Raw genomic sequence first — 472,190 nt, 5'->3', positions numbered from 1 at the left:
ATATTCAGTTCTTTAGTAGAACCAACAAATAAAAAGGATCTCTATCTGCTCTTAAAAGAAAGGATGCATCCTTTTATCACTTTTAGAAGGATAATGATTAACACACTGTTCACTCTAATGCATGCCCTCTTTAGAAACATGACAGGAGACAGTTGTCACATAATTTCTTCATAAAAATGTGTAAACTGCACTTAAGGATAGTTGTTAATGCTTTCTAACCAGTTTATAATTTGATCTGTTTAAGCATTCAGTTCTTGTTGCCATACTGTGTGACAAAATATATAATAAAATTAAAATAAAATAAAATAAAATATTGCTTCACTACTTGGGAAGCCAATTTGATGATACAATTAAAAATTATAATATTTGCTTGTAACAGCTCCCCAGTTTACAAGGTTTAGAATTATTCAACAATGTAGAAATTTTAAATCAGTTAAGAATGGAAAAGTCGTATGTCCTGCATATGGAGGAATTGGTCTAGACTGGGCTGGAGATTTTCTTTTAACTGCAGATTATTGCAGACCAGTTGAGATTTTATATTGGAGTTGGGGAAGGAGAACTTGTTCAGCAATAGCCCTTTCCCTTTCCAGTGTCCAGTGCTGCTTCTAATAAAACTTTAAAAAGTTTCTGACTTTTTATTGCCCTTTATTGGTTCAGACATGTTTTTAAGCATCTCAATTAATTCTTCACTCCATATTATTCAAAACTCCATATTATTAATTTAAAAGATTATTAGTATTTCCACTTATATTTAATTAAAATTTTAGTCCACATAGTCTATTTCTAGATAACATCCAGTACAAATGTTTGTCCAAAACACTCCAACTTAAAGGTTTATTATCATCCACCTCCTTTAGAAGTCGAGATCAAGCAGCTTAAAACAAAACAAATGCTCCTTAAAATTTCTCACAACTCTTATAATGATCAAGGTCACTGTTGTAATTTCCTTGAATTTTCAGGTCAGTCATTGTAGTGCTTTCTTTCTACCAGCAGATGTCTCTCTCCAATCCACACTTCTCAGAACAAAGTATCCAGTTTACAAAAGTATTTTGAATCCACATAGAAAATACTTTCTTTCAAATTGCTTTTCTTTTTATTGTTTTTAATTTTTTTCAAATTCAGTTTTAAATCCAGTTGTAAAATTTCCTTTCTTGGGCTTTAATATGTTAACCTCCTCTTTGTTCTTCCTTCATACTTCAGAACTGTCAAAATTCTTTCAAATCTTCATTAAAAATACTTTCCCTCAGGTTTCCTTTTCTTATATTGATTTTAATTTCTCCAAGTCCAATTTTAAATCCAAATACAAAGTTTTCTTTTCTGGGCTTTAATACTTTGACTTCCTCTTTGTTCGTGTCCCGCCATTAAAATTCCCAAGTACCAATTAGCTGCTTGTTTCCTTGCCAGGATCTTTTAATTATTATTTTTTTAAAAAATTCCTTTTTTACCTGTGAGTTGGCCAATCACATACCCGGTACCAGTACTCTATCCAAACACCGTTTCTGCACAAAATCTTATTCCGGTTGCCCCAGCTTCAAAGCGGTCATTTTTAAAGGCCGCTGCCCCCACCGCCGGATTGAAGAGCTGTCTCTGACCTTCCGAGGAACTTGCCTGAACAGGTTATTTAGTTATCTGTTTGTCTTACCATAAACTGCTAAAAACAAATTTAGTGTGCCAGATGTCCCAAATTTGTATAGCCCAGGATGCCCTTCAAAATAGCTTAAAAAAACCCCACAACCCATAAAAGCCAAACATTCCCCAGAACTGATCTCCAAACCTAACCTTCCAATCTTCAGCACTCACTTGGCTTGTCAGAGTACACATACATACACATACACACACAAGCAGGAACACCTGCAAAGTGTGAACTGAAGAAGAGGGGGTGGAAATATAGCAGTGGGTCAGTAGATGAGGATGTGTTGCATAGCCACGCACAAGACAGAAACACCACTAGGACCACCCTGCCTACAACACAGGGACTCTCCTTGCCAGCCTAAATTTGTCCTTCTTTTTTTGAGATGGATCTCTTTGCCAAATGGCCATCCACCATTTTGAATACTGCAGACAGCCTATTCATAACTAGGAGTTGTTTTTAAGATGGAGGTTCATAATCTAGAGACTTCCTATATTTATATGACCAAATTATAAATTGGATTCCCTTACTTTGATGCTAACTGATCAATACCAGTGTGGATCTTAGTTACCAATGAAAGAAAATTTGGGTTTTTCTTTCTTTGTCTTTCTCCTAACATCCCATTTCCTGTCCCAATAATTTAAAAAAATTAGAATAGCATCAACATAGACAATCCTGAATCCAGGCCCAATTTAAACACTGACCTGCCTTTTCCTGGATGTCATTCAGGACATTAGCAAAAAAGAATATTTTTCATTATTTGTGTTTGAATGCTTGTGTTCGTTTCTGCAGGTACTCTTGGATAACAACTATTCATTCAGAAGCCGCTTGTTGTGACTCCAGCCCCTGAACCTGGCCCCATGCCCGGAAGTGACTTGGAGCCGGGCCTGCTGCCAGAAAGTGACTTAGACAGTGAGGGGGAAGGGCTGTCAAGACTTACCTCGGGAGCACCGGCTTCCCTGGCTCAGCTCCAGGAGCCAGAAGCAGGCCAGGTGAAAGAGATAATGAGGCCTCCTTCCCCTGACTCTTTCCCCCCCAGGCCACGCCTGCAGACCCAGCTGACAGCAATCAGGCTTGGTTTCGTAGGCAGGAGAGAACAACAGAAGCAAGGGTGGGGTAGGCCTAGGAAGTGCTGGGCCATGGAGCCACACCCCACAGGATATAAAAGGCAGCCAGAGCTGCTGTGTCTTGTTTTAACAGGCAAATCCACTGATTGACTAGAGCTGAAGTTTGTGACTCACCAGCGTCATGGAAGATAAGGAGGGCTCTTGGCAGACGCTGGCTCTTTTGTCGCCAGAGCTGATAGTGCCGGCTAATTAAACCATCATTCAGATGGAGGCGGAGGAGGACACAACACCGCTTAAAGTTACAGTGGTGTTGAATGTGGAGACTTATCTACAGTCCTTGAAGTTGTGGCCATCGCAACACCATGTAATCTGGATTTGGGGGATTTGGGAGACTTGTAATTACAATAAGTGCAGTGTCCTACAGTCATATGATTGCCATTTGTGGCCTTCACTGCCATCTTCTGACAAGCAAAGTCAATGTAGAAGCTGGCAGGAGGTAGCACATGGTGGTGATATGACATCCCACCCAGTTACCGCAATCAGAACAATTAGAACTGTCATCATAAGTTGGTGTGGACACGTAATATCATGCTTTATGACCATGTCACTTAGTAACGGAATTCCTGGTCTGTTATGGTAACTAACTGAGGATTACCTGAAATCAATTATTAGTACTTTCCGTAAAAACATTTAGGGGCTTTTTAAAACATTCATCACAGATTGTCTTTGTAGGTGTATTATATATGGAAAATAATTACAGACATATACATACAGAACCACATACATATTTAATAAATACATTTTTGTGATGAATTATAAAATGTGTCATGTTTTACATCATCTTCATTTTTATTAAATATTTCAGTTAAAAAAACTATTCTGGACTGGCTAGATTAGAGCCGATCATATCATGCAACATATCCACCTGAAAAAGAAATAAATATATACACAGGTATAAAACAAAAATATTGAAAGGGATTTTTGAATACATTAAGAAGAGTCTATGCACTATGCACTCTGTTCTGAAAAATCTTAAAAGAAAATTAAATTAAAAAAGAAAACACTACAACCCAACTTGTAAATAGCTTGAAGTGTTTGTAAAAACTTGCAGTAGAGCCTCTCCGCTGGGAGAGCAATAAAGGCGATTTAATGGGAAAAAAAGAAAAAAAGGGAAGAAAATTAGCGTGTAATACTATAAATCAGAATGTCCATTATTTATGATATATATATATATATATATACAGTATGTCTTTCTCTACTTCTGTTCTATCCAAAACCACCTTTTGATGCCACCAATAAGCCCAAACCTAAACATTACTGTCTTAGCACAAAACAATTTAGTTGAAATTTATCATAAACCATATACTTATAGGCCATTTCAAATGTTACACAGGTATTCCAATTACACCAACATTCACTAGTACGTTTAGCCTATAATTTTATACATAGTTCTTAAACTCCCCCCTGCCCCCCATATTCTCCATTTTGTAAACAAGTTGAAAATGATGAACTTGGATCTTCTATTTACAGTGCATCACAACTGTCTATCCCAGACTAAAACAGCTGAATCTCATTATCTTGTACATCACTTTCTGCTAATTGATTGACTGAGACAATTTTCAAGATTTTTCTTCTGAGATAATATTATCGAGCTCAAGTAACAGCATTCAAAATTAGGTGATCCTAGTGCTGGGGCTCTAATAACTTGTTTTCAATTTATAGGCAGAAACAATGCCTTAAGAAAACACCTGTTCTGCCATTTCATTCCATTGCCTTAGCATCCACAGCAAATACTGTCTGAACCCTGGTCTGAATGATGATGCAGTTATAGGCCAATATTACAACCGCAAGCTCAGCAGATTCAAAATGATAAATTACTACATTTATAGGAATAGGAGGTTTAGTAGCTTGCATCAGGGACAGAGCAATGCTGACTTTTCATGCAGTGAAACTTACCTTCTTTTTGTCTGAGACGGTCATATTTCTCAGTGCATAAACAGTGACTAGTCCATCACTGTCCCCAATCAGAAGGCAATCTGCACTTTTAGCAAAAAGTACAGTTGTGAATTTCAAATTGCCAGTAGCAGGATTCACAATCAGGGGATCCAACCTATACACAACAAAAGATGTGCAGTTTGAACTGGAGAGCTCTTTGGCATATTCCACTGCAAGGCAGTATTTACCCAATTATTGTTTTAATATTATTTATTTATTGTTTCCTAAAAATATTTTCTATGCATTATTTTAATTACGTTACGGTTTTTCTACTTTTCAGACAATTGTCCTGCAAAATAGGTTACTACTAAGCTTATTACTTAAGAGAGACATACAAGGGAAGGGGGGGATATAGAAAAAAGAAGTTCTTCAAGGTTAGAAATATGAATAATGTGCTGGATAAATTTATTAATATGCTGGCAACACAGTTGGTGTAGTCCAATTGTAGTGACGTGACAATAGAAATGTAGTGTATGATCTTTATTCTGTTTAGTGTTGGTTGAAAATCATTTTTAGGAAATGCTGTTACTTACGTGCTCACACTTAGATCCCAGATTTCTACCCTGGTTTCATTCACTGCTGCAAACACATAGGCGGAACGTGGAGACCACATGATATCATAAATAACATTGGTAGTGGAAGTAAAGATTAAAACTGGGCGAACTGAATCCTGGCGCCACAGCATGATAGTCCAGTCTGCAGAACAACTTAGAAACACTTCCGTGCTGAAAGGATTCCATGTGATCTTATACACAGGGCCCTTAAGGAAAAGCAAGAGAAATGTAGTGATTTAAATGCAAAGTTAATACATTTTTTGAAATAATCATATTTGGATATATTCACGAATAGGGCAACAAAGATCAAGAATGATATAGCAATATTTATGCAAAAGTATATTGCTCCTCTATAAACTCAAATTTTTTTTAGAAGATAATTGAATTCTGAACGCTAATATGCTGAATGACACTTTTAACCAGGGTAACTATATTGATTACAATCCAGAGGAAAAGCTGAATAAAGACATAACTGGATTCTTTTATATTCTGAGTCCTCTGCACTACTATTAATCTTCTCATCATTCCCATCACCAATCTCTTTCCACTTATGACTGTATGACTGTAACTTTGTTGCTGGCAATCCTTATGATTTATATTGATATATTGACCATCATTTGTTTGTAAATGTTGTACCTTGATGAACGTATCTTTTCTTTTATGTACACTGAGAGCATATGCACCAAGACAAATTCCTTGTGTTTCCAATCACACTTGGCCAATAAAAAATTATATTCTATTCTATTCAATTCATGATACTGTGCAACTTCCAGATGGATTGGCAAAGGAAGCAGATTAACTTTTGGTTCAGTTCCTGCAGAGCGAGTTTTGAATGCTCCTTGGAAGTTGTGGACTGATCAATTTTTCCTTAATGGAAACACCTATTCTGTCTCTCCTTGTAGTTCTAAGATTTGCATAATCTTCCTTGAACCCAATGCAGCAAAGTACCTTATCACCATCCACCTGACTTTCTAAGAGCAACTGTGAAGCACTGTGAAGTAGTATATAAGTCTAAGTGCTATTGCTATTAAAAACCTCTCGTGGGGTATGAAACAATAGCAGCAGCATTTCCAAATCGAAGCACCTTTCTCCCCCCCCCACTTCAAATCTACAGTAACTATATTCTCAAATAGACAAAACCAGGACTTCATATTTCTGAAGTAGTTAGAATGAGGGAGAATATCTATTCTAAACAAGCCTATAGACAGGTACCAAGAAAGATTATCTTGAGTCACAAAGCAGGGGAGGCAATAGTTCCTTCCCAGCAGTGGAGGAGGGAAGTGGGGCAGCAATCCCTAAGCTCTTCAGAACTGAAGCACTGCAAAGAGAAAACAATAGCTTTGCTCTGGTTTCAGGAAAAGCGGTGCACAATCAGAAAAAAAGTAGAGCCATTTCCCAAATTAGCCCACAGCATGAGTCTGGAAATCTCGATCTGCTTGTGAACTGCTGGAAAGCCCTCAAACTGAGATGTTTTAACAGAAAAAGAGAGGGAGTAAAAAAAAAAAAAAGAGCAGTGCAGTTTATTTGATCAGGTTTGTTTAACTGTTCTTACCTTGTGTCCTCTGTAGGTCTCCAGATACTGCTCATTATAAGAACAAGAACATTTATGAATATAACCTTCTTCAGTTCCTGCCATATAGATATTAGTGTCCTGAAACAAAACGAAATTACTGTGGCCCCTTTTATTTTATTCGACTTGGATGTCTTTATGACTATCTTTAATGCTGGAAGGTTGCTTTTCTCCTTTCCAGATAACATTTGAAATTCTTAAATTCTAATATAGGGGAATTTTCAAATGTTTAAACCACTGAGTTTGACCAACGGCATAATCAGATATTTTACTAAAACAATATAGAATAACCAACCATATTTACAAAGGCAAAAAGGGTGGATGTCAGAGGATAGGAGAGGATGGGACAGGACCTACCATCATTTCCCAACATTCTTCTGGACATCAGGGCAGCATAACAAAATTGCACAAGTGACAATGAGCAGCTTTCCACTTTGAATGCCATCAGTTTAATCTCCTCTGGCTTTGGGAACCATGTTTGAAAACCGCTAATGAAACATTCCATTTTAGCGTCAGACTTACTATAGTCATGCCATACTTTATTTCTTTCCCCAGAAAGAGATCCTTGTTTCAAGAAGTTTAATCGAAAAACCCTGATAAGCCATTATTACATGTATGTATCTACATACGACAGGAACCAGAAATACCTCACAGGAGCAGCTGAAGGCAACTCCTGGAGAGGCAGGAAATGCATCTCAGACTAATCCTGCCAACACAGCAGACATAACCATTGTAACATCTTCCCTTTTCATATTAACACAACTAACACATATTAAAACATTATAAAACCTTATTAAACATTATAAACATTATAAAACAAAAAACAATGTAAAAGTTCAGACTGTAAAAGAGAACAATATCAAGACTTTTTACAGATTAAGTCTGTCAGGTGGTCGTGAACATCTGTGACGACTGGCCCTTTTGGGCTACTGGCTCTCTTTGCACTATGGGCTTCTCTGACCTCACTGAGACTGCTGGGCTCTTCTCGCTATTTACTGGGTGTCTGGCGCTCGACTGCTATCGGGTATACCCACTTGCTCCACGTTGTTGTTGTTGTTGTTGTTGTTGTTGTAACTTACATGAATACTGATAAAATATTTCAGACCAGGAAGTATGAATTAAGACGTTATAGTCAATTAAATACCTTTGGATGAAAATCAAAGCATAGTCCTGGAGCCTGTCGAGATATAAGCGCTTCACTTTTCCTTTCTGTTCCTGTTTTTTTCTTTTCAGCTGTAGTTCGCTTTAGCTTCATTAGGTCTGCAATTTAAACAATTGCAAATATCATTGTTGTGATCCAGGCTCAAGTAGGTAGTAGGAAACTCAGTCAGTGTAAAAACAAACAAACTTTATTAGAACAGCTGAGAATTAATTCATTCTCAGGTAGTCCAACTAAATTAAAGCAAATTCCTCCCAACACAATTCCTCAGTCCTATCACCAATCTTGGTCCAATTAGGCAAACTGCCAAAGGCCTTTCTTGGCAAACGTTCAGAAGACACAGATACAAAACAAATGCAAAAAAACAAAGCTATCAATGTTGTTTTCCGGCAAAGAGCCCAAACGCCGTTGCTGCTCTTTTAAGCCTTATGGGAGGGGCCAATCATCTCTTGGTCCTATTCCCAAATCATCCTCTTTGCTTGAGCTGCTCTTGCCTTCTAGCAGCTCTTCTTATGCGTGCATTAGGAACAAGCTCCTTCTGTTTGTCTGCCTAACTACTGTCAGCCTCTGGAGGCTCTGGAGTCCGCACTTCACTCCCCAATGGCCCCGGCCCCACCTCTGCCTCCAACGCAGAGCCTTCATCTGGGCCTTCCCCAGCCTCCAGGACTGGCCCATGTTCTTCCTCAGCCTCATCGCTGTCTGACTCTGTTGCCAGCTCCGCAGGCTGCTGGCAGACCACAACAATCAGGCCTGATTATGATGCCTGTTCAGACTTTTTCTCACGTGAAAAAGATGCAGGATTATTTGTCCGGAATAAAGGGGAAATGTCTTTATCTTTTTTTAAAACCACGTGCAAAAAATGATTGTGCATCCAATGAACATGAAAGAGGGTTTAACCTCCTCACCTACAATGCCAGCCCACTACAAAATCTGTCATGAGCAAAATCTCATGCTTATACAATCATTGGGGGGAGAAAAACTCTAATGCAATGGAACTGCTCTCTATGTATTTTAAGCTATACACAGTTCTAAAATACTACTGCATCCCTCCTGTCTCAACCCAACAAAATTATCCAACAATTTCCCCAACTTGATATCATCTGAGTGGGTTGGATTATGACTTCCCAAATTCTGAAGGGTCTCAGTCTAATATCTCTGGAAGGCACAGCTGGGAAGACTGATCAGTACATATGTGGAAGCAGATTTCTGAATACATGCATTTAGTAGTTTTGTGAATAAAAAACATGCAAGAAGCAAGAAAAATAATATTAGCACATTAATTCTTTTTTAGAAAACTGGATCTTGTGTCTCAGTTATCAAGAAGAGAAATGATAATATAGATTCTATGACATTAATGTCAGCTATTCTGCAGGTGTGCTCAGCTTGATTAAATATTTTATCTGAATAAAAACACATTTATTTTTAATTTCAGTTTTTATTTCACCAACCTGCTTATAGCAAAAAGCTGAAGAACGAAAATGAAAGAATAATGCAGTACTTTATTTCATGTTTGCTAATGATAGTAGATATTCCTGAGGATATTTCTGCATAAATGTGAAAAAAGTTCATATAGACATGCAAATCTGTCATTATAAAACTATTTTTTATAAAATCCATTAAGATAATAAATTGCAAATAAAAATCAACACAAACCACAGTCTTAAAATGCAAACCTCGAATTATTTCAGATAATTGTATAAAGTGAATATATTTACCTGAGCAGCTCAGTCCTTTCCGAACAAACCATTTAGTTATTCTGCCATCTGCTGAAATAGAGACGAGGATCTCCCCTTTGTCTTCTCCACTTGTTCCCCTGTCTTGTTCCACCCATCTCAGCTGCCACACAGGTCCTAAATGTTTATCGTGGGATTCGCTGAAACATATTTTCATAAAAATACAACTCCTGAGTTTATACAGCCTCTAAAGCATAATGGTACAAAAGAAAAAAACTGCAGGGAAACAGTTATATTATATCCCTTGTTTTTATATTATATATTATATAAGCAGGCATACAAGCAGCTTATGAAAATGCGTTATCAACTTGAGACAGTTACCTGACATGTAAGCATAAAGTTGAAATTCTGTACACACCTGCACTATCTCTCTTACTACAAAGAAATTAAAAGAAGATAACCTCTAGTGGTGAAATTTTTCAGGGTTTAGACTAGATCCCAACAAATAACTTCTGTAACTTCAAACAATTCTTAACATTGAAGAACTCTTATTTAAATAGAAAGATGAGAGGCTTAAAGAGTTTCGAAATGTTCTTAACGATTTAGCCTTAAGACCAGGGGTAAAATACTCCCTGATCTGACCGGATTGCATGATCTGGTAGCGATTGTGGCTGGTAGTTCGGTGATCCGGTAGCGATGGTGGAGAGAAGCTCTGCCCACCTGCCAGGGTGTGATTACTTCCTGGTTTCAACCTGGAAATAATGTGTTTTTACCTTTTGCGCATGCGCAGATTTTGCGCATGCACAGTGTGCACGCGCATGTAATGCATGCATGCACTTCTGAAACGGTAAGAAAGGTAAGTACATTTTATCCCTGCTTAAGACACTTGAAGAGGAGCATGTTTCCTATCCACCAGCAACACATTTTAATTAAATAAAATATACATATGGACATTTGAAAGAAAATAAGACTCCTGCTTTTTTGAGAGATACACTTTAACTCTATTTGTTTGGAAGTGGAAGGAAATATCTGTTAGTGAACATCATCAGATGAAACCGGGATATCTCTCTGGAAAGTTGTTTCTTTCAAAGAAAACTGGCACAGTAACATTGGATTCTTAAAACTGCTTACCATTCAGAGAAACAGCAAGGAAAAAATAATACCTGTCATCCCTCCAAATTTTCAAAGAAGCCACAACCATACAGACAAGGAATTAAGTATTAAATTAAATATTACAAAATGAGGCCTTAGCACTGCTTATAAATCTGTATTTTCCTCCAAAACAATTCATTATAAAAATAAGAAGTTTGAGGAAGAGTTTAAAAGACTTATGATATCATACCTGTTATCTAGAACTGAAGTTTGATTTCGGGACTGGACATTGTAAACTTCTATTGTCCCATTAAACAGTCCAACTGCTAGGAGGTTTGGATTGGCTGTAGAGAAATCCAGTGCAGTTACCCCATGAATACAGTTGTAGATACGTTCTGGCCACTGAACAGATTTTAAAAATAAAAAGTTAAGTAAAAGAACATCACAAAATTCACAATTTTTTAAAGTTACTTTCACATTTCTAATTAAGTATATCCCTATTTGAAATTTCTGTGTGTGTGTTTGTGTGTGTGAAATTATTGGTAGTCACAGACCCCAAGAATTCCTTTAAAGCAGGCTGTAATGACAACTGTTTATTTTTTAGGCTGATTATTACATAGCTATTAGATGCAATTTACAAAGCCATAACATCAATGCACAATGGTACCCACATTAATAAAAATAAGCCCTAGTAATTAATTTAAATAACATTTGTTTTGCACCTTAAAAGTTTATGACCTAATAATGTGTATTTTAATAATGTTAATAAACCACAATACTTTTAAATAATTTATAAATCATTTAGAAAATGATTTCTAATGCTAAAAGGTAAGGTAGGATTCTGAGATAATATGAATTGGATACTTTATTAAGCGGCTTATCTTTCAAAAGAAAGGCAGGCTGTCAATGAATCATCTGGATTTTACCAAATGTTTTGTTATGGCTTCAGATATGCATTAGTCTGAGATTGTAAATAAATTTAATATTAAGCAAGCATGAAAAATATATTGCATCATTATCAATTGCAATAAAAATGCAACCAATTCAATTAAAATTATGTTTAATATTTTAAGTGTGTGCATTACCATAGGGTTTTTCAGTGACCAGCAGCATGCCAAGCCTTTCTTCTGCTCTTGAAAACGAAACTGTCCATAACCAACAGCTAAAAGATCCTAAGAGCCAAGAATAGAATAGAATAGAATAGAATTTTTATTGGCCAAGTGTGATTGGACACACAAGGAATTTGTCTTGGTGCATATGCTCTCAGTGTACACAAAAGAAGAAGAGAAAAGATATCTTCATCAAGGTACAACATTTACAACACAAATGATGGTCATAGGGTACAGATACAACACTTAATGATAATCATAGGGTACAAATAAGCAATTAGGAACAAACAATTACTACCAGCCAACATAGCATTAAAATTGCCATGACTTTCATTTTGAGCATTTCAGTAAAGCAAGCCAATAAATAATAGAGCTTTTCCCACAATGAGTCCTCCACATCCATAGAAACTACTACTTCCAAATTTCCAGTCAGTTTAGCACCAAATTGAGCATTGCATTCTTAGCCTAAAAGGTATCAAGTTGAACAAGTTGTCTTATTGGCACAAAGCAGCCTTGATAGTGTCAAATTAATATTAATACAATCATAATTCTTCAGACCCTTCATTCCTTATTGAAAAAGTTGTATGGATTTGACAGAAGATTTCCAGACCCAACTCTGCATGCTTAGCATCTTTATTACAGATAAGAATGAATACAATAGTTCTTTGCAGGAAAAGTCATAATTCAAGGTTTAAACTTTAGGCATCTCTTCCTGGCCCTTTCCACTTGGGGGTCACCTGATAGCCTAGTTGGTTGAGATACGGTTACATACTGGCCTTCCCTAGTGTAAGAACTCCTGCTTCCTGCTTTACCAGCCCTTATGAGTAAGGCCAGCCAAACAACTCAATAACAACTTTGCTGCCTAGGGTAGGACAGAAATAATGTTACCAACACTGGCAAAATCATAAAATATATTTATATTTATATATAAATATATAGACTTATCCAAGTTACTCTGTATGTATGTATATGTATGCAAACAGAAATTTGGTTATATATCTATATCTATATCTATCTATCTAAACATATAACTAGTTAAGATAAAAATAATAACTCAACAGCTGCCTGACTTCCTGATGCCCTAAGGGGCAAGATTCAGGTCCCTATTTCCAACATTGCTGGGGTGGAAAATTGCTGTTATATGTCATGTCCCCCTCCCCCTCCGATGGCCGGGTCTGGGAAGTCTGTATCAAGTGTGGCCACAAAGCCTCTGCAGCTTTGCCAAATCCCTTTCAGATTTCTCAGGGCAGGCAGGAATCCAAGGTGTGACTTCAGCAAACCAGATGAGACTTTGCTTGACTCAAGGAAGGCCATGGGGTGTGGCTCCATGACTCAGCACTTATCCAGGCGTGCCCCTCCCTTCCTTTTGCTGACGTCGCCTCTCAATTCTCCGGAAGTGGGGATCCGTCCACTGTGAATTCCCCTCCTCCTGATCTGCTGCTGGCAATTCTAGCACGTGGCTGGCTTCGTGCTCACACACTGTAGGAGTGAGGTTTGTTTGTTCATTCCTGACATTCTGTCCGGGTATGGTGCCAGGGCTAGGGGCTGGAGGCATGCCAGGCCATTCCTCTTCATTATCAGACTCTGAATCGGATAGCAGGAGATGGGAGGGGCCCGGCTGAGGAGAGGAGGGAGGACAAGGCATAACACTATAGTCTGTATTTTGTTTTAGTGCCATATGCTGTAGTTAGTGTTGATGATGGTGGAGAAACCTCTCCTAGTGAATAGTAGATGTATTCTAACTACTGTCATGATTAAGGTCTGAAAGCAGAAAGCTGGTTTGTAATTCAGCCAACTCTTAACAGGAAGAGGTTCATTGCCTCCGCCATCACCCCGACAAGCCTTAACCAAGGGGAAATTTGATAAGTCAAAAATTATGCAGAGGGGGATTAAATTTAGGAAATATGAGGGGAAAAAAGAGGAAAGTAGGCTAATCAGCAAGGCTGAGAAACATATATCTAAGAAGACCATAGAAGAAATGAAAGTATGAGAAAAAGAAGAAAAGGGTGTTAGTTATTAGATAGTTGGAAAATATTGATAAATAAGGCTAGGGAGAAACTCTGGAATTTAAGAGGACAAACAAGGCAAAGCTTTATGTGGTAGAGAGACAGAAATAAAGAATCTGGACAGTGGATGGCAGACAGCAATATAAAGTAGGCAATAAATTTTAAATCTCATTCAGAGCCAATAATCCAGCCTGACTACCAGTTATTCCATAACCTGAGTCAAGTAGGTTTAAGCAGCCAAGAGTCAAAGGCAAACAGTGCTTCAGAGCATGTGGGCACCTCTCTTATAACAACTAAAGCTGTTTTTTTCTTTTTGTGGGATTTTGCAGCTGTGGCCAGAAAATTCCAGGAAAAGATATCTTTAATTTAAAGAGTTGGAAACAAATTCTGTCTATGTGTACTTGTGTACCATGAAGCATTTCTCACCCAAAATACTACAAAGCTCTTGTTAATCCATGAAGTCACGTTTTCAACTTCAGCAACTTTGGGATATGCGCACATCAATTGGCTATGGAGTTCTGGAAGTTCAGGTCTATACAATTTAAAGTTTTTGAGGTTGAGAAAGACTCTTGGCGAGTGTTCACTCCCTTTCTTTGGCACAAGAGTTTCTAGGCTGGTTCCAAACTAGTTTAGAGAAACAATTAATTGCTACCTATTATCAAAATACTTTCAAACAACATGCCATGCCGCAATTCTCCAGTTCTGAACTAGTAGAATGGGTAATGTGCAGAATCCTTTCCTCTCTACAGTAAATTGTTTCCCTTAAATTAAAAAAAATTGAACAAACAAACATTGCCCAACATGGAAATCAAGTTCCTAAGCCTCTTATTCTAATATACTTAATGTTCCAGATTTAGATATATGCAACTAGAAAAATAAAATCAGGTTCCATATTTAGACGTATGTACCTAGAAAAGGAGAATATTTCTCTGTGCTGTATTCTTCTCGCCATGGACTTTTCATGTTCTTAAAAATGTCATAGAATGTCAAGAATGTCTGCTGAGGTAGGTATAAGAGGAAAGGCTATTCCTGAAAACTGGGTAGAAACCTTACACAAATGGAGCTCCTTTGCCCTGATCCTCTGTACCATTTACTGAGGATTTAAAGGTGGAAAGAAATGGGGAAGTTCACTTCTACCAGCCCAGATGCATATCCTTAAACGCAATATATACATCATCAGAAATTTAGTGGTCTCTTACAGGGTTGAACTTGTTCCAAGCCATACAGCTCACATTGTTGCCTTTTGTCAAACTGCATCCATAGGACCACAAGGCCTCCATAAATGGTGGTGGTAGTTCTTCTTGTCGTTCACCAAACTCTAACAGCAAGGATGATTTCATTGATGTCTGTTCTTCTTCAGCCCTTTCTTCCTCCTCCTTTTCCTCCTCCTTTATTGATATATTATCAAATTCCGATTCACTATAGTCAGATTTGGCATCTGGTTCTAAGAATATAAGCGGAAAAACAAGAAAATGCCGGTATCATTATATTCCCTGACAGGCATTGCTTATATTTGCTCATAGCCTGACCATTATCTAGATATTGCCATGATTCCCAACGAAATGTGTTTCTCCCCCTCCCCCACAGCCAACCACAACCAAGAAGACACGCAAGCTGACTATAACTGCCAGCAATTTATTCCTACGACAGATATCAGTTCTGGCAACGAACCTGCAATTGCCTGTCAAGTTCTCTTATCTCCTCAGAAGCCAGCGTAACTGCAGTTCGTTGCTGGAGCAACCAAGAGTTCAGAAATAAACAGAAATCCAGAAGCCAAAATCGTAGTCTCGAAATATTGCAGCCAAAGTTTCCAAGAGTCAGTTTTTGTCTGTCACAAGAAGCTATAGAGCAGCTCCTCCTGCTTTTATACCCTGTGGGGTGTGGCTCAGTGACTCAGCACTCTCTAGGCCTGCCCCACCCCTTCTTTTGTTGTTCCCGCCTCTTCTTTCTGCGATGCCTAGGATTTAACCATGACTGATTGTCAGCAGCTGGGTCTTGAGGCATTGCCTGGGAGGGGGAAGGTGCGGGAGAAAGAGGCCTCGTCATCTCCTCCACCTGGCCTGTCTCTGGAACCTGGAGTGGAGCCAGAGAGGAAGGTCCTGCAGAGGGAAGCCCTGTCGGCTCTTCCCCCTCACTCTCTGAGTCACTCTCTGCCAAGAGGCCAGGCTCGGGAGCCGAAGACACAACAGAAATATCTGAGGGCACCAAGAGATTTACTTTTCACTCTTCCTTTGAAATAAAAACAGAGAAGTCATCTATTGTGGAGATTAGCTCTGTAGGACGTGTTCTTGTTTGATAAGCACAACATAATTGAACCTAGTTTCAGCCAGGATTATTTTCTATCCAAATGGCAATGGGATCTGAAGCTATCTCCATTGAAATTACAAATTAAAATGTAGAAACATTCTCACATATCAAGATCTATTTAGGAAGATACAGTATGTATCACTAATACTTGAAAAGTGTTCAGCCCTGCTTAATGTTCCCAGTGTGGGAAAAGCTTCAACAGCAAAGCCAACTGGATCCAACGAGTCTTCAGCTTTTTTGGACTTGGGAACTCCTCCCTCCAATCTATCACTGGAGTCTTATTTTTAATGCTGCACTATATTATTGCCTTTTCCTGGTTTCTAAGGCTCCAGTTTCAAAAATCAAAGGAACACTGGTATGTGTAGCTAATCATAAATCTAAAATGAAAACAGCTCCTGGTAAAAATTAGAAATCAACATCAATGAAGAAAAAGAACATTTTCTCCTTTACAACTCATCATTCCTCCTCCTCCTCCCTCCCTTTCCTCCTTCAAAATGACACTGAACTTTCCATATGTTGGCTAAACAGGCACCTGCCTGCTTTTTCAGATGCCTTATTTCCAACATTCACAAGCCAAGATATATTGGAACTACAGACCCACAAAGCTAAAGAGAAATTATTAGGGCTTATTCGTTTATATACGGTGTTTTCTCAACCTTTTTGAGTATAAGCTCCAAGAACAAAGGCATGATATAAATGCAATAAAGTGTGCCCAGACACTTCAAGGACAGGTCTTGCTGCCAAGATCCTACTCTTCTATGCAATGTCTGAAATGTTCTCATTTTCTCCTTTTTGTAAAAAAAAAAATATTTCCCAGTGTTCACAGATTACTTGTCATGGTATCTACCATGTTCATATCTCTTCTGAATTAACAAGTTAAACATTTTCATGTTTTGAAAAACAAGGATCTAGTGTTAAGGAAAGTTTTTAATGATTTGTTTATTTCCAGTAGTGCCTCCAAAAAACAAGCCTGGTGATTATCTACAGATCAATAATTTGCTATAAAGAATGCTCAAAAGGGAGAAAAAAATACATGGAATGGAATAAATAAATGGAATGGTAGAAGATCGATCATTCATTCATTCATATTTTCCTTTCTCTCTAAATCTAATAAACCTCATGGCAGTTTACAATTAGCAACCAAATAATTTTAATAAAAGGAACAGAACTATAAAGCTGGGAGGAGGGAGAAAGAATTCTTTCTTTACATGTCCATGGGGATATGTTTCTCTTGATTTGTGTAGGCAATTTTGTCTGGATTTTAGCTGTTCTTTTTTTTTTAAGCTATCAGTATAGTACTATATTCATTAAGATAAGTTTTAGAAAATGTTGCCTCTGTATGCTTCTGGGAGGACTACCATCTTTCCTTCTGTAAAATGTTTTTCTGGCATCAGGGGATCATCCTACCCTCTTTGTTTGTGCTTACCATTCTATGGTGGAAGTTACTTTAGTCCCTGTCCTTTGAAATGGATTTCGTCCCAAAATATGAAAGTTCATAAAACCTATGTGCAATGCCTAGGGGCTCAGACCCTTCTTCTGCCTTTTACTTACATTTCTTAAAAAAAATACCTTTAAGTCTCTTGAGTTTGCCTTATAGGGAAAATGTCTTTGTAACTGACCACATTTATGTTGACATTTGGAGAAGTCAAGCCTTGAGGAGCTCTGATTTAATTCTTCAACAACAACAAAAAGGAAATAATGAGGGTGACAATGATGTCATTTTGAGGTGTAACCCATTAACTGAAGACTTTTGTTCTAGACCAGGGGTAGTCAACCTTTTTATACCTACCGCCCACTTTTGTATCTCTGTTATTAGTAAAATTTTCTAACCGCCCACCGGTTCCACAGTAATGCGCCGTATATCGTCATCTGCACAGGCCTCTTGTGCATCATGGATTGGGTTGAGGGGTGTGTGTGCTGGCTATCAGTTCTGCTTGTCTGTTACATCTGGGTGGTGTGGGGAGAGATGTGCGAGCTATTCTGGGATGAGGCTCTTTTGTTTGCAGTTGCACTATAGCGCCATTTAGTTTCACTTACATAACGTGAACTAAACTTATGTGTGAGCAATACAAATAGTATATTTTCAAAAACTTAAATTGTCACGGGGAATTTTATGAAAACCTAATGAAAATGTTTTTAAAGAATGCTATGAAAATTTTTTAAAAAGTCAATTAAATTAAAAAAAAAGGAAAGTGCTTCAGTATTGGACAAAACCCCTACTGCCCACCATGAAAGCTGGAACGCCCACTAGTGGGCGGTAGGGACCAGGTTGACTACTACTGTTCTAGACTGTAGGTATCAAAACATTCTAACCTCTTTTGTAAACCACGCTAACATTTTCTTTTCAGGAAGCAAATTAGGACTTGTATAAATAAAGTTGATTCATGAGCAGTGGGTTTGAGAACTCCTTCCCTACTCTTCTAAGAATAATGTTACTGCATTGTATACTAACATAAATATTTTTTTACAATAAGAGAAACTGTTCCTGAACTCAGGCTGATGAGTAAATACCTGATTACTTATGTACCTATGAGGATAGGAAGTTGTCGATAAGCTGCAAGTTTAGGCTGGAAAATATTCTCCATTAGGACTCTTTCCATATAAAATAGATCTTGATTAAATTTGTCAGATTTAAATATAATTTCTGAATGGTCTTCTGTTTCCTCCTGAATTCGGGAGAGAATTACACTTTCAAGATCAATAATGGAACTTGAAGTAAAGCTTTCTGAAAGGAGAAAGAAAAAAACCAGCAAACGTTACAAAGAGGACATCTGAAGTATTAGAAAAAAGAGAAAATAATGTTCAGTTTTTCATTTTCTGTCGGAATTTTAAGGGCAGAATAAACATCTATTAATAAATAACGTATTTATTAAAAATATGTTGTTTTGTTTTATATTCTTCTATTTTTCCAGAGGAGATTACTTTGTGACATTTCAGTCTCCAATTCAATCTACAATTTGGATGCATGTATATGTGTGTGTTTCTGTGTGCCTATGAGTGTTTTGCACGCACACCTTGAAACCATTTCAATAGAGATGGAATTCTAGGCTGTAAACTATTCCTTTAGTATTTATATATTGTTAATGTAAAAATCAGTATTAGTGCATTTTTTAATAAATGCTGATACACTATGCACTGGAGAGTAAACTCCATTTTAAAAAATGGATTTTTGTCTAGATTAACATTTATAGAACTACTCATTAGGATTTATTTGATCCCATATCAGAAAATTGCAAGAAAAATAAAAAGAGAATTCATTCCACTGTGATAACCCAAGTCAACAGCAATAATACCTCATCATTTTTAATGATATAATCTAGTTAAAAGGATAAAATCACCTCGGTATACTTTTCTACATATAATCATGATATACAGGTAATATGTAAATCTTGATTTGGCTAGGAGAAGATATGGAAATTTAAATATAGAATGTAAAAGTACCTGTTTCCATAGAACCAAGGGGCATAGCTTTGTCACGCTCTTTGACTGCAGCTGGTTTACCAGCCACTGTAGTTAGTGCTCCACTACTTGTTTCTGCTGTCGCTTCTTCCAAAGCATTAAAAGAATCAAATAAATCCCAGGTAGTGGCCATTATCTCTTTGGAAAAAAAGAAGGCTGATTAGTTCTGTTTTTGTTCTATATGTAAGTACCACATATTTATAACCTTTCTGTATGATAGTTACATATATTGTTGTGACAAAATAAATAAATAAATAAAATAAATAAATAAATAAATGATATATTTCAGAAAAACAAACTGGTTTAAGAAGCTAACTCGAACTAGATGTCATGGAATTCTCATGTTTTCTTTGTATAACTGCACATTCTTCCAGAGGACCATAAAGGATGTGTTTATATAAAATATGTCATGTCGGTTTTCTAAACAAACTTCTCCATTTTAATTTTTAAAATTATTTTTACGGAGGTATATAATTGCTTCCACTCACCTCACAGGGGCAGCATTCTTACACAAATCTACCCTATATGTTTAAAGTATTTTTTTTAAATAAAAGCATCCTTGACTACTGGTAGTTTGGTCCATGAAATTTTACTGGCAATGTTAAAAAACTGGTTTGCTATTGCCTTCTACTGAGATTTCACACACACACCTCTAATTTCCATGGCTATCCAACAACCTTGCCAGTTTCTTTACCCAGATACTAAGTAGTGCTGACTCTGCTTACTTCTGAGCCAAGGTCAATTTGGTTCTGCTGCCACCTACTGAGGTTTTAAAATAAATACAGGTGTACAAAAGAGAGGAAGTCACTTATCTCCTTAGCTGTACTGATTAGAAATTAGGCTCACTTGGATTTGAAATTGAGCAATGGAGAAAGCAAAGGAGAATGGTGCTTAGAAACTGGAAAATTGTGAGCTACAGTCCCCACACAGACATGATAGCCCGCTGTATGTCTTTGGATCAGATACTCTCTCTCAGAACAAACTATCTCACAGAATTGTTTATGTGGGAAAATTTAGAAGACTATTTTGAGTTAATCAAAATAAAAAATAGGATATAAGCCTTAATAAAAACAACAAGATCAACAATAATGTCCCACACTAAGCAGAAACTAAAGCTAAAAGAATTATTTCAACAAGACAATAATCAGAAACATACTCCAAATCCAGTATGAAGCACTTCCAGGAAAGAACAATAAAAAATTGGGACTGAACTGCACAGTCCCTAGACTTGAATATTATTGAAAAATATTTCCTGGCTAGAAAAGAAGAGGACAACAGCAAGAAAAGCTCTGGGAGAAAAAAATCTCAAAACAATTCTGAGTTGGTTACAGGAAATGTTTGGAAGTTGTATATTTTCAGCGAAAGGTTTCTTTTGACTTGATATATAAGGTGTCCAAATTTTTACATCTACGATATTCACTGTTTGTTTATTATATACTATTTAACATCCACTTCAAATCATTCTTGACCATCTACATAGCGTTGGATGTATATAAAAATACACATACAAGTAGTCCTCAGGTTACAACTAGTCATTCAGTGACCATTCAAAGTTACAATAGCACTGAATGAGGGGAATCTTATGACCTGTCCTCACAGTTCCAGCTGCCACATATCCCCACAATCATGTGATCACCATTTGTGACCTTTCTTGCCAGTTTCCCACTAGCTTAGTCAATAGGGAAGTTGGTAGAGGAGGTCGCAAGTCACTCCTGTAAGTCACTCCTATCACTTTTTCTCCCAAAGATCCCCACATGGAGTACGAGATCCCAGGATCTGGTACCCCATAAACCCCCTGCCTGCACTTTGTAGCACCTACCCCCAGACCCCATTAGTTCACCCATAGTCACTGATGGTCTGCTTGGGGTCATAGGTGCCTGCCTTTGGCACTCATCTAGTCGCCCCTACTTCTTACTCACTGACCTGCTTGTTTAGGATTCCAGTCATGTAAGGGCCTCTCTTAACGAGGAGGTTTTGGGTTATGACAGCAACTGGGACTACTGGGATTGTTATTGCTAAGTAATGCAGTCACGTAATGATGTTGTATTTTATGACCCACATTGCTTAACAACAGAAATTCTGGTGCCAATTGCCTGTATTTTCACCCCTAAACTACTTAACTCTAATGCCACCATATGATTTTTGCAGTAGATAGATACATTAAATAACTAAACAGGCATCAAATCTTACTGTCCGCTCAGCGTGAAATCATTGTGAAAACATTTGATTTATTCTTTCTTTTTACCTCCATATCCTTAAATCTTATTTAGCAACCAACCTTTAATTCAATATTCAAGTGTTTTATAATTAAAGTCTATCTTCTTTATTATAATCTTTTTAAAAAAGCAATATACAGAGGGCAATTTTCTCATATATATCTGTAGAATGCTGAATTGTACAAACACAACTTTTAAAAAATGTACAGATGTAGATGTAGTATTGTATACTAGTCGATACAATTTCATAAGAAATCTTTGCAGGCAATATTCATTATTTCTGCCAAAAGAAAAGAAAAAAATTGCATAAGGACTAAACAATTTTCTTGTTTATTAGGAAACTCAAAAAAAATATTCTGGTGTTGCTTCCGAAGTTGAAACTATTGATCTTTCTATAGAGTGTCAATGATCTATTTAAAAAAATTTCCCACTAATTTACCTTTGTCAGCCATTACAATTTTGTCACATTGTACTTCCTTTGTCTTTGGTGCTCCGTTCAATGTTTGCATCATTCTATTGGCATATTGATCATTGCCAAGTCTGTTTTTACAGAGTTCCATATAAGCAATATTCCTTTTCCTTTGGAAAACAAAAGATATGCATTCAAAGTGCTATATGCAAATATTTCAACGTCAACCAGATATCTTTTTCCTTTGCAGATATCTTCTTAGAAATAATATGTCCATATATATTGTACATGGAAACTAATTCTTAAATGGTACTACAATAGATGTGGAATTCTGAAGTTGCAAACCCTTAGCTGGGAGTAAGTACTCTGTTGGATTTGCTTTTAAGCAGATATGGATAGAATTGTACTGTGAAATGTTTTGGAATTCTTTTGAGGGAGTTCTGAAGTTTGCATTTTTTCTAACCAGATTAACAGCTGTGAATCAATAGATACAACAATATTTTTGACACTGCACATTTTTGTATTTCTTTCTGCACAGCTTTGTTATACTGCAATTGCCCTTTAGATTCTTAGGATCTAGAGAAGGGGTAAACAACCATGGTCCCTTTACAATTTATGGATTTCAACATATGGCTGGCTCAGGAATTCTGGGAGTTGAAGTCCACAGGTCATAAACGGACCATAGTTGCCCACCTCAATCTACAAGAAATAGCTGTTACAGCTCACTTGTAGATAGATATAATGATGCAAATAATATTTGTGTTGTTTTCCCATAGTTGACTGGACTGTAAAACATTAGATATGCTCAATGGTGGCAAGTTTATAGTATGAAACCAATCATTTGGGAATGTATCAAGCAAGAAACAGATGATTGGCCTGCTAGCTTACCATTTTCTACAGTGACTGGCAGTGATTGAGAGAATCTTGTGGAGTGAGACACTTGTGATGCAATACAAATGTGATTTTGAGAATTAGGAGCTGGCCAGAGACTTAGTAGAATAGAATAGAATAGAATTTTTATTGGCCAAGTGTGATTGGACACACAAGGAATTTGTTTTGGTGCATATGGTCTCAGTGTACATAAAAGAAAAAGGAAAGAAAAAAAATACATCAAAGGTACAACATTTTAAACCTTAATGATAGCAACAAAAAGTTATACAGTCATACAGTCATAAGTGGAAAGAGATTGGTGATGAAAACAATGAGAAGATTAATAGTAGTGTAGATTTAGTAAATAGTTTGTAAACAGTGATAATGTATATATACATTATTATTATTATTATTATTATAATACACGATATTGACTTTAAAAAGACCAGAACTATCACCAAAACTGAACACTTTAACAACAGAATAATCAGAGAAGCCATTGAGATAGAAAAACGCCCACACAGCATGAACAAACGAGATGATACCTCCCGCCTACCAGCCATTTGGAAACCCGCCCTTATTGACAAACGAGTCCCTAATACGAGGAATGACACCAGACCCACACTCACGAGGTCCACACAGGATGTCACCACCACACATCCACCCAGAAAGCAGACCCAAACCCACACTGATCAGGAAGCACGACCAAGGACCAGAAGCCAGACCGCAGCTGCAACATTAGCCATTTCAAACCCCTCCAATCCATACATACAGCAGACAGACACCCACTATGAAGATGTAGCACGACCACAAACACGAAGCCAAACAACAGCAATGCAACTCACCAGCTCAAATCCCCCTGCAACTCAGATTAATCTGAGCACAACCAAGCCCCCACCCAAACAGGACACACCCCCAGCCAATCAGAGCACAAAAAACCCCCCATCCAATCAGAGCACAGCCAAGCTCCCACCCAATCAGTTCAAACCCCACTAGCAGTTAAAAGGAAGAAACAGCTGCAATCACACATTGCTCCCAGAAGCACGAAGCCTGAAGATGACGAATGAGACTTCGTCGAAACGTCGCCAAGACACTTCCAATTTTACGCGGGAGAAAACCCGAATAACCAAAGACCTACATACAAACACCCGCGAAAACCTCAGAAAACATATATATATATATATATATATATATATATATATATATATATATATAAAATAGTAAATAGTGAGGATGGCTATTGAAATACTTCAAGTTCTCTTTAATCATACATGCCCTCCTTGAAAATGTGACCCTTCATTCTGCTGTGCAACATGATCATTTTTTAAAATCTCAGACATACTTCATGCATTATCAGTGATCGCTAATTTAATGAAACATATAAAAGACTTATAATTGGATATCTTAACATTTAATGACTTTTTTCTTTTTAAAGTAGCTTTTTGAGATTGTAGGAAGGAGTTTAGAATCGTAATTCAAAACATCTGAAGGGCATTAGTTGGAAAATACTGTCCTAAAACATAATATGAAATAACTTTTAAATTAATCTAGAATAGATATAATAGTAAACTACAGTATGTACATTCTTTTCTTCCTGTGCAGCCATGACATGATAGAAACTTTCACTTATGGTTAAATTACTCAGATTGGATTTTTAAATTAACTGTGGCTTATTAAAATAATCCAGTTTCATATAAGACACTCTTCATAACTTGAACTTTACATGAACCCATCTAGTTTTATGAATCTATATCCATATAGTCAACAGGAGTTGAGCTAAACTCAAAGGGATATTAGATTTGATATTTTACCAGGTTCGGATATAAAGCTAAAGTGTAACCAGTTAAACAGGAGATTATCTTTTCCAAGTACCTGTACAAGAGGAAACAGGGAATGCACAAGACAAAAGCTGCTTTAGATAATGCTAAACTATAACTCAGTGTAACAGTAAAATACTTTGTTGCTAGGAAACACAGTAGAAGGCAATATGTGGCTCTCAAATCTTGTTCCACAATTCCCACAATTCTTCAGTACTGGTTGTCATGTCTATAGCTATTGGGAATTGCAGTTCAACCTAGAATGAACATAGATTGCTCTTTCTTGATACCGCAGAAAAAATATATTTTCTTATATTTGTAATGCAAACCATCATAGGAACAAATTTCAAATTTATAAGTCACATTTCATTGCAAAGTTGCTAACGAGAGGCAAGGTTATGTACACAACAGCCATTGCACTGTGCTTACCTGGCATCTTCGGCTTCTTCAGCTTCTGAGGATATCATATCAGTTGGCATGTTAAATAACCAAATTGTTTCTGTCTCAGTCAGTAATATATCCACGACCTTTTCTAAATCGTGCTTTGTCAGTTGTTCTAACATCTCCTCTCTTCTAACCTGGACATCTACCATGAAAGAAAATTAATTTATACTTTGCATTTAGAACAGCATGTATAGGTCATATGCAGGTTATTGAACATAATGAACATAAACATTTTTTCTTTTATATGAATAGGCTTTTCTTCTAAGGTGTAGAGCAGGACTGTCATACTCATATTGTCACAGCGGCATCACGTGACGTATTGGGAATGTTTTCCCCTTTGCTAAACTGTGTGTGGGCCTGGACAGCACGTGATGCATCCAGCCTGCGGGCAGGGAGTTTGACAGCTCTGGTGTAGCGACTTCACTGGCATATAGATATGCTAGAGAGGGTGAATATCTAAAATCAACATACACTATGCTCCTCTGCTCTTGATGTTGCTTCAGGAACATTTGGTAAAATAAGGCTTTGATGTAGTAAGTATAATTCTATTCAATAAACTGGGGTAAGGGCAAGTAATACTTAAAACTAGTCAAGACATTATATCTTTTTAAAGAACATGTTACGAGGGAGACATCCAGAGAAGATGGAGTTTGGTAGCACCCATAGCATAAAGCTAGGAACTGATGGTATACAGTATTGACCGTTTTAGGTCAATACTGCATACTATCAGTTCCTAGCTTTATGCTATGGGTGCTACCAAACTAGATTAGGCTAATCACCAAGACAATAACTGGACTAGTTATTTACTGGTATTATTGCCTATGATTTTATTAAACATCAAAATATTTTTGTACTACTGTGTTTCTCCAAAAATAAGACCCTGTCTTATATTTTTTGAACCCCAAAATAAGCGCTTGACCTTATTTTCGGGGAGGTCTTATTATTTTGGGGTGCATGGAACAAGACAGGAATCCTCTTGCCAACTTACTGATTTCCAGCTCTGTCTCCCTAACCCTAACGAGAGGAAATGGCGGGGACCGGCTGTGCATGTGCTTAAATATTTTTGGGGGAGGACTTATTTTCAGGGAAACATGGTATAATTATTTTATTATACTGTATATTATTATTATTATTATCATTATCATCATCGTTATTAGATATTTCTCCCATCTTTTTATATATATTGTATAACTCATGTTGTAGTGCAAGCTGCCATGAGTCTGGTACAGGCCAGCAATGTATATTAATGATGTAGAAAGAGAAGGAAAAATGATTATTCAAATATTTGTTTTTATGTAGATTTTTACCTGTAAAACTAGAAATTGTGTCTCGTCTAAATCCGGGCTCTACAATCTCTTCTGCCATTGATTCAGTAGAAGCAGTTGATTTTGTAACACTGCCACTCCCATAGGTTCTGTAGTTTCAATAGAACATTTTATAATGGAAAAGAAATAGCAAATGACAAAGAAGGAATATTACATATCAACAAAAAAATATTCACAGAACTACTGATAGCTTAGTTTTCAGTTGCTTATAATATTATCTACTAGAGGACAAAACATTTACATGTAATATAAATGACTTTGTTACAAAAAACTTTGTTATAGAACTGACTTTGTTATAGAAAAGGCAAATACATAAGAACTGAGGAGACATTGATTTGAAATTAGTATGCTCCATTCTTCATGAAATAGTTCACGAAATAGTTCTAGTCTAGTTCACATAATATGATTTCTGATTAAGTTATGTTTCCAAATTAGCTAAATCCCTGCCACAAGGACAAGAAGAATGATACATGAAAAAAGAATTAATCAATAAATTAAACTGCCTTGTAATAGAATGCAGTTCATTTCTCTCTTGTGTATTTTTGTAGGACGCAGCAATTAATTCTTCACTTGATGAAGTCTATGGGCTAGAGTTCAATAAGAATGAACTAAGGTAAGCTCCAATTCATATGTCTTCTTCCCACCACAATATACATAAGAAAAATCCCACCTGTTTATGTTTTCAACCAACTATGTCTGAACAGTTACAAACCAGATCTTATAAACTATTTCTCATTTTAATAATTTTTTTTTAAATGCTTCAATTACTTTATTTATAGCAGGTAAAGCTGGCTTACTTTAGGAAATGTAGTTTAAGAGTTAGCCAGTTTGAACTTCAGGAGCTATTAACTCTGGAGTTAATCTACAGCAGATGGAGAAACTTTTCAGTATCTTGTCAAGGAGGAAACATCATCTTTACTGGCAGGTCCAAGCTTTCCAATATTTTAATAAAATTATATTTCTCTGGTTTTTTTTGTTGTTAATTCAATTAACATTTGTTATTTGTGAAACTTAGAACAAATAGCAAATCCTTTGTTACAGTATGGTATTCAGCAAAGCTGCCCACTTTTACCCTTGCTTTTTGACTTAATTCTTGAACCTTTAGCTACTATTGTTAGGCAATCTTCAGATATTATTGTTGTTACTTTGGCACACTATGAAAATTTAAATTGTAAATCGATATTTTAGTTCTCTGCCTAATTTTATACAGATAATACAGTATATTGGAAAGTATTCTGGTTATAAGATCAATTGGGATAAATCATGTGATAAACAACAGTATTTAAGACCTTTATGTAGATGTCACATTAGAGCAGGGCTATCAAACCTGCGGCCTGCGGGATAGATGTGTCATGTGTTGGCCACGCCCACACCTGGTTTAGTGAAGGGGGTGGAAATCACAATATGTCACGTGACACTGCCATGAAAATGCGAGTTTAACACCCCTGCATTAGAGGAAATCAGTATGGGTGATTTTATGTGTTGTCATATCATACCTGGAAAATGGACCAGCTAAACTAATACTAGCTACAGATGTTTGTTGCATTGATAAAGAAGACAAGAAATCAGGTTGAGTCACCCCAGCAAAATCATGTACTGATAAAATTTTGCTTTGTCTGTGTGCGACATTCAATTCTGGATGATAAAGTGGACGAGGTGTCACATCTTTTCCCTGATCATCAAAAACCTGTAGATGTAATAAATAACAAAAGTACAGTAAAAGAGCTCTATTCTTCCCTCAGCCCCAGTCTAGAAACCAATAGACTTACAATTGTTGCCACTAAGAAGATAATATGACTTACTTCAAGACTGCAGCTTTGAGCTGATATTCTATGCATAAATTTAGAGAAAAGGAAAACAAGGCACATATTGATTATAATAGCACATGCTTCCAGATTTCAAATTATAGCATTTGTTTCACAGGACCACTTTATTATGTATGAACATAAAATTTCTTTTTTCTGATTTTTAAGAAATCATCAGGTTTAAGCAGATATTAGGAAAAAAGGAGAGCTTTTTAAAAATTGGCTTTGATTGATTGGATAAGCTATTAATGTGAAGGCCTTTTTATTCTAGAGTTGTCTACTTGTAATCCAAATTGTTCTGATGGCATTTTGTAAAACAATTTTCTAAGCCATCATAAATAAGCAAAGAAATAGTCAAATACATAGTTGTATAAAAGCATAACTGTGAATGAAAGAAAATGCTTGAATATTTTATTTTAACAATATTTAAAATAATGGCTTTTTCCATTAATTTGATTATAAAATATTGAGATCTTTTCTTCAAAGAGTGGGTGTCTCCTATTAGCTCAGATATGCTGCTTTTCTTCATTAAATCTTTCTGGGTACTTTTAAAGGTATATTAGAATATTAGGGTTAGATTGCATTAAAATAGCATGGAAACTATATAACATTATGGCTGAAAAATTCACAAAACAATTAAGATTCTTATTATGTTTTAATTACTTTTTAATTAATTTTAGGTAATTGTTTGATTTATAAAATGAATAAATTGTTCAGCCAATGTGTGAAAAAGGGACCAACTAAAATGCCCGATTCTGCATTCCACTTATTCATTGTGGACATTTGTAAACAGATGAAGTACATCAAGGTGAATGATTCTTCTAACTAACTTACCGATAGCTACAAGCACATATTTAGTATTTAACCCAGCTATTTCCTATCATTTCTATTACATCTTTTTAAATGGCCCTGAACCTAGAAACATTTGTATGCAAAAAATCTTCATTCCAGATTATATATTTGTTTACATAGCATTATCAATGTGCAAGAAACTTTATAAAATACAAGAGCAGGAGGACTTACAGTTAACAATATGGAATAGCTAGAGCATGGGTGTCAAACTCGATTTCATTGAGGGCCGCATCAGGGTTGTGTTGGACCTCGGGTGGGGGAGGGGTGGCCAGGGTGGGCCTGGCCAGCTCAACATCACTCATGTCGGGATGCCTGTCGTGGCTTGAGTGCTCTGCCAATGAAAACAGGCTTCTGAGCTCTGTTTTCGGCTGAGACGGCCTCCGGCAACCCTCTCCCAGTGAAAATGGAGCTCAAGAGGGCCGACCAGGGGGATAATAGAAAAATAGAAAGAAAATGGACTTCAGAAGAACAGAGAAAAAAAGTTTAAGTATTTTACTTCCAAATAACTAGACTGTTTATAAGACTTAATGAAAATATGGATTTTGAAAGGTAAGCATGATATATACGTTTTTGAGCAACAGAACAAGCCCGAGGAATGGAAATTCTCAGTCATCCAGGTCTTGATTGTCCACAAAGATGATTTTTTCAAGAGGCAACTGGACTTTCTGGTTTTTCTTTGAAGACGTTTCGCTTCTCATCCAAGAAGCTTCTTCAGCTGAATGAAGAAGCGAAACTTCAGCTTGGATGAGAAGCAAAACGTCTTCAAAGAAAAACCAGAAAGTTCAGTTGCCTCTTGAAAAAAGCACCTTTGGGACAAGCCCCAGGAAAAATAAACAAACCAAAAAAACAGCAGAATCACTAAAATGGGAAGATTAATAATTTGTAATTTCTTCTGGAGTCATGAAACCATCATTGTTTCACTGTTAATGTAATGGGAACTGGTTTAATATCACCTCAATAAAGACTGGATGACATTGGAAGATGCTTTAAATCACTAATTGAAAAACAGCCTGTGTCACAAAAAATGGAGATTCTTATGTTTTTGATGGGTGACCATATAAATTGAATACATAAATAAAAGTTAGTACAGGATACTAAGAACAACATAAACTTTCATATGTACTCAAAATATACTATTTACCAGTTGCTCAGTAAAGAGGGCAAGGCTAAGAGACTTACAAAGAAAAGGGAGAACTACCAAGCTTTTCATTTTGACTGAGCCTTTTCCTGTGTTCTACAAGCCAGTTATGAAGAATAGTTTGAAGAAATAAGCCCTGCTTGATGTGTGGTCAGGGGACACCTATTCGTTCTGAATATATTCAAAATTTCAGAGCCAAATCCATTAAAAATATTTTTTAAATTGCTGATAGCCTGGCTGGACATTTAGCTATTCTCTACATTATGTAATTAGTTTAATGTAATACAGCGCTAATTATTACATAAATGGAAGAGGACAAATGTCTCTTTTGTTTAAATAGGATGGAAGGAGGATACAGAGAATTGCAGAGCAGTCAGTTGCTAACTGGAAAGATTCTAAAACAGATTGTAAAGTAATTGTAAACAGATAATTAATAGACGGATGACATTTTTTTAGATGATAAACAAAATATACTTGGTGAAAAAAGATACAAAATTTTACAGTAGTTCTCAATGGGTCTACAGTGGATGTTGTACCATATATAAACTCTCATAATTAAATGGCAGACTTATGTCAATACAAGAATTAACTTTTAATTAAAACTAAAAATATGTACTATATCTGCAGCTTAGAAGATAACTAAGCAATTCAGATATTGGGTTTGATCGAATATTTTATGCAAGATGTTCTGTTGTTTCCAGCCTCAATATTAAAACCACATATCCAGTTGTATAAAATGAGCAGGAAATAATCTTTTAATTTTTTTTAGAAATAGATGTAATTCATACATTAAATTCATTTTTACAATAGATTTAAATATTCTTTTTTCAATCATAATTCCATTTTAAAATTTTTGCCCATTACTTGAATTCTTACTGTTTGTTCAAATGATCTTTCGTTAATGGTTAGAAAATATAGCTCATTTCAAGAGACACAAATATGCAGACACATTTACTTGTTACATCATGCAGCAAAATGTTACTATCTTGAATTAGCATTATTATTTAAAATAAATTATCATTTAATTTGATGAAATGATACCAAGAGAAAATAACACTCATGTTTCTCACATAGAACTATTTAAGAAGAATAATTTTAATATATATGTTATCTGAAATAATAATAATATTAAAAATATTAATACTACCCCTTGTCATCAGGGCACTTGGTACCATGTCCAAAAATTTTATAAAATACATCAAGAAATTGCAGCTTCCAGGAGACCTGCAAAAAACTGTGCTACTCGGAACATCTTAAGTACATCTTAAGTACATCTTAAGAAGGTACTTGGTTGATACCTAGGATGCTGGCAGCAACCCATATAAACCATTAGCACCAGTCAATTGTATTTGTGATGCATTTTTGAATGTTCAGTTGATTGAGTTTCATGTTTCATGAATAAAGTAAATAATAATAATAATAATAATAATAATAATAATAATAATAATAATAATAATAATAATAATAATAATAATAAAAGATTTTGTGGCAAAAGCAAGCAAAGGTAGTACGAATAATACTGTCACCTTGGATGCAATCATAAAACAACTGCAGTATCACCTGAACACCATAGGCACTGACAAATTCACCATTAGCCAATTGCAAAAGGCTCAGAACAGCTTACATCCTGCAACATTACCTCTAACACCATCAAACATCAGCATCTCCCTGGCCCAAGTTCTCGGAAAGATTCGACAGCTGGATAAAAATGCCATATTCAGTCTGAACATCTGGCTGATTTGTGTGATGAACCAATATATTTCTAACATTTTTGCATCTTTAATAGGCCCTTATCTTAGATTTAACTGTTAATTAGATCTACATTTATGATTCATATAGTGCCTGATTACCTGAACAAGAGGTTTGCTGCTTGGTAAAGCACCTTTTTCCATTTTTGGTTCTGAAGTGATCACGATACTCCTGCGACCCATTGAACCGATTTTACTGCCTTGCATGGTACTAGCGAAGCTCAATCGTCTCCCAGATGCTGAAGTTGATGGTAACTTCTTATATACATTTTGTTCTTTTGTGAGGCTCCTGGTGATAAATAGATGAGTATGCAGTATATAGATGAATATACAGATTAGAAGGTTGATTCAAATTAATTTGCCGCTTAAAATTTGACACATATACTGTTTACTTTCTTAAAACAATATTATAATTTAGCATTTCTTAACCAAGCCAGGTGTTATTGGACTATAACTGTGAATACGAGGTGACAAATATGAAACTATGGTTCAGTACATTTTAAGGACACCTGATTAGTAAAGTGTGCTATAGGTCTTTATAGTAAACAGTATCCTATGGTAAAAGTTAAGATATGAGGTGCTTAGTTTTGGTTGACAAGCTGAATTAATCCAGATAGTATAAGATTATATATGAATGCAACAACTGTGATTTGTTGAACAATCTACAGTTGAACAAAATGTGGCTTAGAACTATGTGTGAACCCAAATGGTGGAAAGGTTCACACATTCAGGTTTTTTCTTTAGTTTGTCATCCTTACTGGATATCCTTGTAGAGGAATTGTCGTGTCCCACTCCTCCTCTGACGGACAGGTCTGGGAAATCTGTATCAAGCGTGGCCACGAAACCTCTGCAGCTTTGCCAAATTCCTGTCAGAGTTCTCAGGGCAGGCAGGAATCCAAGGTGTGACTTCAGCAACCAGATGAGACTTTGCCTGACTCAAGGAATGCCAAAAAGCAGATCCTTTATATAGGCCGTGGGATGTGGCTCCATGACTCAGCACTTATCCAGGCCTGTCCCTCCCTTCCTTTTGCTGATGTCGCCTCTCCATTCTCCGGAAGCGGGGATCTGTCCATGTTTTGTCCTCCTGCTCAGCTGCCGGTAATTCTAGCTCGTGGCTGGCTTCTTGCTCACACGGTGTAGGGGGGAGGTTTATTTGCTTAGTCTGTCCGGGCATGGTGCCAGGGCTGGGGGCTGGAGGCATGCCAGGCCATTTTTCTTCACTATCGGTCTCTGGCTCAGATAATAGGAGATGGGAGGGGCCCGGCTGAGGAGAGGGGGACGGGCGAGGCACAACAGGAATTGTCTCACCTGTGAAAACTGGATTCTGTATAGTGACAGCTATTTTAAACTATTACGTTTTTAAATCTTAACCTCCATTATCTAAAGTAACATGTTATCTGAATTCCATGTTTTGAATGGTTCAAGACTGAGGTGGTTAAGGGCGTTTCTATGGGTGCCCTAATCATTTTATAATATAGCCAAACATGGGCAAATGGAAATTTAGATTGTTATACCTAACATCTCGTATTACTATAGTATGGTTTTATACAATTGTATATCGTAAGGAAAAAGGAAAAAGTAGAATTATGGTAGATAGCTTGTGTTCCACAGCTTTTTGGCATTGTGCATCTGTGCTTTTGTGAATACACATGTTCATGAATTCAATTGATGGCTAATTGCTATAATTTGGTAATAACATCATGAAATGCGAAAATATCAATCTATTATACCCAGCTGTTATGTAAGTAAATTAAATTTTAAAAAATATCCTTTCTTACTTGAGCATATCACAGGGTGAACTCTGGATAAATTAGTGTTCATATAGAAGACCAAGGTAGGAAAGGGTATCCTGACTGATTTAGATACTTCTACCTCTATCTCTAAATTAGTGTGTTTATGTGCATCGACAAACACATCCATACATATATTTTACATGAATTCAGTGCCACGATATTTTCCATTTAGAATTTGTATTTTCCCATTATATTTTCCACCTTTTTTTAGCCACTAGAATCTATTAAGGTAGGACAGAATAGATGCTCAATAGATGATGGTAGGACCAAGAACCATTTTTCTGCAGAAACTTTTATTGTTTTTGAAAGAATAAATAATTGATGAAAAGCCCAATATGGAGACAGAGGTCTTATTCATTATGGTTTAATATTAGGTGAATTTGAGACTAGCCAATTCCATTTCTTTCCTTCCCTTTTCTAGCATGGCTATTAGCAGTGGTGGGATTCAGCCAGTTAGCACCACTTCAGGAGAACCGGTTGTTAACTTTCTGAGCAGTTTGGCAAACTGGTTGTTGGAAGAAATCATTAGCCAGATTGTTAAATTACCTCAATCCCACCACTGATTCCCACCTCACTCCAGGGAAAGGATACTGCAAAATCCCATTCCCTCCCCACTCCTGGGGGAAGGATATTGCAAAATCTCCATTCCCGCCCCACTCTGGGGTCAGCCAGAGGTGGTATTTGCCGGTTCTCCGAACTGCTCAAAATTTCCGCTACCGGTTCTCCGAACTGCTCAAAATTTCCTCTGCCATTTCTCCAGAACCTGTCAGAACCTGCTGGTAGAATATCTCTTCTAAGATGATTAGCCCCACTGCGACTAAACAAAGTTCAATGACATGACAAGTTCAATTATTCAGCAGTGCCTGGCCATTTTAAGTGAACATGTGAACTGGGCATTCTAATACTTGTTGGCCATCCCACCTGGAACAACACATTTAGCATTGCTACAAAAGAGCGCTTTGTGCAGTCAGTCCTTGACTTACAACAGTTCATTTAGTGACCGTTCAACATTTACAACGGCACTGACAAAAGTGACATGGGGCTGGGTTTTTTTGACATTTATGACCATTGCAGTATCCCCATGACATGATCAAAAATTCAGACACTTGTCAACTGACTCATATTTATGACAGTTATCTCCGGGAGGGGTGGAGAGGGAGGGTCACTCGATCCACTTTTGCAACCTCTTGGCAAGCAAAGTCCATGGGGAAGCCGGATTCACTTAAGAACCATGTTACTCACTTAATAACTGCAGTGATTCACTTAACAACTTCGACAAGAAAGGTCATCAAATGGGACAATAGTCACTTTGGGGGGGCTCAATTGTAGTCGTAAGCCGAGGACTTTAAAGGCGAGCTCTGGTTACTCATGCTTCGCTTTTGCCTGGATTGCTTCTGCACCAGGGGTGGGCTGCCGGGGGTTTGGGAGAACCTCTAGCTAAGATTCTGTGCAGTTCAGAGAACCCCCAAATCCCACTGCTGGCTGGCCCTGCCCACCCTGCCCCACCCCTTCCAGGAGTCCCCACATGGCCCATTTTGGATGCAGGTAAGTTCAGGGCACGCACAGAGGCAGTGGAGGGCAAAAAATGGGCTCCCAAAAGTTTGGGGAGGCCAGAAACGGAGGGCCATTTTCATGTAAAAAGGAAGTTGAGACTCTAGAAAGAGTGCAGAGAAGAGCAACAAAGATGATTAGGCGACTGGAGGCTAAAACATATGAAGAACTGTTGCAGGAACTCGGTATGCCTAGTTTAATGAAAAGAAGGACTAGGGGACACATGATAGCAGTGTTCCAATATCTCAGGGGTTGTCACAAAGAAGAGGGAGTCAAATTATTCTCCAAAGCACCTGAGGGTAGAACAAGAAGCAATGGGTGGAAACTAATCAAGGACAGAAGCAACCTAGAACTAAGGAGAAATTTCCTGACAGTGAGAACAATTAATCAGTGGAACAACTTGCCTCCAGAAGTTTCCAACACTGGAAATTTTTAAGAAAATGTTGGATAGCCATTTGTCTGAAATGGTGTAGGGTTTCCTGGCTGGGTAGAGGGTTGGACTAGAAGACCTCCAAGGTCCCTTCCAACTCTGATATTATTATTATTATTATTATTATTATTATTATTATTATTATTATTATTATTATTATTATTATTATTATTATTATCATCATCCTCCCGGAGGCTCCAGAGGAAAGCCTCCGGAGCCCAGGGAGGGCAAAAAGCCCCCCCCCACTTGCCGCGGAACAGTAGGCTGACTAGGCCACGCCCACCCAGCACCCAGGCAGAGAACCCCTTGCTAAAAATTTTGAAGCCCATCCCTGGCTATTAGGAAGGGTTCAGAATAAATTGTGTACACACATACTCTATTAACCTTTCTCAACCACTTGCAATCTCTTCAATTAAAGTAAAAAAAAACATTAATCATAAATTCATAAGCACAATTAATGTGTTAAGTATAAAACTTATTCTTAATTTAGCAATGATACTAAAATTATTTACCATATTTTTCAGAGTATAAGACGCTCCAGACTATAATATGCACCTACCTCTTTTGGGGAGGAAAACAAGAAAAAAAATTCTGCCTCAGCCTCCCAGCATCCATCTGGTATTCATCTGGCCTGGTCGCTGTAGCCCATTTGCTGCGATCCGTTCGGCACCACCCATTTGCTGCCGCGACTGCAGCCCGTTTGCCAGCAACACAGCCCATTCGGCACAGCCCGTTCGCCACTAGTATAACCCGTTTGGTGCAGCCCATTCACCACGGTGACAGCCTGTTCAACACGACCTGTTCACTGCCACTGCCACTGCCACCTGTTCCCTTCGGCATGGCCCGTTCGCTGCTGCCGTGGCCCATTTACCATAACCCATTTGGCATGACTTGTTTGCTGCGGCCTGTTTGGCATGGCCCATTCACCACCACTCATTCTATGTTGACCATTCGCCACCGCTGTGGCCCGTTTGGCGCAGCCTGTTTGCCACCACTGCGTCGCTGTATAAGATGCACCGAAAATTTCATCCACTTTTGGGGGGGGGGAGTATGTCTTATACTCTGACAAATATGGTAATTTGAGACTATTTCAATTTATACATAGTTGTATCTTAGTACTCAACTGCTTTGAAACTCATTGAATTTGGTAGTCAATGCATTTTGACAGGAAAATTTTGTCCTGTTACTCAACATACAAGGTAGAACTTGTCAATGTCAGTTGCCTTGTGACTCACTATATTATTCCCCATAGGAAAAAATTGTTTGGTACTCATCATTCTTGGTACTCATCACACCTCCCAGAACCAATTTACAATGAGCACCAAGTACCACATATTTTTACAATGTATTTGTACATTTTTCTTTACTTTAGAATGAAAACTTTTAGAACCACAAGAGAAATGGAATCAATTCACACAAACAAATTAGAATCAGAATGACCTCCTACATTCCAGTTTCTAATTGAGGGGATTCTTACCAAATGCTTGAGGAAGACAATTAAACCGCAGGAGAAGTCTGTTTCTATAGAGACCATGCCTTCTCCCCACCCTCATGTCCCACTGCTGAAGTCTCTTGCCTTAATACAGGCAACTTGAGTTTTAGGAATACTGCCCTTCAGTTTTCAGGAATATGTTTATCCTATATGCCCACAATCTGGTCCTCACTGACTGCTACAGATTGCAATGCTTATAAGCATTGATTCTTTGTCCAAACTGATTTGATGAACATTATATCTAAAACAGTAGAAAAGCATGTTAGAAAAACCTGTATTAGCTTGTCACAAAATGAGTGGAGATAGCCTCCTCTCCACTGAGTTTGCTTCAAAACCATCCCTTTGCTTCAACCATACCATGCTACTTACGTATTGATAATGATGCTGTGCTTCTTGCTCTTGCCATCCTGGTTATTAGTCATTTCTGACATGATCAAGTTGTTTCCACGTCCTGAATATACTATCTGTCTCCCAACACAATGGCAGAGAGAACACTGAAGCTGTCAAATAAGCAGCAGCTCTTATTGCCAGTATGCCAGCACTCTGAGAAATAAGATTCAGCAAATGTCTAGGCCACTAGATTTCTGTTTTAAAATCCAAATTAGGTACAAAGCCTGACTCCCTCAGCAGCTACTGTTGAAACAGGAAACTGTTTACGTGGTAACCATAGTAGCCACCTTTTCCCCACGTAGCTATATGATTGGCTGAAAATATGAGAAAGCCTGGATGAAAACCGAGATTGGATAGCCTTTATTTGCATTTTTTCCCTCTTTGTTATTGCAGGGACTTAGAATCTACTCCAAAAATGTTATTACTATTGTTTCAGTAGTTTCAGATTTGAAAGTTCTGTCTGCCTTTTATTCCATCTAAATAAAAGGGGAAACTATGCAACTAAACCTTTTCATAAATTTGATTTGCTCTCATCCACCGATCCTGTATTTTGAAGTTTACTGTATTGTATTATACTGTACTGTACTGTATAAGCTATAGTATATACTGTATTGTATATTTCACTTGTATCAATTGTTGAACAAAGGCCAAAAATTGGGGCTACCCTTAAAGAATATGCAGAAGCTTCAGCTGGTGCAAAATGCAATGGCTCAAGCAGTTCTGGGTGCTAGTTTCTCAGAACATATGATGCCTCTGCTTCATGGCTGCATTAGTTGCCGTGCAATTCAAGGGGCTGGTGATTACCTTTAAAGTCCTTCACAAATTGAGACTAGTGTTCTTATAGGACTATCTCTCCCCAGCGGTAACTCTCCCATTAGATGTGCCAAAAGCAGCATGCTCGGGTCACAAGGCATTAAAACATTGGCTTTGTTGTCAAAATAATACTGATAATGTAGGCCTGCCCACTTTTTATATTGACTGTTTATATTGACTGATCATGTTTACTTATAAACATGACATATTTCTTCAATGCATATGAGGCAAATTGTTTATAAATTCATAAATAAAAAATCCAAAGAAACAAGTTTTATATAACAAACATGCCAGTTCAGGAATCATATCCGAAGATAAGGATCTTCTCCGATTATTTCTTCTGTCATATATGTGTTATATACTTTCTTCCTACAGATCTTGCACTACTGGTTTTATGTATTTGATTTTTAAAAAGCCCATTTTCATTACTTTATACGTAACTCAAGGCTGCAAACATAACTAACACTATCTCCTCTTCCTATTTTCCCCACAATAACCCTGTGAGGCTTAGAGTAATTGGCTCAAAGCTGGTTTTTCATGTCTAAGGCAGTACTAGAACTCAGAGACTCCTGGTTTCTAGGTCAACTTCTTAACCACTACACCAGATTGGTTACCAGATGAGCCTATTTTCTGAAAATTATATTGTTTCTTTTTGTTTACTTTTTCTGAAGATGCAACCATTGCTGCCTTCCCAAACTAATATTGCATGTTATAGTCATTAAGATTCCCGTGTCTTTTATTTTATCACGTTTTAACAGAGACTATAATACCTAAAGCAATTTCAGTGGCAGTTAAGCTGTAGATTTTCATTATAGGACTGCATCAAAAATTCAGAATAACTAAGCAAATGCAGTTCTTCACTTTCAGCAAATAATTTGCAGTCTGGTTCAATGTATCTTCCAATGGGGCTGGCATCCATATTAGGCTATTATCATAAAATAAGCAATTTATGAGTGTATCTATGATATTTAAATTATTTATACAAGTTTTGCCTTCAGCTGAGAATTCCCTTTTGATTAATATTGCTGTTAAAGACTGTTTCATTTCCTTTTACATTTTCATTGAATGTTTGCTAATTAGCACTGACATTCAAAAAGTCTTTTTTATGCACTAAATACAAGCTTGATGGACATTACCTTGTAGATGACCCTCACCCCGTCAAAGACCTTTGGAGTTTTCATATTAAACAATCTAAGTGCCAAAGCCCACTGCAACTACATCGCCAAAAAGGCTTTAAGAGTTGTAAACTTAATCTTGCGTAGCTTCTTCTCCAGAAAGATTACACTACTAACCAGAGCATACAAAACATTTGCTAGACCAATTCTCAAATACAGCTCGCCTGTCTGGAACCCACACCTCATTTCGGACATTAATACAATTGAGCGTGTCCAGAAATATTTTACAAGAAGAGTTCTCCACCCCTCTGATCACAACAAAATACCTTATGCCACCAGATTTGAAATCCTGGGTTTAGAAAATTTAGAACTCCGCCGCCTTCGGCATGACCTAAGTATAACTCATAAAATCATCTGCTACAATGTCCTTCCTGTCGAAGTTTACTTCAGCTTCAATCGCAACAATACACGAGCACACAATAGATTTAAATTTAATGTGAACCGCTCCAATCTTGATTGTAGAAAATATGACTTCAGTAACAGAGTTGTTAATGCCTGGAATGCACTACCTGACTCTGTGGTCTCATCTCAAAATCCCCAAAGCTTTAACCAAAGACTATCTACTATTGACCTCACCCCATTCCTAAACGGTCTATAAGGGGCGTGCATAAGAGCACCAGAGTGCCTACCGTTCCTGTCATAATGTTCCCTTTGATTGTATCCAATTTGTATGGTTATTTCAGCTTATACTTATATATACTGTTGTGTTTGACAAAATAAATAAATAAATAAAAAATAAATGCAACTCAAGTCTGTGTGTTTCTTCAAGAGTCATGTCTTTCAAGTGAAATAGGGCTGGATCTATTCAACCCGTTTCTGATGGTATTTTGTAGTGAATGTTCAATTCAGTGAAACTTACTATAAATCATGCATTTAATAGTTAAGTAGTTAAAACAATGAGATTTTACTTCCAAGAACATATTAATTGGATTGGGTTGAGATACTCTTCTCTTGCTCCATATTTGTTTATGGAGACATATGTCATTTATTGAAGCAATGGAATCTATAATGACAGTGAACCAGTTTTGAAATGAAACCTCATTAATCAAGGCTACCAGATCTGACCTTTATTAAATCTAGAAAAGCACTAAATATTGGGGGAAAATATAAAACACTCCTTTTATGCTATTAATATCACAAGATATTTTCATGCAAAATTTGATACACTTTTCCGTAATCATTTAAAAAGATCGAGGTGCAACTTAAAACTATTGATGCGCATTGCAAAGGTGAATTTGTGTGCTAGTTTGCTCATAGTGGGCTCAGATTTGAAATCAGAACAGGGGACCGACAACGAAGAGCCAGAGCCAGAGCCAGCTTCAGCAGTGCCAACAATGGGCAGTCAGCTCCAGACAGATTACTGTCTGAGTAAACAAGAGGTATGGCAAAACAGCAAACAGCAGATACAACTGCCATCTGAAGACAACAGTGCAGAATGACCACACCTTCCCAATGCAGAAGCTCAGTAGGGTGGAAAGAGAGTGGAGCAAAGGCAATGTTCCCTCAGATTCTGAGTTCCAGCACTTTCTTCCTCTTTTCTGTTTTGTGAAAAACTTATCAAATCAGATCAGGCTATTGTAATTCAAAGACACTGAACAAATACAGAGCTGAAATAGACACACCTTTACTCCTATTCCTTACCCAATATATTATCAACTAGTTTTATGCCTCAGTTAATTGTTTTGCATTTTTACTGCACAGAACAACACTAGCAGAAAACCAGAAGGATGAGAAGAACGGAATCCAGATGATGATGAATTTCTACAAAAATGGGCAATATTTCTTTTCTTAGATATTCAACTGAACAATTTGTGAAAGTTTTTCCGATCTGCTTGCTTTCTGAATTTGTAAAATTCAATTTACAATTTACAAAGTTTTTTGATATGATATCTTCATTAGGCAGAAAACTGGTGCTGGAATTAAGATTATCCTCATTATAATTTAATAGAAGACTTCGGGACATTATGCTGCTGGCCTTTTAATGTTTACACATATCGTTTTTAGGGTTTTTAATGGTCCTGTAATCCCTTGGGATAGAGTTGGGGAGGCTAAATGGAACTGAGCATTTACTGGTCAGATGTCCTTCCTGATGCCTATGTGGAGTTCACAGCAGATATTTTCTTTGTGCACGCCACAAACAACTGCCACTACTTAGGATCGAACTCTCAACTTTCTGAGTGGGAGGCAAATGTCTTCACCACTAGGTCACCACTCATATATAGTTTTTAGTATTTATATAACTATACTTTAGGCTGCCTAAAACGAATTAGGAGTGGGCAGGAAATAAATTTGCTAAATAAATACAGACAGACTTTATGAATAAATTTAAGCTTAGTACTGTATTAAGCCATAGGAAGAGAAGCAATTTGGTTCAGAGGTTAAGATGATGGCCTAGAAACCAGGAGACTGTGAGTTCTAGTCCCTTCTTGGGCATGAAAGCCAACTAGATGACCTTGGACCAGTTTCTCTTTCTCAGCCCACGATGTCAGTGACAAACCAGTCAGTCAATTCTTGTTGCAACCAATGGGATCAACTCAGTTAGAATATAGAATCATAGGACTGGAAGGGACCTTGAAGGTTTTCTAGTCAAACTCCCTGCTCAAGGCAAGCTTACATCATCCCAATTAAATGGTTGTCCCATCTATTTTTGAAAATCTCCAGTGATAAAGCACACACAACTCTGGGAGGCAAGCTATTTCATTGATTGTTCTGCCACAAAATTTCTCCTTGTATCTAGGTTGGGTCTCTTTTTAATAAGCTTCTACCCATTACATCTTTGTCCTCACCTCATGAAGTGGTAATCAAAAGTCATACATTTTTATTGTGCATCCCAATTCCATTATGTTTACTTACTTGTGAATTCCTTTAGGTTTACAATTCTACTACCTACAAAAAAGCTACAATAAATTTCAAAGTAGATGTGTACTGGATTGTGGTTATTCAGTGGACACACGCTGTTGACTATTTGCAACAAAATGTTTGATGTTTCTATGATCACGCCACAATATCTTAGCAATTTCAAGAGTGCTGCATTCCTCTGAAAGAACTTTTACAATTTTTGTCTTTTCAGAGTCAGTTAAAACTCTTTTTTAGCCCATTTTGCCTGAGGAAAAGAAGCTGCCTAATAATTATGCATACCTTGATATAGGGTGTTGATCTCTTAGGCCAGTAGTCACCAACTGGTGATCCGTGGACTACTGGTGGTCCACGAGAAAATGTTGATGGTCCTCAGTAAAATTATTTGGATTTTTTATATTGCACTAAATCAGGGGTCCTCAAACTACAGACCCTGGGTCGGATACATGCAATGAAGGTTTGTGCTGATACAGAGTCTCCCCCTTCAGGGTCTTTTTGTATGGCTCGGAGGCAGAAATTCCAACAGGGTCTGCTTCAGCCTCCTGGTGCAGGGCTGTGGGTGAAGACTGGAGTGAAGCACTGCTGGTGGCGAAGAGCCGGAAGGTCTTGTTCCAGTGGGACTGCATCATGGCCTGGAACTGGCTGACCATCTCAGCCCACTGAGCCTCCAGGCACCTATACCTGGCCTTGCACTCCCACAGGTCTTCCCTCTGCTTGGAAAGCCTATGCTCCTAGTACTCAGCAGAAGTGAGATGCTTCTGCTGAGCCTCCTTCTCGGTCAGATCCAATTTGAACTCAGCTGTTTTGCCAACTCTTTCTTGTAGTGGCTGCTTAGCTCCAACAACTGCTTCCTGTTCGGGCCCTAAGGAGCCCAGGCCGACAGGTGAGGAGTGGCTGTCAGGGGAGGGGCGAGTAGATGCTGGCGAAGCGCCCCTTGATGTGAGTGACATCGAGTTGGCCATGCCCACCCAGTCACATTATCACCTAGCGCCTACCCAGCCGGTCATTAGGCAGATCATATTAGTGGTCCGCGGGATTTAAAATTATGAATTTAGTGGTCCCTGAGGTCTGAAGGTTTGGTGACCCTTGTCTTAGGTCACACCCACCCTCATTACACAAATACACATCACCTGATCTGCTTATATCCAATAAGCATTCAAGTTTATACAGCATACAACACTGACTCAAAAGAACATCACCATCCCAATTACAAATTAGGGATAATTGTTTATGGCATATCTATGAAACACAAAGTATCAGGACTTGCATACAACAAGATCTAATGATATATTTTTTTTAACTTCCTACCCAATATCGGCACTGTCTATAACATTCTTCAAATGTCCCTTCTATATAGTTGGTAATTCGTAGAATAATTCTGCAAGAAGACACATTAAGACACAATGAAACCACATCCTGGATTTCAACATTAAAAGAAAGATTGTACAGCAATGCACTTTTATGATTATATTGAAAATTCCACTGCTTTCATCTTTGCATTTACAGTGCAACATTTTATCTCCTGTTGGAAATCCTGCTGAGTTCAGCAGAATTCAATCTTACGCATATTTATTGGAGAGTGCAATAGTTGCATGTAACTAGATCCCTCGCATCCTGGACATAAACTGTTTCAACTCCTACCCTCAAAACGACGCTATAGAGCACTGCACATCAGAACAACTAGACACAAGAACAGTTTTTTCCCGAAGGCCATCACTCTGCTAAACAAATAATTCCCTCAACACTGTCAGACTATTTACTGAATCTGCACTACTATTAATCGTTTCATAGTTCCCATCACCAATCTCTTTCCACTTATGACTGTATGACTATAACTTGTTGCTGGCAATCTTATGATTTATATTGATATATTGATCATCAATTGTGTTGTAAATGTTGTACCTTGATGAACGTATCTTTTCTTTTATGTACACTGAGAGCATATGCACCAAGACAAATTCCTTGTGTGTCCAATCACACTTGGCCAATAAAAAAAAAAAATTCTATTCTATTCTACTAGAGACTGTCCCACTGAAATCAATAGATACAAAACAGGCATTGCTGGGATTTTTTAAAATAATGGTTTAAAGCAGGGGTCTCCAACCTTAGCAACTTTAAGGTTTGTGGACTTCAATTCTCAGAGTTCCTCAGCCAGAAAAGCTGGCTGAGAAACTCTGGGAGTTTAAGTCCACAAGCCTTAAAGTTGCTAAGGTTGGAGACCCCTGGTTTAAAGCATGTGTCAAACTTGCAGCGTCACATCACCATCAAATGACATTTCATGACGTTTTTCCCATTCACTGAGCTGGGGTGGGTGTGGCCTATGTGAGGCACATCCGGCCCATGGGCCACCAGTTTGACACCCCTGAGTTTTTTATTTATTTATTTATTTGAATTTATATCCCGCCCTTCTCCGAAGACTCAGGGCGGCTTACATTGTGTTAAGCAATAGTCTTCATCCATTTGTATATTATATACAAAGTCAACTTTTATTGCCCTTAACAATCTGGGTCCTCATTTTACCTACCTTATAAAGGATGGAAGGCTGAGTCAACCTTGGCCCTGGTGGGACTTGAACTTGCAGTAATTGCAAGCAGCTGTGTTAATAACAGACTCCTTAGTCTGTTGAGCCACCAGAGTTAAAGGGTCTTCTTTACATCCTTAACTATGCTAAACAGCTCTGGAAATTTTCAGCCACAAAATATCAGAAAACCCAGGGTGCTTTGTTGGCACTGTCTCACCAAACTTTGATGGCTCTAAGAACTCCAAAAAGGAATTCATTTTGCACTGAGGGGGGATGGTTTGCAAATTGCTGAGTCCTAACCTGAGGCCCCTCCCCACAAGAGCAGAATGGCAAACTATAAATTAGTCACTTTTGTCTTTGTTTCCTATGACTCTTGCGTTCTTGGCTCTTTTCACTATGTAGCCTTTTAAATATACAGGTAGTCCTCAATTTATGACAATTGAGTCCCAAATTTTTGTTACTAAGCAAGACAGTTGTTAAGTGAGTTTTGCCCCATTTTACAACTTTTCTTGCCTCAGTTAAGTGAATCATAGCAGCTATTAAATTAGTAACACAGTGGTTAAGTGAATCTAGCTTCCAAAATGACTTTGCCTGTCAGAAGGTAGCAAAGGTCGATCATATGATTCTGGGACACTGCAACCTCATAAATATGTGCCAGTTGCCAAGCATCCAAGTTTTGATCATATGACCGTGGAGATGCTGCAATGTTCTAAGCGTGAAAACAAAGGTCATGTCGCTACTTTCAGTACTGTTGTAACTTCTGTCATTAAACAATTGGTTGTAAGTCAAGGACTATCCATATGAGATAGATCTCAACTTACAACCACAACCGAGTCCAAAATTTATGTCAAGTGAGAAATTTGTTAAGTGAGTTTTGCCCCCTTTTACCACTTTTCTTGCCCCATTTGTTATGTGAATTCACTGCACTTGTTAAATTAGTAACACAATTGCTAAGTGAATCTGGTTTCCCCATTGACTTTGCTCGTTAGGTCACAAAAGGTGATCACATGACCCTGGGACACCGCAACCGTCATAAATGTTGGTCAGCTGTCAAGCATCCAAATGTAAATCACATGACCCTGGGTATGCTTCAGTGGTCATAAATGTGAAAAACGGTCATCAGTCACTTTTCTTCAGTGCCGTTGTGACTTCGAACAGTCACTAAATGAACTGTTATAAATCGAGGACTAGCTATGAGGTAATAAATAAATGCTACAAAACTAAACTAGTTCAAGCAGAAGATCCTACACCAGCCTACACTGGGGGCGGGGGAGGGGAGACCGGGTGAGCCCTGATCTTCTCTTCCCGCCTTTTCGAAAGATAAAAGGCAGCGGTAACCTGCTCTGGAGCGGGTTTAGCGTTTTCCCCATCATGAGTCCCTCCCCCTCCCTCTTCTTGCTTCTTCCGTACCGCGTATTCGCGATACGGAAAGCGGCTGCGGCTACTTATTTGACCCAAGTCTGGAAAGAATTTGGGCTCCATTCTTTTACCGCGGGGAAAATGCGCGAAAGGAAACGTGCGAAGAGAGCGCCGAGGGAGGGACGGGAGGGGGGGGGGATAACTTTGGCGAAGCGGAAGCTTTTGACTCACCCCAGCCCATCTGGGCGGGTGGGTTGAGCCGCGGTTTTGTACAAGGTGCTCATTTAAAAAAAAAAAAAAGAAGAAGAAATGAAATTGGGCGGCTCCGCGTTACGTTGTGGAGACTCGTCGTCCGCCCAGAGAAGTCGGGACCTCGGCCCTGGGTGTGGACTGCGCGTGCGTAGTCCGTTTAAAACACCTTTCCCACCCCACCCCCCCTCACTCCAAACGGCCTCAGTCCCCGAAAAGACCGTTTCTGTTCCCGTGCTCGGGGTGGGGGTGAAGGGGGCGGGGGGGGGCTGAAGCGCCTTCCGCGAGCGCGACGCCGGGAAACGGACGCCGCCGTCTCGTGACTGAAGCGCTCGCGCTGGCAGATAAAGAGAAGGGCGAGCAGGCAGAGCGGGCGGGCGGGCTGAAAGCGGGCGGGGGAGCGGAGAGGCGGTGTCGCGGGCGCGCCCACCTCCTTTGCGCGGTGACGTTGGGCCTCTTCCTCCCCCTGGTGGCTTCCCGCTCCCTCCTCCCTGCATCCACTGCTGCCGCTTCCCAGAGCCTGTGACCCATCGCCGCCGCTGCCTCCGCCGCCGCTCCCGCAACCTTTCCGTGCCATTTCCTCCTCTCCGCCGCGGCGGCGATGTGATTCCCCTTCTCCAGGCTCGGCCCGCCTCAGCTGAGCGGCGAACATGGCGGAGGTAAGTGAGGGAGAGTCGCGAGTGGCGGCGAGGGGATGGAAGGGAAAGGAGGGGAAGGAAGGAGGGAGACGAGGAAGAGGAGAGGAGGAAGAGGAAGAGGAAGAAGAAGCGGCGGCCGGTGAGGGAAAAGACAGAGGAGTCGAGTCTCGGGCCAACGGGGAACTTGTTGCGCTGCCGCTGCCCTCCTTTTCCTTTCGCTTCCCCCACAAGTTAGTTACAGAGATGAGAGGAAGGTCCCGAGATGGGCCTGGGTGGCGTCTTGCGCCTAGAACTCGCGGGGCCCCCGAGTCGGGGAGGACGCCCCGGCCCTGCGGGACCCCGGCGTGGCGGGAATGGGTTGGGCGAAGGGGACGAGAAACGTTGACATGACCCCTCTCGTTTCCTTCTGGGATATATGTGAGGTGCCTTCCTGGTGAACAAGAGAAGAGAAAAAGGCTGCTGCTTTTCTTCCTGTTCGGAACAGTCTGGATTCACCCAAGTTGCCCCTTTATTTGTCTCCCTCCCCCTCTCCCTTCAGCAGGAGAATGGGAGATCTGGGGAGACCCCAAAGCTTCGTGGGGTGAGTTGGGGAGTCAAGAGAGGCTTATTTTGCTGAAGCGCCTTCTCTCTCTCTCCCCCCTCCCTTCCGATGGTTGGGTGTTTTAACACAGTCTTTGAAAGTCTTTGAAGTGGGGAGAGCTCTGTGCTGCTCCAGCATTTGGCAGGATACTTTTCTAACAGGTTGTAAGTTCTTGGCTTGTGGACCCTGCAAAAGGCCATTCTCGGGCTGGGCTGGGCTGGGCTTTGAAATTTGCCAAAACTGTTAACATTTGTCGCCCCCCCCCCCCTTTGAAATTCAGAAGCTCAAAATGGTGTTTTAGACTCTCAGGGTAAGGTTGAGCAACTTATAAGACTTGCTCATGGTGGCTGGCTGCTGGAGGGGGCAGCACCTGTCCAGCTTTTTGTGGGCGTGTAAGCTAGGAAGGGACTGGCCTGGTGAAGAGTTGGATGGAAGACCACTAAGGGATACCAAATCTACAGGGTGCAGAGGAAAGTTAAACAAAACAAAAAAAATCCAGGAAAAAAAAATAGCAAACCATTTCTGTTTTGCTGCCAAGAGAAAAACATATGGATGTAATTGAGCTTGTCTAGGAAAGCTTATTTTAATCCTTTACACTACCATATTGGCCTTTGATTGATTCCCACAAGTAATGGGTATTGTTCGAAAATTGATAGTAGTATAGTTTACTGGCATCTGAATATTCTTTAAAACATTGATGTGTTTGGGGATTTTTTTTGGTACAAGGAAAACCTCTTAAAATCTCTTATCCCAGCTTGGATGAATTGTTTATCTCAAAAATTGATAACCTGTTTTAGCACATCTTTGAAAAGAAGCATCTTTCACCACTCTTCTGCTTAAAAAGTTACAATTATTCCATGTGGAGCCAAATAAATACAGTGCTTTGATGCCTGTGCTGCCTCACCTTTGCTCACTTAAATAAGATTGTGTCTGTATGACATTTTTGTTTAAAATGATACCGAAAATGAAAACATGTAAAATAAATTGGTCTATATTTTCAATTTTATTAATATGTGAAAAAATAGGGAAGCTCATCTCAGGACAGGCGAGATAGCAGTTTTCAGATATCCATCGAAATGATAGAAAACAAGGAAAAGATCAGAGAATATTAATCATTTTAGTTGAGATTCAGAAAATGAAACTGATTAGTTTCATGAACATGTGGCTCATGTTCAAACTTGCCTCTTCACAGTTTCCTTTTTGAAAACTTAATGGTTTTTACATCTGTTTGATACAATGAGTTAAAATGGTTATACTTAACTTTTCTTTGTTTTAATTACAATGTTGAAAGTTTCTTCTGTTTTAGTAGTAGCTTTTGCTTGCTTAGCTTTTCTAAATAAAGTAGTATACTTTAAAGCTTATCATTTATATAATTCAATTTTTAATAGTAGGCTGACAACTTACAGTGAATATGTCCTATTGTTTTCTGGAGTTTTGTATCTACTTGTACTTTTGTGTTAATTTTATACTTATTTAGTCAGTTTTATGCTGACTAAATAAAGTTTCTATTTTATTCTAACAGAATGGTGAAAGTAAATTCAATCGAAAATTGGAGCTCTTAATTATATGCTAGAGGAAGAAATATATGCATACACATGAACCATATTCTACATTACTTCTGAAAAAAGACTGCATTTTGTAGCAATGATCACTGCTAGATGATCAGGCTATCTAATGATTTTTCTTTTCCTCTGTTTTTTGTTATCAGAGGGATTCCTAAAGTAATTTACAAAGGAGTATATTTTTAAACAAAATCTTTATAATCAAAACCCAAAAAATAGTATATTAAAAATAGAAACAAATTGTAACAATTTCATTAAAACAAGATAAAATATTGAAGTTTTTTTCCTTTGGGAACATACGTTTACTGAACTCATCAAAAATTCTCCAAATCATTACCTGATCCAAATAAAGAGGCACTAAATAAGGCAAGCATTTCTGGAGAAAATATTTTTGAGCAGTATTACCATAACAAAAAAATCCTCAAATATGCATGAATGAGAGTATTAATAATATTGCTAGCTATTAATTTAATTATTAGTTTTTAATTATTAAAATATTTTAAAGAACAAATAATCTGATGATGTAGTGGTTTTTTATATATAGAATTAAACTATTGATTTTTAACTGGGAAAAGGTGTTGCATTGTAGAATGTGGAAAGTCATGCGTTGTTTTGACCTTTCTTGTCATACCCTGTTTCCCGCAAAATAAGAAATCCCCTGATAATAAGCCCAATCGGACTTTTGAGCGCATGGCAATAAGGCCAAGCGCTTATTTCAGGGTTCAAAAAAAATATAAGACAAGGTCTTATTTTCGGGGAAACACGGTACAAATTTTATACATTGTATTGGCTTTGCAAAGCTAGTTGCTTATGTTGTAAGAAAGAAAAGCAGGCTTTTCTGGTTTCTATAGTTTTCATTTTCCCAGACTAATCAATAAACAATAAACTAAACTATTTTTTCCCACTTGAGTAAACTAACAGGAAAACTACATTTGTAAAAGTTTTCAAATTTCTAAAAGCCAATAAAAGTTTTTACATTTTGTAATAAGTTTAGATCAGGGGTGAAATGCTAATGGTTCGCACTGGTTCGGGCGAACTGGTAGCAGCAGTGGCACATTCGGTGAACTGGTAGTAGTAGCAGCAATGTGAAGCTCCGCTCACCCACCCGGACGTCATTAGTTCCTGGTTTTAGCCAGGAAGTAACCTGTTTTTGACCCTCTGCACATGCGCAGAAGACTTTGCGTAATGCGCAGAGGGTCCAAAATCTCACGTGACACACATGCGTGAGCACTTCCGAACCAATAGGGAAGGTAAGTAGATTTCACCCCGGTTTAGATTAACTGCAGAGTTTTAATATGCATTCCTTATATGATTGAATCAATAGTATATGGGAAGTTAAAGCTGTAGAAAAAATGTTTATGGTAAATTAGTATCAGACTGATTGACAACTGCTTAAATAGAAAGTTCCACTTAGTGGTACGAGTTGGTTCAAAGTTATGGCAGCCTCTGAAAAAGGGACTTATGACCATAATGGTTCTTGAAATTACAACTATTGCACCACTCTAAAGTCACATGATCATAATTTGGGTGCTTGGCAACTGGCTCACATTTATGATGGTTGTAGCATCTTGCACTCATAGTCATGATTTGATAAATTCCAATCCGGCTTCCAACCAGCAAAGTCAATGGAGGAAGCTGGATTCATTTAACGAATGCTGTTATTCACTTAACAACCACAGTAAAAATGGTAGTACACTCCAGTTCAGTCACTGATGACTCGCTTAATGACCACATCACTTAATGACCAAATTTGCCACCAATTTGTGATCATAAGTTGAGGATCACTTGTTGCAATAACATATCAATATTTACCATGCAATTAAGCAATACAATACCAACTCTGAGAGAGGTGTTTAATTTAAATAACAACATAGCATCACAGAGTTAAAAGCAGGGGCATGCAAGGTAAGGCTTTTTCTCAGTTAAAAATTAATAGCTTAATTCTACAGAGCTCAGAAATACAGGATACTCCAGATTCTCCCTTGCTCCATACCTTCAATCTTTCAAAGAAATAAGCCTGGTCTCACAGTGCTCCAACAAGAGAAGAATGGCCTGTGAGGGTAGAGTTACTGTTACTTCATCATTCTCCACTGTTGTTCCCAAGTAAGCTGTTGCCTCAACAACAGTAGTAGTGCCATTACTGACAGTCACCTTCTAGTTGTCAGCCAGGAATGGGATGCTTTGTAATGACTAAGAGACTAAGAGGAGATTGTTGTGAGGCTTAAGCATGTTGTGACAGCAGCAGAGAAGATAAAGCAGCTCATGATGCCTCTCTTCTCTTTCTCAGAACCAATCTCAATTGGGAGAGAGTCAACAACTTAACTCTCAAATTGCACAGCTCCTTGTGAGAGTTTTGCTTTGAGGCCCAGAGAGCTCTAAATACACTGTATGTTCTGAAAATGTAGAGTATTTATTCATTGAAAGCAGAATGAGAAGGGAGAAATTTTGTTTCTTCTTTGGTAGTAAATTCTTTAATTATGCTACAGAATGTGGTTTCCAGTTATGATAATAAATTACCAATATTTATTTATTACATTCGTATCCTACCACAATTCAGATAGATTTTTGGCATTAACATTAATATGGAAATAAATGATACCTTAAATTTCCTGGTCTCACATAGTTTAGAACTTTGTAGATCAACACAAGTACATTGAATTGCACTTGGGAGCATAATAAAAAGCAGTGAAATGTTTGAAGAGCAAAGTAATGTGATGTGTGGAGCATATGCTTTCAAAAGTCTCCCTGCTGTCTTTTACACTAGCTCCATTTCCTGATATATAGTTTGTTATATAAATCAGGTTTCCCTAGGATGATAAAGTTAGAGAGATCTTGAAAATCACCTGGCCCAGTTCACTGTTCATTTTACTATTTTTTTTTAATGAAAGGATGCTGTTTTAGTATGCTTGACAGAAGGCTGCCTAGCTTCTGCTTCAATACATCCAAAGAAGAAGAAACATCTAACTACTTGAGGCAATCTGTTTGATTGCCAAACAGCCCTCAAATTTTGGAATATTTTCTCATTCTATTTATACATTTATAAACTATTTCAGTCAAAGTGACTCTAAATGATGATAAAGCAATTGCCAATGCATTGGCAATAAAATACAACAACAATAAAAGAAAATCAGTATCTTATTATGTTTTAAAATTATAACAAAGCATTCCTACACTAGGTATTCTATAATAGTCAGAAACCAAAGGTGTTCCAGAAAGCCAAGTTTTTAAAATCTTTTTGGAGCATCATGACAGTGGGAGCTACTCTTGCCTTGGAGGGGGGATGACAAACCTTTCCACAGGAGAGAAGCCCACTTCAGGGCACTCTTCCTTTGTACCTCTTGATTGGCTGAGCCTACAACTTTTTCCCCATATTTTTTTATCTCTTGGTATAGGAAACTGGTTACCTTTGGAGGTAACATGCTTCAAACTGCTATTTTCAGGGTGACTGATATGAAGAGATGAAACTCCATGTTCTATTTGCTAATGCCAAACTAACATAGATTTTGTCCTAATCCAGCTGGGTGTTCTTTTTTGAAATTACCGTATATACTCGAATATAAGCCGATCCGAGTATAAGCCGAGGTCCCCAATTTTACCCCAAAAACTGGGGTAAACTGGGGACTCGAGTATAAGCCGAGGGTGGGAAATGAGGCACCTACCGGTCGGCGAAACCCTCCCTCCCTCGGCCGAGAAGGCTGGCGGCTCCCCCGCCCCGCCCTCTCACTGCACCGGCAGGGCTTCCCCGCGCTAAAGCAAAAGCCCGCCAAGTTCGCGCCGGCCGGTATAATGTGAAAAAAAGGAAAAAAACAAAAACTCGAGTATAAGCCGTATATACTCGAGTATAAGCCGAGGGGACGTTTTTCAGCACAAAAAACGTGCTGAAAAACTCGGCTTATACTCGAGTATATACGGTATGTTGTTTATATTTCTGTAAAATTTAGAGTCAGCCCTGGCGTGCCTGGCAGCTCAAGGCTGCCATTCCGGTGGGGACAGGCGACACCAGGGACATTGAACCAGGGTGTTCCAACACGACCCACTGGGTGGCCAAGCTACGCCCACCACGCCCTATACCTGTGGGCCTCGGCTCCGTTGCTACTTCCATTTGGATTCCGGCCAGGCCTGGCGCTGCTTCCACAGATGTTGGGCAGCATGCTCAGCTGTGAGCTGGGAACAGCTGAGGGTTGGAATGGGCTCCTGTGCACTGGGCAAGCTTCAGCATCTAGCCGGCATCTAACAAGGAATCCGTTAAGGGGGGTAGAATACGTGCATGGTTGGTAGTGGGGCCGTGGGAACGTTTAAATGGTGATGGGGAGCACTGGACGGCTAGCCCTGACTTCATCTCACTGTATAGCACTTGGTGATGGTCAGATCGTGCTGAAGCGAGGAAGATAAAAGTACTACAGATCAGGAACTGAGTTTGAGATTACTCTAAAAATGGTGAAATCTCTCTCATATCTTATTATAGGTCTCCTGCATGAGCAGGAGGTTGGACTAGATGACCTCCACGGTTCCTTCCAATTCTGCTACTGTTACTGGTTAGGCTTCAAGCCTTTCTAAGTTTACAATTTAAGTTTGTTCTCTGACATGATGCTGGTTGGAAATTCTTAGACTTTCATCTTAAAATATGCAGCGGGCACTAGGATCATGAAGAATATTAAAGAGATGGGGTCACTCAGCTCAACCCACTTCATAGGGGGATTGTTGTGGAGAAAATAGATCTTTATATAGACTTATCTTGATTGTGTAAAATAAAGGTAGAATATGCATCTGGTAGTAAATAAGTAAATACCGTTGTCTTTGGAAAAGCTTTTCTGTTATAAACAAAGCAGTAGAAATTCCTAATTATAGTGCATCAACTTTGTAGTTTGAATAATTACAGGTGAGGATCAACTTGTTACCTAGATTTTGCCATACAGTTGATGCTATTTATCCTTGGCCAGTGGTAGTCTAGTAGTTAAAGTGTCTGGCTGGGGATGATCTTGAGCCCTAGAAAAAAGTGGACTATCACTATAATAATCCTAAAGGTATGCCCCTATAAATCATTGGAGATTGATAGGTAATAACTTCCTTTCATGACTTACTGTGAACTCAATATTTTTTTCAATCAGTTAAAATAATAGTTTGATTTCCAATTTTATATCATTATTTTTAAAATGTAATCTCCAAAAGCTATATTCAATACTTTTTGTTGTGTTTGTTGGACATATATTTGAGAGATAGTAGGAAATCATGGCATTTCAAAAACTTATGGTTGTTTTTGCATATTAGGCTTTTAAAATCCATAGTTGTTTTCTTCTGGATAACAGGAACAGCATAATATTGACTTTGAATAGTTTATTGATAGCTGTACAAGTGCTATTCTTTTTATTTGTAATTTCTAGGGCTTCGACTTTGTGTACACTGGAATTATGGAACTGACAACTGGACCATACTCAGCTATTTCTTATTCTGTTGTGATAAAAGATACTTGGGACTCTGTCCATCAGTGTATAATACTGAACAGGATGAGACAAAACTAGCTATTAGGATAGAAGCTGTCAAAAGAAAGATCAAGTTTGAAGATAGGCTGAATAGGCCAGGGGTTGCAGAGGAAAAAAAAATCCAAGAAAATTTTACCACTATTCCCCTCTGGAGTGCCATGTAATGTGAGCTTTTCCTTTTTTTTAAACTTTGAACTCCATTCTTCCTTCTGCCAGTCACATGACTTAAAGTGGAGCTATTATTAGAGGGTTGGAATGAATTCTGAATGCCATGCTCTGCATCCCTAGTTTTTAAAAATATGTTTTTGGTAAATTTGTATCCAACTCTCATTGTCTCTCATACAATAATCAGAACTGATCTTATCTGATCTTATCTGATTTGGAACTTTTGGGATATGAGCAAGATGAAATGGAAAATATCTGTTTATGCAATAATGACAAATGTCTATGTAGTTTTTGAAATACTTTGTATATTTCACAAGTTCTTCATCTATTTTGCTTCATTTTCCCCCCTTCATTAAGGACCAATTATTTTATTGTTTAAATAAAAACTAAACCTGGAGTAAAAAATTGAGTAAAAACTAAGCCTCTAAAGGTTATGATTTCTAATTTTGCAAAGCTATTGAGAACATGCTTTTCATTTGTTATGAAATTCTGTGCTTCCTGAAAGGTAAAGAAGGTGGAAACAGATATGTTTTGAAGTGACTGACTAACTGTTTAAGCAGCTCTCTATTATTGTACATGGCAGCTTCGGTGGGTAGAACATCAACATTTATGTGTAGTTGATGAGCAGTGTCTAAGTACCGATATTAAGATAATATCTTAATGTCTTTAGTATAGCTTCCTAGACACTTCAGTCTTTGAGGCAGATCCTACTGCCAATAACAATTAAATTCTTTTTTGATATTACATGTTGTACCATATAGTATTGTAAATTACTATATCTACTGTTGCTGAATGCCAGATCCATCTGTAATAATGCTACTTTTATTCATAAGTTGGTGGTAAATGAACGAATATATATATTGAGCAGATTAGGCCTTTGGTCCTCCCGAGTTTTGTGTCTGATAGCAACTGCAGAGCCAGGGTTCAAGAGGGAGGGTGGTTGTGCCCTTAAGAAATAATTTATCTGTGACCAGGCATCCTTCTTTTGAGATGGTGTGTTGTAAGTGTCTGTGTAAGGATTCTATGTGGCTGCCCCAACAAGATACTTGGATAATTTCTGCAAGGTGGCGTGACTGACTATCTGCCTCAGATATGTATCTGGAGGAATTCCACTAAACACTTAGGGATTTTCCTAGTAACTTGAGAAACAATTCCATTGTTGTTGGTTGGAATTTGGAGGTGACCAGGGGGTTGAATTGTCCTTGTGTAGCCTTCTCCTGTCTGCTAATCCCATGTTCTGCTAAGCTTTCTGAGGTGGTATAGGAGTTAAAATAGCAGAAGCTAATAGAGTGCCATAGAAGAAGACAAAAGTGGCCTTGGCCAAATAAGAGCTCATATTCAAGCCTACATGGCAATAAAGGAGGCAAAGCTTTAAGATTTCCCTCTTATTGCTTTGGTGGGATATTGTCCCATGGCATTGTTTAAGGTCAGTTGCTCTCTATTGGAAAAGAAGAGGCCTGAAGATTTGCCTGAATTTTCCTCTTCAAAGGCATGATCTAAAGCAGTATCTGGGGAAATACCTATGATGTGAACTAGGATCTGTCAATAATTTTGAAGGAAGGTTTTTGAGAATATTGTGGGGACTACACAAAACTGGTGGAAAAGTTTATTGATAAGTTTATGATAAGCTATAGTTAGTATCCTAATGATACTCATTTGTGTATCTCCCAGTTACTATTGGATTCTGGAAGAGAATTCACTGAAACTGAGTGAGAAACATGAGTATTGTATTTCAAAACATTTATGAGGAGCATGTCTCAATATCCAGCTTATCTGAAAGGGTGGTCCTTCAGTTTTGCAATCTGAGAAAAGTTGGCTGCACCTCAATGGAGGATGCTAGGATACAGAAACCCAGAAGCAAAATAAGCAAAATCTCATCCTCATAATGAGGGTGAGATTTTGCTTATTTTGCTTCCAGATTTCTGCATCCTAGCCCCTTATTTTTTATATAATAATATCATTAAAAATTACAAATAAAATGAATACAATTTATATAGTTTGTGTATGCATCTAATGCAGATAAGAAAAAAGGAAAAGAGAAAAAGGAACATCCCCTGCAAATATGATCAACATCTTCACTGTCTCTTAAAATAGCACCAAGCAACTCTTCATCCCGTATAAACAATCTCCAAAAACTTATCTCTCCATATTAATCAGCAATTAATCAGGGTTATCAAAAATAACAGCCCTATCACAGACTATATCTGCTTAAATTCAATTTGAATTCTTACTTTTATATTTAAATTTCCATCTCTATTTAAACATATTCCCCCATTTCCTCTCTTCAAACAGACAAAACTTTTAAAACATCATCATCCAATCTGTCAACAAACCATTTAAACATTACCAAAAATAGCAACCCATTTATTTTAATGTCAATCAAATAAATCTATTTTATATTCTTCTTTCTCCCAACAATCTTTAGATCTCTCAAAGTTCTAACATCCCCTTTTGATACTTTGTCACTTCTCTCAGAATCCCTCATATCCTTTCAAGACCCTCTGTAATTCTAATAGAAAGAAGTTATTCACCACTGTTCATATTCTTACTGTCTCTTTAGAAAATCCTTGGCAACTTCAACAAGTCCCTTTTGTAAATCCAATGTAGAGGAATAATCCACAGCACTCTTCTGCTTTAATATGTGTATGTCTTTTTCACTTATTAAATCATAATTTAGTTTCATTTGTAAATTTGCTAATTCCATCTCTTTCTTATAGGCTATCATTTTTTAATCCACCTTCAAATCAATTTCAATTTTATTCAGTAGCCTTGTTCCTCTTCAGTACCATCTTCTAATTCTTCAGTAATAGTAAATAACTTTCTGAAAGCCATTCATCGCAGATCTCTCTTAAAGTGTCCACTAGTGATAACCTCCAAAGTTATCAGTTTTATCCAAATATATAGATATTTTCCCATGGGAAAGATCCTTTCAATTAACTTCAAAGTCTTAAACTAAGACTTAAGACTTTTATTTTGTTTGTATGTTTGTTAAAAACTTTCTAAAGTCAATACTAAACATCCTTTTGCTATAGTTTCCCTCCAATTTTTTTTACACATCTTTGAACTTGTAGTTAAAATTTATTTTTTGAAGGATTGAACAAAACTCACTCAGTGATTTCACTAAGACCTGCTTATCTAAAGGTTCTCAATCTTTAAGCAAAAAATAAAATAAATAAATTTAAAATTATTAAGAGTGAACCTCAATTTAGGTTCAGTTGAGGTAGTTATATATAGACTGCATTAGCAGCTATAAGTTCTATGAATTCCTTAGTCAGTCATAAATTGATCACAAAAATGAAGTTCCTGCCATCTGCTCACCAAAAACAAGCGGGGAGTAAATGTGGGTAATCTTGAGATCTCTACTTTTTCCAGAGAGATTTTGGCAACTTACATCCAGTATCATTTCACCATGGTACTCACTAGAAGAGTCTCCTTGTTTTCTAACAGTAGGGCTAATTAAAGAAATTTAGTGTGATTCATGCTTTCCTGATTGTGCTCTGCTGTGATTTGATATTAATTACTGATCTTGGAAACTATAAACTCCTTAGTGTATACTTAACTCAAGGAGAAGTTGTTTAGGGTTGTCCACATATAAGAGATAAAGGGAATTTGGGATGGGGAGGCAGAAAAAACTTTTCTTTGGCAGTCTCCCATTATGGAATATTCTCGTACCTATGTTCTAGTCAGCATACAATCCAATCTTTCATAGACCTATGAAGACAGCTTTTCTTTTTTTGCACTTATTAAGTGGCGTTGGCATCAAGTGTATGTTTTATTTTATTGCTATATTACACTGATATATTTGTTACAATTTTATTTTTAGGTTTTATTATATGTTTATAGTTAATTGTTTGTACACTCGGAATCACTTAAATTATATGGTTTAAAATACAGTAAATAAATATCATTGATAATTATCAGAAAACAAATTAAATCATCCATGGATATGTCATATATTCTAAATTAAACCATAGGAAATTACCAGGCTGAGCCCAAAGCAGGAATCAAATGCGTCATCAGGCTCTAGTCTCTTTGTACCCACAAGAGTCCAGCCCACTTTGAATTCCATTGACTGTTATCTACTGCCAATTTGCTTTGTTAGTAATTCAGATTCTTGAAGAGATTCTTTCAATAAATCTTTATGTTGAACTGCCTGGACCCCTGATCCTCATGCTTGACATAAACAATATTATTCAGAAACTTTGAAATATTATCCATCTATCCATCCATCCATCCATCCATCTAATATATATATATTAAGACATTGTTTTTTCTTAACTTTTTTCATAAATTCTTTAGTTTTTATTGATAGGTGAATTTTTGTGCTTGTGACAGACATAGGTTTGTTAGATTTTTCATCATGAAAAATGGATAAGGTAAAGGATATCTTCACAAGTAATACCGAAATAAAATACAACAGACCAGACATAAACAGAATATTAAATACCATGAACATGCCAAGTGGTAATGCTTCAGTTAGACAAGTTTGAGTTACTGATAAATACTCGAGTATTAGAAATCTGAAATATCTGTTAATTTTCTTAACAGTTGTGTGTTTGACTATTTAGGCTAGTAATATTTTAAGAGCTTTGCTGCTAATTTCCCTGTAAGGGTTTTTTTTCTCCCTTTAATTATATGTAGTCCTTGACTTATGACCATAATGGAGCCTGCCATTAAATTATAAGTTGTAAAGCAGGTCATCACGCCCAACTCAAATTTATAACCTTTTGCAGCAGTTATTAAGTGAATCACCATGGTCATTAAGTGAATTTTTGGTTGTTAAGCAAATGTATTGACTATGAGGCATTTTGCCAAAACCGAAAATAATACCGGTTTTCAGCAAAACCATCATAAATTGCGGTCACATAAGACTGTAAATATGGATCAGTTACTGGGTGCCCAGAATGCTGCCATTTGACCATTGGGGGTGGGGGAACTTGGCCATTGGAATTTTGTAACTGGGTAATAAATATCTTTGAGGGGGGGTGTTCCTAAAACAACTACCTGTATTTTACCGATGGCTAAAAATAATAATTGCAAATATTTCCATGATGTATTTATTTTTCTTCTTGTAACAAATCAGACATTTTCTAGACAATTATATGCTTGCTTTAAATAAAGTTTAACATTATAATTGGTGTTATTACTAATAATATTTTCTTTTTCTCTTTTGAACAGCCATCAGTTGAATCAGCAAGCCCAGGTAATGTTTTATTTTAATATTTACTAAACTGGAGAAGATATAAGTTTTTTATTCAAGTTCATTGTGATTATATATATTAGAGAATGCACAATTGTTGCTATAATTAACTACACTGAACTTTATTTAAAAGAGTGTTCCATGCTAAAAGGGAGTTTGATCTCAAGGGACCACTTCTAATGATCATTACATGCTTGGCAAATATTAGGGCTGTACAAAGCTTTTGAATGAAGTGCTTCACAATGTGCTTTCTCCTCAGCAAAGCAGCTAGCTGTGCCCGCAGATAGCTAGGAACAGCTTCAGAATCAGCTATACTACACTTGTAGAAGATTGTTGCTTTAATAATTTTAGGAGAGATGTTTCATTTGAATGTTTTGCATAGCCCTAACAAATATGCCTATGTCAGGTTGGTCATATATTTCTAAATATGTGCCTTTGAACTATCACTAGAATTTGGAAAATATGATACATGTAACTATGGCATTATCTAACAAATTTCAGATTAATGCAAGAAAGCAACTTTTTAAAAAATGAATATTTATTATGCTATAACTAAGGTCAAGAACCAGCATGAATAATGTTATCCACTTGTAATAGATTTGTATTGCAGATTTGTTTATTCTTCTTGATTAATATATACATTTTTGGTAGAAGGTTAACCCTTTCAAGACCTGCTTAATTAGCAAAAGAGATCTTACTTGTATTTTGTATCTTTGTATATAATTTAGGAGTCTTAAACAGAGGCAGCAACTAGCCCATTCTTGACTGATCTCAAAAAGCTAAACAGGTTCAGATCTGGTTAATATTTGGATGGGAGACTACTAGGAAATCCTTATGTCAGGAAGTTAAAATAAGTCAGGAAATATTTTCTCATAACTTTCTGTATTCAATAAACACAAATCACAAGATTCTGTGTTAAAATCAGAAATGTAACTTTCATAAATGAGTGTCCAGTAGAAAAGAATATATGTAACTCAAGGTTGAACTGTGGAGTCCTTAATGATGTCCACAATGAAATGAAATGTCTTCAAGCAAACAACTGACCTCAGAGAGCACCAAGGACACTATAAAGAAGGATATATTTAAATTCTGTCCATAGCAATAATGTATTTGAAAACTGATGTGTTAAGGAATCATAAATTGACAATTTGGTGAAATCATAATAAAATAGTTTTGTTGTAATGTAACTTAATTATAAGACCTTGATTAGGTTATTTTTTCTTATATTTGGGGATTAGTTGAGTTGATACTGAAAGCAAAGTCATTAACTTGAAATGATTTTAAGTCCTATAAAGAATGATTTTAATTCACTTGGATTGTTTAGCCTTAATAAAACTGGGGTTGATAGGAATGGATGGGGTAATGTTCTTCAAATATGTAAAAAGTAACACAGACACTCAAAATGCATTCTGTATTATTCTCAGGTTCAGAACAAAAAATAATGGATTCAGAATAAAATAAGACAAATTCTGATTCACTATTAGAGAAATTCTAATTAGCCAAACTTGTTGGGATCACTTTTGCTGGTTGTGTTTAAAGAGGATTTAACAGTCAAGACTGGGCCACTATAATCTGACATTTGGTACAGAACCTTTCAACTCATATTTAATACTTACATTCTTCTACATAATCTGAGAACCCTGAAATAAGGCTGTTACCATCAAGTTCTTAAGTTAATGTCATAGATTATGATATGAGGTTAAATAGAATAAGTAGTTGCAGTAAATTTTTCATGTAATTGTCATTATTGTCTACTTTATGTAATGTCACGTAAGAGTTTAAGAAGCTGCTATGCTAGCTAAAATAATACTACATTTACTCTCCATTTTTTTTTTTTTTGCATTTACCGTATATACTCGAGTATAAGCCGACCCGAATATAAGCCGAGGTACCTAATTTTACCACAAAAACTGGGAAAAACTATTGACTCGAGTATAAGCCGAGGGTGGGAAATGAGGCAGCTACTGGTCAATGTAAAAAATAAAGATAGAGCCAAGTAAAATAACATGAATATTTATTTGAACGAAAAACAATAAAAGTGCAAAAGGGGGTCCCCAAAAAGAATATGGTATCAAAAATACAGTATCTTTAAAAGTAACAGCAACCAAGCTAACGAGAGCTAAAATCCCTCAAAACTCTCCTCCTCATCATCTGTTTGTCCAAACAGAGCTTCAGCTACTTCAGCGTCTGTGATGTTATCCGCATATACGTTGTCATCATCACTGAGTTCACAGTCGTCACCATCACTGCTGCCACCCCCATACAATGTGCTGTCTACACTGCCATCCATAGCATTACTAATGCCACATTTCTTGAAGGCACGTTGCACCATGTCCTCTGGAATATCTTCCCATGCATCACGAACCCACTGTGCTATTAGTTGTATGTCTGGCTTTCTCAGATTTCCAACTTTTGTCAGTTGAGCTTGACCAGATGTCATCCATTCATGCCACATCCTTCGACTCGGTCCTTGAAAGGTTTATTTAAACTGACATCTAGGGGCTGCAATACAGATGTAAGCCCTCCTGGAATAACGGCCAAAGTGACTTGAGATGACTTTGCCAATTTTTTTATGTCATCAGATATGTGGGCTCTGAACATATCCCAAACTAACAGTGATGGTTTTTCTTTAAGGCTGCTCCTGGTCGTCTGCTCCAAATTTCTTCCAGCCATTTTTTTGTTCCATCTTCATCCATCCAGCCTTTAACATGTGCACGCACTGTAATTCGTGGCGGGAATTTTACCTTTTTAGGCAAGGTCTTTCTTTTAAAAATAATAACAGGCCTCAGCTTGGTTCCATTAGCCAAACATGACAGAACGACTGTGAAATGGTTTTTCATTTCCTGTGGTTCTTAGTAAAATTGTTTTGTCTCCCAAACTTGCCACAGTTCTGTTGCTTGGAAGATCAAAGGTCATAGGCGTTTCATCCATATTTCCAATATCTTGAAGGTCATAGTTATGGATCCTTCTTTGTTTTATGATGAATGAATGGAATGACATCACTTTTTCATCAAGGTCTTTTGGCAGCTTCTGTGCAATCTTTGTTCTTTGCCGCAAACATAGGCCAAACCTATTCATGAAGCGGGTACACCATCCTGCTGATGCAACAAATTTTCAGTGCCTGGTACTTTAAATTTTTCTTCTTTAGCCATTTGAAGGGCACGTAAGCGAATTCCCATACGTGTTACACAGTAACCATTTTGACGACACTCCATAACCCATTCATGCAATTCAGTCTCTAGAGCCCCAAATGAACTCGTTAAACCACGTCGAGCTTTTTTTGCCTTTGGAAGCTTTTCCAAGTCAGCTTTCATTTTCCGCCACTCCTTACTTGTTTTCATCAACACAAAATTCCCTACTTGCAATACTGTTATTGCTTTCTTCTGCTCTTGACACAACCTTAAGTTTGAAAGCAGCTTATGACCTGCGTTTTGTTTTGATGGTCCAGGATTAGAAGTACTGGGATCCATTCCTAACAGGAAAAAAATTATTACGACGTCAACTGCCATCAGGAAACCATCACCCCAGAAAGCTGTCCAAAGAGACCCATGGACGGCAAGCTATCTTTTCCAAAGGCGAAAAGAGGCGAGTGAGAGGAGGCGAGTGTGTCAAACGCCAAGAGGCGAGAGGAGGCGAGTGACAAATGCCCCTTTTAATAAGGAGACGATCAAGAAAGGTCTTATTTTAAAAGTTGCTTCCCAATACACTTCACAAAGGTTGATGATATGGATGACACAGTCATCCATTTTCATTCCCTACCGTTCCTTTTCTTTTCTTTTCCAGTCTGTGTTTTCTGGAAATGCTGTAACTATCACACAGCAATTTAAGGCAACCCTGCAACACATCATCACAAGAGACAAATACCGTACATTTGTTTCTATACAAATACGTTTTCAGGTCTCTTTATATAAATGTGTTTTCGGCTTAGAACGGGTTGTATTGATTTTCCTTGCTGTAACCCTTCCTGCTAATATTACAAATATATGGGAGAAGGGCGGTATACAATTATTATTATTATTATTATTATTATTATTATTATTATTATTATTATTATTATTATTATTATTATTATTATATGATGATGATGATTTTTTTGCATTGGACAGAGCGAGCTTCAGTTTACCAAACTTTGTATCTTTTAATGAAACGTGTTAGTCTGGAAGGGACTGTTTGAACTCACAAAACACTTGCAACTTTTAGTTCCGTGCTGAGGATTTTTGGAAAGCAGCCCAGCAATATTTATTTATTGCTCGGACTGCTCTTATTTTCACTCCCCTTTTCTTTTCTTTTCCTTCCTCCTCCTCCTTCTCTGCCTCTCTGTCGTCCCCCACCTCCCGGGATCCTTGCGGGTCGAAGGTTCTGCCCTGCCTTACACCAGCCGCCCACCTATGCCAAGGTCTCCCTGGCTCTTTCGCTCTCTGTAAGCAGCGGCTTCTCGGCAGCGTCGCCCCCCTCCCCTCCATGGATCGGCTCCTTCCCCAGCACTGAAGGCATCCTTAGGAATACACCTCCACCTCCACGAAAATAAAAAGGCAGAGAAGGTAAATCGCCCGCCCGTTCGGAAAGAAAGGGGAGAGGACTCCAATGGAAGAAGGGAGAGGAGAATTACCAATAACAAACACAAAGCGCTGGGTTAGAGGTGCCTTGTCATGTACAAGGAGATCAGAGAGGGCAACCACCGTGAAACAATAATCAGACTCAAAACGGGCTGCTTATTTGCCATTTGCTCTGGGTAGAACGGGTTTTTAAAAAATTGGTTTGGAGAAGGAAAGCTAATTTGCTGATCTGCGCGAGGGTCGGTTTCTTTTGCCTCCTTCTTCTTCCTCCTCCTTCTTCCCACCCTAGCTTGCAATGCCCCATCTCTCCTCCTCCTCCTCCTCCTCCTGCCCCCTCTCGGATTCGGCGTTCATTTCTTGCCTTTGTGAGCGGAGGTGTTGGGGGAGGGTTTGGGAATAGATTTGGCAGAGGAGATTACCGTAATTTTGCTCACTGTTGCTCACTGTTTACTTTACAATGTTCACTCGGGAAGTGAAACGCAAAGTATAGTTAGCCTGGAAAAAACTGAACCATGTGACTGGCGGAGAGAAGGACGGCGCCGGGAGGCGGGGAGAAATTGTTTGTTCTTGCCAGATTTCTCCGCTTTCCAAGAGGCTTTTCTTTTTCACCTCTTTCTCCCCACCTCCCCAATTTCCATAGGGGGAAAAAAAAACCCTGGGGAAAACTTGGCAAAAAATAAAATAAAATAAAAAGTACTGAGTGCAAATGTTTTTTTATTATACTGTAGTTGGGGTTTTCCTCGCTTTCTTTTCACATTCAAGGCAGCATTCTCCCCATCCTCGCTGCTTTTCCAAAACATGCTTTGAAACCTTTGCATTTTATTGGGATGTATTCGTGACAAACGCCCCCTCCGCCCCCTCCGAGGGCGAGAGGAGGACGAGTAAGAGGAGGGCGAGAGTGACAAACAAATAAAGAGAGTTCTTCTGCCTTGGCGTTGACACACTCGCCGTCCTCTCCAGCGAAATTGAGTGCGAAGCGGCAGTGGGGGTGGGTGGAGGCCGCCGTGAAGTGACGGCTGGGGGAGCCCGGGATTGAAGTGCCGGCAGGACGAGCCCAAATGCTGCCGGCATGCTTTGCCAGCTCGGCCGGCTCGTTTTGGGGCGGTGGCTGGCCTCCGGCGTTTTCTTCCGCCGCTTTTTGGTGGCGGGGGCGGCGGTGGCCGGCGGAGGCGTTGACATTTCGCTCTCACTCGTCCTCCTCTTGCCAGCGGTGGGGGCGGAGGCGTTGTCACCCTCGCCTCCTCTCGGCCGAAATTGAGTGCGAGCGGCGGAGGCCGCCGTGAAGTGCCGGCTGGGGGTCAGGAGCCAATCCGGGCTCCCCAGCCGGCACTCACGCGGCCTCCCCACCCCGCCGCCGCACTCAATCGCTTTCGAGAGGAGGCGGTGACAACGCCGCTGGCGAGTGACAAACAAATAGAGTTCTTCTGCTTGGCGTTGTCACCCTCGCCTCCTCTCGGCGAAATTGAGTGCGGCGGCAGGGTGGGGAGGCCGCCGTGAAGTGCCGGCTGGGGGCCGGGATTGGCTCCTGGACTCCCCAGCCGGCACTCACGGCGGCCTCCCCACTGCCGCCGCACTCAATCGCTTTCGAGAGGAGGCGAGTGACAACGCCGCTGGCGAGAGTGACAAACAAATAGAGTTCTTCTAAGCCTTGGCGTTGTCACCCTCGCCCTCCTCTCAGCGAAATTGAGTGCGGCGGCGGGAGGCCGCCGTGAAGTGCCGGCTGGGGAGTCAGGAGCCAATCCGGGCTCCCCAGCCGGCACTTCACGGCGGCCTCCCCACCCCGCCGCCGCACTCAATCGCTTTCGAGAGGAGGCGGTGACAAACGCCAAGGCGAAGAACTCTGTTGTTTGTCACTCGCCAGCGGCGTTGTCACCCTCGCCCTCCTCTCCGGCGAAATTGAGTGCGGCGGCGGAGGCCGCCGTGAAGTGCCGGCTGGGGGTCAGGAGCCAATCCGGGCTCCCCAGCCGGCACTCACGGCGGCCTCCCCACTGCCGCCGCACTCAATTTCGGCTTTCGAAGGCGGTGACAACGCCGCTGGCGAGTGACAAACAAATAGAGTTCTTCTGCTTGGCGTTTGTCACCCTCGCCCTCCTCTCAGCCGAAATTGAGTGCGAGCGGCGGGGTGGGGAGGCCGCGTGAAGTGCCGGCTGGGGGTCAGGGCCAATCCGGGCTCCCCAGCCGGCACTTCACGGCGGCCTCCCGCCGCACTCAATTTCGGCTTTCGAGAGGAGGCGGTGACAAACGCCAAGGCGAAGAACTCATTTGTTTGTCACTCGCCAGCGTTGTCACCCTCGCCCTCCTCTCGGCGAAATTGAGTGCGAGCGGCGGGGTGGGGAGGCCGCGTGAAGTGCCGGCTGGGGAGTCAGGAGCCAATCCGGGCTCCCCAGCCGGCACTTCACGGCGGCCTCCCCACCCTGCCGCTCGCACTCAATCGCTTTCGAGAGGAGGGCGGTGACAAACGCCAAGGCGAAGAACTCTGTTGTTGTCACTCGCCAGCGGCGTTGTCACCCTCGCCCTCCTCTCGGCGAAATTGAGTGCGGCGGCGGAGGCCGCCGTGAGTGCCGGCTGGGGAGTCAGGAGCCAATCCGGGCTCCCCAGCCGGCACTCACGGCGGCCTCCCCACCCCACTGCCGCCGCACTCAATTTCGGCTTTCGAGAGGAGGCGAGTGACAACGCCTCCGCCCACCGCGGGCAAGAGGAGGACGAGTGAGAGGCGAAATGTCGAACGCCTCCGCCCCTCCGCCCCTCCGCCGACCACCGCCGCCGCCGCCATCAAAAGCGGCGGAAGCGCCGGAGGCCAGCCGCCGCCCCAAAACGAGCCGGCCGAGCTGGCAAAGCATGCCGGCAGCATTTGGGCTCGTCCTGCCGGCCCAGCTGTTCCCGAGGGCAAAAAACCCTCTCCCTGGGTCGGCTCTGCAAGGGTAGACTCGAGTATAAGCCGAGGGGGCGTTTTTCAGCACAAAAAACGTGCCGAAAAACTCGGCTTATACTCGAGTATATACGGTATATCCCGCCCTTCTCCGAAGACTAAGGGCGGCTTACACTATGTCAAGCAATAGTCTTCATCCATTTGTATATTTATATACAAAGTCAACTTATTGCCCCCAACAATCTGGGTCCTCATTTTACCTACCTTATAAAGGATGGAAGGCTGAGTCAACCTTGAGCCTGGTGGGACTTGAACTTGCAGTAATTGCAAGCAGCTGCTGTTAATAACAGACTGTCTTACCAGCCTGAGCCACCAGAGGCCCATATGCATATTGGAGGCTTTTGACTTTTTACTGAGCTTTTTAGATGATCAAAATGAGAATATTAGTACATAGTTTTGATAAAAGAAAAGAGAGCATAATACAAATTATAGTATTTGTATATATAGTTGCAGAAATGTTAAAACTTTGATAGGGTATTTTTATGGAGTAACTATATACTTATTGTATGTAAAGATTTTTATTAATTCTTAATAATATAAATATTTTTACTCTTCCCCTATTCAACAGAAACATTAGTTTGTTATATGTGTCTGGAAAAGGGCTTGCAGAACTCTGGCAAAAGGGTATGAGAGGTGACAGCAAAATTTTGGAAATGAAATTTCAGCTTAATGCCAGGTATGGGTTGTGCAGCCCAGATTTTTGCACTTCAGATAATACAAAAATCTGTAAATGAGCAGGTTTTTTATATGACTTGATGCAGAAAAAATATAGAATAAATTGGATAGGTTTTAAATTTCAAAATGATTTGAGGAAATGAGGAATTAAAGGTTGTTTTCTGAATGTGTAGTGTAGAATGGAAGCAAAGCAGGCATGAGAATAATGAGAATGCTTCAGGAATAGTTCAGCATTGAGCAAAGAACAAAGTAACAGAGTTGGAAGGAAACTTATAGGTCTTCTAATCCAACCTCCTGCTCAAGACTATATGATTTCACACTATATGATTTGAGACAAGGGGCTGTTTATTCTCTTCTTAAAGCCTATAGTGATTGAATACCTACAACTTCTGAAGGCAAACCGTTCTACTGGATTAGAAGTTCTCACTGTCAGGAATTTTTAAAGATAAAATGAGAATCGGGGTGAAATCCTCCCGGTTCAGACCGGCTCGCCCGATCCAGTAGCGATGGCAGCTGGTGGTTTGGAGAACCGGTAGCAAAAATCCCTGGCTCCGCCCCCTGCCCCTGCTGAGTGCACCATCATCAGAGGTTTGTTTTTTTTTTACTTTTTTTTACTTTAAAAGCAGTTTTTCTTCAGCCAAAAACATGCCTTTAAAAGTAAAAAAAAAAGCCTTTAATGATCCCATGGCTCGGCTGGGATCGTCAGAATCTCTTAAACTCTTTTTTTTAACAACCTCTTCAGACGATTTTTGCGATTAAAAAAAAGGTTTTAAAAGGCTCCTCTGGCGATCCCAGATGAGTTCCCCTCACCAGAACCTTAAAAAACATGTTTTCTACAAGCTCTTCATCCCAAGAGCTTGTTAAAACAATTATTTTAAGAGGTTCTGGGCTGCGATGAGGCAACTTCCGCTGGGATCGTCAGAGGAGCCTTTTAAAATCTTTTTCCTCTGGATATCCCAGATGAGTTTCCTCATCATCACAGGCTTTTAAAATCATTTTTTAACAACCTCTTACAACAGCCTCCACCCATGCCCACCCAATCCCTCTCCCCACTTGCCTTATTGCTGCTCCTTTCGGGCTCGCAAAGCCATGCTTTACATCAGTTGCATCAGCTAGCAACTGAATCTGCCTGCCTGCAATCCATATCCTCAGTGAGCAACTCAATCTGCCTGCTTTGCTGGCTGAGGAACTCTGGGAATTGAAGTCCACAAACCTTAAAGTTACTAAGGATGGAGACCCCTGATCTAAAAAATATAAATTAAATAAAATATTTGCGCAGCTTTCTGAGATTTGGTGTGTTTCTATAGTGTTTCACTCTAACTACACAAACACACAAAATCTCACAAAGCTGTATGTGGCATTTTGTGTGTGTGTGAGTGTGTCAGTTGTGTTGTGTGTGTGTGTAAAGTGTGAAAGTTGGTTTTTGAGCTTTTTGTGGCTGTGTGAGGTTCTTGCTTGTTGCAGGGGCCATTTTGGGTGAAGTGCAGCTGCTTTTACATTGTGTGTGAATCAGTTGTGTTGAGTTGTATATGTGTAAAGTGTGAAAGTTGGTTTTTGGTACCTCTTCTTGTTTTGTATACTTTGTTTATTATTTTTATTATTTATTGTTATTGGCCATGCCCACCCAGTCATCTGACCACCAAGCCACACCAACCGATTAAGCCACACCCACGAACCGATAGGGAAAATTTTTAGATTTCATCCCTGATTAGAATGTAAATGTAAAATTAAAATTTTAAAGTAAGATTAGAATGTGTGAAATCCTATTGGTTATTTAATGTATTGGTGGAGATATAAGAAACGCTTATGATAATAGAGGTGTTTTGGCTACAGCAATAAATGTTAAGTGCTTCTTATATGTGGATGGTGCCATGTTTTTGGCTGAGAATAGGAATGACTTTCAATGAATGTTAAATAGACTGTTAAATGCAGATTTGAAAATTGTATGAGACTGAAATAATGGTATCTAAGAAATAAAATTGTGTGCATGCTTGAAAATTATAAACAAATGACAAAAATTAGAGCAAATACAGTTTGTGAACTATTTAGTACTCTTTGTAATCCTGCAGTACTGTAAGGAGTACATTGTGCTCAGAGCATCATCTAAATTCTGTTAATACACTCTGGTTAAACAAACAAAGCATAAAACAGTACATTGTGTCATGTCTTTATCAAACACATTGAGTCAATAATCACTACCTTTTTAAAAAAACAAACTGTGATTTCCTGGGTCTGTGACCATACACTGTTAAGTTTAACCCTAGGATAATCAGATGTCAGATGTTTCAAGTCTTGAAAAGTCAATTATGTGTGAGTTTAAGGGGAACTTTTATGTGAAAAAAAAACACATTGGTTACCACCACTGAAGTTCACTTACCATGTAACAGATCTGAGGAAATGAATCACACCTTGATCAAAAAAGCTCTCTGTGGCCTCAAGAAAGAGTTAATGCAATAAGGAACAATTGGAACAATATTCGGTGGATAGCTGTAACAAAAAAAGAACTATTAGTGAGAAAAGAAACGTTTCATTTCTACAGAAGAACTGAATCATGATTTTGAAACATGGCACATACTTCAGAGTTGGTTTGCAGTCTCACAACTCACATTGAGTCGCACAACTCACACAGTTTCAATTACTGAAAGAACAATGAATTCTGGGTTGTACTAGAGAATTCTACTGCAGATTGTCAGGGTATCCATCCATGAACTGAAGCTTAAACAAATATGGGTCATACAGCACAACAATAACCCTAAACACACAAGTAAAGCTACAACAGAATGGTTGTAGCAGAAGAAATTTTGCAATTTGGAATTGCTAAGTCAAAACTCTGATCTTAACTCAATTGAAATATTGCAGCAGGACATGAAATGAGCAGTTCATGCAAGACAACCCATAAATATCACCGTTAAAGCAGGAATGATTTATAATAATTTAAGCTGATAAAACAGGAAGGATCAACATGTGCAGGAAATGTTTAGTTGATGTCATTGTTAACGAGGTACTACAAGCTATTACATTTAAAGGCCAAAAAAAGAGTTTACTTTCTAAAAAGAAATCAGTTATATTTCTACCCCAAGTTACTAAGAGTTAAAATTCACATACTTTTTCCAATAAAGACCATGAAGATTGGTGTACTGTATTCAGCAAAAACATGATAGAGTACTTTATTTTGGGGCATTGTTCTATCAAAATCGCTTTATTATTAGGACTTAGATGAAGTTCTGATCACAATTTAGGTCACAGAATCATAGGATTACAAATACTTTTAAAGGACTCACAATATTTTTCTCACTATTGTAGTTGAATTTATATTAATAGAATGCTTACTTACAATGAGAAAATAGGTAGAAAAATGTAAGTATGTGCAAATACTGATGAAAACATAAAGTATAGTACAGTGTTTGTTGAGAGGAATGAGTGTTCAAAGAAGTTGTTTAACTGCTTGCCTGTAACAACATTTTGGACAATATGGAAATTAAAACGGGGAAAAATCTAAAAGCAAGTTAGTACAGTATTCTGCATATTTAAAGATGCAGAATAAACAAGGGATGGGGTCAGTAATGAAATGATGTGGAGATGACTAATCAGTAAAACAGTAATATTTTAAGCTGGTTTAATATGTATAGAGTGAATGCAGAATGAAGTATGTTCTACTTAGTCAATTCTTTAAGACCACACTTGGAATGTTGCATCCAGTTTTGGTCAACTACAATATAAAAAGGATGAGACTCTGGGAAGAATGCAGAGAAAAACAACAAAGATTAGAATAGAATAGAATAGAATAGAATAGAATTTTATTGGCCAAGTGTGATTGGACACACAAGGAATTTGTCTTGGTGCATATGCTCTCAGTGTACATAAAAGAAAAGATACATTCATCAAGGTACAACATTTACAACACAATTGATGATCAATATATCAATATAAATCATAAGGATTGCCAGCAACAAGTTATAGTCATACAGTCATAAGTGGAAAGAGATTGGTGATGGGAACTATGAAACGATTAATAGTAGTGCAGATTCAGTAAATAGTCTGACAGTGTTGAGGGAATTATTTGTTTAGCAGAGTGATGGCCTTCGGGAAAAAACTGTTCTTGTGTCTAGTTGTTCTGGTGTGCAGTGCTCTATAGCGTCGTTTTGAGGGTAGGAGTTGAAACAGTTTATGTCCAGGATGCGAGGGATCTGCAAATATTTTCATGGCCCTCTTCTTGATTCGTGCAGTATACAGGTCCTCAATGGAAGGCAGGTTGGTAGCAATTATTTTTTCTGCAGTTCTAATTATCCTCTGAAGTCTGTGTTTTCTTGTTGGGTTGCAGAACCGAACCAGACAGTTATAGAGGTGCAAATGACAGACTCAATAATTCCTCTGTAGAATTGGATCAGCAGCTCCTTGGGCAGTTTGAGCTTACTGAGTTGGCAGAAAGAACATTCTTTGTTGTCCTTTTTAATGATGTTTTGATGTTAGCTGTCCATTTGAGATCTTGCGATATGATAGAACCCAGAAATTTGAAGGTTTCTACTGTTGATACTGTGTTGTCAAGTATTGTGAGAGGTGGAAGTATGGAAGGGTTTTCCTAAAGTCTACCACCATTTCTACGGTTTTGAGTGTGTTCAGTTCCAGATTGTTTTGGTTGCACCACAAGGCTAGTCGTTCGACCTCTCGTCTATATGCGGATTCGTCATTGTCTCGAATGAGACCAATCACTGTTGTGTCATCTGCGAACTTCAGTAGCTTAACAAATGGATCATTGGAGATGCAGTCATTGGTATACAGAGAGAAGAGAAGTGGGGAGAGCACACAGCCTTGGGGGCCCCTGTGCTAATTGTACAGGTATTTGATGTGATCTTGCTTAGCTTCACCTGCTGCTTCCTGTTTGTTAGGAAGCTTGTGATCCACTTACAAGTCTGTTCCGGTACCTGTAGCTGGTTTAGCTTAGTTAGAAGAATGTCTGGAATGATGGTATTGAATGCTGAACTAAAGTCTACAAAGAGGACCCTTGCATAGGTCTTTGGAGACTCAAGATGTTGTAGGATGTAGTGCAGAGCCATATTAACAGCATCATCTGTTGATCTATTTGCTCGGTATGCAAATTGCAAGGGGTCTAAGAGCGGATTCGTGATGGTTTTCAGGTAGGAAAGCACTAGCCTTTCAAAGGTTTTCATGACTACAGATGTTAGAGCAACTGGTCTGTAGTCATTCAGTTCCTTGATGGTGGGCTTCTTGGCACTGGGATGATGGTAGAGCGTTTGAAGCAAGAAGGAACATAGCACATCTCTAGTGATTTATTGAAAATATGGGTGAAGATGCGGGCCAATTGGTCAGCACAGACTTTTAAGCAAGAAGGAGTTATCTTGTCTGGGCCTGGAGCTTTTCCTGGCTTTTGTCTGTGAAATAGGTCCTGCACTTCCTTTTCTGTGATCACTAGGGGTTGTGAACCCAATGAAATGGGGTCAGTTGTATGAGGCTTGGCTGTTGTTGGTGTGTCTGAGATGGGGTTGTGGAGATAGGTGGCTGTAGTTTCCTTTCAAACCTGCAGTAAAACTCATTCAGGTCATCTGCCAGTTGTTGATTACCTTCAGCCTGGGAAGGAGGTTTGCCATAGCCGGTGATATTTTTAAGAGTTTTCCACATGTTTGCTGGTTCATTTGCTGAAAATTGATTCTTTAGCTTTTCAGAGTAGCTTCTTTTGCTGCTCTTATCTCCCTTGTTAGTGCATTTCTGGCCTGATTGTACAGCATTTTATCACCTTTTCTGTAGGCTTCCTCTTTGGAATGTCGTAGCTGCTTAAGTTTAGGTGTAAACCAAGGTTTGTTATTACTGTGTATTCGCAAGTTCCTTGTAGGTACATAGGTCTTCACAGAAGCTGACATATGATGTTACAGTATCTGTGAGTTCATCCAGGTCTGCAGAGGTATCTTTAAAAATATTCCAATCAGTGCAGTCAAAACATGCCTGTAGCTTTAATTCTGATTCCTCCGTCCAGGTTTTCACTGATTTAATTATTGGTTTTATGGCTTTAAGTCTTTGCCTGTAAGCAGGTACAAGGTGAATCATGCAATGATCAGAGTGTCCTACAGCTGCACGTGGTAAAGACCGATAGGCATCTTTTAGTGTTGTGTAGCAGTGGTCTAGAGTATTCTTGCCTCTGGTGGGACAATTGACATGCTGAAAGTATTTTGGTAGTTCTTTCCTTAAGTTTGCCTTGTTTAGATCTCCCAAAACAATGGCCAGTGAATCAGGGTGTTTGGCTTCAGCCTCCATGATTTGGTCAGCTAGAGTTCGTAATGCCTCGTTTACACAGGCTTGTGGTGGGACATAAACAGCAATTAGAAGAAATGAGGAAAATTCACGAGGCGAATAGTAAGGTTTGCAGTTGATAATTAGAGTCTCTAAATTGTTGTCACAGAATTTGTAAATTATGTTAAAATCTTGACACCAGGTTGAATTAATATATAGGCATAAGCCTCCTCCTTTCTTTTTACCAGATGTTTCTGGATTATTAGGAATCTGGAGGCTAAAACATGAAGAATGGTTGCAGGATTTGGGTGTGTCTTGTCTAGTGAAAAGAAGGACTAGGAGTGACATGATAGCAGTGATCCAATATTTGAGGGGCTACTACAAGGAAGAGAGCGTCAACCTATTTTTCAAAGCACCAGAAGGCAGGATAAGTAGCAGTGGATGGAAACTAATGAAGAGGAGAACCACCCTAGAACTAAGGAGAAATTTCTTGACAGTGAGAATAATTAACCAGTGGAACAGCTTGCCTTCAGAAGTTATGGGTACTCCATCACTGGAGGTTTTAAAGAAGAGATTGGACCACCATTAATTCCAGAATGGTATAGGGTCTCCTGTTTCTGCAAGGGATTTGACTAGAAGACCTCCAAGGTACCTTCCAACTCTATTATTCTGTTAATTCTATTACTCCACTGCAGGTTGGTTAATGTTTAAATGAAGTTTTTTTTTAAATATATAATTCTTTCCCAGTTTAGTCCCAAAGGTGCTTTTTTTTCCAAAAGGCAACTGGACTTTTTTGGGATTTTTTGTTTATTTTGTTTTCTAGTTCCTGAAGAACTGAAGGAGCTTCTTGGATGAGAAGCGAAAGGTTTTCAAAGGAAAACAAATCTAAGAAAGTTCAGTTGCCTTTTGAAAAAAGCACCCTTGGGACAATCATGACCTGTATGATTGAGACTCCATAGATTTTCCCAGTTTAGAAAAATTCTATTAATACAGAATTCAGAGTAAATTTAAATTTTCAAACTGAACAGCAGGATTTTGAGATTTAACCATATGTGGACCACTGAATGTCAGGAAATAAACGCATGAAATCTGACTCTGATGCCATTTTGTAGTTGCTGGAAGAAATGAGTCGGGTTGTTAATCATTCACCCAAGCAGTCAGAAGGAGATGGAGCTGATGTCCCAGCAATATGGTGTACTTTCCATGGGGCTCTATGGAAGTTTGCCAAATTCCTCCTGCTAGCAGCTAGTGGGTCTCTTGGGACTTAAGCCACCCTGAAGGGGTGGTGAAGAAGATAGGGCACTCTGTAGATCACAAGGAGACTGCAAATTTCTTGTTCGATCCGGACGAAAGCTCTCAAACTGGCAGGAAGAAAAAGGCGGCCATTGCGTGCCTTACTGAGGCTGTGATAGCCCGACCGGAGAAGAATGAATGAAGATTGAGGAGGAACAGTGGCTGAACTGGGTGAGAATTTTCCAACTTCTGTTGAGGAATTTGCCCCTTTAAAAATTGGCTTGAGTGATAGGGGGACTGTAAAAAGTGGGGGTGGATTTGTTTACTTTCCACCCCTGAGAATAGTGGTGAATATGCACAAAAACTGCAATAGAACCAGACAAGAAAGTGGACTATTTGAGAGAAATAAGTTTTAAAAGAGGAAAATTGGACTGAGTATCTTAGTGATAATATTAATTGGATTTTATTGAACTACCATGTTTCTCCAAAAAGAAGGTCGGGTCTTATTTTCTTTTGACACCCCCCCCCCCCCCCCGAAAAAATAGCTAGGCCTTCTTTTTGGAGGGTTCTAATTATTGACTCACCTTATGGCGGTAACACTGACAGCCCGACCCAGCAGGAATCTGCTGCTGGCCCACTTCTTCTGTGGCCACTTGCCGCCACTTGCATGCATCGCCCCGGCCTCCGTTTTGCCTTCAGATGCTGGAAGGCATCTGCAGCCGATAACAGAGCTCCAGATCAATCCAGAGCTCTGTTATCAGCTGGAGATGCCTTCTGGAAAGCCCTCTGCAGCCGATAATAGAGCTCCAGATCAATCTAGAGCTGTGTTATCAATTGCATATGCCTTCCGGCAGGCATCTCAAAGCAAAATGGAGGCCAAGGTCATATGTACAAGTGGCCGCAGAAGAAGTGGCTGCCGAAGAAGGCGAGGCAGATGTTGGGGTGTGTGAAGCCTGGTAAGTAGGGCAGCTCCACACACCCCATCGTCACCCTAGCTTATTTTTTACCTGTGTGCCTCACCCCACCCCCTGCACCCCAGGGTGGGCAGGGTTTTAATTAGAGCTAATTTTGTGGGTGGTAATTTAATCACATGCGCTCAAAAACATGATGGGGCTTTTTTTCAAGATGGGTTGTCTTTTTGGAGAAACACTGTAACAACTTTTTTGGAATACTAAACTTGTACCCTGGAACTCCTAAAAGAAAAAGATTTGGGTTATGTTAAATGAAGTTAAAGGAGAGGAATAGAAGAGAAATAGAGCAACAGTGACACCTACTGGCTGAAAAAACTCTTAGAGTGAAAGTAAAAGAAAAGAAAGTAAGCTAAACAATTGACCTTGGGCAGTTTATTGAAAGAACATTGTTACAAGATTCAGATAAACTGTCTGTACCTAGGAACTGTTTATAGAGGGAACTGCAGAGAAAGAGAGTGGAAACAGTCTGAGTTTTAAACATTATAGCTCTCCAAATGGATATGGATTTTATAAATTGAGCAACTGAAACTGGAAAATAGCAATTTTGGGGTTTGGCGGGCCTTTGTGAATTACAATTTATCAAGAAGAAAACAACTTTTTTGAAGAGAACTTTGGACTTGGATATTTTGGCTTTATGAAATATAACAGCTAAAAGGGTGAAGTGATCTGAGGTCTGAAAATAAGAACTGGGAATAAGAAAGGAAATTGTTGGACTGTTTCAGGTGTATTTTTTAAATTGGGTATTATGGAGTATTGTTTGATTTATTATTGATTGTTTGATTATTGATTGATTGTCTCTGTTAAATAATCATTACTTAAAATATTTTATTATTTAAAATAACTAAAATGACAAGCAATACAAATTTAAATAAAATTAGGGGGGGAAATGCATCTGCGCCGCCACCACCACCAGCAGCAGCAGCAGCATCAAGTCCAGTGAGCCAATGCTCTATAGATAGTATGTTACAAAATGAACAATTGAACACCTTTCAGACGGAAATGAAAATGATGTTTCAACTATTACAAGAAGCCATGGCTAAGAACCATGATGATCAGGCAGATAGGATGCAAAAGATGGAACAAAAGATGGAGGATAAAACAGATAACATCCAGCAAATAATCACTAAAAATGAACAATGGATTCAGAAAATAGAAGAGAAGACAGTACAAACAGGTAAGAAAGTAGAAGAGATGGATTACAGATTGACTAAGGTGGATAATGAACCGGAGTGATCCATAATTATGCTGGAAATGAACAGAGCAGAATATTTCCTGAGATTTCAGAATATTGAGGAGGAAAAGGGGGAAGATCTCCCTGAAAAAATGGCAGAATTGTTGGCCGATGTGTTGGAGGAGAGCAAGCAGGAAGTCCTCTCTGAGATATATGAAATATTTAGAATACACACATATTTAGAATACACACGAGAAGGAACAAACTCCCCAGAGAGGTACATGTGAGATTTTCAAAGACGACAGTAAGAGCAGAAATAGAGAGGAAGAGGTGCCCCATTGAAATATAAAGGTAGTGTAATAGCAGTCTTGAAGCAAATACCCAGAAGAGTAAGAGATACAAGGAAACGGTATCAATTCTTGACAAGACAACTAATAAAGCATGATGTAAACTTTAGATAGCTGATACCTGAGGGAATATTGGTGACTTGGATGGAAAAAAAGACATAGATTAGATAAAGCAGAACAATTCTACTACCAGCATTTTGCAGCACAAGAGTAAAAAGAGATAAACGAGGAAATAGATGGCAAAAAACGAGGAATAGAGGGGAAGAAACTGAAATAGAACAAAAAGAGAGAAGAGAACAAGAAGGAACAAGACCGAAAGAACAGAGGGAAATAAGATCAATTAGAACAACAAAACCTATCTATAAATAAACAATGGAAGTGTTGTGTCTTGCCCGCCCTCAGAGCAGCCGGGGCCTTCTTACCTGCTCCCGAACACTGAGGAATGTATGCCTCCCGGCCCCAGTCCTGGCCCCATGCCCAGACAAACTGCAGAAGAAGGAGCATCTCCCTGCCCCAGCCCTGACTCCATGCCCAGGCAAACGGAGCAGTAGACCCCTCCCCCTCCTCCACAGCAGGTGAGCCTGAGGAGGGTTTACTCCCAACAACAGCTGATTGGAGTGACCCTCGCATCAGAAGATTGGAGAGGCGGAGGCAACAGAAGGAAGGGAGGGGCAGGCCTTAATGAGTGCTGAGTCATGGAGCCACACCCCATGGCCTATATAAAGGATCTACTTTCTGGCAGTCTCTGAGTCAGGCAAAAGTCGAACTTATCTTGCTGAAGTCACTTACTGGTCTCCTGCCTCCTCTGAGGACTTTGCTAGGACTTTGGGCAGAGCTGCAGAGGCAAGCCTGATTCGGATTTCCCTGACCCAGCCGTCAGCGGAGGAGTGGGACACGACAGGAAGAAGAAACAAAACTACTACCCTGTTTCCCCCAAAATAAGACAACCCCTAATAATAAGCCCAATCGAGCTTTTGAGTGCATAGCAATAAGTCCAAGCACTTATTTCAGGGTTCAAAAAAATATAAGACAGGCATTTATTTTCAGAGAAACATGGTATAAATGGATTGAACTCACAAAAAAAGGATTTTTGATTAATTAGAAATATTAAAATTAGATTTGTTTTGTCTTCAAAAAAGAAAATTGAGATGGAATTGAATCAAGTAATACTGCATGATAAGAAATTTATACAAACTATGGGAAAAGACTTTTTTTTTTTAAGAGAGCAGAAAAGAAGAGACTTCCTTGCAAACTATGGGATATTGCTAAAGCGTATACTCGGGGATTAGTCATAATCTACATGGGGAAAAAAAACAAGAAGAAACAACAAAATAAGAAGATGTTAGAAGAAGAACATAAAAGATTAGAATCAGAACTACAGAAAGAAGCCAAAAAAAGAAATTGAAAAATTGAATAGACCTAATAAAATACAAAATGAATCTATTGGAAAAAGATGAACTGGAACAAAAAATCAAAAGTGTAAAACAAAACTTTTTTTAAAAATGCGAATAAACTAGGTAATGGTTGGCATATAAACTGAAAAAAGAGGGGGAGGGAATTGATACATCGACTAATAGATCAGAATGAGGGTAAAAAAATAATAATACAAGAGTATTATGGGAAACTGTATGATCAGGAGAAAATTCCTGAAAATAGAATACAACAATATTTGGAACAATCTGAACTTAAAGTACCTGAAACAGTTAAAACCATGTTGAATGAACAAATAACTATGATGGAATTGACAGAAGCAATTAAGAGACAAAAGAATAATAAAACGCCAGGGCCTGATGGGCTACCGGCAGAATTTTATAATAGGATAGGATTGGATAGGGTAGGATAGGATAGGGTAGAATTGGCCGAGGTGGGGAGTGTTGCTGTGAACGGGTTGGTTGGCTGTGTGGTTGCATCTTGATTGGTAAATGGAGTGGGTGTTTGCAGATTGGTCAAGATGGAGAGTGTTACTGTGAGCGGGTTGGTTGGCTGTGTGGTTGCATCTTGATTGGTAGATGGAGTGGGTGTTTGCAGATTGGTTGGCTGTTTCGTAGCATCCTGTGTGGGTGCACCAGCCTGAAGATGATGAGTGAGACCTCATCGAAACGTCGGCAAGATACTCTCAACCTTACACGGGAAAAGACCCGAATATGCCAAGACCTACATATATACAGTGGAGCAAAAAAGTATTTAGTCAGCCACCAGTTGTGCAAGTTCTCCCACTGAAAAAGATGAGAGAGGCCTGTAATTGTTATCATAGGTATACCTCAACTAGGAGAGACTTTGGTGGAAAATTATGGAGACTTTGGTGGAAAATTATGGTGGAAAATAAGTATTTGGTCAATATCAAAAGTTCATCTCAATACTTTGTTATATATCCTTTGTTGGCAATGACAGAGGTCAAACATTTTCTGTATGTCTTCACAAGGTTTTCACACACTGTTGCTGGTATGTTGGCCCATTCCTCCATGCAGATCTCCTCTAGAGCAGTGATGTTTTGGGGCTGTCGCTGGGCAACACGGACTTTCAACTCCCTCCAAAGGTTTTCTATGAGGTTGAGATCTGGTGACTGGCTAGGCCACTCCAGGACCTTGAAATGCTTCTTACGAAGCCACTCCTTCATTGCCCGGGTGGTGTGTTTAGGATCATTGTCATGCTGAAAGACCCAGTCACGTTTCATCTTCAGTGCCCTTGCTGATGGAAGGAGGTTTGCACTCAAAATCTCACGATACATGGCCCCATTCATTCTTTCCTTTACACGGATCAGTCGTCCTGGTCCCTTTGCAGAGAAACAGCCCCACAGCATGACGTTGCCACTCCCATGCTTCACAGTAGGTATGGTGTTCTTTGGATGCAACTCAGCATTCTCTCCTCCAAACACGATGAATTGAGTTTCTACCAAACAGTTCTACTTTGGTTTCATCTGACCATAGGACATTCTCCCAATCCTCTTCTGCATCATCCAAATGCTCTCTAGCAAACTTCAGACAGGCCCGGACATGTACTGGCTTAAGCAGGGGGACACGTCTGGCACTGCAGGATCTGAGTCCCTGGCGGTGTAGTGTGTTACTGATGGTAGCCTTTGTTACGTTGGTCCCAGCTCTCTGCAGGTCATTCACTAGGTCCTCCCGTGTGGTTCTGGGATATTTGCTCACCGTTCTTGTGATCATTTTGACTCCACGGGGTGAGATCTTGCATGGAGCCCCAGATCGAGGGAGATTATCAGTGGTCTTGTATGTCTTCCATTTTCTAATTATTCCTCCCACAGTAGATTTCTTCACACCAAGCTGCTTGCCTATTGCAGATTCAGTCTTCCCAGCCTGGTGCAGGTCTACAATTTTGTTTCTGGTGTCCTTTGACAGCTCTTTGGTCTTCACCATAGTGGAGTTTGGAGTGTGACTGTTTGAGGTTGTGGACAGGTGTCTTTTATACTGATAACAAGTTCAAACAGATACCATTAATACAGGTAATGAGTGGAGAACAGAGGAGCCTCTTAAAGTAGAGGTTACAGGTCTGTGAGAGCCAGAAATCTTGCTTGTTTGTAGGTGACCAAATACTTCTTTTCCACCATAATTTGCAAATAAATTCGTTACAAATCAGACAATGTGATTTTCTGGATGTGTTTTCTCATGTTGTCTCTCCTAGTTGAGGTATACCTATGATGACAATTACAGGCCTCTCTCATCTTTTTCAGTGGGAGAACTTGCACAACTGGTGGCTGACTAAATACTTTTTTGCCCCACTGTATGTGTGTGTATATATGTGTGTGTGTGTGTGTGTGTGTGTATAACAATGAAAATTGGAATTGTTCTAATGCTGCAAATAAAAAAAAAGTATTTCTACTTACATAAAGGGCTTTTCAACTGCAGCTAGAACTTTGGCTACTACAAAGCATAACTGTATAAATACTATAAATAACCTCCCAAGATTATAAAGATTTGGAATCTTGTTTGTGCATAATGTCTTCATTATCCTCCCAATCTGGAAATTTGAATGTTCTAAGAAAAAGTAACATTTTGTGAGCATAGGCACTAGAATGCTTATAATTAGTTATGTCTCTCCTATATATTATTTTTCTATAGAAAATAAAAGTCCTTAGGATTTACACCAGAATTTTGTATCCATATATATGTGGGTAAAATTAAAATATTATCCTCATCTAAAACAGGCTTCTGAGATTGTCCACCACAAAACTACACTTGCAACATTTCTTCTGCGATACCCCATGATATTTCCTTCATTTAGCCCATGTGAGACATACTTAAGTGATCTTGAGCTATGTTGTTCTGGCACTGTCCAGGAAAAATGTGTAAAATCCATTAGTTTCACAACCTGTTATCTTAAACGGAAGTTAAATGCCTTGCAGTGAATCAACTTGCAGTGAATAGAGGCAATAAAGATAGGATAGTGATTGACAAGGGAGAAAGCAAATGTCATGTCCAATTGTCCATATAATTTTCTGCTAGATCATGGTGGAGTGCATAGCACTGTAGTGGAAAAAAGCCTGTGTAGAATTACTATATGAATGAAGGCAAATATATGTGTCCCAGGATAATGTTGCAGGATCCAATCTGGATCAGTCACCGGGCCAGAGGTTTGTCTTCTGAACCTTCAGACTTGTGATGGTACCCATCTTCAGGGAACTTTTTTCTAGAATGAAATTCCCTGAAGATAGGCTCCAGCACGAGTCTGAAAAGCTTGGAAGACAAAAGCTCTGGTCCCAGTGACCGACCCAGATTACATCTTGCAGAATTACTATCGTCATTCTATGATTTCTTCAAATACTGTATTATCTTGCCTTAATTGTTAAACTATTCTTGATTTTTGCAGTCATGTAGTAATACTATACTTAAATCTATGGGATGATCAATTTTGTGATTATTAATTAAATTCTAGGAGGGTCTGCAACATCAGATGACCATGAATTTGACCCAACAGCAGACATGCTGGTACATGATTTTGATGATGAACGAACACTAGAAGAGGAAGAAATGATGGAAGGTGAAACAAACTTCAGTTCTGAAATAGAAGATCTTACAAGGGTAAATATTTTTTTTAAAAAAACTGCAAATATTATATGTATTCTTCTTGCAATTGCCTGAAAGCACATAGACATTTTTCAAAATTTCAGTGAAATAGTGACTTCAGAATTCTAACTCTATATTACATTTTTTCCACATTGCCCCACTTATGGTATAATCTGTTTATATTTAGTAATAGGTTGTATCATGACTGTGCTTATGCATTATTATGTTAATGTTCCTGAAATGAATATTATTCAAGTAAAAATAGAATTATGTAAGTATTATATATCTGAAATATCCCTGCAGTTATTTTAAATGGCACACTTTGAAAAATAATGGAAACAAAAATTTTATATTTCAGTAGGACATATAAAATATTATACAGCCATTGTAGCATGTTTTCCATACTCCTAACGCTTAGTTTTTCATAGATATTAAACATTATGGAAACTTTAGTCATCTCTTTCTAATATTGCATAAAGTTTATACAAGCTTTATTTAGTATAAAGTATTTTCATCTAAGCTATTGATAAAGGTATTTTAGGTGTATTTATTTTCTAGAACCACAGTTGGACACAAAAATTCCAATTTTAGGAATATAAACTTTTAGACCAAAATGCAAGATTACTTCTTAAAGTAAATATGAAAGTAAAAAGAAAAAAATGATAATCATAAAACAGTAAATGCTAGCATGCTTATGATTAAATTGTATCCTAAGCAGTTCCTGGGACTGTTAGGATGAAAAGCAAGTAAACAATTATTTACCCATTGTGGATTATAAAAATCAAGCTGCAATTAAAATTTTCTCTGTTTAAGCAAGCAAAAATGTTCTTTAGTAAGTGGAATATGACGTCAAAAAGAAATTGACAGTGCTTACATTAACGTTGAAGATACTGTCTGCTGCCTAAGTTTTTTTAAAAGTCAGCTTACATGGAAAAAAGTTTCCTCTGAAAACAGTATAGCTTATTTTAGACTTGTTTTTTATGTAAAGATGAAAGTAGTTTTATTGTTGACTAATGGTATTAGCAGATATGGGATTAGAATTACATTGATGGTTATGAATTCTTGGTATATGCACCTTTTGGAAAATATACAATATTTTAGTTATATTACACTGAAGTGAAAAATATTTAGGTTGTTTTCAGGGCAATGATTTCTGAGATAATTACTTTGTCTTCTTGAAATCAAAGAAATAGTGATGTGAACATGCCTGGAGAATAGAAGTGAGTGTGAGATTATGAGAACATTGCAAGTTCCATGTCAGTGTTCCTAATCATTTATGTAGCAAGTGTCACATGAAAATGTGTGTCCCATCAAACTGGTGCAGCTTCTTAATGGAACAATGAGCCTCCACTCTAGTCAGATGTTAGTTGCTTATAAAATAGCAGTGAAGGTCAGAAGTATTGACTTTCAGTGAAAGCCTAGTATAGATAAAGTGCTAATACATATTAAAAATATTGCACATATTCAGTTCTATGGCTTGTTTGATCAATATTGAAAATTGCTCAGGGGGATGTATTACAGCCAGTTACATCAAATTTTTGTATGATTGGATGACATATATTTAGCTTGCATATTATTTTATTGAATACAGATAACAGATTACTAGTTGGTGAAATCATCATCTAAAAGGTGTTTTTAAAAATCATTGAGCCATATCTGTTAGAATTTTAGACACTTGGAATTCACGAGACTTGGAAAATGCAGTTATATTTTGAATTATCTTTATTTCATTTATTCAATTTTTATTACTTTATAGCTAACTCAAGATTGTGAATATACATGTTATCCCGTCTTCTGTTTTCTCCAAAACAGCAGTCCTGTGAAGTGGGTTGGGTTGGGTTGAGAGACAATGACTGACCCAAAGTCACCCAGCTGGTTTTCATGCCTAAGGCGGGACTAGAACTCAGTCTCCTGGTTTCTTGCCAGATGCCTTAATTGTTACACCAAACTGACTTTTCTTTTTGTTTTATTCATTTGCTTTATTCCAGTTGCTCTTCTTTAATATTTTATTTTTTTATCTCTTCAGTCGTGTGTGTGCATATGTGTGTTGTGTATAATACCCATGCAAATATTTATATATAATCTATATACATAGTATATGTATGTACATGTGTATTATGTGTACAACACATTAACAATTGCTGGCCTACATAAATATTTTTCAAGATGAAAAATTACCTATTAGAATGAGTACGTTCTTATAGTACATTTCTGACACTATAGAACAATTTTGGCACTAATTATTTGGCACTAATCAGCCATGTAATTAATGTATAAAAAAGAGATAAACCTAGCTTTCTGCAAAACACTTATAACTGTAGATGTAAATTTATATGTACACATTTGTTATTCCATTCAAAAGACATTTTCATTTGTGATAATTTGACATCTGTTGCCATGCCTAGCATTAACTTGTTCTAAATCAATATAACTTAATCAAATCGCTTGTAGCTTTTTCTTCCTTGTTACTATTATCAAATTGAATAGTGTGTGTATGTGTGTGCACGCACATGTGCCTGTGTGTGTTTTACTGTTTCCTGTTCACACAGAGTAGAAATTGCTCCATCCTGCTTTTTCTATCCCTGATTGTTGTGTGGCTATCCTATCAGACTGCATCAGTATCCCACCCTGCCTTCTGCTATTAACAAGCACATATACACTTGAAGTGTGTCACTATAGACATATAAAGTTCAACATATGCTCAGCAAGGAGCAATTGTTGCCATGTTGATTAGTCATCCCATAATGGTTTATAATTGGTTAAATTCTCATGTCCTTTTTTAATTCTTTTTAGGAAGGTGATATGCCAATTCATGAGCTTCTTAGCCTTTATGGTTATGATGGTTCTGTACCACTACCAGAAGAGGAAGAAGAGGAGGAGGAGGAGGAGGAGGGTGAGGGTGAAGATAATGATAACAACAGTGGGTGCAGTGGAGAAAATAAAGTGAGTTAGATTTATTAATTTAAAAACTTGGTTTGTGTTTTATGTACATGTGCCTTTGGTAAGCAAGAATTTAACTATTTGAAATCTGCAATATGTAGAGAAGCTTTTGTAGATAAAAGAATGTAAACCTGGTACGTAGTTTTGATTTTCAGATTTAATCTGGTGTGCAGATTGGAAGGCAAGCTGGGATTGACTGCTTCTGTAGGATTATTTTGAAGAAGCACAGTGTTATTATAGCTATGAACATGTTAGTGTCTTCTCTGTTTTTTGTTTAAGCAATTCTGGAGAGTTGAGATAAGGTGAATTTTGAGGGCTTTATGAGATTGAATCTGGACTATGAAGAAAATCGGAGCTTGTTGTTCCATTCACTTAGTTAACAGTTGAATAGGAAAGAACTTATATTTGTTTATTTAAAGGGGATTGTTCATGGTTATAATTATTAATGACTATTAGTGACTTTCCAGTTCAGCCTCTGTCATTATCATTACTTGTAAATAAAATAAATGAGCAAGCTTGCAAACTCAAGGCCTCTGCCCACTTTAATTTCAAATACAGTCTGAAATCCAAGAAATAAGTAACTAACTTCATAGAAAATTGGAGTAGTGCTATTGAGATTGCTCATCATACTTTTAATCTTAGAGTAGAGGTTTTGGGTTATCATGTTAGAAAGGCTCATCTTTTCACCCTCTTATCTAGGAGTATTTATTGTTCACTTCTGACCTGCAAATATATGGCATATTTTATAACTATTGTAGTGTATTACAATAAAGGAAATGTTAATTAATTTTAGAGTAGTACCAGAAATGTTGCCATGTTGCATGATTAATCAAAAGAATAATACGAAACAGTCCAGAGCACAAAAGACACTGCAAGAAATCTAAGAGGCACCAATAAATAATAGAAAACTTACATCGAATGAAGTACTATTGTAATGTATTACTGTAAGTTTTGGCGGGAGTTTTAGGCGGGAAATATCTCGTTCCTGATTGGTTGCAGCCTCAGGCTGAAGTGTATATAAGGAGAGGTTTTTCTCCAGAGCTTTGCTGGGTCACACTATATTAAAGAGCTGTTGTCACTAACCTGGTCTCCTGCCTCGTCAATACCCGAACTTAACATTGGCGACGAAGGTGGGATCTTGAGGCAGAGCACCAGAACAGAGCTGAACTCACTACGAGAATCAAACCCAGCAAGGTGATAGCGATTGCAGCGATGACCGGCTACACGCCACCCACTCCGTTTGACCCTGCCCAGGAAACATGGGGAATATACATGACCCGTTTCGAAAGTTTCCTGGAGGCAAACGAGTTACAGGGAGTCTCCGACAACCGCAAACGGGCTTACTTCATAAGCCACTGTGGGTCCGCAGTCATCGCCGTCGCAGAAGCCCTGGCGGAGCCAACACCGCTACACTCCGTGTCGTGGCAGACCCTTCAGACCCTCCTGAAGAATCACTTCGCACCGGCCCCGTCCAAATACGTTCGACGGTACGAGGTTGGGGAGCGCAGGCAACAAGAAGGCGAGTCTATCAGCGACTACATGGCAGCCCTGAGACAAGCCTCCAAGCATTGCGAGTACCGCGATCTGGACGAAGAGCTGCTGGAACAACTTATACGGGGGGTCAGGGACATCCGTTTGAGGAGACGGTTGCTAGCCAAGAGCAACCTGACATTGGCAAACGCCTGGACGAACCCAGAGCCCATGAGATGCCCAACCATGCAGCAGACACCTTGCAAAAGCGACTCACGCCGATGGCGGGCGCAAAGCCGAGCACAGTCCACCACGAAGAAACCTATCGTGAGTCAACCAGCGAAGAGGAGGAAGAAGTCCACTACACGGAAAATCGACAAGGAAGACCCGGAGGAATGCGGAAGTTGCGGGCGACATCAGCGCCAAAGATGTAAGTTCAGGGCGCCATTTGCGGCGGTGTGAAAGGAAGGGCACCTGGCTCAAGTCTGCCGAGCACCCCAACCTTCCGCGAAAATTCAAATCGGCCAATCAGAGCGGCTCTGAGTCAGAGATGCAAACCCCACATTCCCGCCGAATTTCAAACCAGCCAATCAGAGCGCGAAATCGGCAAGGCGACCGCGATTGGCCAGGAAAGAAAGAGCGCAAGTCAAACCGAATGACTGTTACCATAGACCACGCAGCTACCGCATCGAAGAAAAGATCTTCACTAACCCAACAATTGAAGGCGTACCGTGCCGACTGGAAGTAGACACAGGATCAGCTATCACAATCATGTCCTGGGACACTTTTGTGAAAGCCTTGCCGCACATCGCAAAGCGCAAGCTACAGAAACAACGGCTCCGGGTGCAGGATTACCAGGGCAACCGCATCCCTGTTCGAGGGACAACGACCGTCGAGGTCAAGTACGGAACATACGAAAAGACCCTGCCCATCACGTTAGTCGAGGGAACCTTGCCAAGCTTGCTGGGGCTAGACTGGTTCCGGGCGTTGGGAATGGGGGTGACTGGCGTCCACCGGAGCGGATGCAACCTGCAAAACGCCCTAATGGAGGAATTCGCAGACGTATTCGAGGACCGTTTAGGCAAGTATAAGGGGACCCCTATATCCTTCAGTTTAGACCCCCAAATAGCTCCCATTAGGCTAAAGGCAAGGAGGGTTCCTTTTGCACTCAAACCTAAAATCGACAAAGAGCTAGATAAATTAGTCAGCCAGGGGATACTAGTGCCAGTTGACCATGCCAAATGGGAGACGCCAATCGTCACCCCTATGAAACCAGACGGGTCCATAAGAATTTGTGCCGATTACAAGGCTACCTTGAACAAAGCATTGCAAAAGCGCCTACCCAGTTCCAGTAGTGCAACACTTATTGCACTCACTAGGCACGGACAAGTTTTCGCCAAATTAGACTTGGCACAAGCTTACCAACAGCTACCCGTAGATGCTAGCACAGCTGAAGCCCAGACCATTATAACGCACCGGGTGCCTTTAAGTGCACCCGTTACAGTTTGGGGTGAGTGTGGCCCCGGGCTATTCAAAATTTGATGGGCGACTCCTACAAGGGTTACCGGAGTCGTGCCCTATTCGATGATGTGTTGGTATCAGGGAAGATTTAAGAGAACTGGGAAGCGATTAAGGAAAGTTTTGGCCATTTTAGGACGGCAGGATTAAAAGTTAAAGCAAGCAAGTGTCAGATAGGGGTCGAATCTGTTGAATTTCTGGGTTATAGAATAGACAAAAAGGATTCACCCACTGAGAGCAAAGTCAAGGCGATAAAGAGAGCCCCAGCACCCAAAAACAAGACAGAACTCCAGGCTTTCCTGGGTCTGGTAAACTTTACGCCGTGTTTTTAAAAGACAAGGCAACCGTTGCTGAACCGTTGCATAAATTGCTTGGAAAAACACAGTTTGGTCGTGGGGAAGTCAGAGAATAGGGCATTTGAGGCAGTAAAAGTTTGCTATCAAGCGATAGCCTGTTAATACAATACAATAACAGGCTGCCGTTAGTATTGGTTTGTGATCGTCCCCTATGGAGTAGGAGCTGTACTTAGCCACAGACTCCCAAACGGCACAGAAGTCCCTATAGCGTTCTACTCACGAGCGATGTCCCGGCTGAGAGAAATTACAGCCAGCTAGATAGGGAGGCTCTAATAGTGTCAGGGTGAAAAATTCCACGAATCGTTTTGGGAGAGACTTTGACATTATCACTGACCACAGACCACTATTGGGCTTACTGGCTGGCGACCGCCCAACGCCAGTGGCACTATCACCCGGCTGACCAGATGGACTATCTTTTGGCCGCCTACTCTTACAAACTACAGCATCGACCGGAAAAGAGCTGGGGCATGCGGACGCACTGAGCAGATGCCCATTGCCGGAAATCGAGGACCCTACTCCGGGCACCCCGTTCTACTAATTGACTCTTGGGACTCTGGGCCAGTCACATCGCAGGAAGTGGCTCGGCCTCCTACCGGGACGTTGTCTTAAGAACTGTAATCGGTTGGGTTCAAGGGATGGCCGCTGCGCCGGGCGACCGTTTAGAGAATTTGTAAAGAAAAGAGGGAATTGTCTGTGCAAGGGGTGCCTGCTCTGGGGGATAGGGTGGTAGTTCCAGAGAAGCTGAGGAAAAAGTCCTGGAACTACTGCATGAGGTCACCCAGGAATTGTAAGGATGAAGGGCTAGCCAGGAGCTATGTCTGGTGGCCCCTAATGGACAGGAAATCGGTGACAGGGTTGGCGATGCCAGGTATGTCAGGAATCAGACCACTACCACCCACGGCCCCAGTGTTGGAGTGGGAGAAACCCCAAGGCCCTTGGTCCCGCATTCACATTGATTTTGCCGCCCTTCCACGGCCAAACATTTCTAATTGTGGTGGATGCATTCTCCAAATGGCTGGAGATCATCCTAATGAAATCCACAACCGCGGAGCCGTCATTTCAGCACTAAAACACCTATTCGCCACGCACGGGCTACGGACACCCTCGTGTCCGATAACGGCCCACAGTTCACTGCAGCATTATTTGAAGGGTACCTGGCTGAAGAGGGCATCCGACATGCCCTCTCAGCGCCGTTCCACCCTGCGTCGAACGGCCTTGCTGAACGTTTTGTTCGGAGTGCGAAAGAAGCGCTATCACGAAGCAGCCCCGGAGACTGGCAGGCACAAATCGACGCATTCCTAACCGTCCAACACAGGACCCCCTGTGTGGCCACCGGCCGCAGCCCAGCCGAGCTATTAATGGGGCGGAAGCTAAGGTGCCCGCTAGACCGGCTACACCCGAACTACGTGCAGGACGGGTTCAAAACAAAACCAGATAGACTCCGGGAATTAAACATAGGAGACTCAGTGTGGGCCCATAATTATAGCGACGGCCCAAACTGGAAGAGGGGGATAGTCATAGACAAAACGGGCCCCAAATCGTATCTAGTGGAAATAGACGATGGCAGAGTTTGGAGGCGCCACATAGATCAGCTAAGAAACAGATTGAGCGATAAGGCAGAATTAGGCGAGACGAGCCCTGACTATGATTTAATTAACCCCACAGCTGACTGGAACCGAGAACAAACAGAAAGCATAGAACCAAACAGAGACTTATCTGAGCCAGGCGAGGTCCAGCGACACCCTCAGGCCCCTCGAGAGGACAGCAGGTCCGAGCCGGCGAATAATCCAGGGCCGGATGGCCGGGAGGAGGAGCTCAGAGGAACGAAAAGTCCCTCCGGCAAGCTCGACTCAACTCCAGAAAGTGAACTGCGCAGGTCCGGGAGAGTCAGGAGACGCCCCACGTACCTGCAGGACTACGTAGAGAAGTAATATGCAAATATTGGCAAAGTGCCTTCTGGGAGGGAAGGAGTGTAATGTATTACTGTAAGTTTTGGCGGGAGTTTTAGGCGGGAAATATCTCGTTCCTGATTGGTTGCAGCCTCAGGCTGAAGTGTATATAAGGAGAGGTTTTTCTCCAGAGCTTTGCTGGGTCACACTATATTAAAGAGCTGTTGTCACTAACCTGGTCTCCTGCCTCGTCAATACCCGAACTTAACAACTATGGTATTTGTTCCTAAGAATCTTATTAATCTTTGGTCAATGCATTTAATCTACTAAAAATAATTTCTTGTTTACATTGCTCCATTTCCCATAATAAAAATGCTTTTTGCTGTATGTTATTAGAATAAAAATTGGATAAAAATCCTGTTTGGTTTCTGAAAGTGCTATAATAGAGCATCTGGTAAATATATAGTGTTGTGCTAAGATTATACAACATCTGCTATTGTTTCTTTTTCTTTTGTTCTTGCTTTTGTTTTTCAAATGAAACAAAATTTTCCCAATACAAACAATATAAAGAATTACCATAAAACATTTAAAAATTAGTTTTAGAATTGGAACTGGTTTCAAAGCACTGCAGAAATTTGGGATCCTTCATATCCTTAATTTTTCTCCCAAAAGTTTTCCTTTTTTCCTTCTTGGGGCTTTGTCCTTTTTGGAAACAACAAGCTATGGAAGCTGATGTGGAAATACAAAAAGAGAAATGGAGTTGAATTTTTCTCTTTAAAGCCAAGTCCTTTCTCCAGATTCCAAGCTAAAATATGAAAATGTTAAACCAATTTGTTAAAAATTGCCTCTGTAATATTTATTTAGTATATTTAATTTCAAGTTTTTTCTTAAATTGTATTGAAATGGCTTTGTTTGACCTCATTAATTTAACAGAGTCACAGGAGATGTGCAACTCTGAGACTTCTTACTGGTTTCTTGGCACCTTAAAACTACTTGACAAAATTAGGGCCTGAAAGCATGTGAATGCCTGCACGCATGTGTGTCCATGCACACACATATACACACAGACATAGAGAAACTTTTTTTGCTTTCCATTTGCAATGGTATATAGTGAAACAGAACAATATAGGTTCATGACTAGAACTTAAAGGTAATAATAGTGTGGAATGTTTACTCTGATAGACTTATCATGTGCTCCAGCTTGGTTCCCCTTTGAAAATATTTCAGTTGCTTGTACAAAATGCAGTCAGGATTTGGTGACATAGATCAATATTTCTCAATCTTAGCAACTGTTAAGATGTGTGGACTTTAACTTCCAGAATTCCTCAGACAGCATGCTTAAAGTTATGAAGGTTCAGAAATACTGACATAGATAAAATTTTTAGGCGAACTCATCTTTTGGTAATTTTCTGGGCATATGGTTATCTTTCATAACTATGAAAGTGCCTTTTCTACTTCCTTTTTCTGAGATGTTTTTGTTCCTACTTCCCTATCTAGAATTCCCTGTCCTTTTTTTGGTGGTTTCTACCTAACTAGATCTGGATTATTTTGAAATCAATCAAGGTTGGTTAGCTGCTGCCAATATTTGGGTTTATATTACATAATGGCAATAGCACTTAGACTTGTATACCGCTTCACAGTGCTTACACCCTCTTAAAGCAGTTTACAGAGTCAGCATATTGCCCCCAATAATCTGAGTCCTTATTTTATTGACTTCGGAAGGATGGAAGATGAGTCAATCTTGAGCCGGTGAGAATCGAACTGCTGGCTGTTGGTAGAATTAGCCTGCAATACTGCATTCTAACCATTGAATGCAATTCTGTTTGATCACTTGATCACTCATAAATATCTAAATTCCCTAGATTGGAATTACCTGAAGAAATACATTTCCTTACATTATTCTGCCATAGTTAGACATTTGCCAGGAAAACCTTTTGGACCACACCCTGAATAAAAGATGGAGTTTCGATACTGAATTCAGTGGAATTGTCAGATGTTGAATATGTTCTCCTGAGAGAAAATGGATGTTTGTTAATTTCCTGTGCCAATGGTAGTAAATTTTATTCAGCAGGTTTTGATTGGTAGTTGGACTGATGTTTTAGAAATGGATAATTGAAAGGAAACTTTCTAATATATGAACACTTTGTATATTAGTTTGCATATGCAGTGACTACTTTGGCATCATTATATTTTGAAGAATATATGTGTGTGTTTGTGTGTAGGTACATATGCACATATATACCACACACACAAAATGATAAATAATTATTTCTTTATATCCAGTATGAACTGAAATTTCTACAAAAATTATTTTTATGACTGTTGCATATGCCATTTTCTTTTGTCCAATAAGGTCTTCAGATTAAAATGCTCTTCCTGTGAATTTTCTTTTTCCACTTATTAAGAGTTGCAGAATTTTTTTGACAAATTGATATATCAGTACTTCCAATTGGAAAGATGAAATAAATAAATCTTTGTTTCTGGCTGTGCTGCTAAGAACTTTATTTTTTCCTATTTTGAGAGACTTTATTTTAGGTAAAACCTCCTCATTATTTTTTATAGGTAGATAGGAAATAGTCCACTTATTGGCTCCACTGAAAGATATCACACAGCAATTTTATGATTAACTTTATTTATTCAATCAATCAATCAATCAATCATAAACGCACCTTAACAAGTTGCATGCAAACTAAAGTTTCTTAAGTGTGACGAAGTCTTACTGTAATTAATGTGAAACAATGTCTGTGAGGCAATGAGATCTGTATTTCTCTGTATTTTTTTAAAAACCATTTAACTCATAACACAAGATTATGGGAGTAGAGGACTTTATAATCTAAAATCATATTTTGAATGTGGTAGGTGCATTTGCAAAGTAGCTGTCATAATTGGTATTCCCAGTCACATAATACAAGTTTTCAGAAGGCAAATTAGACTTACAGTGCTCTTTACAACCTTTTTGTGGAGACCAAAGACATTCAATGAAATACATTTATTTTAATTTATTACCTGCATTTTATTTTTATTTTTTTTATTATTTATTGAATTTCTAGACCGCCCTTCTCCCGAAGGACTCAGGGCGGTGTACAGCCAGGCTAAAAGCATACACAATATACAATATTAAAAAACTAGTTTAAGAAACTTATTACACAATTGGCCGAGAAATTAAAATAATTAAAATCTAAAACCCCAATTTAAAATATAAATAGAATTTAAAATTTAAACAGTTTAAAAAATTTAAGCTAGCCCCGCGCGAATAAACAAATATGTTTTCAATTCGCGGCGAAAGGTCCGAAGGTCAGGTATTTGGCGTAAACCAGGGGGAAGTTCATTCCAAAGAGTAGGAGCCCCCACAGAGAAGGATCTTCCCCTGGGGGCCGCCAGCCGACATTGTTTGGCGGACGGCACCCTGAGAAGTCCCTCTCTGTGAGAGCGTACGGGACAGAGGGAGGCATGAGGTCCCGTAAGTACCCAGGTCCCAAGCCATGGAGCGCTTTAAAGGTGGTAACCAGAACCTTGAAATGCACCCGAAAGGCAACAGGTAGCCAGTGCAGTCTGCGCAGGATATTTTCTTCTTATTTGATGATAAAGGCTGGCCTTTTGTTTTATGGCACACTAACAACATATTATATTATTAGATCTGTTTCAGAATCTCCGGTTGGGAGGATCTTTGAACACTTGAAATGCCTGTTTATAGGAGAGTTTATAAGCAATAAGTTGTTTATCTCTAGTTCATAAGTTGTTAGGAAATAAAAACATTAAAATAGATGGGCTACTGGCCTTTCTTTTCCTCCACAGATTGTGGAAGATTTGAGATATATCCATTAAGCTAGAATTAAAGTTAGAAAGGAAATGGTCGTGGTGTATCTGCATAGGGAGTTGATGGAAGCAGCCCATCTGAGCACTGAGGAATTGAATAGGAATATCTGGCCTGTGATTCAGAAATTAGAACATATATAGTATCTACATTTGAGGTTGTTCTTGCTTGATGCCACAGACAGGATACAAACCAGTTTGCGGGCTACCAGTTGCATGTTTCATGTTCTATCATACTTCAGTCAGTTATTTTTAAGACTGCGGAGTTAAGAATACATTTTGTGATAATGAGAATGTCTTGAAAAACTGAAACCTGCACTTGGAAACATTAAAAAAAACCCTTATCAAATCTGGGCAAAGCCTTCCTTCCTTCCTTCCTTCCTTCCTTCCTTCCTTCCTTCCTTCCTTCCTTCCTTCCTTCCTTCCTTCCTTCCTTTCTTTCTTTCTTTCTTTCTTTCTTTCTTTCTTTCTTTCTTCATTGAAACTGGGATACATTACTAGTCCAAAATAGATAAAGGTTTGAAAACTTTTGTTTCTAAAATCAGCTCCCAAGGAGGCAGATGAAATCATATTTATATCTACATATTTTAAAATATAGTATTAGAAGGAAGGCATGAATGAATGAAACTTTATACCATATATAAACTAGGAGCATTAAAAAAAACCTGATACAGATAAAAAATTCCTGTAAGGAGTGTTTATTGCTTTTCTTTGTTTCATGCCATCTTTAGATGTTTGATGGTGGCTGTGGCTAAAAGTGCTTCTGACAAGCGTCAGCTCTTTAATCATCTGCAGTCTTTTAATGAAAAAGGCATATCAGCCTCAGTTATCCATATAGTCATTCTAGTTTGTAATATGTTGTTAACATTTGTGTATTTTCAGTTTCCTCTACATATCCTATAAAGAACTACCGGTACTCACAGTTAATCTATAAAATGATGAAATCCCCATCCCCATCCCCACATTAAATAATTATTTCTGGATGGGGATTTTACATTCCCTGTAATTTTTACAAGATTAGAAAATGAGGCTGAAGGTAAAAGTGGACAGGAAATACAAGCAATTGCAAAGTTCACTGCTGAAAAGCATTAGTACCTTTGAAGATAAGCCATTAGGGGGAGATTGTTTTCATGTTGAAATTGTAATATATCTGACGAAAGCTATCTTTTATTTCCTTTCCTTTTCTTTGATCTCTTTCCCTGCCTACATTTACATCTAGTTTTGTTTCCCTCTTTCTTTTTACTTCCCAGAGCTACTACCACTGACCTCATCTTCATCCTGTGATTATTTTATCTTCTTTTCTTCTGGCATTACTTATAAAAGCTAATGCAGAATAGTGGGCTCCTATGTTGGCCTTCTGTTCACATACATTGATTGCTCTGTCCAGTTACTCGGAGAGTATTATTATTTTATTACAGTCCCAATCTTTAAAAAATTTTTTAAAAAATCCTATCAATTTCTCTCTAAAAAGTCTCTTAAGTGTTCTTAATAAATAATATAGCAAACATATGTGGGGACCACATTGCTTGGCTAGAAGAAAAGCAGGTCTTGGCTGGTAAAGATTCAGGATACAATAGTTCTAAACAATCAATTATCCTAAACCATGTAACGAAAAATTTAGATCTCTAAAAAATTATAATAGAAATCATCAAACGTGTATGGATTCCAATTTTACTAGATTAATTATTACGTTCTGTAAAAGTATATATAAACAAATCAAATGTACATAGAATAGAAGCATTTCAGCCCAAATTCCCAATTATAAAAAGGTTTAAACAGGCCTCTTTTAATTTACTATCCCTATCAAGTCCCTAACAAGTACGGTATCTAACTTCCGACAAAACGTTCATTTCATCCCCCAGAGCTAGCAAACCATTATCTGTTTTTCTTTATGCAGATAATATGATCATCGTCTTCCTGATACGTGTTGGATTCAAAATTCATTTTTACAACTACTTCTCGACTTACAACCATTTGTTAGTGACCGCTCAAAGTTACAATGGCAATGGAAAAAGTGACTTACGAATGTTTTTCACATTTATGACTGTTGCAGCATTCCCATGGCCATGTGATCAAAGTCAGATGCCTGCAACTGATTCATATTTATGAAGTGGTCATGTGATCACCTTTTGCGACTATTGACAAGCGAAGTCAAGGGGGAAGCAGATTCATTTAACACCATTTTACTAATTGATTCACTTATAGTTGTGACAATAAAGGTCATAAAAATAGGACAAAACTCACAACAACTGTCTCAATAAGACAAATTTTGGGCTCAATTGTTGTTGCACTTTGAGTACTATACTCTAAGGAAGAAAAAAATAGAAAATAATTGTAGTAAAACAAAAGTAGTCACATTCACAAAATACATACATACAATTCTCCTGTGCGCTACTTAGAGAATCCAAGCAATGGGTATTAACTTCATCTGATTGGCCAGAGACTGAGTTGGAATTTGTTTAGCCATGTCTCCTCCTTCCAGTTGAGCTCCAGTTTGTTAATTCAGTCGGCCTAGAAAGACTACAACATTGTTAGCTCCATTGCTTGGACTTAATTAACACCGTATTTGAGTAGAACTACAAATTAATTTAAACAATTTTCCTTGTTGTTCCGAAAGCGGCTCCTTGCCTCACACCTGGCTGGGTGCTGATCGGCTGAGCTGCGGAGCAGAGCGGCAGCGATTCTTTAGTTCTGGCAGGCCTGCATGGAGTTGCTGGCTGATTTCAACAGGCCAGCGGTCATCTAACCATGAGTTTGCAGCTGGAACAGCACCGGGGAAGCATGGTGTCAGTTTTGAGCACTCTGGGCAGTGGGGATCAATTCCATGGTGTCAGAATCTCATTTTAATCCCATGCATGCTGCAGAATCATAGGCACCTTTGGAACTGTGGTGCTGGCTTCGTACCAATTTACTTCGGCCCCCCCCCCCCCCCCGAGTGATTTTTTACACTTATAAGCCATGGTGTCAGCTTGGTGCAAGTGGAAGCCCTAAGCTCTTAAACATTTCAGAAGATAGCCACCTCTGTCAGGCATATTGGGGAGAACAGAGCAGCTCTTTTGAAGGCTGGTGTTGTGGCTCCAGCCCCACCCCCGGGCTTGGCCCCCTGCCAGAGAGTGATCTCAGAGAGTGAGGGGAAGGGCCGTCAGGGCTCCCCTCTGCAGGGCCGGCCTCTCTGGCTCAGCTCCAGGAGCCAGAGGCAGGCCAGGTGGAGGAGGTGACCAGGCCTCTGTCTCCTATATCTCCCCCCCACCCAGGCAATGCTTCCAGACCCAGTTGTGGACAATCAGTCCTGATTAGATCCCAGGCTTCGTAGACAAGAGAGGCGGGAACAACAAAAAAGAGGGTGGGGCAGGCCTAGAGGGTGCTGAGTCACGGAGCCACACCCCACAGGGTATAAAAACAGGAGGGGCTGTTCTACTACTTCATGATGGACAAAACGAACTGACTGGAGAAAACTTGAGCTGAACTTTTTGACTGAGCATTTGGCCTGAATTGCTGTTTGTTCCTGACTTCCTGGTTGCTCCAGTAACGAACTTCTGTGACGCCAGCATCTGGGAAGATAAAGAAAACTTTGGCAGACTATCGCTGGTTTGCTACCAGAGCTGATAGCTGCTGTGGACTACATTGCTGGCTAATTGAGTCAGTTTCCGTGTTTTCTGGACTGAGGTGGGGGGGACAGAACAGCTGGCCTACAATACTGGCCTCAAATCCTTTTTGGATTTCAAAATGGCGGATCATAACCAGTCTCCCTCTCGCACCTCTAGTTCCTCCTCCCTCAGACATCAGACATCGGAGGTTCCAGCCCCTAAAAGAGGGAAGTCAAGATCCAAAGGACCTTCCACTAGGTCCCAGTTCTCTGCATCAGATTAGTGTGCATTCGAAAAGCAATTTGACAAGGCCCCAAAAAGGGCAGAGGCTGGCAGGATTTCTGCCATTCCTGAATGCAGCAGGGAGACGAGCACTGCCTAGGAGGAGGAAAGCTTAACTCAGGATCCCCAGCCAGAACAGCTAGGCTGGTCTCCTGAAGATTCACATGGTAGACAGGAATTTCAGGCACCAGACATGGATCCTCCTTTGGAGGCAACCAACCCAGAACCAGGACCCTTCCATCACCATGGGTATTCCCATGCCTCTGCTACTTTTACTCTTACCGTGGCGGGGCTCCACCCAGAGGAGGAGCACCAATCTGCATTGTTACAGGAACTATGTGACATAATTGCAATTACTGTTTCAAGGCCATTGATGCTGGCCTAAGTCAGAGGCATTTTGGTCCCTGTACCAGTCACTGAGCCGGGTCTACGGGCCCTTCACCCAATAGGGCATATTGACAGAGAGTATATACAGGAGCCTCATTCTCCTTCATCTTTACGGCATAGTGGCATGTCGCTTATGGGCAAGGAAGAGATGCCAGATTATAGTCTTTCCGAGGATGAGAGTCCTCCCGGACAGACCTGTTGCCACAGGGCTGTTTCATCATGACCTATTTAAAAACTTATTGTACAAGGCAAAAACAACAGCCAATACGGGGGCACGTATTGGGCACTCTGAGGGATTTGTGGACCCTCCAGATCCCACTGCTCTTCTCTTCACCGAACCTGTCACAGAGCAGGAGGCTATTCCATCACCTGAGCTTTTTGTCGACGTTACACAACAACAATGGAATCAGCCCGGGTCCATTTTTACCCCCAGTGGTATGGATAAGAAAGTGTACATGGTGGAGCAAGAGCTGGAGGAGCTCCTAAAACTTCCAAATATTGATGTTCCAATGGCCAACTTGGCCTCATCTAACATCCTCCTTTCTGATTTGGCTGAAGATTTGAGAACTAAGGACAGGAGGGCGGAGCTCTCTGCTCATAAGACCCATCAAGCAGCTGCCTGGGCTATTCAATCTGCCACGGCAGTGTCTTTCTTCACTAGAACCTCCCTAATTTGGCTTCGCCAAATACAGCCCTGTGCATCACCGGATGATTCCCATATGAATCAGGACATAAACAAGCTCATTGCTGCAGCTGAATATTCCACAGATGCAACCCTCAATGCGGCAAAGTTTGCCTCTCGGGCCCTAGCATCCAGTGTCACCTCCAGACGCCTCTTATGGCTGAGGCACTGGCAAGCTGACATGAAAACAAAATAGCGACTGACAGCAGCCCCATTTAAGGGAGATTCCCTCTTTGGGGAGGCCCTGGACCCTATTTTAGCGGAGGGTAAGGACAAGAGGAAATCCTTGCCCACGTTTATAGAAACACAAACAGAAGGTCCTCCTTTCTGTACCGCAGACAGACTTTTTGGCACATAATACTGAGTTTCAGGCCCCAGAGTACCAAAGCTGCTTCCCACAAGCCTAATGTCAGACAGGTCTAATGTCAGACAACCCTTTCGGGACCCTACCAGACAACCACAGGCCAGTAATCCCTTTCGAGGAGCCGGCTACTGACCCTACCGTTGGACCAAGTGACTGCTCTGACAGGAATTCCATCGGTGGTAGTCTGGGCAGGTTTGCCAGCCAATGGAAAAGCACGACCTCCAATGCCTGAGTCTTACAAACAGTTTCACTAAGACTCACCCTAGAGTTCTATTTTGAGCCTCCACGGAGGTTCGTCCAATGCTCAGTATCAAAGAATTTCACCAAGAGGTCTCTGATGGAAGCCGAAATCCATCATCTGCTGGCCACTCAGGCCATAGAACCAGTACCTCTGCAACATCAGGGTTTTGGCTTCTATTCAATCCTTTTTTTGATGCAAAAGAAATTGGGTGGAAGCAGAATCATCCTAGACCTGAAGAACCTGAATTTGCATATACAGTACAGGTGCTTCAAAATGCAATCCCTGCATATTATTCTGGGTTGCATCAGACAGGGAGATCTCTTAACATCAATAGATCTACGGGAAGCTTATCTTCATGTACCATAGACCATCTCACAGGAGATTTCTCAGATTTTGCTACGCGGAGGCCCACTTCCAATACAGGGCTCTGCCCTTTGGGCTCTCCTCCGCCCCCAGAATATTCATGAAACTGCTGGATGTGGTGGCTGCCCATCTGCAGGTGAGACTCATCCTTATACAATGCTACCTCGGCGATATATTAGTTCTGTCGTCCTCCCATCAGCTGGCAAAGATGGATCTACAGATTATGGTCCAAACCCTCCAAGACCACGGGTTTTCCTTGAATTTAGAGAAGATTCAGATGATTCCCTCCACCAACCTGATCTATCCAGGAGCAAGAATCAACACTCAGACCTGTCAGGTCTTCCTCTCCTGAGAACGCCTCTCCAGCATTCGTACCACTGTGGCTCAGGTCAAGGTACACTGAAAGGTACCATTGATGCTTCTTTCCCAATTGCTAGGCAAAATGATATCCTGCCTGGCGACTGTGCCTTGGGCTAGATTGCATTCCCGGCCTCTTACCAAGCCAAAAAGCTGGTCTCAGCAATGCCAATGCATGGATTTGGGTTCCCCTAAAGGTACTCAGATCCTTAGGGTGGTGGACGTTGGCAGCCATGGAGAAGTGATGTTCCTTCAAAGAACACCCCTGACTAGTTCTGACCATGGATGCCAGCTTCTTTGGCTGAGGTACTCATCTACAATCTTGAGTGACCCAGGGTCGATGGTCGTCAACCGACTTCCTCAATGACGTCAATTGGCTGAAACTGAGAGCTGCACACCTGGCGCTCCGCCATTTCCAAACACAACTGTCGGGTCACCACATACTGTTGTTGATGGACAACATCACCTCCAAGGTGCACGTGAACCATTGGGGACACACACTGCAGGGCACTGATGCTCAAAGCAAGGGTGATAGGTCTGTGGGCGGAGAAGCATCTACTCACCTTGCACACAGAACACATAACTAGGGTTTCCAACACTCAGGCGGACTGGTTGAGCAGAACAACCATTGATAAGGCAGAATGGCAACTTCACCCAGATCTGTTCCTTCAACTGACAGCCAAGTTTGGTTAACCCCAGGTAGACGTTTTTGCCAGCCCAGAGAATGCACAATTACCTCGGTTTTGCACCAGATTCCAGATGGCAGGGGCCGAAGGGACCAACACCCTCTGCTACCTGTGGCCTCAGGGTCTATTATATGCCTTCCCTCTAATACTGAGGGTCATCAGGAAGATCCTGGAGGAGAATGTGGAGGTCCTCCTCGTAGCTCCTCACTGGCCCAGATGGACCTGATTTGCAGACCTCATAATTCTCTCAATTTTGCGTCCCTGGAGGATCCCTCCAGACAGGATCTCACTCAGACAGGGAGTCATTATCCATCCAGAGCCTCAAAGGCTCCAACTGGCCACCTGGCACTTGAGAGGAAGATCCTGAAGCAGGACCATTTTCTAGAAAAGTAATTTCTACCATCTTAGCTTCTAGACGTCTGTCTACAACCCGAATTTACAATGCCATGTGGACTTCATTTTGTCGCTGGTGCATCAGGAACAGGATAGCTCCAACATCGGCATCCATCCCTCAGGTTCTGGACTTCCTTCAGAAGGGTCTAGATATCGGATTAGCCACAAACACCCTCCGCAGAGAGATAGCTGCCTTAGCAACTATCTTGACCTGTGAGGGAGCTGCAATCCTCTCTCAACATCCAAGGGTTCGTAGCTTCCTGAAAGGGGCATCCAATTTACGACCCCTCCTGGGATCTGTCACTAGTGTTACAGGCACTCACTTCCTTTCCATTTGAACCTTTAAGTTGTGCCAGTCTCAAGCTTATGACCTTCAAGGTCACCTTTCTTATAGTCATAGCATCCGCTCGGAGAATATCCGAGCTGGCGTCTCTCTCCGTCAGAAAGGACTTATGTATCTTTTATCCAGACAGAGTTATTCTCCGCCTGGATCCAACGTTCATGCCAAAAATTAATACCTGGTTTCACATTAATACCTGGTTTCACAGGGTCCTGACTTTTTGTCCAAACGCTAGGCATCCCAGGGAACATCGCTGGCACTCCTTGGATGTCCATAGAGACCTGCAAAAATTCATTGCTAGGACAGCACCGTTCAGAAAGACAGAATTGTTTTTAGTCTCATTTCAACCCAGGTCAATGGGTACGAAGGTGACTCCATCCACTATTGGTCACTGGCTCAAGGCTTGTATCTCCCTGGCCTACGATATTCGGGCCCAGCCACACCCTGGTTGCATTATGGCCCACTCCACAAGAAGTGTGGCCATGACAGTGGCTTGGGCTATTCAAGCTTCCATACTAAAAATTTGCAGGGCAGCCATCTGGACTTCACCCTCACCCTTCATTAGGAGCTACTAGCTGGACAAGTTTGCTTCAGCCAAGGTGGTTTTTGGGAGACAGGTCCTGCAGCAGATTCTTCCAGTTGAAGGGACCCTGGATGCCTCTGCTTCCCGCCCTAGGGATACTTAGCTTGGGAATATCCCATTGCTTGGACTCTCTAAGCAGCACACAGGAGAAGGAATGTTGGATTTACCTGAACATTCATTCTATGTGCGCTGCATGAAAGTACAATCCCTCCCTAATTCCGTTTGGGTCCAGGGTCCTGGAGTGATTGATTCATTACAGATTATATCTTCTCCAGATCCAGACCCTCGTTAAAAAACTGGAGCTCAACAGGAAGGAGGAGGCATGGCTAAACAAATTCCAATTCAGTCTCTGGCCAATCAGACGAAGTTAATACCCATTGCTTGGACTCTCATGCAGCGCACATCGAACAAACGTTCAGGTAAGTCCAACATTCCATCTGTCATAAATAGAAAATCAAATGCAATCAGTTTGAACAGCTATTTAGAGGTATTAAGAGACCTGAATGATAATTCCCAAATATTGAAAAGTGTAAAGTAATTTCTGTTTCATTCCTCTGCTAGAAAGAGCAAGAATAAACTATTTCATCTTGTGCACAAAAACCTAACCATTAAATTTGTCAAGCACTATGAAAATAATCACATTACTTTTGGAATCACAGTTTTCAGGGCCAAAGAGCTGAGTTCAGTGCACTTTGGCACACAAATTTGTGTCTATAAAGATGAAAACAAATTGAAGGTAATTCAGTACAAGTTCTTAAGAGGAATTCTTCACTCACTGCATTTCAGCTGAGGCCAGAGCTAGGTTGTATTACAGTGAAAGCCCACATGAGGATTTACTGATTGAAATACTAGTTAAAATTAATTTTGAGGAAGAACGGTATCTATCCCAATTACTATATGTTAAATCTAAGCTTGACTAATTAAAAAAAGCAAATAACTTCAGCCTGCTTGGAATCGCACTTCACTGGAGTCTGGGAGGCCCTTATAAGAAATCATGCTATGTGTTCTGGATCTAGGATTTACACTAGAAGCAGAATTTCCTATAACACCGACAGGATTTATCTACTCTTTTAAATATTTATATATTTTCTCTGTCCCTCACAGAAGAACATATACTCTTGTCAGTTTTTGGTCTTTCCATCAAGGTTGTAGATGGGAGGTAGAAATGGCACTTTGTATTAATGTCATTCCTCTTTATTAATTGCTTCAACTGTGCCGTGGAAGAAACATTTTTTTCTGTTAGCTGACAAATCCTTAGAAATCTTTTAAAAGGTAAAAAAGCACTCTTCCATCATGATCACTGTAATGAAACTCTGTAGAATTACTTTCCCTATAGATTGTTCTGGGTCAAAAGATAATTAGCTGTGTTTTTCTCGTATTATTTTAATTTATGACATGTAGGGTGTACTATATACATAGAATGTATGGTCACAAATAAACTTTGATACTTGATACTATTCCTATTTCCTCTGGAAGTTGCAGAGAAGTCTTTCATCCCCATACTTTTCTCACAAGAGACAGGATTGTGTATGAGATTATGAAGATAGGAATCAATTACTTTCACTGAAAATTTTACCCAATAGTAATTCATGCTTTTATTTTGCTTTGTTTTTGTCTTCATCCCCTTTTTTGGAGTGTAACTTTTAGCGGATATATAATGCCTGTGCAAATCTGTCATATTTTAGCAAATACGTTACATATATACAGGGATATTTTTTAGCTAGATTTAGCAACTCTAAATTAACAAGGGAGGAAACTTTCAACAGTGTATTTGTCTACACACAAACACACATGTGTGGCCATGAACGTGCATATAAATCTGTGCATGTACATCCAATCCGTTGTCTCTTCATTTTGGGGAATCATAATTTTTAGGGAAATTATTTCTGTCCTTTAATTATTGGTTAAAGTTTTTTAATATCTTGGGAGCAGGTAACCTCAAGAATTGTTCAAGTTTATAAATAATAATAAAGCTATCCAATTAAATATGAATATAAAATCAGTTATCCTTCTCTTAGTCTCACCCTTTATGATATAAAGCAGGGGTAGTCAACCTTTTTATACCTACCGCCCACTTTTGTATCTCTGTTAGTAGTACAATTTTGTAACCACCCACTGGTTCTGCAGTAATGCGCCGTGTATCGGCACCTGCGCATGCCTCTTGCACATCGTGGATTGGGGTTGGGGGGGGCGCCGGCTACCAACTCTGTTTGCCTTTTACAGCTGAGTGGTGTGGGGGGAGATGCGCGAGCTATTCTGGGACGAGGCTCTTTGTTTGCGCCAGTTAGTTTCACTTACATAACGTGAACTAAACTTACAAATAGTATATTTTCAGAAAATTAAATTGTCACTGGGAATTTTATGAAAACCTAATGAAAATGTTTTTAAATAACGCTATGAAATTTTTTTAAAAAGTCAATCAAATTAAAAAAAAGGAAAGTGCTTCAGTATCGGATAAAACCCCTACCGCCCACCATGAAAGCTGGAACGTCCACTAGTGGGCGGTAGGGACCAGGTTGACTACCACTGATATAAAGTATTGAAGTTGAAATTTCCTGTGAATATTTACTAGGCTGCTTCTATTTTTAGTTTTAAGATGCTTCTTAAGATATACTGATTTTTGTATTTTAATGTGTAGCTTTGGTCTGCTTTATTTGCTGTACTCATTTAATTGGACCTTTCCTTCAAGATCACTGTTGTATTTATTTTGCTGCATTATGTTGTTAGAAGTTGAGTTAATAAAAATATGCTTTTATCTTTGTTACGTTGCTTCTAAGGAGGAGACTATCAAGGATTCATCAGGTCAAGAGGATGAGACACAGTCATCAAATGGTGATCCAGTTTCATCTGTAGTACCAGAAATAATTCGCCCACGTCGTTGTAAATACTTTGATACAAGTATGTATTTTTAAAATCAGTTTTCAAGCATTTTAAAAATGCATGGAAGTTGTATAAATATTGGGGCGTTCTCATGTGCAGGAAATGGACATCAGGAGAGCTAGAACCATTGCAACAATGAAATCTTGAATTTTGAATCAGGTTGATGATTGCAGCACTTAGTTTTATATATAGAAATTTGCACAAATTTAATAAGACAAAGGCAGTGAGTTTTTTTCTCTATAGTTGAAATCTTCTGGAGGTATGGAAAGAGTCTCTTCTCAGTTCTCTAATACTTTAAAAGCATCTGCAAGGAGAAAATGTTTTCTTGTAGAAAGAGAATGTTTATGAACTTCAGAGCTCTTATCAACTCCTGGTTGGAGACAGTAAGAACTTTCTGTACAAATAAAAGATTGCTTTTCCTTTCTCATGGAGAAAGACAGATAGTAGTTGCTGCTTGTCTTTACAGTGAAGGTTTATCTTTACCGTGACATTTATCAAGGATAAATTGTGTGGGGAGTAGGAGAATGATCTTCTCTAAAGTATTGTCACTAGATATCATTGGATCTGCTGAGGAGCATGTTAGAAGGTATTTTCTCTGTAAAAATAATGCTGGTTGGTGTTGAAACTTCTGAATTCTGTATTTGAATCTCAAGATCTACTGCCCTACTTTCTAATACATTTCTGAGAAGAATATAACCTGCACAGTTATATGTAAAAACATAATCCAGGTAAATATAGCACTTATGCTGCTATTACTGCATTCAAGTTAGAAAATCCTCTTGTGTTCTGGAAGAGAGCATTTCTAACTGCTGGATATATTTTTCTTGTTTGCTAGTGAGATAATAAGCTCTGAGCATTGTCACGCTGAATATTGAAGGGTGGGAAAAGAGGAAGGGGGTCTTAAAGAGAGGTAAAAGTGGCTGGCTGATTTGTTAAATCAGAGATTTTCTATTTCTGATGTTCACAGCTAATATTTGGAAAACTAACTTTTGTTCCATTACAGTCTGGTTTTTACTTAGCTTATTTCCAATTACATATACGTGTGTATGAGCAAAAATGCTCTTAACATAAAGTTAGTCCAAAAAATGCAGCAAAATAATTTTGTATGCTTTCAAAACTAATATATGGCATGATAATTTTTAATCCATGAATCTCTGCTTTAAAATGGCATTTGTATTTGCCTTTTGTGTATGGAATTTGTGGGATGATTAAATTATTTTACAATTAATTGTTTAGCTAATATATTCTGAAACATTTGTATATATCCTTCTAATGTATATCCCTGAAAGAATATAATTAACTTTTAGCTGTGTGAACTTTTCTCCCAATTCTTTATATGAAGAACATTTCTATTTTTTTTAAGTATTGCATGCCAAGACTTGCCTCTGATAAAAACTTATTTTATATTTTAATACTATGTTTTTGGGACATTCAAGATATAGATGTTCCTAAGCAACATCTTGTTTAATGTATCAGCTCTTTAGCAGTGCTATTTACCTAAAATAAATATATTAGAATGTACATTTTTCAATATTTTTCAAAATTGGAAACCTTCTAGCTTACTGTAGTTCAGAATATTATGAGTCAGGGCATATCAACCACAATTAGTCACACAGAGTTGGTTGTGACATCACAGTTCAATATTTAATTAACCAACCAGATATGGGACTTGAAAAATCTGTCTGTAAAAAATAGTTTGTTTGAAAAAATGTAAATTCAGGATCGCTATCCCTATGTAAGTGAAAGTTGTTAATTTTTTTAAATATAGATAGTGAAATAGAAGAAGAATCTGAAGAAGACGAAGACTATATTCCTTCAGAAGACTGGAAAAAAGTAAATATGAGCTTTATGATAAACTGTAGCAACATAATATGACTATTATACAAATTAATTTGTGGGAAAAGTCATTCCTAACATTATGAGTATTCAAAGCTTCTTCTTACGAAGCTAGTCCCAGCTAGTTACTTGAAGATTAAATTTGAATGATCTCACAGACCAAGTACTTTGCCAGACGATCCAAAGCATGCAGCTATAGTTTATTTTAAAAGTTCTAAATCTGACTTAAATAAAATCATTGTTGAAAACTTGTTAATTAAAATGTATTGAGAATTTCAAAGAGTTATTACAGCAAGGTTTTGAGAGGGAGGGTTGGAAAAATGTTTTTGTTAGTTGCATCTGAAATTTTATTAAGTTTCATTGGAATTTCTTCCCCTCCCCTCTTCTTTATCCAAATGTTGTCACTGGGGAAAAAAAGCATTTCACTGTTGTGTCTGCCTGATAACTAAAGGTCAGGCTGAAAATCTTGTTCTGACTGCAGATTTTTGTTTTTAATCTGACATTCAAGGCTAACAGTTTGATTTTGCAGATAAATTAGATCATGTTTTACGTAAGTGTACTTGCTTCATTCTCATACAAAAAGTCAGAATTCCAGAATCTTTTCTTATTCATGAACAATGACAGCAAAGAAAACCTTAAATTTATATGCAAGTAATCTGCTTTGCCGATATCCTAATTAGACACAATCTGGAGTTGTGGTTTATAGTTGCTGCAAACTCTTTGCATTTGGCAGCAGCAAGTCCAGAATTTGGGTTGAAAGTTAACTTGTTCTTTCTTCCTGAGTTTTTAGCCACTGAAGTTAGTAGCTACTTGGCAGTTTTTGAAAAAATGCAGTGGGATTTGGCATTTTTATTGGCAAATTTAGCTACTATTAAGCCCATGTAATTGTTTACATTACGTAAGTCAATATATGAACAAATATACTTATTTTATACTCTTAAAATGTTTTTATTGCAACTGGTATTTGATTGTCTTACTAGTTATTGAACAGTATAGAATAGAATAACAGAGTTGGAAGGGACCTTGGAGGTCTTCTAGTCCAACCCCCTGCTTAGACAGGAAACCCTACACCACTTCAGACAAATGGTTATCCAACATCTTCTTAAAAACTTCCAGTGTTGGAGCATTTACAGCTTCTGGAGGCAAGTTGTTCCACTGATTAATTGTTCTAACTGTCAGAAAATTTCTCCTTAGTTCTATGTTGCTTCTCTGGATAGTTTCTATCCATTGCTTCTTGTTCTACCCTCAGGTGCTTTGGAGAATAGTTTGACTCCCTCTTCTTTGTGGTGTTTGATCTGCGATTACAGATGATTTATACTTTTTTCCAAACAGGAAATTATGGTGGGCTCCATGTATCAAGCTGAAATTCCAGTTGGTATATCTAAATATAAAGAGAATGAGAAAGGTAAAGTAATTGGCAATTCATTTTAATTAAGGTTTTAATTAAGAATAAGGTATAAGATACAAAGAATATGTAGGGAAACTTTACATTTATTCATACTGAGGAAATAATACAAAGGAAATAAAAACTGGCTGTGAGCATCATTTTAAACAAATTGGTTTGTTTGCCTTGATCTGTTTTTAATGCTTTTAAATTAGTGTTATACGTGAACTGAAATCACTTTGATTAATTTAAAAATATAGTTAAATAAACTGCTTAGATATATAGATACACACATACACACACAAGAGCAAGGGATGATACAAACCCCTGTGCATGGTTTCCTTATCATTTACAATACTGGATTTCCCATTACCTTGGTGCAGGACTTTCTATTGCATCTCCCATGTCAGGATAAAATGATGTGTTCAGAAACTAGTTTTAAATATTTCCTATAGTTGAGAGCCAATTTGGTCTAATGGTTAAGGCACCAGTTAGAAAACAGGAAACTATGAATTCAAGTCCCAATTTAGCTAGAAAGCCATCTGGGTGATTTTAGGCTAATCACTCTCTCTTAGCCCAGTCTACCTTACAGGGTTGTTGGTGTGTGGAAAATAAGAAAAGGAAGGAGTACTGTGTGTATTTGCCATTTTAGTTGTAAAAATAATAAAGGCAGAATATAAATAAATACAGAAAATATGTAATTAATTTGTTTCTCTTTTGTATGCTTTTTTTTCTTTTCCTTTTGTATGTTAAAGGGAAAAGTTATAAAATTAAAAGACACTTCAGTTTTCATCATTGTGGTTTTATATGAGGCTAGCTGCATTCATAGATGTCAGATTTGGCAGTGGAGGGAGGAGAGGCTGTAGATAAGAGAAGGAGAGGAAGGTCTGGAAAGTAGAAGAAGGTAGAAGAGGGAAGAGTGTTAAAAAGGGGGGTGGTGACTGGGCAAGCCCGACTAATTGTATATAACTGTACATTGGATGAGCTGTTTGATATGATTGTAAAAATAAAACTTTTTTCATGAAAAAGAAAAAATAGATGTCAGATTTGGTAACATCTTCTATAGCTGGCAGGTTATAATATAATTTTAGAACAGTTTCTGCGAGGGATGTTAGGAAGCAAGGATCAGGATATTTTTGCTATTATATTCCCCAAAAGGTTTTTAACATTCAAGTACTAGTTTTTCCTTATATATAAATATTTAACAATAATTACTATGTACAGTAGTGGCCAAAATTGTGGAAACCTTTTGGGAAAAGTGTATTTTTGAGGTTTGATGGCTAATAACATCCCACTTTTTGGGGGGAGTTTCAAGATAATCATATTCCACTGCTGGAATGTCCTGAGAATATCCCAGACCTTAACCCAATTGAAAATCTATGGAGCCGACTAAAGAAACTTTTTAGTAAGAAGTGACCCAGCAATAAAACCCAGTTAATAGAATCAATCATTCAATCTTGGTTTCACATTATAACAGCTGCAGAACTAAAATAGAACAGAATAGAATTTTTTATTGGTCAAGTGTGATTGGACACACAAGGCATTTGTCTTGGTGCATATGCTCTCAGTGTACATAAAAGAAAAGATACATTCGTCAAGAATCATAAGGTACAACACTTAATGATAGTCATAGGGTACAAATAAGCAATCAGGAAACAATATCAATATAAATCGTAACAAAGTTACAGTCATACAGTCATAAGTGGAAGGAGATGGGTGATGGGAACGATGAGAAGATTAATAGTAGTGCAGACTTAGTAACTATTTTGACAGTGTTGAGGGGATTATTCCTTTAGCAGAGTGATGGCATTCGGGAAAAAACTGTTCTTGTGTCTAGTTGTTCTGATGTGCAGTGCTCTATAGCGTTGTTTTGAGGGTAGGTGTTGAAACAGTTTATGTCCAGGATGGGAGGGGTCTGTAAATATTTTCATAGCCCTCTTTTTGATTCGTGCAGTATACAGGTCCTCAATGGAAGGCAGGTTGGTAGCAATTATTTTTTCTGCAGTTCTAATTATCCTCTGAAGTCTGTGTCTGTCTTGGGTTGCAGAACCAAACCAGACAATTATAGAGGTGCAGATGACTTGGTTTACTCTATGGGAAAACGTTGTAAGGCCGTAATTCATGCTAAAGGTTACTCAACTAAGTATTAACTGACGTGATAATTTTTTTATATCTCATTTTTTTCTATGGTGATATTTTTTATATATCATGTTTTTTCTACATGTTTCATTTTCGACTTTATACTGTAACTGCTATTCTTACAGTGAATCCTTCATAAAAGTTATTCCATTACTTTATTAAATTAAATTATATTTCCATTGATATATAATTTTATGGTACTACTCAAAAAAAAGTGGTCTTATTAGCTAGTTTTAGAAAATTCACTTTCCCCAAAACCTTTCCACAATTTTGGCCATTATTGTAATGTAATGTTCTTAGAAATCTAGTTTGTGGTTACTTGGAACTGGGTGAAATAAGTAAAAAGTAAAGTAAACAAATGAGGCACTTTTCAGAAGCTCTTTGCTTTTCCCTTCTTTCATTCAGGTCTCCTGTTTTTCATTAATATTTTTAATAATGAGAAATTTATGAGTCATCTGCAAAGAATGCAAAGAATTATCTGATCTTTAAATATTGTTAGGAAACATGTAATTATCTCTCTCTAATTTTAGTGTATGAAAATGATGATCAATTGCTATGGAATCCAGATTACTTGACTGAAGATAAAGTGATTGAATTCCTTAATGAAGCGTCCAGACGTACAGGTGATGAAAGAGGAATTGATGCAATTCCTGAAGGATCCCATATTAAAGATAATGAACAGGTAAAATACATGGGAATCTTCATTTGCCAACAGAGCTTTTCCACTGGCTAAAAAGGAAGTTGGTTTTTAGCAGCAATCCTCCTCCCCATTTTATTACCTACATTTTTGTTAACATTTTCCCTGGAGGAGTGTGAGCTGTCCAAAACAGTAGAAGAAGATTGTGTGGATGATGAAGAGACAGAAAATCAGGATTCATTTTTTCCATCAGCAGAGGCATTTTAAGCAAGCCACTCCGTCAGGATATTACTGTCAAAGGAATAATATATCCAATCCATAACATTTTTGAATATCTTGAAGAGATGATTCGGAATTTTTATATTAGCTGTAGAAAAACCTGGAGTCCATAGTTCATATTGCTTGAGCTATGTCATTTTTAACATTAGAATTTTAAAATTGAAACCTGAGGTGACAATTTGGGCTTCTTCTTTTGCAGGCTTTGTATGAATTAGTGAAATGTAATTTTGATACAGATGAAGCATTAAGAAGATTGAGATTTAATGTAAAAGCAGCTCGGGGTATGTATGATTTTTTAAAACGTGTTTCACTATTGTGAACTTCTGCATCATTTTTCAAATTTGTTTCTTACATTGACATGCAGACACCCAGCCACAGTGATTTTCCTACTTATTTCAGTTGAATATTTTATTCTCTTAAACTTCAGCTCTGGTATACACATATATTACAGTAACCATATTTTCCTTCTGGTAGATATGGAGAAAGAGAGTTCATCTGAAGATGGGGTGGTGGAGGAGGTGGGACGGGAAGAGGACAGGGAGGACCTAATTCATAGCACATCTTTTGCTGTGGAGGTATTTCCATACTACCTTGGTTATCTTGAAAACTAGTACAGCATAAAAAAATATAAGGATGGCAACTCATGGCATTGTATTTTCACAGTGCAACGATTTCTATAAAAGTGTATGAATGTGAAGAACTTCTATGCAGAAAAGATTTTGTCTGCTCTGAAAATGAAAAAGGACAGAAAGAAAGAAACGGTCCCTTGCTAAACTCTGCTTTCTAAACCAATTAACCCCCAACCCTATCCTAGGAAATAAATTAGGCAGGAAGAAGAAGCTTACAATATGAAGCATTTGCTCACCTTCCCCATGTACTCTTTTAAATACATTATAAGGAGCTTCCTGGTTTCCAGATACCTTTATCTAAATAAAATGGTCATGTATCAAATATGAGCTATGCTATCATTTTTAATACTTAAGAATTCATATATAATTTCCTTCTTTGACTTGTAGTTTCTTATTAATTTGTGGATTGTGTATTATTTTAATTTAGAAGAGCTGTCTGTTTGGACAGAAGAAGAATGTAGAAATTTTGAACAAGGTTTGAAGGCTTATGGAAAGGATTTTCACTTAATCCAAGCAAACAAGGTTAGTAACTTATATAATGATGAAAGCATTAAGTGCAAAAATGCAGTGTGGGAGATTTCAATTTGCTTTCTCTCAGCATAGAGTTAGAAGAGGCTCAGTAGTTCATGGCCACCATGGTAACGACAGAGATGATCCAGGTTACTGAAGGCTGGGGAGCTTGAATATAAAATACTTATTTTATCTCTGACCTGAAAGCCTAAAATTGCCCTTCCAGCTGTCTCAGTTTGGAAAGTTAATTTGAATGAAGTCACATTTTTACTGTAATGAAGGCAATACAGGTAGACCTCAACCTACAACCATTCATTTAGTAAGTTCAAAGTTACAACAGCACTGAAAAAAGTGACTTCTGACCGTTTTTCACAATAACGTTGCAGTATTCTTATGGTTATATGATCAGATGGCAAATGGTTTCATATTTATGACAGTTGCAGTGTCCAAGGTCATGTGATCACCTTTTGCAACCTTCTGACAAGCAAGTCAGTGGGGAAGCTAGATTCACTTAACAACCATGGTACTAACTTAACAACTGCAATGATTCACTTAACAACTGTAGCAAAAAAGGTTGGGGCAAAATTCACTTAACAACTGTAGCAAAAAAGGTTGGGGCAAAATTCACTTAACAACTGTCTCGCTTAGCAATGGAAATAACTGCATTTGTCATACTGAGGTCTTATGAGGTCTAAGCTAAAAGGACTCTTTAAGTGCCACATTAGAGTAAAACTAAGCAACAAGATTTGTTTAGAATAAAACAAGTCCTCGACGTACGACCACAATTGAGCCCAAAATTCTCGGTTGTAGGATCCTTTCACAGACTGAATTTTCCTTGCGCATATTAACAGTGATTATCACTGAACACCAGTGGCTATCACTTAACCATCATTAACATTGAGGCTGACCAAGTTGCCACATAATCACTTTCTATCCATCTTAAACAGAGAATCTTGTTAACTTTAACCATGCTTAAGATTAGGGCTAAGTTAGACTCTGGCATTACCATGTGACAACCTTGGAGAAGCTGTTAAATCCCATAGGATCCTACACTGCTGATGCATGTCCTGCTCCCCTTATGTTACCCAATTGGATCTTCAAGCAGTTATCATGTAATGTTTAGCAGTACCTTGAAATAATATTACTTAAAGCAGGCAGAGGCATTATGGAGAAATTACAATGGCTCCTTATCTTTGAAGTACTGCTGTCAAATCACTGGCTCTAATATGGTCAATGTATCAGGACATTTAATATTGATTCCATCTCTCAAAACCCTTTTGTTTATATTCTGCAAAAGATGTTATACTATTTGATTGCAGTTCTAGTGGCTTATGCAATTATGGCACTAATTCTATTGGGTTACACAGTAGTTTATTGAGATAATGTTCCTTTGTACAGAATTCTGTTAGTCTCTTTATATGCCTCACAGAAAGACCTTCGGTGTTTTCTAAGGCTGTTACCACTTTTGATTAGCCTCCTGCTTGCAGTCCATTGTTGTTGTCAATTAGCCAAAATGTTGAGTTCTTTTTCCCATACCTTTCTTAGCAAGAGTTCAGTTATTAAAAAAGTTCATGGTTTTCTGTAATGTGTTGTTTCAAATAATCAAACATCTATTCCATGATAGTGGAATTCTTCTCCAGCAAACTCAACAGGATTTTATTCATTAACAGAAGTGGTAATTTTTTGTTCACTTTTTTAAAAACTGATTTGCCTGAGACTTGACTTACAGAGGTCTATTTTTGATTATTGTTTATATTATAGACCTACTACCTTATTCTAGCGTTATTTAAGCAAATGAATATGTAGGCAAGATTAGAGTACCAGCACAATCATGATGACGGTGGTAGCCAAGCATTATAAAGTCAAAAAGGGATGTTGCATGATGGTTTGAGTTGAAAAAAAATAAGAGCAATTTTCTGTCTGCTGGCTTTCTATATATAGGCAACATGTTGATGAAAATGTTCCATATTGAATATTCCCTTTCCTATAGACATGTCCTTTAATATGAATTTTATATTAAAGTGGATTATATTCTTGGTGTGTAATAAACACAGGTACGAACAAGATCTGTTGGAGAGTGTGTAGCATTTTACTACATGTGGAAAAAATCGGAACGATATGACTTTTTTGCTCAGCAGACAAGATTTGGTAAAAAGAAGTACAATCTCCATCCTGGTGTAACGTAAGTCTTTTTGATTACATATTTGTTTCCTCATCTTACACTGGACTGAAATATTTTTTTTAAAAACGACAGCTTTTTTAATTGATTAGAAATGTTAGCGTTTCTTTATAGTCATAAACCTGAATACCACATTTGGATTACATTAGAATATTACATTTTCTCAAAAGTACAGATGCTATTATTGAAACTACAAATTTATCTTTTATTTCCAAGGTCCAAATTATATGTCTCATTTTCCTACAGATATGACCAATAGTATAACTGATGGGACTATCAGTTTAGAAAAGTATAGGAAAAGCAGTTGAATTGGAATTTTAACTGATATTCCTCTGATCTGAATCTAGGATTACACTCACCCTCTCTCTTTTGTAAAAGCATTATGCAAAGGGAGGAGCTTGCTAAGTATGCCAGTCACCTCAAGAATTCCTATACACATTTCAACGATAAATAGCCCCAATTCACCTAGGAATAAAACAGAAAAAATGTATATAATAGACAACTAATAAAAATATCATAAAAATATGATATTTAAAAACTTCAGCATAGAAAAGTTACTTTAGGCAAGCCTTTGTTGTACTGTTTACTGATGATAAATCTCCATTCAAAATTTAAAATGGATTATTCTCTGAATTACTTAAATAGACATTTTCTACTAAGGTATATCATATTCAGTGGTGGGCTGCTGCCAGTTCAGATGGGTTCTGGTGAATCAGTAGTTCCGACGATCAGCAGGCCCCGCCCACCCGCCCTATCCTGTCCTATATTTCCTTCTTTCTGGCTCAGCTGATTCACTCAGCACAGCTGATTTCTGCCCCTTCACTGTTCTACTTACCAGGGCTGCTTTATGAGGTAAGCAGCTGAACTTCAAATTGCTGTATTTTGAACGCTGCGCACAAGCATGTTAGGCACAAAGCGCACACTCAAAGAACCAATTGTTAAATTGGTTGCAGTCCACCACTGATCATATTAGAATGATGCCTTAGATTACTGGTCATTTAACAATCATAGTGGGAGTTGGGACTGGCAACCCCATCACTAAATGATGTGATTGATAGCAAGATATCATATGATCATAATAGGCTTACGATGTCACTTCCTCTATAGTTATTAAGTGAATCACTCATGTTATTAGGCAAGACATCACATGACCACAACTTGTAATTTTACTGCTGGCTTCTCTGTTGACTTTATTGGTCAGAAGTAACGTTGAGGCATGCAGATATGGAGATCATGTGACTGCAAGACACTGCAACAGTCGTAAATATGAAGACCAATTATAAAGTTATTTTTTTTAGCACACCCATAACTTTGAACAATGACTAAATAGGGTAATCATTAAGTGAGGGCTACCTCTAGTCTCTAAGGGATGTGGTGGCTCAGTGGCGGAAACGAATAGCACGCATGTGGAACCTTTACTTTTACCTCTATTCTCTAGTACTTTCAGCAAGAAATAGCAATCATAACATCAAATCAGATGTCAAACTGTAAACAAATTAATTGTTGAATTTCTAAACAAATTAATTATTGAATTTCTAGGGTTTTACTCTATTATTTTTTATCTTACTACACATTCATTGAATTGGAGCTTTTTATCTTAAGTACAATAATAGAACTTGCCTCTAGATCATCTATATCACCATGCCATTTTTTCTGGTTTTGCTGTAGCATAATATGAATTAATATATGCAAAGCAGGCAAATTTGTTTTCTTCAATAATAACTATGTTTTTAAAATCTTGGCTTAGCATTAGGTGAACGCAGGTTGTTCAGTGTAGGACTGTATCACAAGGAAACATTAAAGTAAAGCTTATTTGAAGAGCAAATTTCTTGATCAATTTTTAAAGGGACTACATGGATCGTCTTTTAGATGAAAGTGAAAGTGCAGCATCCAGCAGAGCTCCTAGCCCTCCTCCTACAACCTCTAATAGTAGCACTAGCCATTCGGAAAGAGAGGACAGCACAACCAGCAATAGTAATCAAAATGGTAGGTAAAATATCTTCTTCCATCTAAATTGCCTAATAGTGCATTCTTTAAGCCAACAAAGTACACTTTTGCAAGTAATTTTCATCTAATTTAAAATTATTCTTCTGTACATTTCCCCATTTTTGTCATTTTTTTTTAGAATGGAAGCTATAATATTCAATTCTGCAAAAATGTATTTGCCTCGTGTACAGTCTGCAGCTTCTTAGTCACAGGGCTATCTTAAATATTTTATTTATTTGTCTGTTAGATTAATTCTCTCTTTCTCAGAGAACTCAGTATGGTACTCCTTCTCTCTCTTCTTTTCACCTGAACTCCCCTGCTTGAACAGGGAAAAAGATTGGCCATACCTACCCTTGAAACTTCCATCGCTAAGGATACCTTTAAAACTGTGCTTTCCCAGCCCTAGTGTAATATCTCAGTGCAGTTCTCGAGACATCTGAAATAATAATGAGTAAATAGAAATGGGGAAATACCAGATGGTAAGCATTATTTAAATGCAAAGAAAATGAAATCAAATTTAGTTTGGGACATGATGTCATCAACTACTTTTGTAGTGTGTCACTCAGACTGTTTAAAAGCTAAATACTTACAAATTGGCCAAGTTTGTATTCTGTATATTTGATAACATCATATCCATGCTATTTGTTTTGTTTTTGTGACTTTTTAAAGATGGTAGTTCTTTTCTTTTTTATATTCTCTTTTCTTTCTAGGTGTATCTACTAATGGGCCAAGTGAGTTATCAAATAAAGATGATGTGAAAATTGAAGGACTGCACATAAATGGACCAACAACTGGCAAAAAAACGCATCTTGTAGATTTCGATACAAATGGTTATGAGCCTGAAAACCTTTCCAATCATTCTAAACTTCCTCATTCAAATGCAAGGCATGATCTTGAAGATGCGAATGAAAGGCCTATGAAAAGGAGAAGAATCAACAGCAGTGACAAAGAGTGCACCGCTTCCTCTGAAATTTTCCAAGAAACAGTAGCCCATGGAAATTTTGAAGATCAGGACATTGTGGGTGACTGAATACGTTTCATTCAAATAATATTATGGGATGTCTGCATTTTCAGGGTTAATAGGTTCTCATTACAGATTCAAATCCCATAAAATAATTTATGGAGATTTTGAAATATATTTTAATTGCTTCCTAATCCTAGCTAAGGTTACCTGTTAAAATCCTGAAATGCAGATACAGCATCTGAGAGAATTTTCCATCGGAGAGCCGGTTGCTATAGAACCGGTTGCTCAACCTCAGTTGAAGAGGTTGTTGGGGGTTTTTTTTAGGCAAATTTCTTTAGATGACTTCAGGGCACTAACCTGTTATGTAAATTATACTTTGAAAAAATAACTTAAAATTCCCAAGAAGAATTGATAAAATGGACGTGAAGAAAGAAGCAATATTGAACAGTTTAAGAAATGCCTGTAAATCCTGAAAGTTGCATGAGAATTCATTGGTGTGTGTATATGTATATGTGTGTCTATGTGTGGACATATGTATATATATATGTGTGTGTTTATCTGTGTGTATATTATGTATATATACATATACATATATATATACACATATATATGAATGAATTATATTTTAAAAATAAACCAAGAGGTTTGTATGTAAAATTATTGACATCAGTGATGTCTTTCCATATTCTTATCTGGAAATAAGAAATACTTTCTGTATTTTTCCAGATTTTGTAGCCTTTGAAAGATTTTTACAATACTAAAAAAAGTATGTAATTTTCATAACTTATACAGTATGGTAAACTTTGATCTTCTGAGAGTTGATCTTCTGAGGATTTGTCAGCTTCACTTTATTTTGCTAAAGCTTTTTTATTAATAAAGTCATGTTTCAGAAAGCAGTAGAAATTTTAAATATTTAAATTGCTTACCCAAATTAACGAATATCAGAATTTTCAAACTTTTATCTTGGGACAAATGGTGACTTAAAAGTTTTTAGATTAGCATGATGCTACGATTGCACAAGTGTTCTTGCTTTTATAATTGTTTTTCAGATTTCTTTTTATGAGATAGTCTAAAAAATCAGCTAAAGGCTTTAATGTTTAACTCTTATTAGTCAAGGTCATCCATCCTTATTTTATCATCTTATATGTACATTTTAGGTGAGCACAGTAGAATTAGGAATTGAATCAATTAAATCTGGCTACCTTGATGAGGAACAAAAGTTTAGCCTGCGTGCCGTGGGGCCTTATGCTGCATCCAACAAATCCATGGATTAACTGCTTCTGAGGAAGTAGAAAAGTGTGGGTAGTAGTTATTATGGCGTGTATATGTACTAATATACACGGATTTGAGGTACTGTAAGGGTTGTTAACCTTTTTTATGTTTGAAACAAATCCTTGTCAGTCTGGGGAGGTTCAGTAGTGACAGTTCCCATATATAAAAGAATTTGGATTATGGCCATAATGAAGGTTTACAGAATCAATCACTCAATGACATATAAAGTCTGTCATTTTTTTGTTGCCACATTGGCTATAAAAAATAAAGTTTTATTTTGTGCTTGTTTTGGGGCTTACTTGAAATGTTACAACTATAGCTTCAAGTTGATCTGCTCATTTAATGATTTGGCAAAATATAGTGTTTCATTTTCATTATAAAGTCCACTAGACTTTTAGATTGTCCCAACACAATTTTGTTGTAGTTTCTGGAGATACTTTTTTTTTTTTTTGCCTTCTGCTTTCTCATGAAACATTTTTGATGAATTCCATGCTTTAACATTATAGGACTAGTATTTATTGTCTGTTGCTTACAAGCAGTATACATGTATAAATAAAATATTTAATCTTTTAAATTTTACTGCTTTAGGGAAAGTGCCATGGCTGACCAAACCCAGTTTTGTTAATATGAAAATCCAAAGTTTTTGTAGCCTCGTATCAAAGATTATGTTTTAAAAAGTATATCAAAGCAAGGCAGTGCAATGCTTTTAGAAATCCTATTGCAACTTTGAAGGCCTATTTTCTGTTCCTTGTCTGTATTTTTGCAGGTTGGAAATGCTTGCAAGACTGTTCATAGGAAAGTTTATAAATATATTGTTCTCAGGCTTGTAAGTAAAATATAGCACTGTGTACATTTTTCAGAAACTTTACTTTGGTCTTTAATCTTACCTTTGATGGTATGCCTAAGAAAATCCTGACATTCCATACTCAATATGTAATGCTCAGCTGTTTTTAAGTATTTAATTGTAATGTGCATCTCATTTATGCAGGTGTTTATACAATATTTTATTCATGTTCTTTAAAATGCAGCCACTATAACTTGATAAAAACATTGCACTATTAGTACTATTTAAAAATCTTGTAATTTAGCAACCAATTCAAACAGCTTTTAGTGCAGTTTGGAAAAAGGTGAAACCCATTGCTTCCAAATTGGTTTGAAAAGTCAGTACAGCTTTGTATAGTGATTGTAATGTATATTTTAAGCACTATTGTGTCCTGATCCATAAAGTGCATTGTGTGCAGTCTGAATCAAACCTTCAACCCAACAGGCCTGACTGTTGGCTTTATAAAGGGTTTAAAGTGATATTTTGAAAGAAATCAAAAAAAAAATTGCAAAGTAGTTTTTATAAATTTTTCACATAGTAATTTTGCACTGTTGGTAATACCTGTGTCTCTTACCTAGCTCCCTGTCTGCAATTCTGGAAAAGCTTATTAAAGTATTTTTTAAAAACACATTGCTTATATAAATACAAATATTGAGTACTTAAGAGTGGAATTTGTTTCTTTTAAGAGAATGTGAAAATGCTGCTTAATAATATGGGAGAGAATACTTGAATTGTTCAATGATAGTTTTAGCAAACCTTTGCACTTGAAAAAATTCTGTGCTTCACACTAGTTTCAAACTAAACTTCAGATATTTAATGACAATAGGGTTTAAAAAAAACAATTAGGAATAAACTGAGATGTATACATTCTTGCTGTGAAATTAGCCCTGTAATATCTAAGTCTGAATATTTTTGTTGAGGGTGTTTACCAATAAAATATAATCATTTCCTGACGTACAACAGAATATAGAACTCAATTAATTGTTGTAATAAAAATGGAGATTGCTATTAGAAGTATTGAGAAATTACTAGCCCAGATAGAATTTGTTTTATAGATTTTTTTAGATTCATTCAACTGTTCAGCAAAGAAAAATGAAAACTTGTAACTATGGTTTAAAAAACAAGGAAGAATTTGGTAAAGCCAGGATCTTATAAGGCTATAAATACAAATTTAAAAATTATAGTGCCTAGAGTTAATAAGATGTTAGGAAATTATAAAAGAAAATTAAATAATTTCTATTTTATGACAATTTGCATGGAAAATCAGTAAAATGCTAAACTATGTCATGTTCCTATTTTATATAATGAGTGTGTCTGTTTATATAAAATAGAAACAGGAAATAAAACAATTCTAAAGAATGACCTGTAATCTTCCTAGTTTGATGTCCTCCAATTATTTGAATATGATTATTGTGACTAACACAATAGATAGATAGTCATATAATATAAATGTATCAAAATTACGTACTCTATGATGGCTAGTAGTTAAAAATATTAGTACCAAACATCAGAATAGGAGAACCAGTACAGTAATTTTAACAAGAGATACTTCGTCTTGGTTAAGAGAGGAAATACTTATACTCAGATATAAGGGGAGGTGGGAATTATCTTTTTTTCCTTTTTTTCATTTGATTATAATCAGATGATGCAACTAAGACTCCTCCATTGTTCAAGCTTGTCTTGAGATAAAATATGAATTAGCTGAATGTTTTTGCTGGTGTATAGAAACCTAGTAATATAGACCTGGAAAAGTTTAAATTATTATCTAAAGTATTAAAACTGTCCACATTATACATACTGAAATAGGGACATTATTTTTAAAATAGTATTATATAAGAACTTTAAATCAAACTTGAGTTCATGGACACTTCTAGTTTTCTTGGCAAGAGTACAGAAATAATTTTGCCTTTTAAAATAGATTTTACTGATTTGTTAAATATATAGCCTATTTTTCTCCAAACGTTTAAGGTAGGAAACTTACACTGCGTGATGTTTTATTGAAACAGCAATCTTGTGAGGTAGGTTGAACTGAATGATGGTTTAATAACCCTCTGAAGGTCAGCCTGAACACAGGTTTCTCTGGGCCAGCCCAACCACTTCATGTGATGAAGAGATGCTTTTATTCACATATCCTAGAAATATTTTCTCAATATTAAAAACCATATCTATTTTTTGGGAAGTGTAGAAAGATAAAGTCCTTGAAGTTGCACATACCAACTTGTTGTAGGGGATGTATATGCATCTGGAAGACAACTCCAAGCTTTCTCACATATTGTTCATACTTCAGAGGATCCAACTTACGTCTCTCAGCCCAACTCACCTCACAGGGTTATTGTTGTATGGAAAATAGGAGGAAGAAGGTGTGTTGAATATATTTGCCACCTTGAGTTATTTTTTTTTAAAAAAACAAACCTAAATACAGATGACTGGTTTTACAACAATAGGCAACTACCATTGAATTTGTTACACCGTTAGAGTTCACTAAAAAGTGGTGCCAAAGCCTAAGATAATTAACAGTATAATACCTAAAGTATAGTATTCCTAAATCTATTGTCACTAAAACATTGGAAGTCTTATAAAAGCCAGAACAAAAAAATGTAAATGGAGACAATCTTGATTTATTTAGGCCAAGTACAAAAATACATAGCACATAAAAGTTATACATTAAAAATGTTTATTCCTAATGCTGGATTCTATATACGAAAAATAGTAACAGGAAGTTTAACAGTGTAGAAAATAAAACTATGACTTGCTTACCTAGGCAGTATATATATTTTCTAAAACTTGGCACTAAAAATGTGTATATTACAAAAAAGCAAATGAACTGAGAACTATTTAATATGGCAGTAAATCTATCCAGTAGATTAACATTTTGTCTAACAAGTACCTGAGAGCAACTGCCTCAGTAGAGCAGGTTAACAAAAATACAATAATTTGACTGAATTATGAGAATTCTAGTCTACCAGCAACCCTTACTCTACATGTTTATTTGCATAAATTGTCCACAAGCATTTTGAGAATTTTAGTGCACAGTATAATTAAGGTAACAGTAGACCAAGGCAGCTGTGTGCTAAGTAATCCATTTTTTAGCCTGCATCACCTAAATGCTACCATTATCTACTTAACAAGCCAGCATAAGTAGACAAAATAAAATTCTAGTATAATAGATCCCTTCAAAGTCAAGATAGTTCATTCTTCTAAATAGCTGGCAGGTGCAAAATCTAGAGTTAAATCATTTTGATTAAAATATTGGTTCCGATAATTGGTTTATAGCAGTTGGAGAAACTACACATCTCTTTTTGTCGAACTGACGCTTGTGATCTGCAGAACCACCTACAATCATAGCGTTTAAATTCAGCGGCAAAACAGTAATAAATGAAAGAATAAACTTCTATGATTTAGAATTGAAAACAGAAACACACCAAAAAAAATGTAAACAAGGCAAAGGATGACTTAACACGTCTTAGGCAAAGAAAAAAAAATCGGCGCACCCAAATTTCACTATTCCCCCCCTCCTCCAAAATTGCTGCTGGCTAAAACAGCATTTATCCAAAAGAAAAACATGGAGACCATAACATTTAAAAACTTGCTTCTTGCTTGAATGGACAACGTTCTATTAACCAAAGGTTACAATGCGCCTATTGCTAATGGTGGGGAGGGAGTGTCTTATTATGGGGAGAGCAGGGCTTGTTTTTCAAATTGCAGTAAACCTATTGAAAGACTTGCACACGTACTTCATATCTCAAAACAGCAATAAATTTGCAACGTTATGAATAAGAGTATTTCCGAGGCTGCAAAAAGGCTCAAGACCGTCATGTGGTTGTGAAGCTCCAGGATTCTCTTTTCTGCTTTACATTAGGATAGACTATTCCAGAACAACTGTTACAGTTACCCACTCTGCATATTGCAAGTATGCACTCTGAAGTGCTGTGTTTACTTTCAACAGTTTAAGGCTAAGAGGATGTATTTTAACGTGCGCCAAACAATCTGTGCAATCTCAGACAGCAACTTACTGCTGGAATAGGATTTCTTGTTAGTATTGTTGCAATGTCCAGCATAGTTCTCCACCCCCCCTCCTCTAACAAAGTCATAAATATGCAAAACAATAATAATTACATGCTAAATAATGTCTCCAGTACACACAATTCAGCTTTTGGTGCCAGATCGGGAATGACTGCATATTTACATTTAACACAGAATATGTAAGATTTAGCTGTTTCACAGACTTCAATTTAGAGTTAAATTTAACCCACAAAGCCATTAAGGATATAACTGTACCTTACATGCAAAATCATGGGGAAAGGAAAAAATAAACAAAACAATCTTGAGGCCCACTGAGGAGGACAGGTAAAAATTACTTCATTTTTGTTAGTGTGGCAATTTTGTTAGTGTGATAATTTTGGCACCACTTCCGCAGGCTTGACAATCCTGAACAAGGATTTGTCCCGACAATAGAACATCAGGGTAGAAACGTCTCCTTAGGAAGAAATTCACTTACAATCTCAGCTTCTTGGATGAGAAATCTTTTAAGTTCTGATCATTTTAGTATTTAATCTTATTTTCTTTTTGAAATTTAGAAAAACTGTAATGTCTTAGAATGTTTTTAATAATTAAAAGGTGTTTAACAAGTTTTATTAAAAGGCATAAGCTTTTATGAGTTTCATGAGATGCATGAAGTGAATAAACAGGAGGAGGATTTGAAGAAAAAAAAAAGAAAACGCAGCAAGTGGAGGAGAATGCAGGTTACACGTGGGACAAATTGTAAATACACCATGAATTAGTAAGAGCAATGTATTAAAATCATTTGTGTTTGTTAAACCTTAGACAGCCTGAAGATATTTTATGTGAGTTGATTCTGATGTAATTATGTTTTAGAATTGCAAATATGAGCTACAATTAATGAAAGCTTGTGCCTTTTAATAAAATCTTGCTAGTTAAAAAAAGTTCTCTACCATAGATTTCTGGCTGCCAATCTCACAGAGTTCTCCTTTACAATGTCTTTAATGTTTAAAAGGGATTATTTATTATATTTTGCAATCTCTCTATGTACAAGGCCAGGAATTTGTGGTTCACTGAGTCAAATAAACTGAAGCTAGGTTTTCTTTAGTGAAAAGCAAACTGGATTTCATTCAACAGAATATTTTTGCTTTGAGCCATTTTTCAAACATGGTCTGAATTTGATAGATAGCTCCTTAAACTTCAGAATTTTTTGGATAAAACACTATCCAGATACTTCAGTTTTCCTAATGTTTCAGTGTAAGTGGGTGAGAGGCGTGTGATAGGGCAACTGATAGTAGAATATACTATAATTTCTTTTAAAGACTTGTGTTGGAGACATTGTAAATCTGATTTGCTTTGCAACAATATGAAAACCTCAAACAGATACAAAAGCTTCATTTGCAAGGCTGGTGAGGCTCCTTTGAAAACAGCTTCTACCACATCAATGTGAACACCCAGGAATTCACTTTCTTCAAAATGGGACCTGTTTAACGATTTAGCATGCTATGTGAACCTATTTAAAAAAGGAAGCTAGAGTTGATATAACTTCCAACAGCATGCTTTTCTATGTCCAAAAACCTTGAATAAACTATTTTTTTCCAGAAAAAAAAATTGTGCATTTCAAAACACTTAAATCAACGAACGGCAAACTTGTTTATAACAGTCTTTTAAAAAGCTATAACCTTTTTAAAAAAAAAAACAGTGATGAGATTTTTCTTTTAAAAAAGGATACTCATTGCATAGAAAAAAGCTAAGTAAATAAAAGAAAACCTTTTACTAGGGAAAAACATTTTAGCACTGCAGTTTGCTTTTCTCATTTCTTCAGGAGAAAACTGCATTTAAAACCTTACTCTTTAGAACATTTATCTGTTCTTTATCTGTAACAGGTACTGATAAGTCTATAAACGTTTAAAAATAATTCTGACCAAGATAACCCAAACAATGTGTAACACACACTTAAAAGTGCTTCACTAGGTTCAGGGGAAAAAATTAGATGGGACATTGGGTAACATTTCTGTTGATTGTGAATGTAGGTCTACCTTCCCCACAAACTGCAGTTCAGAGTATCTTCTTATTTATACACAGCTTCATGCAACGAGATGTAGAAACTACTGGTACATTTCATTCATACAGATTGCATGACTTCAAGGAAAATGCAGTTAAAGTTGGAAGGCTCAACAAGCCAAAGCCATGAGAGTCTGAACAATAGGCTTGCTTGATTTCAGTGATGCATTTTCTTGCTGCACCCAATTCTGACCAACAACACTTTTGCTGCATTTGGGATTATTAATCCTGTTTCACTACATATATAATTCCTTGCAGCCTAAATGCAATCTATTCATCGTATGTGCAGTCTAGTATAAATAATTGATTCCAAATGTGGCAATCTTCAGATTGTGCAAATACGACATAGCCATCCAATTCCATTCAGAGACTGCATACTACAGTGATTTGAAAACATCTTTCTAAAAAGTGAGTTACTCTGGTAAGCATGCCTTTTGTCATACAGCGCTTTTCCCTTTAATGTCCATCTTGATGCTAGCTTCAGACTGTTTACTTATTTGTTCTTCTGTAAAAGTGATGTAGGAATAAACGAGGCTTCCAGCAATACTGCAAAACATTAGCATTTAGAATTAATAAACAAAAAATGTCTTCATGAAATATTAAATTGGTGGTCAGTACTGTAGCAGCCCTGGACACCCATAAGACACCCTCACTAAATTCTTTTGAGTCCTCCAGTCAGATACCATGTCTCCTCACCCACACATAGTCCAATTTGTATTTCTTCCTACACAGAAACTGCATATATTTACCATGTTTTATTTCAGCCATAGAAACAAAAGTGGAATTATTTTAATTCCTTCTGTATTGTGGATATGGTGAAGGATAGAAGGTTTTGAATATGAGGGCATGTTGTGAGTATATGTGAGAGGCATGTTGGGAAGTTACCTGTTTACTCAAGGAGCTGCTGCCAGATACTTGATAGGTGAAAATAGCTGATACTTTAAACCCAAAGGTCTCTTCCTATATTTAAATACTCTTACCTCAAAACACTGGCATCTGCTGGGGCTCACATGACAACATGTGCATCACGACATTACAGGTAGTCCTCGACTTACAACCACAACTGAGCCCTAAATTTTTGTTGCTAAGTGAGACAGTTAAGTGAATTTTGCCCCATTTTATGAGCTTTCTTGCCATAATTGTCAAGTGAATCCCTGCAGTTGTTAAGCATTGAGCATTGATTACTGCAATGCTCTCTACATGGGGCTGCCTTTGAGGTGCACCCGGAGGCTGCAGTTAGTCCAGAATGCGGCTGCGCGAGTAGTAATGGGAGCCGCTCGTGGCTCCCAAGTAACACCACTGCTCCGTAGTCTGCACTGGCTTCCTGTGGTCTTTCGGGTGCGCTTCAAGATTTTGGTTACTACCTTTAAAGCGCTCCATGGCTTAGGACCCGGGTACTTACGAGACCGCCTGCTGCTACCCTATGCCTCCCACCGACCCGTACGCTCTCATAGAGAGGGTCTCCTCAGGGTGCCGTCCGCCAAACAGTGTCGGCTGGCGGCCCCCAGGAGTAGGGCCTTCTCTGTGGGAGCATCGACACTCTGGAATGAACTCCCCCCTGGCCTACGTCAAGTGCCTAATCTTCGGACCTTCCGTCGTGAGCTAAAAACATACTTATTTATTCAAGCGGGACTGGCATAATAGTTTGATTTTAAATTGGGGTTTTATTAATATTCTTAAATATTTTAAATTTAATTTTAATTATTAGCCGTTTTTGTAATTTTGATATGTTTTAATTTGTTTTAATTGTACATATTTTGTATTTTATCTCGGCTGTACACGCCCTGAGTCCTTCGGGAGAAGGGCGGTATAAAAATACAATAAATAATAATAATAATAATAATAATAATAATAATAATAATAATAATAATAATAATAATAATAATAATAATAATAATAATAATAATAATAATAAAGTTAGTAACATGGCTGTTTAGTGAATCAGGCTTCCCCATTGATTTTGCTTGTCAGAAAGTCACAAAAGGGGGTTTACATGACCCCAAGACACTTCAACCGTCAGAAATATGAGTTAGCTGTGAAGCATCCGAATTTTGATCACATGACCATAGGGATGTTGCAACAGCCCTAAGTGTGACAAAATGGTCATAAGTCACTTTTTTCAGGGCTGTTGTAACTTCAGACAGTCACTAACTGAATTGTTAAATTAAAGACAACCTGTATATATTCTGGCCAGATGCTATGATGCAAGTACATATTACTTCATTTGCCTAATGATGTCATAACACATGTAATATTTTTTTACCTCTTCATAGCTTGTTATGTATACTTATGGCTTAAATTTTCTTTATTCCCACCAGTACTCTTATAGAAGTTGTTCCCATTTAAGACTATACTGAATACTAGAAGAAAATGTTAACAGCCATCTATAAATAGCCAGTAAAAAACTCCATATTTTAATACTTGCATTTGATTACATAGAAAAGGAATTTTTATCGGAATTGTTGATTTAAAGCTAACCTCATATGAAGATCTTTCTAACTCCAGACTTCCAATTTCTATTGCAATACATTTTAATTTCTTAATCATGCTTTGATTCAGAAATAATTTAGTAAATTGGTTGATCTTAAAAGGCTTTCATTCTAACCAACATAAGGCCAGACTGAGTAATTTAAAAATTAATTATAGTACCCAACTGAGATATGTCATTTTTCCCCACTATTTTTTTTGTTTATTAAATTTATTTGCCCCCTATTGTACCACGAGAGGACTATATCCTTGAATTGCATCATTTATACACTTCTTGAGATAAGAAAAACCCATAGCAGAAAAAACAGACTCCTATAAAACTCATACCAATAAAAAACAATTAGTTAACTAGCAGTCATATGATTAAATAATCCCAGAAGTCAAGAAAAGCCTACGTGTTGTATTCAGACAATACAGATCTCCAATATATTCAGTAGTATCATGCAGCACAGTAGTATATTAGAATACATTTCATATTTTTGTTATATAAATGTTTTTTTAATTTTCTCTACCTTTCCATCTGCAGCTCCCAAAATGTGTACCAATATATGAAAAGCATATCATAATATTAATCTTAACAGTTCCTTAAATTTAATATATCCATAATGAACTTGCATAATTCATCCAATTATTTCTTTAAAAGGTAAGATACTTTACCTACCTAATATTTAATCCTACAAAATTTGTCCATGTGAAAATATAATCTCCTCCAAAGAACATTCCTATGTAAGTTATTAGTATATTCTGGAAGTAAAGAAATAAACAGAATTGAAGCTTTTAAATAGAGTGTTTAAGTAGACTTGTCAGATAGAATATATTATATTCATAAATTGCCATAATACTTTAAAATATTTATAAAACAATGAAGAAAATCACAGATCACAGATGCTGTTCCAGCATTAAAAGAAACAAATGCAATCTGATACCTTAAAAATTAGATTTAAGTAGTTAGAATTTCTATAAGAAATTGCATGAAATCCCAGTTCTACCACATCACCTCAATCTGTCAGCTTTTCCCACACATATTGCATTTGTTAAACAAAAATTACCATTTCTCTCTCACATACATAAAGGCTAATTCAGGTCACAAGCTTTTTTATATCAAGCTAATACAATATTCTCTATGATTTTCTTTCCAATATGTACCCCCCCCCCCAAAAAAATAGGGCGAATTGTGTCTATTTTTCGAAGAAAACTCGCAAAATGAGACAACTATTTATTGGTTCTAAAAATGTAATAAGTTTACCTTAATACAGCCAACTATTGTAGTTGTAAGGGCAGAGTTATACTGAGTGCAAAGTACCGTTGAATACATCAGAATAAACCTATTTAAGATAGACAAGATTTTGACACTTGGTTTAATATAATTCAGACATGGACCAAAGACAGATGAGTAGTCAGTTTCTGGTTTCCCAGATTCCCAGTTTTAATTCCTGAATTTTTGGCAAGAACGTTTAACAATACTGGGTTAGAGTCTCTTTTGAGGTGCTCTAGAGACCCCACAATCATTAGATGTAATTTGCTGCTGCAGCAAAATTCCCAATTGTGATTATCCATACTTTTATTATGAAATAAGATCCAAACAGAGTCTTTTGAGTCCTAACACATCCATTTTGCTTTTGAGTCTGTTCCTAAACTTTTAATCACCGCCACCACCCTGCAACATATATAATCTCTGTCTCTCAGTGATGTCCCCGAAGGAACAGTTGTATTCTTAAAGGCATTATTTGAAAAAAGAGGGGAAAAAGTTACCCATTTTTGAATTTGAGGAAGCAAGGTATTTAAGATTTGTAAAATAGCAATCATACTTAATTCATGTAACAAAAATTCAAAAAACAACAACCCAAGTTTATTACAATCAGAGACCAGAACAAATAAAAACACTCAAGGAATATCCAGTTAAAAATTCTAGAATAAAATAATAAATAACATATAAAATCTATATTAAAATCACAATTTGGTATCCAATCTGTCAGTTACACACGGTCTAACTACACTATAATATCAATCCTTAAACTGTGAGGCCCATAATCACTAAATACTAAAATGCAAAAGAGCAGTAATGCAAAAGCGTTTGCTGCATTAGTTGTGTAAAATAGCTATGGTGGGTTAATCACATGTTTCCGACAAATCCCCAGTGTTCCTGCACAGAATCTAGCCACCTGGATGTAACCACAGTCTGCTCATCCTTAAGCAGCCACTGGAGATAATAGTGTCAAAACGTCCGGGATACATATCGATTATTGGTAGGACGTGACACAAATTCATTGAGGAGGAGAAGGAAGGAATTTTCAACTTTAAAATCTCACTCTAGATTAAATCCAGAAGAACTATAATAAAAACAATCCAGAATATATTCCAAGGGATATACTGGAATTGGGTATTGCCCCTTTTTGCTACTACGTAAGTATGTTGGGAGTTTAAAGCTACTGAAATGTGCATGAGGCAGTGGTGCGTTTCAAAAAATTTTACTACCGGTTCCGTGGGTGTGGTTTGGTGGGCGTGGCATGGCTTGGTGGGCGTGGCAGGGGAAAGATACTGAAAAATCTCCATTCCTTCCCCACTCCAAGGAAAGGATACTGTAAAATCTCCATTCCCTCCCCAATCCAGGGGAAGATTACTGCAAAATCCCCAGTTCCATCAGCTGGGACTTGGGAGGCAGAGAATAGATGGGGGTGGGGTCAGTCAGAATTTTTACTACTGGTTCTCCGAACTACTCAAAATTTCCGCTACCGGTTCTCCAGAACTTGTCAAAACCTGCTGGAACACACCTCTGGCATTAGGTACTGTATATCAACAATAATTCTTTTCTGATGCTGTACCTGCCTGCTGTATTTGATTATATCAGAGAATCCTATACATTAAAATAAAGTTGCCAGAAAGACTTTAATGCACTGGGGAAAAATTGAGGAAGCCAAAATAAAGTATTCTTACCCCATCACACAGGAGAGTGTAAATTGTGCAAGGAAAAGGGTATCTGCCCATCCTTTATATTCCATTGCCTGAAAACAAATTGTATGTATATTAATAGAAAGACAAATCAGAAATATTTTTCATACTATTTCATCTGAGTAAGCTGAAAAAATATCATAATTCATAGATCAAAACCTACACATAAATGCCTTTTGAATGGAATCTTACACAGTGAAAAATTATTCATCTCAAGAGAAATTAATATTTGAAAATAAAATCCCATCCTGTATTACTCTGTATGTGATAAAAGAGACAATAGCAATTCTAAATTATAGCAGATTTGTTTAACAATGTGTATCATAATGTGCATAACACCTGGCAAACATTTTGCCTAATATAATAGTCTATCAATCCAATATATTTTTAATATTGTACCATTATTAAGCTCAAGGAAAAATATAAATTTGGCCAATTTTATAATAAGTTTTTTAAATTGTTTATTTTAATTGTATTCCGTTATTGTTTTTATTCCGGCTGTACACCGCCCTGAGTCCTTCGGGAGAAGGGCGGTATAAAAATCTAATAAATAATAATAATAATAATCCAGATTACCTGCATTCCCCCTCGCACCTCTGCCTCCGCCTGCTGCTTGGACAGGTAATCAATCCATCTGCACTGTGCAGGGTGTGGCTGCTGCCAAACACCATTGGCCCCTGTGCCCTCACCACCTTTAGTGCTGGCCACACCCACCCACACCCCACCTTGGCTGATGATGATCTTAACAGGCTAATTTTTGGGATAGGGCTTATATTAGAAGCCACTAAAAATCAGACTAGGGCTTATTTTCTGTTTAGGTCTTATTTTCGGGGTAACATGGTAGAGTTGTAAAGGCATACATGCATATATATAATTTGGGGGGGGGGAAGCCACCTTCAAAATAAAAGCAATGCAGTTGTAATGTGTGCATGACTGACAATTATTTACATTTGATTTCTAAATTCCAATTGACCAAACAGGGACAGCCAAAGGGCTGGATGTGGCCCAAGGGCCGTAAAATGCCCAGATCTGTTATAACCCATGCTGATCATATTTGTGAATGAACAAAATCTTCTTGCAGCCATTTGGGGAAAATTATGATCACAAAATTCCATCAGCCTAAAAAGAATGGTATTCCCACAAGAGTATATTGTGTACCCTCTCTCTTCTTCATCATACTTACTTAGTATCAAAAGAAAAAACAATAGAAAAACTTTTCTTGACCCCCTAACCACAGATGAACTGGGAAATAGGGTTTTAAAAAACATAGCAGGAACCTACCTATCATCAGTTTTATAATCATAGCAATAATTAGGTTTTATGGCACAAAATATATTCAGTCCACTGGAACCACAGAGATAACTAATGTATGCCACAATTGTTCATGGCTGACACATAGCCTGTTAATTTCACTGACAAATATTTTCTACTTGTTAAAACTTCACCAACAAAAAATACAACAATTCACTCTTTTCACAGGTCATAATTTGCACTTACATATCAGTGCATAATAAGCTAACAAATACAGGGAGAGAGGCTCAGCCCTAAATATAAATTTATTATGAACAACCCTGTGATTTCCCAGGCCTCTGAACATGTACTTAATGAAAACAAATTCTAGAATACAACACAATAGTCACATTCTTCTCTTTTAATATACAAATCTCCAAACACAAACAGCAAGAATGTCAAAAAGTGGATCCTATGTGCAATATTTAAATCACTGAAAACAAATTCACTATCTTGTACTGTATGAATGTTCACATTTTAAAAACTACTCTTTTTACTGAAAATACACATTCCAATGTTTCATAATATCCCTTTTATCAGATAGTATCATCAAATCTTAATTTCTATTCTCATAACAAGTTATTAACAATCAATGCTCCTCTAAATCCTAAAAGGTCTAGTCATGGAGTTGTTATTAGCACTAGTATGTCTGTTCTGCATCCCCTTCCTCACTCTATGGCTTTTCCACTATCTTATCACTAGCCAAAGCCAATGACAGTAGCAGTGGTATGTTTGTGTGGAACACAGGATTGAATTTTCCCTCCATTTAGGGTGAGATGAACCTTGAATTTAATACTTGGCCTTTGAAATCCCACTTCTATGTAGAAAAGGCTATGACCCTGGGATTCTTTCTTGACAGTTGCCTGACTACTGCTTTGTCCATCAGATTTTTTTCCAGCAGCCTCAGGAAAATTCTAGGATTGGAAACTGAGCTGTTGAAAAAAAAATCCCACAAATGCCATAGGACAGGGGTCTCCAACCTTGGTCCCTTTAAGACTTGTGGACTTCAACTCCCAGACTCCCTCAGCCAGCTTTGCTGGCTGAGGGACTCTGGGAGTTGAAGTCCACAAGTCTTAAAGGGACCAAGGTTGGAGACCCCTGCCATAGGAAACCATTTCCACAATGCTGACAAGAAAACTGCAGGAAGGCAGTCCCAGAGGTCAAGTTCAACTTTAGTTGTTGAATATTTATTTAGTTATCATAATCCTCTTTTGAAGGGCGACTTCTGTCAGCCCCATAGGTAGATCAGACCATGAAATCAGCCCTACAGAAAGGCTACTACTACTTTTAATGAGACTAGTTCCATCAGCAGAATCTTGCAAGTCTCACTGTATTGTATCTCCACCTCTTTCAATGAATTTGTCTGAGTCATTTCCAAATGTTATCTGGCCATTCTAAAAGCGCTTCAACACTCCCCACCCCCCAAAATGACTTCTGCATCTCCCAATCAAAGCCATCTTCCTTACTCTCTACAACTTCTGGCTGAATTTTTACATACACAAATGCTAGAATATATACACACGAGATACACATCCCTTTAGGTGGGGAGGAGGAATCTCAAGGACTGGATTCTCTGCTAGAATTGAAAAGGATTACCAAGATTGGAAAGCTGATTCTCTGTGAGAATCAAATGTGTATTTTTTTCTATCTACTACTCCTTTGTGAGTCTAAATTCAGGATTATCTTCATTTTGGGTAAATACACTACCTGCCAAACTTCCCTTAGATTTCTTCAGTGAAAAACAACTATAAACAATTAGGAATTGTCCGTAGTCTGGCTGGCTGCCATTCAGAACGTGTTAGACCTTGCTAGCTCTAAGTGTCTTGTTGCTTCCCTTGGAGGCAGGAAAGTTTATTTAACTAAGATGAGGAAAACCAAATTATACATATTCATGTACAAAAGGCTTCTTTGGTTAAACTATGTAATACTACACTCTTTATTTTGTTGTTTGACAAGGTTAGGGAAAATCCAGTTGGAAAAACATGCCAGATTTTATATTTTATGTAATGTTTTATTTTTTAAAAATAAACATAACTCAAAGCTACTAAAATGAAGACTAATGTATTTGAATTATATTCTATGAGCACACCTTGTTAACAGCAGTATAGAGAGACAAAGTAAGCCCTGCAATTGGAGTAGTCACATACATGCAGTCATACTCTTGCATTTTCTCCTAAAATGATGAAGACAAAGAAGCATTTGGGGAACTGGAGAGACAAATGGAAATACTAACAACAAAGGAAATATATTCCTGCAATCCTAACAAATGGTAGAGGTAATCCTACAAAATCCTAAGAAATGCAGGCAGGTAATAAAGTATTTGCTGTATGATGTATGTCGACAAAACATACTTCAAAATAACCTAAAAATAATTTACTTGTTATACAGAGATTTATGTTTTGTATCTTTGTAGAAAGTGTGATATACCAAAAATAAATAGTGCTTTACCATAAGAACAAGCTTATTTATCATACTGATATACTGTAGGCAAAGCCACCATTCAAGTATCATTGCATCAATATGCTCTATGTTAATTTCCCTAACCTGGTGTCCACCAGAGTTGTGCAACTATCAATCCCATAATTCTCAACCAGCATGGTCTCATAAGTCTCCAACCACTAAGCTGGAGAAGCTGAACTGCATGACCCAGTAGATAGCTACAAGCACTATTCTTTTTGGGTACAAGTACAATATCACAAAAACAACACTTATTTTACTTCTGTCACTTGTATCTTAGCTGCAATTGATACTTAATGGATCAATTGCAGTTACTCCATTCATTTTTTTATGTTATTCTTGTTTATTATTATATTAATTCTTAATGTTACTAATGTTCAGCTACTTCCCAAGTTCAGATTTTTATATAATTTCTTTCATATGTGCCATATATATTGTGCTTCTTCAACTGCAACCATGTTAAATAGTTGGTAAGTGCTTTCTTTCCTTCTATTTTGACATATTCGTTTTTTAAATGTAAGCTGCTTTGGCAAGAGGCACATAAGTAAAAAAAAACAAAAAACTAGGACCCCAAAGGAAGAGAATCAAAGTATGCCACATTTAGACATACTGGCAAACAATATTGAAAAGCAACAGTCTATGTCCTAAATTTCCAAGTGATATGTAGAAGTGCATTTCATAAAATGAAATTATTTATATAGTTTTGGTGTAAAATTTGCATTCTGGATTTTTTAAAAATATAGTTACCTTCTGTGCATCTCCTGTAAAGTAGGCAATGCCCAAAGTAGGAAGAATCATGAATAGTGCATTGTAATAAAGGAGACCATATTTTCCCAGCTCCTGGGAATGGAGGAAAAAAAACAGAAAGGTATCTTAAATGAAAAATACAATGTTACATAGAAAGCTACACAAAGAAGACTAGGTATTCCATCCAAATAATATAATTTTTTTCCATATCCTTAGACACAAATCAGGTTCATACTCTAGCACAAATCAAGAATATAACAGAAAATCTTGTGCAGCTGCATGTCTTCTGTGGACTAGTGCCTACTTTAAAAATACATTAAATGAATATTTAAGTGAAATAAGGATCACAAATTTTATTCTTCATTCTATCAATCTCTAACCGGGATAAATATTCAGAGGAAACTGTGCTTTTTACCCACAGAAATTCAGCCTGTAAACTGGGTAAGTTTTTGCCTAGTAGTTGTCTGCTAAATATGGAGAATAAACCTAAATCTCCCCTTAAGACTACATGTTTGCCTGAAATAACTCTGCAAGAAATCTATCCCAAATAACCACAGCAAGTTAACTCACTTAATCCACAATTTGAAACCGCATGATCTAATTGACTTTCATCCACTTTCACAGCTAGCAAGCTAGCTCTTGATTCACTATGCTTAGAAAGGAACCAGTTACACTGGTTACTTAAATGGGTGACAGTCACTAAACCATCTTATAAGTTACGTAATAATTCCTTTAAATATGTGTGTATAACCAAGTAATCAATATAATAGCTATGTAATACTAGTATACCACTGCATTTTGGGAACCTCAGCTTAGCTGCTTATCCTGTAAGTTAATATCACCCAATACCATTTCAGCTAACCTTAAAAACCACGTTTGCAGGTTTTCAAGATTTTCTGGAGCTAAATATGAAGTCTGCTACTTTAATCTTGGCATGAAATAACTTCACAGTAAAAATAGTTCGGTATTATTGTGCTGCGGAATGTGTTAATGCTTCTGGTGTGATGACTATGTTATTTAACCCAAGGACACCAACAGAATTGTGGTTGTCCTTTGGTTAAAAACAGAGTGCTGATTTAGAGCAGCAGTAAGGAAGATATTACTAGATATAGCTAAATTACATCTCCCTCAACAAGGAATCTAAATAATACCTTGCCAAATTATATATGGAAGCTTTTAAAATGTTTCAAGCATCACATTTCACAAAATTCTCCATCTCAAGCCTGAGCAAGTGCAAAAACAAAACAAAACTGAAGATTGATAAAAAAATATTTCAAGGCTGAGATGCTTCCAAAATATTGAACAATCCGTTTCTGTGTTGGGGCAGGATGTTTCATAAACTTTTGTGCTTGCAATATTTCAAAATGAAACATTTTGCGCATCACTATATACATAACAGATCAACTTGGGGAATATCTTATCCCACAGCAACAAAAAAAATCACATTTTTCTTTTTCTTTTACTGATCAGCATAGCAACATGCAGCAGTGAGGTGAACCCTACCTTTGAATCTAGCTTCTGTTTTACATAAGCACCATTTGCAGCTGTCAAGACATCATTGATCAAGATAAAAATATATCCTTCTAGATCAAATGCCAAATCAGAACTATGGAGAAGAAATAACATTCAAGTTACAGAAAATTTGTAACATTTACAAATATAGAACATAATTTATAAGAATCCTGCAAGTGGGACATGTTTCGTAAACAGTATTCCAGAAGACACTAGACATCTGATGATATGCAATGCTCTAACTCAAGGGTGTCAAACTCAAGGCCTGGGGGCCGGATCCTGCCCGCGGGGTGCTTAGATCTGGTCCGTGGGGCCGCCCTAGAAACAGTGAAGGACTGGCCCGTGGTGCCTCTGCAAGCGAAAACTGAGCTCGGGTGGGCTGCAGGCAGCCCTCGCAAGCTCTGTTTTCGCTGGCAGAGGGTTGGAGGAGGTTGTTGCAACCAAAAATGGAGCTCGGGAGCCCATTTTCACTGGCAGAGCGCTCGGGCGTCCACAGGTGCCCCTGACATGAGTGACATTGAGCTGGCCATGGCCACCCTGGCCACGTCCACCTGGCCCTCCGAGGTCAAACACAACCCTGATGAACCCTCAATGAAATTGAGTTTGACATCCCTACTCTAAAGGAATATAAATATGACCAAATGCTGTACTTTAGTATATAACTGATATCCTGTAAGAAATTGGGGGAAGGAAGGGTATAGCCACAGTTTTTTCTGTGTACAGTCTGTTCTTTCTTAATAAGTGAGTCACCCCACCCAGCAAAAAGTAAATATGTCTAACTGAGCACTGCTTTAAGCTTAAAATAAGTCAAAGTGGATTTAAAGATTCCTATTACTTTCACCTGCCAGTTAAAATAAATAGAATGAGACAATCACATATTTGTTATGGATCAGGAAAACTATACAAGAAAATGCCAACTTCCTTAGCCTACATAAGTGGCCATTAACCCTTGAGATGTTAATGAACTACAACTTTCTGCTTGTCTTGCTAACTTATTTTGTGATATTCAACAAAATATAAAAAGCTACAAGAAATCCTAACACTAGACTGCACTGAATTTTTTAAAAAATATTTCAGACAATACATTCGTTCAATACTTTCTAATTCTATTGCTTAATCCTTTCCATAGGAATTTATATATTAGAGAAACAAACTTTCCATTTTGATTGTAATTCAGCAGTACAGCTGCTTTAATGGTGTATCGTGTCAATTCTACAATAACAGGAAATAACCTACATTTACACTCCCTTTTCCCCATTTGACGGGAACTAAATGATAGCAAACTATTTAACTTTGTGGCATGAAAATGTGGCAAAAGCATTAGCAAAAAGTTGAACCATACCTTGCAGCTACAAATGCACCAATTATCATTGCAAATACTGTCATCCGAATTCCCCAAGAAAATTTTTTCCTAAAAAGAAAGCTTAGTCATTACTGCAGCACATTTTCAGCAATTCTCAGTACTTTTCTAATTGAAAATAGTTAACTTTCAACAAATCAAGGTAATCTGATGAGCTTTCCACCAAGTCCTGTGCATGTTACTATAGCAATGAGAGGAAAGATTAGTATCTGTTTCACTGGGTTCTTTGCACTTAGCACAAAGGTGATCCAGACTTTGCAAGCAACCTGATCGTGTTTACAAACTGCACATTCAAGTCTTTGACCCCTGAAACTAGACACAAAATAAGTATGGTTATCTACAAAGAGCAAACAAAAGTACCTTATGCACTAAAATTCAATAGAATTAAAGAATTTGCTGGAGTTTCCAATATGAAAAATACACTACACATCCATGCTGTTCTTTGAAAAGAAAATTCAGAAATAGATGGTTCCACAATGATTTACAGTTCTCATGCTTGCTGATGACCACGAAGCATAATAAATTTGGCAGAACTGTGCCTACCAACACAGACACATGAAATAATATATATCGTATTTTTTTTACTCACTTTAGTAAGATTCCTTCTGCAAACATTGTAAACAAAATGGAAAACCGTCTCAGGACTGTAAACATTGGCAGACTAAGAAAGAAAAGAAAAAAGAATGTTTTGAATAAGCTAATCATTTTGAGATGCCCCAAGTCAATACTTTCATACCAAGCTAATCTAGATAAACCATTATAAACACTATATAGTGAAGATTGACTTCAATACTGCCAGAAAGAGTAAGAAAAAAGACCAAGAATCTGCCAAGGCTGCATTAGTATCAATAACCCCAAAACAGAAAAAAAAAAGGTTTTATAAATAAATATGAAACTCAAAAACATAGTCGAAGTACCATATTTCTACTAAACTGTATATAGACAGATTGTTAAGGAATACATGTATTTGCTTCAAAATTTATTCCCTTGAAAGGAGATAAACTCCCAAAGTTCTGAGTTTTATATTTAACAATATTCCATAACCACTTGATAAAGGGAACATGCTCCAGTATCTTGCTATACATAACAATGTATTGTATTTCTTAATAAGATAATAGAACAGCAGTTTGTCAACTGGGTAAAAAGTAACTTCTCAGAACTAATGCTTTTAAATGCTTGAGGGTGAAGGTTTGTTCTCCAAGCTTGTGGGTTGGTTTCCGAGCATTTCATTACCAGGCTAGGTAACATCTTCAGTGGAGTTTAGGGGAATGTCTTCACTTTGTTCAACCACATCTTGTTTTAGGACGTGAGTTATCATTGTTAGGACATCCTGGTCAAGGTAGAGTCATAACCAGTATAAGATCCAGAGCTGGGCAAAATCGCCTTTGGCCAGAGTTTCCATCAGCTATTTAATTAGAAGCCATAAATCCATGGGGACCCAATTCACAGACCAACTTCTTCTGGTGGACCACAGCTCCATTCAGGATGATCCACTGTTAATGGATCAGCTTGGTTTTTATAAATGCAACTTTGGAACTTATGTAACTGAATATTAGTTTGTTCTGCTTCATTCAGATTATAATGAACTTCAGGTATCAATTCAGGCAGTTTATAGCACCAGTAGTTCAACTCATGTAAAAATCAGCATACTGATGACATTCAATCCTGAAGTGACAGAACCTTGCCAATGGCTTTATAGTAGTGGTTCCCAACCAGTGTGCCGCGGCACTAAGGGGTGCCGTGAGATCTTTTGAGGGTGCCGGGAACTTTTGAGCTACGGAGATTTTAAATATCTATTTCCTTATAAGGGTGCCGGGAACTTTTGAAAGGCTTTCCAAGGGTGCCTCAAACAAGAAAAGGTTGTGCCTCAAACAAGAAAAGGTTGGGAACCACTGCTTTATAGAGATGTTGAACAACACAAAGGAGAGCACTGAGGCTTGTAACATTCCACAATGGAATGGCTGCACGCTTGAGTGCTACTCTGCTATTATTACTGACATGGAAAACCTACTGGATAAAATTAAACTTGCCATAAAACTGTACTCCCAATTTAAAACTCTTACAAGTGATTCAGCAAAATGCCATCGTCAGTGGACTCAATCCCTACCACAGGATTTATCAAAGTCACAGATGATCATCAACCACCATGATCAATGTCTATGACTGAGCATCAAACCTGACCAATATTTATCCAGATAAAGTATTCTTCTAGGATCCTCTATAACTGAACATCCACCACCTTCTTTTTGCCAAAAGTAGTCAGATTTATGGCAGGCCACATCAAGAAAGGGCACGGTATACCTCCCTCAAGTCAGGCATTTACTTCAGAAAGGCATTTACTTTACTTCAGAAAGGCATCAGACTTTACTTCAGAAAGGCATTGGTGCTGTCCCAGCTCCAGTCACACACAACTGACCAGTACAGTTCAAATGAACTGGAAAAGAGACAGAACAAGCATACAGATGGTAGGGATCAAATCACACAGTGTTATCTTTTATTTGTAATGCCTCAGCAGGTAGCAACTCCTAAGCAGGATGACTTAGTTCCCTACCTCAAGACTTAGGTAGGGGATTGTATGGCAAATTAAGGCCAACCAAGGCCCTAAACACAGCTTAACAATTGCATTCTTCATGCCTTCCATTGCCTAACTGATAAGGTATGAAGACTCAGTAAGGGTTGATAACTAAAGTCAAGTGTAGCAGTGAAAAAATTAAAGGCACATTAGGATAAGGGGAAAACTCTGTGTTGCCCCCTTCCCTTGGTGGCCTAAACATGTATTTATTTTCTTAATGGTTAATCTAGGGCTGAATTAAATCAGGATACTTCAGGATGACCAGCTAGGCATAAAGATAAAAAATATGTAACTTTGAAAAAGCACTAGCAAACCACTTTCAGTAAAATTGCTGAGCTAACGGCATGGATACAGTCACAGAAGACTAATCCTAGTAAACATTAACAGGATTTATTCTGAGTTCAATAACTAGACGACTGAGATGCAAGATAATAATGTATATAGAAATCTAGCTGATATCACCCCTTTCATTATTCTTCAGGTTTATCCACTCTTCCATTTGTTAAGAACATGCTCCACCTTAGTATTCCAAAAGCAACTAGTATTCTGAAGTAATCAGAAGGAATATCTTTAGAGCTCCTGTTATACAGATGTATAGTTTTAATAAAAGCATAATAAAATTATAACCTCACAAATGTATACAAGTTATCCATACTTCAATTTCTTTGTGCTGAACAGTCCTGTGATTTGGTTCCCAAAATAGAGAAGAGGTAGTGGAAAAGTCTAGAAAATTATAAAAAGGGATAAAACAGCACTCAATGAACAGATAATGTCAGCTTGAGACCTAGCATTCTAAACAATGACAGTTTTATAATGAACAGCTTTCATCAGGCACACCACAAGCCCAATGCTGTTCAAGTGTGGTTTAACGGCTTCAGCATGTCACATAAACATGATTTTGAAATTCAATTTACAACACAAGCACATAATCCTTCTTTTCTTCAAGACTTTGTTCATTTGTGAAGCCATTAACAGAACATCTATTATTTCAAGTTATGTTGGGCATGTAAAGGCAAAGTATTCATAAACTGAAATCATGTTTAAATCAAGTCACTTGTTCATATGTGTACATTAATAGCATACTAAGAATGTATGGCATGACATTGGTATAAATACAGAAAATAGCCACTCTTAACACTCTACCATGGTCTGCTAAACAAGTTCTTTGAATACGCAAGTTCTGTAAATGGCCTCAAGATTCTTAACTGGGGAGTTCTGACACAAATAAACATTTCAGTTACATGAGACAAAATCTTATCAAAGTTTACTCAGAAATAGGATCATTAATTTATTTGTTCCAGCATACAGAAGATTGTATTTTGAGGGAATATTAATTGGAAGTTAAGTCCTTTTATATTTAAGTGATTGTATTTCTAAAAGGAAAATTTTACATCACTTCAGGAAGAGGCAATAGGAGCATGTGTGCAAACTTCCCTCAAACTTTTTTTAAAAGGGAAAAAAAGAATTTAAAAACACACACAGGGACGTTGTATACTGCAAAGCATTTCTTTTCAAAGAGTATTTCTACTCCTCCACAAGCTCCACAGGCTTTTTAGAAGTATAGAAAATGGGTCATTGTGGTTTAGTCCTCTCTTAGGAAGATTGCCAATGCAAAGCAAATATACTTTTAGTATTTATCCCTCCATTAGGAGAATAATCCTATACAAAATAAAGGCTAGAATTCTGCAGGTTTAACAGCACTTTTTATGCATTTCAAAATGTGTTCTTCTAAATACACTGAACAATATTTATCTTAATGAAAGGATTATTCACTACTTCCATCTCTATAATTATTAGTTTTAGGAGAGGGGAAGGAGAGAGACAAGAAACAAGTCGTACCTTTCGAGGTATATGTCTATCAAAATCTGGAAACTTGACCACCCTGAGTGCCTTTCCCACCCAAAGGACAACTATGGTAGCCAGCATCTGTAAGAGAAGGAAGAGAAATCACTAGAGTGCCTCCAATTCTCCCTGCCTACCCTATTTAGAAAATTTCTGAAATACAAACTTCAACGAACCTGTCCTAGTCCCACACAGAGTGAGGAAGGAAATCTGTAACAGACCACAAACATGTTAAACCGTATTACACAGCCGAGAAACTTTGACAAATCATACACGATGGAGAATGCTAGCTGGTGGCAGGAAAAATGGCCTGCCTCTACCTTTACCCTCGTTTAAAACTATTTTAAAATAAGGATGCAGTTCATATTCTTTGCCCTTGCAAACGTAGTCCTGACATGTTCAGCACAGATGCACTTCTTATAGCACACCTATTCCAGAAGCACGTCAAGGTGCAAGGACACAGAATGTTCAACAACAAAGAAAACTACAGGGCACCTATAGGAGGCAAGTTAAAAACACGTAACATCGAAGGAAGGAAGATTTCCAAGGAATCTTTAAAGTAAGGGGGAGAATGGCAAGGCAAGTGCAACCCCAAACTACCCAAGTCAGTCAGTCAGTCAGTCGGTCAGTCAGTTAGTTCTCTGGAAATTTAGGGTGCTGCACACCACAAGCAGCCCCTCCGAATTCAACCCACTGGAATCAGCAGAGCTCATTCCAGCCCCAGAGGTCGATACAACTACAGATAGTCCTCAACTTGTAACAATTCACTTAGTAACAGTTCGAAGTTACAACAGCATTGAAAAGTTACTTATGATCATTTTTCATACTTATGACCATTACAGCATCTCCATGATCACATGATTTATATTTGGATGCTTGACAACTGATTCACATTTATGATGGTTGCAGTGTCCTGGGGTCATGTGATCCTTCTGCAACCTTCTGGCAAGCAGTCAATGGGGAAATCAGATTCATTTAACATCCTTGTTACTAATTTAACAACTGCAGCAATTCACTTAACAGTGGCAAGAAAAGTCATAAAATGGGGCAAAACTCACTTAACAAATGCCTCCCTTAACAACATAAATTTTGGGCTCAATCATAGTCCTAAGTCGAGGACTACCTGTAGCCCTTGACTTACGACCACGATTGAGCCCAACATTTCTGTTGTTAAGGGAGACAACTGCTAAGTGAGTTTTGACCCATTTGCCACAGGTTGAAAAGTGAATCGCTGCAGTTGTTAACATAGCAACACTTTTGTTAAGTGAATCTGTCTTCCCCATTGACTTTCCACATCAGAAGGCTGCAAAAGGTGATCATGCAACCTTGGGACACAGCAACGGTCATAAATATGAACCAGTTGACAAGCATCTGAATCACAGGGATGCTGCAAAAAGTGGCAACTGTGAAAATGGGTCGTAAGCAATGGTGGGTTGCCCCCGGTTCGGACCGGTTCTATAGAACCGGTAGTAAAACTGGTGGGAGGCTCCGCCCATTGACCCAAATGTCATCAAAACTCTTCTGCAGATGCGCAAAAGACCGCGCGCACGAGCGGAGAAAGCGCGTGCGCGCGCAGGCACAATGCAAACTGGTAGTAAAGATAAGTAGAACCCACCCCGGGTCCTAAGTCACTTTTTTCAGTGCTGCTGTAACTTTGACCGGTCAATAACAAGAACTGTTGCAAGTCGAGGACTACCTGTTCGACAGGGGAGTCCTGTCATTTCCAGAGTCCTGGAGAAGAAAAGGCAGCGGGCAACTTCTCAGCACAGAGACCTCCTTACAAGCGGTTTCATCGGAGGAGATGCTAAAAGGAGGACGGCAAAACCTCCCGACGGGCATCCACACGGGAGAGATGAGCAGGCGTCGCTCCCTTTTCTCCGTTAACATGGAGGCGGCTTTGGGGGTGGGGGGGCAACAAGGCTCCGTGGCGGATGAAAAGCAGCCCCCCCGCCATCTCAGCGGTTCATGCAAGAAGGGGCCGTCAACCGGGCTTCACCTCCCTCCTTCCCTCCCGGCTGCCGGGCGCGTCGTTCTGCAAAAACACCCCCGCCTCCAGCCCCTAAAACTTCCACCGGGGCCAGCGCCAATGAACTTCGCCCCGGGGCGGGCTCGCCTCCTTACCCACCCGTAGCTGGTGAGGACGCTCTTGTTCACCACCACGATGAGGAAAGAGCTGAAGCCGTAGAAGGCAGCCGCCAGCAGCTTGAGGCAGGCGGAGAGGCTGGAGGCCGCCGCCATGCCCGGCTCCTCATCTCCGCGGGCTGGGGCAGCTACTACGGCGACCGAGGGAGCTTCTGCTTTCACGCCAGCTGCTTGACGTCTGCGCACGCCCGCCGACATGGTTGCCAGAGGGACGTCAAGGAGGGGGCGGAGCCACGGAGGAGAAAGCCCGGGAGAGCTCGAGCTCCCGAGCCGCTTTGCAGCTCGAGCGGCCAATTGGAGCGGCCTGGCCTGAGTTTTCAGGAGAAGATGGGAGTGGGGTGGAGAGGAGAGAAACGGCTGACGGAGGGAGATCCTCGTTACTTGTAGGACGGCTTTCTTCGGTGTCGTATCTTCCAGAAAGGCTGGACGATGAGTCACGTCATCTTCATTTGTAGAGCAGAACATACTTAAAGCTAACGGGCGATGCAACAGTTCGTTTAGGGACCGTTCAAAGTTACAAAGGCACTGGGGGGGGAAAAGGTCGTTTTTTTCACACTTACTCTATTTATTTACAGAGGAATTATTGAGTCTGTCATTTGCACCTCTATAACTGTCTGGTTTGGTTCTGCAACCCAACAAGAAAAACACAGACTTCAGAGGATAATTAGAACTGCAGAAAAAATAATTGCTACCAACCTGCCTTCCATTGAGGACCTGTATACTGCACGAATCAAGAAGAGGGCCATGAAAATATTTGCAGATAACTCGCATCCTGGACATAAACTGTTTCAACTCCTACCCTCAAAACGACGCTATAGAGCACTGCACACCAGAACAACTACACACAAGAACAGTTTTTTCCCGAAGGCCATCACTCTGCTAAACAAATAATTCCCTCAACGCTGTCAGACTATTTACTGAATCTGCACTACTATTAATCGTTTCATAGTTCCCATCAGCAATCTCTTTCCACTTATGACTGTATGACTATAACTTGTTGCTGGCAATCCTTATGATTTATATTGATATATTGACCATCAATTGTGTTGTAAATGTTGTACCTTGATGAACGTATCTTTTCTTTTATGTACACTGAGAGCATATGCACCAAGACAAATTCCTTGTGTGTCCAATCACACTTGGCCAATAAATTCTATTCTAAATTTTATTTGTCATTCTTATGTTCATATTAGAGGTGGAGACCCTTTGAGAGCTGTATGCAATGTAATTTCATTTTAATGTATGCCAATTAGTGGACATTCAAAGTGACAAAAGTATTCCGTTCATGTAATATCAAAATTAAGATGCTTGGCAACTGGTTCATACTTCCGGTCATTGCAGTGTCCCTGGGTCATGTGATTGTCTGTTGCAACCTTCTGACAATCAGAAATCAATGGGGAAGCCAGGTTCACTTAACAACCGTGTTACTAACTTAATCAACTGCAATGGTTCACTTAACTGTGGCAAGAAAGGTTGCAAAATGGGGCAAAGCTCACTTAACAAATGTCTCACTTGGCACCATAAATTCTGGGCTCACTTATGGTCTTACGTGGAGGATTGTCTGTACCTTTTCCCCACCATCCTCTTGAGGTTACTAAGAATATTTAAGCATTACATAATAGTAATCCAATCTTGAAACTCGAATACTTTGGCCATCTAATGAGAAGGAAGGACTCACTGGAGAAGAGCCTAATGCTGGACAAGATTGAGGGTAAAAGAAGAAGGGGACAACAGAGGAGGAGGTGTCTGGACAGAGTCACTGAAGCAGTTGGCGTGAGCTTAAATGGTCTCCGGGACAGGACAGGAAGGCCTGGAGGAACATTGTCCATGGCTTGGACACAACTTCACAACTAACAATAACAAATCCAATCTTTAATTAAATTGAGAACTAGTGCCCATATAAGCAAGATTTAGATTCAAAGCAGCATAAAAATTTGGTTTGGAAGATGATGTATAAAAACAACCCTTCAACCCAGATTTTTTGTTTTAATCCAGTCAATTGAAGAACACAAATCACTTTACTACAAGGAAAAGTGAATTCAAGCAGGTGGCTGGATCAAAAGTGCAAAGGAAAAGGAAAATAACTTGCACACCTAAACTTTCTTGTGCTGAAATTTCACTGATCCGGCTCAGAGTAGACCCAACTCCCATTGTACAACAGAGGTGAGAACAATGGTGAATGCAAAGCACTATGCATTAAAGTCCGAGATATATTTTTAATTGAATGAGCCATTTGAAAACCCCAGATGTGAAGAAAAAACATTTAAGTATTCATAAGGCCTGAAGCAAACAATCCACTAAATATCTGTGGAGATGCCCAGTCATCCAGGTCACAGTTGTCTTGAAGGTGCTTTTTTCTTCAAAAGGCAGCTGGACTGTTTTTTTCTTGAGGAAGAAGAAGAAAATGTTTCACTTCTCATCCAAGAAACCACTTAGGTGAGAAGCGAAACGTTTTTTTCTTCCTCAAGGAAAAGATGCCTTTTGAAGAAAAAAAGCACTTTTGAAAGATCCCTCAGTGGGAACTTTATCCCATTATCCCACTGCCAGACAAGTTTAAAAAGGGTGAAGGGAAGAAAAAGCAAATGCAGAAGATTCTAATCCTTTGGAACCACATTCTTTTGCAAATTGGAAAGTAATACCAGAAGAAGAAAAAAATACCCTTTACATTCATATTTTTTCTTGTTTGTTATTCTCAATATATCTTGATTTTCTCTCTGAAAAGTGCTACATTCCAATGCCCCACCTGTATTTCAAGTATTGCAGCAAATGACCTGATATAACATGGCAATAAATCTAATCCACCGTGTGCTGTGTACATATTTATTGTCAGTCCAAAAAACTTTTGACACAACAAGAAGTAACTCAGAGGTTGGAGCTATGTTGTTTTGCCACTGCTGCTTGTTCCAGGCCTTGAAAGGGATGGAGATTCTGAAGTAACAGGTGATGCTGTTGGTATACTTATCACAGTAGAAGGGTCTCCACTGCTCTTATCTTTTGAATATATGGCTGATTTCTCAGACTCCAGGCTTTCGTTATTTAAGTCTAGCAGGAAGGATGAATTTGTCGTCTCGCTAGATGTCTCTCCACTTTTTCTCAATGAAGACTCCAGATCCTGGGCTCTGAGTTCCATGTCAGCTGTAGTTTCATTTAAGAAGGGATCCTGGTCAGAGCTGCTTCTATCAGCTGATAGTTTGTCACTGGGCTTTCTCAAGGTACAATCCATTAAAAGGGGCACTTTACAGCCAACCAACCCCTCTGGAGCCTCACAAACTGGAATTGGTTTTGGGAAGGGTATGTAATCGACAATTGCTTTACTCTTTTTAAACCTTTCTTTACTTTTAGTCAGTGGTTTTTTCAAAAACTCTGCAAGTGAGGATTTTATTCTTGAGACAGTTGAGAGACTGGGTTCCACAAAACCTGTAGGTTTTTTTCCATCTGCCATAAGAATGTCTTTGTTACGCTGGGACATATTTTGAAGAATAGTTTTCTCGGTTACAACATGCCTGGTAATTCTTTTCGTGAAATGCCCGTGGGTTTTCTGAACCAAAGATGTCCCTTTCTGAGAATTTACAGAAAGTTTACTTAACTGCCTTTCCAAAGATAAAATCTGAATGGTAATGGGTTTTGATTTCCTAGTAATAGTGGGTTTTTTCTTTCTTTTTGCTGTCAGACTAGAATGAGGATATGTTTTACTTTTGATTATTGCAATGGATTCATCATAATTATTTTGTAGAACTGGATTCAGGTCCATACATGCTTCATTATCCTGATTCAAATAATCAAGTGTCTTCTTTCCATATAACAAAAGCCATTGATTCCAAGCAAAGTTCCCCCTGCTTCTTTCATGACAAACGATAGGAAAGGATTCACTCATTTTCTACAAAAAGAAAGAGACAGTGAAACTTTGATACCAATTAGTAGAATACAACTGTTACACATAGGGAGAGTTCATACTGACACCTGTATCTCTTGAAATTATTTAAAACTATCTGTTGCCTATTTCTTAAATTCCTGAAACCCCATTCATATAACTTTCAAGAAGTTCAAATTTATATCCAGACTTGCACAAACCCTGCAAAGAAATTTAAGCTTTAAAAGTTTAATCTTAAACCATAAATTGAAGTTTAGAGACAGCAATGGATCACACTTGGATTTTTCACATATAAATCCAGAATAGCCCTAGTACTATAGTAGTTGGATGTTTTGAATATTTTCTTTTTCAAAAGCGAAGTAAGTTAGTAAGTTTGTGGTTTAAAAAAAAAACAGTACCGTAGCCGAAATCTTCTAATTTATAATCTTACTTAATTATGGTACTTGGAGAGTAGGGGGGGAAAGCAAAATTTGATTTAAAGACAAATATCTATTACCCGGATGCACAAATTTTCAATGGAGCTTGGCAAGAAGATCCCCTCCCCCTTGAAGTTGTTTTGCAAAAAGTCTTCAATCTCTTCTTGTGTGTGAGGATAAAGTGATAATGCTTCACTATGCCTCTTATGTAAAACCACTTTGGTACAAAGCCTTTTCCAGCTATGGAAACTGCCATTGATGCTCAGAAACGATGTGAAGTTTCAACAATTCCAGTGTTTCCATAGTAGTAGGCAGTGCCACGTTGATGCAGAGCCAAGCCACCATAAGCCTATTTATCACCTTTTTCAACTATAAATACCTTCTACTACACTCAGGTAAATTTGCTCCCTAGGTTGGGTTTACCAATCATAAATTGGTAGAAATTCTCATGCATATTTATTCTGAATCTGAAGTCCAATTGGTTTCTGGGCAGGATTTAAAGTGATCCCATTAATTCATTTTGTAATCAGTTTCGTGCCCTAATTCTACCAAAGATTTCCAACTGTATAACTTTCATAATGCCAACCCATAATCTCCAACTTCATTTCTTGCACTGATATAAGTAACATATATCTTTCAGTAGCATAACACAAATAAAACTGATTGTGCTAATACATCTTCTGTATTAGATTCATAAAAGTTATTGTTTCCCTCACCTCCCCCCCAAAAAAGATCCATCATAAACTCAAGGAAATTTGGATTTTTGTGATAAAATGTTATTAGCTTACAAAATTTTAACAACAATAATGGTTAAAGAGCAAAGGGTAAGAAAACAGCGCATACCATTTGATTTTGTGATTCTGCTTGTGTACATCTAACACTGATTGTTTTGCCATTTGAATTTTCTAGTTCATCCATAATGCTCAGAGGCAGGAGAGGCATTTCCTTCTTTTTAAAACCACTTTTGTTGTCATAGATAAAGCCAGCCTCAATGTTTTGTCCATCATTAATTAAATAATCTTTGGGAAGATTGACTTTCCTTTAAAACAAGAAGATTAATAGTCAATAGACAATCAACATTTAAATGAATAATACTATATTACTAGTAGTTAATTCTTAGTTCCTGCTTAGATAGCAGGTGAAAATCACAGCTAGGGGAGCCTTTGTTCATCTCCAGCTACAGTTTCAATTGCAATCCTACTTGGGCTAATATCAGTGATTGGTTTCAAATTTTTTTACTACTGGTTCTGTGGGTGTGGCTTGGTGGATGTGGCATAGCTTGGTGGGCGTGGCTAGGTGGGCATGGCAGGGGAAGGTTACTGCAAAATCTCCATTCCCTCCCAATCAGCTGAGACTTGGGAGGCAGAGAATAGATGGGGGCAGGGCCAGTCAGAATTTTTACTACTGGTTCTCTGAACTACTCAAAATTTCCGCTACTGGCTCTCCAGAACTGGTCAGAACCTGCTGAAACCTACCTCTGACTAATATGCTATGAATACCACTCAGTTGGATTACTGGACTATACTATACGTGGGTTGGAGACAAACCAAACTCTACAGCTAGCAGAAAATACAGTAGAAGACTGTTAATCATCAAGTTAGAATAAGAATCTATTTTAAGTTCCTAATTGTTACCTGTTGGCTTTTGAGCCCAATACAAAAAAAAAGCTTTAAATCCCTGGTGTGGCAAAACATCTGGATATGTTAGGCAACATCTTGCAAGATCCTAATCTGCTGGCCTCATCTAGTTACCAAGGGAAGACTTGCTTCAATTTCCTTGACCATAAGGAAGTCAATTTATTAAGTATCTGAACACTACCTTTGTGTATCCTCTGTCAGCAAGGAGTAGGTCAGGATGCTGAATGTTTAGCAAGATACATCCATTTCCTTCTTGGCTGTTCTTTTCTCTTGAAAATAGGTTTGCCATATTGAATTCATTATGGCATACATAGGGAGCATGACATTTATGATTTTTTTTTTAATCAGAAGGAACTTTTGTGTGTATTTTTTAATGAGAGTTTCCACTGTACAAATAATATTGGAAACAGGCAGGGGTGAAATTCACTCACCTTCGCTACCCGTTCGCAAAGGTGAGCACGCGCGCCTTCTCCACACGTGCGCAGAGCCTTCTGCGCATGCACAGAGGGTCAAAAACAGGACTTGATGACGTCCGGGCGGGTGAGCAGAGCCTCCCACCGCCGGCACTACCGATTTTCCCGAGCCGGATAGAACCGGCATGTTTGTCATGTTTGTACAAATCAGAAGAAAAGCCTACAATTAAATAAGATCTTGGGATTTCAAGATGACAGCTTGTTGGAGAGACAATGGAGTTGTTTCAGTGGATATACTGTTTCAGATTTCTTCTTTCCCGACTATAGAAAAAAATGTTTTTAATCACCATTAATTTTCAAAAATCTGGCAAAACAGCAATTTTCCTTCTGTGGAGGTCTAGAAAACTATAGTCTTCAAGTATTCTCTGTAAGCCCTCTACAGTTTTGGGGTGAGTGGTGAGCAATGACAGTTAACTAAGTCATCTTTCAGGTTTTAATGAAAGTGTCCATTTATTTTATTTTTCTTTCATTATATCTCTTTTGAAGTCCTCTCTTTGATTTTGAGATTTATGAGTGTATGTTTCTATGATCTCAAAACTGTAATTATCTTTTCAAGCTGACTCTTTGGGTTTATTTTTTTCCCTTCTGACTGTTCAGTTATTAAACAGATTTTTGTAACAGCGTTAAAAGTTCATTTGCTTATTAAAGGGAAAAGGGCTGTTGTGAGTTATACGGTAATTGATCAACATACATAACAAGGGTTTTTATGAGAAGGTAGTATTCTTTTGTTTTACTAGTTTTCTGTGAGAAAACTAGAGAGAGACAGGGATTGATAAGAACAACTGTACACTATTAAAACTGTCCTGGGGGTTTGTCTGTGTCTGTTTGTACCTTCAAGTTAGCTCAAATGGTACATTACACTGCAATAATGTTTGGATCACGATAGCTAAAATCTATTAACTTAAAGAATGCATAACAATCCAGAACTTTTAATTTCTGTGGAATTGAAATTTCCATGATGTTCAGACCAATTTTATACATGAAGTCACAGCTGTTGTTGTTCCAATACTTCCTGTCAATTTCCCACAAGCAAAGTCAATGGAAATCCAGTAGGAAATATGACGTCATTCCCACATCTATTGATCATTCTGTTTAGGTAAGTAACTATTGACTTATTATTGAAGCCATCACATTATTTTAATTTTGATATATGCTCTTCTTAAATGATCTTAGATCTTCTTAGATGATTATTGGGACCATCCAGCATTGGGGTTAAAAAAACCTTATGATCAACCTAAATGTTAACCTATAATCCGATCACATCCTGTATGATCTTTCTCTCAAAGGATAACACAGCAGATCACATGGTTATCTAAGGTTCAATACTATGCCAATGAGAATTTTACCCATCTGTATTTTGGTTGTGATTCTCTTTGCCTTATTTGGATTTACTTTCCTACAGTCATCATCACTGCTGTCTGCCTATTGACAACTTCTATGTCTTTTAACTGCAAGAGGGAGCTCCAACATAAAGAATATCTACTTATGATTTTCAACATTTGTACTAGAAATGGTATAAAAAATGCCAGTTTTGATGTAAAAAATGCCAGTATTTTAAGTTTCTTTTTAAGAGTTTAATGAGTATAGCTAGGGTGTAGCGTAAAGTGACCAGATTTCAGCGATGGCAAAGCGGGACACCATTGACGGGGGGAGGGGGGGCTGCGCATGCATGCTGAGTCTTGCCATCTTCCTGAAGGAAGAGGAGCGGCTGCTGCTTCTCCGCTCTTCCAGGCAGGCTCGGCTCTCCTCTCGGCTCTTCCAGGCAGGCTTGGCTCTCCTCTCGGCTCTTCTCTTCCTCTCGGGTGAAGTCAAGCGGCGTCTCTCCTCCCTCTCGCGCCCCCTTCTCTGCCTCTCCCCCTTCTCCGCCTCCTTCTCTTGCGTTGCCACCTCCCATTTTCAGAATGGGAGTGAAACAAAAAAAAACTAGGACTTTTTGGAATTGCCGCGGGATGCGGGACAAATTAATAACAAGCGGGACTGTCCCACGAAAAGTGGGACGCCTGGTCACTATAGTGTAGCGTTAAGATCTGAAATTCCTTCAAGGCTTTTCTTTATTCCTTTTTGCTTCCAAGGTCCCTTCCAAACCTATTATTCTCTGTTCTCTATTATAGTATCTAAATGTTATCTAGAACCTGTATCTTACTCCAAACTGGATAATTTGTCTTACATAATATGTCTTACATAATGAAAAGACTTGAGTAGAAAATGACACACTAAGAAGAGAACAACATAATGAGAAGAGTCCAAACAGAATCATTAATTGATTTCTCTGTTGGTTTACCACAAATTAAAAATCCTCTTAAAAGTAGATTATGTATAGTAGAAAGTAGTATAACTAAATTAATTCAACAAAAACAATCAGATTTGAATGAAAAATTGCATTATTTTTAAGATAAATCTGAAAAATTAACAAACAATTTCAAATTAGAACTCAAGATAAAGAAATTAAAGATTTGCAAACAGAACACGAGGAACTGTTTTAGTTCAGAGAAATTAAATGATCAAGTTAAACAAGTCAGAAACTGAACCACGAACAGCTAAACAGGATTACAAAAATAATTTGAAGTTTAATGGGATATCCGAAGATTTAGGAAAGATGTTAATAGAGAAATGAAAAAATTACTTAAAACTAGTCTTGATTTGGATATGGATGAAGTTTTGGAGATTCAAGAAATTTAAGGAACAAATTCATAGCATGTAGAAGCAAATTGCTATATTGTGTTAGGGCAGTGGTTCCCAACCAGTGTGCCGCGGCACTAAGGGGTGCCGTGAGATCTTTTGAGGGTGCCGGGAACTTTTGAGCTACGGAGATTTTAAATATCTATTTCCTTATAAGGGTGCCGGGAACTTTTGAAAGGCTTTCCAAGGGTGCCTCAAACAAGAAAAGGTTGTGCCTCAAACAAGAAAAGGTTGGGAACCACTGTGTTAGGGGATCAGTGGTGGGTTGCCCCCGGTTTGGACCAGTTCTAAAACCAGAAAAACCAGGGGGAGGCTCCGCCCACCAACCCCGACATCATCAGAAATGCATGCACAGAAGCAAGTGTGCGTGTGTGATCCCGCTGCGAAACGGTGGTAAAGGTAAGTAGAGCCCACCCCTGTAGGGGATGTTGTTGGAAGGATTGAACAGAGCAAGTGTATATTCCCAGCAGGATCATCCAAAAATTAAATGTCATTCTAGCTTCCCAGCTAAAGTGAGTGGGCACCCATATTGGACAGTAGTGATCTAGGAAGATACTGGAGGCAGATGCTTGTTTAGTGACACTGGAAAAGGCATCACTCTGTACTCCACAGGAGAAGGCAATGGTAAACCACTCCTGTATTTTTACCAAGAAACCACATGGACACATGACTGACAATTATAATGCCAGATGACGGCCCTCTCAGATTGAATGGTACTCAACATGCAATACACCATCAAACCAGTGCATAGAAAAACCCAAGTAGTGCAAGTTCAGAAAATGTAGAGCGACCTGGCCCATAGAATTGCCAAGAGTCAAACACAACTGAATGGATAACATCAACAACAACATGCCTCTGAGGATCTTTCAGAGTGCAAATAGTGTTGATAAGGTGACTACATTAAAGCCTTCAGGATATTTAGTTGCTGATCTTCCCATATAGAAAAACAAAACTCAAATGTGCAAAGACAGAATTACAATGGGAACATGGAATATTAGTAGCAAAAATGTGGGGAAGCTTAACACAATGAAAGTCAAATGAATCAACTACACATTGACGTTTTAGGAATCCATGAATTGAGATGAACTGAACTTGGACACTTTCAATCAGAAGATCACACCACTTACTACTCAGGACATGAAAAGCCAGTGTTGGGACAGTGAGTTTTCATAAGTGAGAAGAGTATATGGTTATAATGCAATCAATGACCAAATAATATCTACCTGTGTTTCCCCAAAAATAAGTCTTATTTTTGTTCTTTTGGGCCCCAAATAAGTACTAAGGCTTATTTTCAGGGAAACACAATTTCAGGGTGATCAGCTGGCTGGGGTCCCTACTCCCAGCATGCACACAAGAGCCAGCAAGTGCGCATGGACCAACAGTATCTGGCAGCAGCTGCAGCCTGCCGTCACCTTGGTCAGCACACTCTGGGGCTGCATAGAGCAGAAGGCAGATGATCCCAACATGCCGCACAGGCTGCAGGCAAGCTTTGGCTGTCCACCACTCGGCTTTCTCATGGCCTTCATAGTGTGTCCAGATCACATGCCTCTCCCCATGCCTCTGCATCTGTCTGCTGCCAGTGCCACTGCACAAAGACAAGCCTGCGGGCAGCTGCCACTCTGGCCCGCCTTTCCCATGACCTATGCAGTGCGTCCAGATCGCCTGCCTCCCCCCTGCCTCTGCTTCTGCCTGCTGCTTGCACAGGTACTCAACTCACCTGTGCTGAACAGATATCATTGGCCCACATGTGCACTCCGCCTCCTATGCTGGCCAGCCCACCCTCCTTCACTAGAGCTTATTTTTGTGGTAGGGCTTATATTAGGCATAGTCTTGGAAATCGGGCTAGGCTTATTTTTGGGGTAGGTCCTATTTTCCGGGAAACTAATAGATTTTGTGACTAATATGACAATTATCCAGGTTTATGCTGCAATCACTGATGGAGGAAGTTGGTGAGTTTTATGATCAATTAAAAATTAGAAATCAGTAGAACCTGCGAGCAAGATGTGCTGCTTCTAGTTGGAGACTGAAATGCCAAAGTTGGAAATATTAAGGAGGAAAATGTAGTTCAACTCTCTGATCTAGGAAACTAAAAAGAAGCAATGAAAAAGACTTATCAGTTTAACCCAACTTGGAAACAATTTTTGGGTTATAATTCTATTATGGACTTGTATCACATCCAAAATTTGGATTTCTGTTATGGAAGAATAATAAAATCCCCATAGTGGAGGAATCAGATGTCAAAATTCACAGAAATGGCCAAACTGACCTGTTTGATCAGAGAAAAAGCAACAAACATTTCTGGAAGATTTAAAACATTATAAGGACTTTTTTGTTGAAAGAAGAAAGAAATGACATCATGATCTATTTCTCCAAATCACCTAAGAGCAAGACAAAAAGTAATGGGATGGAAGCTTAACAAAAAGAGCCAACCTAAAACTAAGGAGAAATTTGCTACCAGTGAGAATAATTAACCAGTGGAACAGCTTGCCTTCAGAAGTTGTGGCTACTCCATCCCTGGAGGTTTTTAAGAAGAGATTGGAAAGCCATTTGTCCAGAATGTTATAGGACCGTGATGGCAAACCTATGGTACGCGTGCCACAGATGGCACTTGTAGCCATATCAGTGGGCATGCGAGCTCATCTCCGGTGTGCCAGCTGATTTTTGGGCCTTCTGGGCCCACCAGAAATATGGAAAAAGGCTGTTTCCTGCCTCTGGAGGGCCTGAGGGATGGTGGGGAAGGCCCATTTTTCTCTCTCACCTGGCTCCAGAGCCTCTCTATGAGTCTGGGGAGGGTGAAAACTGCTTCCCCACCCCCTGAGGCCCTCTGGAGGTCAGAAACAGCCCATTTCCCAACTTCTGGTTGGACAGGAAATGACATTTTTTGCTGTTCCCAGCCTCCAGAGCCTCTCTAGGAGTATCTGGAGGCTGGAGACAGCAAAAAAGTCACTTCCTGTCCAACTGGAAGTTGGGAAATGGGCCATTTTTTGTTTCCGGAGGGCCTCCGGGGGAGGTGGGGAAGGATGTTTTCGCCCTCCCCAGACTCATACAGAGGCTCTGGAGCCAGGTGAGAGAGAAAAATGGGCTTACCGGACCATCGCATGCCAGGAGCTGGGGGGGGGAACCGGGGGTCACGGTCCCATGCATGGGGGCAGGGCACATAGAATTATGAGTGTGGGGATGCACGCGTCGACACCCCCGTCCCGGCACGCGATGGCAAAAAGATTAGCCATCACTGGTATAGGATCTCCTGCTTGAACAGTGGATTGGACTAGAAGACCTCCAAAGTATCTTTCAACTGTTATCCTGTATTCTGGATCTGAAGACTATGGATTAAATGAGCTAGATGGATTTGCTTAATATCTAATGAAGGAAGGACAATAAAATTGTAATTATCAGTTGAGAAAGTCAGAAATCACTTACAAATTTCTTAAGTTTACCTTTTTAAGACTTGCACTTACTTGTTTTCTTTTTTTGATTTGTCTCTTATTTCTATATAAAGAAAATGTCGGTTTCTTTTAACATTAAGTCTTAATATTCTAGCTTTCAATGCTGTGTTAAATAAGAATAGACTTCAGTGTTGTTGTTGTTAGTTAGGGTTAGGGTTCTCTGTCGTCCCCTTCTTCTTTTGCCCTCAATCTTTCCCAGCATTAGGCTCTTCTCCAGTGAGTCCTTCCTTCTCATTAGGTGGCCAAAGTATTTCAGTTTCATCTTCAATAAGACTTCAATAGGTAGGAAGAAATTATTATAATTTTTCATTTTATTTTATGATTTAGATGTGCTGTTTGAAGGGAAGGGAAAGGAAAGGCTTTCTTCACAGAACTGATGGAGAGATGATGCCACAGACTTTTCTACTTTTTACTCTACTTTTAAATATGCATGTCAATACACAAGACCTCATAAATTCTATATTTTTATTAATAATTGCCTCTAAAATTTATTTGCTATAATAAGCGTTGGTTTTGTCTTGAAAGAAGCACAATATAAATGACCCCTAGATTCAGGGTTCAGCTAATTAGTCTCAGAACTATTGCTTGTTCAGGTAAGATTTTCAGGATTTATTTATTTATTATGAGATGCCATGCCTAAAGGTGATTCTAAGTGGCTTACAATCCTAAATTTACATTTACATGTGTAAGTAAATTTGGGGCTTGTAAGGTTGTTGGTTTTTTCTGGAAAGGGGAAATTAAAGGAATCCCCATTTCCTTTTACAGTGGGACTGTGTCTTAACTGACTTTATATCACATCCTTGCCAGTTCCATCCCTCTGATGTGGGATAAAGAACAACATTCAAACATGTCTACCAGTAAACATAAAAATGAAAAATGATCTACAGCTCTCATTTTAAAGAAAGAAAATATTTTTCTAATTATGCTTAATTACCTTTCATCCTGGCCAATTGATCGCAAATGCTCACTTGTACCAACTATGAATTTATTTTCCATTCTCAGATCTTGAGTAGGTTCCCTTCTGGCCTCAGATTGATTTATAATGTCATCTGAAATAGGAGTAGGTTTTATTTCAAAAATACAGTGCTATCAGCAAATAGAAGCCATTTGTTTCTTCACACACAAAAATGCCTAGTGTAATCATCTCACTTGGAGATTCTCATCCTAATGCCTTTTAGATATTTTGCACTACAACTGATTTGCAGCCAGCATAACTTTTGGTTGAGAAACCAAGTTAGGGAAAATTGGCTTACAGTTGGATGGACTTGGGAAAAAAGTGGAGAAGATATAACTAAAGGGAAGCATAACTATGATTAAGAGATTGATCTGGGGATTGATTCACATGCTAGCGCAATGTCCAAACTACAAGTTGTTTACCCTGTGGAGCCAGTGAGTCACAAAGACAGTTTCAGGCCTTTGGGGAATTTGTTTGCATTTTAAGATTAGGCTAACTCACATCTATGAATGTTTTCATCCAGAATTAAATCTGTCATTTTGGGGAAATGTGTTTGGATTGGCATCTTGTTTACTCTAATGTTTGAGTTAGTCATTGAAAATATTCAACATTATCAGTAACATTTGAGCGGAAGAAAATCTCCAGCATTAGTCTTAATTTGTCTGTATTTGTTCATTAATTAATTAATTAACTAATCCATTCATTCATTCATTCTCTTCTCTGGTCCACTTCTTGTGGCTGGTTCCTTCACTTCCAAACTTTGCAACCTATTGTTGCTTATTCTTGTAACGAAGTTACAAGCAACAAACTTCTTTGAATCAATCATACATATTGAAATAGATGATTGTAATAAAATATTATGTCTTTACATTTATTTTAAATGCATCAGTCATAGAAAATAAAGTACATTTAAATAAATAAATCCTAATCCAAATGCTATTTGCTCAGGAATCCAAGCTAATCTTTTTCAGCCTTTGAAGTTCAGTCTTAAGATATACAACGCTAACACAATTTTTTCAACTGTATTGAATATCTGAACCAGTCCTCTCATTCCTGAAATCTATGTGTTATTTAAATGCATTTGCTGTGGTTCATAATGAGTATTTATTTTCTCCAACCTTTTGTCTCTCTGACAGATGTCTCTCCATCCCATTTAATACAGGTTCTTGCAGGCAACAAATTCAACTGGAAAAGATGTGCAACATGTTCAAAATATCACTAGAGGTAGAGATGGTGCCTGATGTAATGTTATCATGCAAAGGTGCTTTCACATATCATGAATGACCATTGTTATTCATGCACGATCATCTTGCTTAGTGTTACAGGCAAGGAAGCCATATCTGTGTTATGCGATAAACCACTTATATGCTCCAACTCATGTGACCCATTGTTGGGTTATCTGTAATTTCCTTCCTTCAACTTCCTTCCATGATCGACAGTGAATTTCACTGAAGTCTAGAGGCATAGATTTTCATTACAACTGTTATCAACTTGTGCAAAACAAGGCATCACTTTTTGATATTCCACTTTTCTTAATATGGGAAAATTCTCAGAAAATCTCTTTTAAACAGTTCTGATATCATTGTTGTCATCAGCCATTCAGTTGTGACCAACTCCACTCAACGGATCTGATATAGCAGATTCCTATTTGCAGGAGCATTTTAAAATGGCATTTTTCCAGACACATACTTGAATGTACTCTCTTACATAATTGCATAAACCCGCTTTGAAATGGCAATATTGAAACAGAGAACATGTACACTGTTATTTTCTGTTTGCTTACAGGGACTTGTTGAAAGAGCTCATTATCTATTATTATTCACTTTTTCTGGCTAGTCATCAGATTTTTATCTCTCTCTTTCTCCTTGCTGTCTCCAGCTAACGTGACCATAGCAAAGTTAATGAAAGCTCAACTGCTGGAATTTAAATCAGATTGTGATCATGTCTTTTTTTTTTTAGTGTTAATTACACCAGGGTTAAATGGGTAATTTCATTTTAGTTGCTATCTTATACATATAGTCTATGTATTAATTTCAATTAACAGATATATTTGTTTGCATGAGCTATCTATTCAGGAGTGTCCATTGGGCATGCTCAAAAAGGTTAGGATGGTGGCCATGACTGAGAGCTTTGATCATACCATTACAGCCACCATCTTGACTTTTTTTAACCACACTTTCCAGAAACTGTATTATCCAATCTTCTATGCCTAAAACATCAACCATTTCCTTAAATTTAAGAAAGATGATGAAAAGGGAGAAATCGTACAGTTATTGCTAACCTATCATAAGGAAAAATATACCTTCATCCTTTTGAACATTAATACTTTATACCATTATCTTTTATCTTGGGAAAGAAATCCAAAATGTGTTCTTTTTACCTCACAGTGTAATACGGGAGAGCCAATTTTGTGTAGTAGTTAAAGGCTAGAAACCAGGAGATATTAAGTTCTAGTCCCATCTTAGGCACAAAGCCAGCTGAGTGACTTTGGGCTAGCCACTCTCTCTCAACCCTACAAAACAGGCGATGGTATGCCACTTCTGAAAATGTTGCCAAGAAAATGGTATGAGTGGGAATCAAGACCGATATGAAGGCACAAAAAAGAAGAATGGGGTAATCAGAGGCAAAATTATGGCATTTCAGCAAACAACTGAGTGTAAAACAAAATATTCAAAGGAGAGTAAAAGAATAATTCATTTTACTTTTGTGCATGCAGGCTTTATGACTGATACATTGATTAGAAATATTCCACTGTCAATAATAAAAGCTTGAATATTGCAACTATGTGAAGATTTGATAGGGAGTTTCAGTTCAAAGGTAGTTTGATTAAACTCTTTGAATCAAATTAATTTTTTTCAGTTGGGTCATTGATCCGGATCAAATTATTGAATTAAACTTGTTGTCCCTGGATTGATTTGAAGGGTGGTAGCCTTCACACATGTGTTGAAAGGCTCCCCCCCCCACTAAAATTGTTTGAATCAAGAATCTAATTCAGAGATTTGACTCAAATCAACCCAGAGACCCAAATCAAGTCAATAGTTTACATTGAATTGCTTTTGATTATTCAAGTCTAAACAATGTGATTCAGTATATTGCATTCAGCTTTTTGGTTGTTGGTATGTGAACAAGATTATGTTGGCTTACAAATAATTGCTAGATTTGATGTGCCAATTTATGTATACAGTAATAGTGTGATAACCTTGGGGTAAAACTAAAATTTTGGATGAATTTGAGAAAAACTGGCACAAACTGAGTGGCACTGACCTCAGCATTAGTATGGATAATATAAGCTATATCTTCTTTATCTTATTATAATTTTTTAGGTGGAAGTTTTGATAGAATGAAGCTGTGGTGGATGTTATTACTTTATATCTATCTGGGAGAACAGTGGCATATGGATGATTATGATTTGGAATGAAAGAAGCAGAAATGGTAGAATTTAACTGAAATGAAAGAAAAGATGAAACAAAACTGAGATCATCACATGACCAGCTATGAAAAAGAAATGAAAAAAATATGTTTAAAAAGGCATTTTGCTGAATATTCTCCTAAATTGTAGTGGCATCAGATTTCATTTATTCTTTTATCATTTTTGAGATTGTGCTTTGTAGGTTGATTTGAATTTTTTAGGATTTTCTAAAAAAATAAAAGAAAAATTAAATCTTGACATACGAGAGCAAGGGGCATACATACTGGCATCATGTGATAAATTCTCTGGTGTTTTTTTTTAAAGGTATGACATTCTCAATAGTACAACTTACATCTGATAATGTTTCTGGTATTTTCTGAACTTCTGAGGTGGAATAAGCATTTTTTTGCTTTAATTTTTGTTTCAGGATTAAGAAGCTTCCATCTGCAGTCTTCAAGTTAGCTTTTAGAAATACATTATGAAAACAAAAGCCAGAATAAAACAGGAATAAATATCACGCAGCATAATGCAGAGGCCTATTAGGAAAAAACAAGGCTGAGCTTGCCTTAAAGAGGGCTTCTTTACATGACCTTGGCATCAATCTGGAATGCTCAGATGTCCAAACAACATACTTAATTGGTTTTTGAGAAATCAGATATTTACTCCAGGTGGAAATTATGGCAAGTGAAATCTAATATCTGAAGATCAGGTTGGACAAAGTTGCTCTACAATTAGAAAACACATTACTGAATTTAGGGAAATTTATAAATGCTAATGCCAGCTACATGTTCAAGAAAATTTGGTGTTTCATTATATGTACTCAAAGGGATTATGTAATACTTTGCAAAGATTTTATCAGCAATGTTTAAAAAGTACTATCCCACATCAAAAAAATTGCTGATGTCAGATGGATTGTAAAAAGAAGTACATAGAATTTAAAAAGTAAAATTTTTATATTATAACAGGAAATGTAAATGAGTGGCACTTTATTTCAACCACAATCTTCAAATTATATAGAATTTGAATATATATCTCATATGGCAAACTTCTCTTTTCCCAGATTCCCAACACCAACATTGGCGTAGGCTTTAAAAAAGGAAAGACAAAAGCCATAGAAAGCAGCAGGAGGGGAAGAAATGAGTTAAAAATTGGGGAAGATAGGTAAGTAAGTAGGTAGAACACAGCGGGGTGGTGGGAGAGATAGGGGGAGAGGAGAGAGAGTGATTTAAAATTTAGAATCCTTCATTAATTATAAAATAATGATCTTGATACCTTGCAAGTTTGGGATTTCCACTCCATGGTAAACTATTACTTTATGGCTTAGTGCTTAAAATGTGATTTTCTTAGTGAGGTCACATAGTTTTTCCTTTTTTCAACCAAATCAATTTTATACATAAAGGATAGAACTGCAGTCAGAACTTTGCTGGGCTTTGCTTCTTGCTTTGCACAAACCCCTATGATATCTAGGTGCTTTTTAAAAATTAAATTGTTTGGCATATTTATTTCTTTATTTCTTGTCCAAGCCAAATTCCAACAAAATAATTTACTTCCTTTTGGTATATGAGGGCTCATACAAATTCATTTATTATTTAAGGGACTGCAAAGCTTGAGAATATCTGGCTTAATGTATTATGTGAACCCAGCTTTCCTGGTTTTAAAAAAATATTATTTACAATTTAGTGCAGAGGTTCTTAATCTGCGGTTCATGGATCCTCTTGGGGTTTATAAGCAGATTTCAGGGGATCCACAAGCTTAGATGTGGAAAAAATTGCAAGTTGATTTTCACTAATTCATTTTAAGCATTTAAATATATTTTTCTGAAAAGGGGTCCATAGTTTTATCAGATTCTTAAAAGGGTCCATCCCAGAGGTGGGTTTCAGCAGGTTCTGACCAGTTCTGGAGAACTGATAGGGGAAATTTTGAGTAGTTCGGAGAACCGGTAAATACCACCTCTGACTGGCCTTGGCCCCCATCTATTCTCTGCCTCCCGAGTCCCAGCTGATCAGGAGGAAATGGGGATTTTGCAGTAACCTTCCCCTGTGCCCATCAAGCCACACCCACCAAGCCACATCCACAGAACCGGTAGTGAAAAAAATTGAAACCCACCGCTGGTCCATCCCCCAAAAAGGTTAAGAAACCTTGATTGAATGGAACATGTCATCCCAGGCAATTGTGATTTATTGCATAAACATCGGTTAAGTAAACTGTGGCTGACAATGATTGAAAAGCCAGGCATAGATTCCAATTAAAAACTTACTACATAAATATAATGAATATGTCTTTCAGATCATTTGCCTTACATTTCAGATAACTTGGAGCGCTAGATGGCCTCACAGCAGATTTGCCAGAATAAATATTCCTAGAGAAGTGTGTTGATAATGCAGAGCTTGAAGTACTAGGAATATCCCAGCTGTAAAATACAAAATTGGTTTAATGTACATGTCCTGCAACAATTCGAGAAAAGAACTTCAATAATTTGAGAACATTTAGGGTAGATTTACACACACACACTTGCCTGGAATTAGTTTCTAAAGAGCTCACAGGCCTCTGTAAACAAATATTTATTTTTTATTTATTAAATTAGGAACTGAAGGTGTATAGATAGTGCTCTCTCCTCCTCTTTCCCCCCACCCCCCAACTACAGTCCTGTGAGGAAGGTTGAACAGAGAAAGTATGAGTGACCAAAAGTCAGCCAACGAGCTTTCTCGGATAAGGGTGTTCTATGTGGATAAATATCTCAAAGCTATTTCTCCTACTTTTGCAGTGGTTGCATTGTTCATTATTGCATTGCATTGCATTGCATTGCATTGCATTATATTGTACTGGTTCCTTGGTGAAACCTGATTGTCTTTACATCACATCAGCTTTCCTGGCTTGCCAATTCCAGCCAGCCCAAGTTCTGAAAGATCTGCACTGATGTGACCAAAAATATGCACATAGTACAAAGTGAATTTTATTTATTTTATTTATTTAATCAGATTTTTATACCGCCCTATCTCCCGAAGGACTCAGGGCGGTTTACAGCCCAATAAAATACAAATATCATACAAGGTAAAACATTAATTAAAAAACTTATTTAAATAGGCCAGAAATTTAAAATTACAATTAAAATACTAAAACCCCATTACCTAAAAATTAATAACTAACCCCAGTTAAAATTAACTAAAACTTTTAATCCAGTCCCGCTTGGATAAATAAATGCGAATATGTGTATGAGGCGTATGTGCACAAGCAGTTTGGTTTATATCACTATTGCATGGAGTGGCAATAAAATAATCTTATTTCTCCTTCAGCAGTGTTGAGTGTCGTGGTGATTCTTGGTTCCTTTTATTCAGCTTTGTGATGCTGATGGTAGTGAAGCTGAAAATATGGAGTGGATTTATGGAATTACCCTGAGCTGCTCTGGAAGATCTTTCATAAAACCTTCTGCTACTTTTAAAATGTGGCTCTTAACATGCCACTCAGCACTCATTGTGGTCTTGACAGAAGTGATCAATACATGGCAAAACTGCAATACCCGCTCAGATCAGATCAAAGAAGTCTTACCTTTCAGACGGCATAGTTGAATTCTGCTCCTTTTCTATAATGTATGAATTATGTAAAGACGGAATTGCTGGAATACTTGATTTCTTAGTTGTAGGTTCATAAAACAATTTAAAATCAAATGTCAATGGAGTTCTGTGATAGGGTTTTAATTGTACTTTCCCAAGATTCTGACACTGATTTAAACACACACACACACATGGAAATCATTAGTATCTAGCTTGTAAACTCACTTTTCACTACTATGTAAAGCACCAAGGTAATTTTTAAAAATATTAATACTTATACAGATTGTGTGAGTAGCTATCTACAGTATCATGTAAGTCCTTTTTAAACTAGCCCTATCAGGAAAGAGGCAGCCTGGTATTCAAAAGGTTCATTTTTAAAGGCATAAATAAATACATACAAATGAAGGTAACATTTTAGAGAATACACAGAGGTAAACAACAAATGCAAATCATCCAATGCTGAAATTGCATTCCAATCAGAATGGGGCAAAAGATTCATCCTCTGCTCCGCAATCCCAAATATTCCAGAACAGGGTTTTTTGTGGGATGTATGAAGAATGACAAGAGATGAAGACAAGAGTGTCCATAGGATGTAGTGGGAAAAATCAAGATGGCGGCCACAACTCTATCCATTTTTATGTGATGCACATAAATAGAATTTCAGTTGCACAGTCATAGCCACCATCTTGGCATTTTTTTCACTTTGTGGATCCCAGGGAGGGGAAGACTCACTCCTTTCCAGGGTTGAAATCTAAATTTTTTTGCTACCTACTCTGTGGGTGTGGCTTGGTGGGTGGGTGTGTCCTGTGACTGAGTGGGCGTGGCCAACTCAATGTCACTCACAGCCATGCCCACTCAGTCACAACTCCCCCACCAAGCCACGGCCACATAACCCAGTAGGGAAAAAAAATTCTTTTCCCTTTCCCTCGCCACCTGTTCTCCCTTCACCTAGGCCCCGGAGCCCCCACTTGCCTCAACGGGGTCGGGGAATGTACCATTCCCCGACTCTAGCGTTTCTCCAGAGCTGCCGCCCACTCACCGCCCGCTTGCCACCTCCTCACCCTTCGCCTTTGGTCAGGGCCCAGGGCCGCCCCATTCCCTGAGGCCCTGGAGTCGCCCCTTGCTCGTCGCTTCCTCAACCGGGAAGCCGCTGCCCACTCTTCCTTTGCCACGCGGCATATACTTACTTTCTTCCAGCGGCTGGCTGCCGGGAAAGGCAAGCATCCAAAAGTTACCGGAGTTCCTCTCCTTGAATCTGCCACCTTGTTCTATGCGCTGGCTGCGCAAGCGCACACCCAACCTGCCGCTGATAAATAAATGAAATAAACGGGTGTGTGTTTGCGCAGTCGGTGCATAGAAAACGCAGCAAAGGCGGCAGCAGATTCAAGGAGAGGGACTCTAACTTTTGGACTCTTGCCTTTCCTGGCAGCCAGCCACTGGAAGAAAGTAAGTATATGCTGCGTGGCGAAGGAAGAGCGGGCGGCGGCTCTGGGACAAGGCTGGTGTCGGGGAATGGTGCATTCCCCGACCCGGTTGAGGCAGGCGGCAAGCAGGGGGTGGTTCCGGGGTCTCAGGGGAATGAGGTATCCCTGGGCCCTGACCAAAGGCGAAGGGGGAACAGGCGGCGAGCGGGCAGCAAGTGGGCGAAGGAAGAGCGGGCGGCGGCTCTGGGGAAAGGCCAGAGTCGGGGAATGGTGCATTCCCTGACCCGGTTGGGGAAGGTGGCGGTTCCGGGGCCTCGGGAAATGGGCTCCGGCCCCAGACCTGAGGGCGAGCAGGTGGCGAGCTACCTTCCCGGTGTTCCGGTGTTGCAAAGGCTGGACTGCGGGCCGTGGACTGGTTCAGGGGCGTGGCCAGCCGGCGATTGCTACTGGATCGGCGAATCAGAACCAAACTCCGCTACCTACTCGCCCGATCCAGTCCGATCTGGTAGCATTTCACCCCTGCTCCTTTCAGTTCTGCTGATAGAAGCAATGACATTGTTCAAATGGGAACCCAGTTATGAAACATTAATTGTTCTCAGTAAAGCTGAGAGGTACTTTTATGTTTCACTCCATATTTTATTTATGCACAGGAAGTTTGAATCAGTTCTGAGAATCCTACTGAATCCACGTTCCTGTGGTTTTCTTGAAGCTCATAGGAAAAAACATACTGTATGTTCTAAAAACTGAATCACAAATATTTCTGCTGTATATTATCTCAAAAGTTATCTCATACCTCCACCATGTCATATTTGCTCAGTTTTTTCTTCTCATATCGCTTCAACACATCTAGTTTTACTAGTACTCTCTGAGCCATGTTTACTCTTCATTTTCTATAGAGACAGCAGTTCTTTAATTCTGAAAGAAATAAAATAGATAAAACTCTGAAAAAGCGTTGTATAAGAATCTATTGTCCTCAGGAACAAAAATCTTCCCCTTTTAGGGATTATTTTATGAAGCTGGCCTAGTTGATGCCGTATCCATGAAACTTTGCAAGCAAAGTTGCAAATCCATAATGCTAAAATATGCAATCAAAGTTTAACAGAAAGATTTTAGCTAAAGGGATGTCACTTCTTTAAAAACAAAAGTCTGTGGACATGCAGAATGTATCTCTTACATCTTCAGAAAAGAAGGCAGAGGCCAGACTCTGGCTCTTAATTGTCATTTACTGTCCTGTCACCTGAGGACAGATACCGTCAGATAATTAAGTTTTATTGAATGAGTTCCTTTATAAGCTAATTACAGTCATATGTCTTTCTCCACATAAAGTGTTAAATGGATCAGGTAACTCCTGACATTAAACAACATTTATGGATGTGGAGTGCCAAACTGATCTAGGTAGAGCTCCTACGCCGCCAATGGAGCAGCACATAAGGGATCTTCTAAATCAAATGTAAGTGAAGTTCTGTTATATGTGTATGAAGAAGGTTTTAGAACCTTCCTCACAGAAGAACCTTTCCCCTGGCGATGGAAGTGCCCTCCTTTCCATGGGACTAGAGGAGAAATATCAAAACAACACCCTATCCACACCAACAATGGTGTTCCTGTCAGGATGGAGAGGTAGGAGTAACTCACCATGTGCTACTTGATAAGAATTTTAAAACCCTGGCTGAAGTTTATCTTATTAGACCATCGCTAGTGGGCTTCCCAGGTCATTTCTGTGCATCTTTCTTATGTTCTGACAACAGCTCCGTCATAAAGTAATCTAGGTACATTTTGTGTGGGGGCATGTAAGATCAGGAAGATGCTGGTTCCTCCAAAATGTCATCAATAACTAGGTTGATTTTCCTTAGACAGTTTTTTGTCCCTTTCCTCCGAAGCTTCCCTATAATTTTCTTACATGCATGCTTTTATGTTGGGTCAGGATTTTTAGAATCACTTTTTTATGAACTGATAGTCTCCTATCATACGCATTGCTTGGAATATTTTATAAATTAATTTTTAGTGGTTCAAAGTTTACCCAGATAGTATCCATTTTGTCTTCATCTGGAATTAGGCTCCCAATTACATATTCTTATAGCTCTGAATTTATACTGTTCTACTATTTACTATACTATCCAAATAGTATAAAGTTAACTATACTCTGATTGTTTACACTATGTTCCACCCATTTTATCATGTGACCTATTTTTTAAAAAAGTGTGATGGTCTATGTTGGCCATAGTTCATAATCAGGTTTAAATTTCAATAACCCAAGATGCATGTGCTGTCCCCACTGCAACTTTACATGTGTTATTTTAATCAGCATCTCATTAAGACATTTCATCTACCTTATCAAAAATCACTCCATGTAAAGTATGGCTAGATCAGTCCAAACCTTCAATTCGGAATCTTCAATCCTGAAATCTTCTAGCACACAGAAAACCCTAAGAAGCAACTTGATCCAAAGGGCTCCTAGGTTCTTTCTTTGCAACAAACATCCTAGGGATCCTCATCTTCAAGATGTGATCCCAAGTTTAACATTTCTCTCTATCCACTGGGATACAATTATTGTTTAACTTTTCATTCAGTATATTCTCTTGCAATCTCTCCATCATTTCATTATCTCTGCTACAAGTGACAGGACCTTCATCTACATTCTAATGTATCTCCAAATTGAAAGTCTTCAGACTGCATGGTATAAATAATACACTTTTTTGGATTATAAGAAAATATTATGGAATCATGTGTCAGTGCTGTCTGGATTGTGACATCCCAAATTTCAGAACTATATTCTCACAAGATCAGAATAACAACACTGGTACTATCACGTGTGTCTCCCCAAAAACACTTAATTATGTGCTTACATCCTAATGATTGCAGAGATCATTTTGAAAGAACAGTGTAATTTTTTGTAACTGTTACTAGGAACATCACAGACAGCACAACCCAGATAATCATCTGGCACATAATATGTCATATATTTTGCTTGATTTTCCAGCTTATTGTGTAGTTTAGACAGTTGCAAAATCCTGCATAGATATAGTTAATATTGTGCAAAAAGACAACTGTGTACAGTTCAAAACACTAATATCACATTAAGCTAAATAAAGATCTTATTATACAGGTAGTCCTTGACTTACAATAGTTCACTTACTTACAACCGTTCAAAGTTACAATGGCACGAAAAAAGTGACATAACTATTTTTCATACTTATGACTATTGCAGCATCCCTATGGTCACAAGATGTTCATTCAGGTACTGGACAACTGATTCACATTTATGACAGTTGCAGTGTCCCAGGGTCATATGATCACCGATTGCAATCTTATGACAAGCAAAATCAATGGGGCAACCAGATTCATTTAGCAAATGTGTCACTAATTTAACAATTGCTTTAATTCACTTAACAAATGTAGCAAGAAAAGTCATAAAATGGGGCAAAACTCACTTAACAAATTTCTCACTTAGCAACATAAATTTTAGGCTCAATTGTGATCATAAGTTGAGGACTACTGAATGAATGAATATTCTTTATTCAAATATTTGATTGCCTTAATTGTGAGAATATGGCAAAATGGCTTATAATAACAACAAGAATACTGATAACATAAAAGAAGCTAAAAGTCAGGCTTTATTTCAGTCCTGGAGGAAAAAATATTGCACGTCAATTTACCCGTATAATGCAGCACTGTTTTTGACCTGGAGGGGTCTATCTTCATCTTCCAGTATTATACTGCATATATTTACTGTACCTTCATATTCAAGGGAAAAGAGATCGGCAAGTACCAAATTTCAAGCCATAAGAAGCAACATGGAGATTTTCAGTACCTACATCATTAGATAAGTAGAAAGATTTCAAGAAAGATTTTTCTTCAATCATTGTTTAAGGTTATGAGATTTGCAGTGCAGATAATCCACTGGTTCCAGTTTTAGATATGTTTCTGAAAAGCAAAGATGATTAAATGGTATTTGATCATACGTACAATATCATGTGTACCATGTCCGTTGAAACAGCCTAGAAACAGCCTTCAGGAAACTCAAGCTGTTCTGAACTGTAGGTTTGGGGAGGGTCAAGTGTCAAGGACTTGCTCTTAAAAGCAAGTTAAAGAGTTAGAAAAGAAATAACTTGGAGCAAATTAGAGGAGATATGTGTGGCAGAATCACCAGAGGCTCTTTAACCTGTAATTCACCTCTTCTGTGACATAGCTTTAGGTGTTCTCTGCAGGTCACAGTCTGATAGAACCTTATTACTTTTATGGTGTCATCATTATTGTCTAAAACTATGGTGACTAGCTTACTGTTAGCTGCTAGTCTTAAGACTGCCTTGCTAGAATTTTCCAGTGTTGTGTGGAGACCGTGCACTAAGGGATCTTTGTGACATAAGTTGGGTACATGTCTATGCAAGCAAAAAAAAAAAGTTAATGAGATGAAAGTTATAATTTATTGAGGCATACATACAGTGTCAGGGAAGAGCAACAACTTATTTTACATGAAGTGGTCTCCATGTAGGGGCGTTTTATTCAATTCTGGGGGGTCAGGGGAAACAGCCTCAAGTTGTAAACCTGAGCAGGGGGTTGGACTAGACTAGAAGACCTCCAAGGTCTCTTCAAATTCCGTTATTCTGTATCAAGCAAGCTTGAGTATATACATGCACAGAATTATGCTTGTATATTCAGAAGAAAATATTGAAGAACATAGAAATATCTTTACATCTCATCACATGTGATAAAAGTTGAAAAGCATATACATCCAAGAACACCACAATGGTAAAAGGTTCAAACATTTCTTGTTATGTACCATTTATAGCTTATATAAGTATTAAATGTTCTGATAATAAGTTTTTCTTATCAGCTCCCTATTTCACAATCACATGTATGCTTCTGCTATTCTATTGATGTGTCAGCAATTCAAGGAAACTGAATGCACAAGTTTAGAGACTGGAACTATGTTTAATGATACAAGCTATGGTGAAGGAATCTTGAAAGCCTGGCTATGCTTTCCTTCCTGCCCTCCTATATCCCAGGAAAGCCATTTTAGCTTCTTCCCAATATTTTCTTTGCTTCCTGAGCTTAAAGCATGTTTTTGTACATGTTATTGTAACCCTTTCTGTATAATTTTTCTGAGGTAACCTCTGAGGCTATATTTTGCCACACATGGAAAAGCATCAGCTGTATTTTCTAATGGGTCACATGTATTCCATACAGATCTGGCCTTCAAATGTGCACAATTGTTCTCCATGTGGATCAGCTATTTCTGCTTGGTCCATGTTTGGACTGAAACATGCATTTGATTTCAGGCATGGGGAAAAACTTGCACGTTCCACTGAGCTGATTTGGAGAGGAGCAGACCCCGGCCCATCCACCCAAGGACATCGGCAATGGCTGGGAGTAACCAGAGACAGGAAAGGAAAATGCTGGGGAGATTGGAGAACAAACTGGCAGAAAAGCATACAGAGAAAAATGGGAAAGAAATAAGAAGCACATCAGCCTTGCTGAGTCTAGATTTTAGGAAAAATCTGAAATAACCAAAATATACTAGAATTTGGTTTTGCTGAACTGTATTCCACCTGCATGGTAGAATTTCTAGAATACAATGTGTATATTTCAGTTTTGAAAGAAAATACCAGTTTCCCCAAAAATAAGACCCTTTCTTATATTTTTTGAATCCTGAAATAAGCGCTTGGTCTTATTGCCATGCACTCAATAGCCCGATTGGGCTTATTATCAGGGGATGTCTTATTTTGGTGGAAACAGAGTATATTTGTCATGTTATGCACAGGTCTAATTTAGATGTCCTTCCTTCCTACCTACCTCTGATTTTTCTCAAGGAGCTCAGAGCATTGGCCATAATACTCTTACTTCCAACTTTTCTCACAATAGCCCTGTAGGAAAGATTGGGCTGAGAAACCATGATTTTCCCAAACACATCCCTTGAGTTTCGGTGGCTGAAGGTAATTTTAACCTGGGATTCCCTAGAATCTCAAAAATGCGTTCATTTATTCCCTGTTGAACTTAACAAATTTCTTTTAAGTAAAAACAACCATCCAGTTTCAGGGGGAAAAATAAAATCAATAAAGCATGAACTCGCTATCACCGTAATTCCCTAAGATCCTTTGAGAAATGTGTATATAACTCTGAAGTATATAAAACAGTTTCTTATATATGTATAAAATCTCAAGTGGCAATGTTTCCATACTAAACATATACTATGGAATTGCTGTTCAAAGTTGTCATGTCCAGTATTTTTTTTCCACTCTAAGGTATCAACAGAAGTGCTTTGAAGTTAATGTTTCACATTCCATAGAATATAGAACAGCTTTTAATGGCTTTGCTGTTCCTCAAGAAGCAAGAGAAAAATCATGACATATCCTATGACTGTGATGGTGAACCTATATCACGTGTGCCCAAGGTGGCACGTAGAGCTGTCACCCAACTCACCTCACACACATTAGAAGAGCCACGCATTAGCACAGATGGCACACATGTGCGTGAAGTGCATACCTGTTTGGCACTCGGTGAGTAAAAGATTCACCACCACTGGTATGATATATATATATTTAAAATATTTTAATTGTTTTTATACAGTATATGATTACTGCAGTGAGACTATTATATGCTCAAAAATAGAAAGGCTTGACAGAACTTGCAGAGATGGCTAAATTAAACTCTTTGATTGAGAAAAAAAAATCTATATATTCAATTAGAAAATCTTTTATAGACCTTTTGTGTGAAACAAAAAGGTGGTTCTGATGATTAGAAAAAAATTAGATAATAAAGAAAAGTGAGGTGGGTTTTTTCTATAATCATAGAATAAGAACTTTTGTAAATGTACTGACTTTTTCTGCAAAGGAAATAGCTTGTTCTTTCTGCTTTATCTTTGTGATTTTTTTCTATACATTTGCTTATATTTTTTCCTTTATTGTTTCTGCTCTCTTACTTTATGTTTGTTTTTATGTGTTTTGTAAAATGTTATATATATATATATATATATATATATATAGGTCTTTGGTTATTCGGGTTTTCTCCCGCGTAAAATTGGAAGTGTCTTGGCGACGTTTCGACGAAGTCTCATTCGTCATCTTCAGGCTTCAGCTTCGTGCTTCTGGGAGCAATGTGTGATTGCAGCTGTTTCTTCCTTTTTAACTGCTAGTGGGGGTTTGAACTGATTGGGTGGGAGCTTGGCTGTGCTCTGATTGGATGTGGGTTTTTTTGTGCTCTGATTGGCTGGGGGTGTGTCCTGTTGGGGGGGGGGCTTGGTTGTGCTCAAATTAGTCTGAGTTGCAGGGGGATCTGAGCTGGTGAGCTGCACTGCTGCTGTTTGGCTTCGTGTTCGTGGTCGTGCTACATCTTCGTAGTGGGTGTCAGTCTGCTGCATGTATGGATTGGAGGGGTTTGAAATGGCTAATGTTGCAGCTGCGGTCTGGCTTCTGGTCCTTGGTCGTGCTTCCTGATCAGTGTGGGTTTGGGTGTGCTTTCTGGGTGGATGTGTGGTGGTGACATCCTGTGTGGACCTCGTGAGTGTGGGTCTGGTGTCATTCCTCGTGTTAGGGACACGTTTGTCAATAAGGGCAGGTTTCCAAATGGCTGGTAGGCGGGAGGTATCATCTCGTTTGTTCATGCTGTGTGGGCGTTTTTCTATCTCGATGGCTTCTCTGATTATTCTGTTGTTAAAGTGTTCAGTTTTGGCGATAGTTCTGGTCTTTTTAAAGTCAATATCATGTCCTGTGACTTTAAACATCCTAGTGTTTGGCTTCGTGTTCGTGGTCGTGCCAAACAGCAGCAGTGCAGCTCACCAGCTCAAATCCCCCTGCAACTCAGACTAATCTGAGCACAACCAAGCCCCCACCCAAACAGGACACTCCCCCAGCCAATCAGAGCACAAAAAACCCCCCAGCCAATCAGAGCACAGCCAAGCTCCCACCCAATCAGTTCAAACCCCCACTAGCAGTTAAAAAGGAAGAAACAGCTGCAATCACACATTGCTCCCAGAAGCACGAAGCTGAAGCCTGAAGATGACAAATGAGACTTTGTCGAAACGTCGCCAAGACACTTCCAATTTTACGCGGGAGAAAACCCGAATAACCAAAGACCTACATACAAACACCCGCGAAAACCTCAGAAAACATATATATATATATATATATATATATATATATGGCTCAGGGGCTAGGACGTTGAGCTTGTCGATCGAAAGGTTGGCAGCTCAGCGGTTCGAATCCCTAGTGCTGCCATGTAACAGGGTGAGCTCCCGTTACTTGTCCCAGCTTCTGCCAACCTAGCAGTTTCGAAAGAACATAAAAATGCAAGTAGAAAAAATAGGGACCACCTTGGTGGGAAGGTAACAGCGTTCTGTGCGCCTTTGGCGTTGAGTCATGCCGGCCACATGACCACGGAGATGTCTTCGGACAGCGCTGGCTCTTCAGTTTCAAACAGAGATGAGCCCCGCCTCCTAGAGTTGGCAACGATTAGCATGTATGTGCAAGGGAACTTTACCTTACACACACACACACACACACACACACACACACATCTCCTTTGCTATGCAAAAAGCTGAGCTTTCTTGTTGCTGTTTGGAAGTAACCTTGACAATGATTGTTTTTTGTGCCAATGTTAGCTATTTTGCTACTAACTAAAATTGCAAAGAAAAATATATATATATATATATATATATATATATATATATATATATATATATATATATATATATATATATATATATGGCTCAGGACGTTGAGCTTGTCGATCGAAAGGTTGGCAGCTCAGCGGTTCGAATCCCTAGTGCTGCCATGTAACAGGGTGAGCTCCCGTTACTTGTCCCAGCTTCTGCCAACCTAGCAGTTTCGAAAGCACATAAAAATGCAAGTAGAAAAAATAGGGACCACCTTTGGTGGGAAGGTAACAGCGCTCCATGTGCCTTTGGCGTTGAGTCATGCCGGCCACATGACCACGGAGACGTCTTCGGACAGCGCTGGCTCTTCAGTTTCAAACAGAGTTGAGCCCCGCCCCCTAGAGTTGGCAACGATTAGCATGTATGTGCAAGGGGAACTTTTACCTTTACACACACACACACACACACACACACACACACACACATCTCCTTTGCTATGCAAAAAGCTGAGCTTTCTTGTTGCTGTTTGGAAGTAACCTTGACAATGATTGTTTTTTGTGCCAATGTTAGCTATTTTGCTACTAACTAAAATTGCAAAGAAAAATATATACAGTAATTCTGATCAAACAAATTGACCCAATCCTTGTTTTCAAGTTCTCAGAGATCAATTATTAATTCAGTTCTGTACTATAAATACAGAACTAACTTCATTCAGATTAAACTGATAGGACCTGGAGGACATGAGAGAAGTGGGGAGAAAAGCAGAAGAAATTTGAGAATTGTGGGTTTCCCCACAGAGTGACTCAAAAAATAAACATTTCTTAAACAAGAAACACTAAAGTCTTAACAGGTTCTTACTCAAGTAGGTCATGACTAAGAAGCAGCTTTTTTTCTCCTCTCTTTCTATTGGTGCCTCTAGCAGTGAATTCTAAAAGGCATGCACTTCAATAAGATAAGACTTTCATTCAGCACCTGCTAGTAGTGAAATAAAGTTCAAACACAGAAATGAGACACGTGGCCGGATGAAGAAAAAGGTAAAAATATATTCTAATAATTGATGCAATGAAACTATGAATTCTTCTTTTCTAGACAGGGGGGGAAAGGGAAAGGGAGAGGGAGAGAGAAAGAGAGGGAGAGGGAGGGAGGGAGAAAAGGATGGAGGGGAGCTGTCTGCAAATCTTCTAGAGCAATTTATTTCTGTTTGATTATTTTCAAAATTTGAGACAAAATAAGTAGTAAATGAGAAGGGGTGAAAGTTTAATTTACATTCTTAAAAAGTTAATGTAAATCTTCTATTTTCTGTATTTAACTGACGTGTTGCTTTTCCAAAATACAGATTTGGTTTAGTTCCTTTATTCTTTTGTGTTGAAAATATCTTTATGAAGCATTTTGAGCAGATGCTGCATGATTACAGCCTTTTCCTTCCTATGTTGATTCTCTAGCTAAAGTATATGGCATGCAAAAGTACATAGCTGTGAAGTCTGCTTTTTCAGATTGCAGATACTGCTGAATCTATTTGAATTGTGCCAGTTCTTATAATATGTTATATTATTCAGTATAAATAAAGTGTATTTATAATAAAATTGATTGTATACCTATATATACCAAGAACTATAATAAATACAATCAGGTTTAAGTTGTTTCTTCCTTTTTTACAAGAGTAAAAAAGTATTTTTCTATATTGAGCTTCCCCTCCCCTCCCCTTCCCCTTCCTTCCCTTCTCCTTCTCTTCCCTTCCCCCTTCCCCCTTCCCTTAACCACTATACTTTAGGGGCCGGGATAGCTCAGGAAGTAGAGAAGCCTGTTATTAGAACACAGAGCCTGCAATTACTGCAGGTTCGAGCCCGGCCCAAGGTTGACTCAGCCTTCCACCCTTTATAAGGTAGGTAAAATGAGGACCCAGATTGTTGGGGGGGCAATAAGTTGACTTTGTAAAAAAATATATACAAATAGAATGAGACTATTGCCTTATACATTGTAAGCCACCCTGAGTCTTCGGAGAAGGGCGGGGTATAAATGTAAACAAACAAACAAACAAACAAACAACCACTATACCAGACTGACTGTCTCTTTTCTACCTATTGTTAGTGTACAGTTTAATTGTTTTTAAGATGAACGTCCATTATCATTACTATTACTACAATACTGGGAGGAGGAGGACAAGGAGGAGGAGGAGGTGGTTATAGTTTTGCTATTGACACTATTGTAATGATATGAAATGTTATGTCTTTGTCATAAAACACATTTGTATCATAGAAAAATCTTCTAAGAAATCAACTAAAAGGAAGAGATCCTTATCTGAATCCTAGTTGCTCTCATCTTATACCATGAAGTAAATGCTACTGAGTCAGTTGCCCAAAATGATAAATTTAGGGGATTGCCAGTCACGTTTGATTTCCAAAATGGAAATTTGAAAAAAAAACCACCTGAATATTGATTTTAAAAAAAAGGAAGCTAAAAGGGCAAGTCAAAGCATTCAGATCTCTAAAGAAAATACTAAACTAATAGACCTTCAGCTACAGTCTAACATACAGAAAAAGAAAGAATTTTCATTTTCAGGAATTCTTCAGCATGATTTCCAAACCAAGTGAACAAATGAATTAGAGAAAACGGTTCCTTCAGAAAAAGGAAATCTTGCATTAATGGGTGGGGAGGTGGGGGAGAGCTCAAAGCCTTTCCTCCCTGGAATTTACAATATATGTACAGCAGCCTGGAAACTCCAACTTTACTCCTTGTTCTGGTGACACCAGGGGCAGGTTTCAAAACTCATCGCTACCAGTTCGGTTGTGGGTACGTGCTTGCTTGCGCAGAAGCATCTGGGTGGGTGGGCGGAGCCTCTGGCCGCCACCGCTACCGGTTCGCCCCATCCGGTGAGAACCGGTAACAACCCACCACTGGGTGACACTGACCCTTTTATCTCTGTGATTTAAGTAATCTTTATCCCACTGTTTTGTGTATCCCCAAGCACCTAATCCTTTCTCCTTAAATTGTAAAAGGCTCTACGATAATAGAACAAAAATGAAGTATTTTTCACCTGCTTGGGAGAGCAGTATCCATGGGATCAGCTCATCTTTGACTTTCATTGGAAATTTCCCTCCCTAGATAACATCTGGAGAGGTCTTTGGGACACGGGGCGATTTCAAATCTAGGCTCATCTTGTACGAACAAGATGTTTAACATAGTAATAGATTACTATGAGAATAATAGAGTTACATAGCACATAATACAGAGTTACATAAAGAACACAATGCATGGCAGGGCATTACATTGTTATGGCAAGGATTGGGATCCATTAAGATTGGCAAATAAGCAAGTACACAAAATAAAAATGTAAGAAGAAATGCAAAAATGACAATAATGAAAGTTATTTAGCTATCTAGCCATCAAGGGAAGGGGGTCAAGCATATTAAACAAAAACGTATTAAAATAAGAATAAGCAAATTGCAAAGAAGCTGAACTCTGCATTAGTCTTCCCTGCAGAAAATGTTGGGCGGTGCCTAAACTCTTTGTCAAGAAGACGAACTGTGTAGATGATTATCCTGACAATAGATTAGTTCTACTTGATAAAGAGAGAAGTAAAAAAACACCAAACATCAGATCCTGGTAATAGCAAGCTATAAACTTGCTTCCATTATTCCAATGTGAAAAGAAGTTAATTTTCTTATCAAAAGATGAAGCAACTTCCTAAGATTGGCTTTGGACCAGTAAACTGTAAAGCAGCCATTCTAACAAGGTTTTTAAAAACAAGACTGTGGCAAGGAGGGGGGAAGATCTTGCAATTTACATTCAGTTTTGCTTAATACCTTTTTGGGATAAATTAAGAAAAATCATAAAAATACAACTATTGAGGAGTCCTCGACTTAACAACAGTTCATTTAGTGACCATTTGAAGTTACAACAAAACTGGAAAAAAGTGACTTCTGACCATTTTTCACATTTGCAGCATCCTCATGGTCATGTGATCAAAATTCAGACACTTGGCAATTGACTCATATTTATGAAGGTTGTAGTGTCCAGGGTCATGTGATCACCTCTAGCAACCTTCTGACAAATAAAGTCAATAGGATTCCCTTAGCAACTGTATTACTAACTTAACAACTGGGGCAAGGAAGGTAATATAATGTAGCAAAACTCATTTAACAAATGTTTCGCTTAAGAACAGAAATTTTGGGCTCAATTGAAATTGTAAGACGAGGATTACCTATATGCGGTTTTGCTGAAGAGTCTGCTATTACATCAGATTAGGATCGGGGACAACGGGTTCAAATCTTCACTAAACTATGACGCATTCTGAGTTATTTTGGGCCATTCACATTTTTTTATCAAATGTACCTATAGATGTTAGTGATTTATTTATTTATTTTATTTATTTAATCATATTTATATACCGCCCTATCTCCCAAGGGACATTTAAGATCAGAGGGCAAGAAGCAGGGGTGAAATCCAGCAGGTTCTGATAGGTTATGGAGAACCAGTAGCAGAAATTTTGAGTAGTTCATAGAACCGGCAAATACCACCTCTGGCTGGCCCCAGAGTGGGGTGGGAATGGAGATTTTGCAATATCCTTCCCCCAGGAGTGGGGAGGGAATGGGGATTTTGCAGTATCCTTTTCCTGACACACCCACCAAGCCACACTACGCCCACCAAGCCATGCCCACAGAACCGGTAGTAAACAAATTGGGATTTCACCACTGGCAAGAAGGACACTCATATTTTGCTCCTGGAGAGAAAAAGGTAAAGAAAAATGAAATACATAAGAAAAGTATCATCTTACAAATAAAGGAGAATATTTGTACCAGTGGTGGGTTTCAACATTTTTTACTACCGGTTCTGTGGGTGTGGCTTGGTGAGCGTGGCTTGGTGGGTGTGACAGGAGAAGGATACTGTAAAATCTCTGTTCTTACCCCACTCCAGGGGAAGGATACTGCAAAATCCCCATTTCCTCCTGATCTGCTGGGACTCGGGAGGCAGAGAATTGATGGGGGAGGGGCCAGTCAGAATTTTTACTACCGGTTCTCCGAACTACTCAAAATATCCTCTACCAGTTCTCCAGAACTGGTCAGAACCTGCTGAAATCCACCTCTGATTTGTACCTCAGGGTTGAAATGAGGGGTCCTTGGTGCTCTCTGAGCTTAGGGGATTTTGGGGGGGGGATGTTTCATCACCAAACTAGGTAACATCATCAGTGCACTGTTTGGATATTGAAATGTCTACAAGAAAACAGCCAAGCTCAGAAAGCACCAAGGACCCCTCAGAATCATCTTAGGTTTACTTTGTTGCTGGTAATCCTTATGATTTATATTGATATATTGACCATCATTTGTGTTGTAAGTGTTGTACCTTGATGAAGGTATCTTTTCTTTTATGTACACTGAGAGTATATGCACCAAGACAAATTCCTTGTGTGTCCAATCACACTTGGCCAATAAAAATTTCTATTCTATTCTATTCTATTCTAAAATAAATGTCTATCAAAAATCAGTAAACATGTCAGCAAGAGTAAATTTGTAAGTTTGTTTTACTTCAAAAAGATTTTAACAAAAGTTGCTCACTACACAACCTTGTTGCCCAGGGTTGAGGGGTGGTGGAGGCATGTCAGCTAGTAATTTGGTTGCAGTAGCTGTACACCTAGTCCACAAATGGCTTACCTAATTCAGTCTCTGCCCCCCAGCTTCCTTTTCACTACATACCTAAACCGCTGATGAAGCAGAAGGAAACCATGAGCTGCTCACTGAAGGGATTATTAGACAAAGGACCTAATTTTGATGGGGCCCCTCATGATCAAACAATAGAAAAGAACCTGAGTTTTGCAACTGCATGAACTCCTTGCTTCAAATGGATATAGAAATCCCACTTCAACACAGTTGCTCAAAAACACCCATCCCCAAACCAAGTTGTCTATTGCTCTGCTCATAGCTAGTCTATTGCTAATGGCTTTTGGTCAATGTTTGCTTCTCCTGGGCAGCTGCATCCATGGAAAGAGTTGCAAAGAAAAATAGACTAGAGCCACAGGGAAAAAAAATAAATGGAAATGATAAGAAATTGAGGGTCAGGAAAGGAATTTTTATTGTATTGTAAGATACCTGTCGCCCTTGTGCATGGGTGCTGTGAAAAAAAGCAAATTCTCTTTTGGAGGGACCAAAATCATCTGAGGAGTAATTTGAACATGAGAAGTGAAGTCCTTCTCCTGGTAGTAGTGGCTGATATACTGTCTGATATACATAGTTCGGGTGGTTATGTGCTCAGACCAGCCATCTTTGTTCTAATGGTGGTCTTAGAAGTACTTAAATGTGCCCTTTTATGAACCATGCTTTCCAGAACAAGCTTATGGCCATGTTGGTTCAATACTGGTTCAGATATGCCAAATCAAATATTCTGATTATTTCAAGAGATTCTGATTTTGAAGAACCGTAACAATTTACCTCTTAATCTTTTTTTTTTTAAGTTGCAACTTTTTATTTTGTTAAATTTGTGTACACTCAAGAATGTCATTCTTCCTTATTTTGAATTTCTTTAGGATGATATTAGCATCTTTGTAAAATCTGTATATCAGCCTGGGAAATTGCTTAATAACTGCCTTGCCTAGAAACTCCTAATCTCATAGCATCTTTGATATTTATCTTAAAATAAAAAAAATATCAGCTTAACCTAAAATAGTAATATCTTTTTATAGCTGCTGACAAGCAGAATGAAATGTTTGAATCATTGTTTGCTGTGCTCAAAAGTGGTTCAAAAATATCATAGTAATAAACCAACACTGGTCTTGATTTTCGTTAAGGAGAAATACAGGAAGCTAAATAGAGAGTTCAAAACAGAATCAAGGAATTTATTAAGCTAAATTTGTCCTTCCCGTTGTTTCATATTCCCCAATCATCATTCTGGTAGGATTATGTTAAACATTTTTTAAAGAAATATTGGTAGAGAAAATCATATTGTTGTTTTTTCTTTTAGACAATGCCTTTTGACAATTGTCCAACATCTTCCAGATCATGGCAATATCTAAAGTATTGTTGGTTTTAAACTTACTTTTCTCTAAGATCCCTCAAAGCCTTCTTTCTCATCGGTGCTTAGCTAAAAAGCCAGGTAAGTATTATATCCTTATAGGCATTGGGAGAAACTAAACTATACAGATAGTTCTTGACTTACGACCACAACTGAGCCCAACATTTCTATTGCTAAGCAAGACAGTTGTTAAATGAGTTTTGCCCCTTTTTCCGACCTTCCTTTCCCACAATTATTAAGTGAATCACTGCACTTATTAATTCAGTAACACAGTTGTTACATGAATCTGGCTTCCCACTGACTTTGTTTTCAGAAGGCTTTCAGAAGAAAGCCATGCTGTACACAGGGAAGGCATTAGGGAACATGTGTGTTCCTAATCCTAGCCAATCAGTATGCATGTTCCTAATCCCAGCCAATCCTTTCCCTGCTGGGAAGGAATTAGGATCCTGCATTTTCCTAATCCCAGCCAATCAGTATTTTACTACCTAAATTTTACTACACTTGGATACCCAGCTTGGTTCCTAGGATGCAATGTACCCATAAGTTATTTCCTTCATATACACTGGTGTCCTGCTCCATCTTACTCTTACATTTAAATACCCCTTTATTATATTTATTTGTTCATTTGGTTAGTTAGTTAGTTAGTTAGTTAGTTAGTTAGTTAGTTAAAAAAGAACCAGCCTTTTGTCAAGCAAAATGCCAACCTCTTCCAGTATTATTTTAATTCCTAGAATGAATTAAGGTAAACACCTTTGAAATATCATTTATTTATTTATTTTTATGACATTTTAAAATCGCCTCTCTCCCTCATAGAGAGACTCTGGGCAGTGTACAAAATAAAATATTAAAAACCATAAAACAATATATAAATTTTAAAAGAGACAAGCAACATTAACAATTCATTGAAAGGCAGGGAAGGGCTTTCAGGACAATAACTAGCCCCATACTGTGCGCTCTTGGTGTTTCCCCAGCAAGGTTAAGAAACCCAAAACCTGTAATGAATTGCTAAGGTATTCCTAGTAATCCTCCCTCCTCCTCTTCTTCTTCTTCTTCTTTTCAGGTGTCATAATGTGTTCTGGGCATGTATGGATAGAACCAGCCCCAATCATTCAAATGGGCCAAAATGTTTCTATAAATTGTCATTGCATGGAAAACTGTCAGAAAGGGAAACTATCTCTGAGCTTAAATAACGCCGATGTTGAGGATACACTCCTGTCAGTTATAAACCAAACTACAGTTCAGCTCAACCTTCAGAATTATAATGAGCCCTTCTCTACAGTTTCATGCTTTCTCAAAAGTTCTAAAAGCCGACTGATCTGTGGAACACAATTTTGCATGGGATGTAAGTATCATGGCTATGCAGCATGAGCTATGCTGTCCTAGGACATCTTAATTAATTTGGGATAGTCAGTTATTTAAAGGTAAGTTTTTGGGGTGGTACTTATGTTTTTGTTTTTTGCTTTAAATAATCCATTTTCAGGAGGGCTTATAGCTTGGTTTGTAGTCTAAGCATTATCTAAACCAGAGATCTTCAAACTTGGCAGCTTCAAGACTTGTGGACTTTAACTTCCAAAATTCTCTAGCCAGCATAGCTGGCTAGAGATTTCTGGGAGTTGAAGTCCACAAGTCTTGAAACTGCCAAGTTTGAAGACATCTCGATCTAAACTAAGGGAGCAAGCCAAGCTGTGTGGAGCAAAATGAATCGGTCTTAATCCTGAGTAAATATGTACATGTTGCACTCTTAATCACATCTACTTTGAAGTAAATGTCACCAAGATCAGTAAGACAGACACATCAATCCGAAACATGCAAAGTCCAAATAATTTACATGATATGCTCCCAGGTAGACGAGTTAAAGATTCCAGGTTTATTTCTGAAGTAATGGTAAACAAGCATTGCCAACAATAAATTTTAGTCCATGTTGCTAATTATACAATAGGTACAAATGTTATTGACAGCAGTTTCACATTAATTGGGATTGATTGTAAATGTCATCTAGTAGTTTTGTTTTATATATATAATCATTGGGGAAGTAGTGGGAAATCCTGGTCACTGATTAAAGATAGCTAAGACAAATAGTTAAGAGCCAGAAAGAAAATTCTCCACTTTTACTTTAACTCCATTTCCCAACACAATGGTGACACTGATGAAAAATGACTGAGCTAATAGCCATTTCCTTATGGGTGATTTATAGCATTTTATTGCATCATCAAACTACTACTATGCCAACACTATAATCATGGGGACATAGTTTATATTGTCAGAATGATAGTGGGGTGACACTCAATGCTGGAAACCAGTTTTTAGGAAAAACTTTTGACACGTTTCTGAAAAGACCAGTATTGATACAATTTTAGCAACAAAATTAGAAAAAATGTTAGCCACAAAGCAACTAAATGCTGTTTTTAGGACAATTAATTGCTAGACAAGAAAGTATTTTGTGACAAATGCAAAGCATTGTAAAATCATTTATCGTATCAATTATATTTAAAGATGAAAATTGCAAGTCTCTAAATGAATCTTATTCAAACTGAAACAATTATGTTCATTGGCACATCTGAGACGAAAAGGGACTTGAAGTTACTTTGAATAAATTCATTTAAAATGCCAAAGGAGATAATGAGGAAATGAGAGAGGTATGATTACATATTTTCTGGGTATGTTTTAAATTAGCATACTTTTACAAACTCTTTGATTTGTAGATCTGCCTGACAAACCAGCCAATTTAACCTGCATTAAACCTGAGCAATCAGATAATATGGTCTGCACTTGGAAACCAGGAAAGAAAACACATTTAAACACTAACTACATTCTGTATGTGAATAGGTAAGAAAAGTCTTTATCCCATGCCAGACATTTTATATCAGGCATTAGCATCTTTTAGAAATAATTGGCATGATTGCACAATTTTGCACAATGTTATAGGTACACCAAAATAAAAATAAAATACCTGAAGTTTCACTGGAGTTCACATATTCTTGCCTGAGATCTTATAAGATCTCAGGCAAGAAACAAAGAATCTGCAACCTTTGTCAAACTCCAAGATTTTGGCCACCCTTGATAAATCATAAAAAAAACAATGGAATAATATCAGAAATGTGCTCAGATTTCTTTCTGTTTTTAAGGGTTGTTTCAAGATCTTTCACTTTGGTCACGTCCTTTTATTTTGAATTAATTAAGTTCATGTTAATTATTAATTGTTAATTTATTAATTATTAATTAGTAAATGTTAATTGTTAATTGTTAATTAATGGCACGATGACTCAGTGGCTAAGATGCTGAGCTTGTCAATCGAAAGGTCAGCAGTTCAGCAGTTCGAATCCCTAGTGCTGCATAATGGGGCGGTTTCTAATGTAAACATATATACAAACATACATTTGTACCTGGAATTTTTGAGAAGAGTGGTTTGGGATAGAATTTTATGGGGAAAAGTAATTGCCGGGATATAATTAAGCATACTGTCACTCGTCCGCTGACAAATGCAGAGTCCAGTTTTTATTAAAACAAGCAAAGAGTACTCAACCACAGCAGGGTTGGGACTTTGTGAGATATTTACCTGCCATGTAAAGTCTTCTCCTAAAACTAGGTTAGCTGCCAATTCAACCAAACTTTGACAAATATGAAAGAATGGTAACTGCTGTGGTTTCCCTGCTCGGCGCCACAAACCAAGGTCAAACATACTAATGCCAAACTTTCCGATGAGTGAAAAAGAAAAACGTGACCCACTTACATTTTCTGCAAAAACAAAAAAAAGAGGTCACAAAACCTATCTTTAATTCTAGTTTAAGGTAATAACAAAATAATTGCCTATGACTTGGCACCACTCATGAGATGCAGCACCTCCCAAGTTTATGGGTTTTTTTAAAATTTCCTGAGAACAAGGCAATTTATAGCAGCAGCTTTCTTCCAGTTCTCTTCATATGTATTTGGCTACAGTTCTCATAATGGTTGCAATGTAGCCACTGGCTAGGCTAACTGGGGTAGTTGTTGTGTGCCATGCCCATGAGACCTATTCTAGGTGTGGAAGCTCTCGGGCAAGTTATCCTGACTATAGGTCTAATTCCACTATTGAATAAATAACAAAAACAGAGTTGGAAGCGACTTTGGAGATCTTCTAGTCCAGTGATGCGAACCTCTTTGCCGTCGCGTGCCAAAAGCAGGGGGAGTGCGGGAGGGTTGCGCGCATGTGTGCTCACACCCATAATTCAATGCACCCCAGCCCCTGCGCATGAGCGTGCGATCCCCACACACACTCCATGCTTTTGGCACGCGATGGCATGGTGGGCCCGTTAGGCCTGCTTTTCATCCTCTTCAGGCTCCAGAGGCTTTCTTGGAGGCTGAGGAAGGCGAAAATGGTCTTCCACCCCCCACCCCCTGGAGGCCGGAAACAGCTTTTTTCCCAACTTCCAGTGGACCTGAAAGGCCCAAAAAACAGCTGGCCACTGTGCACATGCGCACCAGAGCTGAACTAGGGCAACACTCGCGTGCCCACCGATATGGTTCCACGTGCCACCTGTGGCACGCGTGCCGTAGGTACGGCATCATGGTTCTAGTCCAACCAGGGGTGAAATGCTACCTGATTGGACCAGATCGCGCGATCCAGTAGCAATTGCAGCTGGTAGTTCGGCGATCTGGTAGCAATGGCGGAGCAAAGCTCCACCTGCCCACCCAGGTGTCATTACTTCCAGGTTTTAACCAGGAAATAATGTGTTTTTTACCTTCTGCGCATGTGCAGAAGGTTTTGCGCATGCGCAGAAGGTCTGCGCATGCATGTGACGTGGTGCATGCACTCCAAGCTGATAAGGAAGGTAGGTAGATTTCACCCCTGTGTCCAACCCCCGGCTCAGGCAGGAAGCCCTATAGCATTCTGGACAAATGGTTGTCCAATCTCTTCTTTAAAAACTTCCAATATTGGAGCATCCACAGCTTCTGGAACCAAGTTGTTCCACTGATTAATTGGGCAAAGTAAGATAGCCATGCAGACACCTGGTTTTGGATGCCTAGAAAAAGGCAGCAACATTGTGAGGTTGTCTCTCTGAGGTGCCAAAATTTTATTTTATTTATTTTATTTATTTATTTGTCACAACATCATACAAAAAGATTATATAGTATATACACATATAAACATATATAGGAAGAAGAAAAGAAAAACAACAGGACAGGAACGGTAGGCACGTTTGTGCGCTTATGCACGCCCCTTATGGTCCTCTTAGGAATGGGGTGAGGTCAATAGTAGAAAGTTTTTGGTTAAAGCTTTTAGGATTATGGGAAGAGACCACAGAGTCAGGTAAAGTATTCCAAGCACTGATGATTCTGTTGCAGAAGTCATATTTTCTGCAATCTAGATTAAAGCGGTTTACATTAAATTTAAATCTATTGGTTGCCCTTGTATTATTGCAATTAAAGCTGAAGTAGTCTTTGACAGGAAGGACATTACAATAGATGATTCTGTGAGTTAAACTTAGGTCTTGTCGAAGGCGACGGAGTTCCAAGTTTTCTAAGCCTAGGATTTCAAGTCTGGTGGGATAAGGTATTTTGTTGTTTTCAGAGGAATGGAGAACTCTTCTTGTAAAATATTTCTGGACACGTTCAATTGTATTGATGTCAGAGATGTGGTGAGGGTTCCAAACAGGTGAGCTGTATTCTAGAATTGGTCTAGCAAATGTTTTATATGCTCTGGTTAGTAGTGTGGTGATTTTGGAAAAGAAGCTACATAAAATTAGGTTTACAACTCTTAGAGCTTTTTTGCTATGTAGTTGCAGTGGGCTTTGGCACTTAGATCATTTGACATGAAAACTCCAAGGTCTTTAACGGGATGGGGGTCGTCTGTAAGGTAATGTCCATCTAGTATGTACTTAGTTTTAGGGTTCTTTTTTTCTATATGTAAGACTGAGCATTTGCTGGTTGAAATTTGGAGCTGCCAATTTTTAGACCAAGCGGTTAGATGGTCAAGGTCGTTTTGAATGATAGAAGTGTTGTCTGTGGTGTTAAATAGTTTGACATCGTCAGCAAAGAGAACACAATTACTTGAGATATGGTCACAAAGATCATTAATGTATAGAATAAAGAGTGTTGGTCCAAGGACGCTGCCTTGAGGAACGCCACTCTTGACAGGAACAGGATTTGATAAAGCATTGCCAATTTTGACCACTTGTTGTCTGTTAGACAGAAAAGCAGATATCCATTTGTGGAGGGGTCCTGAGATGCCATAGGATGTTAGTTTAAGGAGAAGTTTATCTTCTAATAATAACTTATAATATAATAATATATTATATATATATATAATATTATTATATATATATAATATTATAATATTATAATATAATAATAATAATAACTTGATTGGTTTGTATATTGTGCAAGCTGACTTTTTTCTGCCTTTATTAACTGTATGCAGAAAAGAGTAACTGAAATTAGGGTGGCGCAGTGGTTAAAGTACAGTATTGTGGGCAAACTCTGCTAACAGCCTGAAGTTCAATCCTAATGGGGCTCTAGGTTGACTCAGCTTTTCATCCTTCCAAGGTCAATGAAATGAAGGACCCAGATTGTTGGGGACAATATGCGAATAATGTGACATTGTAAAATAAAGCACCCAGGGTTTGCTGTAAAGCACTATGGGGAGGTATTTAAGCCTAAATGCTAAAGCTATTGCTATAAAGAAAAAAAGAAAAAACTAAAATAAGAAGAAAAAAACAGAGAAAGAGTATATTCACAGATGTACATACATGCATAAAAGTAAAATAAACATTTAATAATAACAACAGAGTTGGAAGGGACCTTAGAGGCCTTCTAGTCCAACCCCCCGCCCAGGCAGGAAACCCTACACCATCTCAGTCAGATGGTTATCCAACATCGTCTTAAAAATTTCCAGTGTTGGAGCATTCATACTTTCTGTAGGCAAGTCGTTCCACTTATTAATTGTTCTAATTGTCAGGAAATTTCTCCTTAGTTCTAAGTTGCTTCTTTCTTTGATCAGTTTCCACCCATTGCTTCTTGTTCTACCCTCAGGTGCTTTGGAGAACAGCCCGACTCCCTCTTCTTTGTGGCAACCCCTGAGATATTGGAACACTGCTATCATGTCTCCCCTAGTCCTTCTTTTTATTAAAGTAGACATACCCAGTTCCTGCAACCGTTCTTCATATGTTTTAGCTTCCAGTCCCCTAATCATCTTTGTTGCTCTTCTCTGCACTCTTTCTAGAGTCTCAGCATCTTTTTTACATTGTGGCAATCAAAACTGAATGCAATATTCCAATTTCAATCAATGAAACTTATCATTTGTTATAATCAGCTTACCTAATCTATATAAATCAGCTATTGATTCATACATTGCTGGTAGCACTAATTCTATATTTGATAGCTGGGCCCATATGTTTATCTTTCTAATGCTGAATAATGAGCCTTCTATACCAGCAATGTAATCCATTTTATTTGACCAGATGTTGAATTCCATGTGATAAGAATTCATCTCAAAGGAACTTTTAAAAGGTCTTAAAACTGCAATAGGTTCTTAGTTTGCACCTTTTCCAACAACAATAAAAATATTTTATATTTATTGGACCTTGATATGAAATTAATAATAATATTTTCAGATTTTGTATTTTTTGAAGTTTATTCTTGACCCATAAATGTTGACATCTGGAGAAATAAATTGTCTAAAGGGATAATTACATACAGTACCTTACATTAATTCAGTTTTGAGAATCAATGTTTTTGAATTCATATTTTCATATTTCATATTTTTGAAGTTTATTCCTACCACAGTTGAAAAAATTAAGTTCAGCATTCAACACACTCATTCCTCACCATTTGGTGAACAAACTAGGCCTATTAGGTTTTAGTACTTCTTTATGTCACTGGATTTCCTTATTGATATGCCCGTTTGTACAAGTTGGAAGAAAAGTTTCCAATTCCATCTCCCTGAGTACAGATTCCCCCACAGGGCTGTGTCTTAAGTCCATTACTGTTCGATTCATGACTGCTGTGCCAAGTCTGCTATGAATCATATTGTGAAGTATGGGGATAACACAGCAGTGGTAGGTCGTATCTGGGACAACAATGAAGATTCTTATAGGGAGGAGGGGAAGGCTTTGGTGGACCAGTGTAATAAAAATAACTTGGTTTTGAATGTTAATAAAACAAAAGAGGTTAATTTAGAAAGAACCAGCATAAGCATACTCCCCTTTGTATCAAGGCCACAGCTGTGGATATGGTCAACAGTTTTAAACATCTGGGGGTGCAGATAACTGACAATCTGACTTAGTCTCTTCATACGTTATCTTTAATGAAGTGTGCAAACCAGCATTTGCATTTCCTGCAACGGAGGAGAAGAGCCTTTTGTCATGGCCACTTTTTACAGAGGCACAATTGAGAGCATTTTAACAAACTGCTTCCCTGTTTGGTTTGGTAGTAGCAATGCCTCAGATAGACGATCCATATAGAGTGGTAAAGACAGCTGAGATGATTATAGGAAGCTCACTTCCTATTATTCAGGATACTATTTATAAGCACTATGTGCTTAGAGCTGAAAGCATTGTTAGAGACCCCAGATACCCACTTCACAGTCTGTTTCGGTTGCTCCCCTCTAGGAGGAGGTTTCAAAGTATTTACAGTAGGACTACTAGATTCTGTAACAGGTTTATCCTTTACGCCATCCATCTTGTAAATTTGCAGGAGTCTTTTTTTTTTTTTTGCCACGTATATGTATATATTCAGACTAGACTGTGATGTTTCTCTGTCAGATATGTTTGTGTATGTGGGTATATATACATGGGATTCAATTTTTTTTACTACCAGTTCTTTGGGCGTGGCTTGTTGGGCATGGCAGGGGAAGGTTACTGCAAAACCCCATTTCCTCCCGATCAGCTGGGACTCGGGAGGCAGAGAATAGATGGGGATGGGGCCAATCAGAATTTTTACTATCGGTTTTCCGAATGACTCAAAATTTCTGCTACCGCTTCTCCAGAACTGGTCAGAACCTGCTGAATACCACCTCTGATTTCCATACAAATAGAAGCCAAAATAAAGGATATTGCTCAAGTTGGATTTCCACTGCCTTCTTATGGTTTAAGAATTATGGTGAGAATGAGAGAGATAAAAATCAGTACCTGGTTAAAGAACACACAGAGGAAATGAAATAAAAAAGGAGGCGGCTATTCTATTGATTGACATTCAGAAAGATTTCCAGTGCTGCCATCTCCTTAATTTTGACTGTACACAGTCAAGATGGAAAGGGGTCAACATCAGTGGTGAGATTCACCGGTTGTAGCAACTGATTCGCTGCACATGCACTGCGCACATGCACATTACTATCGAAAGTTACCTTGTTCTAGAAATAAGTAAATTGACATTTGAAATTAGAGAACAGGAAGATAAACAATACTATAAGATATGAGATTTATTTTATCAATGGCTAGAAGGAAGAATATGCTAGAAAAAATTTGAGAAAGATTATTATAAAGGAAAATATTGAATTAAGCTGATATATAGTGATGGAATGAATGATGTAATTAGACAAAATACTAACTTGGGGAAACTTATATGAAATGAGAGAATGAAATGTTATAGCCATTGGTTAAGTAAAGGATGAACTGATTAAGCTATTTGGATAGATATCAGAAGGATGTATAGCAAGACTAGATAAATTAAAGAGATGTATACGTTGAAATTGTACAAAAGATTTGTAACCAGTCCACCAACACACTGTAATTGGATTGAAGATGCTTTTATGTTTGTTTGTTTTAAAAAATGAAAAAAAAATCAAAAAAAAAGAAAAAGTTACCTTCTACTGAATCCAGAGTGAGTAAAACAGCTGAGGTGCAGCAATCCTATCTGCGCCTATCAGCTGGGCTTAAAACAAAAGAAATATAGGTAGGTTATACTACAGGGGTGGGCGGGCAGGCCCATCGGATCGTCAAAGTAAACTGGCTCTCTCTCAGCTGATCGGTGGAACTTCCAGTATACCCGAACCAGTCAGGACCATCTGAATCCCACCCCCGGTCACCATGCATAGCAGATATTCCCATTCCAGCAGAAACTATATCTCAGTATGTTCTTCCTACTTCTATGTTTGGAGGCAGTTCTGCCTTTCACATTGGAGAGCTCTCTATATAGTAGAAATATAAGGTTGCTTCAGCAGTATCATCCTTTTACCATTCCACCTAGCCTTTCCCCCCCACCAGTTTTTCAAGCAGCTCTGAGCCTCTATGACCAGTACTATTATACCTTCATTATGACTGGGCAGTGAAGTTGGAGGAAGGGGGCAAGTTTTCTATTGCCAATGCCAAAATTTAGTAGAGCTTTTGACATGTCTTTTTATTATTACCATTAGTGGCATCTGTTTCTTCAGTTAGTTTCCCTGGTTGCCAACCAACATTGCATCCTATTCACAAGGCCTTAAAAGGGAAAGGTGGCATCAGGGGTGGGTTTCAAAACCCATTGCTATCGGTTCGCTCGTGAGCATGCACATGTGCAGAAGCGTCCAGGAGGGTGGGCAGAACTTCCTGCCACCGCCGCTTCCAGGGCGAACTGGTAGCAACCCACCACTGGGTGGCATGATGGCTTGAAGGAACATGTTTGTTTCTGAACTATGACCGGACAAATACACTTTTCTTTTCAGAATCCATCTAAAATGCAGCTCCCAGTTCAGGCTAATTTGATAGTTTATGTCCCTAGCAATTATTATTTGATGCATAGTAACCTAGATATGAGGAGTTGAAATTAGCAAGAATCCTATTCCTTTCTCCTCAGAGTGCATATTATGCAAACCACTAGATAAATATACACTTTATATAATCTAAATTTGGATGAAGGTATTAACAATACCTGTTTTCGTGGCGTAGAGAGTAAGGGAGTTGTTTCACAAAAGTTTAGGAGTCAGAACATTGAGAATATTATATTTTTGCAATCTCCTGTTGGTTGTTTAAATGAAAACATAAGTTGACTCACCATATTCTTTGACTATTTTAATTTCAAGGTTAACTGAAGTGAGAAAAATTGCAGGTCTTCTGTGGGTTTGGGAGGTAAAAAGGGTGATAAATAGCAGTGAAGAATGGTTTTAACTCAAAGGAGAAAAAGTAAACAAACGTAATTTGTTTAGTAAACTCTCAGGAATATCCCTAAAATAGGTTATTGGCCCCTCTCTACATTTATAACTCTAGTTTGAAATTTAGGCAGAAAAAATGAACAGTTGTTTTAAGTTCTATGTACTTTCTCAGGGAAAAAACCCTTAATGGCCAAAGAAAGAAAATTCATGGAAAAACTATCTGGCAGGATAAGAATTAAGTATTTTTCTGCTTTTTAAAAAAATTACAGATTGTTTTCTCTTTTTGATGAACAACACTGCCTTGGAAATGATAAGTTTTGCTGTGCTGAAATTTTATAGGATTGTATTGTATTACAAAGTTAGGTCCCCTTTGAAAGCAGTGGAATTTAAACAAAATTACCAATGGTTGGATTATGCTTAACACCATGTGGGGGAAAACATGGTGACCCCTAATAACAATGACTTTACTAGAACACTATTTACAGATCTTGTTTTAATTACATATTCAAATATTTAACTAGCTACGTTTTTATTTAAACTCTTCTTTGATCTTTGCAGTTTATTCACAGAAGAGAACAAAGAATTTGTCTCAAACAGTAGCTCAGTTATCATTCCATTGAATCAACTACAGAAAAACCAAACTTTTTCCATCTCGGTCCACGCTGAAAATTACTTGGGTGGAATTCATTCTGAAGAACTTCATGTTGATCTCAACGCTATAGGTAATATATGATTTGGGGGGGTTTTTTTTGTTTTTTTTTTTGAAGGAAAAACTATTTCCCCCTCCCCCAGACACACAGGTTGCAGTTTCCATGAAATTTGTCACTAGTATTTTTATAGTAAAAACTTTTAAAGGAATTTTAGAAGTGGCACTTAAGACTTGGAAAGTATATTCTGATTCATCATCTGAAGAAAGCTAAACAATATGTATTGTAAGCAGATGAATCCAATCTTTTTATATATTTACCGTTTTTTATTGATTTTATTATTTCTTTGTTCAGTTGTGAACTGCTGAGAGTTGTTTTTGTATACAAGTTTAATAAATTATGATGATTTTGAGAGCCAGACATTGCTCATACCATAAGACAATCTCATTCTGATTTTTGTTAGTTTATATAATAAGTAGAATTAAAAATCCAGGTGTCACATGAGGATGTTTAAATATTCAAACTTGAGTCAAACTGGGAAAGCCCAAAAGACATTGGAAACTTAAAAAATAAAACATTAAAAGTGTTGTTGTAGAACAACCTTGCTCTATACTAATGTTTCTCTACCTTGACAAATCTAGAATGTGTGGACATCAATTTTCAGAATTTCCCAGCCATTATGAAGTCTCCACCCAGAATTCTGGCAGTTAAAGTCAATCCAATTTGACCTCCACCTTGGAAAAAGATGCCCATGCTCCTACGTACATTTTTTGCATGCCTGGCAAAACCCATGACAAGGTCATAATAAAGGACTTCCTTGGTCTCTAATCCATGTTACAAGTTCCAGAGAGCTCTCTCTCTACCCAAACTCATGTTCCCCAGACTGCAAGATTTTTTAAAATTTATTTTGTCAAGCATATATAAGATTACAGATATAAGTATAAACATGATTATGAATACATGAAATGGATACGAATAAATGGGAATGGGGTCTTAGGAATAAACAGTCTTAGGAATGGGGTGAGGTCAACAGTAGACAGTCTAAGATTAAAGTTTTGGGGGTTTGGGGAAGAAACCACAGAGTCAGGTAGTGCATTCCAGGCATTGACCACTCTGTTGCTGAAGTCGTATTTTCTGCAATTGAGTTTGGAGCAGTTTACCTTAAGCTTGTATCTATTGTGTGCTCATGTATTGTTGTGGTTGAAGCTGAAGAGGTCATTGACAGGTAGGATATTGTAGCAGATAATTTTATGTTCTATGCTTAAGTCAGACCGAAGGCGGGTGAGGTTCTAAATTGTCTAAGCCCAAAATTTCAAGCCTGGTATCATAAAATATTCTATTGCAAGCAAAGGAGTGGAGCACTCTTCTCGTGAAATATCTCTGGATTATTATAGATAGATAGATAGATAGATAGATAGATAGATAGATAGATAGATAGATAGATAGATAGATAGATATTATCTATATATATAAATAATATGATATATATTCTATTATATATATATAAATATATCTGGACTAAGATGTAAATATTCATATTTCTTTTACTTTTGTAGTTGCAGCAAAAACTTTTGATGTGGGATTAATTGCCCGTCCTGCTCTGTGCAATGACACTGCAATCCTGCTATAAGGCATGAGTGCTCACAAGACAACAATGTCAAAGACTGAAGGAAAATGCCTACTTTTATGAATGTGTGCCTCTACTGGGCACTATTTTTTTCTCTCTTGAAAGTTGGAAAATTCCGTCAAGGCAAACTTAGGCATTTCCATATGGCAAAGAAATGAAGCAGGAACAGATCACAGTTAGACATTACTCACCCTTCCATATGTGTATGTATGTTCTGTAGCAGGGTTCTCCAACCTTGGCAACTTTGATCCTGGTGGACTTCAACTCCCAGAATTCCCCAGCCAGCAAAGCAAAGCTGGCTGGGGAATTCTGGGAGTTGAAGTCACCAGGCTCAAAGTTGCCAAGGTTGGAGACCCCTGTTCTATAGGTTGTTGGAGTGGAATAGGGTTTGGAGCACTTATATCTCAAATTCAAGAGTAAGAGTATTCTTTGGGGTCTCACCAATAAGTGAGATAAGTTGTAGTGCCATGTATGATGTGAGCCGGAGTGACTTGAAAAATATTAATAAAAAGCAATGCTATCTTCTGTTTCTAAGTATGCGAGGCTGAAGAAAGTTAGATCATTTCCCTACTAATGATTTTCAATTTTTTCTACAAGATTCAATCATCTTTTTGCTAAAATAACCAGAATGAGGTCAGGCTTTGTATTACTTCAGCAATGTCTGGCCAATGGTGTGAAAATGCTATAAATCTCTAGTAGTTAAACACCTTAGATTGGAGGGTGCCATCTGAACTATAATATTTTTGATATTTTTCTTAACAAGCTATATGAAAGCATTGAGGATTAATTTCTGCCATATCACAGGATCTTTTTAATAGTTGAATTGAAGCTCCATCCACCGATTTTTGTATCAGCAGAAAATTATGTGGGCATCTAATTTCTATTGTCAATCTCTGTCCTATGTCAGCATTGGGTTACTGCCACTCATTCAACTTCCCTCCTCAGTAATTGAGAAATCTACTTTGGTACACTTCAAGAGTATGTTTGAATGGATAGAATCTGAGGAAAGATTCTGATCTAACAATGGTACAGTTAAGTAGAATGTGTGTACCAATAAGGGAGAATATTTGTAGCTCAGGGTTGAAATGAGGGGTCTTAGGTATTCTCAGAGCTTGCTTGTTTTCTTGCAGATGTTCTGTTATCCTAACTAGGTAATATCGTCAGCGCTCTCATTCATGGACTTTGGGATAAGCTGAAGGCAACACTGTAGTGACAAGGCAGAAAAAGATTATTTCACATACAATGGTTAAGTGCAATTATGGAAAAACTCATAGCCTTTGGCTTGGATACTTGGACAGGGCAGCTAATTAAATTTGATTGTCCTTTTTTTTTTATGTCCCACTGTACTTAGCAAAAATTCTTGAATTAGGTTCACTTGGCTCATCAATAGCTGTTAAGTGAATTCTCAAAGTAAGAATAAGAATTCTGGATAGTGACAGCATTTTTATAAAATAATCTCCGCTTGGAAAGCACAGCGGGACTGATACATAAACATTAACAAAACAATATGTTTGTGGAAAATAACTGTGCAGCAAAAGATCTAAGAAATGAATTGATGTAGAAGCTATAGCCACTGTTACTGTACTTCTTTTGAAGTATAAGAACAATCTTCTAAAATATGCATGTTGGGAAAAATGCTAAATTCGATGTGCCATTCTTGTGTTTCCTTTAGTAATACCAGCTGTACCTGTTGTTGTTCAAAATAAAACAATGGAGTCTCCAGGATTCAAGACGATAATACATTGGAAAAGGCAAACAGCAATCAATGAGACGTATTGTGAGGAGCGATATAAGGAGACAATAAGGGAAACTTGGCATGTGAGACATTGCCTTCCTTCTTTCCTTCTAATTAGCAGTGAAGTTTTTTTATTGATCATTCCATTTCATAATTCAATTGGATGACAATAACTTTATAGGCTCAGTGTTTTGGTTTGGTGGTGAAACATTTCCTCTACACACATGGTTCATTTTACACATTTCTGTATTTCCCAAAAATGGATTTTAACTTCATTATATATGCGGTAGGAGCTTTTGCCCAAATATTCTCTTCCCAGGAATTACAGGAGTCTTCAGATTTATGGAAGTTGGCAAAACAAATGGATCCTGGGAGTTAATAGCAGCAATGCTTAGTATGGTTCATTTTGTATAATGGTTAATGTGTGTGTGTGTACGTGCATGTGTATGTATGTGTGTGAAATGCTTATACATATATACAAAACTAAATATGTATGTGTGCATTTGGATGGGTGAGTGATTGTATGAAACACTGTAATATTTAGAAGCACTACAGTATACAAATATATAGAAAAAGATATAGGAATATATATTCCCTATATTCCAGAAAGAGCGATAGACAAAACAACACATAATTAAACTTCATATACATATAATTCAGATTTATAGCTTTTCAGTCTTTGAGGCTATAAAGATAGGTTTACTTTTTTTTTTGACATACAAAATCATCAAACAATTCAGGTTCACATTATTAGACCCATCCATGTTCACTTTGTCTAAAACAGCTTTCCTCATCTTAGTCTCCACCGCTGTTGTAGGACTTCATAATCCATAATCATTTTAACTGCTATTAACATTTTGTTATTGGGGCAGGATATAAATGCAATCCATCAATAATCATATTCTTGGCCATGATGTAATCCATCATGCTTGAAAGATTATCAGGAGGGCAAAGTTGATAAGACTATTTGTCCTATGACCCATTTAGTGAATTACGAGTGATTAGTTTTTGATATAGTTCCTGTTAAATGGTTTGAAAAGATTTTATACTATAAGAAAGATAAATCTAGGCAATGTCCCCCATTTTTTTTATAAATATGTAACAGGAATACATTTGTTAAGACAATTGAAAGAATGCCACACCTATATATTCTTATATTTTCAATACAGTATGAAACTCTTAGATTGGTTGAGTTGCATGCATGGCTATTCTATGAATGAACAGGCTGATATAGAAAACTGATGGTGCTGGAATGCAGTAGATCTTTCTTTACCCAGCCTGTGATGACTCTTCTTTCTCCAGAAAGTGTATCATCTCCAGAGCAACAAACTAGGAGACATAGGAACACATGGAGGGTCCATAGGCAGAAGCAAGGCAGCAAGTGACTAAACAAGTTTCATATCCTGACACTAAACACACAGCTAACATACTCAGATCTTAGGAACAAGTGTAGAAAAAAAAAGAGTTTGCATGACATTGTCGCTTTAGATGCAACCTCAGTTTGTTACAGATAAGCATGTTTTCCTTCTTCCAGCAGGAGCAAAATGTTGCTAACCACATAGTAGGAAGGAGATATTTATTATCTTCATATTTTATTTTTAGAAAATTAAATATATGCATAGCTGTAAATGTAATGGAAAGATTGTTTTAAGGCTTTCCTTTAGCACTACTTTCATTTAAATTGATGTTCTTTCTCGGATAATCCCGAAACAGAATGAGTAAGCATCATTGCTCCCATTAAATTCAGGTACATTATCTTAACAGAAATGTTGAGAGATCCAATGGTGTACATATAGTTTGGGATTGAACTTCAGAAACTTCTGAGTTTCTACTGAGTGTTACTATCCATACATCGCCTTGAGGCAAAAGTAGGTCCCATTAAGTATAATAAACAGGAATATTTCCAAATGCAGCTAAAATAATTTGTATTGTCATCTAAGTCATATACATCTAGAATCTATCATTATCAGCTATATTGCTGCTTTTAATTTCCGTTTTGAGGATGCTAGCCATGAGAATGCTCCATTTCTATTTGATTTATTCAATTATCACTGATTTAAAAAAAGAAGTTGACTGTTAGGAAAAGAAGCTACAACAGTAAATCATATTTAAAAACAGAAATCAGTTTCCACTATAGATGGAGGCCTTTGGGGTTCACACCACGCTATGTAGGAACTACAGATTTAGGCTGAGATCAGAAGAGTGCAAATTGGATTTTACTATTTCTCTTTTTTAGGTGAGAGACTGGAATGCTAATTTAAGTAATGAACTTAACACCGAGTACAACTTAGATGCAAATACAAAGTATGAGTTTCAAATTAGGTGCAAACTAACTCACCCTAGAAGCCTGTGGAGCAGATGGAGTGAATCTGCAGTATATATTACTCCAGAGAAAGGTGAGTTTCACTGCTTTTTCTTGAACATCTTTTTCAAGTCCCAAAAAAAATTCACAGAGAATGGGTAAAGAATTGAAGGCGCCATAAATCAACTAATTACAGGTTTCTGAGTATTTTCAGCAAAAAGACAGACTAGAAAATATATACAGCAAAAGGAAGCTGTCACTCAGGAACTGGAATACTAGATTATATCTTTTTGCTCTTGTTTCCTGTATTATATTCATCAGGTTATATATAACCGTAGCACTGTAGTTTTTATGAATTTGAGATGTTTGTGGAAAATGCACGTATGGAAGATTAACCCTGTCATTTTCCAACCACGTGTGCTAGAAATTCATTAAAATATTTGCAATCAACAGAATTGGCCAGTTCTGCTCCTCAGGTAGCAGGAGATCTCTCAGTAACATTTTTTTTTGTTTTCTTTCAGCTTTTGCAGGTAGTCCTCAACTTATGATCATAATGGAGTTGGAATTTCCATTGTAAGTCATGACGGTCATAAGTTGAGGCACCCACATAACTGACCTAATTTTTCAACCTTTTTTGAGGCAGTTGTTAAGCGAATATTAAGCAAATGTCATTAAGCAAATGTTGGTCATTAAGCAAATGTCACAGTTATTAAGCCAGCACCATGGCCGTTAATGCAGTGGTTCTCAACCTTTATAGTGCTGTGACCCCTTTAATACAATTCCCCACGATGTGGCGACCCCAACCATAAAATTATTTTCGTTTCGAATTTATCGCACCTGAAGCCGTATTGGCTAGCGATCTGAACTGCTTGCGATTGCCTTAAGGACGGAGGCATTAAAGCGGAGATTCCTCCCCTATTAAGTTTATCACGCTTGAAGCCAGAATAGGCTAGCGATTGGGAGTGGTTGCAGCTGGCTTGAGAGGGAGACATCGGAGCAAAGATTTCTCTCTTTTTTAATTCATCGTGCCCGAAGCCGAATTCAGCTAGCGATTTGAAGAGCCTGCAGCTGGCTTGTGGAGTCAACCATTGGAGCGCGATTCTTTGAATCGCAAGTATACTTTCCATATTTCTGATGGTCTTAGGCGATCCCTGGCAAATCGTCATTCGACCCCCCAATGGGGTCCCGATCCACAGGTTGAGAACCGCTGCATTAATGCATTACTGAATGCATTCCTATGGGTGGTGGGGTTTTTTTGCCAGAAATCGTCTGAAAAGGCCAATATCCAGCAACAAATTACCATCACATGACACAGTGGAATGCTGCAACCACATAAAGGTTGCCAAATGCATGTGACTGTGCAGGAGGATGTGCTACTCTGTAACTGGGTCACAAAGTACCTTTTGGGGGACACATTGTTACTTTGAATGGTCGCTAAGCAATCATTCATTAAGTGAGGACTGCCTGTATATGCAGATACTGTGGCAGCCTTCAACTGCTTTTTCCCATACTGAAATAGCTGGAAATGAAGCCCATTGAAGACATTAATGTCAATCCATTTTTCAGCATTGGCATCCATGCTGGCCAGGTCTTCATTCTAGATCAGGGGTCTCCAACCTTGGCAACTTTAAGACTTGTGGACTTCAACTCCCAGAATTCCTCAGCCAGCTTTGCTGGCTGAGGGATTCTGAGAGTTGAAGTCCACAAGTCTTAAAGTTGCCAAGGTTGGAGACCCCTGTTCTAGATGGCAGATACCACATCTTCCTTATTCCTTATAACCTTGCTGGGGAAAGCAACAGCTTATATGCTGCTTCACAATGCTATACAGCCCTCTCTAAGCAGTTTACAGAGTTAGCATATTGCCCCCAACAATCTGGGTCCTCTTTTTACCAACCTCGGAACTATGGAAGGCTGAATCAACCATGAGCCAGTGAGAAACGAACTGCCGAACTGCAAGCAGCCAGCACTGTGCTACCACAGCTCTATCAATCACTTCCTTTTACACAGGCAGCCTTTGGGGACATGAACTTTCCATTGATAGTTCTTTTGCATAAGCCTCTTCCTGTTGATCTCCCCCTCAATGCTTTCCTATTCCCCCTATCTGCCACTAGACAGGTAAGCGTGGTGGAAAGGACACTTCTGCCCTGCTTTTTATTATAGTGCTTAGGCAGAGGAAATTGTCAGAACCCTCATCAATTTCATCTGGTTAAAAAAATGAAAGGAAGGATCATGCTTTCACAGATTAATTTGTTAAAGAAAAAGTCTACTGTTTCACCAGTCCTCCACCGAACCCTTTAAAAACAAGTGGAGGGCAAATGTCCAGAGCTTTACTGGTCCACAGTGGGGGTATCCTTTCAGAAGGAGCAGAAAGCCTTCCATAAGAAGGCCATGGAAGATAGCAACCAATGACCAGACAGATGGGGTCTTCTTACCATGTTGTGCAATGGCCAACTGGAAGAGAGATATTTGTCTAGAAAGAAACATACAATATGTCTAGAGTGGGCAGAAGTTGTAAAACATTATTTTTGAAATGGAACAAGGAAGAAAGGTTGGAGGTTGCCTTTATGTGAGATGGGGGACAGGTGGAGGACAATATTTGCTCCTGTCTTTGAGCAACCATCCTCAAACTGGGAAAAGCCAGACATGGGAACCAATCCTTAGTCATTTGATAGAAATAATATGTCTAGTATAATTCATATCAAATTGCAAAAGTTCAAGATAAGAACCCTACTCTTTATTTGGTCCTTGCCAGTCCTACTACTGTCAAAATTAGGGATAACCCATTCTGCTTTTTGCTCTCATTTCACTTGAGTATTTAAAACAGCAGTGACTGAGGAAACCAATTTTAAAAACTGAATTGACCTAAGCAGCCAAAAGTTCTTCAAATGAAGGGATATTGTTGTCAAGTAGGAACTCACTGAGAAATATAAGAGATTTTTGTAGGCTTAGCAGTAAAATATTGTACCTCCAAGCTTTTTCTGCTGTTTCCCTCCAAAAGTTACCACAAGCCCCATGCTCTAAGGAGAAACTTTCTAACCTCAGTAAGAAATACAACATACAACTCTGGTTAGCTCACAGTTTCACTTTTTTTTGTCAAGCTCATATAAAAATTTATCACATTACAGGAAGCCATATTATCAGAGAATTAGTGACCCCTGCTGACAGAACTGGGTTCTAAGTAAGAAAAAAAATATTTTTGTTTTCCCATTCAAGAGTCTTTTAGCACATTTATTTTAGCAAGCCTCCTTTCCCTTTAGTAGCTACATTCTGATCTGAAATTCATCAAGTGAATTCTTTCCCATTGTTGTAATTTCCTATTAAAGCTGTCATTTCCTGAATGTATTAGCTATTGGGAGCCCTTATTTGGCAAAGTCAGCTTTGTGATACTTTTTTGTTCTTATACTGTTGTTGTTCTGTTCTCATTGTCAGAAAGAGGGGAAAAATGATATGTTCAAATATTTAAAAAGTTTCCCACTACAGTACTAACACACAACATATTTATATGAAGTTAACTTAGTTTACACCATAGACCCAATTTTTGAATAACACATTGAACCAGAAAGTGATAACAGTGAGTTCATATAATGCGCTAAATTTAAATGTGATTGACTAGATTGTGATTCCACATGTCTTATGAATAAGGCCTGCATTTTATGCTTCAACTGAAAGTGTGAACTTGGGTTGATAAAGCAGCAGCTAATATCTACTTACTGAGCTGTTGCATAATTTGTTAGTATTTACTGGGCATTAGTAATAAGTACTGTCTTACTTATGGGTAGGTAAAACTCAGTTACAGGTAGTTTTCCTCTCCAGCAAGCTGGTAAAGAAGCTACCACTCTCCATATGTAATTGAATAAAAACTCTGTGGGAATTCAAACAATACAGGCTCAGTGAGTGATATTGCAAAATGCGATTCAGCAACAGTTCTAGAAAGAAATAAAGGAAGCCTCAATCAATTTACCATTGATTGGAGAATAGAAATGTGGCCATCCCATAGATTACTAGTATATGGTTGGATTTTCTGCAGCTCTTGAAGTTAAAGCTATTTGCTATATAATATACAGTAGCAGCCTCCTATATAGTCTAGTACCGTAGTAGCTTCCTATACTGTCTTTCCAAAATCAGCATACAGTAGTCTCATTTTCCATGCTTGCTTATTATCTTTTAAATTTTATTTTTAAAAATAATTCATTTGCTCCATTATTATAATTATTTCCCAGCATAAGAGCAATTCTATAATAGAAGTCATTTTATATACTTTTGTCATATGTTTCTCTCTTCTTTTTAAATACAGAACCAGCTGCGGTACTTGATGTATGGAGGAAATTCGGGCCAGTTTATCCCAATAGTACCCAAGAAGTGACTGTCTTGATCAAGGTGATAATAAACACCATTTAAAAAAAAACAATAGAAATTATCATTATCAAATAAAAACCAGGTGCTACTGTGGGAGTGTTGGTCAAAAAATTCAAAAGGGCAGATTTGATCACACAGTCAAATCTTTTAAATGTTTATTGGCCATGCAATGCAAATTAAAAAGGGGTGAAGACTGCTTTACAGGTTGCACTTTGAAGCAGACCTGTTTATCTCAATGGTTCCAAAGGATTGAGAGAAAAGGGGCGGATTAATAATTTAAACTGGCTATGGGAAGAAGCACTGGACAAGGCTGTAATTTCTTCTCCTGCTTCTGTGGAAAAACAGTGGAAAACATATCTGGACCAATGGGCCAGATGAGGGTATAGCTGGTTTTCTAGTGGTTCATTACCTGAGAGAAGGGCATGCGGTGGAATTGGATATCTAGTGTCATATGGGCAGATTCCCCACCTAGCAGATGCTGAGTGCTAGGCATAATGTGTGTGCATGTGTTTATCACATCCTATATTGCACTAGTATGTGCGAGGGTGTGATGATGTAACCCTTTCACGTGGAGATGGGAGCACACCAGTTGGAGGAACTGGATGTGGTGCCGAAGAAGAAGGGAAGCAAAGATATCGCTCCATGCCACTTTCAGGAAAGTAGCATGGAGCAACGCAGCAGAAGACAGGCGTGGGCTGTTCTTAAAGAAAACACCTATCTACTCTGTATTATTGAAACCTGGTTGGATACAAAGGTGAGGGGTTCCCTACTTAGAAATTTGCCCTTCTGGGTTTTGAATGTGGCATCAGATATTACTCTGGGGAAGAGGAGGAAGTGTGGCTGTTGTCATTCAGGGATCTTTGGAAGTTTTTAGGGGTGCTGCATTGGATATGATAGACTGTGAGACCCTGTTTGTGAAACTGGACTGGAGGGATCCATTGGGATTGCTGCTTCTGTACCAACTTTCCTGCTGCGTAGCAGCTTCCCAGCCTATACTTCTCAACTCTGTGGGAGAGATCAGGTGGAGCTTTCTAGGCTCATGATTCTGAGGGATTTCACCCTGCCTTCTGTGGACCCAGAGACAGAGGCAGCTTGGCAACCATGGACCTCATCCAGATTATTAAGGGCCCTACCCAGAGGTGGGGGGATGCACACACTAGATCTGGGCTTCATGTCAGAATTATGGTGTGCTTTGAAGTTGAGTATTGACAACAACATCTTACAAGGAGATATCATCCTCTCCTCACCTTGACATTCTCTGCAGTTAACTTCCACTGCACAAAGGAAGGACCAATTCATTTGGTCTTCCCTAGACAATTCATAAAACCAGTTGGATTCCATAGAGACCTTAGGTTTATTCCTAAATTTTGTTGCATGGCTAGTCCAAAACTTGCTTGGAATGAGCAGGCAATGACAGCCTTGGATCAGATCATTCCTGTTCTGACTCTGCATTTGTGGATTCTTGAATTCCTCCAATTTTCAGAAGGATTCCCTGAGATGAAACAATGCAAGACATGCCTGAAGCACCACTGGAGGAAGACAAAGAATTAATCTGACAGAGCCTAGTTAATAACCTTTATTAGGGCTTACTTTGTGGCAATAAGAGCACTGAAACAGGTGCTCTTATTATGTGACCAGATAGCTGGCTGGCATCTTCATTTTGAGTAACCAGATTGCTCCTTGGGAAGGAACATCTGCAAAGCCACTGTGAAGACTATTCTAAGCATTTAATGGATAAACTGTCTCAGATTTATACCTGGAATTTGATTGGGACAGTTCTATGGAATAGAAGAGTGTAAATATAAATGTCTAGAAATAAAGTATGATGTACAGTCTTGCTTGGTTATCTAGGAAGAGTTCCAAACTGTAGGTTCTGAAGAAGTGGACATAGGATGTGGCCACTTGTGTTTTAGATCCAGGTCCCTCCTTGCAGGTAAAGGCCTCCCAGGTAATGGTGAAGTTGGACATAGTGAAGGCTTCTTTGTAGAAGAAAAAGTTCCACCTGCTTTGAAAAAGGTGGACTTATCCATATTAAGAAGTTTTTTCTTCTCACTTGATTTTGAGAACATCCAAACATTTCAAATTTCTAAAAATCCTACTAAAATTCTGCTTGAAGATACAATTTGAAGAGGTGAAATGGCAGGCAGTAGAATACTTAAATGGCTCCCTACTTTTTGTTTGATTCTGATTAATTCTTCATGAATCCCTACAAATGCTACTGTTATCTGGGGTGGATGGAATTTCAGGTATAATTTAGCCCTCCTGAGCAGCTCTTAGTTCAATCACTTTTTCCTTTGGATTTCACATTTCTGCAACTTGTGGAACATTATATGCACAAATAATGAAAGATTAGTTTTTGCTGTTCTCTAAAGGCAATTCTGTATTTCTGTAGCCGCTGTCTCCAAAGGAAAGCAGAGGAAAAATTCTGAATTATAGAATATTTTATGAAAAACAAGGAGAGAAGGTGGATTTATGTAAAACAACAGAAATACATTGCAAAGTGATGGTGCCCCCAGCAGTGGCCATTATTTATGTGACAGCACACAATTCCAAAGGAAGTTCCAAACCTGCAAATATTATAGTGAAACAACCGCCTCACAATTACCAAGGTAAGAGATCAGAAAGCAGGCAAATTTTTCAGAAATTGGTACTGTGTTTTATTTATTTTATTTATTTATTTTATTTTGTCACAACAATATATGTAGGTATCATACAAAAAGAGTACATAGTAAATAAACACATATATGGGTAAATATAAGGAGGTATAAGCATATATATAGGAAGAAGAAAAGAAAAACAATAGGACAGGAACGGTAGGCACGTTTGTGCACCTATGCACGCCCCTTATGGTCCTCTTAGGAATGGGGTGAGGTCAATAGTAGAAAGTTTTTGGATAAAACTTTTAGGATTATGGGAAGAGACCACAGAGTCAGGTAAAGTATTCCAAGCACTGATGATTCTGTTACAGAAGTCATATTTTCTGCAATCTAGATTAAAGCGGTTGACATTAAGTTTAAATCTATTAGTTGCTCTAGTATTATTGCAATTAAAGCTGAAGTAGTCGTTAACAGGAAGGACATTACAATAGATGATTCTGTGAGTTAAGCTTAGGTCTTGTCGAAGGCGAAGGTGTTATATTATGTTAGATTAATAAGACACTCAGAGTCCTCTGGAATGAGTGGCCATAATAAATTTTTTAAAAAGATATTAAATGAAATGGAATAAAATATCCTACTGGGGATTCCCTAACATTATTCCCACACTTATTTATGTCCCTATTGTAATATATTACTATTTAATATATTACATCATAACTGGAACCAGAAATTCCATTGCTAAGTAAGGCAATTGTTAAATGAATTGCGCACAATTTTGCAATCTTTTTTTTTTTGCCACAGTTGTTAAACAGATCGTTGCAGTTACATCAGTGTGGTCATTAAGCGAATCAGGGTTCCCCCATTAACTTTGCTTGTAAGAAGCTGACTGGGAAGGACACAAATGGTGATCACATGACCCTGGGACACTGCCACACTCATAAATATATGCCTGTGGCCAAGTACCCACATTTTGATCACATGACCAGGAGGATGCTGTGATGGTCATAAGTGTAAATCACTGTTTTTCAGTGCCATTGTAAATGACAATGTTTGCTTGTAAATAATTATACATTTTGAATTTTGTTATCTGCACATTGAAGCTATTAAGTTAACTCAGGTAGATTATTTCCTTCCATTATGACTATATCTGCAATATACAAGTATGCATATTTATATATACCCAAATTTCAGAGACACTCAGTTGAAAAATATACAATTCCAATGCAGGCATAAATATTATAGCAGGAAATTGGGATCTAAAAATATATTTAAAAGATTAGTTTCCTGTCATTGTGATTAGTAAAACATTATCTATATAAAAATATGTCTGCTAAATTTCAGGTCACAAATGAATTAATAGTCATAATACTTCCTTAGAAATATGCCTTTACAGTGCAGCCTATAGTAGTCAGACTGGCATTTTTATCATTTCCGCACTCTAAGAATTACAATTGGAAGGCACGTGTCTGTCTTGTTTGTCGACTAGTTTTCCTACAATGCCCTCTACAGGTTCAATCTAAATATACCATTCTCAGAAATATTTCAAAAAGCAGTTCTTTGTTAGAGTGCTCCTCACAGAAACAATGTCGTTTTTTTTTTAATTCACCTCTGGATATTGATATAGAATAGAATAAAATAAGAGTTGGAAGGGATTTGGAGGTCTTTTAGTCCAACCCCTGCTTAGGCAGGAAACTCTACACCACTTCAGACAAATGGTTATCTAACATCTTCTTAAAAACATCCAGTGTTGGAGCATTCACAACTTCTGGAGGCAAGTTGTTCCACTGATTCATTGTTCTAACTGTAGGAAATTTCTCCTTAGTTCTAAGTTGCTTCTTCCCTTGATTAGTTTCCACCATTGCTTCTTGTCCTACCCTCAGGTGCTTTGGTTTGACTCCCTCTTCTTTGTGGCAACCCCTGAGATTTATTTATTTATTTTTATTTATTTATTTTGTCACACAGTATAGATAAGCATAAGCATGAAATAACTATACAATATATAAGCATATATATAAGTATGAGTATGTAATAACTATATTAATTGGATATAACGAAAGGAAACAATAGGACAGGAATGGTAGGCACGCTTGTGCTCTTATGCATGCCCCTTACAGACCTCTTAGGAATGGGGTGAGGTATTGGAACACTGCTATCATGTCTCCCCTAATCCTTCTTTTCATTAAACTAGACATACCCAATTCCTGCAACCGTTCTTCATATGTTTTAGCCTCCTAATCATCTTTGTTGCTCTTCTCTGCACTCTTTCTAGAGTCTCCACATCTTTTTTACATCGTGGCAACCAAAACTGAATGCAAGATTCCAAGTGTGGCCTTACCAAGGCATTATAAAGTGGTATTAAGACTTCACGTGATCTTGATTCTATCCCTCTGTTTATGCAGCCTAGAACTGTGTTGGCTTTTTTGGCAGCTGCTGCACACTACTGGATCTAAATGGTTGTCCACTAGGACTCCAAGATCCCTCTCAGAGTTACTACTATTGAGCAAGGTACCACATATACTGTACCTGTGCATTTTGTTTTTCTTGCCTAAACTGTACAAAATTCTATCTGTTTGCCTCATTAATTCAGTTTATAGATGTTAGGGACATAAACTTGTCTACCAAAATGTACCCTTTTGACCTAATTAGTCAGCTCCCGCAGCTTCTGAAAATACAGAAAACTCATAAAATCCTATCCCAATGGATGATTTGCATTGGAATATATAAAGCCACCCTTTACAGTTTTAGGAAGAATGCACAGAGAAATGTTACCACAGAGGATAACACCATGGGAAAGAGTTTCACCAAACCTATTTCACTTTGTCCATTACAACAGAGAATGAGCAGTGCATCAAGCTGAGTCACGATTTCTTTTGGCCATGGCTTGTTGAATATAGTGTTGCATAAAACATGTGTCTTATTTTCTTTCAGAAAATGCTACAGAATGCAGAGCTTTAGTTTTTGGCCTAAAGCATTGTGTGTGAGTGGCTTTTTGGCCTTTGCCTTTAAACAGGCATTGTGTGATGGGATGTGCCTATGAAGTAGAATTGTTGTGATGGACTGTAGTAATACTGTAAATTCCCAGGAAAGAGGGAGCAGATTCCAAAGACGGGGGCAAGATAAGAGACAGCAAAGCCCAGAATTGCATCATGGTAAGAGGAAGAGATTGAGGATAGCCACTTCCTACAATTTCCCAGGCCGCGGTGGCAAAGTGGTTAGAGTGCAGTACTGCAGGCTGCTTCTGCTGACTGCTGGCTGCCGGCAATTTGGCAGTTCAAATCTCAGGAGGCTCAAAGCTGACTTAGCCTTCGGTCCTTCCTCTCTAAGTGGAGGGCTGTAAAAACACTGTGAGGTGGTATATAAGTCTAAGTACTATCGCTATTGCTACATCTACTAGGTTAGGGTAATATAGGTTTAGTCTGGCAAGATTCTGTCTATATGGTTTATGCAAATAAAGATCTGAACTTTGTTTTAATGTTGTTGTGTCATTTTGGGGCTAGGCCTGACACACACTTTTCATTTACTCTTGGTCACAACTGATATCTCAGCATGTACAAAGAACTATCATAGTAGCTACTAAAATGGGGATGGAAAAATTCCATAATGTCTGAGATGAAAATCAATATATATGGAGGTCACCCCACTACAGAGACGAATCTATAAATTGTTCACTAATTTCAAGAGCATTTTTAACTATGTCAATGCAATCCTTTTGAATGATGTCGATATATAGTTATGGAAATATGCAGTAACAAAAATGATATGCTGACATATAACCCCCTGTTTTTCCCCATAGCTTTCCCACCCCCTATTAATATCAAAATATTCACTGATAAACAGAAAGGAATTTCTGTTAAATGGGAACCTCCTAAATCTATTGGAAAAACACTTTTATGGTACATAGTGGAATGGATTTCTGCAAACGTCAGTCATTTTCATCATAGCATTGTTGCGTGGAAGAAAGTCCCTTTCCAAAATACATCAACTTCTATTGAAGGTAAGCTACAAGTCAATTCTTTTGGTGCCTTCACAATAAATGTGAAAGGTGGATACGTATATTCGTAAGTACAGGTGATCCTCAACTTACAACAATTCATTTAGTGACTGTTTGAAGTTACAGTGGCACTGAAAAAACTGATTTATGACAATTTTTCACACTTAACGACCTTTGAAGCAGCCTAATGGTCACGTGATCAGAACCTTGGCAACTGACACATAATTATGATGATTACGGTCTCCCAGGGTAATTATCTCCTTTTTGCAACCTTCTGACAATCAAAGTCAATGGGGAAGCCAGATTCACATAATAATCGCCTTACTAACTTAACGACTGCAGGGATTAATTTATACTCTGTAGCAAGAAAGGTCATACAATGAGGCAAACTCCACTGAACAAATGTCTGTTCTGTTAATAACAGAAATATTGGGTCAATTGTGGTCGTAAGCTGAGGACGACTTGTACAATATCTAATAACACAAGATTACTTCTAGTAAATATAGATATATAGATATAGATATATCCTCAGTAATCTAGAACAGGCATCTCCAACCTTGGCAACTTTGCTGGCTGAGGAATTCTGGGCGTTGAAGTCCACAAGTCTTCAAGTTGCCAAGGTTGGAGACCCCTGATCTAGAATGCTTTTTCAAAGGTGAGATCTGCTTTAAATCCAAGCAAACCCCTATCTAATAAATTACTGGTTTAAAAAAATGCTACTAAAATCATAAGAACATCACAGGAATTATTCTGGCTGAGACTGAAAGTCATCATTCATTTCTCACTCCAAGTAATCAAATGGATGACGTGTGCAATTGAGTCATTCAAGACTCTCAGCAACTGGCATTCATGGACAACTGGAGTTAACAGATGGTTGTCATAAGTATTATCATCAATTGTCTTATCCTCCATGAATTTGCCTGCTTCTTGTTTTTTTACAGCTACCCAGGTAGTTCACATGGATGAATACAGCTATTGCGAGAACGTAGTGCAAAAGACCCATTTAGACCCCACTTGGGTGGGAAGTAAATGTACTCATTAAAAGCATTTCCAGAATGGATGTTTTATTTATTTATTTATTTTATTTATTTATTTTTCAAATTTATATACCGCCCTATCTCCCTAAGGACTCAGGGCGGTTCACAGGCAGTTAAAATACATATAAATACAAATTAAAAACAACAATTAAAAAACTTATTCTATTGCCGAATTTAAAAAACAATATAAATAATAAAAAAACCCTTAAAACCAATAACTTTAAAATCTAATCCAGTCCCGCAGATGAATAAGTGCGTTTTAAGCTCATGACGAAAGGTTCGGAGGTCCGGAAGTTGACGAAGTCCTGGAGGAGTTCGTTCCAGAGGGTGGGAGCCCCACAGAGAAGGCCCTTCCCTGGGTGTCACCAGACGGCACTGCCTAGCTGACGGCACTGAGGAGTCCCACTCTGTGAGAGCGCACGGGTCGGTGAGAGGTATTTGGTAGCAGTAGGCGGTCCCGTAAATAGCCCGGCCCTATGCCATGGAGCGCTTTAAAGATTGTCACCAACACCTTGAAGCGCACCCGGAAGGCCACAGGTAGCCAGTGCAGTCTGCGCAGGATAGGTGTAACACGGGAGCCCCGAGGGGCTCCCTCTATCACCCACACAGCCGCGTTCTGGACCAACTGAAGCCTCCGGATGCCCCTCAAGGGGAGCCCCATGTAGAGAGCATTGCAGTAATCCAGGCGAGACGTCACGAGGGCGTGAGTGACTGTGCATAAGGCATCCCGGTCTAGAAAGGGGCGCAACTGGCACACCAGGCGAACCTGGTGGAAAGCTCTCCTGGAGACGGCCGTCAAATGGTTTGTTTGTTTGTTTGTTTGTTTGTTTGTTTAGTCAAACATCTATGAGATAACAGGTATACGTATAAACATGGACAGGAGCACATGAAATGAGTACAAATAAATAGGGACAGTAGGACAGGGACGGAAGGCATGCTGGTGCGCTTATGCATGCCCCCTTACAGACCTCTTAGGAATGGAGTGAGGTCCACAATAGACAGTTTAAGATTAGAGCTATAGGGGTTTGAGGAAGAAACTCCGGAGTCAGGTAGAGCATTCCAGGCATTGACCACTCAGTTGCTGAAGTCGTATTTTCTGCAATCGAGTTTGGAGCGGTTTACCTTGAGTTTGTATCAATTCTTTGCCTATGTATTATTGTGGTTGAAGCTGAAGTAGTCGTTGACACCTCAGGATGTTCCACATGTTCCTGTGGTTAATGCTTGTTGCTATTATTGCTCATGTAAAACAGTTAAATCATGGTTTCCTTCTTAGAAAAAGGTTCTGATGACGATTCCTTTTAAGAGTATGTATTAGAACTGAAATTCTATAAAATTTATGTGCTGTTTTAAACTTCACCTTCACAGAAGACATCAGAATGGCAGAGAACTCCGCCATTTCAGTATACGCTGTCTATCAGAAAGGTGTCAGTCAAGCCAGCTCTATCCAGAGTGAGTAGAACTCAAGCAGACAGATTGTAAAAGATTAATGATAATTACTGATCTAGAAACTTTCCAGTTACGTTTCGTCCAAACCATAGGTTTCTTTATCTGGGTGTGTACTTGGCAGATTGTGTGTGCATATGAGTTCATTTGAATCAATCTTGTCTCTAGAAGATTGCCTAGACAAGTCCCTGCAGTTTTCTTAGCAAAATATTTGGAAGTGGTTTGACATTGACTCTGCCCTAAGGATGAGATTGAGTGACTATCCCAAAGTCACCCACTTGGCTTGGTGCCTAAGGGCAGTGGTGGGATTCAGATAATTTAACAACCGGTTCTCTGCCCTAATGACCAGCTGGGTAGGTGTGGCTTGGTGATCATCGCTGTTACAATGTAATAAGGGTTAACCAGAGAGGCAGTTTCTGTAAGCAGGGCAATAAAGATCAGGCTAGAAACAACACCAGAATGTTTCCTTACTGCCTTCCTTAGAGGATTAGCTCTGTAAAGTGGAAAAAAAAGGAAATAAGATTTCTTCCAACAACCGGTTCTCCGAACTGCTTGGAAAGTTAACAACCGGTTCTCCCGAATAGGTACTAACTGGCTGAATCCCACCACTGCCTAAGGGGAACACTAGAACTCACAATCACCCAGTTTCTAGCCTGCTGTAAATAGCTATGCCAAACTGGTTCTCTACAGATGGGACAAAGAACGACACTCAGCCAAAATAGTATTTTGTTTCTGAGACTTATCTAGAACAGGGTATTACCCCAAAAAGTATTTTGCATTCAAAATCTTAAATGTTCAACCATGAAAGCACATGAAATTAAATTCAGGTCCGGGTTTTGTTTTGTTTTAATGTCATCCAGAAAGCAGGGGGGGTTGTGTGTGTGTGTGTGTGTGAAACATTTGTTTTCAACTTCTCAATATTCTATGCTGGATCCCTATTCATGAAGGGATATATAGGTATTGTCAAGGAAGGCAAAAGAGTTAAAAATCCCTGCGCGCCACTGAACATGTCATCCAATCATGCAACCTAGATTAGTGCAGGGATCTCCAATCTGGGCAACTTTAAGCCTGGCGGACTTCAATTCCCAGAATTACCCAGCCAGCTTTGCTTTGCTGGCTGGGGAATTCTGGGAGTTGAAGTCCACCAGGCTTAAAGTTGCCAAGGTTAGAGACCCCGGATTAGTGGATGCAGACCTAATCTTTCAGTTTCTTGTCCCTCGCTGAGAAGGTGGCAAGTACAGGTAATCCTCATCTTACAACAGTTCATTTAGTGACCATTCAAAGTTACAATGGCGCTGAAAAAAGTAACTTATGACCAGTTTTCACACTTTCAACCGTTGCAGCATCCCTATGTTAATGTGATCAAAATTCAGATGCTTGGCAGCCGGTTCATACTTATGACCGTTACTGTGTCCCGGGGTCATGTGATCACCTTTTGTAACTGTCTGACAAGCAAAGTCAATGAGGAAGCCAGATTCACTTAACAGCCAGGTTACTAACTTATCAACTGCAATTGTTAAGCTTAACAACTGTGGTAAGAAGGTCATAAAATGGGACAAAACTCACTTAACAAATGTCTCACTTAACAACAGAAACGTTGGGCTCAATTGTAGTCATAAATCGAGGATTATCTGTAGACAGCCTGTTTTCAGACAATGAAATAGAGAAGAAGAAGAAAGGAATAAAATAGAAATAACGAAGAAGAAAAAATACATAAGGATGTACAAAATCCAATCAATTTAGCTGCTGCATTAATAAAAAGTTAAAAGCAGTCATTCAGAAGCCATTCATATCTCAGCTCTGGTGATTAAAAGAAACTGATTCTTATACATAAAGTTGGCAGTTCTGATAAAATCGTACATTTATAGTATTTTGGTACTTGTCGACGATTCTGAAGATTGAGTGAAAATTCGTTCTCTAACTCTGCCCACAGAAAAATCATACTGATACTGAAAACGATGTTAAAAAAACTGGAAAAGAGTATTATGATTCAGAACTCAGTAAAAAGGACATTGTATGACTTTTGTTTGCAATATCTATGTACTATATTGGGATGACAATAGAATTCTTTTTTTTTTAATAAAAAAAATAATTTCTTTCCAAAGTTAAAATACAAAATCCAAAAAAAGAAAAAAGAAAAACAAAACAATACCAGAAAAAGACTAGAAAAAATGTGCATAAAGACAAAGTAACAAAGATACACATAGACGGGCCCCCCCTGGTTGAATACTGATAAATATATTCCAACAATAATAGTCCACCCCCTCAAAACAGGCCCACAATTTATAAACTTCTATATCTTTATTTGCTAAATTAATATGTGGCATTAAAAATATTACAAACATGAAAATCTATCAATCACCCAAATTGCCTACCATTTAGCCATTGTAAAAGGTGCACGGAACACTGTTACCTTCCCACCAAGGTGGTCCCTATTTTTTCTACTTGCATTTTTACGTGCTTTCGAAACTGCTAGGTTGGCAGAAGCTGGGACAAGTAATGGGAGCTCACCCCATTACATGAGAGCACTAAGGATTCGGACCACCGAACTGCCGACCTTTCGATCGACAAGCTCAACATCCTAGCCCCTGAGCCACCGCGTCCCTTAATCCCTCTATTAATGATCTGTTATTGTATTTAACTTGCAGAAAGTCCACAAACGTCTTTTAGACTACCATAAACCCACTGCAATCATTATCTCTGAGCCATCCAGGATCAAATATCCTCGCTTGATTCTTGACAATAAACTTTTCCTTGAAATTATAACTGGGATCTTTCCAGATAGCTACATCTCACTCCCCAAAGCCATAAGTCTGAGCTGAGAGTATTTCTTCAGCCCTTGTTGTTCAGTAGGTTTCCCCATGAACCGAATTATAGCATCCCCCAAGAGTTTTCTTCTGGCTATATATAATAAGTCTATTCTTCAATCTCCTTCACCTTTCCAAAGAAGATCCAGTCCATCACCAATCCACCCTGTCATCTCCATTGTGATTAAATCTTTTAAATGGATGGCCTATTCAGCCTCCCCTACGAAGTTTCCAATTCTCAAACGATTTAACAATTGCAAGCCTGATTTAATTGCTACCGCCTGTATCTGGGTTTCATCTTTAGATTGATTCAAAACTGTTGCTAATTCATCAAATCTTTTGCCTAGATTTTCATGTAGAGCTTATAAAAACTTTTTTTCCCCAAAGGAAGTCTTTTTAACATTAAAGTCATCTGGCTCCTGCCTCTCTTTTATATCTCTTTTTGGGAGCATTGAAAAAGTATATAATATATAATGTTCGGGATCTTTTATTTATTATTGCTTTAAGTTTAATATAGTTCCAGTCCCTCTTAATGGCCAAACTTCCATAGCAAAAAGTAAGCAATTTCTTCTCAAGAACAAAGAACGAAATGTTCCATCACAAAGTAAGTACAGGAGAAATTGAGATTCCCACAAATAGAAAATAAAGGGGGAAATTCCTATCTCTTTAAAAAAGAAAAAAAAAAGACCAGAGATACAGTATCGATAGAGTGTGTCCAATCACACTTGGCCAATAAAAATTCTATTCTAGTCTATTCTAGTCTATATACAAAAATAGAGTAAAACACCAAGTTCTTTTAAGAACAAATGAGATACCAAATCCTTGCAGTAGAAATCCGATATACTTCAAATTCAATCACTTTCACTAACTAAGGGAAAGTACTCATGCCATCTACTGCCATGTGGCAAAAGAGAACGTGTTTTTTAACTCCAAAATGAAAAATTCACTTTTGTAATCTCACAAGGGATTGTAAAATAAATCAGCATTCAGCCAGATGTTTAACATGTTTAAATGTAGACCCAAACAAAAGAAAACTTCAAAATGATGTTAAAGTAGAGACATACCAAAAAAAAGAAAGAAAGAAAGAAACAATGACTTGAAAAGATGGAAACCAGACCCTCAAGCTATGCTTGCCGAGAATTATGATCCTCTGAATTCTCTTTCCAGGCAAATACATAGTTATCCATGGGTCATTGTGGGTTATTCCAAGTTATTCACGTTCAAAATCCAGAGGTTGTGCTGCCAAAGAGTCGGCTTTGGCAGTAAAGTCAGCTGTTTGTCTGAGGAGTAAAGTCAGCTGTTTGTCTGAGGAGTAGGAGAAAAAAAATCACCCCACCACTCAGCGGGCCATTTTCTGGAGACTTCCGATTGACCATAAAGTTCTGAGGGTTCAAAGGGAAAAAAAGAAACATTGGGAAAAATTAAAGTGAGGTTCTGTATTCATTTAACACAAGTAGTAGCTGTTGTGACCCCGACTCGAGCAGGTAGCAACAAACGCAGTCCTTAGTAAAAATACACTTTATTCAAACAGCTGGGAATTAATTCATTCCCAGTGCCGGGTAACTCGAAACAAAACAAAGGCTTCACCAACAAACAAACATTCTTCAGTTATCACAAACCTGAGTTCAGTTTGGATAACTGCCAAGGTCCTTTCTGATAAATGTCCAGAGCAGAGAACAGAGCAAAGAGGGCAGCTGCAACATTACTTTCCGGCAAACTGAGACACCGGTGCTAGTCTCCTTTTAAACCTTCTCTTGGCCCTACTCCCGAAGTGACCTCTCTGCTTGAGCTGCTTCTGCCTTCTGGCAGCTCGCCTCATGCGAGCATTAGGAACAGGCTCATCGCAGTCCGATTCCGCCGACAGCTCCCCAGGCTGCTGACAGATCACAATAGCAGCAAAAAATGAAGCAAAGACTCCTGCCTTGAATTACCAGTGTTTTTCTGATGGGGTTTCATTACTATTACTGGAGAAAAAGGAGCCCAAGAAAAGGACAGTTCAAGGAAGAGACACTTCATGTTGTAATGAAAGAATGAAAAAGATTTTCAAATATTCTCAATAATCACATGTGTCATATACAGATAGTCCTCACTTAACAACTACAATAGAACCAAACATTTTCATTGAAAGTCATTGCAATTATTATGCGTGTTATGTGAAGATAAGTGCTAGATACTTTTTTAATGAAGGCTGAACTTTCATTGTACAAAAGCAATTGATGTGCCCTTAAAGAAGGAATTCTTCTATCCTCTATCATGCTGGATTCTTACATTATGATCTTATACTTGGACTTCTTAAATTAAGCCCATGTAGCAAGCTGAAAAATGATGCTGTAGCAGACATTTTTCCCAAAGTGAAAATATGGTATCTCAATAGGTCCTGTAAGACCAATCAAGGATGGTGAATATTTTACAAAGATAAAATCTTGCAGAAATGTGTGTTTGATATTGTTTGTTCGTGTGTTCTTGTTAACATTTTCTGTAACATTTAAAACGTGGGGACAGAATTTCCCTTTTAAAACTCTGGCAATTTAATTTTTATCCTAAAATTAAACAGCTTTGAACAAAATTTCATTTCAAATTCAGGATGACATTTTAGTCCATTCATGTGAAAACGGAGAGAATTGATTATGTTTTTTATAAGGAGCATTTAAAACTTCTTTTTGCTGCTTGGTAGAAGAAATGAAACAGTCAAAAAAATACTCTCCTTTCTGGATAGAATAAAAATTATTATTGTTGTTATACAAGTATCCTTAAGTGACCTTACAAGCGGTCACTTAGTTACAACAGAGCCTGAAAATGAACTTACAACCCGGATTTGAAGTTCCAACATCTGCCTCTCCAATCCATGCTTATGTAACCACATTTTGGGTGCTTGGCAACCAGCCTGCATTTATGGCTGTTTGAAATCATGTGATTGCGATTTTGATGTTTTGCCAGAAACTGGCATTCACCCATCACTATGATCAAAATTGTGGGCTGAATTACAATTGTAAATCAAGGGAAAATTATTGAACTGCACGATGACAAGGTTTATGGAATAACCCAGCATTAATGCTACTTCTAAAGTTCTCTAGACTTTTCCCAAAAAACATGATCAGTAGGAAGTGTGACTGCTGGTTGGATCTTATAGTAGTGCTGTAGGTCCTGCAAGGGAGAGATTTAACTTAGTCACTAGTAGATGATTTGCATGCAAAATCAATATAATATTTGCAAGGCACTTTAAATGAATCATTCTTGTTCTCACATTACAGCAGAATTCATTCATTCTCACTTTCTTATGGTTTTTCTTTTCTTTTCTGGGTAACATTGATGAAAGAAAAGAAAGAACTCGACATTTCCCAAGAAAGTAGTCTTGCCATCACCAGAGGTAGGAAAGAATTCTAATATTTGGGGTGGGGGGGTTCATGATATTTTTCTCTCTGATTAGAAATGTACGGCTTATGCAACACTATGACATTTCAAAGTGGCAGGAAACGTTTATAGCATGCATTGACATGATTCCAAGAAAATAAAACTTCAGATTGCTTTCACACATTAAAGACTTAAAGATGTAACCTATGATTACTCACAACTTGGAACCATCTAGATTTCATTCACACACACACACATATATGGGCACCCCCACTGTTACACTGTCAGTCATTTACTAAATTCTTGTATAGAAAATGCTTGCCAAGCAAGCATGACAAAAAGTTCTCATAAATGCTGACTGGGTGATGGGAAGCAGGGATAGGACATAGGTCAATCCATCAATAGGGAAAACAGATGCCAAGATGCAGAAAATGAACTTGCTAGATTCTAGGATTTATCTACCTAAAAAGTAAGGCACGAACGGTGCCAACGAGTTTTAGGAAAGGGGAAGGAATTGGAGCTGTGGAAAAGTTACTTTGCAGGAGCATTTTTGAATTAGTGCAAGGAAAGATGTGTAGAGGCTGCCTTTCTGGTAGTCGAGGATGGATTGAGGCAGTGGTGGGATTCAGCCGGTTCACACCAGTTCAGGCAAATCAGTTGTTAAATTACACCCCCACATACACACACACACATGATCAAAGTGGATCCTGGGTGCTACACTGCAATGGAGAAACGGGGGGCAACGGAGCTGCCAGCATGAGGGAAGGAGAAGGCCTCTTTCCCTCTTTCTTCTCCCTGCTCCTCCGTGCTGGCTGCTCTTTCCCATTTCTTCATTGCAGCACAGCACCCAGAATCCACTTTGATAGTGTGTGTGTGTGGCGGGAGTAATTTAACAACTGGTTCACCCAGGGTCAGTTTGGCTGTCATGGAAGGCTCGTCCCGCATGCACGGCAGAGTTGAAGGATGGGGATGTGCCATGCCTCCCATGACAACCAACCTGACCCTGGGTGAACCAGTTGTTAAATTATTTGAATCCCACCACTGGATTGATGATGACATAATGTGTTCATGTCTTTAAATGGTTTGTGGCACATCCTTCCTCCAGGGAAAGCAAGGCATCCAGAGGAGTCTGGGGGTTTTGATTTCCATTTCTGATAGGTCCAAGGGAAATGTAAACTTTGTTAATGGCAAAAATACAAAATAGTAATGTTCTTGTAGCACCTGAAAAATTCCCAAAGGTATTCAGTCAAATTCCCCATGTTTTTGACTAGGACATGTTGACATCCTTGGATGAAGGAAATTATAAAAAGCAAGAACTTCTAGCACTGAATGTAATTTAATGTAATGGAAACCCATTAGTGACCAAAGTCAAGAAACTCATGAAAGGAAACCAGACAACTTAGTTTTAAAAAAATAAAATAAAATAAAAAAAAGTGGGAGCATAAATATAATTTAAACCAGGGATCTCCAATCTTGGCAACTTTAAGACTTGTGGGCTGGCTGCTTCTTAAAGTTGCCAAGGTTGGAGACTCCTGATTTAAATGATAAACACTTTTTTTTAAAAAATAAAAGCATCAGAAGTATTAAGACTTTTTAAAAAAAGATTTAAATATAGACGGAACAGGAAACCAAATAAAAACGTGGTTAAATAATAAAGGCGAGAAAAGACTCCAATTCGTGAAAGTTTGTACCACAATAGAATCCTTACTCTTTATAGCTCTACAGCAGGGTTGCTTTCATTGCAACCCAAACATGTTTCTCTTCCTCTACGAGGAAGATTCGCAAAGATTCCTCAAGAAATTTGCAGTAAAATAACTCAATTATTACTCAATAACTTTTGGGAATTCTTTTGTATGGTGAACTGAAGTTTCATTGATTTCACTTGGTCTGTTCCAAGAGGTTGTCTTTAGATCCCCTCCATGTAGAGATCACATTCATAACAGACTCTGGATCATAAAATATTATTGCAACATTTCAAAAAAGACAACCAAAACAATCAAGAAAAATAAGCATGTTTTAATTTTAATAAGTCCTCATAACTACAATTCTACACATAGCTGCTTGGGAGTTCACTGTTCTCCATAATGTCTACTTTGAAGAATATTGTTTCAACTTACATAGAACCATAGAAATAAATGGGATGTAATAACTTGAATGAATCTAGCCTTAGGGCATTACCAGAAATGACAAATCCCACATGAAAAGCTATTTAAACCAGCTGCTGATCATTTGATAGCTCTGCTGAGCTCTTGGTCAAAAAATGTTACCATTACAGGAAAAAAAAAAAAAGCCAGAATTCAGTATGCTAGAAAAAAATCCACTAACTTTATCAACTGATCTACAATGGGCTGTAGATTGCCCAAGCAGATTTGAAGCCACATCTCATTATGCTTTCTGTTCTGTGTATAAATCTGAGTACAACTTACTGAGTTTTATTCTTTGTTTAACTAAAAAAATGTTCAGCTGAAATCTTTGGCTTTTAATTAGAAATGTAAGCAGTGTTGCGTTGAATGGCTTACTGTTTAAAAAACTGACAAAGAAAATGAAACATGCACCAACTGCTCTTTAATTGCAATATTGTCCCTAGTCTTGTTTCTTATCTGCCAGAAAAAGTAGTAAAACTGTTTTAAAACAAAAGGCCTTGCTAGGGTCTTATTTATCAGAGCAAGGAGAATTTGGCAATTACCCTTTTCTCCAGCAGATGATAGCACTTATCCAGTTTTTTAAAAATCCAGGAGTTGCACTTTCCTGCTTGTGTTATTCTGAATTAATTCAGAATGCATGAATGTGGTATAAAATTTGTATATTCTTCTTTCCCTTCCCCCTCCCCTTTCTCTCTCTCAGCCAATGATGATTATGATACTGGGATTCTGTTGGGAACTGGTGTCGGAGTGGCTTTCTTGTCAATCTCTGTTTTCACTTTGATTGCAATTAAATCGTGCCGGAAAAGGTACCAATTGCTATTTTTCCCAGGCTTTGGTTAATGAAGGTTTAGTTTTATTTATTAATCAAATATATGCAACCACCCATTTCTTGAGAGCATAATTTGGGAACGTGCAGGCCCAATACAGGTTAGTCTGTTATTTGTTACAGACTATAACAAAGCCCGCCCATTACAGTTACAAATCCTGATGATTAAGGGAAGCACTCACAAGATCAAATCAACATTTCCCATCTGCTCTCCCTGATACAGATGTTTAGCAGAGCATAGGGTGCCTCAGAGGTAGAACATAAGCCTTAGAGAGTGCAGGAGGGCTTGGGAGGCCTGGGGTTCCCTGAAGTACCTCATGCCATGCTTCCCATTTGTTGGGCTCCCCTAAGGCTTTGTGCTTACTGCCCACTCCACCACAGCTGTAACTTCAAAACTGGTCATAAGTAGCTTTGGTAGAGTTCATGATAATTTCATTTGGTTGCTAAGTGACCAGTCTGAAGTCAAGAACTACCTTTATCAGTCTTAATTTCCTTTATTAAAGCAGGACAAGAATTATTTTTAAAACAGATTTTGGCACTTGATTTTAATGGGACCTCCTTTGTCCATAAATTGTTGATGAAAGTGTTAGCACTTGAGCGTTGTTAAGTTGAACGTAATTACAGTTCTTTGTCTCCCAGTGTGAGTAAATGTCTTAAAAGTAGCTTGCAAAACAAGTTGATATAGAAAAGCATCTGAGATGAAGAACGCTGCTTCAAGAAGAAACCTTTTGCCTCCTAGCACTTCATCTCACTCCCTTTGTATTCTTCCCATCATCTTTGAAGATAAAAAAAATTGGTGAATGGAGAGAGAGGAGTGAAAAGAGGACATTCAAGATAAAAGTTAGTAGCAGAAGACATATTGGCTTAATAGCTGCTCAGTAGCTCTTTCCCAGCTCCGGTTTAGATCTGCGTGATGGTGATCCATATTTGAAGACAAGAGTCTACAGCCACAATAAGTGTTGAAAATTACTTTGATATTTCTCTCAGTTAAGAATGTGAATTCTAATCCATCATTTAAAAATGCAAGTTAACATGTTGTGTTTTTGTTTCAAGGGTTAACAAAATGGTTAGTTCAGTAGCACCAAAATGGCTTTTTGAAGAATATCCTAAGATGCAAAACAGCAAAGTAATCAAATATCTCCAGGTAATTCTTCGGATTAAAATGTTTTTATCTTTAAGGAAACCAGGAAGTACTTAGATATCCATTCCGCCCCCGCCCCCCCCCCGCTTTCCTTTTTGAGTAGAGCATTATATAAATCCCTCAACTTACAACCATGCATTTAACAATGATTCAAAGTTACGAAGGCCTCATAAAAAGTGATTTATGGTCTGTACTCACACTTATGACCATTGAATCACCACTTTCTGATTACAATTTGTTGCTTTGCAACCAGGTTATGTTCACGAGTGGTTGTTGCATCCTGTGGTCATGTAATCACAATTTGCAACCGATTTTGCTGATTTATGGCAAACAAAGGTGAAAAATGCCCATTGGTATGCAGAATTCGCTTATCAACCACTGTAAAAATTGCCATAAAATTGTGGTTCAACTCAACTTATGACTGCAACAACCTCCTAATTGTGATCATAAGTCAAAAGCTATCTATACTCAGAATCCTGTGACGCTGCTAGGACCTCAATAGGTGTTTGTTCCCTCCATGTTCCAACCTTTATGATGTGAATGCTAGAATATTCAACACTTTTTATGTTATTTTTCTGCTTAGGAAAATGATGCTGAGACGCATAATTTTTCCGAGCCATTTTTGGATGTTGTGGTAACTGAAGTTGAAGAAATATTGACGCAGAACCATTATAGGGCTGTGGAGAAAAAAAGGGAGGGAAGCAAAACAGTTTCTGACAAAGTCAGTAGCTCAGAAGATGTACCATTGGCCAGTAATTTGGATGTGACTGTGAGAAATGGATACAAACCTCAGACTTCTAATAAGGCTCAATTGGGAACTACTTTCAGCACCGCCAGTGAAACACCTTTTCAAAACTGGGACACCAAATCAAATTCGGTAGTTTCGCCCATAAGTCATTTAAGGAAAGATTATACCAGTCCTGCATGGCCTGTTGTTGACCCCAATGAAAATAAGTCTTTATTTGATAAAATCAGCCTCATTCTCAGGAATAGTGGAAGTGGGCAAAGCAGGGTCGGATCAAAAGATGAAGACCCAAGCACTCAAAAGGCACACCAGTTGAGGTTTCTGCTTTCGGATGAAGATATTCAAGAGCAGACTTTAATACCAGATAATCTACTTTCTTGCTTAAAAACAATAAGTGAAGACCGGACCAACATGTCCTATTTTCCTCAAAACGCTGTTTACTATGAGGATTGAAGAAAAAGAAAAAGGATATACGTTTTGCACAAAGAACACAAACTCTGCGTTTTCAAGCAGTGTAACTGAAGGTTCTCCGTTCATTGTTTGAACAAAATTGTAAAAAGTAAGTCGCAGCCACAATCTCAGTTTTCATCTCTCAGGTTAATTCATGTTAAAACATATAAAAACAGTTGCTGGAATTGGGTATGTCTAGTTTAATGAAAAGGAGGACTAGGGGTAATATGATAGTAGTGTTCCAATATCTCAGGGGCTGCCACAGAGAAGAGGGAGTCAAACTATTCTCCAAAGCACCTGAAAGCAGAATTAGAAGCAATGGATGGAAACTAATCAAGGAGAGAAGCAACCTAGAATTTGATTCTCCTTGTAAGGAGAAATTTCCTGACAGAACAATTAATCAGTGGAATGACTTACCACCAGAAGTTATAGGTGTTTCATCACTAGAGGTTTTTAAAAAGAGATCGGAGAGCCTGTTTGTCTGAAATGGTATAGGGTTTCCTGCCTGAGCAGAGGGTTGGGCCAGAAGACCTCCAAGGTCCCTTCCAACTCGTCATTCTAATTCTAACCTCTAATTCTAATGTTTATATTGTAATTAATGTGTACATTGAATTAGGGGAGATCCGAAAGTCAACTGAATAATCTTCTCAGAAGGTAAAATGATTTATGATAGTTACTTAGACTATGAAATGAAACCGCAGTATATGAAGCCCAACTTCTTACCCAACAAGGAAGTATACAACTGAACCATAGCAACAGGATGCATGTACAAGATATACCTCAGAGTCATAAGCAATATAAAGGAAGGGGGGGAACCCAGTTTTGAGGATCATCCAGAAAAATCTGACTAAATCCAGATATGTTATATCAGCAACCTGACCTACAGAAGGTACAAGAACCTTTACCTTCTTGGCTCTGAAGCCATCAAAGACCATGCCAAATATCTATCATTCTTAATGGGTGGCAGGAAGTCTCCTCAAATTTAAGGCTCTGAGGGCCAAAGAAGTTATTTACCACTATTGACTACTACTGTGATGTTTCATTACCCAGCTAGGTAACATGAGTTCTGAGAGAGCACCTATAATTCCACAGTTCAACCCTGAGCTACAGATATTCTCTGCTATTGGAACTATTCAGTAGCAGCGAGAAATAAACTGTTGTGTATCCTTTTATTCCCATCGTAAGGACTCTAAGCAAGATGTTGCTCAGCAGTCAAGCTTAGCCCTGAAGTTTAGGCGATGACACATATTGCTTCTCTGGGCCAATTTGGCCTTTCTTGAAAAACTACTGAGCTACTGAGGCTATTTCTTCACTGTGGATGAAAGAGCAAACTGCTCTTATTATTATCCTAGGAATTCTCCTGACCTCAAGGACATGGATCCCTCTCTTCCAACCATCATTGCACTCCCTCAAAGGATGAGGAGGTGCAAAGTGTTTCTGGTATCCAACCATTAAGGAAGCATGTTTGCACCATGCCATAGAAATCTACACTATGACCATATGTGGAATAGAGTATGTAATACTGGGTGCCCAATTGCAAACATTGTACTGAACATCTGAAAAGGTTGGAGGAAAGGAGACTGGAAAAACCCACTGTCCAAATTAGAAAAAATAATAGTTTATGAGAGACATTTTAGAATTATAGACAGTTATGATGTAGAGAAAATGGACAGAGATGTTGTTGTTATTTTGTCTTATAATACAAAAATCCAGGGAAACTGAATGTTGAGGGATATGGAACAGTAAAAGAGCAAAACACATGAAGCATAGTTGGACTATAAATTAACTTTTTCAGAATGTCACAATGGCTACCAACTTAGAGGGCTTTAAAAGGAAATTAAGCAAATTGAGGGCATATTGGTAGAGGGCTACTAGACGCAATCGTAGTAGGAACTGGTATTCAGTTGACTGAATACCAGTTCCTGGATACAACAGTGGAGATACTTCTATGTGATGGCTTCCCTTTGGAACTTAATCATTTGGAAAAACAACATGCTGGATTACATGGGCATTTATATGATCCAGGAGAGCTCTTTCCTTTACATGGTGTAGTAGTATCTGATCCAGTCTTTGTGGTCTTTTAAAAGAAAGCTAGGTATTGATGAAGGAGCTCATTTTGAGAACTCTAAAAAGTGTTAAATGCCTTTTTAACATTAGCCTGGAGATATCGTTCCCCTCAGAACAAGTCACCTTCTTAAATTCTCAAAAATATGAATGGCTTCCTAGAAATGGAAATACCAGTACTTCAATACCTCTAGAAACTAAAATTAGTAGCTGTTGATGCAGGGAGGAAATAGACAACCGCAACAGCCAGTTGGAGTGGAAATAAAAGTCATAAAGAATCTTCTTTGTCATTCTTTTCTTTTTGAAACTTTAAATCCATAAAATAAGAATGTATGTCAGTCTCCTTACAATCCGGGAATGATTTTGTTCTGTTAAAAGAAATTGTTAATGCCATATATCTCTAGGGAATTTTTAAAAAAAGACAAGATAAATTCTCCTTATATCACAAGAAAAATAAGGTATTTTTATGATTCAATAAAGACTTAAAACACAAGTTTTGTATGATTACTCAAAAGTAAGTCCCATTGCTTGGATTCACACATCATGCACACGTAAGGCACAGTTTTAACAATATTTCACAGAATAAAACATATTGGTTCACATATAATGCATAAACCATGCTTTAGAACCATGACAGAGTTCACATATCATGCTAAGCTGAAAACAAGCCCCGGGTTTAATATGAGATATTAAAATGGTTTACTGTGGCTTACATATATTTAAATACATAATCTTCCCTTTTTGCTACAAGCTATTTTTTCATTTCTCTTGTATAAAATTAATATAGCTACTCTTCTGGAATTTGTTAGAGTTGCCTGTCATATTCAGGTTGCACAAATACATGTAAAAAAATTAGTGCTCTATCTCATCTTTTGATCATCCAGAATTTTATTGTATATCTTGTTCATCCAGATTTGGCAATTCTAAAATTTACTCTTCTATAAGCTTCTGGATGTCTGGTAGGGAGACTACTGAATAGACTCGTTTATGTTTAAAATGAGAGAAATATTTCTATGAATTAAATCTTATTGGCATCAAATATTGACATGAATTAAATAAGAGCATCAAACTGCAATAGAAAAATTAACTAAGTAATAAGATGGTAGTATTTCAATGAAACACTGCTGATCATAAAACATTTTCTGCCCAGTCTATTACTGTGATCTGGAAAGTTCCCATTTATCACATTTAGGCATTGGATTATATTCATTTATAATTATATTTAATTATTGAAATCAATAAGATTTCAGTTCTCCATCTAGACTGATGTGCCATATCTCAGATGAACAAGACATACAACTAACTCATGGATTAGGTCCCATCTAAATAGTCTAAATATCTTCCTTAAACTTAGATTAATCAAGTTGATCGATTGTTTTAATAGTCAGTTAAATTAGATTCATAACTATTAGCAGCAGATTTCATCAACTTCAATTATTTGAAGATCCAAAAAACAAATACAAAAAATAAGATGCTTTCAGCATGCTTTCAGGAACTAATATTAAATCAAATTAAATTAAATAGAATGTAAATCAACAGAAGTTACACTTAGAGCTGCTGAACAAACCAAATGAAGGGATGGAATCAACATTCATTGGAAGAAAATCATGTTTACCAGCCTAATACAAAAGAAGTTTATCTCAGTGGCCTTTAGAAATCACTTAATCTTCTAACTGGGCAAAACTAGATTTGATCAACATGGACGGCTGTTGCCAAAAATAGCAGAATTAAAGGAGCCCTTTAATTCTCTGGAACATCTAATAGAAGCTTCATTATTAACTCAAGCAAATAGATTTTAAAAATAATGCAAAAGGCACACATACCAAGCAAGATGGTACCCAAATTTCTTAAAGGCTTGCAAGGAGGTCTTAGGATGTCATTGTTAATGATAGCAGAGATATCCCTGGGTGGCCAATTTCCACAGGATCCAATGCTAGATTCTGTGTAGAAGCTCCCAGCTTAAAGACCAGTACTAAAGTTTTTATTAAAACCTGGCACCATGACTTCATAGCCCTGCTTCTAGTGACAGATCTGGTAGCATATAGCTCTGTTATGGGAATTGAATGTCTGAGGTTTTCACAGATAATAAAAATAATTTTAAAAGAAAGTTTTGCAACTGTGTGAAGATTCCCACCCACTCAAGTCTCTTATCCTTTATCCAGCAAACAGGTGTGAAAAACAGACAGATTAACTCAGAATGAGCCCTGAACTTTTAGCCTTTGAAGGAGAAATCGATACATGTCACTAAACTCCTCAAAATAACTATGATCTTCCCCATTGCCACTACAGTGGCAATAGGTGGGAAAACATAGAACATTGTGATGCATTTAATAAGAAAATTTTTGATAGATATTAGGCATTATTATGGTGAGAGGCATGGTGGCCTAGTGGTGAAGATCCTCACCTCCCACTTGGAAGGTTGAGAGTTTAATCCTAGGTAGTGGCAGATGCTTCTAGGGTGCAAAGAGAAAATATCTGCTGCAAACTCTGCATAGGCATCAGGAAGGGCAACCAGCCAGTAAATGCTCAGCTCCATCCATTCACCTCAATTCTACCCCAAATTAAGGGATTACAGAGTAATAAAAAGGAAGAGGGGTTTTTTTTAGGCAATGGGATGATGGAACCAAAATATGTTTATGGAAAATTTAGGGTAATACATTGTTTTGTTCATAAATATATCAGAGTCTATGTTACAGGAAAGCAATACAGAAAGTACAATCTTCTGAGAATAGTGAATAAATATATTGTGATGTAGCAAAAAAAAATCATTGTGTGAGCATATTTTATGGGAATAGATTGTTCAGTTCTCATTAGTGACATTTTTCACGAAAATGAAATTGGCAGCGCAAAACCAATGTTCAAGAAAGTTGGAAAAAGAAAACAAAGGGGAATGGAACTATTTATATAATCACGCGTCGACACAATTTCCATTATGGTTACTAGTACGGGCTGAAATCTTCAGCAGTGACTTCACCTGGGAAGCAGATATACCAGGGCTTAAGCAGACTGCCCCTCTGTCCTGTATATAACTTGCTGTCTACACAGGCTAATGACAGACTATGTTTTCAGTAACTTTTTAAAAACAGGACAATTACATGTAACAAACTTTTTTTCTTATAAATGTAAGAAACAGAATTTTATTCTTTCATTCTCTCCATTTTCTGTTAAAATTAATAGTATGATTGGTTTGTTTATTTGTTTTTCCCCATACATATGACCACAGGCCAGAGGTGGGTTTCAGTAGGTTCTGACAGTTCTGGAGAACCAGTAGCAGAAATTTTAAGTAGTTCAGAGAATCAGTAGTAAAAATTCTGACTGGCCCTGCCCCATCTCCCAAATCCCAGCTAATTGGGAGGAATTTGGAATTTGGCAGTAACCTTCCCCTGGATTGGGGACAGAATGAAGATTTTACAGTATCCTTCCCTTGCCACGCCCACCAAGCCACACCCACAGAACTGGTAGTAAAAATTTTTGAAACCCACCACTGCCACAGGCCAAAATTTATGTTGCTAAGTGAAACATGTATTAAGTGAGTTTTGGCACATTTTATGACCTTTCTTGCTACTTTTGTTGAGTTAATCATTGCAGTTGTTAAGTTAGCAACATTATTGTTAAGTGAATTGGGTCTCCCTAGATTCTTATCTTTGCTTGTCAGAAGGTCACAAAAGCTGATCACATGCAACCAACACAAATATGACTCAGCTGCCAAGGGCCTGAATTTTGATCATGTGACCATGGGGATGCTGCAACGGTTGGTAAATGTGAAAAATTGTCATTTTTTTCAGTGCTGTTATAACTTTGAAAAATCACTGAATGAACTGTTGTAAGTTCAGGCCTACCTTTACACCAATTTTTTTTTAATGTGACATCTTCCAAGGGAAAATATTGTTATATTCAAATAGAAATTTCCTAGATGTTTTTGTCTGGAGGATAAAGGTAGCATTTACTCATTCACCATAGGATTCCCATTCCTCTTTATCTGCCCAAATTGGTGAGAGTGGTGTAGGAAAGGGTGAAAAAATTAAATATATTTTTGTCTTGATAAATAGCACCTTTCAGGAAGAAATATACCATTTAACTAGTCCAGGAAATCTGTAGTCAATAGAAAAGAGATAGCAGGACATTTATTAGGAGCAAATAATATCAGTGAGGATAACTGTTTGGCTTGCATCTGAATGCAATAATTTCCAGTTTCAGATTTTTAACCAATATACAAAGTGAAAACCAGTTATCCCTTAAAATTTGCAACATTGTTTTTAAATGTCCTGGTCATTGATCAGATTAAATCAATACCGAAATTAGTTCTTCAGACGTTCGCACTAAGAACGGCGAAGGCGGAGACCTGCTTCCTTTTCTCTCCCCCCTCCCTTTTTCCTCTCTCTCTCTCTCTCTCTTTCAGCACAGAAGATGCCGGCGGAGCGATGAACTACGCGCTGCCTGCCTTGGGTGTCCTGCTGCGGGTGAGTTGCCCCACGGAGCTGAATAGGGAAGGAAAGGGAGAGATTTTTCTCGACTCCCTGAGGATTTGGGGAGGACGGGATGATGGGTTGCCCGCCGGGCAAAACTGCTTGCTCCTGCCCTGGAATCTTTTGCAAGCAGAGCGATCTCATCTACTCACTTCGGTTCCATTTCTGGGGATCAGATCCACCGAGCGTGAAGCCGGAACAGCAGTAATATTTTAAAATAAACAAAAGTGGAAAAACCTCTGAGTAAATGAGAAAAAAGAAACGGACAATCTTCTAAGGTTTTTTTTTTGTTAAGGAGCAAAATATTATCCAGTCTCTGTCTTTTTATATTAAATCAGGCTTGGTTAGTTGTTTTACAGAAAGTGCTACTAAAAGCTGCCCTTCTATTGAAAGAAGCAAAAGGCCAGAAGCCTACCGTCCCTGTCCTAATGTTCCCCTTAATTGTATTCACTTTATGTATTTATGTATTCAATTCATACTTATATATATTATCTAATGTGTACTCAACTAAATAAATAAATAAATAAGCCCTCTTATTCTTAGGTAAAAAACTTGTGAAAGGGCCCCCAGTTAGTTATAGATAGATAGATAGATAGATAGATAGATAGATAGATAGATAGATAGATAGATAGATAGATAGATAGATAGAATTCTTTATTGGCCAAGTGTGATTGGACACACAAGGAATTTGGTTTTGGTGCATATGGTCTCAGTGTACATAAAATGACAAGATATATATATCAAGAACCATAAGGTACAACACTTAATAGTAGTCATAGGGTTCAAATAAGCAATCAGGAAACAATATCAATATAAATCGTAAGGATACAAGCAATAGTTACAGTCATACAGTCATAAGTGGAAGGAGATCGGTGGTGGGAATGATGGGAAGATTAATAGTAGTGCAGATTTAGTAATAGTTTGACTGTGTTGAAGAAATTATTTGTTTAACAGAGTGATGGCATTTGGGAAAAAGCTGTTCTTGTGTCTAGTTGTTCTGGTGTGCAGTGCTCTGTAGCGTAATTTTGAGGGTAGGAGTTGAAATAGTTTATGTCTGGGATGCATGGGGTCTGTAAATATTTTCACAGCCCTCTTTTTGACTCGTGCAGTATACAGGTCCTCACTGGAAGGCAGGTTGGTAGCAATTGTTTTTTCTGCAGTTCTAATTATCCTCTGAAGTCTGTATCTGTCTTGTTGGATTGCAGAACCAAACCGGACAGTTATAGAGATGCAAATGACAGAGAAAGGCCAGAAGCTCTTCTGTAGGCAATTAGTACCAGTAACTCCTTTCTTGATAGACTTCACGTATGTGGACGCTAGCAAAACTTTTGTCAGAAGATTTCACCTTATTCCTTTAAATGAAATAATAAAATATAAAAATATGGGCTAAGCGATGCTAGATGGACTCGCGGTTGTGCAAAAGGCAAAGAGTTTGTGTTTAGCCTTCAGCTTGGAGAGACATACTGGTTGTACTTTTAAATCAGCAGCTTGACTTAGACATCTGATGTGACGCTTATCAAGTTTCAGATAATTCAAAACTGAAAGGGATTAGTTAGAAGAGATTTTTTTTTAAAAGGTTCGAAAATACCTGGACAGGTTTCAGCAAAAAGGACTGCAATGAATAGGATGGAACTAAACAAGGAGATGTGTACAGTTGCGCATCTGGGTGTGTGGGGAAAAACCTGAAAGTGACAAGAATAAGATGGGGGAGACCTATCTTGGCAATAGTACATGTGAAAGGAATCTGGGTGTCAAATTAAATATAAGCTAGCAGTGGGATACAGCTACTAAAATGGTAAATGCCATCTTGAGGTGCGTTAACAGTCCAGTTATGAGTCCAGATCATGAGGAGGAATTGTTCAATTCCATTCTGCCCTGGAGTTGGGGACTATTTGGAATACTATCTCTAATTTTGGGCATCATCGTTCTAAAAAGTCAGTGTCAAAATGAAGCACGTTGGAGAATAGCTATCAATGTGATGAGAAGTCTGGAAACCAAGCTGTATGAAAATGATTAAATATATACTTATCCTATGGAAGAGATGATTGAATAGTAGCCTCCAAATTTCTGAAAGGCTTGTCACTCAGAAGAGTGAGCAGACTGGTTCTCTGTTGCGCCAGAGGACTAGGACAAGTGGATTAAAACCATCTGCTGAGTGGTTAGCCTTCCCGGGTAGCTCAGACGGGAAACAAATCAAATAAGCTAATGCTATTTTAGTGTAAGGCTACATTAAGAAAATTTGGCAAGTCTGAAAGTACAAATCACCCACCATCTCTTTTTACAGTCTGATAAGATAGATTCTTTCTCTGCCCATTTTAGTTTCTAAAACTTAGTCTAGTTTCTTTCTCTGCCCATTTTGCAGTTGCGAGCTCACCCCTCTCCTCCTTTATCTCATTGTTCCCAAGGCAGCACCTCTTCCTGTCTCTCAAAGCCATTCCTACTATAGGATGCTTATTATTACATCGATAAATACCGGTATCGGGAGGAATTTCCTGACCATATGAGCTGATAGCCGGGCTGTTACATGATATCGTCAGTTCTCCTTCACTGAAGGTCTTCAAGACAAGCTGGATAGTCACCTGTTAGATAGGTATAATGGATAGTGGACTCTGCATTGAGCAGGAAGGTTTGACTTCCAGGTCCTTTTTTATTTCAACACTATAGCACAGACTTCATCCAAAAAGGTATCTTTCCTTTTTGGAAAGGAATTTCTGTCACATTACATCATTTAAGAATAGAATAGAATAGAATAGAATAGAATAGAATAGAATAGAATAGAATAGAATAGAATAGAATTTTTTATTGGCCAAGTGTGATTGGACACACAAGGAATTTGTCTTGGTGCATATGCTCTCAGTGTACATAAAAGAAAAGATACATTCATCAAGGTACAATACTTAAAACACTTAATGAAAGTCATAGGGTACAAATTTAACACTTAATGATACAACACTTAATGACACTCAAAGGGCAGTGGGATCTCTTAGTTGCCAAGAAAGATAGTGATTGACTCATCTTCTTTGGTTCTGTTCAACCAGAACCCTGGAGATCATCTACCTGGCATGCTTTAATTTGAATTTCTGCACCAGGCTGATAATTATAAATGTCTCTTTTCAAACCTATGATTCTATGATAAACAGGAAAACTAATAAAAAAAGAGCATGAGAGCATATATTTAAGATTGCTTCCCTTGGTAAATTTAACAAGTACAACAAACTATGAAAGTATAATTTCAGATGTACAACTGCTAGAAAATCAGATAGTACATTGGAACAACATGAAAGAATCATAGAATCTATGAATACTAAAACCAACAGTGTAAACATAAACAGAATCAGTTACATAACAAAAATGAAGTACTGGTTTGGACAATTGTTCAAGAAGAAACAATGGTGCTCATCTTGCCCAAAGGTGAATCTTAGTGGCTTAACATATTAAGTTTGTTCTGACTTACAAGCATACTGAGCCCAGTGGTGCAGTGATTAAAGTGCAGTACTGCTGGTTGCTGGCTGCCTGCAATTTGACAGTTCAAATCCCACCAGGCTCAAGGTTAACTCAGCCTTCCATCCTTCCGAGGTGGGTAAAATGAGGACCCAAATTGTTGGGGGCAATATGCTGACTCTGTAAACCGCTTAGAGGGGGCTGTAAAGCACTGTAAAGCGATATATCAGTCTAAGTGCTATTGCTATACTAGAAATCTCCCAACTTTGGGGTGTGTGTGTGTACAACTGCACACTGCCATAGGTAGCTGTGTTTAATTCCTCTCTGTTAACTGCTATACCACATGGAAAATAATTTTTGTAAAGAGACAGGTTTTCTTCTTAATGTCCTGAACTGATCATTCATCCAGTCTATTCCTTTGACAGATAAAGAAACTGAAATAGCTTTTTGATGTTCTGTTTTGTCATACTTGGGAAATGATCTGAGGAAGTCAGATATTCATCAGATAGTCACTTACTCCTTCCAAAAGATGGCAAGGGAAATAGTTTCACAGATAACATACTTTGCCACTTAAAAGGAATGATCTACCTAGACAACATAGATATCTATCTTGTACGTATTTTAATGTGACGCTGCATGTTTTCCACATTGACTAACTTATTTACAGTTCATGCACAAACATTTCTGTGCATTTTTTTTTCAGCACAGAAGGGATTTAAAACATTTATATAACATTCCATAGCATTGGAGGCCCAGAAAGTAGCAGTCTGAATAGCTTTATCATTGAACAGGAACAAATAATCCACTGTACATGGTTCATCAGGATTATGACATATCAATAAATGTTCAGGATTCTGCAAATCCCCACATTCACAGCTTCCATCTTCTGTAATATTGTCCATATCTTCAAATTCTTCTTACATTGAGATATCTCTGTTCTCAGTCTTGTCCAAGCTTTCCATATTCCATGTGGGAGATAGTACCCAAGCAAAGGTCCTTCCATAAAGTTGTCCAATTTTCCCTGTAGTTCGAGTTATTGCCTTTTATTGCAGGGGTCTCCAACCTTGGCAACTTTAAGCCTAGAGGACTTCAACTCCCAGAATACCTCCAGGTATGTGTGTGTGCATACACACACACACACACACACACACACACACACACACACGGAAATAAACTAGATATACAGTCAGACAGACAGACAGACAGACAGACAGTTTATTTCCTGCCTTCTACCGGCAGGAAACTAGACAATATTCAATAATATGGCTCTTGCAGGAGCGTTTAAAAAAAGAATTTTAGGGAGTAATGGGCCTCCGGGCCCTTGGTTGCCCATCTTTGCTCTCGAGCAGAGGTGTCCAACCTTGGCAACTTTAAAACTTGTGGATGTCAACTCCCAGAATTCCCCAGCCAGCATGCAACTAGCAACAATTCTTGGTAGTTGAAGTCCATGTGTCTTAAAGTTGCCAAGGTTGGTGACCCCTGCACTAGAGTTTGATCACAGGGTTGAATATTAAAAACAACACTTTTCTATCTGGTTACAACTCCTATTTCCGATTCCTTCCCTCAGATTCTTTCAAAGTAAATCTAATAAACCTGATAAAGGCTTTTCATCGAATTCTCCTCTCTGTTTCGTTTCAGTCTTCATGAACCCAGAAACAAAACTTGGGAAATATTGCTCATCATTGAAAAAAAAGAAAAAGAAACCAAAGAAATATGTTTCATGACGAGTCACATAAATCATGAAGTATTGTTCCTGAACCGAGTGGGTGGGTGGATGGGTAGAGAAGCAGAGAAGAAAATACAGGGAAAGGCAAGACTCTGAAATAAAAGACAAAGTTTTGGATGGAAACCATTTGATTTCTCGGCAGAAGCATCTGCTTCTAGAAGAAAATCCACACTTTATTATTCCTATGCAGTATGATTGTTTCTGGTGAACTCCAACTTTTCAGTCCTGTGCCAAAAATATGAAAATGTCTTCCTCCTTAAAAGATTATTTGCTGATTATATGTACTGATTATTAATTTTAAAAAAACAGGAGTAAAAATTCGGCAGAAGGTATCAAGATGATCAGCATAGGAAGTTTACCTTTAAAAATGTGTTTTTTAATATTCTTTGGAGCAGGTGAGTGAATTCTGGAAATCCAGGACTTTTTTAACCTACTTATCTTCAGTAAGGGCAATATTCTAGAAGAGTCACAGGAGGAAAAATATTCCTATATAGTCTTCTGCCAAGTTGGGAGAGTGAAATATGAACAAATAGCTTCATCCAAGCTATAGAGATACTGATCATGTCCTCATTGCTTTAAATAAAGAACTGCCTGGGATTAGAGCTTGGGGATACAAACAATGGGTAATGTAGATTTGATGTAGACAATGTAGTCAGAGGTAGAACTACTGAATCAAGAAAGAGAACTAGAAAGTCTGAACAGCAAAATTGGAGGAAGAACTATGTTTGTATGAAGAGGATCTGGACTCTCATTTCTTGACTGTGGAAGTCTTAAGTCCATAGACTATCCAACTTCGAAAAGATTTCAGCTTGAGCTTCCATTGCAGCCAAGGCTGCCAAACAAGTCAGCAGATTCCATAATTTCCTCCTGTAATGAAATCTGTATAAGCAACTCTTCTTTACTTTTATAATTACTTAGGTTCTGAAGTTGTTTATTATGAAACATCTTTGTGTGTTTTTTTTTTATTCTAGGAGTAAACGTTTTGCTATCAGAAGAATGCAAGAGTAAATGGTTGAGTAGCTTTTTTTTTTCTTGAAAAGAAAATATTAACTTTTTTCCCATTTTATTGTATTTGTTCCATTTCTACAGCTGTCCATCTCAATCAATGACTCTGGGCAGTTTACAAATAAAAAAATATGCCACAGTTAAAACTATAAAAATGTTTTGAAACAATAGAAACAATTTTTAAAAATCCAAAATAAATATACATCTGCCCATTGGGCTTTTAAGGTGGCTGAAATGATTAACTAAAAATAACCACCCTGCGGAATTCCTTTTATTTTATTTATTTATTTATTTATTTATTTTTCATATTTATATACCGCCCTATCTCCCTAAGGATTCAGTTCAATTAAAAAACTTATTCTATAGCCCAAATTATTAAAAACAGTATAAATAGTAAAAACCCCTTAAAACCAGTTACTTTAAAATCTAATCCAGTCCCGCGCAGATAAATAAGTGTGTTTTAAGCTTGCGACGAAAGGTTCGGAGGTCCGGAAGTTGACGAAGTCCTGGAGGGAGTTCGTTCCAGAGGGTGGGAGCCCCCACAGAGAAGGCCCTTCCCCTGGGTGTCGCCAGACGGCACTGCCTAGCTGACGGCACCCTGAGGAGTCCCTCTCTGTGAGAGCGCACGGGTCGGTGAGAGGTATTTGGTAGCAGTAGGCGGTCCCGTAAATAGCCTGGCCCTATGCCATGGAGCGCTTTAAAGATTGAAGTCCACAAGTCTTCAAGTTGCCAAGGTTGGAGACCCCTGATCTAGAATGCTTTTTCAAAGGTGAGATCTGCTTTAAATCCAAGCAAACCCCTATCTAATAAATTACTGGTTTAAAAAATGCTACTAAAATCATAAGAACATCACAGGAATTATGCTGGCTGAGACTGAAAGTCATCATTCATTTCTCACACCAAGTAATCAAATGGATGACGTGTGCAATTGAGTCATTCAAGACTCAGCAACTGGCATTCATGGACAACTGGAGTTAACAGATGGTTGTCATAAGTATTATCATCAATTGTCTTATCCTCCATGAATTTGCCTGCTTCTTGTTTTTTACAGCTACCCAGGTAGTTCACATGGATGAATACAGCTATTGCGAGAACATAGTGCAAAAGACCCATTTAGACCCCACTTGGGTGGGAAGTAAATGTACTCATTAAAAGCATTTCCAGAATGGATGTTTTATTTTATTTATTTATTTTTATTTATTTATTTTTCAAATTTATATACCGCCCTATCTCCCTAAGGACTCAGGGCGGTTCACAGGCAGTTAAAATACATATAAATACAAATTAAAAAACAACAATTAAAAAACTTATTCTATTGCCGAATTTAAAAAACAATATAAATAATAAAAAAATCCTTAAAACCAATAACTTTAAAATCTAATCCAGTCCCGCAGATGAATAAGTGCGTTTAAGCTCATGACGAAAGGTTCGGAGGTCCGGAAGTTGACGAAGTCCTGGAGGAGTTCGTTCCAGAGGGTGGGAGCCCCCACAGAAGGCCCTTCCCCTGGGTGTCGCCAGACGGCACTGCCTAGCTGACGGCACCCTGAGGAGTCCCTCTGTGAGAGCGCACGGGTCGGTGAGAGGTATTTGGTAGCAGTAGGCGGTCCCGTAAATAGCCCGGCCCTATGCCATGGAGCGCTTTAAAGATTGTCACCAACACCTTGAAGCGCACCCGGAAGGCCACAGGTAGCCAGTGCAGACTGCGCAGGATAGGTGTCACACGGAGCCACGAGGGCTCCTCTATCACCCGCGCAGCCGCATTCTGGACTAACTGAAGCCTCCGGATGCCCCTCAAGGGGAGCCCCATGTAGAGAGCATTGCAGTAATCCAGGCGAGACGTCACGAGGGCGTGAGTGACCGTGCATAAGGCATCCCGGTCTAGAAAGGGGCGCAACTGGCGCACCAGGCAAACGTGGTGGAAAGCTCTCCTGGAGAGTTGATAGTTCTACAGTTGGTTGTGTCATCCACTGAGGCAAATGCAGACTCTTTTGTTGACAAAGGGAGAAATAAGCTTCTTGCATTTTTTTTCAGAGTTGAAGCCTTGTTCCATTCCAAGGATTTTTACTCTAGTTGTGTCTAGTAAAGAATCAGGATAGGCCCTACAAACCTGCATCATCATCATCATCATCATCATTATTATTATTATTACTACTACTACTACTACTACTACTACTACTACTACTACTATTGGCTCATCTTATCTCCTTTCTGGCAATGCTTGGGTGTTCTAGCAAACCCTCTAGAGCAGGGGTCTCCAACCTTGGCAACTTTAAACTTTGCTTTGCTGGCTGAGGAAGTCTGGGAGTTGAAGCCCAGAAGTCTTAAAGTTGCCAAGGTTGGAGACCCCTGCTCTAGAGAGGGATTCGACAGGCCCTGCCTTGTGAGACATGTAAAAGCTGTGATGTGGCACGCAAAGGAAATGGTAGTGGTTTTGCTAATTTTGGTACACAACATACACAACAGTGAGTATATCAAGCAAGAAAGTCCAACTTCAAGCTAAATTGCTTACGTGAAAATCTTTCCCTGAAAGTTCAATCGACTCCAGATCTATTTCTAAGTTAAAAGTGGGAGGAAGCAGAAATAAGGTGGAGACGAGAGCATTAGAGTTTGGTAGAGTCCTTCCTTTCTCTGTCTCTCCATGTTTCTCTCTCAGCGCCCGCAGCCCACTTTTTCACGGTGTAACTTATTCACCTGTACAACCGTTTCAGAGAAGCACATGTGATTTCCCTTCAGTAGCTTTAGAAGAGAACACCCAGGAAGTTGCAGCTCATGGGCAAGCAAACCCACTATTTTGTCTTCTTTCACTACATGCGTGTTTCCTAAACACTGGAAACTTGGCTAGGAGGCATTCTGAAGGTGGCAGGGCAATGGCAGGAGATTCCTTGGTTTGCCCAACAATATTTTAACAGCTAACAAGCCGAGACAAAAGTAGAGAGAAAATTGATAACTTGATTTCGCAGAAGGTTAAAAAAGAGAAGGCTTCAACTTTGGAGCAGCTTCCTTCAATCAGGTGCTCCTTGTGTCATATATTTCACTTCAGTAATCCCCCATCGATACAGGTCACTCAGCACAATGGGCACCAAAACCCAACAAGGGCCTTTAAATGATCGAGAGAAACCGAGAGCATAATATGACCTCCCTTCTGTCTGCTGCCTTTTACCTGCATCTTATAGCAATATTATGTTCTCCAAATTGGTAGCCCTGAAAACAGATGGAGGGACCTAAAGTATCTATGTGGGATTTCAAAATGTAAACTATATTTGATAAGAGGGGCTGTTCAACCCAGAATAATTGGTCCTGCACTTAAAAAGACCCTACTCCAACATGGTGTTTTTTTGGGAGGACAATTGCTGGAAAAGCCTATATAGCAACATAACACTAGTGATAGACTTTGAATGTAGATAGCTAGTTAGATATAATTCTTTATTGGCCAAGTGTGATTGGACACACAAGGAATTTGTCTTTGGTGCATATGCTCGCAGTGTACATAAAAAGAAAAGATACATTCGTTAAGAATCATAAGGTACAACACTTAATGATAGTCATAGTCGTGTACCTCCAGGATCAAGAAGTTTGGAATAAGAGTAAGACCATAAATGGGAGCCATAGGGTGTTAATAAAACCAAGTTGACTATCGAGTTGCAGCTACACCTGTGATTTTTTTTCCTTTTTCTTTTTTACTCCTTCTGTAGATGTCCCTGTTATGAGCTGTTTGTTTTACCATGTTGGGGGAATCTACACAAGCATTTTTACTGGCACAGGGTAAAACATATGGTGTCCAAAACCCAGTTTAGTTCTGTTGCAAGAAGTTAATATTTGTTTATTAAAAGATTTAGCAACTCTGTGTGGCTCTCAAAAAGAAAACCAATAAATACAATAATTATAAAAGAGTAAAATAATAAAATGAAAAATCCTGCACCTTAACTGTTCTCCTTGTTGAGTTCTTTTCTGCCTTCCAGGGGACAAATGCGTGCAAATGGTACAGAGCTGTCATTAAAATCAACGGTGGATCTGTCCTGCTGGCTAAACAAGAACTTCTACCGTAGGCATTGTGACATCGTTTTGTTGCAAAACGACTCCATTATCAGTAGCTCTCCAAATTCTTCAATCAGAACCCAGATTCTACTGAATACTTTTGGGAGGCAGACATTTAAATGCAATTGCAAAGAACCGAGGCCACGGCACATATGCGGAATTTATGTTGTTGTTGGAAGTAAGAAGCTTTTTAAAACTTTTGTTAACTATGTACAGAAGAAAATGGGAAGGGAATTTGTTTACTTTTGAAAACATTGTTCTATTATGAATATATGGTTTTATGTAGTCAATGAGACATAATGAGATAAAGTCTTTAGGTGGGATAAATTAATTGGAGAAAATTAATATTAGAATAATAGAAATAACTGAGGAAAGGCAGATTTTGCCTTTTGTGAGATGGGTGCTTTGTTCAATTGTCTGTCAGACAAAAAAAAAGAATTATTGCCTTTGATCAATTTATAGCCTCATAAAAATGCTTATGTGTTATAACCACTCAAAATTTTGAATAGAGGAATGTGCTGTTATCTCTTCCTCTGATTTTTTCCCAATAACTCTTGTTCATCTTGCTCCCGGTCCTATTTCTATTTGAAATTAGTAACTCCACTAAGGCTTTGCCTAGGAAAATAAGATACAGACTTTCATCTTTCCACTTTTATGCTATAAAGTGTTTAACTTTAGCTGGATTATTTAGCAAAAATAGGACTGCAGCGAGAAGAACAAGTCACATATGAACATATCCATGTTTACCAGCATGTACCAGCACTGCTTTGTTGCAATGTTCAGCAACCCACTTCCCCACATCAGATCCATCTAAGAAAATCACCTCAAAGCCAAGCTACTTTTTTGACAATACTATTTCTTCTGAGTTAATGGGGAAAATAGGATGAACTCGTAATAACTTAGGTCTCACTTCCTTGGTGGAATATATGTATTATTACTGTACACATGGCAGGTCTTTCCTTGAAGAGGTTTTGATGCACAGATTCACTGTACACTGGAATGTTCAAATGCAAACAGACTCTTACACAATGATTTTTATAAACAACAAAGATTCAAACCAAGAGTCATTTCCTCCCATCTCAGCTGTTGACCACTTTTCTTTTTAAGTTGCTCCAGATCAACCAAAAAATGTATCATGTGCCCAGTATGGAAAATATGGACCCACCATTTGTTCTTGGGATAAAGGATATTATACCTATCTGCTTACTACCTATACACTATGGTAAGTTTCTCCCTTATAATTAAGTTTACATCGGGCCAATTCTCCTTCATCACTTCATCTTTGTTTCCATTTTCTTATGTACTCCCTAAGATGAAATGAGTGGAATTTGAGCTGGCTTTGATCAAAATATTGGCTATGGTTGTCAACCATTAGGACTTAAATACCTTGACATCCACCTTTGCTCTGCAAGCCTTTTTTGAGGATTTGCTCCCATTATTAGGGTAATTCAAAATATTGTACAGTTTGAGGGAAAGGAGAAGATGGCATAGTCTATCCATGATGAGTTGAACCTTATTTAACTCTACAAAAGGAATAACATCCTTCACCTTAATAGATTGTTCTGAAGTTGGAAGTTAGGTTGGATGTCCTTCAGTAATCAGATCCAGCTGATATTGTTGCTTCCTCTTGAACCTCTGTGGCTTTAAAATTGGTGGCTGTCCTTCATAATTTATCTTTAAATTGTGAGTAGAAAGTCCAGGAATAAATGTTCTCTATCTCTCCTTCCTTTCTCTAATCATCTGTTCCCATCAGAAGATTTTTTTGATGGTTGGCAGAATGTAATTGTATCCAATTGTAGATGGATATCATGGCTTATGACAGTGATGGCGAACCTATGACACATGTGCCAGAGGTGGCACACAGCGCCCTCTCTGTGGGCATGCAAGCCGTCACCCCAGCTCAGCTCCGCCGCACATGCACCCATTCCTCCCGCCAGCAGCTGCCACACAGGGGGGGTGGGTTGGGCACTCGGTCTGGAAAAGGTTACCCATCACTGGCTTATGATAACACACCTCCCCCTTTTGGTCCATTAGTTAAATATCTTTGGGGGCCGTTACAGACTCAGGTTATATCACATGAATATTGACAATTTTTAGATGCACCAGAGGCTTGGGATGGAGACCTTGATATAATAAAAATGCCAATTCTTTTTTGTAATATTGGTTGAAATACCTGATTCGCAATCCAGGTACAAACCTGAAAGAAAATTTTGCCACCATCTGAATTTGATTTGATTTGGTTTCATGATCTATAATGCAAATTTTAAAAAAGTTATGCAGGATTTTTATTTTTAATTTTGTCATCTTTCTGAGTTTATGATTCTATACTTGGGATTTGGCAGTAGGTCTGAGAGTAGGCATTGGGGTTTTGAGTAATCACTGGGAAGGGTAAGTGAAATTAACCAAATTAAAGTAACTGAAGTATTAAAGCGAATGATTAAACTGGATATTATAATAAAAAGTATCGGATTCAAGTCATCTACAAAGAAACAAGTATTTATGAAATGAACAATTAGGTGGTAATATAATTTCTGTGACTGTCATACAATTTTATATAGGTTTAAAATAAATTTAGGCAAGGAAGAAGGAAGATGAAGGAAGGAAAGAGAGGCTGAAGAAGAAAGAAGGGGAGGAAGAGGAAAGATAATTCACATTGTTTATCTCAGTTTCTTTTTTTGTTGCAGGGTAACAAATGAAACCCCCAATGGAACAGTCTTGGGAGAAAAAAATAGCACTACATTTCACATAGTAGATCTCAGGAAAAAGCTGGACTTTGAAACTACTTATACAGTTGTGGTCGAAGCCACAAATAAACTTGGGAGCAATTCATCTAAACCAATGCAGTTCACATTAATAGACATTGGTAATTATCAGGAACTCTGATAAATTATTGGAAAGAATATTATGAGTAATGATTCAATTTCTAATCAGTCGGTCAGCTCAACTAAATCAATCAACTCTTATATTGAAAGTCTTTTTGCTGCCTTTGCTAAATACTGGTAGTACTTTGCAAGTCTTGATAAATTGTCTTTGGAGCTGGCCCTTTTGATGATGTTTAAACCGGGGTGAAATTCAGCAGGTTCTGACAGGTTCTGGAGAACCGGTAGCAGAAATTTTGAGTAGTTTGGAGAACTGGGAAATACCACCTCTGGCTGGCCCCAGAGTGGGGTGGGAATGGGGATTTTGCAATATCCTTCCCCTGCCATGCCCACTAAGCCATGCCCACAGAGCAGGTAGTAATAAAAATTGGATTTCACCACTGGTTTAAACCAAAGTGATGTAGAAATGCCTGCAAGTGTTGCATACAGAATACAGACCCCAAGAAACCCATTGTGCTGTAGGGGCTAAATAGGACTGCAGTCAGAGAGGATCTAAGTTCAACTCCCCACCTGGTCATGGAACTTTCTGTATGACATTGTTTTATTCATGATCTCTTAGCCCAACCAATATTATATTTGTAATGTTAATCGGGATAAAATGAAGGGAAAATCCCTCATGAGTCTTATTTTGAGTTCCTCAGTTGGGATAAAACTACTAAAAGATCAGGTTTCTGCTACTGATCTTTAAACAATAAGAAAGTATACATCTGTGTGCTTTCCACCCTGACTGCTTCTGGAATTTTTGGAGTCAGCTTTCCAAATGCATGCTCCTTGAAGACAAACAATATCAAGTGTGTACGATTTGCTTGTGAAGTTGTAAAGATACTCCTTGCTTAATGACAATTGGAAACAGAATGTCTGTTCTCACTAAGCGAGATAGTTAAGTGAGTCGCACCTGATTTTACAACTTTTTGCCACTCTCGTTAAGCAGATCAGTCTAGTTGTTGAAGTGAATCGCCTGGTTGTTAAGTAAATCAGGCTTCCCCCCCCCCTGGACTTTGCTTGTCAGAAGCCAGCTGGGAAGGTCACAAATGATCCCAGGTTGCTGCAACCATTGTAAAGTGCACACAGTTGCCAAGCGCCCAGATTTCGATCACACATGACTGTGTGGCTGCTGCGATGGTCATTAAGTGCAAGGACCGGTTCTAAGTCCTAGTTTTTCCAGTGTCATTGCAGCTTTGAACAGTTGCTAAATGAATGTTTCTAAACTGAGGACTATCTGCAAAGTTGTAACAGAGAGATGATTGGAACAAGGAAATAGATAAACTATTATATAAAGCAATGCGAATATGTGCCCCTTCCATGATTATAGACAGTGAATCGCTGAATATAATTTTAAGGTGATAAGTAGGTGGTTGTATATTGTTCTCATCTCCCACTTATGGTCTTCTCAGAAGCATCTAACACAGGGGTGTCAAACTCGTGGCTTCACGACAGTGTCACATGACATATCGGGACTTTTCCCCCCATTCGCTAAACCAAGCATAGGCGTGGCCAGTGCGTGACACATCTGGCCCGCAGCCCGCGAGTTTGACAGCCCTGATCTAACATAACTGCATGTAACAAGATTTATTTATTTATTATTTAAATTTGTATACCGCCCTTCTCCCGGAGGACTCAGGGCGGTTATATCAGATTAGATAGTCTGGTCTTGAGAATTCTTATAGTATTGTTAATATTATGGCTCAGAATTTTATTTCCAAAAATAATGTTGTGTTTTTGTTCATGTTTATGCACCACTGATCATCACAACACAGTGAAGCCTCATCCTCCTGTGAACCTCTCAGTAAGCTGTGATGCCTTTGTTCCCCAAAATTGTACCATTTTATGGCAAGATCAGCAAGAAACAAAGTGCTTTAGACTGAGATACCAACCAATCCACAGTAATTCCTGGATTACGGTAGGAATGTTGAAATGAAATGAAATTGCTTTATTACAGTCTTTGGCCAACAATAAAGGGAGAAAATAAGGATATTTTATTTTTTATGATTATGTAAGTCATTATTTTCGGTATTACTTATGTGATGCCGTAGTGATACTCAGATATAATGTCAGTATTTTCAGTCCCATAGTAAGCATCCAATAGAAAAGAAATCAACGGCATGTTTTATGCAAAATATATCCTGATGTAATAGGAGCAGATTGTTGATTGTCTTCTGGTGCTTTCCATCTAAATCATGTCCCCCGAGGCAAGGTTTATAGCAGCAAATTGAGTCATCCTTTTGTTCTTACTCAGCCAGGGAGTGTATATCTTTAATACTGTACTCATCTCATTTTTAATTCAGGATTCATAATTTGTCATTAATTTAACACATGCTTCCAAATGCGTACTTATTAACCAACATCAGTAGCGTGATCTTTATCTGCTCTTCTGACTCCTCTGCACATTTTTTGTCTTTTGGTGGATGCAAGATGCAAGGTGGAATCCAGAATGCTTCTTAGCACCAAAAGAAAGCAAATGGTTCTCCAACTGACCATGAGTGAGCGGATACATCTTACTAAGCCATAATATAGTTGGGTTTTGGCTTAACATGTTTTGTGTATTGAGCAGTTGTGCTTAATACACTAAATACAGGATACAGAAACAGGGAGCTTAGTACAGAGGTGAGCAACTTTCCCAGGCACGTTATAATCTTGTTCAATCTTGATATTGTGGTCTCCAGAAGCTTTCCAGATCTTGCTTGTACAGTTTGATGGCAAAACATGGTTTGGTTCCCCCCACCCCCAAATAAGGGAGGACAAGAAGTAATGAATGGAAACTAATCAAGGAGAGAAGCAACATAGAACTAAGAAAGTTTCCTGATGGTTAGAACAATTAATCAGTGGAAAAACTCCAGAAGTTGTGAATGTTCCAACACTGGAAATTTTTAAGGAGAGATTGGACAACCATTTGTCTGAAATGGTATAGGGCAGTCATAGCTAACTGTTTTGCCATGCCAAAAGCGGGGGGAGCGGCCCACACCCATAATTCAATGTGCTCCACCCCCCTGTGCATGTGCACACGACCCCCCCATGCTCCCCCCCCGCTTTTGGCACACAATGTCACGGTGGGCCCGGTAGGCCTGTTTTTTTCCCTCCCCAGGCTCCAGAGGCTTTCTTTGATCCTGGGGAGGGTGAAAACGGCCTTCCCCACCCCACCAAGGCTCACCAGAGGCCAGAAATGGCCCGTTTGCTGACTTCCGGTGGGAAAGAACTGAGCTAGGGCAACACTCGCATGCCCACCGATACGGCTCCGCGTGCCACCTGTGGCATGCATGCCATAGGTTCGCCATCATGGGTATAGGGTTTCCTGCCTAAGCAGGGGGTTGGACTAGAAGACCTCCAAGGTCTATTCTATTCTATTCTATTAATTATTATTATTATTATTATTATTATTATTATTATTATTATTATTATTATTATTATTATTATTATTATTTAATTTTTATACCGCCCTTCTCCCGAAGGACTCAGGGGGGTGAACAGGCAAATAAAATAATACAATATATTACAATAAAACACATTTTAAAAAACTTATTCAAAATAGCCTAAATTTAAAATACCATACAAAATATAAAAAATAAACCCCAATAAAATCCATATTTAAAAACCCTATTTAAGCCAGTCCTGCTCGAAAGAATAGATATGTCTTCAGCTCATGCGAAAGGTCCGGAGGTCAGGAAGTTGTCGAAGTCCTGGGGGAAGCTCGTTCCAGAGGGTAGGTGCGCCCACAGAGAAGGCTCTCCCCCTGGGGGTCGCCAGCCTACACTGTTTGGCTGACGGCACCCTGAGAAGACCCTCTCTATGGGAGCGTACCGGCCGGTGGGAGGCATGTGGTAACAGAAGGCGGTCCCGAAGATATCCCGGTTCTATTCTATTCTATTCTATTCTATTCTATTCTATTCTATTCTATTCTATTCTATTCTATTCTATTCTACTCTACTCTACTCTACTCTACTCTACTCTACTCTACTCCATTCCATTCCTGAAAATAGATACATTAAACTGCTGCAAGGGAAAATGCATTCATCTCTAGCCTCAAAGTCAACCAAACCTGGGGGAAAAAATAATTAGGCCGGTCCAACTGCTGATATCACTGCAACACCAGACTCATGCCCGCATGATGCTTGGAAGCCAAAATACCAGCGAAGCTGCAAAAAATTCCATATCTCTTTGCTGGCATGATGTATTGATCCAATTAATGTGGCGTCTTCAGGTAACATCAGTTAAGAAAGGCATGATATAGCGCAATGTCTGAATCCAACCAATGATAAAAATAGTTCCGCAATTCTGTCTTGTCCCATCAGTGAGGTCCTAAGAGACCTAGTAATGCTCATTAGTGACAGACAACTTTAAAGCAGCATCACACGTCTGCGCAGAGGAGAAACAAGACAGAGATTTGTGTTTGCAAAATAATGAAGCTTTGGTTCCAGCACGTAATTAGGAACAAATGTGAATGTTTGTGCCAGGTTTGGCTTTTAATTTAGAAGAGCCTGTGTCTCTCTTGCGCTGCCCAACTGGGGCATCTTATAGCACTTACAGGACTGTTGCAGGGTTCTGTTGAGTGTAAGTAGAGCTTTTCTATCTCTCAGTGGAATTGCAGTTACCAGAGAAAAACAGCTTTTATTAAGTTGTATCTGTGTGCTTTCATCTCCTTTTCATGCTAGCTTGAAAATCTAAACGCTAGAAGGTACAATCTTCATGATCTGCAACCCAAGATAAAATATGAATTCCAAGTTTCCTGCAGGCTTCTTCAGGAAAGGGGTTTATGGAGTGACTGGAGCCCAGCATTTCAAACAGAAGCAGGTAGTAAAATAATAATTCCACATGTTTAACATTTTGTTATTTTGTTCCTGACATAAAAATAAGTCACGGATAACTAATTCAGGCCAGGCTATAATGTCATAGGAACTTAGGGAGAAATGAAAAATTATTTCATTCATTAATTATTTTGAATGTCCTAAAAAACTAAGTGAGGGAGGGAAGGTCTATCAAAAGCACCCTCACAAAATGGCTGCCAGAAGCACTTGCTCATTCACAAAATGGTGGGGACTGATAGAATTCAAGTTCCATTTTCTAGGACAAATAAGGAAGGTTGCTTTGCTCCACCCCTTCTAGTCATTTGTGGGTATTTTCTATCCCTTAAAATTAATCTTAAAGCTTTGTCTATTGGCAGACAAACACATTTCCAAACAAACCCAGGTGGTCACTCGTTTTTTAAATTAATTTTTCAAGAGTGCCTCTATAATCTATTGGGCTTCAATGACATATTTGGGGGTGAAGATAATGCTTAAGTTGGAACTTTGCTTATATATAAAAAATATATGCTGCTTATGGTTTAGCTGGAATGGCACCAACTTTAACGTCTCATCCAGGATGGCTCCTTCTCTAACTCTAAGCTGAGACTGAGACTACCTGAGACCAATTACGGGTAGTCCTCAACTTAACAGCAGTTCATTTAGTGACCGTTCAAAGTTACAGTGGCACTTAAAATAGTGACTTAGGATGGTTTTTCATACTTATGATCTTTTTAGCATCCCCAGGATCATGTGATCAAAATTCAGAAGCTTGGCAACTGGTTCATAGTTACGACTGTTGCTGTGTCCTGGGGTCATGTGATCTCCTTTTGAAACCTTCTGACAAGCAAAATCAATGAGGAAGCCAGATTCACTTAAGAACCGTGTTACTAACTTATCAACTGCAGTGAGTCCCTTAACAACAGTGCCAAGAAAGGTCGTAAAATGGCGCAAAACTCCGTCAACAAATGTCTCACTTAGCAACATACCTGCTGGGCTCAATTGTGGTTATAAGTCAAAGATTATCTATATCCCTTATTGCAGATAGGATACTAATGAGGGTATGGTAGGTAAAATGAGGGCCCAGATTGTTGGGGGCAATAAAAGTTGACTTTGTATACAATATACAAATGGATGAAGACTATTGCTTAACACAGTGTAAGCCGCCCTGAGTCTTCGGAGAAGGGCGGGATATAAATTCAAATAAAAAAATAAAAATAAATAAAAATAAATAAATAAATAAATAAATAATATGTAAGTAGTCTTCGACTTACGATCACAATTGAGCCCAAAATTTCTGTTGCTAAGTGAGACATTTGTTAAGTGAATTTTGCCCCATGTTATGACCTTTCTTATCACAGTTGTTAAGTGAAAAACTGCGGTTAAGTTATTAACACAGTTATTAAGTGAATCTGGCTCCCCCATTGACCTGGCTTTTCAGACGGTTGCAAAAGGTGATCACATGACCCTGGGACACTGCAACTATCATAAATACGAATCAGTTGCCAAGTGTCTGAATTTTGATCACATGACCATGAGGATGCTGCAACGGTTGTAAGTGTGAAAAACAGTCATAAATCACTTCTTTTCAATGCTGTTGTAACTTTATATGGTCACTAAACAAACTGTTGTAAATTGAGGTCTACCTGTAGATATCTGGAAAAAAAGAAAGAAATTAGGTGGCAGGGCATGTTGCTATCTCCCAACCCTTCCCCTTTTAAAGGTACTAAGAATGATGAAGACCCACTGACATCATACTTCAAAGAATTTCTATCTATGGTCTAAGTTTTGGTAACTTTGGGGAAATTTCCTAGTTAGTAAGGGTAAATCATCACTTCTTTTGTTAGAATGAATAAATCCTTGATTGCCAAGTATTCATAGCATTCTTCCATTTGTTTCCTGCCAGCTGCCCAACATTTGGCAAAGTTTGCTCCCAAATTAATATAAACATTACATTCTAAGGACATTTTTCTTGGTTCCCAGTGCCATTTGAACCTGTTGATGTCTGGTATTTAAAGAAGGAGACCTCTTCCAAAATGCAGAACATTACTCTCTTCTGGAAGGTAAACATTTCTGTACACATCTTATTCTGATTTAAAAAAGGAAATGGGGAAAGGAGGTACCTGCAAAAATCAGGGTTGAAATCTACTTACCTTCCTTACCAGTTCGGAAGTGCACATGCCGTGCACGTCACAGGCGTGCGCACAGCCTCTGCGCATGTGCAAAACCTTTCTCCGCATGCGCAGAGGGTACAAAACACATTAGTTCCTGGTTAAAACCAGGAAGTAACAACAGCCGGGTGGGTGGGCGGAGCCTCGCACCGCAATTGCTCCCGGTTCTCTAAACCACCAGCCAAGATCGCTACCGGATCGGGCAATCCAGTCCAAACCGGGAGCATTTCACCCCTGCCTGCAATTCATAATACAGTTGTGAAAGAATGTAGCCATCACTGGTACATTTTCCTGCACAAAGGTGGAGCCTTGAGAGTTGGGGTCAAAAAGTACCTTCCTTGTCTGCCAGAAAGCTACAGAAGACCCGCCCCTCTTAGGCCCTCTTCAGCCAGCCGTTGAGAAAAATCAAACAGAGAAGGATATATCTTCATGACAGTGAATTTTTGAACCCAATGTCTTTCCGGTTCTAGTCTTGCTGTATATTGAGGCATGGCAGAACACACTAAATTAACATGGAAAAATATTTGTTTTTGTTCTTTTACAGTCAGTAAATGTACCACAAACAATAAGCCAAAACTTTCATTATCAAGTGATATTTCAAAACCTCAACCAGATGCCACCTAGAATTGCAGAAACGTGTGTGACTACCGATACTGTTTTTTCACACGTCTCCCTTAAGGCGGATTATAACATAACACTTAATTCAAAGAATTCACGGGGCGTGTCCTCATCTGTCTATATAACCACAAAATTGGGAATTACAGGTAAGATACATTTTTTTCTACAGAAATTAAACACTCATTAAGTTAATTGAATATTACTTATTGGCTTCAGTTATTGGCCACAGAAAGAATTCCAAGGGTGGATTTTGCTTTGATTCATACTAAATAGTATGAATCAAACAGATTCCTTCACCATATAAACTAGTACAGTAATACCAACTCAACAGATAAGGATAATTCAGTTTAATTTTCTTTAAATTTGGACCGGATTGTGATTTTTCGGACTGGATTGCACGATTCAATAGTGATCGTGGCCAGTAGTTCGGCAATCCGGTAGCGATGGCAGAGCGAAGCTCCGCCCACCCGCACTGGGCATGTGACACATGCGCACACTTCCGAACCGGTAAGGAAGGTAACACCCCTGTCACTGATTACTTATAGTTCCATTGTGGAGTTCCAAATCATATTCCATCTTATTAACATCTCTATGAGCGTTATTTCCATTTCTAATTTAATGTCTTCAGGACTGATGAAGCTGCATTCCATTGAGCTGTATACAACTATTGTTGTTGTTTTTCTTCTTCAAAGAACTGCTACCACCTAATCAGGTCTCTGCCACATCCATAGAGAATGAGAGAATCGTTGTTAAATGGGAAGCACCTTCAACACCAATCTCTTTCATCAATGGATACGTAGTTGAATGGGTAGAGAGCCCTCAAGACGATCACAGGAACACCTCCCCAACATGGTTTAAAATTCCTGTTTCTAATTGCACAGTGATAAAAGGTAAACCATATTGCAGGAGAACACGTTGCTAACGAGAAAGTTTAGACAAGCAATTGCAAACAAGTGTTGCTTTTAAACATTCACACATTTAAGTCTCCTTTCAGCATTGCACAGCAAGTCAGTACAACCTTCCCCAACCCAATGTAATAGATCAGGGGTGTCAAATTCGATTTCATTGAGGGCTGCATCAGGGTTGTGTTCCACCTTGGGGGGCCAAGTGGGCATGGCCGGCTCGATGTCACTCATATTGTGGCCCAGGCGAGGCTGGGAGGATCCTCCTTCAGCTCTCTGCCAGCGAAAACAGAGTTTGGGAGGGACGGGTGCAGTCCTCCTGAGCTCCGTTTTTGCTGGCAGAGGGACCTCGGATGGGTCTTTCACTGTTTCCAGGGTGGCCCCATGGGCCAGATCCAGTGGTGGGATTCAGCCAGTTCGCATCACTTCGGGAGAACCGGTTGTTAACTTTCTGAGCAGTTTGGCAAACTGGTTGTTGGAAGAAATCATTAGGGCAGAGAACCGGTTGTTAAATTACCTGAATCCCACCACTGGCCAGATCTGGCCAACAGGCCTTCAATTTGACACTCCTGTAATAGATTATATGATGGAATGGATTACAGGCAATCCTCAATTTACAACCTACAATTTACATTTACTGACTGACTGAAGTTACAACAGCAGAGAAAAAAGTGACTTATGACTGTTTTTCATACTTAATGATGCGTTTACAACCTCTGTCCTAAAGTCTTTTTCCAAGGCTTTTAATCTACAGATAGATAATTTTACAAGAATGCATGTTGCATCTGATTTGATCATATTCTTTTGTTTAGTTTTGTTAATGAACAAAATAATATTTTCTTATTGATAATCAACCCAGCAGAAGCAAGTTTGCAACACTTTTATCCCTCAAGTCCAAATCTTTCCTAAATTTATCTGAGAGACAGAAAACGTACCTGAAAAGTGGCCTTTAGGATAGAGGACCAAGAAGCGATGACCGTGAAATTATGGGAATTGAAGTCCACACAGCTTAAAGCCACCAAGATTGAGGGGGGGGGGGAAATGAACTAAGAAAAAAAATTGCTAGCGTCCAGCAGCACCATTAGATATTGTTGTCTAAATGTAGAATCTAGGATGACTCTATGTCTACACCAACAAATTGATGATTTGCAAACATCACATTGAAAAAAATAAAACCACCCTCCTTCTAAAATTGCAAAGCTCTGCAGTCAGCTATGCCTGAAAGATCATTTTCTAATTTCTAGATAATTTAAAGCCCAACGTATGCTACCACATCAGTGTGTTTGCACTCTATCAGGACAGAGCAGGAAAAGCAGCTACAACCACAGAAAATATGTCTGCAAAAGGTAAAAGTAACTGATGGTTTGGTTTAAGGTCTGAGATCCTCTAAGACAGGGGTCCCCAACCTGTGGGCTGTGAGGGGTTTGCAACCAGGCCATGGAAATGGTTGGCGAGCACGCACACGCACACGAGCACATTCTCACATGCTCCATTTAAGTGAGCAGCAGAGGTGAGTATGCATGCCACTCATGCAAATGGAGCTGTGCATGCATGTGTGCATTTGTCGATCACTCACACGGAACCATCCCCCCTCCTCCCCCCACTGGTCCACAAAGCCGGAAATGTTGGGGAATTCTGATCTAAGATAATCAACTTTTTCACAAAGATTTCCTTTGTAGCTCCATTAACGGGACCTCAGATTGTGAATGCAACTGTGGAAGATGGGAGCATTTTGGTCTCCTGGAGAGAAGTTCCCGAACATCAGAGGATGGGGTGTATCATTAGTTATAAGATTTATTTGCAAAAACAATTCTTTTCTGTACCCCCAGATGTCCATGGTAGGTACCTTATAAAAATTAATAACAAGTACAAAATGCATGGGGTACTAAAAAAAGGAGGGGTGGGCAACTTTCAGTCAAGGAACTAGCAACTCAGACAAATAAACTAACAGTAAACAACAGCCTAGTCAAGGACCAACCAAGATCATGCCTACCAATACTGACAGGGCAAGCCACTGGTATAAAAAGAGAGCAAACTCCAGTTCCTTCCAGCACTGATGATGTTACCTGGTTGGGTAATGCAACGCCTGCAAGAAAGCCTACCAAAGCTCATAAGGCTCATTCAGTCCTGGGCTAAAAATATTCTCTTCTATCAATAGCTTTCAGTCAGAAATTAAAGGTATTCAGATAACAGATTAATAGAGTTGGAAGGGACCTAGTAGGTCTTTTAGTTCAACCCTCCACCCAAGGAGGAAACCCTACACTATTTCTGACAAATGGCAGTCCAGTTGGTTCTTGAAAGCCTCCAGTAATGAAGCTCCCATAAAGGCAAGTTGTTCCTTTGGTTGATTGTTCTCACTGTCAGAAAATTTCTCCTTATTTCTAGGTTGAATCTCTCCTGGATCAGTTTCCATCCATTATTCCTTGTCTGGCCTTTGGGTGCTTTGGAGAATAGCTTGGCCCCTTCCTCTCTGTGGCAGCCCCTCAAATATAGGGACACTGCTATCATGTCTCCCCTGGTCCTTCTCTTCACTAACTAGCCACACCAAGTACTTGAAACTGTTCATTGTATGTTTTAGCCTCCAGTCCCCTAATCATCTAGGTTGCTCTTCTCTGCACTTTTTCTCAACATCTTTTTTATAGTGTGGTGACCAAACTGGATGCATTCCTCTGTGCCCAAAGAAATGGGCACTGCCTTAAATCACAAAGGCAATGATATGCAGCTTGGTTTGACAAGAGCTTATGCTGTGAAACAATTATTCTTTCACCTTTTTATTTTTCCAATCAGAGATCTCTAAATCAGCCCCACAGCCCTTTTATATAAACAACATAGAGGCTGGTGCTTCCTATGTTATTTGGATGACGGCTTCTACAAATGCTGGAGAAAGCCCGAAAGGGAACGAAGAGCTGATCTACATAAAAAGTAATTATAATATGTCACCATTATGAGTAACGGCTGAGGTTTTTTTCTCCAAACAAATCCATGTTAGGCACTTTATCATCTGTCAAAATGTTGGGTGAAATGGTTTAATTTTTAGATAATCTGCAAAAGTTATTATCTTCTCCAGTTGGAAGGTTGGGATTACTACATAGGAAAGTATCCAGGGTAGTTGCTTTAATAAACAGGTAGTCCTCGACATATAACCACAATTGGGACCAGGTGTTATGGCTATAGGTTGAGGCACCCATGTAACCAGATCTGGTTTTACGTCATTTTTTTCAGCAGTCTTTGAATGTCACAGTCACAATTGTGAAACCATTCTTTCAAATGGGTAGGGTTGTTTTTACCAGAAACCAGCAAAAAGCATCACAAATTCTGTGGCTAAGATGCTAAGCTTGTCAATCGAAAGGTCGGCAGTTCAGCGGTTGAGCTCCCATTACTTGCCACAGCTTCTGCCAACCTAGCAGTTTGAAGGCACATAAAAAATGAAAGTAGAAAAATAGGGACTGCCTTTGGTGGGAAAGTAACAGCGTTCCGTGCACCTTTGGCATTGAGTCATGCTGGCCACATGACCACAGAGATGTCTTCGGACAGCGCTGGCTCTTTGGCTTTGAAACGGAGATGAGCACCGTCCCTAGAGTCAGAAATGACTAGCACATATGTGTGAGGGCAGTGGTGAATTCTGAACTGGTTTACTACCGGTTCGCTGGCAAAGTGTGGCAAATGCAAGGTGCATGTGCACGGTGCACAGCTAAAGGAGGCATGCGGTAAGTAGAACAGCATGCGGGAGGGTGATCAGCTGTGGTACACACTTTTTTTTTTTTACTTTTAAAAGCATTTTTTTACAACCTATTCGGCTGAAGAGGTTGTAGAAAAAATGCTTTTAAAAGTAAAAAAAAAGTCTCTGACAATCAGGTAATGCAGCTGGGATCGTCAGAGCCTTTTAAAAGCATTTTTACAACCTCTTCGGCCAAAGAGGTTGTAGAAAAAATGTGTTGTGACCCAGGTTCCTGGACCCGGACTCCTGGACTCGGATGATTCAGAAAGTGAGGGAGAAGACCTGGCCAGCCCTGCTTCTCTTGAGCCCTTTCCCTCCCTGGCACCCACTCAAAGGGAGGGGAGGCCGCACAGCCTGATTCCATGGAGCCTCCTTCTGATTTGGCAACGCCCAAGAACAGTTTTGGAGCGATGCAAGGTCACGAGACGTAATCGCCGCAAGCGCAGCAGCGGAAGAGTTGGGACAAAGCCAAGTCATAATTGTCATGCAGTGACATCTGCAGAGACTATAAATAGGAGGCGGGACTTCCTGGTTTTTTGTCTTGGACAAAGTAATGAGTTGGCGCGAGCTAATGAATTGGCGCGAGCTAACTATTTCAATGGAGGGAAGAATATATTCGTGAGTAATTCTGGCCTTATCTATAATTTCCTCGTTATCTCCAGAAACTTGGCAGGCCCGTGGGTAGACGTGGCCAGGACATGTATCTATGTAAATAAAAGGAAAAAAAAAGGAAGGCCTCTGACGGACTCTTTGCTGGGAGTATTGGGGGAAGGGAAACAGAACATTTTGTCCAAGACCTGACTAAAACATCTTCTACCAAAGATGGATCAGCAGCAGGTACAGCAGCAGTTACAGCAGCTACAAGCAGCTAATCAACAGCTCCAGCAGCAAGTGGCTCACTTGGCAGGCCAACTTGCTGCCAGGAATGTGCCTGCAGCCCCCCCCCATCCTCCCACTCCTCCTCCTCGTCGCAAGTGCCCGATAACCGTACCGGATAAGTTTTCTGGGCAGCCTGAGATGTTCCCGACCTTCTTGGGACAGTGCCAGCTCTACATGGCTATGAGGCCAGAGGATTTCCCAGACGACCGGGCTAAGGTGGCCTTCGTGATTAACCTTCTTTCCGGCTCGGCTGCTCGATGGGCCACGCCCTCTTGCTCCAGGACAGCCCCTGCTGGCGGACCAACAGCGTTTTGGCAGCACCTCGCACCATGTATGAGGACCCGTCAATGCTGACGGCAACCAGGCGCCTTAAGGAACTCCGTCAAGGGAAACGCCCCTGCAGGAGTACATCGCCGAATTTCGTCTTTTGTGCCAGGACTCTGACTGGAATGATGCAGCGCTGGTGGGCCAGCGTTCAGGAGGGACTCTCAGAGGAATTGCAAGACGAGCTGGCCCGCGTGGGCGCCGCGGACCCTCGACAACTTGGTGCCCTTTGTCTCCGCCTCGATGCCCGTCTGCAACGGCGACCGTCCCGTCGCACCCCGGGACCCTCCGTCGACATCTGCACCCCACTTCCTGCACCACCAGCACCCAGGGTCGCCCACGTTTTGTAACCGCTGCGGAAGAGCCCATGGAGTTGGGAGCGGCCAGACCTCGCCTGACAGCCCAGGAGCGGAACCGAGGCGCCAAGGGGATTGTGCCTGTACTGTGGGGAGCCCGCCACTTCGCTTCTTGCCCCAGAAAGCGAAGTGGGGCACGCACGCCGGTCCCGAATCACAGCGTGACCAATCGGAAGCGGGCAGGCCCGACCTCGGGGAAACCCTAGGTCGGGCACGTACTAAGCCCCCACTGGACGTTGCGGAAGTAGACTCTGGGCCCCCTCGGCATCTGATTCTGGACACACGGATATCGTTGGGGAACCAGTCGCACGGGCTGCAGGCGCATGCGCTGGTGGACTCAGGGCCACAACAAACTTTATGGACCAGGCCTTTGTGACCCAGTTTGCGGTCCCGTGGTTCCGTGGACCCTCCGATGCGGGTAGAGACAATTGATGGGCGAGAACTGGTGTCCGCCCCATTAAATTTGCCACCCAGCCTTTGCGCCTGGCTATTGGGGACCATGAGGAGGCGATCCAGTTTTATGTCACGGCGGATCTTCATTTTCCTTTGGTCCTTGGGATGGCCTGGCTTCGGACCCACGATCCTCAGGTGGCCTGGTCGCGGAACGCCATCTCTTTCCCGAGTCTGCAGTGCGTCGATCACATCCGCCACACCTGTGCCGCCAGAACGCCCCACCGCTGCCATCACCTTGCCTCCTGAGCTGACGGACTTCGCCGACGTGTTCAGCGAGAAGGAGGCGGACCGACTACCCCGCATCGGCCCCACGATTGCCCGTGGACCTTCTGCCCAACGCACCACTGCCTGTGGGACGCCTGTATTCCATGTCGGAGCCCGAGTTGGCCGCCTCAGGGACTTCCTGGACAAAAACCTGGCCCGAGGGTTCATCCGCCTTCAAAGTCCCTCTCGGCCCCGGTCCTCTTTGTGAAGAAGAAGACAGGGACTTGCGCCTATGCTGTGATTACCGCCGGCTAAACGCCATTACGGTGCGGAATCGCTACCCCCTGCCGCTCATCCCGGAGCTACTGGAGAGGTTGCGGGAGGCCACGATCTTCACCAAGCTCGATCTCCGGGGGGCCTACAACCTGGTGCGGATGCGAGAAGGAGACGAATGGAAGACGGCATTCGGCACCCGATACGGACACTACGAATACACTGTCATGCCATTTGGATTGACCAACGCTCCCACCGTTTTCCAGCACTTTATGAACGACGTGTTCCGAGACATGTTGGATCGGTTCGTGGTTATCTACCTGACAGACATCCTGATTTACTCCTGGTCCAGGGAAAGCCACCTTCGACACGTCGGTCTGGTTCTGCAACGCTTGCGGGAGCAACAACTCAATGCGAAGCTGGAGAAATGCGTCTTCTTCCGGACTTCCATAGAATTCCTTGGGCATATCATCTCGCCCGAGGGCATAGCTATGGACCCATGCAAAGTAGAAGCTTTGTGTAGCTGGGAAGCCCCTCGTCGGGTGAAGGATGTTCAGCGCCTGCTGGGCTTCGCCAACTACTACCGGACCTTCATCCCGGGCTTTGCCACACTGACAGCTCCACTTACCCAGCTCCTCAGGAAGAAGGTTGCATTCCGGTGGGGTCCCCCGCAGCAAGAAGCATTCATCGCACTCAAGAAAGCCTTCGTCACGGAACCCGTCCTGAGGCATCCCGACCCGCTCCGGCCTTTTGTGGTGGAAACGGATGCGTCCAATGTGGCTCTGGGAGCGGTGCTGCTACAGGCTCCGACGAATGGCGGCACACTTTTTCCCTGTGCTTACTACTCCCGGAAACTCAATCCTTCCGAGCGCAACTACACCATCTGGGAAAAAGTGTTGCTGGCTATCAAGGCTGCATTCGAGGCTTGGCGACACCATCTGGAGGGGGCCCAACATCAGGTGGAGGTCCAAACGGACCATCGGAATCTCGAGCACCTCACCACAGCTCGGAAGTTGAACCAGCAGCAGATCATGTGGTCGTTGTTTTTTGCCCGGTTCAACTTCTGCGTGACCTACATTCCCAGCGGTCACAACCGGAGGGCGGATGCCCTGTCCCGCAAGCCAGAGTACCTCTGCGCCAAGGACCCCCTTCCTCCACGGACAGTGCTGCCGGCAGAAGCCTTGGCCGCAGCACGGGAGCCAGTGGACTTGCGGGCCCAGGTGCGAGAGGCGCAGCGCCAGGACGCCTGGTCGCAGCAAAGGAGAGCGGAGGTGGGCCCCACGCCTCCTTGGACCTTGGAGGAGGACTTACTCAAGTTTCGGGGGCGATTATATGTGCCCACAGGACCACTCCGAGCCCTCGTCATGACCCAGTGCCACGACAACCCTGCAGCAGGACATTTTGGGTTCTTCAAGACCCTCCACCTGGTGACACGGACCTTTGGTGGCCCGAGTGCGGCATGATATACATGCCTACGTGACATCCTGCGTACCGTGCCGGCAAGCCAAGACCGCCACGGGGCCCTCCCGGCTCCTCCAGCCCTTGCCGACACCCGACAGACCCTGGGGGGCGATCTCTATGGATTTCCTGACAGACCTGCCGCCGTCCTCTGGGTTCACCACGGTGCTGGTGGTGGTGGACATGCTCACCAAGATGGCACACTTCATCCCATGCCGCGGACCGCCCACAGCCGCAAAACGCCCGTCTCTTTCTGCAGCACATCTTCCGCCTCCATGGTCTACCGGACAGGGTGGTTTCGGACCGCTGGAGTTCAGTTCACAGCCCGCTTCTGGAAGAGCCTGATGGCGCGTTGGAGGTGCAGGTGTGTCTGTCGTCATCGCACCATCCGGAGACCGACGGGGGTACAGAGAAGGTCACCGGTATACTGGAACAGTATCTCCGTTGCTTCATCAACCAGCAACAGGACAACTGGGCCGACTACCTGTCCCTGGCGGAGTTTGCTTTTAACAACTCTCAGCACACCTCTACTCAGATGACCCGTTCTTTGCCAATGTGGGTACCATCCGCGGCTCTTCCTCTGGCACCACCGGACTCTCCTGTTCCCGAACGCAGACCTTCCTGACGGAATTGCATGCGGTCCAACAGTTGGTACGCCAGCAGCTGAATCGGGCAAAGGAGGATTACAAACGGTCCGCCGACCGCTCCCGACGGGCAACGCCCGCTGGCAGTTGGAGACCGGTGTGGCTCTCCACCAAACACCTCCCGTCCGACCGCCCGGTAAAGAAGTTGGACCACCGATTCATCGGCCCGTTCCCTGTCGAGGCAGTCATCAACCCGGTAGCCTACCGACTGACCCTGCCACGATCCATGCGGATCCACCCCGTTTTTCACCGGTCCCTTCTGGTTCCTGAGGCCACACCGAGTCCCCTTCGGTGCCCAACAGCACCCGTCACTGTCGCCGAGGACGGATCGGAGGAATACGAAGTCCACAGCGTACGAGACTCCCGCTGGCTGAAGGGTCGTTTCCAATATTTGATCGCGTGGAAGGGATACGGGACTGATTTCTCCTGGGTAGATGCCTCCGACGCTCATGCCCCTGACCTGGTGCAGGCCTTCCATGAGCAGAACCCAGCCCGACCGCATCCCGATCGTCAGCCCGGGGAAGGGCCCTGCGGTGAGGATAGTGTTGTGACCCAGGTTCCTGGACCCGGACTCCTGGACTCGGATGATTCAGAAAGTGAGGGAGAAGACCTGGCCAGCCCTGCTTCTCTTGAGCCCTTTCCTCCCTGGCACCCACTCAAAGGGAGGGGAGGCCGGCACAGCCTGATTCCATGGAGCCTCCTTCTGATTTGGCAACGCCCAAGAACAGTTTTGGAGCGATGCAAGGTCACGAGATTTAATCGCGCGCAGCAGCGGAAGAGTTGGGACAAAGCCAAGTCATAATTGTCATGCAGTGACATCTGCAGAGACTATAAATAGGAGGCGGGACTTCCTGGTTTTTTGTCTTGGACAAAGTAATGAGTTGGCGCGAGCTAATGAATTGGCGCGAGCTAACTATTTCAATGGAGGGAAGAATATATTCGTGAGTAATTCTGGCCTTATCTATAATTTCCTCGTTATCTCCAGAAACTTGGCAGGCCCGTGGGTAGACGTGGCCAGGACATATATCTATGTAAATAAAAGGGAAAAAAAAGGAAGGCCTCTGACGGACTCTTTGCTGGGAGTATTGGGGGAAGGGAAACAGAACAAAATGCTTTTAAAAGAAAAAAAAGGGTCTGACAATCATGTGGCTCAGCTGGGCATGGGCGGCTGGGGGGGCAGGGATTTTTGCTACTGGTTCTCCGAACCACCCGCCATTGCTACTGGATCGGCCAATCTGGTCCAGACTAGGAGCATTTCACCTCTGTGTGAGGGGAACCTTTACCTTTTTAACTGGCCATAAAGGCGAGCCAGTTACCAAGCCCCCAAAATGTATTTACATGACCATGGGGGTGATGATATGGTGTGACATTTGAGGATGACCAACAATGCTTTATGGCTGTAAAACATCTGTTCTGAGCGCATTGAGATTTTGAATGGTCATTAAGCAACCAGTCGTAAGTTGAAACTACCTGTAGTAACATATGTGTCTTACAGAGTAATGTGTCATGGATCTCATCTAAAAAAGTTGTAAGAGACTAAATAAATTAATGTCTTCAAAAAGAAATCAGATTTCTAAATTCTGATTAATCTAAGTTGTAATGTTTTAATACCTGTGTTTTGTCTTAATATAGCAGGTGGATTTATAAATGTTTCTGACTGGGTTCCAATTATAGCCATTTGCATTATTATTGGACTTTCAGTCTTCGTTTGCAATATACCAGCTATTCGGCAAAAGTAAGTGATCCTAATTTTTTTAGATGGGTTTTTTTTTAAATGTTTAATCATATCTAGTTCTGTTTTTTGGGCAAGGTTTTTCAAAAGTTCCTTTATCTTCATTGTCTCCTTTCCAAGGCTAAGGGAAACTGACTGGCCCAAGGTCACGAAGCAATTTTGGACCTAAGGCAGGACTAGAACTCACACTCTCCTGGTTTCTGGTCTGATGCCATAACCAATACACCAAAGCCACTTTCTTTAGATCAGCGATGTGATCGGGTTTCAAACCCCTGCTTTAGATGATTAGTGTTTGTCAGATGTAGAGTGACATAAAATTAGAACACAATAGAAATGGAATTAAATAGGATAATTCACAGGGGAAAGCATTCCCTTGATTGTAAAAATATCCAGAATGAGTTGAGACGTGTAGGGCAGAGTTAAGCAGGATGATTTTTATTTAATTTTTAAAGCTTAATACCAACAGGCTATTAATGGCTGCCTGTGGACCCATAAAAACGTAAATTCCTCCACAGCAAACACAGTCCGTATCTTGCCTTTCTCAACAACTTCAGTTCATTCCTTCAACACTACGTTTTTTCTTCATGAGGATTCTGCTCGGTACTCTACCTTTAACTATACTTTACCTTGTGTTCCAATGCATCCATACATTTCAGCTCCTTATCTTTAGATATGCATGTGCATTCAGCGAGATACCTGACAGGGTTCCATGAGTATATTATTTCATTTTTGGAAGCCAAGGGGGCCGTCTACAAAAAGACCCTGTTTTAAACATGGATGCTGCAATATTATCGGTCTTTTTAGTTGCTTCTTCCTTTCCTTTATCTTAGCAGCCCCTCTACTGTACGTCTACTACTCCACCAAGAGCCCAAAAGCCAGACAGAAAGGGCTTAGGCAAAACATACATACATTGAAGATATATGGAGAAGGGTGCCAATCAAATGTTTATAGAGCGGCCACCTTCTAAAACTTCCTTTTGGAAGAGAGAGAAAAGTAAACAGTAATGAATATTATTTATTCATTTATTTATTTTATATCTCTCCTTTACTGTATTTTTATAAATAAGATGGTGAACAAACAGAATAACAGAGTTGGAAGGGAACCTGGAGGTCTTTTAGTCCAATCCTCAGCTCAAGCAGGAGTCCCTATCCCATTTTGGATAAATGGCTGTCAAATTTCTTCTTAGAAATCTCCGGTGATAGAACACCCACAACTCCTGGAGGCAAGCTGTTCCCCTGATTGATTGTTCTCACTGTCAGAAAATTTCTCCGTAGGGCGTTCCTTTCCTTGGTTAGTTTCCATCCATTGCTTCTTGTCTTGCCCTCAAATGCTTTGGAGCAGGGGTCTCCAACCTTGGTCCCTTTAAGACTTGTGGACTTCAATTCCCAGAGTTCTGGGAGTTGAAGTCCACAAGTCTTAAAGGGACCAAGGTTGGAGATCCCTGCTTTGGAGAGTACCTAATACTTTTTTCTCCTACTTTCCCCTCAATAACAATCCTATAAGATGAGTTGGGCTCAGAAAGAGTGACTGCCTCAAAGCATGTGCAGGTTTAGATAGTGCGCACAAAGTCATCGCCTCCACCACCCACCCACCCACTGCCACCAATCCACAGAGCCGGAAAAGTCGGGGACCACTGCCTTAAACTAGACCAAAATGGCTTTGGAACTGGTTCCCACTTTCATAAGACAGAAAAGTCAAATAGCAAATTCCTCGTAGAAATAATAATTGGCAGCTTTCTGCACCTTTACGGTAACCCAAATCTGCTACCTTAAGCAGACCACATCAGACCAACACAATTTACAGGGCAGAAACCTCCAACCATCTTTGCAAGCAAACAAACAAGTAGTCCTCGACTTACATCAGCTTGCTTAGTGACTGTTTGAAGTTACAATGGCACTGAAGAGTGATTTATGACCATTTTTCACACTTATGACCATTGCAGCATCCCTGTGGTCATGTGATTTACATTTGGCTGCACGGTCACGTGATCCATTTTTGCGACCTTGTAACAAGTAAAGTCAATGGGGAAGCCAGATTCACTTAACAACCATGTTACTAACTTATCAACTGCCGTGATTCACTTAACAAATGTGGCAAGAAAAGTTGTAAAATGGGGGCAAGGCTCACTTAACAAATTTCTCTTAGCAACACAAATTTTGGGCTCAATTGTGTTCGTAAGTTGAGGACTATATTTATTGTACTCATGCCAGAAGTGTTTCATACAGCTCTGCCTAGTTTAATAATTTCTAGAGATATTTTCACATCCCACAATTGTGGCATTATTATCACTTAAAACTAACGGCTGCATTGTTTTATTTTATTTTTCCCACTAGGATTTTCTCTCTCTTTTCTGCTGTGGTATTTGGTTGGTATCCAGATCCAGCCAACTCTTCATGGGCAAAGGAATTCACATCTACAAAGGTAGACAAACCCACTTGATAACTCCAATCCACCTGATTGACTTTTCTCTCTGAATAGAAAAAGATCTTCCTTAAATTTGCAGAGAGAGACGAAAAAAGAGTAAATAGAAATAATTTAGCTTCCATTTTCTAAGATTTCCTCTTATCGAAAGTAGATTTTCTCAGATGAAAAACACATGCCAAATTTATTGATGTGACATTCTCATACGAACCTCAGAATCTGTTAAACTTTGTGGTGAAAAAACCCCATTTTATATACAAGAATTTACGAATGTCAAATTGTGATGAGCAGTTATATAAAAGTGACATTTGTGCAAAAAATGCTTGCTTTTAAAGAGGTAAAAAGGTAAAGGTTCCTGTTGTGTCCTCCTCACCTCCGTCCGAACGATGGCTTAATTAGCCAGCTCTTATCAGCTCTGGCAGCAAAAGAATCAGCATCTGCCAAGAGCCCTCGATAGCTGCCAAGACACTGGTGAGTCACAACCTTCAGCTCTAGTCAATCTGTGGATTTGCCTGATACAAAGAGACACACCAGCTCTTGCTGCTTTTTATATCCTGTGGGGTGTGGCTCCATGACTCAGCACTTCCTAGGCCTGCCCCGCCCCTGTTTCTGTGGTTCTCTTCTCTCCTGCCTATGAAACCTGGGATTGAGCCAAGCCTGATTACTGTCAGCTGGGTCTGCAGGCGTGGCCTGGGGGGGGGGTCAGGAGAAGGAGGCCTCGTTATCTCTTTCACTTGGCCTGCTTCTGGCTCCTGGAGCTGATCCAGGGAGGCCGGTGCTTCCGAGGTAAGTCCTGACGGCCCTTCTCCCTCACTGTCCAAATCACTTTCTGGCAGCAGGCCCGGCTCTGAGTCACTTTCTGGCAGCAGGCCCGGCTCCAAGGCACTTTCGGGCATGGGGCCAGGTTCAGGGGCGGGAGCCACAACAGTTCCCCTCGCACATATGTGCTAGTCGTTGCCGAATCTAGGGGGCGGTGCTCATCTCCGTTTCAAAGCTGAAGAGCCAGTGCTGTCCGAAGACATCTCCATGGTCATGTGGCCGGCATGACTCAACACCAAAGGCGCACGGAACGCTGTTACCTTCCCACCAAGGGTGGTCCCTATTTTTTCTACTTGCATTTTTACATGCTTTCGAAACTGCTAGGTTGGCAGAAGCTGGGACAAGTAACGGGAGCTCACCCCGTTACACGGCAGCACTAGGGATTCGAACTGCCTACCTTTCAATTGACAAGCTCAACGTCCTAGCCCCTGAGCCACCCTATCTTAAAGAGAGGTATATTTATATTATTATCAGACTCACATTTTCTCTCAATTTCTTCCTTAAGGATGAATCAAGTTCCAATTCTACAGAGTTTTTAAGCCACCCAGTCAGATCTGAAGACCCTGAAACTCTACAAATAAAGGAAATCTTAACTGAAAGACATGGCTTTGCTTTTATGGACGGCCACATATACAAAAATACCAAGACAAAAGCACTATCTATGAGAACTAGCAACTGCAATTCTTTGACTACCAATGTAACAGATAGAACAGGGAACTATCAGTTGCCATCTTTGTACAAAAAACTTATACCTGAAGATCCAAATGAAAGCCAAATATTTTCTGAGTGCTTGGTTAATCCACTCAAGGATGCCACAGATTACCTGCCAACCATCACACCTGCCATTATGACTTCTGAGGAAGACAGCTCTGGATCTGCACTCAATTCATTGCCTATTTTCCCTATAACTTCTTTCCGAAGAAATTCAGGTTTTTTGGGTGGAAAACTTACTCTGGATGCTATAAAAATGGACTGTAATTCATTCACTGAGAACCCTTTTTTAAAGAGCAGAGATATAGGGAATGTTGCTCTTAAGCATTAAGACTACCTATGCTCTGGGGGTGGAGGGTGCTATTCTTGTGATACTCCCAAAAGCTTCTCATGGGAATTAGATTGTTTTGATTTTTACGAAACAAAAGAAAGACAAACAATTTCATGATTTCAAAAACTGGGCACTAGAGGGGATTAAGTTTTTAAATAGAGGAAAGATTTACAAGCTAGTAGACTATTGCAAAATTCATTGTTATATCAATGAATATACAAAGGCGGCTTTTGAAAAATGAATTCAGAAAATGTTACAATGTTGACAATTTCAGTAATTATTTCTGCTTCTATGAATAATGCCCAAATGTTCTTCAATGTTATTGAAGAAATGACAGATATAGAACAAATTTTATCTGACAAGATAGAGATGGTTTCAAAAGTGGATGTATAACTGACAGACCAAGACTTTAAAAAATGATGTTTCACTGGATTTATTAAAGAAACTGGCTTAAATTTACTTAAACTTAAAATTTAGAAGAGAAGTACAAACCAAGGGTGTGAGCTGGATAATGTTTCTTTACATGATTTATAAAAGAGGCTTATTAAAGCCTTGAAGATCTGTGTGTGATGGGATAAAGAAATGGAGAAAAACAGATCCTATGACAATATTTGAATGAACTAGAGTAACATGGTTAGAAATGAAAAGGATATAAAGTTGTTTTTGATTAACATTAATATAAAATACATTGTTAGTAGCCCCTTGGGAATTTTTTTGGTGACACCAGGACTGAAAAGTTGTTGCATGGATTTGTTTATAGATAAGAGGTAGAATTTTGGATGAAGTATTAAATGTTTGTAACCATAGAGAATCACTAAATTTGTTTGTGATGAAGGCTGGAAATCATTTCTTTAAATATATATATATATACATTTCTTTCTTATGCTCTTTACTTTTATCTTTCTTCTCTTTTCTTTTCTCTTGCATTTTTTAACCTTTATTCTCTAAGTTTAGCTTGTGTTGGTTTATAGTGATTAAAATTCTTAATAAAATGGTATGTGCATAAATTAGGACAGGCAGCAGGCATAGCTATGGCAATTGAAAAACAAGGTCTTTGAAAGGTGTAACGTCATTTGGATGACTCATTACAGGTATTTTCAGTAGAGAGGAAAGAATCCAATCCCCACACCTCAGCATTAGGCGAGATCATAGCTCACTTTGTCTGAAACACCAGTGGGGCTGATGCAAGTTGCATGTTCTGTAATAAAGACTGGGACATAGCCTTCTAAGTCAGCAGTAAAAATCTTGGCTTTGAGAGTACAGGTAGTCCTCGACTTACAATAACTGATTTCGTGACCGTTCAGTTACAATGGCACTGAAAAAAATGACTTACAATCATTTTTCACACTTACCTTTTTATCATCCTCATGATCATGTGATCAAAATTCAGTTGTTTGGCAACTGACCCATGCTTATCACATTGCTGTGTCCCAAGATCATGTGATCACCTTTTGCAACCTCCTAACAAGCAAAAACAACAAGCCAGATTCACCTAACGTGTTACTAATTTATCAATTGCGGTGATTCACTTAACAACTGTGGTAAGAGTGGTCATGAAATGGGCAAAATTCACTTAACAAATGTCTCACTTAACAACAGAAATTTTGGACTCAGTTGTATAAGTCGAGGACTACCCATATTAGCAAAATAATAGGAACTGAGAAAACCACAGTGATCAGCTACAGCAGTTGGTCATAGAGCCGGAGTGTCAAACTGACAGCCCGCTGGCCGGATGCGTCACATGCAAGCCAGGCCCACCCCAGCTCTGCGAAAAAACATCACAATACATCATGTGACGGCAATGTGATGCGGCGAGTTTGACACTCGTAGAATGATTGAAGTTGAAAAAAAACTGATAGGAAATGAGGAGTTTCTGTGAAAAGCCTTCCCTAAGCTGTGGCAAATTTAATACTCTGTAACAGGGGTCCCCAACCTTGGCAACTTTTAAGACTTGTGGACTTTTAACTCCCAGCAAAGTTGGCTGAGGCAATCTGGGAGTTGAAGTCCACAAGTCTTAAAGTTGCCAAGTTTGGAGACCCCTGTTCTGTAGGATTGGGAGACAGACATGGAACAGAATGGCCAGGAACTGAAGCTGCTGCAGTCGTTCACCCAGAAACATGAGGGATGATTTCAATAAGCCTTTAGGTCAATTTCAACCCATTTTTCCCCTAAACCAGGAGTCTGCAAACTTGGCTCTTTTAAGTCAGCTTTGCTGGCTGAGCAACTCTGGGAGTTGAAGTCCACAAGTCTTAAAAGAGCCAAGTTTGAAGACCCCTGCCCTAAACCAATTAAACTAGGTGGCCAGTTAACAAAAGAAACTCGATATTCCATGTAGCATTCACATCTGACAATGCAAGCAAATCACGGATTGAAATGTCTGTGAAGAACTCCTATGATTATCATCAGAACAGCAGCCAACTCAGGTAAACAGTAGGAAGTACCAGCCCTTAAGGGCACACCTGGGCATGAGTGGAATTGCCACAACAAATTTAAGTTTTGAAACACCCCCCAATTGATTTTTATGTGTGAATCCCAAAAACTACAAAGCTTATATTATGTAGTATAAAAACAATTACAGACCAAAATTTAAAATACACAAAAATGCATCAAAGCAGCTGGGGAAAAAAGCATTCATTTTTGTTTCCATACTTACAATACCCTCATTATATTTCCAGCTTAGGAGATATAAAATAGTCTCCCAGCTTATTTTATCTTGGTGACAAAATTTGTTCCAATATTTTCTGGGGAAGTGGAACAGGAGGGTGAAGAAAGGTTATTTGAGCATTAAAATATAACAAAGGTTCTTTTTCACTTTATTTAAAGCACAGGCTTAAAGTGCTTTGGAACGGAATGCCTTTGGTGCTTTCTTTGAAAAAAGAAATTCTCACTCACAGTAGAATCATGGGCACGACCAGTAACAAAAGACCAATTTCCCAAAACCTAAACTAGAAAAATTAAATCAGTTCAAGAGCCCAATACAAAACAGATAAGGAATGAGCTACAAAGTATCTCGACATACCCATTTGTAACCTGATTTTTTCGTTTAACCATTGAACTGATGAAGCTGAAACCAAATTTTAAATCACTCCTCCCACCCTCCATAAAAGACAACATTCCTGATGGAGCTGGCTTTGGTGCCTGGCTTCTAGTTTGTCAATGTCACCCACTTTTTAGAAACTATTTAGAGGGACTGACATTTTCCCCCTCTACAATGGGAAGAGGATTCTTGAATTATCCAAGCACATCTTATTTCTAATTTAAGGTTCAATTGCTAATCAGTGAATTCATTTGAAGAAATAGGAACATCACTTGCTAGAAAGTTTGATCATTTTTAAAAAATAAAATCTGTTTGTGCTAGGAAATGGAACAGAGCTACTGCATTTCTTAGTCAACACTGAAAATATGTGAATTCTCCTGGAGCTCCTTCAGCCACTGACAGAATGGGACTTGAGAAACTATTTTAGAATAGCTTAATGGAATGCAAGCCCACAGACGTTTTTCTTTACACCAAAGCACAAAGCAGTTTCAAATCCTTTTTCAGGATGCAAGTATTCCCTATGCAATATTAAGAGTAAACCTAAATGTAATCTAAACAAGACATTCTCCATCATTTGAAAGGCAACAGTTCACCCTATCTTGCTGCCTTGACTTGTGTTTAGCTTCATACAAATCTGGAGATCAAATGCCCAAGTTTTGGCAGTTGCAGAGAACTACACACCTAACTGCACACACTTAGTATGTTGACTTAATATGACAGACTGCTACTCTCTACCTTCAGAAAACTGGTGGAACTTCAGCTGGTCCAGAATGTAGTTCTAATTATAAACTTTAAATGAAACTCAAGTTCAACTCTTGGTGACTTCAAGGACTTCTTAAATTTTCTTGGCAATATAATAGTAGTAGCAGCAGCACTTACACTGATGGCTTTTGTTGAACTTCCAGATCTAGTCTATAGCATTAGTATTTCCCAGAGTCCACGACCCAGACAGCTCCACTTTATTTACACTTTTTATAGCAAATGTTTTCTTCAAACCTTTTGCCTATAAATTGATCCATGAGCCTGAAGTTCATTCATTTTACATGCCTTGTTATAATATATGCACTTACTGCACTTTCAAGATCTCCTGGATTCCTCAGTTACTCAGTTTCCGAACTTGAAAGGATCTGTTTTCCTCCATTCAACCGTAGTCTCAGGAGACTCAAGCCCTGGCAGTTTTCTTGGCAAGGTTTTTCAGAGGTGGTTTGCCATCACCTCCTTCCTAGGGCTGAGAGAAACTAACTGGCCCAAGGTCACCCAGTTGGGATTTTTTGCCTAAGGCAGGACTGTAAGTCATTCTCCTGATTTCCAGCCTGCTATTTTAACCACGTATACCAAACCAGCTCTTTGATTGCAAAACATTGTTTAAGCTTGCTTTCTCATACTGGTTTTAAAGAAAAAAAACCTTCATTTATGTTTTATCTCAATCTAATTTTCGTTTTATAGTAATCAGGAAGCAGACCTATATAGTAATGTTTTCTACATTTGAAAACTTAGTAATTTTATGAAATTTGTACAAAATTTCATAAAGGTACAAAGCACTCTGACAATTTTTATCAATATATTTCAGAAGTTAGTTGTCCAGTACAACAAAAGAAAGGAGCTGATTTTCCCACGGTCATATGTATATACATTTTAATCACACCTCTTTTAATAGAAGTATGCTTTTTAAGCAGGTTATATTCTGCGCAATACAATACTTCGGATTTTTCAATAAGCTGGAAACTTGCAGTTTTGTTTCTATATAAATGCCAGAACCCATACTAGTTATTCATTTACTAAACGTAAAAGCAATATTCAGGTTTCGAAACAGGCAAGTGTTCCTCCAAGGAATATAGTAAAAAATATTTTATAAAATACTGCTTATGTAGATGTAACTCTTCCCAGCGCAATTTATGGAAGATACATTTTACTGCCTATTGTTGTCAAAGCTGCAAGTCAAGAGATTTTTGAAGGATTTCATGCAATTATACAGTCCACTTTGATATTAAATCCTGCACAACACAAGTGTTTGTCACTCAGTGTTCAATCTATTGTAATTTTACTCAATACTGAATAGTTCCTTGCCCATCTATGTTAACTACAGAATATATTTTTGCAATGTGGATACTACACAGATGTTTTTAGATTTTAAAAAATGCCAGAACCAATTTATCTAAGGTAAACTATATTCTGGACAAGTAGAATGCAGCTTTCGTCCCAATGAACAGGATATAATTTGAATGGCTAACCAAAGGCAGGTGATGGCTAACCAATGGCCTGGTTCTTTTAGTTGTATTTTGTGCAATGTGCGTATGTTTTTAAATAAAATATATGGCTAGCTTCTACTGATACATTTAGTCAATGTAACTGTGAAATTCTGTTAAGTATATCCTCTTCATAAGACACAAAATTTGTAGTCATGATTCCAGAACATCTTGCTGAAATGAAATTCTAAATTGATCCAGGATCTACTGATTTGGGCAACATATACATACATGGAATAAAACAGAATGGAACAGAAGGCAACTGGACCTGGCGATCACTTATACAAATGTTGAAAATATTAGCCATTTTTCTTGGGTGATCAAAGTTGTGGTTTTTATGTGAAAAAAACTTTGTGAACTTGTGAATCCAGGGCAAGCTGGATGAAACCATCTTTTGCATTTTATGAGGCATTCACAGGAATAAATCTGTGCTTAAACTACTACTGATCTATAACATCCAATTCTATGAATATACCAGAAACTTGCAAAATAACTTCATTAAAATTAATTCTATCAGTTGGAGGCAGAGTGGTATTTTAAACCAACTTGTAATTGAGCAGTAATCTGAAATAACCTTCTACATGAACAGAACAGAGCCTGTTATATTTTTGCTACATCTATCAGAAACAGACAAAGCATTCTGCCTTTATTGGGACTTATTCTATGTGGGATTGAAACCTATGTAACAAACCTGCCCATTCAAACAACTGCAATTTTAAGCATCGGTTAAAATCTCATTAAAATGGGAGCATGTATAGGATCAGATTACAAATCTCATAAAATGCAGGCTTTTTCCATTCTCTCAAATATGGAAGATAACATATATGACATTATCCAAGGACAGATCTGTATATAAGACTAAGTGCACTTCATACAATCAATTGTAATATACAACACTGTACAACTGACAAGAAAACATGCACTAGTATTTGCTTTTCAAGATTAAGGCCACAGAATGTCCAGAAATGATTTCTAAAATATAGGGATAAGAATGACCCTTGTAAATATTTGCAAACATTGTTAACCTATTACACAGGGGATATTTGAAGAATTTAATCAGACTACTATCCTGTTTTTTTCCCCCAACCAACCCAATGGGACTTGCGATTCAATTTTTCTCCTCCACTTCCAAAGAAATTGTTTAAAAAATAGTTTACTTGCACTCTGCCCACCTATTTAATTTTTCCATGTTACGTACGGAAAAGAGCCAAAAGTTAATTTTAAAAAGCTCTTCTCATTTTCACTCACATAGCATTTCATTTTCAAATAAAATAGATGTTTATAAAAACAGCTTAAGCTTCAACCTCTTACCTTTAACTGTTTTCATCTTAGAATTCTACCTTTTTATTCCAGGCATCCTTTTGCTCATTAAAAAAAAATGCAAAATTGAGGCAAACACTTTAAAAATTAAGTTAACAAAGTAAACCCAGAGCTGATAACATCAGCACTCTCATATATTCAAAGCACCTGAAGCTCCCCACTGCTATTCATCTCCCCATCTTCCTCTGATGCTCCCCACTGCTATTCATAACTCTTTTATTTTTTTTCTGAGATTACAGAGAAGGATAAAGAAATGGTTTTTTAAGTAACTAATCTACCTTTAAGTCAGGTGTGAAGAGTTTTAGCTTACATTTGTTAAAATATAAAAGATTAGCATATAAGATCTCACCTTTAAAAGAAAAAGCATTACATTTCAAATCAAAGTTTTCAGGGGTGGGAGGTTCACTATCAGTCCTTAATTTTCTCACCAGTAATTTCGCAGTTAGCAATTTAACTAGTATTATTCATCGAAAGTGAACATATATCTAAACTTTGAGCACTCAAGACAGCCAAAAGCCTGTCCTGCTTTTATTAAGTCAACAATTATGTAAATTATGTAAATTTCAGGGCAAAATGTAATCATCCAATCAGGCGCAGTATCTGTCCAACAAAATGTATATTCACGATAGACATATAGTTTTTAATGTTTAGGGTTACCTTAGAAGGGCTTGTGCTCTCTTATTTTACTCATTTTAACTTTTCTGCCGGTAGTCTGGTACAAGATGAACTTTCATGCTCAAACATTTAATAAATCAATCATATTTAACACATTTTAAAGGAGGCTTGCTCTAAAAAAATGGTGCAATAGCAACACAAACAAGCAAAAGAATAAGAGATATGAATCCCAACTCATTTAATAGCTAATTTTAAAATTAACTATGCAAGTAGTTTTTTGTTAAAGCTATGCTCACAACTGCTAATGGATCCACCACAAGGGGACCATTCCCTGGGAAAGACATGTAGATGGTTTCAGCTAGAAATTAGGCAAGATGCCTCACGCTGAAAACATTTACAATGCCAATTTAATAGCATTTTTGTAAAAGAGCATGAAAATAAACCTTTACTTTGCTAATATGTACCAATATTAATGAAAGCATTTTCACAGCTCAACACAAATTAAGTACACAGCTATTAAAAGCCAGAAAATTTGCCATCTTTAAACAGCATTTCTAAATTTGCTCTATATTACAAGTATACTAGAAAATGAATATGTCACGTCAAGTACCAAACTGGCATTGCATGGATATATGGCTGTCCAGAATTAATGTCTAGAAGTCAAAAAGAGTTACATTGGGAGTATTCACGAACAGTAACATACTATTTAATAAGTATGTTATTTGGGCATTAGCATATTTGTGCAGGGAATAGGAATTGGTTTTTTTAAGGATACAGACAACACGCAGGATCTTCTCAAAAAAATCTGTGCTACAAGATGCGTTTGGATGGGAAAGAAACAAGGGACTTGATAACATATGTAACCTGTTGACTACCTACAAAATCATAATCGGAAAACTAAGAATCAATAAATTGGGGCAGGAAGAAGGGTGAAAGGTACATGTGCTTAAAAATCTTCCTTGAAGGCAAATACTGGACTCATTTAAAAATCTGCTTCTCCATTCCTACTTCCTGATCACAATGCTGAAATTTAAACACATCCAAGAATGTAGTATTCAGTGTAGTAACCTTTGCATACGTAAACAAATGTTCACAAAAATCATTCATCTCAATACTGTTTATGCTTTAGTTCAATACTTTTTACCCTCCTTCCATATCATTCATTCATTCATTCATATATATATATGCATGCTTTAAAATGGAGGTAATGTTTCCAATTCCTTAAGAAAACCACCAATTGTACTGGTTACTCAGCAAAACCTTGAAATAAACAGATATTTCAGTTCTAATCTCCTAACAAGTGTTGTAGACAGAAAGGCAAAGTAGTCCTTTTTTATTATTTGCTCAAGTCCTTTCATGTTTTGAAAGTGGTAACATTCTCTTTCACAGGGATTAAGTTAAAATATTAAGAAAATTCTACAGTGGAAAGGAGAGCTTACAATCACCCCCCACACCAAAAATAAAACATTCACTTCTCAGCTAGGCAAGGCCAAAAGCTGAAGCAATAGAGCAAGATCCACATTTCAATTGGGTGGCGAGGTTTGGCTTATGTCCCACGCAGACCACTGCTGTCCCACTTTCATGGTCTTGGTTTTCCAATTTAAACAAGTCAAATAATCCTTTTCCCAAGAAGTATACAGTGCCCTTTGGTTTCTTCTTCAGAATCAGGGTTGCATGCTAGTGGAACAGTGTTTAAATGCACCCAAGGGGCTGCATTTTAATGTAGATTTACAGCACTGCCACAAAGTATCAACTGTAGTTTAAACCAACTATATTAAGAAATAAGATACCACTGTGTTCCCAACCTTCCATGTCTTGAAAAAAAGTTGCTCCACTACCGAATATTTTTGGTAGCAACAATATTAACAAGTTTAAACAAAGTTTACCAAACAGACAACTAGTTTTCTTGAAGAAAAAGGGTGAATGAGAGGTGCAACATGGATTGTTTTTTTTTTTAAAAAAATGGCTTAGGCCAATTATCCAACCAGAGCTGCTGGATTCACAAGCAGGTATTGAGAATATAAACCAATGTGCTTTGACTATTTTTCAAGTATCTGATATCAATTTTGTATAAAGATTTTGAATACACAAACTACCAAAGATAGAAGAAAATGGACTTTCCAAGTTTGACTTAAGTATTAAAAACTCAAATACTCCAGAAGTTAGTATTCCACACAGTACTAACGATTTTCCATATTATTTTTATACATATCCCAGCTGACCGTGGACTGAAAACCATCTGCTAAGCAGTATTAAAAGAAATAGTGTGCAAGAGTTAAAATTGTTTGTAGTTTAGGGAAAGCACATCTAACCCTAATTTAAAAAAAAATAAAATAAATGAAGTGAAAGCTTTAACTGGTACACACTGTTCACACCTATATTTCAAGTTTGGAAACGCATATTTTCAAGCAGCAATACAAAAAAGTATCCATGAAGAATGCATAATTTCTGAAAAAAATTATGAAAACATCCCTGCTACCATTACATTTCTAAATACAAAACTGACTACCATATTGTTGCTTCTGTGTAGCAAGAGAAGTTCATTTCAAAACAGGTAAAATTCAGTCTTCAGGTGTGAATGGCATGAATGAGAGTCCCCGTTTTAATATCTTAAGTTGTTTTTAGGATCCTTAAGCATGCAAGCCTTGTAGAGAAGGGCCCAACAAGAGGCAGGGTTGGCTTAGGGCATCCAGTTTAGGATAAAGCCGGGAAAGCTTCTGGATCATCAACATCAGGAGCAGAAGCACTTGACTGAAACGAAAGAGGAGGTCTGTCATTCTGATAGTCAATATAGCACTTTCATTAGCTATATTATTTAAGACGTATACAACAAATAAACATATATAAAGTGGTAAAGTTGCACAAGTACTAGTCTTGCACATATTTGCTGTATAAGTCAACTACTTATTAATATAATCCCCTTTTAGTAATGGTGTCTGCTCTACAAAATATCCTTTTTATGGGAAAAATCATCCAGTACCCATTTTGCTATCGCAAAAAGTTTCAAGGGTTAACAAATAAGGTATTATAGATGTGTATGAAATTATCAGTGTGAATGACATAAAGGTTTTCTTGACCCTCAAAATAATAGAGTCCATGATTAATAAAGGAAGGGAAGGAGAAAAAAAGAACTTAACTAAAACACTAAAAAAACATTAAAACACTAACAACATTATTTGTCACTTAAACTCTGAGTGGAAATTAGTCACAAGGGGTAGTAAAAGAATCCTAGGCAAAATATTTCCAAAGTCAGAGGAGCAGAGATCTCAAAGTGATTTACTGCTGAATACACTGAGGTTGTCACACAAATGAGGGAAGGAAATCTAGGAAGAGCATTAGCCTTAGCATTACTGTACTCATGTTATAAAATTATCAAGCCACTAACCTGGTTGGGTGTGTGGATCACATCAAACTCTTTAACCAACTAAAAGACAAGCAAAAATATTTATTGAGGATTCTTTCGTTAGTAGATATGTTGCTGAAGTGAGAATACTAAACAATTGTTTGTTGATGAAATCAGGGCAGTTGACACTTTTTCATGCAGTGCCCATCTTCCATCCCTCAAATTCTCAAATTGCTCTGAATAGCTAGTGGAAATGCTGGTGCAGATTTGGAACCCTAACCCAAGAAGAAACAAACAGAAAAATGCATCAAGTGTAACATAAATTCATTCCTTCTTGGGATATACAAATCTGGAATTAAGACACTTTATTGTTAACTAGAATAACAGGGTTTTTTAATTTGTAGTATGCATGGAACTAATAGAACTAGGAAGTAAAAATGGAACTAAGAAATTAATTTTATAAATGGGAAACTGTATATTTGAAAGTAACTCTGTAACTCTGAGATCATGTAATACATATCATGGAAATATCAAAAATTGAGTGAAGTAGCTTTAATGCATGCAAAAGGGCATAACTTCCTCCCCTTTGCTACAATTTGGGAGGAAGGGGAAGGAGAGTCAGCTGCAACTTAAATGGAAAAGAAATAACTCCTCTAGTACTTAAGAAGTTATCTAGTTCTCACAACCTATTGCAATCATTTAAGCGAAACTGAGGAATAGCTAATGTATTTGACATTTCAGCCATAAAACTATCACATAAACATCTTCCCTAAAGGAAACTTCTTACTCTTTCAGATATAACTTTATTTTTACAAGTTAGGCTAGGCTTGCAATGCTGTGCACCATTTCTAGAAGCAGCTCAGTTCCATAAAACATTTGCCTCAGTTGACATTTCATTTGCATGAAATCAATTACCTTGTCAGTTCTGCTTCCACGGTTAGCCCTTCCCCCACGCCCACGACCGCCTCTTCCACCTCTACCACCACGCCCAGGACGACCAAGATCCCCAAAATTGATCTCCAGTTGAGACGTGATATCGTTTGCTGGCTTGCGGAAATGATGATCCATTACAGAGTCCTCAGCATGAGACTGTAATGAAATCAAGTAATTCCGGTTTAACTGGTATGCCTTAAAATTTATTTTCATTCAAAAACAGAAAATTATATAGCGCTTTATCCATATTACTTAAACTAGTAGGCTGCAAACCAGACAAATTGATATTAGAATGGAATGAGGAACGACGTTTGAACATTGTCTAATGTGTCTCAAAACTGTATTTTTAACAGGTTAAGTTATGGAACCCTATAATTATTATTTTATTTATTTTATTTTTTATTTATTTATTTTTGTCACAACATCATATAAAAAGGATTATATAGTATATAAACATATATATGAGTAAATATTAGGAGGTATAAGCATCAATATATATATAGGAAGAAGAAAAGAAAAAAAAGAAACAATAGGACAGGAACGGTAGGCACGTCTGTGCGCTTATGCACGCCCCTTATGGTCCTCTTAGGAATGGGGTGAGGTCAACAGTAGAAAGTTTTTGGTTGAAGCTTTTAGGATTAAGGGAAGAGACCACAGAGTCAGGTAAAGTATTCCAAGCACTGATGATTCTGTTACAGAAGTCATATTTTCTGCAATCTAGATTAAAGCGGTTAACATTAAGTTTAAATCTGTTGGTTGCTCTTGTGTTGTTGCAATTAAAGCTAAAGTAGTCTTTAACAGGAAGGACATTACAATAGATGATTCTATGAGTTAAACTTAGGTCTTGTGGAAGGCGACAGAGTTCCAAGTTTTCTAGGCCTAGGATTTCAAGTCTGGTGGGATAAGGTATTTTGTTGTTTTCAGAGGAATGGAGAACTCTTCTTGTAAAATATTTCTGGACTCGCTCAATTGCATTGATGTCAGAGATGTGGTGAGGGTTCCAAACAGGCGAGCTGTATTCTAGAACTGGTCTAGCAAATGTTTTATATGCTCTGGTTAGTAGTGTAGTGTTTTTGGAAAAGAAGCTACGCAGGATTAGGTTTACAACTCTTAGGGCCTTTTTTGCTATGTAATTACAGTGGGCTTTGACACTTAGATCATTTGACATGAAAACTCCAAGGTCTTTAACGGGGTGGGGGTCATCTGTAAGGTAATGTCCATCAAGTATGTACTTAGTGTTTGGGTTCTTTTTTCCAATATGTAAGACTGAGCATTTGCTGGTTGAGATCTGGATATTATATTATTTTATATATATATACATTATATTTTAAATAGCTGACTTTACAGATGAGACTGCCCCAGAACACATTTATAAATTGGGTTTGTACCATATTCCTGTAAGAATTGTAAGAGACTGTCATTCTCAATTACTATTGCACAGGTTACCCTAAAGCTCTCTGCAGAGCCCCATTCCTTCTTCATTACCTCCAAGTAATTTGTCTTACTGCAACTGAATAATCAGTAAGATCAACTGAAAGATACACAATATACAAGCAAACCATAATCAAGAAAATTATAGTCAGTTAAAATCCAAATAAAATGAACTTGAAGCATACTATTCTGTGAATGGGAGAACTGACCTCCATGAGGTCTGCCAATATGCATTGGGTTGAAATGGTTTCAGCTACATAAGCCACAACAAACTACTTGAACAGAAGCAGGAGACAGTGTGACAATGTTATAGTACTATTCCTTAACAGCTGATAATGAATACGTCTAATAATGAAAAAGGAACACCGATAAACATACTAATAACTGGAATCAAATACTGAAATCCCTTCAACACTTTTTTCTTCAGGAAAAAAAATCAGACAATCAAGATTATTGCCATGGAGCTTTACAGTCATGATAAAAATATGGGCACAAAAAAGAACAAATGCTGATTGGTCAGCAACCAAACTGGTTACAAAAAAAAGTATTAATGAATTAACCAAAAGCTTTATTGACACTTTCAATGGTTTTCTTTAAAAAATATCTTCAAATTTGAACTTGAGTTTCTTATTCATTAGGTAAAGATAAACCAAAAAGTACCTCATTGGGCTCCAGCTGACTCCCCTGCATTTCTGACATCCCCTTTGTCTGAAGTAAGTTGTATGTCAATGGGCAAGGAATAAAAACAAAAGAAAGACAGTGAGACTCCCACATGTGTATACATGAGTAACTAATTCCACGATTAAGCAGGCAAAACTGTAGGATGCAAGATACACGTAGTTCTCAACTTACAACCATAATTGAGCCCAAATTTTCTGTTGCTAAGCAAGACAGTGAAGTGAGTTTTCCCATTTTACCTTTCTTGCTACAGTCGTCAAGTGAATCCTGCACTTATTAAGCTAGTAACATGGTTGTTTAGTCAATCTGGCTTCCCAATAGACTTGGTCGGGAAGGTAGCAAAAGGGGATCACATGACCCCCCAGAACATTGTAACTGTTATAAACACGTCAGTTGCCAAGTGTCTGAATTTTGATTACATGGCCATTGGGATCCTGCAACAGTTGTAACTGTTAAGGGTCATCTGGGTTCACAACCAAGATTGTGGACTGTTGAGCAGAGCACCCTACGCATGAAAACGACTGAGACTGGTTGTATACAATAACAGTCACTTGCAGACAAACTGGGGTTTGATATTCCTTTACTTTTAGGGAAAAGGCAAAGTCATAGTCCAAAAACAATTCCAGGTCATACACATATAAAGTTAGTCAGGGATGTCACAAAGTCTTCTTACCAAGTCTTCTTTAAGTTTGGCAAAACACAGCTCAATACACAACAGTCAGTATCTTGAGGAATCAGTAACTAGCCATGATCAAGCAATGATCATAAAGCTCAAATATACAGTTGCAGCATGTCTTCAGCTTACAATGCTGTAGCATCTCTGTAGATTCCCAACAAGCTATAATTTAATAGTCCTTTTATACATTGGCTACAGAGCTCAACTAATCAGGATGCTTGCAATGATGCAGCACAGCCTTAAAGCAGTATCATGCCTTTCTACAAACATACATAGTTAGTTTCTATATTGCCTGGCCAACTAGTTAGACAAATAATAATTTCCTGACAGTAACTGTGAAAAACGGTCACAAGTCCTTTTGTCAGTGTCATTGTAACTTCAAATGGTCACTAAATGAATTGTTGTAAATCTACGACTACCTATTTTTAAACATACACCAAGAAAAATCCAAAACCAGCACAAGTAAAGAGGATGTTATGGGATTAGGATTCAAGCCAGTGTGTTTAATAAAATTAATACACATAAGCGTAAGCATCAAATCACCTTTAGGAGAAAAAAAGTCACTTCAAGGTAGGTGCGTTAAAAGGAAGTGCTGAACTCTAAAATACAGCTTTAGATTACAATTCACATTGCTCTCATCCATAAATTATCCCTAGTGAAAACTATGGAACTCACGCCTTAAAAAAACCAAAAAACAAAAGGTCAACTTTGCAACTGAGAAACAGAGGAGCCAAGAAAAATAAAAAACAAATAGCTTGATATTTTCAAGGCGGTCTCATTTTTAGCAACGTCTCCAATAAACATACAGGTAGTCCTCAACTAATGACAAAATTGAGCTCAACATTTCTGTAATGCAAGAAATTCTATGAGTTTTGCCCCAAGTTGTTAAATGAATCACTGCAGTTGTTAATTAGTAATGTGATTGTGTAATTAGTAATGTGATGAATCTTGCTTCCCCATTGACTTTGGTTGTCAGAAGGTTGTAAAAAAGGATATGACCCGGGACACTGCAACCATCAAAAATACATGCCAGTTGCCAATAGTACATATTTTGATCATGTGATCATGGGGATGCTGCAATGTCGTAGGTATGAAAAACAACCATAAGTCCCTTTTTTCCATGCAGTTGTAACTTCGAATGGTCATTAAATGTAAATCAAGAACTACTTGTAACTCTCCATAAAAAGGACAAGAAAAGCAGATTCACAATATTACTTTGGACAGAGAGCTATCATAGTTAAGTAAGATGCAGAGTGCAATTAAATGGTCTTAAATTTTACAGAGTTTACTTTTCATGGAAATTTTAATACAATGGAATATTACATGTCTAAATAATTATTCAGTAAAACACACTTTCTACAAATTGTTCTAGGACTCAGATTTACATGCATAACCCACATCCCACTAGCCAACTTAATTTAAAAAAACTGGAATGTATTCTCCAGCTCTACCAGCCAAATATAATTTTTAGGGGCTAAAAGCCCCACTTATGCCTGCAGATACGAAAAACAGATATTGACAAACAAAAATATGAAACCTAGACAAAAGTTAACACTGATTTCATTTACATTTAATATGTTACATTCTCTAGTCGTGTATTAATCATTTTTTTCTTCCTGCCATATTATAAACTAACATTAGGTGATTTTTTTTATAAAGTCTGAGGGCCACACACAATATCACAATCCAAGATTTTGCTCATTGTTTTTAAATTTTTCAATTGCAAAGGATATAAAATTGTGTTTCAAAGTAAAATTGGCAATGCTTAATTAACCAAATACCTGCTTGTTTCTGAAATCTGATTTAGAAAACAGATGGTTACACTGTCGTAAGCCAATTAGTCTTGTATGTATAAATAAACAATAAAAATAAGTTGTACCTACCTCCTCACTCTTTGACTTGTGCAGAACAAAGCCTTTTTTCCATTGTCCATCAGCACCTTCATTTGGTTTACGGATGTTGAATTCAACTTTTGCACGATCCTTATTCTGAATAGCTTTCCATTCATCAAGAGTCATTTCTTTAGGACCTTCTTCCTTAACTTCTTCTACTTCATTTTCCCTATAAGTATGAATGTCAAGCACTTAATAAATAAATAAATAAATAAATAAATAAATAAATAAATCAAATCAATCATCTCTCTCTCTCTCCCTCCAAGGGATGAAATCTAAATACAAGAAAAAAAAACCTAGAAAAAAACTAAAAGCAGCAAATGCAATCTAAATATATATTTACCACAAAATTTTATTCTGATGATAAAATGTTTCTATTATTTTTTTTCAATTTTATTATCAGCTGTACCTTTTAAGTTTAAAAACAATGGTTGATACTATGGAGACTTTGAGTTTGATTGTTTGCTTGCAAACATTTCATTATCCAACTAGTGCATTGAGTTTAGCCAGGTGATGAAATGTCTGCAAGCAAACAACCAAGTTTCGAGAGCATCAAGGACTCTGCAGTTCAATCCTGAGCTACAGATCTTCTCTTCTATTGGAATGCTTGGTATGTATCATCCTGATTTACTCATTAAAGGTAAACATAGTGTTGGCCATTAGCTACAAATTAGGAAAAGTTCCATACAATTAAAATAAAAACTGAAGAATTGTCCAAAGTCATTCTTAATTTCCATTTACATCCTTTATAGTTACAAGCCCTGCTATAAATGATACCCAGGATAGGTATATCAGGTTTTTGACTCCATAAGATCTTTTTAAAAGAATATTCTGAATTGCAATCCTTAGCCCACTGAATTAAACTACTTTTATACAAGATTATTATTCCAAGTTGCCTTTTTAGCTGCAATTTTATTTCCCAGATAAATTACTGAGATAATTAAACCTATGAAACAGGAAAAGGCTCCAGTCCAAGTGTTTATCCTGTCAATAATATAAGCCACATACTGAGTTCCATAATACAAATGGTCCTCAGTTAACAACTATTTAGTTCAGTGACTGTTCAAACTTGTGATGGTGCTAAACTAGTTGTACTTATGACTGGTTCTGAGTTCCATCCATTGAAGTATCCACACTGCGATGTGATCACAATCTGAGTGCCCAGTTCGTAAGTATGATATTGTAGCGTCCGAGGATCAGATGGTTGCCATTTGCGATCTTCTTTCTCATTTCCCCACAATAAAAGTAATGGGCAGACTGGTCGCAAATGATGACATGTTTTGTCCTTGTTTAGCAATGTGTGATTCGCTTTACCAATGGCAATCAGAAATGCCAAATTGCCACTGTTAATAGAAACCTTGAATTGTAGAAATTAAAACCAAATTGAAATTGCTGAGAAAAATATCAACCTTCCTAAGCCAATCAATTAATCAATAATAGATTGCAATATCTGTGAAATAGTTGTCTGCTACTTTGACAAAACCAGATTGCTCATTGGATTCCTCAACCTAATGAAGAGGCTGAAGCTTTAATAGTTTAAACAGTTGATCAGAGGACAAGAGTCACTGGCGAGGACCCCAATATTTGGGAAAAATTGAACCTTAACAAAGGCAACAGGAAAAGGGCTAGTTCAGTGACTGTTCAAACTTGTGATGGTGCTAAACTAGTTGTACTTATGACTGGTTCTGAGTTCCATAATACAAATGGTCCTCAGTTAACAACTATTTAGTTCAGTGACTGTTCAAACTTGTGATGGTGCTAAACTAGTTGTACTTATGACTGGTTCTGAGTTCCATAATACAAATGGTCCTCAGTTAACAACTATTTAGTTCAGTGACTGTTCAAACTTGTGATGGTGCTAAACTAGTTGTACTTATGACTGGTTCTGAGTTCCATCCATTGAAGTATCCACACTGCGATGTGATCACAATCTGAGTGCCCAGTTCGTAAGTATGATATTGTAGCGTCCGAGGATCAGATGGTTGCCATTTGCGATCTTCTTTCTCATTTCCCCACAATAAAAGTAATGGGCAGACTGGTCGCAAATGATGACATGTTTTGTCCTTGTTTAGCAATGTGTGATTCGCTTTACCAATGGCAATCAGAAATGCCAAATTGCCACTGTTAATAGAAACCTTGAATTGTAGAAATTAAAACCAAATTGAAATTGCTGAGAAAAATATCAACCTTCCTAAGCCAATCAATTAATCAATAATAGATTGCAATATCTGTGAAATAGTTGTCTGCTACTTTGACAAAACCAGATTGCTCATTGGATTCCTCAACCTAATGAAGAGGCTGAAGCTTTAATAGTTTAAACAGTTGATCAGAGGACAAGAGTCACTGGCGAGGACCCCAATATTTGGGAAAAATTGAACCTTAACAAAGGCAACAGGAAAAGGGCTAGTTCAGTGACTGTTCAAACTTGTGATGGTGCTAAACTAGTTGTACTTATGACTGGTTCTGAGTTCCATAATACAAATGGTCCTCAGTTAACAACTATTTAGTTCAGTGACTGTTCAAACTTGTGATGGTGCTAAACTAGTTGTACTTATGACTGGTTCTGAGTTCCATAATACAAATGGTCCTCAGTTAACAACTATTTAGTTCAGTGACTGTTCAAACTTGTGATGGTGCTAAACTAGTTGTACTTATGACTGGTTCTGAGTTCCATAATACAAATGGTCCTCAGTTAACAACTATTTAGTTCAGTGACTGTTCAAACTTGTGATGGTGCTAAACTAGTTGTACTTATGACTGGTTCTGAGTTCCATAATACAAATGGTCCTCAGTTAACAACTATTTAGTTCAGTGACTGTTCAAACTTGTGATGGTGCTAAACTAGTTGTACTTATGACTGGTTCTGAGTTCCATAATACAAATGGTCCTCAGTTAACAACTATTTAGTTCAGTGACTGTTCAAACTTGTGATGGTGCTAAACTAGTTGTACTTATGACTGGTTCTGAGTTCCATCCATTGAAGTATCCACACTGCGATGTGATCACAATCTGAGTGCCCAGTTCGTAAGTATGATATTGTAGCGTCCGAGGATCAGATGGTTGCCATTTGCGATCTTCTTTCTCATTTCCCCACAATAAAAGTAATGGGCAGACTGGTCGCAAATGATGACATGTTTTGTCCTTGTTTAGCAATGTGTGATTCGCTTTACCAATGGCAATCAGAAATGCCAAATTGCCACTGTTAATAGAAACCTTGAATTGTAGAAATTAAAACCAAATGGAAATTGCTGAGAAAAATATCAACCTTCCTAAGCCAATCAATTAATCAATAATAGATTGCAATATCTGTGAAATAGTTGTCTGCTACTTTGACAAAACCAGATTGCTCATTGGATTCCTCAACCTAATGAAGAGGCTGAAGCTTTAATAGTTTAAACAGTTGATCAGAGGACAAGAGTCACTGGCGAGGACCCCAATATTTGGGAAAAATTGAACCTTAACAAAGGCAACAGGAAAAGGGCTAGTTCAGTGATTCCCAAAGTGTGAGCCGCGGCTCCCCAGGGAGCCGTGCTATCGTCATGGGGGCGCCGCGGAATATCTGCGCCCGCTGGGTCTGGCGCTGATGCGCCATTTCTGGGGCGTCTGGTGCGCATGCGCAGTTGCAGGTCGGATTTCCGGGGGAGCCGCGGGCGAAAAAGATTGGGAACCTCTGGGCTAGTTAATATCACACATAACACAAATGCACACTTACTAGAATTCACAGAAGCCAAAGCTAAAATACAATTCTGACAAGAGTACCTACCCCACAAGTTATGAGAAACAAAAGCCACTAAATAACAAAATCTTGCCGATTATGAAATCCAATTCCTTGATATATATATATATATATATATACAATATACAAATATATTGTGTGTATACACACACACAAATATCAACAGTGAACTTGACATATGCATTGCAGATAATACTACCTTCAACTGTCTATCCCACACAATCTGATTTTGTAAAAGGTTGCTAAGCATATTACTTACTATTTTAAGTAATTGCAAGGAACGCCTAAAACTGCTAAATGGCAAGAAAGTTAATTAAAACATCTTATTTTACAATTTACAGCATATCAATTCCTGTATTATAATCAAACTGAATTAGATTGGATGACTTGAAATTACACTATTTTTCAAATAAACAATTAAAAAGTATAAGTATGATAACCTTAATTATTAGCAAGGATTATGAAATAAAAGATCAGGGAATACACCTATATTATTTAAGGCAGCATTATGTATGTTTCTTTACTGTTTTAAAAAGCTGGGCATAAACCTGTGATTAAAACAGGTGGCACTCAAAGGAAATCACCTTAACTTTCATTTTAATTCAGGATCTGTAAGTCTTAATCTGTTACAAATTTAAAGAAAAAATGTAATTTTGAATAATCGTATTTTTTGGAGTATAAGATGCACATCAATTTTTGGGGAGGAAAACAAGAAAAAAAAATTCTGCCACTGCCTATCAGCATCCATCGATATTCAACGGGCTAGCGTCCTTGCAGAAAACAGTAAACAGCCTGGTAAACTTCAGCACATTATTGCAGCCTGATTTAGCACGAACAGCTGACTGGCGGTTGGATCAGCCTCCCCGAATATCACCAATCAGCTGTTCCAGGCTGCGAGGATTGCCCGGGGGCATCACCCGCCTCTGTGCACCGTGTTTTTGGCCTTCGCACACTCTGTTTTAGACCCGTTCCAGGCTGTGGGGATTGCCGGGGCATCACCCGCCTCTGTGCACCGTGTTTTGGCCTTCGCACACTCTGTTTTAGACCCGTTCCAGGCTGCGAGGATTGCCGGGGCATCACCCGCCTCTGTGCACCGTGTTTTGACCTTCGCACACTCTGTTTTAGACCCGTTCCAGGCTGCGAGGATTGCCGGGGCATCACCCGCCTCTGTGCACCGTGTTTTGGCCTTCGCACACTCTGTTTTAGACCCGTTCCAGGCTGCGAGGATTGCCGGGGCATCACCCGCCTCTGTGCACCGTGTTTTGGCCTTCGCACACTCTGTTTTAGACCCGTTCCAGGCTGCGAGGATTGCCGGGGCATCACCCGCCTCTGTGCACCGTGTTTTGGCCTTCGCACACTCTGTTTTAGACCCGTTCCAGGCTGCGAGGATTGCCGGGGCATCACCCGCCTCTGTGCACCGTGTTTTGGCCTTCGCACACTCTGTTTTAGACCCGTTCCAGGCTGCGAGGATTGCCGGGGCATCACCCGCCTCTGTGCACCGTGTTTTGACCTTCGCACACTCTGTTTTAGACCCGTTCCAGGCTGCGAGGATTGCCGGGGCATCACCCGCCTCTGTGCACCGTGTTTTGACCTTCGCACACTCTGTTTTAGACCCGTTCCAGGCTGCGAGGATTGCCGGGGCATCACCCGCCTCTGTGCACCGTGTTTTGGCCTTCGCACACTCTGTTTTAGACCCGTTCCAGGCTGCGAGGATTGCCGGGGCATCACCCGCCTCTGTGCACCGTGTTTTGGCCTTCGCACACTCTGTTTTAGACCCGTTCCAGGCTGCGAGGATTGCCGGGGCATCACCCGCCTCTGTGCACCGTGTTTTGGCCTTCGCACACTCTGTTTTAGACCCGTTCCAGGCTGCGAGGATTGCCGGGGCATCACCCGCCTCTGTGCACCGTGTTTTGGCCTTCGCACACTCTGTTTTAGACCCGTTCCAGGCTGCGAGGATTGCCGGGGCATCACCCGCCTCTGTGCACCGTGTTTTGGCCTTCGCACACTCTGTTTTAGACCCGTTCCAGGCTGCGAGGATTGCCGGGGCATCACCCGCCTCTGTGCACCGTGTTTTGGCCTTCGCACACTCTGTTTTAGACCCGTTCCAGGCTGCGAGGATTGCCGGGGCATCACCCGCCTCTGTGCACCGTGTTTTGGCCTTCGCACACTCTGTTTTAGACCCGTTCCAGGCTGCGAGGATTGCCGGGGCATCACCCGCCTCTGTGCACCGTGTTTTGGCCTTCGCACACTCTGTTTTAGACCCGTTCCAGGCTGCGAGGATTGCCGGGGCATCACCCGCCTCTGTGCACCGTGTTTTGGCCTTCGCACACTCTGTTTTAGACCCGTTCCAGGCTGCGAGGATTGCCGGGGCATCACCCGCCTCTGTGCACCGTGTTTTGGCCTTCGCACACTCTGTTTTAGACCCGTTCCAGGCTGCGAGGATTGCCGGGAGCCGCGGGCGAAAAAGATTGGGAACCTCTGGGCTAGTTAATATCACACATAACACAAATGCACACTTACTAGAATTCACAGAAGCCAAAGCTAAAATACAATTCTGACAAGAGTACCTACCCCACAAGTTATGAGAAACAAAAGCCACTAAATAACAAAATCTTGCCGATTATGAAATCCAATTCCTTGATATATATATATATATATATATATATATATATATATATATACACACACACAATATACAAATATATTATGTGTATACACACACACAAATATCAACAGTGAACTTGACATATGCATTGCAGATAATACTACCTTCAACTGTCTATCCCACACAATCTGATTTTGTAAAAGGTTGCTAAGCATATTACTTACTATTTTAAGTAATTGCAAGGAACGCCTAAAACTGCTAAATGGCAAGAAAGTTAATTAAAACATCTTATTTTACAATTTACAGCATATCAATTCCTGTATTATAATCAAACTGAATTAGATTGGATGACTTGAAATTACACTATTTTTCAAATAAACAATTAAAAAGTATAAGTATGATAACCTTAATTATTAGCAAGGATTATGAAATAAAAGATCAGGGAATACACCTATATTATTTAAGGCAGCATTATGTATTTTTCTTTACTGTTTTAAAAAGCTGGGCATAAACCTGTGATTAAAACAGGTGGCACTCAAAGGAAATCACCTTAACTTTCATTTTAATTCAGGATCTGTAAGTCTTATTAATCTGTTACAAATTTAAAGAAAAAATGTAATTTTGAATAATCGTATTTTTTGGAGTATAAGATGCACATCAATTTTTTGGGAGGAAAACAAGAAAAAAAAATTCTGCCACTGCCTATCAGCATCCATCGATATTCAATGGGCTAGCGTCCTTGCAGCAAACAGTAAACAGCCTGGTAAACTTCAGCACATTATTGCAGCCTGATTTAGCACGAAAAGCTGATTGGCGGTTGGATCAGCCTCCCCGAATATCACCAATCAGCTGTTCCAGGCTGCGAGGATTGCCCGGGGGCATCACCCGCCTCTGTGCACCGTGTTTTTGACCTTCGCACACTCTGTTTTAGACCCGTTCCAGGCTGTGGGGATTGCCACAGCACATCGCCGGTGATCACCGCCTCCATGTGTCGCGTTTTTGGCATCTGTGCATCGCATTTTTGGCTCGTTCCAGGCGGCAGGGATCGGACGCCAAAACACACGGAGGCCAAACACAACACGCAGAGGCAACGATCAGCAGCAATGTACTGTGGAGATCCCCGCTACCTGGAATGGGTCTAAAATGGGGAGTGCGGAAGCCAAAAATGACCATCGCGTTGGCAACATTCAGTGTATTAAGACGCATCACAATTTTCCCCACTTTTGGGGGGGTGCATCTTATACTCCAAAAAGTACGGTATATACCAAAAATTGGGAATCAATTACCATGACTTATCAAGGGGGGGAGGGGGAGAAACAAGAGAATTATTTAAATATTAGAAAGGCAGTGGAACTATAGTATTGAACAAAAACACGTTAACTTTTTGCTGATGTACTGGCTCCATACTAATGTGTAGTAAAGGTTCATTATTCTATTTTTATTATATTTTGTGATTAAGATTTTATGATATATGTAAATATCAGATTATTTCCTGTATATGTAAATGTCTTGCATCTTTTTTTCTGGTTTTTTCTATGTATTAAAGCAATAAAAAAGGCACTAAAACTGCTTTTGGTAGAGCATTTTGTGATCTGTACTTACATCTACATTAATAATAGAAATACTCTAAATGGCAAGACTATGCACAATAGTAGCAAGGATAAGTTTTAAATGCATCTTCGTTTTAATTACATACAATCTCACAAGTCTTTTCAAAAATACTAATTTCTAATTTGTCAGAAGACCTCATTCAAAACTACAGGTAGTATTGACTTATTACAGCAATTAGGATCGGAATTTCTGTCACTAAATGATGAGGTAGTAAAGCACAACACATTATTTAGCAACAGCAATCACCCTATGGTCCTCTTGTTGTTAACCAGCAGCCAAGTCACTAGGCAAGGCAGTTTCCTATAACCAAAATAAATGGGGAAGCCTGCAGAAAATTTCAGTCCAGCAAGGGAATAAGTGGCTGTTGCTGGGCAGGGGAGGGGAGGAGAGGGTGCAGGAGAGGCATGATATAGTCTGGGGAGGGCTGCCAGGGAGTACAGCACAAGTGCAGAGAGGATGGGGAGGTGGGAAGTTTTACTCCATCAACTTAGCAGCTTCCCTGCTGGCTTCCCCATTTTCTTTCTGGATAAGCCGGCACGGAAGGTTGTAAATGGTGATCCCACGGTCACAGGGTCTGCAATTGGTTGTAAGCGTGAACCGGTTGCCAAATGTACAGACCATGATCATGTGACCATAAGGGTGTCAGGATGGCTGGAACTCCAAGGATCAGTTATAAGCATTTGTTCAGCATTGCAGCAGCTTTTTGAACAGTCACAGAACAAAAATGGTCATAGGTCAAGATTATCTAATCATCAGTTCAAATGCTAGTCAGATGATACATTGGGAACTGGTTATAGCACATATAATTGTACATATATATAGCAGAGTGAACAGCCTATTTAGGCTGGTGGCAACATTATTTTGTTGTCACCAGCAACAAAAGGACTCAGATTGTTGGGGGCAATATGCTGACTCTGTAAACTGCTTAGAGCTGTAAAGCACTGTGAAGCCGTATATAAGTCTAAGTGCTATTGCTATTTTTTTCCCTCTTCAGCCACTTCGAAATGCATTTTCAACCTCTTTTTCCTTGATTCTTCATGTATTAAAACAGTAATATCCATGCTTTAATACCAGAAGCTTAATGAACCTTTTTACTGCTTACTTAGAAATGGAGAATTGTGTTTTGGTTATTTGCTGCCATACGGGATGGTCATTCCTGAAATAGATTTGTATCCTAACTGAGGATTCTATTTTTTTTTTCAATTTCAACATAAATGTCAAGAACACTATATATGATGAACTTATATAAGACAGGTAGTCCCCGTTTTACAATTACTTATTCAATACCCTTTGAGAGTTACAATGGTGCTGAATGAGGGAGACTTTGAAGTGATCCTCAGTTATGGCTCTTGCAACTGATCTGCACAGCATCCTACGGTCACATGAACACCATTTGCAATCTTCAATGCTGGCTTCCAACAACCAAAGTCAAAAGCTACATCAACACAATCTTGAAAGTCTGAAGATACAAACTTCCCGCTCCGATCTTTAACTTTTAACCACCTTCTGATCTATTAGATCAGACAGTTCCAAAGTTTCTTCCTCTGACTAGTAAGCCATTGGGTGGGTGGGTGTTTGTGTGTGTCCCACTTCTCTTGCCTGATTATTTCCTAGGCAGCATCTCTTCCCCAAGGTCATTCATGCATTCCAATGCATCATGTCAGCACAAAGAAATCAACTTAATTTTGTATAGGTGATTAAAAAAAACACCTAACGATTTAATATTTACTTGTTTTCCGAGTCAGCAGGGGGATGTTCCTCTCCTTCTGGTGTTTCCTCTGTTGCATGTGATTGATCCAAGTCACTATAGAGTTTAAAATAAAAAATATTGTTTCTAATTAGTACTTCTAACATACTTGCCATCACACAGTTTAAATTTATGAAAAATTGTAGGGTTCTTCTCAAAATTTCTATTTTTCCCAAATACATTCCTTTGCTTTCTAAAATATATGCTCTAATAAAATACAGGTGATATGATGAAGTTTAACAGACATACATTTGGCACCAGCCTCAAAAGGCTAAGACTGAAAAACATTTTTATTCTATTGCATAATATTCTGTTTTCAAAAAGATTTATTCCTTTCATCATGATTACTGCTTTCTAACTAAGGATGCTGAACATTAAACATAATTTCTGCATTTTCATCATGTCATCTTAAACTATGCATAATTTTGCTTATAATTTATATTTATTTTAAATATAAGCTTAAAATAAAATACTATACTAACGTCAGTTCATCTTTGACAGTTCCCCAGTTGTGTGATCCACTCCCGCCACGCTTGTCTTCGTGTTTTAGACCACTGAAATGTGAATGTGAAAGAGAACTAACAAAACTGAGTTAACACAATAGTGCTGGGATACAGAAATTCAAAGGCAAATTTGCAAAATATTCTAATAGAATGCAATATATTTTGAAAGAGAAGCTACTGAGTTTTTAAGACTTACGATCTGTCGCTTCCACTATGCCTATCAAATTCACGTTTGCCTCTAGAGTCAAAGCCATCTCCTCTGCCCATTCCACGTCCTCTTCCACCACGACCACCTCTTCCAAGACCACCACGGCCACGTATAGGACGATCAATAATGGGTCTATTGTAAGCAGAAGTAGAATAGGGTCTAAATTAAGCCCCACAAAACTGTATTTTTTAAAAGTATTGCCATAGTCTACTTGAAATTAAGTGATTCACAATATTTTAATTAAAATGTATGAAGAAACCTGTTTTTCTAAAAGGAAATATTCTCCGCTTCCTAATTAACTTACTTGGGATTACATTCAACAGGTCAATTTGTTGATTACCCTAGCACACAATCATCCAAACAATCTTAAAATGTACAATCCTTACTTATCAACAGAAAATTCTCCTCCTTCACCCTTTTCTTCAGCAGGTTTGTCAAATCGTCGTTCACGAGGAGGCCGTCTCTCCTGCCTCCTCTCAATAGGCTTGCCCTCTCCCTGAGGCTGTTGCTGATCAGGCCTTCTGCCAATTCGTCTTATCCCTAAAATAGAAGGGAATCTGCATCAGTAAATTATTTACTGATCTCCAGCAAGCAACTGGTATTCTTTAAACACAGGCATTATCAATATGTAATAAACAATAGTTATCTTCTGATAGAAGACCGTATTATATGGCTGCCTTTGCTAGCAGTTCTTAGTTATTATCTTATAGGAATTGTGGTCAAACTAGCTCTACAGGTATTTATAATCCTCCAAGCTACAAACTGGAAAAGCTAAAATTAAGCTCATATACATCTGAAACATGAAATATTCACTCTCATATTAAATAAAATTCACACCTATAGTATTCTTTGGTGAAATAATCAAGTTACTTGTTTCCCTAACTGCAGTCTTGCATATTGGAAAGAAAAAAGTGAAATTTAATTAATCTGATCAATAATGTCTATTTCTGAAACCTTTATAGAATGTGATGAATCAGTTGCAATTAAGAAATGGGAGAGCCACCGTTTTTCAGTATGCTTGAATACTTATCAAGTTCGTTATAACAGAAAGATGTTCGCCTATAGTGATAAGGAAGCTGGAAATATGACTTTATAGAAATAATTGTAATAATGCACTAATCTGCTACAGTAATCCCCTCCCCACATGCAACATTTGTGCAACTGAAAGTACTAGGTCTCAACATGCAATATACTCTATTCTCTCTGCCTGGAAGCTGTCACAGTGCCAATAATTCCACCACACTGCTTGAAACCAACTGGCTAACTAACAGTGCCAAAGTTTCATTCAAACAAAGAAACAGAAATGATTTTTATATTAAAAGTTGGCTTTTTCTCATCCTGAGAACAATGGTGGCTTCAAATAGTATTATCATTGGCCAAAAAATATGGGCTATAAATCTACTAATATATTATGAATTAGATTCAAAAGTTCTGCTGAATGTTAAACCAGTGAGTTCTAAAACTGTCATATATATCACTATATAAAACAATTCTAAGTTGCTTGAAGGAGAACAAGGAATCTCAGTAAAATATTGCTTATGAAAACTATTAGCCATACCTAATACTCAAGAGGCACAGCCTGAACAGAACCTGTTGAAAGAGAAATGTCAGTCCCAGAATCCCCCAACGGGTTATCATCAATGACTATCTTTTGATTTGGTGAGTGCACATTTCAGACCAGGCCAAGTCCTGAAGCTACATACTATTTACCTCTGATTAAAGGGTGCCAGTAAATACTTGACACTGAACTTCACATCTATCCAGGTACCATTATGTGGGAACATAATCCTTGGCTTTCTCCTCAATTTTAATCAGGTCAAGTTTACTTTTCTCTTGTCACTTTGAATCTACAGAAATTGGAAAGCATATCTTAATTGCCCTTGCCAAGGCATACTAGCTTTCTGAAGGACAACGGTGCCTTTTTGCTGTACTTCCTGACCATGTTTTAACATAACTTATGTCTTATTTCAACTGGATTAAAATGCAATTAACTTAGTCTGGATCCACCAAGCCAATAACTTTCACTGCTGCAACTGTTGTTCAAAATAAAAGCAAAAGTATTTTTTGACTTTGCTATTATTAGTGGTGTTACATATATTGCATAACTGCCAGTAATATAAAGAAATTCTATTGGATGGTATAAATGAAACTATTTTCATGCAGCTCAACTGAACACATATGTAACAACTACTTCAAAATCTGTGATATGCACCAATCTTTTTCAATTATGTTCAGAACAATCTCAGTCACTGGATAAAAATACACAGGTGAAATAAACTTTACATAAATTTCTCTTTCAAGTGCCTAGATTATAGTTGCATTGTGATTCAATTAGAATAGCTTGTCTGATGAACAATCATTACTGAATTTTTAGCAAGCCATGTAAGGTTATTGAACCTGTATTAAATTGGCTGGATTTGATGTTTCTAAGCAGAAGCTACTTACTATTTTACAAGTAGTATTATCGTATGTACTCTTTTCCACAATATCTAGAAATTATGCTGTAATTTTCATACTACAGAAATATACGCAAAGTATCTGTATATAACCTTAAGTACAACAATATTCATGAAGGGGAATTTACAATGTTATAAAAGTAAAAGGTATAAAAGTAAGATGATTTGTTTTCCTCCATGCATCCATTGCCACTATTCTACCATCTTTAAAGTTACCATAGAATTCAACATTTAAGCCTCTCCTTTGCCTTCTCTACCATTTGAAGATATGCCTATAAGATTTTTACAAAGAAAAAAAAACATTTTTGTGAAATTATTTAGGTGCTATTTAGCGTGTTTCCCCAAAAATAAGACCCTGTCTTATATTTTTTTGAACCCTGAAATAAGTGCTTGGCCTTATTGCCATGCACTCAAAAGCCCAATTGGGCTTATTATCAGGGGATGTCTTATTTGGGGGGAAACGGTATATTTTACTCAAATGGACAAGGATTGTTCTTGTTATGTATACTTTTATCTAACGAAGACAGCTTTTGTAGCATAATCCTTTTACTATAGCTATGGTCAAAGTAAAAAATGGATTGCCATAAAATGGGTTTTTATCAGACTCTCATATGTGAAAATAGGCAAAGCTTTGAAAAAACATATCATAATCCAAACTTTTAAAAACAAGTGGGATTCAAGCAGGTCACTTCTGTATCAAAAATAATTCCTCTAGAAGTTTATGTAGACTAACCTGAAATTCTCCAAAAATAGACATCTCCATAAGCGTATAGAGTTTGCATAAAAATCTAGATAAAATCACAAATGTAATTTCATTTCTTCAAATTACAAAGCAAAAACTCAAGCAAGGTTGAATGAAGGCAATTACAGAAGTACTAATGTTGAACTGCCATATTGTTGCAAAAAGTTATCAACCTAATTTTTCTACATTAAAAGTCTTACTCATGAACATTTTCAAGCGGTAGATAGAATGTACAGCTGCAAAACTCCTGACAGTCAGTAGATGGCAATAAACGTATGCTGAAAACTAAGCATTCTGAAATTGTCTGTCTTGTAGCCTTTACTTCATAGCCCCCAATTTCATATTCAAATATTATCAGAGAACTTCAACAAAATTTGCTTCTGGCAATTTCTATAAGCGTTGAAAAACATCAATATCCAGATTAAAGTTTAAAACATCACAAATCTTGGTTTAATATTTTAATAACTGTCTTATTCAAAAACTGCATTTTTACTATTTGAATATTTAAATATTTCTCTGGAGCATACAAAACTATTAAATAAATTTAAGAACAATCTATTTCAATTACTAATCCCATAATCACCTCCTCCTCCTATTGCCTGTACTAATTTAACTTTCTCTTCTGCAAGTGCCAGTGCTAGTTGGCTGGTGATGAGAATTGTGCTCCATTACACAGGACACTTGACTGATAACTATTAAATAATCTTTAAAATAATCTTTAAGATTATTTAACATATATTATAAGCAAAAACATTTTTGTAATCAAGGTAGATTTAAAGCAATAAAGTTACACATATATTTTCTTTATTATTGCATGGTGTAGCATGGCGCCATTAAAAATATTACCATGCTTTCAGACTCCTGCTTGAGTTCATAGAAAATAAGGCTACAATCATATAATTAGCACTATTTAATCAACATCCTCAAAGAGCGCCATTTATTTCCTTTTAAAAAGTATTCTATTCAGTTAAAAAACCATTGTGTTTTAAACACACTTAGTTCATTTTATTTTATTTACATACTGTTGCAAAATGTTTAAACAATGGTCCACGGATCTTGCCTTTCACCTTAAAAATAAGCCCCAATTCTATGGATACACTCAAATCAAGCCAATAAGGCAAAGCAAACACCAGATTCAAACCTATTTGGACCAGCTTTTACGGGAGGAGGGAAAAAAAGAAACCTCTCACTAACATGGGGGGAAAAAAGGTTTTTTTTAACAAGTTACAGTCCAGAATCCAAGGCAATCGGTCATTTCACCTCCACAGTGCCATTTTGTCTATTCAGCCCTTAAGTAGGCGGGCATTAGTAAGCAGGCAAGCGAAGCCAAGCGACAAGCCCCAGCACCACGCGGGATATGCACGTGGCCCAGGTACAAATGGACTCAACTTCGTTCCTCCCAAACCCCCGCGTGGTCCAGGCTGGCTACTGCCGCCGCCGCTTCTTCTGCACGGGCAACCAGCAGGATTGCTACACTTTGAAAAAATCGCCCTCCCTTTTCTCAAGCATTCCAAGATTGGGAAGTTTCCCTCTCCCTTCGAGCTCCCCACCACCCACCATCACGCTCGCCTTTGCAGGCCTTGCCGGGGCCATTCCCCCCGCTCCCTTCCCCGCCCCCCCAAGCGAGGAGAAAAAACCGATCTCGGGTCGGCGCCCGCTGGAAACGTTTCTGCATCCATTCGCCCCCCTATCCCTCCACCCACCCATCCCCGCGAGCAGAGAACATGGGAGGGTTCGCCTCAGGAACTCAGCTCGGGTCGACTGCACCAGGCGCGCTTTCCCACGACGGCCCGGTCAACACATCGGGGGGGGGGGCATTCCGGACAGGGTGGAGCGTGGAGCAGGCAAGGCCAAGTAGCCCCGCCGTGCCCTCCACGTGAGGGAGACGGGCAGAGCTCTCCTCCTCCTGGAAGGCTGCCTTTGAGCCAGACAAGCGGGAAAAAAGAGAGGAGGGGGTCCCGCTCCGGCACCACGTGCTAGGTGGAATTGAGGGGGGGGAGGAGAAAGACCCGCTACTGACTGGGGGGACGAGGTCTGGTTTCTCTCCGCCCGCCCAGATAGAGCAACACTGACCTTGTGGAGAGCCCCGCCGCCGCCGCCTCCTCCTCCACCCGCCGCAGAAGAGAGGAGCGGCCCCGCCACTCACCTTCCTTCCTGAGAGGCACCGAGCCAGGCTGACCGCCTCCATCCTCTCTCCGGTCCCCGGCGCCTCCGGGCCCAGTCGAAGAGGCGAAGGGCGGCAACGGGTTCTTGCGCTCCTTCTGCGATTCCCTGCGCAGCTGCTTCGCCGCGCTGCCGCTCCCTCCGCCGGAACCGACCTGGCCCGAACCGCCGCCTGACGATGAATTAGCTTGGGCCGCTTGGCCGCCTCCGCCGCCGCGGCTGCCTTGGTGGCCTCCGCCGCCGCCGCCCCCACCGGTGCTCTCTTTCTTGCGGCTCTCGGCCGCCTGGATCACCTCGAAGGGGTCGGATTCGTCGTCCAAGAGCTGGTCAAAGCGGTTGGTGACGACGCAACCGAAGCCTTCCTGCAGGTGTCCGGGCATGATGGACCCCTTTGGGTGGGATCCTCCTCCGATGCTGCCCAGGCCCCGGCCCACCCCCTACGTGCTTCTTTGCTGCCCACACAAGATGGCCGGCCCCCACAGAAACTCGCTTCTCTTCCGGCGAAAGCGACATCCGGGAAACAGAACTAGACGCCGCCAGCTCCTCGCAGAGGACCTTGGGAACTGAAGGCTGAACTCCCCGTCTGTAAGAAAAACCGGTCCTTGGCAAAAAGAAAGACCACAATTCCCAGCAGGCATCACGAAGCAGAGAAATAAGGCGGTGAAATCTGTCTCTCAAGGCAATTTCTTCCCTCAGAATGTGCTCAGCGAAACAGGGGTTTTTTCCCCCCCGTTTGAGAAGATATGGCATTCATTTCCCTCCTTTCCTCCTTAAAGCGCATTGTCTTAAATGAAACAAAATAAAAGATGCGGTTTGCTGAAAACCTGAAAGGTCAACAGTGCAAGGCTTGGGCTTATACAACACACTAATGCACGACTGATTGAATTAACCCAATTATATGGGTTTGAGCAACCCTCTGAACCTAAAAGGAACCATAACGGCTATATCTAAATTACAACCCTCAGTCACAAACGAGCCACTTATACATTAGTTTAAGATGTGAATTCTACTCAGTTCGTTTAACAATATACTTAAAGCAGCTTTACATCTTCTGCACTCAGAGCTGTTAATACAGATATTACCAATTTTTCAGAATGTACTTCTTTATATAGAACAAGCAGAAAAGGAAAATGTTACTTTCTCTAGCTCTGTACACTGGCTCTTCTGTTGTTTGACATGTGTAAAACTTAGCATCATGATGGAACTGCAAGTTTGCCATACAATTATAAATGTGCGTAGGATTCCGCAGTAGCTAATAGCTTCATATTATTAAATTATGCTGGGTGCTGACAAACAGGGCAGTTGTAGTGCCTCACATATTCTTTCAGTGCGTTCTTGTCTCCAGGAGATGTTAGAACTGCAACCATTTTGAAGTTCCACAATATACTTAGTGACGTGGATTAGAAAATACACAGGACCTCTCAACATAGAACAAAATTGTTTATTTTATCTCATTTAAACTACAACTTGAGATTAACCAATAACTAATCCTTTATGCGTTTCACAGTTTTCAACTATGTTGCCTTCTATAAGATAAACGGCTCCCACAGAAATTCAGAGCCACTGATTTTGCAAGGCAGTTCAAACTATGCAAGCATACATTTGTTCTGCTTAAACTGCCAGATTGTACTGTATTCTATATCCACCACAGGCTAGTTGGAGAGTCAGTTTGGTGTAATGGTTAAGCCTTCTGATTAGAAACTGGGAGATCATGAGTTCTAATCCTGCCAAAAATACCACATAATTGTAGATATGTTTGTGTTGGGAAAATTTTGAATACTCCACTGAACCCTGAGTTTAGAAAAATCCAAAATCAGCTGGCCTTAGCTATATGTTGGGGATGAGACGAAGGATGCATGGTGTAAGAACAGTTAGCCAACTACAGTATCCTCAAACCAAAAACTAGGAAATGTGTAGATATGCCCATAATGTGCAGAGATGTCTGGGACAATATCAAATAGATCACAGCAGGGCATTTATGCATTTTGTCAAACAGCTAGAACTGCAATTGATTTAATTCTTAAAAGTTGGGTTCTGCACAAGCTTAGTTTAAAATGCATGCCAAAACACTAATCTAAATGCACTCTAGGGAATGAGGGATGAGAAACTCTGTTTATGAGTCTAACAGACAAATGATCTCAGGTAAAACTGGAAACAACAATATGTAAAAATGGACATAATGTGCCCCAAAGATGGATAATCTTGGACTTTCAAATGTTTTTGATTATAACCTCCATCTGTCCAAGCTGCACAGAAATCAGAAGGTATTTTGGAAATAATAATCCAAAATGTATAGAGGATATCAGTTACCTGATCTTGCGTTAGAGACTGTGCTGGCTAACAAAAAGCAGACTTGAACAGCAACACTGAAATGCTCTCACTTAGTCTTGAGCTGGAAGAAGAGTTTGCTAGCATAAATTGTGGTGCCATCACTATTGAGCCCTATTCTGCCATAGTAGCAAGGTTGGTGAGAGAGGTTGGTGTCCTGTTTTCATTTGGGACAAAAGAAAGAATGTGATTAACAGATTCCCAGGTTTCATTCCTTTTCCCATCTGTGAATGGGGGAAAACAACTGCCAACTGATCTTAACATCTATTAATGCATACCAACCTAAAGAAAAGCATTGAAAAAGGGCAAATTCAAGCCCTGGATGTATCCTCAACTACAGCATCTACAAAGAGAACAAGTTTCTGTCCCTGGCAGAAACTGTCTTGGATGAAGAAAGAAAACACAAGTGTAGATTGGAGCAGCTAAAGACAATTTTAAGCTGGTTTGGCTTTGGGCTGGAGATGAAATGACAACAATGTTGTGAGGACATGTCATATTAAAATGGTTACTGGTGCATGGTGCAATTGAAGGGACATGTAAATGAATCCAAGTATTCTTCCAGTTAACATTAATACAGATACTTAATACATCTACTACTGTTCAGGTAGAAATATTTCATCTGACAGAAAAGGATTTGCCACTATAATAGATTATTTTTCCATTAGCTTACCAACAAATTTGTTCTCATCTTGGGGCATTTTCTAGGTATGTGTTTCAAGTAGTTTTAATCATAAGTAAAAGAACCCCCAACAAGCCATCATTACAGATATATATCTACATATGACATGAACTCACAGGAGCAGCTGAAGACAGCTCCTTGAGAGTCAGGGAATACATCTCAAACTAATCCTGCCAAGAATGCAGACATAACCCTTGTAACAGTATGTATGGAGGGAGTTAAAAGAAGAGTGAAAGTAAATTCTACTAAAAGAATAATATTTATAACATAGCCGAGCTATTGGATATCAACTGTAATCATATTTCCTCTGGTTACCTTGCTTAAATAACAGATGGTCTTCATTTAGCAACTGTCTCAGTTACTGTTCAGGGCAATGATGAAAAAATATCTTTAGACAAATCCTTACATTTATGAACATTGCAGATCAGTAAAGCAAAGGAAAGATCATAGACACAGTCACAGTTTCACTAAGCAACCATTTCAGTTAATGACCAAGTTGGTGGTCCCAATTATGGTTGATAAACAGGACTACTGTATTGAGGAGTTACATTTTTATTGTATAATTTTAATTGGGTTTTAATCTACATCTTTGAACAAATATCTTTTGCATATTTTTTATATTTTAAAAACTTAGCAGTAAATGTTTTATGAATTTTGCTTCTTAATTGTAATTTAGTTCATATGTTAGCTTACATTTTTGTTGTTACATGGTTGTCATAAAAACTAAATATAGACAAGTCACTAGTTGAATAGATTTATCTAGTAAATCTTACAAAATAATATTTCATTATAGCTTTTTGTGACACTATTAAAACAGTTTAGATGAGATAATGTATCCTTTTTTTACTATGCAATCTATGTATTAGTATTGTTATATTTACAACTGATTGTTTATTGTTCTATTTATTACTGTATGCTACTCTGTATACTAACATTAATTGGAATTTAGACTCTGCTCTTCAGTAATACTGAAGAAAAGTAGAAGGCAAAATTTGGCACTTCTGGGTTTTATTTCTCTGTTTTATTTTCAAGTACTGATTTTCTCCAATTTTATGCAGATGTTTAACCAATTTTATTTTACAACAGCTAGCAATTTGCATTACAGTTTTTTGTAGCATGGACCATCAGGTTTACAAGCTGTATAAAATTTTTGCTACTCTTCCTGTCATATTAACCTTCTTCTCATTAATTACTTCTTTTTCCAGTAGCTTTGCATGCTCTTTATCTGTTTTGGGATGCTTCCAGACAAGGTTTTTATTGTAGATAGCTGATTCCAAAATGCAAAAAGTATCCATTACAAGATTGGCTTATGTATAAATTTTTAGAAGACTAAGTTTATGCAAGTTGACAGTGCTCAGGATAATATGCCTACAAGTGCTGTGTCTGGGCCCCCCCGAGTCGGGCCCCCTGCCAGAAAGTGACTCGGAAAGTGTGGGGGAAGGGCCATCAGGACTTACCTCTGGAGCACTGGCTTCCCTGGCTCAGCTCCAGGAGCCAGAGGCAGGCCAGGTGGAGGAGATAACGAGGCATCCGTCCCCTGACTCTTACCCCCCCAGGCCACACCTCCAGACCTGGCTGATGGCAATCAGGCCTGGCTGGACCCTAGGTTTCATAGGCAGGAGAGGTGGGAACAACAGAAGCAGGGGTGGGGCAGGCCTAGGAAGTGCTGAGTCATGGAGCCACACCCCACAGGATATAAAAGCAGCAAGGGCTGCTATGCCTCTTCGTAGCAGGCAAATCAACTGCTTGACTAGAGCTGAAGTACTGTTTGACTCATTGGCGTCAAGGGAGATAACAGAGACACTTGGCAGACGCTCGCTAGTTTGCTGCCAGAGCTGATAGTTGCCGGCTAATTAAGTCATCGCTCATGTCTCCCGGACTGCGGAGGAGGACAGAACAACAACAGTCCGTAGCCAGGCTATAGCTTGGTAGCATTATGTCTATTGATGGAGGTACAGATAAGGACCTTAACTATAAATTTGGAATGGTAGCAGCCATGTTTCAACACATGCGCCCAATTTGGTCTATGGCAGCCTTAAGTACTACCACAAAAATATAACTCTTCAAGAATGTTGTTATATCAACTGAAATATATGCTTGTGAAACATGGAGATGTACAACTAAGATGATTCAATGGGTAAATGTTTTCCAAAAACACTGCTTGAAAAGAATCCTTTGTGTCGTGTATCATGACCACATCACTAAAGAAGAAGTACTGCAAAGATCAGATTTAGAACACCTATAGAGAACAGTGAATGAATGTTGAATGCGGATTGTTGGCCATATTTCATGTATGCCTAAGGACTAGAATCCAAAAATTACACTATGTTGAATACCTCCTGGAGAAAAGAGGAAATGAGGCCAGCCCAGTGGTGGAATTCAAAGTTTTTTACTACCGGTTCTGTGGGCATGGCTTGGTGGACTTGGTATGGCATTGTGGGCATGGCAGGGGAAGGATACTGCAAAATCCCCATTCCTTCCCCACTCCTGGGGGAAGGATATTGCAAAATCTCCATTCCCACCCCACTCTTGGGCCAACCAGAGGTGGTATTTGCCAGTTCTCCGAACTACTCAAAATTTCCACTACCGGTTCTCCAGAACCTGTCAGAACCTGCTGAATAGCATCCCTGGGTGCTATTCAGCTCACAAAGCTTGGCACCAAACACATACAGAAAATAACATCTGAAGATGCTGCAAATGATCAAAACCATTGGAAAAAACTTGCTGCCCCCGATATACTCTGCACAGCAGTAGCACTTATATTTATATACCACTTCATAATGCTTTACAGTCCTCTCTAAGCGGTTTGCAGAGTCAGCATATTGCCCCCAACAATCTGGGTCCTCATTTTACCCACCTCGGAAGGGTGGAAGGCTGAGTCAACCTTGACTTGTCCATCAGGATCAACCTGTTGGCAGTGGGCAGAGTTTGCCTGCAATATTACACTCTAACCACTATTGCCATCACAGCACAGGAACTAATGATGAATGATGATCCATTATTTTAAGATCTTCACTAGTTTTCTATGTGACACTTTATGGAAGAAACAGGATAGAACAAATATTGATACTTTTGAACTTTAATGCTGAAGGAGACTCCTGAGAATATTGTAGATGGCCAGAAAACCGAACTAGTGGATCATCAAACCAATCAACTCAAAGTTCTCTTTCAAGGCACAAATGATTAGGCTCAAGTTATCATATTTAAACACAAAGACCCAACTCTCTGGACAAGTCTATAATGCCGGGAAAGGTGGCAAAAAAGAAAAGGATGACCAACAGTAATGGGTAGAAAGTTAGAAAACTAGAAGGATCAGGTTGGGAACACATTTACAATACAAATGTATTGTACTGTAAATGTGAATCAGTTGTCAACCCCTCAGACTGCAGAGTGCTGGGACAGCTGGAACTCCAAGGACATTTGTTCAGTACCACTGTAACTCCAAATTGTCTTTGACTTTTCCAAGCGTCAAGGCCGCCTCCAATTACTCTTGCCTCCACATTATGGATTTGAAATATCTCGGCTTAAATTTCATTATTAGCACTTCCAGGGATCAGTCTGGTTTTACTTCATCTGTTCCCACGATTCGATATTTACTTTTACAATGATCCTCATGCAGCCTTTTTGAGGGAATTGAGTCTAAAAAAGCATTGCTCTCAAGTCTTGACTTGCAGCATGACTCTTGCTCTTGAGGTGGCCACAGACAATATTCATAAGGCTCTTTTTTTTTTTTTGGAGTGCTGCTGAGTCTGAGTTCACACCCATTTCTTCTCTGTCTTGCCACACCCAAGGATATAATTGTCCCCCCCCCCACCAAACTGGCTTTTTCTGCTGATTTTTACAAATAATCCACCCTTCAGCTGGCCAAATAATCCTTTCTACTCTGTTAAATCCCCACCAATAAACATCAACATCCTTTTCATGGGCACTTGAACTGTGGTTCACATTCACGATTGTCATTTTTTTTAATGATGGCATCAGAGGCATGGGGCATTAGGGCTAGAAGAATGGAGAGCTGAAGGAATGGATTTGCCTAGAGGCTTGAATTGAGTTTGGGTGTGTTTTGAGGGAGAGGAGTCACCGCATGATTTGAATGTTTTTGAGTTTCACTGGTGCAGAGCATGATCAGGAATGCTACCAACACAGGGAAAGTCACCAAGTGCTCAGAAAAAGCTGCTCAATAGAAGAGAACATAATGTCATTCAGGGCTGAACTTTAGAGTCCTTGGTGCTCGCTGAGCTTGTTTGCTTGCAGACACGTTGACATCATCAACGTGAGTGAGTGTGGGGCTTGCTCCCTATTTATATAAGGTAGTTTGCCGTGCCAGTGTTGGTGGAGGTGTGGTTTTCTCCTCTTTGATCAGGATATTGTTTTCTGCTAGTTTGTTCATCTGCTGTTAATCCCTACTTATTTGGGTTCTGGTTGCTGGAGAGGGTGTTCAGACTGTTTTCTTCTTAGTTTTTTTATTGTCTCCTTGAATGGTGTGTAAATGTGTTTTTTCTCTCTGTGTGTCTATTGCTATGCATGTATGTGAACACTAACTAGCCCTTAACAAACCCAATGAAAACTCTTTAATGTCACAACACAGAGATAGACTCAACCATCCTTTCAGTTGGGTAACTATGAGCATCCTAGATCAAGTTAAAGTTAAAAATGTTAGGGAATTCTTGGAAGCTTGTCATTCAGCCATCAATAGACACATAGAAATAAACCACATTTACACACCATTCAAAAGGACAATGACTGAATTGGGGAGGGGAATGTATGTTTTTCAAGCTTTGATTGTTTCAATATTGTGACTATGCATGTTTTGGTGGCTGTAAATTCCTATAAAGTAAAATTGTCAAAGGTCCTATGGGATTGCAAAATATAAATATCATTCATTCGTTTTTGTTGTCAAGGGGAGCAATGCTGTTGTCTTCTTTGGCTTCATCAATTAATATATGCAAATATACTACCTTCTATGCTTATTTACATCATACCTAAAACAAAGGGAAGAACCCTGATGATAGTGCAGTTCTCTGTTTGAATTGGAGAGCAGCAATTGTAAAAAGGTAGGTGGTATAGTATGAATCAAAATCTAAAGAAAAATTGGATGACCACACAACCTACTTCATGAAGAATGGTCTCTTAAGCCACATCTGAAATAGTTTATCAGCAGACCTAATGTGCTTTGTAGTTTAGGACATGTGGAAAAAATGGTTAAGGTAATCTACTTTGTGGGGCCCTTGGTCCTTGGTGCTCTCTGAGCTTGGTTATTTTCTTGCAGACATTTTCTTTCCAAACTACAGGATATCATCAGTGGTAGAAGAGGGTGGAGTTTGCTCTCTATTTACATACAAGTAACCCTCTTAGTACTGATGATGTTATCTAGTTGGGTAATAAAACATCTGCAAGAAAACAACCAAGCTCAGAGAGCACCAAGGACCCCACAGTTCAACCCTGAGTACAAATATTATCTTATATCGGTAACCTATTTTAGTTGACGTATTTAAGCACAATTATTCATAATTTTATTTTCCACCACTTGGGTTTCTTATGTTTTCCTATACCAAATGACTTTGAGATATGTATTAAGGGCCAGACTCTCCAAAACATGATACTTGGGACTAGGACAAAAATTGAATTGAATTTAAACTCATGTACCTTTAAGTCAAATCAACTACAGTTAATATAGTTGCTCTTTAATCAACCAGAATAGAGCTGGAAGGGCCTTGAAGGTCTTCTAGTTCAACCCCCTGCTTAAGCAAGAGACCCCATACCATTCCACACAAGTGACTGTCCAGTCTCTTCTTATAGTCATGTCTACAGTTCCATTAATAAGTTTTGAGAACTTTGGAAGCCATACCCAACATTTCCAGGGCCACATGGTATCATGGGGTCTCAAACTGCCCTTTCCTACTGTAGCTTCCCTAAGTAATACGGTTTATTCACAGGACACAAAAAAGTTTATTTTTCGACTTTGCCTCCATTACGTTGCCTAACGTGCATGCATATACAGCTTCCTAAAGAGAAGGATAAATAAAATAAATAAGTTGCCTTTAAGTTCCATCAGAAGGTCAACTCTTAAAGATTTTAAATATTAATGTATTTTCTAAATTAAGCCTTTTCTAAACTTGCTGAAGCAATCAGGTGGATTATAAATTAATCATCCAAACCACACAAATAAATATTGTTATGTTATCTTCCACAATTGAGAAAGAAAGTTCAGTCTTGAAAGAAAAAAAAGGTTGTGGCTGAACTTCCTAATGTCTATGAAATTAAACAACAATTTCCGGTCTGAGAGAAACAAGCTTAGAAAATAGCTTCAAACAGGCCTCTTGAGTCAGTCAGACTGTGAGAGTGGGGCTGATCAGTACATCTCATGCTTTCATTTTAATTTGAAATATATCTGCTGAACTACATCATTATATTAAGACTCATGGCAAGAAATGAAAGTAGTTCTAAATGTAATTTTCCTTGAGCAATGTTTCTAGTACTAAGGTCTATTCTCGTTGTAAAGGTGTTGTGTTCTAAGCAGAAAAGATGGCTGACTGCTGTGTAATATTTCATTTATTTATTTAAATTTACATCTCTCTTCTGTGTTAACTGGGAAAATTTCTCCTTCTGATAGATGGAAAATTCTCTTTGCTACTACTTTATAGTTGCCAGGTGTTTTACAGTAGACCTAATAGGTCTACTCCGGTCTCTGAGTTATCTGTCAGATTTATTTAGGATCTTACTACTATCTGGAGGTGGATCTCCTTCTGTTGAGTTAGAGAATACTGAATCATCTCATTCACAAAAACCATCACTGTGGACCAGAGGTGGTATTCAGCAGGTTCTGACCAGTTCTGGAGAACCGATAGCGGAAATTTTGAGTAGTTCGGAGTACCAGTAAATACCACCTCTGACTGGCCCCACCCCCATCTATTCTCCGCCTCCCGAGTCCCAGCTGATCAGGAGGAAATGGGGATTTTGCAATAACCTTCCCCTGGAGTGGGGAGGGAATGGAGATTTTACCTTCCCCTGCCACGCCCATCAAGCCATATCCACAGAACCGGTAGTAAAAAAATTTGAATCCCACCTCTGCTGTGGACTAGTTTATCCACAATGGAAGAAGAAAATAAAAGTTGCCTTATTAGGAAAAGGGTGAAAGACCAAGTTCTACTACAAGAAGGCCCAGGATATGCAAATAACATTGCTCAACAGATGTGTGAGAATTACAAGCGAGTATTCTAAATGTGATTAATTTATTAAAGGTAGAATTAAAATTGAATGGATGTATTTGGCCATAGGCCTGATCTGGTGTGGCCCAATGGGGAAGTGATGTGCCCAGTTAATGGTAAACTGTCCAAGGGAATGAAGGACTTCCCAATGGTAGCTAGTAAGCCTTTTCTTTCTGTATCTACAATTTTGCAGCTTAGAAAAAGTGTAAAAATCAATTCTAAGCACATTGTCCTGTTACTTGTTTTGAAGACAAGGTTAGCTTGACTTGCAAATTCAGGTAGCAACTGGATTCACACATTGTGCTATTGCAAGTCATTGCTTGGTTAACTATAGTTGCTGATTCAATATTTGCTGATTCAACTACAATTAGATGAATTCACACATTTTAAACCAGGGGTCTCCAACCTTATCAACTTTAAGCCTGGTGGACTTCAACTCCCAGAATTCCCCAGCCAACTTAAAGTTGCCAAGGTTGGAGACCCCTGGTTTAAACCATGAATTGGGCAGGATTCATAGCCTGCATATGCTCCCACTCAACCCTTGGTTACAAATAGGCATGACTACATTGTCCAGATTTTTTTTCACAATTGACTAACAACAAAACACTTATATTCTTCCCATTTCATTTTTGAAAACAATAGTAAATGTTGATAAATTTACATTACACAATGATTAAAGTTAAAGATTAACTCAATAGCAGTTGCCAAATTCAGTGTTACCCATCTGTCATGTAGCTATTTAAGTTTTCTCCCATTTCCAAAAAGAAAGAAAAAACACACACACCATCCTTAATTCAGTATCAGAAACATAACTGAATACATTGAGGATTCAAATCCAGATAATTAAAGTTAAATATTCAGTACCCCGAATCTGCCTAGATAGTTATGTTAATTTTATTTTCTCTCACATTTGATTTTTTTAAAGACTCTTGTGCCTTATTGATCACATTTATGAAGAACTATACATAGTCTTTGTGCTTAATAAAAAAAAGTAAGCCAAACAATGTTTCAAGCTCAAGCAAATTGGTTCGATCTCTGAGAGTATGCAGTCACATGCATCCAACAGAAGCCATTGTATTGTCATAGGTTAGAAAGATGTCATAACTGCATGGCCTCATTTGCGCTGTTGCCCTGTCATCCCTATGCATGTGCTGCCAGGGTAATATTGGTACTCAGCTAGATTTGTGTCATTGTTCCAAACCACAGTACGGTGGTAGATGTTGCATAACTTTATTTTTGTTTATTTATTTATTCAATTTATATGACGCTCATTCCTCCCAGAAATGACTCTAGGCAGCTTACAATCATTAAAACCAATAAAACCAATAAAATACAGGTAGCCCTTGACTTATAACTACAATTGAGCCCAACATTTCTGTTGCTAAGTGGCACATATAATAAGTGAATTTTGCCCCATTTTATGACCTTTCTTGGTCCAGTTGTTAAGTGAATCACTGGAGTTGATAAGTTAGTAACCGGATTGTTAAGTGAATCTGGCTTCCCTATTGACTTGCTTGTCAGAAGGTCATAAAAGGTGATCACATGATCCTGGGACACAGCAAAAGTCATAAATATGAACCAGTTGCTAAGTGCCTGAATTTTGATCATGTGACCATGGGAATACTGCAGTAGTTCTAAGTGTGAAAAATGGTTGTAACTTTGAACATTCACTAAACGAACTATTGTACATTGAGAACTACCTCTGGTGACTTTAAATTAGTTAAAACTGACAACGATGGGGAGGAAGGGAACAAGATGCACATGAGGGAGCATGAATGAATGTATTTTGTAAACTCCACTTATTGCAATTTGTAAACCATGGTTCATGTCTGTGTATATTCATTGTGGCTTCTTCAACAAAACATACTGCGTTCATGAGTGTTTAAATTCAGAATAAGCTGGAGTTGGCAAAGGTTGTTAGGAATAAAAAGGAAAAGATCTACTCAATTTTTATTTTGACTCTATTACTTCCAGCAAGTGGATGTACATTCCAGCAGAAAATAATGAAAGGGCAGGATTGACGCTGAAGACTGAAAGATTCATGAACAAGAAAGGTATATTTACCTTGAATGAGTCTAAATCACTAGGGCCAAATGGCCTGCATGTTTTATGCTTTTAGCTATTATCTTTGAGAAATTACGGAAAAGTGGGGAAGAGCCAAGAAGACAGCAGAAATGAGGAAAAGGAACATCTAGAAACAACAATCCAGATACTGCAAGATTCTAGAACAGATCAGAAAGAGATCCGACTATAGCATCCTGCAAACAAAGCAGTAATTACAGAAGTCAACATGGATTTGTTGAGAACAAGTCTTACCAGATTATCCATTGCATTTATTTGCAGTGGTACTTTCTTAACAATTCCTAAGTATTCCCCAGAGGGTGGATGGATTTAACCCATATTGGCAGATGTTGAAAAAATTAAACGGTGGGCCCAATCTTAGATTAACTTCCTAAAAAGATGGTAAAAATGCTCTAGACATCTTGATTTTAGCCAAGCTTAAGACCCAGAATATTCTGGTTGATTAACCATCTATTGATGGGATGGGGTGATAATTAAGGAGATGCAGGACTGGCTTAAGCATCATATTTAAACATCATACTGGGAACATTCATCACTGAATGATGAAATTGGATTGAGGCCTCGAGCAGAAGCCCCAAAATTCAGGGTCCTGGGCCCTTCCATCCCCTATATTTATTTACCTGTTTCTTTACTATTCAGTTTTCATTTGGCCTTTCTGCTTATTCCAACACTCAAGGTGTAGTTTACCACAATCAAGATTTTATTTAAAAAACAGAACGATAAAATGAAAATTAAACCAAATTTTAAAAATTGCATTACTGGGCAACAAAGATACCCTCCGTCCCGCAGTGTAGCTGGTAGTCAAACTTTTACTACCAGCTCTTTTATTACATTCCAGTCTTTTTTTTTAAAAAAATGTTCCATTTTTATTCAAAAGGGTTCTCTTGCTCAGGTTTGCTTTGTGATTACAGCGGTATCCACCGATGTACAAATCAATGAAGTCATACAATAAGCAATTAAAAACCTAAACACAAAAGTAAACCAAAAACAATATAAGTTTAACATGTAGTAATTAGAGTAATTCATTTTCCATATCAAGCGCAAGTAACTTATTCTTTCATATGTTGATTTTCAGATCATACGTTCATTTTCAGATAGGGCCATTTCTTCTTTGCTGGATTGCATTCAGCGCTCTGTAAAATCACTCTCTATTATCCTGGTTTTTAGAAAAAGGGAACGAGGCGAAGCAATTTGCTCAAGATTAGGCAACACAATACCAGCTTTTAAGTTCCCAGAGTAAAATATACTCCACGAACAAAGCCAGCTGGCCTTGTCATCCATTTCCCTGCTTAGATGACCAGGCCTTCCTTCCTTCAATCAAGACTTGTCTGTTTTATGGAGTGCAATCAGCTGCGTCTACAGGATTATTTTTATTTAAGAGCCCCGGATTGATTGAGACTTCGAGGAAAGTCATAACACAAAGCTTTTCTTGATCCTGAGAAAATGGGATTGGGAGCTGTTCGTGCAGGCCCATCTATTGAACACACAATACCTTTTCTCTCATGTATATACATACATACATGCACACCAGTGGTGAAATCCTCCAAGGTCTGTTTGTCAGGGTTCCTAACCTGTTTGTCCAGGCTTCTTAACTGCCACTGTTACTGGTTTGCTGCGCGTGCGCATGTAAATGCACACTTTGCACACATGCGCACTTTAGGCACTTACAGCGCAGCACTGAAAAAGAAGGCTTAAGAAGCCTTTTCTAAGGTAAGTAGAACAGAGGGGGGGGGAAACAGCTGTACTATGCAGTTTAGATTCACTAGAAAGCAGGATTTCTGAATATAAATCGCACAGCACAAGTGATCTTCGGAAATACTGGTTCGTCCGAACTGGTAGCATTTTTTTACTACTGGTTCACCCAAACCGGTAGCCTTTATTACTACCGGTTCTCCCGAACCGGTCCAAACCAGGAGCATTTCACCCCTGATACACACCCATTTTATCTCTTTCTGACCTTCCCCCCCCCCGAACCAATTCACACTGGCTTCTCGTTGCCATGGTAGAGAATAAAGACTGAACTAGACCCTCTGTTCAGCTGGCATTTAGAAAAGTAGGGAGGCCTTCTTCTAGCTCTCAAGGATGCTTTGTGTGGCTGATGGCCTGAAGTATCTACTGCAAGGTCATCAAAGCCAAGATTATGGTTGGTGTTTCCCTAAGCATCAAACTACAGTATTTCCTTTATCCATTTTTTTCTTTGTTTTGTTTTAAAATTATACCCAGATCAGGATAATAACTGCTTTTTAACAGGACTAATTCCTATACCTTAATAAAACATCCATTCTCCATCAATGTTAACTTTATCATATCAGTCTATCCATTTATTTATTTATCTATGCATCACACTCATTTCTTAATCAGTATGATTCAGTTCCTCAATTGTGTTAAACTGTGCTTGAAAGTTTACTTTTTCAATTAGGAATTTTAATGTAATAAAATATTCAAAACAAACAAGAAGATAGAAAAGAACAAAAAAGGAATTGGGGGGGGGACGACAAACAGTTGTGCTCCTTTCTATTGAGGAGTTGTCATCTCATACTTTTCCCTAAGTTTTTCATCTCATGTTCAAACCCCAAATCTCATAACCATCAATTCATTTTTTTTCTTTTTTCAGCAAAAAAATCATATAAGGATTCCATGTCAGGCACAAAGGATCAGCACCATATGTTAAGTTGCAGTTCAGAAGATTTATTACTCAAGCCTATACACAAGAATCTAATCTAAACTTCATACTAAATTGGTGCCAGAGAAGAGTCAATGGAATTCAAGAAGAGTTTGACTATTTGTGGCAACTTAATGATTCTAGGCTGATGACACGTTTAATTTCACCCCAGTTCTACCTGCCCTCTTCCTACATTCCAGTCTTTTTTTAAAAAGTCTTTATTGTTTTTACCAAACTGGCCAGCTTTGCCATTTCTGCCAGATCAGTTATTTTTATGATCCAGTCTTCCACTGGAAGAATTGCATTGTTTTTCCAACTTTTTGCATACAGTAGTTTTGCCACAGTTAGCCATCTACAGTATTAATTTCCCGTAATTATTTTCTAACTCCTTATTCATAAGGCCCAATAAAATAATTTTAGTTTCATCATATTAGTCCACAATATCTTTTGCATCATTGCATGAATACACTGTATATCCTTTTTTTTTTTGCTTTTTCACAAGTCCATCATGCATAATAAAAAGTCCCTTCTTCCTTTTCATATTTCCAGCACTGATTTGATATTCCTTTATACATTTTAGACAATTTATCTGGCATTATATACCCTCAGTTAGGGATGGGATTCAGCCGGTTCGGACCGGTTCAGGCAAACCAGATTTTAATTTTAAACTGGTTCGCCAAACCGGTTGTTGCAAGGAGTGGCTGACCCCTCCCACCCCACCCCGCTCCTCCCAGGAGTCTCCACACAGCCCGTTTTGGATGCCAGGTAAGTGCAGGGCCCATGCATAGGCTCTGGGAGGCGAAAAACGGGCCTACTAGAAGTTCCAGAAGTCCAGAAATGGGCCCATTTCTGGCCTCCAGGGGGCCTCTGGAGCCTGGGGGAGGCTGTTTTTGCCCTTCCAGAGGCTCAAGGAAAGCCTCCGGAATCTGTGGAGGCAAAAACGTCCCCCCCATGGTGCAGGAGGCCGAGTAGGCCACACCCACAATGGCCACGGCCACCCAGCAACCTGGCAGAGAACCGGTTGCTAAAATTTCTGAATCCCACCCCTGCCCTCAGTACATTGTTTAATAAAAGTTTTCTCTTAAATTATAACACCATGGCAACGTAACACCACTTCCCCACATTTTCTTCCATAGATCCATTTTTATTATAACCAAATTGCAGCCCATTTCATCAATCTTTAACCCGTTCTTCATCTGTTTCAAAACTTAATAACAATTTGTACATTTTAGCTGTTATATGATCATCTTTTGTGGAAAATTCTATTTCAAAGTTTTATTTTTCTCAGTTTTAATTGTCTATTTATTTATTTATAAAATTTATTGGCTGCCCATCTTAACATAAGATAATTCTGGTGGTTTACAGTCAAAAATATAGAGACAGAAACAGAAACACACACATACACTGAGGGAGATGATAGATAGATAGATAGATAGATAGATAGATAGATAGATAGATAGATAGATAGATAATTGATATATATTGATAGATATAGATATAGACAGGTATAGATACAGATACAGATATATAAATTAAAATATAAATGTTTTATTTATTATTTTTATTTATTTATTAAATAAATTTATTTATATAACAATTCATTAATTAAATTGTTTTATTTATTTAATAAATAAATTAAAAACCAAGAATTAAAAACCAAGGACCGTGAGGAGGGCAGCACCAGAATGGGGGAGGTGGGATCTGTTGTTACGCGGTCAACCATCTCCACTGTAATGTTGGGGCCCAGGCCAGCTGGCAGAGCTAGGTCTTTAGGCCCTTACAGAAGGATAGGAGGGTTGGAGTCAACTTCACATGGGGCAGCAAGATATTCTAGAGGGGAGGAGCAACAGCAGAGAAGGCCCTCTTTCTGGACCCCCAAAAGCCAGAATATTTGAGCCGACAGGATCCGCAGCATGCCTCCTCTACCAGCATCTTATCTATATCCATATGAAGCCTCTCTTTCACCTGATTGTAAGATGTTCTTGAAGGTTTAGCTCCATGATTTGTGATGTGTTCTTCAGGCTGTTTCTGATTTCTATATGTACAGATCTTTTTTTTTTTCCTTCAGTTTTCATAGTTCATCCAATATCCTTGTCTGTCGCAGTTCTGCTCAGTTGAGGATGGCGATGAAATGCAATCATATACACCAGCTTATAAAGTGGGGGGAAAGCAGAGAAATGGCTTTGGGAATGCGAGAAAGCTAGAATCCTTTGTGTCAGATTTCAGAGTTGTTCCCTTGACAACTGTCCAGAACATTGCACTCTGCTGATTTCATGTTGGCTCAAGTTCTTGGCAGTGGAAATTATGTATTTAGCAAGGCATGCTGGGTAGCCACTAGCAGGTAAAAATAGGTTGCCTTTACTGAAAGGACAGACGGTTGCCAAAACACTGACCTCTAGAACTCATGTGCAGGCTTTAGGAAATATTGCTAACTGCTTTCCCATTCCAATGCTGTAAACTTGAGAGGCAGGGGCGGGGGTGGGGGAAAAGGAATCCCATTTCTTGGGAAAGGACTCAGGGCTCTTTTGTATGCGCAGAATATTTTCCTTCCAATAGCCAAAGATTCATTTATTTGTTATTTTTTTCAAGAAACAAATCTAGAAACATTTCGAAATTAGCAAAGGTAGACATATAAAGGAACTTCATCAAACTGTTCCTACCGGCATGTTGGGATTGAAGCAGAAAGATGAAAAGAAAAATAGAGGTAGTCCTTGAATTACAACCATAATGGAGCCCAACATTTTCGTGAGACACCTCCATTTTACGACCTTTCTTGCTGCAGTCGTTAAGTGAATCACAGCAGTTGTTTAAGTTAATAACAAGGTTGTTAAGTGAACCTAGCTTCCCCGTTGACTTTGCTGGTCAGAAAGTCACGAAAAGGTGATCACATGATCTCAGGACATTGGCAAAGGTCATAAGTATGAGTCAGTTGCCAAGTGTCTGAATTTCAATCACACGAACATGGGAATGCTGCAGTGTCATAAATGTGAAAAACGGTCCTAAGTCACTTTTTTCAGTGCTGTTGTAACTTCAAACGGTTACTAAATGAACTGTTGTAATTTGAGGACTACCTGTAGAAAGGACCTCATCTTCTATAAAAGGATTATAGCTATTAACTCCAGGAGAAAACTTCATGCTACTGATTCCTGGAAGAAAGATATGGAGCCACCAAAAGGCATGTATGTGCCCGGGGTGAAATCCAGCAGGTTCTGACAGGTTCTAGAGAACCGGTAGCAGAAATTTTGAGCAGTTCGGAGAACCATTAGTGGAAATTTTAAGTAGTTCAGAAAACCGGCAAATGCCACCTCTGGCTGGCCCCAAAATGGGGAGAGTGTTGTGTCTTGTCCGATCTCACCACAGCCGGGGCCTTCTTATCTGCTTCCGAACACGGAGGAATGTCCTAGTATGCCTCCCGGCCCCAGCCCTGGCTCCATGCCCAGACAGGCTGAAGAGGAGGAAGTATCTCCAGCCCCCAGCTCTGGCTCCATGCCCAGGCAAACGGAGCAACTAGACCCCTCCCCCTACTCCACAGCATGTGAGCCTGAGGGAGGTCAATTGCTAACAGCTGCAGACTGGAGTGACCCTCGCGTCAGAAGACTTGATAGACGGAGGCAACAGAAGGAAGGGAGGGGCAGGCCTGGATAAGTGCTGAGTCATGGAGCCACACCCCATGGCCTATATAAAGGACCTGCTTCTGGCATTCTCTGAGTCAGGCAAAGTCTAAACATAACTTGCTGAAGTCACTTTCTGGTCTCCTGCCTGCCCTGAGGACTTTGCTAGGACTTTGGCAGAGCTGCAGAGGCACGCCTGATTCGGATTTCCCTGACCGGGCTGTCAGCGGAGGAGTGGGACACGACAGAGAGAATGGGGATTTTGCAGTATCTTTCCCCTGCCACGCCCACCAAGCTACACCATGCCCACCAAGCCACGCCCACAGAACCGGTAGTAAAAAAATTTGGGTTTCACCATTGGTACGTGCCCCTCCTAAGCATCTGTTAAAATAGTCAAATTGTAATTTTTGTTGCAAGAATCAAGGAAAACTCTGAAATATATGACCGGGGGGGGGGGGGGGGGAGGGGAAAGCATTCACTATAATGAAATCAAATTTAATTTTTCTCACCATCCCATCCCATATTTCTAGAGAGAACCATTCCGACAGATCATTCAAAAGCCACGTCCCGTAACTTGAATATTGGTCAGGCATCCAATAGCTGCCAGCTTGTGGCGTGTGGTTGTGATGTGCCCTATTTAACTGAGGCACCCTCCTACCATCATCCTGTACGAAGGAATCGCTTCTTTGAATATCTAGTTCACGTCTGCCTTAAGGTGATGAATCGTAATAAAAGAGAGCAGTAGAAACTTTAGATGTTCCTCAGGAATTAGGCTGAAGAGGACCAGGCGTCACTTCCTTTACTTCATTGGGAGCCTTCAGCATTTCCTTTTATGTCCAAACTCAGCCCCTGGGAAGTCTTGCCTCCTTTCTATGCAAGAGACTATGAAAATAACTATTAACAGGCTCCCTGTTGGTAACATTTATAAGAGTGACTATTCATTGTACCAGGCCTGAGAATTCCATTCTAAAAAAATATATATTATAATTTGCTCTTTCAGGATTCATTAGTAAAATCCTTGGGCCCCTTTAAATTTTCAAAACAAAGCGTGCCCCAGCAACAGTAATTCTTAATATAAAGGAGAGAAGATTGTTTTTCCTGCCCCCCCCCCCGCAGCATGCAAGTAGTCCTCGACTTACAACAGTTCATTTAGTGACTGCTTGATATTACAACGGCACTGAAAAAAGTGACTTACGACTTGTGGTTGCTGTTTTCATGTTTCCCTTACAGCTTGCAGCAAGCAGAGTTAATGGAGAATGCAGAAATCAAATCACAAGTGACAATCATGTGATGTTTTGTTTAACAACCAAAAGGGACGCACTTAAAAACCAAAGGGGAATTTGAAGTACCTAATTTAATTTTGATCAAATAAACCAATATTATAATCTTTCCTTTTACTTTTAATAATCTTAGTTTTTAATCCCTTCAAATCATGCCCTAGAATTTGATTTCTTTTTTTTTTTGGTCCCCTCTCACAAAATTCTTTGAAAATTTACAGTATTTTTATTTGTAAATCCAATAGGGGAAAGTTATCCAGGTTTATTGGTTCATTACAGGGGTGAAATGCTACCGGATCGGACCAGATCGGGCGAGTAGGTAGCGCAGATTGGGTCTGGTTCGCCGAACCAGTAGCAATCGCTGGCTGGCCATGCCCCCGAACCAGTCGATGGCCCGTAGTCCAGCCTTCACAAGCTGGACACTGGGAAGGCAGCTCGTCACCCACTTGCTGCCTGCTCGCCCTTTGATCAGGGGCCAGGGGCCATTCCCCGAGGCCCCGGAGCCGCCACCTGCTCACCACCTGCCTCAACTGGGTCAGGGAATCCCTTTCACCCCAGTTTATTATTTGTGTAATTGTGAAAACACCAGATGGTTTCATTTGTATATCCTGTGTAGAATATTTTACTATATTGCTTTTGTAGTCTATCATTTTTTAAATCCTCATTCAAATCAGTTTTAGTTTTGTCTGATAAAACTTGATCGTCCTCCATATCATCTTTTAAACACTACATATCTACCTATAATGGCAGACATTCTTAAAATTAACTTCTGGGTCTGTTATTCAAAAATATCCTCCAACATTAAAGTATTTTGCTTTATTTTTTGCTCCATTCTGTATTAGTAAGTCAAATTCACTTTTCCTTTAAACATAATCTGTCCTTCTAGTTACCTCTAGTGTACAATTTTCAAAGTCCCATCCTACCACTTTTTTAAAAAGAATTCAAAACAACAGCTTTTCTCTCATGGGAAGGATTGTTATAATTAATTTCAAAACCTTATTTCAAATCCATATGGATCCTTAATCCATTTTTAACTTTCCAAAATCAACTTTCTAGTTCTCCTTTTTCTGTTTATTTCAAGAATATATATATTTTTAAAATTGAATTTGTATTTCAAACTTATTTGGCTAAGGACTGAAGGAAATTCACCACTGCAGTAAAAAACAGAAACGAGCAAACCTTGTTGATCAAAATCTTCCTGATAATTGAAAAGCCATCTTTGTCCAGAGAGATAGTTCAAAGAACTATTCTACATTCTGGTCTTCATCGTTTCTCCTCCAGAAAGTTTACTTCCTAAGGAGTTGGGAGCAGAGGGGATTTATAAACTGCGACACCCCCCCCAAAAAAGGTAGAAGCTGGTGAACGTTGACGGTGTCTAGCATACCAGGCAGGATAGTTGTTTCTATTAAACTGAGTGGCTACAATTTTTATCCCATTAAATTTGAAGAATTAACAAGAAGTAGCAGGAGATGCTGTACTGTCTAAATGTCACCTATGGTCCACTTAAAGTAAAGCAAACTTGTTTAAGGCCATATTATATAGCCTTGATGTCAAACTTATGGCACGCATGCCACAGGTGGCACGCAACACCCTCTCTGTGGGCATGCGAGCCGTTGCCCCAGTTCAGCTCCACCACGCATGCGCATACGCCTCCTGCCAGCCAGCTGGTCGTCGAGTCTCTGCTGTGCATGCGCAGGAAGGGGCCACGTATACATGTGTGGAAACCGTGGGGCGTGCGGGGGGCATGTGCACATGCACAGGAGGCGTGGCTGCACTGACATTGCATTTTGGGGGTTTGGGAGCGTGCTTTGGGCACTCGGTCCAGAAGAGGTTAGCCATCATTGTTATATAGAATAGACCACTGAGAGGTTTTCTGGTCTTCTGCCTGTGGAATTGCTTTCTCACATCTTTAACAGTTATATAATAATAATATCAGAGTTGGAAGGGACCTTGGAGGTCTTCTAGTCCAACCCCCTGTCCAGGCAGGAAACCCTACACCATTTCAGACAAATGGCTATCCAACATTTTCTTAAAAATTTCCAGTGTTGGAGCATTTACAACTTCTGCAGGCAAGTTGTTTCACTGATTAATTGTTCCGTCAGGAAATTTCTCCTTAGTTCTAGGTTGCTTCTCTCCTTGATTAGTTTCCACCCATTGCTTCATACTGCTGGCTCATATCTAAACAGTTGTCCACTACGACTTCAAGATCCCTCTCACAGTTACTACTATTGAGGAAGAAACAAACTCTGCACCAAGTGGAAGATCCAACAGGTTCCTAACAAACCTAGCAGACAACTTTGTTTCCCAAAAAATAGAGAAGGCGACAAGGGGATCAGCTATACTGGACTTAATTCTCACTAACAGATATGAAATGATAGAAGGTGTTGAAGCTACAGGAACCTTGGGGGCAAGTGACCACGCAATATTGGAATTCAACATTAAGCAAATACAAGTAGTAGAACAAAGTCAAACTAGAGTCTTGGACTTTAAGAGAGCTAATTTCAATAAACTTAGAGAGAGCTTGAGAAGGATGGATGAGAATCCTCAGGGGGAAAACGACTCAAGAAGCTTAGGAAATTTTGAAAAGTGAGATTATAAAAGCGCAGTCTAACACAATACCAATGAAGAAGAAAAATAATAGATCTCAAAAGAAACCAGCATGGATGCATAAAGAACTATCTGACAAATTGAAAGACAAAAAGGACAAATATAAAAAGTGGAAAGAGGGGCAAATAACTAAGGCAGAATATCAGCAAATAGCCCGAGCCTGTAAAGATGAAGTGAGGAAAGCTAAGGCTCACAATGAACAAAGTACAAAAGTAAAAAATAACAAAAAAGCTTCTTCCAACATGTTAAAAACAAGAAAAAAGTCAAGGAAACAATTGGCCCATTGCTGGGAGAAAGTGGCAAGAAGATGACAAGCAACAGAGAGAAAGCAGATCTACTTAACTCATATTTTGTATCTGTCTTTACACAAAAGGAAAAAACAATCCAACCTATCAAAAACAGCACTACAAAAAACAGATTAGAAACACAAGTTAAAATAGGGAAGAAAATGGTAAGTGAACACCTGTCTACCCTAGATGAGTTCAAATCACCAGGACCGGATGGATTACACCCCAAGGTTCTGAAGGAACTGGCAGACGTTATTTCAGAACCACTGAACTATATCTTTCAAAGATCCTGGAGCACAGGGGAGCTGCCAGAGGACTGGAAAAGAGCTGATGTAGTTCCCAACTTCAAAAAAGGAAAAAAAACAGACCCAGGAAACTACAGACCTATCAGCCTGACCTCAATACTGGGGAAGATTCTGGAAAAGATAATCAAGCAACGGATCACCGAACACCTAGAAGCAAACAAAGTAATAACCAAAAGCCAACATGGGTTTGTCAAAAACAGATCATGCCAGACTAATGTTATCGCATTCTTTGACAAAATGACAAAATTAGTAGACCAGAGGAATGCTGTCGATATAATTTACTTGGACTTCAGTAAAGCATTTGATAAAGTAGACCATAACCTACTACTAGATAAAGTAGAAAAATGTGGTTTAGACAGCACCACCACCAGATGGATTCGTAACTGGCTGACCAACCGCACTCAACGTGTAGTCCTCAACGGAACTACATCCACATGGAGGGAAGTATGCAGTGGAGTACCCCAAGGCTCTGTTTTAGGCCCAGTACTCTTCAACATCTTCATCAATAACTTGGACGAGGGGATAGATGCGGAACTCATCAAATTTGCAGATGACACCAAGCTGGCAGGAATAGCCAACACTCCAGAAGAGAGGCTCAAGTTACAGAAAGATCTTGACAGACTTGAACATTGGGCGCTATCTAACAAAATGAAATTCAACAGTGAAAAAAGTAAGGTTCTACATTTAGGTCAAAAAAACAAAATGCACCGGTACCGTATATGTGGTACCTTGCTCAATAGTAGTACCTGTGAGAGGGATCTTGGAGTCCTAGTGGATAACCATTTAGATATGAGCCAGCAGTGTGCAGCAGCTGCGAAAAAAGCCAACACAGTTCTGGGCTGCATAAACAGAGGGATAGAATCAAGATCACGTGAAGTGTTAGTACCACTTTATAATGCCTTGGTAAGGCCACACTTGGAATATTGCATCCAGTTTTGGTCGCCACAATGTAAAAAAGATGTTGAGACTCTAGAAAGAGTGCAGAGAAGAGCAACAAAGATGATTAGGGGACTGGAGGCTAAAACATATGAAGAACGGTTGCAGGAACTGGGTATGTCTAGTTTAATAAAAAGAAGGACTAGAGGAGACATGATAGACATGATGTGTTCCAATATCTCAGGGGTTGTCATAAAGAAGAGGGAGTCAGGCTGTTCTCCAAAGCACCTGAGGGTAGAACAAGAAGCAATGGGTGGAAACTGATCAAACTGATCAAATAAGGAAGCAACTTAGAAATAAGGAGAAATTTCCTGACAGTTAGAACAATAAATAAGTGGAACGACTTGCCTGCAGAAGTTGTGAATGCTCCAACACTGGAAATTTTTAAGAAAATGTTGGATAACCATCTGACTGAGATGGTGTAGGGTTTCCTACCTGGGCAGGGGGTTGGACTAGAAGGCCTCCAAGGTCCCTTCCAACTCTGTTGTTATGTTATGTTAAGGTACCACATATACGGTACCTGTGCATTTTGGTTTTTTGGCCTAAATGTAGAACCTTACTTTTGTCACTGTTGAATTTCATTTTGTTAGATAGTGTCCAATGTTCAAGTCTGTCAAGATCTTTTTGTATCTTGAGCCTATCTTCTGGAGTGTTGGCTATTCCTGCCAGCTTGGTGTCATCTGCAAATTTGATGAGTTCCGCATCTATCCCCTCGTCCAAGTCATTGATGAAGATGTTGAAGAGTACTTGGCCTAAAACAGAGCCTTGGGGTACTCCACTTCATACTTTCCCTCCATGTGGATGTAGTTCCATTGAGGATTACACGTTGAGTGCAGTTGGTCAGCCAGTTATGAATCCATCTAGTGGTGGTGCTGTCTAACCCACATTTTTCTACTTTATCTAGTAGTAGGTTATGGTTTTATTTTATTTAGTTAATATACATGATAACAGTTACATTAATATAACAGTTAATATATGTATATGCCGTATATCGGGGTGAAATCCAGCAGCTTCTGACAGGTTCTGGAGAACTGGCAGTGAAAATTTTGAGTAGTTCGGAGAACCGGCAAATACCACCTCTGGCTGGCCCCAGGGTGGGGTGGGAATGGATATTTTGCAATATCCTTCCCCCAGGAGTGGGGAGGGAATGGGAATTTTGCAGTATCCGTCCCCTGCCATGTCCACAAAGCCACACCCACCAAACCACACCCACCAAGTAGTAAAAAAAATCGGATTTCACCACTGCTGTATATGTAAGGGTGTAGGTATATATATGTATGTATGTAGCATTTGTATATGTGTTATGCATGGGTATGGGCAGTGGTGGGATTCAAGTAATTTAACAACCGGTTCTCTGCCCTAATGATTTCTTCCAACAACCAGTTTGCCAAACTGCTCAGTTTGGCCAGGAGCTTCAAAAGCTGCTTTCAGACACACCTGGATTTTTCCATGCAAAAGCAATCATTCACTCCCCTCGATCCATGTTTCCCAAAAAATCCCCAATCAAAAAGTCTGACTGCATGACATCAGAGAGCAGAAGTCTAACTTTTTTTCCACAAAGACACGAAAGAAAAGAAAGCCTGTATGTGCAATAGTCCACCCAGTCATCTCACTGATACATGGAATGCGTTGATGACTTTAACGGAGACACGTTTGGAAGACAGAAAATTTTAAAATGATGGCTCGTGGTATACGGGAACAGAGGCACCAGAAATTTGAAGGTTTGAAACTTTGTCCACCAGATGGCACTAGAGCAGTAGTGAATCCAAGTCAGATTTTTTTCTCCTCTTCAAGAATGCCAATTTTTCATTTCACCTGTAATTCTTTCCCTCCTCCACTTTTTGGGTAAGGATTCCCCTCCACATCATTCAGGCAGAATGAATGTAATTTGGATTAGCACCATGGCTTCCTTTAAAGGAACCTATGACTCGGTGCTTTTATCAGTTCTATTAGAGACAATTTTGATCACCTTGATTTCTGAAGATGCTGCAGAGATCACCAGGGTGTCTACTATATCTTAAAAAGTATTTTCGTCTCATATGTTGCCGATTTGTAGAAAATGAATAGCTGCACTTATATATTTATTGACCACATTTTATCACTGGGCTGTACATTTGATACTTTCGGTGGCAAAATGAGATATAATTCTTTAAAGAATACCAGTAATCCTACTTACAACTGAATTGGCCCCAGAATTTCCATGGTTGTTGGAATTCTAAGCAAGGTGGTTGTTAAGTGAGAATTCTAAATTCTAAGCAAGGTGGTTGTTAAGTGAATCATGCCCAATTGTATGAATTTTTGTCATGGTTATTAATTGAATCATCAGTCATTAAGCGAATCCAGTTTCTCCCACTGACTTTGCTTTCCAGAAGCCAGGAGGGAAAATTACAAATGGCAATGACCGCAGAGTGTTCCAACCGTGGCAAATACATACCAGCTTCCAAGCATCCACATTTTGTTTATGTGACCTTGGGGATATTGCAATGGTCATAAGTGTGAGAACCGGTTTTAAATATTTTTTTCCAGTGCAGTAATAAGTTTGAATGGTTGCTAAATGAAGGGTTTTAAGTTGGAGACCAACTGTGCTTAATACAGGTAGTCCTCGACTTACGAACACAATCAAGACCAAAATTTCTGTTGTTAAACGAGACATTTGTTAAGTGAGTTTTGCCCCATTTTACGACCTTTCTTGCCACGTGTTAAGTGAGTCACTGCAGCTGATAAAGTTAGTAACCCAGTTGTTAAGTGAATCTGGTTTCTCTGTTGATTTTGCTTGTCCGAAGATTGTAAAAAGGATCATGTGACACTGCAACCGTCATAACTGTGAGCCAGTTGCCAAGCCTCTGAATTTTGATCACATGATCATGGGGATGCTGCAAAGGTCGTAACGGTGAAAAACGGTCGTAAGTCACATTTTTCAGCGTCGTTGTAACTTTGAATGGTCACTAAAGTGTTGTAAGTCGGAACTACCTGTCTTCTCTATAATAGAGGGAGCTTGTTTAAGGAAAACACACCCATCAGATGCTAAGCTTTCATTTTCAGGGGGAGGGCCTTCATTTCCAGGGGCTTTCATAAGCTTTCATTTCCAGGGGGAGGGCCTTCTCTGTGGGGGCTCCTACCCTGTGGAACGAGCTTCCCCCCCGGGGTTCGACAACTACCTGACCTTAGGACCTTTCGCCGCGAACTTAAAACCTATTTATTTCATATGGCTGGACTGGCCTGATTTTAAATTTTAAATTTTAATTGTGGGTTTTAAATTGTTGTAATTTGTATGGGGTGTAATGTTATTTTAAATTTCTGGCATACTTGAATCAGTTTTTTAAGGGTTGTTTTAATTATGGTGTATGTTTCTGTTTGTATTTTATTTGCCTGTTCACTGCCCTGAGTCCTTCGGGAGAAGGCCGGTATACAAATTAAAACATCATCATCATCATCATCATTATTATTATTATTATTATTATTATTATTATTATTATTATTATTATTATTATTATTATTATTATTATTATTATTTTAGCAGGAAAATTACCGAAAAATCCACCTATCAGTGAATTCTTGTCAGCCAGAAACTTTTAAAAAATCGTATCTAAACTGTCATATCTACTGTAAACAAGTCTAAGCAAGTCTAAAAGTCGTATCTAAACAAATGGTGTCTGTCACCTGTATGCTATTTTCTTTTCACAATAAGCATCAGGATACAATGAGGTAAGATGTTTTTCCTTAGATAACCATTATTTAATACACAGATAGTTCTCGACTTACGATCACAATGAAACCCCCAATTTCCATAGCTAAGCAAGGCAGTTAAGTGAGTTTTGCCCCATATGATGACCTTTTTGCCACAGTTGTTAAGTGAATCACTCCGGTTGTTAACCGAATGACGCAGTCGTTAAGGGAATCTGGCCACCTCCATTGATTTTGTTTGTTGGAAGCCAGGCAGGGAAGGTTACAGATGCTGATCGCGTGTTCCTGGGACATCGCAACTGTCATAAGGACATGCCAAGTGCCTGAATTTTGATCACGTGACCTTGGGGATGCTTCAACGGTCATAAATGCACATAAATGTCACTTTTTTCAGTGCCGTTTTAATTTCCAATGGTCATTAAGCAAATGGCTTAAGTCAAGGACTACCTCTATACCAGGGGTCTCCAACCTTGGTCCCTTTAAGACTTGTGGACTTCAACTCCCAGAGTCCCTCAGCCAGCAAAGCTGGCTGAGGAACTCTGGGAGTTGAAGTCCACAAGTCTTAAAGGGACCAAGGTTGGAGACCCCTGCTCTATACTATACTTTTCTGCAAAAAAAAAAGAAAGAATCTAACTAATATAAGTAGTTCTCCACTTACAACAACTCACTTAGTGACCATTGAAAGTTACACCATTGAAAAAGTGACTTATGACCGTTTTTCACATTTGGGACCATTGCAGCCCCCCCCCATGGTCACATGATCAAAATTCTGATGCTTGGCAAGCGATTCACAGTTATGACGGTTGCAGCGTTCCAGGGTCAGGTGAACCCCTTTTGCGACCTTCTGACGATCAAAGTCAAATGGGGAAGCCAGATTTACTTCACAACCGTGTTACTAATTTAACAACTGCAATGATTCATTTAACAACTTTGGCAAGGAAGGTTGTAAAAATGGGGCAAAATTTACGGTTCTTAATAAATGTCTCACGTAGCAAGAAAAATTTGGGGATCAATTGTGGCCGCAAGTTGAGGACTACTTGTAATAATGTAGTATACGGACGTCAGTCTGGTGCAAAGGTTAAGGTAGGCCACAAATCAGAAGACGGTGAGTTGTAGTTCCACCTTAGGCACAAAGCCAGATGGTTGACCTTGGGCCAGTCACTTTCTCTCAGCCCTAGGAAGGAGGTAATGACAAGCCACTTCTGAAAAACCTTATCATGAAAACTGACAGGACTAATCCAGGCAATCTCCAGGGCTCAAAAACTGATTCATAGGCACGCACACCTCCAGACATACACACTTACACACAAAACTCAGTATAACTAAGTGACATCTACATCTGGCTATGCCTGGGGAAGTTGTTCATTCTGTGCTTTTTTCTTTGATTTCTGCCCCATTAATTTTACATAATTCCGCTCTAGTGTTGCATTAAAGGCTCGCTGTGTGGCATTGGCGATTAAGCGGCCAGCCATTAGGGCATGACCTAAGGTGGGCTCTCATTTTATTTCCTCAACACACACATTATGCCCCTGTGCCCTTTTACAAGGAAGATGATGAGAAACTTTCATTTGCATCAATAATGTCAAAAGGTGGATAAATTTGGCATGCATGATCACGTGACATCTGGTAACGGTCAGTCCATTAGTGATAAAATGAAAACCTGCTGGTGGAACAGGAGGGGGTGATTTTCTGGCAATTTTCCCTTTTACCTCAGCTCTCTCTCTCACACACACACACACAAACGCCTCATTCTGCTCCAGAAGGTTCTCCAACCTTCCAGAGGCTCCTTGGGGATGCCTGCAATAGAGCAGGGATGTCCAACCTTGTCAACATTAAGACTTGCGGACTTCAACTTCCAGAATTCTCCAGCCAAGTGTTAAAATTGCCACTGTTGGCTACCCCTGCTGTAGAGGGAATCCTAATTTTTACGTCCTTCCTGAAGTGCTGGTAGACAATCATTAGATATCATTCACGTTGAACCCAGGATTCCTGACTGGCAGAAATCCTGCAATGCAGAAGGAGAAAAGTATTGAATTATGTGCAGTAGTTGCGACTTGATCAGAATTTGTACAGGTATAAAGAGTGGTTATTTACTGTGAGTTTTTTAAAATATTTCTAAAAGCCCATCCAGTATCCCAAACCAAAATAAGCCTTCTGTTTCAGTGCAACATTACTACAATATCTAACAACTTGGGAGGCTATTAATCATTGTCCTTAATTTGATGCCAGTTGCTCAGAATGGCTAATCAAATTTATAGTCTATGTCAGGGGTTTGCTCTGGTTCAGGTGAACCGGTAGTTTAAAAAAGCTACCGGTTCCTCCGAATCGGTATTTCCAACGATCAGCTGTGCCACGCGGTTTAGCTTTGCTAGAAAGCAGGAAATCCTGCTTTCTAGCAAAGCTAAATCACATGCCACAGCTGATCCCGCCCTCGCTGTTCTACTTATCTTCCCAAGCCTCCTTTTGGCATGTACTGTGCATGCACGTGTGCGTAGCATGTGCCAAAATGAGAATTGGGAAGGTAAGTAGAACAGCGAGGGTGGGTTCTGCTGTGCCGCGCGATTTAGATTTGCTAGAAAGCAGGAAATTCTGCTTTCTAGCGAAGCTAAATCACGTGGCACAGTTGAACCCATCCTCGCTGTTCTACCTACCTACCCAAGCCTCCTTTTGGCACATGCTGTGCATGTGCGTGCTCACAGCATGTGCTTGATGCGCATGTGCAGCCAGCAAAATGGTAGCAAACCAGTTCAGATTTCACCACTGGTCTATATTAGGGGTGTCAAACTCCATTTCATCGAGGGCCACATCAGGGTTGTGTTTGACCTTGGGGAGCTGGATGGGCGTGGCCGGGGTGGGTATGGCCAGGTTGACATCACTCATGTCAGGGGCACCTGCAGTGACCCAGGCAGGGCTGGAGGGATCCATTGTCTCCAGCGGTAGAAGATGAGACCAGGGAGAGCGCCAAACCCTTGTCCTCCAGAGGAGCCTTGCCATCTGCTGGTGGCCAAGTGCTAAGGCAGGACTTTCCTTCCTTCCTGCCTGCCTGCCTGCCTGCCTGCCTGCCTGCCTTTTTTTCTTTTTTGTTCTCTCTTCATTCTCCTTTCTCCTTCCTTCCCCTTTTCTTCTTTTTCCTTCCTTGCTCTCTTCCCATCTTTCCTTCTTTTTCTTTCCTCTTTCTCTTTCTCCTTTCCTGTTCCTTCTTGCATGCTCAAATGCAAAAGGGGAAACATTTCTGCTTTTGTTTTGTTTTGCTTTTAGTTTGTTTTGCTAGCCCTCTGCCCCTGGGCCCCGTTTTCAGCCTGAACAGCTTCCTGCAGCCCTCTGCGCTCCCCCCGCCCAAGCTCCATTTCGCTAGCAGAGGCACTGCAGGCCAATCCTTCACTGTTTCCAGGGTGGCCCTGCGGACCAGATCTAAGCACCTCGCGGGCCTCATCCAGCCTGAGGGCCTTGAGTTTGACACCCCTGGTCTATATAGTCTAAGGGAGGTCAACTTTGCAGTCAGCTAGTTTGGTCTAGTTAATTAAGGTGCCGGGTTTGAAACCTGGAGACTGAATTCTAATCTTACCTTAAACACAAAGCCAGCTGGAGGACCTTAGGCCAGTCATTGTCTCTCAGCCCCGGGAAGGAGACAAGGGCAAACCACTTCTGCAAAATCTTGTTAATAAAACTGCAGGGATTAGTCCAGGCAGTCTCTGAGAATCAGCATTAAAGGCACACACACACACACACCCAACTTTGCAACCATGCCACAGATTTCAGCAAGCTTTGCATGTTTTCCTACATATGTCTAGCAAAGTCTGATTATCTGATTATCTTTTTTGAAAACTACTGTATGTAGATAACCTTTTAAAATGTCCCTATCTTCACAAGCAAGCCTAAGTTTCTTCTGTGGTAATACTTTCTGCATGTTGTTGGGAGAAATGCACAAGTTGTAGCCTGACTGCTTGCAAAGTCGTTGTAAAAAATGATCTCTGCATAATGTAAAGTCTTACTTAAATCTTGTTATTCAGATTCATAGTGAAGCATTACATCAGTGCAGTTCTTAATGTAAAACAAGTTTAGAAAGTCAAAAACACACAAACACATCAGCAGGTTACCTAAGGTAATCTCAGCTATGGTGTAGCTAAGCCAGCATTGCTATATATATTCAAATATTTAATTAGAGCAGGCTAATTACTTCATAATACCTTTCAACCCATCTTATTGTTTTAACAAACAGAGTATAATTTAATAAGCAAGATGGTTTCTTCCATCCTTTCAATATATTCTGACAGGCAATCTAAATAAGTACTTGGTGTAGGAGGGTTGACATTTTTCCAAATAAAAATGCAACATAATCAATAGTTGGAAAGATACTATGTTCTGCAGCAAGGGAATCCAACCTTGGCAATTTTAAGACTGGCTGGGGAATTCTGGCAGTTGACATCCACAAGTCTTAAAATTGGCAAGGTTGAACATCCTTCTTCTATTAACATGCAGAGTTCAAGAAAATACCATTCGATGGATGAGGTCTACATACAGAAAACTTCACCTGGGAGACTTTGCTCTTTTATGCAAATTTTCAAGAAAGGAGTTCCATAAACAGGTGGCTTTCAGAGCAGTCAAGCTTTTCTGGGGTCAATATTTGTTTCCTAGGTGGTAAGAAAAAGGGGTCAGACCAGGAACTGAGTGACAAAAATCAGGTGGTAGGAAAAATTTTTTTAGAGCACAAACAACATCTGCTAATGTTTGTGCTTCAAGGACCATCAAGCTAGAGGCTGTGAAGGACCACAAATGAGTGGGTGCCCCAACTCTCAAGGCTTTTGAAATCCTCAAAATTCAATTGCTGCTGCTACCTTTCAGGATATGCTGCAATATTTACTGTGGATTGGGAATTGCCCCCCCCCCTTTTTTTAAACTATCCATTGCCTGAAAATCAGGGGTTGTGTATTCCTTACAGGGAAAAATGCTGCTTAATATTCCTTACAGGTTATCCTTGACTTACAAACATTCATTTAGTGACGGTTCAAAGTTCCAAGGGCGCTGCAAAAAGTGACCTATGACCTATGATTTTTCACACTTTTACGGCTGTTGCAACACCACGTGATCAAAATTCAGATGCCTGGCAACTCACATCTATTTATGTCCGTTGCAGTGTCCCAGGGTCACGTGATCACCTTTTGCGACCTTCTGATAAGCAAAGGAGACAAGATTCACTTAACAACCATGTTATACTAACTGCAGCAATTCCCTTTAAGAACCGGGGCAACAAAGGTCATCAAAGGGGCAAAGCTCAATTAACAACGGTCTTACTTAGCGAGAGAAATTTTGGGCTCTGTTGTGATAGCGAACAGAGGACTGCCTGAATGGCATAGATGCATCCATTTTTCGTTAATGAAAAACGCAGAAGCTGCTTGCTCAATGCATTGAAGGAAACTCTGCTACTCTGCAAGAGGGATAAACCCCACCTCTTCGAGAGTACATATCCTTTGCAAAGAGCCGTGATGGCGCAGAGGTTAGAATGCCATATTGCAGGTTAATTCTGCCAACTGCCAGTAGTTTGATCCCGACTGGCTCAAGATTGACTGAGCCTTCCATCCTTCCAAGATGGGTAAAATGAGGACCCAGATTGTTGGGGGCAATATGCTGACTCTGTAAACCTCTTAGAGAGGACTGTAAGCAGTATACAAATTTAAGTGCTATTGCTATTGCTATCACAATGTTAATTTCAGTTTTACAGCACAACCCTATGCTGGGCTACTAAGCTTAACTGAGTTTCCTCTGAAGTATGCGTGCATCCAGCAGCCCTCATAGCCTGGTGTTTTTAAGATGCATTGAACTTCATTGCTCTAAACTTCAAAGACCTTAAAGTTGGGTACTGTGAGAGTTAAAAGCAATTGCAGCAACCCTATCATTCCTGGAACCACAGGACAGACAAGTGAAACTTGATGAGGTATCAGGAACTCTCTTGTCTATCGCTCAATATTCAAGGTTAACAGCTGTAAATCAATAGCCGATTCTCTATCATTTTAATTAGCCATAATTGTGGGCTGAACGACATCATGATTAGCACACTTGGAAATTATAGTCGGAGTCTTATCATTAGCTCTTCATCAAAATGAAGTCAGGTATTATTGAGTGGGATGTTTCAAGGTCTGAGTCTTGCCTCAATCCATTATACCAATTTTATTAATACAGCAGTTCCCAAGCTTGGAGGTCACCCGGGCCTACATGGAATTTTCAGACCAAGTTATGGGCGCTCAGAAACTGGTTATTATCCGGTGGAGAAACTTCTCAAGAAATTCCTAATAAATGTTCATTTATCCAACGGGAAGACTGCCAAAGAAAACACTGAGCTGCAGTGCCTGCCATCTGCTTTTCCTAAGAATCCCTCAGGTCCATATCGAGTCCACAAATATTCTCCACAATGCATGCCAGTATTAACTTTCTGGATGGGTTGCATTTAAATCCAGCTGCAGGAAAGTTCTTTTCTTTGCTGACTCTACCGCTATACTGTGTCCAGTTCTGGGTACCACCTTAAGAAAAAGGATTCAGTGAGGGTTGCAAGAAGGGGACTCAAAACAAAATTCTGTGGAAAGGGATTTATTTATTTATTTATTTATTTATTTATTTATTTATTTATTTATTTGATTTTTATACCGCCCTTCTCCCGAAGGACTCAGGGCGGTGTACAGGCAGCAGTAAAAAATAACAATACAATGTACAATTTAAAATAGAAATTAAGAAACTTATTATAATTAGCCTAGCATTTTAAAAATTTATAAAACTAAACCCCATTTAAAATAAATAACAAATTTAAAATCAATTGAAGGAATTGAGAGGTTATCCACAAACATGCTTCAAATTGCCTCAGAGCAGGGGTCTCCAACCATGGCAACTTTAAGACTTGTGTGTTTTAACTCCCAGAATTCCTCAGCCAGCAAAGCTGGCAGAGGAATTCTGGGAATTGAAGTCCACAAGTCTTAAAGTTGTCAAGGCTGGAGACCCCTGCCTCAGAGGGATCACACAGAAGTCATCCAAGACCGTTTCTCCTTTATTTCAGTTAAAGGTTAGGAAAAGTTCAAGCCTCCTATCCAATGGATACTTTTCAAGAAGAAGATAGATTATTGCATTATTGCAGGATCCCTGCACGGAGTGGCAGTTTCTCAAAAAAATAATAATAATAACGATTTTATTCTTCCCCTAAATAGGAATGCAGGCAGACCTTGAAAAGTTACAGCTCACTTCAGGCTCTGCCTCTGATTATCAAACTGTACCATCAAGCAGGGTATTCTATTCTATTCAAAAGAAAACCAACACAAATACATTTGCTCCACCGGGTATTGTTCAAATTGCTTGGATTGCACGAATGCCATTCCTGCACCTCGTTCTTTGCACACTCGATTGAACCTTCTGCAGCTGCACTGATTAACAAGTGCCTGAGCTCAACTGCCAGGCCAGCTGTGAGATACACATGTTTGCTTTGAAAACATGTTTGCTTTCAAAACACGGCTGTGCAATGTTTACATCCATGTAGATTCACACTGTGTGTAATGTACACAGTTTGCAGATTTATAATTATTTCTTTTCTTTTGCAGCTTCCTCAGCCTCTAACTCTAGCAACCACAGTTCTGGTGTAGAGGTTCCAGCTTTTCAACCCATTCCTCTAAAGCTCCTTAAACGCAGAAATTTCTATGTGGTGAAGAGATGTTCAGGCTTGATTCTGTGCCATGACAATCACTTACTGATTGCAGCTCAGATTGTATTACAAGTAGGCTGGGATAGTTTTGTTTCAGAGGTGGGTTTCAGTAGGTTCTGACCAGTTCTGAAGAACCGGTACAGAAATTTTGAGTAGTTCAGAGAACTGGTAGTAAAAATTCTGACTGGCACCGCTCCCATCTATTCTCTGCCTCCCAATTCCCAGCTGATCGGGAGGAAATGGGGATTTTGCAGTATCCTTCCCCTGCCACTCCGAGCAAGCCACACCCACAAAACCGGTAGTAAAAACTTTTGAAATCCACCACTGTTTTGTTTCCTTCCTAGTCAACCACTCTTAATGTTATGATCGATCTGCTGAGTTATCCTAACTCTGCTTTTCTGCAATCACCTGAAAGCAGGGTCTTTGCTCTATAGCAGAGGTCTTCAAACTTGGCAGCTTTACGATTTGTGGACTTCAACTCCCAGAATTCTCCAGCCAGCTATGCTATGCTGGCTGGAGAATTCTGGGAGTTGAAGTCCACAAGTCTTAAAGCTGCCACGTTTGAAGACCTTTGCTTTATAGCGTGTGTGATGTTATATGATATTATCTGTCCAGGTCCCTTTTCATGGACCAGATGTAACTATAAATAAATCTTATACAGCAAATCCCAGGAAGCTTTAATTAAAAATGCCTCCTTAATGACTTTTGCTTGCTGTCAATATAATCTCAGGTAGTACTGAAGAAGTGATATTCAGTTACTAAAAAAACAAAAACAACCCTGAATAAAATGTAGTTTGGAAATGATAAGCCACCTAGAGTTGCCTTATCCACGACAGGGGCAGCATATAAATTAAATAAATAAATCTAGATTATCCTAGAAAAGGGTGCCTAGGTTCACAAGTTGGAGACTTTCTTTGTGTGTTGTGAAAAAAAGTCAGGCATCCCAATACTTGGATAAAATGTCAATGTAGCTTGAAGTCTGCATTGCATTCATATGGCTTCCCAAGTTACTTCCTGTCAGAGACGCCAAGTATCTTATTTATTGGTGCAGATGCCAAATCTGCACAATTATTAGATTTCAGGAAAAAGATGTAGAAAACGTTTTGAGAGGCCATCTGGTGGTTTTCAAATTTCAACAGACAAAATGTCCAAATCTGCTTTGCCCGTCACATAGGATAGCCACGTTTTCTTGTATGATCACATCACTATCACCAAAGCGCAGATATGGTCCTTTGTGGCTATGATAACAGTGGATAAGCTCAGCAGAACAATGTTTCTGCTCCTCTGATCCTTTCAGATTACCATACTTTGAAATTTACAGATTGGTAAATGCTTAATACAAATAATATTCTAATTAATTAAAACATCAATTATTAATTCCATTATCACCCATTTTTACTTTTGACATTTCAAGAAATTGCATATCGCGGTTAAGAGATGGTTTCTGAATAAGCCCAACTGGATGTATTTTCACATCAAGTTCAATCTATGGAATATAAGCCATATCATAACTGGGTTTATATTTAGGCTAAGCTATGATTAGCTAGTTGTATGGCTCACTGTACAGTGTAAATGCAACCTGGTATAGATATCTCATGATGGGACTGGGTGTTTGACCCTAGCCAATTAGGTTCATTATAAATTGCCACGTGTGGACATCATCATTAGTGTTACAGAATATTTAAATATTAAGGTCTTAACGTTACCAAGGTTAGACACCCCTGTTCAAATCCACACTATTGGCTTATTTCCGTGATGGCGACTCTATGGCATGCGTGCCACAGGTGGCACGGGGAGCAATTTCTGCAGGCACGCGAGCTATCGCCCTAAGTCAGCTCCACTGTGTATGCGCAAGCGCTTCCCACTGGCCAGCTGATTTTCGGGTCTCTGCCGTGCATGCGGGAGACGCGTGCACCTGGACATGCTGCCTGCCCCTCCCAGGAGTCTCCACGCGACCCATTTTGGATGCCAGGTAAGTAGAGACCTTGCGCGGAGGCTCTGGGACGGTGACAAACGGGCCTACCGGAAATCTGGAAATGGGCCATTTCTCTCCTCCGGAGGCTTCAGAGAGGCCTGCTAGGCCCAAAACAGAGCATGGGGGGGGTCGTGCATGCATACGCAGGGGGTGGGGCAGCGTAGGGGGGTAATTTACACCTGCACAGGGGGGCAGTGCAGGGGGGTCAAGTGCGCCTGCGCAGGGGGGGCAGGGCGTGCGTGGGGGCATTGCATTATGGGTGTGGGCATTCACGCACACGCTATTGCGAAACCACATACACTTTTGGCATCCAAGGAAAAAAAGATCAGCCATCACTGGCATAGTTCAATCAACAGGATCTAGCAAGTTGTGAAACTCAACCCTTGTTCAGAGGGAGGATAAGACAAAGGCAGCAGCTAAGAGTTGAAGGAGAGATCCCATCACAGCAGTGGTAGGATTCAAAAATTTTTACTACCAGTTCTGTGGGTGTGGCTTGATGGGCATGGCAGGAGAAGATACTGTAACATTTCCATTCCCTCCCCACTCCAGGGGAAGCTTACTGCAAAATCCCCATTTTCTCCTGATCAGCTGGGACTCTGGAGGCAGACCATAGATGAGGGCAGGGGGCAGGGCCAGTCAGAGCTGGTTTTTACCGGTTCTCCGAACTACTCAAAATTTCCGCTACCGGTTCTGCAGAACTGGTCGGAATCTGCTGAATACCACCTCTGCATCACAACCATGTTCACCTCTTCAGCTATCATTTCCCCCCCGGCCATTTGGAATTGCACAACACCAAAGGCCAAAAGTTAGCTGTCTACACTATGTACAAGAAAGTAAGCAAATATTTATGTCGTAAGAATAACATGCCCTTCAAGAACCAAGACAAGAGTCTTATGTACAGCAGTTTGATAATAGCTGATCCTTCTTTCCTGAGTTCAAAAAAGAGATCTATGAATTGAGTGGATTGCTTTTTGGCCAGCAGCCTGGCTTCAGTGACACCCTGGATGTTAAGTTCGGGAAGTAACGAGGCTGGAGACCAGGGTAGTGACAACAGCTCTTTAATATATGGTGAACCCAGCAACCAGGCTGGGGAAAAACCTCTCCTTATATACAGTCTAACCGGCGACTTCAACCAATCAGCAACGTGCTTGTTTCCCGCCAAAATATTTAAAGATACATTACACTCCTTCCCTCCCAGAAAACACTTTACCCCTATTTACATGATATTTACATATTATTTTTCAACGTAATCACGCAAATAGACTGGGCGTCTCCTGACTCTTCGGACCTCGCAGTTCATTCCTGGGAGTGGGTCGAGCTGACCGGAGGGGCTGTTTGCTCCTCTCAGCTCCTCCTCTAGCCATCCGCCCTGGATTATTTGCAGAGTCGCCCTGCTGTTTTCTAATGGAACCTGTTGGCGTCGCTGGACCTCCCGGAACTCAGATAAGTCCTGCGATTTTCCCGGGTTTGAGTCAGCTGTGGATTCAAACATTGTATAGTCAGGGCCTGTTTCGTCTAGATCGGATTGTTCGGCTATGCGTTTTCGTATTTGGTCTATGTGGCGCCTCCATACTCGGCCGGCCTTTAACTCCACCAAGGATGATTTTGGACCTGTTATGTTTTAGATTTGTCCTGCTACCCAGATTGGGCCTTCACCATAGTTGTGTGCCCACACTTGGTCGCCTATTTCCATCCCTCTAGTTTTTTCAAGTCCCCCCTTGTAATCCTCCGGTGTATAGTTTGGATTTAACCGGTCTAGTGGGCACCTGAGCTTTCGGCCCATTAATAATTCTGCTGGGCTTCTGCCGGTTGTGACACAGGGGGTTCTGTGTTGGACGGCCAGGAAAACATCGATTTTTGTTTGCCAGTCGCCTGGCTTGATTCTGGACAATGCCTCTTTTGCGCTCCGGACGAAACGCTCTGCAAGGCCATTCGTCGCAGGGTGGAAAGGCGCCGAGAGGGCATGTCGGATGCCCTCTTCTGCCAAGTATTCCTCAAACTGGGTTGCCGTGAATTGCGGGCCATTATCGGAAACTAGTGTGTCGGGCAACCCATGGGTTACAAATAGGTGCCTGAGAACTGAGATCACGGCCTCGGCTGTCATGGATCTCATGAGAATGATTTCCAGCCATTTGGAGTAGGCATCGACTACTACCAGGAAGGTTTGGCCGTGGAAGGGGCCGGCAAAATCAATGTGGATTCTCGACCAGGGCCCTTGGGGTCTCTCCCATTCCCGAACCGGGGCCGTTGGGGGTAGCGGTCTGGACTCTTGGCAGGCCTGGCATTTCCCTACCCTTTCGGCAATTTCCGAGTCCATTAAGGGCCACCACACATAGCTTCTCGCTAGACCCTTCATCCTTACGATCCCTGGGTGACCCTCGTGGAGGAGATCCAACACCCTTTTCCTCAATTTCTCTGGGATCACCACTCGATCCCCCCATAGCAGGCACCCCCCTTGAGCCGAAAGTTCCCCACGTTTCTTTACAAACTCTTCAAACGCTCGCCCGGCGCAGCGGGCCACCCTCTTTGTACCCAACCAAGTACAGTTCTCAAAATAATGTCCCGGTATGTCGCCCTAGCCACCTCCTTAGACGTGACTGGGCCAGAGTCCAGAGAGTCTATTAACAGTACGGGCGTCCCCGGAGTGGGGTCCTCGATCGCCCCTGGTAGTGGGCATCTGCTTAATGCGTCCGCATGTCCCAATTCTTTTCCTGGGCGATGCCGCAGGTTGTAGGAGTAGGCGGCCAAAAAGATAGTCCATCGGGTCAATCGGGGCGAAAGTGCCACAGGCGTTGGGCGGTCGCCAGCCAGTAACCCTAACAATGGTCTATGGTCTGTAACAATTTCAAAGTTTCTACCAAAAACATATTCGTGAAACTTTTTTACCCCTGACACTATAGCTAGAGCTTCCTTATCTAACTGACTATAGTTCCTCTCTGTCGAGGACATCGTTCTGGAGTAGAAGGCTATTGGGGCTTCTGTGCCATTTGGAAGCCTGTGGCTGAGCACAGCCCCCACTCCGTAAGGGGAAGCATCACAAACTAATACCAATGGCATTGTGCTATGATACTGAATTAGTAAGCTATCGCTCGAGAGTAGGTTTTTTACTGCTTCGAAAGCCCTAGCTTCCGTCTTTCCCCAAGACCAAGCAGTATTCTTTCCCAGTAACTTATGTAGCGGCTCGGCGACGGTTGCCTTATTTTTCAAAAAGACCGCGTAAAAGTTCACTAGACCCAGGAATGCCTGTAGCTCTGTTTTGTTTTTGGGCGCTGGAGCCTTTCTTATTGCCTTGACCTTGCTCTCAGTGGGGTGGATTCCTTCCTTGTCTATTCTGTAACCCAAGAACTCTACGGATTCTACCCCTATTTGGCATTTGTTCACTTTAACCTTTAGACCGGCTGACCGGAAAATGCCCAGAACTTTTCTCAATCGTTCCCCCAATTCTTCTAAATTTTCGGCTGATACCAATACATCATCGAAATAGGGGACTACCCCCGGGAGCCCTTGCAGAAGTCGCTCCATTAAATTTTGAAATAGACCAGGAGCCACACTCACCCCAAACTGTAACCGGGTACACTTGAAAGCACCTCTGGGAGACGACTTCCGGTATCCAGTGGCAACGGACGTCTGGAAGGCTTCTCCTGCCTCCAGCGCCCGAATCCGGCCGCCGCCGAGGCCCTCAGGGGCCAGGTGTTCCGAAAAGGACACCTGCCGCACGGACGGCTCGCCAGGGGTCTCCCAGCCGACATACAGGACTGTGGGGACCGATGCTGGCGCGTCCTAGGCTTGGCGGGGTTTGGAGGCCACAGGCCGCGGCCATTATTTTGGTTGTCGCCTGGGCCGCTGTGCCCAGTGACACCGGGGCATTGGATTTATAACTGCAGCAGCCTGGTGGTGAACAGGGCACGGAGAAGAATTGAGGAGGAGAAGGGAAGGGAATATCGGTAAATGTGAGTGGAGTGCCCGGAGTGCGGGGGTTTTTCTCCCCTGCGGTTGGAAGGAGCACGAGTCATTCTGGAGAGGAGAACTTAAAATAAGAAGATTACCGGTTTTGTGGAGCTCTGGAGAGAAGAGGTGATGGAGAAATTTAGGAGGGAAGGTTTGAGGCCCCTCCTTCTGGGGAACAGTGGTGGCGTCCAGCTTCCGCCTTCACTATGAGAATTTTGATGACATCACTTCCCTTCGGCTTCCTGGTTGACTAACTGTACTCTGGACTCGTTGCTCCTGTGAGTGCCCCCTGGTGGATCCGGAGGAAATTACAAGGATACTGTGCCTGCCTGAGGATTTTGTATTTTTTTTTTCCCCTTAATGGCAAAAGGTCAGGGACCAACTGCTGGTGAGATGGAGAGAATTTTGGAAAAGTTATCTAATATGGACAAGAAATTGGATGAAATAAGAGCAGAAATTGTGACTATCCAAAAGGATTTAAAGGATACTCAACAAGTTTCAGCAGAAAACAAGCAGAAAGTGGAAGGTTTGGAGGGCGAGATGCGGGCAGTGCAGAAAAGAGAGGAGACGACAGGCAATGCTGTGCTTGGACTACAGATGGATAAAATGTCTTATTTCCTTAGGTTTCAAAATTTGGAAGAAGTGGACCAAGAAGACTTGAGAGATGTTGTGACTAAATTGTTGGGAGAATTTCTTGGGAGAGGTGTTGATTTTATGAATTGGGATGTGGATCGAGTTTATAGAGTTAATTCGCAATATGCACGCACGCATGCAGTTCCTAGAGAGGTTCATGTCAAATTTGTGAGAAGAGAGACGAGAGATGAAATTCTTAGAAAACATAGGAGTGGGGCACTGATTTACAGGGGCAGGGAGATAGCCATTCTGAGGCAGATTCCCAGACAGGTACGTGAAAAAAGAAAGAAATATTATTTTTTGTCAAGCAAATTGTACCAGAAGGGAGTGGGCTTCAGATGGCTGATGCCAGAGGGATTGATGATTTTCCGGGAGGGCATTACGAAAAAAATCAGTACAATTGCGGAGGCTACGGCCTATGTGGAGGAACACAAAGCCCTCCTGGAATCAGATGACCCAGGAATTGAAGAAGGGGAGGTTATAGATCATGGGGAGGAAGCGGCTGCCGCTGTTGCGGCCCTGGAGTTGGGTCAGGCTGAACCCAGAGTTCTGAGATCCAAAACTAGGAAGTGATAAAGATATTTGGGATTGTGTTGGTTTTCCTTACTCTCTTTTGTACGATATTCTGTTTATTCTTGACTCTTCTTTATTACGTATTTAAAATTTGTAAACTTAGCTACTTCGTGTTACCTGCTTGCCATATGGCTGTTGTATGTGTTAAAAAATTTGAGTAAAATTCTTATTTTAGATAAGAAAAATGAAAATTTACCATACCTGAAATGTATTTGTATAAACCTTTTTTGACTAATAAAAACTTTTTGAATATAAAAAAAAAAAGAAAGCACCTCTGTGAGTCACAATTGTCTGGGCTTCGGCTGTGTTGGCGTCTACGGGCAGTTGTTGATAGGCTTGGGCCAAATCTAATTTGGCAAAAACGTGCCCTTGCCCCAGCGAATGCAGCAAGTGTTGCACCACGGGGACCGGGTAGGCGCTTTTTTGCAAGGCTTTGTTTAACGTTGCCTTGTAATCAGCGCAGATTCTAACTGACCCATCTGGTTTCACTGGGGTGACGATTGGCGTCTCCCACTTTGCATGATCGACTGGCACCAGTATCCCCTGACTGATGAGCTTGTCTATCTCCCTGTCGATCTTGGGTTTAAGGGCAAAAGGGACCCTCCTTGCTTTTAACCGTATGGGGGCTACCTGGGGGTCTAAATTAAAGGAAATAGGGGTCCCCTTGTACTTGCCCAGGCAGTCCTTGAACACATCTTCGAATTCGTCCATGAGTGTGTCTTTTAGGTTAAAGTCACTTCTGTAGATGCCAGTCACTCCCATGCCCAATGCACGGAACCAGTCCAGTCCCAACAAACTTGGCAGGGTCCCCTCGACTATCGTGATGGGCAGGGTCTTCTTGTGTGGTCCGTACTCGACGCGGACGGAGGTGGTCCCTCGAACAGGGATGCGATTCCCTTGGTAGTCGTGAACTCGTAGCCGCTGTGTTTGCAGTTTGCGCTTACGATTCTCGGCAAAGCTTTCGCAAAAGTGTCCCAGGACATGATTGTGATCGCTGACCCGGTGTCCACTTCTAGTCGGCACGGCACTCCTTCGATTTTCGGTTTAGTGAAGATTTTCTTCTCGACGCGGGTTGCTGCACGGCCTATTACCATGGTCGTTCGATTTGAATTCGCGCCCTTTTTGTTTTGACCAATCGCGGGTCGCCTTGCCGATCCTGCGCTCTGATTGGCTGGTTTGAATTTTTGGCGGGAAGGTTGGGGTGCTCGACAGACTTGAGCCAGGTGCCCCTTCTTCTCGCACCGCCGACATGTAGCGTCCTTGAACTTGCATCGTTGACGCTGGTGTTGCCCTCCGCAACTTCTGCATTCATCCCGGTCTTCTTTGCCCCTTCTCTCGGTGAGGCAAACTCCTTCCTCATCCTCGCCATCTGATTCGGTCTGGATTTCTTCATTGTGGACCGGGGTTGATTTTCGGCCGCCATTGGTGTGAGCGGCTTTTGTAGGGTTTCCGCCGCTTGGGTGGACATCTCATGAGCTCTGGCTTCGTCCAGAGCGTTTGCCAGCGATAGATTGCTTTTGATAGCAGCCGCCCGCAAACGAATGTCTCTGACCCCACGGATGAGTTGCTCTAACAGCTCCTCATCCAAGTCTCGGTACCCACAATCTTTGGAGGCTTTTCTCAGGGCGGCCATGTAATCGCTGATGGATTCGCCCTCTTGTTGTCTGCGCTCTCCAAATTCAAAACGCCGCATTTATTTGGACGGTGTTGGCGAAATGGTTCTTCAATAGATTTTGCAGAGTTTGCCACGATACCGATTGTACCGGCGTTGGCTCTGCCAGGGCTTCCGCGATGTCGATGACCTCGGGACCGCAGTGGCTCAGGAAATATGCCCTTTTGCGGTTGTCTGGAACTCCTTGCAGTTCGTTAGCCTCGAGGAAACTCTCGAAACGGGTCATGTACGTTCCCCATTTCTCCCTGGATGGGTCAAACGGCGCGGGCGGAGTGTAGCTGGCCATCTCCGCGTTTCTGCCCTGAGTTTGCTGGGTTCGGTTCTTCCGTGCGTTCAGCTCGTTCCTGGTGCTCTTTAGCCTCGAAATCCCACCTTCGTCGCCAGTGTTAAGTTCGGGAAGTAACGAGGCTGGAGACCAGGGTAGTGACAACAGCTCTTTAATATATGGTGAACCCAGCAACCAGGCTGGGGAAAAACCTCTCCTTATATACAGTCTAACCGGCGGCTTCAACCAATCAGCAACGTGCTTGTTTCCCGCCAAAATATTTAAAGATACATTACACTGGATGCAAACCTTTCTCAAGTCTTTCTGAAGAAGAAAGAAGAAATATGGTTTGTAGCCATCTCTAATAATCCATCAAAAGCTCATGCATCATCTCTCTCAAGAACGGAAGGAGATAAAGAAGGTACAACTATCACTTTGGCTAAGCGATAAACAAAACAAAACAATGCAAAATAAACAATACCCATTCTGCCTCTGGGAAAATGTCACACCAAGTAAAATTTTGTGTCAGAAATCATTTAAGGACCAGCCTAGATTCATATCTTATATCAGCGGTGTCAAACTGGCGGCCCACGGGCCAGATACGTCACGCGGACGCCACACCCACCCCAACTCCACAAAGGGAAACGCCCCAAAACGTCATGTGACAGCAATGTGATGCCTCGAGTTTGATACCCCTGACTTACATCAAAGCCATAATGTGACTTAGTTGGGGCTTCCTGTAAACATAATACAGGTAGTCCGCAATGTATGGCCGCAATTAAGCCCCAAGTTGCCAAACAAGGCTAAGTTGCTAAGTGAGTTTTGCCCCATTTTATCAGCTTCTTTGCAGTGGTTGTTAAGTGAACCACTGCAGTTGTTAAATGAATCATGCAGCCATTAAGCAAATTTGGTTTTCCCTATTGACTGCTTATCAGAAGCCAGCTTGGAGAATTACCAATGGTGATCACATAACCTTGAGACAGTGCAACTCTCATAAATGCATGCCAATTGCCAATGCCTGAATTTTGATCACGTGACCACGAGGATGCTCCAATGGTTGCTCGTGTGAAAACTCAGTTTTTTCCAGTGCCGTTGTAACTTCAAACAGTCGCTAAACAAATGGTTGTAAGTCAAGGACTGCCTGTAACTGATGTTTGAAGTCTTGGAGAGTAGTTTAATATTATATGAAAACAAACCACTTTGTCTTATTCAACAAAGTTCAGTGAAAACAAATTTCATATAGTTGTATCATATAGTTTATAGCAGTGACTGAAGAATCATTCTTTAGAGAACTCATCAGACTGAAGACCTGAGTCACAATTCAGTCTGGTGCCTCCAAATATGTTGTAATGTACAAATCCCATAAGTACATTTAATTATCTGGTGTTTCAGTTCTATTGGCGTGGAGGTAGGGGTTATTTATAAAAGTATATAATTAGGATCATGCTCTCTGCTGCCATCCTTCAAATTAACATATTGGACGTGAAGCCATTTTCTTCCCAAACCTTAAATGTAGATCCAGAAAGTCCATGCATTTTGTTAGAAGACGCTCCTGATTTTGCACAAGCTGCAGTGGAAGTGTCTTCCTTTCTTGCAGACAAAATACTGCCTTACAACATTCTCTTGTCTCACCTCCGTAGGTCTATTAGCAACACATTCCATGTTGTTTTGTTTTGTGCGCACGAATAATCTGGCTGGGTATGGAAGTATACTAAATCCTAAGAAATTGGGCCGTCCCGTAGTGATGATAGGGGGCTGCCCAGAAGAAATATTTTGTTTCTCAAGTTAGAGAAAAAATATGAAACAACCGAGGACAAGGATATCTGACTAGCCTTTAGTGACCTTTCAGATATGGTTTCAGGGCGATGCATATTTTCAGCAGCGGGGTCTTTAATTCTAGACGAATTTCGTGGCTTAAAAGAGCTTTAAAGGGGCATTGTTCTCCTAAAGTAGGGATGTCAAATTTGATTTCATTGAGGGCCGCATCAGGATTGTGTTTGACCTCGGCGGGGGGGGGGGAAGTAGGAGTGGCCAGAGTGGGTGTGGCCAGCTTGACATGACTCATGTCGGGGACCCCTCCCAGGCTCCGTTTTCAACTACAATGGCCTCCTACAGCACCCTGCCAATGAAAATAGAGCTCGGGAGGACCACGCATGGCTCTCCTGAGCTCAGTTTTTGCTGGCGGAGGCACCATGCGCTGGTCCTTTGCTGTTTCCATGGTGGCCCTGTGAGCCAGATCTGAGCAGCCCAGGGACCGGATCCGGCCTGCAGGCCTTGAATTTGACATCCCTGTCCTAAATCATGCAATGCAACTAACCCCATTATTATTGGAAAATGGCAAAGGAGGATCCTTCACATACAGGTAAGTCCTTGACTTATGACAGTTTAGCCCAAAATTTTCAGTGCTGAGCAAGACATGAGCTCTGCCCCGTTTTGCAACCTTTTTTTTTCTTTGCCACTGTTGCTGAACTGTGAATTGGCGCAGTTGTTAAGTGGATCCCATAGTCGTTAAGTGAATTTGGCTTCTCCCAGTGACATTGCTTGTCTGAAACCGGCTGGGAAGATTACAAAGGGTGATCACATGACCCCAGGTCAGTACAACTGTCCTAAATACATGCCAGGTGCCAAGCACCCAGATTTTGATCACATGATTATGGGAGAATGCTGCGACAGTCGTTATGTGTGAAAACCATCCATAAGTCACTTTTTTTCAGTGCTGTTCAGTGGTGGGTTTCGAATTTTTTTACTACCAGTTCTGTGGGTGTGGCTTGGTGGGTGTGGCTTGGTTTGATGGGTGTGGCTTGGTGGGCGTGGCAGGGGAAGGATACTGTAAAATCTCCATTCCCTTTCCAGTCCAGGAGAAGGTTACTGCAAAATCCCCATTTCCTCCCAATCAGCTGGGGCTTGGGAGGCAGAGAATAGATGGGGGCATGGCCAGACAGGATTTTTACTACCGGTTCTCCGAACTACTCAAAATTTCCACTAGTGGTTCTCCAGAATCGGTCAGAACCTGCTGAAACCCACCTCTGGCGCTGTTGTAACTTCAGTCACTAAACCAATTGTTGTAAGTCAAGGACTATCTGTACATGAATAATCATGACTTGCAAAGAACTGCAATGATGCCGTTCAGATCACCACCTCCACCTCTCCATTTATAATCATCGGAAATATTCTCTCCTTCCACGTCCAAGCCATTCGGTCATTCCCTTCTTGCTAAGTTTAAATAATGGGGTGGGGGGAAAAAATAAAGGAATTGGTGGGTGGGGAGAGACTACTTGGAACATTTTTTTCTTTTTTCTTTCTGCGTAGGCACAGTCCAAGTGGCCAACTGCCTTTGTCCTTGAAAACAGTCCAGGAAGTGACAGGTTTGCTGTACAGTCAGTTCAGTCACTCCCTTCCAAGAAAATCAGCGTTGATATTCTGCCAAGTCAGTCTTGCTTCATTTAGTTCCTGAACAAACATTTGCTGGGTTTCCACTGGGGGGGCGGGGGCGGGGCGGAGGTTCTTCTTCTGCAGAGCAGAGGTGAATTGTAAGAAAAAGTTTAAAGGGCCATAATAACCACAACTGGGCCTGGCATTAATTCTATACAGATTGAACAAGCAGGTTTTTTTTAAAAAAAAAATTAGTACGGATGCCTTATAATGGTCGGCATTTTCCAATTGCAGGGGAAATGTTAGCTCAAATCTTTTTCCTGCTGCAAATAAAGAGAGAACTCTGCCAGGATTTGCCTGGGGAAAGCAGTGAGAAACGGGGGCTTTCCCATGCAAATCAAATGCAGTTTCAGAAGGCTCTTTTCCCTGGAAGGCAGCCTCTTCTGTCGTTCTCTTGCACAGAAATGGGGCCAGCATTCCCGATGCATGTGACTCAGATTCAGAGAGTAGCTACCTTTATTTTTTTTTAAAAAGAAAATCCTATGTCAAAACATCTTCCTTTAAGGACTTTTTCTCTCAAAACTTTCACCCGATTTCCGGTGGCTCTAAGACACGGTGGGATTTTAGAGGATTGTTTTGGGGGAAATAAACCCGGGGAATTCCTTTCCACTTTCAGCCAGGGGAACTTCCTATGACTTTAAAGAATGTAGCCACCCACCCACCCACCCACACATACACATCCAGCTTCACCACACAGAAAGAGTGGTGCAGCTTTATCTGTAACCCTGCAGACGTTGTGTGTTGTTGGATTCTCCTTGGGTGTTGCGTCCTTTTTGTTTTAATTTGCCCCACCTCGCCTGCAGCATCTAAGATGTCACCCTGCGTAACCTTTTCAAGATTAGCCAAATCAGCTACATTCTAAATTACCAACGCGTTGAATAGAGTCCATCCCCAAGAAAAAATGCACGTAGGCAATTACAATGTCTTGCCATCCTGTATTTATTAATTAATTTAAAAAGAAAAGGAAAAAAAATGTCTGGGCTGAAAGTTACACACAGCTGTAGAGTTCAGCGGCACTCTATCCGGGAGGCAAGCTGTGCCCAACAGATGGTAGACAGAGCCCGCTGGTTTTACATGCCACTGCGCCCTGCCACAATTTGCAATCTGCTAGCTCGGAGCACAGCGTAGGGCTGTCAGATTTCAAAACAGATTTGGGCGAAATGCTTACGACCTTATGCCAGACCAGCTGCGCTCAGCTATTGGTTAAAAGCGAGCATGGCGCTTCCCCCCCCCACCTCAGACTTCTGCATGAAGAGGGGAAGGAAGGGAGGGAGTTGCAGCGGCTTTCATGAATAAGTCATTGAAGCAGCGTATCCTGAAAACAAGAAACCCCTGAAAAAGCGACGTCTACGTGTTAAGGAATAGCAGGAATCTAAGATTCCAAGCTCTTCTTCTGAACCATTTTCTTAATACGCACAGGTCCCATTTAGCAAGCGTAGTGGGGAGAGGAGGTTTCCCCATCTGAAAACAAAGGATGAGAGACTTACACAAGAGTGTGTTTCTCCTAAAAAACGTATGGTCTCTCTCTCTCTCTCACACACACACACACACACACCTCCCGTAAAATGTGCAAAAGACACCAAGGAAATGGAACATTTCACTTACCAGCATCACTGGCAAAACATGCAATCAAATGGGTTGCAAGCTGCTGAGCTGAAGCGTTACAACATGAGTAGTAGAAATGGGTATCGAATGTGATGTAAATGTCTTTACATTTTAATTCTTGCATGTGAACCGAGCTCCAGGGCATAAGAGGGGTTTTTTTTACGGGATGGGGGGAGACCTTGAAATGCTCTGCATTAAGGGTGAGCAAATGCCCTGCAATGATACAGCACCTGCAAAGTTGCAATAAAGGGAAATAAGATCTAAGCAAATTACACAATGTACACCATGTATTTTGAGGAAAAAAGAACACCATTTCATGCTCCAGGGGGATCAAGTTGTCCTCTATGCTGCCCGAACTTCCCCAACCTTTTTGTTTCTTTGCCCTCGCCACCACAGTTCCAGGAGCCACACGAAAGTCCATCACATGTTGTGCTCTTATCTCCTTGCTCCTTCTGCTGCAAACTTTCCTTTGCATTATTTGAAAAGCATGTGATCTTGCAGAAGCGCTCATCATTTATCATGCTTAGTAATGTCTACAAGCAGTGCAAAAGTGGAACAAAAAACAAAAATGAGTTCATGAAACTGAATGTCCTGGGTCAGTCCCTCTCTAGCCCTCTGGGTTTGGGACGGTTTCCCAGGCTGTAGCCATTCACTGCCGGTTGCTGAAAAAGCCACACGAAGTAAACAAGGCTCCCTGGTGAACTGCCTTGACCCAAGGTTTGAGGAAAGCAGCTGGCTGGCTGCCCATGCCGACGATCTGGCACTTGGCTGCAGAGCCAAATAAATGGAGGGGGGCTGCACTTAATGAGCCTACTCTGGGTAGTAAGAAACCACGTTTGCAAGCTCAGAGGAGAAAGAGAGCAGCTTGAGCAGAAGTGGGCCCTTCACCTGTGCACAAACTCCCAAGAACAGAACTGCCAGACATTTGTTAGTTTGTTTATTTAATGGGCATTTTCCATTTAGGAGCGCAAGCTTTCTCCCCTGCAACAATCATCTCAGAAAGCCACTAGGTTGCAGGAGCTTTCTTACCAGTGTGATAATCTTTGGAAAGTTGCATAAAATGAGGGCTCCGATATCTGAGCTGCAAATGTCTGGACGATAGCTAGATGGCAGGCAAAGAGAGGCAGAAACTTTCTCTTTGCTGCCTTCCCCATTGTTTACTAGTGTGGGGAGAAGATTTTGGTTTGATGTTATTTTTTGGGGGGGACGGTGGCTGTCATAATACCCTGTAATTTGATGAGTGCCACACATGTGACCGAAGAGGACTGGGAGAGGGTGCTTGCTGTGAGAACTGGAAGTGTTGGGAGTGGATAAATAACAACAGCACTTAGACTTATATACCACTTCACAGTGCTTTACAGCCCTCTCTAAGTGATTTACACGATCAGCCTATTGCCCCCAACAATCTGACTCCTCATTTTACCGAACTGGGAAGGATGGAAGGCTGAATCAACCTTGAGCCTGGTGAGAATCAAACTGCTGGCAGTCAGCAGAATTAGCCTGCAATCCTGCATTCTAACCACTGCAACAACATGGCTCCAAAGATGAGTGGTTGGTTGGTGGTCTGGGTGGTACGTGGGAGTGAATGGACACCTTTGCTTAGGACAGGATTTCAAACTCAAGTTGTCGCGGGAGTTTTCCCCCTTCCTTAAACAGGGCGTGGATGTAGCCAGCGCATGACGCATCCGGCCTGTGGGCCAAGAGTTTGACAGCCTTGGCCTAGGAGGAAGATACAAAGACTGGAAAGGAAATAAGAAGGAGGAGAGGAAGTGATAGGAACATAGGAACCATGAGGGACAGAGATATGATAGGATCCTCAGGTGGGCTGTATTTGGGAGCATTGGGCTCCCTTGCTGAGAACAATTCTGATAACCAGCCCCAGGTTCTTCGCTCAAAACCGGGATATTGGATCTTTGGTGATCCTGGACTCCACCTGCTGTTGTTGGATGGCAGGTCAGTCTGTAATCAATTTTCCTTCATCTACAACTGGGCTGTGGATGAGGCAGCCAACTAGGTTCTGGTGGACCTAGAGGGGATATTCCCCTCTTGGAAAAGTGGTCATCTGGGCTTGGATTTTGGCACCAGCCCTTCCCAAGGGAGGAGAGGTGTGGTCATAGTTGTTATCCATTGAGTTGTTGTAGGCTTTCAGAGGCTCTGTCTGCTCCACAGATAACCAGATGTGAGGTCTTTGATTGAAGTGGGCCTCTAGGAAACAGGATTGTTGCTGATGAACTAGCCTCTTGCTACCCAGTATCATCCCTGTCTGAGCTACTGGATTCCATTGCTGAACTGGCCCCAGAGATGCCAAGCCTGATGGTGCTCAGTATGTGCTGGGCCCATAATGACCTAGAACATGTCCATAATTGTCATGGAGATCACAAATGCCTGAGCCAACCCATGCTCAATGCCAGAAGGGATTATTGGCCACCTGGTAACATTGAGTCTGGGTTGGCTCAGGGATTTGTGGTGTCCATGACAATTATGGACATGTTCTAGGTCATTATGGGCCCATCACACACTAGGTGCCGGATGTTAGGCTGTCTTCAGCATGGAACTGTTGCATCATGATGTGGCTTAGGAAGACATTGTCATTAGTCTGTTGTTGTGAACAGATCACTTTTTAGTTCACTGATGTCATCTCACCTCATGAAAAGAGACACTTGGTTAGATCTGATGGTCCTGGTCCGTCCCAGAATGCACCTTGGTCTACTGAGCATCTCCACAAGATAAATTCATGCATGAAGAGACACCTAGAGCACCATTGGAGGAATATGAGAGTGAATCTTAGCATAGGTAAGAATCTATATTTGGGCTTACATCATAGTGATAAAGGGAGCAAAAATAACATACTCCTCTGCCCTTATTGCATCTCCCTGGCAGCCCTGTTCAAGGTGACTCAATCCCTGCCGGGGGAGAGATAAATCTAGGACTAACTACTGTGAGAAATATTTTGCAATTTGGCAGATAAAGACATTTGGAGTCATTCAGAGCTGGATTTTGAGTGAACAAGTCCAGATGAAGTACCCAAGGTTTGGCCTTGTATAGTCAACTGAGTGAACTGGCTTGAGAGACCTCAGACAATGAACGGGATCCTCTCACCTGGGAGCTTCGCTATCTGTTTTGATCCAGGCCTTTCCTGGATGGTTAAGGGTGCCTAGGAGGTGACCTACTGCTGGCTCCAGGTGGAAGTATACGCTTCTCTGCAGGAGCAGTCTCCTCAGTCTTCAAGGAGACTGTGGTCTGCCTCTTCACCCCATCCTGGGCAATTTCATTCCAATCTCCAATCTTCCCTTTCTGTGGAATGTGTTGGAGAGGTTGATTGGGCTTCAGTTCCAGAGGACCCTGGAAAAATCAGATTATTTAGATCTGCTACAGTTGAGACTCAGGATGAGATTCAGTGTAGAGACAGCAGTGGTCACACTGGTTGATAACCTGTGGCAGAACCAGGATGGGGGTGATAAATCCATCCTGGTGCTCCTCAATTCCACAGCAATTTTCAGTACTGTCAACCATGGTGTACTATTGGGCCAGCTTTGGGGGCTGGAAGTGGGAGCCACTATTTTGCAGTGGTTTATTTCCTTTCTCTGTGCCCAGTTCCAATCAAAGCTGGTAGAAGGTCACAGGTGGCACTTGTGGTTCCTCACTCGTACGGTGCTGCAGGGTTCAACCCTTTCTCCCCTTTTGCTTAATATCTACATGATATCATCCATTGGTTTGGGTTATCAATATGCTGACACCCAATTATACACAGCAACCCCAGGCCAACTAAGTGACACTACTTAAGTTCTGTCCCAATGCCTGGAGGCTGTAGAGTTTGGATGGGGTGGAACAGGCTCAGTCCTGAGAAAACCAGGTGGCTTTGTTTATTTCACGCACACACTCACACAGACAAGATACAGACACAGACACACACATGGTTCCAGGAACCTTCTATCCTTAGTCGTTAATCCTTTAACACTTTCCCATACAAGACCAGTATACAATCTAAGGGCCCTCCTGGACTCACAGCTCCTGCTCAAAGATCAGGTAGCCACTGAGGCCAAGAGGATCTTTGCACAGATTCAACATGTGCATCAGTTATACCCATTTCACCAAGTGTCTTTTCAAGCAATCATTCATGCTTTTGTCGCCTCTCAATTGTATTGCTATAAGATGCACTAAATGAGGCTGTCCTTGAAAACCACTTGGAAGCTACAGCTAGCCAAGAATGCAGTGGCACCTGTCTCTGTTGCTTTACTAGCTACATTGGCTGCCAGCTGGCTTTTGGGTGCAATTCAAGGTGCTGGTTGCCATTTATATATCTCTACATGGCATAGGGCCTGGTCATTTGAGGGATCACCTAACTTCATATGTTCCTGCCCATCTAGTGAAGTCCATCAGATGAAGTCCAGGTCCTGTCAATTAGGCAGTGTCATCTTGTGGGACCTAGGAAATATATTCACTTAGAGGTGGCTCCGGCTTGTGGAACAAGATTCCATGCTGATTCATATCGCTCCTACACTTTGATCTTTCTGCAAATGGCTGAAGGCCTGGTAGTTCTTGGACTTAGTAGGTATCTGAGACCTTCAGTTTGAACTTTTTGCTGTTGGTCTGTTTGGTTCTGTCTTCCAGTCAACTGTCTTCTCTCTCTTAATATTTTTTTATTTTGCTTTTTGGTAAACCAGAGTCATTATGGAATCGAAAATTGAATCAATCAATTAATCTGGTGGTTGCATGGAAACTTGCAGCTCAGATCTGCAGGTTCTGGAGAACCGGTAATGGAAATTTTGAATAGTTCAGAGAACCAGCAAATACCACCTCTGGCTGGCCCCAGAGTGGGGAGGGAATGGGGATTTTGCAGTATCCTTCCTCTGCCACGCCACCAAGCCATGCCCACCAAGCTACACCCACAGAACCAGTAGTAAAAAAAATTGGATTTCCCTACTGTTTCATACCAGGTACAAGTCTCTTTACTGCTTTTTTCTCATCCAGCTGAAAACATCCTAAATGTGCCTTATTTCTCTTTCTGCTTTCTAACGTTACGCTTCGGCTGCATTCACATGTCCAAACACAAGGCTAAAACCATGGTTTGTTCAATGAGCTGCTATGCCTTGATTCACACATCCAAGTCACAGAACATTAGAAACGAACAGACCACATCAGGATTTAATGGAGGAATAAAGAACCTTGTCCCAGCATGAAGTTTGGGGCTAAAAATCATTCCCCATGATCTGGTTACAGTGGTGTAAACTGTTGGAGTTGGTATCCAAAACACCAGGGGGAGCATCATTCAGGTGCCTAGTTACGGCTTCATATTGTGTGTGACTCAGGATGCCAATTTTAACATTCTTCTTAACGGCTAGCAGCAAAACTCTTGGCATCCTGTGCCTCACCAAGCATACAAATATTCCTTTGAAGCATCTCACTAAGGCTGTATCAAGCCACTAATCTCAAAGCTTTCTGACCCCAAGCAGACAATATGTGGTTTGAGAGCAGCATGAGATTCCCTCAGATCTTTCTTCTTTCTGTAGTAAACAAGCAGAGTTTCTGCAGAGTCTCATGTTCTGTCTGAAACTCCACAGGCTCATTTCAGGAAGTGGTGCAAAGCTGGGGTTGTCTAAACCAGGGTGGGGTTTTTTCCCCCAAACTTGGCAACTTTAAGACGGGTGGACTTCAACTCCCAGAATTCCCCTGACAGCCATGTTAAGTGGAATTGAAGTCTCCACACGTCTTAAAGTCAGCATGTTTGGGACACCCCCCCCCCAGTTTAGATAATGTGAGGATGGTTAAAGGAGTAAAGGGGTTTGCTGAATAAGCATCACTTCTCTAAGCCTTCCTTTCTACCAGAACTTTACCTATGCTGTGTAATTCCCAGGCGTTTCCTTTCGTTTCTGTCGTGTGACTTGCACAGCCTGGGCAATGACGAACTCCGTTCAGCATTACACACGCTGTCACCTTTGCTCAGAAGTGATTTATGGAGTTACCAGCACAGGCTGGGAACGCCAGTGTTTCCCCACTCACACCAACCCTTTCTCACCTTCAGCCCGATTTAAACCTTGATAGTGCTTTTTCCTCTTCCTTGTTTGGACAGATCTTTAGACCAAGCTGGGTTCTCTTTGCCCGATGCCTATGATCAGGTGATGTCGAGAAGAGGAAAACGCCTTGTATCTTAGGAGAAAGAGAGGACAACTCCTGCCCTCCACTCCAGATCAACGAAGCAACGTTCTCAAACTCTACTTGTATGATGGGGAGTCAGGTCAATGTATCCTTATGCTGGCAGGAGCTTAGATCATAATCGTAGGGATCCATATCAACTAAGATCGATAGTTTTGCATTTGCTGAAGTAGAAAAGGGAATTTACAGCTCTTGGCTCTGAAAGGAGAAAATGAAAAGGCTCCTGTCAGATTCCCTTATTTTCTCTACCATCCCTCCACCCCGCTATTCTCCTTGCAACTATTTTTCAATATCTTCCTTTCTTTTGCATTATTCTAATGTTTATCAGGGCTGAGATGTTTTTTGTCCCAGTGACGCGTTCCAGGGAATTCTCTCACGGGCGACAAGCTGTAGCATCCATGACAGCCCCAAAGTTACGCCAAGTTCTACGCAGTAGGAAGAAACACTAGAAGCAAAACAAACCAGGATGTTGACAATATCTCATTGCAAAAAAAAAAAAAAACTGGCCGCTCAGACCAGAGCAGCAGGCAGCTACCGAAACAGGAAAGGAAGCAGACAGGACGTTTGGCCTTCGGCCAACCCGGTTACTTTGCAACCCAAAACCACGCAACTAGGCCGGCCTTCAAAACACTTTCTCGAACAGCGGTTGGGAAGGCCCGTAAGCTTTGAAGGTTCTCCTTCCGCTGTCCGTATCATGTTGGTATTTTCCTCCTCCCCACCCCTTCCTTTTGTGTTACAGCTTGATCTTTATAACGAGTGGGATTTAGCAAGAATATATCGAGGGGGAAGAGTGGGACACAGCCCAAAGAATGGCATCTCCCAGATACTTGCAGAGAGCCGGTTTCATCTCTTTCTCTTTACGCTCCATTGACTCTGAAGCGTACTTCCCTTGCCTGCAGTTGTCACGAAGGAGGAAATTGGTGTACACGCCACCTAGCAACCCACCTAGTAACTCTGCAGTGTCCTTCCCATTCTTCTGTGTGTGGGATTAGGAATTGCCCCACTTGGCATATCTCAATCTCAGTTCAGTTAAGGTGAGAAAAGAAAAAAGGAAGCACTGTTGATAAATCTAGCCTAGCTCGCCCCGCCAATCCTCATTAACTACACCCATTGTTCCTGTCTCGGTGAAATGGTACACCACATGTACAGACCATATGTAAATGGTAGACCATATGTAAATCCTCCACAGGTAGTCCTCCACTTACGACAGTTCACTTAGTGACCGTTCAAAGTTGCAACATCATTGAAAAAGTGAGTTAGGGCCGTTTTTCACACTTGTGACCAGGGTCACATGATCAAAATTCTGATGCTTGGCAAGTGATTCATATTTATGACGGCTGCGGTGTCCCAGGGTCATGTGATCCCCTTTTGCGACCTTGTAACAAGCAAAGTCAATGGGGAAGCCAGATTCACTTAACAACCGTGTTACTAACTTAACAACTACAGCGATTCGCTTAACAACTGTGGTAAGAAAAGTCGTGAAAGGGGACAAAACTCATTTAACAAATGTTTCACTTCGCAACAGAAATTTTGGGCACAATTGTGGTCGTAAGTTGAGGACTACCTGTATTTACATCCACAATTGGGACCGGAATTTTTGTCATTAGTTGTTGAGATCATAAGTTGAGCTACACAAGACTGCATGGCAATTTAATTGCCGTTGTTAAGCGAATCACATGTCGTTAAGCAAACCCAGCGTCCCAAATGGGCACTTTTAGCTGGAAATTGTCCAAAAAAAGTAGCAAATTGCGATCATCTGACAATATCACCAGTTGTAAACGAAAGCCGGTTGCCAAGTGCCCAAATTGCGATCCTATGATGCTGAGGATGGTACGATATCGTAAGTGGGTGTACAAGCTGTAAGTCGCTTTTCCTGAGGCCATTGTAACTTTGAACTGTTGTTAAATGAACGGTCATAAGTCAAGAACAGCCTGTTTTGTCGACATCATTTCTTGTTCTTCTGGATAAGGCGCTTGCAGATTCTATTCGTGTGTGCATTAGGGTATCAATCACGGCACAAAATCCTTTTTGAAGCCTCCCGTGTCAAAGTTTGAAATACCAATTTTGAACATGCGAATAGTATGGTGTTCTTAGTCCTTGTCACCAGACTTTTATTCCTCAAAGGCTTCTGAGAACTAAGAGGAAATGTGGAATTAGAACTAATTTGGGTCACTGTGGAGCCTAAAAGGAGTTTGCTTTTCTCTCACTGACAGCTCTCTCAATCTATAAAGAATTCCCCCCTCCCCAACCCCCATGAAATTACAGTTAGAGGCACTTTATTTAGCCCAGTGGTGGAATTCACATTTTTTTTACTACCGTAGCTTGGTGGGCGTGGCAAGGGAAGGATACTGCAAAATCTCCATCCCCACCAGTGGTGGGTTTCAGCAGGTTCTGACCAGTTCTGGAAACCCGGTAGCGGAAATTTTGAGTAGTTCGGAGAACTGGTAATAAAAATTCTGACTAGTCCCGCCCCATCTATTCTCTGCCTCTCAATTCCCAGATGACCAGGAGGAAATGGGGATTTTTGCAGTAACCTTTCCCTGGAGTGGGGTGGGAATGGAGATTTTACAGTATCCTTCCCCTGTCACACCCACCAAGCCACACCCACAGAACCAGTAGTAAAAATTTTTGAAATCCACCACTGATTCCCACCCCACTCCAGGGGAAGGATACTGCAAAATCCCCATTCTCACCCCATTCCTGGTGGAAGGATATTGCAAAATCCCCATTCTCACCCCACTCTGGCCAGCCAGCTTCTCCAAACTATTTGCCAGTTCTCCAAACTACTCAAAATTTCCACTACCAGTTCTCCAGAATCTGTTAGAATCTGCTGAATTTCACCCCTAATTCAGCACCTCCTTTGGGCATTATGATCCATACAAGTTTGGCTGCAGTTTCTGCGCTACTTTTAAATGCAATAAAACCAACTGAGTTACAACATCTGGCTCTTGCATAAAAGAAACTTATGAATTGCCCAGCCAGCAAGCAGGTTCCTTCAAAGTTCTGACTGTTTAGATATAATAGAATAAAAGACAGCAATTTCTTTTGGGAAGAAATGCATTTCATTTTTCTGGATGCAGCATTTGAATTGTCTGCACCCAGGCTTTAAAATTATTTCAGGATGGCTGTGCATTTGATATAACTTAGAAACTGTTGAGGCTTTCATATTTTTTGTTTTCTGAGTTAGAAAGAACAGAAACTTCCAATGGTATGGGAATTGTTATCAGGGCATATTTTGTTTTAGGTGCAACCTGTAATTTGCATTTTAAATAGCAGTTTGATCATTTCCTGCCTACTGGAAGCAAACAACTTTCCCAAACAGCTTGGCAAACCAGCTTGGTTTGCTCCTTTGGTTTCTGCCAGCTGCAGAACTCCAGAGAAATGTTTGGAGTCTGAGCATTCAGTGCTTCTTCTAAGTTAACACAGTTCCATGGATTCTCTTTTGCAAAGCTAGATTAGATGGTTTCTTTCTTGACACTTGGGAAACCAGTGGTTTTTGCAGGGCATGATCAAAAGAGTCAAGAGGTGGCCATTTAGGTGAAGGTTTAATAGTACTATGGTAGCCTCCATTTTAACTTCACCATACCTTGTCTACACAAAAGGTGGTATTTAGCAGGTTCTGGAGAACCGGTAGCAGAGATTTTGAGTAGTTCAGAGAACTGGTAAACACCATCTCTGACTGGCCCCGCCCCCATCTATTCTCTGCCTCCCGAGTCCCAGCTGATTGGGATGAAATGGGGATTTTGCAGTAACCTTCCCCTGGAGTGGGGAGGGAATGGAGATTTTACAGTATCCTTCCCCAGCCATGCCCACCAAGCCATGCCCACAGAACTGGTAGTAAAATTTTTTGAATCCCACGGCTGATCTACACTCTGTATACCACCTGTGCACAGCACATTAAAAATAAATCTAAAAAAGTATAATGCTGTGCATTCTAAGGGGAAATCAATGTGGACAAACCTGCTTTAGAAAGGGACACTGTAAAAAACTTTGAATGGGCAGTGAAAACATTCAGAAAATTATCTTCTTGCCGCCAACTCTTTGCTGTCCAGATTATCGCAAACACACATGTGGTAGCTTTTAGATTTCCAGCAGAAAAAACAGCATGCATGTGTGTGAGGGAACGCTTCCTATGATGTTTTTGTTTTCAAATTTACAACTCCCTAGTTGTTTCCCACACACATGTCCCAGTCCCAGGAAGGATTAGAATCATCTTTGCAAGATTAATGACATGTAGGCAACTCCATCCTTCCAGGCGGAAGGAAAAGTAAGCATTTTTAATGGGCAGAGAATTCTAGTGAAAAAGAAAGCTGTGGGAAAAAATTAAATATACTACGTTGTTTCTCCACTTTTAATCCTCCCCAAGAGGCATTTCCTAAAAATGCGTGTGCTTTAGTGTATATATGAATTTGAATTTTGGAGATGGAGCTTTGTCGTATTGTTGTAGGCTTAGGGAAGAATCTATATATATAGATCTTTCTCTGAAGAAAAATTTGCAAAAGCCATAAAGAAAACACCTTAATCTTCAAGGTTCAAGTGCAGCTGATTTGTTTTTATTTTCTATTCCATCTTTATTATTTTTACAAATAACTCAAGGAGGTGGACGCATCCAACACACCTTCCTCCTCCTATTTTCTCCACAACAGAACCTCTGTGCGATAACTTGGCTTGAGAGACAGTAACTGGTCCAAGATCACCCGACTGGTTTTCATAGGTAAGGCAGGCTTGAACTCATGGTCTCTTGCTGCCTTAACCCCTAAACCAAACGGGCTCTCCGTGCTTCTTTTTTACTATATATGCATTTATTTTAAAATGATGATTGCACTTATTCCCCCCATTTCAAGCACGGTACCCCAAATAGCTTCTGTAAAAGTAAATAAAGCTCCAATTGAAAATAAGATTTAAAAGGCAGTCAAGGGGCAGAAAAGACAATAAATAAATAAGGCAGGGAATCATAAATAATAACTTGATAGAGTAATGGTCATTAAAGGGGGGATTATAGCATAGAAAAAGGCAATACAATGATTTTAATGTTGTGGTTCTGTCAAACTCGATGGACAATTCCAACTTCTAATACCTAGAAGATCAATTAAAATAGAGCTGGAAGGGACTTTGTAGTCTTTTGTTCAACCTCCTGCTCAAGCAGGAGACTCTATACCAGTGCCCAAACTGGAACACACGTGCATGTATGTGTACCGGAGCGCCAGAAACCCAAAGATCAGCTCGTATGCATGCACCAGCAAGCTGGTCTTCGGTTTTTCAGTACGAGCATGCATGCCGGCCAGCTGGTCTTCGGGTTTTCAGTACACGCATGCGCGCTGGCCAGCTGGTCTTTGGGTTTTCAGTACACGCATGCGCGCCGGCCAGCTGGTCTTTGGGTTTTCAGTAAGCTCATGCGTGCCGGTCAGCTGGTCTTTGGGTTTTCAGTACACGCATGCGTGCTGGCCAGCTGGTCTTTGGGTTTTCAGTACACGCATGCGTGCTGGCCAGCTGGTCTTTGGGTTTTCAGTACGCGCATGCGTGCTGGCCAGCTGGTCTTTGGGTTTTCAGTACGCGCATGCGTGCTGGCCAGCTGGTCTTTGGGTTTTCAGTACGTGCATGTGCGCCGGCCAGTTGGTCTTCATGTGTGCTGGAGCATCAGAAACCCAAAGACCAGCTGGGCGGCACACATATGCCTATTTTTGGCTGTTTTGCAGGCTGTTTTTCAGACAGTTTTGGGGCCATTTTTGGCCCGAAAATGCCCAAAAAACAGCCTGAAAAATGACCTGAAAACTGCCCGAAAAACAGCCTAAAAATGGCCCAGAAAAGGGCCTGTTTTTTGGCTATTTTTCAGACCATTTTCAGGCTGTCTTCCAGTGCTCCAGTGCCTGCAAAGACCAGCTGGCACATGTGCACCAGAAACCAGAAGAGCAGCTGGTGATGGTGCACGTGCCCAAAGAGTGGGCTCTGCGTGCCACCTCTGGCAAGCATGCCATAGGTCCGCCCTCACAGCCCTATACCATTTCAGACAGATGGCTGTCCATGGCTTTTCTTAAAAACCTCCAGTGATGAAGCACCTACAACTTGTGAAGGCAAGCTTTTCCACTAGTTGGTTGTTCTCACTCTTAGGAAGTTTCTCCTTAATTCCAGGTTGTTTCTATCTTTGATTAGTGTCCATCCATTGTTTCTTGTCTTGCCTATTGGTGCTTTGGAAAATAAATTCTCCCCACTCTTCTTTGTGGCAGCCCCTCAAATATTGAAATTCTGTTATGTCACCCCTCATCCTTCTTTTCTTTAGATTAGCCATACCCAGATTAAACAATTTTGGGCTCAATTGTGGTTGTGTGTTGAGGACTACCTGTACCCTCAAGAAAAAGTAGAAAAAAGGAGGATATAAAAGAGGATGAAATAGATGGTGACAGAGAATCAAAGAATGGCCCATCTGTTTTTGGATCAATCCACTGATACCATGAGACCCTTCAGGGGTCACCCAATGGCTGACCCCTGAAAAAAGAGGATTCTTAATAAAAATAAAAAACTTTTAATAAAAACAAAGACAAGGCTTCTTCCTTCATTTAATTGCCCCTATCCTAACCCCCTCGAATTATAAATATACATTTTACTTTAAAAGCATCATGGGAAAGATTACACATCACCCTGATGGTTATGATTTTTATTTTTCTTGATTTCTATCCAGTGGTGAGATTCAAATAATTTAACAACCAGTTCTCTGCCCTAATGACCAGCTGGGTAGGCGCGGCTTGGTGGTCATGTGACTGTATGAGCGTGGCCGACTCAACATCACTCACATCGATGGGTGCTTCGTCTTAGCTGTTACAATGTAATAAGGGTTAACCAGAGAGGCAGTTTCTATAAGCAGGGCAATAAAGATCAGGCTAGAAACAACACCAGAATGTTTCCTTCCTGCCTTCCTTACAGGATTAGCCCTGTAAAGTGGAAAAAAACGAAATAAGATTTCTTCCAACAACCAGTTCTCCAAACTGCTTAGAAAGTGAACAACCGGTTCTCCCGAATAGGTGCGAACTGCCTGAATCCCACCACTGTTTCTATCCTACCTTTATATTTTTTTACAAACAGCTCATCGAACAGATCTAATGCTACTTCCTCCTCTTCCCCACCTTCGACAACAACCCTGTGAGGCGGGTAGGGCTGAGAGACTTGCCGAAAATCACCCAGCCGGCTTTCCTGGCTAAGGCAGGGGGCATTACTAGACCAAATTATTGCCTTTACGATACCTCTTTTCTGCACTTTTTCTAGTTTGAAACTATTCCAGGGAGATGGTTCAAACCGAACTGCACCCAGATTTGGAAAGGGAGCCAAACTTACTCAGTAAAAAGGAAGTTCTTCAGCCGGAGCTGCAAATGTTAGGTAAATGGAGATTAGCGCAGAAATCCCTATGAGGAAGAAACAACCTTTCAACAAATGAAGAAGTGATCGCTGTCAGAGGGAGACATGTGTAAACTATGAGTTTAAACCGGTTGCCAGCTTGTTTGCAAGCTCCAAATTGTCACCTGGTGAGAATGGGAAGGAAGTTCAAACCTTAGTCATTATTTCAGAATGTAGATAGTCCTCAAGTTACAACCACCGTTGAGCCTAAAGCTTCCCTTGCTAAGCGAGACAGTTGTTGAATGAGTTTTGCCCCATTTTTACAACCTTTCTAGCCAAAGTTGTTAAGCGAATCTGGGTTCCCCACTGACTTGTCAGGTGGTTGCAAAATGTGATCACATGAGCCTAGGACACTGTGACCGTCATAAATACATGCCACGTGTCTGGATTTTATCAGGTAACCACAGGGATTCTGCAATGGTTATAAGTGTGAAGTCCCTTTTTTTTTTCCAGTGCAAGCGAACAGTCACTAAAGAAATGGTCGTAAGTCAAGCACCATACCTATAGTCCAATCAGGATCCACACAGTTTTATTTTCAGTCCAAAATTAAAACAAGGCCACTTCTTCCCTTTCACAACAAGGGGAGGAGGTTGAAAAAACAGCTGTCCATCAAAATGCGGTGAAAAACAAAACAAAAGGCAGCTGCTGGAAATCCTGTTCCATTTATTATTGTCCCACCACATTGTGAGGAAAAGCTCTTTCTCAAGAGAAATGCTTACCCTCTCCTGTGTGAACTCCAAGCAGCTTCTCAGGCAGCTATAAATCTCCCTTGGGAAAGAGGTTTTCTTCAAATTGTGCACAAATACACATTCAAGTGTCTTTGAAAACACTGCTGTTGCTCTGACCCCCTTTTTTCACTTTAAATCAGGGGTGTCCAACCTTGGCATTTTAAAACTGGTGGACTTCAACTCCTAGAATTTCCCAGCTAGCTTTCCCCAGCAGTTCTGGGAGTTGAAGTCCACAAGTCTTAAAGTTTTCAAGGCTGGAAACTCCTGCTTTAAATCATACCTGGCTGCAGCCCAGAGTTACATTTGTGAACAAGCCAGACATTTTTAACATGAAACTCCAAAAGACTTCAATCAGAGAAAGGAATATAAACCTAATGTTTATTTATTTTTAAAATTTCTATGGCCACCCATCTCAAACAAGTTTATATAATGCTAATAACCCTCACCCCTATCTTTCATCTTAGTAATCAAGATATGCTGCTTTACAAGATAAGCAATTGTTTCTTTTAATAAATGCAATTGCTGTTGCGCAAAATAATTTCCCCATTTAGCTATTTAAAGACCAGTGGTGTTGGCTCACACAATTCGCTTCAGACCAGCTCAAATCTTGTACCTATCCAGATACAATCCAGATACCTGATGGGATATTTGGTAGAATGTGATGAGAATTTGATCCAGCCATGTTTCCTGACTGTAGGATTGTTGATCTTGGCACAACAGAAGGAGAGAAAAATAAACAGAGAACTACATCCCTTCAGCTCACAGTTTTGGTACTATCTCAATTCAAGCTCATAAAATAATCAAGGATGTCTTCAAAGTTTGGTTAAAAAACAGGTGAAATTTGAATTGCACCATTGCAGCTGTCAACTTGGTTTTTTGATCCCAGTCTGAGGGTACGCCTGAAAATAATTGACCCATAAATGGGAAATTAGAGATTGTATCCTTGGATATTTATCTCTTAAGAGACAAGAGGAAGTCTAATGGTTCCTTCCCCAAAGTATGGTTAAGCCTTTGGGTGGGAATCCCAAAAGTGCTTTTTCAAGAGGCAACTGGATTTTCTGGTTTTTCTTTGAAGATGTTTTCACTTCTCATCCAAGAAGCTTCTTCAGCTCTGACTGTAGGGTGGGGAGCGGAAGAAGCTTCTTGGATGAGAAGCAAAACATCTTCAAAGAAAACCCAGAAAGTCCAAGTTGCCTCTTGAAAAAGCACTTTAGGGACAACCATGACCTGCATGATTGAAAAATCTCCATAGATTTTGGGTGGGAAATAGCATAGTAGCCAAGGTGAGTTTTCATAGTACTGATGGTACAACTTCATCTGCTAGAACTACAGGCTGAACCCAAGGTCACTTCCACATAAAAAGACAGAAGGAACGCAGAAAACCGGAAAAAAGTGCAACCAAGGCCAACTCTTCCATTCCCACCCGCTTAACTTATCTCCCACAACCCTCCCCTTCTTCCTCAGCCAGGTTAACAAGCTGCACCAAGGCCTCCTTGAGATACACACTGCAGAGAAGGGAGGCCTCTAATTTCCATGTCTCTTTTCCCTTCTGGCTGTTGTAATCAAACTTGGCACCACCTGCTTTTCCCTGTGCCTGAGATACATCTGTGTTTACCCACCCACATTTGCCACCGTCCCATTTCATTCTGCCCAAAGTGTGAAGTTTTAATGTAGATTTGATTGAGTAACCAGCTTGCCTCCTTTTTTCTTTTTTTTTTTTCTCACGATACTTTTCAGTCTGAGGGCAAGGTGCAGAGTGCCTATCCCTAAAGGTAAAACAAATTAGTCTGATTTTTTTTGTTGCTGTTGCAAAGGACCAAAGGTCAAAGTGCTCCTGCAGAGTGTGAAAAAAATGACTGTCGGCTTGAATACATTGAATCCTAGCTACGAAATGCTCCAGCTGTGAAAATCAAGCATCTTCTAGCTTGGTAGGAGAACCATCAGCTGCACTCCTAGATTGGCACAGTAAACTGAAAACCTCTTGCAAAGACTCCCAGATTCTTGGTTAACACCCCAGGAAAAGAGCATTTCTGCTCCCATCCCCCCACCTCACAAAATTGTGGCAATCGTTACCGGATTGCCATTTGATGTCAAATGTGGGCACGTTTTTGGAGTTGATATCTTCGTCAAGGCCTTAACACTTGCAAAGGGACCTTGTTTTGCAAATGCCACAGGGCTTTTTATTTTGTTTGGAAGGGGCCCTGTAAAGAAAGCAAAGCCGGTGATGCACAGAGCTTTCTTTGCACTTTTGCCAAGTGAGAAGAGACTGGGAGTTACCCTGCAGCTGAAAATACTCCCAAGGGGGAGGAAGAACTATATTTTTTTTCCCAAGCAATAGAGAGTACTTTCTCAGGCCCCGGTGGCAGAGACTGCTCTCACCTGGACAGGGGAGGGAGAGAGGGAGGGAGAAGGAGGGAGGACATTTCTTTGACGATTAGCTTGAAGGCCGTTTGAGCGCAGTAAGTGAGCACAGATGGTTGAATCCTGATCATTTGCCTGATGGGTAAATGTGAAACAGCGTAAAAGAACGCCAGTTGCTGAGGTTAAGCAGAGCTCCAGCAAATTAAGCCTAATTCGCCCAGTCTTCAAACAATGCCTCCACCTGTTTTTCCACTGCATTGCCATCTGTTGCTCCCTTCCTACCTGCTTGCACCAGCAGCTTTTCCCTTGAGTAAGCTGTTCATTTCTATCACATCAGATCTTCTCATAAGATGCAACAGGGGCCTAGGCTCAGCTCACTGTAGTCCAGTAGCCTATTCAACTGCCGCATTTAGGAATGACTCTGATGCATCTACTTGAAATTGCTTTTGAAAACTATTCTGAAGTGCAGTTCAGAGGCAGGTGTGTGGGGGGGTGTCCATGAAATTCTTCAGAATAGTGAATATTTGCATTGCTTCTTTTAGGGAAGGTTCAAAGCGCGCAGCGGGAATCGTTTTAGAGATACATTTGCCCGGGTGAAGTTTCTCTTGCACAGTTCTGCTATGACTTGGAAATGTTAAGGTGTCTCTGTTTACAGCCAACTTGGAAACTGCAAGAGGTGCATATTAATAAAAATGCAATAACACTACTTGCATAGTCAAATGGAAATGGAGATGAGAGAAGGGGATATTGATGCGAAATTTACATTTATCATGGCAGAGGGAACTAATGCATTGGATTATATTTAGCCTCTGCACCATTGCAGGGAATAAATAGTGATGGCCTACTGTGTTTTGCCAAGAGTACATCAACGTATGAAATAATGCAACATTCCCAAAATAAACATGTGTTAACTGGAACAAAATTCACACCATAACATTGAAGCTTATACATGAAAAATGCATTATGTGTGTGTATGTATATCCCACCTTTATTATTTTTGTAAATAATTCAAGGTGGCAAATATACCTAAAAATTCCTTCCTCCTATTTTCCACACAACAACCTTGTGAGATGAGTTGGATTGAGAGAAAGAGTGATTGGCCCATAATCACCCAGCCGGCTTTCATACCAAAGGTGGGATTAGAACTTTCAGTCTTCTGATTTCTAGCCTGATACCTTAACCAGAAGACCAAATGGGATTCATTTATGCCTGCAGAAGATTTTAACTGAGGACTATACCAGTAGTTCCTCACCAGTTTAATTCCTTTCCATGTTGGAGATGCATTTCCATTTTAGCCTAATCCTCCCGATCTAGCTCATCTATGGAATTGTTCTACTAATTACCAAAGTATTGCAAAATATAATATAGACTCAAACAGGAGACAAAATGTTGAAATTGTCAAAATAGCAGCACGGCTGTAGGCTAGACCGAGAAGTCAAGCAAACATATCAGATGAATCATTTTGGTATTGTTGCCAAGGTTAGCACATGACAAGTCTATGCAATTACCAACAATCAGAAACCTTTATTTTTCTTTTTCCTCAACCAAAATCTTATAGCACTCATGCTGTTTTTAGTTTGGAATAAAAGAGATGGTTTTTTTTAATGTAGTCCCAAAATCCTGGCTGAAGGGTTTAAGTTATATAAGAATCCATATATCTTTTACAACAAAACTTTCACATCTAAGTTTTGGAACACTAGGAGAATGTCCTGTCACCAATCCTATGCAAGGGTCTAATGTTACAAAGATGGTGAACCTCGTCATCTCAGGAGTTTCAAAGTCTACTGATATTTAAAATATGGAAATCAGATGAAGTCCTTATTTCTAGCATTGGCGGTAATTAGAACCCAAACTGTTTCCAGTACATCGTATTTCCTTCTTTAAGGAGTCTTAGATTAGAAAGAACTTTTGAAAAACATCCAAGACTTTGCTATTATACAACTTAGAGTGCCATTTTACAACTTCTCCAATTCTGGTCTCTATTTTTAAAAATAGCCTTTGAACCTATGATAGTCATATACCATTCCCTCTTTAGAAAGCTGTTAACTTGTGAGCAGTGTGTAAAATGTCATTCAGTGCAAAACATCGTTCTGCTTTTGAAATGGCAAATGGAAGGTTTAGACTGAACAAACTCAATTACTTGGGGTGATCCCTATTCTTTACTTGAGTGGAAGATGGCTCTAAGGCAGAGAGATTCATGTTCATTCCAAGATGCAAGCACTGCAAGACGACAAAATTATTTGGTGCACAACACAGCAGTCCACAAATACTTCTCCACATCCCTGGCAGGTAGAGTGCCATCAATTAAATAACTATTGATCCAATGTCCTTTTATAATAGCTCTGCTGCCAGGGCTGATGGGGTGTGGGGGGGCTCTGCCTGAAATTTAAATACAATTGTCTCATCAAGAGTTTTGAAATGCTGAGATTGAAACAGTTCACATAAACGCAAAGGTATCGGCAGAAAGCCTCAATGCTGCTTGACTGATGAAATGTGTACTGCGGCATTACAACAGGAGCCTCAGATTTCATACCCACCTTGCAACATTCACATCTGTAAGTTTGCACTAAGATGTCAGGATGCATGTTTCACTGGGGCCCCAAAATTTTGCTTTGAAAATATGATTTCTAATAGATTTAATCCATACCCTCAACATGAGTTTTATTTGGTTGTAGTTTAACTTGTGTGAATGCAGCTGCTTGTGTAAATACAGCTGCTCTGTTTTGTGATTATGTTTTATAGGTTAATCTTATGTGACAATCCAGCCATTGTGGCTATTGAAAAAACTGTGGTTAGTCATAGATTCAAGAAATTGAGAACTGCCACAAAATCTTGCAGAATAGCTTCATAACCAGTCAGTTTCTATTCTGGGTTTTATTCATTCTCCCCAAGCTGGATACTTCCTTCCTTCCTCCTCCTCCAACTGGTATTCTGGTGTTTGTTTTTTCCCAAGCTACCAGTCATTTTTCTGTGACTAGAGAGCATGCTCAAATATTCTTGGTTTGTTTCTGAGACAAAACTGCCCCTTCATTAGTATCTGCTTTTGCCAAACCCTTCATTTCTGCCAGGATGCTAAACAAAATCCATCTTTTACTATGACTCCATTTTTGTTGGCACACCTCACCTGGTTGTACAATGAAAGAAAGCGGTAATGAATTCCCACTTGTAAAAGTTAAAAGCTGGTCCTTTGGTCAGTACAAGTTTTACAAGTCTTTTTTGCCAAGGAATTACAGGAAAACTTGCAATCCTGCATATTGTACAGCCTCTCGCATTGCAATGAATCGATTCAAATGTAGGGATGACTGCATCACAAATGCAAAAAATTGTTAATGTACATTGTTTTGGAAATCTTGTATGCTGTCCCGAGTTTCTTGGAAAAACAGCAGAATAAAAATGGTGAGGGAGGGAGGACCCCACTCATGAAATGTGGGTAAGCTTGTTGCAGGTTATAGATAAGCCATGATCCAATATTGTCCCCTAACCAGCTTTTGCAAAGGTGAGAAAGCAAGTTTCTGAGCATGGGTTAAAGGCAACACCATCGCACCTTTCTCCTCCTGAGGAGCAATCCTACTTGGAGCTGAGTGCCAGGGACAAATACACACATGACGGCAGCTTTCAAATCCTTCTGCTAACCAGACATGGATGGCGCCACGGCATTACATTTCAGAAACTGAAGCAATAACAACCAACAGACGGTGAGCATACGGAATCCCTGGAATCTGATGAGACAAGCTCAGATCATAAATATCCAGGAAATATGCAGGAAACAACTTGTGGAGACAAAGGAGTTGAATTTAACGTTGGATTCCTTTTTCTAATCTAAACCCAAATGGCATTTTGTGAAAGTATTGCTATGCCTTTGTTTTTCCGGCTTCCTCTCTTCACTGCTGGTATGTGGACTGCTCTCTTCCCCATCACCTTAGAAAACCTGGAGTCCACTTCAAGTCTTGTGCATCTGTTCCTGTAATCAGCTCTGATCCACATTAGCCATTCCAGCCATCCAGGGGTGCACATTCCCTCTCTATTTTAGCTGAAGCTGTATGTAATGAATTGTGTACAGGGAGTTCTCAACTTACAACAGTTGATTCAGCGTCTGCAGCGTCCCCATAGGTCACGTAATCAACATTCAGATACTTGGCAGCTTGACTCGTATTTGATGACGGTTGCAGTATCCTGGGGTCATGTGTTCACCTTTTGCGACCTTCTGACAAGTAAAGTCAATGGGGAAACCAGATTCACTTAGCAACCATGTTACTCATTTAACGAGGGCATTGATTCACTTAACAACCGTGGAAAGAAAAGTCGTAAAATGGGTTAAAATTTCACTTAATACATGTTTCACTTAGCAATAGATGTTTTGGGCTCAATTACTGAGGTACGTCGAGGGCTACTTGTACTCAGGCCACTGGCATTCCTTTCACCAATTCCTTGAAGCACTGAGTATCAAATTGTGTCTCCAAGATTCTTGCAACTGACCTGGCTTTAAACCAAAGACAGAGAGAGGGAGGGAGGGAGGGAGAGAGGGCGCTTCTTATGCAATTCCACCTTGCCCTGCGGTTTGCCCTAGTCATCAATTTTTTTGGCTTCAGCTTCAGGGCTCCGATCTATCAAAAATCACATTGTTTCACAGGGACCAGAGGCCCCCCTAAAAGAGCTTTCCATGAGAGGGGCTTCTTGGAGCAGGAAGTTGTTATGTAGGGATGTGCATTTTGAACATGTCAGGATCATGTGCAGGAGCCACCCGTTGACTAATCTAAAACTGTCAGCCACTAATTATAGCAAACAGTAAAAACATTTTAAAAGCAAAAGCAGCTGTGTTAACCGCAAGACAATCTGAAATCCTTAGGAAAGCAATACCTATTAAGCTGGCTGAAAGTTTGCACAACAATAAGCCAAGTTGTTCACAAGATGACTACAAATCCAGTGGAGAAAAAAAAAAACCAGCTAGTTTTTAAGGCATGTTTATACTGTTGAATGTGTATGTGTACAGACAGAGATATGCAGACATACAGTTTCCCATGTTGTCATCTTGAAATGGTATATAAAGAATTAATGAAATGATTAATTGGCAACCAATACATTGAAAATGGTTCCTATTTTTTTTTTGCATTTATATCCCGCCCTTCTCCGAAGACTCAGGGCGGCTTACACTATGTCAAGCAATAGTCTTCATCCATTTGTATATTATATACAAAGTCAACTTATTGCCCCCAACAATCTGGGTCCTCATTTTACCTACCTTATAAAGGATGGAAGGCTGAGTCAACCTTGGGCCTGGTGGGACTTGAACCTGCAGTAATTGCAAGCAGCTGCTGTTAATAACAAAAGGGTGAAATTTTAATCCATAATGTAAATGTTCCTTGTTTAGCAACAATTAGGACTGGCAACTCGGTAAATAAGCAAAGCAGCCCACTAAGTGAAGTTGTGACTGTACTTCCAATCTTAATTTAGCTTTCCTTTGCTTTACGACCTGTGAAGGTCGTAAATGTGAGGACTGGTCATCAGATCACTTTTTCATCATACAGTTGTAACTGCAAATGATCGCTAAACGAGGCAGTTGCTAAATGAGGACTACCTGTATTTGCACTGGGACAGTGAGTGAAGAGGTATGTTTTTGGAGAGATGTGCACAAGGACAGGAAAGTAGAGACTTCACAGGTTTCCGAGCAGAGTGTTCCGGAGACTTTCCAGCCCCATAAAGCTCAATTTGAGTGACAGCACATGCAGCAAGACAGCTTCAGATTATTTTAATGACTTTTCAGGTCTACGACGTGCAACTGGTCAGCATTACAGTTCCAACTTGCTTTGGGCATTATACAGACGGTCCTCGACTTCCGACCACAACTGGGCCTAACATTTCTGTTGCTAAGCAAGACGTTTGTTAAGTGAGTTTTGCCCCATTTTACAACCTTTCTTGCCACAGTAGTTAAGTGAACCACTGCAGTTAAGTTAGTAGCAATAGCATTTAGACTTATATACCACTTCACAGTGCTTTACAGCCCTCTCTAAGCGGTTTACAGAGTCAGCCTATTGCCCCCAACAATCTGGGTCCTCATTTTACCCACCTCGAAAGGATGGAAGGCTGAGTCAATCTTGAGCCTGGTGAGAGGTGAACTGCCAAATTGCAGGCAGCCAGCAGTAACCCGGTTGTTAAGTGAATCGGGCTTCCCCTTTGACTTTGTCTGTCAGAAGGTCACAAAAGGGGATCACGTGACCCTGGGACACTGCAACCATCATAAATACCATAGGAACCAGTTGCCAAGCCTCTGCATTTTGATCACATGACCATGAGGATGCTGCAACGGTCATAAGTCCCTTTTTTCGGTGTCGTCGTAACTTTGAACGGTCACTAAATGAACTATTCTAAGTCGAGGACTACCTGTCTACTTGAACAGGGCCTGGTAGCCGATTGTCCGTCGTGCATGGTCGAATGTCCCATTCAGTCTCCTGGCTGCCACCTTTTGCAGAAGTTGCAGCTTTCGTACCAAGAACAAGGATGTCGCCTTTATCGGGGATGGTTCAATCCAGTTTGGGTGAATCGGTGAGTAATTCTTCTGTTTCTTCTGAGGAAGATGCTGAGGTTCAGCAGGGTAAAGCTGAGTAGACAACTCATAGCAGTGGCACCAGATTCAGGCTCCTTATATTTGGATTCTCCTTACTTTGTGCCCTTCTTTGGACATCTCCCTCTACAATTATGATGCCCACTGGAGCGTGCACAGCTATGGCTCAGAAACAAAACTAGTTTAGTTCTTTGCTAGACAAGATCCAGGCTGGAGGTCCAGAGGGCTGAGGCTGACTTTAGCAATCTGGAGTTGAATTAGGAGGCACAGAGAGGTGGAGGAACATCATGATTGGCTAAGGAACATACAGTTTTAATGAGAATGTAAAACTAACATAAAGTAATGCAGAAATGAAGAAAGTAAAAGAGAATAATAAATAAAAAAATGAAGAAAGTAAAAGAGAAAGAGAAGTACAAGAAGAAAAGATAAAAACATTATAGCAGGTAATAACTGAAAAGATAATAACATTATCTTTATGATTATGTGATTTAAAAAACTCACTTTTACTACTATTGAATTTTTTTCCCCTTATCATTAAAACCACAAATCCTAAGTGCATTTTTTTCCTGTTTCACGCAAGGAGTCTATAAGGGGTTTCCAGTCAGTCATAAATGTAGATGTTGTCTTTTTTGTAATCAATGAACTTAATTTAGCCATTTCCACAAGGGCCATCATCTTCAGCAGCCATTCCTCTATGTTGAGTAGTCAGACTTTTCCCCTTTTGACCATATCTGCACTTGCCTGCAGAAGTTGTGAATGCTCCAACACTGGAAATTTTTAAGAAAATGTTGGATAACCATTTGTCTGAAATGGTGTAGGGTTTCCTGCCTGGGCAGGGGGTTGGACTAGAAGGCCTCCAAGGTCCCTTCCAACTCTGTTGTTGTTGTTGTTGTTGTTATTTAGTAATCTCGCTGCACTTGTCATATATAAGAAAAAAGGTTCCATGGTTTTTTTCCTAGCCGTCTATCCATTAGTCCAAAAAGAAAAGTTTCTGGTTTCAATTGTATGTTAGCCTTCAAAATCTTTTGAATCAGTGTATTTATGGTATTTGCATCGAAAATTTTTTGGCGACTTTCCACTTCTACCATGCAGGATAAATCTCCCTTCCATTACAGGATTCCTACAATAACATGATCAAAATTTGGGCAACTGGCATGTATTTACAACAGTTCACCTGATTGCCATCTGCAACTGGAAAAGTTGCAAATGGCGATCAGGCAGAAATTTCAGAAAGTAACAGAGTTGGAAGGGACCTTGGAGGTCATCTAGTCCAACTCCCTGCTCACGCAGGAGACCTATACTAGGGATTCGAACCGCTGAACTTCCGACCTTTCTGATCAACAAGTTCAAGTGGGGAAGCCAGATTCGCTTAATGACTATGCAATTCTTTTAACAGCTGCAGCAATTCGCTTAACAACCATGACGAAAAGACTGTAAAATTGGTCATGATTGACTTAACAACCGCCTTGCTTAACAATAGAAATTTTGGTTCCAATTGTGGTCGTGAGTTGAGGACTACCTGTATATTATTATTTTTCTTTTCTGCACCTCCTATTTTTCTTTTTGTTCTTTTTAGTTTGCATTAGTTTTTATACTGTTTTTATTACTTGCTATTTTTTTAAAAAGCAGGTGAAAACTCAGGAAGGTTTGGCGGTATATCCCAGTTTCTGCTTCTTTCCTGAAGGCCTGAACTCAAAGCAAACAGGAAGGAAATTCACCACACGTGATGCCTCGCCGTTATCTTCTGGGGTCTATCACATAATTACAGGGGTGTCAAACTGGCGGCCCATAGGCTGGATGCGTCACGTGCAGGCCACACCCACCTTTGCTCCACAAAGGGGAAAAACGTCATCAAACATGGGACGGCAAGGTGACGCCCCAAGTTTGACACCCGTGACATAATAGAACTGTCTAAAACTACCCAGTTTTGTGATTTAACAAAGGTCTAATTTTTTTCATGCGCCAATTTTATATTTAAAGGAATGAAACTCTTTTGCAGCATTCCTGTACAAATAAAGCAAGAAACACAGCATATCTGTCATGCTGAGGACTGGCAGTCTGTATTTCTGTCCTTTTATTTTGCTGAGACAGAAATAAGTTACTTCACCTTGCAGGAGAAAAATCTGCTCTTAATGTCCTTTCCTCCTTGGACGTTCACCGATAATAGAAAACGCTGACTCATATTGTGGAATTTATAGGGAACTTTGTATCTTGATGCAATGTGTATCATAAGCCGGATCTACCTGGAATGTCAGTTGAGTAAACAGTCAATATCCAGAGCTAAATCTATATGTAGATAAGGGCTCTTCACAAATGTTTTGGGGTTTGTTTAGTTTAGTTGTCATATGTTCACACTTACTTCAGTTGATGAAGGGATAAGGGATTAAGAAAACCCCCACAGAAGTCACAAATCTCTTCCTCCTAAGAAAACTGCACGTAACATGTAAAGACTGGGTTCAAGCCAGGGGTGAAATGCTCCCGGTTCAGACCAGATTGCTCGATCCGGTAGCGATGGCGGCAGGTGGTTCGGAGAACTGGTAGCAAAAATCCCTGCCCCCCCCCCACACATGCTTAGCTGAACCGCGTGATCATCAGAGGTTTTTTTTTAACTTTTAAAAGCATTTTTCTTCAGCCAAAAAATGCTTTTAAAAGTTACAAAAAAGCCTCTAATGATCACGCAGCTCAGCTAGGATCGTCAGAAGCTTTTAAAAGCATTTTTTCTACAATCTCTTTGGCCAAAGAGGTTGTAGAAAAAATGCTTTTAAAAGACTCCTCTGGTGATCCCAGCTGAGTTGCCTGATCGTCAGAGGCTTTTTTTTTCTTTTAAAGGCAAAAAAAATGCTTTTAAAAGAAAACAAAAGCATCTGACGATCAGGCAACTCAGCTGGGATCCTCAGAGCCTTTTAAAAGCATTTTTTTACAACCTCTTTAGCCGAAGAGGCTATAGAAAAAATGCTTTTAAAAGTAAAAAAAAAAAGTTGGCCACACCCACCCAGTCACATTACCCCCTCACCACCAAGCCATGCCCACAGAACCGGTGGTAACAAATTTTACATTTCACCACTGGTTCAAGCCATGGTTTACACAATTGGCCGAGTTCACACATTGTGCTAAGGTAGAGATTGGCAACCTTTGGGGCTGCCTTGAATTTTTGGAGCAGACAAAGAGACACAACTGAATAGGGCAACATCACATATTTGGGAAATTTATGTGAGGAACTTAAGAAAGTCTTTATATATGTAGTTCAAGCTCTGATACAATTATGCATTTTAAAGCTTCCACCATAATTTTAATCTCTTTCCCACCTAAACTTGGAAAGGAACTGTCCAGATGGTTTTTGCCACTCAAAAATCAGAGTGAACTACGAGGGTCCTGAAAATAGAAGGGCACAGTATGACATTTAGGCTGTTTAATTGCCAATCCCTCTATTAGGGTACAAAGGCTGGTTTCCAACCACGATGTTTGAGTTGCACGACACTTCAAAGCAAACCAAGCCACAGCACAATGGATTCGGAATGTGTGAACTTAAGCAAAATACAGGTAGTCCTCGACTTATGACCACAATTGAGCCCAACATTTATGTTGTTAAATGAGACACTTGTCAAATGAGTTTTGCCCCCATTTTATGACCACTCTTGCTATCGTTGTTAAGTGAATTACTACAGTTGATAATAACACAGTTAAGTTGATCTGGCTTCCCCAGTGATTTTGCTTGTCAAAAAGTTACAAAAGGGGATCACATGACCCTGGGACACAACAATGGTCATACGTATGAACCAGTTGCCAAGCGTCTAAATTTAGATCATATGAACATGGGGCTGCTACAAAGGCCGTAAGTGTGAAAAATGGTCATAAGTTATTTTTTCAGGGCCGTTGTAACTTTGGACAGTCACTAAATGAACTGTGGAAAGTCAAGGACAAGTTGTATGCCTTCGCACACTTTTAAGGTTAAACTCTTGGAAATCAAAAAACTGGATCAAAATGTAATCTATTTTCCCCTTCACTGAAGAACTGCACTAATCAAAATTTGCAAGTGGCTAATATTGCTCTGTCCATAGCTCAGTCTGTGAAAATGGACCTTGCTTTTCAAGATAGTCTTGGTGACATCAACAGCGCTATGGCTTCTCCCTTCCTGTTGCAACACAAGTACGAAGTTTCTCATCATAGCTTTCGCCTGAGCCTTTACATCAATTTACGAGAATACTAGAAATTCAGGATGTGACTGTGTAAAAAAAAAAAACAAAGAAAAAAAAAACCAAAGTGGTGCTAAAAGACATCAAAAGTAGGTGTCTCAGATTTGGGCTGCAAAAATAATCTGGTTAACCAGGATCAGAAGAATCTAATTTTTTCCCCTACCTGGTGATCATCTGAAGTTTTGAGAACCCAGTTCTGCTAGACCTACCAAAGAGTAAATTATAGGAATTTGGGATCAGTTGGTCAGGGCATGTTTAGAGTTGGGAAAACTTAGCAAAGAGATCTGTCTCTCCATCATCTAACCCTAACCCTAACCAAAAACTATCTACTATTGACCTCACCCCATTCCTAAAAGGTCTGTAAGGGGCGTGCATAAGAGCACCAACGTGCCTACCGATCCTGTCCTAATGTTCCCTTTGATTGTATTTCATATAGTTATTACATACTTATGATTATATTTATGCTTATATATCATATAGTTATTTCATGCTTATGATTATATATACTGCTTATGATTATAAATACTGTTGTGACAAATAAAATAAATAAAAATAAATCATCTTACTTCTTTTTGTAACGTTGGCATTTATCCTTGCTTCAATAAGGAAAGCTTTGAAGTGAGCGAGGATGAGCCCCTCACTAATTCTAGTTTACAGAAGAACGTGAGGAGCAGGAGAATGAGAAACAAAGTCTTTCCTTTTTATGTTTTCTCAACATTTCTCTTTTTTTTTTCACCACTAAAAAGAAGAAAGATGGAACTGCTGCATGGTACAGCATCTTTTGATGGGTAATATTGGAATTCTTCTCTCTGGAAGAACCCAAATGCTTAAACCCTTTGTCATCTCCAAAGGCTCATACAAAGATTATTCAGATAATAAGGAAATTTACTGGCAACCTTTTTTGAGTTGGGCTGTCTAGCAACTGAAGATTTTTCTCCCAGAAATGAATCTACTTTTGGTAACTCTCATACCATATTCCTTCTTGTACATCCAGAGATGTGAACCTACGCACAAAGCAGTAGATTGCAGCAACTTGGAGATAAACCTAAGCATCTTCACTGCTGTTGTCCACAAAAAAGAGGAAACTCTACATGCACTATGTGGTGTTCTCATCCAGCTGATGAATGGAAGGCCATAACAAACAGTACGATCCATGTGATCTATTTACTTGTTTGGCAAGTTACACAAAGTCACTGAAGTTGTTATAATAGGAGGAAATTACCATGACACCATCCTTTTGCTCATAACTGAATGGAACAGTGAATGATAAAATACTAAGATGCCATCATAACAAAAACTCTCAAGGGTTCCCACCAGTGGAAAAACACTTTTCCTAAGCCCTATACAGCTCCAGCATTTCACATAGGAATCTAGACTTACAATAATGGTTGAGGACTGGGCCCAAAATGGACATAAACCAGGAACATTAAGGCACAGTGCACTAGAGCACTGTTTTCAGAAGAGCATAAAGACTATCTCTTTAAGTGTCTTAAACTTAGCTGAGAATATAATAATGAAAACAAATTAATTTATTTTATCTATTTTTTTTTCCGTTCTGGAGATGATACTAAGTTTGAAACTGAGGGTTGCAGTTCCTTCAGATAAATACAATACTTGTGAAAGAAAGGATTTCAACTAGTTATCTATAAATGTAGATTTATAGATAACTAGCTGAAATCCTTTCTTTCACAAGTCCTTTATAGTAAGCATTCTTTGAAGTATTGAAAAATATGTTGAAAAATATGTTGACTCTTAGAAATTCTATATTGGAGATGCTGTCATATCCCCAAAAAGGCAATGGACAGAGAGATGGGGGTGAAATCTGAAATCCCAGGGGCAAGTTCAGCCCTTAGTCCCCTTCCATATAGCTGGTGGTCTACACTGCTGAAAATGGATGATGTGATTCCAGCTATGTTGGGAGAAACAATAAAAACATATAATATATGCTTTAGAATAGGCTTTAGCATATTGCAGAAAATAAAATAAACCCCATAATTCTCTCCAAAATCAGCTTCTGCTAGAAAATCTCCTATTTTGCATCACTCACCACTCAAAAAAGGTTAGGTGTACTTCCTGCTATGAATATTTGCCCAGTCTTGGTTTAAATTTTCAAGCAAATTAAACATTTTGGTCATTATAAGCATGCACTGAAATACTAGACAAAAGATACCTTGCGATCACTGTAATCTTAAATCTTATATTAATTTTTTTAAATAATTGATAATGTTCCTTAAGTGAAATCAAGTCTAAAAATATGCTAGGAAATCAACTACCAACCAAAGCATATATGCTTAAATTTGTCACATTCAGTGTTGGGTTATACAGGATTGCTCTCTGCTATCTCTAATTAGAAAATTAAATAGTAGAAGTATTCAAATACCGTACAGTATTTTATAAATTTAGAAATAAAGGGGCATTAAAAGATTGAAGTAGCCTTATTTTGTAACTTGTTTGCTTACATGGTTTCTTGTCTGTCCTAATATTAAACTTTTACAAAATTTAAGAAAAATAATTCCCCCAAATTTAAAAATTCCTGAATGATCTGCATGCACAGATCATTTTTGATGACATCTGGGCTGGTGGGCAGAGCCTCCCAACACTGCCACTACCGGTTCGCCGGAACCTGGGTGAACCAGGAGCAACTCGCCACTGGCCTACTCCTTTTTTAAAGTTAGGGGTGTTTACTATATTCTTTTTAATCCACATCTTTAATGAGGTTTTAATATAGTCACATTGGCCCACATTGCAATAACTCTGAGCTTTAACAATCACCAATATTTTACCATTCTCCAAACTTGTTCTGAATTTTCACATGCCAGCTTTCCTTGCTTCTCTTTAACCAGGATTCTTAGAAGAAGCAGAACATTTGGCTTCTGCCAATGCAATTATGAAACTGGAAAACACAATGGAGACGCCAGATGAGGTCCAAAAGGGAAGGAATGGATTTAATTAGAAGGCGTTTCTTCAAATGTCAAATAGTACGGTTGATGCTCATATTTCACCACACCAGCACAATTTTTTTAAAAAAATATGTGAAATTGATGCATCATATTTCTGTAATAATTCAGACAAAACTGTATACCTTACTTAGAAGTAAGTTTCACTGTACAGGATTTACTTCTGAATAAACTTGTGTAAGGTTGCAGTCTTCATTTGTAGTTCTGGGCATAGCTATCTAGTGGAGAAAGCTCCACTGAATGTATGAGTCATACTTTTGAAGAAATCTATCTGGCTATGGAGTGTAAAGATGTGAACATGTAACAGATACACAGCACAGACAGAATAACAGAGTTGGGAGGGACCTTGGAGGTCTTCTAGTCCAACCCCCTGCCCAGGCAGAAAACCCTATATCATTTCAGATAAATGATTGTCCAAACTCTTGTTAAAAACTTTCAGTGCTGGAGCATTCACAACTTCTGGAGGCAAGTTTAGATTATATTTGGCAGTAGTTTATATAGCTTAGACTATATTTAGGAACACACTTAAATGATTGAATATTTATTTATTTATTTATTTATTTATTTGATTTCTATACCGCTCTTCTCCCGAAGGACTCAGGGCGGTGTACAGGCAAAAATAAAACAAACAGTGCAATATATAATTTAAAATGCAATTTAAAAACTTATTTTAAAATTGGCCTGAAAATTAAAATATAAAGTGAGCTAAAAACGCCAATTAAAATTAGTTAATAAAAATTTTAAAAATTTGATAAAATTCAATTTAAGACAGCCCCGCGCAAATAAAAAGATGTGTCTTCAGTTCGCGACGGAATGTCCGAAGGTCAGGTATTTGGCGTAAACCCGGGGGAAGTTCGTTCCAGAGTGTGGGAGCCCCCACAGAGAAGGACTTTCCCCTGGGGGCCGCCAGCCGACATTGCTTGGCGGACGGCACCCTGAGAAGTCCCTCTCTGTGAGAGCGTACGGGTCGGTGGGAGGCATGTGGTAACAGCAGGCGGTCCCGTAAGTACCCAGGCCCTAAGCCATGGAGCGCTTTAAAGGTCGTAACCAGCACCTTAAAGTGCACTCGAAAGGCCACAGGCAGCCAGTGCAGTCTGCGCAGGAGCGGTGTTATATGGGAGCTACGCGAGCTCCTCTATCACCCGTGCAGCTGCATTCTGACTAACTGAAGCCTCCGAGTGCACTTCAAGGGAGCCCCATGTAGAGAGCATTACAATAATCCAAGCGAGAGGTAACGAGCGCATGAGTGACCGTGCACAAGGCATCCCGATCAAGGAAGGCGCAACTGCGAACCAGGCGAACCTGGTGGAAGGCCCCCTGGAGATGGCGTCAAATGATCTTCAAACGACAGCCGTTCATCCAGGAGGACACCTAAGTTGCGCACCCTATCCTTTGGGGCCAATAACTCGCCTCCAACAGTCAGCCGCGGCTGCAGCTGACTGAATCGGGGTGCCGGCATCCACAGCCACTCCGTCTTGGAGGGATTAAGCTTGAGCCTGTTTCTCCCCATCCAGACCCGTACGGCTTCCATGCACCGGGACAGCACTTCAACAGCTTCATTGGGGTGGCCTGGGGTGGGGAAGTACAGCTGGGTGTCATCAGCGACAGCTGGTATCTCACCCCAAAGCCACTGATGATCTCACCCAACGGCTTCATATAGATGTTGAACAGAAGGGGCGAGAGAATCGACCCCTGCGGCACCCCACAAGTGAGGTCCCTCGCGGTCGACCTCTGCCCCCCTGTCAACACCGTCTGTGACCGGTCAGAGAGATAGGAGGAGAACCACCGATACACGGTGCCTCCCACTCCCAATCCCCCCAACCGGCGCAGCAGGATACCATGGTCGATGGTATCAAAAGCCGCTGAGAGGTCTAATAGGACCAGGGCAGAGGAATAACCCCTGTCCCTGGCCCTCCAGAGATCATCCACCAATGCGACCAAAGCTGTCTCCGTGCTGTACCCGGGTCGGAAGCCGGACTGGAACGGGTCTAGATAGACGGCTTCATCCAGGTATTGGGGTAGCTGTCGCGCCACAGCACTCTCTACAACCTTCGCAACAAAGCGAAGGTTGGAGACTGGACAATAATTACCCAAAATAGCTGGGTCCAGGGAGGGCTTCTTGAGGAGGGGTCTCACCACCGCCTCTTTCAAGGCGGCAGGGAAAACCCCTTCCAACAAAGAAGCGTTGATAATCTCCTGGAGCCAGCCTCGTGTCACCTCCTGAGTGGCCAGTACCAGCCAGGAAGGACACGGGTCCAGTAAACATGTAGTGGCGTGAAGCCTCCTCAACAGCCTGTCCACGTCCTCGGGAGCCACAGGGTCAAACTCATCCCAAATGGACTCAACAAGACGTGTCTCCTCTCCCTCGCTTGGATCATCCCAATTTCGGTCCAGACCATCCCGGAGCTGAGCGATTTTATCGTATAGATAACCACTAAACTCCTCAGCACGTCCCTGCAACGGGTCATCCGCACCTCCTGATGAAGGAGGAGGCGGGTCACCAAACAGGGCGGCGGGCGGTTATCTGCTGACGCAATGACGGTGGAGGCATATGAGCGCCTCGCCTCCCTCATTGCCACTAGGTAGGTCCTAGAATAGGACCTAACTAGTGTCCGATCAGCTTCGGAACGGCTGGACCTCCAGGTGCTCTCTAGACGTCTTCTCCGGCGTTTCATCTCCCTCAGCCCCTCGGAGAACCAAGGGGCCAAACGAGATCTGCGCCGGGTCAGAGGTCGCAAAGGCACGACACGGTCCAAGGCCCCAGCCGCGGCCCGCTCCCAGGCCGCAACTAGTTCCTCAGTCGTGCCGTGGGCCAGATCCTCAGGGAATGGCCCAAGCTCCGTCAGGAACCTCTCAGGGTCCATCAGGCGCCTGGGACGGAACCACCGTATAGGTTCCGTCTCCCTGCGATGGTGGATGGCGGTTCGGAAGTCTAGTCGAAGGAGGAAATGATCGGACCATGACATCGGTTCTGTTACTAAATCATCTAATTCCAGATCATTTAACCACTGTCCAGAGATATAAATCAGGTCCAGTGTGCCTCCCCCCATGTGCGTGGGGCCATCATTTACCCGAATCAGGTCCAAGGCCGTCATGGAAGCCTGGAACTCCCGAGCTGCAGTCGATAACAAGCCAGCCGATGGCAAGTTGAAATCCCCCATGACTATAAGTCTGGGGGTCTCAACCGCCACAGAGGCAAGTACCTCCAACAGCTCGGGCAGGGCTGTGGTCATGCAGCAAGGAGCCAGGTACGCGATCAACAAGCCCAACTGATTCCTATGGCCCCACCTCACATAGAGGGATTCACAACCGGCAATCTGAGGAACAGTGGCCTCCTCGGCTCCAGATCTTCCTTAATGACAACCGCCACCCCCCCACCCCTACCTTGGGCCCTCGGCTGATGAAATGCCCGGAAACCTGGAGGGCACAGCTCAACGAGGGGAACCCCCTCTCCGGACCCAACCAGGTCTCCGTAATGCCCATAAGGTCCGCGGACTCCCCCTGAATAAGATCACAAATCAGGGGGGCTTTATTAGCCACGGACCGGGCATTACATAACATCAACCGAAGATCCAGGCTCTGAGGATCATGGCCACCTGAGGAACGGGTAGGGACTGAGGGGCCGGAGCACGTGATCGCCGTCAAACATCGAGCACGTGCTCCCAACACTCGATACGCCCCCCCCCCTCCGCCATATCTGCCTCTCCCACTTACCGTACATATTGAACAACCCTCTAGTCCTGGAACAGAACCCTCCCCCCCGCCTTCAGACCAGATGTAATAATGTCGCGAACAAGCACAGGGGCTGGATCCCTCCCGACGGGTTCTCTCCCCTACCGTCAAATCCTCCCCCTCCCAACCCTTAAAATCCCATTAAAACTCCCTTAAAAATCTATTAAAACAGCTAATTAAAAGCCCTAAGCCTCCTATTTTTAGCATGCCACCTCTCGGGCTCCAAAGCCCGTCCTCAAGGTGGGCCCTCGATAATATGGAGGCCAAACCCAGAGAGGGCATCTCGCAGGGCAAGAAGGTCAGCCGCAGTAAACGTTCGCATCACAGAGAAAGTCCGGCAGGAGGCCCATCCTGGGCCGGTCAAGATGGTAACAGATGATACAGTGACCACGACCAGTCTGTCCTGATGGGAAACAGTCAATGGTGATCCTTGTGCGGTAGAGGACAAAACCGCTCACTCAGTCAGTTCACCACCCCATATAAATAGTCAGGGGTGGACTAAGGAAGAAGGAGGGGGGGGAACGATGATAAAGATGTTAAACAGGCCGTCCGCCACCTTGAAACACCGAGGCAGGCCGCCGCCGCCGGCCACCTCCGCCCGGCCATCGCCGCCGAAAGCGTCCCATCGCCGCCGCATGAGGCCACCGACATCCCCACCATCTAGGAATACATACAATTTTAGCTAAAAACCAGACAAGCTCAAATGAGATACAGGTTTTTAAGACATTCAATAAAATCTCAAGACATGCAGCTTGTACATCCAAGAAAGAAATCAAAATACTCCAGAAGATGTGAACACAGGCAATGATTTCTACTACTTGAATGTTGACATGGAAGGAAAAATGGAATGGGAGAGGAGTTTGCTTTAAGTCCTAATATCTTTTAGGAAGGATCTTCAACCTTTTTGAATCAGTGAACACACATGGAATATTGAAAGCACATGATGGGCCTGTTACAAGCACAGGGCTGCAGGGCTGCAGCCATATTTCTTTGCGTATTAATGATCCTATTTATGACCCAGCAATATTGTTGGAAATACATTTATGCTTCAGACTGATGCTTTGTTTCGCAGAAGCTTCTCCTATTAACTTTGCTTTGATTGGTAAAATTTGGTAAACAATGTTTGATAGGCAATAGCCAACCTATCACCCAGTGGTAGGTTTCAATAATTTTTACTACCGGTTCTGTGGGTGTGGCTTGGTGAGCATAGCATGGCTTGGTGGGCATGGCAGGGGAAGGATACTGTAAAATCTCCATTTCTACCCCACTCCAGAGGAAGGATACTGCAAAATCCTCATTTCCTCCCAATCAGCTGGGACTTGGGAGGCAGAGCATTGATGGGGGTGGGGCCAGTCAGAATTTTTACTACCAGTTCTCCAAACTACTCAAAATTTCTGCTACCGGTTCTTCAGAACTGGTCAGAACCTGCTGAAACCCATCTCTACTATCACCAGATATGCTTTTGCATACATAGCAACTCAGAACTTTCATTCTTTACCCATCAGAGGTTACCAGAGGTGGGGAGCCAAGGATTCCCATAATTTTGCACTCCCTTTGACTTCATACAGGGACAATGATGGTAGATGGACCATGTGGAAGGAATCACGAGGACTATATATGAGATATAAACCAGGCTGTGACAAGTAACTAGGTGTGGAGGCAGCATCCATTAAAGTCCATATGACAGTCATAGCTCTACAATCCAAGCTCTGCCCCTTTTGTACGCGCAAGCCTGCAAAGCGGAGGGACTTTGATTATCCACCATCTTGACTTTGTTTACTCTCCAGTCAGATATCCCACCAGAGGCCGCTCCAAGCCTCTTATCATGTGAGGGTTCCCATTTGTATGAGGGAAATAACCACAGCAAAAGGGGTGCTATTCTTGTACCTTGCACAATTTTCACATCCTGAATTGATTGCAATTTTTATTTATTTATTAAATTGTTATGCCACCCATTTCACCAGTACAGCAATTCTTACTATACAATAAAAAGTACAGAAGGTAATGCAAGGCAATTCTGTGAGAAAAGTGCTAAAAAATGAAATCATCCCATCTCCCAACCTTTGTTTTAGCTGTCCACATGATGGTTGTATCTAATATTGGGGAATACTACATGGATGTAGTATTGGGGGGAGGGAGGGAAGGAGGGAAGGAGGGAGATCCCAAAATACACACTGCAGAATTCACTTTTTATGCCCATGCAAAATTATTCTATTTTAAAAAAAACAAGGTCAGTTATAAAGAAACAGGAATTGCAGCACCATGTTCCTTATAGATTATTCTCTGATTGGGGGCTTCTTCATTGTTGTTTTGGATTGTGAAATAAACTCAAAGTTCTCTCTGCCATTGATCTAAACCAATAGATTTGCAATGATTGGCAGAATATATGCCTTTTTGTTATGAAACCTAAAATCTATAATTTGGCCTTGTCTCATAAAAGCAGATGAAAAATTTGCAAGCTATTTTGTAGATGTACATTCATACAGCAGATCTCCACCAGCTCCTAGCCTACATTTATTTGACACAGACCATCTCCTTCCTTTCTCCAATCCAGAAGTGATCCGTTATCATAATTGTTTTCCTTTGTTCAGCTCTACATTGTGACTCTAGACAACTGTCATCTATACCAATTAACTTCCATGCAACTGAATAACACATCCAGTACACAATTTATACTAAACTAACAATACAGTATGCTGGCTTTCCATTCTGCTTCAGAAGTAGTTATTCGCCTTCCCATTCTATATGATACTCTGAAATACATCAAAAATATCAACATTTGTTTCTCAGGATAAAGTACTCTGGCCTTAACAGAAATTGCTGCTAACAGCCAAATAATAATTAGATCCACTTGTCCTGTATTTAGACTCTGATAGTGTTCTTATTTGTATGGATGTGAGTGACATTATTTAACTACTGTAAACCAACTTTCCCTTTAGTGATGCACTAAAAGTGTGATGAAACTGCAGTTTCCAGAAATCCTAAGAAGCTTGGCCTTCACAACTGGGAATTTTTGGAGTTGCATAACACATTCTCAGAGTCCCTGCTGAAAACTGATGCATGCAACAACAGAGTGAACCAGCAGCAGATAAACAAGAATGTGAATGTAATTTATTGGCTTTTGATTGGTGTGTTGTGTGAATTTAGCCACTCTGCTTTGGAAATCACAGCTCCCATAAAAAATTGTGGTGACACAAACTATAGCTTGGTTTCACATACACAGAAACAAGCAATATCCAACAACTGAAAGCATGCATTGATTGGGTTCGTACGGCCACACTAGTTATTATATTGGACGTAATTTAAAAATTGAGTCTGCAGTACTTAGCTCTGGATGACAAATTTTTATACCTACAAGTCATTGCTTGATGTTGTTCTCACACATGAGGAATGCACATGCACAAAACAAAAAACCAATTAACATGGCATGATTGGACCCACCCTTTCTCTTCAGAACTCTTGCCCTTGGATTCAACTTGCCAGAATCATAAAAGTGGTTTGCACCAGACTTATTTATGTAAATAAAGATATCTGAAGTCAAAAAAGTAGTTGTTAAGTGGAGTGGGGACTCAGTAGCCTTAGCCTCTTGAAAGAGTAAGAGAAAAATATAATGAGGAAACAATAAAATGTATTATTGAGTTTGAACATGCTCAACTAAAATATGGATGACTTTCTGGTTCAGTATAGATAAGAACTTAGGCAATTAGTTAGGGTCCAGCAAGTTTTAGTTACCTGTGAAACTGACACATCATACAAGCACAGCCACTGTTGCTACAAGAAAATTGGGTAATCCATGGCAAAGCACTACTGATCCTGTTCTGCCACTGATCCAGGCATACCTCCAGAGAATCCCTAATGTTCTTGCCCAATAAAGATTCTTTTGAGGCATATCTTGGTGAAGGATTGAACAGGTTATTAACTCCCCCAAATTAAAATAATGGTTTTCTTCAACGGATTTAAGGTTCACAGCTAGTCTAGAATAGAACAGAATTTTTTATTGGCCGAGTGTGATTGGACACACAAGGAATTTGTCTTGGTGCATATGCTGTCAGTGTACATAAAGGTAAACAATGAAGCAAGCTGCTTGAGATATTAAATACGGTAGTTGTCTTCTAAGCTTCCAGAAGGTCAAGCGAATCATGCCTTCTAGGAGATACAGGAATGCCACCTCAGTTTGAAGACAGGAAAGAAACTTCATTTGGCTGCCATTAAAAGGTTACAGAATCAGCAGCACAAGCCTTACACAAATTTTGCACCTTTTGAAAAAATCCAATCAGGTTTCCTAAGAGGTCCGATTCCTAGTAGTGTTTGTAACATAGCCTTGAAAGCTGCAAGTGGTCTAATTAGAATCGAAGTGCAAATCTGGCAAGCTATTTTATTAGCTTGGCTGAGGATTCATCTGGCTCCAACCGGACTGCTTTCCTTTCTAATATCTGACAATCCTAGGCTGCAATGGTGGAATACCATTATGAACATGTTGACATCATCTGGCCTCTCTCCAGGATATGAGCTATTTTCAGGGTTTGGTATTGCCAAAAAGGTAAACAAGCAGTGACTGGCAAAACAATTTAAGCCATTTTTTCACTAGTTGCCAAAGACTGAGAATCATTTACTTGGTTGCCACAAATTAAGCTTTTTTTGCAGCTCGAACCTGGGATACACCAGCATTTGCCGTAAGAGTAGATATTTAATTATGCAGTCTAGGATACTGCCATTGGTCTTTATTAACTTTATTATATGCAATATTTTTGTTCTGACCTAAGATCATATTAATGTTGTTTTTTGTTTTGGTCGCTGCCTTTAATAATCTTGGCATGTGTGCTGTCTAATCCATGATGTCTTTAGGAGTTCAATAGCAAGGGCAACAATAAACAAAATAAACTGCAACAACAAGAGGTGGCATCTTTAATTCAGTGGGAGTGTTTGAACATGACAACTGAACAAGGGAGCCTGGATTCACCAGCCCGAGTGAATCACAGGTAAACCGCAAGGGCTGGGGTTGGCATAACCCACGAGACCAAAACATGGTTGGCTAGTTTGTGGTTGGGTAGGTCTTAAGCCACTAAGTAAAAACACTCAGGTTGAGTTCTGCTCTGCACCTGGTGTTTCCGCAAACACAATCATATATACCAGAAGACACCTGCCTCTGCCTTCCAGAACTTTTGGAGTTCCCTTTTCCATCCACAGCATTAACCAAGTCCAATTCTGGTTACTTCCCGAGTGCAGGTAAAAGCAGCCAGCTGTTGTCTGCTGCTTCGCCTTAGTGCTTGCAGGGATTCCACCATTAGGCAGGCAGCCCAGGAGCGTCACCCGCCCCCGAGGGAAACAAACTTCTCCGCAGCCGATGGGCTTCCCCTCTGACTTTTGTGGCTTGCTTACTACTAATTATTTATTGTAAACGATGATCTGCAGAACATTTGGCTGCAAAGAGAAGCTTACCGTCAATCCCTCCCCTTCGATCGCTTAACAACCCCCCCACCTTTCAAAACAAAGCGGGGGGGGGAATGCGCACCAACAGGAAAAACAGCTGAAGCAGACAGGCGAGAAGGAGGAGGGGAACCAGCCGCCCCCCGCTCTCCCACAGCAAGCGCCGCCCCTCGCAACCGCAAGGCCCAATCAGCATTAAGCGAAGGCAGAGAAAGTTACTGACAGCTCCCTTGCCTTTCTTCTCGACTGGAAATCGCGGGCGGGGGGGGGGTCAAGCGGAGGAGCACGCGCCACCGCCTTATTTGCATGGCCCAATAGAGCAGCGGTATGCAAATGAGACGCCAGACGGTTGGCTAGGGGTTGGCAGGATAACTCCGGCCCAAGGGATCCTTTGTCCCTCATTCCAGCTGGGCGGTGGAGAGCAGCCGAGAGGCGTCCGGCGTTGCGGGAACTAGATCGAAAGCGGCGCAAGGCTGCAAGCGGCGTGGGGGCGAAGGAGACTCGGGCAAAAGTGCAAAGGGGCGTGCGGCACAGGACGAGGAGACCGGCGGCAGCTGAAACCGAGGATTGGCTTGCTGGAGAAGAGACAAGTCCGTCGGTTTGCGGGAAAGCAGACGGAGAAAGAGGCACCAGGACGTCTAGAAGGCGAGAGGAGGAGGAGGAGGAGGAGGAACCGGGCAGAACGCCCGATCCCCGCGACCTCTTCCCGTCCCTCTCTGCTGGGACCTGCAGCTGCAACATGACCCTGGAAGATCTGGCTGGGGAGCATCAGGCTTTTGGAAGGTACGGGACGGTGAGCAGCGGGTGCCGTTTGGCCGTCCGAAAGGAACGGCTGGTCGCCTGCAGAGGCGTTCAACTTGCACCGTGGAAAATCGAGACGGGGATTGGGGGGGGGGCTGGCTGTGGGGGGAAAAGCAGCGCGGAAGCTGCAGCGGAGATCACCCCACTCCTGTTGCTCCGCCGGCCGGCGATCGTGGCTGCCACCTCACAGCTGGGCAGGGAGAGTGGGTGGGTGGAAGGGGAAGCGGTGCCGACGCTTGAAGGCGATGTGGGAAGAGGCGGTGCGGGGAAGGGAGATTTGCGCCTGTGTGGGAATAGAAACTAGGGGAGGCAGCGTTTTTGTGCTTGTGTGTGTGTGAGGAGAGAAGAGGGCGGCATGGCCTTTTCTGACAGGACACAGGAATAAGGCGAACAAGTTTAGACAGCGGTCGCTCCAATCGGCAGAAATGATCACACACACACCGTGATCTCCTCCGTCTCCCTGCTTTTTTAGGAGCTGATCGGTTCCACTTGAGAGGACTTTTTCTGTTCAGCTGCTGGATCTTGAGTTGTGCAGCATAGGGTGGGGGGATGAGGGGCTGGGGAGGGGGCTGGAAAGAAACGGCCCCCTTACTTGTATTATTATTATTATGGCGATCTTGGATGGCATTTTGGCTGGAATTTGAGTTTTGAAACTTTTTTTTCTTTCTTTCCCTGGACTGCCAGCATGGAGAAGGTGGGGGATGCCCTGGAAGAAGTCCTGAGCAAAGCCCTGACTCAGAGAAGCATCACCGTTGGGGTGTATGAGGCTGCCAAACTACTCAACGTGTAAGTGGAGATTGAGGTGCTGGTACCTGACTGTCTTGACTGGGAGCCACAGCTACTCCCCGGTCCTCCCAGGTTCTTCATGGTGCTACTGCACTTTGGTGTTTATGGGTTGATTGATCTACCTCAGGAAACATCAGGGCGGGGATGATGATCTGTCGGAAGCAAGCTCCTGAACATGCATTATGCAGGCAGAAAAAAAAAATCCTGAGTTTCTTGCCAAATGCAGATACGTTGATCATATTAAGCTCTGCATTTGCAGTTATTTTATTTCTCTCCCCTATTTACCCACAGTGCAAGAGTTCTAAGAGCCAAGTGACAGTTAAGCTAATGGAAACTGCTGATCAGGAGTTTTGCTTACGTGCCCTTTGCTTTGATGCTATAATGTCACCAGACTGCCTTATTTTCACTCTAAGCTGGAACTGTGGATGCTGAGCATTTAAAAATCCAGTTCCTGTCATCTGAAGTTCAAGTCCATATAAGACAATGTCCTAGCTTCTGCTTATACCCAGACAGAATTATTTCCCATGTTTGTAATATGCTCCGTGACTTCAGTTCCTGTTTTGTCTAAGTTCCTCATTATAAAACACACTTATTATTGTTTGTCAGGCTGTGAATAATGCAATCTGTATTGTTTTATCCCTGCAGGGATCCAGATAATGTGGTGCTTTGCCTGTTGGCAGCAGATGAGGAAGATAACCAGGATGTTGCTTTACAAATTCACTTCACTCTGATTCAAGCTTTTTGTTGTGAAAATGACATTAATATACTTCGAGTGAGCAACCCAAGCCGCCTTGCAGAGCTTCTGCTTTTAGGGGCAAGTGGAGGGCTTGAACAGCCTGCAGACTTGCACTGTGTGCTAGTAACAGTAAGTTTTGTTTTTCCTTAAGAGATGGGGGTATAAAACCTACTGGGATAGGATAATTTCTGTTGTTTCTTCATGGCCTGCCACTTAGCTATAATTGTAGCCAAAGGAAAAGCCTGAATTTCCAGCATTCTTACCTTTCTGCATCTGGTTCCAAGTGAGAATTTGCATGTGCCTTTGTTTTAATTAGCCTTTTCCTCTGCACAAATTGTATCACAGCCTCTTTCTTTGCTTATTGAGCACTTGAAAGCAAAGACCTGTACAAACATGTTTCATCCTGTTGACAACAGGATTGTACAACCCCATGAGTCACCTTCCTACAGTAACTCCCTGCCTATATTTGTCTTTCCTCATTACTAATTAGCTCAGAGGTCATTATTAGATAATTCACTTGGCTGTGATTAAAAGACTGGTCACTGTTACTTAGCAGTAATTTGTTTGTGGCCTTGATGTAATTTGGGGATTGCTAAATTATTCATAACTTTAGAAGTCATACTTTAAGAAGTAGGTTTACAATATTTAATTTTTTTTTACATTCAAGTTACAATAAGGGAATTCAGTCAATATTTCTGTCAGTCAATCCATTATTTAACATGAACTGCAAATATACTTTATACAGTTACTTGGCTGTTCATGCAAAGGCAAATAATTTTTTGTAATTGTGAAGTATGTGCATAATGCTTAGCTTGGGACTAAAAGATTGATTGGTTATTTTTTTTTAACCAAAACATACTGCAGACAGTTTATTTAAATCTACTTTTTATATTGCAGAACTCTTTTGCTAGTGGGAGGGAGTAGGGGGGAGAGAACTCTATTAGGGTGAATGTCTGGATATTTTAAACAAAAGTTTATAAATTTTCCCTCAAATCACTAAAGTAGTTCTGTTTTTATACAAATCAGTTGAAAGTATTAAGCTGAACTTTCCCCCAGTAATAAATGTTGCATTGCAGTCTTATTTAGAGCATTTTGTGTCTTTTATATATAGGCCCTTTTATTGTCAGCAGCATTTTGCTTTGTGCTGACAGTGAACATTTTCTGTCTCATTTTCTCTTGCAGAATCCACATGCTTCTCAATGGAAGGATCCAGCCCTAAGTCAGCTGATCTGCTTTTGCCGTGAAAGCCGCTACATGGATCAGTGGGTCCCCGTTATTAATCTGCCTGAACGGTGACAGCAGGCAAATAAGGCTGAACTGAATAGAGAAAAATTGCACTGAAGTTTCAAGATACTTTAGTTATTTGCTCAGGAAGTAATTCCCCAGCCTGACACAAGGATTACAGTAATTGAGGTCAAGTCAGTGGGCTGAGGTTGAACTGCACATTGTGTGAAACTGAAGGATGTTTGACAGCACGGTTGGCCAATGATGGACTCAAAGCAGAAGCCATGTTGAGGGAGCAATAGGAACTCCCAGAGGAAGTTAAGAGTTCTGCAAGACGGTTGTGAAATCAAGTGTGGCAGAGTTCCTTTCAGAAGCCACCAAGTGGGCTTAGTTGGCATTATCAGAAAGGAAACTCCTAGTTTCTGTTTTAAATACCTTTCACGTTTGAGACCAAAAAGGGTTCGTTTACTCTAGCAACTATTCTCTTTGGTTTCAACATGCCCATTTCTTCAGTTTTTCTTCTACGAAATATTAAATTATTTTGCGAGACCAGTGAAAGATTTATTTATGCTAGGGATTTTGTGCACCACTTGTATTAAAATGGTTGAACTGCTGCCTTTTAATGTTTGAAATTGGACTGTGTTCACTGAAATAAAACATTTAAAAACCACCAGGAAATGGTTGTTTTTTGCATTTTAGGCTAGAGGCATCACAAAGCCTTAGTATTGGTGAAACAATTCTTGGATCATGATTGTGACTGTCATACAGCATAGCGTTCAGAGAAAGCCCTAGCTTTTAACGTTTTTTGCACAATACTTCGGAAGTTTTGTTGTAACAGCATAACATCTCTGAATATGAGAATATGCCGTGAATATGCTGTGATTTTAAAATAGAACAGATATTTTTCCCCAAACTTAATAATAAAAATAGCAAATGGTGAATTGGAAGGTCATGTGGTTTGCATTCAAAAAATGGAGCAGATAATATGGAAAAACTTAACAAAAATAATAGTTTTATGGTTCTGCAAAGGTGTTAGCATTACTTACACACCTGAAAATAAGAATAGCTGTGCTACTCTTCTCACCCACATGCTTGCCAGCCAAACACACACTCCCTCAAGGAATGATGGGTTCTCCTAAATGACACTTTTACCCTGAATATCTGGGTAAAAAGGCAAATGATTCATCAATAGAGGAAAGATGTATGGCAGCAAATGCATCTGCCCTAGTAAAGGTCTAGAAAAACAGCTGAAGAATCGTAATTGAAACAAATGCATTCTGCAAATGCCTCCTACTTTGTCTCATTGTGCTCCGAGTGTGGAGGGACTTGAAATGCCTCCAGATTGAATTGCTATTACTCTTTAATGACTCTTGAAGTATATTTTATAACTGGACACGGTTATTAATTTTTACCTCGCCTTTATTTTATAAGTAACCCAAGGTGACATACCAGTACTCGTTTCTCCTATTTTCTCCACAACCACCTTGTGAGGTGGGTTGGACTCGAGAATGGTGAGCCAAAGCCGCCTAGCTAGCTTTCATGCCAAAGTGGGAGTAGAACTCACAATCTCCTCGTTTCTAGCCTGGTGCCTTAACCACAAAATAAAATTGGCTCATTGAAAACAGAACAAATCTCATTAAAGCAATGGAACTGTTCGCAGCAATAAATGTCTTGGGTTAGGCATACCTGTTCTATTATATATCGGGTAAGAGACAGCTTGTGATAGATAGAAAGTATTCCCAACAGCAATTTATAGTGAACAGTATTCCAGAATCTTATTTTTCTAGACCAGAGACTGCCTAATGGCTGGATCAGCTAACTAATTTAATGCTTCTTGTAAGAAAATGCATTAGTGTCTTCTTTGTAGAATTCTTCATAGTAAAATGTGCTTCAGAAACAATGTTTAATACCTCAACAATAGTGAGGTAATGTTGTGTTTTAGGATCCCCAGCACCAGTAGCCACTTCCATTCTAATACTTTGAAAATGTGTTGGATCTCAATTTTGAAGAACAGCTGTGCCACAGGAGGAAATTCAGGAGTTTGAGTCTCAGGTAAAGAAACCTTGAGACATCCAGAACCAGCTGAATTGTTCCATTCTATTCTCAAGCTGTAAGAATAGGGAATCTCACTCATAAATTGCTTAATTATTTGTCTAGCCCAGGTCCCAGTGCTACACCATACAAAAATGTTAAGCTGCATAAACATCTGAGGTAGGTAAAAGGAAGATAATTATAAATTGGTTTGGGATGCAAGGCATCATTTGTAGCATAATTGTTCAGTAAATAGAAAGCATTTCTAAGAAGTCCAAAAAATAATCCATGTTACAGGAAAAATAGAAAATGGGAAATAACAGCATATCACACCTCAATGATGAGTGGAATCCGCTAATCTGCTTTCTTAGAGAGCAAGAAATTAAAAACACCACATATGAAGCAAGTAACAAAGTGTTAATAAGAAATGAAAGCATACTATTATTTGAAATATGACACTGTCCCTTGAAACCTCAAATAGCTGCTTTGCCGGCAATTTTAAGTGTCAGCCATACAAAATAATACCTACAATTATGGCTGACTTGGCTTTAAAAATATTTTCCACTTTCCTTTTAAAATACTTAGAAAGCAGTTATTAAAACATGTAAGTTTTTTAAAAAGTTTTTTTTTTTGAAAAGATGAGAATAAGGAAAAGCATTACTGCCTAAAAAGTGTTGCTATGGAGCTTGAACCTGACTGAATGAAATGAATGGAGACTATTCAGCAGCAAAACCAGATGGCTGAAACCAGATGGGCCAGTATCCTGCACAAAGTTAAAGATCTATGATTAACCACAGTTTCATCAGCAATTAATGTGTGTATACAGCAACAAAACTTGAAAGTAGGTTGCAAAATCATCACTTGAAACTGCTGGAATGAAAATCTGAAAAAATATATCAGCCTGAACCATCTTGTGCTGCCTGCAGTACAACTCTATATAGATATTTGGGAGGAAAGAGAACCTTTGTTTATTGATGTCTAAGTGTGTGATGCGGTATTGATCCAGAAGATTTCATTCACTTGGTCAGTCTTTCTCAATTTGATACCTTTCTGCTGTATTGGACTACAGCTACCATCTTGATATTAAAAGGTAATGGGAGCTGTTATACAACCCATATATGTGACGTGAGGCTTGTGTAGGTTGCATTGCGGACAAACAAAAACCATCAAGGAAAACAAACTTCAATTTTCCCAACTGGATGCCCTGCAAGGACCCATCATCCCCAGCTACTATAATCGCTTTATGGACCCTTCCTCATGTAGGAATATTGAGCAGAAACTCCACTCCAGTGATGCAACAGGTTAGTGGGGCAAAAGCTCACTCTCTTACTCAGCACACCCACACAGAAATTATCACAGGCAGGAAGATGCCATTGCTCAACACAAACAAGCTTCCAAAATGTACCATTTAGGGCAATGGAAAGTTTCTTTAGTGAATATTTGGTATTCCATTCTAAAATGGCCCAACTATAAATCATGTCTTTCTTAAGGGTTCAAATTTACTTTATAGAGAGTTCAGTAACCTCAGATAAGGGCATGAAATTGGATAGAAGATAATATTAAAGGAGCTGCCAAGGACAGCAATCAACAGAATTGGGAATCTGAAATGAGGAGTGAGACTAATCCTTGTTCGCTAATCTTTAAGCAGAATCTAGTCAAAGGAAGAATTTATTGGCTATGCCACCCATCCAAGGACCTCATGCTTCCACAGGGCTGGTGAACATCTAAAATGCAGTTTACTCCAGTCATAGTTCCACAGCAAAACTAACTACCAATAGAAAGGCAGATATTCTGAGTGGTGGTGGGCTATATGGGCCTTATCCTATCCTTCACTTTTTCTTTCCTCGTAAGTATAGCAAACATCAGCATGCCAAATGCAACATCGCCTAGCAAGGAGGGCAGGGAGTGGAGATTTGCTACACCAGTCCTATAATATTACGAGGATTATCACCACATTGTTGAATAGAATCTGACTATGGCAAATGCTATTCTTGTTATTCATAATTATCTCTTCAGGATAGAGTATGCAGAATCAAAGGTGAAATATGTTCACTATTCTTGAAGCTAAAAGGTCGACATGCTTTGCAAACCATTTGCAAAGAAAGAATGTGCAGATGTCTTTACAGTTCAGTGTTCCTCTGAAACGGTTCAGTGAAGTCAGGCTGTAAAAGTAGAGGTCACCCCTTGCCTTTCCAACTGATGCCTAAAACAATAATTGTATCAATAGCAGCATATTGTGATCGCAGTTACATGCCTGACTCAAATCAATTTGTCATGTCTTTATTAACTGATGCAACTAAAGTGATATATTATTTCTAACATGTTTAAATTCAGTGCACTGCAATGATAGGCAGAAAACAATATGAAAAGAAATGATATTTAATTAAAGTATTTTATATCCATGATACTAAATATATTAGCTGTGAAAAGGAATCTTTACAGTTTTTAACCCTTCTAATGTTTGCAAGAAACCACCTTCCAAGAACAATCACATTGTATAGAGAGGTACGATGAAAGCAAACAATTACAGATTGTTTATGAAAGATAAAACAAAACTATTAAAGTAATTTCATGCATTCTTTTTTTACTTCAAAGGCAAATCATGGTATTATTCTTTTCAATGCAACATTACAGTGATAATACAAAAACAATTTTGTGAGAGCAAGAAAAAAACCAGAGAAGATTGTCTGTAAGAAATAAAGTAGTTTACTATTATATTTAAAAGGGATAAATAAAGAACAACATGTTTCTAGAATACAGTATTATTTTTCTTCTGTGATGTTTCAATCAAAGCACCAAGGTGGAAGTTAGTGGTACAATGACTAAAAACTCCTTATTAAGTTTCAAACTCTTAATTTCAAACTTCACAATAGTGTAGGAGTTACTATTTTAAATTAGGTGTTCTTTTTTTTCCTATTCTGTTAATCACATTAACCTAAGCACCACTGCAGCAAGTCCCACTGAAGTGAATCCAAGGCAATAGATATGAAGGCAATGTTCTCATTTTCTTGTTGGGGTATCACCATTACACCCAAGCAATGTGTATATGTTTCAACTCTCAATAAAAAAAAAAAGTTATGAAAAGCTGGTGAAGGGTGAGGAGGCATCTAGCAACAACTTAAACTTGGAGGTAACCCAAAGCAGCTAATTACATTTTGGTTCTGAATTTATTGTTGCTTTGATTGAAAACTGCTACATCTCAATCAATACAAGAAACCAAACAAGGGTCAGGTTGACAACCCATGAGCCTGTCAAAGGGAAGTCAAAATGCATTCGTAAATGGAAGTTGGCACAACAATTTACTTGGCTCAAATGAAAACATCTTCAGTTTAGAACACAGTGTTTTCAATAATTATCTTCGGTTTGTAAAATACATATGAATGATAAAAATTTAAAGCACTGCTGGTGAAAATATTGGTTTGGATCCAAAGCACCACAGCATAAATCGAATTGCTCCTTGCATTACTCTGCAAACACAAGGAAAGCAGTTTCTAGACTACTTTAAGATGTAAGTTCATAGCATTTCCTATGCTTCCTCTGGCACATGTAGAGAACTGCTTGTATCATACAACACTATACATGCTTACTCAGAAATAATCCCCATTATAATGAATAGTGGTTATTCCTTAATAAACCAGGAGAGATTGTAGCCTCTGAATGGTCTCTTATGTATGTCCTGTCAGCAGGGGTTCACTTGTGAAAGGGGGCTTTCTCCTTTGCAAGCATGTATTGGATTCTTGGATTCTTAGCTTTCTTTTTTCCTGGGAACCTATTAGGGTAAGGCTAAAACATTGCTTTTGGGGATATAATACAGCTTATCCCACATATGGAAGGGAATATTTGGATCCAACCTATTTTGGCCTGGTGCTATAACACTACAACACAGCGAATACACAAGTACTGTAAGATTTAAACAACAAAAGATCACATTCTGGAAGAAGGCAATGGCAAACCATTTCTATATTGCTGCCCAAGGCTAGATGGATGTGTCTGTGAAGTTATCAGAAACTGAGCCCAACTTGAAAAAGACTAAAAGTAGCATGATTAGCAACGCAAAAAGAACAAAAAGTCCAGAAAACAGGCGCAAAATTAAGGTGTCACAACTCAAGGCTTAATTTGGAAAAATGTGAAAATGTGAGGGATGGGTAGAAGAAATTAGAAAAAAAAAATAATGCACTCATCAATTGCAAGGCAATGTCTAAAGATTTTCTTCTTTCTTTTGGTAATGCCTTCTCTAGCCAGTTTGTGTTCTCTCCTGTCAGGCAAGAGGACTATTAAAGCAAGATGCTTTTTCAAATGCCTGATCACCAAGTGCTAATCTTAGTTTTGACTAAACAATGTAACAAGTCAAACGTCATTTATTAGATACTCAATCATTGAGGGTATTTAAGTAAGTTACAGAGGTTCATCTATTATAAATAATCAGATTTTAAAATTTAAGGATATGGACCTTTTAATTTTACATGAAGTAGAACCTAAATGAGAGGCAGGGAGCAATCATAATCAGTTTAAACATCTCACTAGCAAGGGTAACTGAATGTGTCCAAATTTATTCTACATTAAAGCATACGGAGCAGCATTTGCTGGTGACAATATAGTGTTTGCAACATGGAAAATGCTTTTGTTTGCATAATGGGGTGTGTGTGTGTGTGTAAATTGTCAGTCATTTAAATAGCATATTAATTTTATATGAAAATATAAAATTGATGAATGCACTGAGAATTTTTAAAATTGCATTCATCTGATGAGTAGAATAGAGCAACATTCTAATTGTTTAAAAAAATATTGGTATTTGGGATAGGATTTGTAGGAAACAGGTTGGGTTGGTGATGGGTAAGAAAACGTCCAGCATCAACTTCTCCTTTTACAAGTAATATAATGTTCAGGTGCCCATTTACTAATGGCAATACCAATTTATTCATTACAAATAATTATACCGACTCTCTTAGAGTTGACAGGCCTGCCAATGCAGTCTCTCCTCATTTATAGGCTTATTGCAATGAGCATCAACTCTGACACTTGAGCGCTTCAATACTTTATGGCCATCATGCATGAACTTAGGTACATGATCTGTACATTCTTATCTCACCAGAGGACCATGTACCAGTGTGAATTAATCACTTCCATGTAGCAAAGTCAAACATAGGTTGACCTTTTCCTCTGGATTTTACTTGCTATGTTAAGATTATAACATAAGCCTAACTACTGTCTGGTTCACTATATTTAACAGAAATGCAAGTTAATCCATGTTGTTGTTGTTTCCATCAACTAACAGTTGCAACGGTCATCCTTTATAAAGCAGATTTATATAGCTGACAAATCAACCGCTGTCCAATATCTTAAAACAAATCAAAATATAGGTCATCTGTGTTAATTTGGGGATGCAGACTTAAGACTTGATATCAGAAAAGACACTGTTTTAAATTATGATAGCAACTAAGATGGCACCAAATTCCAGATAGTCTAATTTAATGAATTGTATGTTGATTATGTGATGGACAGAGTGACATAAAATAAGCAAAATCAATGCAAAATTGTGGTTTTGTTATCAGTTCCGTACTATCTTTAGGAAGCTATTTTAGTTTTTAAAATGTGTTAAATTTATCTTTTGGGAACATGAAGGTGAAAAGAAATACAGTATCAACACAGCAGCATGCAGCACTAATACAGTTCTCCACAAGAGCTTGATTATAATGTAGTGAAGAGCACCAGTAAATTCGGTGGGGACTTTGGCTTACCAGCTCTGCAGCTAGCTTCTCAATACAGTTACGGTGAAACCAAGTATGCGTTAAGCTGTCACCAAGCAGATACAAACACTATGGAAGTCTAGGTCTTCTTAACAGGTAGAAATCTGTGTGTGTGGGGGGGGTGTCCCTTGACTGGTTGAAAATGAATGCTTCTGGGTGAGCACTAATGGTTGGCTTTGCATTCTATGCTAAAGTTTCTATGAAGGAAATCTAAACATGCATCTGAGAGCCTCTATATATGGAACAACAACAAAAAGTTACAATTAACCCACCTTCGAAATACAGAGCTGTGGCAGATCACAATACTACTATAAAAATTAAAAGGCCAAACAAATAGAATACCGATACATACCCCTGGCTTAAAATATATCAGTGTTGTTTCTTTCTATTCAGTATCTCATTACCACATGAACGGTACCCAAATTCTTTAATAATGTTAACATATACAAGGGATTAGCTGCTGCTGAGAATTGCTATAATCCTTCAAGCATTCATTTAGCACAACCATTGATTTTAATAGGTCTTGTGCAGAAGCAGTAGCACCATAGATTTCACTCAGAGTCTCTCTTCCTATTTAGTGATTGCTTGACATTTATGAAATGTAAATTTGTGGATCAAACTGAAAAAAGCCTGAAAGCTTCCAAAAATCAGTTCCATTAGAAATTGTGTAGGAAAGGAAAGGACAGAATTCCTCTTAAAGACAAAAAGAAAGGGAGGAGAAATTTTTAGACACCATTATCACAATCAATCTGAATTTAGTGTAGTCTACATTTCAGTGGAAATAAAAGATAGCTTAAAGGCAATAGACGTCACTTTTCAAAGCTATGCTGAGAACCAGAATTTATAGTATGTACAAATGTGTAGGTTTTTAAGACATTGTCGAAAGCTTAAGATATACTAAATAGTGAAAGCATGAAGTGCAGAAATCCTATCAATAAACGCAGCAATGAAGTCTGAAGAGTGCGCTTAAAAGAATGCACTTTGGAATGTGTCTATACATCTAAACGAACATATGCATACACCCTAGATCTAGACTCCATTTACATATACAAGGTACACACTGGTATCAAATCAAATGCAAAAAAAAAAAAAGCTTGATTAGCACTCTACGCTTGTCTACCTCACTACTCTGTAAATGAAGCTCAGGCAACTTTGGTCTTGATAGTTCAATCCTTGGATCTGTGAACACTCACTACATTTTAAAATCAAGCCCAACCCAGCCCAGCCCAGCAAAGCCAACAGAATCCATGCCTAACAACATTTGTAGAACCCTTCCATTTTTGCAAGAAGTAACTTTTAGAACCGTGTGCCTGGCATTAAGGATGGGAAAAACAAACATTCAAGGAAACTTAAAAGTTCATTCATACACAAGGTGGAAATAAGTTGCTGTTTTATGCAATGGCTACCAGGTGACCCTCAGGTTACTTCTCTAAGAATTGGCTAGGTTGGTTTTGCAGGGGGAGGTTTTGAAGGCATTTTGCTGCTTTGCCTATAGAATAATGCAGGTTTTTTTATCCTTGAAGGGATTTTCTGAAGCAGGTATGCCCATTAGTAAAGGATCCTTCCTGGCATGTTCCTCGCAATAGCACATTAGATCTGCTGATGCCTTCGACACCTGCAGAGGAAAAAAGATGCAGAATTATAAATTTTCCAGAAAGCTTCTTTTAATAATGTTAACATATACAAGGGATTAGCTGCTGCTGAGAATTGCTATAATCCTTCAAGCATTCATTTAGCACAACCATTGATTTTAATAGGTCTTGTGCAGAAGCAGTAGCACCATAGATTTCACTCAGAGTCTCTCTTCCTATTTAGTGATTGCTTGACATTTATGAAATGTAAATTTGTGGATCAAACTGAAAAAAGCCTGAAAGCTTCCAAAAATCAGTTCCATTAGAAATTGTGTAGGAAAGGAAAGGACAGAATTCCTCTTAAAGACAAAAAGAAAGGGAGGAGAAATTTTTAGACACCATTATCACAATCAATCTGAATTTAGTGTAGTCTACATTTCAGTGGAAATAAAAGATAGCTTAAAGGCAATAGACGTCACTTTTCAAAGCTATGCTGAGAACCAGAATTTATAGTATGTACAAATGTGTAGGTTTTTAAGACATTGTCGAAAGCTTAAGATATACTAAATAGTGAAAGCATGAAGTGCAGAAATCCTATCAATAAACGCAGCAATGAAGTCTGAAGAGTGCGCTTAAAAGAATGCACTTTGGAATGTGTCTATACATCTAAACGAACATATGCATACACCCTAGATCTAGACTCCATTTACATATACAAGGTACACACTGGTATCAAATCAAATGCAAAAAAAAAAAAAAGCTTGATTAGCACTCTACGCTTGTCTACCTCACTACTCTGTAAATGAAGCTCAGGCAACTTTGGTCTTGATAGTTCAATCCTTGGATCTGTGAACACTCACTACATTTTAAAATCAAGCCCAACCCAGCCCAGCCCAGCCCAGCCCAGCAAAGCCAACAGAATCCATGCCTAACAACATTTGTAGAACCCTTCCATTTTTGCAAGAAGTAACTTTTAGAACCGTGTGCCTGGCATTAAGGATGGGAAAAACAAACATTCAAGGAAACTTAAAAGTTCATTCATACACAAGGTGGAAATAAGTTGCTGTTTTATGCAATGGCTACCAGGTGACCCTCAGGTTACTTCTCTAAGAATTGGCTAGGTTGGTTTTGCAGGGGGAGGTTTTGAAGGCATTTTGCTGCTTTGCCTATAGAATAATGCAGGTTTTTTTATCCTTGAAGGGATTTTCTGAAGCAGGTATGCCCATTAGTAAAGGATCCTTCCTGGCATGTTCCTCGCAATAGCACATTAGATCTGCTGATGCCTTCGACACCTGCAGAGGAAAAAAGATGCAGAATTATAAATTTTCCAGAAAGCTTCTTTTAATAAAGAGAATTTCAAAATACATTCATTAAATATGTGCCTATGTACACAAAAAATACTTCGCTGTCTTTTAGCTTTTGTTTATGAATGAGGCTTTAGTGGTAAATAAACAAATTGCAAAATGAGAAGCCACATTTATGCATAAACCTAAAGGTTTATGCTTTTTTATTTGTCTCAAGTCCCAAGGGGTGGTACAGGATTGCTAAGAAGCTTAATATGAGATTAAAAATAGGTATGCATTACTTTTCATTTTCTGTTGTTCACATGCGCATCTTAAGAAGTCTGGGAATGCCTATGGCATTCGTATCTTCTACAAAGAAATCGCAGCCCTGATGCTCTATGGGACCTGATCAAAATACAACAGAGATGTAATCTAGTACATCTTGATAGCAGCTTTCTACAAATGGCTAGAGGATCACAGAACAAGAATTGGATGAGTCTATTCAAATCTTCAGATCTATGCAGAAATCACAATTAAAGCATCCTAGTTAGAGGGTTGTCCTTCTCCTTCAACATTCAAAACAGGGGAGCCTATTACCTGTTTGAATAACTGGTTCCACTGTCAACCTGTTTTACAGTTTGAACACCCCTGTTAACATTCAATCAGAATCTATCTTTCTAGGGTTTAACTCTATACTTCCATGGCCTGCACTCTGGGATAGGGATGGACAGGCCTTGACCTTCTATGTCAGGGGTCTCCAACCTTGGTCCCTTTAAGACTTGTGGACTTCAACTCCCAGAGTTCCTCAGCCAGCTTTGCTCTGGCTGAGGAACTCTGGGAGTTGAAGTCCACAAGTCTTAAAGGGACCAAGGTTGGAGACCCTTGTTCTATGTGACATCCTTTCAGGAATTTGAAGAATGCTATTATAGGTCCTGTCAAGCATTGTTTCTGAAGGTTAAACGTCTCCGGGCCCCTCGAAACTCTTTCTTGAGATTTTGCTTCCTGTCCCCTGAAATCATTCTTGGTGTCCTTCTCTAAACCCAGATCTGTAAGACAGGGTGACTGAAAATGGCACAGTACTTGAAATTGGGTCTGAGCAAAACAGAACAATGATTACTACTTTCTGTAATTTGGAAATTACACTTTTATTAACTGTATTTGCCTGTTTTGGAAGCCTGCTGACTTGTATTTAATTTGTAACCAATTACTATTCCATTTTCTTTGCAAATACAGGTAGTCCTTGACTTATGACCGTAATGGAACTTACCCATTATGGTTGTAAGTTGTGAAAGTAGTCAAGCAGGTCACTGCAGTTAAGCAAACATTGCAGTCGTAAAGTGAGCTCATTGTTTGCTATGGGCTGTTTTTGTCAAAAACCAGAATAAAACACATATGACTGCAAGTCACTGCAAACGACTGCAAATGTGGGCCAGTTGGAGAACTCCTATGTGGTCACATGATCATCGGGATGTGTTTGTGTGGCCATTGACACTTTGGAATTGTGTTGTAAGTACCTTTGAGGGAATCTATCAGAATTTTGAATGATTGCTAAGCAATGGGTCATAATTTGAGGACTACTTTTACTAAGCCAAATACCCCACAGCCTATATTTATGCAATTGATACGGGTTTACTAAATTATTGTTTCTTCTATTTTTGGTCATCTGCAGATTTATTAAGTATGCCCTTTACTTTTTCACTTACCGTATATACTCGAATATAAGCCGATCCGAGTATAAGCCGAGGTCCCCAATTTTACCCCAAAAACCTGGGGTAAACTGGGGACTCGAGTATAAGCCGAGGGTGGGAAATGAGGCAGCTACCGGTCGGGAAACCTCCTCCTTAGCCGAGAAGGCTGGCGGCTCCCCCGCCCCGCCCTCTCACTGCACCGGCAGGGCTTCCCCGCGCTAATGCAAAAGCCCGCCAAGTTTGCGCCATCCGGTATAATGTGAAAAAAAGAAGAAAAAAAAAACCTCGAGTATAAGCCGTATATACTCGAGTATAAGCCGAGGGGACGTTTTTCAGCACAAAAAACGTGCTGAAAAACTCGGCTTATACTCGAGTATATACGGTATGTCATTATTGAAAATACCGAAGAATAGAAGATCCAGGACTGATTCCTTCCTCTAATTGGATCAGGAGCAACTGATAAACATGCCTGCAAATTTGTGTTTTGAACCAGTTATGTATCGATTTAATTATCATCCATCCAACCTATACTTAACCAGCTTGCTAATCAGCTTGTCAAATGCTTTTGATGACATCAAAATATATTAAAGCTATAATTATAATCTGGACCAGAATTTCCATCACTAAGTAATGCAGACGTAAAATCAGGATCACATAGTCATGTCATTTAGCAATGGAAAACCCCATTGCCATTATTAAGGGGAATTGTGGGTTGGTAAGTGAGGCCCTCTTTGCAATTTCTTAACAAACCAAGTCATTGGGGCAGCCAGCAGGAAGTTGCTAGTCTCAGGTGGCTTGCAAGCAGGCAGGGAAACAGATAAATGGCTGCTGTTGGGTGTGAGGGACTGCAAGGATGGCCGGGAAGAGGTGGCTGAAGCATGTCAGGGTTTGGAGTTGCTGCTTTGAGGGGGAGAGGCAGCATGAGAGTGTGCAAATAGTCGAGGTACCATGCAAGTGCAGCGAGGCTTGGGAAGGATGTGTGGGAGGGAGAGGCTTACCAGAGGAACTTGTGACTTGTTGGCTTCCCTATTGACTTTGCTTGTGGGAAACTGCCAGGGAAGGTCACAAATGGTGATCACATAAGCATAGGACACTGCAACTCTTGTAAGTACAAGTCAGTTCCCAAGTGTCCAGTTGTGATCATATGACTGTATGAGTGGGGGGGACAGTTGGAACTTAAAAGGACTGGTTGTTACCGCTACTCATTCAGGCAGTGTCACAACTTCAAAATGTCACTAAATTAGCATTTAGTGATTTATTATCACTTATATATCACATTAAAAGTAATCATTAACAAAGGACTATCTGTATGTCTACAGGAAGAATATGCAATATTCTCCATGCATGAACTGTTCTCTGCATGGGACAGCTGGCTCTCAATGGTCTGTACTCAAACCAAACCATGCATGTTGCACATGTTTTGATATATACAAAAGGGTCTCAAAAGATCAAAAGGCCAGCACACAAACCATGCAGAGGAGGTACAAAAACAGGGGATTAAATGTATCAACCTTTCCCAATTTGCCCTATAAAAATCACTCTGTGATCCCTCCTACTTTTGTTTTGGTTGAAACTCAACTACCAAAGTATTCTGGATTTTGTTTTTGCCAAAGCATGGCTCACCAAACCAGTTTGACACAACTTCCACAAGTTGTGGAAGAATGTATATTAGATTTACAAACTATATTTTTCATTTCATGCACATCCTTAGCCTACAGCTTTCCCACAATCTATTATGGAATTTGCGTGATCAAAAAAGAGATTATCCTCTGTCTGCAAAGACTCATTCTTGACAAATCCCTGCTGATGTTTTTATTATTGTTTTCAAGGTGCTGACAAGTGCTTATGATTTGTTCTAGAATTTCTGCAGGTATTGACGGCAGACTGATTGGTCTGTAATTTGCTGGATTTTTTGCTTTCTGTGTTTTCTGATTTTGATACTAGAGATTTAAACTTATTAAAGATGAATTCTCTGATCATGTTTTTATCAAGTTTAAGGTTCATTTATGCCACTGCCTCCTGCTCTTCACAATTCCAAGTGGACCATATATATGTGTGTATACAGTATGTGCGTGTCTATGCACACACATGTATACACACACATACTGGAGAAGACTGCATCAAAATAGAATTTGAGTAACTGTAACTTTTTCTTAGCATTCTGCTAACACTGAATATATACTATTTTTTTAAAAAAATTGAATATACCTAATAGACCTTTTTGTTCTTCTTGGGATTCTTTCCTTTGATTTCTTATTCTAACATTTCACTTTCCTGATACTAGCTCTACAGTTCCAATTCACTGTCTATATTATTCCTTTGTATTTATCCTTTTTATTCTTCCCAATCCCAAAAAAGATTGGAGAGTAATTGTGTAAGAGTCTTGGGACTCTGTTTCTCTGGAAGTCAGCAGGATAACTTTTTAAAAGCTGAACAGAACAAGATCAAAATTACATTATGACTTATGTGAACTGACCAACATAATCTCTAAATGTGTGTCTACCGCATGTATCTAACTGTATTGCACCTTGAAATTTCATTAAGCAAAAGATATTAGACTCCCAGTGCCATATTCCAATCACTTTAGAGCAATTCTTAAACTTACTTGATTTTTTAAAGAGCATTTTAAAACATAAGAGGAGAGACAGAGAATACACTTTAAATAATAACCACACAGTTCATAACAAGAAAATATATTATGCTTAACCTTTATCCTTTCTATAGATGCTTCTATTCTCAACTGCTGAACAGTTCTTCTTGCTTGAGCTATGTTGTTTGTGGTGCCAGACGTTTTGCTAGACATTCTCGGTGAACTCTTCCAAACACTGTTAAGAAAACACAATGGGTTGCTTTGCTGGCGAAAAAAAAATCATAATTAATCAACAACAGGAACAAAGGTTCAGAATATTCCATGTCTTCCAATGTAACAGTAACTAAGCTTTCACAACAGAAGAAAATAACTTTGCAATAGTAAAGTTGATAAAATATTGGGAGCAATGAGTTTATAAATGTAGACATTTTTTTTATTTTAAAGCACAAAGACTGCCAGTTCATAACCATGAATAATCTTTTTTCCCCAAACATAGCTGTGTGTGTGTGTGTGTATCTGTGTACTATACACATGCACGATGGGGCGGGCGGGCGGAAGGGAACGAGAGAGAGAGTCCAACCTACCTTACAGAGTTGTTGTTACGAGGAAAATAGGAGGAGTATAGGTAGTCCTTACAACAATTTTTTTAGTGACTGTTCAAAGTTACAACGGCACTTAAAAAAGTGACTTATGACCATTTTTCAGTTATGACCTTTCCCACATCCCCATGATCATGTGATCAAAATTCAGATGCTTGGCAACTAGTTCATATTTAGGACCATTGCTGCATCGCAAGATCATGTGATTTGCAACCTTCTGACAAGCAAAGTCAATGAGAAAGCCAGATTCACTTAACAACCCAGTTACTAACTTATCAACTGCAGTGAGTCACTTAACAACTGATGCAAGAAAGATCGTAAAATGGGACACTTAACAAATATCTCACTTGACAACAAAAATTGTGGCCTCAATTGTGGTCGTACATTGAGGACTACCTGTATTAGGTAGGTTTTCCACTTTGAGTTATTTATAAAAATATACATATTTATAGACATACCAAGTAGACAACTATGAAGAGGAATGGATCAAAATCACCACAGGCTTTAATCCATAGCGACCTGTGAGAACATGTGGCTCATCAGCAATTCTGTCTGCTAAGGGGTTGCGGTATCTACAGTCTCCCAAATGTATCCTCTAGAGCAGTGGTGTCAAACTGGCGGCCCGCAGGCCAGATGCGTCATGTGCAGGCCTCGCCCACCCCAGCTCCGCGAATTGGAAAAAGTTGCAGAACATCACGTGACGACAACATGACATGGCAAGTTTAATACCCATGCTCTAGAGCTAAAACATTTAGCAGGTTTATCCACTATTCTTCTTTCTCACATGCTTGGGATGAAGGTGGCTTATTGTACCTCTTTCTTTTTTCCCTCAAATCTTTCTAAACTTTTCAACTTTCAGCACTTCAACGTTAGTAATTCTTACTGAAGTTTCTTCAGAGTTAAGGTGATAATTTATTAAAGTTAATTCTCTTGACTCCCAAAAGAAACCTTTATTCAAATTGCATAGGGCAATAATACGCTTCAATATATTACCAGTATCTTATTTCTTCTAAAAATGTGCACCTCCAAAAACCCGAAATAATGCAAGGTTATAAACACAGATCTTCTTGACTAAATCAAATTACCCAATCAAAGCAACATAGAGCATATTTAAGAAGATCACGTTCACTTTCTTTTCCTGATCCAAATGATATTGCTTATCATGCTTGGCACTGATTGCCTTCTACATCCAGGCATGAGTGTTCAGAGCTGAGTCACAGGCCGTAATATCCTATTGCTGGATCCCTTCCAGTGATCTGCAGACTCTGATCATCATGTTCAGCCAACAAATGACCATTGCAGCACAAGATGGTTTTCTGGAATGGCTTTTTAACCTCTGGGAAGCCACGTGAGTTACTGAAATACAACTCCTGACTAGTTTTCAAGATTATGCCTGAATACTGCCAAAACTGGAATGCTTTGCTCATAGTTTTGAGAACAGGCATTCTACTGCAGCCAAAGTCTGTAAAAGAGAACTATGAGCATTATGTATAAATAAGCAGTAAAACAGAATGAAACTATAATATAATCTGATTCTGGTCATAAAAACACCAGCACGATAGCAATACTGTAGACAATGCTGCTAAAACATAAAACAGAACAACTAAACCATCAGTCTGAGCTTCAGATCCAACTTACTGGATATATTAATGATTTTCAAAAGTGCCTGCTCCCAAAAGTCCTTGATGTCCTATTTAAAATAGTGCAATCTACGACATATATACCTTAAAAATTACAAAGCAGCCTTCAGAGATAGAGTCTTCCAATGCTAAATCTATCTGCAGAACTGGTACATACTATCATTAATGAGTTTAATAAATTTGACAAGTAAAGCCCAATAAAATTACTAATACAAACAACATTGACTGACACACACAGCAATCAATTTGCATTCTATGAAATTGCTTTTAATAAAAGAAAAACAAACTCAAAGCTAAATATTAATAGAGAAGCCAGCTGATAACAATGTCTCTGCATATATGCTGTGAGCAAACCAAAATCAATTCCTTCTGTATTTAATTCTAATCTTCCAATAGCCAGTGGGTTAAATCAAGGGTCCCCAACCCTTGGTCCATAGACCGACACCAGTCCATAGCATGTCAGAAACCAGTCCGCGCAAACAAGCAAAGCCCCAATCAGGCAGCATGCAAAACCACGCCCCGTCCAGTCCGTGGAAAAACCTGTCTCCACAGAACCGGTCCCCGGTGCCCCAAAAGTTGGGGGCCACTGGGTTAAATAAGTGCTCCTTCCTTCTTCCCCCTTGATAGCAGGGGTCACATGCTGTCCTGGGTTTCAGTACTATCACAGTTGTTCAGCCATTCAGGGCCTTACATTAATCAATATATTGGGAAACAAGTTTGATATATAGTGGTTAACGTACCAGGTTAGAAACTGGGAGACTGTTAGTTCCACGCCCCATTTACAATAATTTTTAACAGTTTCCAGTTCTCACAGCTCAGAACCTATATAGACAATAATCCAGACAAGTTAAACTCCCACTCTCAATTAGCGAGTTGAATAAGCTTGGGTTCCAATTTACATTTTATTTTTAAATGCCATATAATTTCTGAGCCCATGAGCAAGATTTTAGAGGTTAGAAATCTAAATATCAGCCATATTAACACCAGGCTTCCTCACTGGCTATAAAATAGCTTTATTTATGAATTTATTGTTCCTACCGGTACATCTCTGGTCAGTGATTTAGTAGCATTAAAGGCAGTGTATTCATAATGTTTACTAGAAATGTCTATATATTTTTTAGTTGTGAACAAAAGCAAAACCAAAAATATTTCAGGTAAGTATACTGCCAGTGAAATTTATCAAAAGAAAGAATCTAGTCGGAAGTCATCCTAAGCCTGGAGTAAAACACAAAACAAAACAGCCTTCTGCAATGTAGGTACATATCCAATGATTCAGATCCCAGGAAAGGTTTGTGCGAATTGTAGATTACATCATCCGTCAAGTATCCTGGCAGGCATTTCGGTTCTTTGTCTAGCAAATAAATCCTGGGTGGTATGATATGATACCATACGAGCAGAAATGCAGCAAATGACAGGAATTTATTTCCAGGGCAAGACCGACTTTCAATTCCTTTTTCTTTTTTTGGTTAGGGAGCGAAGTATAAAATTTTAGTCACTTAACATGCTTATTTTAGAGAAACAATAAAAGTACTTCTTGCCTCAAAGGACAAAACCAACATCTTAATGAAACTGCCAAGGCAACAACAATACAAGCAGGAGCATTAGGCTAGTCATAGACCGACACAGACCAGGGATGGTACTTATCATGCTTGTAGGACAAGCAATTACCTGGTCTTCAGAAAGAACCTTTCAGCAGGTTAAGTTTCATATCCTTTTACAAAAACATGCTAAAATGGGTTGACAGCGCAGCTGAGATGCTTATGCTAAATAATACTAGCTATGCACGCTTGGGGATGGTTGGCCATTTTTATTCTTGTACGTGTTAGAAGATACCAGACTGATGTATAAATTTGATGTTGAAATCTTTGTCCAATCACTACTTGGGGTAGCTAACAATTAGCAGAAAATTTGCTTGAGAATCATTTTCCAAGGGTAATTTGCTTGCAATTTTAACTTGCAATTTGGCAAGTTAAAAAATACACTACAGGTAGTCCTTGACTTACAACCAAAATCGAACTTGAAATCTTGGTCATGGAGCAAAATGGTAGTTAAGTGAGATGCCAGGTGACTTTGCTCAACAGCCACAATCCTGGCATTCCTGGTAGTGCTCATTAAGCTACTGTGCAGGTTGTTAAACAGATAAGACTCCCAAAGTAAGGAACACGGGATTCCTCAGGGTAAGTGGGTGGGTCCACTCAGGAGCTGAAAATCCTCCCTGCTGAAATCCAAACAAGATTTTCAGCTTCTGAGTGAGGGACCCTCATGTGCAGCCTGCACCAGGTGTTTCTCACTCTCCTGAAGCACCCCGGGCTCCTTAACTTTTTTCCCCCATTTTCTTTATTTTCTTTATATAACATATAAAAATTCAATTTCCATCAATCTGTGTGTTGTCTAGGTACAACTGTTTCTAGGCAATCATAATCAAAATGTTTACAACAGTATTCATCACAATAGCATTCATACTATAGTAACAATAATATTTAATTTATCTACTTTAACAAATCTCCATTTTAACATTTATCCTTTTTATGTCCCCACATTTCTAATTTCTGTTTCCAGGCTCCTTAATTTATCGTGCTGCGATAGTGGAATTCAGATTTTTTTACTACCGGTTCTGTGGGCATGGCTTGCTGGGCGTGGCGGGTGTGGCAGGGGAAGGATACTGCAAAATCTTCATTCCCACCCAACTCCAGGGGAAGGATACTGCAAAATCTCCATTCCCTCCCTATTCCTGGGGGAAGGATATTGCAAAATCTCCATTCCCACCCCAATCTGGGGCCAGCCAGAGGTGTTATTTGCCGGTTCTCCAAACTACTCAAAATGTCTTCTGCCGGTTCTCCAGTACCTGTCAGAACCTGCTGAATAGCATCCCTGGTGCTGCCTCTCTGCTCTCTGCTCAGATTTCAGGTTCCTTTCATCTGTAAAGGCTGGCTGAAAGAGTTGTCTGCCAAAGGATGTCAGTTCTCTCCGGTCAGTTCCCCTTCAGCAGGGTATAGGAATGGAGCTCAAATCATCAGGATCTGAACTCCATTTCTCCGCCTCACTAAAGGAGTTTAGCTTATCTATACAGGCAGCTCTTTTAGCCATTCCCTAGAGACAAGATGGAGTCCTCTCAGCAGATGGCAGCAGGCTGTCACCTTCCCTGCTGGCCTCCCTGTTGACTTTCTGGGGAAGTGACAGAGAAGATCGCAAATAGCAATCACACGATGGTGGGGTGGTCGGTAACCAGTTATAAGTGAAAACAGGTTGCCAAGCACCCAGATGACAATCAGATGACCATAGGGGGACAGCACGACATCTTATGACAACCAGAAGTGTTATACAGGCCGTAAAGGACCCTTTTCGAGGCCACTGCAATACAGAAATCATCTCTAACTTTATGTTTTATTTATTGCATTTATAGTAAATGTCTTCTGGAGTAAAAGGCAGTGTACAAAACAACTGCCTCTCCATTTTTACACTCCCGGTAACCTTGAGATTTATGACAGACTGAGAAACAGCAATTGCTTAAAAGTCATTTAGGGAGCTTCATGTTGAATAGTTAATGAAACTTCCAATTTTTCCAACCGAGCACAACTACTCTTGTAAAAGTTGCCAGATTGCTTAAAATCTACAGCAAGTGACACAAAATAGGCTAATATATGATGCATTAATACAAATCTGTAGTATGAATAAACGAATGAATGGCTTGTTTGTGGTAGGAAGGCAGATCCCTATTGGCCAAAGGGATCTTGCCTGGCTTGGCCATGGGGGAGGCAGTGGGAAGGAAGTGGCGGTTCACAAAGGGCAGGAGAAGGTCCTTTCCTAACAATGATATGATCCTCACCTAATGCAGAGGTTCCCAACGCCTGAGCCACAGACTGGTATAAGTTTGTGGCCTGTTAGGAACCGAGTCGTGCACGTGGCGGGAGAGCCAAAGCTTCATCTAGGCACGCACAGAATTAAATTGCACGTGAAACCCCTCTGCCCAGTCCCTGCAAGAATTGTCTTACATGAAACTGGTCCCTGGTGCCAGAAAGATTGGGGACCACTGACCTAACAAACACAAAACAGTATCTACTGGAACTGCTGCTACTAAGCAATGTGGCCACATGCTATTTCATTTAACATCCACATTTTGCATCAGTTGACGCTTCTGAATGGTTTTCAAGGGGAGCCCAATGTGCAGCCCAACTGCACTTTGCAGTTATCCAAATGGAAGATTAGGAGGGCATGAGTAGAACTTATAGCATATAGAATTTATGAGTAGAACTTATAAGCAGAACTTTCTAGTCCAGGAATGTGTGCTGCTGATGCACAGCCAAAAGTGTGCAAAGGCCCTCGTAGCCATGATTGCCACTTCGAGCAGGAGCCATTGAGTCCAGCAGGATCCCCAGATTGTGCACTGGGTTCATTTAACAGTAACAGAGTTGGAAGGAACCTTGGAGGTTATCTAGTCCAACTCCCTGCTCACACAGGAGACCTGTACTAGGTATTCGAACCACCGAACTGCTGATCTTTCTGATCGGCAAGTTCAGTGTCTTAGCCACTGAGCCACCTAGTCAGGCTGCATCTACGACCCTAATCTAGGACAGTGTCATTCCATCCAGGAAGCACCTGGTCACCAGAAGACCCAAATACTCAGAGTCACTCAGTCTTGCATAGTTATTGAACAATATAGGATACATTCTCTACAAAACACAGAAAAGAGGGAAGTATTAAAATGCATAAGTTTGAGATGTATTGAAGTAAAGTTTTCATAACTTCTGAGCAGTATGGATAACAATCAGGGATTATGGGAGCTGAAGGCTATCACATTGCTTAGCTTTGTTTTGAATGCTTCTGTGCATGCCATTGATTACCACAGAATCAGAACTGCACGCAGTTTACAGAATTAACGACATCCCCAACAAGCTATAACAGGATCACATTTCCTATTTGTGAATTCAATAAATAAAACTCTGGCTACTGGATGGCTTATTCAAGAATGTGTGCATGATCACTATGCTCTTCAAAAGACTGTTTACCAGAATTTACGCTGCCCACTGCCAGGATCCTCCTTGATTCCTCAAGGGCAGCCTCTAAACTGACATATTTACAGCTCTACCAGTAAACTCTACAAGGCCTGCAATAGTTAGGAGAATGATCAACATAACCAGACAATGACAACAGCTGTTTTTTTAAAAGGTAAGTAGGAAATGGTATTATAGGACATAAAATTAAGATATATTCTCTTTTGGGGCGAGGGAGAGATGGGAGGTGGGCAGAAAGGGTGACCAGTTTTCCCATCCAGAACGATGACTTCTGCACTTGATCCAAACAAGATGGAGCACTTTTAAATTCAATGCATGCCCTTCTCGCTGAACAAAAGCTAATTCAGCAGTGCTTAATTTTAGCTCCATCGTGACCCTTGTGTTTTTGTCTTTGTGTGAGATGATCAGTCAAGTCCTACGGAAACAATGGGACCTATTGCTGGGACTACTTTTTTCGTAACTGTAGCATCAGCCTTTCCATAAAAGGCAACTGACAAGCCGTTTCTCATCTTGCATGACTCAGCATGATTTGGTGATTTCAGGCTTACTCACTGCTGTGATACTGATCTACTGTAATGAAATCACACAGCCAAAGTGATTCTTTCTCTAGAGAAATGCTACCCTGCTTATAGCATATTTTTGAAAATTACATCACTCTTTCTATTAGCTGTAGTTAAACCTGGGCCAACTTTTCACACTGAGGCATCAAAGAAAGCAAGCTACTTGCTCACTTTTAGAAGTCTAATATATTTTCTCTCCTCAGCTTTAAAAAAACCTTGAAGCTTTTACTAAAAAAAATAGGCATCCTGAGCTCTTGTATAGCATTTGTAAAAGTTGTCTCTGAAAAGGTGTATTATGATAGAAGGGGGAACATGCCAGTTTTTATTGGAAGTAATATTAATTATATTTAATTTAAATATATTTTAAAGTAAATAATTTTGGCTTTTGCCCTGGTCCTAACCCATTTTTTTCCTTTTGGCCCCAGAGTGCTACTTGAGCTGTTTTCCAATTAGCTGGATGAGAGACACATATTAACAAGGCAATTTTTCATAACCTTTACCAGATGGGAAAATTGCCAATATGTTTTGGTATAGAATTTTATTCCATATTTCAACAAGAAGGAGAAAAAGTAAAAAAAGAAAAGAAAAGATCATTCGTGTAAAAAAAGGCTTTCCTCAATCTGAAAATTGTACATCCTGATTTTAAAAGCACTAGTTCCGGTTTGAAGTTAAGAAGGGTTGATGAGAATGTTAACAAGAATATATGGATCTAGTGTCTGATTGTTCTTGGTTATTTCAAGTCAAGAACTCCCAGACCCATTCAATTAGGTCAGAAAGGTCATCTTGTTCAAAAAAAATAAATCACGATACTTTCAAAGCTTTCCAGAATTAACTCTTGTAAACTTGTGACAAGCAAACAGGGACCAGACATTCTAAAAAGAAATCCGGGGAATTATTTTATCCCACGGAAACCTCTGAAGACAAGAATAAATTTGGGAACTCCTACTGAACCCTTCTAGTTTATAATTCACAAGATGGCCTTCTTCCCCAACTACAAATTAAATAAAAACAAACGGAAGAAAAGTGGAAATGACCAGTTACCCAAATGTGAAGGAAAACAGAGTTGTTGAATTCATGCCGTTCATAAACCATAGCAATTGCAGACTTTAAAAAAGACTATTACATTCCAAAACAGAAATATGTACATGCCAAAATGTTAAGTTTTATTTGAGATGTATGAATCTTATATTTTCTTACCCCTTATTTATCTTGACAGGAAAAGGAATGCCCGTGTCTAGTTATAATCATATAATCTCTCATTTTTGTGAATTCCACCTTACAATTTAAGTTCATAAAAAAGTTGCTTTTGGAAAGGATTACTAAAACAAGGACATAAAGCAGTGATTTCGAACTTGAGCCTATTTGCACTATATATAATATAGATATGCACTTTGCAAACTGTACTAATTCAACTTATTAATTGCTTGAAAAAGTAATACGGTAGTTTCCGTCTTGCTGAAAGCTTTCAAATGATATCAAGGAAAGTTCAGAGGATCCCTATACTGCGTGGGAAGTTGGGATACATAATTCCTACAGTATCTTCTAACTCACACATTATGTGATGCAATGTTGTTTATTTATTTACTTATTTGCTTACTTTATTTGAGTTTGGTGTTGCCTGATTTGAAACGGTCTCTGGGCAGCTCACAGTATATAAAGATACAAATACAATAACATAAATAAAAGTACAGCAATGGAAATAAGCAAAATGGCAAATCTGGGCAACTAACATCAAGAGATTTGCAGTTGAAGACAAAGGTATCTAACAAGGGGTTTCATCCACTTAGCCCAAGGCCTGGGAGAACAGCCAGGCATTTAAGGCCTTCCAGAACATCATCCAAGAGGGAAGCCATCCAGCCTACCTGGAAGATCAATGTAATTTGCTGGTACTTGCATCCAACTTAACTATTGACGGGTCTGGATGGGGAGAAACAGGCTCAAGCTCAATCCCTCCAAGACGGAGTGCCTGTGGATACCGGCACCCCGGTACAGTTAGCTGCAGTTGCAGCTGACTGTTGGGGGCGAGTCATTGGCCCCAGTGGAAAGGGTGCGCAACTTGGGTGTTCTCCTGGATGGACGGCTGTCGTTTGAAGATCATTTGACGGCCGTCTCCAGGAGAGCTTTTCACCAGGTTCGCCTGGTGCGCCAGTTGCGCCCCTTCCTCGACCGGGATGCCTTATGCACGGTCACTCATGCTCTTGTTACCTCTCACTTGGATTATTGCAATGCTCTCTACACGGGGCTCCCTTTGAAGTGCACTCGGAGGCTTCAGTTAGTCCAGAATGCAGCTGCGCGGGTTATAGAGGGAGCCACACGTGGCGCCCGTGTAACACCACTCCTGCGCAGACTGCACTGGCTGCCTGTGGCCTTTCGGGTGCACTTTAAAGTGCTGGTCACTACCTTTAAAGCGCTCCATGGCTTAGGGCCTGGGTACTTACGGGACCGCCTGCTGTTACCACATGCCTCCCACCGACCCGTACGCTCACACAGAGAGGGACTCCTTAGGGTGCCGTCCACCAAGCAATATCGGCTGGCGGCGCCCAGGGGAAGAGCCTGAGTATAGCATTTTAAAACACAATAAAAACAGGCAGAAATATATCATCTTAAATGTAAGGTTCCTTCAACTAAACATGGTATTTACTGTTAATTTTTTAAAGTTCCTTCTGACTTCATTAAAGCTTCTGCACTACTTGATTGACCGTTAAGTCCTCTCTTTCCACAGTCTTGGTTCCAAATGAACCTTTGAGCCAAAGTTAATAGTCCAACAGCAGTGCCCAGTTCACATTCTTTTGCAAATGGATTTTATTAAATAGTTTTCACCAAGAGTGGAATGTAAGAGATTGAAGAAAACCTTAATTTATGGTTGAGTATCTTTACTAGTAGATTAATATATAACTTCTTTCTCTTAAGCACCAAATACCAGAGATATACTGGCTTAATTCAGGTAGCAATTGGTTCATCTGCCAAATCACCTATGTATTTTAAAACATGTATCTTATAATTTTAATATGTAAAAACACAACAGGAAATCTATTTTTATGAAAGTTACGTTTATTGTAAAATTACCAATAAACATAATAATAAAGGAATTAACTATACTTCAGCAACAAGAATATTTAAGAAAAGCACTGCCCATAATCAAAATTATGAGATTCTTGGTGCTTTCTGAGCTTGGCTGTTTTCTTGCAGATGTTTCATTACCAAACTAGGTAACATCATCAGTGCTAAAAGGGAGTGGGGTTTGCTCTCATTTATATCCTAGCATCTTGCCCTATCAGTGTTGGTGGGAGTAGTTTTCCTTGATTAGGCTATTGTTTATTGTTAGCTTGTTTGTCTGAGTTGGTAGTTCCTTGATTTGGGTATTGTTGACTTCATTGGCCTAGTGTTAAACTTGGTGTTAATCTCTGCTCATCTGGGTGTTGATTGCTGGTGAGGAGGTGTTTTGCTCTTTTTGTTTCTTTTTTTGGCTTTTTGAGTCTCTCTTTTGAATGGTATGTAGATGCTGTTTATCTGTATGTGTCTTTTGATCACTGATTTGTCTGAATGTTAGACATTAGACATTCTCTAATATTTTTGGATTTGGCTTGGTCTAGGATGCTCACAGTTGAAACTATGGTTAAGCCTGTTCATGTGTTGTGAAATTTCATGTGTTGTGAATTTTCATCATGTCTTCTGACTGCTAGTTGGTGTTCATGGATCTGTTCTGCTAGACTTCTGCCTGTTTGTCCTACATAATGGCTGTTACAGTCCTTATTCTGTATATTGTAAATGACTCCTGTTTTTCCTTCTGAGGCTGCTGAGTCTTCTGGTTTACCTGGGAAGTTTTGAAGGCTTTAGTTGGTTTGTGTGCTATGGTGATAGCATGTGATTGTAATAATCGGTTGGTAGTTTCTGAGAATTTTTGAATGATAGTGGTATCATTTTCAATACTTGGGTTGGTTGTGTTACATTGGGTTGAGTGCTCAGGCACTTTTTGATAAAGATGCATGGATATCAATTGTATTGGAAGATGATTTATAGATGATGTGTTTCCTTTTTCTAATGTTCAAGGTTGCTGCACTGAGTTTGTGCTGGTCTAAAAAATGTTCTTACACATTTTTTGTTGTAGGAGGTTATTTGGTAGGGAAGCACTTGGTTGGTGTAGGTGCCTTTATGATAGACTTGTGTTCCTAATTTGCCAACAATAACTGAGGATATTCAGGAAGGGTAACATATTATTGTTTTCTTCTTCTCTTGTGATTTTATTCCTTTGAAGATGTTGATAGTTTTGTGTGTTTTCTCTAGTTATTCCTTTTTTTATTATAACAAAGATGACAAAGGAGTACTATGGATTCTAGGTATTACATTATGGTCTAAGTCCTGAAAGCAAGGATCCCATGAGTATTCCTTTGACTTGTTGATATATTTGTCTGTCAAACTGAAAATATGTGATCAGACAAAGCTTGATGAGATCCATGATTCTTGGCATTTCAGTCTTAGTGTATTTGGTTAGGTCAGTTACGCTATGTAGTAGTGCTGTCATGAATTCCTTTGCTGATTCTTTAAAGACATCAAATAAGACCATGGTTTCATTTCCATCTATTGTCAGGACTTCGATTCTTTGTAGTGGGGAGTTGATAGAATATTTGTTTCCCTCTAAGAGGTGTCCAAACTTTTTTGTCAATTCTTTAGAAATATTGTAAGTTGGGTCCCTGGTAGCGATAGGATTGGACGGAGAGATATATCTGGTTTGTTTGTTTGGGGGCATCCATAGAAACATGGTCCGCAGCTCAAAGAGCACACAGGGCCCCATAGTTCAATCCTAAGGTACAAATGTTCTCTCTTATTGATAATCAATTTTTTTGTCCAGAAAAGCTACTCTTCTTAAATGGTCTACTAATAAGTCAAGGCATGGAGAAAAAAAAAACCCCTCAAAGACAGACCAAAGCAGTTCTTCTGGTGAAAGGCATTTGTGAAAGGCATTCTACTCTTTAACTGGCAACACAATTAAAAAGATGCTGCCTTTGCTATTCCTGCTTAATATCGATCAATGAACATCAGGTAGTAAAAGCAATATATCTGACAGGGGAGAGTACATATCACTGAGAGAGGATGAATGGTGAGCTATCTTCTCTTTTATGACCTGAGGTGGGGAGGGAGGTTAGTTGCATTTTTATTATATTTACTACTTTGGTCCAGAAAGGTGAAACTGTATTTTTACAAACAGGAGAGTTATCTGATTACTAAGTTCCAAGACTTTTTAGTCAAATTAAAGAGGCAACACTTTGTACGGAGATAGAAAGAAATAACTATTTCAATTATTTTAAAAAAACCACCTTGCTCAGCCAAATTAGCCCTAGGCAATTTTGGACCAAAATTTCAAGACACATTCAAGGTCAGCATCATATATAAACTGACTCCTGAAATTCAGCCTAGTAAAGCACAAATGGACAAGACACAGCTGGCAGCCCAACAGGAGCTAATGGAATACAGCATGTCAACATTAAAAAAAAATCAATGATAGATCAAACAGCATGTCCAGATTGCAAAACTGTGTTTTAAGAATAATTGCAAACCATCCAATACAGCTGATCCACTCATAGCTAGGCAATCACAAGTTCTCTGCTGATTTACAGATTCAGTTTGCACAATACATCAATCTATGATGTGGTCTGATTTAGTTGAATTCTGAATCCGGGCCATGGGTCACGTTGCAGTTATAGTGGAAATGTATTAGCTATAATCTGGAGATTGGGTTCAACTGATTGTACCATTTGACCTCTCATTCAAACCAGACTAACAGCTCTGCTTATGGTTAAGATAAAGATAAAGATTCCCCTCACACATATGTGCTAATCGTTCCCGACTCTATGGGGCGGTGCTCATCTCCATTTCAAAGCCAAAGAGCCAGTGCTGTCCAAAGATGTCTCCGTGGTCATGTGGCCGGCATGATTAAACACCAAAGGCACATGGAATGCTGTAACCTTCCCATTAAAGGTGGTCCCTATTTTTCTACTTGCATTTTTTACGTGCTTTTGAACTGCTAGGTTGGCAGAAGCTGGGACAAGTAACAGGAGCGCACCTCGTTACACGGCACTAGGGATTTGAACTGCTGAACTGCCGACCTGTCAATCGAAAAGCCACTGAGCCACCACGTCTCGTTCTTACACTTATGGTTCTTAGCTTATGATTAAACAGCCATTAATTAATGTAGTCCTCCAAGAAAAGAGCAGAATGTAAGAACAGCCGTAGCAAAGCCATCGCTGCAGCCTTGTTGCTCTCACTTTTAACCCTAGCCTTAAACCTAACTCCTAACACTAATCCTAATTCTCATCCTAAACCTAACCCTAACCCAGGGTTGCACAAATGATGATTTGGTAATACAAACTAGATGAGAGTTTCATTCTTCCCCCTTCCAGATGCAACTCTTGGGAGCGAAATTATCTTTCTCCTCTTTCTTGTGACTTCTTTGCTTTACCTTTCTTTTTGTAACCATATGGCTTTCCTGAAACAGTTCAAGAAGCTTGAGAGATTCTCAGGAATCCTGCACAGGTAGTAGCAAAACAGGATAAGCAAGGCATGAAAACATTACTTCTATTCTCCATTTTAGTTTTCAGGCCCTTAGGAGTCTTTCCTTGTGCAAAAAGCAAGCTTAGTACCAACTTGTAAACTGTTTATAAGACTCCAATATTCTCCAAATGTGTTCTAGCAAAGCTGAGTGCTGAGTTTAATCAAAATATGAAGCTGTAACTTCTAATATTTCTGCTTCCTTGCTCATAAGCAGTTGCTGGTTCAAATTGCTCAATTGCTATCAATTGGCTCTCCCTGAAAAAGCCATATTTTCTAACAAGAATTTAATGTATGAATTGTGACTTCTACAATCATGATACTGTACCATCATAATACAATCCCTGTTAATTATTGGTTATTCTAGCATTTTCTTGCAAAAACAGCAAAAGAGACATGCAATAATGGCTGGTCAGTAAGCAGCAGGATTTTGTTGTTTAAGTTCTCAGCTAAATGACTGACCTTTCAAAACTTTGCTTTTAACCTCTACTTGAAAACAACTTCAAAAACTTCACCAATAAGCTTATTGTTTTAGGTATATTCTTCAAGTTTAATTGCTAACCAGTCTCATTCATGATCAAATAGCGTTTATACTTTCCAAGTTGATGTTTATTGTTCTCAGAAGTTGTTGATTTTCTCCCTGAGCTCGTGATCTCTGACTAACTGGAGTTGGAGCCAAAATAACATGTAATTGGGCCCTGCAATGAACTAATTTTCTGAATCCATCTTCATTGGTGGATTCAGTATTTCCTGCAGCATTTTCACAGCCTGGTGAACTCTTTAAGCAATTTCCTCTGAAGCTTTGAGTCTGAAAATCCTACAGACTAGACTAGACTAGACTAGAGAATGTAGACTGCTCTTGTCTTTAACAAATTTAGCAATGTTATTTAGAATGTTAATTGCCACAAATAGAAAACAAATGAGACCCACTACAGTTAGTCCTTGACTTACAACCATGATTGAACTCAAAATTTCCGTAGTTAAGCAAAAGAGTTAAGTGAGTTTTGCCTCATTTTACAACCTTTCTTGCCCTAGTTGTTAAGTGAATTATTGAAGTTGTTTAGTTAGTAACATGATTGTTAAGTAAATCTGGCATTACATTGACTCTGCTTGTCAGAAGGTTGCAAAAGGCAATCATATGATCCTGGGATACTGCAACCTTCATAAATATATGCCAGTTGTCCAGCATCCAAATTTTGATCACCTGACCATCGGGATGCTGAAATGGTCATTAAATGTGAAAAATGGTCATAAGTCACTAACTTCAAACGGTCACTAAATGAACTGTTGTAATTTGAGGACTATCTATATCAGACATACCTAAATAGCTCAATGGCACTGAACAAAACCACTATCACCAAAGAAAAATGGCTTTCAAGTTCCACTGGGACATTTTTCAGATCATTGCCACAGCAAACATATTTTGATGGCATGAAATTCCAGCCCAACTCTTATGTTGACATAACTGATCCACCATTTGTCCACTTTCCATGTTGAACTCTAGTTATATTTAATTTATTTATTGAATGTTTAGACTATCTCAACCATCCAATCAACTCCAGGCAACAGTCTGTTGAAAAAGGCTGTTTTAAATGTTTTCTTAAATGAGAACAAAGTCAGAGCTGTCCAAAGCTCAAGGGGGATATTATCCCACAGGGCAAGAACAGCCAAAACAACATAATTTTAACAGTGGAATATGGAACATGCCTATTCTACTAGATCTAATAAATAAGAAGACGTAAGTGGAGAGAGGTGGTCCTGCAGATAACCAGTCCTTGAGCTATGAAGGCTTTACAGATGACAACCTGCACTTTGAATTCCACCCAGGAGCCAAGTGGGAGCTAGTATCTGAAAGCAGGAATTTCCCAAGTGAATCGAGATGCAATTGCACTACATATAGTCCTTGATCTACAACTATAATGGAACCCAGTTGTTAAGTCAAGGACTACCAGTAATGTATTCTGAATCAGCTGTAGCATCCTGGCCTATTGTGCAAAGGCAAACTGATGTGGACCCGCATTGCATGAGTGCATGTTAAGTAGGGCCTTCAATCCTACACCACTCCCTCAAGGACCTCTGAAACTGCAGCTCCACCACCTTCTCTACAATCTTCCCCAAAAATGGGAGTTTGGAGACATGTTGGAAATTATCCAACACTACTTTCTGCAATGGCTTCTTGAGGTGGAGGCCTCATCACTTAGATGAATTCATCATCCTTTCCCAAACACCTTCAACAAACCAGGAAAGGGATGGATCTAATACACATCCTGTGCGCTTCCGAGACTCAGAGAATGAGATTCCCCCAAGAGCAGAAAAGCCCCTGGCTCAGACAAGTCAAACTTGAGTCAAAGTTAGAATGACTCTGAGTCACTTTATTTATGCCTGGAATTTTCCTTCTTCCCTCCCATCCAAATGTAATGAAGAGGGAAAATCTGTGAAAAGATATGACTTTGTTCTATACTGTTTTTGAACAATGACCAGAAAAAAGTAAGGTAATTATAAATATGTTTTTCATATTATTTTCCAGAGTTTTTCATTTTGTTGCAATGGACTTGCCTGATGAATGAGCGTTACCAAATGATGTAATGTAGGAGAAAGAAAGAGAAGTGCAGTTCTGAGATTTTCTTTCAAAGTGGGCATGGTGAAATAATCTGGTTGGAACAGTAAATTATTTGCTCTGATCAGTGATAGCAATCTGTGTGAAATCCATCTACTTTTTAAATTGATGGCATAAAGGAAGCCACACAATGATTAAACATAGGAAAGACTTGGTGTACCTTCCTTTTAACTTGCGATTCCTTTTCTCCATACTTCAATCCAAATTAAAATATTTTATAATACCCAGTTTTGCAACTAAGGAAAGATATTGACACCATTACAAAATGCTACCCCTCACCTAACACTTAGCCTTTAAAATATCATGTTTATGTGTAAGGGCATGAAATTAATATAGATTGAGAAAATCTCTCTCTCTCTCTCTCTCTCACACACACACACACACACACACATGTCCGTGTAACATTTGGGTGTCTAAAGAAATGACCATTGGGGATCAATTTGGCCCCTCCCATTTTGGACTGTGTAACGTCCTTTGTTAATTTGAAGCCTGTAATGCACTTCCTTGATGCTTATGTAGCCCTTAGATTGAAACAACTTCTTTTCGCCCTCCTCCCCATAATAAATAATAGAAAAGCAGAATTTCTCTTTTCCTCTGCATCTCCTGGAGGTATAATTATGGATTCTTACAGAAGCAGTAGCTATGAGGCTTATTATGACAAGACTGTCAAGAATATGCTACTACACTATCGATGTTATTGGAGCCTTTAATTCAGAGTGAATAATTAATGGCTCAGAGCACAGATATGGTACAATCCTGTAAATAAATGAACATATTGCAATAAGTGCAATGAACCATTGAAAGCAGGCTAACCAAGTGCTGCTACACCTCAAGTAGAAAATGTTCCAGGAAGCAAATCTGTGTCAGTTCTACTAGATGCACCATTGCTTTCTCCTATTACTATATTTTACTCCTACCATCTTTTTAAAAATGCATTATGAAATGTGGCTATGCTGTTCAAGATGTGTCAAAAAACAGTCCCATGGAATTGGGCAGTAAAATAATTTTATTTATATGTTTGTTTGTTTAAATGTATAGGACACTCATCTCACTACTACAGTGACTGGGTGGTTTACAGAATGATAGAAAGGTAAAAAAAAGATAATATAAAATGATTAAAATTAACATGATTAAATAAGAAATTAAAAACCAAGACAAGGTGTCCTGGGCTTGGGGATCTTTTCCACCTTCTCAGCCACCTCCAATACAGCAGGCCCCTATTGGACCCGGCAGTGGTGGGATTCAAGCAATTTAACAACCGGTTCTCTGCCCTAATTATTTCTTCCAACAACCAGTTTGCCAAACTGCTCACAAAGTTAACAACCGGTTCTCCCGAAGTGGTGTGAACTGGCTGAATCCCACCACTGGACCCAGGTCAGTGACAGTGCCAAATTTTCAGGCCCTTCCATAAGGCCAAGAATGTCTCTCACCTTCAATGGGATAATATTCCAAGGGACGGGGGGCCCCAGCAGAAAAGGCTCTTCTTCTGGAATCTGCCAGCTGAAATTCTTTGGCTGACAGGATTTGAAGTACAGATAGTCCTTGACTTATGACCACAATTGAGTCCCTAATTTTTGTTGCTAAGTGAGACATTTGTTAAGTGAATTTTGCTCCATTTTACAACCTTTGTGGCCATAGTTGTTAAGTGGAACACTACAGTTGTTAAGTTAGTAACACAATTGTTAAGCAAATCTGGCTTTCCCATTGGCTTTGCTTGTCAAAAGGTCACAAAAGGTGATCACATGACCCCGGTACACGGCAACCATCATAAATGTGAGTGCAGCTCCCAAGCATCTGAATTTTGATCATGTCACCAGGGGGGTGCTGCAATGGTCAGAAGTGTGAAAAACGGTCTTAAGTAAGGTAACAGGTAACAATAACAGAGTTGGAAGGGACCTTGGAGGCCTTCTAGTCCAACCCCCTGCCCAGGCAGGAAACCCTATACCATCTCAGACAGATGGTTATCCAACATTTTCTTAAAAATTTCCAGTGTTGGAGCATTCACACCTTCTGCAGGCAAGTCGTTCCACTTATTAATTGTTCTAACTATCAGGAAATTTCTCCTTAGTTCTAAGTTGCTACTTTCCTTGATCAGTTTCCACCCATTTCTTCTTGTTCTACCCTCAGGTGCTTTGGAGAATAGTTTGACTCCCTCTTCTTTGTGGCAACCCCTGAGATATTGGAACACTGCTATCATGTCTCCCCTAGTCCTTCTTTTTATTAAACTAGACATACCCATACCGTGAAGAACGGACATGCAACCGTTCTTCATATGTTTTAGCCTCCAGTCCCCTAATCATCTTTGTTGCTCTTCTCTGCATGCTTTCTAGAGTCTTAGCATCTTTTTTACATCACGGCGACCAAAACTGAATGCAGTATTCCAAGTGTGGCCTTACCAAGGCATTATAAAGTGGCGCTAACACTTCACGTGATCTTGATTCTATCCCTCTGTTTATTCAGCCCAGAACTGTGTTGGCTTTTTTAGCAGCTGCTGCACACTGCTGGCTCATACCTAAATGGTTGTCCACTAGGACTCCAAGATCTCTTTCACAGGTACTGCTATTGAGCAAGGTACCACATGTACGGTACCTATGCATTTTGGTTTTTTTTTACTTTTCTTTTACCTTACTTTTTTCACTGTTGAATTTTATTTTGTTAGATAGCGCCCAATGTTCAAGATCCTTCTGTAACTTGAGCCTATCTTCTGGAGTGTTGGCTATTCCTGCAGCTTGGTGTCATCTGCAAATTTGATGAGTTCCCCATCTATCCCCTTGTCCAAGTCATTGATGAAGATGTTGAAGAGTACTGGGGCTAAAACAGACCCCCGGAGTACTCCACTGAATACTTCCCTCCATGTGAATGTAGTTCCATTGAGGACTACACGTTGAGTGCAGTTGGTCAGCCAGTTACAAATCCATCTGGTGGTGGTGCTGTCTAACCCACATTTTTCTGGTCATCTAGTCCAACCCCCTGCTCATGCAGAAGATCTATACTATACTAGATTAAATTTAAAAATTTAAAAAAATAATAAATACTAGGGATTTGAACCGCCGAACTGCCGACCTTTCTGATCGACAAGCTCAGTGTCTTAGTCACTGAGCCACCTAAGTCACTTTTTTAGTGCTATTGTAACTTCAAACGGTCAATAAATGACCTGTTGTAAGTTGAGGACTTCCTGTAGGACTGTTCCACTCAAGTGAGTGGAATGAGCCAACATGGCGAAAGCCTGGACCTTTAAAAAAACTTTAAAGGTAATGACCAACACTTTGAATTGGACCCAGAAGCAAACTGACGATCAGTCTAGCTCACACAGCAGCGGTGTTACATGTGCCTCCCAAGGGGTCTCCAGAACTGTCCATGCCGCTGTGTTCTATACCAGATGTAATTTCTGAATACCCTGCAAGGGTAGCTCCATGTAGAGTATGTTACAGTAATCTAACCAGGAGATGACCAGGGTATGGGTGACTACACGATCCAGGAAATTTAAATCTAATCAATTAATCGAAAGGCACTGTCTTGTCATCTCTTTCTTGTCCTGGAAATGCTTTAACTTGTAGAATGAACTCACACCCATCACATTGAGAGCCCAGAAACAGTTATGCAATTGTGAACAGGTTCACTGAACGGCGCAAATGTACTTCTTTAAGAATGAAGCTCGCTTATTCAACAATACATGATAATTTATTCATAATCTAACACACACAAATTATCAGTTTAAGATTGAATAAATAGATAAATAAAAATAAATAAATAAGCAAACCCCACCAGCTTTAGTGGACAGACTCATTTCCTATCCTGTGTTTTTCAGTCTCATTTATTCTTTCATCAGCAGCCTGCAGCTTTCCACAAATGCCTCTGCAATGCCATAACTGAATTCCAGGGATGGATAAACAGTGACAGTAGCAGAATGTTATGGAATCAAGTTCAGTCTGCTCTACAGTTATCCCAACTATGTAAATGTGGTACTTTTGGTCCTTAAGGTACTCTAGATAGTTAGCAATACTGTAGATATGAAAATGCTAAATGTAATTATTTTCCAAAAAAAAGATCAGGTAAGGAGAAAATGCTGACTGACAAACCTGATGTATTTTCTTCACCCTTCCTGATCCTTTTCTCTCCTATCCTTTCCTTATAAGAAACAGTCTTTTTCTTTTTAATTATTTCTGAAGACCATTGGGCCAATGTCCTTTTTTAAGAGTTCCCAAGCCAACTTTAAATGGATACTGTTAGCTAAAATGTTTTTATAATGATCTGAATACTGTTTGCACAACTGGTTGTATGTAGTTATTTATCTATGTTTTACAAGGCTTATAAGTCACTCCAATCAACCAATTCTTGAATGGCAAACAATTCTCCAAGCCCTTAATTTTGAATTAAAAGAGACAGATTAATCATGTTTAAAAATTAAACATATATATTATAAGCAAATATATAAAAATCATCAACTAGCATTTGGAATGTAATAAAGTTAATTCATTGTCCAAAGTAAAATCCCTAGATTCTGGATCAAAATCACAAGATACATTATGCGATTCACAGTGTGAATTCACCAATCTTGCTAAGTTTGTTTCATCGGTTTATGAAATAAACCACAATAGGCCAAGTGCTACAGTAAGTTAAGATACAACGTTATTTACAAACCACACTAGTTGGGTTAAAATAAAATCAAACAACTTTCCATATGATTAATATACTGGATGAACCAAACCCAATCTGGATTCAGCGCAAGAACAATTTTCTGGGGTTTTAGAAATTATGTATCATCTTCTTTTAATAAGAATACTGAATTATTTATATCAGATAGTTTAGAATAGAATAGAATAGAATTTTATTGGCCAAGTGTGATTGGACACACAAGGAATTTGTCTTGGTGCATATGCTCTCAGTGTACATAAAAGAAAAGATACGTTCATCAAGGTACAACATTTACAACACAATTGATGATCAATATATCAATATAAATCATAAGGATTGCCAGCAACAAGTTATAGTCATACAGTCATAAGTGGAAAGAGATTGGTGATGGGAACTATGAAACGATTAATAGTAGTGCAGATTCAGTAAATAGTCTGACAGTGTTGAGGGAATTATTTGTTTAGCAGAGTGATGGCCTTGAAAAACTGTTCTTGTGTCTAGTTGTTCTGGTGTGCAGTGCTCTATAGCGTCGTTTTGAGGGTAGGAGTTGAAACAGTTTATGTCCAGGATGCAAGGGATCTGCAAATATTTTCACGGCTCTCTTCTTGATTCATGCAGTATACAGGTCCTCAATGGAAGGCAAGTTGGTAGCAATTATTTTTTCTGCAGTTCTAATTATCCTCTGAAGTCTGTGTTTTTCTTGTTGGGTTGCAGAACCGAACCAGACAGTTATAGAGGTGCAAATGCCAGACTCAATAATTCCTCTGTAGAACTGGATCAGCAGCTCCTTGGGCAGTTTGAGCTTACTGAGTTGGCGCAGAAAGAACATTCTTTGTTGTCCTTTTTTAATGATGTTTTTGATGTTAGCTGTCCATTTGAGATCTTGCGATATGATAGAACCCAGAAATTTGAAGGTTTCTACTGTTGATACTGTGTTGTCAAGTATTGTGAGAGGTGGAAGTATGGAAGGGTTTTTCCTAAAATCTACCACCATTTCTACGGTTTTGAGTGTGTTCAGTTCCAGATTGTTTTGGTTGCACCACAAGGCTAGTCGTTCGACCTCTTGTCTATATGCGGATTCGTCATTGTCTCGAATGAGACCAATCACTGTTGTGTCATCTGCGAACTTCAGTAGCTTAACAAATGGATCATTGGAGATGCAGTCATTGGTATACAGAGAGAAGAGAAGTGGGGAGAGCACACTAGTATTAGTTTAAATACTAGTATTAGTTTAAATACTAATAAGAAATATAATTCCAATAAGATCAGAAATATTACAATCCAACATGACAATATATTGACTTTCTGGTTATTAGCCAACACTTAAAATATTCCCTACAAGTACAGTAGTCCTCGGCTTACGACCACAATTGAGGCCAACATGTCTGTTGCCAAGTGAGACAGTTGTTAAATGAATTCCTGCAGTTGTTAAGTTAGTAACATGGTTGTAAAGTGAATCTGACTTCCCCATTTATTTTGCTTGTCAAAAGGTCACAAAAGGTAACCATATGACCCAGGACATTGCAGCCATCATAAATATGAGCCAGTTGCCAAGTATCTGAATTTTGATCACGTGACCATAGGGATGCTGCAGCGGTGTTAGTGTGAAAAATGAAAAAGTCCCTTTTTCAGTGCCATCATAATGGTCACTAAATGAACTGCCGTAAGTCAGGGACTACCTATATGAACACTTCTATCTGGCCCCTTTAAAAAAACATTATCATTAAAATGTTATCATTAAAGAGAGGAGCAGGTATATAAATACTATAGTGGCTATGATTTTTTCAGTATTGGAATGTAAGCTACATTGTAGTATATTATTTATTTAAGCACAGTTATGCTGTTTCAGCTGTCCAATTCTCTAATTCCAAAATGATGAACATAACTTTTCCTGTTAAGACCATTTGTAAAACTCCCTTGACTTATAGTTAACAACAGAACTCAAGCAGAGGCGTTTTTGTTTTTATGTGTTTTTTATATGGCAGCTCTGTGAAGCCACAAAAATTTATCCATTCCTACAACGAATATTCCAAAGATATAATTTGCGTCTTCTGAGCTTTGAGATGAAGATAGCAACACATTTCTGACAGAACGTGCAGTTATATTCTATACCAGTTCTCAAAAGCTCTGTAAAGACAGGATTTACAGAGGCGCAAGAGAAAAGTAGTTAAAAAAGTAGAAAAAGCAGCCATGCTAACATATATGTTAAAAAGATCATAGAAAGTTATCTGGATTTGAAGAAATTATGACACAGAACAAGCTATCTGTGTTTATAGAACAATCCTTGACTTGAAAGGCACACAAAAGTGTCACAATTATATTGTCGGATTTTCTGGTTTGTTGTTGTTGTTAGTTGCAAAGTTGTGTCCGACCCATCGTGACCCCATGGACAACGTTCCTCCAGGCCTTCCTATCCTCTACCATCCTCTGGAGTCCATTCAAGCTCATGCCTACTGCTTCAGTGACTCCATCCAGCCACCTCATTCTCTGTCGTCCCATTCTTCTTTTGCCTTCAATCATTCCCAGCATTAGGCTCTTCTCCAGTGAGTCCTTCCTTCTCATTAGGTGGCCAAAGTATTTCAGTTTCATCTTCAAGATCTGGCCTTCTCAAGAGCAATCAGGGTTCATCTCCTCTAGGACTGACTTGTTTGTTTGCCTTGCAGTCCAAGGGACTCGCAGGAGTCTTCTCCAGCACCAGAGTTCAAAGGCCTCAATTCTTTGGCGCTCAGTCTTTCTTATGGTCCAACTTTCACAGCCATACTGGGAAAACCATTTATTTATTTTTATTTTTTATTTTATTTATTTGTCACAATATCATTCCTAAGCATAAGCATGAAGCAACAGTAAGACAGGAATGGTAGGCACGTTTGTGCTCTTATGCACGCCCCTTATAGACCTCTTAGGAAAGGGGTGAGGTCAATAGTAAACAGTTTCTGGTTGAAGATTTGGGGACTTTGGGAACCATAGCCTTGACTATACACACTTTTGTTGGCAGGGTGATGTCTCTGCTTTTTAATACACTGTCTAGATTTGCCATAGCTTTCCTCCCCAGGAGCAAGCGTCTTTTAATTTCTTGGCTGCAGTCCCCATCTGCGGTGATCTTGAAGCCCAGGAAAATAAAATCTGTCACTACCTCCATTTCTTCCCCATCTATCTGCCAGGAATTGAGAGGGCCAGATGCCATATTCTTAGTTTTCTTAATGTTGAGTTTCAAGCCAACTTTTGCACTCTCCTCCTTCACCCACATCAAGAGACTTTTTAGTTCCTCTTCACTTTCTGCCATTAGAGTGGTATCATCTGCATATCTGAGGTTGTTGATATTTCTCCCGGCAATCTTAATTCCAACTTTTGATTCATCCAGCCCCGTCTTTCTCATGATGTGCTCTGCATATAAGTTAAATAGGCAGGGCGACAGTATACAGCCTTGCTGGACTCTTTTCCCAATTTTGAACCAATCAGTGGTTCCGTGTCCAGTTCTCACTGTTGCTTCTTGACCCACATACAGTTTTCTCAAGAGACAAATAAAATGGTCTGGTATACCCATCTCTTTAAGAACTTGCCACAATTTGTTGTGATCCACACAATCAAAGGCTTTAGCATAGTCAATGAAGCAGATGTTTTTCTGGAACTCCCTAGCTTTCTCCATGATCCAGTATATATTGGCAATTTAATCTCTAGTTCCTCTGCCTCTTTGAAATCCTGCCTGTACTTCTGGTAGTTCTTGATCCACATACTGCTGGAGCCTAGCTTGTAGGATTTTAAGCATAACCTTACTAGCATGTGAAATGAGTGCAATGGTCCGACAGTTTGAATATTCTTTGGCATTGCTTTTCTTTGGAATTGGAATGTAAACTGACCTTTTCCAATCCTGTGGCCACTGCTGAGTTTTCCAAATTTGCTGACAAATTGAGTGTAGTACTTTTACTACATCGTCTTTTAAGATTTTGAATAGCTCATCTGGAATACTGTCTCCTCCACTAGCTTTGTTGTTGCTCAGATTTCCTAAGACCCATTTGACTTCACATTCTAGGATGTCTGGCTCAAGGTCAGTGACTACCCCATTGTGGTTATCAGGGATGTTAAGTTCCTTCTTGTATAGTTCTTCTTGTAATTTTGCCACCTCTTCTTAATCTCTTCTGCCTCTGTTAGATCCCTGCCACTTTGGTCCTTTATCATGCCCATCTTTGCATGAAAGGTTCCCTTCATATCTCCAATTTTCTTGAAGAGATCTCTGGTCCTCCTTATTCTATTGTTTTCTTCTATTTCTTTGCACTGTTCATTTAAGAATGTATTCTTATCTCTTCTAGCTATTCTCTGGAATTCTGCATTCAACTGGGTGTATCTTTCTCTTTCTCCCTTGCCTTTCGCTTCCCTTCTTTTCTCAGCTATTTGCAAAGCTTCCTCAGACAGCCATTTTGCTTTCTTGCCTTTCTTTTTCTTTGGGATGGTTTTAGTTGCTACCTCTTGTACAATGTTGCGAACCTCCATCCATAGTTCTTCATGCACTCTGTCTATCAGATCTAATTCCTTAAATATATTTGTCACCTCTGCTGTATATTCATCAGGGATATGATTTAGTTCATACCTTAGTGGCCTCGGGCTTTTCCCTACTTTCTTCAAGCCTAAATTTTGCAAGAAGCTCATGATCTGAGCCACAGTCAGCTCCTGATTTTTTTTTTTAATTTACATTTATATCCCGCCCTTCTCCGAAGACTCAGGGTGGCTTACAGTGTGTAAGGCAATATTTTGTTTTTACTGACTGTATAGAGCTTCTCTATCTTTGGCTGCAGAGCACATAGTCAATCTGATTTCTGTGTTGACCGTCTGGTGATGTCCATGTGTAGAGTTGTCTCTTGAGTTGTTGGAAAAGAGTGTTTGCTATGACCATTGTATTATCTTGACAGAATTCTATCAGCCTGTGCCCTGCTTCATTTTGTACTCCAAGGCTTATTCTAGTTATCTTTTGGCTTCCTAGTTTACCATTCCAATCCCCCATGATGATAAGGACATCATTTTTTGGTGTTAATTCTATAAGGTGCTGTAGGGCTTCATAGAACTGGTCAATTTCATCCTCTTCAGCACCAGTCGTTGGGGCACAGACTTGGACTACAGTGATATTGCATGGTTTGCCTTCAATTCGAACTGAGATCATTCTGTTATTTTGGGGATTGTATCCCAGTATTGCTTTTCGTACTCTTTCATTGATTATGAAGGCTACTCCATTTCTTCTGAGGGATTCTTGCCCGCAGTAGTATACCTGATGGCCATCTGAATTAAATTCACCCATTCCTGTCCATTTTAGTTCACTGATTCCTAAGATGTCGATGTTCAGTCTTGTCATCTCTTGTTTGACCATGTCCAGTTTACCTTGATTCACGGATCTTACATTCCAGGTTCCTATGGAGAAAAAATCTTCGCCATGACAAGGCAGTAATCCATGAAGGGGATGGTGAGACTAGGAGTCTTGAAATTCTATTCAAGAATTTGAACAGGAAATAATACAAATAATTCTGTATTGATCCCACAGAGTACTCACTCACAAACTGATAATAGATCAGAAGGTAAATATAGGCTAGGTTCATGTACTGCATTAAACTCTGGCTTGCTTAAATCATGATTTGTGGAATAAGCGATACTAACCCAGTTAAAATATGAACATACCATAGTTGCTTGATTCACAGGTCATGCTAAGTCAAAAGCAAAGAAACTGTGTGATGGTTTAGTGTCAAATATAAATCTGACCACCTTCTTGTTTTTGTTATTCGTCCAGGGACCAAGAGCAGCTAGAAAGCTGCGAGCATCACTTCCGAGGATAAGCATCAAGCAAGAGGAACAATAACCTGCTCCCTTTTGTCATCTGAATAAGGAACTGGCTTCCCCCTTCCCTGACAGAAAGTAGTACCATGTCCAAGAATTTTATAAGATACATCAAAAAATTGCAGCTTCCTGCAATAACACCAGCGGAACTGCAAAAAAATGCATTACTTGGAACATCGTACATTTTAAGAAGGTGCTTGCTTGATACCTAGGATGCTGGCAGCAACCTGTATCAACCGTTAGCACCAGCCAATGGCATTTGTGATGCATTTTTGAATGTTCAATTGACTGAGTTTTATGTTTAATGAATAAAGTAAATAATAATTATTATTATTACAATAATTATTGCAATACTTTACATTAAAGTTGGCAGTGTTTTGGCAGACAGGAAAGGATTCCTTCCCTTTTTTCGGCGTGTGAGTGTGTATTGAGGCTGTGAGACAACTGGAACAGCTTCCAAGGGGAAAAATGGGACCTTTATGTTTTGAATTTCTGTTTTTGTTAATCCTGTAATTTATTAATTTTGCTGATGTAGTTGCTTAGGCTCAGGCCTAGAATCCAGGAAACTGTGAGTTCTAGTCCCACCAGGGCCTAGAAAGCTGGCTGGGTGACTTTGGGCCAGTCATTTTCTCTCAGCTCAGCCCACCTCACAGGGTTGTTGTTGCAGGGAAAATAGGAGGAAGGAGTATTATGTATCTTCATTGCCTTGAGTTTCTTACAAACTAATAAAGGCAGGATAAAAACCGAATAAATAAATAATACATTGTAAAATATGCAATAGCAGTTTGATACTAAATTTAATGAGCTGGAAGTCAGGAAGCTCTTGGGAAAGCAAATAAAAAAAGGGGCTACACAAGGTCCACAGTGTATGTTTTATCTTGGAAAACTAACCCCCTCCCCTGTTTTCCTTCCGTTCTTTTTCGTTTGCATTGGTTTCCATTTTTTAAACTAAATGCATCAAATTAATACAGGTAGTCCTCAACTTACAACTGTTCATTTAGTGACTGTTCAAAGTTACAATGGCACTGATAAAAGTGACTTATGACCATTTTTCACACTTAAGAACTTTGCAGTATCCCATGATCATGTGATCAAAATTCAGATGCTTCGCTGCTGACTCATACCTATGACTGTTGCTGTGTCCCATGTGATCCCCTTTTGTGACCTTTTGACAAGCAACATCAATGGGGAAGCCAGATTCACTTAACAGCTGTCCGACCAATTTATCAACTGTGGTGATTCACTTAAGAGGCAAAAAGAGGCAAAACTCACTTAGCAAATGCCTCACTTTTGTCTTGTCTCACTCAAGATAAATTCTGGGCTCAGTGGAGGACTACCTGTTAACCATATATTAAATGAAATGAAAACTGAATAGACAGCAAATCTCTTCAAAGACAGGGAAGTTAAATGAATGGAAGATAGAAACACAGGTCTATCCTGTAAAAGCTCTTGTAATTAATGAGCTTATGAATGCCCCAGATCACTCACGGAGCTGGTCTTCAGATTCCTGTTGTGCTAAGTTATATATCTGACATTTCCAGATAAGTCATTTAAGGATACAGAAACACACTGCATTGTGTGCTGCGGACAGCTGGCAGTAAATGAGCAAACCTAATGTGCATTTTTAATATTTATGTTAATGTTTACCACTTACTGAAAACGATGCGGACCAGTTTCATCTAATGATAAGAGTGTTTAATTGCAACCAGGAATGCCTAGATTCCAGTTCTACCTGACTTCATACTTCAATGAATGATTCAGGCCTAGATATTATTTTTCAACCTAACCTTCTTCGCAGGGTTGTTGTGAACACAGAAGGCAAACTAGCCTCATCTGCATTGCCTTGAGTTTCCTAAATAGCCATTTTCCCCACAGAAATTAATTTTTCTCCAGTATCCTTTGGTGAAGACTTGAAATTACAAAAGCACAGGTCATACAACACAATTATTATCTTTCTCCCTTCAATTCAACACTCTCCCAATATAAATTCCTGCTTCAAATGAATGATTAGCTTTTAACCTTAGTAAATAGAACACTTCATAGGTAGACAAATTATGCAAGTATCAAAATATTTAGGCCTGGTAGAAGCCTGACCTCTAGTGGACAATAGTAACAGTAATTCGGCTCAGTATATTTAAAATGTATTTTACATTTAAAGATAATCTATTTTGCTAGTTATAAATAATGGATTGCTTATTTGACAGATACACACACACACACACACTCACACACACACACACACACACACACACACTCTTGAAGAGTGACAATTTCAGTACTACAACCACTAACAAAAGAGAAAGTAGTTAGCAAAACTTGGGTTCAAGATAATAAATTATCATTGATATTTACCAAAAACTTGGTACTTTCAAATGGCCACCTGCTAACACAGACAATACACCAGTGGGAGAGAAAAAGAGTGCTAAAATTCCAGCATAAGGTAATTTTTTTCCCCATTCCTCAAGAAGACTCAGAATGGATATAACTAGAACTGGAAATACAGAAAATACTGTTGAGCAAAGGTTGGTTCACCCGTAGGCTGCTTTTGATCTTCAACCTCTTTTTCTGTCGCCTCCAGTAACTGTACAACTGAGTGATGATATGAATCCTCGACTTACAACCAAATTGAGTCCAAAATTACAGTTATGAGTTGTTGTGGTTGTTAAAAGGTCACCAAAGGTCACCATGTGACCAAACCCGATTATACAACATTTTTTGCAGTGATTGCTAGCGGGCTTAATTTTCCGCAATGGGCATTTTTGCTGTAAAATGGAAGTAAATGCTAGAAGCCAGCAAAATGCTTTGAAAATCAGGGTCAAGTGACTGCAGGACAGTGCAAATGGCGTAAAGAGAAGGTAGCTGTCAAGAGCCCAAAATGCAATCAAGTGAACGTGTGTGGTACTACAGCTATCATAATTTCGAAATTGGGTCAGAAGCATCTTCTGGGGGAGGTGGGGTCAGTGGTGAAATGTAAAAAATTTTACTACCGGTTCTGTGGGCGTGGATTGGTGGGGGTGGTAATGTGACTGGGTGGGCGTGGCCAACTTTTTTTTTTTTTTACTTTTAAAAGCATTTTTTCTACAACCTCTTTGGCCAAAGAGGTTTTAAAAAAATGCTTTTAAAAGGCTTCTCTGACAATCCCAGCTGAGTTGCCTAATCGTCAGAACCTTTTAAAAGTATTTTTACAACCTCTTCGGCCAAAGAGATTGTAAAAAAAATGCTTTTAAAAAGTTCTGACGATCCCAGCTGAGCATCATCAGAAGTTTTTTTTTTTTACTTTTAAAAGCATTTTTTTTGGCCGAAGAAAAAAATGCTTTTAAAAGTTAAAAAAAAAAAAAAAACCTCCGATGATCACGCGGCTCAGCTGGGCATAGGTGGAGGGGCAGGGATTTTTGCTACCGGTTCTCAGAACCACCCGCTGCCATCGCTACTGGATCACGTGATCCGATCTGAACTGGGAGCATTTCACACCTCCATTGTAACTTCAGTTATGAAGTAATGAGGCTTAAGTTGACGCCTACCTATATCATAGTTTTCTGTATTTTACGTTGTTAGTGTTATATTTCTAAAGCAATTTTAACTGTTCCAAACTCCTCAAAGCCCCACCTCCAGAAAATAAAAAGACCTGGCTTTCCCCCTCTAGTTACATCATCTCATTGCTGCTATGTCCCTTGCAGTTCTTGTTTCCCTAAATACTGTTTTCAAAAAGAAACATTCCCCTCCACTGCTTACTGTTATCAGCTTAATATCCCTGGCTGGTTATCCTTCTACCAAACCTTCCATTGGCTTTTACAACAAAGCAGTAAAAAAACGGAGGTCAGTGGTAACGTCTAGGAAAGTTTCATCATTGATACCATGAAACACCTTAATCATGATAACATTAAATATATGAATGTAAATTTAGAACTACAGTAAAATGTATAAATAAGAGCTATTAATAACTTCCAGGTGATATATTAAACAATATATTATTCAATATATATTACACTTAATTTCTAAACAGCCAGCTTTTAATTATTTATGCAAACTTTTTATTACTAGTCCAATCCAGAGAAGCAAGGCAGTTTGTGGTAACTTTTAAATCAATAGATCAAAAAATCAAGCCCAACGAAATAGTCCAACAAAAAATCCCACAAACTGATCTCCAAATATACTAATAATTCCTGAACTTGAAAATAAGGATGCCATTTTTGGGGGAAAAATACCTTCAAAGAACAGGGACACGCTGGCTTTTAAAGCACCAAATATTAGGTAATCTAGCTTCCAATCCTTTTTCCGTCACGAATAGTGTATTTGGCCTTTGGCAAATCTGTAAAACAAAAGATGTGTCAGGAATTAAATGAATAGATAATGAAAGAAAAAGAAAGTCTCTGTAGAGGAAGCCATACCTCTTCTTGTAGCAATAAAAGCGCTATAAAAACTTTTATTTTTAAATATTTCTGGTTATTAATAATGTGATATTTTAATGAAAATACTTGCTTTCTTTAAAGTGTTTATGAGCCAGTAGTGGAATATAATGCTCAGTAAGCAAGTGGACCACTGGCTGAACTCATACACCCTGCTGTGCATAAGGTAATTTCTACATCAGATTTTTTTGTGAACTCAGCCACTGTGGTTTATAAATTAGAATGTTCTCAATGGCATCAATCACATATTTGCTGACACAGAAAAATGCAACTTTTGACAGTACATTGAATGTTCAACATGGCTGTAAATCCTACATTGGCTTTTTTCCACTTTCTCTTCTAGAAAAACAAATCTTATATTAAAATAAACTGCCTGAAATACAAAGCACTATTCAAACCTTTGGTATAAAATTACCGTATTTTTTGCAGTATAAGACATTCCGGACCATAAGATGCACTTAGCTTTTGGGGAGGAAAACAAGAAAAAAATATCTGCCTCTCCCTCCCAGCATCCATCGGTATTCATCTGCCTAGTGTCCTTGCAGCAAATAGCCTGGTCAGCTTCAGCATGTTATCGCAGCCTGATTTAGCATGAGCAGCTGATTGGTGGTTGGATCGGCCTCCCAGAATACCGCCAATCAGCTGTTCCAGGCTGTGGGGATCGACGCCACCTATCACTGCCTCTGCATGTCCTGTTTTCAGCTTCCGCATGCCCCATTTTCGGCCTCCGCTTGTCCCATTTTTTGCCTCCGTGCACCCTGTTTTCAATCTCCATGTGTCCCATTTTCTGCCTGTTCCAGGCAGTGGGGATTTCCGCCACTGCAGCTGATCACGGTGATAGATGGTGGCGATCAGTATTGGCGATGATTCCCCCGTCTGGAACGGGCTGAAAACAGAGGTCAAAAACGTGGTGCAGAGGCCAAAAATGGGATGCATGGAGGCAGAAAATGGGGCATGTGGAGGCTGAAGGTTGGGGTTGGTAGGTGCGCAGGGCTTCGGCAACATTCACTCTATAAGATGCACAGACATTTCCACCCACTTTTTTTTCGGGGGGGGGAAGTGCATCTTATATACCAAAAAATATGATATTCTGTTCAAAATTTCTACTGTCTCTCTTTTTACACACACATAAATAGATTTAAATTTCATTGAGTTAACTGTGGGGTTACTGCCAGTTCAGTCAATATTCAATTTCAGCTCTGGTTTGCTTTCTGTTTCCCTTACTATAAAAGATCAGTTTCAAACATATTTAATAGTATTGAGATGATTGCTTTGACTTTTAGTACAAAATTCTATCATGAACCTGAAATTAAATCTAAATAACATGCCAAGAGGCTAACATTGTTGTCTGTTTAAATTAAAAAGCAGACAATTTTGTGACACCTCAAAAAAAGGAGTTTCTAAAAACAATTTTTCAAAGCATTCATTTCTATGAACATGATCCACAAAAATCTGATATGGTAACAGATTTGAACCTTCAACCTCCACCTCACATCCTACAGGCTGACTTTTCAGCTCATGGGTCTTGAGCAAAGTTCTCTCCCCTGTCCACCCTCCTACTCCTATTTTACTTTGTCCTCATGTTTACTCTCTGTGGGGAATTGAGGAATGGGAAATGCCTGGCTAAAGTGGAGCTGATCTTGCTGCAGTTTCTACCAGAGCATTAGAAGGATTTCCTCTGGCTTTACCTTTCTATTCCTCCTTGCCATGAAAAGGTGTGTATGAGCAAAACCGCCAAGGCTACTAGGCGATGCTGTCTGCACTCCCTCAGCGGTGGATATGCGGCATAGATCCTGGTTCATGTAAGTTTGACTTGACACCCTGTTTCCCTGATGGAAAAAATAATATGCCCTTTGAAGCACTATTTCTCCATACAGGAGACATATTCCAGAAGAAAACAGTAGGACACTTTAAAGAGGTGGGGATTAATGGATATCATTCTGCTTCAATAGTTAACCGAAGGGTCTAGAATAGATCAACCTACTTGCCCAAATCCATTTTCTTATACTTAACACTTTACTTATACATAACACTTCTTTGTCCCAATTCACACAGTTCAGTGAGCCAGAAAATAGTATGAATAAGAAGGTCTCTCAATAGTTATTGTCATTTTACACAAAGTGGTGAAATAAGCTGGTTCAGTACAGCAAAAGAAAGTAGTAGTCAATGAAACAAAAAAGTAGTTAATACATGTAGAGGATGTGTATTTTCCTCCCCATATTTAATACATTGCACAAGAGATGTTGATTTTGGTAGAACTGTACAGGAATGATGACATGTCACCTGATCCAAGGGAAGGTCAGATGAATATGGAAGCAGGTTTCATATGCATCTCTTGGGGAATGGAAAACTTGCCAATGGATGCTTTGCCCGATCTATTCAGTGATTTGGGCTCTATATAAAATACCTTTCAGGAGGAGGCACAAAGGAGCACATGAAGAGTCCATGCAATAGTTCAACGGTGTCACTTTGGCATATGAGGCAGAATTTGATGAGCATAGTTGTGTTGGAGATATGTTGACTATTTAAACCAGGGGTGTCCAATCTTGGCAACTTTAAGGTTTAGCTCTTTAACACTTACATCCACAAGCCTTAAAATTGTCATGGTTGGACACCCTGATTTAAACAAAGCAAAAAGTAAGTTGTATTAAACATACCGGCAACCTTTTCACACACAAGAGAGAATTTCCTCCTGACTCCAAAATCAAATGGTCCTTAATGTAACAGACTATTTCTGATCCCTAAACTGTGCTATCTTACTGATATCACAAGCTTTCCTCCCAGCACCATATTCACACAACCTACTAACTACCAGGAAGAAATGAAAAAGGCTCACCGTAAGCTTGAATGTGGCCCAATCGATTGGTAATGAGAACTTGAGCTAGACGCTTGCTTCAGATTTAAAATATCCTACTAGTGTATGAGTGTTTGACCACAGCCTGACTCAGGTATTATAGAAGAACGAGCAGAACCTGGGGGCAGGTGGAATCAGCCCGGAATCATTACATTCCCACAAGCGGTCCAAATTCAGCCTCTCTTGAATTCCATTAATTTATGTAGTGCCAATTTAGTGCTGTTAATTGACCACTAGATTTTTGTGTATAGGCATGAACAATAAATCAGTTTAACTGGAACATAATGGGTGGTCCTGATTCCTTGCGCATGACATTTTGCCCAACACTGTAATTCTATAGATAATCAAACCACTAAATTAACATGGTTTGGGATTATGTGGAATATGAGAGCAACCTGAGTTAAGGAAAGATGGCACAGATGTATGTCTGTTAGTTTTATATCCCATCTTTCATTCAGGGATAGGAGTCTTAACATAGATGAATGAGATGTACAAAACCAATCCATAATTTACACTTGTCATTTTTAATCTCTAGATTGTAATTAAATTGGCTTTCTGTTCATTTATATGATTCTCTTTTTGGTACTATTACAGTAACTGTAAGATACCTTGAATTTCATGTGGAGAATTTTAGTGTTAGTTTGAGCCACTAAAAATGATGAGGAGCAAGAGGAGCTGTTGCTAAGTAACAGAATACGTTTCATAAGCCAGAAAACTTTACCGAGGATCTTTGGTTGAAACAAACTTGCCTATGATTCGAAAAAGCTGAAGCAAACAAACAATTGGTGGCTCTCAACTCCTGTTTTTTCTGCCCCTTCCAAAGAAACCTGACATTGTGCTGCTTAGACCTGCTGGAAAATTACCAAAAGGTGTAGCCCCCCCTTTTTTTTGCCTATTTCTGGTGGCAATAAATGAAACAAAGAAAAGGCTATGTTAAACCTCAGACAATCATATCACATTTATGTTTTTAAAAATGCCAGTACTTCCTTCAACGCTGGAAAAATGGGCTAAAATCCAGTCTTCTCTGATTAGTCACTATCATTCACTGTAGTCATTGGCCACTGATTTGTTCTTTAAGCATAGCAATCAAGAGATTTAATGCTCACATCTGGACTAAATGTAGCAGTGAGTTGTACATCTTTGTTTTCCGGGAAAAAATTTATGATTTTGTGACAACAGCCTTTCTTAGGAGCTTGAATTAGCTTTTTATTCAAAGTTATGATGGTGCTGAACGAGGGCTATTTATGTGGCCATCACAGCACTCCTCCCTCACATGATCACGGTTGAGGCACTTGGCAACCAGCCTGCACTTATAACAGTTGCAGCATCCTGCTGTCACGTTATCACTGTTTACAACCTCCCCTGCTGACTTCCCACAAGCAAAGTCAAAGGGGAAGCTGACAGGGAAGATTTAAGTTGCTCCTGCTCCTGTCAGAAGTATGAGGTCCAGGGAGATATTGGATCCTATAGTGTGCACTGCAGCACCTCCCTGCCTGCACTCCATAGCAAAGCTAGCTGAGGCATTCTGGGAGTTGAAGTCCACAAGTCTTAAAGTTGCCAAGGCTGGAGACCCCTGCCATAGTGCATATTCACTTGGCTATGCCTAGCCACTGAATCCTCTGCCTGGCCATGCTCACACAAGCCATTGCACCTACCTGCTCTCCACCTGTCTCCACTCTCAACACTCAATGCACCATTGCACAGCATCACAGCAACTCCCCTACACAAGTATGTTCACACTGTGCCACAGCAATCTCCCTGCCTAACTATGCTTGCACCAGGCCACAGTACCCATCCCTGCAGGCCTGTTTCTGAACTGCTTCCAAAGGCTTGTCATGACTGGGGCTTCTGGTTTCCTGTTGGCTTCCCCACTGACTTTGCTTGTTGGAAGGCAGTAGGAAATCTCAAGTTGTAATCACATGAGGTCCTTGATTAACAATAGCAATAGGAACTGCCAGGATTTCTGACGCTAAATGATGCACATACATGACACACTTTATAACCGCACCGCTTATTGATGGAAATTCTAATTCCAATTAGCCTCATTAAATGAGGACTACTTGTAGTTTAAAACCAATAATGAATACAAAAACCTAAAGATACCATATTAGCACCGGAAGTTCCTGGAATAAGGATTCTGAAATTTAAATAACTACCTAATATCTAAAATTCCTGTTATACTAAATGTATAGGTGTAATTACTTCTCTACAATTATTTCTTGAACCTATGTTGTAACCTAACCTCCAGTTTCAAAGTCCCCAGGACTGAAATACTGTAACTAAAATTTTTAAAAAACTATACAAATCATGTAATCATTAATACAAATTTCAAACAAGAAATAGAGCAATATCAGCATTAAAACATATTTTTCAGGGTATTTCAGAAGTAAAAAATCCAATCAAGAACTTTTTGGAGTAACAGAAGCTAAGGCGAAAAGATACAGCGAGGCGAACACAACAAACTAATTGATATCTGATATCAATTAGTTTTTAAATTTCTCAACTCTAGGGATACTCCACACATTTCAGCAGTAGGTTTTTATAGGACAATGTTCCCAACCACTTAGAATGAAATGTACATCTGAGGTGAACTGGAAAATTTGGATATTATTCATCTAACTAGTTTAACCTACCACATGCTTGAAAATGTACCAAAAAGAGGGTTAGAAATTTAGAAATTTATATGTGCTTGTATCAAGCATTAGACTGAGCAGGGAAACAGAGGAAGCAAGGATCAATAGATCTATCTTTAAATTAGACTAGATCTTCAATCAAACCCAATTACAACTTTTTGAATATGGGGAAGGGGTAAGTTTATAGTCTTTGGGGCACTGATTATGTTGTATACCAGGTAGTCCTTGACTTTAGACCACAATGGAATCCAGAATTTCCATTGTATATCGTGACAGCCATAAGACGAGGTGCCCATGTGAGCAACCTGATTTTACGTCATTAAGTCATTAAGCAAGCACAATGGTTGTTAAGCAAGCCCAGTGTCTACAATGGGTGGTTTTTGTCAGACCAGCAAGGCTTGCTCTTGTGACTGAGGAATGCTACAAACAGGCATAAAAGAGGGCTGGTTGCCAATCATCCAAAATTGAGAACAGAATGCAAGTGTTTTGGCATTGTTTGGGTGTGTGTGTGTGGAACTAATATGATGGGTCATGTTAGCCTTTGAATAAGGACTGCACCAGAGGTGGTATTCAGCAGGTTCTGACCAGTTCTGGAGAACCAGTAGCAGAAATTTTGAGTAGTTCGGAGAACCGGTAAATACCACCTCTGACTGGCCCCACCCTCATTTATACTCTGCCTCCCGAGTCCCAGCTGATCGGGAGGAAATGGGGATTTTGCAGTAACCTTGACCTGCTATGTCTACCAAGCCACGCCTACCATGCCATACCCACCAAGCCAAGCCCACAGAACTGGTAGTAAAAAAAATTGAATCCCACCACTGGATTGCACCCTACTATGCAAGGGATCCAGTCATCTAAAAATATTTGTAATTATGCAGCAGAAGATACTTTTTTGTATCTGTGAGAGAAACCTACCTGCACAATTGTTCTGGAGGGGTTGTGGGCTGTTGGCAGAAAAAATGTCCTTGTCATATTGTGGTGGCTGTACTTTAGTCATTATGTATTTGTTTGCTTTTAACAATATTTATAACCAACCTCAATTCTGACTCTCTGGGTGAGATACAATGAAGAAAAGGTATTGGAAACAGATAAAAGTAATAGATTCTTAAAAATGTGAACAAGAACAGAGCCGCTATATCAAGGATACATACAGTTCACATAACTTAAATGCTAAATATCTGCTGCTGCTTGGTCCTATTTTTGAAACATTTGTTGAGCAGGGACCATCCATACCTCTGGGACAGGGTATTCTTTAAAGTAAAGGCTACCATCGTCATCTGGCCCATGATCCATAAACCTCCTAAGTAGAGAGGGCTTCCAGAGACCTATTCTAAATAGCTAGACTGGTAGAGCTGATTTGATTTTGACAAGTATCCAAATATATCCTGGTGCTGCGTTGTAAAAGTCTTTAAAAGTGATAGTACTTAATTAGTAAATTGGTACTGTACTTCAATTTGACCCTGAAGCCTATTGGCAACCAGGGCAGATTTTTTTTTTTAAGAATAAAGAAGTACATGCTACTAAAGGGGAGTTTTTAATGCCGTAAGAGAAATCTTTCTAAGAAGATTGGAGGATTTTCCCTATAGGGTTGTGTTCTAGAATTGGAATTTGATTGGAATTTGGGCAGGCTATTTCCTGATCTTTCCTACAAAAGGAGTCAGACACTTTTTACTTAGGCGTATATTTTATTCATCCTAGATATATAAAATATCTGAACATTTGATCAGTGTATTTCTAGGTCTTAATGATTGTGGAAAAACATAATAAAAAGTGAGAATCATTTCCGTTCCTGCATTAGGACCATGGTCTACAGTGGTGTGCTTGCTTTTTATGAAGCTTAATTATCTAATTATTTAAAAATGTATTTATTGCACCTTTGAGTTTTAAGATCTGCAAGGTAGCTAACAATAAGATAAAAAACTGACAGGAGCAAAAAAAAAAAAGCTAGGTATGGGTCATATGAAACTTTACATATAAACTGAAAATTAACAAAACTTTCAAGGATTCGTGATAATTGAAAGAAGGTATATGGCAAATAAAACGGGATTCCATTTGAAGAACTTTTAAAGTCCCATTTTTGAACATTTTTTGTCTTTTTAGCATTAGTTTTTTTATGAGATGCATCACATTGCTAGCTTACATTTAGCTTGTGATCAAATAAAACCCTTGAGTCTCCTTTTCCACCTTAAAATCAGGGTTTCATACTTAACTTTGTTGAAATTCATCATTTAGCTCAGTGCTTCTCAATTATTTTCTGTCATGCCCCCCTAGGAAGAAGAAAATATTTTTCGTGCCCCCCGCGCGACTGTAAACACGGGGCTTAGCTTGTTATGACAGTGTTTGCCGAGGTCAAACGCGCCCCCCTTTATGGAGCCTCGCGCCCCCCCTGGGGGGCCCGCCCCACTATTTGAGAAGCACTGATTTAGCTCAATGTTACAGTTTAACAAAATTGTCTGAGTATTGATTTAACTTTGTGACATTATCTACCTTTTCAGTTTCATCTCATCTCAAAATATTATTAAACATCTCAAAGCAAGCTTTTAAAAAAATAAAGCCTAAGACTGAAGCCTCTGATGGTCCAGTCAAGATTTCTGCCCAGATGGTTTTAGAAATTTTACTGAGCACACATTGACTTGATTTTATGTAGTGTTAAATTATAATTTAAATAAACCAGAAGTACTTGGGTTCATACAGTACACAAAAAGTCCAACAAACAACCTGAATTTTCACTTGGCCAGATGTATGAATTAATCCTGTGGATTCAGTTTTTTAAACCAGCTTTGTCTCTGGCTCACAAATTCTGGGATTTGAAGTCCACAGGTTGTAAAGTGGCCATAGTTGCCCACCCCTCCACTATACCGTACAGTACATGGTTGTTAAATCTAAGCCTGAACTCATAAAAGACTCAGATTTTTATATTTAATGTTATTAAAGTTTTCAGATGCAGGGCTACTGATCCTTGATGATTTGCCAGCCATTCAAAGACAAAAGGATCTTTTTGCAAATGAATTTCTATAGAGGGAAGGAACTCCTGTGGAGTGGTTAGAATTCAAGCTGGCCATTCATTAATATAAAATCATATATTTTCAAGTTAGTATTTATGACAATCATCTTTTGTTTGAAATTCAAGGCAATGCACATAGAGTTCTCTTATTTTTTTTATCTCTTTCCATAAAAATCGCCTTGTGCGAAAAATTGGGCAGAGGGAGATTGACTGGCCTCAGATCATCCAGAGAGTTTATGGGGTTGAGATGGACTAGAATCTTGATCTCCAGCTTCTAACCCAACACTTTAACCATTACAACCAGTGGTAGGTTTCGAAATTTTTTACTACCGGTTCTGTGGGTGTGGCTTGATGGGTGTAGCATGGCTTGGTGGATGTGGCTTGGTGGGCACGGCAGGGGAAGGATACTGCAAAATCCCCATTTCCTGGGACTTGGGAGGCAGAGAATAGATGGGGGCAGGGCCAGTCAGAGGTGGTATTTACCGGTTCTCTGAGCTTCTCAAAATTTCCGCTACTGGTTCTCCAGAACTGGTCAGAACCTGCTGAAACCCACCTCTGATTACAACACAAGGTGCAACTTCAATCCATCTGGAGGGCACCAGTTTGGAAAAGGCTCCATTGTTATCTAGATATGTTAGCAGCAAATGGAATGCTGCATTTAGTATAGAAGCATCGCCAGCATTTTGGTTTTATTGCTTATCTATGACTAGCAGTCAACAAAATACAGAGATAGCTGATACAAATGCTATTTAATTATTTTTGTTTATATGGAAGACATGTCATTTATGTAAACTTAATCATCTTTCCATCTTTAGTTTTTTTCTTGCTAAACCAGACTTGCAAGATTAAAAAAAAGACATATGTCTGATACTGTATTTGTATTTGATTGAATGAGTGATTGGCTTTGCAGTTTATCACATCTATCTTGTGGCTATAACTTTGTTTTTAGTTCATGAAGCAACCAAGTGATTTTGTTACATGAACATTGTATGTTTCTACCACTGTCTAACAAGTTAATATGCATTCATATCAATACAGCTTTATGTACAATAATGGATTAACATTTCAGTATAATTTCAGTTATGGTGTATAATTTTTGTTGAAATGAATTTTACTTCATTTGCTATTATCCGTTATCTGTCAGAGTTCTTTTCTTATTCAACCTTGCTTATTTCTGGATGGATGGATGATAAAATGCCCATATCTGAATTAGGGGCATTTTCTGAGGAACTTACCTAGCGCATATGAGTTTTTCCTCCTGGAGAAAAGAAAAATCAAATGTTATTACTGGCTTTTCTGAAGGAAGCAACAGGAAGAGCTGAGCATAATTTTGTCTCTCTTTATAAAGAGAAAGCAACCAAGCAAGCAAAATGCAGATCCTAACTTATTTTCTGTTCCTGCAAATGACTGTTGTGGGATCTTATAATCTAAAGTTATTTATCCCATGGATTTCTTGAAGTGAAAAAAACAAAACCTTTGCTTGGCCCATCCATTGCAGACTTTGAGCCTGAGACACTTATTGATAAAAGTAGTTTCCACAGTGCAAAGGCTGTGGAAGGTTGGAAATACTAAATACTTTAGCAATAACTTGTATTTGAAGAATTATATTTTGCCTTAGTTCCATAGCATCATTCATTCATTTCTTATTCAGCTATGTAGGAACCTTACAACCTTGAAAAACACTCCTTGCATGTGGTAATTAATCTTTATACAATATAGCAAACTGATACAGTTCCTTTGAGACACTGGCCTGGTTCATATAACAGCCATACACTGTTTGTTTGCCTTTAGTAGTGAGCATGTTATATGAATGCAATCACTGTGGTTTAGAAATCTGCTTTATACCTTGTTATGTAATTTAGTTTATAATGTAATATAATTCAGTAAATCATGATGGAACAAACTGTGGGACGTGCAAGGCATGAATCCAGTTAGCATGTGCCGATAGAGCTCAACAGCAGATTACTGTATTACAAATTTTGCCTGCAGATGAAATGAGATAATATTTCTTTACTGCTATAGATGCTGAAGCCAACCAAAGCTGAATTGTGAAATATAGTCAATCTCCACAATAATACAAAATAATCGAATTCTGCAAGTCCTAAAGCTGTAATATAAGATGTATCTGTCTACTGGAGAATCAAAACCATAACCAACTTCCAAATTATGTGATAAAACTGAACTAATGAGTACCCTCACAATTCTTTCAATCTTAACTCATCACCAGGAACTAAAATTAAGAGAAAAACAACTTCTAGTATTCAGATATCATTTTATTCATGTGTGTATCTATGTTTGTGTCAAAGGAGTTGAACTTGACTCCTGATAATTTCATGTGTTCAGCCATTTAGTATTCTTTGCAACAGTATGGAAATTATTTACCATGGAATGATTTTTATAACCTAGTTTATCCTATAACTCTGGGATTCCCTGGAGGCAAATGCCAAGACTATTGAGTTCCTCAGCCACTTTGACTGACGATATGACTCTGTACTGATCCAAATATTTGCAATTTTAGAATGATTTGGAAGGTATCGTAGGCCAATGTCTACTAAGGTCACGTTTACAGCTGACCTTGCCTAGAGGTCTCCCATCCAAGAATTAACCAAGCCTGCAATAAATCAATTTTAAAAAAGCATGATGGATACGTGCAAATGCTGAAAACAATTGTTAACATTTGCAATAATCTTTAAAATGGAAAATTAAAAAAAATAAGTGTAGCTCAGCCTCAGACCCTAAAAATATGACATACTCTAAATCTCTAAGGAACCAGTTTACACTGTAAAATACTTTAAGTATACATACTGTGAGAATAGTTCCATAAAACCTAAATAAATGCAGTCCGTAAAAGAAAACAATCCTAACTTCAATTCATCATGACATTATTTTTTTTCTATTTGCATAGCTACTAAAAAAAGTTAACAAAAAATACAGAAGTTGAAGCTAAATCTTTCTTCGAGCAAATAATTTCATATCATCTAAAACAGTTATAAGTGCTGACAGTTATAATCATATAAAGCAAGGGTAAGGGAGGGATTCTAACTTAAAAGAAATTTAAATAGAGTTTCTCTTAAATAGCTATTAAATAGAAGAAGCTGTTTAATCCAACTCTGTTGCATTTCACTATGCAGTCAGTCTTGTGTTTCATTTCCATAACAAACAAAATAAACTTTAAGCATGACAGAACACGTTCAACAACTCCCTAATGTTCCGCTGTCCCATTTTCTTGTGACTAGCTTCCCAACATCAGGCCTCCACAAATGTATTTGCCAAGTGTCGGAACAAAAGGGAAATCCTTCTTCAATTCTGAACTTGGAAATGTGAGGAGGACACCTTCACACTGTGCTGAATTTGCAGTAGACTTGGGGATATAAAAATCCCCTCCAGAAAGGTGGAGAAGTATGTTTTTAACTTGAAATTTCAATCGTGCTGAACTTTGGATCAGATAGAAACTCACCATCAGTGAAAGATGAACACTAAGGGAGATACGAGAGGCCCACTTCCTTTCTCAATGTCTCTGGTCATGCAGAGCACTATGGGAATGATCAATGGCAACTGTCTCTTATGGCAGTCTAGAAAGCCAAGACTGTGGATTCCTGCCAATCATACTGTTACTTTGGGGAGGAAATGCAATTATTATTCAGCAGACATTTCATTAACAATGGTGAAAGTGTAACGTTTATTACTGTTCTCAGCGTATGCTCCAGAGTCACCTAACATTCAGATTGGAACAATTACTTCCTTTTTTCCTCCTCTTACAACATCCTCAGTACTGGGTGGAGTCTCATTCGGCTCACTTTCACAAATTGTAGAGATTTTTTTGAATAGTACATACAAGCAGCTTAAGGGAAAGCACACAGTGGGAAGGCCCCTTGATCATCACTATTTTCTCCTGCTTCTTCTCTTTAGGTTGTGTACAAAATAATTTGTTCTTTCCAAAATTCTGCCATTTTGCAAAAGATTCCAAAAGCAGAAATAGAAGACGTGTGCATTTTTGCTAAAATGCAGAATACAAATTATATTTGTGACACCCAGCCATTACTGAAACACCACCAATAGAAAAAAGTAAATATATCATTAATAGTTAGATCCATCTCCAGCTACCATGCGGACCACTGCCTTTTTCTACAACTACAAAGATCTATAGAAATCCAGCAACTGAATTAGCATGAAATAGGGTTATGAATTATAACATTTTACCAATGAGAAAATAGCATCCATGAACCACTGGACACCCAGTAGAGAGTAGGCAACCTCCATGTACAAAATATTGCAGCCAATGTACCAAACAGGACAAAGATGGCTCTTCCTCTAGCCAAACAATAGTGATCCCTCATCAAGGCAAAACCAATCTGCCATATACTGATTTCCCCATTCCCAATCTGGCACTTCTGATGATGGGAGTCCGTGTCCAAAAAATCTGGATAGTACCTGCTTGGAGGTCATTAGTAACAGATAAAGGTTGTGCTTGTCTGCATAAGGTATTCATACCGCACCTCATTTTTATTTTATTTTTTTTACTGAGGAGGGGCCAGAACTTTTAAGTTCTGTGTGTGATTGTCTTTGAGAAAAGTGGGCCGAATGTGCCATACGTTCTCACAGGCAAGCCAAACTTGCCAAACATGAATACAGGCCAAGACAACTCCTGGGCCAGAGCAATGTTGAGCTTCTCTACACCAGGGTCTCCAACCTTGGCATCTTTAAGCCTGGCGGACTTCAACTCCCAGGATTCCCCAGCTAGCAAAGCTGGCTGGGGAATTCTGGGAGTTGAAGTCCACCAGACTTAAAGATGCCAAGGTTGGAGACCCCTGCTTAACACGCAGACTTACACACATCCTCTGCGTTTCTGAAATAAGGGCCAATCCAATGGCCCAGGAAAGCCTGGGGTGGGGTGGCAAGCCCATTCCTTCGTGGGGACAGCCAGTCAAGTCAAAGATCTTGGGAAGGAGACACAGAAATTAATCCAAGTTCCTTTAACTGACTCTAATGCGAGACAAGACAAAGACACACACACACACACACAAAATGATAGGCTGAGGATCCGTGAAACCGGTTAGGGAGGCTAAGGGCAGGCAGGGCTCATTGCCTCAGAACCTGGAGCTGCTTCCACGGCCAGGCCCGGGTCTTCGGCTTCGCAACAGTGTGTGTGTGTCTGGTCATCCCCCAGGCGCTTTGGGCGCACAACCGCGCCTGTGTTCTCTAATTGACCACGGGCGGCTTGTGGGGTGGGAGAGAGAAGAAAAAGAAGGTCCCCGAACAGGCTTCCCCGCCCTCGCAAGCGCAGCCGGGACCCGGGGCCAACCAGCCGAGGCAGCGCCACGGACGGCCGGCCTGGCGGCCCGAAGCTCCGTCCCCGCGCCGCAGCCACGCCTCGCCCAGCGCCCCGCAGCGGCGGGAAAGAGCCAGGCGCCCTCGGTGGTGCCCAGCGCCGCCGCCTGAAACCACGCCGCCAGCCAGGGACGAAGGGCAGCGGCGGGCAGAGCCGAGGGACAGTCCTCCCCCGCCTGCCGTCGCCGCAATGGCGAGAGGCGGAGACCAGGGGAAAAAAAAAAACCCGGGGCAGGGAAGGAGGAAGAAGGCGCTGCCTCTCGGCGAGACCCTCCCGCTCTCCCCCAAAGCAGCCCCGCCGCCGCGCCGCTCACCGTCCGCGGGTCCCTTCTCGGCGCCCCCCACACGCCTCCGCCCTCCTCGCCACTCGGGACTCCTCCGTCTCTATGGGCGACCGGAGCTGGCCGACCTCTCACCCGCTCCTCCTCCTTTCCTCCTCCGCGGCTGGCTCCGCCTGGCCCCGGGCGGGGAAGGCGACAGGGCTTCCTGGACCGCCGCCGCCGCCGAGCTCCCGTCTCCCGCTCGCCCTGCCCAGCCCAGCCCAGCCGTGAGAGGCTTCTTCTCCCGCTTGCCCGCGCCCGGCAGGTTGGCTCCGTGCCCCGTGGCGGCCAAGTGTCAGGTTGGGCTGGCGAGGCAGCGGGTGCAGCTGCTCGGTTCAGCCTCGGCTGGCTACAACGGCGTGCAGGGTTGTACGCGGTTGGGCGTGGAAGGTTCGCTTCGACGGGAGGCCGCGGATGCGGGCGGCGCTTCGGGTTCCGGGCAGGCTGGGAAGGCTCTTGATCGCTCGGTCGTCTGGCTAAGCCGAGCCGGTGGCTCCGTGGACCACTCTGTGGACCATTGTGCCTTTAGTCGTTTTCGACTCTTAAATAGGCGATAGATAAGAATTCTACAGGAACCCCATAGAGATTCAGGAGGGCAGGTCCTTTCCCTCCAGTTGCTCTTCGGAGAATAGGAATTTATCCCTCCTAGGCATCCCAGGAAGATGCTCTTACAAGAAATGTCAATTTTTGAAGAGGTTTTCTTGATTTATAACAACAACAACAACAACAACAACAACAACAGAGTTGGAAGGGACCTTGGAGGTCTTCTAGTCCAACCCCCTGCCCAGGCAGGAAAACTTACACCATTTCAGACAAATGGTTATCCAACGTTTTCTTAAAAATTTCCAGTGTTGGAGCATTCACAACTTCTGTAGGCAAGTTGTTCCACTGGTTTTATGGGGAAACTTCAGACCAATCTAAGTCTGGCCATAGACATTTCATTATTTTTTGCAATTTTATTAGGTTTTAGAAGCAGATCCCAGCCCTAGTATAAATTAATTGATGGGTGGCATGTAAATTTAATAAATAAAATAAATTAATTAAAGGTATGTGATTACTGATACTGAGTGTGCTTTGTTTGGAGTCAGTGTGCTGTATGAATACAGCCATTTGGTTTAATAAACTACATTTGGGTGACTACACTACACTGTTTACATAAACCATGGTTTAATTGATATGTGAATTATGTGTGCCAAAGGTGAATTTTCAGGCTCTCTCCACTGCTATTGGTCTTTTCCCCCGAATTGTAATATCGCAGCTAGCCAGTAGATGGCATCAACTCTTTATGAAAAGTTGCCCTTTTAACTATCAAGAAAAAGACAAAAATATATTAGGCAACACTTTTTATTTCAGGCAGAATAAATGATCCTTAAACAGGGCAGAATTTATAGCTATGACTTAAGTAGTCACAGCTATAACTCTGCTTAGTAGATCAATTTTTGCTTCTTTTTTTTCTATGGATATAAGTTGTTGGAAGGTTGAGGCCTACACTTGTTCTTTGGAATGAGAAATGGAAATACTGAATTTGGTAGGCTTGATCCATGCTAGGAGATAAGGCATTCTCTGGATCCATCCATGTTTGATCACTTTTGTGTATTTCTCAACCTTCTCTGTTGGAAAGTCAAACCTTCTCTCTGTAGTTGGGAAATCAACTACAGAGAATTCTAGAGGAAATTGATTGTGTAGGTCATTTTCAGTTGGGATTCAATGTCATTCATAACTTGTTGCTCTTGGGTGACCTTTATCATGAACTATATTGGGGAATATGCTCACTTTGGTCCTACTGACCTCTTAACGGTGTTTAATAACTACTATTCAACTACTTGATAACTATTTGATAGGCTCAAGATACAGAAAGATCTTGACAGACTTGAACATTGGGCACTATCTAACAAAATGAAATTCAACAGTGAAAAAAGTAAGGTTCTACATTTAGGCCAAAAAAACAAAATGCCCAGATATGTGGTACCTTGCTCAATAATAGTAACTGTGAGAGGGATCTTGGAGTCCTAGTGGACAACCATTTAGATATGAGCCAGCAGTGTGCAGCAGCTGCCAAAAAAGCTAACACAATTCTGGGCTGCATAAACAGAGGGATAGAATCAAGATCACGTGAAGTGTTAATACCACTTTATAATGCCTTGGTAAGGCCACACTTGGAATATTGCATCCAGTTTTGGTCGCCACAATGTAAAAAGGATGTTGAGACTCTAGAAAGAGTGCAGAGAGGAGCAACAAAGATGATTAGGGGACTGGAGGCTAAAACATATGAAGAACAGTTGCAGGAACTCGGTATGCCTAGTTTAATGAAAAGAAGGACTAGGGGAGACATGATAGCAGTGTTCCAATATCTCAGGGGCTGCCACAAAGAAGAGGGAGTCAAACTATTCTCCAAAGCACCTGAGGGTAGAACAAGAAGCAATGGGTGGAAACTAATCAAGGAGAGAAGCAACTTAGAACTAAGGAGAAATTTCCTGACAGTTAGAACAATTAATCAGTGGAACAACTTGCCTGCAGAAGTTGTAAATGCTCCAAGACCTCCAAGGTCCCTTCCAACTCTGATATTATTATTATTAGTACTTCTGGATATCTACAAGGGTTGGGGGCACTGTTTAATGATGGATTGCTCCTACCTAAACAGGTACTTTTAGCCGGGATAGCTCAGGCAGTAGAGAAGCCTGTTATTAGAACACAGAGCCTGCAATTACTGCAGGTTCGAGCCTGGCCCAAGGTTGACTCAGCCTTCCACCCTTTATAAGGTAGGTAAAATGAGGACCCAGATTGTTGGGGGGGCAACAAGTTGACTTTGTAAAAAAATATACAAATAGAATGAGACTATTGCCTTATACATTGTAAGCCGCCCTGAGTCTTCGGAGAAGGGCGGGGTATAAATGTAAAAAAAAATATTGGAGAAGCTTGATCCTATGTGAAATGGGGGTTCCATGGGGCTCATTCATCTCCCCTATGTTGTTTTGAGACCACTGGAAGAGGACATCCATCATCCGTAGATGACATTTTACACAGTGTAACCCTGGTTCAAGCCAGAGATATGAATATCCTGAACCATCATTTGAAAACTATGAAGATGGGAATATTGACCAACAAACACAGCTCAAATCTTATCAATGGGTGATCCAATTGATTTTGGATAAGATTGTGCTCCTCCTCTGATTTGTCATGTAGAAAGGGTGAGCAGAGAGGTCCTTCACCTAGTTATGACTCTACTTAGTGATGATGATTAAACACACAGTTTTTATTACAAAGAAAATGAAGGCACAACAGAAGATTGCAGCTTACTTTCCACATCCCCAATAAACGTTTATGTCAGCCTTTTTAATGCACAGCTATAAATGAGAATGTTAAATTGGATGTTAAAAGAAAAATATGGAGTTTTTGTCCCTAAACACAAGCAGGAGTTTTCCATCTGCTGGAATTAGAGATAGAAAGTCTTTCCTATCAACTATCTTTTCCTTGTATGTAAATTATTGCTATTCATTATCTGCATAGCACCATGATATATTTACATGGGATCCAGGAAACCCTAGATTCTCTTTTTTCCAAACCCCCCTTCTTGGAATGCATTGTAGAGAAGTTTTTTATTCTGGTTGTAACTTTGGGAGCCTATCTTTGAAAGAGGTCTCTGCAATATTTGGAATACAGCTGTAGAATTCCAAATTATCTATTTCAGGGGTGTCAAACTTACATCGTCATGGCGGTGTCATGTGTCGTATTGGGACTTTTCCCCCTTTACTAAACCAAGCGTGGGCGTGGTCAGCACGTGACGCATCTGGTTTGAGGGCCAGGAGTTTGACAGCCCTGATTTATTTGATCTAATGGGATTTCTGTGCTGAGTCCAATACTTGACAAACGGAAGTCAGATAAGAGGATCCAGTCATGTCGGAGAGTGTGTTACGCTCAAAATAAAATGTTGCTTAGATTTATTGCCATCACTGCATAAACAAATGAACAATTCTTGGCAGAACAATTCTAAATTAATATTATGACTATATAATAAGGGATCTATTCTTATGACACAGGATAGTTACTATATACAATTCACATTCAGGCTGCCAAAAGGACAAAAAACATAACTAGAAAATATAAAAAGCACCAATAAGTGTGCTCATGGCATTATGGAAATACTAGCTGAGAACATCTTATCTGAGATTTCTAGTTTCTCTTGTTGCTACTGAGAAAGACCAAGTGAATTTATAATAGTGGAATGCGCTTCCAGAGTAAACCCATTTATCATCAGACACACAAGTGCTCTACTCTGTCTCATACTATGTGTAATGCATGTGAATGAGAAGCAGGACATGGCATCCAGCACAGCAGTGACCAGACTGCAGAGAGCCTGCCCAGCCTTCTTGGCACATGAATTCAAGACTCAAGTCAAATGCCGAATTTGACAAAAAGACCAAGGAAGGGTTAAAAAGAACCATAGTGATAGCCATCTTGAAAAGTTCACAGTCCAGGAAAATATTAGAATGTGCAGAAATGAATAGATTAACACTTACTATAAAGGAGAAAGAACAAACTGAATATTATATGACATGGGAGTTATTTTATGAATAGTTGGAAAATAAAAATAGAAGTTAGAAATAAATGGAGATCAGTGAAATATAGAAAACATGTTAAGATAGAGAAGTAAATAATATGTTTCTTAATACTATGACTATTAAGATTATTATATTTAATATTATTATATTCTTATTAGAAGATATGTTAAGAAGGAGAAATGAATAGATGTATTATGCTCATTATTATTATTGTAAGATTAGAGAATCAATATCAATGTAATGAATACTGTTGTAAATTTTGATTGTTATTGCACAGAGATATTTGTACCCAGATGACACACTGTTTAATGGAAGATGGAATGTTTAAGTTAAAAAAATAAATAAAAGTTTTTTTAAAAGTTCACAGTCCAGGTTTTGAAGAGGGAAATAGAGAACAACATTCTGTACAATGGGAGTAGCAGCTCCACACAATTTGTGTATTGTTGGGAGGGAAGGAAAGAGAAAGGGAAGACATCTAAGTTACAAAAAGACGGATTGCAACCACCAACTTTCCCAGCATGCCATATGTCTTTGTGGGCTACTGGTGCTTCTGGCAGTTGTGCTCCCAATTTGGAGAATTCCAGATTAAAGAAGAAGATCTAAAGGCTTTTTCTTAAATTAAAAAAAAAATTAAAGTCTCCAAAATGGATCAGAAGGATTTATCTTGTCGCGACGTCATGGGTTCTCTTCACGGCATGTACAGATAACATACAGTTTTTTCCTCTATACATCACCCAATTTCAAAAAAGCATGTGCTTTCTGGAGAAGAAAACCGAGTCACAATGTAATTGCAAGGAGGTTTTTTTTGTAAAGCATCTGGATCTCCTGGAAGAAAGTGTGGTTGAGTAATGAAAAGGCTGTCTGAGACATGAACTAGAAAAAGAGGCAGACATAATAGGTTTGGCTGAAGGCCAAAGTAATGGAAAGAACGATCACGCAGGGAATGAACAATTTGCAAAACAGCAGAGCAACTCTAAGGTATTTGGAAATGTGGTGAAATCATGCTGGTAGCAGTGAGTGCAATTTATGTCAGAGGAAGCTCTCATTCGGTGAGTGCACATTTTGTAAGAAAAAAAACCAGGTAGGTCTTGACTTATGACGATAGTTGGGAGCAGAATTTCCATTGCTAAGTAAGGCACTTGTTAAGTGAGTTGCGCCCAATTATATGACCTTCTTTTGCCCTAGTTGTTAAGGAAATTCATCACAGTTGTTAGGTGAATGATGCCATTATTAAGTGAATCTGGTTTTACCCTATTGACTTTGTTTGTCAGAAGCCAGCTGAGAAGACTGTAAATGGCGATCATGTGGCCAAAAGACCTTACCATCGTCATAAATACATGCTAGTTGCCAAGTGCCCAAATCTGGTCATGGGATAGTGGGCATACTGTGATGATTGTAAGTGTGATTATAAGATTATAAGTCACTTTTTCCAGCACCATTATAAGTTTGAATGGACATTAAACGATTATTTCGAGTTGAAGACTACCTGTAATTTTTACCAGTTTGGCTCTTTTAAAAAGAAGTTAATATCTTAAAAATTTATAAATATGAGAACTTTTCAGAGGATGCTGACTAATTCTTCAAAATTGAGTGAAGGGAGAATGAAGATATCCTTGACCTATGATGTCCATATTCTCTACATAAGTCATATATAACGATTTAGTGTGATTTTAAAAAAATGAACATACTGGATATAAATGTCATGAATAAATAAAATTCAGCCAAACTTAGTATTTTCCTAGAGGAGGTCAATCTTGACTGCTCTTTAGAAGGCCAGATCCTGAAGTTGAAACTGAAATACTTTGGCCACCTAATGAGAAGGAAGGACTCACTGGAGAAGAGTCTAATGCTGGGAAAGATTGAGGGCAAAAGAAGAAGGGGAGGACAGAGAATGAGGTGGCTGGATGGAGTCACTGAAGCAGTAGGCATGAGTTTAAATGGACTCCAGAGGATGGTAGAGGACAGGAAGGCCTGGAGGAACGTTGTCCACGGGATCGCGATGGGTCGGACATGACTTCGCAACTAACAACAACAAAAGTATTTTCCACCCAAGGAGCAATCTCTACTAATTACTTCAATTCTTTTCAAATCAACCCATCATACAAGCTACAAAGATGTATACTCTTATTTTGCTATTCAATTGGAATGAAATCTTATTTCTTTTTTATTCTGCAATATTTAACCAGTTACTCAAGTTACTGTCTCTTATCAAATGCTATGTGACAAATTGGGAAGAAAATCCTTTTGACCTCTCTGTCTTTCTATATCTCTATTGATCCCTTTGATGATACTAAAGCCTTTATGATGGAAGCATTCCTGTTACTCTGACATGAACCCAGGGATGGGATTCAGCCGGTTCGTACCAGTTTTGGTGAACCAGTAGTTGTGACCTGTGGGTGGGCTTGCCCACCTGCCCTGGCGCTATGCTGTCCTATTTAGCTGTGTTGTTTGAGCCACGCTCATGTGTGCAAGCGCGTGCGCAAGCAAAGTACATGTGCAGAAGGGCACATGCTTGCATGGATGGCGCACACGCACTTTTTCGGTGCCGGGGTGAACCACTTGTTAAGTTATGTGAAGCCCACCCCTTCATGAACCCATTGATTTATTACCGTTAATATATTAGGTAGGTATAGGTTGGTCATTCCTTCTATGCATTATTCCAAATTAAAAAAAGATGTGAAGGTCAATATAACATGTTTTCTCTTTGGATAGGAATACCATGTATCCAAATAATATTACTAATAATTATGAATGTTTCTGATGGCCTATTAATAAGTATATAACGCAAGCGGGGTGTGAAAATATATTTTTTCTTAAAATCTGTCTTGAATAGCAGGAGGGATGCTACTGTCTAAGTTAATCAAGATCAAGATGGATCATGAGCCACCAGTTCAAAGACAGCAGCTTTTGTTTTGGAAGGATTTTTTTTTAACTGGTTTCCAAAGAAAATATCCTTTTACTGTATGAAAAAGGTCACTGATAATAATCCTTCCCTGGAGGTTTCAGTACCAGAAATAGAATGTTTTGTTTTATACTCTGGTCCTTGAGTTTGACTCATTGGATGACTTTGATGTTCCATGACAAATTTGATTATTCTAATTGACCATCTTCTCACTTACCATCCTAAGACTGGATTACAAATAAGTGTACTTGGAAGCTCCCCTATGTTAAAACAATATTGCCTTCATCCTATCCTAGCTTGCAAAGTAAAATACAATGACCAAGAAAATAAAATCATGTCCTATTTTTGCTGAACATGGAATAAACCATAGTATGGATTACCATGTTAAACAGGATTATATCTCCCATGTTCCCATAAAGAGCAGAGATAGGCAACTATGGCCCCTTTACGACTTGTGGATTTCAATTTCCAGAATGTTGGCTGGCTGAGGAATTCTGGGAGTTGAACTCCACAGTTTATAAAGGAATCATAGTTGCCACTCTTGCAATAGACTCTATTGAATATAGTATCCGCTGCAGCAGGGGTGAAATCTACTTACCTTCCCTACCGGTTCAGAAGTACACATTTGGACCCGCTGCGCATCCGCAAAACAGAAGGTCAAAAACAGGTTACATCCTGGTTAAAACCAGGAAGTAACAACGTCTGGACAGAGCCTCGTGCTGCCGCCACTACCAATTCAGCCAAACCGGTCAGAACCAATAGCATTTCACCCATGCACTGCAGTGACCTCCTTCTTTTCCTTCCTTTTTTTAATTTAAAACTCTATGTAAATCTTTTCATTCTTCCCTTCTTGTTTAGGTTTGTTTTATTTTTACTTTGCATCATCGCAACTACTTTAAAAATCCCATGAGGATTTTTAAAAAACAAACAACCAACACCCTCCCCAAATATTATTTGCATATTGTAGCATAACAATCAGAGTGTCTATTACTAAACATCCAAAACAGGAATTAGGAATTTGTGATCCCCTGGAGATTATTGGATTCCATCTGCTATCAACCTCATCTATCTTGACCATTCATCAGAAATTGCTGAACTTAGAATTCAATATTATTATTATTATTATTTATTAAACTTTTATACCGCCCTTCTCCCGAAGGACTCAGGGCGATGTACAGCCAAGATAAAAAACAATAAATATACAAAGTTAAAATCAATTTAAAATACCTATTCAATAATGGCCGAATTAAAACCGTCGAATTGACCAACCTAAAATACCCCATATAAAATTACAGAAAATATAAAAAATTTAAAATTTTAAAATTTAGAAATTTAAAAAATCAGTCCAGTCCCGCTTGGATGAATAAATCAGGACATTCATAGCTTCTTCGGTGCTGATGTAAATCCAACCGGAGAAATGTAAATATAAGGGTTAATATACACATATTTGCATGGTATAATGATGAACAAATGAAGAGATGGTAAAATGGGGAAGGGGGTTTCTGCTATATATAAAGTAACAAACAAATCTCTCTTCAATTCAAGATGTTTTTTTCTGTATGTATCTATTAATAGTTTCATCATTAAAAGAAAAATTAATAAGGGAACAGAATGGAGAAACTTGATATCAAATTATAGCATCATCTACCAGTAGCATGAATCAAATAATTTAATCATATAAGTCAGTGATGGGATTCAAAAAATTTTACTACCGGTTCTGTGGGCATGGCTCAGTGGGCCTTGCATGGCTTGGCAGACTTGGCAGGGGAAGAATACTGTAAAATCTCCATTTCCTCCCGATCAGCTGGGACTTGGCAGAGAATAGATGGGGCCAGTCAGAGCTGGTATTTTACCAGTTCTCCGAACTACTCAAAATTTCCGCTATCGGTTCTCCAGAACTGGTCAGAACCTGCTGAATACCACCTCCGATATGGGTACAGAAGAATCACTGCCACTGTAATTAAATGTAACAACATTATATATATATATATATATATATATATATATATATATATATATATATACCGTCAAACCCATGAGTCTAATCTTCTGATTTTCCCATGGGCCCATGTTATACCTGAATTTTTGTCCTAAATGGATTACTGCCTGCATGGTTTGCATCTGAAAACAAATTTCCAGAACTGAGGTAGATAGATAATGTTAGGAGTAATTTGAGAGGCTTAAAAAAATAAATTGGTCATTAAAGAACTCTGTCTGATTCATATTCATGAGTTGCAATGTATTAAATGGAATAGGCCTTGAAAATAATAGCAAAGTGTATGCATAAAGCTGAAATATGATTCAGCTGCTACCACATGATTAAATCAAGCTACCAGAAACATGGATTTCTTTTTCTGCACATTTGTTCAAAAACAATAAGCAAACCTAGGTAGAAAATTTTCCAACTTGATTAGGTTGAGTGCAATTTTTAAATGCCACATTTATTTAATCTACTGTATGTCAGTTCCATCATTTTTTATATGCTATAACAACTTTATACTTTTTCTATAGTCCCTGAGGTTGGGTATTTTTGAAATAATGAAATAATAAGACAAATAGTATATAGGAAACATTGTTTAAATATGATTATTTAGTAACCATACATTTCATACTCTTGAGATAGCCACTTTTTTTGAGATTGTCAATTTTCTATAAATGGATTTTGTTATCAGAAATAAGGAAACCTAATGCAAACTTGGCTACTATGGTACCTGTTTAGGATTTTATTTATTTATTATTTTATTCAAAACATTTATATAGCCACCCATTTTTCAGCAAACTCTGGGTAGCTCCCAATGAAAGATTAAAAAACCATTTTAAATTCAGACACAGACCCTCGCCACCAAAGGTCTGTGACAGTTAATTCAAGATGAGGCGGCAGTCCTTTTTCATCATGATGATGGAATATAAAATTTTTGGTAGAATATTTGAAGATATTCTTGTAGAGCTGAAAAATGTTTCTTTCCAGCCCCCATTATTTTCCTGTAAATTGTTTTTTCTGACACGTTAAGAAATTCCTTACACAAAGTACAGACTTTCCTTAGTAAAGCTATAAAAGAATTGAATATCTTTAAACCTTGAAAATATAATGGCCTAGATAGAGGCAAACTGGTTAAGAATTTATTCAGGCTATGTAAAGCTAAAACAATGAGGAAAACATATTAATATGATGATTAACAGTTAAACTTTTTTTTAATTAGAAAGAGGGACATAACCTACTTTTTATCCAAATAAAAAGTAACTGTTCTAATATTAAATAACTAGTGTCAGGGAATATTACCAGAAGACTGACAGAACTACCAGTGAACTGAAAACTTTTTTATAATAATGATAGGGAAAAAAATGTTTTTGAGCAATACATACCAAGTTACAGTTCCTCTCTCCTGAAAGAGCTAATGGGAAAGAGGGAACTAAGGTCAATGGACATTTGGCTGATGCTGCAACCAGAAGAGTGTCATGGTTCCAAGCATTATTCACATATTAACAAGTATTTCTGAATAATTATATACCATTTTCAATAATTATGAATACATTCATATTTTGAAAATAATACATATGAAAAAGAATGCAATTGGTAGAAAAAAACAGAACACCAACTACAGCCAATAATAGGTTGTATCAACCATAACACTATAATAAAAGGTCTACCACCTCAACCTCAAGACCTGGGAGAATTATACCTTCATTTGAGAAATGAGGATGTTGACTGAGAACGGCTATAAACAGAAAAATGGACTGGACTTTCTGTGATTCATTTTGTAGCTAAAAAACAAAGAGTCAATGTGACAAATCTTCAAACCAATCTTCTCCAATTTGATGTGTTAGGCCATAAATTTTATGGTAGCTGCGAAATGGAATTGCAGGCCAATGTCGCTGGAGGGTATTATACAGGACAAGGCTGTATCAACCGGCTGTATATTTTCCCCTGCTTTTTATATTGTATTATTTTATGTTTTATGCACTGTTAGGCACACAGAGACACCAAATTGAGATGGGTGAGTTATATAAGTTCTTTAAATAAATAAAAGTAAACTTGAGTCTGCTGCAGGACAAAACATGATTAATTAGCAAATACTTTGTATCTTATGACAATGCCCGCAATACAAGCGTAACTATATTATCTTACGTATGGTTCATTCAGCCCAATTGACAAAGTTTGTTTAGCACATTAAACTATAGCAAGCTACAAACTAGGTTAAAATGGGACTGGCTAATCTGTCTGTGTGTATCACTTTTTGAAAACTAAAATGTCTTGAAGCTTGTCAATTCTTCGATTGTCTGAAGGCTGTAGCACCTAAATGCCATGGATTGTGTAAACTTAAAAGATATATTTTGATAGCCTGCTTCACAATTCGCAAACAGAGGGAGCATCATAAATAAGTCTGTTTTCAAATCATAAGACACCCTGCAGACTGAAACTTACATAATCTTTCTTAAAGCTTTCTACCTCCTTTATGGCCTATTTTCCATATACAATTCTCAGAAGACCAGCTATAAAACAGAATACTGTTATCAAAAGTCATTGGAATCACTCAAGGCAAAAAACGGTGGTTTACAAGCACAAGCCCATATTCTCTGCATGGCTAAAGACAAGGAAGAAGACCATGCAATTTGCTAATGAGGACTGCAGTCTGTAGAAATAGCCTGTTTTTCCAACTGCTTTTATAGATATATAAAAACATTAGTCATGCAGGATAGGATTTTTCCCATCACCCACTTGACAGTCATCAATATCAGATGACTTGAGTTCATTCTTCTACAACCATCTAGCTAGCTAACATGGTTGCCTGTGAAATACCCAGAAGTTGCTTTTATAGCCCAGTTTACAAACCAAGTTTTAGTCATTTTTATAAACAAACCAGGAAACTTTAGTTTAAGAAATGTGGAGAGAAGTAACTAATCAAGACACATGTAGGAAACAGAACAAACACTACTCACACTAGTAACCCTTGATTTAACTTCGTTTGCCACTGGGTTTAAATATTATGCTAAGCCAAAACAAACGAAACAATAAATTACAGTACAACACATAATTATAAAATGGTTTGTAAAGTCTGGTTTACAATGCAACATACATGAAGTAGGCCACTACGATTAGTGTTAGCAAATACTATTAAAACAAAGCTTAATTTAGAACAATGTGTAAAAACAACTGTGTCTAAAAACAGAGAGAAAAGTGTTTGAAATAAATTATGATGTCTGTCGGTCTTTAATAACTGCTAAGATTTTTTTTACCCTTACCTGACAAGTCTCATAATTTGGTTTTCTACTAAATTTATTCCATCAGCATACTTTTCATTTAAAAAGTCCAGAGAGCTAAACTGGTTTAAAGCCAATTTAAATCATATTTGGCTGTCTGCATCTATATTCATGGATTAATTTGGTAAGCTAAAACAGAGTGAATTAGAAGATCAGGTGTTCCATCCCAGTTGTAGCAAGATAAAAAAAGAATAAAAGATGATGGAGTACCAAAATCACCCCCCCCAAAAAAAACCAATTAAATCCACTAAACTTGTCTTTTTAGAAAATCAATCTTGGGCAATTAACAGTTAGAAAGTCAATAAATACACATTAAAAATGCATTTAATTTTAATAATTCACATAAAATCTTGCCAATGTAGGATTACCACATACAAAGTATTTACATATAACATGGAACACTTAAGAACAAAGTTTCTTTCCTACAAATATATATATTCGAAGGACCATCATAAATACCAATAATCTACAATAATCAGAGAACTATCAATAAGCAGATAGTTAAATTTTATCGGAAAGCATTTATTTTTTGCTCCAAGTATATGCAAGCATTAGCTGTAGTACTGTCTAATCCTACTGGTATACTCAGTAGAATCCTGTTGCGATTTGCTCATTCACATTAGTATTTGTAAAAGAGGAAATACGTTGCAAATCGAAGAAAATATAAAAATGTAGCAGTACATTGCAGGTTTAAGATTATTTATTCCACTTTTATCATGCACTTGACCACAGAACAGTATTGACCAGTTTGCAGTAGGCATAGCTGATGCTTGTGCAAAAAGGAACATGCAAAATCCAACCGCCCTTAAATAAATATTCAAACGATCCAACCCACATTTAACACTAATGTCTTACTTAGCCTCTGAAAATCTCAATCAGAATCTTCTCTCACTAGATGTCCTGCAAGATCAAGATTATGCTCTTATTTTAGCCACATAGTAGGTGTCACATCACAGAACATTTGCTTCTCAGTTTATCTTTCTTTCGCCGCTGCTTTGATTTCTTGCCATCCACCTGCAGACTTACATTTCTTCTCTTTTCCAAATTAAGAAGCTCTTCAAAAAGCTCCTGCACATTGTAGTTCATTTTGGCTGAGGTCTCCATGAAGGAGCATTTCCATTTTGTGGCGAGGACTTCTCCTTCACTGGTGCCCACTTCTCTTTGGGGGTCATCACTTTTGTTCCCTACCAGTATAATTGGGACTTTCTGAATGTCTCCTTTGATCTGACAGATCTGCTCATAGATTGGCTGGAGCTCTTCTACGGATTGCCTGCTGGTCACAGAGTATACTAACATGAATGCATGGCCTTTTGACATCGAGAGCCTCTGCATGGCAGGGAACTGGTGGCTTCCGGTGGTGTCTGTGATTTGAAGAGTACAGATGTTCTTGTCACAGCTGATCACCTGGCGATACGTATCTTCAACCGTGGGGATGTATGTCTCCCGGAAGGTCCCCTGTATGAAACGGAGCACCAAAGAACTCTTACCAACACCGGCAGCTCCAAACACAACCACTCGGTAATCATTACTTTGCTCTGGCATCCTGCTTGTTCAGTTGGGGTTCAGTTCAAGAACCTTGAATTTACATGCTCCTTCAGTGAATAGGTCTGTCAAGGGAAAACAAGTTAGATATCAGCAACTGATGTTCCAACTTGTATTTACATTCAACAGTACCCTTCCCTCCAAAACACAGCTTCAAGATTTTAAGCAAGGAGCATGGTGCACAGGGATGACCCTGCCATTAGACAACATGAAATGGCAGTTACTGAGAAGAATCACCAAAATATGGGAGAAAAAAAATACATTGGTTTGGCCCTCCACAAAATCCCAATTTCTCATGTGGCCCGTTGGGAAAATTAACTGCCCAACCCTGGTCTAAACTGTAGTTTAGGCCAGGGGTGTCCAAACTTGGCAACTTTAAGAGTTGTGGACTTCAATTCCTGGCTGAGGAATTCTGAGAGTTGAAATCCACAAGTCTTAAAGTTGCCAGGTTTGGACACCCCTGGTTTAGGTAGTCTCCACCATCTTGAACATTTTCTGCATGTGTTGAATGTAATTTCCAGCTACTGATTCCACGTCAGCATAACTACAGTAGAGGATTCTGGTAGACAAAGTCCATGCTTTTGGGGGAGGGGGGACCAAATAGGGAAAGTTTACCCTAACTTCATAGGAAATTGCCTTGTACTTGTTCAGATCGTTTGTTATTCTAGGCCTATATTTATCAAAGGGATTCCAAAGCTTCAGCACAACTCCTTCTCATAACTAGCTCTCTAATTACCAAAAAAAAAAAAAAAGGCAAACCAGAGATTAAAGTCCCAGATGAGAATCTCCATAGACCTAGAGATTAAAGGTGGAAACTACTGCATGTTCTTAAGGATATTTGGGCTACAGAGGTTGAGACATCCAAAAGTAGCAAAGACTTAACAGTATTCTATCCTTCAATACCGCCGACTAATGGCGATCCAAATTTTTGCGGGCCTAGATGTTCTTAAATGCTAAGCCAAGCCAAAAGCTGACCAGCAACATCCCAGTTAAAGGTTTGCCTATATTGTGATATAATGGAGGCCTATTTCATGCTTAGCAAGCAAACCAAACCACAATGTGGCTTCTTAGTTTTATGCTTCATGTACAAGCTGATCTCCAAACCACATGGTGTCTTTTTCCAAGAGTGCACAGTCCGAATGTTCATACCTACCCAGAATTGAGAATTCCCAAATTCCATTCACATTACAGAACTGCAGAAAAAACAATTGCTACCAACCTGCCTTCCACTGAGGACCTGTATACTGCACGAGTCAAAAAGAGGACTGTGAAAATATTTACAGATCCCTCACATCCTGGACATAAACTGCTACCCTCAAAACGACACTATAGAGCACAGCACAACAGAACAACTAGACACAAGAACAGTTTTTTCCCAAACGCCATCACTCTACTAAACAAACAATTCCCTCAACACTGTCAAACTATTTACTAAATCTGCACTACTATTAATCTTCTCATCGTTCCCATCACCCATCTCCTTCCACTTATGACTGTATGGATGTAACTTTGTTGCTTGTATCCTTACGATTTATACTGATATTGTTTCCCGACTGCATATTTGTAACCTATGACTATCAATTGTTGTACCTTATGATTCATGATGAAGGTATCTTTTCTTTTATGTACACTGAGAGCGTATGCACCAAGACAAATTCCTTGTGTGTCCAATCACACTTGTCCAATAAAAAATTCTATTCTATTCTATTCTATTACATGAAAATCAGATCTATAAAAGGTAAACAGCATCCTAGAGACAAGCCTGACTCCAGACTCCATGGATACAATGATGAAAGTGATCTTAGTAATAGGATCTTGTTGCTCCCTGCTTGGGGAGACTAGAGGTGTATGATTCACTTCCTGAAGGTCAACTCATCTAAATACTAACCAGGCCCAGCCATGTTTATTTACATTGCCTGATAAACCATCTTTAAAGAAAAAATAAAAGCACCACAAGTCAATTTTTCCAGAAAGAAAGTGGTGGAGGAGGCACAACAACCTCTGATACATAAAGACCCCATTCTCAAGCCTGCAGTACTAAATGTTCATAAGAGTTAAGTTTCTCAAAAATAAATTTATTTATTTATTCGCATCTATCCTTTGGAGGGGACTATCCTCCAAAGCAACGGTTAAATTGGCTTGAGATCAACGTTGTTTATATAGACACTTGCCGCGCCCGCGTTTTCTCTCACACCCGGAATTAGAGCCATCCACAAGAGACCGCCCATCATCGAACCGGGATTCCAGCCAAGCGTGGATTCCGACCGTGGAAACGCGCTCAGACACCGAGCTCTCTTCTACCATCACCACCCCCTTCAGGCCTGAGGAAACGACACGCGTTCCTCCGTCCCAACACCCGGAGAGCAGAGCAGGCCTGCCGATCATCGGGAGGTCAAAGAGCGAGGCAGCCTCGGTGGCGGCAGCCCGGCCAAACACGCACCTCGCGGGCAGCCAGGAGGGACCCGAGCAGAAATCCGGTCCGGTATTGGTCGCCTCGGCGTCTTCCTGGGGAGGCCGGATCACTGTCCTCACGACCACCGGGCGACACCAGAAGGGACGCTCCCTGAAAACGAACTACATCCAAGCCACGGCCGTGGAGCCGCTTCCAGCCCCGGGAGAGAGTAGACCTTCCTTGCGCTTTATCTGCCTTGGCTGCGGCTCAACAATCTGGCATCTGCCCGGTGGCCCGCCGCCTTCTCCTGCTCGGTCCGGCTGGAAAGCTGAGCGAGCGGCCAGGGGAGAGATCAGCCCAGTGCTCCTGCCGCCGCCGCCCCATTCATTCATTAAATCATTAAATCGCGCCCCCCACCCCCCGAGAACGTCCCACCAGCATGCAGATAGAGCACGGCGATCGTCATAAGCAGCAATAGCAGCAATGTAATGAGTCGTTAAAAGAATCCGAACCTGGAGAGACGAGCGTGGAAACCAAAGCGAAACTCGGCTTAGAGAGAGACAGCTTCGGGAGAGGGAAAGGGAGCTTCTTCCGTCCAAATGGGGAAGGAAGACGCCTGCTCTTCTTTGGGTGAAGTTCTTAGGATTGCGGAGGGACCAAGCGGCGGCTGAGCCGGTGGGCTGGAGAGAAGCGATCCCCGTGGGATCTCCCCTTCTCTGTGGAAGCGGGCAGGGTCTCTGACGCGCCAAGATCAGAATGTGGGAAGTGCTGCACCTGTTGAATTATCTTGCTTGGTCATTCACGGTGACACGTCAGAGGAATGAAACGACAGCAGCCTTTATATATATATCAGAGGTGGGTTTCAGCAGTTCTGACCAGTTCTGGAGAACCAGTGGCTGAGATTTTGAGTAGTTCAGAGAACCGGTAAATACTAGCTCTGACTGGTCCTGCCCCCATCTATTCTCTGCCTCCCGAGTCCCAGTTGATCGGGAAGAAATGGGGATTTTGCAGTATCCTTCCCCTGCCATGCCCATCAAGCCATGCCATGCCATGCCATGCCATGCCACGCCCACCAAATCACATCCACAGAACCAGTAGTAAAAATTTTATATATATATATATGGAGTGTTCTTTTTGAATAATAAAAGGGATCTAGAATACTTCCCTCTTTCTTGCAGCAATCTCAGCTGTCCATTATAATACGAAATGCTAATAAATCTAGGAGGTCCTATATTAAAGCAATGATAAGAACCAAAGCAGTACAGATAATTCTGGACAGCTCGTTTAGTGACT

General features: G+C 39.6%; 11 protein-coding genes and 2 long non-coding RNA genes across 30 annotated transcripts; 6 read left to right on the top strand and 7 right to left on the bottom strand.

Annotated features, from left to right (window-relative positions):
* Positions 1-686: 686 nt before the first annotated feature.
* DNAI4 (dynein axonemal intermediate chain 4) lies at positions 687-47,333 on the bottom strand. Of its 3 annotated transcripts, none has more exons than XM_058178946.1 (17): positions 36,579-44,849; positions 32,348-32,534; positions 28,199-28,389; positions 26,685-26,791; positions 25,363-25,519; positions 22,277-22,416; positions 19,604-19,759; positions 18,690-18,887; positions 15,055-15,299; positions 11,826-11,912; positions 10,991-11,142; positions 9,691-9,848; positions 7,961-8,076; positions 6,799-6,897; positions 5,226-5,452; positions 4,654-4,807; positions 687-3,622 (listed from the first exon to the last, which is right to left on the bottom strand). In XM_058178946.1, exons 1-17 carry the CDS (start codon positions 36,785-36,787, stop codon positions 3,572-3,574), a joined length of 2,634 nt encoding a protein of 877 aa, XP_058034929.1. In that variant the 5' UTR covers positions 36,788-44,849; the 3' UTR covers positions 687-3,571. The 3 variants fall into 3 exon arrangements, with proteins under 3 accessions (XP_058034929.1, XP_058034930.1, XP_058034931.1); XM_058178947.1 differs by lacking the exons at positions 687-3,622; positions 36,579-44,849 and adding exons at positions 3,655-3,821; positions 46,857-47,333; XM_058178948.1 differs by lacking the exon at positions 687-3,622 and adding an exon at positions 3,656-3,821 and having other exon boundaries at positions 33,004-44,848.
* A 59-nt stretch (positions 47,334-47,392) lies between these two features.
* Positions 47,393-122,072, top strand: MIER1 (MIER1 transcriptional regulator). 3 transcript variants are annotated; one of them, XM_058178957.1, is made up of 14 exons: positions 47,424-47,533; positions 60,478-60,502; positions 68,553-68,660; positions 83,515-83,660; positions 86,439-86,588; positions 106,674-106,794; positions 108,545-108,609; positions 109,945-110,017; positions 112,666-112,817; positions 113,251-113,332; positions 114,108-114,202; positions 116,245-116,372; positions 118,216-118,355; positions 119,066-122,072. In XM_058178957.1, exons 3-14 carry the CDS (start codon positions 68,654-68,656, stop codon positions 119,383-119,385), a joined length of 1,479 nt encoding a protein of 492 aa, XP_058034940.1. In that variant the 5' UTR covers positions 47,424-47,533; positions 60,478-60,502; positions 68,553-68,653; the 3' UTR covers positions 119,386-122,072. The 3 variants fall into 3 exon arrangements, with proteins under 3 accessions (XP_058034939.1, XP_058034941.1, XP_058034940.1); XM_058178956.1 differs by lacking the exon at positions 68,553-68,660 and having other exon boundaries at positions 47,393-47,533; XM_058178958.1 differs by lacking the exons at positions 68,553-68,660; positions 86,439-86,588 and having other exon boundaries at positions 47,393-47,533.
* SLC35D1 (solute carrier family 35 member D1) lies at positions 108,619-147,936 on the bottom strand. Of its 3 annotated transcripts, XM_058178961.1 has the most exons (14): positions 146,819-147,936; positions 144,870-144,903; positions 144,691-144,777; positions 143,507-143,574; positions 140,869-140,940; positions 140,262-140,330; positions 138,911-139,013; positions 137,408-137,500; positions 132,899-132,966; positions 131,211-131,289; positions 130,626-130,708; positions 123,629-128,023; positions 123,396-123,546; positions 109,876-109,993 (listed from the first exon to the last, which is right to left on the bottom strand). In XM_058178961.1, the coding sequence occupies exons 1-12, from the start codon at positions 147,298-147,300 to the stop codon at positions 127,915-127,917; spliced, it is 1,347 nt and encodes a 448-aa protein (XP_058034944.1). In that variant the 5' UTR covers positions 147,301-147,936; the 3' UTR covers positions 109,876-109,993; positions 123,396-123,546; positions 123,629-127,914. The 3 variants fall into 3 exon arrangements, with proteins under 3 accessions (XP_058034942.1, XP_058034944.1, XP_058034945.1); XM_058178962.1 differs by lacking the exon at positions 123,396-123,546 and having other exon boundaries at positions 109,877-109,993; XM_058178959.1 differs by lacking the exons at positions 123,396-123,546; positions 123,629-128,023 and having other exon boundaries at positions 108,619-109,993.
* A 1,774-nt stretch (positions 147,937-149,710) lies between these two features.
* C3H1orf141 (chromosome 3 C1orf141 homolog) lies at positions 149,711-169,570 on the bottom strand. Its single transcript, XM_058176665.1, has 8 exons — positions 169,490-169,570; positions 167,268-167,440; positions 166,022-166,131; positions 164,074-164,183; positions 161,431-161,497; positions 160,292-160,406; positions 151,966-152,161; positions 149,711-150,712 (listed from the first exon to the last, which is right to left on the bottom strand). The coding sequence occupies exons 1-8, from the start codon at positions 169,568-169,570 to the stop codon at positions 149,711-149,713; spliced, it is 1,854 nt and encodes a 617-aa protein (XP_058032648.1).
* On the top strand, positions 168,508-229,057 carry IL23R (interleukin 23 receptor). 5 transcript variants are annotated; one of them, XM_058178952.1, is made up of 18 exons: positions 168,508-168,718; positions 174,936-175,190; positions 178,203-178,317; positions 179,055-179,165; positions 184,235-184,366; positions 185,346-185,627; positions 186,988-187,111; positions 195,885-196,048; positions 199,273-199,418; positions 201,572-201,731; positions 205,932-206,014; positions 208,386-208,602; positions 212,384-212,584; positions 214,984-215,067; positions 221,185-221,235; positions 224,064-224,169; positions 225,243-225,333; positions 225,914-229,057. In XM_058178952.1, the coding sequence occupies exons 5-18, from the start codon at positions 184,273-184,275 to the stop codon at positions 226,526-226,528; spliced, it is 2,418 nt and encodes an 805-aa protein (XP_058034935.1). In that variant the 5' UTR covers positions 168,508-168,718; positions 174,936-175,190; positions 178,203-178,317; positions 179,055-179,165; positions 184,235-184,272; the 3' UTR covers positions 226,529-229,057. The 5 variants fall into 5 exon arrangements, with proteins under 5 accessions (XP_058034935.1, XP_058034934.1, XP_058034938.1 ...); XM_058178951.1 differs by lacking the exon at positions 179,055-179,165; XM_058178954.1 differs by lacking the exons at positions 168,508-168,718; positions 179,055-179,165 and adding an exon at positions 174,163-174,249.
* Positions 229,058-237,765: 8,708 nt separating this feature from the next.
* IL12RB2 (interleukin 12 receptor subunit beta 2) lies at positions 237,766-269,581 on the top strand. The gene is made up of 16 exons (XM_058178949.1): positions 237,766-238,617; positions 239,194-239,233; positions 243,187-243,440; positions 244,370-244,484; positions 245,947-246,125; positions 247,899-248,041; positions 250,788-250,926; positions 252,900-252,979; positions 253,632-253,851; positions 254,398-254,595; positions 255,852-255,953; positions 256,287-256,445; positions 257,395-257,529; positions 264,549-264,651; positions 266,982-267,069; positions 268,394-269,581. Exons 1-16 carry the CDS (start codon positions 238,560-238,562, stop codon positions 268,928-268,930), a joined length of 2,550 nt encoding a protein of 849 aa, XP_058034932.1. The 5' UTR covers positions 237,766-238,559; the 3' UTR covers positions 268,931-269,581.
* Positions 269,582-277,451: 7,870 nt separating this feature from the next.
* Positions 277,452-301,379, bottom strand: SERBP1 (SERPINE1 mRNA binding protein 1). Of its 2 annotated transcripts, none has more exons than XM_058178963.1 (10): positions 300,856-301,379; positions 295,898-296,051; positions 295,500-295,643; positions 295,283-295,378; positions 294,783-294,857; positions 285,093-285,270; positions 282,516-282,563; positions 280,407-280,580; positions 279,534-279,572; positions 277,452-278,899 (listed from the first exon to the last, which is right to left on the bottom strand). In XM_058178963.1, the coding sequence occupies exons 1-10, from the start codon at positions 301,250-301,252 to the stop codon at positions 278,843-278,845; spliced, it is 1,362 nt and encodes a 453-aa protein (XP_058034946.1). In that variant the 5' UTR covers positions 301,253-301,379; the 3' UTR covers positions 277,452-278,842. The 2 variants fall into 2 exon arrangements, with proteins under 2 accessions (XP_058034946.1, XP_058034947.1); XM_058178964.1 differs by having other exon boundaries at positions 295,283-295,354.
* Positions 301,380-308,702: 7,323 nt separating this feature from the next.
* Positions 308,703-316,362, top strand: LOC131196325 (uncharacterized). The gene is made up of 3 exons (XR_009154695.1): positions 308,703-308,933; positions 313,062-313,141; positions 315,784-316,362. It is a non-coding gene; the product is annotated as an uncharacterized LOC131196325 (long non-coding RNA).
* A 52,146-nt stretch (positions 316,363-368,508) lies between these two features.
* Positions 368,509-378,125, top strand: LOC131196326 (uncharacterized). The gene is made up of 3 exons (XR_009154696.1): positions 368,509-370,642; positions 373,342-373,487; positions 377,565-378,125. It is a non-coding gene; the product is annotated as an uncharacterized LOC131196326 (long non-coding RNA).
* Positions 378,126-390,133: 12,008 nt separating this feature from the next.
* Positions 390,134-394,040, top strand: GADD45A (growth arrest and DNA damage inducible alpha). Its single transcript, XM_058178966.1, has 4 exons — positions 390,134-390,598; positions 391,301-391,402; positions 392,048-392,267; positions 393,321-394,040. Exons 1-4 carry the CDS (start codon positions 390,555-390,557, stop codon positions 393,432-393,434), a joined length of 480 nt encoding a protein of 159 aa, XP_058034949.1. The 5' UTR covers positions 390,134-390,554; the 3' UTR covers positions 393,435-394,040.
* A 3,718-nt stretch (positions 394,041-397,758) lies between these two features.
* LOC131195038 (guanine nucleotide-binding protein G(I)/G(S)/G(O) subunit gamma-12-like) lies at positions 397,759-403,637 on the bottom strand. Its single transcript, XM_058176664.1, has 2 exons — positions 403,629-403,637; positions 397,759-402,755 (listed from the first exon to the last, which is right to left on the bottom strand). The coding sequence occupies exons 1-2, from the start codon at positions 403,635-403,637 to the stop codon at positions 402,630-402,632; spliced, it is 135 nt and encodes a 44-aa protein (XP_058032647.1). The 3' UTR covers positions 397,759-402,629.
* Positions 402,810-454,395, bottom strand: LOC131196323 (guanine nucleotide-binding protein G(I)/G(S)/G(O) subunit gamma-12). Of its 6 annotated transcripts, none has more exons than XM_058178972.1 (5): positions 454,238-454,378; positions 441,793-441,933; positions 439,904-440,007; positions 408,390-408,536; positions 402,810-404,003 (listed from the first exon to the last, which is right to left on the bottom strand). In XM_058178972.1, the coding sequence occupies exons 4-5, from the start codon at positions 408,483-408,485 to the stop codon at positions 403,878-403,880; spliced, it is 222 nt and encodes a 73-aa protein (XP_058034955.1). In that variant the 5' UTR covers positions 408,486-408,536; positions 439,904-440,007; positions 441,793-441,933; positions 454,238-454,378; the 3' UTR covers positions 402,810-403,877. The 6 variants fall into 6 exon arrangements, with proteins under 6 accessions (XP_058034955.1, XP_058034951.1, XP_058034954.1 ...); XM_058178968.1 differs by having other exon boundaries at positions 408,390-408,507; positions 454,238-454,372; XM_058178971.1 differs by lacking the exon at positions 441,793-441,933 and having other exon boundaries at positions 454,238-454,395.
* Positions 454,396-467,300: 12,905 nt separating this feature from the next.
* DIRAS3 (DIRAS family GTPase 3) lies at positions 467,301-471,591 on the bottom strand. 2 transcript variants are annotated; one of them, XM_058177184.1, is made up of 2 exons: positions 471,410-471,591; positions 467,301-468,570 (listed from the first exon to the last, which is right to left on the bottom strand). In XM_058177184.1, the coding sequence occupies exon 2, from the start codon at positions 468,503-468,505 to the stop codon at positions 467,909-467,911; it is 597 nt and encodes a 198-aa protein (XP_058033167.1). In that variant the 5' UTR covers positions 468,506-468,570; positions 471,410-471,591; the 3' UTR covers positions 467,301-467,908. The 2 variants fall into 2 exon arrangements, with proteins under 2 accessions (XP_058033167.1, XP_058033168.1); XM_058177185.1 differs by lacking the exon at positions 471,410-471,591 and adding an exon at positions 470,946-471,202.
* Between the last annotated feature and the right edge of the window lie 599 nt (positions 471,592-472,190).

Source organism: Ahaetulla prasina, chromosome 3 (assembly GCF_028640845.1).
Source record: "Ahaetulla prasina isolate Xishuangbanna chromosome 3, ASM2864084v1, whole genome shotgun sequence".
In the NCBI taxonomy this organism is placed as follows: Eukaryota; Metazoa; Chordata; class Lepidosauria; order Squamata; family Colubridae; genus Ahaetulla; species Ahaetulla prasina.
Note: the sequence above shows the minus strand (reverse complement) of the source record. Positions and strands in the feature narration are given on the sequence as shown.

What these genes read in the sequence shown, in the direction of transcription:
- DNAI4 (XM_058178946.1), bottom strand. Translation starts at nt 36,787, where the DNA reads ATGGGCTGCACCAAACGGGTTATACTAGTGGCGAACGGGCTGTGCCGA. An exon ending in CCTTGGTTCTATGGAAACAG is followed by an intron (nt 18,888 to 19,603) that starts GTACTTTTACAT and finishes TTCTCCTTTCAG; the next exon opens with AAAGCTTTACTTCAAGTTCC. An exon ending in TGGGATCTAAGTGTGAGCAC is followed by an intron (nt 4,808 to 5,225) that starts GTAAGTAACAGC and finishes TGTTGTGTATAG; the next exon opens with GTTGGATCCCCTGATTGTGA.
- MIER1 (XM_058178956.1), top strand. An exon ending in CTTCAGAAGACTGGAAAAAA is followed by an intron (nt 108,610 to 109,944) that starts GTAAATATGAGC and finishes TTTTCCAAACAG; the next exon opens with GAAATTATGGTGGGCTCCAT. An exon ending in AATCTCCATCCTGGTGTAAC is followed by an intron (nt 116,373 to 118,215) that starts GTAAGTCTTTTT and finishes CAATTTTTAAAG; the next exon opens with GGACTACATGGATCGTCTTT.
- SLC35D1 (XM_058178959.1), bottom strand. Translation starts at nt 147,300, where the DNA reads ATGTTCTGCTCTACAAATGAAGATGACGTGACTCATCGTCCAGCCTTT. An exon ending in ATAGACATATACCTCGAAAG is followed by an intron (nt 143,575 to 144,690) that starts GTACGACTTGTT and finishes ATAATTTTCTAG; the next exon opens with ACTTTTCCACTACCTCTTCT. An exon ending in TTTGTAGGATTAAATATTAG is followed by an intron (nt 109,994 to 130,625) that starts GTAGGTAAAGTA and finishes CTTTATATTTAG; the next exon opens with ATATACCAACTGGAATTTCA.
- C3H1orf141 (XM_058176665.1), bottom strand. Translation starts at nt 169,570, where the DNA reads ATGGCTCAGAGAGTACTAGTAAAACTAGATGTGTTGAAGCGATATGAG. An exon ending in CGCTCCAAGTTATCTGAAAT is followed by an intron (nt 164,184 to 166,021) that starts GTAAGGCAAATG and finishes TATTTCTAAAAG; the next exon opens with CTAACTTGAAGACTGCAGAT. An exon ending in CAGAATCACAAAATCAAATG is followed by an intron (nt 150,713 to 151,965) that starts GTATGCGCTGTT and finishes TTCTTTTTGTAG; the next exon opens with AAAATGAGTGAATCCTTTCC.
- IL23R (XM_058178951.1), top strand. Translation starts at nt 184,273, where the DNA reads ATGGCAATATCTAAAGTATTGTTGGTTTTAAACTTACTTTTCTCTAAG. An exon ending in GTGCTTAGCTAAAAAGCCAG is followed by an intron (nt 184,367 to 185,345) that starts GTAAGTATTATA and finishes TCTTCTTTTCAG; the next exon opens with GTGTCATAATGTGTTCTGGG. An exon ending in AAGTAATCAAATATCTCCAG is followed by an intron (nt 225,334 to 225,913) that starts GTAATTCTTCGG and finishes TTTTCTGCTTAG; the next exon opens with GAAAATGATGCTGAGACGCA.
- IL12RB2 (XM_058178949.1), top strand. Translation starts at nt 238,560, where the DNA reads ATGATCAGCATAGGAAGTTTACCTTTAAAAATGTGTTTTTTAATATTC. An exon ending in TTTAATATTCTTTGGAGCAG is followed by an intron (nt 238,618 to 239,193) that starts GTGAGTGAATTC and finishes TTTTTATTCTAG; the next exon opens with GAGTAAACGTTTTGCTATCA. An exon ending in AGAGCTGATCTACATAAAAA is followed by an intron (nt 257,530 to 264,548) that starts GTAATTATAATA and finishes GTCTTAATATAG; the next exon opens with CAGGTGGATTTATAAATGTT.
- SERBP1 (XM_058178963.1), bottom strand. Translation starts at nt 301,252, where the DNA reads ATGCCCGGACACCTGCAGGAAGGCTTCGGTTGCGTCGTCACCAACCGC. An exon ending in CATAGTGGAAGCGACAGATC is followed by an intron (nt 295,379 to 295,499) that starts GTAAGTCTTAAA and finishes CAGTTTTGTTAG; the next exon opens with TTCTCTTTCACATTCACATT. An exon ending in GTCAGCTGGAGCCCAATGAG is followed by an intron (nt 280,581 to 282,515) that starts GTACTTTTTGGT and finishes ATTTCATTACAG; the next exon opens with TCTCATGCTGAGGACTCTGT.
- GADD45A (XM_058178966.1), top strand. Translation starts at nt 390,555, where the DNA reads ATGACCCTGGAAGATCTGGCTGGGGAGCATCAGGCTTTTGGAAG. An exon ending in GAGCATCAGGCTTTTGGAAG is followed by an intron (nt 390,599 to 391,300) that starts GTACGGGACGGT and finishes CTGGACTGCCAG; the next exon opens with CATGGAGAAGGTGGGGGATG. An exon ending in TGCACTGTGTGCTAGTAACA is followed by an intron (nt 392,268 to 393,320) that starts GTAAGTTTTGTT and finishes TTTCTCTTGCAG; the next exon opens with AATCCACATGCTTCTCAATG.
- LOC131196323 (XM_058178971.1), bottom strand. Translation starts at nt 408,485, where the DNA reads ATGTCTAGCAAAACGTCTGGCACCACAAACAACATAGCTCAAGCAAGA. An exon ending in CATCTATAGAAAGGATAAAG is followed by an intron (nt 404,004 to 408,389) that starts GTTAAGCATAAT and finishes TTTCCTCTGCAG; the next exon opens with GTGTCGAAGGCATCAGCAGA.
- DIRAS3 (XM_058177184.1), bottom strand. Translation starts at nt 468,505, where the DNA reads ATGCCAGAGCAAAGTAATGATTACCGAGTGGTTGTGTTTGGAGCTGCC.